At 40.2% G+C, this 564,620-nt stretch overlaps 1 protein-coding gene and 1 pseudogene across 2 annotated transcripts; both read left to right on the top strand.

The window, feature by feature from the left end:
• The first annotated feature begins 57,950 nt into the window (after window positions 1-57,950).
• Window positions 57,951-486,679, top strand: Ppp2r2b (protein phosphatase 2 regulatory subunit Bbeta). 2 transcript variants are annotated; one of them, XM_076855947.1, is made up of 10 exons: window positions 57,951-58,000; window positions 232,622-232,815; window positions 385,381-385,478; window positions 388,566-388,731; window positions 394,515-394,627; window positions 428,501-428,678; window positions 442,318-442,482; window positions 470,602-470,771; window positions 483,267-483,358; window positions 486,267-486,679. In XM_076855947.1, the coding sequence occupies exons 1-10, from the start codon at window positions 57,951-57,953 to the stop codon at window positions 486,544-486,546; spliced, it is 1,506 nt and encodes a 501-aa protein (XP_076712062.1). In that variant the 3' UTR covers window positions 486,547-486,679. The 2 variants fall into 2 exon arrangements, with proteins under 2 accessions (XP_076712062.1, XP_076712061.1); XM_076855946.1 differs by lacking the exon at window positions 57,951-58,000 and adding an exon at window positions 82,273-82,346.
• A 58,907-nt stretch (window positions 486,680-545,586) lies between these two features.
• LOC143399227 (mitochondrial import receptor subunit TOM40B pseudogene) lies at window positions 545,587-546,511 on the top strand (annotated as a pseudogene).
• The last annotated feature ends 18,109 nt before the right edge of the window (window positions 546,512-564,620 follow it).

Raw genomic sequence — 564,620 nt, forward strand, 5'->3', positions numbered from 1 at the left:
GTTTTGCTGTAGCAAACTGAGAGGCTTCAGTGGTTGGAATTAATACTTGTATTACACTGAATCTATGTGTTGAAGCTAAGATGGACCAGCAGAACAGAATTTATTACAAAAAAAAAAAAAAAGATGATTACTCACTAACATTCCCCCTCATGAAAGAAGAGGAATCCATCTAACTGAAATACAAGAATAAAATCTCTGAAAACATAAGAAAAAAGGCAAACAAGAGCCCCTTCCCCCTACAATTTGCAATTCGTTGGTAAAAGAACTCACAGATTTTGAAGGGAATTAATTTGAGGCCTATAAAAATTAAATATTAAAATGATTAATGAACTAAAAACAACCCAAGGAATGAACTAAGAGACAGAATACAGGAGATAAAAGACTATTTACATGAAGAGAGAGAGATTATGTAATGAAATCAGTCAGAATTCTTATAAATAAAGAACACAACAAATCAAATTAAAAATTCAGTCGAAAGTATCACCAATAAACTAGATTACATAGACTATTGGAAATCCATATATAGCAAAATGAAATTAAACCCCTATTCTCTCACCCTGCACTAAAATCAACTCAAAGTGGATCAAGGACTTAGGCAGTAAGACAGAGATCCTGTGCCTAATAGAAGAAAAAGTAAGCCCAAATCTCCACCATGTCTGCTTAGGAACTGAAGTCCTTAACAAGACTCCTAATGCTAAGAAGTAAAATCAAGAATCAATAAATGAGATGGAATCAAACTAAAAAGCCTTTTCACAGCAAAGGAATCAATCATTAACATGAATAGAGACCCTACAGAATGGGAGAAAATCTTTACCAAACATACCTCAGACAGAGCATAAGTCTCTAGAATATATAAAAAACTCAAAAAACTTAATTTTCACTATATAGGTCTTTCACCTCCTTAGTTAGATTTATTCCCAAGCATTTATTACTCTCTGAGGTTATTGTGAATGGAACTGTCTTTCTGATTTCTTTCTTAGCAGATTTATTTTGGAAATATGGGAAAGCTATTGATTTTTCTATGCTGATCAGACATCCTACTATTTTGTTGAATTTATCAGCATTAGATGTTTCCTGGGTCTTTTAAGGATAGGATCATGCTGTCAGCAAACAGAGATAATTTGACTTCTTCTTTTCCTATTTGTATCCCTTCAGTTTTTCTCTTGCCTGAATGCTCTGGCTAGAGTTTTAAGAAGTATATTGAATATGAGCAGTGAGAGTAGACATTCTTGTCTTGCTCCTGATTTTAGAGAAAATGCTTTCAGTTTTTCATCATTCAGTATAATGTTGGAAAATGTTGGTTTGCGTTTATCATGTATAGTCTCTATCATGTTGAGGTAATTTCCTTCTATTCCTAGCTTCTCCAGTATTTTTAACATGAATGTGTGCTGGATTTTCTCAAAGACTTTTTCTGCCTCTATTGAGATGATCACATGATCTTTGTCCTTAATTCAACTTATGTGATGAATTATATTGATTGACTTGTGTATATTGAACCAACCTTGCATTCCTGGGATAAAACTGGGCTTGATCATGGTGTTCTCTTAATGTGCTTTTGAGCATAGATTGTTAATATTTTGTTAATGATATTTGCATCTAGATTCATCAGGGTTATTGAATTATAGCTTCCTGTCCTTGATGTGTCTTTATCTTATTTTGGTGCCTGGATGATACTGGTTTCATAAAATAAACTTGGAAGTGTTCCCTCCCTTTCTATTTTATAGAATAATTTGAGGAAAATTAAAAATAGTTATTTTTAAATGTCTGGTAGAACTCAAACATATATCCATCTACTCCTGTGTTTTTCTTTGTTTGAAGTCTTTTTATTACTGCTTTGATATCATTGCTTGATTTTGATCAATTTAGGTTTCCTATGTCCTTTTGGTTCAATTTGGGTAGGACATAAATGTACCGAAATTTCTCAATACCTTCAAAATTTCCCAATTTATTGGACTGTAAGTTTTGAAAACAGTCACTAGTGGTCATCTGGATTTTAGAAATGTTTGTGGTGGTACCTTCTTTTTCATCTCTAATTATGTTGATTTGGGTTTTCTCTTTCTTTTTAGTTAGTTTGGTTAAGAGTTTATTAATCTTTTTTTAACTTTTCAAAGAACCATCTTTTGTTTTATCGATCATTTGCATTATTTTAATTCTTTATTTCAGTAATTTCAGCTCCATTCTTAATTATTTCCTCTCTTCTACCAGTTTTAGAATTGGTTTACTCCTGCTTTCTAAGAGCTTTGAGATGTCACCTTAGATTGTTCATTTGAGATATTTGTTTTCTTTCTAAATGTAGGCACTTTATACTATAAATTTTCATCTTAAACTCACCTGTATAGTGACCCAGAGATTTTGGTATATTGTGCCACTATTCTCATTTGATTCTGGTAATTTTTAAAAATCTCTCCTCTCCTTTCTTCCATGATCCATTCCTCATTCAAAAGAGTACTTTTCAGTCTCCATGTATTTATATGGCTGCTATAATATTTCTTGCCTTTTTATTATTTAATTTTTTTACTTGTTCTAAATATTTATACATGACAGTGGAATGCATTTTGACACATTTTTCATAAATGGATTATAACTTCTCATTCATCTGGTTGTACATGCTGAAGGGTTACACAGGTCATGTAATCATATATGCATGTAGGGTAATAGTGTTTGATTCATTCTACTATCATTCTTACTCTCTTCACTTCCCTTCTGTCTAATCCAAAGCACTTCTATTCTTCCCTAGCCCCACCCCATTGTGAATTCGAATCCACATATCAGAGAAAACATTTGGCCTTTGGTTTTGGGGGATTGTCTTCTTTTGCTTAGCATGATATTCTCCAGTTCCATCCATTTACCAGAAAATGCCATAATTTCATTATTCTTTAAGGCTGAGTAATATCCCATTGTGTATATATAAACCACAACTTCTTTATCCCTTTAAGCAATATAATTCATCACATAAATAGAATTAAGGACAAAGGTCATATGATCATCTCAATAGAAGCAGAAAAAAATCTTTGCGAAAATCCAGCACCCATTCATGTTAAAAATACTGGAGAAGCCAGGAATAGAAGGAAATTACCTCAACATGATATAGACTATATATGATAAACTCAAAACCAACATTATACTGAATGAGGAAAAACTGAAAGCATTTTCTCTAAAATCAGGAGCAAGACAAGAATGTCTACTCTCACTGCTCATATTCAATATACTTCTTAATACTCTAGCCAGAGCATTCAGGCCAGAGAAAAACTTAAGGGATACAAATAGGAAAAGAAGAAGTCAAATTATCTCTGTTTTCTCATAGCTTGATTCTATTCTTAAAAGACCCAAAAATCTCCACCAGGAAACATCTAATGCTGATAAATTCAACAAAATAGTAGGATGTATGATCAGCACAGGGACATCAATAGCTTTCCCATATTTCCAAAATAAATCTGCTAAAAAAGAAATCAGGAAGATAATTACATTCACAATAACCTCAGAGAATAATAAATGCTTGGGAATAAATTTAATTAGGAGGTGAAAGACCTCTGTAGTGAAAATTATGGAATACACAGAAAAAAATCAAAGAAGACCTTAGAAGGTAGAAGGGCCTCCCATGTTCTTGGATAGGCAGAATTAATATTTTCAGGATTGGGGATATAGCTCAGTGGAAGAAGCACTGGTTTGGATCCCCAGTACCAAACAAAAAAAAAAAAGAAAAGAAAAGTCACAATGACTTTATTACTAAATTCAATGTACAGATGCAATGCAAACCCCATCAAAATACCAATGGCATTCTTCACAGAATTAGAAAAAGCAGCCCTAAAGTTCATGTGGAAGAAAGACAGACCCCTAACAGCTAAAGCAAATCCTAAGCAATAAGAGTAGGCTGACAATATCCTAATATCTGATCTCAAATTATACTACAGAGGTATAGTAACAAAAATAACATGATACTGGCATAAAAACAGAAATGAAGACAACTGAACAGAATAGAAAACACAGACACAAAATCACATAGGGTTGACAAAGGTGCCAGAAACATCTGCTGGAGAAAAGATAGCTTTTTTTTTTTTCTTTAAACAAATGGTGTGGGAAAACTGGATATCTGTGTATAGAAGAATGAATTTAGATCCCTCTAACCCTGCATAAAAATCAACTCAAAGTGGATGAAAGATCTAGGAATTAGAAGAGAAACACTTCAACTGCTAGAAGAAAACTTAACTCCATTGCAACACTCCCAACATATTTGCACAGGCACCAACTTTCTTAATAAAACTTTTAAAACTCAAGGAATAACTAAGAATCAATAAATGGGATGACATCGAATTTAAAGGCTTCGGCACAGGAAATAAAAGGAAACAATTAAAAGCATGCATAGAGAGCCTATAAAATGGGAGAAAATCATTACCAACTACCCTTTCAATAGCGGATTAATATCCAGGACATATGAAGAACTCAAAAAACTTAACACCAATAAAACAACCTAATCAATATATGGACCAATGAATCAAGCAGACATTTCTCAAAAGAAGACATACAAATTGCCAACAAATATATATATAAAAAAATGTTCGACATCCTTAGCAATCGGGGGAATGCAAATCAAATCTACACTGAGATTTCTTGTCACTCTAGTTAGAATGACAATTATCAAGAATATAAATAACAATAAATGCTGGTGAGAATATGGGATTAAAGATATTTATGCTGGGTGTGGAGGCTTGGGAGGCTGAGGCATGAGGATTGTGAGTAAAGCCAGCCTCAGCAAAAACAAGGTTCTAAGCAACTCAGTAAAACCCTGTCTCTAAATAAAATACAAAAAAAAAAAAAAATGGACTGGGGATGTGGCTCAATGGTCAAGTGCCCCTAAATTTAATCTCCAGTACCAAAAAAAGAGAGATACACTTCCATTGTTGGTGGGACAACTATTTTGAAAAGCAGGATAGAGATTCCTCAATGCAACCACCATATGACCCAACTATCCCACTCCTTTGTATTTATTCAAAAATAACTAAAATTAGGACACTATATTTATATATTTATACCAGTGTTTATAGCAGCACAATTCATAGTGTCAAGTTATGGAATAAGTCTAGATGCCCCTCAACCGATAAATAGATTTTTAAAATGTGATATATATATATATATATATATATATATATATATATATATATATATATACACACACACACACAGAATGGAGTTTCACTTAGCCATAAAGAAGAATGAAACTGGTAATTGCATGGAACTGTAGAACATCATGCTAGGTGAATAAACCAGATTCAGAAATTTAAAGATCAAATGTATTCTTTCATATGTCATAACAGAAAAAGGGGGTAAAATCAATTAAAAATAAAGGAGAAGTCTCACAAAAATAGAAAGGAGACAAAATAGTAGGAGAAGGGAATTTAGGGAGAGGTAGGAGGGGGTGGATATGCAGAAATACTGGGGAACAAAATTACACTAAGTTGTCCATAATACACTATGTCCAAAATACCAAAACGAACCCTGCTTATATGTATTATTATGATGCACTAATTTAAATTAAAAATAATAGTAGAGTAGAGCAAGCAGATCAGAGAGAAGGAGAAAAGGAGGGAAAGGGAAGATATTAGGGAATGAGATCAAATTATGTTACATGCGAGTATGAATAGTGCAAAATGAATCCCACTATTATGTGTAATTATAATGCACTAATAAAAAGTTTAAAATAAATAAGTTGATTTCAGAAAGAGAAAAGTCACCTGCATTATACACAGCTGATCCTTGTTTGGTCTGGCACCCTAAACCCAGTCCCCTTGTTCTTCCAGGAATCCTACTGTTAGGCCCATTGCTGGCTGATCTATTGTGCATGCAGGTTGTAGCCAGAGCTGAAACATCTGTAGGATTGCAGAAAGGCTAAAAATACCCAAATATTTCTGCTGTTTGACCTGCCCGAAGGCTGCCTTCAGGAGTCTCAGCTAGCAATGAGTGCCAGAAAAATATCATTAAAACCCCATCATTCCCCTGGAACAATCAAGTCAGGCCGATTTGATCTTTGGACAGATATGAATAGAAAGGCATTTAATTGGCAAGCCTGAGCCAAGTTACAGGAGATCAAAGAAAGAAAGTGTTCCTGGTGGGTTTGAAGGTTCATTAAATGAACAGGGAATCAATCTAGCTCCCTTCTCTTTGTCATGCTTTTTGAGGTCAAGGATCAGTTTTGCAGGGGTACATTGTGTCAACTCAACTGGAAGGCATGGTCCATGAATGACTGGGGCATGTGATCTACAGCGCCTTCCACATTTTAATTTGCACATTTGGAGCTTATGCTCATGATTTCCTTCTTTCTTTCTTTTTCTTCTGTGTTCCACTTGCTTAGAGGTAATTAAGCTTGCTGCCCTCCAGACGCTAAGTGACCAGTGCTCCAAGGAAGAGAAGCTCTCTAAATGTGAAAGCCCAGAGCTGACAGGGAAAGTCATCAGATTGTTGGGCACCTGCAGGATGCCTGGTCTCCTAAGATATTGCCTCTGTCCCCACAGCTTGCCACCAAGAAGCCTGTAGCTGATCAGAGCTCAGAGACAGTAATTCCCTATTCTGGTCTCCCACAGCTTGTGAAAGAACATTGAATGAGGTGTTCTCCCTACATTTCACCACCAGGGAGCCACATAGCTATGGCACAAAGAAAGCTAACATGTACTAAGTGTTCATTCTGTGACAGCCAGAATTTGACCTTTGAAATAACTTATAAAATTAGCTCACTTCATCCTCTCAATACTCTATTACCCTCTCCACTTTATACCTGGAAAAATGACGCACAGAGAAGTTAGTCCCTTGTGTGTGGTTACTGTTATGGTTTAGATATGAAGGGACCTCCAAAAGCTCCTGTGTTAATGCAGGAATTTTCAGAAGTGAGATCATTAGATTATAAGATGAAACGTCATCAGTTGATAGATTAATAACTTGAATGGACTAACTTGGTGTTAACTGTAGGCATGTGGGACATGGCTGGAAGAAGATCACCAAGGGTGTTCCCTTGATGAGCATATTTGGATCCTCGTGCCACATTTGCTCTATTCCCAAGATAACATAAGGTGAGCCGCTTTCCTCCCCAATGCCCTTCTGCCATGATGTTCTCTCTCACCTCAGGCCTAGAGCAATGGAGTTGATCAACCTCTGAAACTTGAGCCCCAAATAAACTTCTCCCCCATTTAAGTTGTTCTCAGGTACTGTGGTCAAAGAGATGAAAACCTGATTAATACAGTGAAGAGCATGTACAACATCTATGCATTGTCCACCCATATGCTCATCCATATCCCAGGCAACAGTACAAGCACACACAAAACCCAAACTGAATCATTTCCCTCATCTTTACTAGTAGCCTATCCACAGTTAATAGAAACAGCCAAAGAAAATAAACCAAGAAGAATGAATTTTGCATTTACCTTCAAAATTTTTAATTATTTAACAAAGATTAAGTACATTTTACATGACAGAACACTGGAGCAATGCTGTCTAAAAAAACCTATAATATACGTAATTTAAAATTATCTTATAGTCATATTAAAGATGAAAGACAAATTAGGATTAATTTGACTAATTCATTTAAACCAAGATATATAACCAAAATATTATGATTTTGACGTGTATTCAGTATGAAAAACTATTAATCACATATTTTGCATCCTTTTCTTTTATTTTTTTGTATGAAGTCCTCAAAATCCAATGTGTACTTAAAATGTTAAGTAAAGCCTAGACTTAGAAGTGTCAGCATATCATTCTTTCACATTCTGTTGGATTTCCCATCTTACTAGTCACCTTTCAGGAGATCACTGCACACATGCAGCTAATGGATATCAGAGAGCACAGCTCAGGATAGTTTCTGCACAATAGAAACAAATAGTGATTCCTACCTGCAGGAACTAACAGTGGAAGAGGCACACAAGACAAAGCAGTGATTGCAGAAGTGTAAGGCATAACCACACAGAAGTGCACAGAGTGTGCTAGGATGACCTTAGAGGGCCTGTAACCCAGCCTATAGCAGGGGAAGATAGAAAATGAATTAGTGCTGACTCTCAAATGAGCAGAAGTAAACCAAGGAAAGTTGGGGAAAGCATACCAACAGGAGGGACTAGTTTTACACAAATGTCTGGGAGCTCAAAGGCAGATGCAAATTTCAGGCTGTGGTTGGAAGGGAGGCACTATGGAATTTTGATAATGGACATAGCTCTGGATCATGACTTTATCATAGTTGGATGAGTGGCTTCACTTCTATACCTTTACTTTTCTCATCCATAAAATGGAAATAATAGATCTCTGTTAAATGTCCTTTAAGGATTACTTGAGCTCATGTACTGAATGCTAGTCCTTAATAGCTGAATAAGGAAAACTAAGCATAATAAAGGGAAGAATGATTTTAGGTGAGATCATAGAGGTAATAAGGAGTGAAATTATGGAAAGACTTGTGGGTCATAGTAACATGCTAAGAATTTTATCTTAGCAATGAAGAGTCAGTGAAAAGTTTCTAAACAAAAAAGAATGTTTTTTGTTTACTCAACCTGCAGTGTAACAGAGTTTAATGAGCATTTACCATGTGCCTAATATTATTCCAAGAATAGGGATACAACAATGGTCAAGAGAGACACACTTTTTCCCATAAGTTTAGATTCTAGAGAGGAAACAGTTTAATCCAAACAAGAAGTCAATATGACTTAGTCTTAGCATCTTAAGTGGAGGCAATATTGAAATGAGGGTTTTATCTACTGGACTGCAAATTAATTGGGCAGTTTGAATCAAAACTCCAAACGTAATCCAAAAGTCTCCCTTGTTGTCTGGTATCTATAGTGACTTGAGAAATACCAAAGTTTGGCTTTGGTGATTGCATGAGAGAGTGATTAATGATGTTAACCCAGGTGGAGAGTTGCAAAGTTTCTTTATTTAGTATTTAATAGGAGGATTCAGACTCCAGGAATCTGAAAGACTTTATTTTTTATTTAATTAATTATTTTTTTTACACAAATAGAGCACAACTTTTCATTTCTCTGGTTGTGCATGATGTAGAGTCACAAACATACCCACAAAAAGGGTAATAATATCCATCTTGTTCTACCATCTTCCCCTCCCACACACACACCCACTTTCCTCCCCTCCCTCCTCTGCTCAATCCAAAGTTCCTCCATTCCTCCCTTGACCTCCTCATTATGGATCAGCATCTGCTTATCAGAGATAACATTTGGCCCTGGGTTTTGGGGATTGGCTTATTTCACTTAGCATGTTATTCTCCAACTCCATCCATTTCCCTGTAAACACCATGATTTCATTCTTCTTTAAGGCTGAGTAATATTCCATTTTTTTATGTACCACAGTTTCTTTATCCATTCATCGATTGAAGGGCATCTAGGCTGCTGAAAGTCTGTTTATAATCTGCTTCTAATATACAATTCTGTGGTAAATATTCTCAAAAATGGCTGCCTTCAGTTTCTCCCATTCCTCTATATATGCATGCTGATCCAACTCTCAAGGAATGGTTTCTTTTTCACTTACTCTTCAATGTGGGTTGTCTTGCTTTGTGATGCCTTGATCAAGAGAATGTGGAAGAATAAAGCTCTGCCATTTCTAGAACTAGGGTTTAAAGATCCTAAAATCTGCTTTTTCACATGTATCACACAAAGTGCATTCTGGGGTTTCTCAGGCTTAAGACAAAACTGTAGGGACACAGACATTAGGTGCTGTAATCTGAGGAGACTAATATTTAGGAGTGAATCCTTGGTATGTGGGAAGAAAGAATGGAGGAACTTTGGATTGAGCAGAGAGGAGGCAGGGGAGGGAAGGGGATGGTGGTAGAGTTTTGGGTTCCTAAAATTCTTGAGAAAAAAGAAATAATCTGAGATGAATCCTGTCTGAGCCAAGCAGTGGACTATTCTGATGAAGTCCATCACATTCTTAAAGTTACCCCATTAACTTTTCAATTTGGGTCAGGCAACATGGGAATTTTATTTTTGTCTAAATTTTATTTTTGTCATTTGTGCCATTAACAGGGCCAAGATTTAGTTACTCTTAAATCCCTTTCCCGTTCATCCAGTGATTCCATTTCTATTCCTACTTACATACATGGTAGACAGGGATTCCAGTTAATGTGATCTTCCTGCAAAGTTAAAATGTCTACCTGCTCATATGCTCAGAAAGAAACAAGAAGGGAAACATTTATTAATTGGTTCCAGAGGTTCTGTGTCTGCCAAATGTTTCTCAAAATCAAGTATGACATGATTGGGGTAATATAGTGATTGCTTTGTTATTCTAGAACTGCAATTGGAAACTGCTAGTCATATATGGATATTTAAGTTTAATTAAAATTACATAAAAATTCAAACCATCTATTACATAAGCTACATTTAAAGAGGTCACTAAGTGACTAGTGGCTAATGGTTACTATACTGGACAAGATTTATGGAATATTTTCATAACTGCAGAAAGTTTCATGGGAAAGCAATGTTCTGGAATAATGAATTCTATCCAACCAGCATTGTGGTTTTTTACCTGTACTAGTCAAAACTAAAACTGCCTAGGAGAGACTGGGAATGTAGCTCAGTGGTAGACTGCCTGGCTAGTGCACACAAAGTCCTGGGATCAATCCCCAATGCCCAATAAATAAGTGAATAAATAAATAAATATTTCCAGTAGAAAAAAATGCTTTTTCTTAGTTCACTCACTTGAACTATATGAACTATATGAACATAGTCACCACTATGCTTCAAGGCAGCACAAGCTATCCACATGTTGTTCTTGAAGGCAAGAACCAAGGGACCCTACTAACTACAGATGATACTCAACCTATGACAAGGTGAGGTGTCAATAAACCCATTGTAAGTGGGTTTATTATAAATGCATTTAATATACCCAATATTTTGATCCACAAAGTCAGGTCAAAGACAGATCTGACTCAGGTAACTATAAACTCTGAGCAAAATGCAAAAACTACCACAGAAAGGCTCTGAAAGAAGAAATAAAATCAAATTCTAGTGAAGACTTAAATTTGGGATTAAGGACCCTATAGAATGAGTTTCGTATTTTTTGACTTTTAACTTAAGGGCAGTCTGCAGCAGGTGCTCCACAGGGTAACCAAGTCTCTACCACAAAACATGTAGTCATTCTGGCCTGAAAAAACAGATGACAGAATTTTGGGAAACCATAGTTGGTAGAAAGTGAGGTGAATAACCAAGAAGAGAAATAGAGAGGGAGAACTCTTCTCAAGTCTCTGGCTGATAACTGGACCAGACATGCATGAAGATGTCTTCAAGCAGCCCAGTCATAGATAAGAACTGAACTGAAGTTTTGCTTGTTTCCTCAAATACTAAAGAGTTAATATAACCTTCAAAAGTTAATATAACCTTCAAAAATAAAGAGGAATTCAAGACTTAGAGTTCATTGTCTTCTGAAAAAACTGAGATCAAAAACAACAACAACAACAACAACAACAAAAAACCATTCTCCAGAGGAATGTAACAGAATCTAAAGTGTCTACAGTGTAACACAATGTCTAGAATAATTCAGTGTTATCATACATAAAATTTATACAAAATTACTCAAAATACAATAGGTCAGGAAGATGTAACATAATCTTAAGAGCAAAAATATTCAACAGATATCAATCTTGAGATGACCCTGATTTTGGAACTCATCAGAAAAAAACTACCATAACTTACTCAATAGGAAGTAAAATATGATTGTAATTTTAAAAAGGGAAAGTTAATCAGAGAAATAGAGACTAAAAACAAAAAATACAAATAAATTTGAGTTCCAAATCCAAAATAATAAAATCTCTGAAACAAAAAAATTACTAGACAAGTATAACAGAAGAATTCATGAAAAAGAAATCAGATGAAGGGAATGTATCCAATCAAAAGAAAAAAGAGAAAAAAAATTAAACTGAAGAGAAACTGTGGAATATGTGGGAAGATATCAAAACATATATCTATTATACAAAAGAAATTGGAGTATGAGAAAAAGAGGAGAGGCAGGATACAGCAGGAAAATTACTTGAAGAAAAAAAATGGCTAAACTTGGTGTTATGGTTTAGATATGAGGTGTCCTCCAAAAGCGCATCTGTGAGGTAGTACTAGAATGTTCAGAGATGAAATGATTAGGTTATTGGAGTTGAGACCTAATCAGTGAGTTCATTCACTGATATGGATCAACTAGGGGTAACTGTAACCAGGTAGGGTGTGATTGGAGGAAGGAGGCCACTAGGGATGTGCCTTTGGGGCATATATTTTGTCCATGGTGAGCTCACCCTCTCCTTCTGGCTGCTAGATCCTGACTGCTTTCCTCCACCAGATCCTTCCACCATGATGTTCTACATCACATTGGACCCAGAATAATAGTCAGCTGACCATAGACTGAACCTCTGAAACTATGGGCCAAAATTAGCTTTTTCTCCTCTAAATTGTTCTTGTCAGGTATTTTGGTCACAGAAACATGAAAGCTGACTTCACATCCTAAAGATTAAATGCAAAGAATGCCAAAACATGCCTAAACACATAGTACTTAAAGTTTTGAATTAAAGAGTTTTTAAAAAATTGAGAGCAGCTAGAAAAAAATGACACATTTCATAGAAGGAAGCAATGATTCAAAACCAGTAGCTTCTTACCAGTGGAGAGTAGGAGAGCGTGGGATCACCTTTTATAAACTACTAGAGAAAAGTCAATGCAGAAAACTATGCAGTTAATATAACCTTCAAAAATAAAGATTAAATGAAGACTATTTAAAAGTTAAATTAAGGGCTGGGGATATACTCAGTTGGTAGAGTGCTTGCCTAGCATGTACAAGCCCTCTGTTCAATCCCAAGTTAAAACTTAAGAATTTATAACCTTGTTACAAGAACTACAAAAATAAATAAATAAATAAGCAAAGTAAAACAAAACAAAATTCCACACAGGACTTTTTAAAGCTAAACTTAAATGATACCATATAGAAAAATACATCTTCAAGAAGAAATGAAGAAAATCTAAAGTGGTAAAAATCTATGTTAATGTAAAGAATACATTGCCTTTTAATTTTAAAAAAAATTACCTGACTATTTAAAGGAAAAAATACGCTATTTTATATAATACTTAATGTTATAAGATACAATAGTAAAAATTTGAAAAACCCAAATAGTAAATATTTTAAGTTCTGAAATTCATGCAGCCTCTGTCACATTATTTAATTATGACACTCTGTGTGTGAATGCAGCCATAGCACGGAAATAAATACATGTGGCTGTGTTCCAGTGAAACTTCTAATAGAAAAAACAGGCAGCAGGTCAGATGTGGCACATTGCTATTATTTTTCTTGATAAAAAGGATGCAAAGGGTCTTGAAATGAAAATATATGGAAGCAAGTTTTCTATTTTATGTAAAGTGGTATAAATCTAGCAGAATCTGAAATTTTAATAATTGTAAACTTCTAAAAACCACTTTAAAATAATGCAAAATCCATGGCTAGAATGCCAATACAGACTAGACCAGTGGAAGAAGGAAATCCCAGAGCAGCTCACTGTGGCACATGAATTAGGAAGAGAAAATACGGAAGTGCAACCTGCCAGTGCATAACAATCAGGAGCCAATGTGAGACCTGATAACATAAAAGAAAGAGAAAGGGCACAAATAAACAGCTCATGAAGACTACATTGAGAAGAGAAATTAGCCTAGTAAACAGAGAAATTTTAGCTGAAACCTTCTGTGCATTCTTCAAAATATAAAATTAAAAATAAATACGAAGAGAGAAAAAACTCAAAAAGATAACAGAAGAAGATAAAGGTGAGCTAGATGAGCTGAGAAAAGCAGTTGAAGATAAAAATTTTTTAAAAAGGCAAGACAACCGCATCAGAATAGCAAGAAATTATATATTGCTGAAAACATTAGTCATCTGAATGACATGTTGCTTGAGAAAAACAAGAAATATAAAAAGAAAAACATTTTAAAAAGGGAGAAAAGAGTCTCCAGAAAGATGCTAGATTTAGAGGATCAGCCAGTGGTTACTATCCAAGTACAGAAAAGAAAAGGCACTCAGAAAACAATACCAAAACTCTTTGGAATAGAGAAAGGTATAACTTATATGTATTATATTCTGGGACTATTAGATGTAACATGACCAGCATGAGAACATGATCTACTGTATTGGTTGAATTCAAGTTGAACACATCTAGACAGCCTCATTGACAACATTGCTCAGTTCCAGAGACAGTAGAATAACCTCTGTAAAGTTTTAAAAAGAATAATAAAAAAGAATATAAAGTAGGCCAAACTGCCATCTGTGTATTATCCAAAAGGGAAACATTTTTAAACATGCATGGCCTTGGGCCATGGAGTCTATTATGGGTTGAGTTATGCTCCCAACCAAATTTATATATTGAAATCCTATCACCCCTGTCCATATTCATACATAAAGTCATGGCAGATGTAATTAATTAAGATGAAATTATACTGGAGTACAGTGGGCCCTAAATAAATATGACTGCTATCTTTATGCAAAGGGGAAATTTGGACAGAGACAGATAGACATGGAGGAAAGATGATGTGAAGAGACACAAGAAAATCACCATCTACAAGTCAAGGAGAGCATATCCTTCTCTCACCACCTTTAGAAGGAAACACCCTACCAACACTTTGATTTAGATTTCTAGCCTCCAGGACTGTGAGATAGTAAGTGCTCATTGGTTAACTCACTCAATTGGTGGTACTTTATTATGGCAGCTTTGGTAAACCAGTACAAACTTTCAAGAACTGGACTTGCAAAACTTCTTTGTGGAATCTATTCATTGACTTAAGATTCATTAGTGTGAAGACAGTGAACACTGAATGCTAAGACTAAAGAACATGAAAGCTAAGGATAGGGAATGGAAAAAAAAAAACATTTTGAACACCAGTAAAGTAGAATTAATAAGAAAATAAATTGGCGTGAAAGAGAAAAATGGAAATGTGAATCCATCAATGTCCTATTTTTCAGTCATGCCTCAGTAGAAAAATTGATCAATGTCTAAAGTCAATACAATGGGGAAAAAATGCAATTTGTAGGCCTAATCACTTTGAGTAAAATTGGGAACAAAACAAAAAAGTTCACTATAGTGATTACTTAGAGTCATCTTGAATGTATTTGTCAGTGCAGTTAGATATGACACAGAAATAATGGCTATAAATGTTGGGAAATTTCCCAGCTTAGGAAAAATGTTGCATATAGTACTAAGTATCCCAATAAATAAATATAATATACCAATAACTTTCATGTTAAAAACAATATATATATATATATATATATATATATATATATATATATATATATATATATATATATAACTCTAGAAGCACTTAATATTGTAAGAAAAATAGAAGGGTTACACTAAAATTGTACAAACTGTATATGAATAAACTACATTAATGAAGACATAAACAATGACTTGAATAAGCAGAAAAATATGCCATGTAACATGATAGGCTAAAGACAATATGTCAATCTTCCTAAAGGAACATGTTTGTTACACATGGTTCCAATAAAAAATATCCAATAGATTAGTGCAATTCTTATAAAATTCACATAATCCCAAAGAAAACAGAATAGAAAAGATAGGGATAAAAAATAAGGAGAGTAATATTCCATTGTGCACAAATACCACATTTTCTTTATCCATTCATCTGTTGAAGGGCACCTAGGTTGGTTCCATAGCTTGGCTATTGTGAATTGAGCTAATGTTCTCTCTGATCTATAAATGCTAATCCACAGCAAGGGAGGGTAGGAAGTGGAAGAATAAAACTTCATTGGATTAGACAAAGGAGAATGAAAGGAAGGGAGAAGGGATGGGAATAGGAAAGACAGTAGAATGAATTGGATATAACTTTCCTATCCTTATATGTGAATACAAGACCAGTGTAATTCCACATCAAGTACAACCACAAGAATAGAGGGTCCTATTTAGAGTAAGTTATATTCCATGAATGTATAATAATTCAAACGTACTCCACTGTCATGTATATCTAAAAAGTACAATAAATAAATAAATATTTTTAAAAATTTAAAAAATAATAACAAATAAAAAGCAAAAGATAAAGTGGGATATGTAAATCCAACCAAATAAAGAGTTACATGAGATACTAATGGACTAAACACTCTAAAAACAGAAGTTATCATAAAAAGAAAAAATCCATCTATATATCATGCACAAGAGGCACAATTAATATAGACAAAAATTATTTAAAATTTACCATGAAAAAAGGATGAAGAGACAATATTAATTCCAGAAATAACAAACCTAAAGACACAGATATCACCAGAGGTAAAGAAGGATTGATAGTAATGATTAAAAAGGCCAGTCTATCAGGAAGACGTGGTCATCACATGAATGTGTGTCAATTGACAGAGTCTAAAATATATGAAACATCAACTGACAGATTTAAAGGGAGAAATGATTAATTCCACATAGTTGGAGGCTTTAATACCTCTCTTTCAAAAAGTGATATTAAAACTGGGCAAAATAACATTAATGTTTAGAGTAGCTCAATTCACAATAGCTGCCAACCTAGATTCTCTTCAACAGATGAATGGATAAAGAAAATGTGGTACCTATACACAATGGAATATTATTCAGCCTTAAGAAGAATGAAATTATGGCATTTGTAGGTAAATGGATGGAATTAGAGAATATCATGCTAAATGAAATAAGCCAATCCCCCAAAACCAAAGTCTGAATGTTTTCTCTGATAAGTGGATGCTGATTCGTAGTTAGGGAGAGGGGGATAGGGAAGAATGAAGGAACTTTGGGTTGTGCAGAGGGCAATGAAGGTGAGGGTGGGACTGTGAAGATGGGAAGGATGGTAGAATGAGACAGATATTATTAGCCTATATACATGCATAATTACAGTACTGGAGACTCTGCAACATGCATAGCCAGAGGAATGAGAAGTTGTGCTCCATTTGTATACAATATGTCAAAATGCATTCTATTGTCAAGTATAACTAATTAGAATGAATTAAAAATTTTAAAAAACTGGGCAAAATAAAAAGTCAAGAATCTGAATGATCCTATCAAATACTTTGAGCCAATTTCACGTAGCATTCTACCTCATAACTGAAGAATGTAATACATTTTTTAAGCATACTTGGTACATTCACCAGCATAAACCATATCCTGAATATAAAACACATCTCAATAAATTTAAAAGAACTGACATCAAATACAGAATGTTTTCTGACCACAATGGATTTAAAAATAAAAATTAATAAAAAGTATCTAGAGAAATCTCAAATATTTGGAAATTAGAAAACAAACTTCTAAATAATCTGAATCAAGAAATAAATAACAAGAGAAAGGAAGAGAATTTCGAAGCAGATTTTTTTTAAAAGCAACATACTAAAATATGAATGATTAAATACACATTTTTTAAAAAAATATAAAATTAATAACTTAAATTTCTACTTTGGGAGATAGAAAAAGAATGGCAAAGTTAATTTTAAAAAAATGGAGAAAAAAATAAAAGTAAAGATAAAAGCAGAAATCAATAGTAATGGGGTTGTGGCTCAGTGGTAGAGCACTCACCTAGCATGTGATTCTCAGCATTGCATCCAAATAAATAAAAATAAAGATCAATTGACAACTAAAAAAAAATCAATAAAAGGGAAAAGAGAAAGTTAAAAGCAAATTTCACTGAAAAGATCAACAAATTAAAGTTGTACTATCAAGGAAAAGAAAATTATCAGCACAATGAATAGATTGTATAGACATTTAAAAGACAATGAAGTAATATAAACAACTCCTTGCTGACAACCATCTAGATAAAAGTCTAATTCCTCAAAAAATAAAATTTAACCATACCATCACAGAATGAAACAGAAAATCTGAATAGTCTTATATCTAATTTAAAAAACATTTGTTGTCAAAAAACATTCCCACAAAGAAAACTCCAGGACCAAATGGTTTGATTGGAAAATTCTAATAAATATTTAAAGAAGAAACAGTATAATATTTGTATAAAATCTTTGAGGAAATAAAGGAAGAACTATTTACAACTCATTTTGTAAGACCAGAAGAACTCTTTTAAAAGGGAACCTTTATAAAAGACACAGGAAATTACAGATTCAGAGATTTCAGGAATAAAACTACAAATATTTAATAAAATACTATCAAGTTAAATCACGCAACACATAAAAAATTATAATATATCATGGCCAAGTAAGCTTTCTCTCAAAAATACAAGGTTGGTTTAATATTTTAAAGTCACTCTATGTAATCTATTGTGGTAGTAGAATAAAAAGTGAAAATATGATGCTTTCACATAAATGAAGAAAAATGGTAAGCGCTATAAAAATTCTAAATAAATTAAAAATAGGAGGAAATACCCACAGTCTTATAAAGGGAATTTGTGAAAAGGCCACAGCAAACTTTATCCCTTACTGAAATAATAAACTTGTTCTCTAAATCAGAGAATATGGAAAGATGTTTATCCTAACCTCTTCTATCTAACATTGGGATACAGATCCTAATTGTTGCAATAATTCAAGAAAAAGAAATGAGGTGTAAAAAGTAGAAAGAAAAATTAATGCCATCTCTTCAGAATTGACATGATGGCTGACATTGAAAAATCCTAAGAAAATTTTTTTTTAAAAGCCAGAAGAAATAAATGAATTTTAGCAAGTTGTAGGTTATAAGACTAATATATCAAAATGAATTGTATATTTATATAGTAGTGGCAAAACATTGGAAATAAAATCTTAAAAGCAATTCCATTTATATTAAACAAAAAGCTACATATAAAATAGTTAGGAATAAGTTGAACAAATGGCATATAAGACTTCTACCCTATAGAACACTGCTGAGATAAAGATATCTTAAATGTTCGTGAATTGGAACGCTCCATACTGATAAAATGTTAATCCTTTCCAAGTGGATCTGTAGGTAAATATAATCCCAATCATAATGATGGCAGGTATTTAGAGAAAATTGATAAGCTCTTTTAAAATTTATATAGAAAAGCAAAGAATTGAACATTCTCTCTAATATGTGTTATGGGCCAGGCTATATGGGCAATGACCCAACAGACTCCATTTTACCCTGAGACTCCACATCATGTAAGAAATGCTTCTCCTGTGGGAAAGCCCCACCTCTGTATCCATTAATAGGTACATAGCATAACATACTTGGCATCACAAAATAGCAATTTGTATACAATATAAAATCGTTCTCTGTTGTTTCCATTTTCCTTGGGCAGTGTACCTTGTCAGAGATTGATTGTCTAGACGTTAATAACCATTCTCTAACTTGTACTGAACTAGGGTCATTCTGGCCCACTTCCCTTCTGCTTGCTTACTGCTATGCCAATCTGAAAGTCCTGTGAAAAATACCCACGCACCCACTGTGTTGTCTCGCTAACTGCCCAATTCAGCTTCTGTACCTGCTTGCTTGCAGCTGTGTCTACCTGGATGCGGTTTTGCAGTTTTTGCCTTTAAATATCCTAAAATGTTCAGGCTCGGGGCTGTTCCTTGTAGAGGCAGTTACGTGTCCTGTGGGGAGTAGTCGCCGGCAGGCTGGATAAATACAGACTCTTCAATTTGGACAAAACCGGGACTTGGTGTGTTTTCTGAGCAACCTGCTCCACAACATTTGGAGGCCCCAGTGAGATCTACTTTTCTCGCATTCCAGAGATCACTCAGGACCACCAGGGGAGGTGCAGTGGTGGAGAGCTCACCTAGGGGAAGGCCTCTGAGAGATGCTCCTCAGCCCTGGGCCATCCCTCCACCAACCCCCACCCAGGTAACTGGGACTTGGTGTGTTTTCTGAGTGACCCGCCCCACAACACATGCAGATGTTAACACACAATAAGGGGGAGGGAGGGAAGAAAGGTGGGATGGGAAGAGGAGTAAAATGAACTGAACATAACTTTCCTATGCTCAAAATGAATACACGGCCACCGAAACCCCACATCATGCACAACCACAGAGTGAGATTCTAATTAGAATAAGTAATATTCCAAATATATATAATATGTCAAAATATACTCTACTGTGATGTATACCTAAAAATAACAAAGAAAAAGAAGAGGGCAAAATAGTCCAAATTAACCTTGAAAAAAAATGTTAGAAAACTCTTACCACTGACTCTCTGACATAGATATATAGTAACCATCCCAGTGTGCTACGGACACAAGAAATGACAAATAAATCAATAGGGCAGAATAGAGGCCCCAGAAACAGATCCACATGTATACTTACTTGATATCCAGTAAAGTTTTTAAAGGAAACAATTAAAGGGGGGAAAAGACTTTTCAACAAATTAATTGGAAATAAATGAATATTCCAAAGAAAAAAAATGAAGCTTACCCTTGTATGAATTGTATAAAACTTTAAAGTAAAACAACAGTGTATATTCTAGATTCAAGAGTAGTAAAATATTTCTCAGAAAAATAACATGAAGCTATACCTGTGAAAGAAAAAAAGACACATTAGTGTTATTCAATATTGGGGGAAAAAAAAAACACTTCTCTTTATCAAAAGGAACCCAATAGGAAATAAAACAAAAAGCTACAAACTTGGAGAAAATACTGTTCACACATCTTGAGCAAGAAACTTGTACCCCAAAATTGTTTTTAAAAATCTTAATAAATAGTTCACAAAAGATAAGATAGTAACATCACATAGGAAAGCACTCAACATCATTAGTCATGAGCAAAATGCAAATTCCAAGCTCCTGAAATGACTGTGTACCCTCTGGGATGGCTAACATTAAGATGCCTGACACTAAATGTTAATGCAGTTGTGGAGCAACTAGGCCTGTCATATGTTGTTGGTCATAATGCACATCGTACAGCTATTTTGGAAACATTCACACTACCTCTTATGTAACTAATCATACACCCAAAAGAAAACAGAAATTCACAAAAGACATACACAAGAAACCTTAATAGCAGCCTGGAAGTCATGGTGGGATTGATCAATAGAAGAACAAATAAACAAACTTTAGTATACTCATGCAATAGAATACTGGTCAGCAATTAAAAACAAAAACAAATTGCTTTAATACACCAAACAGGACAAATGACTCTCAGAAACATGCTAAGTAAAATAAAGCTCATATAAAGGAGCATGCTATCTAGTTGGATATATGTGAAATTCTAGACCCCCCAAAAAGAGAAAAAGTAATTTTTCAATATTATAAACCTCAGTATGTCAAAAGGCAATGCATGTATGAAGACACAAATGGTGTGACTCTACTTTGTGTACAACCAGAGACCTAAAAATTTGTATTCTATATGTGTACAATGAATTGAAATGCATAATGAATGCATTTCAATGAAAAATGCATTGAAAAAAATGTTAGAAAACAATGAATCTGCTGTCATATATGACAAATTAGAATAAATAAAGAAATTCTTAAAAAATGAATAGAAGAGCTGCAGACTCTCAGACAATTCAGTCAAAATATATATTGAGCAAAGTGGGAAAAAATTAAAACAGTGATGCCTCTGATAGAAGAGATGTAAGGAATTATTGACTGAGGGGCAGGAGAAAATACTCTGGGATGCAGGTGATAATCTGTGTCTGTGTAAGGATTTGTATTGTGCAGATGTTTGGTTTGCAAAACTGTGCATATGTACAATTTTACATTTGTAGAGGTAATTGTCTATAAATTTTCCATCAAAAGAAAAACTTTAAACAAATATCAAACTGTAGTGAATGACATTCATGGTGAAGTATTTAGGAAGCAGTGTTCTAATATTTGCAACTTACTTTAAAGTGTGCAAAAAAAATGATTCAAAGATGCATAGAGGGATGTGCAACTGAGTATGTTATGAGATAAAAAAAAAATACAGCAAACTGCTACTGGTATGTGGATGAATGTATGGGTATGTGATGGTTGATTTTATATGTCAACTTGACTAAGCTATGAAGCACCCAGGTAACTGTTAAAACATTATGCCTGATGTCTGACAGAATATTTCCAGAAGAGATAAGTGTGCAATTTACAATGGTTCACCTTACTATTTTTGGACATTAAGATGGTGCCAAACAACACACATTCAGTACAAAGCCTAGGTTGAATTTTGATCTTTTCCCACAATTAGCACTATCCTCTCAGGGCCAGACACAGCAGTGAGACACAGCTCCCAGTCAACCACGTGATCAGGAGGCTAAGCAACTGACAGTCACAGTGGACTGGGTGACCCAGCCATGGTGGTGACAGTCAGGTGAATTAAATGCATTTTGACTTACACTGGACTTATCGGGAGGTGACCTGCATAGTAAGGTGAGGAGCAACTTTTGTTTGAATTGTTAGATTGAGTAAAGAAGATTGCCCTCACTAATGTGGTGGGAATCAGGTTGAGGGACTAAATAGAACAAAAAGACAGGAAGGGCAAATTTACTCTCCTTGCAAGGACATCATCTTCTTCTGTCCTTGGACATTTGTGCTTCTTTTCCTTGGGGTTTCATATTTATATTGGAATCATCCCACCAACTTTGTAGACCTCTAGTTTACAGGCAGAAGAATGTGATACTTCTTATCCTCCATAATTATCTGAGCTGTCTCCTTATAATAAATCATATATATTTATGTGTGTGTGTGTATATATATGTTTAAAAATATATATATATTTAAACATTGTTATAATATTGGGAAACAAAGCCTGATATTCCCAACTAGCAGGTTTAAATATACTAACAGTCTTATTGGTCTCTGTCAGTAGTATTGTATATGACTTTGAGCAGCTTACATTCTTTTTTTTAATACCTTTATTTTATTTTTATGTGGTGCTGAGGATCGAACCCAGGGCCAGGTAGGCAAGCCCTCTACCGCTGAGCCATAACTCCAGCCCTGAGCAGCTTACATTCTGTCTCGGGCTTTATAATATAGAACTGGACAATATGAGCCTGTAGCTGAGTAAGGACTGGAAAGAAGTGAATACATGGGACCCCCAAGGGTCTGCTGTGAACTCACAGTGAGTCTTGTGTTTTATTCTTTCAAGCCATTCAGTAAATTTTGACTTAAATTAGAGAATTATAGGCTGTGGTGGGATAATTACCATCGCTCTTTCAAATCGTTTTACCTCCTTTGTTTGCTCTTCTCCCAGTGAGACATAATAAGATACACTCTATATTATATACACTCTGTAAATGCCACATGTGTCTGGGTTAAAAAATTACATAATACAACCTATAATCAGAATTCTGTAAATTCAGAGAAACGAGGAGGAGAGAGACCAAGTTCTCTTAACTCTCTCTTCTAGAGACACTGATGTTTATGTACATACCAAAAGGATAGCACTAAGTCTATCCTATAACTTGATTCTTTCAGAGGAGGAAAAAGAATTGAAACACCTAGGGCAGAACTACACAAAATTATATTGGTCAGAATAGTCAGGTCCTACAGAAAGCCTCTTTCCTATTAGATAGCTGGTAACCTACTGTGCAAGGAGGAGTTGAGAAAAAAAAAAGTTTCCCGCATTTTCAGAGGGGAAACAGTTACTCCAGTTAGCAGTAATCTCTACCAATTCTTAATTCCAAATCCTGGCTATTTCCTCTCCCCCCATAGAAATATCCATGCAGCCATAGACAGCCCTAAAAAGCTAGAGCAATCTGCTCACTTGAAGACACTAAAATCCACAGTATTGCAAAGGAATCCATTTACATTATAATTAGCATTCGGTCCATTAAGGGACACTCATTACTTAATAGTCACACCCATGGAGATTTTTTCTTATAAAAGATCTTTTGGGATAAACATTTATTTGCAAGCTGTTGGTTAATTCATCATATTGGATATAAAATACCATGGTATTAGTACTTCAGTACTGCGGGTTTGCCAACAAGTGGAGAATTCCAAAGCTTTCTAAGGTTTCAAGGGAGGCGAATCTAATCAGCGGAGAAGAAAAAAAATGTTTAAATTTATTTAAACATTTTTTTTCTTTAAAGGGCTCAATAACTCTGTTTCTCTAAATGATATGCCTTAAAATATCAATGGTATACAGTTTACTTTACAAGTGCTTGTTTGATCCATCTATGTTTCATTTCATATGAGATTTTTCAGAGGAATATTACCTTTAACCTTAAAATACTAGAATAAAGTCATAACAGTGATAATTGCTTTGTATTGCTATTTCAAAGGCTGCAAATAATGATTATGTAGAGGAGTTTTGGAAAAATCAGTCATTTGAAGTGTAAAAGCAGAGCTAACATGTATGTCTAATATGTACTCTTTGAACAAATTTGACTGACAGCTAGATTGCATGAGTCACTGACCATTTTCACCCATTTTCATACCTCAGAATTTCAGAGGAAATGAACCAGTGAAATTACTGGTATAAATAATTCCTACTGCCTTTCAAACACCTTTTTCAAAATGTATCAGTTTGTTTTATAATCATAAGCTCTATTTTAATTTCAGTTCTTAATCATCGCATTTACCAACTTTTCATTCATTAGGTGTTCACTTAGGTATTCATTTTATAAACATTTCTTAAGCACTCAATATACAAAAGTACTATATCAAGAAATAGGGATTTTAAAAATTCTTAAGGCATAAGTCCTGTCTCCAAGGAGTTTATATTCTAAGTGGCCAGATGACACTTAGTTAACCATGTTACAATGCAAGATCTGTAAATTTCATGCAGCATCCTATATTTTCTAAATGTTATGCAGCAGCCAAGGAAGGAAGCATTAGTCCCATCTTACGAATTTATAGCATGCCAAGTCCCAGGGTGTGACTTCTCCAAAGTCACATGATTAGTTAGAAGCTAAAACTGGAAGTAGAACTTAGGCCTTTTCTTTGCTCATCCAGGCCTTTTTCTGTGAAAGCCCACTGTCTATATTTAGTGATTATGCCTATTGCTTTAGTTAACTTTGAGTATCTAGTTTGTGCTTTAAAAAGAATCCAAATCACTTTTGCTTCAAGGAAAAAAGCTGACTTTCCTGATTTCGAGCTTAACCAAGGACTAGAGTACATATGCCTTGCACACAGATCATTACCAATTAAAGTTTGTAGAAGCAGCTGATGTAGCTAATCTTGCAGGAAATGATATGGCCCAATTGAAGCTACAGGGCTCTGGGTGCTCATACATGGCTAACAAAGTAGCCTGTTTGTCTTGAAGAAAAGACAATAAAAGCATGTTGTATAGTAAATCTTGGACAGTTTTTCTCCTTCTCAACCATCCTGTTATTACCTGTCTAGTGTGAAAACCCTCTTGGTCCAACCTCTAGAACAGAGATTGGCAAGCTAAAATCCTGCAATCCAGATTTAACCACCTCTATTTCTGTAAATAAAGTTTACTGGAAACACATGTCCAACCTTTTACACACTGCCTGTGGCTACTTTCCTACCACAAACCAGATTTGAATTAAGCAGTCATGATAGAAACTGGCCCATAAAGCCTGAAATATTTACTGTCTGGTTCATTGCAGTAAAAGTTTGTCAAATCTTATTCTGGAATAAAAAGCTTTCTCAACCTTTTACCCTACATGAATGAGTATAAACCGTTATATACTATATGGAAAACAACTTGACCATCTGAACCCAAAAATGTAATAAAATGTCCAGTTAAAAAGACATAATGTGGGCTTGGATTGGGCCTCAGTGGAGCTCACTTGCCTGACATGTGTGAGGCCTGGGTTCGATTCTCAGCACCACATATAAATAGGTAAAATAAAGGTCTAACAACAACTAAAAAATAAATAAATTTTTAAAAAGACATAATGTAGTAATTTCTCTTTCTCCTGGCCCTAGTTGACCATTGATGGACTGGGTAAAATTATTGCTAAATTGTCATTATACTGGGCATGATATTAAACACTTTGCCTATAGAATCTCATTAGCAGCACAAATTCTGCAAGATGACTACTATTTTCATTACCAGGTAGGAGACTATTTTTGAAGAGTGTAATTTCCTAAAATAACACTGCTAAGTGAACTACACATTAATTTGATACGCAGATTCTAAAGTCTAATGACGTAAAACACTATGCTCTACTCTCTATGGTTGGGAAAAAAAAACAGAGGAAGCATAATAGTTATGTATGAGCTTTGTAACAGACAACTCAAAATTTAGTGTTATAAGCAAGCACTTTATTATACTCATGATTTTATGGTTTTGGGAATCTGGGCAGAGAGTATAGAAAATAGTTCACTGGTCTTCCATTTAGGCTTCAACTGATCCAGATTTCAGCAGGGCTGGCTCAACTGCTAGATGCATCTGAGAAGTCTCCATTTGTACCGTATGTCTGGAGTTCTGGATCTGGCTGTGTGCTTGATTGCTTGTTTTTATTCCACTTGTGTCTGTTGGGGCTAAAATACCCAAGATGGCAACACCTATAAGTCAAATGCCTAGACTGTCACGAGGGAACTATGCCTATCTCCACAAGGCTACTTAATTTGGGCTCACAAGGCTATTGCAGGACCTTAAGATCTCTTGCGTGGCTGCTAGGTTCCTCCAAAGAGAACTATTCCAAGAGTGGAACGTGGAATCTGTTTATTTCTTGAGGTTTGTGCCCAGAAGCTGGTATACAGTGTCAATTCTAAGTTTAATCAAAACAGCCTTAGACACAGAGATTTCAAACCTACATAAATACAGTTATCTCTTACTAGACAAAGGTGCCAAAACATACATTGGAGAAAAGATAGGCTCTTCAACAAAGGATGCGAGGCACACTGGAAATCCATATGTAGCAAAATGAAATTAAACCCTTATCTCTCACTCAGCACAAAACTCAACTCAAAATGGATCAAGACTTAGACTCTAGAACAGAGACTCTGTGCCTAACAGAAGAAAGAGTAGGCTCAAATCTTTATCATGTTGGCTTAGGAACTGAATTCCTTAACAAGACTCCTAAAGCACAGAAAGTAAAATGAAGAATCAATAAATGGACCAGTCTTGGGGGCACATACCTGTAATCCCAGCTACTCTGGAGGCTGAGGCAAAAGGATCATGAGTTCAAAGCCAGCCTCAGCAAAAGAAAGGCTGGTAAGCAACTCAGTGAGACCCTGTCTCTAAATAAAAATACAAAATAGGGCTGGGGATATGGCTCAGTGGTGAAGTGCCCCTGAGTTCAATCCCTGGTACGAAGAAGAAGGAGGAGGAGGAGGAGGAGGAGGAGGAGGAGGAGGAGGGAATTAGTGGGATGGATTCAAACTAAAAAGCCTCTTCTCAGCAAAGGAAACAATCAATAACATGAAGAGAGCGCCTACAGAATGAGAGAAAATCTTTACCATACACACCTAAGATAGAGCACTAATCTCCAGGATATATAAAAAAACTCAAAAACTTAACACCAAAAATTCAAATAAACCAATTAATAAATGGGCTAAGGAATTGAACAGACACTTCATAGAAGAAGAAATATAAACAATCAACAAATATATGAAAAAATATTCAATATCTCTAGCAATTAGAGAAATACAGATCAAAACTACTCTAAGATTTCATCTCATACCAGTCAGAAGGGCAATTATCAAGAATACAAGCAACAGTAAATGTTGGTAAGGATGTGGGGAAAAAGGTACACTCCTACGTCGCTGGTAGGACTGCAAATTGGTGCAACCACTATAGAAAGCAGTATGGAAATTCCGTTTATAGCCAAAGGACTTAAAATCAGCATACTATAGTGATGCAGCCATGTCAATGTTTAAAGCAGCTCAATTCAAATAGCTGAACTATGGAGCCAACCTAAGGGCCTTTCATCACATGAATGGACAAAGAAAATGTGATATTATATATATATATATATATATATATATATATATATACACACACACACACACACACACACACACACACACACACATACATATACATACACAAACACACAAACACACACATACACACATACATACAAACACACACAATGGAATATTACTCAGCCTTAAAAAAGAATGAAATTATGGCATTTTCTAGTAAATGGATGGAGCTAGAGAATATTATATTAAACTAAATAAGCCAATCCCCCCAAACCAAAGGCCAAATGTTTTTTCTGATATGCAGATGCTGATCCACAATGGGGGTGGGATAAGGAAGAATGGAGGAGCTTTGGTTTGGGAAGAGGGGAGTGAGGGGAGGGGAGGGGATGTGGGGGTGGAAAGGAGGGTGGAATGAGTCAAAAAGACATTTTACCCTATGTACATGTATGATTGCATGACCAATGTGATTCTACATGGTATAAAGCCAGACAAATGAGAAGTTGTGCCCCATTTGCGTACAATGTGTCAAAATGAATTCTGCTATCATGTATAACTAATTAGAACAAATCCCCCCTCATAAAAAAATAATCTTAGAGTCCACCCAGGCTAAGGAAGTTGGGGGAGCAGAGTAAAAGAGTGGCAGGCATCTTCAATCTGTTAAGGGATTTTTCAGAGAAAGTTCATTTTAGAGTTGTTGATTTTGTTATTTCCTGTGGTTGAGTCAAAATGTACATTGGTCTATTAAAGACTCCGAATTCCCAGCGTGAACACAGTGATTCCTCAATATATTTAACTACAGGATCTTATATTTTGTATTACAACATTTAATCTTTCACTTTTTGAAATTTATTTCTAAGGAGGTCCTCTGAAGTGAGGTAGTTTCATTCTCAAGAATTTTTGCACTGTGATTTGTTCAAATATTATATATATACACACACACACACACACACACACATACATACACATACACATATATATGAAACAAAACATTCCCATCATGAGATCCCCTGTCTCCCTTTTCTAGACACCGGCACCTCCCTGCCCCACTTTGGGCCATCACTGTGTGTGTTCCGTATAATTTCATTATTTCACAAATGTTACATAAAGGCCTATAACCATTAAGACTGGATTTGTCACTCAGCGTAATTCTCTTTGAGATTCTTCCCTGTGTTTGCATGTACATCGTGTTCTTCCTAGTTATTCCGACAGTGTTCAGTAGCATGGATGTACCTCTGCTTGGCCTTTCAGTCACTGAAGATATTTGGGCTGTTTACAGCTCTTGACTGTATGAACATTCACACACAGGTTTTTGTGGAGTATTGGTTTTCTTTCCTTTGGGATAAATGCTTAAGAGTGGACTTTTCTGAATTGTGTGGTTGTAATTTTAAGGGGAGAAAGCATCAGGGTTGTTTATAAAACTATGTAAAAATATGTTCCAAAACACTGGAAGCAAATATATTCACATTCAGACTACTAACAGTGATTACTGCTTGATGATAGAATTATGAATAATAATTATGAGTAAGCTTAAAATCTTTTGACATTTTCTTTAATCTGATTTTTTTCAATTATTTCCTAGAAGCAAGAAAGTATGAATATAAGGGAAAATATTGAAATATTTAAAATACCTATGTCTGAGTAATAAGACTGAATGATTTTTAGTGAAATTTAATTATACAAAACAGTAAGTTTCATTGTGGCATATATGTACATGAGTATAAAATACTTTGATCATATCTACCTCCATGATCCTTCCTTAACTTCCACTCCTTCCTATCCCAAACAACTTCCTCTTTTCTCATAGTCTCCCTACTACTTTCATGTCATCTTTTTCCCCAGATTCCACCTATGAGAGGAAAACATGTGACATTCTTCCGTTTTGTTTAACATCATGCTCTCCAGTTCCATCCGTCTTCCAACAATTCATTGTTTATGTTATTGTTTATAATATTTCACTGAATAGGTATAACCACATTTTCTTTATCCATATATCTGCTAATGGACACCTAAGCTGATTACAGAACTTGGCTGTTGTGAATTGTTCTTTGGAATACAAGGGTATGCAGGTATCTCTATAACATGCTAGCTTTGATTATTCAGGGTATATACCAAGGGGTGGTATAACCGGTTCATAGGGTACTTCTATTTTTTAGTTTTCCACCCACTGAGTATAAAGGTTTCTTTTTCCTTGCCAGCAGTTATTGGCTTTTGTATTCTTGATGATTGCCATTTTGACTGGAGTGAGGTGGAATCTCAGTGTAACTTTGATTTGCATTTCCCTGATGAGGGAAGTTATTGAAATTCTTTTCATGAAACTATTGGCCATTAGTGCTTTTTCTTTGGAGAATTGTCTGTTCAGTTTATTTGTCTATTTATCGATTGGGGATTTTTGTTGCTGTTGTTCATTTTGTTTTGGTTTTGGGCACCAAGTTTCTTTAGTTCTTTCTATATTCTAGACATTAATCTTGTTGGAAGAGGAGCTGGCAAAGACTTTCCCCCTTTCTGTGGTCTGTCTCTTCACTCTGTTCTTTCCTTTGCTGTATGGAAGATTTTTAATTTAATGCTGTCCCATTTGAGAGTTCTTGTTATTATTTCCTGAGCTGTTCGAGTTCTATTCAGGAGGTAGTGGACTGTGTCTGTCTCAAAGTGTTTCCTCTATGTTTTCTTCTAGCAGTTTGGAAGTTGTCAGCTCTCACATTTAGGTCTTTGATCCATTTTGAATTGACTTTTGTACAGGTGAGTGATAGGGATTTAATCACATTCTTTTGCATGTGGATATCCAGTTTTCCCAGCACCACTGTGAAAGAGGCTACCTCATCTCCATTATTGTTTTTATGGGCTTTTTTTTTGAGGGGGGGAACAGTTTTGTCAAGAATCAGATGGCTGTAGCTGTGTGGGGTTGTCTCTTGTCCTCCTTCTATCTCATTGGATTAGAGTGTTTGGGGGCCTGTACCATGCTGTTTTGGTTACTTTGACTCTATGGTATAAATTGAAGTCAGATATTATGATATTTGCAACATTTCTCTTTTTATTCAGTATTGTCTTGCTATTTGGGGTCTTTTTGGCTTCTATATGAATTTTGGAATTTTTCTGTTTTTTTTTTCTTACTTCTGTGAGAAATGTCAATGGTATTTTTGATGAGGATTATAGTGAATCTGTAGATTGCTTTTGGTAATATGATTATTTTAATGATGTTAATCCTGTCAATGTATGACTAGGCAATTCTAATCATTTTTAAGATTTGAAGAAATTTATTCAATGAGCATTTATTACGCTGAAAAATAAGAAAATATGTCATCTGTTAACAATGTTAAAATTGTTCTTGCACAATTCAGATAATAGTGTCCATTTTTCTATAGATATTGTCTGATTACAGCAGTGTTCAGAATTTGATACTTTGAACGAAGCTTATCTTTTTTTCTATTGCATCTTGAAGTCTTCTTGTTTTTTTTTTTTTTTTTGGTACAAAATATATTTCCATTTTTTTCTTTTTCAGCAGACATCTCATGGTACCCATTATTCTTCTCCTAAATTCTTCACATCAAGCCAGAAATAAACTTTGGGTCTCTTGAAAATTAATTACCATTGTTTTGTCTAGACTTTTGTCTGTTAACATTGATTAACAATTTTGAATCTTTCTAAAACCCATTGTGGCAGACAATATTTTAGCAGAGTGACATCCTTTGTCTACTGGTGTTAAATAAACTAAAGAATAAATTATGCACCAATAGCATCTTTTTGGGCCTTTTTCTGCAAATTTCCACTTCTCACATACTTCTTTTTGTTACATTAACAGTTCATACTCTTTACTGTCACACCAGACCACCCAGAAACTAATATGCATTGGCTAATTGCCTTAAAATAAAAATACACAAAGTTTTGATGTTTCCCTGAGTTTCTATAGTTGAGTTTTTATCACACAAATAGAATATTTTACTACCAGTAATGTTAAATTTGGAAACACATCTTTGCTGAATCTTCAACAATGTAGCTTCTCTAGGCTCCAACTTCATGAAGTAGGCAGAATTGATTCAAACTAATTTAAAGAAAATTATACTAAACATAGAAAAATGTTAGCAAAAAAAAAAAAAAAAAAAAAAGTTGACCTTATAAGAATTCAGTCTTGGAAGGAATTTATAGGTATTGATTCATGACTCCCCTTTGAGCACCCTAAGCCCACCAAGCTCCTTTGTTGCTAATGGAAGAGATGAGCAGGGCAGAGAAGGGCCACAAGAGCTAAATGGCTCTGACATCGGCATAAGAAAGTCCATGAGCCTGTACCTGATTTCCAATTCCCACGTTCATGTTCAGGTAACAGGCCTCTTTGAGGAGAGGTGAGAAAAGACTGAGCCCCACGTCAAACCAGTGGCATCTTCTCAGAAGCAGCAGTCCTGAAGCTGGTTTCGTTTCTACTTCCGTTCTGTAATTAACCCTGTGCAGAGAGACCATCATAGCCGTTAAACTCTCACTGGACCAAAAGTGTAGTGGAGCTGAGAAGGCAAGGCAAATTGCCTCATCACAGCAGATTCTGCAAACCCAGTTTTCCAGCTGGTTTTTGTAAGTGGCAATTCAAAGTTCCTCCCCAAATGGGCAGCGTGCCTTCCATCATAGAGCTCAGGGCTCACAACATAACTCCAGGGGTCAAGGGGTAAGAAGTTAGCCTCATTTAAACATGAATGACTTCTTCCCTAGACCTCTTACTAAGAGACATTTCAGATAAGGAAGTAAACAGCCAATGCTTATGGAAAACTTTTAGCTGGCACAGGCTATCGCTAATGAAAACTGAAGAGTAACTTCATATTCCTGAATTCTAAATCCCATTCCAAATAAAGGAAGAAGGTGTTGAACGATATACTCTGAAATCATTTAGAAACATCAGATCAGTGCTTCATCCAGCCTAGTCAGAGCTTTTCTTCCTCCCTCCCTCTAGCCAATATTTATTAAACACCTCTTCAGCAGTGTCATGCCCTATGTCAGGTATGATAGCCACGATGACAAACATCATCTAGGAAGATTAAAAAGATGTCATGTCATATTTCACAATTGTTTTTCCTTTGGCCATGATTTCCAGGTTTTTTTTCCCAATCCCAGATTGAATAATCCTTTAAGAATAGGCTGGCTCTTGTTGTTAGGCCTTTAGTTGGTTTTTACTTCTTACCTAGTCCCACTATGGAGCACTGACCTAGCCTTAAACCAGTGTGACTGATTGCTTTGGGCAGTGATTGATTCAGTCATAGGATTCGTATAGGAATAACACGAGCATTTAAATATACAGTCATAGGAATAAGCCTCAACCAGAGCCCAGGAGAAGCAAAGGGATTGGTCATGGGAATCTTGAGAAAGATATTTTTCTCTTTCCTCTAGAAGTAAAGAAGAGACAAAGGCTTGAGCTGGGGCAGCTACCTTGTGAGCAGAGGAATTAAGAGTGGAGTAGGTGTTCAGGGTGTGGTCAAAGCAATAGAGAACAAACCCTCATTCTGTTGACATTCAAAGAACCACGGATCAAACTCTTTCTGATGGAAAGCTGGTCCTTTACTATTCAGTTTTGTGACCTGATAATTTTTGTTTAGTTTTCCTTTTTTTTTTTTTTTTTTTAAAGTAAGAACCTCTATGATTTAAACAAGAGTCTTGAACAACAGACCTAAGAATGAAGAGGCCATATGGCAAGGGTGATGGCACATATGTGGCCTGGGGAAAGCAAATTTCACAGGAGGCTGGAGAGACTTCTTCCAGGGGCTTGGGAGGGCAGGGGCAGCAACTGAGGAACAGGGTGGCATCAGGCTTTCTGGATGTGCGCCTCCTCAATTAATATAAACTTTGAAAGAATGTTGTAAACAAAATAGGTTAGGATTTAATTTAGAGGCCTGATGCATAAAACTCTACCTCCAAATTTGTAGTGACTGTGTTTAGGACTAAGGTACTTAGCTCTAAATACCATAACAAAACACAAGAAAGATCTTTGTAAAGGGTTTTACTCACCAGTCAAAGCCCATTCCAAAATTTCTGTTGAGGAAGGCTTTCCTCCCCCTCCCTTGGCTCAGGTGATTGGTTGGGGTTGGACTACGGACCTGCAGCTCCAGGGTGAGCACACAACCGAGCCTGTTGGATACAGAGCTCCCTATCCTGTGTATTTGTAGGAGCAACTAGAGAAAGGCCATCTGTTTTCCTTTGGGCTCCTCAGTGTGAGGGTACAAGCACCACAGTTCCCTGACGTGAGGGATGAGTCCTTCTAGAAACAGCAGACAGGGAAGTGGATCAGAGAGATGGAAAGAGACGGACTGGGGCTCCAGTAGCCTCCTGTAGGCCCCCAGATCCAGCTCTCCCTAACCTAAGGCTGAACTCTGGGTCACACGAGCAATTAAATATTCTTACAGAGCTTGGACTCTTGGTTTAGTCAATGCCCTCTTTATGTATCAGTATTTTTGAAATGCTTCCTTTGTTTATGTCACTGAAGCCTGCCTGCAGGTAACCTGCTCATGGGGGCAGTAAGTCTCATGAGCCTGGGAGAATGAGATGAGCGATGGGAGCTGTTTCAGAGAAGGAAAGTACAGCAAAGGCTTTGGAAAGGAGGTGGAACTTGAGCTGAAATATGAATTTTTTGTGTTATCACCCACACTTCATTTTTTTCATGAAATATGTCAGAAGAGCATATTGAGACCTTTTATTCAAAGCAACACTGACACACATCTGCTCAAATAAATTAATGTTCCAATCCCCGAGAGACTCATTTGGCAGGAAAAACAATTTCATTCTCCATGATGAATAGCAGGGGTAAAAAGAGACAGAAGAAAATGAGGATGGAAAAGACGTTTTAAAAAATTTATTAAGACGAAATAGTGGTAGTAACAGGACAGTTGTGATAGTGGTGGTGGTGGTTGGAGGGAAGGAGGAATGGTAGCAGTAGCAGTAATAGAGTCAGTGATGATGGTAGTAGCAATGCAGTGACATGGGGCACGGTAACAATAGCATAGGTTCTTACTGACTATTTCTTAGCTCCAGTGGCTTTGCTAAGTGGTGTGTAGGCATTTTCTTATATGATCCTCACCATTGCCCTAGGAATGGGTTTTATCCATCTCTCCATTTTACACACAAGGTCCGAGATTTCAATGAGATGCTGGGCTTAAGATCATAGAGCCCAGATTTAAACCCACATCTAAGAACTTGCATATTTAATCACTACACCATTCAATCCCATTCCTAATTCCCCAATATCCAGTATGTATTTAGGTGACTATAAAGGTATGCAAAATCATTTAGACCTCAACTGAAAACCATCTGCGGCAGCTTCACGTGCTGCCTCTGAGACTACTGCTGCACCAGCTCCCAGACCCCAGGGGCCCCTGGGAGATGACCTGGTGAATGGGGACATGCTGGCAGGAAAGAACAAGGGCAGTTTCCTTTACAGAATAGAGTCTTAATACCTCTTAATCCCTTCCCATAACATGTATATATACTCAAAACTTCATGAGAATTGTTTGTGTGAAAGTTTGGGTTTTTTAAATACCAGAGAAATGGGACATTGCCTTTTCTCTTTAAATTCAAATGTGTCTAGAATGCAGCTTATGAGTTTTACTTGGTAAATGCACAATGGAGAGGGAAATGGTGTTTTGGAAACAGTCTTATCAGAGTGTGTTTATAAAATATAATTGGGTTGTATCTGACTATATTATACCTCTTGCTTATTTAGCTTTTCCAATTTAAGTGATTTTAAGGTTCTGAATCTAGCTCTAGAGTGTGACAAGTAACATCAGGGAGAGTTTATTAAACTGGATTTGTAATTACTCAGTTATCCTAGTGGTTGTCTGTTGAAATCAGTTTTAATACTGAATGTTGGTAATGAGGCTAGGGAGTCTGTTTCACTCTATCTCCTCTCTAGACAGTTGGTGGTGAGGTTTTATGTAGACTGAGACCCACCCCCTCAATCTTCTAGATATTTATACCACCTCCATGATGCAAAAAATTGGAGCCCAGGAACCAGGAGTTCAACATTTTAGGAGGAAACACTGAGCAGGGGCAGAGTGAGAAAGGGCTTTTGGATCAATTGGCTGTGAAGGTCATCTATCAGCACACTCATCCTCTGTTGAGAGCCACAGCCGAAGGGGCCCCAGCAAACTTTCAGACTGCCAGCTGATGAGCTGAAGGGGCCCCAGCAAACTTTCAGACTGCCAGCTGATGAGCTGAAGGGGCCCCAGCAAACTTTCAGACTGCCAGCTGATGATTGGCTCACAGCGGCCCCAGCAACATCTAGCTGATTGGCTCCTCTGCGGTGATGCTCATTGGGCTGTTTCCCTGCCCTTTCAGACCACGGAGCTGCTCATTGGGGGACTTTTTTGGCTCCGCCCATGCGACCCAGCCAATCGGCCTCAAGAGCAGGAGGATTGTGGGAGGAAGAGGTGGTTGGGGTGTGTGGCTTATGGGAAGCCGGTGGTGGCAGTTGGGCTCTGAGGGTTTTTTCCTGAGGAGCTGTTTTGTTTATCGTGTGTGGTTCTAAAAATAAAGTTAGTTTCTTTTGACAAGTGGCTCCTGAATTGTGCCCAGCCAGACTGCGGTATTCATTAGCCCAATGTCTCCCTCTACGGCATCGTGGGCAAATACCCGGTATTCTACTCCTTTGATACCTAGTTTTGTTAAACCCTCCTCCTATGGGGCAATTCCTTTTAAAATGTCCTGTTTGTTCACAACTGTAGCATGTTCTTGGCCTGGAATCTAAAGCCTGTTTTACTGCAGCTGCCACAATTTGCCCTTGTTCATTAATGTCTCTGGCAGTTTTCACCTCTGCAGAAAGGAGGAGATAACAGCCCCATCCCGTGGGGGCTGCTGTGAGCCTTACATGAGACCGTGGCAGCACACGGGAGGTAACCAATGAAAGCACTGGGTGTCGTCAGCACCAGGTGACTCCAGGAACCGGATATCCCTTTAGATCACCCCTTCAGGCAATGACACTGCCTCTTCTTTGTGCTATGGTACCTGGGCCAGGGCCAACTGTGACTCAGTCGCTATATCCAGCCCCCAAAAGGCTGGGATGACAGAGAGGAGAGAGTCAGTGGAGGAAGGAAAGATGGAGTTGCTAGGGGCAATGCCACACTTATGTGACTGGTGATCACAACAGGGCAATGAAAGCTGTTGTCCTTCAGGGTGTGACTTGCTGGGTCCTCCTCAATGCTTCCTGTGAGGATTAAACTCCTGAAGATGTCATCTATTTTTTTTTGAAAGCCGACCAAGTATACATATGAATAAATAAATAGTCCTTTGGGTACGGTGCCCAGCAAACAAGTGCTCAGCCAATGTCTTCTAATTTTTTTAAAGACTACTGCTAATGAAATGGAATAGAAAAGGAGAACATTGTAAATTAATTAGAAGGTGCTAGGAACTGAATTGTGTGCCTCTGAAATTCATATTGAAGTTCTCAATCCCAAGGTCATGATGTTTAGAGATGGGGCCTTGAAATATGATGAGGCAGGGCCCTCGGGATGGGATTAGTGTCCTTCTAAGAAGAGAGAGTGTCTGTTTCCTCATCTGCAAAATAGGCTTACTAATAATTACCCCTCAGGAGTTAGTCATGGGAATTCCATCAGACAATCTTTTTTTTTTTTAATTTTAATTTTTTTTTACTTGTCAGTGGATCTTTTATTTATTCATTCATTCATTCATTCATTCATTCATTCATTTATATGTGGTCCTGAGGATGGAGCCCAGGGCCTCACACCTGACAGGCGAGCGCTCTATCTCTGATCCACAGCCCCAGTCGGCCCATCAGACAATCTTATAGAACATTCAGATGGGTGCTTTAAATGTGAAGTACTTAACGTGTGGTGCTTATTATTAATATTATATTTCAGGAAAGGTCCTTGACCTCTCTGGTTACACAGATGAGTTAATGTAGACTCAGAGCCATCTGAGTTTGCCTTCGGTTTCTGTTCCAGGACAAGAGGAAGGACTGGAAAACAGTCCGCACACCTTCGGCTTCCGAGGCACGTGCTCATGAACTCAGGCTGAAAGGCTTCGCTCTCCTGCCCTGACACTGGGCTCAGCCTGGAAGGTCCAGTTAGGACCTGTGGCCTCTGCAGCAAGTCTGTGTTCACTGCTCAGCCAGGATGAACCTGATCCACCCTGTGCCTGTGAATGAGGAATAGGCTCCAAACAGTGCGTGATCTTCTCCTAGAAGCCACCTCTCACCAAGCAGAAACTGCTCCGGAGGACTTGAGACCACAGCAGTCTGTGAATTGACCCAGATGGACAGGAGCTCAACCCTCCCTGAGCATGGCCCTGCTGTCCTCTGCCGTACCTGGCTTTGCCATCTTTACCTTTTATATCTGAGGCACAGGTTCTTTATCAATAATTCGTTAATAGCAGCCTCCATTTATTAGAAATTTACTATGTGGCAGACGCCACACTAAGTGCCACGTATACATTGCTATTCCAGGAGTCAGCAGTCTTCTTATCTCCAGGGGAGAGACCAGGAAACTGAACCTTGAGGTTAAATAATTGATAGTAGGTCGCTCCTACAGCCAGGAATTGAATCCGCACTGTTTGACTCTATAGCTAAGAAATCTTCATTTTTTTCAGAAAATTTTCCGTAAATTTTTGCTTGATTGTAAAAGTATGCTTGATCCTAACATGTGATTTCTTATCCAGAGACCTGCTTTTTATTCCTCCAGCTTCTTAATACCTCTTGTGTTTATCATGAAAACCAATGAGTTGATTAGAGACACTTAACAAAAATCTGCTTTTAAACAAGCCTCGCCCAGGCACATCTATTCCTGCAAGAGGGGGCTACCTGCAGTGCCAATATCTAACAATCTGTAGTTTCTCTACATGGGCAAACTAATGGGAAGAGCTGAGCAATTACCTGAAAAATGCCGTCGATGCCAGGAGGCAATAAGAATAATTTAAACCAATAAACTCTTTTGCCTCGGCTGCAGGGTTTCAGGGTTGGGTTTTCTTTTCCTGTCTTTTTGTTTTGTTTTCCATTGGCTGAGCTTTCCAAATAATTGTTCCATCTGTCCACTTCACTTTGCCTGAGTAATCACAGCCAGAGGGCACTTAGAAGTCAAACATCAGGCATGCAGAGGAGGCTGTGGGAAGAGAAATCCGTGTCTGTACTCCTTCCCTGCAGCTTGGCCAGGGATCTGGAAGGAAATCAGAAGCACCCGCTTCCCCAGGGAGGAAGCTACAGTTTGGGAACAGGAGTGGGGGAGGGATTTGGTAGACACCATTGTCAGGAGTGTTGGCTATCCAAATCAAATATGCTTAGCAATGGATTTGGTGGAGAGATCATAGCCAAGCCAGAGATAAGTGTAGAGAGAGGAAATGAAAAGCAAAATCCTAAAATAGCCTTTACTGTGCCATTGACTCTGAGCTGGACCCCTTGGCTGGAAAATCTATGTGATTAACTATTTTGATCCTCCCAGAATCTCTATTTTATGGATAAGGAAAATGAGACCCAGAGAGGTCAAATAACTTGTCCAGAATCACACAGATATAAAATGGAAGAGCCGAAATTTGAACCAGAGTGTATATTAATCCAATAGCCTTTAGCCATTGCTCCTGGCTACTCTAAACTAGGTGTGTTAGTCAGCTTTGCATTGCTGTGACCAACATATATGAAAAGAACAATGTAGAGGGGGAAAAGTTTATTGGGGCTCACAGTTTCAGAAGTTCAGTATATGACTGAATAACTCCATAGCTCTGGGCCTGAGGTAAGGCAGAACACTATGATGGAAGGGCATGGACAAAGAGAGTTGCTCAGCTCATGACAGCTAGGAAGAGAAGAGAGAGAGAGAGAGAGAGAGAGAGAGAGAGAGAGAGAGAGAGAGAGAGAGAGACAAGAGACACAGAGAGATAGAGACAACATTCTGTTCACCATGGACAAAATATATACCCCCAATGGTGCATGTGTGCTTGACCTACTACCTCTAGCTACACCCAATCTGTCTGTAGTCATCACCCAGTACTGTAGTCCTGTCCAATTATTAATCCATTAAGTAGATTAATACACTGATAAGATTGCAGCTCCATAATCTAATCATTTCACCTCTGAACATTTCTTAATCGTCTCACACATGAGTTTCTGGAGACATCTCAGATTTAAACCTTAACACAGGGATACAGATCAGGGTAAGATCTGTATCCCTGTGTTATGGTTTAAATATGAGAAGACAGAAGTACAAAGGTGAGCCCAGACTATGAAATATGGTTTTCATTACATATCAAAATAGTTTATATGTTTCAGAAAAAGAATGCTCACAGTTAAAACCACATTAGACCCTCAACTTACAGAAGCAGAGAGGTTAAGCTACTCACCCAAGGCTGCAAGGTAGAGAAGTGGAGGATTTGAATCTCGGTCCCTGAACTTAGTGAAAGATTGTGTCCTTTGATATACTAGGCATCCTCTCTCCTTTAATATTGTAACCTTCCAGGTAAAACAAATCACCTGAGCCTCTTATGAGTTATGTTCCATAGAATGTCATGTTTCCAAAGATGTTAGTAATGAATAAATATAGATTTGTAAATGTGGTATATTAAACAAGATTAAACAGATTTCTAAAATCTAAGAAGTCTCTAAGTATCTAACCTACTAATGTCCATTGTGAACATCCAAGAAAGGGCTACAATTGGAAGGATGCTCCCCACTTATTGGACCATAGAACTATTTTTTTTTCTGATAAAGATTGTATAATACTTGGCCAATATGGTGACCATGGCCTTTACCCTGTGTCCTTGCGTCTGTAGAGCAGCACCACCACATCTGCCACCACACGTCTGGAGGCTGCAGGCTGAGCTACTGATGGGAGAAGTGGGGACTGCGTCCACTCTGCTGCTCTTCCACTGCCACATTAGGACCCTGCTCCTGCCTTATAGCCCAAATACCTACAGGAACCATGTCTTCCCAGTGCAGGAAGGTCATTCTTCCTAATAAAGTATTCATAGAAGATAATGGCTTCCTCCATTAACCATTTTATTGTGAGACTCATGAAAAGGAGAAGTCAACACAAAGAAATGCCTTTGCACAATTTTAACAAAAAGATCTCTGTGCCTGGGGCAAGCAGGTTGGAGGGTCTTCTTAGTGCTATTGCTGAAGATAAAGGTAGGATTAAGATAAGTCTTTGGGGTGTATTATGGTTTGGATGTGAAGTGTCCCCCCAAAAACTCACATGTGAGACAATGTAGGAAGATTCAGTGGCAACATGATTGGATTGTAAGAGTTTTAACCCAATCAGTGATTTAATACCCTGATAGGGATTACATGATTCCTGTAGGCATTTGGGCTATAAGGTCTGACCTAACTCATGGGAGGCACTGTCTGCAGGAATCTCTTCAAAGGTCATGCTGCCATGGAAGTCAGAGCTGGTCCATACAGGTAGTGGCAGTAACTGACCCAATTCCACATGCTGTGGTTAGGAAGACCCACTCCTTCACCCCTATTCCTTCACACACTGAGGGTGACTGAGTGCCTACTCCAAGCCAGGCACTGTGCTTAGTGCCAGGAATACAGTGGTGATAATAGAGTCATTGCTCTCAAGAAACTGAACTCCATCATGTGCACGTATGAGCGTATCACAATGAATTCCACATTCATCTAAAACTATAATGCACCAATTAAAAAATAAATCAATTTTTAAAAGTTAAAACAAAAAAGTAAAAGGAAACTGAACTCTAGTGCAGAAGATGGATGTTAATCAAATACAAATATCCAATTAAATAAGAAAGCTTTTGCATAGAACCTTACATGGAGAAAGTTGTCCCAGCAAGTGAGGGTAATGATACATGATGCCTATTTCACATCTGATGAACATCTACAACATAACATGCACAAAATACCTCCCTGCCTCCCCCTTCCCTGCTCCTCCCCATCTTAATCTTATCTTTATCTTCAGCAAGTCACAGTCAGTAAACTGTGACTCTATTCTTCCATGCACATAGGCCAGAAACATCTGGACATCCTTCTTCACTATCATCCTTCTTGCATATCCAATGCCCAACTCTCCACTGCTGCCATTCTGGTCCATTTCTCACTTGGATGATTACACTAGCCTCCTAATGGAATCTTCTTGTTTTCAATCTTGTTTCTTTTCTGCAAGATATCCATTGTGACTTCCTTGCTTAAAGATCTCCAGTGGCTTCTCCTCTCCTTCAGTGGATAAGGTAAAAATCCTTATAATGTCCTAAGTGCTGAAACCCTATGATCTGCCTGCCAGCCCACCCTGTCTGTTGTTCTTACCCACCACTTCTCACCACCCCTCAGTCACCACTCCAGCCTCCTTCTGTCCCGAGGACCCAGACGTGTGCCTGTCTCAGGGATGTTGCATTGGCTCTTCCTTCTTTCTGAGGTGACTTTCCTCACTGTCTAGCTCACTCACTTCTTTTAGGTTTCTGTCCAAATATCCATTGTTCCAAGGGTCTTATTTGACTTTCTTATTGAAACTTGACCTGTTAGAACTCTTTAGTCCCTGTAATCAACTTTGCTCCGTAGAACCTATCACTACTTAACAATCCATGTATTTATTCCATTATTGCCTATCTTCCCAACCCCTGGGATATAAGTGTCATGAGAATAGCAGTCTTGTATTCATATCCCCATGGCCTTAAACATAGTCGACCCTCAATAAAAATTTGTTGAACTGTGTATTAGATGATTAAATAATGCAAGAAGACATAGCACCACACCAGCCTGGAAGTTTGGAGAAATGGCATGATTCCAATGACATTCCGCTCACTTTGTTCACTTCATCTGTCCAACATTGTGGTTGTCTTTCCTACTATTTTGTTATTTGCACATTTCTTATGCAAAACCATAGGAGGTAGTAAGTGACTTCTGCCCTGCAGGGTGGTATTTTCCTTCGCAGCGTCTCTCCCTGTTCCTTCTGAATCTGACTCACTGGGGCAATTCTACAGGTGAATGAGGTGTGTCTGTTCATTTTGGTGCTCTCACCATACCCGATTTGTTCAGGAGACACACTTTCTAGTCTGCCGCAGACTGGCTGGGCACAATTCAGGAGCCACTTGTCAAAAGAAACTAACTTTATTTTTAGAACTACACACGCCAAACAAAACAGCTCCTCAGGAAAAAACCCTCAGAGCCCAACTGCCACCACAGGCTTTCCACAAGCCACACACCCCAACCCAGCCTCTTCCTCCCACAATCCTCCTGCTCTTGAGGCCGATTGGCTGGGTCGCATGGGCGGAGCCAAAAAAGTCCCCCAATGAGCAGCTTCGTGGTCTGAAAGGGCAGGGAAACAGCCCAATGAGTATCACCGCAGAGGAGCCAATCAGCTAGATGTTGCTAGATGTTGCTGGGGCCGCTGTGAGCCAATCATCAGCTGGTAGTCTGGAAGTTTGCTGGCAGCTGGAAGTTTGCTGGGGCCCCTTCGGCTGTGGCTCTCAACATCTCCCCCTCTCTGTTTAAACAACAAGCATGTGGCTTAGGGACCATGCCTGCCTTAGGTTGTCCAATACTACACTAGTCACCACGGTTCTAGTCAGAGAGGAGCTTTTGTTCTTATATGGGTACAGAGTGACTATTCTTCCATGCACTTAGGCCAGAAACATCTGGGTGTCCTCTTTCACTATCATCTTTCTTATATACCCAATGCCCAACTCTCCTTACTGTCTCCACTGCTGTATGATAGGAGTATGATGAAGTATGATAGGAGAAATTCAGGCTCATCAAAAAATGAGCCACAGATATTTCCTACACAGTGCCCCTCTTGACTGTCACCTTTCGTACTTGGTATATGTCTAGAGTTTTCAGAAAATTCTGAAATTGCTAATTTATCAATATTAACGAATACTTCATTTAACAAAGGATCCCTGGGACTCCTTTAACCCAGCAAACTCCCCTTGTGCAAGTGGGACAGAATTCCACCTACCTTTTAGCAACAGGGATACCTGAAGGAGAAGCCAGGAGGAGAGAGGCCTGGATTCAACAACGGTGACCAGTGTTCTGATTCCAGCTTTGCCACACTTGATCATATGACCTTGGGTAAACCCCTTATAACCTTTCCGTGCTTTACTTTCTTTGCTTATAAACACCTAAGTTCTGAGGGTGTCACATTGTTGGAGTTGCACTTATCTCAGGGAATAGCTCTGGAACTAGAGAACATGTCTAATGAATAAAGGGAATTCAGTGGTTGTGTTCATGCATCACTGTAGGCACATTCCCGCTCTTTGTTTCCTCTGTGGGTATATGCAGCAGGAGGAATTTGTAGTTTCATTTTATAAGAAACCAGCATTGGTCATGCTTACCTACTGTTCTCTGGATGGGTGCCAGAGGCTGCCCTAGGATTCCGAAATACATTTGAAAAGACCATCGCTTGCAGGATTTTCCATGCCTGCAGATTCTGAGTCTTCCTTTCTTCCTCCCTTTTGCTGTCAGAGCATTATTTTAGCTTCCAAATTTAGAGATTCTAATTGTATTCACTTTCTGTCCATAGCAGGAGAGAATGTGCAGAATGAGAGTGAAGGATAGCATAACAACTAAGGCCGTACCTGCTCAGCTGGCTGGGTTTCCTTCTCTTATTTTGATGCAGCACCGTTTGATTTCCCTGTTTGCAAATAGGCTCCTTGTTTCCCATCTTGCCAACTTTTTTGATCATTTTCTTCTTTCAGCAGGAAAAAATTAAAAAAAAAAAAAAACAACTAACAACCACCCAAACTTCATTTTCCATATAGTTTAATTGAATTGATGGCAGCTGTCACAAAATAAAATAAAACCTCACAAATAAGAAGACTGCAAATCCTAGGATTAAGCTACCTCTGAAGTTTTAAAAAAATTCTTCAAGGCATTTATTTGCAAATTGTACTCCATTTGCATATTTCACAAGCATAATACAAATGTATTATTTATCAGGTGGTCTAGGCATGCCTGTAAAAAAGAATCATTGCAAATTCAACCTTCGTTTTAAAATCCTCATTGTAAATCTGTCCCTTCAAGTTGCAGAAAAACTGGGCTTCTCCACCTTGCTTTTTATGATCTATTAAAAATACTCTAGGCTCCAGGATGAGTGCCATTTCCTAGCATTACAGGTCTGTGGATTTGAAGAGAATGGCTTACAATATATAAAAAATCACAAAATACAAAATAATCTCCAATGTCAAAATGGCTTGATCCACTGGCAACATCTTATCTTCCATAGCAGTGACACTATCCCAAAGATGTTCCTGCAAGCCTTCAGGCAGAAGTATGACCTCACTCTTAGACAATTTCAGTTCTCAGTGATTCAGGCATTGGGAGTTTCATGCCCCGATGACTTGTCTAACCTTTATGTACAGGCATGAGGAGAAATCCAATTTGAGCTGTTGCTGGTTCCTTTTGGTTTCAGACCCCACGGGCCAGAGACTACCACCCTCCCTCATCCTAGGCAATCGATGAGTGAATAGTCATCACAGGAGAAAACAACATGAAGGGAGCCTGCCACCAGTTAGCTTTTTTTTTCCAATTGCATTTTATGACTCACCAGCCATTTTATGTGAAGCAAGACAGTAAGTACAATGTCTAGTTTTTAATATGATTGCCCTGTTCGATAAGATGTAATTACAGGCAAAAAATGATGGAAGTGAGGGAAACATCTATCGAAGCTTCTTGGTTGTAAGATTTATTTTCTAGATGCTAGAAGTCACTGTTGTCCTTGGAGAGACACAGAATGTCTTCTATATTACAGGGAGTGACAAAGTGCTGGCCCTGTGTCCTGGCTCCCTCTGCTTGTCCATCATATCAAGGATCAGGCATGAGTCTGTATTCTGTGGGAACTGCTTTCCCCATGGGATCAGGGGCTTCTGCTACTTCTATTGTAATTCAGTTAAACAACAAGTTCCTGATCTTCTCATAGGTCCAAGAGGTGTTTCAGGCTCTAAAAGCAAAAGGATAAACAAAACACAGGACCTGCCCTCAAAGAATTCAGAGTCTATAGACAGAGGTTTTAAATAAATTATGCATAAATTATAAGAGTGCTATTTGTGCTTTGAAATTTGACATTTTGGTTAAAGGTTGAAAGAAGTGAGCCACAGGATGAACTAACTAGATTGTTCTGAACTGACTTACCTCTTAAGAACCTAAAAATGATGGTTTGACTCTTATTATGCAAGAAATAAGAACGATTGTTCAATTATCCAGAGACGATATCCTCTTTTTTCATTTGTGTGTAGGGATTTGGATTTAGCTGTAATTGACTAAACAGTGGTTTCCACACATTCAGTTTTGTTGTTTTTGAGTGTGTGCATGTGTACCATGAAAAAGCCAGAGGCGGGCATTGCTGCCTTGATTTGATGGCTTGAAGACATCAAGGCCAAGGTTTCTGTAGTTCTTTCTCTGCATTGTCAGAAGACTGTGGCAGCTCCTGTCATCACTGGATCCAGAAGGAAAAAGAAGCAATGGTGCACAGGAGGAAAATGTGACTTCTTTATTGTAAAACCAAAAATGTTTCCAGATACTCCTAGCAGAACTAGATTTGAGTCACATGACTCACCCTAGCTGCAAAGGAGTCAAGATTACAAACTTTTTTCTTTTCTTTCTTTCTTTTTTTTTGTCAAGGCAATATGCAGCCCTGAATAAAACCAGGAATCTCTTAGCAAGGTAGGAGGAAGGTATGGATATCCATAGGCAAGTAGGTATGGCTGTTATGGCATTTTATCATAAATGTACCAGGGACAATAATGAGCTGTCTAGGGAGATAGGCCAGGGCTATATAAATGTCCTTGATTGTGCATGGTAACTCCAAAGTTAATTTCCTGAGTGAAGAATGCAGCCACCTAACTGGTAGGATGTGATGAGACTTTGTTTGTTTGTTTGTTTCTTGACACTATCTTCTTATGATGCCTTAAATTTCTATTTTCAGGAGTCCTTTAAGAACTTTTAAAAGAATCTTTGACATTGCTGTTACTGAGAAGTACACAATTGAAACTTGTGACTCAGAGCAATTGGCTTTACTGGTCAACATGCCTTTAGCAAAAAGTGTGGTCTGAGGGAGCAGGACACAGATAAACACATTTGCTCCATCACAGAGATGAGGAGATGTTTCAGTGGGAAGCCACCGATAACTAGAAACTTTTTAAAGGTTTATGAGTGTTTTGGTTGGATGGAAATAAAAGCAGGAAAATATTTATAAAACCACCTGACATAAGGACAGAGGCATACATATACAGGTAACAGAGCCTAGTAAGGGTGTCTGGGGAAGGGTTGGAGGACTGAATCCCCAGCCCTTTTCTTATTTTTTATTTTGAGATAGGATCTTACTAAGTTGCCCAGGCTGGTCTTGAACTTGTGAACCTCCTGCCTCCGCCTCCCAACTCACTGGGATTACAGGCATGTGCTACTGTACCTGTCTAGTGGTGTGTTTGTGTTTTTGTTTTTGTCTTTAACCCAGACTGACTATGCACAGTAAATTCCCAAGAGTAGAAAAGGAGTGGAAAGAACAGATAAACCCAGTCCCATTTTTCACGCTCATTGCAGAGCTGCTGCCGGGAGATGCTATGACCTGGAGGAGCTCTGAGGAAGTTTATCAGATCTCTGCTGATGACCAAGATGGAAGAGCAGGGTCTGGACTTAGCCTCCTGTCTGAACAAATAAGTAAAAGATACATGAAGCAATGGTTTTCAAGACACTCGATAGCAGACAATGAAGGACAGTGATCCCTGAGAGATGGAGGAAGCAAAGAACATCAGCCTCACAACTTCCCAGCTGATGACCTTGAGTTCCCAGACTACAGCCCAGGGAAGGGAACTCAGGCTGACCCTAAGAATTCCTGGAATTGAGGAGACAGAGCTGAGGATAGCTGAGATCTGTCCCTCAACTCCACCGTTAAGAGACCAAGTCAGCTGGAGTCTGAAGACCAGAGAACTAGAGAGTAGAGGTTTTCACAGAGGGGACTCCATAGATGTGGAGAGAGTTCTCATCAAGTACTCAGAACTTGATACTGTATTGCACAAATGTGAAGAAACTACAGGAGCCACCCAAGAGGATTAGAATGAATGGCAACCAACACTCACAGGGCCAGAAATAGTGCCCACCAAACTGTAAAACCTCATAATCCAATGGGTAGTTTGTAAAGTACATAAAAGGTTAAGACCTCAGGAATGAGATTACGCCTATACAAATATATCTGGCTTTGGTCTTACTTAATAAGTTTTCAAAAACAAAATCAGAAGAGAATAAACTATTTCCAAATAACTACCTCCTCAAAGAAAGCCAAAAGCTATTTATAGAAAAACAAAAAATACATAGCAATTGTTTTAATCAGGCTTTGTGTCTCTGGGGCCAAAAGAGATTACATGAAGCACTGAGGGGATGAAAAGTCTATTTTGTTTTACAATTTCAGAGGTTCAATCTATGGTGAGCCAACTCCTTAGATCTGGTCTTTGTGAGGCAGAAGGGCATGGTGCAGAAAAGCTGCTGAGAGACAGGAGATGGTGGTGAGTTTAGGGGGCTAGTAAGAGGGACTCCACTCATAAGGGACAAAATATAAACCCCAAAATTATGCCTCCAGTGACCTATTTTTTCCAGCCACCCTAACTGTCTATAGTAACCAGTTAGTCCATATGAGCAGATTAATGCACTGATTGGGTTACAATTTTCATAAGCTGATCATTTCACTTCTGAACATTCTTGCATTGTCTCACATGAATTTTGGAAGACACCCTATATACAACTAAACATTCAACAAGGTAAGATCCACAGTGTTTGTCATCTAATAAAAAATCACCAGGGGAACAAAATAGGAGGAGAATACAGCCTATAATGGGGGAAAACATAATCACTTTAAAATGATGTATATATCAGAGGAAGAACATCAAAATGTAATCATCAAAATTATATTCCAAATGCTCAAAATATAAGCAGAGACATAAAAGAAATAAAGGATAATCTCAAACTGAACTTCTAAAGGTAAAAATCACAATGTCTAAAATGAAAAATACTCTGACTAGGGTTAACGAAAGATTGACATTGCAGGAAAAAAAATTTAAAAGATGAGTGAGCTTAAAACACACAGCAATACAAAGCATCCAAATTAAAATGAAAGGTGAAAATAATCTTTAAGGGTGAGCAGTATTGCTGAACCATAGGAGAATTTCAAGTGAATTAATATACATCTATATGGGGAAAGAATAGGGGCATTAAATATCTGAAGAATTCATAGCTGAAATTTTTCCAAATTTGATGAAGACTTTAAACACAGAGTCAAAAAGTTCATATCAATGTGCATCACAACCTTTACAAAACCAGTGATAAAGAGCAAATTTTAAAAGCATTCAAACTTAAAAAGACACATTACATACAGAATAACAAAAATAAAGGTGACAGATTCCTTGTCAAAAGCAATGGAGTAGCACCTTCCAAGTGAAACGCAGCCTTGTGTCACCTACACTTCTACACTAGTGAAAAGACCTTCAAAACTTCTTCAATTACAGAGGAACGAAGTAGTCCAGACTTAGGGGATGGTACCAGAAGAAATGACTGTCTTCAAATTAACAAGTGGTATACTCCAACAGAACACATGGAATGTAGCCTTTGAGTCACTTCTTTAAAAGCCCCCTGTTCTTGCTAACGGCAGAATTACAGCCTCTGAGGCAGGAGTCCCCTGTGTTTCTTCTTTGCCAGCAAAGCAATAAACCTTCTTTTTCCTTTTTCTAAAAAAAAAAAAAAAAAAAACAAAACAAAACTTCAATCATACGAAAGCTGAAAGAATTCATATCCAACAGACTTGTACAATGAAGAATATTAGAGGAAGTACTTTAGGCAGAAGGAAAATGCTAACAGATGGAAATATGGTTTTATTGTAAGGAATTTACAACACCAGAAATGGTAACCATATGGGCCCATATAAAAACCTTTATAATATTATTTAAATCTCTTTAAAAGGCAATTGACTATTTAAACAAAATAATAGCAATATAGTGGGGGGTTAAAACATGTAAAATGTATGAAAATAATTTCACAGAGATTGGAAGGGGAGAAATGGGAATATATATTATTATAAGTTGTTTGTGCTATATCTGAAGTTTAAATCACTAAAGTCAAACTGTGATAATTTGAAGATATACACTATAAACCTTATAGCAATCATTAAAGCAGCAAAACAGAATCATAACTCAAGATTTTAAAAGGTAGATAAGAGGAAGTGACAAAATATACCCAGTAAACCAAAAGAAAGCAGAAATAAATGGGTCAAGGGAATGAAAAACAGATGAGATAGATAAAAAACAATAAGGTAATGGATTCAAACATAACTCTATCAATAAGCATGATAAATGTGTGTAGTATAAACACTCAATTAAAAAGAAATTTTCAGATTGGATTTTTTTAAAAAATCTAGTTACATTCTTCTCATAAGAAATACACTTTAAACATTCATATGTTAAAAAGTTAAAAGTTGAAGGATAAAAAATAAAGGTCATTCCATATTGATGAAGGGACCAGTTTATCATGAGAAAATAACAATCCCAAATGTTAACACACAGAGCCATAGAGCTTTAAACGTATAAAGAAAATAATAACAGAAATGAAAGAATAAATAAACCTACAATTATCTTTGTGGAGATTTCAATGTTCCTTTTTCAACAACTGATTGATCAAACTAGTAAGAATACAGAAGACTAAGCAACACAATTAGAAAATTTACCTAACTGCCATTTATAGAATACTGAGCAATATCAGAACATACATTTTTTTCAAGTGCACTCAAAACATTTACCAATATAGATCACATTTTGGGCTACAAAGTACTTCATAAAAGTAAAAGAATTTAAATCAAAGTATATTCTCTAGCAATAATGGAATTAAATTAGAAATCAATGGGAGAAAGGTCTCTAAGAAATCTCCTAAAGATTTCAAAACTAAATAATATACCAGGTAATAATTCATAGGCCAAAGGAAAAAGATCAAAAGGGAAATTAGAAATTATTTTGAACAATAAAAGTGAAAACCCAATATATCAAAATTTTTGGCATGCCACTAAAATAGTACTTATAAGAAAAGTTGCAGCACTGTCCTAGTCCATTTTCCATTGCTGTAATAAAATACTTAAGACTGGATAATTTATAAAGAAAAGAGTTTATTTACTCACAGTTTTAGAGGCTGAAAGCCCAAATATCATGGCACCGGCTCTGGTGAGGGTCACCCTGACTGTATCACATTATATTGAATGACATCATGATGGGAGCAAAGGAGATAGAAGCCAGAGAGATACTGGAGATGATCCAGGATTACTCTTTTATAAAAATTATTTTGTGAGAATTGACCAGGTTCACATAAACCACTTAATCCTTTCCAAAGACAATGTGCCCCAAACCCAATCATATTGCACTAGGCCCCATCTCTTAAAAGTCCCCCCACACCTCTCCCATTGCCATACTAAAGACCAAAACTCCAAAGCAAGAACCCCTGGGGGACAAAGCACATGCAAGTCAGAGCATGCACTAAATGCCTCTATTAGGAAAAAAGTGTCTCAAATCAGCTCCCACTTTAAAAAACCAGACAAAGAACAAAAAACATTTGTTCTCTGGGAAGATCTAGCCAGACTGGTCAGGAAGAAAAGAATATACAAAGTACTAATAGCAGCAACGAATGCAGAATAACTCTACAGAGTCTTCAGGCATTAAAAAGTATAATAAGAAATTGTTAAAATGGGAGAAAGATCTCTAAGAAATCTCTAAGAACCCCTGGGTTATTGCATATAGCAATAAATCTTACAACTTCAGTGAAATAGAAAAGTTCCTTGACAAGACAGATTGTCAGAGCATCTCAAGAAGAAATAGGTAGCTCAATTCACAATAGGTAAACTATGGAACCAACCTAGGTGTCCTTCAATAGATGAATATATATATATATATATATTCAATGGAATATTACTCAGCTTTAAAGAAGAATGAAATTATGGCATTTGCTGGTAAATGGATGGAGTTGGAGAATATCATGCTAAGCAAAATGAGCCAATCCCAAACAATGAAAGGCTGGATGTTTTCTCTAATATGCATATGCTAATTCACAATAAGAGGGCAGGGAGAACTAGAAAAGAATAGAGTTATCTTGGATTAGTTAGAGGTAGGGGACGGGGTGTGGGGATAGGAAGGATAGTAGAATGAAACAGACATTATTACTTTATGTATATATATGGCTGCATGACCAATGTGATTCTACAACATGTACAATCAGAAAAATGAGAAATTATACCCCATCTATGTACACTAAAGTGCATAAATGCATCCTATTGTCATGTATAACTAATTAAAACAAATAAAAATATTTAAAAAGAAGAAATAGATAACTTGGTTAACATAACATCTGTCAAAGAAACTGAATTAATTATTAAAACTGCACATTGAAACCATCGAGCCTGGATCATCACTGGTAAATTCTTCCACATATTTCTGGAAGAAACTACCAATTATTCACAAAATTTCCAGAAAATTCAAAAGAAACAAATAATTCTCGACTCATTTCATGAAGTCCCCATTCCTCTATGACAATTTCCCTCAGGAGCATAAATGCAAATAGTTCTTAAAAAAAAATCAAACAGTATAGAAAAAGACAAAATATGCCATGACCAAATATAAAATAGCTTTAACATTAAAAAATAAATTACTACAATTCAGAACACAAATTTATAAAGAAAAAATATGATTACCTTAATACCTGCAGACAAAATATAATCCAGTCAACATTCCTGATAAAAACCCTCAACAGAATAGGGATAGAATGGAACTTCCCCAACCAGATGAGCAGGTAAACCCACCCAGGAAAAATCTACAGTTAACATACTTAATAGTGAAAATCTGAATGGTTTTCCCTCAGATCGAGAAAGGATAAAGATGTCTAATTTCACTGCTTTTTACAATTTTTCCAGGAAGTTTTAACCAGTGGGGAAAAAAATGAGGAAAAAAGAGATGTGAATGGCAACCAAGCACCAGAAAGATCCTCACTTAGGGAAGTGCACATTTAATAAGCCAGATCCTATGACCTTCCTGCAGAGTGGTTAGTCCTGAACACTGTGACCATGCTGTGTGCTGGAGAGGAAATGGAGCAGCTGGAACTGTCACGCATGCTGGGGACACCATCACTTTCACAACTATTTTTCTCTTCTCAAAATGTTAAAGATGCTTACTATGTGGCCTAATCACATACTTTTAGGTGTTCAGCGAAGAGAAATCAAAGCATGCACAAATATGCATACACAAATGTTTCTAGAAGTTTTCTTTGTAATAGTTACAAATTGGAAACCACCTACATTCAGGTGAACAGATGACCACATTTTGGCATGGAATGTGATGGAATGCTGGTCCTCAAGAGGAAGAAACGAACTACTGATACGTGTAAAACTAAAGCCAGAAGAACAGTGTATACACCATGGGATTGCATTTAGATACAATTATAAAAATACAGACTAATATATAGGAACAGCAGACCAGAGGTGTCCACAATTGCGCGGACAGAGAAGGGTTAGAAAAGTTTACAGGCATAAACAATCATTTGGGGGCTTTGGCTATGTCTACTAGTTTGATTGATGTGAAAGTTTTAAGGTGGTGATATGGTATACACATGCCAAAACTGATCAAACTGTGCACTTTACTCATCTCCAGTTTATTATATGTCTATTATGCCCTCAAAAACTTTTTGAAAAGAGAGTGGAAAGGATTACATTAACCATTTATCAAAACCTCTCTATAAATATTAGAAAACTAACAAAATAATTATTGTACATATGGGAAAGATGAGCAAAATGTGATATCTTGATCTAGGCCACTTTTTAATCACATTTCAAAATGTCTTGAAGGAATTCATTGATCAATAGTGCAACTTTGTTCTCATTCTCTCGGTGTGTAGAGATATTTACATCAACCCACTTAAGGATGTGCAGCACCCTCACTTCTTGTGATTTGTAAAATGGAGTGAGGTTTCCAAGGAGGCACACCCCAGCATTATTATTTCTTTGAGACTTGAAAAACTTCTATCCTTTGTTCAGAAAATAGATTCTTAGAGTGTAAGAAGATCAAGAGAACAATAATGAATGAGTCACTCCATGGTCCCACCCATCGCCTAGAATTTCTACTGCTCCTTCCTCATCACAAATCCCTAATTGATTCTACCTTCTTAATAATCAGTCAAATGTAGCCATTCCCTTCCACCTCCTTTCCTTTTCTTCCACCAGATGGACTGTTGTGATGGTCAGCTTAGCCAATTAACAATTACTTTGATTGCCAATTTAAATCATCCAGTGGATTAGATCCAGCAAATCAATCCAATGATGGTTTCATCATAATCTCTCTGATGGCCAATTCAATTCTGTGCTAAGGAAAAGTTTGACTTTAAAATTTGACATTTCTTCCTTCTCTACTTGTGGCAGTACTTTGTGAGCTCACTGATAAGTTGGGACACAAAGGCAGCCTGCTTTTTCTAAACACACTAGTAGCTGCTAAAATCGATTAATATATAGAGTGTTGCAGTAAAAAGTAAAAAAAAAAAAAAACAAAAAAAAAAAAACAAAAAAAAACCCTTCTCTTTTATTACTGAATTCTGAAGTTTCCTTTATTTTTAGCTATTTCTAGAGCACATGAGTCTCTCCTCATAGGGATCTGGCATCCTAGATAGGAAGATTTCTAGACCAAGTTGAGCTGGTAAGATACTTATTTATGCTGAATGCCTTAGTAAGTTATGGTATTGTCAACACTCAGAGAGGACTACACTATTGTAGGCTCTTTCTACTGCAGCCTATAACATAATCAATTTCAAGATCGGTTACTCTAGGAGAAAATTTCTTTGGGCAAGAATTCTCTGTCTCTGTCTTTTGCTCTCTCTCCCTCATCCTTTTCCTCTCTCTCTGCAGAGAGAAGCACACTGCTAGCACCAAATCCATGAAAATGACTCTTTGCTGTGGCCTCCCAATCAATAAGGAGCTTTATTTGCTGTATGTCACACCCTCTGTTCATTGTATTCGCTAAGCTGAGTTGGCACCAAAGAGGCAGCACAAAGGGCAGCCTCAATTCTGAAGGGCCCTGTGCAGGACATCAGAGCCCTGGGCTGACTCCAACTCTGCTGTTAATTCACTGTGTGGCCATGGCCACTCTGGGCTCCAGTGTCCTCTGCTTTTGAATGTGGTGTTTGGACCAAATGATCCCCAAGGGCTGATTGGATTAAGAACTCAGCTATTATGTGATCCTAGAAATAAGAGAGGTGTATACCATCAGTGAACTGACCTCCCGGCCACTCAGAAGGTGAGACCAAGGCCTATTTGAGGCACAGGTGAGGAGAAAGGAATGAACATCTTCCAGGATATTTAGCAACTGGCTAAACACCAGCCTCTCGGTAGAGAATGCCTCTTATGACATTGTTACCACAGCAACTGGAGTGTCATTTGGCTCTGGAGTTTAAGGAAGCTGCTAAAGTCTGTATCTGAAGAGAAACAAAATTTTCTTTCTCACTATGTTGACTTGACTCTCCAGATCCAATTTAGCAATCAAATACACTACTCTAAAGAGTATTCATTAAAACTGAATTGTTATCTCACCAAACCATCACCTGAGAGGTAACCTGGTGGTTGAAGGAAGTCCTAGGTGTGCAAATAAGGTAACTTTATCGTGTTGTGAGCTCTTTCCCTTGTTGGGGGTCTCACTTTTAGATCTGTAAAATGGTGAGGATGACTAGGTTATTATCTAAGTGTCTTTCAGGACAAATATTCTAAGCAGAGATTTGCAAATTGCTGGCACAAAGACAACATTCAGCCTGTTGATGTGGTATGTTTGCCCTGTGCCGTGTTAGCCCTGTAGGGTGAGGGTTCTAATTTAAAACAATTTGGTGTTTTCAAATTGGGGGGTTATTTAAACTTTTGAATTATTTACAAAGTAACGCTGATTTCTGGCATCTTTGGGGGAAAAAAATCAACCAATTGATGACACTGGCCTGGACTCCTTCAAGGCAATATTCAGCTGCAGCCAAGCGGCTTCCTCCCCTATAGACACTGCCTAGGTCCTCCAGAGCCCACCATTTTTTAGCCCTGTGTAGTCTTGGAGGTGACATTGATAATTTGCTACTTGGTGGCATCCAAAACTTTTATTCCACTGTCTTACAAATGAGACTCCAGTTCAAGTGATGAAACCTCTCTGGGTCTAAGGACCTATCTATTAATGGGCAGCTGATGTCTGCGCACTGGAGACATTGGGAGTCAGGCAGTCTGGGGTTAAACTCTCTGTTCTGCTGCATCCTATGTATGACCTTGAGGGAATTACAGAAAATTCCTGAGTCTTAGTGTCTTCACTTAGAAAATAGGGGTGATAAAAATGCGCCCCCATACATCTGAGTGAGCTTGGAGATCCTCCACATCCAGTGGTTAGCACAGTGCCTGCCTCACAGGAGCTAAGTAGACATTCCTCAGCTAATAGTTTCCTTCCTTACCAATAAACATTAAAAAAATCTTTCCTGATGATAATGTCTATTATCAAGTTGTTGCCTCTGCTAATCACTTCCAATGTCTACACACGTGGGAGATGGGTACCCTTGTCCTTTCTACTTTGAAGATGAGGAAACACAGGCTCATCATGTTTAGGAACTTGTCCCAACTCAGAGCCAAACCATAACCCTGACTAACAGCAAAGCATCCGTTCTTAAGGGCGCCCCTATGTGTGCTTCTTCCATCCAATATACTCCAACACATTGAGAAAAGCAGATGGAGCAAGCTCTACCCTCACATGGTTGAGTGAGTGAAAGTTTCCCTAGAAGAATTCAATACAGATCTGTTTCTGACAATGAGAATCACTATTCAATTGTCTATGTTTTTAAAGGGTCAGTTTAATTTTGGTATTTCATGGTTTTCATTCTACTAAATTTAATTATTCTTAAATTCATACCCTTTTCCAAAAATAGACTGTGCAATATTTCCTCCCTTTTTTTTTTTTTTTTTTGGTACCAGGGATTGAACCCAGGGGTGCTTAACCACTGAGCCACATCCACAGCCCTTTTTCAATTTTTTTTTAAATTTTGAGACAGGATCTCTCTAAGTTGCGTAGGGCCTTGGTAAGTTGCGGAGGCTGGCTTTGAACTTGCTATCCTTCTTCCTCAGCCTCCCAAACTGCTGGAATAATAGGTATGCACCACCACACCCAGCTTTATTTTATTATTATTATTGTTAGTTAGAAAAGGAAACAGGTTTAATTTGGCTTATAGTTCCATGGTCAAAGGGCTGCATCTGGTGATGGTGTTCTTGAAGGCAGAGTCCTGAGGAAGTGTAAGGCATCTTAAAAGAGTTTCAGAGGTTCAGTCCGAGGGTGGCCATCTCCATAGCTCTGGGCCTGAGTCGAGGCAGAGCATCATCATGGAAGTGTCTGAAGGAGGAAAGCTGCTCAGTGTGTGACAGCCAGGGAGCAGAGAGCATCCCCCTTTAAAACCTAGTATAGATCAAAGTTCACTCTGCTGAGAAGGGAATGGCGTCTGAAAAGGACCCTTTTGACTTGAATGTGTATATTAGTGAGTGTATTAGGGCATGTACGTGGATTAGTATTGGATACCTACATTTGTAGAAAACAGAAATAACAATAAGCCAAAAAACTTAGCCTCACCAACTGTCTGATGAGACTTTGAAACAGAAACCCACGTGGAACAAAACAGACCACATTTGTCAGGAACCACTGAGCCACATCCACAACCCTTGTTAGCGGCTCCTCACCCCAGTGCTGCCCCTTCATCCCCCGTCGACTTTTTTTTTTTAACTGTCCCCTGCTCTTCAGTCAGCTCTGACTTTGGCAAGTGGTCAAGAAGTGAACAAGAGAGATGCAAGTTCTCTGGGTGTCTGACCCTTACTGGCCATTCAATCATGCAAGCTGTGTAACTCAGTATTTAAAAAAAAAAAAAAAAATGTTGCTGTTCTTTTCCTCTCACCCTTCTAATGAACTGCCTCTTTCGCTTCTCTACCACCACAGAAGGAAAACAATCGAAAGCATTAGTATTCCCGTGAAAAGGGCCAGTCACACAGGGTGCGACTGCGGGCCCTTCGTAACAGCTCTCGGACGCTGCCAGGGCCTGAGAAGGGACAAACTCCAATTGCTCCAGTTCAGCCTCCTCCTGGCAGGGGCAGAGGGAAGAGAAGGCACAGGGATTCACAGCAGGACCTGGTGCCTGCCGCTTGACTGTCCTCCCAGGACCCAGCGTCTCTTCTTCAAGGCGATGATACCTGGTGTGTAAGTCTCCACTTAGAAATGCATAGGTCATCCTATGTATTTCTTTACTTTTGGGCCTTTTAAAAACAATGGGGGCACTCTTCCCTAACCCCAAGTGTCTCCTTGTGTTGCTTTCAGGAATTGGGATGCTCACCCAGGACACACTATGGTGCTTCAGCCAAGTGAAAGGCACTATCGAGATTGGAACAACAGAAGGTAGGATGCAGCTCCCGGGCCCTTTCCCTTGCCTCCTTTGGGGGTCTGTGCTGGTTTCCGATGTGAAAACTTTCATTTTTGCTTTTTCAATATAAGTCTCCACACATCCCCGAAGAGTATTCTGAGCTAGCAATGGATTTAATCATTTCTGTCTACACTTTCTCTGTGGTGAAGTTTATTTTATTCCCATCAATGAGGCAGCACTGAAATAAGCTTTTGGTGAAATAAATCGGTTTGCAGAGAGAGGCTAAAGGAGGCAAGCCTGGCTTCAGGAGGGTCTGTCAGCTCTGCAGAATTCTGGGACCAAACAGTCCAAGACTGTCAGCCATTAATCTCTCTCCACTGTGTTGAGGTTCACTGGCTTCACATGGAGCACACAGGGAGACTGGAGAATTCAAGTTCGGTCATTTGAATTATGGGAACATTGAGTCCCAATATCAGCATATAATTAATTGCCTTACTGGTTCTCAGGAGATTTTCTCATTCCAGGGTCCTTTACCTGGGATAATGCATTAGTTTTTTTCTCCTCCTGAAATAATCATTTTAATTCTCTTCATTTTTTTTCCCCTCTCATAAGCCTGGGCTTAGAGACCTCCATGACTGTCCCTAAGGATTCTGCATTTCAAAACAGCTGAATGATAGGCCCTTGGAAGGAACTAGAGTAGCACTTGTGGGTGTTTTATATTAAAGTTTAGCGGTTCTAGCAAGAGGCAGTCAGGATTTCCCGAAACAGATTCTACTGCATTGAGGGTAGGTATCCACGTGGCAAAACGTTGGTCTAAAACTCATTTTAATGAATGAAAAATGAACAATAGACAAGGTTGAACCTTAATATAAAACGTAATAGGATCAATCCATGTGAACTTTGAGTCATTTTGTAGCATTTTAATGCTGAATAAAAAATAATTTGTGTAAATTTTAATCTGAATAAGTTAAGGTAATTAAGTTAACCATCTTGTTGTAATTTATTTTGATAGACTCAGTCTAATGGTGGGTAGGCTAAAACCACATGATCTGTGTTTAAGAGTGGGAGAAACACACAAAATTAATTAAACAATATTTTATTATCTATACAATTATTTTTTTAATATAACATCTGCTGTTTTCATGATGTATTGACAAATGGAGCTTTATAAATTTCCTTTTAAAGTCCCTCTGAAGACAAAGCAGGCATTATTTAACTCATTTTTTGCCCATTTAATAAAAAATATTTCTCAGTGTCTTCTACATGGCAGCAATATGCGGGGCAGTAGGTATTTTTTTAAAAGGACAGGAGGAGGAAGGGCATGACCTATCTCCTAACCTCACGGATCTTAAGCAAACTCAAGCTCCAGTTAATCAGTTGTTTTGACTCAAAATCACTTGTGCTTTTTAAACGATAAAGACATTCGGGTCCCTTAGTGCTACTGAGTTAGAGGTTGGAGACCAGGGTAACACAAAGAGTTAATGAGCTCACCCAGGTAATTCTGATGGAGTGGACTGGCATTTAGGACCACAAGGCTGCATGACTTATTTCTGATTACTCATTGCTCTCAGGCTGTGGACTTAAATCTTGTCTTTCTGAATGGTTCCCCACCAATTGTGAAGCTTCTGAAGTGTCTAACTCTAGCTCTTATCCTTGAGTACTTACTGAGCTCTTACACTTCATTCTAACATAATTGCCACCAAAACCTTATGAGAGGGAGGGAGGGAGATGGGAAGGAAAAGGAGGAGAGAAAACCAGGGAATTCTGAACTGAAATCAAATTCCATGATTTTGTTGGGATGAATCAAACTACTATGTATAATTGTAAAGCTCTAATAAATAAAAGGAAGAATAAAAAGAAACCTTATGAGAGAAGATAATTTTATTCCTACTCTACCTATGAGAATACTCAAGTTAAACAAGCAAATAGGAAATATTAAGTGATTTGCCAAAGGCTCTCTAGCTAATGGGCAAGCTAGGTTCAAACCCAGGCTTGGAACCCCAAACCCCCTGCTCTTCAAACAGTTTTGAAAATGGAGATTCTGATGTAGCAGTTTGGAATGAGGTCCAGTGATCTATATTTTTCACACATGTTTTTTGATGATCCATCCATCCCAGTAAACTAAAGATAGATTTAAATGTTTGTGTGCATGATAAATAAGTAGCCTAATTGAATTGACTATTAATTGGATCATGAAGTCAGGATCCAAATTACAATCCCTACTTTGTCTGGAAAATGCACTACAAAATGATACAGGAAGGCAAAACCAGGAGTTAGGTTGGACACTAACATATATACTGGTCAAGTTTCCCTGGCCAACATATCTGTGAGGTCATTTAAACTGCATTAATAATGACTTGATGGCAGTTGGATATTTGCTAAGCAAATTAATGAATAACTCTTACCTGCTATTAGTTAAAATCAGGTTGTTTTTTTTAATTGGTCTATTCTTCCCACATTGACTTTCTAAACTGATCAGCCAATGAAAAGTCTCACTTTCCTGTCCTTTTAACTTTGTTTTACTGATGGCTTTTTCCATTAGTCAGTGACATTGACTGATTTGTTTAATGTCTCTGTGCTTCAGTCTCTTTATCTGGAAAATGGGAATAATAGTATAGGGACCCACTGTGACGACCATGTGGGCTAGGTGAATAGAAAATATTTTTAATTATGTAGAGATGTGTGCATGTTTATTGTTAGATTGTTATTAGTTACTCATATCTGCTAGAGGGCCAAGAAGGTGAAATGATAAAAATAAAGATGAGTATTTTAATGCAATATTTTAGGACTTCAGATGAATGATACTATGAGCTAAAAACAAACATTTAGTAAGTATTTACTATACCCAGGGTACCTTCCCAGAAAGGGAAAGTATAAAGATAAATAAAGTCCAAGCTCTCAAGAAATGTACCACTGACTGCTGAGTATAGTGGCACATGCCCATAATGCCAGTAGCCCTGACGGCTGAGGCAGGAAGATCACTAGTTCAAAGCCAGCCTCAGCAATTTAGCAAGGTCCTAAGCAACTTAGTGAGACCCTGTCTCTAAATAAAATACAAAAAAAGGGCTAGGGATGTGGCTCAGTGGTTGGATATCCCTGAGTTCAATCATGGGTACCAAAAAATGAAAAAAAGAAAAAAATAGAAAAGGAAATGTACCATTGAAGAAGAAATGGAGTATGCTAAAGTAGAATGCATTATACAACAATAAGCATGATACAAGATAAGGAGAAGATAAAAGTTCTTTGATTAAAGGCTAAAGTGCTTTGAATGCAAAAAAAGAAGAAATCTCACATATTAAGGTATAGATGGACAAATATAAACTTTTTAAAAAAATTATTCAGGGCCTATATTAGATGTATTTATTATTAAATACATTTATTTTTGTGCTTTTATGATGACTAGAAAGATTTAATGTAACTAAAACATATGTCCAAAAATTAAATACATTCATAATCCCACAACCCACAGATCAATACTGTTAATAGTTTGTGGTATATTTTTCTAAACTTATGCATAGATATTCATCAGTTGATTTAGTTAACCAACAAGTACTATGCACCAGATACTATGTAGTGGACTGGCCTTTTTTTAACAAATGGAAATATTTCATATGTTTTTGTTTTTACCTAATAATATATAGTGATCATTTGTTATAGTATAAGAAGTAGTATGCCCCAATTATTTACTCAATCTTGAATATTTATAACAGGGTTATGAACACCTAATAGCATCTGTGCTAATAAAGCATCTTTATGTACGTATGATAGACTGGTTCGAAGCACAGGTTCCCCAGTGAAAACACCTGGTTCAAGTTTGGCTTCTCTGCTGGCATGGAACAAGTTGCCTCACATTTATAGCAATTCCATTCCCTGATATGTTGGAATAGTAAAACTGATTTTGAAGAACTGTTGTAATAATATAATAAGACAGATATTTTAAACAACATAGCACATAGAAAATGTGCAATAATTACATTTCGTTACTGTGATCATATCATTGAGAAATGATCTCAAAAACAGAATTCCTTGGTCCAGTTTTACATAGACATATTTTATCTTTTTTAATTTAAAATACCCAGGACCCTTTAGAAATATGTTGAAGACTTAAAATTTACTAGGAATATATAACAGTGACCATTGCTCAAATTATCCAGTCTAAAGCATTTAAAAATTGATGTTATAAGACCCGATCCATTGATACCTCTTTAACTATTCAAGTGTCTCAGAAGGTTTTACGAAGCAGAAAATACGAGACATGAAGTAGTAGAAACAGTGTGTGCAAAGGTCCAGAGGTTTGTAAATTCAGAAATAGGAAGGACTTTCTTTTGTGGGGTGTAAAAGCACTTATAGAATCAAGCTTAAGAGGCAGGTGGGACCCAGGATGTGAAATGCTTGACTGACATATAGTGATATGCTACCTCTGATGCCAGCCAGTTGGTATTGCTGAGGTTTGAAAAAGCTATTGCTGTGCCAGGCAGACATAATTAAAGTCACGTCAGCTCATTCCAGACAATGCAATGAAATTAGTTTATTGGTAAAGTAGGAATTTGACTCTATTCATTAATTAACTCTAATGCATTAATTCCCTCCTGCAAATATTCATCAGGTATTTATTAAGTGGCTGCTCTGTATCAGCACTACACCAGGTGAATACAAGTTTGTAAAAAATCACCTTATAATGGATGACATAATGACAGTTTGAAAAGAAGAAAATAAAAGATCTTCAAGTTTTTGATGAAAATGGAAAATAAATGAACAGAATGGCATGAGAGAGTGCCTGAGGAGGTCACTACGGTATAGGGCACGTGGACAGATCTCCTTGGGGAGGTGACCTTTGAGCCTTAGTCTCAAACATGGGAACCAGACTTGGAATGAGCATATGAACAGGCCCAGCACCAGGGGAGAAGGTGAGGTTTCCAAAGCACAAAGAAGAGCCCGTCCCATCCCATTCCTTTGAGGAAAGCTCACAGCCTGAAAGAAGGAGGAGAGCTGGTAGGAGGGGACTTGACCAGGCAGGGTCACCTTACAGCATCTGGGTGCATCACTAAATGTCATTCAAGCACTTCACAATCCTGGGTCCCACCCACCTTTTGGGAACAGTGGGACTCCTCCCACTGAAGGAGTCTAAAGATATATGCATTCCTAGAGGAACTCTGAGACAATGTAGTTCTGTCAAGAAAGAGAAGAGGAGGAAATGAAAACGGCCTCCAGGTAAATTTTGGAGAGAGGTAAAGTAAGGAAATAAGATAACTTCCAGGCACCAGTAGTCCACCTTGACACAGCTGGAAAAGAAACACAATTGGGGAGGAAAATCCTAGGTTCATTCTGAACATATGAAATGTGAAGTGGCCATCATTATACTTAGGTGCAAATGCCAAGAAGGAAATGTGCACGTGAGTGTCTCAGAGAGAATCCGGATGGAGACAGAAGCTGGGAGGCCTCATGTATAGATGGCATCTGAAACCACTGCCCACATGGGATCACATAGCAGGCCGTCCAGGTTCACATGCAGTCGGTAAACAGCGGAAGGATGGCCTGAGTCCTCCACTGCTTTCCTGGTAGCTGGAATGCCATTTAAGCATGGTTCATTTAGTTTAGGTCTTAGAAGATACCCATGGAAGTTTCTGGTTCTGTAAAATTCAAGTGTTTGACTTACCATGAATGCATATTCCATATAACATATGACACTTTACACTATTTCATTGGTAGAAGTAATTTGAATGCAAAAGTTGCCCACTCTGTTCATCAAAATTTTTTTTTTCATCAATTTTTTGGGAGCTGGGTCTGATTCTGTGCATAGGAAAAAAGAATTATCTGGTGGAGTTTCTGTTTTTTTCCTCGGCTACGGTATATAACTATTTTCTTTTAGATACTACAGTTCCAGGGTCTTTTGTTTGTTCATTCTGCAGTTCTTCAATGCCTGTCAGTGTAGGTCATTTCATTTTATGCATGGGAAATAATTATGGTATTTATTCTGTTTTGCTACATGGGAATAACCTTTGTTCCTTCTCCTCCTTCTGAAAAGATCACTCAGGTACAGGGAAGGATGATGAAGCATTGTATTGATTCAGATTTCTAATGAGAAAAAAAAAACATCAATTTGGCTGTCAATACGAGGTGCATTCTACCCACCTTAAAGCAAAAGCCGACAGCTCTAGAACGCCTAGCACAGAGGAGGTCTCTGCCAGCTGCGTTTGCAAGGGCGTCTTTGTTTTGCACTGATGTTTGAGAGATCTCAGGATGGTAGAAATGATTTCTCAGCTACCCTTCAGTGAGTCTGACTCCTTGCTAACACCCAAAGTGAAAAATACCAATTGGCTTGTTTCCAAGCAGTTTAAAGGCCTGTGACCTTCTCCTCATTTTACCAGAAGTCAGCTGTGGACAATAAACTTTCTCAGATTTTCACGAAACCTAAGGGGCATAAGATGATCATGACTTCGCCCCACAGATCATAGTCTAAATGATCCAAAATGCTGTCTTCTTTGCCTCACCCTTTCCTGTCCTGGATATGGGAGGAAGCAGTGACTTTGGTAGGAATTCCTGTTTTAGGGAGAGATCTTGTCTCATTTGACAGAAGCTTTCTGGATCAGCAACTCCCAGATATTGTTAATCAATTTGAAGTCTGATGAGCCCAAACTTTAAACTTGGTTCAACTATCCAGTTAGCAAGCTTAGGTCAATGGATGATTTTCAAACAATATTGTACATATAAACAACCTAGGAAGGGTGTTAAAACACACCCTACCCAAGAGAGTTGAACTCACAGGTTTGGAACAGGGCCAAGGAGTTTGCATGTTTCACAGGCATTGCAAATAATTCTAGTATAAGCTGATCCAAGAGAGAGACTGAAAAACTCAATTTCTTTCCTTACATCAGAGGGCCACTGTGAGAATATCTGAGCAGAGCAGATAGAATATCTGAATGTCTTTGAGTGCTTTTAAAGGAAACCAGAACAGCAATAAATAAGAGGCCACTAAGAAGCCACGTTCTCTGCCCCAGGCACTGGAGGGAAAGGAAAACCTCCTCTCTGTGAGTCAAAAGGAAAACAAGAATCTCCTCTCTATATCCATCGGTCTATAGAGGAATTTCCTATGCAACTTCACTTTGTATGGTGTTCCAATCTGCTGGAAGCAAAATTGGTCCGATTATGAACGTGCTGCAGTGAGATGAAAGTACTTTTTCTCAGCTGTGATGTGGGATGTCTGTTGGAGAAGGCTTGCTGTCTCTGCAGGTGGCCTGGTGAAAAGTGGACTCTGTGGAGGAGGGGAAGCAGGTTCTTTGTGCAACACTGACACCAAACACCCTGTTCTTTTCTTATGCATTAGGTAATTAAATATTTCCAAGCCAAGAAAGATGAAAAAGCTCCATGGCTGATCATTTCACTCCTTCCCTATTGCCAGTAACTTTAAATGCGTTTAATCAATGCATACAAATGGAGCATATAGTGTGTGTTAGGTACTGGAGAGGGTCATGATGCCATAGTCATGGGTAGGACCCTATCAACCCCCTTCTTTCAGCACATATCCTCTCCTGAGGGTATCAACAAGTGGTTTCCAGTTACAATCCATTGTACATGTAAAAAGCTCTAGACAACTAGTAAGTCATTCAACCCACAGTGGAATAGGCAAGAGAACAGGAAAGGCTTGCTAGAGCAACTGATGGTCAATAAGAGACCTAAAAAAGTAGTAGGAATTAAGCTGGGCGTGGTAGTGTGCACCTGTAATCCCAGCGGCTCAGTAGGCTGGAGCAAAAGGATCATGAGTTCAAAGCCAGCCTCAGCAAAAATCAAGGCACTAAGCAACTCATTGAGACCCTGTCTCTAAATAAAATACAAAAAAGGGCTGGGGATGTGGCTCAGTGGTCGAGTGCCCCTGAGTTCAATCCTCAGTAAAGAAGAAGAAGAAAAGAAGAAGTAGTAGGAATTAGTGGGGATTTTTAGGCACACAGGCCCACATTTCATTCATTCCTTTGGGTTAATTATTTCGCTTTCTTGAGCTATTTTAAGAGGATGAGAGGTTTTGCTAGTGAGATCTTTGAAAGCACTGCACAATACCTGGCCAGGGTAGAATGAAAATAATGCTAATTCTATTTACCTAGTCTTCATCGGCCAGACTCTAATATTGGATTTCAATATATTGTCTCATTTCATCTTTGCCACAATGGTAAAATGTGAGGCAGGTGACTGTTCAATGCTATTTCACAGTGGAAGCAATTAAGGGTCAGAAAATTTGAGTTACCCCAGTCACACACACCTGCCTGACCTCAGAGTTGGTGGCCTTAACCTTTGTGATAGAGCACTCCTGAAAAGTAGCCTGGCAACAAAGTAGCAGCTCCAAAAATATCTGTTGAATGTATATAGTAGTTCCCAGCTATGCATAGTTTTGCTATCCAAATTTCAGTTACCCACAGTTAACCATGGTCCAAAAATATTGAATGGGAGGGAGGGGATTCCAGAAATAAGCTATCCATTGGTTTTTAATTGCATGCCATTCTGAATAGCATGATAAGCTCTCATGCTGTCCTGCTCCATCCCACCCAGATCTGAATCAACCTTCTGTCCAGTATATCCATATTGTATATGCTACCCACCCATTAGTCACTCCATAGCCATCTCAGTTATAAGGTCAATTGCCAAGGTATTACAGTGATCTTGTTCAAATAACTCTCGTTTTACTTAATAGTGGTCACAATGCACAAGAGAACTGATGCAATAGATGCATCAGGGTATAGATATGGAAGGACAGATTAACTCTGCTACTATGTGGCAGTACTGCAGGGCATATAGAAAAAAATATTGTATATGTAGGGTTTGGGTCTGTTTTGATTTCAGGCATCCACTGAGTATCTTAGAATATGGATAAGAGTAGACTACTGTATAGCCTTTAGTAAGCAGTAAATGTGAACAAAAAGATCTGTATTGTTGTTAATATAACAATAGTGAATATTTTTAGGAGAATAAAATAGCCCATTCAAGACAATCCATTACAGATACATAACACTTTTCTACTTTTAACATGGGTCACTTTATTTCTTATCACTTATGGGAGATAACTAGAGTGAGTCTTATAATCCCATGTTAAAGACACAAAAGAGATAGTACAGATATTATGGACAATAGGTAGATTATTCTTCGTAGAGATGAGCAGATTAAGGCAGAATTCCAGGTAAATGGAGATAAGTTGTAAATTGCCCAGGGTCTCATAGAAACCAGAAAGCAAATTTTCAAATTCTACACCAGCAATATATCTACTGCTCATCTTCCACTGGACAATAGGTTTGTTGGGGTCACTCTGTTCTAGAGACACTGGCTGTGCATTTAAGGTGTAATTTGCTTTCATGAAAATGTAGGGCAGTGAACATAAGGCATCTCAAAGGAAATCATTCAAGATGCTTTTAGGTGTAGCGGAAAACTCCTATCAAAATACACAGGCCAGTAAAAGAATGATACCTCTCACCTAGTTCTGCAAATATCTACAAAGCACCTGCTATCTGATAGGCATTCCAGGTATGGGAGATTCCACAGTAGTGGAGATAGACAAGAGGTTATTTATATATATATATATATATATATATATATATATATATATATATATATATATATACATAAAGAATAAGCAAAATATAAGCATGTAAATACAACAGAGGAAAATAAAGCAATATGGGGCTGTAGAGGTGTTCTCTTTTAAAAAGGATGATGGAGAATATAATTCAAAATATTATATTTAAGCAATGATCCGAAGACAATAAGAAATCAAGTCATGTGGATATCTGAACAGGAGAATTCCAAGTAGAGGCAATAGCCAGTGCAAATGCCCTGAGGCAAGAGTTTATCTGTCATGTTCAAGGACCAGACATGAAGCCAGTATGGCTGAGTTGAGTGGGGAAAGGGGAAAATTTGGAAAGATGGAAACTGAGAGATGAAAGCAGACACCTACAAGAGGAGACCTTATAAACCATTGTAAATACTTGGACTTCTGCCCAAGTGAGATAGAGAGCCACTATTGTAACACACTCTTTCTAGCAGCAGGTCAATAACAGATTGTATGGGGTCAAAGTGGGAAGCAAGAAGCCCAGTTAGGAGGTTAGGAGGCAGTAATCCAGTTTTATTATTTTCACACAATAATTGTTGAGGCCCCGGAGCTGATAATTCCCCAGCCAAGCTCAGCAAACAGGACTCAGATTTCATCTCCGCCTTGCTGTCCTTGGAATGTCATCTTTGTCCCAAGATAACAGTAGCAACTCTGAGCATCACACTCAGATCCAACAATATATCCAAAGAAAGGATATCCTGCCCTTCATTTTTTTTTTTTTTTTTTTAAGCAAGAAAACTTTCCCTCACACGTTCCTTGCAAATTTATCTCGATGTCCCCTTGGCCATAGTCTGAGTCATCCACCCACTTCCAAGCCAACCGTTGCCAAGGAGAATGGCATCAGCCTAACTGGCTTACAGATAGGATGGCATCTAATTTGGTGTCGAATCATCATCCCTGAGTGGAGGATACACAACACAATCTTGGCTTTGCAGCAGGGAATGGGGCTGCAGTTGAGGGTAGCCCCACAACAAAGCTGACTCCAGGCAAAGGCAGATATGCCTCACTCAACTTCATTGCTACCACTGGGCACAGGGAAGGGGGTCACTGGCTTGTTTTTCGTAGAACATTTGGCTGGAACAAATCCAAAATGCCAACTTTCTCGGACTTGCCCTGAAGCCATGGTCTGAAGTGTATGAGGAGAGTATTTGCCGTTTTTTTTTTTATGTTACTAATTAAGCAGGCTCAGCATTGCGCTACTTATACAGCTGATGTTATTTGTTAATGGAATTCAAAAGCGAAGAATAAATGATTTAGCACATTCACACAGTCAGGGGGTTCCTGGTTTTGTCTTCATATTTCAAGTAAATATTATGCCTTTTTTTCCCAACATACTTATTTTTTAAATATTTATTTTTTAGGTGTAGATGGACACAACACAATGCTTCTTTTTATTTTTATGTGGTGCTGAGGATCGAACCTGGGTCCCACCCATGCTAGGGGAGCACTCTACCCCTGAGCCACAATCCCAGCCCCAACAACATACTTATTTTTAATTTATTAAGTAGTGCTTAAAAAAAAGACAGAGCACAGCCAACTTTATACCAGTATGGTAAGAGGTAAGATACTGAATGTCACTCATCTGTTTATTCAATAAATATGGATTGGGAATTAGGTGTCGGAAACACAGAAGCACTCAAAACAGCTAACATCTCTGGTGTTCATGGCAAGCTTACCTTCTAGTGGGGCATCTAGACAATAGAGAGTGAGAACTCACAATGACACAAAAGAGAATTTCATTTGGTGACATGGGCTACAAAGAAAATAAAATTTGGACACGTGGGAGGAGCTGGCAAGGGGTTGGGCATGCTATATTAAGTGACTGTTCTTTGAAAGTTATTTTTAAAAATTTTTCATTATGCATGGTATTTCCATAATTTTGTCAGCTTTTTAAAAGAATCATTATTATCTATTGTTTCAGGAGTGATTCTTCTTATTACAATTTAAAGCAACCTTTCTCCAAATTATAACATAAGTCTTCTCTCAGTGTGTGCTTCTTACTCTACCATTAATCAAATATGCAGGTAATTTCAATGTTGGAAGTTCTACACCAATAATACTCAAGCAATAATGATTTCCAAATATTGATATTAAGTGCCTGATTTCTAAGGAAAACTAATGGAAATTATTTACAACTTATCACTTCCATGCTTCAGAAATTATTTCTTGTTCTTTTTCAGTCTGTGATTCATGTAAAGTGCAGCTTCTCATCAGGTGTACCTGAACATGTTTTAAATATGTAATTTACAGCTTTCTGAAGACAAGCTGTTTTTTTTTCTAAATATTGTTATTTAATAGCAACTTAAATTAATCCACAAAACAAAAACAGGAAAAAAAATTCACAAACTGTATTTTTAAAAAACAACTCAGATGCTACTTTTAAAATATTTGCATTCCTTTTCACATTTAATAACACTCTGTATTCCTAATAATAGGAATTAGGAATTTCTCCAATGAGGGCATTGGAGAAATTTTGCTACAGTTAAGAATATGAACTACTAACAGATGGTCTGGGTTTGAATCCCAGTGGGACCAATTTTTGTCACTGAATAGGTTCCATACCCTTATTTTGATCTAACCTCACTTTTCTCCTCTGGGAAATGGGAAAAGAGTAGTTTCTTCCTCAGAGGCTTTTCATGTGGATTTAATAATATAACCCACATAAAGCACAGAAAAAAATCCTAAATTAATGTTAGTTGTGATGCTGATGAAAACACGGATTACAGGACTGGGATGTAGCTCAGAAGCAGCAAAGATCTGGGTTCCATCCCCCATACCACACACATACACACACACACACACACACACACACACTACAAGAAAATTAAAATGACTTGCCATCCTATCACCTCAACCATTTTTTAGTTTCAATGTTTAGTATTTGATAAGTTTACTAAATTTTCTTCTAAATGGCAATCAGGCCCATGCATGTGTTTACTAGTCATTACTTATTCCCAGGTATGAGCAAAAACAAGCCAAATTTGGGGAAGAACAGTGAATACATGTAGAGGGTTCTAGGCTCAGGTTCTACCTACATGATGTCAAAGCAGTTGAAGAATATTACGGAAAACTAGTTGCTGGGACATCATTAATAGGCATGAACAGTTAACTAACACTACTTCTTTTTAACCACTGCACTATTTGCCTACTCGATGCTAGTGAGCAACTGTGATTTGAACATTTAAATTCATATTGAATTGCAGTTTGAAGGAAACAGGAAAGACAATCTCTGATATCCCCATTCTCCAGAGGGAAGGGCTGAGGTTCAGAAAGGAACAGGGGTACAATCAGAGTTGTGGACTCACTTTTCCATTACCACTTCATGTTTCCACTACTGAAGTTTCTATGTGACAGTGTGGGGTTAGATAAGCTCCCTGATTATCCTCTCCAGCTCACAATAATGGAACATTATTCTGCCTTTAAAAAGAAGGAAGTCCTTCTTTTTAAAGGCAGAATAGTACAACATGGATGGATGGACCCATTGACCAACATGTTAATTGATATAAGCCAGCACAGAAAGGCAGATAACACATGATCTCACGTAGATGTGAAATCTAAAAATGTTGAACTCATAGAAGCAGAGAGCGTAATTATGGTTTTTCAGGGACTGAAGGTGGTGGTGTATACTGAGGAAATGTTGGTCAAAAGATACCAATTTTTTTCTTTTGCAAGATATTTTTTGGATTCTTTTTTAGATATACATTACAGTAGAATGTATTCCAACATATACATACATGGAGTATAACTTATTCTCATTAGAATCCTATTCTTGTAGTTGAACATGATGTGGAGTTGCACTAGTAGTTTATTTATATATTAAAATTCCAGTGATGCTTTTCGTAGAAAATAAAAATCAGTCATGAAATTCACTTGGAAAAATAAGAGGCCTGGAACAGCCAAAGTAATCCTTAACAAGAAAAGTAGAGAAGAAGGCATCAAAATACTAGACCTCAAGTTATACTGCAGAGTTACAGTAACAAAAACAGCATGGTACTAGCACCAAAACAGATGTGAAGACCAATGGAACAGAATAGAAAACACAGAGATAAACCCACATAAATACAGTTATCTTACACTAGACAAAGGCACCATAAGCACACATTGCAGAAAAAAAAATAGCCTCTTCAACAAATGGTGCTGGGAAAACTGGAAATCCATATATAGCAGAATGAAATTTAACCTCTTTCTCTCACCCTGCACAAAACTCAACTCAAAGTGGATCAAGGACCTAGGCATTAGAGCAGAGACCTGTGCCTACTAGAAGAAAAAGTAGTCCCAACTCCCCATCATGTTGGATTAGGCTCCAACTTCCTTAAAAGACTCCTATAACGCAAAAATTAAAATCGGCCTGGGAACCAACATCCTTAACAAGACCCCTAAATCACAATGAAGTTTCTACCCATGTAAAAAAGAAAAGATACCAATTCTCAGACAACAAGAAATAAGTTCCAGAGACCTGCTGTAAAACCCAATGACTATTGTTAACAACAATGTGTCATATACTAAAAATTCGCCAAGAAGGTAGATCTTGAGTGTCTCACCACAAATTGATGACCAATATGTGAAATAGCACCTGTGTTATTTAGCTCAGATCTCCTCTCTCAATCAAGGTAGCATGATACAGCAGTGAAAAAGCCTAGGCTTTAGAAATACTCACCAAGGTTTGCATCTAAGCTTTGCCACTAACTCTGAGTATAGCATTTAAATTCGCTGTGCCTCAGTTTCCTTGTGTATAAAATTGGGAAAATAATTGAAGCTACTTCAAGGCTCTGATGAGGGTTCAATGAGAAGATGCACACATCTACAGCATAGCACCGAATACAGTCAGTATTCAGTAAATGCCTGCTTTCTCGTTATTAGAATTAGCACTTAATCATTCTGGTAGCCCTGTAAAGGAGGTTTTCTAATACTGAGATTTTGAATGAGGTAATCAAGATCCCAAGAGATTAAATGATTGAATATTTCCTCCCAAACTATCTTCAGTAACTTTAGTTAATGGCTAGTGTAGTGGTTAAGAGCTCAGGCTCCAGAGTCAGGCTTCTGGGTTTGAATCCAGGCTCTGTCATCCCAGCAAGGATGCTTCAGCAGGTGAGTCTTGAAGTCTCAAAAATAATAGAGCATACCTCACAGAGAATGGCAAGCTTTAAATGAGACAATGCCTATTAGCTCTTAGCTCAGGGACTGGCCCTCAAAAGGACCCCCATAAACTCTCTCTTGTTTTTATTACCGAGAGCGGTAGCTCTGGTCAAGTCCAGTTAGTTCTTCCAAAAGCCTACCCAGACACATGAAGGTCATTCTTGTCTCTGCTGTCTTAACTTCCCTCAACCTGCACGCTCATCTGCTCTATCACTAAGTCCCATATCATTCTTCCTCCAAACACTTCAATCTGTTGACTCCCTCTGCCTGTCTGTCATCTCATGGTCACCATCCTACTTTGGATACCATCTTTTCTGCTTTGGATATTGGAGTAGCTCCTTGGTTGTCTTGACGACTCCCATTCTATTCTTCACATTGTATCTAGAGAAATGTGTCTAGTATGTAAACTTGTCGCTTGCTTCCCATAATGCTATAGAAGGTTCATAGTTCTTAAGATACTCCCAGCCTCACTTACCAGTCTCCTTCCTGTACTCTCTGCTCTATGTTACCCCCAATGCCACTTTCTCTCACCTCCAGCACTACACACATGCTGTTCCCTTTACCAAAAAATATCTTTTACTTTCTCTTTCCCTAGTAATGCTCTATTCAGATCTCAGCTTTGGTTTCATTTTACCTTAGTTTTCCCTAACCCTGAACTCTGAGCTTGGTAGCCCTTCCAAGAGATCCTGAATATTATCAGTCATATACTTGCCAAATGCATTATTATTTTCTTACTCCTTTTAGGTTGCCTCTGCTGGAACACATTCTCCACAGCCATACCTAACAGGTCTAACAGTTGATTACATAGAACTATGAATTATGTAAGCATTCCTTGTGCCCAGCACAGTGCCTAGTGCATAATAGTGCTTAACAAATATTATCGAATAAACAAATGTATGCATACATGCATGAATACCAGCTCTCCAAGCAGCCAGAAAGACCAACCAGACAGGGGACTCTAAGAAAATTATTTCTAGTGACAAGAGTGACATTTCTTACTGCTGAGTTCAACTCCTTGTCAGTATACTTGGTTGATGGAATTCCTTCAAATTTAAGTGATTTATTACAGAATAGAACTGCCATTTTTCGATGTCCAGCATTCGAGGTTGCCTAAAGAGCCAAGTTAGACCAATGGCAACAACCTTATATTTCTAAAATTTCAAGACACTTTTACAAATATCGTTTCATAAGATTTATACACCAGAGCTGTGGGAAAGGGAGGTAGAGAAACTAAAGCATGATGAATTATACTCTGATCTCCATGATGCTTACTTTTAATCAAAGCACTGTCTGTCCGAGTTATGTTGCCTTATGTACAATTAATGTGGCCATGGCCCCAGCCCAGGTCTCTGAAGCCATATTACTAGAAAGTAGCAATTCTCAAATTAGGGCTCACAAGGGTAATTCTTCTTAGTCTCCTGTCTTATCCATCTTTCCCGTGGATTGGAAAACTGGTATTCTTTCATGCCTGTGTGCATTTACTCCACAAGCATTTGTTAAACACTACTATTGCCAGGGGTTATTTACCAAATTCAAAAGCACTTGATTTGCCATGATGGGGGTGGGGCAGGAGCACTACTAGCATCCAGAAGGGATAAGACAACAGTGCTAAGCACACTAAGAAGCACAGGACAGCCCCTCACCCCATACATAGCGGTTACCTGACCAGAAGGGCCACAGTGTTGAGGCCGAGAACGCAACTGTGAGGCAAAACCCACAGACTGAAGCAACAAGAGGCAATGTGACATGGGCAAATCTCTCCAAATGTAGGCAAATGTAGAGGGACTAGTGAGTGCACAACTTGTTTAAAAGCATAAAGTTTGAATTAAAAAATAAAATACTCTATGGCCAAATAGGACTACCTCAGGGGGCTCCTTATTTAAAGAGCAACAGGTAGAATGTTTTCCCCTTTGAGGCCTCCTAAAAGATTTACTATTACAACTTCTCAGAATCCAGGGAAAAATTGAGTTAACGTGTTTTCTAAAATACATTAAACCTGGTCCCTCAGATGGTATTTCTGTACCTCTAAGGGAGGGGAGGAGCAAGAAAGCCAAGATCTTACCACCTGGGTTCCTGGGCTGGGTTATCTAAAAACCCTCTAATGTTCTTATTTGTCCAAAGGAAATATACTGCCTAAACCCAGGTAATACTGAAAGACCCAAATAAATATCACAGTCAGAGAAATCCATAGAAAAAAAAAGGTTGTTAGATCAGCACAGTGATTCCTCTTCACATTATTCATTGTTTAATTAAACCCAGAGATGTGCCGGAAGCAAGTAGGCAGGATAGTTCCCTTTGAGGAACTGGAAACACATTCTGGATGACTTTGGAATGCTTTCTTCTTAGAAGACTTTGAGATATTGTACACACATCCTGACTGGACTGTTTATCATTCTGCTTGGTCAAAGGAGGTTGACGTCTACGTCTACTGTATCCAAGTGAGAGCTAATTAGTGTGTGGCCTAAACATGGCAGGTGGGATCTGTTTTATGTATTTAAAGTATGTTTTATCAGTCCTTAGTGTGGACTAAATAAGAAAAAGTAAATTTGAGTGGTTTTACTGTTATCTCCTAGCAGAATGTTCTTATTTATATCTTCACACTTTCAAATTCTCTCTTTCAAAGCCCATCTGAAATGCCACCCCATCCAGGATGCCCTTTTGGAATCTGCCCCAATGTCCCAATTAGGTGTGAGAGATGCCTACTTGGTACTTTATCTGTTACTCTATTATGGTGTTCTGTAATTTGTAACATATTCATATTTTTATTACTTAATATCAATATCCTCTTTCCTTCCTTCCTTTTTATTCACCTTTATATTCTGCACCTTTTACATGGCCTAATCCCACAGTCTCCGGCACCAAGTCCCAGGTTAGTAAACCTTCAGTGCTTATCTCTGGAGGCACACTGATGGGTAAGTGTGTGGATTTGGTTAGATTTCCCTCTACAGAATTATGATTCTGATTAGCAAACACTTTCTTTCCAATAAATCGGGATGTAAATCAAATGCCCTGATCAAATGCCCACAGGTTCCAATTAAGCAGATAGAGAAGATTAATCTAAATCTTGGTGCTCTGTCCTACACTAGACCACAGGGGAAACAATGTCAAGATCAGGTAACCTGGGAGCATTAGCCGCACCCACAAGCCCCTGGGGAAGGTGTAGGTGAGAAGGAAGCCAGTGCTATAATCTTAGCTTCTCCACTTGCATGCAATTGGCAAGTTATCTAATCTCTCGGGGTAAATCCCCTCATCTATAAATAATAGCGTATACTTTATCCTGAGATTTTTAGGAGGACTAAATGAGATACAGTGCTTAATCAGAAAACTAGGAAGAACTCAGATGTGAACCCAGATTTTGTGGTTGGTCTTATTATTACTATTATTATCATCTATTAAAATCAAATCATATTTTCCATGGCTCATAACTAAAAAATAATCCTATTTTCCATTTGCTATGATATTTCTTTACAAGTTAAGAGATGCTATTTGTCTACTGGGTGCTATGAGTACCATCCATAAAATGTGATGGAAAACGTTCTTGGCTTTCTGGTTTTCCTTCTGAAGTCTTTTCAGTGAGAGCCAAAAGTCTTCAGTTGTAACCAAATGGGTTTTGTGTGTTCATTGGCTGCATGGTAGCATCTGTTCTAAACTGAGCCTGCCCTTGATCTTCAAGCGGCTACCCACCTCTCGGTTGCTTTCGACATGTGCCAAGAGATCTGGCTGAATAATTGGTCCAGACTGCCAATCAAAAATATGAATGAAGTCACGTGACTGCTCTGGTAGGTCCAGGGGATGCAATGTGAGAGGGCAAAACACAGCAGCTGAACCCCTGCAAGTCTTGTATTAAGGCAGTGAAATAAGCATTAAATAAAATGTTAAAATAACTAACTAGTTATAACTAAATTAGGAGGGAAAAATTGCTGTAAAGTGCAGGTAAGGTTGGGGTACCTATTTTTTGGCCAACAACCTGTCAGAATCAGCTCAGATGTTACCTCCTCAGAGAAGCCTTTCCTGACCCTGTAAGCAAAGCAGTCCCCTGCTACATCCCCCATTTCATTTCCTTCATTCTGCTTTTCACCCTGCGCTACAACCTTGAGGTAACATTTGCTGGATCTTTGTCTATCTTGCTCTTTGAGACCATCAGCTCAGTGAACTAGGTCTCCTTATATTATTCATCATCTCCCCAACACCTAGAAGAGGGCCAGGCATCTCCTAGCTGCTGAAAAGATAATACTATATGAATGGATAGATCCAAGAACTAACCACAAAGCAGGTGCTCTTTTACCAGATCAGAATCCACCTGTTGAAGACTTCACACACTGGCTAGAGAGTGTGGGAAGTGTGATAGAAATTGCCAACTTCTCCTAATTCAGTTCAACACAATTCAGTCACACACACATACACATGCGCACGCGCCAAACTTTTATAATGCTCCAGGCATTAACCTTGAACTCAGGATTCAGCAAGCAAAGTCAGATTTCTACCTTCTTAAAAATTAGAATCTGGCAAGTGTCAGACATTAAACAATAATTATACAGCCCTCACTTTGCACCAGGCAGAATTCTAAGTACTTTACTGAACTCTCTTGTTCAATGCTCACCACAACCATTTATGTGAGGAATGATTGCTTTACTGAAGAGGAGTACAGTTGTCTTATCTTTCTTGTTTACTATTGACTGCTCTGCACCATGCACAGCACCTAGTATAAGTAGATGTTCAATAAAAAAAAGTTCAACACTGAATGAGTGCTTGAAAAGGGGAGGATAGTATTGAGACTCCATAGAAAAGGATTTGACCCATTCTGTCCCTGAAGATGTGCCATTTTATTTAAGACTTGAAGAATGAATAGGAATTTGCTTTGACTTGAAAGTGAAAACATGAGCATCCTGACTAATCTTAAATAAGGCAAGTTTTTTTCATGGGATTTAGTTTCCTTCTTAGTAAAATGAAAAACTGTAATAATGAAACTTCCCCCAGAGGAGGTGGTAAAAACATGTTAAGAGAATTATCAGGATAACCTACCCCAAAACATGGTCCCCAATGAGAGCAGGCAACAGGAAAGGTACTAGGAGAAACAGACAGTTGGGAAGCCTTAGGACTGTGGGTCCCAGGGCAGGGACTCCAACTAGGACTTTTTTTTTTTTTTTTTTTTTTTTTTTTGGTACTGGGGCTTGAACCCGGGGTACTTAACCACTGAGCCATATCCCTATCCCTTTTTAATATTTCATTTAGAGATAGAATCTCACTAAATTGCAGAGGCTGTTTTTGAACTCATGATTCTCCTACCTCAGCCTCTCCAGAGGCTGGAATTACAGGCATGTGCCACTGAACCTAGCCCACTAGGACTTTGAAGGTCAGAAGTGATTGCTTCTAGTCTCCCAGGAGGTCAGTTGGGAGGAACTTGGGAGTAGCCTATTCCATAGCACAGCACTCGAGAAATCCTCAATTAATTGCTTTTTTGCTCTTTGATATCAGAACCTGACGTGCAGAAATCACATGGGAGAATTACTTGTCTCTAGACTCTGCTTGGTCAGACTCTAGGAACCTTCCCATGTACCACCTAAAATGATCTCCCTTCCTGGGTTCCAGGTTTCCCTTTCAGAGATCTCTTTCTGCTCTTGGTCCCCACTCTAGGTATCTCTGCCACTGCCTTAAAAGACCCCATCCTTCTCCTGGTGACCCTCCCTTCTCTGCAATGACACTAGGAATATCAGAGGGCAATTCCGATGGCGTGTTAATGACTGCTAACTCTTCATTTGCTCTGTCTTCCAGTGAGATAACTGCCTTTTAAGAGAAGCCATGTGTAAATAATGCTTAAGGCAAAAGTGTAGGTCTCTAACATTGACCCTTGGGGCTTTTTAATCCAGACCCTCTTTCTGCTATTAAGAATAGGTACACCTTTAGAACAGGGATGATGTCATACATGCTATGTCCCCCTCCCTATGCCTAATGCTGAGTAAGTCATCTGAATGGCCACAAAGAGTTGGATACAAATGGTAAGGTACACGTGACTTAGGATAGAATATTTGGAAAAGTTTCCATCACCCTGACTCATCCAGGCAAAGCATGGAATTAAACTCCAGAGATTCTCAGACTCGAAGTAAGAAGCCACTCGTTATTCCCAGAGAGAATCAATTGGTGCGGGGGCTGTTAGATCTGCATTCTTCAAAGGTGCACCAGGTGATTCCAGAAACACAGCATCTCCTTTGGATAAATTATCATATCCTCCCAGCCGGTTTTCTCCTCTGCAAAATGGAGTAACTGAGAAGATCAAGAGAAAATAAAAGATGAGAAAGACATTGAAACTATTTGATACAGTGCAGACTACCTGTGTCAGATTCACCTCTCCGAGGATATTTTTCATTTGTTTTCTGGCCCCTGTGCCCAGTCTGCATTTGCATAGCTGTGGTGCATGGGGCTGGCACAAAATTGGTCATTTGAAGCTTGGATTGGCCAAGACCTCTTTGATTAATGGTTTGCAATGGACTTACTAATTTGGGACTTACTAGCACCATTGATCATTTACTTCTTTTTTTTAATATTTATTTTTTAGTTGTAGTTGGACACAATGCCTTTATTTTATTTATTTATTTTTATGTGGTATTGAGGGTCAAACCCAGGATCTCGAACACACTAGATGAGCACTACACCACTGAGCCACAACTCCAGCCCCATTAGTCGTTTACTTCTAATGGAAGGGACAGTTTTTCATTGATTTGTTTTATATTTCTTAATTTTTGATTTTGTTTTTGTTTTCATTTGAGAATCATTATGGGAAATACTATTAATGAGTATTTTTTTAATATTTATTTTTTAGTTGTAGTTGGACACAAAACCTTTATTTTATTTATTTACTTTAATGTGGTGCTGAGGATCGAACCCAGGGCCTCACATGTGCTAGGCTAGCGCTCTATTGCTAAGCCACAACTCCAGACCCATATTAATGAGTATTTTTTCACTCAGAAAATACTTACTCAGGAATGCCTACACAGAAAATACTCACTCAGAAAGTATTTCCTAAGTGCTTGCTGTTTACTGAAGACTGAAATATATGAAGTTGAAGTTTGTCTACTCATGAATTTCATGCCTTTTTTTGAATGATCTATCCCACTTCATAAGTTCAAGTTTACTTCATTTGAGCTATGAAAACCTCTACCAAAAAAAAGGATAAATATCTTCCAAATTCTTTCACCTATAAATATTGATTTATCCATTCAGGGTTTACTGAATGTCTACTTTTGTACCAGGTACTGGGGTAGACACTGGTTATACAAAGGTGAATTAGACATGGATATCACTCTCAAGAAAGTTATAATTTCACTGTTTAGCTATGACAGATAAGTAATTATAGTAGTATAGTGTGATATTACTGTTATAGAAAGTAGTAATTAAGTTTATAAAGCACTTACTATATGTTAGGAACTGTGCTAAGTTTATATTTTACCCTTACAATATTATGTAAGGTTCTATTATTATTCTTATTAGCCTGTAAGAAGGCTTACAGATGTTAAGAAAGTTGCCCAAAACCGCACACACAGTAAATCAGTGTTAAAGGTAGGATTCAAGTCCTGACTATCTAACTGTAGTGCACCCCACTTTAGCCACACCCCACCTTCATCTGCTCTTAGAGAAGCTCAGAGAAGGCCAACAACAACCTGTAGCAACTTGGTAGCTTATCCAATATCTACATCCTGATAGGTGTCGTATATTTATTCTCGTTTCTTTCAATAAGACATGAGGCCGACCTTAATATTATCCCCATCTTACAATTGGAAAAACTGAGGCTCACAGGTATTAAAGTTTGGTTCACATCTATCCAACCAGTAAGCCAATACCTTGGGGTTCAGGCTTGTGTTAGAATGACCCCAAAAGCTCACATACTTTCTGCTCTACCTCACTGCTGATCAGAGGTTAAATGTGAAGCGTTCCTGGGAAGGACTCCTCGGACACGCTCTCCTTCCCTGAGTTTGAAGATCACTGACATAACAAACCACAATGCCGCTGAGGCATTGTGTAAGCAGCACCTTACTTAGGACGACCCTACCTTGTTGGGCCCGTGGGTTTAAGGAGGGTTTAGCTTCTCATAGGACTAAATGGCCTGGCTCTGCCAACACAGGGTGGCACAGTGGTGGAAGAGTCGATTTGCATTATCATGCCTGGCCTCGTACTGTAATTACTTTGTCTGTCTGTCTGTCTTGGGCACATCAACACATTTCTCCAATGCTAAGTTAGATATTTTTGTAAAGGAGAGAGCCCATAAAAGCTTAAAAATGATTCCATTAGATTTTCAAGCCACACTTGTATTTTTAATTTTATTTTTTAAAATCCCACTCAGGAATATTAGTTTTCTTTACAGACCAAGTAAATCATTCCCTTGTGCCTCTGAATGCAGCGCAACAACCTCTTCGTCATATACAATAGTGCCTCTTTCTCTTCATCATGTACAATAGTGCCTTTGATGGAACTTAAAATCCCCCACTGAAGCCCCATGCTGGCTGGCCTTCCACGGACCAGGTTTCCAAAGTCATTTTCTTTCATGGGATAAAACCAAACAACCCCCCAACCCCAAATTACTTGTAGTTGGTGATTGATCATATTCTTTAATAATCCATTCTCCTCTCTCTCTCTCTCTCTCTCATTCTGTCTCTCCCTCCCTCTCTCCTTCTTGCTTTCTCTCTTAATCTCAGTGGGAGTTGGGGGGTAAAGTTGTTCAATCCTTGGATCAACTTCATTTTTCATGTTCTGTCTGCCATCGGGGTCCGTGGGTTGATAAAGGGTCAGTTCCCTTGGGTTGTCTCTTCTCTGGTGTTGGGGCTTTATATTCTTACAGAGAGCAACTTGGAACTAAGTTAAGCTTCAGCATTAGGGCTGGCATCGTGGAGCACAGACTCTGTCTGTGTTAGTCCTCTGTCACCGACTACTCTACCCAGCTTTTGGCTTCACCTAAATGATAAATGGTCCTATTGTTTGAGCTTCAGTATTAAAAAAAAAATAGAACTAAATCTAGATTAAGCAAGGACAGAGACCCATTTCATTGCACTGTACTTTAATATTCCTGAGATCCATGCCATTACGGGTGGCTCCTTTTAACAGCCATCTCCCTCCAGGGCAAACACTATGCTGTCTTTGTTTCATCTGATCTTTCAGCTAAATAAGAGATGGTCACTTATCCTCACTACTCCCATATCCTGCTGGATTTCTATTGCTAAAAGAGGAACTGACCACACGGGGAAAGGTAGAGGTTTCAGGCAGAGCATTTCAGCGTGTGTTTACAGGCAGGACCGACTTACTCAGCAAATCCTGCTCGGAGGAGCTGCAGCCAATGAAGAGGCCACATCCCGGCTTGCTTGGGGGCTTCTGAGTTTGAGCTGCATGCAGAAATGTAAGGCAGTGCTTCCTGGCTCTGATGGCAAAATGGGACCCATCTCCAGTTATTCCTCGGGCTCCCCAGCTTTGCAGATCTGGGAGAGAACCTACATAAACATATTGGTGATGTAGCCAGCTCTGAAGACCGGGAGAATCCTTATGGATTCAGGAAACTGGTTTTTTATTTAGAATTTTATTTTTTATTTGGAAGATGAAATGCTTCTCTCGTTACCTGCCTTACATCTTCAGACCTCCGAACACCATCCTCTCTTCCAGCTGCCACACGGAAGGTACAGACCAGAGAGGGAGAGTGTCTGGGTGGGTGGCACAGAGTGGGCTGGTGTCTGACTTCCCACAGGTTCTGCTGACGCTGCTTTCTGCAGCTACTAGATGACTGTCGTTCCTGGCAAAAGCTTGTCTCTTTCAGACTTAGATCTGCTCCTAAAATCAGCCTGTCTTGTTTAAAGAAGGGAAGTCTTTTCTGAAAAAGCGGGATAATGTTGCAAAGGTGATCTCCAAGCTGACAGCTGGTTAGAAAATAATGCAGAAATGTTTTGCCAATTTCCCTTGTTCCATTTAACCTGCAAACAAGTCGTTGGAACTAGTGCTAAGAAAAAAAAAAAAATTTCAGTAAGTGCTGCCACATACATTTATCCAAGCTCTGTTTTGTCACTGTCTGTTTAATAACTTGGTGCATGCCCAAGAAAGCAATTAGCAAAATAGAATTAGCTTCGTACATGTCTGTGGAGAGTTGATTGTTGGGTTGGTTCACTTGGAGTCTGTACTTGGGTTGTAGAGCACAGTTCACTTTCAGCACTTACTGGAAATGTTGTTTGGGGGGGTCCTGAGTCAATGCTTTAAAGAGAGGTTGAGCTGAGCCTGGTACACATTCCCTGGTCCCGGGTTTTTTCAGAGACCTCCTCTTCCACCTTCTAACCTGTGTGTGCTATTTGCACACATGTGTGTATGTTCTATGTGCACACGTGTGTGCCTTGTAAACACTCTGGCAGTTCTTCCACTAAGCACTGCAGGCTTCAACATTTCTTTAATCTGTAGCTGGTTGTGCATCTTCTGTATGTGATTTGCCTGTTTCTTTCCAACTGACACATTCTTGAAAAAGAACAATTTCAAGAAAAGCAACTGGCTAGACGTTTTTCAGCCTTAGGGACTGTCCTACAAGTGGTACTTTGACTGAAGAGGGTGGATGATGGTGAGGTGCTGTGACTCCACCTCAGACCCAGCCACTCTATTCTGGAACAGAGCTGGTGACCAGCCCATGGTGAAAACCCACCCTTGTTTTTCATCCTGAAAGCAGGAACCTGGTATTGAGGACTGTGTATATAAAATGGGAGAAGCATGCATTATACCATAGGGTGATTTTTTTTTTCAATCAGTATTCCCAAGGAAAAGGGAACAGATGTTCGGGATAACCCTCAAATTGAGACTGAGGTTGGTATTTTTCATAGACATTGATATCTCATAGATTTATTTTTATAATTGCATATTTCCCTTTAAAAATTATATTGGTTTCTAAGTGTAATAACTCACTGGGAATATTTTTCCTTCCTCATGGATGAAAACCTAGCAAGTCCCTACATACATTGGGGTGAGAGAGGAGAGGATCATTGGCATAGATCAAAATCTCCAGGAGAACTTTCTAAATACAAAAGGCCTAGGGACACACAGGAAGCTGCATAGATATTTCTGATTGGTTCCCCGACTTCTCCCAGCTTAGACCGAGAATTCGAACATTTCTGTTCTGTTCAGTTGCTGTTTATATATTAATCAAACTATATAATCCTACACCATACAAACAAAAACACCACCACAAGAACTTTCATAAAGTATCATTTAAATGCAATTTAACTGATTAGCTCCATCAACCTGGAAAGCCCACTTTGTGTCAAAACAATTTCTACTTCATCCACTATCAGCAGATGGTGGGGGGCATGTATTGAAATTTGTTGTAATCATAATAAATACAGTGGGTAAGAATAATAACATCTGCCAAACTCATGTCGGGATGAGGCCCTTTAGCTTAGTAGAAAAGGCCCAAGGTAGATACCAGAGAAGCAGGACCACATGACTGAATTCCTCTAGGCCAATTTCATCCATAATTTGGAAGTAAAGACCTTCTCTTATGGATTTGTAGAATTAAATGTGATAAATAATGTTCTTCATAAAGGTCAGCACACGATAGGTACTATCTATTTTTGAGCCTCACATTCCATGTGTTTTCTTTTTAAAATTTTTTTTGTAGTTGTAGATGGACAGAATGCCTTTATTTTATTTGTTTATTTACATGTGGTGATGAGGATCCAACCCAGTGCCTCATGCATGCTAGTCAAGTGCTCTACTACTAAGCTACAGCCCCAACCCCCATGTGTTTTCTTAAAAAAGATTCAAGTTTTCTTTTTTACTTACACCATCTTAAACAATGAGAGGCTTCCTGAAACACAGTATTGTGTCACCAAAAACTAGTTACCATACTGAAAGTTTGTCGGAGGAGAAAAAGTTGTTGGAAATGAGTCTGAGTTATTTTTCGTGTGTGTGTGTGTGTGTGTGTGTGTGTGTGTGTGTGTGTATGTGTGTGTATGTATGTGATTCTCTTTATATTGTTAGCAATTATGTGACCCTGGACATGACTCTATTCCAGAAAAGTTACAACTGTGTTCTTCACATTTTATTTAACTGAAAAAATGAAGAATGAATAATTTATGAATATCCCTATGAAAGTCAAATAAATTCAAATGATCCAAACAGTCTCCCTAAGAGTAATTGTAAAACAACTTTAAGAGCTTCACAGTTCCTGGGCTTCTTAGTGGACACACCATCACACTTTGAAGATTCAGGTTATCAGGAGATTTGACTCCTAAGCTATGCCACTTGCGAACTGGGTGATGTTAGATAGTTGATTAACTTCTCTGAGCCTCGGCTTCCTCATTTGTAAAATACGGGAGAAAAATACTCCTAGGGCAGTTACAAAGAAATACACTCAGAATTTCATACACAAAGTGCTAATAATAATGATGACGAGCAGGGCATGGTGGCACATGCCTGTAATCCCCATGGCTTAGGAGGCTGAGACAGGAGAATGGTGAGTTCAAAGCCAGCCTCAGCAACATCGAGGCACTAAGCAATTCAGTGAGACCCTGTGTCTAAATAATACAAAAAAGGCTGGGAATGTGGTTCAGTGTTCCAGTGCCCCTGAGTTCAATCCCTGGTAGTAATAATAATAATAATATTGATGATGATGATCAGCCTTCACTTACATTGATACAATGTCCAAGACATTGTCTCAGTACATTTTATACAATAACACATTCATACATGAAATTAAGAATATGTGTTTCACAAATAGTTCCTTTCCCTGCCCCCTCAGCTTCCAAGCCTGTTTTTTTATCCATCAGATGGAGATTTGGTTCTTCATATAGCAGCCAGAATGATTTTTAAAAATACGATCATCTTCCCACCCTCCCCCTCAAACATAAACACGCATTGAAAATCTCTCCATGGTTTCCCACACCCTACCCAGGCCTGGCTGTTCGACACCTGTCCAACTTCTTCCCTAGGCTCAGGCATCTTCCTCCTGCCTGGCCTCCCACTGTGAGAGCCATCATGGGTTCCCCAACATCTCCCTGCAGCCACAAGCTTGTAGAATGCTCCTTTTCCCCTCCACCCTACTACCTCATTAAGTTAGCCTTCAACTCTCAGCTCCAGCTAAGAAGCCCTGACCCTCAGTCAATCACAGCTCTTTAAGAACTGGTTTCTTCACTCAGAGCCCTTAAGTCTAGTTTGTCATTATGAATAAACTGATTAGACTATTTTATTAATATCTGTCTCCCTGATATGCCGAAAGTTTTGTAGAAGCAGAACCCAAGCATAATTTTACTCTATATTGTACCCCCAGGACTAGAACAATATCAGGTACTCCATAAATGCCTATTGTGTGCATGAATCAAAGGACAACAAGTACCAAGGCTGTGTAGATAAATTTTAAAATCATATGTGGAAAACATATCCCAAACACTAACTCCCGTGTAAGTCATCTTAATCATTGTGGGGTGGGGGCTTTATGTAGACAGATTTAAGGGGACAGGTCTTATTGATCACAGTGCTCTTCTTCAACTTGAAATAAGAGGATACACACAGAAACAAGGGTAACCAAATAACACGGATACGTGATCGGGGTTTCGAGCGGACAGTGGGGCAATCTTTGCTTCTCTGTGGACCTCATTAAAGAAGCACAAAACTCCTGCCCCCTCGTTATCAGAGGATTCATCCAGAAAGATTGTTTCAGGATTGGAGGAACGAAATCCCAGCCACAGCCAGAAAGAAACCATTCAAGGCAGAACAGAGGGATAGCAAAACCCACAGGAAGGGTAGGGCCCGCGAAGACAAGGGAACCTTGCCTGGTGCCTTTTTGTGGGCCTGATTTGGCAGCAGACACTGGAGGGCCCCTTTGTTACATAAGCAGTCAGGAGGGATGCCTTTTCCTAAAGGGTCAAGGGCCATGTCCCTCGCCCTGAGCTCTTTTTTTATCCCTGAATTGTCCTTGTCACATTTTCATCTGCAAACCCCTGCTCACTCTTGAAGACTCCACTCAAGTCTTTCTAGGAAGACTTCTTTAGCAGTTCCAAAGAGGAGGTTGTTATGAGTCACACAAATCACAGTCACAGTAGGAAGAGGCACCCAGAAGCAGAAGCAGCTGCCACAAAAAAATCCTGTGGACCCCAACTGTGGGCCCAGGGCAGAGCCAGTAGCCTCTGGCTCACTCCTCACCACAGCATCTGTCTTAAATGACTCAGATGGAACTTGAGTCAAGTGGCAGAGCCAAGACCCACATCTGAATCATCTGACCCCAACATCAGTGCCCTTTCCCTTCACCACTTCCCACCTCCTAAGCGCTGGTGAGGACAGCCCTCGGGTTAGATTGCAACAGTCTGTTTATGCTTATCTGCAAGGTGGTCAGGAGCCACTTAGACACAGGGATTCTGTTCCATTAATCTTCAGTGGTTTACAAGAGCTCAGCTCTGAGTAGATGCTCCAGAAATCCTTTCAAATGAAGTACTGAATGGGAGAGTGAATGAACAGATCCACCCATCTCCTATCAGTAAGGATCCTTGGCCAGGAGGAAACCTCTTGGAGCAGAATATCTTTCCATTACACCCAAAAGGAGGCTTGCTGAACATCTACACATGTGCATACACACACACACACACACACACACACATGCACGCACGCACACACAGGGGGAAGTACACCACGTTTTTCTAACTATTATGTTATAATAATAATAACAATACAAAAATAAGAAAAAACATTTGGTGCTTACTATTTGCAAGGGAAAATCCTACTGTGTGTATATATGAATGTGGTTTGGGAGTAAATGTGTGGCTGTCTTCCTCACCACCACAATCATATGAAGTAAATACTGTTATTATCATCATTTTATACATGAGTAACCCAAGGCACAGAGAAGTTAGGAAATTTGTATAAAGTCACACACCTGTTAGGTACAAGGGCTGGATATAGAGTACATGCTCAGAATGGATCCAATACTGTATTTTTTGCCTTTTTCATATTTATGAAATTCTTATTTTTTCTTGTTCTTGTCCCTTCCACATATTTAGAACCAACCCACTCTTCATCTCCCACATCAAATGCACCTCCACCCATAGCTTTCCCTAACTACTCATTTTCTCATCAATCTCTCTCATCTTCACAAATACACACCTACATTTAAAGTCTTCCCCTGAATCACGTTTCTCTATAAGATGGAAATAGTAATACCCACCTCACGGGGTTATTGTAAGGATCAAGTGAGAGAAAAATCTTGCCTTGTTGGATGTTGCTTTGCATTTAAAATGCTTTTTAATTTTGCGTACCATGGATGACGCATCCCGGCTCTCATCTAAGGCTGAGCTCCGCCCTAAGATGGATCTCTCCTCATCTCAAGCAGGTCATACCTGCACTTCTTCCCATTCTATCAGCACCAAGATTTTCCTCTGTACCTGGCCCATTTATTTGCGATCCACAAACATGCTGTATTTCATCTCACAGGAAACACTCACATCATGAAACCCTGTCTTCCTGCAGTAGCTCACCCATCCCATGCTCCCCTTCCAGAAAAATGCCTCAGAAGAGCCGTCACTCACATTGCCCTGGCTCTTTGACTCACTCTTTCCATCACTCCAGAAAAGCAGCTCTGGACAGAATCTCCAATAGCCACCACATTGACGGAGCTGGTCATGCTTTGCCTGGCTCCTCTGACCGAAGCTCTCGCCAATCCTGGCACCCATGAGCACTCTTCCTTTCTGGAAGAGTCTTTGTCTTGGCTTCAAGGCTCACCCTTTCTATGATTCCCTCTCAGGCTTCTCAGTAGGTCCCTTACCATTTTTCTGAGCCATGAATACTACCCTGGAGCCCAAGGAGTCTTCTCTCTAACCTATGCTTACTCCTAGGTGACCTGGTCCACTCTATGTCTTACATATCATCTATTCAGTCTCTCACCTAAGGCAGACTCCTATATCCCATTGTTTATTCTGCAGATCCACCTGGATATAGAGATCTCAAAACACAACTGTTGATTTCCTCCCTAAAAAACAGAATTATTCCCAGCTTAAGAAAAAGCAAGAATTCTGTCTCTTCTACTCAGTTCAAAACACCTTGTAGTCATCCTCAATTTTCTTATTTCTTGCCTATCCATCTTCCATTTCTGAGATAAGCCCTCCAGGCTCCCCAGAACCCCATCATGCCTTATCACATCCATCACTCAAGATTTCTTCATCAAAGAATTTTTCCTGGCCCCCCTATCAATCATCCCTCAATCTCTCTGTCCCCAGTTACTTTTATACAGTTTTACTTCACAGCACTTACCTTGGCAGGTGTGTGATGATACTACTTATTTATTGCCTGTCTTCTCCTACTATCAAACGCAAGCTATGTGAAAGCAGGGGTTTCCATGTTTGCTCACTCCTGTGTCTCCAGTACACAGTCTTTAGCACACAATAAGCTTTTAATGGATTTTTGTGGGTGGAATGGCTGTAGGTGTGAATGTTTAGATGAAATCTTTGGAACAAAGTAGGAAAAAATTGTGACCACACAAACCTGAGTTGTGATATCCACGCTGACAATCACCTGGAAAACTTTCAGATATTCGATTGGCATATTTCCTCCTCTAACAATAATATATCAAAATGGTCTGAGGACAACAAAAAAAAACACTGTTGTGAAATGTCTAGATGCCTAGCCTGTTGCCTGTATATATTCAGTGAAAGGAACCTCATATTATTTCCTTGTGTCCCCACTGTTCTTACCATATGACAGTCACATCAAGGTATGCATAGCTCCTCATTGATTGGTTTTTTTTTTTTCCTTAAATGCATAGCTAGCATTTGACTCGGGGTTTGCTAGGTTCCAGGGCTTGTGCTAAGTACTTTATAGTCACTACCTCACACAAATCTTGCAAAAATGTCATGCTAAGTACTATGAGTTTTTCCCCATTTTACAGATGAGGAAACAAAACCCAGATGGTTCAGCAACTTACCCCAGAACCACTCAGCTAAAAAATGTGGTGGGTATTATCAGGATTTGTACCCAGACTGGTCCAAGATTTTGTCTGAACCACCATATCATCTACAACACATGGGAAATTAAAAGATGAAAAAAGACTCTATTTTAACAAGCCACAGTCCAGCAGGAGAGAAAGAGACACACACAGACAGCTACCAGTTGGCTTTAACCTGGTTGCACAAGGGGATCGCCTGGGGCAAATATATACCGGTTGTCCCTGCGACAGGGTGAACCAGATTTCTCAGAACGGGGCCCCAGGAATCCCAGCTCTTAAAGTTTTCCAGGTGAATCTTTGTGAGTCAGAGGCGGGAACTAAACAGCCAGTTGTGGAATGTACTAAAAGCTGGAGGGAAGAGCTCTAGGAGGAAAGTATAGCACAGTTGGATCCCTCTGAAATGGCAGAGTAAAAACCTGCAACTAAAGGAGGTTGTTGTTGGTCAAGGTTTCTGATGTCTGGCAGAAAACTGGCTGTCCTGGGAAGAAGGTCATCCATCGTCAGCCACTCAGGCATTCAGTGAAACTGTGGAGCCTTTGTGTGCTTCAAGGGTAGCTGTTCAAGATTTTATGTTCAGATATTGATCAAAATATCTACTTAATATAAAGTCATCCAATTTCTTACACTTTAAATTTGTCATCTATAAAAAGGGTGATAAAAAAGAAGTATGCACAGATCAAACAGTTGCTTTGCAGTAAATGTGATAATTCACACCAAATATATAGTGTGGTACTCAGTGCAAATTAGGAGCTCAGTAAAAATGAGATGTTATTGTGAATACCCTTTATGTTAGTGGAGGCCCCAGAAATCACCTCTTCGCCTGTGTAGTTTGACACAGTGTGTTAAAGGACAGATTCCTAGGCCAGAAGTACAGAGACACTTAGGTTCTATTCTCTTCTGACATCACTGTCCCCCAGGAAATTGACTCATTCTGCTGTGCCTAGGAATCTGACAGGAATGCATTAAAACTGATTGCTATAGTTCCAATCTGGAATGTCCACCAAAGGCTAAAGGCCTAGTCCTCTGCCCATGACACTATTGAGAAGTGGTTGAAACCTTACAAGGTGGGGCCTAACAGTGAAATTGTGCATCTTTTAAAAATGTGGAATCAGTCCTCTCCCAAGGGGCATTGACTAATAAAAATATTTTGTACTTGAAAACGAAGTAGTGCTTAGTGGCAGGTTTTAGGCATCTGGGGGTATTGAAGGGGATAATGGAATCCTCAGCCCCTTCCTCTTCCTGCTTTTTGTGGGCAGGTACTGGAGATTGAACTCAGGGGCACTCGACCACTGAGCCACATCCCCAGCCCTTTTTTGTATTTTATTTAGAGACAGGATCTCACTGAGTTGTTTAGTGCCTCACTTTTGCTGAGGCTGACTTTGAACTCACAATCCTCCTACCTCAGTCTCCTGAGCTGCTGGGATTACAGGTATGCACCACCGCACCCAGCTTTCTGCCTTTCTCTCCCCAGCCACAAGGTAAGCCATTTGCCAACTGCACAATGATGAGCTGTGCTGCCTCAGACCCAAAAGCAACAGGATAAATGGACTATGGTCTAAAACCCCCAAAATTGTGAGGCAAAATAACGCCGTTGCCTTTATCAATTGATCATATCAGGCACTCATTCCAGTAATGAAAAGCTAACACCCTGGTGGTGCTGATGTTGGCAGGAAACAGGGAAGGGAGAAAATAATGTTTAATAAAAGCCCACCGGGGCCAGGCAATCCCCATGTGTTACCACCTGGAGCTCATTAGCACAACAATCCTGCCTGATATGACCCACAATTTACAGGTGAAATACTGAGGGAGGACTGTTGCTATGAAATATTGAGTTGGAAATGCCTTTAGTCTTGGACTCAGATAAACTGGAGTTCCAGCTATCACTCACAGTTATTTATCCTCTGGGTGTCTATTTTTCAACTTTAAAATGGAAGTAAAACCTGGGCTATGTAATCCCAAATACTCATGAGGCTGAGGCATAAGGGTCACAAGTCTGAATCTAGCCTGGGCAACCTGGTGACACCCTGTGTCAAATTTTTAAAAATGAATAAAAAATAAATTTAAAAGGCCTGGGAATATAGCTCAATGGTGGAGCACTTGCCTAGCATGCATATAGCCCTAGATTCAATCTCCAGTCCACCAGCTCCAAAATAAGGAGAAGAAGTAATAATGCTTCCTTTTCATGCATAAAGTTGAAGATCATTGAGTGGAATGTGCCGGGAGGCCACTAATTGGCAGTATCTGTACTTACTCTGATGGTGCGTTTGTCCAAGTCTTACCAATGGCAACACCAGTCCTGTCCAGTTGCACATCCTGGGTTCCTCCCACTTCACCCTGTCCCCATCAAAAGAAGCTTTTGTTTCTATTCTTTGATTTTTTCAACCTATGTCACTTTTACTAGTGTTTGCCCGTAACACACACTGGTCAGTGTTGTTTTGATTTGTGTTTCTGCACCCATATTTTGCCTTTTGTACTTGTGCCCCTAGGCAATTCCTTCCTTTGGACTCAATTTTATAAATCTAATAGAAAAATCACCAACAGTGAAGTCATTGCCATCGTTAGAGAGACGGGCCCATTAGTTTTCTGAGTCATTGTTTCTTCACAGGCAGATGGAGCTGGAGGAGAAGATGGGCTCAGATGGTCACAGCCTTTATCTTCACAAGTGTCTACAAAAGCAGTTAGTAGGAAGAGCAAACCAGAGGCAAACAAATGTGTGGCTTTAAGGATGGACAGGAAAAGCCTGCTCCAGATCCTATTGTTGATTCATGAAAATGTCACGGTTCTGGAAATATTTTGGCAAAAAAAAAATCAGTGGCCAGTGCAACTGTTTGCAAGTTATTCATTCACTTATTCATTTATTCAGAAATTACAAGCACACATAAAGAATAGCTCTGTGATGTATCACATGTCAGCTGGGCAATGGTTTCTGCCACTACAGAAGGTGAATAAATTAATAAATGAGTTGTATGCTGTGACAAGGAGTGCAGTAATAAGGACTGGCATTAGCACAGGTGCGTGATGCACAGGGAACTCAGGCAAGCTTCCCTGAGGAAGTCATTGGGCTGAGATCTCAAGGATACATAGAGCTTCACTAGCTAAAAAAGAGAGAGAATTTTGCAGGGCAAGGAGGGTGTTTGCAGGCTCAGTCAGCAAAGGGTCAAGGTAAATCAAGACTCTGAAGGAAAGCCAGTGTGGCTGAAGCTCAAAGACCAAGAAGGAGGGCAGAGGAGAAGGAGACTCTGGAACCCTGTGGCCTCTGTGCCTTGAATTACAGAGTTTGGTCTTAAACCAAAGAGCAACTGAAAATTATGCTGGTATATAAATTTGAAAGAACACTGGTCATATTTGCAGCATTAGAGATTTTTCTAACTGCTATGAAAAGAATAGATTAGAAGGGCTAAGAGCAGATGGAAACATCTGAAGAAGTAAGGTACGCAAAAAGGAGAATATGTAGTCTTTAAAAGGAATCACTAGTGTTTCCTTAGAATAGACTTCTAGATGGTTCTATGTGTGCCCCAAATTCCAAAGTGTATATCTGCCACTGTGTCTGAATAGCAGTCTTATGAACACGGAAACCTGACCATTGTCTCGACATTCAGACTGAGACAGTTTTATTCTCAATGAACAATGGCAGGAGCACATTCTGCTCTGTTTGGAAGAGGCAGTAAACATTACAGACTGTGCATTTGCAAAGCACAATATTTAGAAGGAAAAGAAAGGCTGAACCACCCAGCATGTTTTCGTGTTATGTTTATTCAGCAAGATATAGCTGCTGCGTCAAAGCCTCTAGATGGAATTGCATGTGTGCTCAGCTGTGCATATTCATATACAAGCAGCAAGGTGGCCCTCCTAGGGGAGAGTAGAAAGTCAGTCTCACAAGCAAAGGTTAGAAAGCCATTTCTACCTTAACTAGTACACCCTCTTTCCACAGTCCTTTAACACAGATGGCAGGATGTTTAAGCATGTGGGTGAGAACCCCAAGTGTAAAATCATGCAGGAGCTAAACAGGTATCATTTACTAAAAAATGATGTAGGTTGTTGGGATTTCATCAGTTCAGCCCTGTCTAATGCGAAAATGGTTTAGTTTGAGAGAGACAAGAGACTGAGCAAGGAAGGCAAACAAAGCCAATCCAGGGTTTCAAGCCACCAATTCTATCCCATGGAAGGGAGTGTAGAATTTCTGTTTAGAAGACTTCAAAACCCCTCCTGTTCAGCCCTTCCCAGCATCCCTGAAGCCCTGCACAACGTTCTTGACAAGACAGCAACGGAGAACTCAATCCTTCCCCGAGCCTGACCACACTGCTACTCCCAGGTCTTTAAAATTCAGCTAGAATCTACTTCTTAGAACTCCTGGGTAAGAAATATCTTACACATGATAACTTCACACTCTATATCACCTAAAGAGTTCAAGCTCCTCTAAGTTGCTTCTGTGACTTCACCTTCAGTCACTGTGATATTTAGAAGTGTTTAGATGCCACACCCTGTTCCAACAGGTTCACTTTATTAGCTCATTTAGGTTCTAACAACAACCCCCATTTTGCAGATGTGGGCACTGAGACCCAGAAAGACAATGTGCTCAAAGTCACATAGTTAATGAGTAGCAGGAATGGGATTTGTACCCGAGAGGCTGGCTTCAGGGTGTAGTTCTCCTAACCCCGATGTGGGGGAGCCTTCCGATCACAGTCTTACACTTGAATGTAACATGAATTCGAACTGGAACACCCTTGGCCCACTGACTACCTCTAACTAAATTTCTATTTCTTTATCTATAAGATGATGGCCACAAACCTTACACCTGCACTGTTGAAAAAATAAAATTTTTAAACATATGTAAAGCAGCAGCATGGTGCTTCACACATAGTAGGCACTCAGTTGAGATTAAGTGAATGTGTGCATTAATACAGCGGCCCTACACCGCTGTATTAAGTGGCTTGGGTTGCCATAGCAAAATGCCAGAGTCTGGGTACATAAACAACATTCATTTGCCCACCATTCTGGAGACTAGATATCACAGATTCAGGTGCAGTTGGTTCCTGGCAAAGCCTCTCCTTTCCATCTGTAGTTGGCCACCTTCTCCCTGTGTCCTCGCCTGGCATTTCCTCTTTGAGCACACATTTTTTGTGTATTTTCTTAAAAGTGCCATTGGATCAGGGACCCACCCTACCATGACCTCATCTCACTTTAATTACCTCTGACAAGGCCCTGTCTCCAAACATCCACCCTAGGGGTTAGTGCTTTGACCTGCAAATGTGCAGAGGGACACATTTCAGTCCACTTGACTCTTCACTAGCAAAGCTTTCTTACTCTGCCCCAATTCTCAAGCAAAATATCTATTTTTAGGTTGCCCTTAAGAGAACAGCCAGGAACAGGGAGTTAGAACATAAATGAAGGACGGTAGACTGGGATCAGAACACAGGTATAATACCATCAGGTCCCACCAACCCAGACTCCATAGTGTTTTGCAGCCTAGAAATCAAGTAAAGAAGCCATGAGTTCTGGCTGTCCCAGCCAGAGCCCTACCAATGGCTTGCCATTTTACTCAGGAGAATCTAAAGTGTGTCCTTGCCTGTGAGCCTTAGGTGATCTGTGCCTGCTGTCTCCTCCCACTTTCCTCCTCTCTCAGGGGATTCCATCTGCCCTGGACTTGCTGCATGCACCGCCCCTTCCCTCTCCAGGGTCTCCGTCCTTGGTCCTTCCCTCTGCATGGAATGTTCTTCCCCCAGATGCATGTTTTTTTCCTTCACTTCTTTTAAGTCTCCACACAAAAATCATCTTTCACATAGGCTTTCCTACCTCTGTGAGTGAAAGAAGAGCACTCCTCGCCATCACTTTCCCTCTTTTATTTTGTAGATTATCTTATGCTTGATACAGTGTAGATTTACACTTGTGGATGGTTGGTTTCCCCTCACTAGACCGAAGTTCCATGAGAGCAGGCCCCTAGTGCTTTTCTCATTGTATCTGTACCTAGGAGGTGAGTGATAACATCTGTGCTGAACAAATGAAGCAATAACCATGGGGAGTAGCTGCAGCATGCAAGTGGAGGTACACATTTGGGGGCCCCTTCCTCAGTTCTAGTGTCATCTAGCATACATAAGAATCGGCAACAGTGCGTGGTTTAAAATGCAGATGTGGGGACTCAACCCTCTCTAAAATTCTGAATCAGTAGATTCAGAGCTCAAGAAACATTTTTTAAGCACCATTTAAGAAAGGAACCACAAGTGTAATACTTCAAGAAACATTGTCCATCCAGGTGTGGTGACACATTTGTGTAAGTCTGAATGACTCTGGAGGTTGAGGCAGAAGGGTTATGAATTTCAGGTTAGCCTCAGTAATTTAGCAAGAAACTTAGTAAGACTCTATCTCAGAATAAAAAAGGGATATAGCTCTGGGTAGAGCACCTCTGGGCTCAACTCCAAGGAAGGAAGGAAGGAAGGAAGGAAGGATGGATTGTCCTAAGATAACAAAAAAAAAAGAAAAAGAAAAAGGAGATGACACCACTAAAAAGGATACTTTCATGGTATCCTTCCACCTTCCATGTCTACTCCAAGATGTGAGAAATCTAGACTTAGCATCAAGGAGTGATGGTGCTGGGAAAAGGAGGGTGAGTTTTTATATTTATATGCACCCTGTCTCTCCATCTCAGAGAGCACAGGGTGGACCTACTAAAGACAGAGGCTTCGAGGCAAACTCAGAAACCAAGAGCAGCCTGAATTTCCTCCCTCGCCTGTGCACAGAACAGTTTTCTGAATGCTGTCCATCCCGTGAGTAGAGGAGGGAACCCCACTGATCCCAGAAATTCTCATCAAACCAAAAGCCTGAACTAGAAGCGACCTCAAAGCCCTGTTCAGGTCCCACCCACCATCTTGCAGAGGGATTAGGTGAACTACCCCAAACCACATAGGCTCATTCAACTGCTGGTAATGAAAGCCGAGCTGTGGACATCTCTGTGGTGTTTCTACCTCTGTGCCCATAGAAAGCATCCTGACTATTCCTAACAATCCTGCAAATGCCTCCGTGGAAACGGTGTCCTGACCTGAGGAGAAACACTGCGTGGACGGGAAGAACCATGAGGAAAGAGCCTCTATCCCCTCCAACTGCAGCCATATATCTTGATAAATCCTCAGGAGGGAACCAGCTTCAGCTACTTTTAAATAGCTGAGTGGTGAATGTGTAATAGCACTATTATTTTACAGTTTTTAAAGGGAAGCTCGTCTTTCTTTGAAATTGGCCTTATTTACATACAGAATCAGCTATTATCTCTTATTAAGCCTTCAAGAACATTCTTTGAAGTGCTACCTCCCTCACATTGGGGACCTGACAAGGTGATTCAGTACCAGGGTGGGTACTACTTGTTTCTTCACACTGAGCCCCTTAAACTCACTAAGCAGTGGGCCAGTCTGTTTAGAGGGATTTGGAGCAGTCAGATATCATCTGAACCGGTTCTTCGTTTTTCCTGTTCCAGTCTCAAACATGACATTATGCCATTTCATTTTTTCCTGTCTAACTGACTCAGGCTCATCTTGCTGCACCTGCTGGGAAGAGTCCCTTCCAAATCCACTTTATTTGCATCATTTCTAGTCTTATGTTTGGAAATTATAGTCTTGGCTCCTATTCAGATAAATTCAAGCTGAAATGACAAACGGAAATGGTCCTATAGGTGAAGCAGTGGCCAAAGCTTTAGTTATAATTCTCTATTGATTCTCAGAGAGGCTCTGGGAGTCATACAAAATTGTTTTTTGATGCAGCGCTGTCAGGTCAGAGCACAGAACTCAGTGAATTGATTAATGTCGGAAGCTTCCAGCGATACCAGCCTTCAATTAAAGAACCACTTGTCCATCAAGACCTGATTTTACAACATTAAAAAAAAAAGTTATCTTCCATTCTAAATAGATTTTAGCATCTTAAAAGTTAGACTCCCAAGCTTGTAACTTAACAGGGTAAGCAAATGAGATGAGGTATATAAATTATCTGGAACAGTGCCTAGAGCTTAGCAGGGACTCAATAAACATGTGCTCTGTTCTGCTCCTCCCACCTCTTTGTCTACAGACAGAATCCAGAGGTGGCCTATTTGTTGGTCTGTTGTTATGTATTTCCTGAGCACCTATTATGTGTCTAGCCTGCTTCTAGGCACTGGTTATACAGATGGACTCCTGTTCTCTAAGACCCATGCATTCTGGTAGGAGGAGACAGATGATAAACCAGGGCAAGTATTAGATCGAAATTAAGGCAGGAACTAAAAGAGAACAAGATATAAACATGGAGATTTTGATAAAATTGAAATGATGACCTTGCATATATCTACCTACAGATCTTAATAAACCTAAAAATTGGCCCTCTGCAAATGGATTTCCTAGTGGGTCTCTTTGGTAGCCCTCCGGAGCAGTCAGAACTCAGTTGTGTGCATACTGGCAAGTTTTTCTCAGGCCTCAGTTGCAGATCTCTCCTTTTTCATCTGATGCATTAATTCTGTACAGAATGGTGGAAAGATGCTGCCTACTGTGTGATGCTCTGAAGTAGAGGTCCCTAGGGTCTGAGTCAGCAGGCCCTAGGGACACTGTTAATTCATTTGCATTCCTCTGAAGCCTCTGTGATGTACCAGGCAGACGTGAGGCTTGGGAAATTGCAATGGATGAAGCAGCCATGACTCCTGACCTTGTGGTACTTACAGACTGGTGGGGAGAAACACACAACAATAGGAAACATCAAGAACCAGGCGCTGGGAAGAATATGAAAATAGGATAAATGAGAAAGAGTAACTAACAGATGAAGCCATCTCTGAAAAGTTTCATTTGAGCTGAGGCTTGGCTGATGAGAAAGACCTAGTCATATAAAGAGTTCAGAGACGGACATTCCAGGCAGAGGGCCCCAGAAGCACAAAGGAGGAATAAATTTGATGTATCCAAGGAACAGAGGTGTGTAGAAAACCAAATTCTTTAGTGGTAGAGTCTGTGGACTTGTTTTTTAAAAATTACATATCCCCTCAAAAAAAAAATCCCCTCCAGAAAAAAAGTCTAAATCATTAAACTTTTTTTTTAAAAAAAAAAAAAAATCAGTGTATCTTAGTAGTTTAACTTGGATTCTGTATCTAGAGACAGCTTATTTAGCTCTGGAAGGGAATAATTTGGTTTGAGAGTCAGGCTGCTTGGATTCACTTCTAGATTCTCCACCTACAAAGTGAGTGACTTTCAGCAACTTCCTAAGTCTCTCTGTACCTCATTTGCCATAAAGGGGGAAATCTGGGACAAAACTATTCCTGTTGCCTGGGAATCTTTTGGGGATAAAATGGGATAATGAACATAGAGTGCTTACCAGCATATAGCAGTGCCCATATCAAGTTTCATACTGTTAATTGATGCATCCTTTCCTCCAGAAGTTCACATATTTAATTGATTTTATTTTTTAAATACATGACAGTGGAATGCATTACAATCCTTATTACACATATGGAGCACAATTTTTCATATCTGTCTGTATGTAAAGTATGTTCACACCAATTCATGTCTTCATACATGTACTTTGAATAATGATGTCTATCACATTCCACCATCATTGCTAACCCCCTGCTCCCTCCCTTTCCCTCCCACCCCTCTGCCCTATCTATTCCTCCCATCCTCCCCCTCCCTACCCCATTATAGGTCAGTCACCTTATATCAAAGAAAATATTCGGCATTTGATTTTGGGAATTGGCTAACTTCACTTAGCATTATTTTCTCCAACGCCATCCATTTACCTGCAAATGCCATGATTTTATTCTCTTTTATTGCTGGGTAATATTCCATTGTGTATATATGCCACATTTTTTAATCCATTCATCTACTGAGAGGCATATAGTTGGGTTCCACAGTTTAGCTATTTTTAATTGTGCTGCTATAAACATTGATGTGGCTGTGACCCTATAGTATGCTGTTTTTAAGTCCTTTGGGTATAGACTGAGGAAAGGGGATAGCTAGGTCAAATGGTGACTCCATTCCCAGTTTTCCAAGGAATCTCCATACTGCTTTCCAAATTGGCTGCACCAATTTGCAGTCCCACCAGCAATGTATGAGTGTGCCTTTTTCCCACATCCTCGCCAACACTTATTGTTGTTTGTCTTCATAATAGCTGCCATTCTGACTGGAGCGAGATGATATCTTAGAGTAGTTTTAATTTGCATTTCTCTAATTGCGAGAGATGATGAACATTTTTTCATATATTTGTTAACTGATTGTATATCCTCTTCTGAAAAGTGTCTATTTCCCATAAGCTTTACAATTTGGGTGCTATAGAAATCCTTGAAAAGTTTTCAATGTAATTTAGTAGCTCTGAGCCTGCTAAAATCTCCACCAAATTGATTCTGGACCCTGGACCATGCTTTCCCCAGGGAGATGATCAAGCCCACCCTATGTACATTTCCTTTCTCCTTTCCTGTTTGTTCTTAGCACGCATCACCACGAGTCATTTTAGACATTTATGTGGTTTGTGGCTTAACCTATAAGAATGTGAACTCTGAGAATAAAGGTTTGATTGCCTTGTTCAGTGAAATATCCCCAATTCTAACAGTGTGCAAATCATAGAGATCGATAGATAGTTTCTGACTGAGTTATGTCTCTACAGACTCCTAAAAATATAACAGGGAGTGGGTTTGCTAATAAATCAAAGAACCCTGGATCTAAAAATATCCCATAGAACAATTTGAGTTACCAGCTTTTTAATGGCCCAGGAGAGCAGCGATTCTCTGGCAGGATCTAATCCCATAAAGACAAAATATCATATTCATTTGTTACTTACACATTCACTCAACAAATATTTATTAGATCCTTATATCATGCCAGGCAGCACATTAGATGCTGGTGTACAATGGTGAATGTACCAAGTTCCTGCCCTCAGGAGAGTAGAGTCTTAACATTAATCACTCTAATTCTAAAAAACATCTTACTTGTCTCAGAAATGTCATCCTTTCCTAGGAATCTAAAGACTGGATAATAAGGAATAAAATAAAATTTGGCAATCTGCCGTGTATAGGAAGGCAGGAAATGCTGCTCCTGGCCTGACTACCCACTCCTCACCCCACTCCTAGGGTATAAATAACTTCAAGTACAGTCCTACAAATTGGCATGCATGCACCTTTCCCCATTGAATACAGTTCATCCCTTACCCAACACACACACACACACACACACACACACACACACACTCCCACACACACCAATGTAAAACTCTCATTCAGCACCCAAAACCTATCCTGATAACTTGGAGATAAAATCCCAAGCAGCACAAGTAGTGCAAGGTAGATAGGAGTAAGAATTTGCTGCCTTGATACCTCTTTGCAGCATGCAGTAGTACACCCTGGGTTTGCAAACTGCTTGTTTGCAAGACAACCTAGATTGTTGTAAAGGAAACTTTTTTAAAAGAAGCAAAGACAGCTGCTACACAAGGAAATTTCAGGCAAAGAACTGGAATAAATAAATACATATGTGTATATACACATATTTACATACACATGCACAAATATGTGTGTTTGTTTACATATATATATATCCCAGATTCAAGAATAAGTTTCTGCCCTACTTACTTCTTTGTTTAACTATTCATTCATTTCTGGGAGCTCAGTTTCCCTCAGATCATAGTGTCAGGAATCACTCTGTCTCAAGTCCTAATTTAGTATCAGGCACTGTTAGAGCAATGATCCTGCAGCCTCTGCTACTGTGATTTTCCCTAGACATACATGTGTATTTTTTCACAGAGAAACCATGTGAAAAAAATGGTTTGAAGAGCTGTATGCTGATGTGGTTAGGTTCCCAGGTTAGACTGTCTGGGTTCCCCTGGTTCTACAACAGGCTAACTGGGAAAAGTTACCTAACATTTAGAGTTGAAGTGGTATTAAAAGAGCTAATTTATAGAGTGGTTAACAAAATGACCAACACATTTCAATTGTGAAATATTTTTTGATTTTTTTTAAACACTTACCCTCCATTCCATCTACCATCAGTCAATCTGTACACAAACTAAGCCATCACTAAATTGATACTGATTCCAATGGTAGAGCCAGGTAATTCCACTCCTAATGTTATGATGCATTTAATGAATTTTAAAGACAGGGCTAATCTTCCAAATGCATAAAAGTGACCATATTTATACCCTAAAATATTAATATATAAAACTGAAAATCTAAGTAGATTCATTGAATAGAAGCAAAAAATATTAAAGTACTTTGTGAAGTAATTCAGCTTGATTATATCTTCATGCTACCAAATGACCAAGTAAAAAATTAAATTTGAATCAGTTATCTAGATATCTAAGCCATCCTTTGTCCTTTAGTTTGTTAGACATTTGAAATTGCATATAGAAAGTCTCTTGTTCTGCAAGTTATTTTATTTTCCTAAGATTTTTCTTAAATATTTTTCTCTCCTATTACAAACTATGAACTTCTTAGAAGTATATAAATAACTTTCAACTTTGTGTATCATTTTATTTGTTGGATAATATAATAAATTGATGAGGCTAAGTCTGAAGATTAACTGATCAAGCAAAATAAGCCCTTTCTGATTTTCTTGAATGCATAACCTTGACAGTCTACTACTTAGAGAGCTGTTCAAACAGAAGAGGAAGAAATTCACAGAGAATGTCTTGACTTTGGTCCATCCTTCCTTCTGGGGATGGTGTTAAAATGAACTGAGTTCAGAGTTTGGTGCCAAAATTTTATTTGTTCATCATGCTATGGAGTTGGTGCTCAGTCCCCCAGCCCACCCCCATCTCTGCTACCAGCACAGATTCACAAAAGTTTTGTTTAAAAAATTAGGCAACCAAGTCTTTATTATTATATCTGGTTTCTTGATTTCTGAAGTTCACTTGAGATAATAAAATGAAATGCTGGTTACCTTTGTGGTACTGAGAAAGAAATAGAAATATTCCAAGCTCAGCTACTTCAATTATAAAGTATGGATTATAATAGGATCTAATTCAGAGGATTGATGGATAAATTTATTAGGCAATCCATCACATTGTCTGGATACAATAAGAGATCCATCAATGTTAAATTGTTTTTGTTATGAGACATTCATAATAGTTTGGTAAGAAATGGAAGAGTACAGACAAGAGTAACTATTATGGATCTTAAACTTTACCTACTCTATTTTCCTTTTAAATTAAGGGGAGGGAAAAAAAGGACTCATTCCAAAGAAATGACATTTAGAACAATGTTGTGAGAGACTCAGAGTGTTTCCTTCCACTTACATATCCTACAAATTGTAATGAGGATCTACTATATGTCATTTATTGTTTTAAATATGAGGAAAATGATAGTGAATAAAGAAGACAATAATTTTTTTTTCAACAAATAAGATAACTTTCATTATCTGCAAAAATTGTGAAGAACATGTCACAGGGTCACATGATAAGGAAGGACTCAGTGGCTGATGACAGGGTGTCAGGGCAGCTGGAGTCTTACAAGAAACAATGTCATTAGTCATACAAAAATGACAGAAGGATTCTTCTAGACAGAGAATAGAAAGCAAGGGAAATTAAGCAGCAAAAAAATTACCATTGCTATGCTAACATAAAATAAAAATAAAGCAGGGCAGTGTGGTTAGGCTTAGTGAGAGGGACAGTGATGAGGCCACAGTCAGTCGTAAAGGAAGGTAGGGGCCAGACCATGTATGGCCTTAAAGGTGGGATGTGGAGCTTGATTTCATTCTAAGTAATAGGAAACCTTAGGGGGGCTAAGGACATAAGGGGTTTTTATTTTAAAATAGTTGGTTGCTTTGTGGAAAATGAATTTTAGGGGAACAGAGGCAGGATACCTTAAGGAGGCTCATAGTTGCTTGGCAGGAGAGGATAGAAGCTTGGATTTGAATGGCAGCAGAGGTGATGGAAAGAAAAGAATGAATTTGGAATCAATGGGAGATAAGGTTGATCAACTGCTGACGAATTAGAAAAGTTTAAGTAAGAGGTCAATGAGAGGGATATGAGTGACTTCCCTACGATGAAGGGTTGACTTGCCATGTAGGCTTATAGATAGGAAGAATGAAGGTGAAACTTTACCTCCCAATCTATCCACAACCTTCCCAACCACATTCTAGTCAGAAGTGTCTGATTAAAAGAGGTACAGTCTAGCCCTATTGTGTTTTTAGATTCCAGTATAAATATCTTCTTACATTCAGCACATATTTGCTCAGTATCTGTTAGTATGTTCTGGATCATGTTATAGATGCATTTCCGTTCCAATGGAGGAAATGGACTATACAAAGTAAATGTCACAAAATATCAGACACCTACTAACTAAGAAGTGAAGGACAGAATGATATGTTAATAACTGTGGGATTGTTGCAATAGAATAGGTGTTCCCAGGGCCTCTATATAGGGGTATCAAAGTTCTGTTTGGGTAAGATTAACTTTGAGTTGTCTATCATCCATCCATAAGGTGACATCGAATAGGCCATTAAACAACAGAGTCTGGAGTCTTGTTTTTGTAGAATTAGAGATACCAGTGGGCCTGAATGATCAATAAAGAAAAAGTAGGACTGGCAAAGGAGGCCCAGAACTAATCCCGAGAGTCCTCCAATATTTATTTATAGATTGGACTAATGAAGAACCACCAAAGCAGATTGCAGCAGCCAGAGTAAAAACAGAACTGTGGTGTTTCTGAGTAGATGAACTAAACCACTGCCACATCTTTCTGCCCTCTAGACCTCCATTCTCATGCTCCAAGACCCCAGTGGAAGTCTGAAAGTGCAGATAATACCAAACCCTATATATACTACGTTTGTTTCCTATACATACATATGGATGATGAAGCTTAATTTATAAAATAGACAAAGTAAGAGACTAATAATGAAAGCTAATATTAAAGTAGAACTATTATAACCATGCTATAATATAACCATATAACTATAATAAAAGTTGTTTAAGATGATAGAAATGGTTTATTTATATATAAACTATTTATTTCTGGAATTTTCCATTTAATATTTTTGGACCATGGTTGACTAGGTAAGGGAAACCACAGAATGTGAAGCCATGTAGGAGGCAGGACTACTGTCTGATGAGAGCCTGGGTTAGGCCCCAGGGTTGAGACTCTCCCTCTTACTGCTGATGGGGGCAGTAGCCTCTTGATCAGAATTCACCCAGGCCAAGTCATCCCGAGGAGTGACTGCTTTGCTGTTGGAGGAAGGACAAGGCCCTGCATTGTGGGGCACTGATATTAGTTATGATCTTCCCACTGTTAGCCAGCAGGCAGCTGAATCCGTGATGCCCTCCGAGGCTGGCAGAGAAGTATCTGATATGCAAACAATATCTAATTACTCCAAGTCGGCAACATGATGACTCTTTTCTGGGGGAACACAAACAACAAGAGAAGGCTTCTAGGGACAGTGCCGCTCTGTAGAATCTAGCCAAATCACATTTCTTGAGTCAACAGGCACAGGTGCTACAAGACTAACATCAAATAGGAAAGATGGGTAGGGATAGGTAGAAGCAAAGATAGATTCTGAGAACAGACATAGAAACAGATGAAAACTGTTAGATTAAGCAATAAACACATCCAGTAATTCAAAAAGAATTCAATCAATTAAGAGCTGCTGTACTATGGAAGTAGAGATTACTGACCGGGAATTCCAGTCAATAAACATTCAGATTGAAGCAATAAGTAAAAAGCATGGGAAATGTGAAAAGAGCCTAAAAGGTACATGGAATACAGTCAAAAAACTTAACATAGTTGGAAGTCCAAGAAGAATAAGAGAAAGGCAATGAGCAATATCAATTTTTGAAGAGATACAGGCTGAGATTTTGTTTTCTAAAATTGATGAACACCATTCAAGATAAAATTTTAAGGGGGTTGAACTCAGTGGAAGAGTAAGAAGTGTGAGGCCGGGGCTCAACCCCAGAACCAAATAAATAAATAAATAATTTGAAAATATCATATGCAGGCACATCATGATAGAACTTCTACAAACCAAATCAAAGAAAAAGCTTTTGAAAAGAAAGAGAAACACTACTATTTTGGATTTGGAATGAAACATTTTTTATTGACGTTATGCAACCCAGAAGACATTTCAGCTTTAAAGTGCTGAAACTAACTTCCAGTCTATAATTCTTCAGTAAAATATTCCCCTAACATTAAGGGCAAAATAACGACATCTTCAAATGAACGAAATTTGAGATGACTTATTATAAACAGACATTAATTTAAAATGAAAGTATTGAATATTGGCAGAAAAAATAAAAATAATAACACTATAAAAAGTTTAAAATATAGGACAAAAATAACACAGATAATAGAAATAAGGATTTAAGAGAGTTATTGTGATTCAGTTCTTAATTTTGGGGAAAGTATTATGACATTTAATGTAAATTAAACTGTACTGATAAGTAAATGTGTTCTAATATTTCTAATATTCTAAAGGATAGAATAATGTATAAGTAACAAACTAATAGAAAGAAAATTTTAAGTTAAAATTTCATTACTAAACCAACAGCAGGCAAAAAAAAAAAAAGAGAAAATGAGAAATATAGAAAAAGCACAAAAATAAAATGCAAATTATCATAGAAGATTAGTGACATTAATTATAAATGGGCTTAAAATCCCAAAAAGAAGACTCTAAGACTGAGCATGAACTGGGTTATAAATATGCATAACCGAATATCTCAACAAGCTCACAGTAAAGGTAAAAAATTTAACTTACGTCTTCACAGAGAATATGAAAACAGTTACAGACAAACTGTTATAGGCAATTTTTCAAGGTTTTTAGATTCCTAATCAACAAGTTGAATGAATTTCTGTCTGTACCTAATAAGAACAAACATTTAGGATGAGTTTGGTTTTGGATTATACCATTAGTAATAGCAACAAAAGCATCAAATAATTAGGAATAATCCTGAATAAAGATGCTCAGAGTATCAACACCAAAAACTGACAAAACTTTATAGAAAGTAAAGAAGACTTAAATAGTTGAAGGGATATGCTGTGTTCACAGATTGGAAGACTCAATATTGTAAAGTTGTCATTTTCCCCCCAAGTTTATCCACAGAGAAATACAGTCCTAATTAAAATTTCCAGAACTGTTTTGTGGAAAAAGAAAAACGGATTCTAAATATAAGTGTAAATGTAAAGGTCAAAAATAGAGCCATCACATTTACAGTAGAGAACACTTTTGTTAGTCTTACAGAACTGATACAATGATACTAGAGACTAGGTGGCTTAAACAACAGAAATTCATTTTCTCAGAGTTATGGAGGTTGAAGTTCAAGATGGGTGGGTTTCTGATGAGGTCTCTTTCAGTAGCTTGCAGACATCTGTGGTTTTTCCTCTGCATCCTTGAAGTCTTTTCCTCTTCTCAGAAGGATACCAGTCCTATATTAGACTAGGATCTCACTGCTACTAAATTTTTTAAATTTTAATTACCTCTTTTAAGGCCTTATCTTCAAATAGAGTTACATGGGGAGTTTGGGCTTTAGCATGCAAGATTATAATTGGACACCATTTAGTCTATAATACCACTTATTAAGATTTCCTATAAGCCATCAGTAGTTAAGACATTGTGTATCAGATATAGGATAAACAGATCAGTAAAATAGAGTCCAGAATCAAGCACACATTTATAAGACTGTCCAGTTTGTGAAAGGTGACACTGCAGAGCAGTGGAGAAAAGGTAGTATTTCCAACAAATGATGTTGAGAAAAGTTGAAATTTATTTTAGAAAAAAATTAATTTTGGTCCCCACCATACATCCATATAAAGCAATTCCAGGTGAACTGTGGCTATAAATGTATAAACAAAACAATAAAATTTCTAGAAGATAATGTAAGAGATACCATTAACATCCTTGGGTAGGTAAAACTTTTCAAACCAGACATACAAAGTGATAATAACCATGAAAGAAAATATGACAAACTGGACAATAAAGTCAAATTTTTCTATTCATCAAAAAAGATTAAGAGGCTGGAAAGACAAGAAATAGGATAGGAAAAGATGTTAACCAGGCAGATAACTAACAAAAGACTTACAACTACATTACAAAGCCTACAAGTAAGAATAACTCTGACAACCATATAGAAAAATAAGTGAAAGAATTGACAAGCACTTCGAAAAAGAGGAGATGTAATGGCCAATATGTACATGAACATGTTCTCAATTTTTTTAGTTATCAGGGACACATTAAAGCTACAAGGGAATACTACTACCTACCAAACAAATGCCTAGAATTAAAAGGACTGGAGAAAGTGTACGTTATTATAGTCACTTTGGAAAACTCCTTGACAAATCTGGTAAAATTGAGTATACAAATACAGTATACCCAGCTATTTTACTAGTAAGTATGTTCCTGAAAAAATGCAAACATATTCCCTACAAGACATGTGTAAGGATGTTCATAACAGTCCTGTTCATAATAGACCCAAATGAAAACAATGCAATGTCCATCAAAAATAGGATGACCAAATAAATTTGTGGGATATGTAAACAAAGAAATACAGCAATGAAAATATACACTTTTATCCATTTCAAAAACAAAATAGCAGAAGTCAGGATAGGGGTTGGGTTGCTATTGTATTTAAAGAATCCACAGGGGTTTCCAGATCAGAGTATGAATCCCATTTTTTTCTCTTCTTTTTAAAAATTGGTTCTTTTTAATTACACATGACAGAGGAATCCATTTTGACCTAATTATAAAAGCATAAAATATCTTTTTCTAATTCAGTTCCCAATACCTCTCCTTCCCCTTCCATCCCCTCACCATCTCCTTCTCCTTTCTCTCTACTTCTGCCATCTTTCTGCCATCGACCCAGTTATATATTTTTAATTGATTTCTTGTGGATGTACACGATGGTGAGATTCACTGTGGCTGATCTAAGTTGTGATTACATGGGTGGGGAAAAAAAATCATCAACTTCTCTGAATACATGTGACTGTTCAGTTAAAGAGGCACAGTGCAATAGTCGGGGGCGACCCTGCTGTTAGTCCCGGGCCTGTGTGATCAGGCAGGGAGAAGAGGAACCTAGAAAAGAGGAAGTCCTATTGAGTCCTCTGTTTTGAGAGAGGCCAACATCTTCTGTTAGGGATCAAAGCCATCTGAATGCCTAGGAGGGAAGATCACAGGAGTATAAATCCCTCCCTCTTTCCCTCTATCTCATATTGGGAATCCTTATTGGTTACACCCAACTAGCAATCAGAAAGTGGGGAAACTGTTGATAAAAGGCAACTTCAAACATCTTCTCTTATGGGTCATACGTTTGGTGCCATATCTAAGAAATCATTCTCTATATAATCTCAGTCTTTTTAAATTTGCTGAGCCTTACCTTGCATAGTCTCTTGGTGACTATTCCATGTACTTTTTTAAAAAATCGTAATTTTTTAGATGCTGTGTTTTTTCAATGTCATCTAAGTGGAAATTGGGCCCTAGTCTCATTTACTGTTTCTACACAATTGTGGATTTTCATTTTACTTATTCTATCAGTTACTGAGGGAATGTTGAAATTTCTAACCACAATGGTGGATTTATCATTTCTCCTATTCTCTTATTCTTTTTGATTCATGTGTTTTAAAACTGTATTATAGGGCCCATACACAGTTCATACATTTATGTCTTTCTGATGGACTGACCTTTTATCGGTGTATTAATTGGGATTCTCCAGACAAACAGAACCAATACAGAGATATTTAAGAGGGGATTTATTATGGGAATTCGATTACTCAATTGTGAAGACTGAGAAGTCCCATAAGATGCTTTCTGCAATCTGGAAAACCAGGAAAGCTGTTGCTGTCATTAGGTCTGAGTGAAAAGGCCTGGTGGAAGTCTCAGTCTGAGGTCAAAAGCCTGCTCAGTAGCCCACTGGTGTAAGTCCTGAAGACAGAAAGCCTGCAAACCTGGAACTCTGGGGTCTGAGGGCAGGAGATGAGTGTCCCAACTTCAGAAGACAGTGTGAATTTGCCCTTTCTCCACCTTTTTGTTCTCAGTCCTCAATGATTGAAGATGCCAATCCACTTTGGTGAGGGTTGATCCCATTCACCCTATTGAATGGATCGCTAATCTCTTTCAAATTAGCCTCACAGACACACCCCGAAATAATAATTTTACCTGCTATCTGGGTATATCTTAACCAAGTGAAGCTGACACATAAAAGTAAGTATCCCAGTCAGAATGAAATGCCCTTTCTGGTTCAGGTAAGACAGCTTGTCCTGCAGTCTGCTTGATGTAATACTGCTTAAGCCTACTAATACCTCTTAAGCCTCCTGTCACAGGATGAATATTTTTCTCTTTCTGCTTTGACCTCTGCTTTTATATTTAAAGAATTTTTAGACAGCACTTAGTTTGGGCTTACATTTTATATCCAATCTGCCAATTTACGCTTTTTAATTGGTATGCTCATTCCATTTTTAAATTTACCATCTTGCTATTTTTTTCTATTTGTCCATCTGTTCTTTGTTCCTCATTTCCACTTTTTTCCTCACTTCATTTGTATTAATTGATTATTTTTAGCACATTATCTCCTCTATTGGTTTTTTGGACATTTTTCTGGGTTTTTTTTTTCCCCCAGTAATTTCTCTAGAATTTATGTCATGTGTCTTTAACTTATCATAATCTTACTATTATCCGCTTATATAGAATATAAAACATTATGACAGTATTCCTTTTCCCTTTCTGACTTTCATTTTATTAGTTTTGCATATGATAAATGTATATGTATGATACATACATATATGATGTAACACAAATTCATTATTGTGATTTTTGGTTTAGCCAACTTTTTAAATTAGAAAATAGAAAAATCTTTTAAGTTTCCTCACATGTTTATCATTACTGTTATGGTTTGGATGTGTGGTGTCTCCCAAAAGTCTACACTGAGACAATGCAAGAAGGTTCAAAGGAGAAATGATTGAATTATAAGTCTTAACCTAATCAGTGTTTACTACCCTCACAGGGATTAACTGAGTGGTAACTGAAGTGGTAGGGTGCGGCTGGATGAGGTGGGAATTGAGGCATAACTTTGGAATATGTATTTGTATTTGGCAAGTGGAGTGTCTCTCTCTGTACTTACTGATCCTGATATGAGCTGCTTCCCTCCGCCATTCTCTTCCGCCATGATGTCCTGCCTCACCTCAAGCCCCAAGGAATGGAGCCTGCTGTCTATGGATTGAGACCTCTGAAACCATGAGCCCCTAAATAAACCTTTCCTCCTCTACAGTTGTTCTGGTTGGGTCCTTTAGTCACAGCAGCAAAATACCTAATACAATTACCCATTCATTCTTTAAAGTGAATTTGAATTTACATCTAAAATCATATGCATAGAAATTAATTCACTCACTTTGTTTTCTTCTTTGAAAAGTTCTCTATTTTGGCTCTAATTTTGAAGGATACAAGTGTATTTTCATTGGTTTTAGTACTATAGATTGGGGGGCAGGGAGTGAGAAGTCAGTTGTAATTCTTAAGTATGTTCTCCAGTATAAAATGTACTTGGGGGGGGGTTAATATTTTTATCTACATAACTGTTTTATAAAAAAAAATATTTATTTTGATTTTTGATTTGTTCTTTTTAGTTGTATAATTGGATTCAATTTTCACATAATATAGAAGCATGGAATATAATTTGTTCTGATTTAATCCCTAGTTCTTCCTTTTTTTCCTCTCTCCTCTCTTCCCCTCTTTCTTTCCCTTTAGTGATTTTTCTGCTATCTATTTAGAGTATTTTTTAAACTATTGTCTTATGGATATACATAATAGTGAGATTCACTGTGTTATATATGTACACAGGGAAGCTGGGTCAGATTCATTCCATTGTTCTTCTCTAAACCTGATCCCCCCTCCCTCCCTGTCAATCCTCTTCGTCTACTCCACTGATTTTCATGTTTTATTATGATGTGCCTTATCAATGTTTTCTTTACATTTACTCAAACTAGATTTTAAGTTTCTTAGTACTATTGGTTTATGTGGTTTCATTAAAATTTGGAAATTTTTAGGTATTATTTCTATAAATACTTTTTATACCCACCCTTTACTCTCCTAGAACTCAATTGTATTATGTTCAGTGGCTTGACATTTTCCCAGAGATCACTAAAGACCTGTCTTTTTACCTTGTAGCAATTTTTCTGTATTTCAGTTTGGATAGTTTCATCTGCTTGTCCTTAATTTCATTGTTTTATTGATTTGTTTTATTAAGTTGTGTCAAAGCCCATCCAGTGAATTTTTCATTTTAATTGTTGTGGCTTTCAGCCTTATAAGTTCTTTTAAATACTTCTTTATACATTCTGTTTCTCTTTTAATTACATTCATTTCATTTTTAAGTCCTTGAATATATTTTTAATAGATTTTGTAAACCCTTTACTGGTAATACCATCATCTTTATAATTCTAATGACTGTTTCTATTGACTGACTTTTCTCGTGGTTTTATTGATATTTCTCTTGGTCATATTTTTCACTTCTTTACACATCTACTAATTTTTATTTTATGCTGAAGATTGATGTTATATTGTTGAAAGTCTAGATTCATTATCTTCCTTTAAAAACTATTGGCCTTCATTATTCTGGGATAAGCAAATTAATTTATTAATCATCTTATTCCTTTAAGACCTCTTCTCAAGCTTTGCTTGGGTGAGTCTTGAGCAGTCATTGCTATGTGGCTACTGTAGCCCTGCTGCTAAGACATGACCTTTCTGGCATCTCTAGTTAATGTCTTAGATTTTTTTTAAAATCCCATTGTGGGGTATTTCTTAAAGTTGTTCCCAGTATTTCAGACTCACAGGCAACCCTTCTTTGCCAGGATTGTGGAGTCTTACGTTGTGCATGTATTCAGACAAAGACTGATAAAGATTTCTTTTGTAGATTTCTCAAACTCTTTATCTGCTTTCTGCCTTTAGTGTCTGCCTCCAAGTTTCAGCTCTCTGAGAATTCCTGAAATCCTCTTCATCTCCTCAGCTAAGCAAGACATCTTGTGTTTCTTGGGTGCCCCTTTGCTATCCCAAGTTGCCCCAAAACTGAAAAAACTATTATAAATAATTATAAGGCTTTAGCTGTTTGTTTCCCTTCTTTCAGGGATCACAATTCTGTATTGTTTATTATTTGATATCTAAAAATAGGGATTTCTTTCCTATATTTTTTCCAGTTTTCTAGTTGTTTACAATAGAAGGGCTAGTCTGGTACCAGTCACTCCACCATGGTGAAAAACAGAAACTAGAAATGTATTGTTTCAACTCCACCTTTGTTAATAAACACTATCACTTCTGTGTCTTAAGGGAGCGCATGAGTTTTTCAGTGACTGTAAGAATTAATGATAGTATATCACATGGGATATTACAATACCCTGGAAACTTTAATTGTACTGTTTTCCTGAAATGTCTTCCAAAGTCTCCATATTAATGAAAATTTGCTTGGCTTAATTTGGGAAACTCTTTATTTTTTTTCAGTTCCACGTACAAATGCCTGAACTTGAGTAATAGAACTAATATTGACACAGTTCATCAGTATTATGCTCAGGAGTTAAAATCAGTGTATTAATACCAGATCTCTCTGGCCATAGAATATATACTAGACCTGAGGGGAACAGTAATAAAGGCCACAAAGCAAAACAAAAGCAGGTCAGGAGGCTTTTGAAGAACTGCAAACTAGAGAAATGCAATGCCTAAATCAGATAAATAGGGCACTAGGAGAGGGGAACAAGAACAGTGGGCAGCAACACCCAGCAAGACTGGGTGGCTGGTGAATGAATCGCCCTGGAGGAGGGAAGAACTTGGATAAATGATCAGACAGCCAGAGGACTGTGTTGAGGAAGAGGAGCACAGGACAGGCTGGGCCTGTGGCAGGGAGACCATGAGCTCAGTTGTAGTCACTGTGGACCATTAATGCTCACCTTGGAGGAGACAGCCACGCTGGAGAAAACATTTGTTCTTGTTAGAATTTGGGATGTTTAACACCATGTGAGTGTGAACATTCACTCAAGGATAAGGATAAGTTTCTGTGGAGACCAGAATCTGATGAACACAAGATTTGCAGCTCAATTCTATCTATCCAGAAAGATATACTTAAGTAACTTTAAAATACTGTTGACTTATTTTCAGCCTCCCTTCTCTGTCTTTGCCTCTGCTGCTCCTATCACCAAAGCCTATTGTGATTGGCTTCTTGCACCCTCTTTAATGAATCTGCCAAATCTTCCATAACAGTATTGCATGGTCACTATTTTGTCATTTATTTATTCATTCAATAAATATTTATAAATCACTTATGATTTTTTCAGGTAGTTTGATAGACCTATGGATAAAGTAGATATGTTTCTGATCCCAGTGGAAATCAACTGATGAGAAGAACATCATTTATCAAATAATTGTATAGGTATATCATTACAAAACATGCTTTAAAGAAGTTACAAGATACTCTCAGGACATATCAGAGTACATCTTTTGGGGGTCTTCTGGATCAAATGCAAGACAGAATTGAGAGTTTATAAGATTTATAAGGGGAAATGCCTATGGAGAAAAATAGAAAACAGGAGCAGAGATAGATACAGACATTGATGCAAAGCTAATACTTCTATAAGGAGAGAGTGAGTGAAGGACGATTGGGTCAAAGCAGCATAAGAATATAATGCAGTCTGAGAAAGTCTAGGTCAGGTTCATGAGCCCCAGAGCAAACTGCCCTCTGGAGGAATCCCCATGGATAAATGTGGCTGGATCTGGTCCCCATACTGTGCTCCATCACTTCTCCAGCTCAGTTCCCTTGAGGGAAGATCTAAGCAATGCACTCCCATAGCTGTGATGCACAACAGCAGTCTTAGCCTAGCAGGCTGCAGATAAATAATGTTTAAGGGACTGCTTTAACATCCCTTGCATTGCTACAATGGAAAGACTAAGTGTTCGAATCACACAATGAAAATATTTCTTAGACTACTTGTTAAGAGCACTTTTTTTTATGTTTTGGTGGTAGACCCTGTATAAATCACTCTGGGCTTTTGACATATATTCTTTCAAAGCAATGGATAGGGCTGGGGATATAGCTCAGGTAGTAGAGTGCTTGCCTTGCATGCACAAGGCCCTGGGCTCAATCCCCAGCACCACACAAAAAATTTAAGTTTATCAAACTAATGGACAGATAATATAAAAAAGTAATAGCCAAGTCATGGAATCCACCCAGTTACCAGTATATCCATAAATGGATAAAGAAAATGTGGTGTTTTTACAAAAGGAATATTATTCAGCCAAAAAGAAGAATAAAATCATGAAGTTTTCAAGAAAAGGAATGGAATTTAAAGATCATCATATTAAGCAAAATAAACCAGACTAAGAAAGACAAGTATCAACTGTTTTCTCTCATATATGGAATCTAGGGTAGGGGTAGGGCATGAACGTAGAAGGCAGACTATTCAAGAGGAGGAAGGGGATCAGAAGTGGAATAGGGAAAAAGGGTCATGGGAGATATCAAAGTGTGTTATTTACAAATATGCCACAATGAAGCCCATCGTTGCGCATAATAGGCACTAATTTTTTTATAAAAACAAAGTGAAAATATTTGACCAGTATCAGATCCCACTTTGCCAGACTTTGTAGTTCCATCCTTTCAGTCATTGGGAAAGCTAAAATTTTCCTTCTCTACCACTCTGTGTTCATGGTGGGTACTTTTTGCACTCTGAAAGTATTTATTGGGTATCTAATAAATTGTCTTATTTTGAACCTTGTCTTATTTTGTTTGGTAGAATAGTGTCGACTAATAATTTATTCTGAATCCTTCCTATTTTAACTTGCTTTTCTTGACCTTATCTGATCACAGTTATAACTTCAAACAGCTACTATTGTGAGTAGCTTTGATTGTTGAACAGCAGTTATTTAAATATTTATGGTCAATCTGTTCCAAAACAATATTGAAAGCAGCAGTGCACAGTTTAAGAAATACATAAAAATCAATGGGGCAAATTTATGTATCAAAAGATCTACATTTCTTACTAAGTGCCAGATTTTCCATTTATAATTTTTGCAAATGAAACACTTTGGGTAGTCATAAATACTGACCTCTCTGAACCTTCCTCTGTGAATTATGATCTTGCTGTAATAAACAGAGAGCAGTATTTGATTTGTAGGCTGAACTATACAAAGCCAGAACTCAGTGCTAATGCCTTTGATCATTCTAATTCATTTTAACTGGCCTAGAGGGAGATGATAAAAAGTCTTTTATGACACCATCCCCTTCTGTTCTAAGTATGCCTGGTGTCTGTCTTGACACATTTTCTCCACGGTAGTTATACCTAGCATTGTATCTGGCACCAGGAGAACATCACTAAATATTTCTTTATAAACCTGGTAGTCCAGACCAGCATGGAACACTGCCTAATTCAACCTTCCTGCAAGGGATCCCCTGGCAAATGAAGCAAGTACGACACTAATTCTCATCCTCTGTTCCAGTCCTCTCCAGGTATCAAATAATGGAGTTAACTATGCTGTTTCTCTTTTCACCATCATTTCAACATTTACTATAGTTTACAGAATTTAAATACATGGAGGTTTTCCATTTAGAAGAGACTTTGGAGATATTATAATCCAGGAATGGCAATGTAATTTATTTTCTAGACTCAATGGGTAATTTGGTTACTGAGGCTTGCAGGTCAAGTCCAACTATTCATCCTGAATACTTCCAAGCTAAGACAGTGCTGCTTTCTAAAGAGGCTCCTGTCATGACTGGATGATGGAAAGTTGTTCTGTATAATTAGCTGAAATCTGTGCTTCTACAGGTTCTCAACTTCGAGGTCTGTCTTTTGTAGTCACACAAGATAAATATACTCTTCCTAAGTGTATATGATAGTGTTTTACACATTGAACATGATTTTTTTCTGAGCTGCCATTTCTTTTTGTGAGCAGTTTACCAGCATTTTACCATCATTGACATTCTTATCTATAATACTCAAAAGCTTTCTAATGTGTGAGTGTGTGCGTGTGTGTGTGTGTGTGTGTGTGTTGTTGTTGTTGTTGTTCTAGAATAAAATTCATCTGTGCCTAGAAGATGTCCTTAAATGCAAAACTGTACCATCCTGTCTGTTTTTCTTATCTTCTAACTTATCTCAAGCTTCAACTTCTTAAAGATAATGGCTCTTCCTTTTCAGATTGAAGATCTTCTTCCTTGATAGGATAAATAAGCAACAGAAATGCTGGAAGCTTCTCTCTCACTGTCATCTGTTAACATGACATCATCCTTCCCAAGCAGCAGGCTTAAAGATGTCTTGTTTTTCTTCTTGCTCTAAACCTAATTTAAAATTAGATTTCAATGGTGTTTTGCCTTTCGCCAAAGCTAAGAAACATTTTTTGCAGCTGCATTTGATACTGTTGATCAATCCTCTCTCCCTGAAATTCTCTACTCCCTTAGCATCAATGAATTCATTTTCGTTTGATTTTCCTCCTCTTCTCTCTCTGAACATTCCTAATCTGCTTCCTCTACGAGGCTCCCCCTCCTCTGCTATAAATGCTATGTTCATCAGAATTCTGGTCTCCACAGAAACTTTATCTTTCTTTATCCTAGAGTGAGTGTTCACACTCACATGGTGCTAAACACCCCAAATTCTAACGAGAACAAATGTTTTCTCCAGCGTGGCTGCCTCCTCCAAGGTGAGCAGTAATGGTCCAGAGTGACTACAACTGAGCTCATGGTCTCCCTGCCACAGGCCCAGCCTGTCCTGTGCTCCTCCTCCTCAACACAGTCCTCTGGCTGTCTGCTCATTCATGCCAGTAGAAATCCAAGTTCTTCCCTCCTCCAGGACAGAGGTGGCTCATTCACCAGCCACCCAGTCCTGCTGGTGCTGCTGCCCACTGTTCTTGACTCCATCCCCTCTGCAAGTGCCCTGCTTCTCTGGTTTAGTCATTGCATTTCTCTAGCCTGCACCTCCTGACCTGCTTTTGTTTTCTCTGTGGCCTTTATTATTGTTCCCCTCAGGCCTGGTGTATATCCTGTGGCCAAGTTAATGTATCCAAAACATGAATCTGATCACGTTCCTTCCCTGCTTAAAATATTTACAGCTTCCCTTTTACCTGCAAAATAAACTTCCAGAGCCTGGCATTTAGAGTATTTGTGACTTGGCCCCACAACCTGACCTACAATGTTGTTTTCCTTCCTTTGCTCTAAAAAAGAAGCTGAAATCATGCCTAAGGGCTTGTGGGATCCAGCATAAATGATGCTCTCTCAGGCCTTTGTGTCTTTGTGTATGGCCTGTGAGGTCCTGGATAGAATCCCCATTTGCTTATCTTCTTTTGACTAACTTCCACTCATCTTTACTAATTTAGCTCAACTATAATTTCCTCTAGAAAGTATTCTCCACCCCACAAAAGGGCTGTGGGCTCTCCCTGGGTGTTCCCATAGCTCCCTGGCTCCTTCTATTCTATACTTTCCACCAGGCATCACCCTGTATGTGACTGTGTCCCCAACGGCAAGGACTAAAACCTCTAAAACTTTATTTTTACTCTTTTATTTGGCTCCTTGACCTTATGTTTCATTAGCTTATTGTAGAAAAGTTTAGGTTGATATAGTCTTAACTAATACTCTTCTTGTGTACACTGAGAAATGTAGGAATATCTAATATCAGTGGGTTTCAAATTCTATGCTAACAATACCTGAGAACCAAGTCATATAGGAATGGACTTACTAGAAGATGATTTCCAAGAAAAAAAATTCACTGTCTTTTGAGCATGTCTTTTTGCTTTAACTTAGAAGATAAAATCATGGTCTTATTCTCAGATTTATTCATCAAATATTTACTGAGTAACTACATGTGTGTAGAGGTGAATTGAACATTTATTTTATTTTCAAGAAACTCACAGGCAGGAAAATCGCGTAACTGTGTTTCGAGAAGAAATGACATTGCTGATGACATGATAATAGTTAACATTGCTAAGAAAATCAGACTTATTTCCAGTATCTCACTCAAACCCCTAATCCTACTGTAAGTAAGCAATCACTATTCCCATCTTAAACTGAGAGGCCCACGATGGGGCAAATGAAGGAACTGCCCTTCTACTGTGCTCTCTACTGCACTTGCTGTGATAAGAGAGAGAATTCAGTCAACAGTTAGACCTGAAGGAGAGGCAGGTGGCTCCCACTGTAAGACTCCATCAAGGAGACAGCAATGGGTCTATGTATTGAAAGATGAGTAAAATTTAGACCTTCTAGAAGAAATAAAAGGGCATTCTAGGCAGAGGGAATGGCTTATATAAGCATGGAGGTGGGAAATTATGTAGCATAGGTGATGGGAAACCAAGAAGATCCATGAAGCAAAAGAATAATGAAAAGGCCGGTTGAAACAGTAACAGGAAGCTCATGCTGTTCTAATGGAGCAGGTGAACTTATCCTGAGCCAAGAAGAGTAGATGAGATCATGTAAAACCACAAGAATGGGATCCTAATTAGAACAAATTATACTCCATGTATGTATAATGTGTCAAAATACACTCTACTGTCATATATATCTAAAATAACAAATTTAAAAAGAGTCAATAAAAAAAAAAGAGTCGATGAGAATTTTAGACCTGAGCAATGATAAAAGAAGGTTAATCCCATCACAGCCTCAAGAGTTGACTGGAAGCAGGAAGTTCTGGAGATGGTTGTCACTGATTTCACAAACATTTATTATTTAAGCATCATCTGTGTCAGACACTTTTTGTTGTTGTTGTTGTTCACATTAGTGAACAAAACAGAGAATAATCTTTGTTCCATGAGTTCTTTTAGTTAAAGGATACAGACAATTAAATACGCAACATATACACATGGATGTTTATGGGTGAACAAGTATGGTTAGTTATGTATAGTTTTGTATTTTATATGGTAGGTTAGAAGATGAGGATTTTTACAGACAGAAGGTAAGCAATGGAAGAAGACAGAAATTCCTAGGAAATTCCTAGGTAAGGATGAGAGGGCATTTTCAATTTTAGATAGGGTTGGAGGAGAAGGTCTATGTTGTGAATATAACATATGAGAAAAGACCTAAAGTAGGTGAGAAAATGAACCATGTGAAAATTGGAAAACAAACATTCCAGGCACAAGGAAGAGCAAAATCAAAGGCCACGAGTGTGTGCCTGTCACATTTTAAATACAGTAAAGAGGCCAAAGGGTGAGAGTGGACTGAGAAGGGGTAGGTGGTAGGGATTCCTAGAGGTCCCTGAAGTAGACATGGCAAGGACTTTGGCTTTTGCTGTAACTGAAATGTGCAGTCACTGGAGCATTTTGAGCAGAGCAGGAGCCAGGTCTGACTCGTGTCTCTAAAGGATAACTCGAGCTTCTTTGTCAAGAATATTGGAACGGGACAAGAGAAGAGTAAAGAGCCCCGAGGTGAGGCCACTGCTGGTGTAGAGGCTGGTGGGTTTGTCCAGGCTGCCAGCTGTAGGTTGCTCTGTGGTGTCAGATGTGCTGACCAACCAGAGGGGGATTCCATGCAAGAGGAAGGGAAGCATCTAGACGGATCCAGATCCAGGGCCTCAGTAATGACTGCTACTCGTTTTTATGTACTGCTGGGTCTGTGTTCTCGTGGATGTGCTTTTTATACTGCATTTATAGCCCTTTTATATCAGGCTACAAGAACTCAAATTTCCTTCTGACAGATAAACGAATGTCCCTGTAAAGCACATCATCCTTTAGATATATACTCATCATGCTGCTTTTAAAGAACTTTAACTTTACCAAGGGCTTTCTCATCTCATTTTATACTCAAACATTTCTGTGGTGGGATTGCTGTACTAGTTATTAAAAGATGCATTAGATTACTTCCAAATTGCACACCCCAGAAAGGAAATTATTACTTTAACAGTAATCTCATACTTGGGGTACTTGTTAAATTGGTGGCCATACATACACATGTCAAACATCTGGATAAGAGCTAAAAAGATTAACTATGCAATATTAAAATTATTAGAAATATGCAAAGCACTCTCAGTTTTCAGGTATTTTAAAATATTTAGCATAGCCTACATGTTCCCCCCAAAAATCTCTTGAATTCTTTTCAATATTCATCTAGATGTAGAAGTTGCATGTTGATATCTATCTTTGTTACCAATTTTAATTTTTCCCTCTTCCTCTTTATTCTCTCCTCTTTTTCACTTTAAAAACACATACAATGTATCAAGTTCTAAGTTTTGGAAACTCAAAACAGATAAGATTATCTGGGATCCATCCCCTACCACTTTATGTAAGGATTCAAGGTGTCATATATGTATATGTGTGTGTGTGTGTGTGTGTGTGTGTAATTTTAGTTGTCCATGAACCTTTATTTTATCTATTTATATGTGGTACTGAGAATCAAACTCAGTGCCTCACAAATACTAGGCAAGTGCTTTACCACTGAGCAACAACCCTAGCCCTCAAGGTACCTTAAAGAAAAATATAAGCAAAAAAAGAAAGAAAAAGAAAAAGAATATGACAAGAAAAAATACATATATGTGTATATAATTTTTAAATTTGTTGTAATTAATTATATATGACAGCACAATGCATTTTGAAACATTGTATACAAATGGGACACAACTTCTCATTTCTTGGCTGTACATGGTGCAGAGTTACACTAGTAATGTAGTCATACATATATAGAGTAATAATATTTGTCTCATTCATTCCACCATCCTTCCCACCCCACCTCCCTTTTCCTCCCCTCATTCCCTGTGCCCAATCCTAAATTTCTCCATTCTTCCCTACCCCCACCCCATTATGGATCAGCATCCACTTAACAGAGAAAACATTCAGCTTTTGGTTCTTTGCAATTGACTTATTTTGCTTAGCATAATATTCTTCAGCTCCATTCATTTACCTGCAAATGCCATAATTTTATTCTTCTATAAGGCTGAGTAATATTCCATTGTGTGTATATAACACAATTTCTTTATCCATTCATCTGTTGAAAGGCACCTAGTTTGTTTCCATAGTTTAGCTATTGTGAATTTAACTGCTCTAAATATTGATGTGATTGCATCACTATAGTATTCTGATTTTAAGTTCTTTAGATATAAACTGAGGAGTAGAATAGCTGGGTTAAATTGTGGATCCATTCCAAGTTTTCTGAGGAATCTCCATACTGCCTTCCAGAGTGGTTGCACCAATTTGCAGTCCCATCAGTAAATGTATGAATGTACAAAAAAAGGGTAATATTAACCAGAAGAGACTGAAAAATAAAGAGTTTGGAAAATATGGAATCAGCATAAAAAATTCACATCAAAACTTTCTGTAAATGTTAGCTTGGAGATTGCTCCCAGCCAAGGCAATGAAGAAAACAGGACCAGATTCATTGCTCTCTACAAGATTATAGTGCCCTAGTTGCTTAGAAGGAGTACATCCTTTCCTGGTTCTCAATCATATGGACAGTTTTCTAGTGGGTAATAAAGCACACAGCAGGTTTCCCCTAAAAGCTTACCAACAGTAGACAGCATTAGATTTTATGGGGATCATTCTCATATTTCCTCATTTAGGTAAATCACACACCCTTAAAGCATAGATCTGTGAAGGGGTTCAAACTGTGAGATCTAAGGATGACTCATGAATTTTACTTCTCACACTGATGCTTTTGATAAGAATTGAGCAGCAGAAAGATCAAATTCTTCGACTAGAAACTAGGCTCTAATTAAAGTTTGGCAATCAATCAAAGTTGCTTTGACAAGCAATCATACAAGAACTAGAGTTGAATTCCATCTGTAGAGGATAAACAACCTATCAAAAATAGTGTGCAGGAATAGAAAACTCCCATAATTCTGAGGTGTACTCTGGCAGAGGCTGACCCAACCACAGGGACACGAGAGTATGGCAATCAGGGAGGACACCTTGGAAGAGCTGATTCTTGAGTTAGATCTCAAGGGATGAATAAGATTTTAATATGCATAAGCAGGGAAGACCTTGTCACATGGGTAAACAGCTTGCCCTATACAGGGTGGAATGGGAACACATATTATGTTGACAGTCTAAAGTTCTATTTGGTTAGAACTTTGGTGAATAGTGTCAGGCCAGAGTCTAGAAAGATATGCAAAGACTCCAAGGTGAAGCTTTCTGAAAAGACACCAGGGCCTGAGTTTCCTTCTCTGGAAACCTCTCCCTTTATCTCTCCCAGCTCTCTAAGGAAACTAGAGCCTTCACCCTTAAAAAAAAAAAAAAAAAAAAAAACTGCAAATTTGGAGGCACTTGTTTACTATGCAATTTGACAACTATTCCCTACATTAACAGAAACCATGATTTTCTTCCCAAGATTTAATGAATGTCATTCTCCTCTTTTACAAATAATTATGTCCTACAACATAAATGAGAATGGTTCTTGGCCTCTTTGGGAGGTACAGGCCATTTATTTCAATGATATTCAATAAATAATGAATATCGATCCAAAAGGTTTTACTTGCCATTTCTAAAGATGTTTGTTGAAGATGCTTCATTTCATTACTCTATCCTTATAGACTTTTTGGAAAAGCAAACCCACAAGGGACAAATTGAAAATCAGGAAACATAAGAAGTGACTTAATAAATAATATGCAGCTTTGAAAAAAAATAAGCTTCTTCTTAGGTCTCAAAAAAATTAGGGTGAACCTAATGAGAAGGGAAACCTCAGGAAATGATTAAACCAAGAGAAAAACTGGTGGTGATGCTGACTAGTAAGAGAATTCAGCCCGCACGATGTGCTTTATGTGTGTTTCTTTGGTCAATTGCTATAAACCTCTGTGGTCAGCAGTAATACCCTCTTAACTTAGTGAATTAGGAAAGACAGAGGCCCAGTGAGGTTTAACAACTTCCCCAAGGCTATGTAGCTAGTAAATGGTGAAATACACATTTACCCAGGTCTGAACAAGGGAAGCCTGACTCCTGAGCTCTCTAGCTTTACCACCACCCCTACTGCCTCTCTGATGGAATGTCAGAGCTCAAAGGGGCCTTAGAGATCCTTCAGTTTAGTGGTTCTCTGTGTGTGTTCCCTAACCAGCAAGAATTTGAATTAAGTGAATGAGGTACTCATTTTACCTGTAGAATTTAAAAGGTCCCCCAAAACTAGTCATCAAGATAAATAGTATTTTAGTGCCATATCTAGGGAAAAAATCACATTGATGCAAAAAAATTTATGATAGACAAAATATTAAAATTTAAATAAAAACAGGATCCCTACCTTAGATAAAGGATAATTTATTCCTCCTGGGTTCCTTTCTCGGTTCATGGCACCTTCACTGCCACTGTAGTACCTGGCAGGCCCAGAGCATCTCCTGGGAGTTTTTGTGAATGGCAGACTTTCAGGTTCCATCCTAGACCTAATCAGTCAAAGACTGAGTGTGGAGCCCAGCAAACTGTTTGAACCAGGCCTCCAAATGATGCTAACATAAGTTCATGTTTGAAAAACCATGGGTCTAGTTCAATGCCTCTATTTGACAGGTGGGGAAGGAACTTGGGGCCTGTCTGGGAATTTGGGGGTCCTAGCTATTCTAACACACTGCTGCTATTCTATTGGCCAGGTGTGGTTGACTGTTTCCCAATCTGTAGTATGCCATATTTACCAGCATTTCCTAGTTTATTTCTGGAAGAATTTGTTTCTGAAGATCATGTTGTTGTCCTTTCATGGTGACCTATAATCAAATAGAGAGGGATCTACATTAGGTCCCCAAGGAGGATCACTTATAACAGTAGTTTTCAACCTTGGTGGCATGTTAGAATCACCCAAGGAATTTGTAAAAGATACTCATACCCAATCTAATCAGAAACTCTGTGGTTAGGTCTTGGGTAGGAGTATCTTTTTCTTAACTGTTGGGTGATTATGATGTATACCCAGGATGGAGAACCACTGTGTGGAAAGATCCAGACTTGGCCTAATGCAAATTTCACTGACCCTGATCCCAAGTCATAAAGCAGTCATCATCCCTTCTACCTTCTTACACCTTTCTTGTCCTTGTCCCCTATATTTTACATTTGCTTTTGTGACTGTTTAACCCATTTATTTATTGGACAATAGAATTTGTGAGGTGTATAGCCCAAGTCTTCTTTTGTTTACCTTCAAGTCCATATCCCCTAGTTGGTATTTGGAACATGGTAGGTATTTCATAAACATTTGCTCAAAGGATGAGTGAATGAAACTACACCAACCCAGCAAATAATTTTATGTATCTGATAGTTTGCATAGAAAAGATCTCAGGACCACAAACTGAATTTTAGGACACATGGTGCACACCTATAATCCCACTCAGAAGGCAGAAGGATTGGGAGTTCCAGGCCAGCCTGGGCAACTTAGTGAGACCCTGTCTCAAAGTGAAAAAATAAAAAGGAATGGGGATTAAAAAATAAATAGAAAGCTCAGTGATCTAGTGCTCCTGAGTTCAATGCCTAGTATCAATTAAAAAGGAAAAAAAAAAATTGGAGGGGGAACTGACTGAAGTCTTAATCCAAGCTCTGACAATTTCTGGCCCTGTTGTCTTAAAAGGCCTTTGTTTCTTGAGGTTTTCGTTTGTGGTGACTTTTTAAGCGAGGCTTTGCTGAATCCCTGGGGGTCAGTGTTGTTGCAGAGCAAGGAGGCAGGGTGCTGGAGGCACAATGAAATGAAGTCATTTTTATCTACTTGTAAGTAACATTTATTTTGAAGAAGGAGTTTAGGGCCTAAATGAAAAACTAGCTCAAAAATCACTGGACTAGAAGATGCCTAAAGCCCCTTGTGGCTGTGCATTTCTGTGACACAGGGTATTTTACAAAGGAGACTCAACTTGAGTTCTGAGAGCAGCTGTTTTTCTTGAAGACTCCAAATGTACATGCAAACACAGGTGGACTTTTCAGGAAAAGCCTTATAGACATGAAGCCTGAACCTCCAGTCTCGTCTGCCTGAGTAGAACATGAGCTGGCAACTGACTGGGCTTCCCAGATTGTCAGGCTCTCTGAAAGGTATTTACTAGAGCACATTCCTGGACAGGTGGTCCAGTCTCCCAGCTGCAGAGATGATTGAAGTACCTGCATTTTCATTGTGCTCACTTCTGATCTGCCAGATGAGGTTCACTTCCCTTTTCTCCACCCTAGGTCTTTAGAGAAAACACAAACACCACAAAAACAAATTTTCTTTTTGTGTTAATTAAAATGCCTGTTCCAGGAATCTGATAGAATTTCCCTTAGGCCTTTGCAAAAAAAAAAAAAAAAAAAAAGTGAAGGGGGAATTAAAGCTATTTTCTGGAGTAATGGGTCTTGCCTGGAGCCTCTGGGCCACTGTTGAAAGACAGGGAAGGGAGGAAGGATACAGAATTCTGACTCCCTCCCCATTTCCCTAGTGTATAACCCAATTATCTGTTTTACTTTTGGGAGTTCCATTTAGATTTCATTTAAATCAAAGGTTATGTAGCTTTAAAAAAAAAAAGTGGGGAGGGGAGAGAGTAGATTTTGGAACCCTTCTATTTAGGTGTTACAAACTAAAATCTTATATTTGTCTTAATTACCTGAATTTTGTAGACCTAAGTCTTCTGGGTAATTTCCTTTTTCCTTTGTCCATAGAGATGTTGCTAGGTTCACGCAAGTGTCTATTTACAAAAAATGGATTTCATCCTTTCTAAAAATTGAATTACTAAGTCTGCCTTCAGCTCAAAATACTATGTTTGTGTAATATTTAAGAGCAGTGTATGTATTTTTCACATTTTTATTTTATTGATTCTCAGATGTTAGCACGTGTCAGAATCACCTGTGGGGAATGTTAAAGAGACTGTTGGGCCTCAACCTCAGAGTTTCTGATTTAGTAGGTTCTCAGGTCAGGCCCAACAAGTTGCATTTCCAATGAGTTTCCAGGTGCTGCTTGATGCTGGTCTGGGATCTACACATTGAGAATCCTGCTTCAACTCAAAAGGGTAATGGAGGTAGGGTTATCAGGAATGTGTAGGGCAAAAGTGAAAGGCCACATCCATGGATGCTGCGGATGCTCAGTCAATTGTATGCCCAGGCACCTGTCTGAAGGGCTGCTGAATCTGAGCAATGGCCTTGCAGCTCCCGCCAGTGGACACAAGTGTCTTCACCAGAAGTCAGAGTAGAGTGGCTATAGAAAGGGATTTGAGAATTGAAAGGCACCTCTGAATCCAAGTTCCCTCTTCCTCTTTAGCCTGCCTCCCTGGCTGCTCCTTGAAATCCCACCATGACTGCTGGGTTTCTTTGTGAGACACTGTGCCTTCTTTAAACACCAATACCTGGTGCGAAGATCTGAATGCCATGAAGTTTAACGATGGAGGATATTTGGTTCTGGAAAAAGTAAACTGAAAAAAATCTATAGAGTTTAGGTGGTAGATGCAATCGTGTGTTTCAGTCACATAATTTTAAAAGCTAGAACAAGTCCAATGAGGTTAAGTGATTTTTTCCTTCCAAAGTCATAAACCAGTTTGACTAAAGAACAGGAAAGAAAATCACTAATGCCAAATTAGGGCTGGGCTGGAGGAGGAGGCCTGGGGCATCCAGAAGCATGAGGCTTTGTGGGAAGCAGAGTGAGAAGGCGGAGATAACGGGATGGCGAGTGGGTCCTACTGAGCTCCCTCTGTTAATGACACCATCAAGTTGGCCCTGGATGGGAAACCTCAACTTGCCTTCACCAGGTTCTTCAATGTGGTTTCTGTCTCAGCACCTTACCAGGGTCTCCACTTTCCTGTACCTCTGCCAACACCAAGTCCAAGACCTCTTTGTCACTGTTGTGCAGCCCCCTAGCTCATCTTCTACCCCTATTGAAGTCAATCTTCATGCAGCCCCTGGAGTCCTCTACTCCCATGCAGAGGTCTTCAATAGCTGCCTAGTACCCAGAGGATAACAGTCCCAGCTTCTCAGGATACACTAGAGTTGTTCAATTTCCCCCAACCCAGCTTGTTTTTCACTTTTATTTCTTTATACTTTCTTCCATGCAAATTATAAGCCAGCCATATCACACATGTGGAAGTACCTGGACACACCCTACATTCATTTTTTTGCTTAAGCTACAACCTCCCTTTGATGACCTGGGAGCATTTTGTGTGTGTGTGAATCTGTCATAGGGCTAGCTTAATTAACATCCATACAAGAAAAAAATTAAGAACCACCCCCCACCACACACACACACACACACACACACACACACACACACATCCTACATCACTGGTCTTGAAAAGTAACTGAAGGTAAAAGTGGTGGTTTCCCTAATTCCAGGATTCTAATGACTTCTGTCCAAACACTCACCAAAACTACCGTTGAGTGTTTTCATTCTTTATCATAACGAAAAGAATGAGATTTAAACCCTGCTTATGCAATTTACCTATGAAAGTTGAGTTACAGTATATTTTTAATTGCTTATTTTAAAAGCTCATAGTAGTTCTAATACATTCAACAGTAACAAATTCTTCCTGTCACCTGTAGAAAGTTCAGAAGGGGAAATCTCGCTGTCCTGTGCATCTGTCTGCCCTGTGCCATGCATGTGATTGCTGCATTTCCCCTGGTCTGGCCTTAGTTCTATCATCATGCATTTGTATCCTGCACCTTTTCTATGTCCTGGAGCTCAGAGCCTTGTTCAATAGATTGGAAACTGCATTCCATTTTTTTCTGAGTTTGCAGAAAATTATCACTGACATATAGTAACTACGCAGGAAATCTGGAGTTGGTCTTGTGATAAGGCAAGTAGGTGGATACCAAAGAGAGCCTTTATTTCTTTTACAGTGTTTTGACAGAGTATCATTATATGCTTCACTGAACCTGGAAGTGCCCAAGTCATTTCTGAATTAAAATCTGCATACTCTGACTTAGAAAATTCCTTCTCGAAAGGCCGAGCCCATCAATGGTTACACTGCCAATTACAAACATTTCCTTATGGCCCAGTATCAATAGAAAATGTAGCTTCTTCTATAGATAAATCATTTATTCCTCAGAAACATGACTAGCATTCCATGCCAAAAAGTGGGTCAAGCTCTGGGGATACAACAATGAAAAAGATAGACACTGATCCAGTTTCACCTTAACATGAATACTTATTACCATGGGAATGTAGAGCTGGGACATGAAGATTTAGAACAGTCGCTCTGAAGAAGTGATATATAATCTCAGACACGAAGAATGTGTAGGAGACACCCAGATGAGAATGGAGAATAGAGTTTTTGTGCACAAGGCACAAGACTGTGGAATCCTCAGATGCAAAAGAGTGGTGACTTAAATCATGGGCTACCACTGCTTCTAGGAAGTCTCCCTGCCCTCTGCCCATCTTGGGTTGGGCCCCCCACATATATTTCCAAACATTTCACTCTGCCATGATCACAGTACCCATCACCCTACATTACAACTATCTACTTGCTTTTTGTGTTCCCCATTCAAAAGCAAAATCCCTAAGAGCAAGATTACCAGTACCTTGATCACCACTAGATCTCTTCCACTTTGCACAGTGCTGGGTGTGAATATATTGCAGTAAATACCCTGCATATAGCTTTACCAATCACCGATCCCGTGCATGCCTTCCTGGCTGCCAAACATCAGGGCCTGAAGTATGGGCACAGCAGACCCTGTGGGCAAAGAGTCTCAAGCACCAGGGAATTAACACGCCTGGGAATGACCTCAACCAAGGACTGTTGGAGTTGGTAAATAAATAGCAGTTCTCCTGCCCCTCTGGTGGGGTAGCTCTAAGTTACATGTTCTACAGAAGGCTGAGGCTCCTGTGGCCCTCACTGCTAAATTGCTTGCAAATACATTGCTCACAAGCCACCTCCCATCCTTTCCCATTTCCACACTCCTCTGTGCTGAATGACTGAGTCTGCTCCTGACTCAGCCACAGGTTGCTTAGTTATGCAAGTTATGACCTCTGTGAGTTTTTGTTCTTATCAACTCTCCCCAGTTAAATGCCCTTACTGACCTCACTAGGTCATTTCTTGGCTCCAGGAATGCATGATGTTTGGGAAATCTGCTTGAGCTGTACTCAGTTTTTGAAATGGACCACTGCCTTGTCACATGCCCATCGGGCCCAGCTGTGACACAGCAAAGTAAGAACCACACAGCTGGAAGAGGCTTTTGGATTGTCTGCCTTAACCTCCAGAACTCACAACCAGCTCAGCTATTCCTGAAGTGGGGCCATCCATACCCAGAGGGAAAACACAATGATTTAATGAGAGCTGGTTTTCTACAGGTCACACACAGCTCTGGGACCTGTTCCTGCCTCCTGGCTTAAATAGCAGCTCTGGATCCTGAGAGTGCAGATATTAATGATCCCAGTGTCCTCACACAGGGAACCAGAATCTGGTGTATACGTGACTCACATTTGTTAAAACAAGAAATCATCCTCTGTGGGATGAGTCTAGTGAATATGGCCATGAAAACAGTTAAAAGATGACCATGATGATAGCGAGTGTTATATGTGGAGTCCCTGATATGAGCCAGAAGCTTTGAATAGACTACTTTACCTGTCTACAGCCTCCTATTAGTTCATCATTATTATTTTTGCAAATGAAAAATCTGAGGCTTGGGAAGAGTAACCTTCTGCTCAAAATCACATGGAAGCAATTCATAAACTGATGTTCTAAATGTCATATTCTGTGTATTCCCTAAAAGACTCTCCATCACCAGAAAAACAATTCAGATTCAGGTGTTCACTGGGGACAGAGTGGTCATACCTTTTCTTGGTCTTACCTCTGAGGAACATATTATCACCATGTACCCCTGCCAGCAAATGTCATGTGGGAATCCTGTCCTCCCACCCTCAAGAGGTATCTATTAATGAGGTATCTCAACACCCCACTAGGGTGAAGTCAGCAAATTCCAAGTAGGAGCCAGGACTTTATCCCAGCTGTGCTATAATGAGGGCCCCTGCTCTGACCTGTCAGTGAGGTCACCTGAGGACACTGAGTTTCCACCTGTACCTATCCCTCTTCTTCCCAGCTAGTGGTGTATTATAGGGGGCCTAGTGAAAAGTCACCTCCAGCCAGCAGAAGTAAGGCTTCTTCCAAGCATGGTGTCATTGGAGGCTACACAGGAAGCAGTAGCAAGAAATTCAGTGTATACCTCCCATTTAGGGAGGTACCAGTGGAGCCTAGTAGGGAATCAGAACCTCCCCTGGTCACCTCCCAACTCGGTGGTAGTGAAGAATCAGTCTCCTTGGATGTCAATGGAAGTCAGTGAGGAAGCTGGACTTTTAAGTTCACATAGCCATTACAGGTGGTGTCCCCCCCCCCACCTGCTTTCCCATCCAGAGCAGTGCAAAAGAATAAAGCCAACTAAAGTTTACATAAGATTCAGAGGCTCATAACATATCACAACAATGTCCAGTTTTCAGGTGAAAAGCATTCATCATATAAAGAATGAGAAAAATCTCAAACTGAATGAAATAGGAAATATTGACACTGAAAAGACAAAGACGTTAGAATTTTCTGACAAAGATCTTAAGCCAGCCATCATAACAATGCCCCCACAAGCAATTATAAACATGCTTAAAACAAATAAAAATATAGAAATTCTCAGCAAACAGAACACCCAAAGAGGAACTAAATGGAAACTTGAGAACCTAAGAATGCAAAAACCAAAAATAAACAAACTAAAAAAAAGCACAATTCAGTTGGGCTCAAAAATGGAATGGGGGAGCTAAGGATATAGATGAATGGTAGAGAGCTTTGCCTAACATGCAAGAGGCCCTGGGTTCAATTCCTAACACCACAAAGAAAAACAAGTGGAATGGAAGAGGCAGAGAAAAGTATCACTCAGCTAAAAGACGGAATAAATGAAATTACACATTCTACATAATAAAGAAATATAGCCTTAAAAACAGATAAATAAATAAAAAGAACCTCATGAATCCGTGAGACTATAACAACAAGACCTAGCATATATCTTATTGGAGTCCTGGAAATAGAGAACAAGACTGAAAATTATTCAAAGAAATAATGACTATAGACCCTGAACTGGAAACAGATATAAAACTACATATTCAAGAAGCAGAATTAATACCAAACAGGATAAAATCAAAGAAATTCACACCAAGATATAATATAGTCAAAGTTTTGAAAACTAATGGCACATCAAAAATCTTTAAAAAAAAGCATGCAAGAGAAGCAAAATCTGACCAACAGAGTATCAACGTGAATGATGATGGAGTTTTTATCAGAAATTACAGATGCATGGGCTGAGCATGTAGCTCAGTGGTGTATCACTTCCCTAGCATGCACAAGCCTTGGGATCAATTCCCATTCTCTCTCTCTCTCTCTCTCTCTCTCTCTCTCTCTCTCTCTTTTTCTTTCACACACACACACACACAAACACACACACACACACACACACACAAATTATGGATGCCATTAAAAGTTACTCAACACTTTTCCTAGTGCTGACAAAGAATTTCCAATCCACATTCTGATATCCTGTTGGAAATGGCCTTTAAGAATAAGTTTTTGAGTTTTCCCAAAACCTTTTATCAAAGAAACTTTGATTTTTGGACATGAACATCTTTGAATTTATTCATGTCCTCTTCTGTTTCTTTTGTCAAAATTTTATAGTTTTCAGCATGCACATCTTTGACCTCTTTGTTGCAAGGTTTTCTTGGAACTGTTGCTAATGGGATTGCTGTCTTGATTTCTTTTTTTTCTTCTAGTTCATTGTCTGTACTTATGCTACTGATGTTTGTGAATTTATATTTGTTGTCTGCAAATTTTACTTCTGTATTTATTAAATCTAATAATTTTGGTTGCTGGAGCTCTTAGGGTTTTCTATGCATATGATCATGTTGTCAGCAAACAGTGACAATTTCACTTCTTCCTTTCTAATTTGTATGCCCTTTATTTCTTTCTCTTGTTTGGCAAGAACAACCAATACTATGTTGAATAGATGTGGTGGAAGTTGACATTCTTGTCCTGTTCCAGATCTTAGAAAAAAAAGACTTTCAGTTTTTCACCATTAAGTACAATATTAAGTGTTGGCTCACAATATATGGGGTTATTGTGTTCACTCAAATGGATTAAAAACTTTAAAAGGAAGACCTGAAACTGTAAAACTACTAGAAGAAAACATGGGGGGGGGGACTAAGTAACATTGGTTTAGACAATGATTTTTTTTTCCCATTTGATCCCAAAAGCAAAGTAACAAAAGCAAAAATAGGCAAATGGGATTGATCACATCTGATATAGTGAATATGATGTGACCCCCAAATATCCTGTCCATACAGGAATAGGAAGAGATAAAATTATTTGGATCATGAGAACTGCAACCTAATCAGTCCATCCTAGTGTGAATGGACTGACTGGTAACTGTAGGCACAAGGGGTGTGGTTGGAGGAGGTGGGTCACTGAGGGCGTGCTCTGAAAGGGTGCACTTTCCCTGTGGCCTCTTCCTCTCTCTCTTGCTCTCTGCTTCCTTACCCTGCCATGAGCTGAGCATGTTTCCATCCCTAGGCCCATTCCCCATAATGTGCTGTCTCATCTCAGGTGCAGAACAATGGAGTTGGTAATCTATGGACTGAGAACTCTGAAGCCGTGAGCCCCAAATAACCTTTTTCTCCTCTAACTTGTTCTGTTGGCTATTTTGGCCACAGTCATGCAGAAGATGACTAAAACAACATCAAACTAAAGCTTTCCTGAACATCAACAGAAACAATTAATAGAGTGAAGAGACAATTTATAGATGGGGAGAAGATATTTGCAGGTTGTACATATAGAAAGGGGTTAATATCCTAAATATTTAAGAAACTCAATTACCCAAAAACAAGAAAACAAATTATCCAATTTAAAAGCAGGAAAGGGACCTGAATAGAAATTTCTCAAAAGAAGACATACAAATGGTAAAAAGAATATAAAAAATGTTCATCATAGCTAATTATTAGAGAATTACAAATTAACATCACCACAATGTATCACCTCACATCTGTTAGGACAGCTATGATCAAAAAGACAAAAGAAGTATTGATGAGGATGTGGAAAAAAGGGACCCCTGTGGGAATGTAAATTAGGACTGCATTATGGAAAATGGAATGGATATTCCTCAGAAAGATAAAAGTAGAATTACCATATGATTCAGCAATCATTTTAAGTATTCACCCAAAATATTTGAAATCAGTTTGCCAAAAAGATGTCTGCACCCTGTGTTCACTGCAGCTTTATTCGCAGTGGTCAACTAGTGTCTATTATCAGAGGAATGAATAAGTGATATGATGCATATGGACACAGAGAAGTATTATTCAGCCTTCAAAAAGAGGACAGTACCATCATTTGTAACAACATGGATGGAAGTGAATAAGTATATGTTAAATGAAGTAAGCCTGGTACAGAAAGACAAATATTGCATTTTTCACCTATATGTGGAATCTAAATTAGTCAAACCCATAGAAACAGAGAGTAGAGTGACGGTTAGTAGAGGTTGGGAGGAAATGAAGAGAGGTGGATTAAAGGGTCTAAAATTTCAGAGAGGCAGGAGAAATCAAGTGGTTTTGTTTGTTTATTTGTTTGTTGAGATCTATTGTACTGGGTGGTGAATAGCGTTAATAATAGTGTATTGTACATTTCAAGGTTGCTAACAGATTAAATTTAAAATGTTCTCACTACAAAAAATGATAAGCATTTGATGCAATGAATATGCTAAGTAGCTTGATTTAATTTTTCCATGGTGTATTCACAAATCATAGTATCACTTTGTACCCCATAAATATATATAATAATAAATTGTAAATTTACAATAAAAAAAAACTTTTGAAAAAGAGATGGGCATGGTGGCACACACCTATAACCCCAGCAACAGGGGAAGCTCAAGAAGGAGGATGGCAAGTTTCAAGGTCAGCCTGGATGATTTAGCAAGACTCTGTCTCAAAATAAAAAACTAAAAATGGCTTGGGATGTACTCAGTAGTAGAATGCCCCTGGGTTCAATCCCCAGTTTAAACACACACACACACACACACACACACACACACACACACACTTTATAAAAAGAATAAAAGGGAAATTAAGAGATTCTTAGATGAAGACAAATTAAAATTTTGAATTTGTCACCAGCAGGCCAAGCCTAAAGGAAGTTCTCTAAACAAAAGGGAAATGATAGATAAGGAAATTTAGACTATTGGGGAAGAAGATATGCAAACATATACACATTTTCCTTCTTGACTTTTCTAAATTATATTTAATGGTTGAAGTAAATTTATAACATTGTCTAATAGAGTTCAAATTATGTAGATAAAATATTTAATACAATCATAATTTTAAATGGAGAAGGATTAAGAAATGTAAAGGAATATTTCCACAGTTCACTAGAACTAGTAAAATGGCAACACCAAGAGCAATAGACTGTGATATCATGTTTATAAAGAGTTATATATAGAAAACACAATTTTTTAAAAAACTACAAAGATTCACTAAAAAACCTATAGGTAAATCAAAACAGGATTTTATAAAATGTTTATGTAAGCCCACAGGAATTTAGGGGGGAAAAAAGAAACAAATAAAAAGTCCAGAAAAATAAAATAAAATAAATAAAATGACAAATTTAAGACAGCATATTAAAATTTAATTAAATGTAAATAGTTTTAATATGCCAATTAAAATATAGAAATGGGTAGTTAATTTTTTTCCCATACCAGGAACTGAACCCAGGAGCTATAGATCACTAAACCACATCCATGGCCCTTAGTATTTTTTATTTTAATATAGGGTCTTGAAAAGTTGCTAAGGCTGGTTTTGAACTTCCATCCTTCTGCATCAGCCTCCCGAGGAGCTGGGATTATAGGCATGTGCCACTATGCCTGACTAGGAGTTAATGTTTTAAAAATAACCTAACTGTATGCTTTCTTTAAGAAACTCACTTCTAAGATAAGGATATGGCAGATTGAAAGTAAGATGGAAAAAGATACACCCTGCAAGCAATCCAAAGAAAGCAAGAGTTGCTATATTAACAACAGAACAAAGAAAATTACAAGAAACAGAGAGGGAAGTTGCAAAAGGATCAATTTACTGTAAGGACACAAGGATCCTAAATGTATGCGTGCCATTGCAACAGAACTTCGAAATATATTGGGTAAAGCTGATATATTTGGAAGGAAATGGAGACAAAGCCATAACCGCAGTTGTAAACTGAAATAATCCCTTTTTAACAATTGGTGAGATAGACAGAAATCAACAAAGATGTGGAAGAAAGCAACACCACTATCAACCAACCAAATAATTATAACTATAATTGTCTTAAATATTTTCTCTACATACATTTATAGAGCCCCGAATTCAACAACAGCAGAGCACGTTCTTTTAAAGTGCCCAAGGGACCTAGACAATATCCAGTGCCATAAATCAAGCCTCATCAAACTTTAAAGAATTAAAATCACACGGCATGTGTTCTCTGACCACAATGGAATCAAACTAGAAATCAATAAAGAAAGATAACAGGAAAATTTCCAGACACTTGGAAGCTAAACAACACACTTAAACAATTCATAAGTCAAAGATGAATTCTCAAGGGAAATAACTATATTGAACTGAATAAAAATGAAATACAGGGCTAGGGATGTAGCTCCGTGGTAGAGCAATCACCTAGTTGTGTGAAGCTCTGGGTCCATCCCCAGCACTGCAAAGAAAAAAGAGAGAGAAAATATAGCATATTAAAATTTGTGGAACATGACTGAAGATGGCAGAAAATGTACAGTGATAGATCCATACATTAGTAAAGTGAAAAAAATCTCAAATCAATCATCTAGAAGAAGAGTAGAATAAGCTCAAAGCTTGCAGCAGAAAAAATAATAACAAAGGTAAGAACCAACTAGGGGGTCTGGGGCTGTAGCTCAGTGGCAGAGCACTTGCCTATCATGTGTGAGGCACTGGGTTTGATCCTTAGCACCACATAAAAATAAATAAAATAAAGGCATGCTGTCCACATACAACCACAAAAAAAAAAAAAAAGAAAAGAAAAGAAAAGAAACAACTAGGAGCAGAGCTTCTTACGGGTTGGTTCAGGAGTAGGTGTGGTTTCCCCTGGTTAATCCTATCTTTTGAGTAAAAGGAGAAACTATCAGTTCTATCATCATCAGTCAGTATATTCGTCATTGCAATTTGTATATTCAGTCTCTCAATTCCATTTATATATACAGCATTCTTGAAATCACAAATTACATGATTGGTCAACAGATTAATGGTTGTCAAGGGTTAAGGAGAAGGTGTATGTTCTACTGAGTAGGTGAGACTATAAAGATGCAGGCTGAGGGATCCAGTGTAAGAATGGAAATGTTCTGTGTCTGGACTTTGTGCATATCATTAGTTTGGTTGAGATACTATACTGTAGTTTTGCAGCGTGTTGCCATTGAGATAAATTGGGCAACAGGTACTAGGGGTTTCACTCTATATTATTTCTTATAACTGCTTATGAACCTACAATTATCTCAAAAAAAAAAAAGTCTTAATTAAACAAAACTTTCCCAAGAGAAGAGAATGTTTGCCTTCCACACAACATTATACTGACTGCTGAATTCTCAGTAACCACACTGGGGACCACAAAACAATTCATGAAATAACTGATTCTAACTGCTGCGGAAGGGATCATGGAGGACTTAATCTTGCTAAATTCTTATTCGAGAGTGGACAAGATTGAATCTCCTGATTATAAAAGACCAAGAAAATTCAGTACTCCCCAAAGAAGGTTTGAATTATTAACTTCAGTAAGAAGGAAACTTGAATGAAGGAGGGGAATGTTTGCTTAGTGACCTGAACACATTAAAGTGCCTACTACTGCTAGCTTCTGCAAAGGCATCAAGCATAGCTCCACGTTGGTTGGTTTGCTTGTTTTGTTTTTTCTTGAGCAAATAGAGACATGAGGTTATTGTTCCCTGAGACATGATATACCAATGGAGGAACATATGTAGAAGAAATACCGAACATTGTCAAAGGTCAGTCTTATTCCTATTGTCTCTTAATCCCTATCCAGTGTTTTTATGGGGATGGAGAGGGAAGGTGGTACCGATGGGGTAGCTGAGGAACGGCCTAACAACCATCATAAACTTTTTAGAAAGAGCAAATGTGCAGAGGCCATAAGAAAACTTGAGAAAATAATAATAAAGGAAGGGAAATATGCCTGCTGAATCAGAAGGTAAGATTAACCTACATTAAGCACCTCCATGTGGCAGTGGTAGATAAACAGATGAATAGCTCAGTGGATCAGAACAGGATTCGGAAGCATATTCATAGACATTAGAATTTGGTTTCTGAACAAAAGAATGTTCAAAATCAAAGGAAGGGAATTCTTTATTCAGCAAAGAGTTGTGGCAACTGACTAATCAGCTAGGGAAAAAAAACAGAACGAAATGTAAATCCTATAACTATAAAACTCTTAGGAAGAAAAGCTTCATGACATGGATTTGGCAATGATTTTTTGGATATGTTACCAAAAGCACAGGAAACAAAACTAAAAGCGGACAAATTGGACTACTTCAAAATTTAAAATGCCAGCCTCAAAGGACATAATTAACTGTGAAAGGTCACCTACAGAATGGAAGAAAATATATCTCACAAGGGATTAATATTCTGAATATATGAATAATATCTGCAATTAATCAATTTTAAAAAAAAAACAATTAAAACCAGACAAAGGACTTGAATAGACAGTGCTCCAAAGAAGATTCATAAATAGTCAACTATCATGTGAAAATACGTTTAACATCATAGGGAACTGAAAATTAAAATTACATCATCATCTCATACCCATTAGGTTGACTGTCACTGAAATGTAGAGAGAGAGAGATGGATAGATACAGAAAACAGGACATAATTAATGCTGTTGCGTTATGGAGAAGTTGAAGCTCACTGTACTGTTGTGGGAATGTCAAATGGAACAGCCACCACGGAAAACATTACAGTGGTTCCTCAAAAAGTTAAAAAGAAAGTTATATGGTCTACTAATTCCAAATCTGTATATATGTCCAAAAGAATTTAAAGCAGGATTTTGAAGAAATGTTTGTATACCTCTGTTTACAAGCAGCATTATTTACAATAACCAACAGGTGGAAGCAACTCAATTGTCCATTGACTTGTGAATGCATAAGGAAAATGTGATACATATACATAGTGGAATATTAATCAGCCTTAGAAAGGAAGGAAATTCTGAAACATGCTACAACACAAATATGGGATTCTGTCTACCAGAAGATCCTTGTAAGACAGCCCTCATGAAAACCCCAAAGATTCCCACCTCCTAATATTCAAATCCTTCTATATTCTCCTCCCTTGAATGTATGGTGAACTTACTTGACGATATTGTGCTAAGTGAAATGAGCTAGTCACAAAAAGAAAAACATTATATGAATGTACCTTCAGAAATATCAAGAGTAGTCAAACTCATACAAAAGGAAAGTGGGATGCTAGTTGCCAGTAGCTAGTAGAGGGTGAAATGGAGAGTTGTTTATTACATACTATAGAATTTCACTTTTGCAAGATGAAAAAGTCTTAGAAATTGATTGAATAACAACATAGATTTTACACTACAGAACTGTATACTTAAAGATGGTTAAGATGAAAAATTTTACACTTCTATCACAATTTTTTAAATTCTAAAAACTTTTAAATAAAATGAAATTAGATTTTTTTTCATGTAAACACACTTTTTTAAAATTACAGAGGAATAAAAAAAAACCTAAATGCAAAAATAAACCATAGGCTCTTTCTTTTTAAAAAATGAAAAATCTTGGGCTGGGTTGTGGCTCAGTGATAAAGCACTTGCCTTGCACATGTGAGGCACTGGGTTTGATCCTCAGCACCACACAAGAAACAAATAAAATAAAGTTATAAAAAATTCTTTAAAAATGGAAATCTTATTTCCATATAGAGTACTTTGTATCTTGGATATCTGCATTATTTACCCATTGCTACATAATAAATTCTCCCTGAAACTTAGAGGCTTAAAACAGAAGTCTTTTATGATCTCAGTTTCTGTGAGTCTGAACTGGGCATGGCCTGGCTGGGAAGCCTCTGGCTCAAGGTCACTCATGAGGTTTGCAGTCAAACCATCATCCAGAGTCGCATCATTTCAAGGCTCAGCTGGGCCTAGAGGATCCACTTCCAAATTTATTCACAAGATTGTTGGCTGGCCTCAGAAGATTTGCTTCCAAGCCAAGCACACGGGCTTCTCTGCAGAGCTGCCTCAGTTCTTGGTACTTGGCTTACCCCCAGGTGAGAAATCCAAAGAAGGGAAAAAAGGGTGCCCAGGATGGAGGCCACAGTCTTTTTTCTAACTAATCATCCCAGCACACCTGCTGTGTCCTGTCTGTTAAAACAAGTCAATAAATCCATCCTACCTTCAAGGCTGAGAAATACATGAGGACATGAGTACCAAGGGGGAAGATCTTTGGGTTCCTCCTAGAGAATGTCTACCATAGGATTCTTACGACTTTTTTAAAAAAGAAAACTAGACCCATATTATAAAAAATTCAATAATCATTTTTTGAGACTTTGGTCATATCTGTATTTAAATAATCAACATCTATTGATTTATTTCCCATCTAGTGTAAACCTAGGATTTCGCTAAACTTGAAAACACAACAGTCAGTGTGACTTGCTCTCCACTCTTTAGGGAAAAAATTACTCATTGTGACATTTACCCACACTGCATGGAGCCTGTCTAGGGAGTCCAGCAATACACCACATGCCCAGGGCTGATGCCAGATCAAACCCACCTTAACCACTTAGCTGTGGAATCTTCCATTGGTTGCTCACTCTCTCTGGACCTCAATCAATAATGTGTGATATTGGGAAAATAATGGACCCTCCTTTGTGGCTAGTTTTGAATTCCATAAGTTAATATATGATCAAGGGCTTAAAGCAGTGTAAAGCATATACGAAAGGACTAAATTAGCATGCATTACATACAACCATCATTTCTAACCCCCACCTTCTCCCTTCCTCTCCCTTCCTCTCCCACCCCTCTGCCCAATCTAGAGTTTGTCTGTTCCTCTGATGCTCCCCCTCCCTACCCCACTATGAATCAGCCTCCTCGTATCAGAGAAAACATTGGGCATTTGGTTTTTTGGGATTGGCTAACTTCACTTAGCATTATTGTTATTGATTTTTATTCACCTTTAATTTCATATGATACCTTCTGCATAAATTCCAGATATTTTTACAAGAGTTTGCCATGTCTAACTTTATCTGCTGGGTTCTTTGCTGTTTGGGGGGAAAAAATGATGTCACTCAGAAATTTCAGATCATAGTTCACTTTTCGGCCTCTAGACTATTTCTGCAGATTTTAATGAAGGATGAGCCTTGGATGGAACTCTAGGGAGGATCTCTTGCCCTGTAGTCTTGCAAATTTGCCTGCTCAGGTGAGTGCCTACTATCCAACTCTATTGTCCTCTTCTCCAATGCAGAGACTGTACCTCTCCAAGCAGAACTGTCCTCTCCAAGCACATGGCACTTGCATTTCTCATTCAGTTTTTGGTGTAGAACCTTATTAACAAAGTTTTAAACATGTAAGTAGATAATGCCCCCTAATTCTGTTATCAGTGTACCCAGGTACTGCCTTGGAGAATTTTAGAATCAAACACCATCTCCCCTGATATATTCAAGTGGTTATTTCCAATTCAGGGTTGACTTACATGTGAGGAATTTCTAGCAACAGAATCCATCTCACTATTATTCTGAGCCTGCAGCTTTGATGATAGATTTAAAACAACACTAGCAACCCTATATGACTCTGATGACCTCTGCCCTTACCTGCAGCCAAGCTGCAGACTGGGGCCATGCTACCCTTCAGCTGTTGTTGATATAAGGCCAGGATAAGACAGAGGTGTTTCAGAATGAAAATTGTGCCCAGAAATATTGAAGTCAGGCTCTATGAACAATAATGTCAAATGTGAAGGATTTTTCTGTTTTGCTTTGTCTGCTTCTAGGAAAAGAACATGAGAATTGAAATGGAGAGGGCTGAGTTAGTCTGCTTTGTGTGACAATAATGAAATGCCTGAGATAATTAATTTATAAAAGAGAAAGCTTATTTTGGCTCACATTTTTGGAAGTTCCAGCCCACAGTTGATTGCCCCATTGTTTGGAGCCAATGGGGAGGTAGCACATCACCCCGGCAGCAGTGTGTGGCAGAGAAAAACCACTTTCATAACAAGCCAGGGAGCAAAAAAAGGGACTAAGGACCCACAATCCCCTTCAAGGTCACTCCCCACAGTGACCTAAGGACCTTGCACTGGCCTCACCTCCTAGAGGTTCCACCACCTCCCAATAGCACCACCCTGTGGAAAAGCCTTTTAACACATGGGTCACCTGGGGGACTGGTGTTTTGTGCTTTTCTCCTGCAAAATTATCTACTGCATTTCAAATAAAATAGTGTAAAACAGACTTTGGCAAATTGCTATTAGAACAACTGAGTAGCCCTATGAAAAATAAATGAAATTAAATCCTACTTATTTTTACACAAGAATAAACTCAAGGTTGATCAAAGACATATCCTCAGAAAGGGAAAACAACATTCTAAAAATCAGCATGGAATAAGTTCTACATTTTGAACTGTGACAGAAACCCATAAGTCATAAAGGAAAAGACTGATAAGTTTTATTACATAAAAACTTTTAGCCCAGCATAATGGTGCACACCTGTAGTCCCAGCTACTCAGGAGGCCGAGGCAGGAAGATCACAAGTTCAAAGCCAGCCTCAGCAACTTAGCAAGGCTCTAATCAACTTTAGCAAGACCCTGTCTCAAAGTAAAAAAATAGATGTAGCTCAGTGTTAGAGTGCCCCTGGGTTATACCCCTGATACTACCCCACCCCCAAATTTTATATGGCAAAAACCACAACAAAAATAAACAACAAATGGCAAACTGGGGAAGACTTTAAATTTTTCATTATGCAGGAAAAGCTTAATTCCCATGAAGACTAAAAATCCAACAGGAAGATGGACAAAATATCAAAAGTTTAGGAAATAGAGATGAGTCTTAAACTTATGAATTTAACTCACCCTACTTGCAAGATAAATGCTAATTATGATGATATTATGATTTCTCTGTTGGGATTGGGCTTGACTTAGTGACTCAGGGATTGGAGGAACAGTGGAGACACCTAGCCAACACTCCTCAGTGTTGATGTCATGTACCCTCTGACACCCCTCAAAAAAACCCGCAACCCCGGTCTAATCATGAGGACAAACACCAGACAAGTCCAAATTAAGAGACATTTAACAAAATACTAATCAGCACTCCTCAAAACTGTCAAGGTCATGAAGAACATGAGAGGACTGAGAAACTGTCAGAGACCAAAAGAGACTAAATGATGACTAAATGCAATATGTTCTCCTGGCCAGAATCCAGGAACAAGACGGGGATGTGAGTAGAAAAAAATGCTTAAATCCAAATAAAATCTGGGGTTTATTTAACAGTAATATGTGAGCATTGATTTCTTAGTTTTGATGCACATACCATGGCAATATAAGATGTTACCACAAGGTGAAATGTGGCATGGGGTATAAATGCACTCTCTATGCTCTCTTTGCAACTTTTCCATAAAATCTAAAAATTATTCTGAAATTTTAAAAAAATTATTAAAGATACAGTTTTCACCTATCAATGTAGCAAGGATAATATTTTGATAACATCCTTCCCTGAAATGGTGTTGGAGAATACATTACATACATTCTTGAAAGAAGTATAAATTGGAACAACATTTATGGAGGTCAATTCGATAATATCTGTCAAAATAGCAACTGAGTTCAGCAGTTTTATTTCTAGAGACTTAATAGGTTTACTGGTATGTGTGCAAAATAAACAAGGTAACTCATCATGGCATTTGTTTGAGCAAAAGATTAGGAATAACTTTGCACAATGATACAGGACTTCTTTATGAATTGTGGTCTGTTCTTTCAAAGGAAAATTTGCAACTGTAGGGGGAAAAAAATCCGACATATAGTGTTAGTTAAAAACAAGTTCAAGATGCCATGGTGTAGATGATACTTTACCATGTATTTAAAGAGAGGCGGACACGGCTATTTTCTCATATGTACATTAGGATGTATATGCAAGGGTAGAAAAGCAACTAGAAAATATTGTGTGCCTCCAGGGAGGACAAGTGGCATCGTCAGAAGTGGAAGAGATCTTTCTTTGAATACTTTTTAGTACATTTTGAATTATTAGAAGATATATCGCCTGCCATATTTCACCAAGTCTAATACATAAGTTACAAGATGCCACATTCTTTGTACAACAAGGAATAAAAATTTGCCATTTACAGATAAAGCACCACTTTTCACTTTTCATAAGATAAATCCTGGTTTTAAGATGGACAACTTTAGAAAAAATAAAAAGTAGTTTCAAAACAAAACTTTAAATATATATATAATCTCCAGTATGTTGTCTTGGCCGGCATCCAGGAAGTGATATATGCCCAACCATTACAATGATTACTTCTAGGGAGCTGAATAATGGTGATTTTATTTTCCTTCCTAGCATCTTCTATACTTCTAAATTTTCTACAAGGACAAAGCATTACATTTATGATCAGAAAAGAACATTTAGTAAATGCAGTTTCACTACAGTTTTTATAGGCAACTTAATTCATGGGGTGGAAAATTTTAAGAAGTTGACCTTCCAAGTAAGTTCCCGCTCCCACCACCCCTTTCCTTTGCAATTTCTCTTCCTGTGTCTTACATGGCCTTCGTCTCAGGGTTCCATCCTTCAGTCCTCTCTTGTTGGTCTGCATATTTTGACACAGAAGCAGCCCAGCATTACAGTTCAGAGTGGGGGCCTCCAGCGTCAGATTGGCTGGCTTCCAATCTGGGCACTAACACTCCCTGTGCAGCCTTGGGGAAGCCAGTTCCCTCTGCATGCCTCAGTTTCCTCATCCACAAAATGGAGGTAATCATCCACAAAATGGAGATAATTAGCAGTAATGATTGAAAGATTGGGTGTGAAATGACTGGATAGTGATGGTAGAGTAAATGACCCCTAAATGTGAGTGATTCTGACATGTCCCGGGATGATATAGATATATCATTTGCCATATTTCACCAAGTCTAATGTATAAGTTCATATATAACATGGCATTTACACATGGTAGGGTTGTCTTCTGCATGCTGATACCTCTTCAATTCATTTTCCAGCCTAGATTTCAGTCCTGAGCTTCAGACCTATAGCTTCAATTGATTTCTGGTTATCTTCACTTGGATGTTCACTTAGATACCTTCAACTTGTTTGAAAATGAACTCATCATCCCTCAAGCCAATTACCACCAGGGCCTACACCATCTCCTACTTGCATCCCTCTATTTGGTTGTTTTTGTCAGAAACCTGAGTGTCAGTTGGGTGCAGGTGTACACACCTATAATCCCAGCAACACCGGAGGCTGAGACAGGAGAATCATGAGTTCAAAGCCAGCCTCAGCAACTTAGCAAGGCCCTAAACAACTCAGTGAGACCTGTCTCAAAATAAAGCATAAAAAGGGCTGGAGATGTGGCTGCTCCCCTGGGTTCAACCCCTGCTTAAAAAAAAAAAGAAAAAAGAAAAAAGAAAGAAAGAAAGAAAAAGAAAAGAAGAGAAAGAAACCCGAATATCATTATTGACTTCATTTCCCTCAATACTTCCCCCACCCCATAACACACACACACACACACACACACACACACACACACACAAAATCACCTTATACAACAGATACAACCTCCTAAATGACTTTTATTTATTTTTTATTTTTTTGGCAGTACCAGGCATTGAATCTAGGGGTGCTTAAGCACTGAGCCACATCCCCAGCCCCACCCTTTTTTTTTACTTTTTAAAAAAATTTGTTCTAATTAGTTATACATGACAATAGAATGCATTTTGACACATCACACATAAAGGAGTATAACTTCTCATTCTTCTGGTTGTATATAATGTAGAATCACACCAGTCATTTATGCCCATCGGGTAATAATGTCAGATTCATTCCACTTTCCTTCCCAACCCACACCCCCTCCCCTCCCTTCATTCCCCTCTATCCAATCCAAAGTAACTCTATTCCCCAGCTTGTTTTATTTTTATTTCAAAACAGGGCCTCACTAAGTTGCTGAGGCTGGCTTTGAACTTATGATCCTCCTGCCTCAGCCTCCTGAGCCACTCGGTGTACAGGCATGTACCCCCCCACCCAGCTCCTAAATGTCTCTTGGTTTCCTCTGTTTCCTCTATCCCCTTTGCCATTACTCCATGTGGGCAGCCTTCATCTCTCTCTAGATTGCTGCAGCAGCCTCCAGTCTTGCCCTCTCTATATCTTTCTGATTCTTCAGTAGAACCATCTATCTAGTAAGAAGTCTAGTCATGGTGCCTCATGTACATAAGCCACCAGTGAGTACTCACCAACCCTAGAACAAACTCTTTTGAAATAGTTTATATGTAGTGACTCTGTACTCCCCTCTGGCCTGATCTTATTCCATGCTACTCCCTTGCCTTGAACACTTTCTTCCAGGCATAATGAGGACTTTGTATTTCTGGAAGTTTCTATCGTCTGGTTTTACTCCATACCTTTGCTGAGGTGGCCTCTCACCTGGAATCCCTTTTTTGCCCTCCACATAGTTAATCCCTGATTTCCTTCAGGGCTTGGATTAGAAGTCTTTGTTCAGAAAGTTTTCCCCAAACCTAACTCTGGGCTGGATCTGCGTCTAAATGCTCCCCAGCACCTTGATTGTCTTTCTATAAAATCTTTCACAATTTGAGAGTTTTTCCCCAACTCAATTGTAAATTTCTTAACTCAGTAGACTATGTCTAAACAGGGAACATGTTAGAGTTGACAAATCCAGCTTATTAAAGCCAGTCACTGAATGCCCAGGATTATTATAAACTGACTATTAGATATAGCCATTATCAAAAATCAAATTTTATAAGCTTACAATTAAATATGGTATGTTTAAAACAAAAAACAACTGCTCAAAACTCATTTCTTCCTAATTCCTACATTTTACTATAATATATGTACCAGAGATTACATTTATCTATATTATGCATCTTTCCTTTTTTTTTCTTTTTATTTTTTTTCTTTTTTTTTTTGTACCAGGGATTGAACTCAGGGGCACTCTACCACTGAGCCACATCCTCAGTCCTATTTTGTCTTTTATTTAGAGACAGGGTCTCACTGAGTTCCTTAGCGCCTCACCAATACTGAGGCTGGCTTTGAATTCCTGCTGCCTCAGCGTCCCAAGCCACTGGGATTATAGGTGTGCGCCACCGCGCCTGACTGTATCTTAAAGCCATACTCAATGACCAAATATCAATAACTTGAAAATGGCCACAATGAACATATTTGAAAATTATCAAATGCTACAAAATCAGGACTTGATTTATTGTTTTGTTGATTGTCTATACTCAAGAAATTGGTGGAAAAACATTAATAATGCAAATCAAACTGAAAAGCAGTGTCTGCAAAGAGCTAATACAATTGAGGAGCTATCCTTCCATCGTTGACATTATGGTCTGATTCAGCGAAGAAGTTGCTCATGTCAGTGAGGACTGTCATTGTCTGAGGTCTTTGCACTTTCACTTTCGCCTTACTCATTAAAGGGAAATGCCAACCAGCATTCGGGTCAGCACTGTACTCAGAGAGCCAGCTATTCACCACTTACCAGCACACCACTGTGTCTAACTCACTTTCATGTTCCCACCGCCTGGTGCTGACCTGAAAGGGAGGTGATGCTTAATAGACATTAATTCAAAATGTGTAAATATACAAGTACATAAATATATGAAAGCATGAATTAATGAATATAAGAAGGCCCAGAATTCTCCTGAACACTACTGTTGCATATGACTTTGGAGGAAAGGTTCAAGGAAGGGAGAAAGTCATCTGAACTGATTCCAATGGAATGACCTTTCCATTATCCTTGTGGGTGTTGCCTGGGCCCCTGGCCCAGGCCTGGTAATCCAGGACAGACAATTCAGTAAGCACAGTGTCAGCTTTCCCAGAGGGCATATGGGTGACCCCTACATAACTTTTAATTAACACATAACTGGCAGGATTGCCCTAGATTCGTGGGGCCTTGATTTGAGTTCCTTAGCTGTGAATCCTTCTTACATAAGCTGAGTGGGCTGTCTTTGAGAAATGTCCAGGCCTTGAAGGGAAATTTTTCCTCCTCTCCATCAGTAGCTTGCTTGCTGCAGTGAAGATATTTTTGGATCTTGGCTGAGTCGGTCTCTCTTTTTGGCCCATGTACCCCTAGGGAATTGCTGCTTCTACAGATGGAAACTAATTGAAGAGTAACCGTAGGCTGGAACCGCAAATGCAGGGGGAAGGGGGGCTAGCTGCAGGATGCCCGGTATCCCTGTTGGTGCCAACTTTGGCACAGTTTCCGAGCTCAAACATTCTGGGAAGTGCTGTACCAAGCAAAGGTGCCCTGAAATTTTCCAATGGCCGCAGAGGGAATGCAGTAGCATCCGCCCACTAACGAGGCTGCTGGAGCTTGGGAGTATATCCTAAAAGCAAAGGCTAACTATAGGGAAATGACATAATCTTTGGGGCCTCAGTTTTCTTGTTTGTAAAATGGGAATATCAACAGAACCTGTTTTACAGGGCTATTGATGAAATTAAACAAGATCATTTGAACTCTGGACTAGCACATAATAAGATCTCAGTAAGTCTTAACTCACTATTTTTGAAATGAAGGTGCAGGAGGTATCTAGGGGCTAATGAAGACCTGGCTAAAGAAAGGCCCCCTTGAGCCTTAGCTTGGGAGCAGACATCACCCCAATGTTGAGCCCAAACTCAGAACTGGAGTTCTCAGAACAGGACAGAACTGAGAAATCCTTTTTTATTCATGAATCTCATAGAAGGCAATGTGGTAGTTGTGATGAAGAGAAAGGACTGTTGGAGCTACAGAAAAACTGAGTGACTCTGGACAAATAGCTTTATTTCCATGCGACTTAGTTTTCAGCTCTATAAAATGGGTGAAACTTTAATATAGATTACAAAAGATAGAGGGTTAATAAGATATGGTGTTGTGATATGACTTTATAATTCTATCGAAGAGGAACTATGATTGTTGAACTGGGAAGATCACTTCTGGGCCCTAGAAATTTCTGACCCTACATGGAGGTATGTTCCCCCCATCAGGTGAGGTGACTATAAAGATTAAATGAGATGATCTATGTACAGAGTTGCTCTGCACCTGACAAATAAGGAAGAACCTTAAATAATAATAGCTTTATCAGCATTGTCGTTGTTAATTTTTTTCCTACTAGTTACAATGTTTTTTTCAATACTGAGGATTGAACCCAGGACCTCATATGTGCTAGGTAAGTTCTCTACTACTGAGATAAGTATTTTTGAATGCCTGCTCTTGTCAACCCTTGCATTTGGTGTGAACATGCTAGCCTGGCCTTGCACTCAGAAAGCTTCCTTCCATCCCAATTGGGGGTGGAACAGAAATAAACAAATATTTTCAGATAATGATATACCTTATGTACAAGATAATATAAGGGTTAGAGCATGTTGGGGGGGGGCTATTTTAAACAGTGTTGCCTGATGAAGCCAATCTTTGGCTCAGATCACATGGACAATAGTAGCCTAAACTGTTATTTAGTTTCTGTGACACTTTGACAAATGCATGAAGACGAAGGGGGTCTACATAAGTAGAAATCCCCATATCTCTTTCTAGGCATGGCTCCAAATCAAGAAGCTGAAACCAGTAAGGTCAAGGCCAAGAAAATATTCTCTTCCTTGTATGACCAGGTGACCTGGTATAGCCTCAGATTTCCTTGCCTGCATGTGGCTGAGTTACCCACTAGGTGGCAGTGTTCAATAATGAACAATGACAACATTAGCAACAGGCTCTTTGGCCAGCATTAATATTGCAGGCCAATTAATGGACATTGGCTAGGAGCGCCAATTACAGGTATCCTTTCTGATAGCTGTGCAGGATTTCCACTCATGGTCTTGATATGGTGACAAATTTCCTCTAAGCTCCTTGTATTTTATGTCTTAAATAAATAGATTATGTTTTTAATTACCCTAGCTAAGTACATGTTACATGCCCAGGCACTATACAAAGAGTTCTACAAACATTGCTGCACCAGCTTTGCAATGAGTCATGTTATTCCCTCTTCATAGATGAAGAATCTGATGATCAAAGAGAAACAGCTTTCCTAGGAGTACCCAGCTGATACACATATTGTTGGGTTCAAACCTAAGATTATCTGACTGTCCTGCTTTGTTTATAAGAAGAATCATTACAAAGATGATTTTGGTCTTATGTCTGACCAAAATACCTGATAAAAACAACTTAGAGGAGGAAAGGTTTATTTTGAACTTATTCAAAGTACAAGATAATATAAGAGTTAGAGCATGTTGGGGGGGGGGTATCTATTTTAGACAATGTTGCCGGATGAAATCAATCTTTATTATTATTCAGAGGTTTAGTCCATGGTTGGCTGACTACATTCTGGACACAAGTTGAGGCAGAACATCATGGCAGAAGGGCCTGGGGGAGACCCAGCTCATGGGAATTACAAAACAGAGCAAGAGGAGTCAGACAAAATATATAATCCCCAAAGCATGCCCCCAGTGACTTACCTTCTCCAGCCACACCCTACCTGCCTAGGGTTAGTTCAGTAGTCCATTGAAATTATTAATCCATCAAATGGGTTAATCCACTGATTAGGTTATGGTTTTCATAATATAATCATTTCACCTCCAGCATTAGCACAGCAACTTTGAACTTTCTGTAGCTGGCCCCCAAAAGCTCATGTCTCACGATGCAAAAATGTTATTTAGTAAAATTTCCAAGTCTTAACATTTTTGGCATTGCCCAAAAGTCCAAGTCTAAAGTCTCCTCTGAGACTCAAGGCAAACTCTTAACTGTGAGCCCCTGGAAAGACCAAAAGCAAGTATATGCATCCAATATATAACAGCAAGTAGTAAACATTTCCATTCCAAAAAGGAGAAATTGGGGTATAGAAAAAAGAGATGGGACCAAAACAAGACTGAAACCCAGCTGGACAAACATTAGGTCCTGTTTCTTCACATACAGCATCTGGAGCACATGATGGGGAGCTGTGATCTCCAAGTGGCTTGGGCAGCCCTGCCCATTTGGCCTTGCTGGTCACAGCCTATATGACCTTTCTTAGGCTGGCTCTATCTGTAGCCAACAGCTTTCTTCAGCAGACATTCTACTACTGGCATCTCTTAATCCAAGGGTCTTTGGTGCAGCCTCAACTTCCTGCTTACAGCTGGAGGATGCAGGCATCCTCCTCTCAGGAGCTACTTGAGTATCCCAACCCTGCTGCACTTCAGCTGGCATCCCAGGTCTTCCTTTGAAATCTCCCTGGAAGCCTCCATGACTCCTTAACTCCAGTATCCTGCATTCCTACAAAACCAGCACAACACCAAGCTCTGTTTCCTGTTTGTAAATTAGCTAGTCCCTCTTGGACCATGGCTGCAGCAGCCTCTGAGTGCCTAAGTAACTGAGCACAGTGAAATAAATCCTAGGAAAACAGTTTTTCAGTCACTCTGTGCAAGCAGGATGCACCCAAGGTCTCTTAAGTAAGTTTTCACTTCTACATCCTTGAGTGTGCAATGGGTGTGCTGTTGCTGATTCCTGAGATGCACTTGAGACAGTATTCCTAATGCCTCTGTGCAAAGTACTTAGCTTCTCTTTTGTGGCAATAATCTCTTCAACAATCACCTCTCCCTTGGCCCCAAATTTACACAGGATTTTCTGGACAAACTGCAAATTTTTCAAATCTTTCTTTTCTACTTTTTGCTCCCAATTCTCACAGTAAACCTAGCTAAAGGCTGCCACCAATACCTATGCCACCACCAAATCCCTTCAGGCTTTCCCATTATCCTGGAAACTGGATGATCAAAGAGCACCTTGAAGTTCTGAAAGCTTGAATGCTGTGCTGCCTTGAAATTTCCTCCATCAGATTAATTAGTTCATTACCTTTAAATTCTGTCTCACAGAAAATCTCAGAGCCTGAGCAAAATATAGATAAGTTCTTTGCCAGAATGGAACACAAATAACTTCTAGTTAAAATTCCAATAGAGTCTCCCTTCCCTTCTGAAACCTCATGAGCACAGTCTTTACTGTCTAGATTCTTATTAGCATTCTGGTCTTCTGAGCTCCCACATGAATTGCCCATTAATCTTTCCTTACAACATTCTTAGACTTCTCTCTCCTGCAATCTCCAACCTTTTCCAAACTTCTCCCACAAACTAGTTCCAGAGGCTTTTGAACCACCTGGTAAGGTTAGTCATAGCAAAGACCTCATTCTTGTTAACTAATTTCTGTTTATCAGCTTTTTGTTGCTGTGACCAAAACGTCTGACAAAAACAACTTAGAAAAGGAAGAAGTTCAGTCCATGCTCCGTCAAATTCATTGCTCTGGACCCAAAGTGAGGCAGAACATCATGGCAAAGGAAAGCTACTCAGCTCGTGGTGGCCAGGAGGCAGAGAGGGAGAGAGCAGGGGAAGCCAGAGATAAAAGTAATCTCCAAGGCATTCCCCCAGTGATCCACTTTGTTCAGTCAGGCCCCACCCCCTAGAGTTACCACCCAGTAAATCCATTCAAATTATCAATCCGTCAAATGTATTAATTCACAGATTAGGTTATACTTTCATAATCTAACCATTTTACCTCCTGACTTAACACAGAGTTTTTGGTGGACACCTCATATCCAAACCACAATAAGAAGTGTCATTGAAGCAGAGCAAATTGTCTCTCATGTTAGGGTATCCGAATCTCACCTACATAATACTAGTATGAATACTCTCAAAAGGAATATTTTCAGAGTGCCCACCTAGCCTAGGAATGACTAGGAGTGGGGCCAACAATATGTCCTAAGACTCAAGGAAGTGGCAGGCATACAGAAGAAGAGTCGTTCTATGATTGACAGTCTTGACAAGAGTAAAGGGCACACTGTCATTATTTGCTTTTTATAAATAAGAACATAAGTCCTAAAGAGGCAAAGTTGCTCGCCTGAAGTCCACTGCATTTCCATTTCCATTCCCTTCAGGCTTTCCCATTATCCTGGAAACTGGATGATCAAAGAGCACCTTGAAGTTCTGAAAACTTGAATGATCACGTGATTATGGAGAATATGTTCTACAATTTACTAGCAGATGGGGAAAATTAATGTTTATATGCTCAAAAGTTCTAGAGTTTGGGAAAGATTTTTATTTTGACCCAAGGTGACCAAATGAGATTAAGGATATATAAAAACACATAGTTTATTCTGATAGTTTGCCTGGTGGCCCCATCAATTCCTTATGCTTAGGTGATGGAGATAGGAGATAAGAATTTAAACCATATGCTTGTCCAGAGCAGGGCCTTGTAGACAGGTCAAGATCAAACAAGTTTCCAAGATCAAATAAATCTGAGAAGCACAAGTCAAACAAAGTTAAACAATTTAACAGGACTTGTCAGAACCTTTAATGTGCTAATATTTACCATGAATCCCAAAAGGGAATTACAGCATTAATGTTTGCCCAAATTTTTTTACCTGCCAGATCTATTGACAGCTCACAAAACAGTGTTTGATTGAATGCAGCTGGAAAACAAATATTTAAACCTTACTATCTCAGTTTTCCCAAATATTTGGTCATGGAATCTTATATTTAAGAGGATAATAGATATAATGGAATAAAAGTTTTAGGATGCATTCTTAGGAAGTACTTTACTAAACTAAGGACAAGACAAATAACAACTTTGAGGCTCAGTGTCCAACTGATTTAAGTGCTGCACTTAAAGGACCACTTGCCTAGAAAAGATCAAGTCTCACCATAGGCAATTTGCCTTTGGAGAAATTATTCACAATGAGGTCTGAAAGGTCAAACTATTCTAATTGTTCTGTTTGGTGGATAATCTGTTTATTTAATATTTTAGAAATTGTAAGGATATTAAGATTTCAGTTCAGTGAGCTAGGGATTTAATGTCATTAAACAAAGTCAGAATTTAGGGAGTCAGAAAAACATTTGAATTCAAACTGTGCAACATGTTAGCAAGTGACCTTCAGTGACCTTCAGATTCTTTTTTTTTTTTTAGTTGTAGTTGAACATAATATCTTTATTCCATTCATTCATTTTTATGTGGTGCTGAGGATCGAACAAACCCAGGGCCTGGCACAAGCTAGGCAAGTGTTCTACCACTGAGCCACAACCCCAGCCCAACCTTCAGATTCTTTAACATGGGGATAATGAGATTATATGAAAACTGGGGTAATAACATTTCCTATGGGAAAATTTGGGGAACGAAAGATGGAAGGCACTCTGTTCAGAATAATTACTGATATACCACTTGGAGAAAAATAGGATCCCGAGGAAACAGTTGAGTGACAAAATACATTCAATTAACTGCTCTGCAGCTTAAGTATTAGAATTTCCAAGGGTAAATGAGTTGATTGGTGAGATAGGAAGTGGAGGAAGAGAACAGGAAAGAGGGAGACTCATTTGGCTCTTCAGATCCCTACTGCCTGGGAGTGCTAAGAAGAGCAATTCCAAGGAGGGAAGGTCTGAGAGGTATTTTCAAATGAAATTTCCTAGTATTTACACAAACCTCAATGCAGACAGCCAATCTCATGCAATGATTGGTTGCTCTGACTTTGATTTTGATTTGATTTGACACTGTATCATCTCCACCCTAGAGGATTATTATAGAGATTCATAGGAAATGCCTCTCTATATATGGGAAGCTAAGCAACAAACATAGGCTTTTTCTCACTGTATACAAAATGTTCTTGAATGAGTGCCCCTATCCAGTTTGTTCATATTTAATGATGTTCTGTTGAGAAGCTGGATCATCATCTCAAAGGTGAGTCATGGTGAAGAGCACCAACTGTGGCCCGACAGCCAGGCCCATGTCCTCTGCAAGTTCTGCCAGGGGAGTCAGGATGCCTCAGGCCAGTTGCTTAGCACCATGGGCCCTGGTTCACTCACCTATAAAACAAGAGTGAGCAGGCACCGTGATTTAAGAGGCACCATGACTGCATAAAAATGAGCCTGGAGGTATGGAGCCCTGAGTCGGACTCCTAGCTCTGCCACTGTCTAGCTTTGTGGCCTTTGCCAAGAGCTGAGGTCAACTCGAGGATGATTGGAGTTGAATAAAGTCAGGATTATAATTTTGGCATCTCTGGATTTCTAACTGGTATTGACTCCTAAAACTTTTAAGTTTTTTTTTTTAAATCCTCAGATGGCCTTCTCTATTTTTAGTATGTGTACGTGTGCAAGCATGCGGGTGCGCGCATGCGCGCGCGCACACACACACACACACACACACACACACACCACATTACTACAACATCACTCTTCTTCTAAAAACAAAGGAGGAGAGAAGCATTAGAAGCAAAGTGGGAGGACTGGGGAAAGGTCAGCATGAGCCAAATCTGAACTGACCCCCCAAAAAATAAAAAAATAATAAAGCATGTCCTCCTCACATCTCCAGTGTTCCTAGGGTTCAGATCACCTGAGTGCCCAGGAGAACCCCTACTGTGCTCAGATTCATGAACTCAAACTGGAGGCGTGGGGTGGGAAGGAGGTGAGTTTTAGGACTCTTTCTCTTCTTAAGATTGTGGCTGGCTATTAAGCCCACGAATCCCATACTTACTGAACGAGCTTTTGCCACACTTCTTTCTCTCTAAAACACTTAGATGGTGAGTCCAACTTTCATTCTATTCTCTAGCGACACACACAAGCAATGACCAGAAATCACCAAGGCTGAAGTGAGTCACAGACCCATCACTTTACTAATTGAGCCACTATCAAAAATCTCTTTTGGTTCATGAACTATTTATTGTGAAAAAGAGCTCCTCCACAAGGGAATAGCGTCTTCTCGGCTGGGGATTGTTCAAGTTTACACATCCAGTGCTGGTGTTGGGCAGACTTTAGGCTGGACACTCTCAGCAGGTGACTGGACCAAACTTATGAGTTTTAGGCTATAAAATAAAGGTTTTGATGTGTTAAAACTCTGAACATATAAAAGCATCACCGAACAGAAATTCGAACAAAAGACATGAAATGCAATTCATAAAAAGAATAAATATCTAATAATCACATGAAAAGGTGTTCAAGCTTATTAGTAATCAAAGAAACAACAACAAAAAAAATTAAAATAGCATGGCTGGAGGTGTAACTCAGTGATAAGAGTGCTTACCTAGTGTGGGTGAGGTTCTTGGTTCAAATCCCAGCATCGACAAATAATGGAAAAAGAAAAGATGAAAATAATAATGTAATGCTGATTTTCACCTATCAGGTAGGCAAAGGTTAGAACCAAAGATAATATCTAAAGTTGTTACAGATAGAGTAAAATAGTCACTTTTGTGGGTGACACTGTACATTGGAAAGCTATCTGGGAGGCAGTTTGTAGCCCAGGTATTAAACTTGCACGTCACTGGTTGCAGCACTCCTGCTTCTTGAACTTTATTCTATGTAAATAGCCATGGAAACATAAGGAGACTGAGTTACATGGCAGTTTATCACAACCCTCCTCCTCCATAGCTCTTTTTTTATTAGAAACAATCTAACTGTCTGTGAAGAGATTAATAAAACGACGGTCTATTCACACAAGGGAACACCCTACAGGCTTTAGAAATGATGATGTCAATACCTATTCACATGGCACTAAATGACAAACAGTATACAACTGAGATCATATGTCTTCAGAAGACAACAATATTGTGTACACATGAGAACAAAAGCAGAGCCAAGGTTTTCACTAAAATGCTAAGCCTGGTTGACTCTGGCAGGTGTCACGAAGAGTCCTTTTTAATTAAAGCTATTTTTTCTGTAGTGCTGGAATCTTTACAGCAAGGATGCACTCCTTTTATCACCACAATATAGCAATAAAGCATCAGGGAGAGGTAGGACAGACGCCCCACACAACAAGAAGGGGCTCGCAGCTCCCGCATGCCAGAAACCGACCCTGTCATCTCGTCAGATTTGAGAGTTACGACTTAACTTTCCTCAAACATGTGAAGACCCGTCACCTGGGATTTAGGGCTGACGCCCTGCCTGGAGACAGAACCCTGAGCACTGAGTCTAATGTGCTTAGATTTGTCTATACTGCCTGGTCTGTTTCCATTTAGGTCTGGTAGTTTTCCATTCCAACGACTCTGCTCTGCTCAGGGTCTGGGTGAATTTCATCTAAAAGAGCATGTGTTTGTCTTTTCTCCCATAAGATTTAATAGGCATATAATGAGATAGCATGTGATCAATGGAATACCCTTTGTAGCAGAAAAAGAGCATGGGACTACCCCGGGTGCTGTCAGTGAGGCCAAGGCAGCTCGTAGGTATGACCCTGGGAGGGAGGTTCACAGTCAGTCAGTCTAGAACTGAACTGGAGGTGGAATGACCATTGCTCAGTAAGGCCTGACCTAGTGTGTTCTAACAGAGCTGTCCTACTGAGGTTAGGAAAGGAGGATCTACCATTTCACAGTCAAATTAAAATGACACTATGACACTTCCCTGCCTGAAACCTATCAATGACTCCTCCACAGCTTTCAGAGTCCTGTTTACATTTTTTTTAGCTTGAGAACCATGATCTGGCTCCCTCTTGGGCTCTTTCTCTCATTGTTGCCTTCCCATCCTGCCTCCAGTCTCCCTTATTCTTCCTGAGAGTGTCATCCTGTTCACATTTCTGTCAGTCTTCCCAACCAAACCTGGAGCCCTTTCACAGACTCCTCATCTGCACGCTGCAACTCACTTACAGTGCATTTGTCTGCTCATCTCTTTCTCCCATCCCTTTCTTCTGTTGCCTGGCGCACTCCTGCTAATTTTCCAGTTTTCAATACACAGTTCAAACACCACCTTCAAGAACCCAGAAGGCTTTCTTTTTCTTTTCTTTTCTTTATTTTATTTATTTATTTATTTAGAGACATGGTCTCAGGTTCTCCCACGTTGGCCTCCAATTCCAATGCTCCTGCCTCAAGTCTCCCAAGTAGCTGGGATTACTCCACGTCTTGCTGGACTTCAGCAGCCTCTCATGGGCCTCTTTTCCCCCCATCCTCAGCTGACTCAGTCCCTCCCCATACTTAGGGCCTTAGCTCCACCATAGTGCATGCATTGATAGGTATCTATGTTCTTACTCTGCTGGACAATGGACTAGCTACTAGGTAGACAAAAGCGGAATGAGGCAGAGAACCTATCCTCAAGGAGCTCTCTCAGTCTATCCTAGCAATGGAGGCCCATGCCCTACTCACTGGTTTCCTTCTGAGTCTCCTCCACAGACTAGAAGCTTTGGGAAGGCAGGGATCCTGACTCAATCCACTTTTGACTCCCAATCTCCCAAACTGCAGGCACTTAGCAAACACATGTCAGTCATCGAGATTGAGTGAGGAAATTAATGTAATAAAGACATGTAGATCAGTCAGGTTTGACTATTCACAAAATTCTATTTAGTTTTTTAAGGATTATATCTGAAGACAAAGACCATAGAATTTCCAGGCTCTTAATGCATTCTCCCTCTGAACTGAATTGTAAACCTGGATAAGTCAGTACATTTTTCTAGATATTTGCTAAAACACCTTGAAAATGTTGGATTTAGTTGGATTAAGACTTCTATGTAGAAAGATCAGCAGAGGGAAGGGAGTAGGGAGTAGGGGATGGAAAGAAGAGGTACCAGGGACTGGATTAGAACAAGATAAAGTCCATGCTTTTATAAGTATGTCAAAATGGATTCTATTGTCATGTATAACTAAAAAAAAACCTGATTAAAACAAATACTGCTATGTAAGAACAAAATACAAAATTGGGGCAGTTTTAAACACTATCTCAACAAGCTATTTTGAATTATTTGGATCCCAACTCCAACCACTTACTAACTGGATGATCTCAAATATTTAATTTAGTTTCTCTGTATCGTGCCTTCTCAACAGTGAAAAGGAGACAGTAGAATCCAGTGTCTGAGATTGTTGCAAGGTTTAAATTAACTAACATTTAGAAAGGGCTTAGCTCACAAAGCCTGGGTACTCCAGGACTGGGGATGATGTAGGTCATTATTGTAAGCAAAGGGATAGAGGCATATTATGAACTGATTTATACTGGGGACTTTGGTGGCTGCAACTCTGGTTTTATATTTTGGCCATTTATGAATTCAGAAGAAGGTCCTCACCAGATGGCAAGTCTGCTGGCACCTTGGTCTTAGACTTTGCAGCTCCCAGAACTGTGAGAAATCAATATTTATTGTTTCAATCCATGGTATTCTGTTATAACTATCCAAAAATCAGATGTATACATGTCTACCTATTGTCTTCTATAAAGAGGTGTGCCCTTGTGTCTATGAGTTGGGGTGTGTGTGTGTGTGTGTGTGTGTGTGTGTGTGTGGTCTAGCCTGGGGAGGTTGTGAAGATACGGTCTGCATTGTAAGCTCAAAGTGGTTTTCAAATAAACAAGCATGTGACAACATCCTGGGTTATTTCAAAAGCTGACTCAAAGAGTTGGACATATTTTTCTTCCCAAGATCAAAAGACTAATCTTTGGTCAAACAAAGGTTGATAAAAATCTTGGGCAGGCTCTTTGGGGAGTGACCAGAGCAATTCATATTCTGTGATGACAGTTCACATAGTTGGGGATCAGATAGGAAAACAAAGAGCATGGGAGTCAGGAACACAGGCAAAGTTTTCCCATCCGTGGAATTAGAGGTGTAGAGGAAAATAAATTGTGCAAAGACCTTGTAATAACTCAGGTGAAAATTCTGAGCAACAAATAAATGGAAATTTGATGCCGGAGAATTAGCTTTTTCACAGCTGATTTTTTTTAAATCCTAAAGAACATGTGTCATTTGCCTTTGTACTGTATACTGAAGACTGTACCATATCTCTTTAGAGCTCATTTTTCTAAATGCCTTGTAAGGATATCTATTGCCAATGATAATCTCTCAAGTGACCACATATAACACAGAATCCATAACTTCTTCCATGAAGAAGAAAACCAGGGCACCTGCATTTAGACAGCAAGTTCCAGTTCTTACTGTGTTGGGTTTTAATATTTCTCTCAAGAATTACTAACAAGAGCTGGGGGTGTAGCTCAGCAGTAAAATGCTTGTCAAGCATGTGTAAGACCTTGGGTTCCATCCCCAGCGACACACACATTAAAACAAATACTGCTATGTAAGAACAAAATACAAAATTGGGGCGCGCGCATACACACACACACACACACACACACACACACATATACACACACACACCAAGCTTTATATGCGTGTATGTATGTATACATACATATTAAATACTTTACAAGATGTTTCAGGTGCTTACAATTTATCTGTGGACACAATTCATGATTTTTATTACAGAACAATTTACAACATCAAGTATGACTGAGTATTATACCCTACAAATTCATTGTTCAAAATGTTATCCAAGGGCCAGCAGCATCAGTGTCACCTGGAGCTTATTAGGAATCCAGATTCCTGGGCCCAAACCCAGACCTACTGAATCAATATCTGCAATCAAACAAGGTTTCTGGGTAATTTCTATGCTGTTAAGGTTTGGATGTGAGTTGTCCCCCAAAAGCTCACTGTGTGAGATAATGTGAGAGGGTTCAGAGGGGAAATGATTGGGTCGTGACAGCCTTAACACAATCAGTGAATTAATTCCCTGATGGGATTAACTGCTCCGTTAACTGGAGGCAGGTGGGGTATGGCTGGTGGAGGTGGTTCCCCTGAGGCGTGGCAAGTGGAAATCTGTCTGTGCTTCTTGATCATCATTGAGCTGCTTCCTTCTGCCACACTCTTCCACCATGATGTCTTGCCTCACCTCAAGCCCTGAGGAATGGAGCCTGCTGTCTATGGATTGAGACCTCTGAAGCCATGAGCCTCTAAATAAACCTTTCCTCCTCTACAGTTGTTCTGGTCCAGTCCTTTCATCACAGTGGCACAAACGCTGACTAAAACATATGCACATTACAAACTTACCAGTGGGTTCTTAGGTGACGTGGAACTGGATACATAAGAATCTCTGGAGGCTATTAATTATTCCTAGGCTCCAACCCTAGTATATTTTATTTTAGCATAACTGGTACACAGTGAGTTCTTGGTGAAGATTGTTTAGGTTTAAATTATGATTTTGCTTCTCACTAGATGTGTTAAAAGCCAAATAATTTAACTTGGTTAGAACTGTTACCTCATCTACAAAAAAGGAAAATGATACTATTTGGCAAGTTGGGTATGAGGCTAAAATGTCTATCATGGTTCTTAGTATATAGTAGGCATTCAAAGAAACATTGACTATTTTTATGCTGGTGGTCAGTGAAGTTTATATAAATGAAATACTTTACAAGCTGCTTCAGGTGCTTATAGACGTCAGTTATTCTGTGCTTGCCAACCAAGCTAGTTGATACTACTAAATAGCTTCTGCAATTCTAACACATTTCTACCTGTTTACTTGCTTTGAATGTCTTGTTAAAATATCCACATCTGGTTTTAGATGTATGCATTTTTCCATAAGAGCTTGGGATTACACACACCCTCAATAGCTGATAGTCACTTATACCTATTTTTAACATTTTAATAGAATTATAACTACCTTGTAGGATTGTTGCAAAATTAATGTAGATCACGTTTTCTACAGCTCTCTCTGTAGTGTTTAACATAGGCTAAGCACTGCATGAATGGTAGATGTCATACTATCTTCACTGCCTCGCTTGGTGAGGCTCACTTCCTTCTAGAAATTTATCATTTGATATCTCCTCGTTATTTAAATGACAAATATTCAAACAACCCCATTAACATGTCTAAATCTTCTTTTGTCTCCCCCACCAAAATTATGTGAAGTTCCCTTCAGTTCAAAGTAAAATGCTTATTTCATAGTAATAAATGGCAACTCAGTGAGCTGCATGTTTGGAGCTGGGTTTATCCATTATATGAAAAAACTATTCCCCACATGTCTTGGTAACAATTTTGCAAGTGAATTGGAGTATTATATTTGAGGCCTATTATAAATTACAAGGTATAGGTATGTCTGTACACATGTATGTGTATGTATTTTCAATGCAAGGGATATAGCAAAACAAATGGGAAGTAAACATTTTATTAGAAGCCACATTGAAGATTCATTTTTTTATTATTTTATTCAGATGTAGATTTATGTATATTTCTTACCATGTTTTCTAAGTTAACTGAGTGATCTGTTTTGATGAGTTGGAGGTCATGTAACGTAGTATAGTCATTTGGCTTTTGGCTTCTGAAGCCAGGAATTCCAAATATCATTTATTATTTCTCATAGATTTTATTTGTTAAATTTAAAGATGGGTTTTATTTTGAAACTTTGTGGCTATATCCCCAAATTTACCATGATGATAAGTCTCCTTATTATCTGCTGGCTCTATTCATCAGCTAACACTGTGTCTGAAGTGGTTAACTATCCAGGTCATCCATTTCCCAGCACTTATAATCTCTCACATACCCAACAGCCACAATTAGTCACTTTTATGGTTTGGATCTAGGATGACCCCAGAACACTTGAAAACATGTTTCCCAATGTGGCAAAGTTCAGAGGTGGGGCTTTGGGGAAATGATTAGATTATGAGAGCTGTAACCTTATCTGTGGATTAATCCAGTTGATGAATTAATAATTTGAATGGGCTATTGGGTGGCAATTGTAGGTAAGTGAGGCATGGCTGGAGGAAGTAGATCAATGGAGGACATGCCTTTGGAGACTATGTCTAGTCCCTGACTTCTCTCTCTCTCTCTCTCTCTCTCTCTCTCTCTCTCTCTCTCTCTCTCTCTCTCTCTCTCTCTCTCCCCCTTTCAGGCTGCCATGAGCTGAGCAGCTTTCCTCCACCATCCCCTTCCACTATGATGCTCTGTCTCACCTCAGGCCCAGAGCAATGGGGTGAACCTACCATGGACTGAGACCTCTGAAACAGTTACCCCCCAAATAAACTTTTCCTCATCTAGGTTGTTCTTGTGAAGTATTTTGGTCATAGTAATGAAAAGTTGTCTAACATAGTCACATATTCAGTCTCACACTTTCCCTCAATTTTAGCCATAAGCTACCACCAGACCATGGAAGTGATTCAGACACCATGGTTCCATGGTTCCAGTCTACACAGACAGATTGACAGATGAATTACTGCATTGCTTATAACATTATACCTTTCTCAGTTGCAAGCAACAAACAACAACTCTAGCTAACTTTAGCAAAACAGGAAATTGCTGGCAGAATATAGGTAGTTCAGCAAATTGAAAGTCTAGCTCAGTAAGGACAGCTCAGGGTGCTTGGTATCTGATAGACTCCCTTATCTGAAAGCTATTCCAAGAATGAGTCCACCCCAACCTTCCCCCCTCCCCTCACCCTCGTCCTTGCATTGCTCAGTTCAAGGTCCAAAGTCTTGAAAACCTGGTTATCTTAGCTTGGTTCATATGCAAGGCATCTTGATTGACAGTCTCTCTAAGATGGCAAACAATGGTGGACAAGAAATGTCCCATCAGAATGCTGCTACCAATCAAAAAGAGTGAATAGATTTAAAAAATAGTAATAATCTCCACAAGTGTTTTGTGGTGTAGGAAAACCACAAGCAGCACTTCCTGGTTTATAACAAAGGGTCATAGAAATTTGGCCATTTCCCCCCAGAATTTTAAAAATCAAAATGGCAACAAAAATGGGGAAAGCTATTCCCTTACTTTCTTGGGAATGTACTGAAAATGATAATAATTTCAGTTTACTAAGAAAGGCATAAATTTATTATTTGTTATGGTTTGGATGTGAGGCATCCTCCAAAAGCTCACCTGTGAGACAATGCAAGAAGGTTTAGAGGAGAAATGATGGTGTCATACATAGCCTTAACCTAATGGGTGAATTAATCCCTGATGGGATTAAGTGAGTGATGTCTGGAGGCAGGTGAGTGTGGCTGGAGGAAGTAGTTCATTAGAGGCATAGCTATGGGGTATATATTTTGTATCTGGAAAGTGGATTCTCTCTCTCTCTCTCTCTCTCTCTCTCTCTCTCTCTTTCCCCTTTCTAATCATCATGTGAGCTGCTTCCCTCCACCACAATCTTTCTCTCTTTCTCCATGAGGTTCAGCTTCACCTCAAGCCCCAAGGAATGAAATCTGCTGTCTATGACTTGATACCTCTGAAACCATGGGCCCCCAAATAAACTTTTCCTCCTAGAGTTATTCTGATTGGGTCCTTTTAGTCACAGCAGCGAAAATTTTGACTAAAACATTATTGAACCTCAGAATTACAAAAGTGCTCAAGATAATAAATTTCAGTCATTCTCAGATGCCAGGGTGGACCTGTTGCATTAAGTCACCAAGGAACCTTTAAAAGAATAGATTTCAGAGTCCCACTCTCAGAAATAGTAGTTGATTTAAATCTAGAGTTCAAATTTAGAAAGAATTTGAAGAGCTGCTGAGTGGCAGCCTCAGATAGAAGGCCACTTGCCTCGCCCTCTCGAGCGTGAGGAACGTCATATTAAGAGCTTAGTCTAGCCTAGGTGGTTGTGTAAAACCAGAGAATGATAGAGCCAGACTGAATGGTAACAGCACGTACACACTTTACATGTGTTATCCATACTGCTGAAATATTTTGGCACTAAGAATTAAATATTTGTTATACATCTGTTAATTATCTGCCAAATGGCATACCTATATTGCTGTCTCCTGTCTTATGCTGAAACTGTGAACTCTTTGAAGGCAAGCTTTGAGATGTATCACAACTTCGGTCACTGTTTTTCATATTTTTTCTGGCAAGCAGTCTAGCCTTTCCTAGCATCTAGGAGGCAGAGGCCTGACCTCCACAGAGAAGCACATGATACCTGATGCTAGAGCCACTGTGTGGGGATCCTTTCAGGGATACCATGGGTCTCCTAAACAATGGTTCCTTAACTACACATTTATTATCACCTGGGATCTTTAAACTGTTCTGTTGTTTGGGAATAAGGGTGTAGTTCAGCAATAGAGCATCTGCCTAGCATTGGTAAGGCCCTAGGTTCCATCCCCAGCTCTGCAAAAATAAATAAAAATAAACACACACAACAACAACAACAAGGTACTGATGTTTGGCCTCAGCTCAGACCAATTGAATATGAACTTCTGGGGATGGGTCCCAAAGTCTCTATTTTTCAAGTGCTTTCCAGATGATTAACTGTGCAGTTTAGTTGATAAGGAAGGAAGGAAGGAAAGAAGGACGGAAGGACAGGATAGATCAAGGGAGGAAGGAAGGAAAGAGAAATGACATTGTTATGTACTTTAGAATCAGTGAAACCACGTTAGGCTTTTGACAGTAACACCAGGAGAACTATTTTGAAGCTCAGTTGTCTTGCTCATGTCAAAGGTTAGCAAATTCCTAATTATCTGCAAGAACTAAGCACATGCATCCCTGCCACCATGCAGCCTTCCTTGGTCTATCCAGGCAAAGATTAGCATCTTGTCTTGTATGCCAGGTACCACCCACAGAGCTCTTTCAAAAATAGATACATGTCCCAGACATGATGTTTCGGAAGCTACAGCAATAGAGCCTGAGATTTCTTTCTATCTTTCTTTCTTTTTTTTTTTTTTAAGCAAACTCAGATGATTATGTGAAGCAGTTTCAGAAAACGTCACTCTATTACCCCGTGGTATGTGTGCATGCTTCTCCTATTGCACCTTCACAAATAATTGTTTCTTTCCCTTTCAGATTCATCTGCTAAAATATGAACCCTTTGAAGGCAAGGATGCCATATTAATTTTCATTCCTAGGACCAAACTAAATGCCTTTTCAATAGATGTTTTTGCACCAAACACAAGACTATGAACAAATCTCCTCAAAACAGTCAATTTTTCCTGAATTCCTTAATGCCTCATGATTTCTCACAGGGATATATGAAAATAAAATTACAGGGGTTGGGTTGGGGGTGTAGTTCAGTGGCAGAGAATTCACCTAATATGCATAAATTCCTGAGTTCAATCCCCTGTACTGCAAAAAGTTTGTATACACACACACACATGCACACACACACACAATGCACACACACATACGGATTAAGTTATTCCTTCTTTCCCTTTTTTTTTCTACTTATGTTAGGCTTACAGAGTATAAGAAGCCTTTTCATGGTTTCACTTATATTTGTGAGTACCCACTTTATGCCAGTCTTTATTAGACACTAGAAATAATGTAACTGGGATCTAGGCAGTTGGGTTCTTTGTCTTGCAAATTCAAGGAATGAAATCCACAGACACAAGAGTGAGAGCAAAGTAACAGGATTTATTAGAATAATAGAAAGAAAGAAAGCAGAGCTCCCAAAGGGGCAGGGCCCCAAGAGAGGGATGCCAATGGGTGTTCATGTCTAGAGGTTTATAAAGGCATATCTATGGCCCAGCACAGGTGATGGGCAGGGTGAGGGATGCCAGCATGGACCAATCAAGCTCTTGAAGCTCCAAGCTTAATAAGCCAATCAGAACTGCATAACTTCAATGCCTTTTTTCATAATTAAGAGGACAGGCCCAATCTTGTGGTTTGACATGTCTGTAGGGGAGAGGAAGCATTATGCCTAGGGGTCTGCTTGTGATTGGCCATTGCTAGGGGTAAGGGCAAGGGTAACTAAGGAAGGGCTGCTGTGGTTGAAGCTGTGAGGAACAGAAACAGGTATTCTAACCTAGAAGAAACCTTTGTGGTTAACACTGGCAGGGAGCGGTAGTAAGTCACAGGATGTCTTTCAGACCTGATGTTTCCCTGCAGGTTGGATGATGTCTCCCTCCCCTGCTGTCCTTCTCCAAAGCCCTTCTCCTGGCTGCCTATGAGAGATCTATCGTCCTGTCTCAAGATGATAAAATAGCACATGTATATTGAAATTTTCCAGGTGCTGTACTAATCACTTCATATAGATTAATTCATTTTATCTCCATAACCACCTACAAAATAGGCATTAATACTATCCCTCATTTCACAGATGAAGAAACTGAGGCACAGAGAGAGGGGACCACACATTTAAGTGCCACCTGAGAAGAGCAGAACCAATGTCTGACCCAGAGTCTGGGTCCACGGACACCCTGTGCTCCTAGCAGTGCTTCCCACTCTGAGTGATGAATGAACGCAGAGCCTGACCTAAAAGAACTCACAGCTACTTGAAGAGATGGACAGTCTCACAAAATGTTCTCAGAATGTGTTGAGGTTTTCTAGAGTAAGGGAAATGGCTGTGAAAATATAGAGCAGGAAGTTTTCAACCTTACCTTGAAGAGAGTTGAGGGAGAGTATTAATGAATACCTCTTAGAGCAGATGAGGTTGGGTTGAACCACAAAAGGAGATTAGTGGAATTTGGTCTCGCGAAGATAAGGGCCAAGACATCCTAATGAGGTGGCAGCATGAGTGGAGACTGGACTCATGCGAAGGCTGATGGTGTGGATAAAGCGGGTTCACTTATAGCTGCTCCAAGAAGGAAGGGCTAAAGGGCGAGATGAGGAAGGTCAGTGGTGGGAAAGGAAAACTAGGTCTCTTCCAGAAAGTCCTATCCAGACTGACTTGAGCGAGCGGAGAATGCAAGCCCTCATTAGATAGTCACAGGATAAGGGTATATAAGTCTTGATCCTGTGTGTGGTTAGGCCCTTGGTGCCCTTCATCTGGTCTCTCAACTTGGCTTCAATCTGTTGGCTCCGATCTCGGGCTGAAGCTCCAGCCTCAGTCATCTCGTGCTGAAAGTACTAAGCTCAGCACCAGGGAGTCCATTTCTCCACAAATTCCAAAAACCATAGAAATGCTTTTCATTGACAATGACTGGTCAGCTTTGAGTCAAGTTCATGCTCTTGTTGTCCCTGATCCAATAACTGGAGTATAGAAAGCACAGATGGACTTATGCTAGGTCATGCTTCGCCTTTGGAAACCATGACGTGGCCATGAAGCACAGTGATGAAGAATGGAAAAGAGGGAGACCCCAGAGTGGAGTCAGGGCCCTGTGGTCATATGAAGAAGGAGTAAATGCTGGGCAGAAACAGAGCAAATGTTCACTGGAGTCAAAGTTCAGATTTCAAGAGGCCTTGAGTGTTGTGTGTAAACTAACCAAGGCTTTTGCATCATATTATGAAGTGTTTTTTCTCAATTTTAAACAGTGAGCTTGGTCTGCTCACGGAGCTTATAGAGAACTCTGGTTTACTGAAGCTGGGTAGAAGAGTTTGCCGTCTCTGTTCAGTTGTGAGGATGTTCCACACAGAACAAGAGGTAGGATGATGAGCCATGCTTTGGCTTTGTAGAGAAAGGCTCTCTCAGACTCCTTCTGTCAGTGTGCTTTCCAAAGCTGTCTAAATAGACCCTCCTCTCCTACCACCTACCCAGCCCCCATCGGATTGCCAGCCACTTTAGAAGGAAAGTATATTTAGACAGGAATTGTTTAGATGGCAACAATCCTCAGTAATGGCTTTGGCCTCCTCTGGCATGAATTGAGCATTTACAGTAGTGAAGCCATGTTTTATTTATGTTATTTCCTCAAGACCTCTGGTTAGTTTCTCAATTTGCAAAGCAAATCAGACATAGAAAAGGTTTTATATAGTCTATATACGATTCTCCATACATCCACATTGAAGGACAAATCATAATCTCTTGGTCTAGCAGTTCTAATGTGATTCCAGATAATAAAAATATTCACCACTTACAGGTCGAGCTCATGCTGATAGACCCACCATCATCTGAGGTGCTGAGACCGAGAGACTTCAGGCTCAGAAAATTAACACCACTGATCACACTGGTAACCAAAAGAAGGGGGAACTTTCAGTGGGGCACCCTAACTTACACCCCAGAATTCAAAAGAGAGGGATTGATTACCACAAATTCAAGCACCACCAGGCGTGTGAGCACTTGCTGGCACACTCCAAGAAAGCAAATTCAGAGCCACCATTGAAGGAATGAAAAAGAGACTTGTTTCTGCGTCTGGTATGGCTTGCAAGAGGAATGCTAAACACGCACTGGGGGAGTTGTACACTACTAGCTACTAGCTAACTGTGTGTCCTTTTGTGTAAAGCTGTTGCTAAAGTAGCTACAGTTCAGAAAATGGAACACAGGGGTATAGAGGTTTTAGATGAATCACTTTACAGAGTCCACATGACTAATGGCTAGATTGGCTCATAAAGTAAATGGTGGATTAGAATTAACTACCCAAGTCAGAAATCCCACTCAGCCTCTGGTCACCCTTCCTTCCCTGCACAGTCCCAGTATTTGCCTTTTTAAAGCAAGTTGCCAGCAACTGACCACCTACTGGCCATGAGGCAAGGGTCCATGGTAAAACCTTGCTAGCAAAAGGTTGGACACAGGTGTGTGTCACCTCCCTTTCCAGCCTTCAGCTCTTTTGGGGGGTAAAGGGTTGCTGGGAATTGAACCCAGGGGCACTTGACTACTGAGCTACGTTCCCAGCCTTTTTTTTTTTTTTTTTTTTTTTTTTTTTTTGAGACAGGGTCTTCCTAAACTGAGTTACTGAAGTTGGCCTTAAACTTGGAATCCCCCTGTCTCCCAAGTAGCTGGGATTACAGGTGTGCATCCACCAAGCTGGGCCCCTTCAGCTGTTTCTTACAAACCATGTTTCCTCTTTTCCACCATCAGCAACATTCTTTCTCCAATATAATAGTCACATGAGGACTGGCTGCTTTCAAAAATTGGACTTTAGTGGGGAATTTGGTAATATGCACATATAGTCCCAGCTACTTGGGAATCTGAGGCAAGAGGATAGTTCAATCCCAGGAGTTTGAAATCAGCCTGGGCAAAGTAGCAAAACCCTGTCTCTCCCATACTCCAACACACTCACCACCCCACCAAAAAAATTAAGCTTTTGTGTGCACAATATAAAACAATGTTATCTTTGATGACAGGGCTGAAAATACCTGCCCCCACTGCCCTCTAAAGTTTAGAGTTAACAAAATGCTCCTTTTATTTCCCATTACCTCCCCCCGTGGGTGTATCCTGGAAGGACAACCCTTAAACACCAGCAGCAGCTGCTGCAGCACAAACTTCCAGTCCCCCAAGTCTACAAGCCTCTGGCTTGCAAAGGGGAGCAAGGTTGTCAACACAACAGACTTGGATAACACCCCAACAGCTATTATCATTCACACCAGGATTTCTGGCCTACTTCTCGGGAATGAGATGCTTTCCAAGATAGAAATCTGTTTGGCAGAAATGTTTGTTTTAAAATAAAATCCATTTGGTTAATAATAATCCACCCAGTTTTAGGTTGCTTTCCTCATTTCTGTAAATAAAATGTCCTGCACTGCCTCTCCCAGTGATTGATGTAAAGGGAATTAGCCTTTGAGAGCAGATCTACAGAATATATCAAAGTCCTGGTTTCCCTATTTGGTAATAGTTGCACCTGGTGTTCTCTATTTTTCTTCCTAAATTAACTAGATGATACAGCAAGCGGGGAACATGGGGGTAGGTATTCATCAGGAGTTGGAGAGATTCGACATGGGTCACTAAGGTGCTGTATGTTGGTCTAATTTGAAAAGAAATTCTACAGCTAAGGCCGATGTATAGTAGGAGTCAGGTTTTCTATCTGGGTAATTGGGTTTTCACAAATCTTAAACTGCCCATTAGAACATCTTTGTCAGATAGTCAAAACAGCGAGTTACACAAGGGCCCATTTGGTTAGATAACAGACGTTAATCTGATGACCAATTTGCAGTATCTTTTAAATAAAAACAAAATATTTGGCTTCTCTGGGAAACAATCTGACATTTGTTTTTCTTTCACATCATCCAGATGCCCCCCCCCTTTTTTTTATACTATTTCTTTGCCCTTCAAAACATTTTTTTTTTAATGTGGAGAACTATCAAGGGTGTGGAGAGGGCAGGAAAGTTAGGTTGAAAATGAATTTTACTGATAAAATCAGCTTTTTCAGGTGCTATCAACTTGAAATAAATAGAGCTCTTATACCGCCTACACAGCCTTCTTGCTTATGTGAATCTTCTTCCCTTTTTCTTCGTAAATCACAGTACACTATTCTGCTTTCTCAGGAGATACATGAAGTTTCAATCAGACCATATAAAAACCCAACTAAATAAAAGCTGGTACGGGTCTATCACTGTAATAATGTGAAAAGGCCAAGAATGCCACTATTTTTTAATCTTGTGATTTCTCTAAACCTTTCAAATCATTTGGAGTTTCTCTGGGTTGCATAATTTAATAATGAAAAGAAAAGAAGCTTGTGAAATCTATCGTCTTTCTTTTCCCTTCTCTCTCTCCCTCCCTCTCTCTCTCTCTCTCTCTCTCTCTCTCTCTCTCTCTCTCTCTCTGATCTACAGCATGAAAATCTTTTTTCAATCTCTTCCCTTCAATTAATGAAATAGTTTCCCACCCCACTCACATCCTGCCTGGAGACACAATTGCCATGGTTACCTGGATACCTGTTCTCAAAGAATATGTGTCGTCGCAAATTCAGCAATTTAAACGTCTCAGTGCGTGGCGCATAGGAGCAATAATGAGACCATTACAAAACTACTTGTAGTGAAAATACCATTGATGTTCCAGTCCAAGATTAAAACTTTAATTTGTATTCATTTACTCATTTAAAGAAATAAGGCTGAGGAGGCTGGTGTCTAGTGAAATGGCAAGTCACTGACAGGAAGCGTCATCTGCTTGAGACAAGACATTGGGGCTGTCTCTCTGAACAGATGCTAAGGTAGAAAGAATAGACAGGATCACTCACCAGCCCAGAGGAAAGTTACCAGTAAAAGACCAGTGTGAAGAATAGTGTTTGGGGAGCACATATTCTTCAGTCACGAATCTGCATGAGGGTCAAGAGAAAGAGACACTTGGGGATGCTGTTTTCATTTTATCTGCTTGTTTCAAGAAGCTTGGCTGGGTACCTCTCATGGATCCTACAGGTTTTCTCTGGGGGAAAGAACACTTCCATCTGAACTTATGCTGTTTGCTATTAAAAACATATGCAATGCTTCTCTACACCAGGGGTCTCAACTTCAAGCCCAAAATAAAGAGTTGAGAGATGATTTGCAAGTCATTTGAATGACTGATAGTTAAAGCCCCAAGTTAGCCAATATTGCACTTAAAACAAATTAGAATGGATTTAAGATGACACCTATAAAGTACTTTACTTTCTTACAATCTTAAGTGGGTGAGAAAGGGTACGGTCTTAGCCAGAATGCAGAGAAATTCAATTAATAACAAATATTGTAGTTTAAAGTACTTCTTATTTCCAGGTGCTCAACATTATTTCCGATTGCTTTTTGAGTATGCATTTTTCTGTGAATTAGCACAAAGTCTTTTATTAAATAAACCTGATCCCTTGGAAAGGGAACCAGAAAGCACATTAAATTTCCTGGTTCCCATTCCTATAGAATACAGTGTTTCAGTATGAATTAAAAATTAAAATAAAATAAAATTGGACTCATCAGAATTTCTGGATTATAGTTCCACCACACACACACACACACACACACACACACACAATTATAGGTGAGTCAGAATTAAAAATTAAGACATCATGCACAAGGCCCTAGGCTTAATCTCCATTGAATAACTAAATATGTAAAAATATGGACTTGGGATATAGCTCAGGGGTAGAGCACTTGCCTAGCACTCTCAAGGCCCTGGGTTTAATACTCAACACTGTGGGGGGGAAAATGTAAAAATATAAAATAAAATTACAAAGATACTAGGCAAAATTATGAATTCATGTTAATTACCTATGTTTTGGAATTTTAAAAGAATACATTTGTAAATCTTAATAAATTTAAAGTTATATATTTTATTAATACTTACAATCTATGGGACAAAGTAAGTGGAAGAACTGTCATATTTTTTCTGTTACTTTTGTGGTATTGGGGATTGAAACCAGTGGTACTCTATCATGGAGCTATACTCCCAGCCTTTTTTAGTTTTTATTTTGAGATAGGTTCTCACTAAGTTTCCCAGGCTGGCCTTGAACATGGGATCCTCCTGCCTCAGACTCCCGAGTTGCTGGGATTACAGTTATATACTACCACACCTTATTCTCATATATTATTGGTGGGGATGGAGATTATATATATATATATATATATATATATATATATATATATATATATATATATATAATCATATTTTCTTTCTATATTTTGCTGTATAAGTGGAACTAGACAGAGATAGAACCACATCACAGCATCATTTATTATCATTTGCATAAAACTGCAGACATCTTTTACTGCCTTTGTCCTTGGACTTGACTTTCATCTCTGATGGCAAAGAAAAAAAAAATTTGGTTAGAAATAGTTGAAAAGATATTCACAAGATGTTAACAAGGATATTTTCTGTGGGAGAAGTCTTGATGATTTTTAATTTCTTCTTTATGCTTCCCTTCATAATTTTACAACAAGCACATATGAGTGTTGTAATCAGAGGCAATATACAGCTGTTATGGGTTGAATTTTGCCCCCTGAAAAGTTATGTTGAAGTCCTAACTCACAGTCCCTCAAAATGTAACCTTATTTGAAGTAGTTTTTGCAAGTGTAATCAAGTTAAAATGAGGTCACACAGGATTTGGGTAGGCCCTAATCCAATGTCACTGGTGCCCTCATAAGCAGAAGAAGACACAAGGCAGAAGTGGCCAGGTGCCCATGAAGGCAGAGATTGGAATGATACATCTACAATAAGGGATACCAGCAAATGTCAGAAGCTAGAAGAGGAGAGGAGGAATGTTCCCCTTGAGTTTAGAGGGAGCATTGGCCCTGCTGACTCATTGAGTTTGAACGTGTGGCTTCCAGAACTATGAGACCATCAATTTCTGTTAAACCCTCCAATTTCTGGTACTTTGTTACAGAGCACTAGGAAACCAACGCAGAAGCTATTTTAATTTTGAGGGGAAATTCTTTTTACTGTGTAACCTGTAGTAAGAAGGTCTACCATTCCACCAAGCCACACATGGACTAGCAAGCATTTCTATAAGCCATTCTGCATCTAATATAATTACCAGGAATTGAATGAATGATACATAGAAAAAGGAAGTGAAAATGTCCTACGTCTTATTTGGTCTACAGATGACCTAAATGCCCAAGTGGTTCTGAACACATTCCCCAACAACAGAAGCATCATTTCCCAAGACCCCCAAAAGACTCTTCCCTCTGTGAACTGTCACAAATATCATGGAGTGTTCAGAGATCTGTCTTATTGATGGACTACTTTAAAGAATTCCAGGCCCAGTTGTCATCATTTCCATTTTTTTCCTCAAACTTATTAAATATGACTGCAACAATGAGCTGAAAAGAAAATTAGGTCCCAAGTGTTTTGGCATCTTTTCGGTATCGAAGGTCAACCACATAGCAGTGAGCCAGAATGCATTGTGAACAGACATATGGCATTTGTTTTGGAGGAGAGAGGGTGGGAAGAGGAGTGTCCCGTATTCCTGCTGCCTTCTAAACTCAGCCTGATTTCTGTAAAATCTTATTGCATTTTATGTAGCTTCATAATTATTTTCTTTGATTATGGTCTATGATAAGAACAAAGAAGGCAAGACTCTGAAAACCCCAAGCTTTTGGACTCTGTTAGGACCTTGGCAAAGTAAACTGAATAACTAAATGCATCAGGAGTGAACAAATATGTCGGATCAGGACCAAAGTCGGAACACCAAGACGAAGGAATGACTGAACAAGTCACATGTCCATGGGAAGGCTATATCTAATGGAAAATTTAGGACTGGGCTGAAGTCATTCATATTTCTTTAGCACTATAATGTTATTTTAGTAAAACTATATCTATTTAGATACTTTTACAATAAAGAATTTGAGCATAGCCAACTTATGTGCATAAAGAACATAAGTATGTACTTAGCATGATTTAGAAGATAATCCAAGGGGCTAAGGATTAGTTAAGAACTTGGATAGTTTCAAATGATAGAAACTCAACAAGATTATACTAGAAGAGGGGAAGGGATTTGGTTAGGAAATTCAGGGGTGGAAGTGAAATTTAGTCTCAAAACTCATTAAATATGTCTGTCACAGTGCCCCTTCTTAGCTCTGTTCTTCTTGGGAAGTGGCCTTATGTCCTTCTGCAAACGGATTTTTCCAGTCTGGCCAGAAGGAAGAATAATAGGTTTACTTCTTGACTTTGTTCCCATGGCTCACAATCCAATATGAAAGAAGAGAAAAATTCTCCTTTTTTCAGTGTTCGCACACAAATATTCAGAGAATTCTCTGACGGTTGGGCTTGGATTAGGTGTTGATACTTGTGGTAATCCTAACCAGGATGGGGTACTCTAATTAGCCTGGATCTGCAACCAGGAGTATAGACTGCTGAAACTGGGAACCCTATTAAGACAATGTGGGGTGGAAAATTTGTCAGTGTAGAGTGTTGTTATTCAGAGAGAGGAAAACTAATTTTAAAAAAGACAAACAGTAGCTGCCTACTACAATATCCTTAAACCCCAATGTTAATCCATCTCTCCCTGGCTTGGGCTTCTGTGCCACTTGAAATCTGTGCTTTACTTTGTCAGGTTACAATTGTCATACATTATACAAAGGATAGATATATGGGTGAATAGATTGATACTATAGAGATATTCAAAGATTACAAATGGCTTATACTTTGCAGAGCTGACAGAAAGCAAGGACAAACCTAACTTAAAAATAAGTGAATAGGGCTGGGGTTGTAGCTCAGTGGTAGAGCACTTACTTGCCTCACATGCATGAGGCCCTGGGTTCCATCCTCAGCACCACATAAAAATAAATAAATAAAAAAAATAAAACATTGTGTGTGTGTATACAACTAAAACAATATATTTTTTAAAAGTTAATAAAATTGATTATAAAACAAAATTTTACATGAACCGAGTTTTAAATTAAGGAAGTATTAGATATATAATGCTAGAAACTATAAGGACAGTTTATGTTTTAAAGCAAGCCATAAATAAAGAAAATATAAAACAGTATTGAAAAAATTATCAAAAAGACAACTTACTCAGTTGGGGATAAAATACACAAATACTGTATATAGCTACAGTCTTTCCTATTCAAGAAGGAATTCTAGGTTGGCCATTCAAAAATCAATGCCTCCTGTGTAAACCTGGAAGATAAATTCACCTCATAAATAAATTTAGTCAAAATGTCACACTCTATCTTTAAAATGGGGTCTTGACCCCAACAATATATATTTGAGGAAATGAAATCTTTTGTGAAGAATTATAAATGACTTGAAAAAACTGAGCTTGTAACAATGTGGTACTTGGAGTCAGACCCCCAGAGGACTTAGCCATGGTAAAAATTGAGGCCTAACCTTGACATCTGACCACCACTGTGAGACCTGGAACTTTCCACAGTGTACCCAGGGATCATACCTATCCTCAGGCTAAGATTATGTCATAAAGTTTAGTTCCCCAGACCCTCTGGCCTAGTTGTATCTGGAATTGAACCCAAGGGGCTAAACCACTGAGCCACAACCTCAGCCCTTTTTTACATTTTATTTTGAGACAGGGCCTCACTAAGTTGCTTAGGGCCTCTGTATATTGCTGAGACCGGCTTTGAACTTGCCTTAACCTCCTGAGTTTCTAGGATTAGAGGCGTGCTCCACCACACCTGGCCCTCCACAGGCTTTTAACCAGGGTCTCAGTTTGAACCATCTGGAAACTGGGCTCATTTATGAAATAGGAAAGATGTAGCCATCTTCACAGAAAATGAAATTTCTAAGTCAAAGTGGTTCATTTTCTATTATCCATATGCATGCTATCTACTTAAAAGCATATCTAACCAATATTTGGTTTAACGATGTAAAGGAAGAGAAAGATCAACTAAAATCCCTTAATCCAACCTTTATTAACATTTGATATGATATAATTCAAGAATTTATTCCCACATAAATATGAAATTAAATATATTTTCTTCAAAACAGTAATTTCATCCTGTAAGAAATGTTTCATTATCTGATTTTTAAAATGTAATGTATCATATATTTCCACTTACACAAATGTTTCTCCATCATCATCTTAATCTATTCTCTAATGCTAACATGATGTAAATAACATAGGCTAGGGCTGGGGCTATAGCTCAGTAGTACAGCACTTGCCTAGCATGTGTGAGGCACTGGGTTAGATCCTCAGCACCACATAAAAATAAATAAATAAAGCTATTGTGTCCGTCTACAACTAAAAAATATTTTTAAAAAATAACATAAGCTATTTCTTCTTTGGTTCTTGCTGCTACCTATATAAATTCTGTGATGACAGCCCTTATGGACTTAATGCTATTTCCTTGTGTTCAATTCCAAGAGGTATAACTACCTAGGTAGTCAAAGTCCTTGAAGCATCTTTGGGGTATAGATTGTTAGACAAATTACCATCCAGAAAGCTGTAAGAGCTCTCATTTTTTCTCCAGAGAGTCTCATCTTTTTTTTTTTTTTTTTTTAATTTCTGACTCTTCAGAGAGAGGAACAGTATCATCACTGTGTATTTTTCTCATTAAAGACTTTTTTAAAAAAAAAAAGTTCAACATATCTGAAGTCAGATTGCATCTTGCAGTAGATGGTGATTTTCTATTGTGTTAGAATTTAATTGGCAGGATTTTCTCCATTAATAGCTCCAAAAGTCACAGTATGCGCCATAATCAATAGCATCTTAGATTCTTTGAAATATGGTAGCTCAGTCTAAGCAATTTTCAGTGTTGGACCAGCTTTCCTTACCACCCACCAAGCTTCTGGGACCAGTTGCCCTTGCTAACTACTTAGAGAGAGCTCAGAGTATGTAAATTCAATTCAACTTTTATTCAAGTCTCTCTGCATATGGCTCAGGGAATACAAAGACGAACATGACAGTGCTGAGAAAAACTTAATTAGGAAGGTCACCGCATAGAAACCATGTAATGAGTTCTACCTCAAAACCTTTGTGGAAAAGGCAGAATATAAATAAATAAAAATATTGTCCATGCAGAAGCCAAACAGACATGAATTTTAGATCATCTGCCCCACGTGTTTCCTTCATTGTCAGAGATCACCGAGAGCTATAGTGATTTGCCTGCAGTTTCTGGAAGACATCCTCCTCTCTAAGTCTCTGTGAGGGTGTAAGGCTGCTCCTTTAATTCAGAGGATGCCTTCTTCTCTCCTGCTCTTCATATGGCCAACTCCTACTTAGCCTTTAAAACCCTCCTTGAGATGCTGCTCCGGTTCCATCTCTCTTTCCCTGCCTTCTGCCAAAGCCCTGTCCTTCTTTGTTTCCATAGCACTTGTGCAGTATTTAGGACTTGAGGGACCACTTAACACCCATCTCCTACTATTTACATACCCTGAGGAGGGAGGTGGGTAGGCATCACCTAGAGTTCTAAAGCAAAACTCCTTAAGACTGCTCAGCCCAATCCCAGCTCCGCCACTCCTCACCTTTCAGTGTTTGGCAAAGTTACTAGTAACTCTAACTCGATCTCAGTTTTGCCTCAATTTTTTTTTTAATCTGCAAATGAAAGTTAATATTGCTTGGTTCAAAGGGTTATTTGGTGGGTGGACACTAATAAAGCATATTAAGCATTTAGCATAGGTACTGTCCAGTAACCTAGCATTTTGGCTATTTGTTTCTCCTAGAAGACCAATGATCTCCAAGAGTGCACTAAGTGTATGCCTATTGCCACGATCCACAGTTGCCTGGTATGGAGTTCATTCTCAGTACAGGTGTGTTGCTGTGTTCACAGAGAATACAAGTCCACAGCCCTGGGGATGAAAAGAATTTAGACAACAGGCTTCTCTTTTGGGCTCAGAAAGAGCTTTTTAGCTTTGTGAGTGCCCTCCTACTCTCTGTAAAGAGCTCTTGTTTGTTTGAAACTTGTAATGTGAAAAGCAATCAGAAGAGCTGTAAGAAGCTCAATAGGCAATTTTTTTTTTTTTTTAAGAAACCATCCTTAATAAGAACTGCCTAGGATTGGTTGTTTTTGCTTTACTGCTTACAAGAATTCTTAAGGACGATAAAAAGAAGACAGTTCACATATTAATAACCCATCATATGGCCATTAGTTCATTAACTCCATATTCCCACTCAGAGGGGGACGGTGATTTTGATTTGGGGACCTTATTGGGCTGCATGAATGACCAGGACAACGAGTGTAATAATGAATGGCTACAATACCTAATGTGATATTTTATCAAGGGGCTTCACTGCTTATACTGGAAAGTGCCATCTCAGAACAAAGGACAGGACTAAACTCTCATAAATAATAAGCACCTGTCCAGGCCCAGTATTGCATGCCTGTAATCCCGGCAACTCAGGAGGCTGAGGCAGGAGGATCATGAGTTCAAAGCCAGCCTTAGCAATTTAGCAAGGCCCTAAGAACTTCACAAGATACTGTCTCAAAAACAAACAAACAAACAAACAAACAAAACAAAACAACAACAACAAAAAAAATATATATATATATAAAAAGCTGGAGATATGGTTTGGTGGTTAAGCCCCCCTGGATTCAATCTCCACTACTACCCCTCAAAAGAGAAAAAATAAGCAACTGAGATACATGAGGAAGGAATCCCAGCCCAAACTGCTGACACATCCAGCCTTACTGATCTCCTACACTGCTGGCAGTAGAGCTTATATTCTCTAAGACATTACTTTTTGTTGGAATGCCATTGCAGTAAAAGGAACGCCTATCACTCCCATTTACTGAACACCTCCAGCTTCTCAGATGCAGACATGTTCCACCATCTCATTTTCTAAGTAGTCACGTGAAGGAGGTAAATCTATATTATGTAGATAAGCAAATGATGCTAAAAGTGAAGTAACTAGCCTAAAGTGCTGGGGAAATCTGGAAATGGGAATCAAACCCAGCTCCGACTGATTCTAAGCCTGCAGACCTCAGAAATCAAGTCTCAGATCAAGTCAGCATGACTCCAAGATCTGCTCCCTCATGTTTTCTACTGACTTCTTCCAAATTTTACATCAAAGACATAGCAAGTTCCTTTTAGTTCCTCCAGCATACCCTCAGCATACCATTGTTTCTCTTCTACTTCCCCCTTCACTGTCAGTCCTTCTTCACATGACTCAACTACATGTCACTTCCTCAGGAAATTTATTTCTTGACAGGTCAGCACCATCCCCAGAAGTTGTTGAGTGGTAATGGAACAGAATAGAGACACAGAGACCAATCCACAAAATTACAACTACCTGATATTAGTCAAAGGTGCTAAAAGTATGCAATGGAGAAAGGACAGCATCTTCAACAAATAGTGCTGGGAGAATTGGAAATCCATATGCAACAAAATGAAACTGAATCCCTTTCTCTCACCATGCACAAAAGTTAACTCAAAACGGATCAAGGATCTAGAATCAAACCAGAGACTCTGCATCTAATAGAAGAAAAAGTTGGCCCTAATCTCCATCATGTGGGCTCAGGCCCCAAATTCCTTAATAAGACACCTATAGCATAAAAGTTAAAACCAAGAATCAACAAATGGGATGAATTCAGACTAAAAAGTTTTTTCTCAACAAGAGAAATAATATGTAAGGTAAATAGGGAGCCTACATCCTGGGAACAAATTTTTACCCCTCATACAACATATAGAGCTCTAATCTCTAGAGTATACAAAGAACTCAAAAAGTTAAACAACAAAAAAATAAATAACCCAATCAACAAATGGGCCAAGGACCTGAACAGATACTTCTCAGAAGAGGATATACAATCAATCAACAAATACACGAAAAAATGCTCACCATCCCTAGCAATCAGAGAAATGCAAATTAAAACTACTCTAAGATACTATCTCACTCCAGTAAGAATGACAGCCATTATGAAGTCAAACAACAAGTGCTGGTGAGGATGTGGGGAAAAAGTACACTCATACATTGCTGGTGGGCCTGCAATTTCCAAATTGGTGCAGCCAATTTGGAAAGCAGTATGGAGATTCCTTGGAAAGCTGAGAATGGGACCACCATTTGACCCAGCTATTCCCCTTCTCGGACTATACCCCAAAGACCTAAAAACAGCCTACTACAGGGACACAGCCACATCAATGTTTATAGCAGCACAATTCACAATAGCTAGACTATGGAACCAACCTAGATGCCCTTCAATGGATGAATGGATAAAAAAAAAAAATACACAATGGAATATTACTCAGCACTAAAAAATAACAAGACCATGGCATTTGCAGGGAAATGGATGGCATTAGAGCAGATTATGCTAAGCGAAGTTAGCCAATCCCTAAAAAACAAAGGCTGAATGACTTCTCTGATATAAGGGGGGTGACTCAAAATGGGATAGAGAGAAAGAGCATGAGAAGAAGATTACCACTAAATAGGGAAGAGAGGTGGGAGGGAATGGGAGGGAGAAGGGGAATTGCACGGAAGATGGAAGGAGACCCTCATCATTATATAGATTACATGTATGACGATGTGAAGGAAAACAAAAACAAGTGTGTCACATTGGATTAGGTAGAGAGAGGTGATGGGAGGGGAGGGGAGGGGAAGGGGGGATAGGAAATACAGCAGAATAAAATAGACATTATTATTGCTATGTATACACGTGACTATATGATCAATGTGATTCTGTTACCTGTACACTCAGAAAAATGAGAAATTATACCCCATTTGATTCAAATTTATGATATGTCAAGATCATTGTACTGTCATGTGTAACTAATTAAAACAAATAAAAAATAAAAAAGAAGTTGGGTGGTCCCCACTAAGTGTTCCCAGCACTACCTGGTCTTCTCCCATGTTCACATGGGCCATATGGCATAGTTACATCATCTTTTATTAGATGTTGATCTTAGTCCATTTGTGCTGCCATGACAAAATTGTGGCTTAAAAGCAACAGAAATTTATTTATCACAGATCCAGAGACTGGAAAGTTGGAGATCAAGGAGCTGGCAGATTTAGTGTCTGATAAGGGCCTGCTTTGTGGTTCATAAACAGAGCCTTCTAGCTGGGTCTTTACATCATGGAAGGAGACAAGCATCTCTGGGTACCAACCATCTCTCAAAGGTCACACCTATACATCACCATGCATCAGGATTCACATGTGAAATTTAGGAGGACACAGCAGGATGACTCAATCAATAATGGCAACTGGTGGAGTAGAAATGCTTCACATGTGATGAGTCTTCTGTCTTCCCACACCAATGGCAAGGCTCACCTTCTTCCTAATCATCCATCTGAGCTGGTCTTACCTATTTACAGACATTACCAACTGGAGATCAGGAACAATGTGTTTTATGTTGCTTAACCACTGAGCCACATCCCCAGCTCTTTTTATATTTTATTTAGAGACAGGGTCTTGCTAAGTTGCTTAGCGCCTCACTAAATTGCTGAGACTGGCTTTGAAATTGTGATCCTCCTTCCTCAACCTCCTGAGCCACTGGCATTATGGGTACTCACCACCACACCTGCCTCACCTTTCACTCTTAAAAAAAAAAATTCTCTGCCTTCTCTTTCAGCTTTAATGAAATAAGATTCAACTTCAAATATTTACTTTTTAAATTACATATACAGTAAAAATTAAAAACAAAGAAACTACACATACATTCTTTGAGGTCAAAGCCTTCCCCAAGCACCATCCCCCACATGCACACACTGATTTTCACTTGTGAAAAATTACCCCTTATAATTCCAGGATATCTCAGAGCTTTTGTTTGTCACAATAAGTCACATGCTTTTACATGTGTTTCATTTTGCTTCTCTCTGGAAGCTTTGTTAATCTGCCTGAAGTGGAAAGTATCAGAACAAAGCAAAGGGTCATTAATAGTATCCCAAGTGTGGTAGATAACAGGATTTATTTTTTTTTTCTTTTGTTTTTCCTCAAGAAATTAGCACCGTAGCCAAAACATTTATCTAATGGAAAATGTGGTGGGGGGGGGGAGAAACCCTATCATAAAATATCTTTTAATTTTTAAAGAAATAATTAAGGTGCAGTTTTGACCTGCTTCCTAATCAGAGGATTGGGTTCCCTGGATACAGACTTTGTGCTATTCTACTTAACCAAAGAGCAACTTGGGCATTTATCCAGAGTGCTCCTCAAGGATCTAATATGTTAATTGGAAAAAAAAAAAAAAGAAAGAAAAACCTTAGGAAATAACTTGACAAGCAAACGATTTATCCAATGAGATTATTTTCCAATCCCTTTCAATTAAAACCTCCACTCCTAAAGCAAAGAATATTCTTTAAAAATCAGAAATTCTCAAAACATACACACAGAATTAGGTACAATTCCAAGGCGGAATACAACCAGCTATGATTAAAACAGCACACAATGTAATTCCCACATGGACATTTCAACGTGCTGAACGGAACAGGTAAAGAAGCACCGTTTCCACGTCTGCCCTCCGCATCCTCAAGGCCTCTTTTCTCCTGCCGCAGCTGTAAAGCCCCTGATGGATGGAGCTCTCTCTGCCTGCCCTGCTTCTCACGGGGTCCTCAGAGTATGCCCTTCAGCATGAGGCATCTCCTGGCATGCGTTAGGTGGTCTGTTTTCCTTTTCTCACTGGTCTGTGACCTTGTTTATCATGATCACAAATGTGATGTGCATAAAGAAGCACTCAGCAGAGAGGAAAGGATGTAGCTACCTGGATCACCAGACTCCTCAGTCTCTTTATGGCATCTATTGTCCAGAGATTTCATATCTTAGGTAATTCAATTTATCCTTAAAACCAGGATAGGAAGCTGAAGGATAGGTTGATAACTTGATAAACTCTGGAACACAACAGGACCTGAATTTGAGAATCCGAATCCCTGGGGATGATTTTAAATCAGTATAAGGATAAAAACAGGGAGGGGGATTGAAGTCATGTGGATAGTCAGTGAATGAATGGGTTGAACCAGTCCATACAACTTGGTACATACGAAGGAAGGTTCAAAGAGTTTGAAATCTTCCCAATGCCTAGAGTATATTGGAAGAAAATATTCCAGGTAGCCGCTAATGACCAGACCAGGATAAACTGCTTCAAGGTTGAAGAAAAGTTTGGATTATTCCATTCATTCAGACATGTACATATGCATGCATTCAAACACATTCTGTCTAAATTGTGGTCTAAATTAAAGACTTAGGGAACAACTTTTTTATTATTCAGTCATCAAGATAATTAAGATAGCCAGGCATGATGGCACACACCTGTAATCCCAGCTGCTCAAGAGGCTGAGGCAGGAGGATCACAAGTTTGAGGCTACCATGTGATACTTAGTGAGACACTGTCTCCAAATAAAAAGGGCTGGGTATGTAGCTCAGTGGTAGAGTGCCCCTGGGTTCAATCCTCAGTACTGAAAAATAAAAGATAATTAATATTTGTTTCTCATCTATGTCAACTTACCTATGGTACAGGAAGACCAGGCTAAGGTGGGGCCAATTAAACCTAGAGAATTATCCAACTAAGTGGACAGTTTCAATCCTTTCAACCACCTCTCCAAGCTTTTCCCACATCTACTAATGAAAAGTTAAAGGGGGCCTGAATTTTCCCTTCAAAGCTTCTTGCTTAACCTCTGTCAGGAAAAATTAATGCCTCAAAAGCCAAGAATTTGAGAAAGGAGAAAGATGATATCTGAGTAAATTCCCTTTTTTAAAAAAATGCTACGTCTTTATCTTGGGGTTTTCAGGTACCTTGACTGAACTCAGGTCAGTTGAGCGCATGCTGCCCATTCAGAAAGGAGAGATTTTTGAGAAAGGGGCTATTTCTGGACAGTTCCAAGGAGGCTTACTGTGCATTCTTAGGAAATTTTGTCTCAGAGCTGTGGGGAGGTCAGCCGTCTGCTTACCTGGATTTCCCATTGTATAGCAGAAGAATAGCCAACAGGCTGGTTCTACATTCAGAAGCATTAAGCTAGGAAACAAAAGCATGCACACAGAAAACATTCTCATCCTATTGCCACTTGCCAATGTATTGTAGAAGGCTCAGGTTTGGGTTACAGAGATATCACTTTCTCCTCCTTTCAACTATAGTCATTAAGAAGAGCACTAAAAACTGATCCTTGACACAACAGGGAGCAGAAATTTCAGGCTACTTTGGCAAGGCCAAACGATCACCAATGAGCATTTTACACTCACTGGGCGTGTGAGGAAGGTTTCATGTTGGGGAAAGGACTGAATTATGGCATGGTGAGCAATTGTGTTTTTACAAGTTAAAAGGAAGCATGTGCTATTTGATGAGCCTTTTCCTGGATGTTTAGTTACACCTGACAGGTTGTGGTCTCTACCTTCCAAAAAGAGGAAGGTGGGGAGAGAATATATAAAATAAATTTTAGGCTAACATGGCAACTAAGAAAAGCAAACATCGGCTTCCATAAAAATGAGAGCAAATTGGGGGCCAGGGGAAACCATAACCTCTGAACCATAACAAATGGGCCATTTCTCCTGCATTTTTAATTCATATCCCCTAATCCTCAGAGTTGATAGCAAATATCCACTTTAACCCACCTTCCCTTTCTGTGGGTGGTGGAGAGCAAAGATCATCACCGTGGTGCGGGAAACACATTCAAACAGGGTGATCAATTTTCCCCGAACCCCAGGACTAGGATAATTGTGTCCTTCCTCCTTTTGCAGCACTGGGACATTGTTGGATCTCTCTAGATTCACTCTCCTTCCCCCCTCCCCACCAAAAAATGATTATAAATTGAGGAATCATCACCTACGAAAATCCCTAGGGTTTTGGTGTTATTTAAAACCAAAAGATGCTATTTCTCTCATGAACGTCCCTGGAACAGCCTCACGGGCTTTTCTTCTCATTTTAAATGAGCTAAAGCCTACTTCCTCCTTACACCTCTGTCCTCATTCTTCCTTCTCTTCCTCCAAAGGTCGCTGCTTGACTTGCCCCCCACTATTCAGCTCTGTGGGAAAGCACCCTCTTCTCTGAAAACACTTCTGGAATATCCATCCTAGAACAGCTCCTTCCTCCCCTCTTCTAGAACAAAACCCTGATTTATTTTCTTCGTAATGGAGTCACTAGTCAGAAAATATTCATTTACTATGTTATGTGTTTCTAGCCCGTCTCCTGTCTATAAAAGTCCCATGTGGCCAGGGACCATTGTGTATTCGGTACCCCCAGCATCTAAGCTAATGCCTGGCAGTTTGCTGGCATCCCAATGCTTGTTTAATTTTTAAAGTTGTGGGAATGTTAATTGTGTATTAGGTTCTTGTACGTATCTTATTTAATCCTAACCCAGATCTGTGATATAGATACCATCCCCATTTTACAGATAATAGAGCTAAGGAATAGAGATGAAATAACTGGTAAACAGCAACATTAAGATACAAAGCCAGGTGGTTTATCTTCAGAGCCTGCGCTCAAAACTGCTACTTGTTTTCCTTACATGTTGTGATGTAGAAAACTTTTTTTAAACATTTGCTCTTGTGCTAAAATTAAAAATCAAGCCAGTCCAGTCACTTGCCTGCAGAGGGTTTCTAAGAACTATGATCATATGCCCCATGACTCCCCAAGATGAGGATAGACTATCCTTCATTTCTCAACCAAATTCATTCATTCATTCCTCCCTCCCTCCCTTCTTTCTTTTTCTTTTTTCCTTCTTCTTCCTTAATCCCATGAATTCGCCTTTCTCAGGGAGATTCTCTTGACATTGCCTTAAACTATTTTCCCCTTAAAGTTTTTGGTTTTTTTTTTTTTGGCAACAGCTGTTCTCAAATTCAGTCTTCAAAATCACCCGACTACATCAGAACCATAGACCCACCGATTAATTCATTCAACAGATGAATGCCAATTATGTGTGAGACACATTTTTGGAAATTGTAAAATGATATGTCAGTGAACAAACAAAAAAAATCCGCATTCTTTTTGAGTTATGTTCTAGAGAAACAGATACTACACAATGAGGATAACAAATACGTCAATCCTGTGGTACAGTGTGAGGTAATAGGCTGATAGCTACAGTTGGAAGAAATTTCAATGGGAAATGAGTTTTGGGCACAGTCACTTGGAGATGCTTTTAAGATTTCCAAGTAGAGATGATATGTGAAGAGCTGAAGTTTGGGGAAGAAACAAATGAAACTTGAGAGGCAAATGGATGAAATGTCCAAGGACTTGAATGGAGAGTTCCAGGAGAAAAACTTAAAACCAGAGGAACTGAGAGCCTGTGTCCAAGTAAAAAAGGAACTATTTCTCAGGAAAATGACCCAGAGCCTTGACTGGTGGATGGAAGCAGGGAAGATGGTGTGAAGAATTATAAATTTTAGGCTTGGAGACTTGAAGAAATGGCAAAGGGGCCTCATATCCTGAACCATGGCTACCTGAGTTCTATCTGAGGAGGAGTCTGAGACCACCATCTGGGCTTAGTGGGAAAGCAGGTGCTAATGGATTAGAGATGTCAGCTACAGATGTGGAGCACTGAGGGCCAGCAAGCAGAGTCACAGTAGCTACTCACCATTCCTTGCCTAGAGGAAAAGCTGTGAGACTAAGGGCACACAGCAAATGGGGTTTGAAGAAGTTCACTGAATGTTTTCAACTTGCCAAAAGTCAATTTGTGTTGTCTATTGTGTCTGATTTGTTGCTGAAATTATCTTACATGTGCAAAACTGTATTGCTCTTGAGCCATCCATATATATTGGAATCAGATGGATGAAAGGGGATCCAAGATGGAAAAAAAGAAAGAATGAGAAAAGTCAAAACCCAAAGCCAAGGTGTGGGACTTTTAGCTACGGGTGTGTGAAAAGACTGAGAAATCTCCTAAAATGCAGCTTTGAAGCAGGGGGAAATTGACATCTACAGCTCTTTCATGCCCTGGAAACCAACCAAGTCATATGATAATCTGAGAAGCTTAAAACCACTGGAGCTAGCCAGATGCAGTGGTACACATCTGTAATCTCAGCTACTCAGGACACTAAGGCAAAGAGGATCTAGCTAGTTTGAGGCTAGCTTGGACAAAACACCAAAAAGAAAAAGAAACACTGGACTACACATAGAAACTGTGGTAATCTGAGGTATTTGGCCTGATGTATCACTAAGCCATCTCCCCCTAGTTTGTAGGTTCTGCCAGAGTGGGGCAAGTCATTATGACCAGCAGCTTCTCTGCAGAAGTTCACTCAAATTGAAGAGGTGGGCAATGTGCATACCCAGCAAAGGTATAGGTAGAAATCATTATTTTGGAAGTGGGTGAATTGGGAGGGCCATCAACTCTCCCAGGCTGAGGTTGTAGTTGCTGGTAGGACAGCCTATTGCTGGCTGAGGCTTTGCTCCTACAGAGGAGACTGAAGAGACCACAGTTACTTCATATGCTCTGGCTAACCCCTAACCTGAGTACTCATTCATGAGAGTATTGATAGGATTCAGCAGAAACTAAAACTCAGCAAGCCTTGAAAATAGCCTGAATTTAAATATGCTCTTCTACCTACCAGCAGATCCAACAAAAAGGGATGGAATTCTAGAAGTTAATGATGTTTGGGCACAGCTGGAGTATAATCATGATCTGACCATGAAGCTATGCAGACACAAAAGCAACCTAGCTTTTAAAAAACCAGGTTTAAAAATAAATGCAAGAATGATATGTGTATGTCATTCTTGTATATATTTACCTTTTAAAACTCTAGCCGAAGCATTAGTAGCTACCGAGGAAAGAGACTTCATAGATTTAGGCCAGGGAAGCTACCAACAAAACACCAATAACCACCACCATCAAGGAAAAGAGTATCAGAAATTAGAGTGGCTGCTATATATGATTGAAATTTTCCTATTTAAAACAAATTATGAGACATGCCAAGGAACAAGAAAGTATGATCCATTCTCAAGAAAAAGGAGTTAATAGAAACTGAGTGTTACTAGATACTAGCAAAGGTGTCAAAGAGGTTATTATAAATATTTTCAAAGGACTAAAGAAAGCATATTTAAAGAATTTTTGAAAAGAGGGATAATAATAGGTCAACATATAAGAACCCTCAGTAAGGATGAGGAAATTATTAAAAAGAATCAAATGGAAATTTTGTAGTAGAAGACTGCAAGAATTATAATGAAAAGTTCACCAGAGAGAGATCAACAGTAGGTTTAAGAGAAAAGATGAATCAGAAACTATAAATCAATAGAAATTCCCCAACCTAAAGACTACAGAGAGGAAAAGGTTGAAGTAAAATAATCAGAACCTCAGAAACCTGTGGGGCAAGATCTAACATATGAACAACCATGTAATTGGATCTTGGAGGAGAGAACACAAAGGAACAGAAAAATCACTTGAAAAATAGTAGTCAAAAACTTCACAATTTTCGTTTTTCAGAAGTAATCTACTATCCCAGAAACTCAAGTAGGATAAATACAAATAGATCCACACCTTGACACATCATCATCGAACTGCTGAAAGCCAAATCCAAAGGAAAAAAAAATCTTTAAGGCAACAAGAGGCAAGTGACTCATGCTAGATAGGTGGGCAACAGTACAATTAAGCTGGCTTTTCATCCCAAACCATGAATGCCAGGAGGCAGAAGAGTGGCATATCCATAGTGCAGGAAGAAAATACTGTCAAACAAGAATTCAGTATCTAACAAAACTATTTTCAAAAATGAGGGCAAAATAAAGACAGTCACAGATAAACAAAGACGGAGCAAATATGTTGCTGGCAGAACTGTCTTACAACACATAAATCCTTCAGAAAGGATAAGATAAGGTAGCGCAAATCCACAGGAAGAAATTAAAAGAATTATAAATGATAAATATGCAAGTGTTATGGTTTATATATGAGGTGTCCTCCAAAAGCTCATGTATGAGACAATGCAAGAAGGTTTAGAGGTGAAATGATTGGGTTATGAGAGCCTTCACCCATCAGCACTTAATCCCCTGATAGGGGTTAGCTGAGTGGTAACTATGGGCAGTTAGGGGGTGGCTGGAGGAACTGGGTCAACGGGGTATACATTTTGTCCACTCCAAGAAAAACATTATCTATCTCTGTCTCTCTCTCTCTCTGTCTCTCTCTCTTAGGAAATAGAGACAGAGAGACAGACAGACAACTTCCTGGTGGCATGTTTGCAGCTGCTTTCCTCCACCTCATGGCAGTCTCTGAGGAATGAAGTAGCCCACCTGTGACCTGAGACCTCTGAAACATGAGTGCCCCCTCCAACCCGCAGAAAAAGCTTACTAAAATACCAAGTTATTTAGAAATATTTCATAAATGCATTTTTCTCATTTCCCCACCCTTATTGGAAAGTCATAGGATTATATGAAAAATACTTTTAACAGTTTGTTGTTGGGTCTATGTTCTGTCCATGGCCCAGTTGAGCTAGGGCACAGGGATAAGTTGCTGAGAGATCAAAGAAGACACCTGAAGATGGGATCTGAGGTGTAAGTCTTATTGAAAAATGCTTACAGGGAAGGTCCAGGGCTGATGGACTGGACAAGTAGCACCTCCATTTCTCAGGATGCCTCCATACTTTGCCAGATAATAGCACCTCCACCCCTCATGGTGCTTTGTCCAGAGGTGGCCAGCTGGATGAGCCCGTATCCTCTGCACAGTGCCCTGAGGCTCCACATTAATCACCATAGGGACAGGGGCCTTTTAGGTTAGACACAGTGACAGCATGAGCTTTGCTTGCTTTGTCCCATCATCTGACCAGCATCCCAAGGACTTTGCATGCAAGAGAGCAGCTTTCTACACATAACACTAAGTTGCCCCAGTTCCCAGCATACATTAAAAAAAGCCAGTGTCCTTTAAGTGATCTGGACATTCCAGATGAGACTCATACTTGTTCCCTTAACTTGGTTATGTTCTTGGGAATGAAGACAGGCACTTCAGGGACATGGTATCTCTCTGTCCTTTTTCCAAGCATGACACAGTCTATAACATACATAGATATAACGTACATGACAACAAAAGCCCGAAAGCTGCAGGGAGGGAATGAAAGTTTTTATTTCCCAGGATGAAATTTGAATTCAGGAGATTGTAGCATATTAAAATGCATATTTCAATCCTGGAGCAGCTACTGAGAAAATCACTCACACACACACACACTTAATAAGAGAACTGAATGGCACGCTAAAAATATTTATTCTGTACCAAAAAGGCAGTCAAGGGGGGAACTGATAGAACAGATAGGAGGCATACAGATAATCTAAGACAGGTCTTTGTCAGAATTTCTATTCTTTTTGCCAGTGTGTGATCTTAGGAAGGAGGGAACTAAAGATCTCTAATAAGTGGATCATCTGCATAATTGTGGCCTCCAGCCAAAATGAAGAAAACACAGGGCCTCTTGTTCAAAACTTATTTTAAATTTCGAGATGATGACTGTGGATTATTCAACCAGAGAAGAAGCCCTTCTGATCACAAGGCCCTGTTGTGACAAGCTCTTCTCTCATAACAAGCAAGGAATGACAATATCCCACTTTCTTACTCTCTGGATAAACCCCTTTGGGAAATTCACTGCTGTCTGTTCCAGTCTCCTTTCCCACCCTCGAGCCCCAAATCTCCGGCATTTGGGAAAGTCCCACCCTCCACCACCAGAAATTCAAGAGATCCCATCTAAGCTGCCACATCAGCATGAGGCAGCTGTGGTTCCACTCTGCTGGAGATTGTTTATTACAACGTTGTCCCTTCCAAGGGCAGTTGTCCTTATAAGCAAAGGCAGCATGGTGGGCGGGGGGGGGGGGGGTCTCAGACAACATCAATCTTTTAGTAGCTGATATTTACAGGTGTTTTTGGAAGTATTTAATGTATGTGAAACCGAAAAGGGTGTGCATGGGATTGGGCCAGGATAAGTGGACCTGTTTGTGAGCGCGGCATCACTTCTTGGTCCACTCGTTTAGTGACCTTGTTTTGTTTTCATAATTAGACCTTATGCCTGCCTTAGAAAGAATTGGCTGGAACCTAGCTTACTAGTGTCGAACAGAGGAAATCTAGCTCAAAACTGTCTCATCGGGAACAAGAAATGTTTGACTCTCACATAGCTCAAAAATCAGGAAATAGTCCAAGTTTTGGAACAAGGCTTGATTAAATGGCTCACTTATGTCATCAAAAACAGTTTATTCCATTTTTCTTCTTATCCTTCTATGGTATCTTTCCTTATCCTAAAACTGGATTTCTGTATAGTTCCAAAATGATTTCTGGCACCTTCTAGATCTTTCCTGTTGTATGTGAATGTCTAGTGAAGAGAGAATCTCTTTCCTGAAAGCACTTTGAACTAGAAAGCATTCTTCCATGGGGCCCCAGCAAATCTCTCCCCTTATTTCTCCTGGGTTTACCTGAGTCTTCTGATTTGAGCTGATCACTGCAGCAAGGCAAATGGGATGTTCTGATTGCCTTAAACAAATCAGGGTTCTACTCCAGAGCTGAGAGCAGGATATGCTTCCGCAGAGCATGTGGGCTACGCAGCACAGGTACTGTTCATAGGTTGGGGAGAGGATACTGTGTGCACAGAGGGTTAAACTAGCAAAAGCCCTCTCCCCCACCAATAGGAAACATTGACTATTGTGAAGTCAGTGGCCAGCAGGCCCTGAGCTCCCCACCCCATGAGTCTGTAGAGTCTAGGATGTTGAAGAGAGCAGGGAGGAGGTGCCGAGAACAGTGGGCTGCCTCCTACCACCTAGCTTGCAGTCCAACATGTGAGTAACACCAATACAAATGAAAAGCCATCGCATGTACCCAATTGGGAATATCATCCTGAGAGACACTGAACTAAGAGATAGAGCCCGGGAGAGGTGTTTATTTATGTAAAAAAAAACAGGTAAGGGGAGTGTTTTATTGGCCTTTTTGGATACACAGTACTAATACTAACCCTTGACATCATGTATACCTGGGAAAATACACCAGAAAACAGAAACACAAAGTTGTAACCTTGACTCCTGAGGGGATGTAGGAATGAGTGGATATTAAGATCTAATATCCCTTCATTCTACCAGCTTGTGTCAATATCTGCTCTGTCCTTGGCTCTGACCTAGACACTGCATGGGACAGGTACAGTTTAGCCTAGTGTTTCGGGGCACAGGCTTTAGAATCTTTTCTACCTAGGAATTAACCCCTGTTCTGCTGCTTAGTCTCTTTGGCCTCGGTCGCCTTGTATGTAAAGTGAGGATGTAACCTACCTCTGGTAGCTATTCTGAACATCAAATAACAAAGTGGAAAGAATTAGAAGTTCAATAAATTAAATCATTCATCCAAGTGACTGTCCTACACTTAATCACCACAAGAAATCATAGTCATCTTCATAACAATGATTGTTGTTAGTAGTAGTTGTTGTTGTGCTGGGGAGAAGAGTAAAGCATGGTCCCTGTTCTTAAGATGACTGTCTAGAGGACAACAAGTGGAATTCACACAGGTAATGAATGTCAGAAAAAAGGGAAGCGGTGATGAAATGACATAGAAGTTCCCATGAAGAAGGAATTTCTTCCCCACCGTTAGCTAAGGAGCCTCACCAGTGCGATTATATTTGATTTCAGATGACACCTTTTGTGTCTTTTCCTTTGTGTCTTTGAAGAAACGAAATCTTACATGTCAGGACAAGGTTGTAAGGGAAAGATGCATGGGCCCCATTGGCACTTGCATGAAGGGGTCCCTGGAGAGGGGGAGGAGCAGGGAGGACCCCACTGCTCCGAGCCAGCCTCATGTGGAGGTGGACTTGTTGCTGCCTGTCCGTGTGGCAAAAGGAGTGGCTGCCTGATTCATGGTTTAGTTGGGGCTATTAGATTGTACTCCCAAAGGCATTCGATAATCTGTTTAACTGAGCACAGTCATTTGTCTTGTTTGCTGACTACTTAGCAGATGGATTTGTGATTTTGGTAATTACTATATGAACGTTAATAAGACATGATATCTTTTATTAATTAGCACTTCACGGGGTTTGTTTATCAAAATAGCAAAATCGAGACGATTTACAAATATTCATGAGTCACTGGTTTTAGTTTTTCAAATTCGTATTTGGAGGTTATTTATTCTAGGTTTTCCTCTTTGGAATTTTTTTTTTTTTTCTTAAACTCAGGAGCAAAGACCAGAGACAATGTATTGTACTCTTAGAAAAGGTTGATTTGGCTCTGCCAGAAATGGTTTAATTTAAAGAAATAGTCACTGACATATTTTCCATGTTAATTCTCTCCAAAGAGGTTTAAACACTTAAAGAGAACTGAGTTGTGCCTGAAGAATAATTTTCTATTAGAATTAAATGAGATTTGGACTCATTTTTAAAGGTGAATGGGTGGTACAGATGTATCCACCCACTTTCCCACACCCTGCCCCCCCACACACAGCAAAACAGGACACAACAGTGTTGTAGAGGCTGGAGTGGTTGGTGGAAGCTCGTCCTGCCGGAGCTCTCTTCCTGCAGCCAACCTCTTCCTTCTGTGTACACAAGACCAGCAAGCCACTGTGAAAAGCTATCTTCCAGTATGGACTGGCAGTCATGCAGTTGTGTAGCAAAGAACAACACCCCTTGTGGGGTGACACAGTTGGAAAGTACTTTTGAACAAAACAATCAAGTGGCACGTTGTTACTGCCTTCTCTTAAGAACTCATTTAATGACCTTAGAAAGGTACAATTTCTGACAAAGAGCCATATCCCACAGTGCTTTGAACTACCTATACATCCCATTGTTGACAGCTTCAACAAGCGTTTCTTGAGTACCCACTGTGTGCCTCATGCCAACTTAGGCCAGGCAAAGGCTTTATTGTATTGTGAACACAGCCCATGCTGGGAGGGGTCTGCAGCACATGCTGCTAGTTACGGCAGGAGCAAACAGGACACCAATTTGCTTTTGTCACTCGACTTAACCAACCAATAGACGCACAGGGAGAGCATTCAATCTTTGTGTGTACTTTTTCAGAAACCCAAATAATCCCTAACCATTTAAAGGCTGGTTATATGCCCCAAATCATTCACTTTACATGCGTTTTCTCGTTTCTCACCAAAAAAAATTCCTAATAATTACTCATAAGCCCATTTTATACATGAGAAAATTCATGATTAAGATGTTAAATAACATCAAAATCTATTTAGAGGCAGAGCTGTGTCAGGGGCTGCTATTTTATGCATATTAGCCTAACTGAATTTTGTTTTTTTTAAAAAAATCAATGTTTAATTTAATCATCAGACTTTTTTTTTTTTTCTTTTGACAAGCCACATAATTGGAATTACTGAGCTTTTCACCTGTAGAGTTGCTACTCTGGTAGAGTCTATAGATTAAACATTGGGTCTCTCACTTGAACACAGAGGAGGAATCTGGAGCTATTGTTTTGGCTGTTCATAGGGATGGTTTTGCAAACTGTGGGCAGGTGAATCGTTAAGCAGCACCTCATTAAAAGGGCATGTGAACACATTGGCTGGCTGCCTCACAGAAGGGGCATCAGTGTGGAAGAACGTGTGGGTGCTGTAGCACATCTCCTCTTTGGATGGTCTCTGGCTCTGGCTTTGTTGCCTAGGAAACGTCTCTGGGAATATGAGAAACTTACTTTCTCTTTTTCCAGCGGATCATCTGAATGACCAAAAGACCAAGCCATAAGACACCTGTTCTCCACTAGTTGAGAGACAGGAGGCATGTTTTAGGAAGGTACACCATCACATTCAGAGTGTGGAAAAGGAAAGCACGCCCAAATTCTTTCATGTAGCTCTGAAATCTGAAGAAGACCAACCTCCTGAATTCTGGTTGCTTGACCTACTCAATGTTTCTCCAAGTTAAATATTGTATGCTGATTTTCTTCATTTTTTCCTGTGATAGTGGCATTGAGAAGGCAATGTTGTTATGGGATTGTGGTCATGGGTTTGAGAAGCAGTCTTGAGTTCAAAGCTTGGCTTCTCCATTTGAGCAAGTTATTCAATCCCTCTGAACCTGTTTCCTCATCTAAAAAATGCAAACACTCTTATATAGATCTTTGCATGTAATTTATTTTGATTCAACTATTCAGAGCCGATTTATGTCTCAGGCATTCATCCAGATGCTAGTGAAACAACTGTGAATTAGAAGGCCTGATGCCAGCCTTCATGGAGGTAAATCTAACAAAAAAAGATACGTATTTAAATAGCTACAAGGAACCACGTTTAAAGGCCCAAAGGCAAGAGAAAGAACACAAGAAAACAAAACATGTTTGATTATTAGATAAGACCAGACCACTTCAAAAAGGTGCAGAGTGGTGAAAGATGAGGTTGAGAGAGAGGCCAAGTGCTCAAAGTTTTAAAAACTGGAGTCTCCGAGGGTCTTATAAATTATTTGAAGATACTTGGGTTTTATCCTAAAGGCAATGGGAAGTCCTTCGGGGCTATAAACAGACATGCTATGTACAGGGTTGAAGTGATGTATGCACAGGCTTAACACAGTGTTAGTTCCTACTCACCTCTCCATAAATGGCAGGCATTATCTTCATCATCCTTCATGTGATCTTCACTCTTAGCACTATCAATTCTAGAGGAAAGGCAAACATCGCACCTTTTATTATGGAAGGGGATGTAAGGCAGCTTGTGGTAGAACAAACATGGATGATGTTTTGGAGGATGGAGAAACCATTCTCAACAATTTTTTTCTGGTCACAGAAAAAGGAGGGTGCAAAGCCCAGGGCGCGCTTCTTTTCATGTCTGTTCTTCCTCCTGTTTTCCAGCTCCTCTCTCTTACCGCCTCCTCAGTGACGCCATGCACTTCTTAAGCATTGAAGTTGTAATTCTTTCTGGCAGTTCTGTCATTTTCATAATGGATTCTTTGCTGGATCCTAAACATACAAAACAGCAGGTGGACCAGATTACTTTTTCTAGGAAAGCCAGTGGGGGGACAGGGGAAGTGGTGAGGAAATTCAAGTGCACAAAATTTAAGACAGCATCTCTGAAAAGGTAAGGTAGATTGCAAAATGACATGTATTCATCTGTGTCAGGTTGCTTGGCACTTCATGGTTAAATACTCGGTATCCTTAGGTAGCAGATGTAACCACGGGGCTCAGTAAAAGGTGGGGAAAGCAAAACTTTACATTTCTAAGTTCACAAGACTCTACTCTTTCCTTTGTCTCAAATCCTGCTGCATTTAGAATATAAAATAAGATTGGGCTAAAGAATTGAAATAGTTGACTTTAGCAACCATTGTAATTTAGAATATTGACTGGGAGCCAGAAGACTGATTATTTGTAACCTACCTTGTTTAAAAAGAATGTGAAGGGACCAAGTTGATTAGATTGTAGAACCCACTCTACCATTAATTATGTATCCTCGGGCATAACTTCAAAAATCTCTGTAAGTCCTTATCTATAAAATGTATTTGCTAATTGCACACAAGAATTGATAGATGCCAATGAGCAGAATACTTTTTTTTTGGGGGGGGGGGATACTTTTTTTTTTCTTTTTGATACTTAAACTCATATACAGTGCTATCCAAAGAGTGATCCTGCCCTGAGGCAGTGCTTTCTGAGAAAAACTATAGACACTTGGTGAGGAAAATGAAAACACAGATAATGACACTCCATGGAAATAATACAGCAAGGATCCAAGAATGGCACCAGAAAATACCACCACGATTTCTCAAACAAAGGAAGTCAGTACTGTTTAACTGTGGGATGCAGGCTTGTGACCAGAAAAACCTGGCTTAGAAAATTTGCTCTGTCATGCATCAGCTGCATGCATTCATTCATTTATCTGTATATCTTGCATGCCAATCATATGTCAGATATGGGGTTTGGCTATGGGAGTATAACAGCAACCAGGATAGATAAAGAAGAGTGAAGGGAAATCATTTAATGCAGTCACTCTGCCAAGTGTGCATACCTTGCATACTTAAAATCATTTCATTAAACGTATGATGAGACCTATTATGCCCTCCAGGGCAGAAACATTCTCTAAGTCAAAAGAAAAAAAGAAAGAAAGAGAGAGAGAGAGAAAGAAAGAAAAAAAAGAAAGAAAGAAAGAAGTAGGTAACATCTGGTTAGAATTTTCTTTTTTATTCTTCTGGGTTGGAAAGAACTTGAAAACTTGAATAACTCAAAAAACTCAAATACCTTTTAAAAATATTAACTCCTTGTATCTTTTTGTTGTAAATAATGTGGTGCATTGATAGCAGATATTTAACTACCCACTATGGGTTAGATGCTGTGTAAACCACTTCAAAGTGATTGATTTCCATTAGACCATGCTAAACTAATGCACTGAATTCAAGGAACCTTCCATTTAATTGGGGGGGAGGGGGCGGGGGATGTGGTCCCAAATGTGAAAGTTATGTGTCTCTAAGTCCAGTTTCAAAACACAGAACTTCACCATCCCTGGAAGGATGAGAAGCATTAAGAGTAGTGACTCAGTAAGTTTTCTTTAAAATATCATTGCAATGGGGCTGGAGATGTGGCTCAAGTGGTAGCATGCTCGCCTGGCATGCGTGAGGCCTGGGTTCGATCCTCAGCACCACATACAAAGATTTTGGGTCTGCCAAAAACTAAAAAATAAATATAAAATAATAATAATAATAATAATATCATTGCAAAAAGGGGTGAAAATAAAAAGATATTGTAACAGTGTTGAAATGGACATTTCCTTTGTTTTGTTTTTAGATTTTTATTTATTACATTTTTTATGATTTTTATGATACATAAGATTTTTATGTATTATCAAGAAGATGGCAAGCCTAGGAACTTGAGCAGAGAAGAAGAAGTAGCTCAGAATAAAGCAGAATATATAGACCAAATAGAATAGTAACCTGGAAAGAAATGAAGACCAGTGAATCCGTGAGTCAGTCACTAAGGAAATGGTTAAAGTAGATTTCTTCTCTAAGTTTGCACCAGATAATGACAACTAAAACTCAGGGTAAAGGAACTGCCTCTTCATGACAGAGATTTACTGCTTTGGTGGCTGAAATCTCACATAGTGGTGTTTATTAGGAAGAAAGAGTAGCTGGAGGAGGGGTTAAGAATATTGTGTGTCTCTGGGAGTGAGGGGGTAGGCAGGTAGGAAGACTTCTTTAGGTTGAGCAGGTAGGAGGGGAAGGTGATATGTGAATGAGAAAGAGCTAGGCATGCAAAAGACTGTGGGCAGAATGTTTTTAGTTAAATGCCAGGGTGAGCAATTTGGATTTTATTCTGAGCACAATGGGAAGACGTTGGAGGATTTTATATAGAAAAACAGCAGGCTCTGATTCACATTTTCTAAAAACATTTCTCTCTGGCTACTTGGTGCCGAACACAGTAGATTTCAAGGGGCAAAAGTGGATGCAAGAAAAACCAGTGAGGAAGCTGTTGCAATCACCCCGATGAGAAGTGATGGTGGCTTGGACCAAACAGATGATAGTAAAGATGGGTAAGAACACTTGAGAGCTTCTAGTAAGTAGAACTGAAGGATTTGCTACTTAAATTGACAAGGAGCACAAGAGAAGGGAAAAACAACACCCTAAGTATTAGCCCTATAAAATTATGTGCATGTTAGCTGGGTGTGATGGCACATGCCTCTCATCCCACAGGCCCAGGCAGGAGAATAGCTAGTTCAAGGCCATCCTGGGAAACTCAGTGAGACCTTGTCTCAAAATAAAATTAAAAAGACTGAGGATGTAGCTCAGTGGTAGAGTACTTGCCTAGCATGTGAGAGGCCCTGGGTTCAATCCTTGGTACTATTTACATTTTAACTGGAGCATCTTTTTGAAAATGGCCTTTGTAGAAGCTATTGATGATTCTAATGATGAGAGTGGTAAACCTGTTAGGGAAATACTTTTGAGCTGAAGAGGAATTTTAAGCGCCCAGGCCCCATATTGCACCACAACAAGGTGTGCCAACTACTACCAGGTCTCTTAAGAGCTGTTTGTTTTTGTTTTGTTTAATGTACCAGGGATTAAACCCAGGGGCACTAACCACTAAGCAACATTACCAGCACTTTTTTATATTTTATTTAGAGACAGGTCTTGCTGAAGTTGGCTTTGAATTTGCTATCCTCTTGCCTCAGCCTCCCAAGCTACTAGGATTACTTGTGTGTGCCACTTCGCCCAGCCTGTTTGGAATCTTTATTTGGGTTAACATTTTTTTTTTTCTTTATCATATAGCCAGAGAAAGCAGCTTTGTTCATAAAACCCAGTCCTATATTTATTCATTGACACATGGCCAATATTCCTTGTCAGCGTGCTCATCTACTTTTGTTTCATCCTTAAATTAGGCCCAAACTAATCAACAATAGTTTCTTTAGTCCATTTGAATACTTAATTGGTTTCCAAATTTTAAGCAAGCACTTTTTAAAAGTACTTTTTAGTGCTAAATCAAATTTGAAGATTGTTGTAGACATACACTGAAGTAGAAGATGACCAAAATGAGAAATGATGCCCAGGAAAACACACGAAGTGGTACATGCCTACAGTCCCAATGACCTGGGAGGCTAAGGCAGGAGAATCCCAAGTTCAAGGCCAGTCTTAGCAAATTAGTGAGGCCCTAAGCAATGTAGTGAGATCCTGTCTCTAAATAGAAAGTAAAAAGGGCTAGGGATTGGCTCACTGGATGAGCACCCCTCAGTTCAATCCCCAGTACCAAAAAAGATCATTAATTTTCTTAACATCGGCTGTAATGAGGTACCAAGATGCAATCTAAGTGACAGTTATGCTTTGAACACAAGTTACACACCCATGACAAATTGAAACTACCTGGCCTCATTTTTGCATTTCATCTTATTCATGATGGGGAAGGCTAGTTTTAGGGGGAATAAAAAATAAACTGCAATAAATCTTTAAAAGTATTGTAACTTTCAAAATGTCAATATTGATTTTAAATTATTGCATCATTTTCTGAAATAATGATTTGTGCAAGGAATGTCATGAATTATAATTAATGTACATATGCATTAAACCCTATTTCCAAGAAACCCTTTTTTCTCTTTCAAACATTGGAAAATTAAATATTTACATTTGTTGTGATTTTATATATACCTAGTTAATATTGCCTCTCAAACCCACCTGCTCTTCACATATATTATTTTTCTTGGCTGACCCTTTATAACCTCATTGTTTTGGAATTGGGTTATCCTGGACTAAAAATCCTGTCAAGGACCACATAAAAAGAGAGTGGAAAACACTAAGCCAGGTATATTTCAGTAGCGAAAATTGGAAGTAAATAATTACATTGCTTTTAAGGATCTTACCTTACATGTTAACTCATTAAAGGATGTAAGAGCTTGACTTTTAGTCCTTGAACTTGAATTGCTGAAATATATAATTATTATGTTTATTTGGAAGTAAAGTCAATGCCTCAAATTTTCTTTGTCCCAATTCAATTCCACCTTTTCAAAACAGAGATGAACAAAGAAATCAAAGATCACTCCCTGTAGGGTCCTCAAGTAAAAGTAGATGAAAGAGTGGGAGGCTGAGTTATTTAAATGTGATACATTTGGGGAAAATATTGCAAACAATATCAAAAAATAAGGAGTAGTAGAACGCAAAAAGAATTTCATTCTTTCCTGAAAAAAAATATATATTTACATATTATTTATATATGTATTTATATATATCTATATCTATGTTCTTTTAAAGATAGAGAGAATTTTTTAATATTTATTTTTTAGTTTTCGGTGGTTACAACATCTTTATTTTATTTGTATGTGGTGCTGAGGATCGAACTCAGTGCCCCACGCATGCCAGGCGAACACGCTACCGCTTGAGCCACATCCCCAGCCCTTTATGTATATATATTTATGTATATAGTTATATACATAAAATCTATATATATAATCAGCCTTTATTTTCTTCAATGTTTACGAAGCAGAGAACTTCCTGGAATTTTTCTGACTTGGGTATTAGCTAGTTTGAAAGTTTATGCTAAAGTTGTCAGTAATATTACTGAAAGTGAATAAAACCTAAGGATTCCTTCCTGTCTTTCTTAAACAGAGGGTAGTTGACCATGAAGACTCTTCCTAAGCACCATATAAATACACATATAAGTATCAACTCTGGTTCATTTTAAAGTGAAGAATGTATTTAATAGACAGAGCTGGTCTAGGTCCTAAGTAAATGATGATTGAAAATATGATATGAAAAATGAACCAGAGTTAACTGGTAAAAAGGGATGGAAAAGCATTGTAGACTGAGAACAGCCTGTTCAAAGGTGCTTTGGCAGGAAGAGGGATATGGAACATGGTACACAAAAATCAAACCATGCTGGGTTTGGGAGCCTTGGTGACAATTTTTATATTTTATTCTAAAAATATATAAGTTAAACTACTGAAAAGCTTGGGAGTAACATGATCAAATTTTGTAACATAATATGTTATTACTGGTAACAGCATACATTGAATCTTACTATGTACCAGGCAATATGCTAAGTGCCGTATGTGAATTATTTTATTTTACCCTCACTACCCCACCATGAAGAAGGTTTTTATTATCAACTCTCTTTTATAGGAGAGGCAACTGATGCTCATAGATCAGAGTCAGAACTAAAGTGAGGCAAGTTATAAGCCTGACACAAAATTTAAGAAAGGAGTTGTTCACTCTGGGGTCAAGCAAGTGCCAACTACACTTGTATGACCTTGATAGCAAACACCTCCTTAGATTTTTACACTCGAAATTGTCACTCTTTGTCTCAAGATCTCAGCTATGATCCTGGGCATCATAGCTCTTAAGTGATTTAACTAGCTTTTGAACCCATGGGTATATAGCTTTTAAAAAAAAATTATGTCTCTACAATTGTCTGAAATTCCACCTTGTAATCCTCATCATTGCTGGGCTCCTGTAGAAATTCAATTATTTGCAGTCAAAGATTAAACTTCATATTAGACTCTGAATTGTAAATACTAAGACTTGGCTGAAATGAATTCAGAGAATGAAAACTGATAAATTATAAGATTCATGGAATGGAATATCTTAACATTATTCAGGAGATGAGAAAGAATGAGTCAAATATTTTTAAAGTAAACAGGGTTTTTTCCATTAATTTTAAGCCAACAAAATGAAAATTGAATCTTCTAGGTGCAATTAGATAAATGGATGTCAATCAGATATAAAATTGCTAAAGAAATTAGCTATGGGGTAGTCCTTAATCTGTTTGGTTTGTGTGTGTGTATGTGTATGTGGGGGGTGGAAATGTAATCTGTTATCAGCACAGGTATGATTGAATTATTAATAATATTGTGCAAGGCCACCTAGAAATCAGAGCTTGGGGACTCTTAAATCTATTCTAATTGAAACAGAGAATCAGCCGACTGGAAAAGACCCTGACTCTTCTCAAGATATGTCACAGTATGTGACACGTGGTGTTTGCAACACAGTGGCAGCTGCAAGCTGACCTCTCGGCAAATTTAATCTGCAAATGGGTTCCTGTTTAAGATAGTTAATGCCTTCCATTATTATGGAGGCTTCCTGATATATTTTGGAAAGCCTGGGTAAAAATATGTCATGCCAGGTTATTATGCAGATTGCCTAGCTAACAGGAATGTTATGGATGCAAATAAATCAGATTTTGAAATGAAAGGCTTTAGTGACCTCTTAAGAGGATAGTAATATGTGCATAATAGTAAGGAAAAAGCTCTCAGATCATCAGGACAAGAAAAGGTCACATTGTCATTCCTTGAAGTGTATTGAAATTGAGATGAAAACCAAGGAACATACTGAATGGAATTCAAGAACTGCTCTACTTGCTACTAAGTTATCCCCTTTTTCCTCTGGTTTTAATGTGGGGGAACGTCATGGCCCAGGAGGATGGATGAACTCCTCACGGGACCCTGAGTAGGTCACTTAATCCCTCAGTGTCAATTTCCCTTGTGGGAATAGTTAGTGGTCTGAAACAGCCTGGGAGACTCACCCTGCATCTTCCTGTGGCCGCCCACTGCCCTCCCTTAACCCTGAGGGAAATCTTTCTTCATGGACCATGTGTCTGCCTCCTCCTGGGTAACTCTCTGGAGGAGCTGATCTGGAAGATCTTAACAGAGGAACCTGGAATTGAATCCCCTGTCTGACACTGACTGGCATGTGCTTCTGGGTGAGAACAGCTTCTTCAACTACAACAATGTCAGGAACCCTAAGGGGCAGAGTTTTCTTAACTCTCTCTTGCCATAGTGTCTCAGCAGTTGTTTTATAGAGCCCTAAGTGAAAAGAATGTTTAACCATTCCTTTACTAAGTATTAGGGCCAAACAATTTAGTAGACTTTTGCAAAAATGGGTTTATATTGAGAAAAAAAAATACTTATCACATACCCATAATTACTTACTTGTGGGATATGTAAGCATAATAAGCACTGCACAACTTCTTTTTATTTATTTATAATTTATTTGTTCTTTTTAGTTATACATGACAATAGAATGTATTTTGACATATCATACATATATGGAGTATAACTTCCCGTTCTTGTGGTTGTACATGATGTGGAGTTACACTGGTCGTGTGTTCATTCAAACATAGGAAAGTTTTATCCAATTCATTCTACTGTCTTTCCCATTCCCATCCTCCCTTCACCCCATTGCTCCCATCCAATCTGATGAACTTTCACTCTCCCCCTCACCTCCCCGCCTATTATGAATCAGCATCCACATATTAGAGAGAACATTTGGCCTTTGGGGGGGCTTGGCTTATTTTACTTAGCATCCAGTTCCATCCATTTACTAGTAAATGCCATAATCTCATTCTTTTTTGTGGCTGAGTAATATTCCATTATCACCACTGCACAACTTCTTGAATTTGAAATTAAATTGGACCTTGGAATCAGATTCTTCCTCCACATCATTTTTCCTACCATACTTGGTTTTCATCACATCATCCCTGATAAAACTAAACTTTGCAAACATACCACAGGTATTTTGATCTACCATTGAAATCATGATCTGCCTCAAGTAAATAGTTTGCCTGAAGCATTGGGGATGAAGCTCAGTGGTTTGGTACTTGCCTATCATGTGTGCAACCCTGGGTTCAATCCCAGCAAAACACACACACACACACACACACACACACACACACACACACACACACACACTGTTTGCACCATATCTGACAGAAGTGTTTCCCTGAAAATTCTAAAATCTCCCTCAACAACCCTATGAGTTTGCTGTGATACCCTGAGAGGGACTTCAGAACACTTTAGAAACCAAGGCTTTAGGTAGCATATTGTTTGATTCTAGAAAATGACGTGTCAGAATGTATAAGAACTTGGCTTTGAGCATTCTCATAAAATAGTGCCTGCTATCATTCTTTCTGCTCAATAGGTCTTCTCTATGGTCATATTTATTAATAAAGAAGGAAAACACAGTTTTTTTCCGCTAGGGATTTAAATGCTGCCAATGCTTAATCAGCCAGGTTAGATACCCAACAAAGCAGTGCATGCTATGAACAGGAAACTCACGCCCCCATACTTCATAATCACGTTGGGGAGACAGGGTGAACAAATAGGACAAAAGGGTGAATAATTCCTAATTACTAAGTAATAAATTAGTATAGGATGTCAAAGGAGTAGAACATGGAAGCGAACAGAGGAGCTGAATGGAGCTAGGCCACAGGAATGAACAGCATGTGGACAGAGCAAGGGAGCAGGAGAGCTTCGTGAAGGCCGAGCAGCACCTGGATGTGGAAGTGGCCCTTCTGTGAGGACATTAATTCCACCAGGGTTATTTGAGTGCTTGGAAATTTCCCTAATAAGAATATAAGTGAAATTGTGAGAATACTCATATACAGGAAATGTTCATGGTTCTGGGAGAAAGTGCTGCTTGAGCTGAGCTTCAAAGAAGGGGGAAAGATCGCTCAAAATACGTAATACAATAATAGCTCACTAACTTGTGCAAAAATGAAGCTTTATTTTTCAAGTTTAACTTCTACTCATGGCAGAAAATGTAGGCTTGGCAATTCATGGTAATCCATACTCTCAGGTTTAACCTGATGATTTAGGATCTAAACATTCAGTTTCCTACCCAGAAAACCCTCCTTTGTCTTCTGTGTTTCCTACTAGAATGACATCTCTGTGCCTCCTCTTTGCTCCCAGGAATCAGCTGAGGAGTCCCTTTCCACTCCTCTCTTCTGTATGGGCCCCTAGCCTTCGGTGCTCCTTCCAGGTGTAACCCATCTTGTCTCAGGTGTGTTCAGGTCTGGTCTATCCTGGGGGATTTTCCCTGATGGGATTGCATTTTTAAAAAAAATCTGTTGTATGAGATGTGTCATAGTCCACTTTGAGTTGCGATGACCAAATAACAGATTTATTTCTTGATCTGGTGTCTGGGAAGTCCAAGTTCAAAAGGCTGATTCCAATGAGGGCTTTCATGCTGCATCATAACCTGGCAAAAGACATCACCACATGGTAAAATGGAGCAAGAACTCAAACTGGCACCCGAGAGCCTTTTTAGAATCAGCACTAATCCATTCATGAGTGTGGAGCCTTCATGACCCAAACACCTCACATCTGGCCTCATTCCCAATACTGCTGAATTAGGTACTATGTCTCCAATACACACTTTGGGGGGAATACAAAAATTTAAGCCACAGCAAGGGGTAACAGACATATCATAAAATTTTCTATGAAGTACATAATCCAATAAGTTTTAAGAAAGGAATATACACTGTCATAATTATTAGAACAATCATAATGTGGAACAATTTTTTCCAATAGAAATATAATGTAAGCCAGATGTGGTGGTGCATTCCTACAATCCCAGGGACTTTTGAGAGGATGAAGCAGAAGCACCTCAAGTTCCAGGCCAGCCTCAACAACCCTGCAAGGCCCTAAGCAACTTAGTGAGACCCTGTCTCTAAATAAATAAATAAATAAACAGGGCTGGGAAGTAGCTCAGTGATAAAGCACCCCTAAATTCAATTTCTGGTATCAAAGAGAGAGAGAGAGAAGAAAAGAAATAAATACAATGTGAGCCACACATGTAATTTAAAAATTTCCAGTAGCTATATTAAAAAAAGAAACATACCAAATTAATACTGATAATATATTTTGTTTAACTTAATATATAAATATAATCCGTTTGACAAGTAATCAGTATAAAATATGTAAATGAGGTATTTTACATTCACAGTAAGACTTTTTCTTTTTTGGTACTAGGAATTGAACCCAGACGTGCTTAACCACTGAGCCACATCCCCAGTTCTTCGTAAATTTTTTATTTTGAGACAGGGTCTTGCTAAAAATTGTTGAGGCTGCACTTCCACTTGCAATCCTCCTGCCTTAAGCCTCCTGAGTCACTAGGATTATAGGCATGTGCCACCACACCTGGCTAATGTTAAGTCTTTGAAATTTTTTTGTGTATTTTATATTTTATTTTTATTTTATTTTATTTTATTTTTTTCATCTTTCATACATTTGATTCAAGTGAGTTATGAACTTCCATTTTTACCCCAAATGCAAATTGCAGAATCACATCAGTTACACATTCACAATGTTTACATAATGCCATATTAGTGACTGTTGTATTCTGCTGCCTTTCCTATCCCCTACTATCCCCCTCCCCTCCCCTCCCATCTTCCCTCTCTACCTCATCTGTTGTTGTTCAGTAACAACATATCACAGATGTAAATTTTTATCAGAAACAATTTGTATTTAGTTATTATCAAATGCAAAGATGGAAAAGTAGATTCGAATGCCCAAGTTGTTTCAAATATGCCTATAAATTTTCCATTATAACTTTTAATTTCATTTCAACTTGATTTAATTTAAATTGTTATTAAAAATTTTGCATATAGCAATGTTTAGTAATCATGCCTGGCTGGTGGTTGCTACAATACTGGAAAGAACAGAGAATATCTCTATCATGTCAAAAAATTGTTTTGTGGTCTTTTGAGATCAATCCTATCCTACCACCACTAGGCATAGCAACCAATGATCTGCTATTTGTCTCTATAGTTTTACCTTCTCTATATTGTCATATAAATGGGATCATACAGCATCTAGCATTTTATTTCTGACTTCTTTCATTTACCACATTGATTCTGATATGTATCAATGTTGCATTTGCCAGAAATTAGTCCCTTTTAATTGCTGAATAGAATGACATTATGTAGATTACTGCACTATTAACTATTTGATGGATACTTGGGTTATTCTAGTTTAGGGCTATTATGAAGAAAGTTGCTATGAACATTCAAGTATGAATTTTTAGGCAGATGAATGTTTCTTATTTCTCCATAATAAATAACTAGGAATAGATTGAAACATGTGTATTTAACTCTATAGGGCACTTCTCAATATTTTCCAGAGTGCCATTGGCATTCCTATTAGCAGTGTATAAAATTCTAGTTGCTCCACATTCTCTATGATACTTGATAGAGTCTTGGCAATTCTAGCAGGGCTGCAGTGGTATTTTATTGTGGTCTTAACTTGTATTCCCCAGATAACTAAAAATGTTGAACTAATTTTAATGTATTTGCCATTTGTATATCTTCTGAGTGAGATTTTTATTCAAATATTTTTGCTCCCCACCCTACCCCTTTGATTGAGTTATCTTAATTATTGACTTGGAAGAGTTGTTTTAAAATAGGCTTGGTATAAGCTCTTTATCAAATGTTTTATATATATATTTTCTCCCAGTCTTGAATGTGACTTTTTGTCACATGGTTTCTCATGCTGTTATTATAGCTGCTGCTAAGTGTGGTGTTACAATGAACTTCAGTACAATGTTCACGTATTCATTTTGGCTTCTGGCTCTGTTTGACTTCTGTTCACAACAGCTGTTGTTGATGTTCTCTCAGGGATCTATAGGCCACTTCAGCAATCTCTTCCATCCCATGCTGAGACTGCAGAACTCCAAGGAGAGATCTTCAGCAAGACTATATGAACAGTGGTTACAAACATCATTGGGATGCCAATATTGGTTAGATGTGAGTTCTCACCAAGAAGCTTATACCCTCTCAGGGCTTTGATTTGGGACTTCAGGCACCAGTTCCCACTGTTGTCTTTGGAATTTCTCCCTATATATCTATAATTTCTATTACCCATATGCCTATCCCAGAATTGGACTTGAGCCTTATCAGGGACTCATGGATATTCAATCTCTGAACTTGCCTTTCTCATATTCCTGCTTCTCGCCACTTGATCAAACCTTGGTATCCTTTTATAATTACATTCTTATACAATCAACTTCTATTTTTTTTTTTCCATTTACAGAATAAATGCTGGCCTTTTGATCTTTCAGAAATTGGTGACTACAATTTTAAGTCAAGTTTGCAATCCTTAAAAATCCTTTCCCCGCTCTCAGGCATCAGAGTTTTATATTTCAAAGCCACTGACCATTTTAAAACTAATACCTTGCTGTAAGATACAAAATTCTTGTTAGAAACTCATAAATGAATAAAATACTTTTTCTTTCTTGTTCGAACTTCTACCTGAGTTGAGTGCACAGAAAGAACTGTCTCTACTGTCTGAATGGTACATCTAAGCTAGAGTGACTTCCTATTTCATAGAATTAGAATGTCTTACTACATTGGGCTCTGAATAGAAGCCTGATATACAGTCCTGCACAAACCAGAATGTCACTAATAGACACAGGAAAGTCCAGAGGCATGTTTGGAAAATGATAATAATACTGTTTCCAAACACATGTTTGGAAAATAATAATAATAATAATAATAATAATAATAATAATAATAATAATAAGTGATCATTTTTTAAATTATGATAGCAACAGAAGCCACCATTTGGTACTATTATGCCAACTCTAGTTTAAGCACTTTGCTTCTATTATTCTATAAAGTTCTCAGTTATTATGCCTATTTTGCTGAATATTCTGATATAACTTTAACTTTTCAAGGTCAAAAAAGTTGTTAGCATCACCAGAGTTTAAACTCCACATCAGTCTGATTTTAAAGCATGTTTTCTTAACCATTAGAACAATGAGTGATCTTCAACCTGTTTGATCGAGGACCTGCTTACAACCTTAAAATATTAAGAACCCCAAAGATCTTTCATGTATGTGGTTAATGTGTATTGACACTTTATTATTTATTGCACTCATTTAAAAGTAATATTAAACCCATTACATGTTAATAGCAATAACATTTATGAAAATTACTATATTTTTCAAAAGGAACTTTAGTGAGAAAATAGCATTGCTTTATATTTTAGCAAATCTCTTTAATTTGTAGCTCATTAAAAGATAGATATATTCTGTGTCTGCCTTTGCTTTCAGTCTGTTGTGATATCATATATAACATAACTTCTAGGAAACCTCATGTTCCCTTATGAGAGAATGAGAGTAAAATAGGCAAATAATATTTTGGTATTGCAAATATGGTTTTGATTTGTGGACCCCCTAAAAGGGCTTTAGAGATCCCTAGAGATGCCTAGACCAAAATTTAAGATTTGCAGTTTTAAGATAATCATACATATATTTATTCCAGAGTAATAAAACTATTATGTATAAAGAAGTAGTATGCATTGAAAGAGTATAAAATAGATCTTGACCAGACCATGGGAAGATTATTACCAAGTAAAGAGTTTGAATATTGTCCTGAAACCACTGAGGAACCATTGGTGGCTTTTGGCTTTATTTTTGTCAATAAATGGGTAGGATGGATAGGAAACAGAATAAAGAAAAGACAACCAGAAAGAACACTGTCAAAAGGTAGTGTACCATTGTTGATCTGGAGTCAGACCTCAGAATTTTCATGACAATTAAATGTGTTAATCTATATAAACTGCATAGAACAAAACCTGAGCCAGAGTAAGTGCTGTTTGTATTGGAAGCACTCGTAGTGTATGTTGTTAGTAGCTATACTATTATTGCTATTATTATTAATATTACATGAAATAAATGCCTGAACTAGGCAGGACTGAAAAGACATTTTGTAACCCTGTTCATATAGGGTATAGTTCCTGATTGGTGAGAAAGTGAGAAATTTAGAGGTTTTGCCATTTGAATATAGAGGCTGAGAAAGTATTTTGACAAAGTGGATTCTCAATAAATATTTGAAAGGGGAGGAGGGAAGAGAAGGAAAGAAAAGAAATGAAGCCTTTGAGGGGAAAGAAGATGATGTCTGAGTCTATTAAATATTCTGAGTTGCCTGTGGACCATGCACATGGTGAGGATTTTCAGTACATAAAACACAGGTCCATACTTCAACCCGTTGTCCTATTGTTGATGAGTTCTTCAGAGATTTTTTACAACATTTTGGATTTTGTTTTAATATCTTACCATAATCTACAGGCCAAAGTGTTGTGGTTCTAAGTACCTTTCCAGTTTCATTTTGACCAGACTCCTTTTCCCTTACTTTGGCCTAATATTTGAGTTCCTGGACCCCCCAAACTTTCTCTCATCTTGGAATATTTAAATCTATTTCCTGACCACCCATTACACAAACACTTTGCAGGCCTAAATTTTTTGGTTCAGCTGAAAGGTTACCTCCTTTGAGAGCCCCTCCCTGACCATCTTGCCCAAGGGACTGTCCTTCCCTTGCATTTTCCTCTTTCACCTAATTCTATTCATGATCTTCACAGATGGGAAGCTTCATGAGGACAGGACTGACATAGTACCTAGGTCCTTGGATACAGAGTACAGACGACCCTTCATATCTGTGGGTTCTGTATCCATGATTCAACCACTGCAGGTAGAAAATATTTGAAAAATAATTAGTCTGTACAGAACATGTAGCAAACTTCTTGTCATTATTCCCCAAACAATATATTAATACAGGTATTTACATAGCATTTACATTGTGCTAGTTATTATAATTATCTAGAGATAATTTAAAGCATTTGCAAGGATGTGCATACAAATACTATGTCATTTTACATAAAGAACTTGAATGTTTGCAAATTTTGGCACCTAGGGGGATCCTGGAACGTTGCCCTTACAAATACTGAGGGGGTGAATATTATTTATATATAAATATATAAATGGGATTCAAAAGATAGGCTAAAATACAAAAAGAGTTACTGGTCATGTAGGGTTCTATACTTTGGTTTTACTGATTATTTTAATTTAGCACCAATGGGTCGGCTATCTGCAATGAAAGCTTCTTGTTTGTATTTTACTTCAAACTAAGGTGTGCCTCAATTTGTGAATCTCTTTGCCTGTGTATGCTTATGCTGTCAGCTGGAACATTAACTTTTGAAAGTTGCCAAGGTAGCAACAATGACATAATACTCCTCTGCAAATGGCAGCGGTCTCTCTCTTGCCCCAAAGTCCCAGTGATGAATGACTCTCTTGCTTCCTCACTGTGGCTTCTTTGCCCTGTGAGCTCTTCTGCCTTTGCATGTCAAAGGCCCAGGGATAGATTCGAGATGAAAAATAGCAGGTTGGCTCAGGTACATTTTCTGACCCTGACACTTATTTTTGACCCTTATTCTTTGGCTTGACCTACCAGCAGATCTCATCTGTGAATGGTGAAAATAGCACCACCTTTAAAGGACTGTGGTATTTCCAGTAACGCATCTAACAAAGAAAGGGCATAGCTCAATGCATTTCAGTTTCTCCAACCATTTGGTCCAGTAATTGTTAGGCTGAGCTAGAATTCTTGTTTGAAAATAACTTTCTCTTGGGACTTTGAAGTTGTTGCTCCATTGTTTATTAAGGACCAACATGACTGAAGAGAAAATGACAGTGACAATACAGTTACTGCTACATATATGACCGCTCTTTCCTTCCAGGAAACTTCTGGGATATTTTTTTTTACCCTTGGTGTTCTGATGATTCATAATGATTATATAATTGTGGGTTTTTTTAAAATATTCTCTTCAAGTGTTTCTTAAATAATTTAATAATTTTATTTCCTAATTCTTATCAGCTGGATGCTGGGCTTTGTGGAATCATTCCCTAATTTTATTATCTCTGTTATTTTCTCTCTTTATCATTTTGTCTTACTTTTTTTTCAGAGATGTCCCTGATTATAGATTTTGACCCGCTACTGATTTAAAAAAGAAATTAACCTTATTTTTTAATTCCATGACATTTTTTAATCTACTTATTCCTTGTTTTTTAGCATCCTGCTACTGATTTGTACATTTATTCCCTTTGAAAATATTTTTTTCATGTGCTGATTAGGATTTACTTATTTATGCTCCTGAAAGGATTTTTGCTTCTCCCGTATCTGCTTTTATGTTTATCTTGATCTTTATTTTTTTTTCTTCACATTATAGGTTTTACCCAATTGACTAGATGATCTCACATTGCCCAGTCATATGTGAGAATGAATCCACAGAACGGTTGGATGAACATGAATAAGGGTTAGCAACCGGGTGGTTTCATAAAGAGTGAGCCAGGCCCAGAGGTGATCCTGCATTTTGGAAACCTCAGTACCAAAAATGCAGAGTGCTTTTCTCAGGAGATCCAGCTGCCACTAGTGACCATCACCACGAGTGATCATCATTCCACCAGGCCTTATCACCACACCATTTTAATATATTTTTTTTTAAATGGAGAACCTTCTATTGCATTCTCCCAGGATAAGGTGGAGGGAAGAGTTGAACAGTGGGGATGAAGGACAGCTGAATCAATTTTTCTCTCTGTGGTTTTTATGTTAGCCCCACCCCCTTCATCTTTCAGCCTCACCACCCACCATTCTTCCTCCTGTTTGGCATTTCTAAGTCTTCCACTTTCCAGGTTGGGGAAGGTGAATGAGTAGCCTCCTTGGCTATACCCTTTGTCTGCCCTCATCCTGCCATCTACTTGTCTCTTCCCAGAAACATGAAATCCATAGTCCACTCAATGACCCTCCTTATGGTCCCTTCATTGGTATGAGGTTATATCTGCTTTGTACCTTTTCTATCATTATAAAAAGATCTTGTTGGAAGGGGTGTAATAAATGTATGTTCACCTCATCTTTGTCCTTAATTTTCTTTTTCTGCTCATCCTAAATCAAGGAGAGGACCATTATACCTTGTGAAGAGGCTGAGCCAGCCTTTCTTAGCTGCTTTGCTTCCTGTATCCTAGAACTTTTGTTTGAAAGTAGAAAAATCCATCTTTGACAATACAAGCCTCCGCTTTCCTCCAGTAATACCAAGGACTTTCTCCACTTTCAGGTATTGACAACCTCCTCTAATGCTAACATCTCAGAATAGTCAGTTTTATTTGATGTGTAGGTGTGTAATGTTCTGAGTAAGAGGGAAGTGAATCACTCCAAAACAAAGCAATGATCTTGAGATTTTTTTAAAAAAAAAAAACAACAAAAAGTCCAAAGATTCCTTTATATTTTATTTTCTCTCCAGCACAGGGCATTTCAAACTGAACAGATTTTTTTTTTTTTTTTGGAGAGAAAAGTCATGCTGGTGACTATTTAAGTATTGTTTTCAAAGAATTATGGGAATTGTCACTCTCTGAATTTTTTTTTTAACATAAATGCTTAGTAATGTTCCCACATTACTGAGGAATAGGCCTGGAACAGAAAGTTCCTTAGGAAAACAGAAGAGGAATCCATGTAACTGGAGTAGAGTCGAGTAAAGCCGTGTTTGAATCCCAGATCTGCCACATTCCTCTTGCTCTAAGATTGTTAATACCATTGAGTTTTGTTTGCTTCAGTGATAACTGAAAATACCTCCTTTAGGGATGGACATAGGAGATAAAAAACGATGAGTACATAAAGGAATGAGCACTTATTAAGCCCTGGTCAAACAGCAGATGATGTGACTGTGACTGTAAGGTAAACAGCCTTTATAATGTCATTGCTTGTGCATTCTTTAAAACATCCCCAGAAGTACTTCTTTGTGCACATATGAATGGTTTTTATAGCGCCATGAGCTTTAGAATCAGCGCCTTTTAATGTCTCTCTCAGTTCCTCTGCTTTTGTTTAAGCTCATTCCCTTTTGCTCAGCCCTCAGAATATTAGAGCACTGAGCCAGGCCACCACCTAGTCAATATTATTTAGCCCCAATGAATTGTCAAACAGTAATGACTCCTTGGGACTGTTTGTTTTGCCATTTTAATAATTACTTATTGAGGAAGCACTGACTAATCTGTGACATGACATATTTTGATGTCTCCCAATTATGTGCACATTATGGAATCTATGAATTAGAGCTATTGTGCTTTCCTGTGGTAGAGATGAACTTTGCAGCCTCTTATTTGCCTAATGAGGTAGATACAGGAGCTGGGCAGATGGGGTTCTTTGGACAACATTTATTTCAAGGGAAACTATAAATGTCTTATAAGGTGATATGAAAATACTCAAGTGTTGCTAAATTTGGAGGAATGAATTTATCTACCTTAGGCATAGTTAACAAACAGGGAAAAGAAAATCGGTTCTAGTCTTTCATTTAACAAACCATTATTGCTTACTAAGGCCTATTAGGTACAATGTGCTGAAGCAAACCAAAACACTGCTGATGAGATATGGAGTTTTTAATTCATACATCCATTTAATACACTTTAGTGTGCCTGGCACTGTACTTAGACACTAAATATCCAAAAGTGAATAAGAATCAGACACCATTCTTCCAGGATTCTTATTCACCATTCTTCCACTCACAGTCATGGAGGTAGAACTGTACTGGGGGTGGGGGGAACAATATCCCCAGCCCTTTTTTATTTTTTATTTTGAGACAGGTTAATTAGGGCCTTGCTAAGTTGCAGAGGCTGGCTTTGAGCTTGTGATCCTCCTGCCTCAGCCTTCTGAGCCGCTGGGATTACAGGCATGCACCACCACATCCAGCTGTGAAGGAGATGAAATTTTAAGAAAAAAAATATATATTACAAAATTCAGAGGAAACTAGTGTTTGGCAAACTGGAAAATCCTAATGGTCTTCATGAGGCTTCCAGTATAGATTCTGAGTTCCTGATTAATATGAAATGAGGGTGGTAAAACAGACAGTAGTCAGTTCTTTTTTATTTATTTATTTTTAATTTTTATGATTATCATCATCACTTTGGTCCTGGGGAATGAACCCAGGGGTGCTTTCCCGCTGAGCTACATCCTAGTACTTTTTAAAATCTTTATTTGTTCTAATCAGTTATACATGACAGCAGAATGCTCTTCAATTCATTGTATACAAATGGAGCACAATTTTTCAGTTCTCTGGTTGTACAGGAAGTAGGGTCATACCATGTGCAATCATACATGTACCTAGGGTAATGATGTCTGTCTCATTCCACCATCTTTCCTACCCCCATGTACCCCCATCCCTCCCTCCCCTTTGCCCAATCCAAAGTTCCTGCACTCGTTCCATACCCCTCCCCTACCCATCATGGATTAGCATTGACTTATCAGAGAAAACATCTGGCTTTTGGTTTGGGGGGATTGGCTTACTTCGCTTAGCATAATATTCTCTAACTCCATCCATTTACCTACAAATGTCATACTTTTATTGCTGAGTAATATTCTATTGTGTATATATACCACAGTTTCTTTATCCATTCATCTAGGCTGAGCTACTATAAACATTGAGGTGACTGCATCACTGTAGTATGTTGATTTTAAGTCCTTTGGGTATGGACCGAGGAGTGGGATAGCTGGGTCAAATAGTGGTTCCATTCCAATTTTTTTTAAGGAATCCCCATATACTTTCCAGATTAGTTGCACTAATTTTTAGTCCCACCAGCAATATGAGTGTGCCTTTTCCCCCACATCCTTGCCAACATTTATTGTTGCTTGTTTTCTTAATAAGTGCCATTCTGACTGGCATGAGATGAAATCTCTAAGTAGTTTTGATTTCTAATTACTAGAGATGTTGAGCATTTTTTAATATATTTGTTGATTGATTGTATATCTTCTTCTGAGAAGTGTTTTTCAGTTCCTTAGCTCATTTATTGATTGGGTTATTTGGTTTTGTTGGTGTTAAGTTTTTTGAATTCTTCATATATCCTGCAGATTAGTGCTCTATCTGATGTGCATGTGGTAAAAATTTGCTCCCATTCTGTAGGCTCTCTCTTCACCTCATTGATTGTTTATTTTGTTGAGAAGAAATATTTTGGTTTGAATCCATCCCATTTATTGATTCTTGATTTTTATTTTGACACAGGGTCTAAGTTGCTGACAATCTCAATAATTATAGAAGCTGGCCTCAAACTTGTAATCCTACCTCAACCTCCCAAATCACTGGGATTAGAGACATGGCACCACTATACCCTACTAAGAGCCATTCTTAAAGACCTATTAAGCTGTACTAAGCATCTGGGATTTGTCTTGTCCTAAGAGTTATGGGAAGCCACTTGAGGACCTTAAGTAGGACAAATGACATACTCAGATCTATGCTTTAGGAGAGGATCACCCTCATGCTTTTGCAACATGAAGAATGGAATATCTCCTAGGAAGCCACTGTAGGAAAACACTGCTGAGAAATGGTAATGGCTAAGCTAAACTAATGACCATCTGAATGGACAGTTCTGGTCAAATTTTACAGTTGGCAGGGAGCTTCGATTTATGGGACTTTGCAGCTGACTGGATGTGGCGAGAGGGAGGTGTTAGAATTGTCTTCTTTTATACTTGGCATAAAAATTCTTTAATAAACATGTATACAAAATTCTGTAGAAGTTAACTGTTGGATCTGATGTGGTGGTGCACACCTGTAGTCTCAACTACTCAGAAAACTGAGGAAGGAGGACCGCAAGTTTGAGACCAACCTGGGCAACTTAGCAAGACCCTGTCTCAAAATAAAAAAATAAAATAAAATAAAAGGGGATTGAGATGTAGCTCAGTAGTAGAGCAACTTGTCTAGCATGTGTCAGGCCCTGGGTTCAATCCCCAGTACCACCGCCCAGAAAGAAAAAAGGTAACTCTTGGAAGTAGGCAACTGACAATTTCATAGAAGACTTTACAAATCTATTGAATTTAATCTTAAATGGCACATCACAAATCATTGGGAATAAATGGAGGGATGAGTGATAAGAAGACATTCTTGGCAAACAGCACAGCACATACAGAGCTCAAAGTTCTTCCAGAAACTAGAAATAGCCCACTGTTTCTGGAGCACAGAATTTGGGAAGGAGGTGGAAGAAAATCTACTAGAAATCCAGGGTGGGAACAAAGTACAAAGGCTAGCTAAACCAAGTGGGAGCCTGTCATCCTACTGGCCAGCAACTGATAAGTTTCATCAAAATGAAAGTGTCCTATTGAAAGTAAATGTGATCAAATTAATATGGAACATTCTGGTTTCAACAAAGTTAATTAACTTCTTTATAACAGAATCTCTCAGAGTTTTTCAATGTGCATTGGACATTTTCAATAAAGGGATATGTCATGGCTTTTTCCCCCTCAAATTCTGTACCTCTTTTCCTACAACACTGATAACACCTAAAAAGATACCAATGCGCTTGTTCCTTGGTGTTTACGGAACTGCTCCAGGCAGTGGGATGCAAGAATTTCTAATAAGTGTAGCCAACCTGAACCATTACTGTGCATTAGAAAGATCACACTGACATAGTGAGGAAATAAATTGGAAGAGGCAAAATAGGAAGGCCTGGTGATCCTAAGAAGTTAAATGAGAGAATAAGACACCAAACATGTATCCACCAAATAGGAAGGTGTGGTGGGAGAAGCAGGGATGTGCTCATGCATACATGTTTGTGTGTGTTTTAATAATACATGAGGCACTTCAAGCAAGTGCTGTTTGTAGTCTGTAGAAGTGAGGGAAGGCTTTATTGAGAAAAGCCTAAAGCTCTCTATCAATATAAGAAATTGATATTACAAAGTTCTTTTGCATTGTTGTTGCCTGTTGATCCTCCCAACAATCCTGCCAAAGGGTTTTTAAATCAGTTTCCCTATTTGGCATGGAAGCAAAGTGAGTATCAGACAAGTCGGGAAGCATTGCTCATAGCTCCAGAGTGGATAAGAGGCAGAATTTGGACCCTTGCTCTTCTAACTCAGTGCAGGCTCTCTTCATTCTTTTGTGTTCCCTCCAAACTCAGACATGAGCTGGAATTGAAAGAAAAAAATAGGATTTGTGTAGGTTGAAAACATAAGTAAAAACTTTTTAGGAGGGAATATACAAAAAAGAATACAAAGGCAGAGACATGAATGTCTCAATCAGCAGTCTGGGAAGTGTCCTTGTGCTCAAGACAGTAATCTCTCCATGAGACCTGTCCTTTAAGCAGGACCAGCTCCATAAACCTGTGACAAGCAGTAGCACAAGACCCTCTCTTAGAATGGTCCCATGCTTGGTATCACATTTTGCTGTTGCTGTCTTAAAATCCCTGCTACTTTTTAAAAAAAAAAAAATATTTATTTTTTAGTTGTACACAACACCCTTATTTTGTTTATTTATTTTTGTGTGGTGCTGAGGATCGAACCCAGGGCCTTGCGGTGATAGGCGAGCACTCTACCACTGAGCCACAACCCCAGCCCTCTGCTACTTTTTGATAAAAGAATCCTTTTTTTAAATTTGAATTGGACCTTACAAATTATGTAGCCAGTCCTGCTTCAGGGACTACATCTGGTGTTTATTTCATTCATGTTTCCATTTGAGCGTATTCTTACTCAGCTAGATGCCTCCAAATCCTTAGACTCTGGTTAGTCCACCTAGTCTCTTATTTGCACATAAATTTTAATGGTTATCTCTGCAACCAAGTTGTAAGCTGCTTACTAACACCTAAACAGGCCAGTGCTAAGCGTATAGTACACAGGCGGTAAATGGTAGATGCTAAATAAATACACACTTCCCTCGCAAGCAGTTTTCAAGCTCCTTTGTAATGAAACCATATCTTTTGAGCTAACTTTAAACAGTGAAGCAGACCTGCTAAACAATTCAAGGACAAAATCAGGGCAAGTGAATAAATTAAGCACCCACATGGACAATGACAGAGCACTAACAGTGACAGAATCCAACTAGCTCTCTACCAAGAATTTAATATCTGTTAATGAATTTAATTTTTACAAGCACCCTATGATGTGGATACTAATATCATGTTTGTTTTGCAAGTGAAATTAAAATATGGCATCATTAAGTAACTTGTCCATGTTTATCCTGGTAGGAACAATCAGAGGTAAGATCTGCACTCGAACAGTCTGGTTCTCAGAATCATTCCTTTAACCATTTGCCTATTATATTTTGCTGACCCATATACAAAGGAGACTCACGTCTGGCCTTGTCCCATCATCAGTTAGGTGCTCTATAGTGATAGCTACTTTATTCTCATTGTTAAGAAAGTGGCGCTGTAATTCTAAACTGGCACTCGACTTCAAAACTTCCTTGGCCCCAGACCTTTCATTTTTTTCTTTTTCCCTCCTCTTCCTCCTCCACCTTCTTCATCTGTGACATAAACATAATGAGTCAGCACTTGGAAGCAGGAAGTACTCTCAACTATGTTGTTCCCCCCCCACACACACACACACACACACAGGAAAGCCTCCAAAACCTTCATTCAGTTCTCCAAAGGATTTGTGATCCTGAAATGTTAAAGCCCCTGCTCAGGGACTGTGCCACTTTTCAGATGTAAATTCATACACTTTGGTCTTCATCCTTTGTTCAGTCCTTGTAGTGCTGTCAGATGCCAAATGGAAATTGCAGAGGTCTCTCTTTGCTGGATGTTAAATATAATTATTTTCACTCTGTATTTATTCCATAAATATTTATTGAATTTTAAAATATACACAACCTTGCTTACAAGTTCAAGGTCCATCTAGCTTTTGAATTCTGACTTGTGTAACTTACCATACTAGTACAGTAAAGTCCAGAGAGGCAACCTTGCTTGATAACACTTTGAATTTACCACCATGTTTTCCACATGATGGGCTGGGATTACTATGGGCTATGTCCTATAAATAGCTTCTAAAGTTGCCCATACTTTGCAGCTTCCCTCCAAAGGGGAAAGTGACAGACCAGGGTGGTGTAGGGAGGGGATGGTTAAAGCTGGCTCTCAGTAAGCATAAAGGTTTCCTACCCAGACCTCTGTGGGTAAGGAGGATTGATCCAGCCCTTCCTGCAGCTCTTCCCTGGCCCAATATAAGGCAGAAATGAGGGAGACAAGGAGGAACTCTGTTAACTTACAGTTTTGTCAAGGGCTGGTCCAAGTAACTTCCAGGTTCTTTTGAAAGTAAGTTGTAATTTCTCCCCTTGATACTGACCTTAATATACTGGGGAGTTAACCAACTTAATTATCCAGTAAACTTCTGTTAACCCTCTTGTGTGTGTGTGTGTGTGTGTGTGTGTGTGTGTGTATGTGTGTGTGTGTGTGTGGTGCTGAGGATCAAACCCAGAATACTACTAGCTAGGAAAGCACTCTACCAGTGAGCTGCATCCCCAGCCCTGTTAACTTTCTTAAGAAATTAAAGGGTGTGTATCCCCCAAAGTCGAGGACAGTCCCTGTGTGTTAGGAGTCATGTGAGCTATAGCACCAGGTTTTGTGCTCAGGGTCTTTTACCAAATCACCAGGTCTTCTCAGTAAGTAGTTTCTTTTCTCTAAACTTCAATTTCCTCATCAACAAATTGATAAGCTAGACTTCATGATCCATAAACCCACTTGTTAGCTTGAACCTTGCCAGAAATGTGTGCAACACATTGCCCAGAGTGAGTCAAACTGACTAATTTGAGGACAGATTTCCTAAGGCTACCCTAACTTCTGATTCCTTCTGAAAATTCCAGAGGTTTCCATAACTATCTTAGGTTTTGATAATTTGCTAGAAGAACTTGTGGAACTCTGAAAGATATCATTTTCATGGTTATGGTTTATTACAGGAAAAGGATACAGTTCACAGTGAACCAAAGGAAGAATTGTACTGAGCAGTATTTGGAAGGGTTCTCAGTATCTATGACCTTCCAGTCATTGATATGTGACAATATGCATGTTAACCAGAGAAGCATGCTTTATTGGAGCTCCATTTTGAAGACATGGATTGATTGCTATATGTTTGAACTCACCTATCCGCTGTGACTGATACCATGTGACCCAAAACTTCAATCTAAATCAAATGTTCATTCTAGTGTGGCCAGCCCCAGGAAGATACCAGATGACGTAAATTACCTACAAGAAGCCTAGACCTCTTTTTGGGCAAGGCCAAATTCTTTACATTTCCTAGGTCTATGGTTCATTAATTTCTCCCCTAGATTGACCTTTGCTATTATAAAATAACATATTCACTTTATTTGTTTGTTTGTCTGTTTATTTATTTATTGTTTTGGCAGTACTGGGGATTGAACCCAGGGACACTTTGTCACTGAAATATATTCCCAGTCTTTTTAATTTTTTTATTGAGATAGAGTCTGATTAAATTGTTTATGCTGGTCTCAAACACCTGCCTCAATGTCCTGAATAACTAGGATTACAGGTGTGCACCACTGTGCCCAGCATTATTCTTTTAAAAGATAGATTCAATGTGGCTATGTCCCTGTAGTGTGCTGATTTTAAGTCCTTTGGGTATAGACTGAGGAGAGGGATAGCAAAAAAAAAAAAAAAAAAAAAAAAAAAAAAAAAAAAAGAAAGAAAGAAAAAAAGAAAAGAAGAAAAAAGATAGATTAGAGTAACTAACTAACATGTGCCACACAGTGTTCTTGGTGTTGGGTATAAAGCAGGAAATAAAAAAGTTCTTGTCTCTCTAGAAATATGCTTTACTTGTATAGAACAAAAGCCAAATAAATATATACTGATTGCAATATGGGGATAGAGAGTGATGGTGGGAAGGGGTGCTATTTTATTTTATTCCGAGTGGTCAGGAAAGGTGTGCCAGGAAAGTCAAACTGAAGAAAAGGCCTGAAATGCTGAGCTATGCTGGTGTTTGAAGAAAGGTACAGAATAAAGAGAAAAGCAGATGCAAAGCTCTTGGGGTGGGAGGTGTTTGATGATGCCACCATGGCTAAGGGAGCGAGAGGGGCAGGATTTTGACACCAATTCACATAGAAAGTTAAAAAAAAAAAAAAAAAAAAAAAAAAAAAAAGACAAAGAAAACTGGAGCTATAGCTAGAGACAAATCTTTCCAGCATTTTAAAAAAGTTTTACTCTGAATGTGTAGGAAGCCAGTAAAAGTCTTTCAGCAGGAAAGTGACAAAGTGATTTGCATTTAAAAGATCCATTTTGCCTGCTGCAAGGAAACTACTCTGTGGGTGGGGCAGTTTAATGGACCTGAGACTGGTTGGAATCTAGTGAAATGGTTTTAGATGGTAGTTGAAGCATGACAGTAACAGTGCAGGTGGTGAGAAGTAGTCGAAATTCCTGTTGGCAGATTTGCTAACGGAACTGGGAGGATGTGGAGAATAAGAAAGGAATCCAGGAGCAGGGAGGTGGAGCAGGCATGGAATGGGCTTGGAGATCCCAGAGAAAGGTCAGCTTGGCTTGCATGAGATGGGGGGCGGTGCTCAGCGTTCAGATGTGTGGTTTCTTAGTCAGGTGAGTAGTGAGTTGTGGGACTGGATAAGGTCCCCTAGAAAAGAATTGAGGATTGAGGTTTGAGAACTTTGAACTCCAAGGTGGTTATACATTTACAAGGCCTAGTGGTGAAGAGAAGCCAGAAAATTGAGCCCAAGGAGTTTGCACTGAGATGATAGAATCAAAGGAGAGTGGTACCTAGTCATCAGTGAAGAAAGTGTATTAGGAGGAAGGGGTGCGCTCCACTGCACACACAGAACTGTGTACATGTGCTTCTTGGTCACAACAGAGCATCTAATTCAATAAGATTTCAGAAATTAATCTGTTGATCATGTGAACGCAAAATTCTACTCTCTAATCCAATCTGAAAGGCTATTGGTAGTTCCTAACTAGATGCCAGTATCTGCACCTTTAAATCTCTCCACCTTGAGTAGCCATAATAGAGTCCAGATGCCCAATTGTGAAAATTCTTTTTTTGGCAGTGACATCTGGCTCTTTGGCCTCTTCTGCTAGCTGAAATTGAAGCCATAGCTGTTGAACTAAACAGCTGACCAACCGATTAGAGTGATAACTTTCACGGCCACTGAATAATGTATTGTAGTTTAGTAGCCAAGTTTGTTATGTGGAATCATCTTGGTGCTTTTAGAATCTTGATCTTTTTTATTCTATTTATTCAGCTTATGATTCTTAGAGGCGTGTGCATATTGGATTCAAATTTATTATTCTCTATATAAGTATATATATTTATGAATATGTCTAAATATTTTTTATATGCAGATTATATGGCTTTAAATGATTTTGAGGTTCATCAAATTAATGTTGCTTAATTTAGCTTTGGCATCACATTCTAGTTCAAGGCCTTAGTAGGTAAAAATTCATTTTGAAAAGATACAAATGAATTTTTTGTGAATGAAATAACATGGCAACCTTACTGCTTAACCTGGTAATCCCTGGGCACATGTGGTTGCTGAGCCCCAGAAATGTGGTTAATTGTGGGTGGTCTTTAAAGTTGAAATGCCAAACCTTAAACACTCTCATGAAAAAAAGTAAATACATTATTTGAAATTTGAGTTTGGCTAAATGGTAAAATTTCAATGTTTTGGTATGTTGAATTAAATCTTTTAATTTTAATATTTTAATTTTATTTTCAAAAATTTAAAACAATTATTGAAATCAATTTTATCTGTTTCTTTTTCACTTTTAATATGGTAACTATACAATTTACAATTTAAAAAGTGGTTTGTGTTATCTTTCTATGAGACAGTTATTCTATGTATTCTGATTACATATACTTTTTAACAAGATGGTGTTTTCCATCTTCCTGGTGTGAAGAAAAAATGAATTGATCTTTTCAGAACAAAATTTCATTCCATGAAGTATGCAATGGCATTAAAAAATACTTTTTAGCCATGTTTCATGGCACAGCTTATAATGTCAGCCACTTGGGAGGCTATAGCAGGAGAATCACAAGTTCAAGGCTGGCCTGGGAAATTTAGTGAAAAAGACCCTGTTTCAAAATTTTAAAAATAAATAAATAAATAGGGCTACAGATGTAGCTCAGTGGCAGAGTGCTTGCCTAGAATGTGCAAGGCCCTAGGTACAGTCCCCAGTAATGTTCCTCCTTTCAGCCCCACCCACTGCATATATATATGAGAGAGAGAATATATTTATATAAGTATGTATATATATTTTATAATGTATAAAACATATATTTATATATGTGGTTTTCTTACTACAAAATGATACATGTTCCAAGTTTTCTTTAACAAAATTATGAACAAAAGTGAAAACTATACATAATCACTGCCATATGCACTTTTTTTAACCAAAAAGAAAGGAAAAGTTTATTTTGTTTGTGATATTTTAAACATTATATGAACCTCTGCCATTAGATATTTGTGTGTGTGTGTGAGCACAGCACTTGGGATCCATTCCAAGGCCTCACATAAGCTAGGCAAGTGTTCTACCATGAGCCACATCCCCAGCCCTTTTAAAAATTTTATTTTGAGACCATTTGTCCAAGCTGACTTCTACTGTGCTATTAGATACTTTTAAGTTTTCCTGCAATAAGCCTGAAGGACATAGCATACTCCTTAGATGTGATAATGGCTTATGAGACCAGTAATTTTTTTTTCTTTAGTAACAGCTTTAATGAGGTATAATTCACATGCTGTAATGGTCATCCTTTCCAAGTGTACGATTCAGTGATGTCCTAGTATGTTCAGAGTTGTGTAACTATTAATAACCTCTATCTAATTTTAGAACATTTTCATCACCTTTAAAAAATCCTGAACCTATAAGAAGCTGCCCTACCTTACCTCAAGCCCTGACAACCATTGATCTAGTTTTGTCTTTATGATCTACCTATTCTGGACATTTCACTTAAATGGTATCATAACAGTACATGGTCTTGGACTTTTGTGTCTGTCTTCTTTCAATTAACATAATGTTATAAGTTTCATCTGTGTTGTAGCATGTATTAGTACCTCATTACTTTCTATATTCCATTGTATGGATATGTGAAATCTGTTTAACCATTTATCCATTGATGAACACTTGCGTTGTGTCAATTATTTGGCTGTCATGAATAATACTACCATGGACATTTATATACAAGTTTTGGTGTGAACATGTGCTTTAAATGCTCTTTTTTTTTGGCGGGGGGGGGGGGGGGCGGGGAGTTTACCAGGGATTGAACTCAGGGACATTCAACCACTAGCCATATCCCTAGCTCTATTTTGTATTTTATTTAGAGACAGGGTCTCACTAAGTTGCTTAGCTCTTTGCTGTTGCTGAGGCTGGCTTTGAACTCACAATCCTCCTGCCTCAGCCTCCCAAGCCGCTGGGATTACACCACTGTACCCAGTTTCAATGCTCTTGAGTATACAGGTAAAAGTGAAATTGCTGAGTCATTCAGTAATGTTTAATATTTTGAGAAATTGTGAAGCTATTTGGCTGCACTATTATATAATCCCACAGGCAATGTATGAAAGTCTGATTTTGCCACAGCCACACCAATATAATAGTAGTGATTTTCAGCTGAGAGAATAGCCATCCCTAAATAAATCAGAATATGGTGGTGGGTAGTCTAGAAGAAAATTTCAAGTGGATTTTGTTGTGCACTCAACCCACCCCAACACATGTGTGTGCGCGCACGTGCGCGCACACACACACACACACACACACACACACTTAAAAGCACATTGGTTAAGATCATGACTCAGAGACAGGCTCCCATTTCTTTGACTTTGGGTGCATTATTTAATTCTATTACCATCAATAAAATGGAGATGATTATAGTACTTATCTTGGGAGCTATCACTAGAATTCAATGAGACAGTACACGTAAAGTCCTTTTTGCATACTGCTTAGTACATAATAAATAGTCAACAAGTGTTGGCTGCTATTATAGCAATGGCTCAATAATTTTTCAATACATGAAGACAAAATAATTTGTCCAACCAATTCCATTGTTGGGTACTTTTGTTTTTTCCTCTTTTTCGTGATTATAAATAATGCACTGAAAAACATATGGCTGCAATTTTGCCCATATCCACGATTATTTTCTTAAAATAAATTCTACAGTGTTATTTCTTGGTGATATATTTTTTAAAAACTTTAAAAGACATGTCCCAATATACTTTGCTTAAATTATACTTAAATTTTACTTTGAGCAATATAATCAATACTAGACAATACCTTTGGAGTGTTGCAAAACTAGTTTTGAAATCATCACTTGTACCTAACATATATAATGCTAATTAAGACTACCTTGTGCAGTCAGCCTAAATTTAACTCCAAAATCACTCAATGAGAAAGATATAATGTTTCTCCTCTGGCTCTCAGATCTGGTCTCAGAATTTTGAACCTTTTCTCCCATGGCCCCAATATATTAACTAGACAGGTAGAAGAGGCACAGTGCCCAATGAAATCAGGCATAATGGATGTTTTTGTTTTTGTTTTTTTCCATTTAGGCAAATCAAGGGCAAGAGTAAGGTGACAATGGAACCTGAATAGTCAAGAAGAGTGATTCCTTGAGAGTGGGCATGACCTAACATTCCTTAGTTGTCAGGTTTAGAAGCCTTACAGAGCAATCCCAAGACTAACGTGGCAATTTCATAACAGCATCAGATTTCCTCTGGTGGATATGAGAAAGCTTCATGATAAAGGTAGGATTTTAAGAATTATTTAAGTCAGGAGGGGCAGCACATGCCTGTAATCCCAATTACTTGAGAGGATGAGGCTAGAGGATTGCAGATTTGAGGCCAGCCTGGGCAATATAAGGAGAGACCCTGTCTCAAAATGAAAAATAAAAAAAGGTTGCAAGGTAGCTCAGTGGTAGAGTGTATCTGGTTCAATTCTCACTACTACCAAAAAGAAGAAGAAAGGGGGTAGGGAGGAGGAGGAGGAGGAGGAGGAGGAGGAGGAGGAGAAGGAAAAGAAGAGGTTATTTAACATTATGACAATAGCCAGGTACAATGGCACATGCCTGTAATCCCAGCATTTTGGTAGGCTGAGACAGGAAGATCATGAATTCAAAGCCAGCTTCAGCAATTTATCAAGGCCCTAAGCAACTCAGAAAGAACTGTCTCTAGATAAAATATTTTAAAAAGGGGTAGAGATGCAGCTCAGTGTTTGAGCACTACTGGGTTTAATCTCCAATATCCACAAAACAACAACAAAAAAATTTATGGCAGAAAACTTTGGTTGGTTGATGGACTGCTTTAGGTCAGACTCATCTTGGGAGATTCAGGGGAAACATTGCACAGATAACAGTGATGAGTGGGAAGATATACAGCAAGACATGTGTTCATACTGGTGTGCTGGTAAATGTTGAAAAACTCAAGTTATATATATTTTTTAAAAACCCTTTGATTTATATATAAAAATTACTATTTCCTTGACATGAATATCCAGCTATGGCAGATCTCAGATTTTGCGGAGGGAGGTGCAGGGGCAGAAATGGGAATTGAACCCAGAGTCTCAGGTATACTATGTAGGCAAGTGCTCTAGCCCTGAGCTACATCCTTAGTTGATTTTTTTTTTTTTTTTTTTTTTTTTTTTTTTGAGACAGGGTCTCTCTAAGTTGCCCAGACTAGCCTCAAACTTGATTCTCCTGCTTCGGATTCCCAAGTAACTAGGATTATAGTTGTTTGCCACCACACCAGGCTCAGATTTCAGATTTTAAACTACCAACATGACATCATTCAAAGTAGAGCTAAAGAGGCTAGAGTTGTAGCTCAGTCGAGATCACTTGTCTAGCATGTTCGGGGCCCAGACCCATAAAAACAAGATTAAAATTAAAAAACAGGTCCGTAAAAAGAGATGTCCAATATGCAAAATCAGCTCTCAATAGCTGGTCCAGCACTCCACTGTGTATTTTCATGAGTTTTTGTCCTTGAATAACAGAGGGGACATTTCAGGAAAATGAGTCCAGAATCTAAAATTAATACATCATTGTGAGAGCAAGAGGTTCTGTTTTCTTTTCCTAACTTAGATGCCATGTTAAAGGATTACTCATGTGGTATTACATGTTGTAGCATGCGTAAGAAAGAATTGCAAACTTGCTAGAAATGCAAGAGGTCAGCCTCTGGGCAGTTGGCACATAAGCCACCTTGGAGAGAAAGAGTTGTGCATTTGGTGATTAGTGATTCTGGAGAAGGATTCCAGAAGACTCCCTAACAGGGAAATGTAGCTAGCTCTGCTCACTCAGAAGGAGAGAGCCAAAATGGAATAGCCCTTTTTCTTGGCCTTTGCATAGGACTTCATGATGTGAGCAGGGGTTTCTGCAAGATGGTGAAACTTCATGTGTCCAGTTTCTAGTTGCTCATGAAGACACTGACAGGTTGTAAAATTCAGGTTTCTAGGTCACTTTTGCTCACATGAGTGATTGACTTGCAGTGTGTCTCTCCAGTTGTCTTCCCATAGAGATCTCCATAAAGCACTGTGAGCAGAATCAGAACCTGGCAATGGGCCAAGCCTGGACCAGGCACTTATCTTAAATTGTCTCTGATGCCACCCAAAACCCTGTGAAGTAGCTACTATTGTTCCCTTCCATTTTGTAAAGACAGAGACTCAGAGATGTTAAATTACTTGCCAAAGGTCAAGAAATTCATAAATGCCTGAACTGGGACACAAACCAGGACTGTCTGACACCTAAAGCCTATATTAAGAATCTCTAGACTGGCTCAGGTCAAAGGCTTTAATAAAATTGTAGATATTTAATGTGCTAATTGGACAGGATGAGCTAAAAGGTTCCAGTGTAGGAAACACTAGCTGAACTGGGGGAAGGTATTTGAGAATGTTGGGGGAGGGGGCCCATGACAGGGTGATAAAAAAAGAATGTGTCCACATGCTGTCATGCTGAATTGGGTAACAGAAGAAGGCTGTGTATTTGTAATTGGCTCTTTCTGTGTAAAGCACAAGGCTGAATTAGGTCAGCCTTTCAGAGAGCCCTCTGCTGCCCCTTTGTAGCCTGTGGCCCCCTTTACATAAACTGTAAATTAGACACTAAGTTCAATGACAGCACAGACTGATTATACAACTCATGCTGAATCTCCAGTCCTATTCCAGTGTCTGACATAGTTGGCACTTAAATATTTGTTGAATATTGATGGTGCTGATAATAAGTAAAAACTCAAAGTAGTACCAACATTATCTCATTTAATCCTCACAATAACTTGATGAAATAGATACTATTCTTCTTCCTCATTTATAGATAAGAAAACCATTGCTTAACCAGAGCCTGTAACTCACTTGAGGATATAATCATAACTGGCAGGAAATTAGTTTTGCCTTGATATCAGAGACTTGGCACTTAATATAATGCTATGGTCTGTTGACTTATAATGCATTTGTTGTACTTCTAAGAAAGCTCAGTTATAAAAATTGGATGATGGGATTTAAGTTTTGTGAAGGAAAGGAAGCTGTTTTGTATTATCCATATCCCTCACCTAGAATAAACCTGGCATATATTAGGTGTTCAGCAAATTTTGAAATGAGGTGATTGAAATGATTGCTCCTATTCATTGCTATATGCACAATCATTTCAGTAAGAATAGGAATAATAAGTTAGAACATTTCAGGCTCACAACAGATTGTTTTTTTTGCATGAACTTCAACAAAAAGAGAGAGGTATAAAACCTAAATATAACTAAACAAATTTAGTAATTTACTCTTCCAATAAATAGTTATTTTCATTCAATAATTAGGCATTTATAATAAGTAAACATCTAGGTGTGTCTCAGGAGGCTGAGGCAGGAGGGTCCTGAATTCAAAGCCAGACTTAGCAACTTACCAAGGCCCTAAGCAACTCAGTGAGACTCTGTCTCTAAATAGAATACCAAAAAGGACTGGGGAAATGGATCAGTGGTTGAGGGTGCCTGGGTTCTATCTAGTGCCAAAAATAAAATAAAATAAAGAAATATTGTAAAATAAATTGGCTCATGAAGAAGACAAATCAAACAAAGACAAAAACAAAAACATTGTGGAGCTAGCAAATACCAAAAGTAGGGTCTGTGGTGTGGTTGGGGAATGTCTCAATGAAATAGGAACCGTTGAGGAACTGAAGAATGCCAAGAGCATGAGAAACAGTGGACAGTATGCAGAGAGGCTGGGAGCTTTTGGAAAGAACTTGACATTCCGGAGGAATAGAAAGGAACTCAGTAAGTCCTTTCAGTCCCTTCCCTCCACAACACTGCATAAGAGTTCTTTCATGATCTTACCTCTTTTGTCATGTCATAGTGTTAAGGTAACAGCCAATGGAATTTTCCCCCTTGGTTTTGATTGGAGGGCTAGTTCTTCATTTTTCACAGTGAAAAAGAACAGAAACCTTGAAATCTACTCAGTAAATGGAAGTCCATCTTGCTTTATCAGAACTTGTGTCTTGTGTATAGCTGAATAAAGGAAGGAAGAATTTTGCAGGAAATGTGAGAGGAAAGATTTAGTAAACCCAGAGGCTCAATTTTTGGAGAGGACATCTCTCCCATTGAATACAGTGGAAAATTCCTCAAGCACAGCCTGGCCAATGAGCCTGATCCTACCTGATTCATCCCACAGCTCTGCTTTGATCTAATCTAGCCTATGTTCCAGAAGACAAGGGGAAGAATTTCCCAAATACTGTTCCAAAGCCTCCTGTCTTAACTTAAGGTCATTTCAACTGCATGCAAGATATTCTCTCACCACCTTGATGCACTAAGAGATAAACTTAGCTCTTTGCCCTTCTACTCCTTCTCCACCATATGCCAATCTCCAGGAGAAGCTGGACTGTATAACAGGTGATTGAATCCTGCAGCCTTCCTGATGCACAAAGCCCATCAAAGGGAAGAACTAGCCTGAACACCTGATACTGAAGTGGATCAAATCAAATTGCATCAGTCTTCACCTCTTACTTAAATTTCACATGTGTCAGTTTTGATTATTTAATGTGTAAGAGTTAACCACCAAATGAAAATAAAATGGAATGTACTGGATTTGAACTCCTCCCACCCAAAAAAAAATATGTCAAGAGACATTTCTTCTCTTTTTGTCTAGGTATATGCAGTCACTTTCTGAATATGAGAACAATGCCATTTTCCACCTGCCAGAAGCATCTATTCTTCTTAGAAATCTAACGGCAATTCCCAACCTCAGTTAAAGACTTGTTTTTCCATTTTTTTTAACTTCAAATACTTTCTAAATTGTGTTAGCCGAAGCATTGTATGTATATAATTAACTCACAGGTCCCTCTGGGCTCATCTAGCTAAACTTGTGGAGCTTAACTGAGCAAGACATTTGCTGATGTCTCTCCCTACAGTGACACTCATTGAAAGGAATACCTTATACCAGGGGAAACTAGGGGAATTTATTTTCCAAATTGGCTTTTTAGTGATTTGAGTTGCTTCATTAAATGATTTTGGCTGTTTCATAACAATAATGATCTCATTTTCTTTCAAATGCAGAATTTGCAATTTGGGGAAACTTGGATGGGGGAGGGAATTCTGTATTTCTGTATTTTTCTCTCAGTTGAAGTAGAAAGGGGGGGCCTCTTTTCACGTTAATTGGATCCTTGAAATTCCCTCAGGGTAGCAAGGGTTTCTCTGTGGGTATGGAGCTCCTTATATCTAGACGTACCTTCCATGTTGAGAGTAAATGCAGTTCCTGCACAAGCAAAACTGAACAGAGGGGCTGTGGGCTGTTTGTTCAAAACAAAGTGCAAAGGGCTTGGGAGAGAGGACTTCTTCAGATTGTTGATTAGATTCACAGTTCTCTCTGCCTGTGAAGATATTGACGCTTTTCTGAACCCCAGTTTTCTACAGTTAGGCGATGTTCTGACCCTGTTAGGAATGGAAGAGACAAATGTGACTGCGACTGTGAAGTTCTTGTTCCTGCTCTTCTTTCTGTTCCAAGCACAGAGGAATTAAGCCAGACTCTGAGCAGCTCTTCTTCCCACTCTGTCCACTCTTTCTGAGGCTTTGAGCTCCAGGCCTCTCCTTTTAACTTCAGCAAGGGATCGCATCATATGGGGGTGAACGAAAGGGACCTCGTTGGATTTACAGTTTATCCAAAGGAACCTACTTCTGCTTGGTGTCCTGAATGAAGTGCAGGTGTCTTGAGAAAGGCAGTGAGCTAAAGACTGAGTGTTAGTGTAGACGCGGCCCTTGGCTTCGAGGCACGAGAGGGAGGAGGTTGGAAAAGCGCGTCTATGCTTTTCGCGTGAACCTCAAAGCTAGCTGCTTGCTGCCCAGGTGCCGGTCCGCGGCTGCGTGCGCCCCACTGCAGCAGAGAGCAGCCGCAGCCTCTGCCTAGGGCACCGCTGCTGCTGGGGAAGAGTCCTGGGGCTGCTGACGCGGTTGGGAGGAGCCTCGCCTTTAATGCACCAGCCGCCTCCAGCCTCCTGCAGCAGGAGCAGCAGCAGCAGCAGCAGCAGCTGCTAGTGCGCGCGTGTGGGTGTGAGGGTGAGTGCGCTGGCGCCGGCCGCAGCGCCCTGCCCAGCTCCCAGCCGGCTTCCCTAGCCCCCTCCTGCCGGAGCCGCCCTCCCGCGGGACCAACACCCTCATCCCTGCCAGGCAATCCTGAATCCGGCCCCTGCCATCTCGTCACTGCAGCTTGGGTCCGGAAAGGCACCATTTTGTCGCGGCTGCCCGTTCTCCCAGGGGAGGAGGGATCTTTTTTGCATTTTGGAGCGTCTGCCAACGAGGGGAACCTGTTGGGCATCTCCCCAGCCCCGCTTGTGAGCGCCTCCGGGGCGGGAGGGCGGGACCAGACCCCTCGGGGCACGGCGCATCTTGGCACCCGGAGGCAGCAGAGGCAGGCGCAGCATCCTCGCTGGGAATTGGAGCTGAAGTGAGCACACCGCGCGGGAGGAGCCGCCGCAGCCTCGGAGAGACCGAGTGGAGGAGGTGACAGCTCCATTGCCGGGTTTTTATTTTTTTTCTCTCCGCCTCCCCGTCTCCTCCTCAGGCTCGGACCATGGTGCAGTCCCACTGGCTCCCCTGCCCCCCTCTCCTGTGAGACTGGCTGCGGGGAGGGATCATGGATACTTGTCTGCCGGCTTCTGGTTCCCACGCAAGTAAGCCTGCTGTCAATGGAGGAGGACATTGATACCCGCAAAATCAACAACAGTTTCCTGCGCGACCACAGCTATGCGACCGAAGGTAACGCCAACCCGGCCGCATTCCGCCGCTGGGGCCGGGTGCAAGTTGCGGTTCGCTGTGCTTGGTGGGCAGCTAGACGCATAGTGGCGGAGACTCCTCCGGGCCCGGGGGCTGGGGCAAGGGCTCGGGCTCGGCTCGCAGGGTAGCGCCAGGGCGCCGCACATCCATCCGGGCTCTGCTAGGCGAGCCCTTCGTTCAGCAGCAGGTGGACCCGGCGCCCCTGGGAGTTAAAATGGCCCTCGGGGATTAGGCTTTTTCAGGGCGCGGCTCCCATCCGGAAAAGATGACCTCAGGAAGGCAGATGACCTCTGCTCCAAGATGCTTACAGGGGTCTGGGAGAGAGAGAAGGGAGGGGCCCAGTAGGACCTTGGTCCACCCCTCCCTGGGCGAAATGATGTTGTGCGTCTCAGTGGCTGCAGGGAGGGCATGGTTTCATTTCCTGCCCATTCATCTCTCCGGCTGACCGGGTTTTACCTGGTCAGACAATCAAAACCCCAAAAGACCCTTTGCAAAAGGGCGAGCCTGTCTCCCCTTGGAAGTGCATTAGCAAGAAATAAAAAGGTGGCTGGGGAAACAGTGTTTCAGCGGCGAGCAAACGAAGCTGACACGTGGGGCGACCAATGCGATCGGTGTGGCCTTTAAAAATCACCATTATGAATTCTGCAGCAGTAGTTTCTGCTGAATCAACAGCCAGCAGAAAGCAAGAGGGTTCAGCAAGCTGAGCTTTGCCAAGAGGTGAAATTGTCGTGTCTCTCTCTCTCAACCAGCTTGTTCTGACATTAGCCCCAGCGCTGTGGAGCAGGCAGGGAAAGTCAGCAGGTGGATCTTATTCCGCCTTTTGTGTGTGAATAGAGAGTGGAGACATTTTATTTGAATGACAAAACTTTTGCATTTTTGCTTTATTTTCTACCTGTAGGCCTTTATCCCTAGCCACTAATATAAAGTGTTGTATTGTCATATTAGCCATATTCTCATGAGAAAAAAAAATGTGTGGAAGTGCTTTAGGAAAATGTTGCAAGGTATGTTAATTTAAAAAAAATGATTCTTATTATTCTTGAATGCTACAATTTTTCTAATATTTAATCAATTCAAAAGAATACTAGCAAAATGTGGGTGGAGGGTTCAAGCTCTGAAGGAAATCAAAAGACAGACACAATCTGGGGGCATCTTCAATAAACATTCTGGGAAGTTTTGATAGGAAGAATGGCCAGTGCTATAGAAAATATGTTTTTCCACTGGTTGTCATTATTGGAGAGCTTGAAGCCCAGTATTTCCACAATGCTAGATAAAGTAGAGTTGTAAGCTCTGTCCTCCAGGAGCTTAGAGATGCTATTTAAGATGTACAGCCCATCCCTTCCCCGTAATGAGCAATATACTCACTGATTCTATTTCATGATGACAACATGATTTAAGATATTCTTCCTCAGTCTTCATGCTTTGTATTGGGTCAGTGATGGGTACCATATGACAACTCAGTATCTAAGCATCCAAGAAAGAAATAGGCCTTGCTTGGGTTTATTGGCTTTGGGGGAAACATTTCTGTGACTATGAAGATAGAGGGCTGCCTTCATGTTTTCAACTATATTACATTATGCAGGCAAAGGAAACTCACCAAGTTGAGAAGATGGCCAAATTGGGGTTATGTGAATAGGAAAGGAGTGCCATTTGTAGGATGAAGAAATCAGTTAAAAATGGCGTTTCTTATTGCTTTCAAGATCCTGGATTCTGCCTTTATTCCTATTTTGTGGAATTTTTGTAAATTATGATTTGGGATTAAATACCTGGGCTTATATAGTCAAAATGGGCATGAGTTTGTAGCAAAGAACTTTCTAAAATTTTTCGGATATGTGAGAGTCAATCTCTCAGATCTCTACTTCTCCCCCCCCCCCCCCCCCCCCGCCGGCCCCATTCCCTCCATCTCAGTAAAGGAAAGGGGGATTAGAAGTTAGACTGTGTAAAGTTGGGCCCAGCAAGAAGTTATTATATTCTTGACTTATTAATTTCCAGGAACATTCTTGCAGTTGTTGGCCTTGGGGAACAGCCCCTCTTCCATTGAACACCCGAAAAGTAGAAGCATACCTTGAGAGAGCACCAGATTAAAATATTCTCTGTTAAAATTCTCCCCAAAAGTTCTCTTCCCCCTTATTAACTTCAACTTGCTTACAGAGGAATTAGCCTCTAGGTCCTTTTATAGTTCATACTTTCCTGTTCCTTTTTATATCTCTGAATTTTCCTCCTACCTGCTCAGATATATCAGGCTTCCCCCCACCACTAAAATCTCTTTCACATTTATCAGTGAATTTTTCTCCCCTTTGCTCAGATCATTCCACACTGCAGTGTTCTATTTAAAGCTGAAAGGGTTTTGCTGTGTAGTTAGTGTGAAGGACTCTAAGCTCAATTTGCATTGTAAGTGGTAGCTGCAGGCAAGTTCATCCAGCTAAGAGCAATGCAAATGCTAAAGGACACTTTTTACCCAAGCTTCTCTTTCTCTTATAACTGAGTGCATGATGTGCATTTGCTGAAGACATTAATACATTTCCTGTGCCTTTTTTTGTTATCCTGAACATTAAAGTTATTGCCCCTCACCCATCTTTTTTCCTATCTTTCTTCCATTGTTAAAGTTAATATTTTGGGGCATCTTCTGTGTTCCAAGTACTTTGCTGAGTTCTTTATGTATAGCTTTTCAACCTATCCAACTCCATAAAGTGGTTCTCATTTTCCAATAGGGAAAAAGAATCCAACTGAGGCCTAAAGACATTATTAATTTGCCAAGGTTACACAGTCAATGAAAAAGCTAATGTTGAAACTCAGGACAGTATCTGAGCTCAGGTGTTTTTTGCTGGGAAATTCTGCATTGCCTCATTTTCCTTTAACTATAGCTCTTGATCACAATGGTTTCATCTTGAGTGTAAACTGGGTTTCCAATTTGGAGAGGATTCTTTGTAGAGATTATTTGAAAGTGTATGTATGGACCGAGTTTGGTGGTGCATGCCAAATCCCAGCAGTTTGGGAGTCTGAGGCAGGAGGATCGTGAGATCAAAGCCAGCCTTAGCAAAAGTGAGGCACTAAGCAACTCAGTGAGACCCTGTCTCTAAATAAAATACAAAAAACGGCTGGGGATGTGGCTCAATGCCCCTGGATTCACACCCCAATACTAAAAAAAAAAAAAAAAAAAAAAATGTGTATGTATGGGATGAGTAAGGGCATCTGGTAGAGTTGGAATGACCACAAAAATAAAGTCAGCATGATGGTTTGGCCTTTGCAGATCTGGAACTCAGGGTTTCCTAACCAAGGGTCCATCTCTCAAATCTCTATTCTATCTGTGGATATTTCTTCCTCACAAGAAAGCAGGTATAAGAAAGACATGGACATAAATGAAATAAACGGAAGTGTTTTGCACAAGGGTATTGGGGGTTTTAGTTGGGCTTCCTTTGGGCCAAAGAACCCACTCTTTATTACAGTAGTTCATAGATTTCTGGATCAATCTTCTACTTTCAACTGGAGACACAGAATACTCTCATAAGTGGAGTATTTTAAAATAACTGTTTGGTTCTTAGTTTCCTTGGCTGTAAAATGGGAGTAACAGTAGGACCCTATAGCTTAGGAAAAGTGATTTGATACAGAGAAAATGCTCAGGACAGTGCCTAGTACAAAGCCAGCCTTCAATAAATGTTCTCAATATGCTACAACAGCTGTTCTTATTTAAGCTTTATCTACACAGCAAGGATACTGTCTTTCCATAGATTATATGTTGATTTGAGGTGATCTTGGTGGGGAAGGGCACCCACCACAGTCTTCTTTTGGCTCAGCTGCCAGCCATGGATCTTGTCATTTAGTAATTTTCTTAATGTACTTGCTGATTATATTGTGGCCACAAGAAAGTTCCATCTTCTGTCAGAAACTTAAAAAAAAAAAAAAAAAAAAAAAAAAAAAAAACTGTCCTGTTTACACAAATTAAAGGAAGACAAGTTCACTATTTAATGTTCTTCCTCCCTATTACTGATTCATTTTGCCTTTAATTCCTTCAATAAGTATTAATTGAGTTCTGCAGAGGTGATACAGCATGTCCCAATACAGACATGTTCCATATATATCTTCATGGAGCTTTTCATCTGGCAGAGGAGGTAGACATTAGACAAGTAATTTTCCCAGTAAATATGTAGTTACTAATTGTAATAAGTGATATTAAGGGAAGACCAAGATGCCTTGAAGTTGTGTATGTGGGTCTAATTTAGATTGGGTGTTCAGAGACAATTTCTCACAGACAGTCCTAAGCTGAGACTTGAAAGATGAGTTCTGAATTAACAAGAGCTGAAGATATTTTAGGTAGAAGGAACAAAAAAAGAGGCACACAGGCCCAGGGACATAGAATCATCTGACAGATTCAGGAATTTGGAAAGATGACTGTGGCTAGAGTGTACAGAGCAAGGGGGTTCGTGGTGAAAATGAGACTGAAGTTAATAGTCTGACTTGGAACACACCAAAAACAAGGTGTAGATAAATGGATAGAAATATGATAAATCAGTTATAAAATGTTAATAGCAAAATCCAGATGGGCCTATGTATCATCCCTGTAAATCTTTTATCCACTTTGATATCTGTTTAAAATTTCTCAGAATAAAATACTGGGGAAAAAAAAGATACTAGAGAGTTATTCGGGGACCAGATCACGTTAAGCCTCATTGACCATAAGGAGTTTGGACTTTATCCAAAAATGGATCAAAAGCCATTAAAGGATTTTGATGGGGAGGAATCTGATCAGGTTTGTCTTTTTAAAAGCTGAGTCTGGTTGCCATGTAGGGTGGGGTCAGAGGACCAAGTATGAAATAAATAGGGACAAAAACTGGGAGATAAATTAGGAGTCCAGGGCTTGATCCTGGAATGGTGGCAACAAAAGAGATGGAGAGAATCCGATGGATTTGAGACACACTATACAGAAGGACTGTGACAGGCTTATTGGTGTGTTAGGTTTGGTGTCTACAGAGAAGATGGTGTTGAACACTACTCCCAGAATTTTGCCATCAGAATGGATGCATAAAGTGAATAGTTAAGGAAACAGGCTTTGGAAATTGATTAGTTTGAGGGATTTATGAGACATCTGGTTTCACACTGAGACTCTGAGTAAGCAAGCACTTGAGTCTGGACAGGATATACAGATTTGGAATTAAACATCACTAGCATACTAAAGGTAATTAAAACCATGTGGACAGAAGAGATGCCTAGAAGAACATCCCAGGGTAGAATTCCAGGCAGAGTGAGAAATTACAAGGAAACCTGTCCTGGGTCCATAGAAAGAAATTGTAGCAAAAAAGACATCAAAATGGAATAGGAGTCTTGGTAATTAATAATAAACAAATATGAAAATTATTCAAATAATGATATATGGCTATTTCCCAGAAATGTGGTGAAATAATGAGTCCAATCTCAGGTGAGTTGAGTTTAGAGGGTCTCCAAATTTGAGATCTGAGTGACTTGTGAAATGCTATAGCTTCTTAGGGTCACAAGAATTAAAGTTCGAGTAAAGGTCCTGGCCCCCTCCCCCAACCCACATAAGCTCAAGAAAAGAGGAAGCTTGATGGATATATCTGGGAAGGTACAAGAAAATGGCTATTAAAATGAAGATTCAGGGAAGGCATTGGAAAAATAAAAGAAGGTGTAGTCACATGATGGAGAGCTGACTCTAGTTCCCCAAGTTGCTTTGGTATTTGTATGCAAATGCCAGATCAGAATGGTATTTCCAATGCATATGGATGAGTGTTTGAGCTCTCAGAAAAACCTGAAATGGAAGGTGGGAAGAAGCTGCCTTATACTATTGTAAATGACCTTTCTGGGGAAGGGAAATGTTCTGCTACTCAACATAATAACCAGAGTGCATTGAAAATCACTAGCAAGTATTCATTATTAGCATCCAGGTCCCTAGGGGCAATCCTGAGCCCTTTATGAGTGCTGGTCAGAATCGTACCAATGAACCCGGGGTGAATAATATTAGGCCGGTCCTGTCAAAATATTGGTAATGCTCAATGAAAAGTGCACAGCTGTAGACTGACATTCCAAGACTCTGGCATTTGCATTTAAGAAGAAACTAAGGGTCCAATTTAGACACTTAAGCTGAGGGAAGAGAGCTAGGACATCCAGAGTACTGTCTGCACTCCAGGCACTTTTCCTAGGTGTTGCCCATGTGTTTACTCATTTAATCTCCTTCCACAGCTTTGAGAAAGTGATTACGTTAGCCCCATTTTTCAGAATAAGAAACTCCGAAGTCTAGAGAACCCAAACAACTTGTACATCAAACATGCTTCTACTGCAGACATGCTTAATTGTAAGTGGTATGATCAGAATGGAACTCCAGGCTCTTCTCTCTGCCCACCATGCTGCCTCTTGTCAGGGTATGTGTGCATGTGTGCGTGCATGTGTGCATGTGTGGGTTTATGCATGTGTGTGTATGTGTGTGTGTGTGTGTATGTGTGTACGTGTGTTGAAAGGGGTGTTGTGGCATTGAATTCAGGAGCATTCTGCCCCTGAGTTATGTCCTTGACCTTTACATTTTTTTTCTTAACAGTTTTGAGACAGGGTCTCACTAAGTTGCCCAGGCTGACATCAAACTTGCCATCCTCCTGCCTCAGCGTCTTGAACAACTGGGATTATAGTCATAAGCCACAGCACCTGTCTTCTTGTCAGAATTTTGGGGGTCAAGTACAGGTTGAGTTCCACCCTCCACAGACATCTCCTCAATGACCGCTCTGTGCTGCTAGATTGGCTTGAGCCATCTTTCCCCAGCACAGCAGTGTATGACTCTGGGTTTCCCCCTCATCCTGAGAGGGCACTGAGTTCCTTCACCCAGCCAAAATCCTTAGCTAACTTGCTACTCCAGTAGATTGGTTCTATTCCACTAAGAAAAGAAGAAAATACATGTGGAATCGAGCAGTCAAAATGTGAGGACTGATTAAAGTTTTTAAATAGCCTTTTTGATGTGCCTTACCCCATCCTAAAGCATTAATAAGGTAGTTCCCTGGTGAGCTGAGTTGAGATAGCCATCTATGTGCCCATTCTCCATAGCAGATGGCATCTCCTCTCACTGTCTGTACCATAGCGAAAGGAGTGGGACAGAAGCAGCTGTAGGATGGTAAGTGTCCTTCTGTACACCAAAGGTGGAGGTATCTGAGACCTCCCTTTGGCCACAACTGCTCTCCAGTCTCTCAACCCCCACTGATATGAGTTTGTGTTTATCCAGCTTTGCCACTGAATTTCCTTCTTTGTTTTCCAGTATAACTCTAGAATCTGGCAGAAAGTCAGCTCTGCTGTTAACTATCCCGTTGAAAGCACAGATTGTTTCTACAAGGCTTTGTCATATATAACCTAGAAACCCTGCAATGCGTATGCTCCAAGTTCACTAGGGAGCAAGTTAGGAGTGATGATGACAGAAAATACGTGTGTGAAAACTGTGGAAAACTAGCTCATATTCACTGGTTTCTTTGGAGAGATGGTCATCGTGGGTAATGGGAAGAGCAAATCAGATTGTCAATTCTGTGCTTTAGAAGAGAAGGACTTGATTGCTACAGCAAATATAAAGAAATGAAGGCTGTGGATATGGGGCAAAAGAATGTGTGGGCTTCAATGGGGCCCCTACAGGCAGGTTTTAACCTGGGAAACCTGGGGTCTGCTAGATGCAGTATGTCTCATAGGAGGTGGGTATAAATGAATACACACTTCCTATTTTATTTGCACTGTGATTTTTGTCCCACTAGATATGTCTTAAAGATCTTTCCATGTCAGAACCCCTATGTCTGTCTGTGCTTTTTAATGATTGTGCAGAGCTCCATGGTATGACTGTTTCCACCGTTTATTTAGCAGTTCCCCTGTGAATAGATACAAAAATTGTTTCCAGGTTTTATATTACATAAGATGCTGCAGTGATTGTGGGGTGTGTGTGTGTATGTGTGCGTGTGTGTTTTCAAATGTTCTCTTTTCTGATTTTATCACCTTGAAAACTGAGATTCTGGTTCCCATTTCTTAGTAGAATGGCAAGAAGAAATCTCTGGTCTTCCACTTATTCTCTGTGCACCCCTGCATCGGGCACTTAATCTCAAGAACCTGAATTTCCGTAGTGTGGACAATGAGGACACCAGGTGTACCTGTTTATATGTGCACAGTAACTGTGTCTTCTAAAGCCATTATAGATGTGAGGGTTAGTAAGTGAGAATAAATAGTGGGCAGTGGGGGAGGGCTTTCTGTGTGCCAGGGACAGGTTTTTGTCCTTAACTGTTTTTTATTCCCCCTCATTTATCCTTACAGTTCTATAGGCTGATACTGTTCTTATCCCCCTTTAAATGAAACACTGAAGCAGCATAAGATTATTACACAACAGTAAGGGAGACAGAAATCACATCCAGATCTGTCTGATTCTAAACTCCCTGTTTTTAAACACTGCAACAGACCATCTCAATTTAGTATGTGAACACACCTGCTGAAAACAAAAGCCATGCTGTTGACACAGAGAAAAGGCTATTCATTTTTCTAAAGAAATATACTTTTGAATCAATACTGATACAAAGTGTCCAATTTTTATCAAGAATTTGAAAATGAACTGAGAAAAAAAATTAAAGGCAATGCAGTATCGTAAGCAGTGATGTGGAATGTACGTCAGCAGCCCTGGGTAGGATTCCCAGTCCTGCCACCATAATTAGTCACTTTTACTCTCTGGGCTTTAGTTTCCTAATCTACTAATAATGAGGTTGAGGGTGGGGGAGGGGAGGGATAGTCTCTGTAGGTTTTACAGGCTCTAAGTTTCTATGATGGTTTATGTCTGTCTCTGGTATGTTCTACTGTCATGCTCCGAGTGGGACTGGGAGAACACAGGCATAGGCTCCCGGTAGCTCTAAGTGGCCCCAGAATTCCAGGTCTTGCTATACTTCCTTCAAGGGTCAGATCATCCTTCTGGCAAGAAGGCTCTGGTGCAGCCAAGAGGAGGAGCCAGAAAGGGAACCGTCTCCTTGCCAAAAGCTGCTGCAGATGGAGGAGCCAGTCTGTCTGGGCAGCCTATGACTTTGAGAGGAGCCATTTGGCAAAGTTTTTGGCAGGAGCTGCCTTGCAGCATGAATGCTGGAGACAGTCCTGGGCTGGAGTGAATCGGGGATGCAGCAAAGGTGGCTGGTGGAACAAATAACCATCTGGTGAGCAGGGTGCTGCTCATCTTGCTGCACTGACAGGGAAGAGCAAGTGCCAAACGGTGAAGCTAAGCTCTTGGTGACATGATCTGACAGGCACAATAGAATTTCTCCTCTGCTGTTGTATACTCCATAGGTCAGGGGCTATAAATCCCACATGAACTTGGCTCTTTCAGAAATCAGGAAGGCCCCAATATCCTCCAATGTTACAAAGCAGGGGAGAGCGTGATGTGCTGGGATTGTGCTAAAGTATAAGACTGTTGTTCTTCTTCTCAAACATCTTCCCATCTATTTGGCCAGATGATGCTCTGTCCTTCTGGAGATGTAGTTAACCACGTAAGCGGGGCTGTGATCAGAGCCTGCCTGGATCTACACCCACCGCTGGCAATAGGAGCTCTGCATCCTTGGACAGGTCATGCCGTCTTTTTGAGTATTTTTTAATCTACAAAAATATGGCAGGAGATGAGGCAACATGTTTTTGCTTATATGTGAAAATTAAATAAATGCAAAAGGATCTATATCTCATGCATTTAGGACCAAGAGTTAAAAATGAATTCAAAATGTTAAGGCAAGGAGTCATCAATAATTATATACCTATTTTAAATAGCATTCATTTTGATGAAAGGTCTAATGAAGAACTAATCAAGACCTTTAAGGTCTAATCAAGACCTTTAAGTATGGATTTTTTGTAAAATTTTGACCTTTTAAATTTTGTTTAATTTTTATTTATTTATCTTTTATAACTAGTTACACATGATAGAAGAATGCATTTTGATTCCTTGTACACAAATGAAACATAAGTATGGATTGATGATTGGGGGCTATATTTTTTTCTTGTATAAACCACACCCAGAATCACAAAGATCATGATTTTAGTTAATTTGAGATTGAGTGAGAGCATGGACACCTCATAAGCAATCTTACTACAGATTTTTATGCTTGCTCCCCAAATTTATAGCTACTACACTTAATTTAACAGTTCTTTGTCATCGTTTGAAAGCATTTAACTTACTTTTCATAAGAAATCACCATTCTCTTTCTTTTGACACATTTCATAATTTTCCATGATACTTCATTAAATAACAAGTATAACCAGCTTTGAGGGATTTTGGAACAAACACAACTGAATCTCAGTCAACATGCAACTCAACCTGAAAAGTTGACGTGCTTATGTACCTCCTAGATTCGCCTTATTTATAGATTTTCCTATTGGCCCATTTCTTAAAAGGATTGCAAGGCATGTTTTTATCCAGTGAGTCAGCTACTTAGAAGATTGCTAAAAGAGTTCCTATTGCAATTAGGAGGTAGAAGAGCTGCTATATTCTGAGTGCTTACGACATAGCAGGAATTGGACCTGTATGTGACCCAGTATGCATTATGTATAGATATACCATATATGGGTTACATGCATATATGCTGAGTATATGATGTGTGTGTGTGTGTGTGTGTGTGTGTGTGTGTGTGTGTGTATTTCTCACAACAGCTCTCAGAAGTATATATAGTTGAAGCTGAATTATATGAGACTTTTAGCCTGGCAAATAGCACCCATTACACCCATTACTTCATTTATTGAGGAAACGAAGAAAGGAAGAAATTGATTTTTATTTTATTGATGAAGAAACTGAGACTTGGAAAGTTTGTGTAATTGATCAGTATTGATCAGCTAACCTGGAATGTAAATTCAGGTATGAACAAAGAAATACATGTTCTGGGACTTTGTACTCAGCGGGAGAGCACTCTCTTGGTATAGATGAGGCCCTGAGTTCAATCCCAAATATCATAAACACACATGCACACACACAAAAGTATGTTCTTAGGGAGAAGCTTAGATATATTACAATAACTTCTATTGTATGGAACTCTTGGACATATAGTTAGGATTCCATATTACCCAGAGAATAATCTAATAGGATGAAAATTTGATATTATCTCCATTTCATACATGTATATGGATGATCTATAACAGGGTTTAGTAAACTTTTCCTGAAAAGGGCCAGATCATAAATATTTTAAGCTTTCTCTGTCCAGGCTATACAACTTATCCATTGTAGCATAACGGTATGGTTGTGTTCTAGCAAAACTCTACAAAATCAGACAGTGATCTGTAGACCATAGTCTGCTGACCCCCATTCTAAAAAAAAAAAAAGTTACTAGGAACTGATAAAAGTTCAAAAGATATTGATCTTCCAAGTGAGTGAGTGCAGTTAGTGCTAGAGGAAAGTTTAACTGACCAGGTAGAATTTAGGGGGTGAAGGGGCCTTGAGGGATGCTGGCAAGTGGAGAAGAGTGGCAAAGGCTTTGCTTGTTGAGGCCTGGAGTGTTGTGATGATAGGCGGTAAAGAAAAGCAAGGATGGCATGTTAGTTGAGCAGATGGACTGGAGGATAGAGATACTGTTTGCTGGCTCACGGAATCCCCATCATAGCCATAGCTCATTCTAAGTAGAGTCCCTCCAGTTGTTCACTCAGCACTCACTTAAAAAAATATTTATTATATAGTAGGCACTGTGCTTAAATAATCTAGGTATACAACAAAAAATCAGATCTAGAACCTGATTCCATGGAGTTTGTGTGCTATTGAGAAGATACATTCTAAATAAACACAAGCATGGCCATAAACATAAATCTTGTGAAATACAATGTCTGGGGGGAGTCTATGAGAAAGCAAAGTACAGCTCACTGATAAAAATTTATACTGTAGAGAAAATTCTATATCTCCAGGCACTATAATCATTATAAGCATCTGCTATATATTTCTTCTCAGGCTTTGTTTGTGTGTGTGTGTGTGTGTGTGTGTGTGTGTGTGTGAGAGAGAGAGAGAGAGAGAGAGAGAGAGAGAGAGAGAGAGATATGAGCGAATGCTGGAATTATATCTAAAATGGTATCATGTCTAGTTTTGGCCCACCACATAACACTAGAGCACTTTTCTCCAACATCCAATAGTTGATCCATAGTTTCATCATCCACCAAATGCTGGAAATTTATGTTATTCCCACTTTTTGCTATACAATTGTGTGATAAATAATGGCATGACTCTAACTCATGTGTTTGGTTATTTTTAGAGTAAGTTTCTAAAGGCACAATTGCTGAGTTAAATGATATGAATAGTTAAGTTTCTAGATAGTGTTCATAAGTTGCCTTCTAAACTAGTAATTCCAGACTGGGGGTGTAGCTCAATGGTAGAGTGCTTGCCTAAAGGTGCAAGGCCTAGGTTCAATTCAATACATAAAAAAGGCTTACTTTGTAATTTCGGGTGTCCTTCATTACCATTGTTCCATCCACATTTTGCCTACAACTCATATTGGCACAGGTTTTTAGGGTGTTCACATTATTCCAGAGAAGTTGTATGAGCTAAAGATTGGAAAAAAATTTCATAAAGGTGTACCCATTGACTTTTGATTCCATAGGCCTTGTTCCTCTAAGAACTCCAGGTTCTGTGGTCCTTCCAGAGACAAGAAGCAGGTATAATCCTCAGCTTCTGCCATTAAATACTTAGGTGAGCAGTTAGGTCCCTGGGATTCAGTGGCCCACCCATGTTAAATAAAATTACTTTCATGGTTTCAGGGCATCATTTGTAGATAAGTACACGGAACCTGGTGACCCAGAAATGTTAATTTTCTTAAAACTGATAAGTAGGTAACTTCAAAGAATGATTGACCTAGTAAGAAAGCAGTGTGGTTGTTTAATGAGCAAACCTCTCTTGGGCTATACATTTGAAATTTCTGAAACTAGTGCTAACTTTTTTATGGGGGGGGTAGACTATGTGTAGTTGAATGCAATTTGAACCCAGGCAAAGCTGAGAAAACTGAACACTGCCTATTATTGTCTTGACACTTTAAAACATCTTCAGTTTTCTCCTCAAACCTGGCACCATGATTTAATGTAAATGAAAAACACAATTCTTACAAATTACCAGGGGGGTTGTTTTTTTAACGAGAAAGTATGTTTGTGGTCTACATTTCAGCAGTCTTTGGGGTTACAGTTGGGGGTCAATATGAAGTCCCAATTCATTTGACTTGAGAATTTGGGGGCATTTTTCCCTCTCTAAAGTGGCTTGAGGGCTTGAAGTAAGAATACTAAGTTCTTTGAGACCCACCCCTTTCCTGCTCCTGGCACTAAGGATTAAATCCAGGAACCTGCACATGTTAGGCAAGTGCTCTACCACTGACCTATACCCTAGCCTACTCCTCCTCCCCCTTTTTATTTTGAGAGTGTCTCACTTAATTGCCCAGGCTGGCCTCAAACTTGAGATCCTCCTGCCTCAGCCTCCTGAGTAGCTGGTTATTACAGGCCACCACATCCGGTTGAGAATTTTTTTTTTTTTAATTTAAAATGTTTATAAAGGTAAAAAAAAAATGATACTCAGTATAATATTACCTACATGCTCAGTACATAAAAGGTAAAGGATAGATGGATGCACAGCTGAGTGGATAAATGCTTGTGATTAGTAGGTGACCCAGTTGCCTCTTCAGAGGATTAAAAATGTTAAAGCAACTTCTAGAAACACTAAGTTTCCATGGAAGATTTGGGAGTATAATATAAAAATCCACCTGTCATCCCCTTTTCTTCTAAGAGACAAGTGGGATGCTGTGAGACAGTATTGATTAGAATGACACAGGTTTGTGGGGAGGGCTTGTGGAACTCATCAGTGACAACAATTTAAGAAGCGAAGATATAATGTGGGGGTAGGGGAAGACTCAGCCCAGAACTCTGAGCTAATAGAAGAGATCAGGGTAGTTCATTGCTTCCAACTGTTCCAATGACTGATTCTAATCCCTTCTCCTGTCCCCTTTTGGGAGTCAGAGATCAGAAACTTGCTGAGTTCTCACCAGGACCTGACCTCTGTGCTGTGGTGAAGAATGCAGAAGCAGTCTGATTACCATACTGTGCGTCTCTGCCAGCATGCTTACTCAGTCCCAAAGCTTCCTCAGCACAATTGGAGATGGAAATTTTCTGATCAGAATTTTTCCTATAAGTCTAAGAAATTTGGACTTGAGCCTGTTATGCAAGCCAGATCTTTTCTTTTTCCAGTTACTTGACAAGCAGGTCGCCTTTGAGTCATTCATGGGGTTGGCCCTGATTTAGACATTGTCATATGCTGAAAAAGAAAAAAAAAAAAAGTTTTCTTTCATTTGCCCCTTTAAGAAGATTAGTCTGCTCACAATTTTCTCCTGTGCTTTTGCAGTTTACTGTTTCCTGCCGGCCTCTCATCTTCTGAGAGTCTCCTGGCTCATCTTCAGCCACCAAGGCTGCCTTGTGGTGGGTCCCCAGTACTGTGGGCCATTCCCATTTCTGCACCTTGATGTGTGCTCTTTCCTCTTTCCTAGTACCTACAAGCTCTGTCTCCATTCCACATTTTTTTTTCAGGAAGTTATTTTTTCCCCCCTGAAGTTTTCAAGTTCTTTAATCATCACAATTCCATGAGGTAATGGATGAGGCAGATCCTGCACATTGTCACCTGACAATACAGAAAATTCCGGAAGGCAGTGGCCACATCTTTGCTTCTTAAGTTTGCCTTGTAATACAATCTTGGCATGTAGGTGCTTAGTGCATGATTTTTTTTTACTTGATTTCAATTTAAGAGTAGATTGGTGATTTCTTTCTAGTTAGGACTGCAACCTACATATTCTTTACTTGGGGTATTTACTTTTGTAGATTCCTGTAAACATATTGAATCTAGGTTCTCTATCCTCCACTGAAGTTGAAAGATAATAGGGGAGATGTCAAAAAACATGCTATGTAATTTTTTTTAATCACTTAGGATCTCTACCAGCTAATTAAGAGCATAACCTATCATTTATTCTTTCATCCATTTATTTATTCATGTGCTTGTTCTTTCATTCTATTCTTTAACCACTCAGCAAGTATTTATTAAGCAACTGAAACCTCATTCGTGTTGTAGGAGTTGGTATATAATGAAATCAATAAAAAAATATCTAAAATGTTATTAATATTGGCTATGATGGGGGAGGAAACACATAAGCAAAAAAAAGAGAGTATATTTTAAAGATAATTAAGGTAAGTCATATCCATGATTAAAGTGTATATATATTGTGATTGCTCTGATATGAAATTCTGTATGGGTACATAAAGAATACTATGAAATAGATGGCTACTAAAATATAAATGATGCTTATATCAGGTTGATAAAATTTTAAGTAATATCTACTATTTATCTTTATTTCCTCCAGTGTATGACAGTTTGAATAAGTACATACATTGTTTACATAATAACAATAAAGCTGTCACCATGTTGAAAACAATTCACGAAGGGTCTACTATTACAGAGGACTAGTCTCTGGATATCAATGTAGTAAATATTCTCCTGAGTTCTTCCTTTTACTTTGAAAACACATTTCTAATTTTCAACTGAAAATCAGTTTGAACCCTGAAAGAGTAGTGATAAGGATTCTAGGGACTGTCAAATTCTGTAGCAAGAATCCTTTTCAGTATCTCTTACCTGAAGGTGAGTGAAAGGATTTTGGCAATGAGCTTGGCCTTTGGTTCAGAACCCCTTTGGTCTTTGTCTCTTGGATGAAAGAAGGGTAAGATGATATTTCAGCCAATCTTTTCATATGAGGCCTGGGCAAGGGTCTGGATGAGTCAGTGAAAATCAATTGTAATGATGGAAAACCCATTTAAGAAAAAATGTCCTAAAGCCAGCAGGTCAGAGCTGGCTCCTCTGCACAGGAAAGATCTCACAGTCTGTGTTTATTGACACAGAAGGTGGTTTTAATTACCCTGAAGGAATTTCTGGCATGTTTTGCCAAAGCCAGTCTTAAAATGTTTAATCAATGGATTAGTGACAAGCAAACCTACTGGAGAGGTCTGCACATGGGTGTAGCCACCCAAGAGTAGTATATTGCAGTGTAGTTATTAGTGACAGAACATGGCCATGTTTTATCAGAGAAGCAGGAAAATGCTACCATTCACTCATATGATGATCTTAGCTGTGGGAAATATAGTGTGTTTTACATCTGAGAAGCCTTGGTTTCCTTCCTTGATTTCATGATCCAAGCAACTTGCATGGTTTCAGTGCCCTGAAAAGTAAACTTGGTAAGATGCCCTTGAGCAAGAATCAGAACAATTGATCAAGCATTTTTCTAACTCCACAAGTAGTGACTTGAAAGAATGAATATGCTTTTCTAAATATAAGCTCAAGGAAAATTAATAGTTAGACTACCATAACCTTCATTTTAGTTATACCTATTCTTGATGACCTACAAAATATTTTAAGAACCAGAACAGGAAAAATAGAATGGTATCACATCACAAACCATTTTAATCCATCACAAGCTGAGGATTAACCATTGTCCAAGGTAAATGTAAAGTTATAAAAAGAAATGTTTTCCTTGCTTTTCATGTCTTTGCTTTTGAATTGCTTGGTTGAATGCCACCAACAGGTGTAAAATCAGTTAAGAATAGTATTCAATATTGTTTTTATCCGTCTCTCCAAGGTGAACTCCAGATAGAATTTTCTCCCCCTACATAAAATTGTCCTTCATACTACCTTCTTTCACTACAGAGCAGACAAATTCTACTCTAATGTAGGCAGGCAAGAGAGAATAACGTGGTACCCTGGAATTTGAATAAGAATCCAAGGTGTCTTTGGCAAAACACATTTGAGCCCCTCTTATTGAGTACTGAGGTACCTATGTCTTGTTCATTGGCATGGTGGGTTGGTGATGTTCTTCATTGATTGTCATAGAAAGGTGTCTCTGGTTATCTCCTATTAACAGGAACTATTTGGGATTTGCCACATTCACAGGGAAGTAAGGCCATTAGAAACAAATCCCCTTCAACTGTCAAAACAATTTAGCAAATAGTTCCACTGATGTTTTGGTACTGCTGATAATTTCCAACTTTAAAGAATACTCCTTCCTCTTGCCTTTTAAGTTAATCTATTAGTAAACCAACTTGACTGAATAGGTTGATCCAAAATGGAGCAAGGAAGAAGCTACTTAAAACAATAATGCCATTTTATACTTATGAAGAACTTTTAGATTTCTGCAGTGTATTTTCACAGCTTTTATCTACTATTGTACAATAAATATGAAGATCAAGTTTTATTTATTCTCATTTCCTCAGTGAGGTAATTAATCCATTGGAGTCGATCAACTTGCTTATGATCATATACCTAATTTATGGTAGAGAAATACTAAGGTCCAGATATTCTCATGCCTAAATCAGAACTGTTTCCATGATACTAGAAAACTAGATAAGTCAGCTCTCAATGAAGTCCCAACTAGACAAAATCTCAGAGCCTTGGAAAAAGGTGCTCATTCTTGCTGAATCTCCACAAGATGGTGGCTACCCACATTCTTAGCATGAAGTTCTATGGCTAGAGCAACTTTGTGTACTGTAGCCTTTTTGTTCTTCTGAATCCTGATGGTTTGTTTGGTGTGTACTTTTGCATCATGTCTTCCATTCCACTTCTAAGAAGTCATGGTTTTTTTAACTTCCACATGAATGCAAACATGCACTATTTATATTTTGTGCTTTGGCCCCTTGAATGTTGGACTTGGGTATAAGATGTGTTTCATTGCTAAGATCATTCATTATTACCAAGTGGAAGTTTGGGGGGCTACCTTTCTGGCCCATTATGCAAACCTCAAAGAGCAAAACTCTGGTGGTGAAGAAGCCAGTGGAGTTGGTTCTATTTCATGGCTGCACATTACACCCAAATATCTAACTCACAAATATCTGTTATTTGGAATAAGTAAGAAAATAGGTGTCCTAGACAGCTCTTCATTGACACAACTCTCATCCCCAGAAATATAATGTAAGGACGAGGAAGCTACATTTGATGCCTTATTTTTACACACAATATTTATCTTTTGCCTTGTCTCCATTTCATTATGTGAGTAGTGAAGTCTTTAGTAAGAACATGGGCTTATGAAATTATCAACCACAGCTGCTCATATGTAAAATTGGGACAAGAATAGTAACATGCTTCTGTGGTGGTTGTAAGGATTGGCCCAACAGTTGTCAATCGCTAGTTCAGTCCCCAATGTGTATCAAACATTCAATAAGTAGTTGTTTGGTTGTTTGTCATATTTCTAGAAGACTTAAAAGGTCATAAGTGTTATTTGAATGGACCATATATTCTTCCTACTCCCCTAATCCCTAGGACTCAGGATTCACTAAAAGATATACTTACATGGGTAAGAACAGATTCTGTAAATGACTGGGTTTGTACTCTGGTTTTACCACTTACTAGTTCTATGTCTTTTCAGACAAATTATTTCAACTCTCTAAGACCAGGTGCCTCATCTCTAAAATGAATATAACAGTGCTGCACTTCATAAGGTCATTGTGAATATAAAATACAGCTGTGCATGTAATGTACTCAGGACAGCCCCAGGTACAAAGGTGTAATATTTTCTAAGTAATGTTAGGTTGTATTTCCATTAGTGTTAGTACAGTTATATCTATGTCTTAAAGTATAACATTTCTGTTGAAAGAAGTTGTTTTTACTATAAAACAGTGAAATAAATTAACACCCCAATCTTAGTCTTTGATCCAGTATCACTTTTGGGTTGTAGCAATTTGCTCCCTTTTAAATAATAATCTCTTGGGCTGGAATTTTGTGAGAATCTCAGCCCATCATTTCCCTTTCCTGAATGTGAAATAAAGCACTAAGTAAAGTAAAATCCATTACCTATTCCATGCACCATCAGTAAGCTGGTTTTTAAAGGCATTAGCTTTAAGTTATTAAAAATTAATGCCAGCAGGTTAATTATAAACCTCTCTTTCTGTATTAATGGTATGTTGAAGTTTCCCATTAAGGCCTAATTTTGTTTTGCTTTTTATTTTTTAATCTTGCCTTTTTAAAGATTGTTTCTCCTTGTACTACTTTATTCAGAGCATACATCTGAACACTTTCAGAGAAGGGAGCTGTGTCTCTTTATTCCCTCAGCTGCTGGGGATTGAACCCAGTGCAGCTGTTTCTAATCAGTGAGATAACATGCTGCAGCTTCTGAACAGTCCGGCCGCCCGAGTTGTTCTGTACCAGAATAGTCCCTCTAGTTTCCCCTTTGCTCCTAGCCCTGTGCTATAAAGCTAGACCCCAAGTGTTAACTTCCTGCTTTAGGGACCCCCTTTAGCTATGTGAAGACCCCTCTCCTCACCACTGCAGCCTCCACAGAACCCCAGATGCATTCAGCAGTTGTTTTCAGTTCATATACATTGGAATCACCTGATGTGCTTGTTAACTACCAATTGCCAGGCACCGCCCCTAGTGTTTCTGATATAATCGGTCTGTGACTGGGAGCCTCAGAGGGTTTTCTCAGTTCCCCGGATGGTGATGTTGCTGCTGCTGATCCAGAGCTACTTCTCCATGTCCTCAAAGTCAGAGGGCAGTCCACCTGCAGTTGAAGGGACAGAGCACAGGAAGATTTTTGTGGTGCTGACTGTGTCACCTCAATAGTTTTGCAGGCCAGAGCCACCTCACCCAGGCTGACTGGGGAGGGGGAGATGTAGGGGAGTGTGTAAGTACGCCTGTATGTTGTTGCCAAAACTGAAGCATCGCTACCTCCTGGAGTCTGGATCTGAACCCCGTGTTTGTCACAGGAGCCAAAGGAGAGCCCGAGACAGAGAGTAGTGGCACAATAATGAAGCATGAATTATCCAGATGAAAGCACCTATGGAAATAAAGGTATTAGTATTATTATTTATACTTACTGTTCTTGATATAATAGCAATAATGATGTGCTGCATAGTTCACTTAAGTTGTTCCCTGAGACCCCAGTAAGTTGATTCATATTTTTAAAAAGTTATTATACATGAAGCTGGTGCAGTTGTGCATGCTTGTAATCTCAGCGGCTGAGGAGGCTGAGGCAGAAGGATCACGAGTTCAAATGCCAGCATCACAGCCTCAGCAACTTAGTGAGACCCTGCATCTAAATATAATATTTAAAAGGGGCTAGATATGTTGCTGAGTAGCTAGGTGCCCCTGAGTTCAATCCCTGCTACCAAAAAAATATACACACACACATATATATACATACACACACACACACACACACACACACACACACACGAGACAATAAGACATAGCTTGACTTAATGAGAATATATTTTAACAAAAAAATACATGGAGATGATAAATTATGACTGATTTTGAAATTACCAGGAGAGAGAATGTTGGTTAGACAAGAGTGGAGTCTGCTTTATTGATACTGAACAGACATATCGAATAGGCTAGTGAACAACACAAATATTAATTGCTTGAACAAACAAGTAGACAATATGGCCATCGTACTTTGTATATAATGAAAACAGAAAGACTCCATAAATGGGAATTTTGAATGAGAAAGTCCATTTAGAAGTCACTGTAGGAAAAACAGTAATCACACACCTGTATTAAATAATTTGGAAACCCTCTCATGGTAACCCCTAAGGAGCTGCACCTGTTTGGCTGAAGTGACATGAAGACATCAAACTGTATGTGATGAGGCTATTTATCTTTATGGTCTTCATATTTGGCTGTATACTTGAGTTCTGGGGGAAATTTTTGTACAAAAATCTGCATTTGATTTAAGAAAAAGAATCATCAGAGGTCCTCCCTAAAGGTGGAGTTTGTAGTAAGGTTGACATGAACTTTGAGACATATGGAAGGGGAAGACTCAGAAGCACTCCCTTTCAGAAAGGAATAGGAAAGAAAAGCTCCCCCAAAATTGCTTATCATAAGACAAATGAAATATAAAGTGGTCAAGGTCAAAAAGGGAAGAAATGCAAGTGCAGTTGTATGTGCATGTATATTTGTGTGTGTGTGTGTGTTTGTGTGTACCCTCCATCAGCCTATGGAGGGGGAAGTGTCGGGCATTAATGTCCTGAAGGAGCCATGCAACCTTTTATTTTTTATTTTTTGAAATATTTATCCATTTATTTTGAAGTCACAAACGCTCCTCTAAGGAGTGTTGAAGCAAAGAATGAGTAATTGGAATGATCTGGGCACTATGCCATGAACTTTGTATGGGTCAAGTGGGTAAATCCTCATCTTCTCGGTACTTAGATCCTGGAGGACCTGTGTTTGTCCCCCAGCCTTGGGGGACCTGGGAAAGCCTTAGCCAGTTCTGGATGCTCCCACTTAGGCAAAGAAGAGCCTCTTTGACAGCTCAGGAGGACTTCTTTTACTTCTTTTCTTCTTTCTTTTTTTTTTTTTTTTTTTTTTTTTTTGGTGTTTTTGGTACCAGTATGGACCCAAGGGCACTGGACTCCATGCTAATCTAATTACACACACACACACACACACACACACACACACACACACACACACACACACACATATATATATATATATATATATATATATATAATTTTTTTTTTTTTGGCAGTGCTAGGAATAAAATCCAGGCCCTCACACATGCTAAGCAAGTATTCTAACGCTGAGCTACGTTCTCTGTCCCCTCTCGATGATAGTTCTTAATGTGGTTTTTAAATGTAGGATGATAAGAGACCAGGGTTTACTTTTAAATAACACCTGGGTGTGTATGTGGTATGAGGTGTAGTTCAGCTCTTCCCTGGCTATAGAAAATTTAAAAACTTGTCAGACCTACTTTAATAAAGACTTTATATCTCTTGTAATTTCAATGTACCTTTTTTTAATCACTTAATACCAACCAGTAGCACTTTCAATGAATTCCAATATGATATTGATTGAAGATTTGAGTTTTATCTGGTTGGCGATACTATAATGAGATGAAACTTGGCATGCTTAGAATGGATTTCCAAAATTTATGCCCCTTATTCTTTTTCCAAGAGGGAGAGAAAGAGAAAGGATTAAAGTATTGTGTTACTTGGTAGTATCTGTTATGTCAGACTCAAATTTTTCAAAGCACAAAATCTGCTAGTGAAAGACTATTGAGAGTCGGAATTTTAAGAGCTTGTGAGGAAGAATAGCAAGAATGAATACTTACCTCTCACTATGCCTCATCAAACCCAAATGTTCCTGAAAAATCCTTTTAAAAATACAAAGATGGTGCCCTTTCAAAATGCTAAGAAGTTGGTAACTATGTAAGTGTTGTGTGTCACTTAGTGAGCAAATGTGAGATATAAGATGAGCATGTGTGTGATAATAGAATGTGAAGTCACTTCAAGGTATTGTTTTTCATGTTTAGCCACTTTCTTCAGAAATGGAATCCACTCAAATTTGGTTAAGATTGCCTTGAATTCTCAGCAAGAGATTAAGATTGTTTAATAGCTGTCTAAGGCATGAAACCAAAAATGGCTATCTCTGATTTCCCAAAATATGCCCTAATAAGAAATAGTGCTTCAACATGTAGCAAAAATTAGTATGAAGAGAGTTTGGCATCCATTCTTTAATTCATTATTTGTTGAGCACCTACTTAAGTAATGGCAGTTGCTATTTATTGAGCCCTTATTATGTGTTATATGGGGTACTAAACTATTGAGTTTAAGGTAGGTACTATACTAAGTGTGTTTGCAAATGAGAAAACAGAAGCTTGGAAAGGTAAGGTAACTAGTTCAAGTTCACCCTGAAAGTAAATAGAAAAGCCAGGATTTGAAAACTAACAAGTTTGATTTTATTTTTATTTATTTATTTTTTAAAAAAATTTTTAGTGTTGATGGACCTTTATTTTATTCGTTTATTTATATGCAGTGCTGAGAATTTAACCCAGTGACTCACACATGTGAGGCAAGCACACTACCACTGAGCCACAACCCTAGCCCCAACGAATTTGATTTTAATGGCTGCATTTTTGCATCACTCCCTTACGTAATTCATAATCTTTTCCATAAGGTTGATATAAAGACTAACAGGATAACTGATCACAAAGGGCCTTTTAAATTGCATGGAACTTGATGCTTTCCCTGTGCCTGTTGAGCTGAAGCAAGTGTCAGGTGTTCAGAAGCTAGTCCAGAATAAAAAGTAAAAGTGCCGGTGGTGCTATGTGGACGGCCATATTTTCCTTGTTAGAAATACCTCTGATTTGATGGTTGGCATGCCAGTAGTCATGAGTGGCATTCCCTTGGGGACCTTTTTATGAGACAACAGGACATTAGATGAGCTGGATCATGGGCTTACTCCTAAGTGGTATTTGTAAGTAATTGTTAGTGCTCAAATAACTGGGCATGATGGTGTATGTCTGTAACCCCAGCAACTCGTGAGGCTGAGCCAGGAGGATGGCAAGTTCAAAGCCAGCCACAGCAAATTAGCAAGACCCTGTCTCAAAATGAAATATATTTTTAAAGGGCTGGGGATATGACTCAGTGGTTAAGCGCCCTGGGTTCAATCCCTGGTATCAAAAAAGAGAAAAAAAATAAAGTGCTCAAACATTTCTGAGATTGGTAATTCCTGTTTATAAATCCATGCCCCTCTATACTGCTCAGCACAAAGTGAAACAGAGGTTTGGCAATTATCCAATTCTTTTTAAGAATCTTGGTTCTTAAAAAGGTCCAATTGGACTTCTAAAATTTCTGGGTTACCCAGTTGATGGGTGTGTTCTGTACTCTGCCTCCACTTTTTTTAACCAGACAGACTCTTCCTGTTCCTTCTATATTTCTGATATTCCTCAAGGTACCTCCTGCATTTATCTGGACTCTAATTAGTCACTATGCTGTGTGTTGAGGATGTCTGTTCTGGTACCACAGAAGCAGGTCCATATTGCTGGCCAGTGCATCAGTCACTGGGGGTTATAAAGAATGATTGGAAAGAGGCAGTTGCAAATCTTTTGGCACAAAAAATACATCTCCACTACAAAGGGAATAGCTGATTCTCCAGTACTGCAGGACAACAATGAACCAAAATAATGAAGTCTTCTGCATCATAGTTCAATTCCAAAGGTTAATTGTTAGCTTGTTTTAGTCTTGCTTGAGAACCAGATAAGGGAGTTTTCCCTTTGAAAGCTTGACTGAGCTAGTGTGAAAGACAAGGATGTCATTCAGATACATAAGAAATGCAAACAGTTTCATGTATTAATGGTCACTAATGACCTGTAATCAAGCTATAATTTGTTAGGTTGAAAGCAAATTGGTTTTTTGTTCAGAAGTGTAAACAGAAGACAGTTTTTTTCAATCTGTTGATTGTCCTTCTCTACTGGTGACCCTGGACTGAAGGGTTACTCTTGATGTAGCACTTTGAGGCAGCCAGGGTTAGTTCCTGAGTCTCCCAGCTTCCTTGAGCCTCACAATCCTGCAGCCTTAGTCAAAGGGGATGGAGGAAAGGATGCTATTCTTGGTGATTTTTCTTCTTGTTAAGATAGCAACTCCAGTTTCAGTTTTCTCTTTCAGCTTTACTCTGGTCTCATACTTCAACTGGCTAACTTTCTCAAAGCATCACCATTCACTCAGCTAACATTTTAACACAGAAATATAGAGGGCCATTGGAGCTATAAATATTCCTATGCCTCAAGGTTCATAATGGTTATCAAGAGAATCCTCACCCATGCTTTGTAAAATTTACATTCTCTCTGTTAATGTCTTTAATATATTGTGTACCCCTACACTGTGTGTTACTCATCCCTCAAACTCTCTGTTGAGATATGCATCTTTTGGAGTGCACCAAAACGGACAATAAAGGAGGCAAAGGGGAAATACTGGGGAGTTAATATGGGACAGTGAATATCTCCATTATGTATAATTATATTGCAATTATTATTTTTTTTTTAAAAAAAGGAAAGACCGGCCGTGGAAATGTTAATAAGTTATAGTGACTCCTTGGGATATCTAGACCTTATTTTCCTGGTTGTTTATTTTAGACAATGCATATACATAAATGCTATGGAAAATGACACTAAAGCATAAAAATCTTTAATCCTTCATGAAGTAAAAAGAAAATATTCTGATCTACTTGGTACCGTGAAGGAATAATAATGCAGGCTACCCCAGTGTGGCATTTGGATCAGTTAAGATCATGACGAAATAATGGGAACGATCTTGCTCACACAGAACATGATTTCTTTCCTTTTAAGCACTAATAACAGCAATGATGTTATTTACTTGTTAACGTGTTGGCTCTCTCCTCTTTTTGAAGGAAAGAGCCATCTGTCTGTCTGTCTCTCTCTCTGGAACTGGGGATTCAACTCAGGGGCACTCCACCACTGAGCCACATCCCCAGCCCTATCTTGTATTTTATTTAGAGACAGGGTCTGACTGAGTTGCTTAGCACTTGACTGTTGCTGAGGCTGGCTTTGAATTTGCCATTCTCCTGTCTCAGCCTCCCAAACTGCTGGGATTTTAGGTGTGCGCCGCTGGGCCTTTCTCCCTTAGCATGTACGCAATCCTCTAACACAGTGCCTGATGTGTCCTAAATATGCTCAGTACATAGTTATTGAATGTTAAATGAAATTGGGTCCAATGATTATAGCTTGAAAACCAATGGTAGTATTTGAGCATTATAAAATAAAGCAAAATTACTTGATAACAGTGATCTTAAAGGATAGGACTTGGTCACTGGTCAGTATCAGACAATCAGTAATTGACCCTTATGTGTCATTTCCACATAATAATTCATTTCAACATATTAATGGCCCATATGAAACATAAAGTTCTTCTGTTTCTTTAGAAACTACCAAAGCCTGGCAGCGATATTTCTTATACTCATCTCTATGGTTACCAATCAAATTTCTAGTGTGAATTAACATACTTCTCAGAATACAGAGGAGAGTGAGCTTTAATGCTCAGGAAAGACTTGATGGTACTGTGAGTGGATGATGGTCATTTATTCCTTTAGTAGATATTTGCTATGTGCCAGACATGGAGCTAGGTGCCTGGAACATGGAGTGACAAGGCCCTCTGGAGAAATATATTAATCAAAGAATAACAAAGACAAATGTGCAATTGTGACAAGTGTGTTCAAGGAGGAGTTTGTGGTGCTATGACCGTGTGCAGTAAAACGGTTGGGTTGCCAGGGAAGGCTTCCTGGAGAAAGGACAACCAGGTAGAGGGAATCACATGTAAGAGGACCCTAGAGTGTGGTCGAATGAGGATTCAGAGACCTGAAAGGTGGCCCTGTGGCTTGAGTTCCCACAGATCAGAAGCCACATCCTGCAGAGCCTTGAAGGTATGTGAATCCTTTCTGCTTTTCTGGTTAGGAGTAAAAGGGAACTGTTAAAATATTTAAACATGTGGAAGATGAGTAGTGATCAAATTTGTTTTTTTAAAAAAGATCATTCTAGCTGCACTGCAAAAATAGATTGGAAAGGGTGTCGAATAGGTTTAAGGAGACAAGTGATTTGTTCATATGAAAATGACATGGAATGTGCATAATATATGCCCACGTGAAGCGCAGTCCCTGTGTAAAGCACGTGCCCTTGCAAGAGATTCAGGATGAGCTCCTTCACAGTATAGATCTCTTGAAATTTCCTCTGTGTCATGCACACGCACTTATCCAGACATAAATTAGCATCATTAATGCAGAGTGTCGTTGGAGCCCAGCTCCCCTTCTAGCGGATTCATCACGTTAGCACCTTTCCCTTTGTACTTCACCCTCCATCTTCAAAGGCTGTTCTCAGGTCTTATTTTCTTTCCCAGAAGTGTGAGATTGGTTTTTCTGCTGGGCTGTTAAAGTGATCCTCCACTTAAGAGTCTAATCTGCCATGGCTTTGTGCCTGTTTGTCAGGAACTTCGAGAATGTATTAAGACATTGTACAGGGTAGGGGCTCTATTTTGACAATGATTATGCCTATTATCTATTTTAATAAATGTAAATTGCTGTGGAGAAACAAACCATTTTGTGCCACTTGAATTCTTTTCAGGGAAGCCTGAATCCTTTTTGCATGGCTTAGATGTATTACTGTCATTTTCCCTTCACTGGGTTGAATAAAAACACTTAAATCAGACCTTTGTTAGTGCACCTTCTTGTACTGTTGCCCTGATAAATTGTTGTGATTTTAGTCTTTGAAATCTATATTTTGTAACATTTGCAAATTTATGTGTAGTCCCTTTCAGAATTGAGATTATGGAATAAACTCAATACCAAACCCACATATACATTATATGTTTCAAGCATTATACTTGGGATATAGCAATGAACAAGGCACCAATTCTGCCTGTAAAAGCTGACAGTCATTTCTGTCAGGATGGGAATTTATAGATAAGCAAGAGGACAAAGCCAGGATGCCCCATGTGGTTATGAGTTATAGATGCCATGTTTATATAGATGGAAGTGATTTCATGTAGAAATGTGTCAAAGGGATGCAGAACTCAATTAAAAGAGCCCCAATGGTCAAAGAATAACAGTTTGAGCAATAAAATAAAATTAGATTATTTCCCAAAGTATAAAGTAAATGTTCATAGTGATACAAGTATATGGCCAAATAAATTAATAAATGGGGTGGGGGAAGAAGTAATATCCCATGCAGAAGAACTCCAAATAAATGATATAGATAATATGCCTTCAAGGAGCACAGTCAACGGGCATTGCTCCCACTGATTCAGTGTGGACTGTTCCCAGTGATTTCTTTCTAGGGAGTACAGTGTGGGGGGAGGAGGGAGGAACCTCACATGGAGAACGTATTATTTCAGCCTATTTCAGCCAGGTGATCAAGGTCAGCATGAACACAAGTCATGTTGATAGTAGGTACCCTTGATTGACATGATGTGATGAAGATGGCACTTTAGTTTTTGTGGTCTTCAATCATGAGAACAGCATCAAGCAAATCCCAAAAGGAGCATCCTACATTATACCTGCCTGGTATTCTTCAAAGCTGTCAAGATCAAAGCAGGGAAAATCTGAGAAACTCACAGCCAAGAGGAGGCTAAGGAGACATGACAAACAAGGGCTATATACATGGGGTTCTAGAACAGAAAAAAAACATTAGGTAAAAACTAAGGAAATCTGAATAAACACTGGCTATAGTTAAAATAACTATGTATTAATATTGGCTCATTAATTATAACCAGGGTACCACAATAACATAAGTTGTTCGAAATAGGAGAAACTGTAAGAGGTATGCAAGAGTTCATTTATTTGCTTTGCAGTACTAGGAATTGAACCAGTGCTCTACCACTGAACTGCATCCCCAGCCCTTTTTATTTTGAAGCAGGTTCTTGCTAAGTTGCTGAGGTTGTTCTTTTTTTTTTTTTTTTAATATTTTTTTTTATTGGTTGTTCAAAACATTACAAAGCTCATGGCATATCATCTTCCATACATTTGATTCTCTTGAATTTGCGATCCTCCTGCCTCCGTCTCTTGTGTCACTGGGATTACAGGTTATTTATAGTTATTTATGCTATCTGTTTAATTTTTCTGTTAATCTAATACTTCTTATAAATAAAATCTGTTAGAGTAAAATAAAGAGCAAGAGGTTCCAGTCCACTGGGCATGCCAATAAGTCGTAGGCAATTGTAATACAAGTGTAACAACAGAATTAGGCACATGATGGGACATCAAGTAGGTCTTTCAAATATTGAAACTACAGGTGGGTTTTTTGACCTTACTGAATGATGACAATACCTGCCATAAGTCAATAGAGGCTGTAAAGTCAAAACACAGAAGCTCAAACCTCCAGCTATGGAGCTGGGTGATTTACTAAATCCGTAATCCGTCTGGGCTTCTGTTTCTTGTCAGTAAATAGGATAATAATAGTACCTACCTCCAAGAGTTGCCCTGAGGTCTGGGATAATGTATGTGCACTACTTAGAACAAGCCCAAGCACATAGTGCTTAGGTAAACAAAGCTTCAGCTGTTCCTGTCTTCTCATAGGTTCACGGCAAGGACTCAGTGGAAGATCATGGAGTATGCTTAGTGCATGCTTAGAGTTAGGCATGTGGCTGGCAGTGTATAGTGTATCTCCACCCTGATAGACTTCAGCCCTATGGCAGCAAAGTAGAGGCTTCTGGAGGACAGAGGTACCTTCCCATTGAATCCCATGCACTACCCCTTACCTTCTTTACCCCTGAAGGGAGAAATAGAGTGGGAGTTAATCTGATTAAGAATGGGCTGATGGGGGTGGACTCTGACAGAAGGAACAAAGTTCAAAAGCTTAGGAAGCAAGTCACCTCTACACAACTCCAAAGAATTCCAAAGGGCTGGAGTATGGAGCCTAGGGAGGGAAGAAACAGTGAAAGTAGGCGGGAGAGGTGAGCAGGACCCATATTATGTGAACAATAGAAGACTGTCTAGCCTTCATGGAGCTTATTAAGTTTGTGAAGGAAGCATGTACCAAAAACAACAACAGCAACAACAAAAAACACCCAGAAAGTGAAATCATTATAAATTATGCTGTGATGGAAACAAATGAGGGTAAACATGGTAGGTTGGCTTTTGATAATTTCAGTGGAGGTGGCTGGCACAAGCTGAGAGATGAAGGGAAAAAATGAGTCAGGCACACAAAGAAGGCCAAATATCAAGTCATAGAATAAGCTAATGGTAAAACTTCAGACCAGTGAAAGTTGAAGAAACCAAGTTTGTTCTGCATACTAACAGTGTTTTTAATGAGAAAAAAAAAAGCTGGAATAAGATAGTAAATGTTCTGGAAAGACAATCTAATGATCTATAGATGCAAAATGCTAAAACCAAAGAAGTGCAGATACTAAATCCAGCTGGCTTTGTGGAGTGGCTTTTTATGATGAAATTGCTTGTTTTCAGTGTCTCGAGTTCTTTCTGAATGGAATCACATAATCGTTTCCGAAAATTAAGTTGCATAGACTAGAGCTAGGCATGCAGGTCTTCTGCCCTACCTGTGGCTTCTGGCTTTCCAAATAAGTGATTGTTGCTAAAATGAGTGCTTGCAGATGTACAATTACATCCTGCCAGGGATCCTGCAACAGCTTTTGTGGGTGGAGAATGAGCAAGGATCCAAGGAGGCCAGGAAAGAAAAGGACATTTTGGATCTTCAATATGACTTAAAAATTATTATCATATGGTCATTAATAACTGTGTAATATAGATAAAGCAAGCAAAGCCATATCCAAGTTATAGAAGAATAAACTGAGGTTTTTGAGAAGTGGAGATTAGTTTGTGAATAAAATAGGCAATGAGATTATGTTTTCTAATTTTTTTGTCTCCTGTAGGAGAACATGAGTGACTTCTGATCCTATACCAATCTGTTACAAGTCCCCTCTCTTAGGAATGCATAAAACAGAGTGAGTTTGTTTGGGATATGTTTTCCTTGGGACCATTTGTAACCTAATATCCTCTATTCTATCAGGTTGGGGCAGTTTTAGAATCTCTTTTATTAAAACAGTTTGATTAAAACTTCCAAAGTAACTGGGGTTTCTGTCCTTCTCCTTGTATAGTACTCAGCAGACAACAAAATGTCACTAGGCAATAAATACAAAGCGATAGAATCAAGAACATTATTCACTAAGTCTGACATCTGAATCATTTTTAAGCATTGGAACAGGAAAACAATCTTCATTTCAAAATCATCTAAATATAATTTACTTGTTGAGAAGTGTAGGAGCCAAACTTTGCAAGTTAGTACTTGGTTGTTGTTAGGAGGTAAGAAACAGTTCTGAATTTGCAGTTCTGATATTTCTGTATTCTTTATAATTCTGATGACAGTTGAGGTGGAAAAATGCTAAGAAAACCATGAATGCACCATTAAGCCACATGATTTCAGAGAGCCCATAGGGGCCCATGAAGTTCCTTCCTCAAAATCTGATCGATAATTTCTGGTCTACAGATTGAAGAAGGTTGGGGTGCTCAAATGTGCACATCTTCACTGCAGATCACTCTATGATACTTTATGGGAACATTTTGTATTCCATGCCAACAGTGGAGTGTGGTTCTTGTGGCTTTGTGGTGATGTGCTTAGGGAGTAGGGATAAAGTTCTGTCTCAGAGTAGAAACCTTTGAGCCTTACCCAGTCCAAATACTATTTAGAATATTAAAAGCTTTCTCACATCAAACCTCTTCATTACTAGTCTGATCTGATTCCATTTCCAGGTAGCTTTTACCCAAGAGTAGTTAATGCTGCCTTTTGGATGAGAAGGAACCCAAGTAAAAAATATACTAGGGAATAGCAAATGAGTTCAGAGAGCACTACCTGCATCCAGAAAGGGAAGGCATCAGTACATCTAGTTGTTGCTTTGAAGTTTTCTGTTTGTTCATTCTTTGGGTACCAGACATTGAACTCGGGGGCACTCGACCACTGAGCCACATCCCCAGACCTATTTTTATTTAGAGACAGGGTCTCACTGGGTTGCTTATTGTCTCACTTTTGCTAAGGCTGGTTTTGAACTTACGATCCTCCTGTATCGGCCTCCCAAGCTGCTGGGATTACAGGTGTGCCCCACCATGCCCACCTTGCTGCTTTAGTGCTGCTTTGAGTTTTAATGCATTTGCTCATTATGTGCAGGAAGAATGTAAGATGTTGATTAGTTCTTCCTAAACTTTACAAATTTTGCCCAAATCCTCCCCGCCATGTACACCATCTCTTCTGAATCACTGCATTAGAAACTCTAGTTTATAATTTAATGCTTACTATATAGCACATTGGCCACTATTGTTTAATGCTTGCTTGTCTTGTTTCTTCTCCTGGTTGAGCCTTCCTGAGGACAGGCATTCTCTCTCCCCCACTGGAGAGTAAGCTCCCTCAGATCAGGGGCACATTACACCAATCCCATTGCAATGTCTCTCACATCACAGGCAATGAATAGATTATTCTGAATTTGCAGTTCTGATATTTCCATATTCTTTATAATTCTGATGTCTGGACTATGTATACTGTACTTTCTGGGTGGTAACTGAAAAGAAAAGCAGTTTATTTTTGTTTTGCGTAAAACCAAATTGGAGTCAAAATAGGACTATGGAAAGGGCAGGTTCCCAGGATGATTTTTGAAGTCTGAGTGTCTTGACTGAAGGACCTCTAAAAACACTTTGGGTATTTTAGTGTAGATTTATGGAACTGCTTGCTGGCTTTATTTTTAGTTACGTAGTACAGCTATTCTTTTAAATCACAACTAAGCTTAAAGGAGAGATTAATTTGATTATTCTGAAGATAAGGGAAAGGCACTAAGATTTATCAAGAACTATACCAGTCTTTGCAATTTCACATACATTGTTCTCATTTAATTATCATAAAAGCTATGCAAATGTAATGTCTTTTATTTTGGGGGGGTGTGTAAAAACAGATTCCAAGGGGTTATTAGCTTGAACTTGAAGCTCTGTGAGGACAAAGTTGCCTGACACAGAGGAGTCACTCAATTACATGTTTATGCTTATCCAAGGGTACTCAATCAGGCAGCGATTGATCAATCTGAGTTAGAGTCCAAAGCTGTTGGTACTTGAAGCCCATCCTGTTTCCACTTCTGCCTCTCCTCTAAATAGAAACTCTTGTAGAGACAAACAGAATCAACATTATTAGCTTTTCATTACAGCTTTTTCAGTTCAGGCTAAACAGGACTCAAGTTTTCAACATTTGGCCCCAAACATTATTTTCCTCTGCCTGTTCTATTTGCCCAGAGATGATGCTAAAGATAAACATGACTTCCTGGCAAGAACTCAGAACAATTGTGTTGGAACATGTTCTTCCTGATACCCTAAGGAAGTGAAAAGAAATGTTTGGAGAGATGGGTGAATAAAGTTGCAGAAATGGTGACATTCTTTCTATTCTGTTCTTCCCACCCCCTGGGGGTGCCAGGTGGCAGGTAGTGGCTGTCCAAACACCACCAAAAAGCCTGCAAATTAGACCTGTATCATGTTTTCATCACTTGAGTTTGCAGATTTGTTTTCAGTGGAATTCTGGCTGTCTAAGTAGCTGGTGATTGCTTAACAGGGCCAATAAGATGTAATTTCTTAATCTTAAATAAACATGAAAAAATATTACTTGTATAAAGATAAGCTTGGGATCTTATACTTACCTCCCAACTGACACAAATGCAGGAATTTTAATGTTTTAGAAACTGTGGCATGGTGGTGCGCACCTGTAATTCCAGCTACTCAGGAGGCTGAGGCAGGAGGATTGCAAGTTCCAGGCCTGATTGGAATTTAGTGAGACTATGTCTCAAAAATTTAAAAAGGGCTGGGGGTGTAGCTCAGTGGTAGAGCACTTCCCTAGTATATGTGAGGCCTTGGATTTAATCCCCACCACTGTTTTTTAAAAAAAAAAAAAAAAGAAAAAAGAAAAAAAATTAATTGGTGATATATCAACTATAGTTTTTTTGACAACTGATGAGGAATAGGTAATGTGAATTTACAGTGAATTTTCTGTTACAATTTTGTAAACAAATGTTCATGTGGGTTTTGTTGTTGTTGTTGTTGTTTTGGTACTGGGAATTGAACCCAGAGGCACTTAACCACTGAGCAACATTCCCAACCCTTTTTATTTTTTGTCTTGAGATAGGGTCTTGCTAAGTTGCTGAGGACCTTGCTAAATTGCTGAGGCTGGCTTTGAACTTGCAATCCTCCTGTCACTGGGCCATTGGGATTACAGGTGTGGGTCAGTATGCCCAGATAAAAATATATAGTGAATTTTTGTTCTTCACGTATCAGATATATTGTTATTAAATTATGAATCACTGCATTTATACAACCCAATGTGGTTGGTGGTGTTGCCTTCTTACAAATGACAAATGGAACTCAGGAAAATTTCATAACTTATATAAGGACAAACAGCTTGTAACTGGTGGAGCTAGGACTCCTACTCAGATCATTAGACTAGCATAATGAACAGGTTATCCTCCTCCCCTCCCCCGCCTGCCTTTCCCTTTGTGCTGGAGAGTGAACCCTGAGCCTAATGCATGCTAGGTAAGCAACTCTGCCACCAAGCAACATCTCCAGCTCTATGATATCTATGATGCAGAATTAGAATCTGTTTTCTTTATAATAAAGCAACTGTTATGACTAATACCACTAAGAGGAGACTTTGCAGGCTCCATTCAGCAGTAATGGTTATATCTGTGTAGCACAGCCTATGTTCAGGATGGAGCATGCGTAGGAGTGGCTCAGGAGCATGGGTCTGGCCCAGGCTTTGCAAGCTGTCCATCTTACTGATCTTCTGTTCCTTCATCCATAGACTGTGAGGGAGCAGGCAGAGTTCTAAGGTTTTATGCATTGTTCTAATTCTCTAAGTCTTGGAAACTTGTCATTGTAGCAGTGGTCATTTAACCCTCAGGTCCAGTTTTAGACAATTGACAAACCAAAGATGAACATGTTCCCTAGAACATGTTGACCCACTGCCTGCTCTGGTGGACTCTGTAGCTTTAGAAAGTAGGAAACTAGGAAATCAAAACATTCACTGCCACTTCTGATTGAGCTTGGCCATATTTTACTGCTTGATACATTTTAAAATAGCATTTTAACATTGTTTTCTCTCTAAATATAGTAAGTAAAGATTATTAAATTGTATTACTAGTCATCAAAAGTTTAGCTATAATTAGGAAAATAGATCTTTACAGAATCTTTGAAATCATTTTTTATTCTGATTTCTGAAATCCAATTCTGAAACACAGTCCAAAAACTTTGACCTTTATGGAAAAATAATAAAGGATGTATGACTTTTCATATGGAAAATGCAGTCAGTATTACTTAGGGCACCAATTAGAGGGCTGGACCTTGAAAATGGAACCTGGATAATAAAGGCATTAGGTAACTCAAGACAAATGAAATATTTATAGCCAAACCAAAACAAAAATGGTTTGGAATAATTCAGTTCAGCAAGGACTGGGTGAGACCTTTGTCTCTTCTTCAGATAGAACAATTCAAAATTCCAGTTCTACCACTAGCCAGTTGCAACCTTATTTAAGTCACCCATTCTATAAAAGTGTCAATGTTCTCATCTGCATAAAAGCATGAATAATGATAATGGGACTTACCTATATGACATTATTGGGAAAATAAGTGGATCACATGTGTGCAACACCTAGGACTTGACCTGTGGCATTGCATTGCACATACTCCATAAAGTTAGCTGTTGCTGTTATTAGAAGACAACCCACTTGCCATGAATAATGAGTATACTTTTTCAAATTTCAGATATTGTGAAATCATATTTTTCCAAGGAAATCATTAGAGAGCAGGCTAGTATAACTGAAGAGGCAGTAGGAAATTTTTGCCAAGAACATTTTAGAGGCAAATGACTTAAAAGCCTAGTATGTATGTAGAAATGGCCATCATTTCTTAATCATAAAGAGATACACTGACTCATGTAATGAGTCACCTCTTATTTCCCTGCAGTATTATGTGAAAATACAGTACTGCACATTAAATATTATTTGGTTCTTTGGACATCAACTATTGATTGTAGGGGACAGGGAGATCAATATTAATAAATGTTTGAAGTTGTCAGCTCTGTGACTGGGATGGGGGGAGGAGGATGGGAAGGAGAGGGGAGAGATACACCTCCCGCCTGACAGAGCCCTCTGGTCTGTCTCATTACTTCCCACGCATCAGAGCTTAATGTGGAAATGCCTGCAAAGGGGAGAAACCTTCCCAGCATGTCATTCCCACCGTATGTGAGGTGTCAGGATTTCGTAACTGTCGAATGCCCTGAAGTTAAACACTGCCTTGTCACTCTGAAGGCAGAATCTAGGTGGGACGTGCCATGTTTCTGTTGCCAGCCTTCAAACAGTCTGGGGGAATTTGGTGTGATGGTCCAGACAGGGTTCACTTGAAGGCAACCTAAGAACCTTGCTTATTCAGATTCTTGCATGTTTTCTTGCTGTGACTGATGAATAGCTTCACAAGGGCGAGGAAATTATTAGCTGGTTAGTAAACCTTCCGTGAGAGGGAAAGTAGCACAGCAAAAATCCCCCTGATACTTAGTGATGTAGATACAAATCCCTTCACTCAGAGCCTCACATGCCACATGTATAAGGAGTTCTGTTTGCTAGGTTTTTGGATACGTTGGCATTGTAGGTACCTCAAAGTGATGACCCAATTTAGAATTTCAGAAACAAAAAGCTAGAAGCTAAGTAAAAGTGAAAGTATCTTCTGGAAGTAACTGGAAATGTTTTAAGTTTTTTTTTTCCTCTCTCTCTCTCTCTCTCTCTCTCTCTCTCTCTCTCTCTGATTTTAACAAAAGCATGAAAATGAAGTTGAGATACCTCCTCTATCTAGTTTGAAGAGGGCTTGTGATACTATATCTCAGTTGCTCTTTGAAATGATAGTGTGGTAGCAAATGATCTAATAATCTTGAAAACCAGTAAATATCAAAGCTAATATATAAAAGATGCTATTGGTGGGGCTGGGGATGTGGCTCAAGTGGTAACATGCTCGCCTGGCATGCATGGGGCACTGGGTTTGATTCTCACCACATAAAAATAAGATGTTGTGTCCACTGAAAACTAAAAAATAAATATTAAAAAATTCTCTTTTTTTTACAAAAAAAAGAGATGCTATTGGTTCATCATAACACATGGACAGCCTGACTAACTAACATGAAGAGGAGTGAACCAATGTTTGTTATGGTTCAGGCACCACAGTTGGGCACTTATCACATTTTGGAATCAATCAAACTTATTGAGTAGATAAACTCCCTCCACCTCCACCCCAGTACCAGGGGTGCTCAACCACTAAGCCACATCCTCAGCCCTTTTATTTATTTTTTACTTAGGATGGGGTCTAACTAAGTTGCTTAGAGCCTTTCTAAGTTTCTGAGGCTGGCCTCAAACTTGCAATCCTCCTGCCTCAGCCTCCCAAGCTGCTGGGATTACAGGCATGTTCAGTAGTGCCCAGCTCTGAATAGAGAAGATTATGGTGGAAAGATTATAATGGCTACTTTTTATATAGGAGTTAGCTCATGTCACAGAGTAATATGCTAAATATATGGCAGTCATTTTCTAATTTAATCCTCACAGTCCTATAAGGTAGGTATGATTGGGTCTAACTTACGGAGGAAGAAACTGAAGAAGATTGGTCAAGGTCTCCACCCATGATTAAAACCCAGATCTCTCTTACAAAAGTACTTTACATATAGTAGCTATAAAAACTAAATATAAATAGATAGCAAAAAGAGAAAGAAAAAAATAATTAAGTGTTGTACCAGACACTGTCCTATATTTGTTGCATAGAATATTTTATATGATCCTCACACTCCTACAATAGCTACTCCTACTGTACCTGTGTTATCTCTGAAAAAATAGAGGGTGATTCTAGAACCTAAACTACTAACCAATTTTCCTATAGCAAAAATAGATTATCATAATTTTAGTAATACTTTTGATTAGAAAAATGGTTCTCCCTACAAAGTAAGGGTAACTACATGAATAAAGGTGGGTTTGCAGAGTAGATTCTAGGTTCTTTGTATTGTGTGAGACACCCTGGATTCCTTACCTGTCTTTATGAGCCTATCATCTTTGCCTCTCTTGTGTAGGTCTCTTATTTTCAGGACTGTTTGTGTGCTGTGTCTATGAAAGAGGTCACGTGTTCTCAACACAGCATCTCTAGGTTGTTGGGAACGTCCTGGAGTGTGAGAGCAGAGGGCTCCCATCCTGGTCCTGTCTCTTGCCTTTAGGTGTGCTTGGCTTCACACAATGTGATTCTATTCACATTACAGACTGGACAAAAAGATATGCTTGACCCCTTACCCGTTTTTTGTTTTTTTTTTAAATCATTTTCCACTACACACAAGTATTACCATTAGTAGTTCTTTGTGTGGAAAGCATAAACTTCACATTTTTGCAATTTCTAAATATATCCCCCCAAAATGTTATTTAGGCATTCAATTTAGTGATTAATCACATATTGAAAAATAGTCTTCCCCCTCATTCCCCTAAAAGGGTGTTTTAGAATTTTTTTTAATGAAAAAAAGGTTGGTGATTTGTAACACTTTGACCCCAAAGAATTATTTAATAGAAAATGATATTAGATGTGAGAGCTGTGTCATTCTCATCTTGCACTGTATTACTCTTCTTATTCGAATCAAGATGCACTGAAACCACAATCATCTTAAATAGGCTTTCCTTTTGTTTTCCTTAAAGAAGTATGTGTTACTCTATTTGCTATCTCTTTTTCTCTGGGAAAATAATCCTAATTAAAAAAAAAAATGTCCAGTATCAAAGTGTTTTTTCTTCCCCCCCTTGAGTTAGTTGGTTTGTTCCTGATATTCTCGGCATCATTTTTACAGATCAGAGTTGTTAACCCATCTAAATGTTCTAGTCTTTGTAACCTGCAATAAGGAGTAACTTGCGTATCAGAAACAATCATAAATCACATGTGCTTTAGAACCAGACCTGAAAATTCCCAAGGGGCCGGGGGGAGATCTCTTCAGAGAATTTGGCTTGCAATAAAACAGGATTGTCATGTTTTAAGTGTTGTCTGTTCTGTGTTGGGGGAAAAAAAAAATTAGACCATCCTTTTTGTCTGTACAGTTACCCTGTGGTATGATCTCCATCTGGCTGTGTCTACAGCCCTGGGCCTCTCAGCTCTGAGTAAGTGTGTACCAGCAGCTATTAATAGCTAAATTCTACAACACTCTGCTGTCACAGATGGAATCTGAGCTTCTGAAGACTAAGACCATAAAAACTCATTACAAAGAAAGCAGTACATTCTTTGGCACTTAATGCAATTAAGCAATCTATAAATAAGGAACGTTTTCAAAGCAGTGCACTAGCTCTTGATTCTGGTTTGTAGATCTTAGATCTTACCTACTGATTTGGTCTAGATACATAAATTTCTCCTGTATTATGTTGGGTGAATTAAGAACTAAATGCAGTATTGTAAGAGAATATTTTTTTTTTTTAAAAAAAAGGTAAAAGTAATAGTTAACTTGAGGGTATAGTAGAAAATTTTGTCACAACAAAGAGGAGGGAGGGAAAAACCTTCCTTTGAATCAGAATGCACATCACGGACCACAGACTCCACAGACATGAACGTCCATGCACATATCAGGTTTGCTCCTCCACCTCCTTGAGCTTTGACCATGGACTGAGCCAGGATACCCACCAAGGGAGAAAACACTCTTGATTGTTAACACACATTCCAAAGGGGCCATGGAGACTTCTAATTCTTTTTCCCTGAGCAAGGCAGAGGTGGCTCACTCTCAAGGAACTGTCTTAGTGTTTCCATTTAAGGGTGTAAGAAGAAGATGGAAAAAGGGATTAGAGTGTATTTCTGGGCCCTCTTTCTCCATGATCCCCTTTCTTCCCCCGTATTTACCAAGAGAATTAAAGGATTTATTAAATCAGATTAACTGCTTGTGTCATCTGTTCTACACTCTGTCATATCAGAGGTGCAACAAAGCTGGGAAGGGAAGTGCAGTGCTGTGTGTGGACTTGATTCTTTTAACAATACTCAATGTGCAGGTGCATAGAAGGGTGTCCTTTATTTTCTGATTTGGAAGGTAGGTTCTATGAGGCAGGACCATATTGTTTTTGTTGGTGTCTCTATCCTCAGCATCTACCACAGTAGATGTGACTAAATATGTGAACGCGTAGAATGAAAGCAGATGGCAAACTCTTGAAAGGCATATATAAATTCCTTCTTCCCTCTGTACGAAAAGACAATACCTCCCTCTTTTCTTTGTATATGACATTCTAAGCATGACTAACTGATGTCATCTCGCCACTCATTCCCTTTCATTCTCAGCAAATTTACCTTATTCCAGATTTGATTCTGTGATCCATGATGCATTTTTGTTTTACCTGGGGACAATTTTCAAGCAGTTTTTCCCCTACAATACTTTTGGAATTGACTCTTAATGTCCAGTAAATTCACTTAAGAACATATAATTTATCTACTTGAAATAGACATGAGAAATTTTCTACCAATAGGTGCTGGGTGGGAGTTAGGAGTATGGGTTTCCAGGGTTAAGCAATAATCCCTGTCAATTCAGCTAGTTCATTTATTCATTCCTGTAGTTATTCCAGTTATATCGTATGATACATGTGCTTGGCATCAAGGATATAACAGTGAGTATAACAGAAAAAAATAGCCATGCCCTCATGGACTTCGTTGAAGAAGCAGCAGAAATTTAACAGGCATTTTCAATGAGTTGTAATAAATGCTACTTCATTGTAATAATACTTGGCACCAGCTATGAACCTCATGCTTCACTAAGGATGGAAAAAATAAGGTGTAAGTCAACTAATGTATGTTAAATAGAAATGCAAGAAAACGGGTATTACAGGGTAAATAGGTGATTTGTTGCCAAATATGTGATATAAACAGAAGTGATATGAATCCAGAGAAAGGTTAGATTACTGTAACTTGAAGCCTTGTGTGAATGTTCATGGAGGAAGGGGATGTTAACTAGATCTTTAAGAATGGGAAGGATTTCCACTGATGGAGAAGGAATTACACAATAAATGCAACTTTAAAATGATGTCATTGTTGAAGTTGCTGTGTTGTGTTCTGAGTCTGGTTGATGTAGGAATACTGAATTGGTAAATTGGTCAATCTGTGTACTTGTGATTCCAGGGGCTTAGCAGTCCACCTCTGGTTTGTTGCATCATGGAATTTGGGAGATGACCTTAGGTTAGAAACTATCCCTTTATCTCCCTGCTCTTGAAATTGTTTGCAGGATGACTTCTAACATACTAGACTTTGGGCTCTCAAAAGTTCTACTTCAGAGGACTATGTGTAGTTCAGTGATAGTGTGTGGTTTAGGGTATGCTATTTTTTCCCAGAACCAACATTAGGAGGAAAAAAAATTTCTGCTTCATTCTAAGGGACCTGAGAAATTCTTGTCTACTTTTAAATTAACCTGTGTCCAAAGGACCCATTCAGATGTAGGAGGCTGTGTACATGATGGTTAGATAATTAAGTTTTACATTTAGAATAATCTAACTTTACTTTTTACTTTGCCACTCTCTGTTGATTGGGCAGGTTATTTGATCATTCCCCAATCAGTTACTTTATCTTTAAAGTGGGAGCATTCATATTAAATGATATAATCTGTATATACTTAGCTGATGCTGATGAAGCATTTTTTTCAAAAAAGCCCCAAACCTGAAAGGTGGCAATGATAATGGGCTTAGGATGCCCAAGATTTGAGGTGTTAATCTTTGGGTAATTTAGTGGGATCCATATTTTATCATTTCTAAATTTTCTATCTTCTCCTATATGAATCTCTTACATACATAATTCCTAACATTCCCTAACATGAGATTAGTCCTTAACTCCTATAGGCCTGCTCTGATTTGGAGGAGAAAACAAAAAAGTTTTATCATGAATATTCTGTTAAGAGTATCTTGCTACATGTGATAACAAAAGCAAAAATTAAAAATAAGATGTTATGATAAATGTCTGCAATTTTCTATCATGTCAGTTTTCAAAATACTCTTAAATATACAATTCATTTTATGCTTCCAAAAGATGGGTGTTAGTCACTTTTTTTTTTTTTTTTTTTTTTTTTGTAATAGGAATTGAACTCGGGCGCACTAAACCATTGAGTCACATCCCCAGCCCTATTTTGTATTTTATTTAGAGACAGGGTCTCACTGAGTTGCTGAACACCTCGCTTTTGCTGAGGCTGGCTTTGAACTCGCGATCCCCCTGCCTCAGCCTCCCGAGCTGCTGGAATTATAGGCGTGCGCCACTGTGCTTGGCTTTAATCGCCTTTTTTTTTTTTTTTTTTTAACAGGTAAAAAAGTAGTAAAGAGTAACTTGATTCAACCAAGTTACTCAACTAATAAGTAGTGGAATCTAAATTTGTTATTCTAGCAACCAGTAAATATTTGTACAGCCCTGAGGACAATTAAGTTATAAAGCAAATGCAAGCTAGTATAAATTAGCATACCTCAATGTGATTATAAATGTGATTGGCAAAAGGAGAGACTTTATTGGGGTAGCATAAACCAAAGCTTGCTGGGAAGGCAGAGTTTGAGTAGATTCTAAGTGTTTTTCTTTTTCAAATACACACAGGAGTGTAGGTCACTGCACTGAGAGAGAACATGTTTCTGACTGCATGTCTCCTGCTGAGCCAAAAAGGAAAGGGGCAAATGGCTGCTTTTCTAGCACCATGGACAGCTCAGCAACCCTCTGAAGAGTTGTTCCACATACCACATAAGCAAAGTCCTGTCTATTTGATAGCATCAGCTCTGTGAAGCCCAGGGGAACTGACCTGACCTTGTAATGTTCACTCACTGAGGGACGTAAATTTAAAATAGCAGCGGAGTTGCATTAAATGCTTATTCAGGAGGTTTCATTAGTGTCAATAAGTATGACACATTTAAAATTATTGATTTTTGTATTTTCTCAATTTAGAACTAAGAGAGGCTCAATTAATTACTGGGAAGTGCCTTCTTAAAGCTTGCTTTCTATCTCCATTAAAGCCCTTTTCAATAATTACCAGTCGACCACAATTGAGTTTCATTAATCTAATTTATTTTAGTGCTTCCCACCCCATCCCCCACCACAATGCTTTTCCCCCAAAACTCAACTACTCTATGTATGGTTAACCTACTTCTGTGATGATAAGGACAAAAATAAATTCACAGTGTCTACTGAAGAGGGAGGGGGGCTTTGGGGAGCCGAGGTGCTAACTCATACTGGGGAGAACAGCTCCCAACTGCTGTACTAGCAGTGTCTGCCCTCAACGACCTGAAAGCTAGAGAGATGGTCACCAGGAACCTAAACTGAGGCAACCCAAGCACCAATTTGGACACTCTCTGGATGTCTGTTTTCGTGTCATGAATCTATAAATTTTAAGAGTGGACCTGGAGGATGAGACTGACTCTGTTTTAAGCTTTTATAATTGAAATCATCCCACATTTTAAAAGCCTTTTGATCTTCAGTGAATTATGCTGCTATCAAATTTGATATGATTACAGATATCGAATGCAGCCCTGCTTTGTGTAACTTCCTTTGGTATCTGATAAAGGGAAACTTGTGGGTCAATTGTTTAAAAAGTGAGGAGGAAGAAAACAGAACATAACTGAGAGAGAGCTTGGTGTTTGTGCCTATGTTCACTTTTTATCCACCTGGAAATGGAGTCCCATCCTTTATTTTTAGATGGCAATTGCTGGCTTGTAAGCAAGGACCATTACAGAATAAGTCTGGTGGAGTCTTTTCTGACATTGCTTTATTAAATTAACCTGAAATGAGGCAATTGTGACTTCTGTTCTGCTGGGTTTTGCAAAATTGTTCTGTTAGATAACAGATGAGTTGCTGGGTGCTGTTAACTTTTCATTCTTTGTTAAAAGAAAAATTCAGGAAGGTAGAGGGAATGATCTCATTTCTGCTTGGGAAGAATGTGTATTTGTCATGAATAAATGAATCTGTTTCCAAGAGGAACTTTAAAGTGGACTAGGCATTATGACATTAGAAATGAGGTTTCTGAATCATTTGGAAGTTAATCCTACAAATTAAACTACTTTGAAGATTCCTTCTTCCTTTCTTCCCTCCTTGATGCATATTTTACTTGTTACGTAGGTGGTGTGCTGTCTAAGCTAACTCTTTGGCAACAGAGCAAGTCCACCATGGGCAGTGACATGTAGGCTGTCGGATGAAATCTCCAGACTGAAACCAGAACAGGAGGCTGAGCTCCAAGTTGGAGAAGCATGTGTGACCTCTTGGGTCAAATGGAGGGAGTGTCTCCAAACAGTCCCTTTGCCAAAAGACTCAGCTCTCCTTTAGTATAAACAAGAGTCCTTTGTTCTCAGCTATGTAGGAATGGTATTTAGAATTGGCTCACTTCTCTTTATGAGATCTAATTTTGGGGACTTCATGGCTTTTAATTTTAAGGATGTTTCTTACTTATTAGGTATAGAAGGGCTTATCTTGATGTTTTAGTGGTGATAAAATAAACTTAATTGTGCATCCGTTTAGCAAATGTTTACTGAGCACCTATTATATACCATGTACTGTTCTAGATTCTAGACATAGGGCAGTGGAAAACAACAGTATTTTCAATCTGCCCTTATGGTACTCTATAAGAGGAATAACCTAAAAACAAATAAGAACTTCATATAGTGATAATGATAAGGAGAAATTAGGGCAAGTTAAGGATATAACACAGTATGGATGGTAGAGGGCCAAAGCTCTATGGAGCAGACATGGAAATTTTTGACACTATGGCCTAAAACTAAAAAGGTTCCAAGATGGGGAAAATCTGGGAAATGAGGAGTCCCAGGAAAGAAAAAAAAAAAAAAAAACCAGTAAATACAAATGTCTTAAGGCGTCTGGGGATATAGCTGAGTTGGTAGAGTGCTTGCCTTACATGCAAAAGGCCCTGGTTTCAATCCCTAGCAACACACACACACACACACACACACACACACACAATGACCTAAGGCAGTAATGAGTTTGGAGAGAATGAGAAACCCAAGGCCACTGTGACTTGAATGTAAGGTATGTAGGGAAAGCATTGTAGAGGAGGCAGGCAGAGTCTAGAACATAGAGCATCTTGGCTGCTGTGGAAAGGAAGGTGACTTCATTCATCCACATTCACCATCTTCCTGCCTCAGCCTCCTGAGCCACTGGGATTACAGGCATGTGACACCATGCCCAGCTAGAATACACTTTTAATGACATTGAAAGGTCTGAAAGCTAAATCTTTCATGTAATTAAAGATTTGCTGGGTAGTAGACACGATAATAAGTATCATTTTACCGAGTTTTAACCAGGTATTTTGTACTCTGAATTTTCCCATTTATTTATAATTTCAATTCTATTAAGTGGTGGTATTATCTCTGTTTTTGAAGTAAGAAAACAGTACTATGTGAATTACTTTCCCAGACTAATTAAGAGATGGCTGTAATTTCACCCCAGGTCTGTTTGCCCCCCAGATGTGTTCTAAGACCAGCAGATCCGTTCTGCCTAGAGTAGTTTTCAGGATATCTCCATTAAGTCCTCAAAATCCCAGGCCATTAAGTGCCACTGCCTTTTACGATTCCAAGGCCAGGAAGAAAGGCAGGGCCAGCAAATCTTCTTGGTCCATTGGGACACACATGGATAAAGTGCTGTGGTAGCTGAAAGCGGGGTGGGGCAAGCTCAGCTGGTTTTATCGAGGAGGAGGAATGCTTCGAGGTGGAACTGGCAGCATAAGTAAGAGCTTCCAAAGGCATTTACCAATGGTGTGTTGGAAGGAAGGGCATCTCGGGAGAAAAAAATAGTCTCCACAGAGACCTGGAGATGGGGGAGAAGGTATGGAACAGGGGAATGGCAGGCAGGTTGGAATAACTTGATGTGTTCCAGTGTGCATGTTGTCTGTGGGTGTGTTTTGGCATGAAGATTGTGCTTTATGTGTTTGACTATTTATTTATTTTTTTTTTTAATGTGGTATGTGACAGTGAGAAGTCAGGATGTGGCTCGAATATGCCTCTGTCAAGGAAGTGGAGTTTCAGAGGAGATGAGTAAACTAGTCCAGGTGAGAGATGGTGTGGGCCAAGCTCAGGCAGTATGGAGGATACCGAGTGGGAAGGGGATCTGTTAGAGGGAAATTTTAGAGATAGAAGCAGTAAGGTTTCTTTTTAGGTCCATGGTGTGGCTGAGAGAGGTGTTCAGAATGAATCAGGGGGTGCCAGGTTGGCTCTGGGTTGGATGGAATCCGGGATGGAATCAGATGAGGAAAAAGGGAAGAGAGGCAGACTTGGAGAGAGGAGGTCCACTTGGACTTGGAGACTGTGTATCCTGACCTCTGTGTGAACATGCCAATGTTGGGGATGGACTTAGAAACTGTCTAGTGCTCAGAAGAAACACAGCCCAGAGACAGAGAAGCAGGATGGGAAGGCCCCCAACCGCATGGCTGTTCTTCTCTAATATGGCCGTGATACGCTTCTGTGATCATGGCACTCTTACTGTTTAGAAATCTCAGTGAACATAGAAGGTTTTTGGAAGGAGTGGGTTTTGCCTCTGAGAAAACATTATCCAATTCTCAGTTATTTACAGATGGTCGCCATCCCACTTGCCTTCATTCTTTGGGTGGTGCATTCTGCCTGGCTTTCAGCATCCGTCCATTCTTTCCTCAAAGACAACAAACTCATTTCAATAAAGATTTATCCAAGCAAAACAGGCTTAGAAAGTTAAGTCTTTTGGAGGAATTTATGAGCATTCCCAAACTAGTTAGAGCAAGTTTTAAATAATACACTTTATAGAATTATATATATATAAATTTTCTTTTTGCTCTCCCCCCTCCCCCCATTTTTCTACGAGTTGTGACACTCAGAAGTTGACACCGCGGGGTCTCTGCATTCAAGTTGCCACAGTGTGACCCATTTCAGTCCCTCTTTTCTGTGGTTGTATCTCTCTCTGCTTACCTCTGTCCCCTCCCACTGCTTTTTTATTTACTTCGGATTTATTTCTTGAGACTCTGCCCCATCTTTAGGTTTTTAATCTTCTGCAAAGAATCTTATGACAAAAGAACTCTCCACGTAGCCCGCTGAGAAATTGTTAGTGGAGATTAAACGTCTTTATCTGACAAAGCAGAAGAAGCAAGAGAGCAACAGCCCGATGTGAAAGTGATGAATCAGCTCAGATTTACAGATTTCTTGGCCCCAAAATAGTTCGTTTTCGAAATATGTTATTTAGAGCAAGGCCTGAGCAAGAGAAAGAATTAGTGCTGATTTCCAGCTGGAGATGCTGTGCCGGAGAAGAAAGCCTAGTCTGACTTGACGGCATAACTGACCTTGGTGGGAGGGTTTTATTTTCAAATGGGGAGAAGGCCATCTGTTGGTTCCTGAGAGTGGGCGGAATGAGGCGGGATAATCATCTTTACAGCATGCTGAACTTTATTTCTGCCCAGGAACCTCTGAAGGCCTGCACTCCATCAATCTTCAGATATTATTTACATAGAGGGATTCAAACTCAGAGCTTCAATGGTTGGGTCAAGGTCACTCAAGGAATTGATGGCAAAAGATGGACTGACATTCAGATCATTATTTGCAGATCATCCTTTTCGCTGACACTGCTCCAGCACCACTCAAGGTCAAGTTCCCATTGTTACTTGCTCTGTGATCGTAGCTACATCACTTCATCTCTCTGGGTCGGGCTTCTTATCTGTAAAATAGAAATCACAAAACAACTTCATTGGATTACTGAAAAAAAATAAGTGATCTAAGGTATGTGGGGACAGTGCGTGCACATAGTACGATGCTCAAAGTATGAGTTCCCTTGGGACAACCAAGCTGATATTGGTGGTGCTTTTCTCAGATACCTTGGGAAAAGCTTCGTGGCATATAAATCTTGGGGATCTTACTATGTGGAATCAGAATGCCTACCAACCAGGCAGAGATTGAGTTAGAGGCATGGTAGAACTCTCCATGGTTTTCTTGTGCTTTTTTCTTCCCAAAGCACAGTTGAATGTCATCATTCAATTCATTCAGACAAGAAGTGCTATGTGGACATCTTATGTGTACCCAGACATGGTTCTAAGTGCTAGGGAAATAGCAGCTAATAAAATAGCTTTGTTTCTTGGCTTCATGAAGTTTAAAATCTAGTGGAAAATAGGAACCTTGCTCAAGTGATCACAAAAGTCATACATAAACTCCGAGATGGCTTCTATGTATTTGATGGTGCTGGGTTAACCTGACTTACTCTTGTGGGATCAGGAGAGGTCGCCCTGGGGAAATGACTTTAAAGCTGAGGTTTGGGGAGGAGCAGCATTGATAGGCAGAGGGCACTGCATGAAAAAGGGCACTTTGTAGAGAAGGGAGTGGTGCAGTGTGAGCCAGTGGCAGGGTGGAATCAAGAAAGACTAAAAGAGATCAGGGGTTAGGTCAGGAAGGACCGACCTAAGATCAAGGGAAGACCTTTGTAGTTCTAGGCAGCATGCAGCATTGGTCACTGGGAGCGTGTACACAACTCCTGCCCCATGATCTGGGACCCAAGACCTTCAGGATCTCACCTGTCCTTCAGGTACCAGTTTCCTAACTCCAGGGCCATGGGGAAAGATTTAAGAGTGATAGATCTGAATTATGATGGGAAAAAAAACTTGTTCCAAGTTAAATAGATTTTCTGCTAAGGAATCTACCAAACCAGGCTACGTGCACAGTAGATTGGTTACTGGTGGATTTATGTGCTTTTGATATTTTCTTGAGGACAGTATGGTATAGGTGGTACCCTGTTGATTCTTCTATGCTCTTCGTTTTTATTTGCTGATTAGTGGATTTGTGAGTCTGCTCTTTTAACCTGTATGTATGAATCAGAGGTATAATATATTCAATAACTTACTGTAAGAGATAGAAAGAAGTTGGTAACAATGTAAGAAAAATGAGTGGATATTTCAGAGAAACAGAATGTACCTTCTAATTTATCAGGAGGAGGCAGGAGATGGGCATATGAATATATAATATAAGCTTCACGCAGCAAGTGGTGTTTGGCTAAGCCTCAAAGATACAGACATAAGAAGGCAGATACAGGAAGTGCAGGGTAGAGGAGGTACAAATGGAAATAGAGAATGAGAGCGAGGAGAGCAAGGACCCAGAAAAAGTGTGGAATCAATGGGATGCAAAGTCTGGCTGCGTTTCAACCCCGTATGAAGGGAAGTTTTTAGACTTCCCTGATGAGGACCAGGGCAAGGGAAGCTGTAAAAGACCAGGATAAAGAGAGCTGCTACACGTCCCCAGTGAGAACTGTGGAGGCCTTCCCACTGGGAAGGGGCTGTGACTAAAAGATAAGGAAACAGTTTGTGTAAGATAGGAAGGAGAGACATAGGATCAGTGACCCCAGAGCACAGCATTGGGGCCTTTGGCCTGTCTGAATGCATATCCAATGCAAAACATTAATGAAACCCATAGGATTTGTTAAGATCAAGAGTTCCTGATACCAGGGCGGGAGAAAGGAGGCAAGCAGGCTCCCCTAATGATCCTGACGCAGCTGAGCATTCGGGAACCAGTGTCATGCTCTGTTCATATAGAGGCCTCACAGGAACCATTGGGTCAAGCTGCTGACGGACCAGTGACATCGTAGCTACTAGCTCTGCCTCCCGTGGTGATGAGCTGGGCCACATCACATGATGTTTCAGGGAAGCAAAAGTTATGAACTGAATTGATCACTTAAAATTGGTACTTAAATCATTATGATGAAATACGTGACAAAAACTTGTCTTTGGGGCAAGGAGATGAAACTGAGCCTATCAGAGAGGTGGGCAAAGAGTGTACTGGACCCCCCCGCCCAAGTTGTCAAGAGCGATCACCTTGGAAAAATGAGCTTTTCTGCTCAAAGTTCCTCAAGGATGGAGGAACTTTTATTTTTACCCAATTCATGTTTTTAAAATATTTTATAATCAAATATTACTTTAGTAATTAAAAACCCTAGTTAGGAACTTCATCCAAAAAAATGGGAGGGGGTATTTTCAAATTGTATTCTAGTATCTATATTAAGAGGGAAAAGGCTCACACATGAAATAATAAGCATGTGAGATGTTACACATGTTAATTAGCTCAACTTAACCGTTTCGCAGTGATAAATATATTAAAACATCATTGTTTACCACCAATATATGCAATTATTCTTTTTTGACTACACCTTAGTAAAAAGAATAAAATTTACCACTAAAGATTTTTTTAAAAAAGGTGGTAACTCCTTTCTCCTCAATGCTGAGCACCTAGGTTGTAGGTTGATGGCAAAGAAAAGTCCTAGGCTTTCAGGTTGATGACATTGGAAATGTTTACCTTGGGAGAAAGGAGGTTTGTTGAAGTACCTTAAATGTCATTTTGATTGAATTTTAGGATGACTCATAGCTGAGAGAAGGAACCAGAACAGAAAAATCTTGACAGTCCAGATGGATGGGCCAAATCTAATAACACAATTGTGTGGGGATCAATGTCAGTATCTTCCCTGAGGTCTTACAAAGCCACCTGCATGCATGCAGGGAGGGGCTTAGCCCTTAAGAGCAGTGCTCATCAGAAGCCTCCAGGGTCGTAGTTAACTTGGAGTCAAAAGAACCATGGGAGGCCAAGAAAAGAGATTTTTTTTTTCCCCAGCATTAATGGAAAATCCACTATCTAGTTTGATTAAGTCAGTGATATGCATCAAAATTGCCTGAGGGTTTTTTAAAAATATGCTCAGGTCCCACCCATTCAGACTATATTTGAATCTGAAGACAGAAGGAATAGAAATACCTCCCCCATAGAGTCCTCTGATTTTAAAAACTGACTTGGATCAAGGGAGGGACTATCCAAGACTTCAATGTAAAGAATCTATGGTCTTAATTTTTTTTTTAAAAAAATATTTTTTAGTTGTAGATGGACACAATACCTTTATTTATTTGTTTTTATTTTTATGTGGTGCTGGGGAACGAACCCAGTGCCTCACACATGCTAGGCAAGTGGTGTACCACTGAGCCACAATCCCAGCCCATTAAATTTTTAATTACTAAAATCACATTTAATAAAGTAATAACCTATTTTTATTTCTGATTATGGAAGTCATTTTTGGTCACTATAATTTCTAATTTTCCATCTTACCCAAATCAATTTTAAAATAGTTTTAAGTACAGTTGGAATCATATTGTATGCATCATTTTTTAATGTGACTTCTTCATTTAGTATTCTAATCTGAATGTTTTTCTATGTTCTTCAATAATTTTAATAGTGCATACACTATATTGTAGGAGATGTACCAAAAATTATTAAATTCCTATTTTTGTATATTTAGATCTTTTCCAAAATGTTTCACTGTCAATACTTGTGAGCTACTAGGGGACGGGAATATTGACTCAGAGGAGTGATCAAGGCAGTAGAAGTTTCATAATCTTGACATAAAGAACCAGCTGCAAAATTTTAATCGGGAGGAGATTTAGCGGGGTTGGAGGAGAGGTAAATATCTTCAAATATTTGCAGGGAAATCAAACAGAAACGAATTCAATTTGTTTTGCCAACCTCAAAGTGCATAACTAGGACCAATTGAGTAAAAATTGCAGGGAAGCAGCTTTCAGCTCAAGGTAATGAATTTTAAAATAATTAAGAGTTTTGAAGGTCTTGCTTTCCCTGTCCTTAGGGATGCTCTCAGGATGAGTTAGCATTTGCAAAGGATGTAATTGAGGAGATTCAAATTCCTCATGGGGGTGTGTGTTAAAGTAGAGTCACAAACTCCAGAGGCCTGCAAGCTATAAGCCAACAGTGAAAGGGTTTGTCCAGCCAATGGATTTTTATAAAACATTTGAATTCAGATGCCCTTATGTAGAACATTCACTTCTCAGTTAGCCATAGGCCATGTCACGCCTATTATTTTTCCTGCCTGGGCTCCTGAAAGCATTTAGTTCATCTCCTTACCAGGTTACTTTCTAAATATTTTGCTTTTGTGAATATCATTCTTTGATTTAGAGGTTTATTGGGAGGCCTACTCTGGTAGGGTATTACGCAGTATGCTAGAGATAGCCAGGAGCCTAAGAGATAATCTTTCTGACCTCAAGAAGCCTGAGAGTGTATCTCATGTCAGAGTATTGGATGAATATGGACTGTAAGAGGAACACTGTTGCTCTAAGTAATGCAGGAAGGTCTAATTAGGATTAGGAGTTGATATTAACAGTAAAGTGCTCTGACTTGTAAGAGGAAGATGTTTTATAGCCAAGTTTTCAAGAGAATGGACCTTCCTGGAGGCACTGGGCTTCCTTGGTGGACGGTGCAGGCAGTGCCAGCTTGCACATCTGTCAGGGATGCTGTGGAGGAGGTTCCAGCTCCATAGGAGTAGTCTAAATGACTTCAGTATCCATTTTCCCTCTGTAAGAACCTATCATCCTTGGATCCCATGCAGAGAAGCTACAAAGGAATAAAACAGCATTCGAAGAAGTTGGTAAATTAGAAAACGAACATTGTCCAAAAGGAAGAGGGTGGGGAAGAGAGATGAATGTGGATTTAAAAATCAGTTTTCTGCTGGGCACAGTGATGCATGTCTAATAATCACAGTGAGTCTCCAGGAGGCTGAAGCAGGAGTTTCACAACTTCCAGGCCAGACTGAGCAACTTGGCAAGACCCTGTTGCAAATAAACAGGGCTAGAGGTGCAGCTCAGTGGTCAAGCATCCCTGGATTCAGTCCCCAGTATTGGAGGGAAAAAAAAAAAATATCTGTTTCCTTTTTCTTCAGTACTTACTCGCAGAGGAGAGAGTTCTAATTTGTTGGTGGCTCATAATCTATTTTAAAGCATTTATTGAGTGAATACTTGGGCTGTAACACTGTATTAAGTGCTGTATGTTCAATACTGATTTCACCCTTACCATACTCTGGGTGCCCCCATTTTGTGGACAAAGAAACTGATTCAGAATCCACACAGAGCATATGCTGGAGCCAGGACTTTAACAACCCCATCACTTACCCACTCTATCTCTGAATATGGTGTATCCTTCCCTATCCTTACAGCTTTTGTCCTAGTCTGTACTGTTGCCTTCTTACTAGATGCCTTTCCTCTTGCTTTCTCTATTTCTGCCCATTTATTCCTGGTTCTGCTCTTCTGGCCGCCTGTCAGCCCTCCCTGTTCCCCACCTTCTTTCCTTTGTGCTGCCTAAACAAGTCCCCTCATCTTTTGATGAGTGAGCTTTTGGAGATCCAAACGCATTCAGTCGACAGGTTTCCTAATAACTGAAGTAGCAACAGAGCAGAGCACTGGAAAATGGGAGATTTTGATTTTGATTTAGGAGATGGAGTTTTAAAAAGGAGAACTTTATTGAAGGAATTTTAAAAACTGTCTCTCCATATGGCCCATTTCAACTCACTGACGACTCCGGCAGCTGCCAACGCTCAATAGAATTTGTCCCTGCTGCACAGAACTGCACACAGATCTTGTCTCTAAACATTGCTTTCACTTCTACAGAGAAAGTATTTAGAGTGACATGCTGTTTGCTACAACGTTTATAGGAAGCTGTGTTTGAAGAAGCTATTCCTGAGGTTGCACATGATGTAATATTCATACTTAGTGACATTTTCAAAAATACATATCCAAATAGTTTAACTCTGAATTTGTTGATGTAGAAGTTGAGTTGGTATGTGCTGTGTGTATATAAAGAGGGTTTTTAAAAATAATTGTAATAAGGCTAAGATTTATGATGTTCTTTCTATGCACCAGGCTCTGTTTCATATTGTACAGTGCCGTATGTAGAACTTATTTAATCCTTGGCAGAGCCCTGTGCAGTTAGTTCTGTCATGCTCATTAGTTCATTAGTTCAGTTCAGAGAAGATGACTTGCCCAAACATCAAGTATCTCAACCAAGTCCTTTTAGATCTGCTAGGCTCTGGGATCTTCATCACCCGATCACACCAAGGAAGAATTATGTTATTTTGGTGCTTTAGCAAATGAGACGCCATCTATATATACAGTTGATTACCTATTCAAGTCTTTTCACATTTAGTAGTTTGGACTTTATTCTCCCCTATGAGGTGAGAGGGACAGGTTCCACTTTGTTCCGTTTCAAGCTAAGAGGATACTAAGGTGCATGTAGGTAAGGAGAACTTCCAAACATCAGACAAGCACTTAGTAGCAAAAAGCTCAAACTTAACTCGGAGCTCCCGAGTCCCAATTCCCTGCAACATTCAGTGAGACTACTCACTGATCCCCTGGGTTCAATTGGACAAGTTTCTCTGTCAAACTCACCAGTGGCTATGAATTTGTTTAGCACATCTTCCCAGATTGTTTTGTCATATGTCAGGAACTATGCCTCAGTGTGAGCAGTGATAGGTAATGCATATATGATTCTGTGTTCATGGAGCTTACAATCTAATGGGGAAATCAGATGATTACGTGAGAAGTTACTGTAAAGCTTGATGTACATTAAGGTAGCAAATGGGATGGAAACCAAATCTAAGATTCTAAGGAATCAGGAGGGGTGGCAAGATGGGCATGGAGATTTCCAGACTGATTTAAAGAAATGCTTTGGGTAGAGTGAGCCAAGGAAAGCACTGTGAACTGATACAGCAATAGGAGCTATAGAGGCTTGTGGCCAGTAACTGAGAAAATACATTTGTGAGGCAGTGAAGTCAAGGAAAGAGTACATAACAGACAAGGGTCCAAAACCTGGCTTGACCATTCATAAGCTGTGAACTGTGGGCAAGTTACTCCATCTTTCTTGCATTTCCCCATCTGTAAAAAGATATTAATAATAATACTTGTATTTCAAAGGTAATCGTCAGGCTTGCAAATAATGAATGCAAAGGTTCCAAACTAGTCCTAGTACAGGTTACCTCTACCCATCAGATCCTAAGCCTGAAACTTTGGGAGTAAACCTTCATTTCTGTGTGTTTTTTTTTTTTTTTTTTTCTTTTTTTCCTTACCTAACCTCCACACAACAAGTTGGTTAGCAAGTCCGTTCTGTACCATCACCAACATATCTCATGAATTTCTTTCGTTCTATCCCTTGCACTACAATGTGATTCTTAACTACCACCATCTTTTACCTAGACTGCAAACAGAGTCCTGACCTGGTCTTCCAGCATCCACTCTCTGCCCCATGTAACCTTTAAGCCATTCTTCTCACCTCAACTAGAGGAATCTTATAAAAATACAAAGCACATGTCTAGCCTCTACTCCTCCTAGCCTTCCCAGCCACCTGTCTCACTAAGCTCTGGCCACACTGCTTCATGGTTTCAGCTGGTAGGCTACCTCCTTGAGAAGGCCTTCTCTGACCACTGCCTCTAAATGCAGCTTTCCTTGTTAACTTGTAGCACCTGTTTCTTTGATACTCAGCCATTATTATGAGTAGTCAATATACATTTATTTGGGTGCTTACTAGGATTAAATGTCTAGCGTCCTCATTAGGTTAGTTATGCTATAAGATCCAGAACTATTCTGTTAGGGGCCCAGTGGATTGCTAAGTTAGTAGAGAAGTGAAAGCTAGTTTCTTAAATTTATCTATTATTATTCATTAATATCTGACTGTTACTGTGAATCTTGTTATGTTTGGTGAGAATTTCTTCCTGTCCCTTTATTTGCCTCAGTTTCCAAAGTAGAAGGTTGTCCTATGGCAATGGGGTCACTAGAGAGAGCTGCTTCAATGTCCCTGGCACGGGGCCCATGCCCCTACATAGTTTCTGGGCAAGTCCTTCCTTGGTTATTGTTTTTTTTTTTTTTAAACACTCAGAGACCCAAGGACATTCATCACTGGAGAAGTGGGTGCTCATACACACTCCATGGTTAGCAGCTGGCATTTCTGCCTCGAGGATTTTACATTTACAAGGTGATAATAAAAGTTGTATTAGAAACCTGCAGATGGTCTGTCCAATAGAGATAAATGTTGATTGCAAACCCCCGTGTGGAAGTGGGACTGACTTGAAGTGTTACTGGGTAATTTAAGGCCCCATAGCAGATGTCCCTAGAGATACCTTGGCCAGTCAGTTCTGTTTTATTTCAGGGAGAAAATAAAACTCTGCCTGATTGGACTTTCTTTCCCCTGACAGAAAGGAGGAGATGTCACAGTGAATCACACAGGCCAAGGCTGGCAAGGAATGCCAAAGCCCTGAACTCTCCTGTGTGGTGTGGTCTTTGAACTTGAAGTCAGGGTCAAGTTTCAAGACCCCAATCTTGTTGGATATTCAGGATCACTCAGTTCTTCCTGCCCAGATAGCCTCTCACCTCGAATGTGACTTTGTAAAATGTGTGCATGTAAGAGGAGAGTTTTTAGTATTAAGAAGCAGTGAAATGTGGAGTGATTATTTTCAGCAATTTGACTCTAATGCAGTACTGTCCAATAGATCTTGCTCTGATGGTGGAAATGTTCTATACTGTGCTGTCCAGCAGGCAACCACCAGGTACATGTGATTATTGAATACTTGAAATGTTATTAGTTAAGAAACCAAATTTTAAAATTTAAATGAATAGCCACACACAGCTACCGATTTCCCCATTGAACAGCAAACTTATAAAATTTGTATGATTGGGGTAAAAATAGGAAGAACATCAATGAGGATACAAAGGTGGAATGGGGCTATCTAGGGGAAGGCATATCAGGAGTCTTAACCAGGTGATTGGGGACAGTATATGGTTAAGAACACACACATCAGCAGGAGACAAATCTGGGTTCCAATCCCAGCTCTATCAAGTTCCAGTTTGGAGCTAAGACTGGTCACTTCTCCAAGATCAACATTTCTCATCTGTGAAATGAGGACAATAGAACCTGCTTCTCAGGACTGATATAAATATTAATCTATATACTTCATGCTGTGCCTTGTACAAGTTATATCTTAGCAAATTTGGCACACAGACTTTTCAAATGAAATAATATTATTTTTTAAATTTTTACTGAGGACTGAACCCAGGGGCGCACAACCGCTGAACTACATCCTCAGCCATTTTTATTTCTTATTTTGAGACAGGGTCTCACGAAGTTGCTAGGGCCTCACTAAGTTGCTGGGGCTGGTCTCAAACTTGTGATCCTCCTGCCTTAGCCTCCTGAATCACTGGGTTTACAGGCATTCACTACTATGCCTAGCTGAAAGATGATCATGTTGTAGATCTAAATCCACGTCTGGATATTGGTGAGTATTGTGACCTGAGAGGAAAAGAAGAGGAAGAACAAAGAAACTTTCCCTTTCCTAGAAGTGACTGGCCTCATTCGGACTGGGAAAATACTTAGAAACATCAAAATGTGGCTATGCCTTTCTAGCCACAAATTAATAGCACGTTAGGCCCATGTCTCATGAAACAGGCATCCTGTGCAATATACTGGACCATTTACAATAAAATCATAGAATAAAAAAGCTGGGAGGGTTCTTAAAGACCATTGATTCTCAACTTTAGTATGCAAACAAATCACCCTGAGATCTCATGAAAATGCAGGTTCAGAGTCAGGGGTTCTTCACTTGTGAGCCAAGGAGAACAGAGTAGAGGTTTCTCCACTTGCCTACACTCTTTCCATTAATGGTTATAGTTAAACTGGAACTAAAATTCACATGGGCTTACTCTTATCCCAGAGTTCCCTGGTTTGCACCACAGTGCCTCTGAGCTGCATTTCTTTTCTTGGGAAGGCTCCAGGCTGACTACAGTAATGGCCAACAGCATAAATCTTGCAGACTGACTGGGGTGTCACTCTACACTTTAGGATACTACTCAGTTTAAAAAAAAAAAAAAAAATTAAAGTGAAAAGCCTCTTTTTCTTCTCTCTCTACCACAGAACAGGATTCTAGAGCCATTTTTACAAACTGAGTGATAGTAATGTGCTCAAAGCCTGTGCATGAGCTTTTTCACAGAGTCATGTCTTATTTCAAGGGATCCTAAAATTAATGGCCCCTCCAAGTGAGAAAGGTGGAAAGGAAGCATCAAAATGTCAGGGAAAAGAAAATGTTCCCTTGGTACGCATAAGCTACACAGTTTCTTAAACCAACTTGGTGAGAGAGATTGAAACTAAAACAGTTCCAAGTCCTACCACTAATTGATAGCCCTGGGTAACTGTGCACCACACACACACATTACCACCCTTTTCCTCCATTATGATTGGTGGCAGACTCATTTCCTATTATCATCTTCCTGATTTCACAAAGGCATTGTTAAGACGAGTGAAACGCCACTGGCAGAACTCCCAGAGAATTCTGAAAGATTTGGCCTTTTTTTTTTTTTTTTTTTTTCAATGTTATCTCTTTATCTGCTCTAGTGGCCATGGTAGGATTAGACAGTTTTTTAGGTCTTTTCCATCACGAGATTTGGATTCTAGGAGATAAATGTCAAGAACTAGGAAGTAAGACTCCTCAAACTACTGATAATTAAGTGACTTTGTAGTTTATACATGTAGGGTGGGAGCCATAGGTAAACCCACCTATTTTGAGGTGCCAGCCTGGCTGAGCAAGCACAGCTTTTCCCTGAGCCATGTCCCTGTGCATAGTCTCTGCTTAGGATGCAGGGTGAGCCAGTCCATATTACTGAAGTAAAACAGCATTTTCAAAACAATCCATTTTTCTCCTAAGGTGCATTTTATGCTTACCATGTTTCGTTATTATCAGTGAATTTTTTTCCACAAGGCTAATAATGATTCAATAGAAGGGCTTTGGCAAGAGCAAAACCTGAGATGTATTAGATGATGTCATTCTATCTTCTGCCCAGATATCTTCTTGGATAAATGGAGAGTGATGTATCTGCTTTCCATTTTCAAAACCATTGATTTTTTCGCAATTAGAGAATGAAGATCTGGGCCATGCAGGATCATTTCCCTACTTTTAAAAACAGCATTCAGGGACCCCAGCTGTTTTATTGGCTTTCTCCAATTCCAAGAGAAGGGGAGTGAAAGTTCCTTGAGTCAGCATGCTATCATTGCTGGGTAAAGCAAAGAGTTCATCTGCAGCCCAGGGAAAGGTCTGCAGATGATTCATGCTCAAATAACTTAGAGTCCCCAAATGGTTTTTAGTCCTTGATTTTCCATGTAATAAAAGCTGTGGATATTTCTGAGCACAGTTTGACCTGCATTCTATTGATCTAAGCTTTGGGCTAATCATTCTCTGCAATTAAACCCTTCTTGCAATAAAGTCAATCTCTTACCAGCACATAAAGTCTGACCCCACAGCTTAAGCAAGTACAATCGCTGTTATGTTGCCATCTTGGGACCCAACAGCTTTATACTAAAGGCTGAAACAACGTTTGTAGCTTAAATTGCACATGCATGTGTGCGCGTGCGCACACACACACACATACACACACACACACACACACACACCATTAAAGTGTTAGGATGTTTCTATTTCCAGATGGAAACCCCACCAAGGCCACCCCATTTCCTCTCTAGAGTTCATCGTGGAGTATGAACTGTTGAGCACTCTTTTCCTCATGCAACTTGCCTTTATATGATTTCAAGGCCTTTGGCACAGACTTTACTATTACTGTTTGCTAGCTTTTGTTCCAGCTTTAAGAGATTAGTGTCCAGAACATAGATACAGAATATCCATAATTCTGTCCTGCCTTGAATACCAGATTTCTAAAGGGGCTTAACTCCTTCTACACAGTATCTGATTTTGTCTTTCTAAAGAAGGTACATTCTTTATTTGGCAAATATTTATTGAGTGGAAAGTTCCAGCCCTGGCTCTCAAGGTGTGTTTACTGTGTAACTGAGAAGCTAAGCAATTTGAAAGGTGAAAGGTGTAAGTGGGAGTCGGGGAGAGGGTAGGCAGCAGGACAATGAATCTAAGTGCCCACCCTGGTGACTTCCAGCACCAGATCTGCCAAAGGCTAGTTGTGACAGTCACCTAGAGCAAGCCACTGATCTTCTTTAAATTTCAGTTTTCTTCTCCTTAAAATTGGAGATTAAAATACCCATGTTATTGGGTTATTTTAGAGAGAAGTAAAATATGTAAGCACTCATTATTTCCTGATTTCAGATACTATTTCCTGAAGCAGATATTATTACTTTCCTCCACTTGTCAGATGGGATAACTGAGGTCTAGAAAGGCAACATAATTTGCTAAGATTCAGTTTATAGGTGACATGCTTAAACCCTAGAGTATCTAACTTGAGCATTCTTCTTCCTTCCCATCACCCAGTCTAAATAGGCCAAGCTTTCTTTGTACTTTCAGGAATTACCTATGTCATAAGGTTTTGAGAAATTTAATTTGCTAAATCTGCTAATGATGACTCACATGACTTGGCGAGGATATAGTATTTTCATTCATTCGTTTCATTGTATTCTTTTCTCCCAATATCCAGTAACTATTTCTCTCCTCATAGAAAATTTTTATTAAATGCCTAATTAAAACTGGTTGGATTCTCACTTATAACAGTTCTCAGTTCTGAATCTAAATTTAATGATGTGTTGAAATATTAATGACCTTTATCTTTAAAAGTGTCTCAATTGTACTAAAGTTAACAAATGTGGCTGATAATATCCAGCGCTCTCTGAGAACATTCTCCCACACAAGGCATTTGCCTGGCCTTATGTGGTTCTAATGGTGGGTTTCATACAGCACTGAAAAATAAATAATGTAGGAAAATTTGCATCACAAATTGCCTGGGGCTTTGGTCTCATAATAAATACTTTAAAAGTCATCTAATTCAGGATGCGTAATTATTGCTGTAAAGCATTGGGAGGAATTCACAGTGTTAGGCTTGAGGTCTATGGCGTAAGCTTGTTTCTGAGAGAAGTAGCATTTGGTTCCAAATTCTATGGGCTGAATTCACTCCTACCTTGCCTTCTGTGATAGAACATTTTTTTACAGCTCTGGCTCCAGCTCCATGACCATCTTATTAATGTTGATAGCGAGGATGGGGTAAAATGTATCTCAAGCTTAATTCTAATAGCCAGGTTGGACTTCTTCCAATTCCTCAGAAATCCTGTGTGCTCAAAACACTTGCAAAACTCATGTTAGCTTCTGAGCCTTGGGGCATAACATGAGGGTTTGAGTGCCCTCTCTCCCTCCCTCCCCCTTCTCCTCCCCCTCTCTCCCTCCCTCCCTACCCCCCTCCTCCTCCTCTCTCTCTCCCCCCCACCCCCCTTTCCCCCACTCAAGTGTCTCCTTTGTGGAAAGACCTTACTATTTTGTTTGGCCCACCCCTACCACACTCTGGCATGTCCAAGCTGAGGGAAAAGTGTTTACCAACCTGCTAACAAAACCATACTTGTAGGAAATCCCATGTCCTGTCTGGCTAAATAACTTGGACCATATGTTCAAGTCCCCAAGCTTGGGATTTTTCAGAACAAGTTCAAATGTGCCTGTTTGCATCACCTGGGGATATTGAAATGCCAAGCACAACTTCATTTTCAATAACTCATTACCCTCCCTTGAATGTAGTACTTAATGTGAACTTGGGCAACAGATGGAAAGAGATGGTGTTTCAGGAGCACTTACTCTTTAGTGCTCACAAATACACACAAATAGTAATAATTTGCACTCAAATGAAACTTCCAGAGCCAAGGAGTGCCCTCAGGTATTTATTTGCCACCCCCTGATGAGTTCTTGGGTAGAATTTAATTAACTAACAAATTTAGGGGTAGCTATGCCAGATGTTGGGTCCTGACCCAAACATTTCAAATGGAAGCATCTGATACATTCCAGAGAGCAGGGAACAAAAAACTGGGAGATGAAACTGAATGTGACAAAGGGGGACAAGAAATGGGGACCAGAGCTTGAAATTTATGGTGAATTCTGTAGAGTAGATGTTATTTCTTTAGGCTTCAAGAACTATCAGGCATTTGTAAGGATCCTTCAGGAAGGTCTGGAGCCTGTCCCCCACTCTGTGCCCATCTCTTCCTCTGTTTCAACAAATCTCATTATTTGGAACCAGTTGAGGCCTTAGTTTTATCTGTTCACAATAAAAACAGAATTACCCAGTTGATTTAAATTGCAGATACATACAGCTGCTCCTCCCTCTCATTCCAGCATGGTTATATAGGGCCACTCAGACCACTAACACATCTTTTATCTAAGGAAAAGTTGTGATTGTGATTGTAATTTGTTCTTTATAAAATGTATTAATAGAATTACAATAATAGATAGCATTTATTAAGTATGGGTTCTGCACTAGATGCCCTTTCAGACTTCTAACACCCTTGTGAGATGGGTAATTATGATATTCTCAGATTATGAATGGGTAGATAAAGTTGTCCTTTACTGTAACTGCCCAAGGTCCTATAGCTGATAAGGGGCAGATGCAGGCATCCTGATGCTAGCCTGTGCCCTTCCTCACTACCCTCAGAGTGACCCAGGTGTGCTGATGGTGACTTTCCCTTCCCAGGGTATCTGTCCAACTCTAATCCCCACTCAGAGTTATAGAAGGCCCCTCGTTTTTGGTCCAGCTTTATTGTATAATTGACAAAGATTATGTATATTTCAGATATACAACTTGATAATATTATATGTTGTGAAATATTTGCCATAATCAAGTTTAATTAACATATTCACCACCTCACAAAATTATCATTTTCTTTTTGTACATGTGTGGTGAGGACACTATCTATCACCTGAGCATTTCAAGTATGCAGCAGAATAACTCTAGCTGTAGTCACATTGCTAAACATTCCATCTCCAGAACTTACTCAGCCTGCAAAACTGAAAGTTTGTACTTCTTGATCAACGTCTCGTTTCCTGTCCCTCTACCCCAAAGCCCTGGCAGCCACTGTTCTTGTTTGTTAGATTCCAGATATACGTGAGATCATGCAGTATTTGTGTCTGTGCATCTGGCTTATTTCAGTTAGTATAATGTCCTCCAGATTTATTTATGGTGTTGCAGATGGCAGGATTTTCTCCTTTTTCCTAAGGCTGAATACTACCGTGTGTGTGTGTGTGTGTGTGTGTGTGTGTGTGTGTGTGTGTGATCCATACAAAGAAATGGAATTGTTGGAATTTTTATAAGAAAGAAAACTGGGGAAGAAAAGAAAAACAAAACTTGGATGCCTTTTTGGTTCCAGTCCACAGGAATCCTAACAATATACAGTTGTGAGAATGACATGAGGTAATTTATATAAATCACCTAGCAAAATGCCCAAAGCATAGATGATCAATGTAAGTTTAATATTATTAGAAATTTTAATATGATGTGACTTTTATTTGCAAAATACAAAACATCCTTTCTTTCCCAGCTTATCAAAGTACATACAGCTAGAATTATGAAAGGCCGTATTCTTTGTTTCATCACTGAACTAGATTCCTTAATTGTTAAAATAATTCAAATTTCAGCTTATGATTATCTTAGTTTTCTTTCGGATCAATTCCACAACCACTAATGAACTATCATGTCAAGCAATGGGGGAGCTATTCCTGTAATCTGTTTTCTTCCAATCCCCCTCTGATGCTAATGAGAAGTGCCATGGAGACATCAGCCATTAGTACATGTGGGTTGGTATAAATCATGGACTATGGATCATTGAGCATCTTTGTTGTAAAACAAATGGCCTGTGGTCAGTTAATCATACAAAGAAACATCTCCAGGGCCTCCTGGCTTTATTCATAACCCCTAAATCCGTTTGCAGTTTTATAAACAGAACATCTGTTAAAATATGCAGAAATTACAGTCACAGTCATTACCAGAGAGCTATATAGCTTTGGCAGATTTTTTTTTCCTCAGGCTCTTGATGGTAATCTCTTCTATGACTCATGCGTCATTCCCACTCTTGCTGAATATCTTTTGTTCACCCCTGTTCTTTTGGGTTGCAGCACTTTTAACCCAAGTTTGAAAAGTGGACATGTGTTGTCCCAGGAGGGTTGGCACCAAGCCATTGTGCAGCATGGCAGAGTGACTGCAGCCCATCCATACTCCCTTGCAAAACTGTGTATTTTGAGTATACAATATGCATAGCCTCAGCAGCCAGAAGCTGAGAAATCCTAATTGGTTTCACACCTCTTTTACTGACCTTGGACTCTAGTAATACTGGCATTTAATCAAAAGTAAATAGATTCCCCCCACTAACACAACCAGCAACCCAAAACCTTTCATATTGTCTATCTCTTTCTGTAAAAATTTTTTACTGCACTCATTTTTAACTTGGCCTGATGCAATTTTTCAACCTCTAAGAAAAAAATCAGAAGATTTTTATGAGCATTGCCAGAAAACAAGATTTAATATAAGAATCCAAATTGGCCCCATTATTGTTTATTGAAGGAATCATTATTATATCAAGAATTGGGGAGTAGGTAAAGTTTCTTTTTCTATCATTTTGTTCTGTCAGTCCTAGAATTAGAATCAGCAGACATTCCCTACAGAAGTTGAAAAGTCACCTCTGAGTGTTAATTATGTCCATCACCTATCCTTAGACATAGGTTTTATGAAGTCTTAGACTAAGTTACTCTGGTTTAGCCTGAACAAGTCTTCCAAACAGGCCTCGAAAAGGAAGGTATTGCAATGAAGTAGCTAAAGAGCAAAACTCAGGATCAGATAATCATGGACTGAATCCTAGATCTAATATTTGTTATATACCCCAGTAAAAGTTAGCAAAAATAAATAAAAGTAAAATACAAATGAAAAAAAAATTAACCCTTTTAGCACAATTTTGCATCTATAGTATTAGTACCTATTTCTTATAGTTATCAATAGAGTTCAAGGAGTCCTTCCAAGTGGCACCTGGTTACGTGTCTGGAACATTAAATGCAAAGTAAATATTAATTGCTATTGCTGCTTTTTGTATTGTTTTTGTTCCCAGGACCACCACATAGTTAGATTATGTTAGGTGTTGATTTTTAACACCAGTAGAATGTTCTTTTTAAAGGACTTACATCACTTAAATGATAGCATTAATCTAAAGATATATCCAAAGCATCTGTTCCAGGCTCAGGACTGGTGAGTGTTGTATGGTGTGTGGGGATTTATCCCTGGCATGTTCCTAACAGTTCTTTCTGTTAAAATTTTTACTTCACTCATTTTAAAATTGGCCTGATGTAATTTATCAACCTCTAAGACAAAAATGAGAAGCAATATGAGCATTCTGTTAAAAGGGGGATGAAGGGAGGAAGGGGGAAATGGGAATAGGAAAGTTATGCCCCATTCATTCTACTATGTTCACATATGAATACACAGTCAAGTGAAACTCCATATCATGAACAAACACAAGAATGGAAAGTTATACTCCATGTATGTATAACATATCAAAGTGTACTTTACTGTCATGTGTACCTAAAAAGAACAAATTTTTAAAAAAGAGTTAATGGGCCCAAATTGGCACAGAATGTACTATAGAAAAGATCCAAATCAAGGACTTAGAATCTGTGGTCAAGAGAAATGAATGACTGCTGGGGGAAGAGGGGACTTCATCCGGGGAAGGCAGAGTTAAGGTAACCTTGACAGATCTCTGCAGTGATATGAGGGGAATGAGGAGGGGTGTGTCTCATTGGAAACTGCAAAACAAGGCAATAAAGCAAAAATGTTGGGTTAAAGTAGGCAAAAAAAAGAGCCAATTTGCCTGGTGGGGAAATCCAAAAGAATTGCAGGGTAAAAGCCAATTAGAGGATCAAATCCAGATGCATTAAGCCCTGAAGAAACTAGGGGATCAAAATGCAAAGCTCCTGAGAAGTAGACTAAAAATAAGACCAATGCCTGTCTAGGATGGAGTAGTTACAGGAAGGGAGACACTGAAAGATTAATGGCTTGGTTGCCCACCTCCCAGCCTGCACCTGAGACAAGCTCCAGTTTCCTTCCACGTTCGTGGCGTTTACTGGCACTAGTGGCTGCACAGCTCCCTGCCAACCTCTGAACTCCAGGAGCTAAGCCAGGCATCTTTAGACAACGGCTTTCTAAGCTTTCAAAAGGAAAATTGCAGTTGTGCATTGGAGTCGTGAGGCCCAATTAAAGTGTCAAGCTCTGAAACAAACAAATACAGATGACAAAGAGGAGGATAATGTTTTAAAATTAGGTTCTCAGGGGTCCCCCATTAATTTGGAACTCACAAGACAGTTACTGCATGTTCAATAAATACCATTTGATGACAATAACATGCTTAGCTGCTGGTAGCTTGAGATACCCAGTAGTTGGATCTCTTTAAGCACAAAGTTAAAAATACATCTTGTTGTATCATATTCAGCATGGATGCAGCGTCTTTCAGCTCTACAGCTCTTATGAACATTAATCCTTCCAGAGGCCAGAAAGCCCTCCTGCTAAAAATGGAAGGGAATGGGAAACAAAGCAAGAGAGTGGATTTGAAAAATCAGATGGTGAGTTCAATATACATAGACCCACTGTGTAATGCTCAGTATACACAAAACCACTGCATAATTAAATAAACTGTGTAAATACCCAGAGGTTGTTAGTGGGGTAGCTTTGTAGAAATGAAAAAATTAGCAATAGTGGCATGGATTTTTTAAAAACAATTATTTGCTTTATGTGATGACACAGATGGTGCATCCTCAGGTTCTCGAGTGTCTTGAAAGCTGAAGCAATATTGTAGTCACACTGCAAATAATAACTTGATTGGATGCACTGAGAATCCTTTATTTTAGTGATTGCAATGAAACAGTGCCTGTTATAATGTGGTTCACAGTGGAGCCCCTTTTTGCTGTGAGGACTTAGTAGAGATGTTTAGAGCCAACAAAGGGTTAACTCCCCCAAATTTTCAGAAGGGTTTAGCTAATTTCTTGCTTCAGCTTTTCAAGGTGGATATTCTGTGGGATGGGGGAACTGGCTGGTGAAGTCAAGCCGGCTCTTCCCATTGCCATTTTTTTTTTTTATCAAGTTGCTATCTCCACTACAAAGGAGTAGTCCTTGATTAGAAGCAGTTATCACAGGAGGATTGTGCTCACTAGGAATCGATGGTCTAACTAAGTGGAAGCTTGTGTTTCCTAGCCAGACCTGGAAGCTGCAAAACAATGCCTTTTGGCAATGGTAGCTGGGAACAGAGGCGCTCTAAATTTGGCCCAATTAGTTTTATTTTCTACCCTGGTTTGTAGATGGAACTGCCAATACTGTGCATTTGTTCATTCATTCAGTAAATCTTTATTACTCATCAGTTAAGGACCAGGTTCTTCGCTAGATATGTGCTGGAGAAATAGTGTATTCTGTGGCTTATCATTACCTTGATTCCAGGATCTTATTTGCCTCTATTTTCTCAAAGGCACTTCTTGGCACAGTGTGTGGCATAGGTACCCCCACAAATGTAAATTAAAAGAAAACGTGTTTTGCCACTTGAAGTTGCAAGAGCAGTTAGATGCTGTGGACATGACATTCAATGTTGTAATGACCTAAACCTATCCCTCAATAAAGAGCTCATTGGCCAGTAAGGCAGGTTGGCAGTTACAAATTCTGTTCCCCCATCCCTGTAATCACTGTGACTTGACAATGAGTTAGCTGAGAGACAAATGTGCATGGATTTGGAAGTGTGGGCACAGATCACCTGAGCACACCCATTTCACCAGGATGCTTGGACCTATCATGAAGACCTTGTTGATTTCCCCAGTTGAATATGAAGATGATGGCATGCATTTGTGAAATCCTCCTCAGACGACAGGTCATTGCAGTGCTGTTTTTATGATTCTTATCTGTTGGTATACCGTCGTGTCATTTGAGTCAGCAGCAAAAAAACCACCAAATGAATAGCCACAGTGGAAGAAGGGAAACAGGGATGCTTATTAGGCAGTAGCTGGGCAGCTGAGTATAATAGTGAAATGCAAACTGGCAAAAAGTATGGATAGCCTGTGCACATGCATATTTATACCCAGTTGAGCATATGCACAGATAAAAATGACAGCCACTAACAGTTGCAGACAATAGATTGTGCACAGTGACTATGCTGGTTATTTTATGTGTATTATTCCATCTAAAATTCTTTCTTTGTAGTGCAAATTGATTTTTTTGGCTTTACTGAGATATAATTGACAAAAATTGTATTAAAGGTGTACAACCAGATGTTTTGATAAGCATCCATGGTGAAATGATTACCATAATCAAGCTAATTAACATATTCATTACCTCTTATGGTTACCATTTGTATTTTATGTTTGTTGTATTTGTGTGTGGCAGAGGGGAGAGTACTTGAAATCTACTCTTAGGAAATTTGAAGTATACAAAACATTACTATTAACTGTCATCTTCATTAAGTTCATCAAGTTGTTAAGTCTGCAGAACTTACTCATTTTATAATTGAAAATTTGTACCCATAGGTCAACATCTCCTCATTATTCCCCTACCTCCTTTTTTTTTTTTTGTCCTAATTAAGTTATACATGATAGTGGAATGTGTTTTGACTCATCATACATAAATGAGTATAACTTCTCATTCTTCTGATTGTACATGATAGAGTTAGACAGATCATGTAATCATCTGTGTGCATAAGGTAATAATGGCCGATTCATTCTACTATCATTCCTACCCACATACACTCACCCCTCTCTTCACTCCCCTCCCTCTGTCTAATCCAAAATGTCTGTATTCTTCCCTTCCCCCTTATTGTGAATTAGCTTCTGCATATCTGAGAAACATTTGGCCTTTGGTTCTTTGGGATTAGCTTATTTCACTTAGCATAATATTCTCCATTTCCATCCATTTACCAGCAAATGCCATAATTTCATTCTTCTTTAAGTCTGAGTATATTCCGTTGTGTGTATGTATCACAATTTCTTTATCCATTCATCTGTTGGACGGCACCAAGACTGGTTCGTAGTTTAGCTGTTGTGAATTGAGCTGCTATAAACATTAATGTGGCTGCATCAATGTAGTATGCTGATTTTAAGTCCTTGGGGTATAAACCTAAAAGTGGGATATGTGGGTCAAATGGTGATTCCATTCCAAGTTTTCTGAGGAATCTCCATACTGTTTTCAGAGTGGTTGTACCAATTTGCACTCCCACCAGCAATGTATGAGTGTGCCTTTTCCCCCACATCCTTGCCAACATTTATTGTTGCTTGTATTTTTGATTATTGTCATTCTGACTGGAGTGAAATGAAATCTTAGAGTGGTTTTGGTTCGCATTTCTCTAATTGCTAGAAATGTTGAACATTTTTTTCATATATTAGTTGGTTGATTGATTTTCAAATGTCTGTGTTCAGTTCCTTAGTCCATTTATTGAGCTATTTGTTGTTTGCTTTTTTGGTATTAAGTTTTTTGAATTCATTATATATCCTGGAGATTAATGCTCTGAGGTGTGTGTGGTAAATATTTTTCTTCTATTCTGTAGGCTTTCTCTTCACATTATTGATTGTTTCTTTGCTGTAAAGAAGCTTTTTAGTTTGATTCCATTCCATGTACTGATACTTATACTCTAGGAGTTTTGTTGAGGAAGTCGGTTCCTACCCCTCCTTTCTAGTAACCACCCTTCTGTGTATTCCAAAGAATTCATCTTTTTTAGATTTTACATATAAATGAGGTCATGCAATACTGGTCTTTCTCTGTATAGCTTGTTTTGATGTAATATCTTCCCAATTCATCCATTTTGTTGCAAATAGCAGGGCTCGCTCTCTCGTGCTCTGTGTGTGTGTGTGTGTGTGTGTGTGTGTGTGTGTTGCTGAGTATTGAAGCCAGAATGCTAGGCTAGTATTCTACCACTAACCTACATCCTCAGTCCTTTCTGCTTTTTTTGAGAAAGTCTCACTACATTGCCCAGGCTGGCCTTGATATTGTGATCCTCTTGCCTTAGCCTCCAAAGTAGCTGGTATTACAGAGGTGTGCACCACCGTGTCTAACAGGATTTCCTTCTTTTAAAAGATTGAATAAAATTCTGTTGTGTGTATATATATTTTCTTTATCCATGTATCTGTTGATAGATATGTTGTTTCCATATGTTGACAATTGTAAATAATGCTGCACTGAATTTGGGAGTGCACATATTTCTAAAAGATAGTGACTTTATTTCCTTTGGATATATATCCAGATATGGGATTCTTTCTAATCTTCTAAATAGTCCTTATAAGACAGATATTTTCACTAGCCCCATTTTATAGATGAAGAAATTTAGAGCCCAGGTTCTTAATTACTACACCATGTTGCTATATCAGTGTTAAATACAATGCAATTAAAAGGGTTTATGATTGGATGGGAATGAGAAATTATTCATTTGTCCACTAGTCTCATTTGCACGAAAGATTGCAAGGAGGTAGGGAGCCCTGAAGCAGAGACCACTGTTGTCTTGATTTTTCTGCTGTAGAAATTAGTCCACTTCTATTTGATTACCCCCAATGAAACCAATACATTAGATGAGTCAGTGGTTCTGGAAAAACTCTTACATTAAAATGAAACTACACCATATTAATATGGTGATTAGTCACACCACTAAAATACAGACAATCTGTAAGAACTGTTTTCAAAATCCTAAACTGCCGCAGTCTGGCTGGGCACAAAATCACGAGCCACTCACAGCTTTGTAGATTCAAACAGCAATTCTTTATTCCCGAACTCACACCGGCCCTCTGCAAAACGTTCTGGGGAAATCCATGTTCTCTGCCCAAATACTCTCTGAATCCCCGGAGAACTCAATGGGAACTCAGGCAGCAGGATACGCCCTATTCCCAGCAGGAATAATCTTAAACCTGGAACCGCCCTAAACCCTGATTGTCCTAAACCGGGAACGCCCTAAATCCAAGGAGAGCCTTAAACCCTGATTCGCCCTAAACCCGGATCCGCCCTGGTCCTTGAGCAAGGTCACCTTACATGCAATGTCACTGCAAAATGTCCAAAGCAAGTCCATTTTACCACGAGTCCTTCCTGTAAGCAACATGGGGTTCGCTGGAAAGGAAATTGTCATACCTACTTGACTAATGGCTCTCAGCACTAAACAGAAACAATAGGATGTGCAAACATTTGGTAATGGCATTTGGTATTGGAGGAAATACTTTGTGTAATTATCTTTAGAGTCTAACCAAATTAGGAGCAAATATTAACTATTTTTCTCATGTTTTTCTGCATTTACCCAATTGTCCAAATGTCAGAGTTGTGTGGATTTTTGAGAAGTTCTGTACTTGTCGATTTGACCAGAACAAAAAGGAAGTGGACGTTCACAGCAACCCACTTGATTTGTAGCTCTGCTTTGGCAGTTTACTTGTAAACTCAAGCTAGTTAAACTAGCTTAAAGTAAATGCTGTTACATTGTGTTTGCAACTGTCTTTTCTGTAAAGATACCTGACTAAACTTGGGTCTCCACTAAAAATGCAAGATGTGTCTCACATACCTTGTCAGTATTTAGTGAAGACCTACTGTGTGCTGTGCAAAGTTGAAGACCTTTTCGTTTATTGACATGAATCAATAAAAGAATAACATTGATTTTAAATAGGAAATTGATTTGACAAAAGAAGACTAAAGGGCTTTATAAAGAATATCAAACTAGTTTTCTAAGCGAAGTTGTAATCATGTATGGGTATCTTTCTTCCACCACAATCCTGTCAGTGAAGTTCAGATGAATTAAAGTCCAATTGTATTGAGTGGAGAGTTATTGCACAGAGGCCAAAGTAGATTCCCTATGGTAGTATTTCTCAAGAAGCTGTTTGGAATTTCCTGAGATTATGTCAAAATGAAAATCCCAAGCTCTGCTCAACATCTACTAAATCAATGTGTGGGAATGATCACTTGGGGACCTCCTTAAAAGATGCTGGTTCCTAAGTGAATCTGACCAAGTGTGAGACCCAGCAAGCAAATTGGTCTCCCTGTGTGTGTGCACACCATGGCCTCATTACCTTTGAGCATAGTGTCTGCAGCTGGGTCTTGCTCTGGAGACAGGAAATTGAATTCTTTTAGCTCAGTTGGCCACTCTTAGGCCCTGAATACTCTCCTTGTCTCTAATCCAAACTTCTATTGGCTGATTAAACAATCCCATTTGGGAATAGGCAGCAATGTTGTGGAACAGGAACACAGGCTCAGAGTTTGAGTACGTGAAGTTCAGTCCCAGCTTGATTATGTTTATATTTATAAACAGTTGAGCATCTATGTTCTTGGCCAGGTTGCTGTGCAATCTCAACATCTCTAATTCTCCATTTCCTTGATTGTAAAATTAGGATAACAAAAACAGCTGATCTCATAAGATTCTTGTCTGGATTCAATGAGTAAATGAAATGAGTTAGTCTTGGATTTACTCATCTATAATTATTTCCTTCATTGTTTCATCCAGTCTGGGACTTAGATACTATGTATATGCCAGTAACTCCTTAGTTCATATTTTTAGTCCAGTTTTGTTTCCTGAATTCCAGACTAACATCCAACTGCTTCTTCAGCCTGTCTACTTGCATATCTACTTGAATATTGCAGACTTAGTATTTCCAAACTGAACTCATGAACATCTCCTAAATAAACCTTTCCACTTGCATCTGTCCCTTTCTCAATGAACAGCAACTTCATCCTTCTAGTTTCTTAAGTCAAAAACTCTGTCTCAATTCACACTTTAGGCCCTGCAGCAGGAAGTACCGTTGTCTCTCTTTTTTTTTTCTTTCGTGAGTGTGTGTGTGTGGCGCGCGTGCTGGAGATTGAACCTAGGGGCACTTTCCCACTGAGCCATATCCCCAGCTCTTTTTATTTTCTTTTTTTATTTGAGACAGGATCTTGCTAAGTTGCTTAGAGCCTTGCTCAATTGCTTAGTCTGGCCTTAAACTCGGGATCCTTCTGGCTTAGCCTCCTGAGTCTCTGGAATTAAAGGCATGAGCCACCACATCCTGCCCATTGTCTCTATTTTAAAAATCTTTCCTGACTCTAAATTTTGTCATCAGTCCTACTGCTACCATGTGGACACAAGCCACTGTCTAAATGCATTGCTGCATTTGTCTCCTGTTTCTGCTACTTTTATCCCTGGCACCAAAACCAACTCTACCAACTCTATAAGTCTTTAAGTGGCATTTTTTTTTCCAATGAAGCCTATCTTGACTATCTATTTGAAACTGCAATCCCCTTCCACGTTAGCCTTTCTGATTTGCCTTTACCTATTGTTCCTTTTCCATAGATACTTTCTAACTTACTACATACTTACTTATTGTTTATTACATATCTCCCTCCATTGGAATTTATGCTTCAAAGGATATTTGTTTTCCTCATTCACTACATCCCAGCATTTTAGAATAGTACTTGGCACTGTAAGTGTTCAATTGTATGTTGAATGAATGAATTCATGAGCAACCTGAAGTTGACTTAGAACATAGTTTGTAATTTCCTACAGCTCTTGGCTTGACTCGAACTGTTTAACATCTTTGTCATTGATTGATCAGGAATGTTTTGATTAAAATGGCTTTTAATAATTTTTAATAATCCTATTAAAAATTGACTTAAACATTTGTTTGCCTGGCATGTGTGAGGACTTGGTTCAATCTCTAGTATGACATGAGAAAATATTGGTAAACACAACTTAAAATTCAAAAGAATACTATGTTCAGGTAAGGTTTCATCCAGCGTTTAGCCCTGTTGCCCTTCATCAATAGTTTCTCTGCTCTGCTTTCTGTGGACACCCAGGAGTCATCCCAGGCTTTCTTTGTGGTGGAAAACTGGCTGCCATAACTCAGTGTTTTGCATTTTTTTCTTAAATTCCTAGGAAATCTTTCCTAACATCAGTTCTGTTTAAATTCTGCATCCATCCCTAAATCTCCTCCCTATAGTAGATGGACATAAGTCAAGCCCATGAGAGTCTAACTCTGATATTGAGGGAGGAGGAATCAGTAGCATCTAAATTTGACTTGAGGATGAGAAAGGGGAGAGTCGGGGAACTGTTGGCAGAAAAGAACGGTTGCTGGGAAGAAAGACGGTGATCTGATATAATAGTAGTGAGTGCATGTTTATCAAGTTAAATGTGGTAGCATAAGGATTGGGAATTCAAGCCAGAATAACATATGGATGAACTGATGGATTTCTTCATTCATTCAAGAAGTGGAATAGCATCTGCAAAAGCACAGAGGTACGAAAATGTTTGACATGTTTGGAGAGCTTCAAGGAATGGGTGTGAAGGGAAAGAGAGGAATATGTTGAAATCATCTTGCTGTGGCAACAAAAGTCTGAACCTAACTGCCACTGGTACAAGGTGGGTTTCTATGGGCATAGGGTATGCAGATGAGCTCACTCTTTTAATACACACACACACACACACACACACACACACACACCTAGATTGGACTGAGAGATATTTCTTAAGAGGGGAACGTTGACCCTAAGGAGATCCCAGAAGGAGGAATGGATTGGCAAATCATCTCAGAATAGACCAATGCACTAGAGGTGACACACTTGTAAAATTATATGACATGGAATGTGTTAATGAGGTGAGAGATGTAAGAATCGTAAAATTCCCCACCACCTACACCACTCTACTCATCACTTCTTGAGTTATAAATCTGTCCCTCCAACAGACATGAACAGAGATACATTTCCAGAAAAACAGTGGCCTGAGCATGGTGGAGCCCTTCTGTTTCAGGGAGTCTGTTTTTACTTCCTTCTTCCTTTGAGGTTTTTTTGAATGGAATAAAAGAAAGCCTCCACTTTAGCTAATTAGAAGCAAGGGTTGTGACGTTATCCTTGCTGCTCTGCTTGTGGGTCTAATCTGGTAATTCAGAACTAAATATGGAGGGGAGGGGAGGGGAGGGGGGATAGCAGAGGATAGGAAGGGCAGCAGAATACAACAGTCACTAGTACAGCAGTATGTAAAAACGTGAATGTGTAACAGATGTGATTCTGCAATCTGTATACGGGGTAAAAATGGGAGTTCATAATCCACTTGAATCAAATGTATGTCAAGAGCTTTGTAATGTTTTGAACAACTAATAATAATAATAATAATAATAATATAAATAAATAAAATATGAAGGCCTGACTCTCCTTCAAGGATTCTTTTTATTCTACCTCCCCCCACCAATGTCACTCCATTTCCTTCTCCCTCTCTTGAGTGCTAAGGGGAATGTGGACCATACATGTAATTCAATATTTTATTTACATTCTTCTTGGCAGATTTGGGGGGAAAAAATATGGGTGTGTGATGAAGGAGAGAGAATTGGAGACTTACCCCAGGTGGCTTTGTCCTTGGGAGGGGTCTTCAGGCTCCCCTCGCAGGTGGGCTCCTGGGTGAGCTACACATTGGAGCCTCTTTCTGTGATTGCTCAGGGCTCCACCATGTGCTCATCTCTTTCTGTGCTCATCTCTGCTGCTTTGCTGGCGTAATTAAGCACTCCCAATGCTACTGCCCCAGTTTCTAGTCCTTGGGTAGGGAGAGTTGCCCTCACCCGTGCCAGCCCCCCAGCATGCTTCCTCGTTAAATCATGCATATGTTAATGAAGTGTGAAAACCAGCCAAATAACAACTCTTTCTAATCACTTAAGGTCCCAAGAGCAAAGGCCTTTTTTTTTTTTTTTTTCCATTCTCTTAATTTTTGGGTGGTGGTTATGATTTTCAAGCCAATGAAAATCAGAATTCTCCAGTGTTTCGCCTCTCCCAGTTCCTTTCTGCCAAAATGAGGGTAATTGGCATTTTCACTTCTACCTCAAGTAAGAAGAGTCTTTGGGAAAAATCAGTGACCCACTGTGCCCTTTTCATTTGCATCTGAGGCTGGATAATCCCCAGTTTTACATTAATATACAGAGCATTCCCTATGGGCAATTAACTCGACCCCATTACTTCCCGCCCCCCTGGAGGGCTGGTGTTGGAGAACAGCCTCCTCAGGGAGGGTGCATGTCAAGGCCCTTGTGTTGTGATTACATTTACCTTTGCATTTCAGTCAACTTCCCAGAGTCTTTGCTAGTGCACCCATCATCCTTGCAGACAATCTGACTCCCTGATCTGGCCCCTGCCTGCCTATGCAAACACCTGCTGTACTCTCCTCCCCATCTCTTACCTTATATCACACAATTGACCCACAGGTGGGTCATCTGCATAGAGCTCTTCTCTCTTCTAGGAAGCTTTTCTCTACTGAGCTTCATATAGCTGGCTTCTTCAGTTCTCAACTCATTACCCTTCAGAGAGACCAACCCTGACAACCTAATCAATATTGAATTCCAGCCCTTACCTTATATCACCCACTTATCATTTCTCTCAAAGTCCCCATCACTGATACTGTCTCATCTTTAAATTTATTACCTCTTCTCCCCTTGAGGGCAGGGAAGTTCAACTGTTTTATTTGCCACAGTATTAACAGGGCCCAGCACATTGCTGGCACAAAGTAAATGCTCAATAAATGCTTGCATAAATCAATGATGTTTTTGAGGACCTTCGAACTGCTTTTATGTCCATGATATAAGGGTTTATTTCTCTGGAGATTTCACCTTAGACCATTTACTACCCAAGAAAGAGCCAATGTTACAGTTAGAATTTCTTCTCCATATTGAGTATGCATTATAGTTACTTTGTTAATACTATTAACAGGACACAAATATAATTGATAGTGAATATTTTACTGAAAGTGTTATGGAGAGACTGGAGAGAGGGTCATGTCATATACCCACTATCTCTTCTCTCTCCCATGTCTCGCTCATTTGCCCTATACCCCCAAGCTTCAGTTATTTTCTCTCTCCTTTTTTACTTTTTTTCCACATATTCTGGTCAAAAATCTTCCTTCCTCCCCTTCTGTCCAGACAAAATGAGCTGTTGCCCAGATTCCACCACACACAGCCAAACAAAAGCTCCTAGTCTCAAAGCAGCCATCCTCAAACTCCTTCCTTAGGGACCCGAGTTCATTCCAACATATTGAATGAATAAATCACTACATTGATGTTATCTTGGTCCCAACTGATTCGAGTCCTTCTTTCATTTTATTCATTTATTCAACAAATATTTATTAATGTTTGTGCCAGGTACTGGGGATACAACAGTGAGCAAGATTGATAAGCACATGCTAAGGTCTCTGGAAGAAACTAAGAAGGACAAATGAATATAGAGATCTGTGTGAGCCAACCCCAAAGCAGAGAGGTTTGCTGCTGGTTTTATAGGTGGTCTAGGTGGTCTAATTGTTCATCAAAGGACTGTATTTAAAGAGTATGCATTGCTACAAATTGTCAAGTGCTTCTCCAAATTACCCAATGCTGAGATTGTAGGTTCTATACCACCTTGGCCTCTTTGCTTGGAAAATAATTACTCCTTCCTTTTTTTTTTTTCTTTTTCTTTCCTAAACCAGGGTGAAAAATGTGGCTGTTGAGTGTGAAATTTACCATCATCTCTAAAATTTGGACAGCGAAGGTTGAAGTTGAACTCTATATTTTCAGAGTCCATGAGGGATATTTTTTTCCTTTATTCTCCAAGACACAAACTCTAGCTAGAATCAGTAGAAACCAGGATGTAGCAGAACCCCGTGAGATAGCCAGAGGCAACTTCAACACCACAGCCTGCAGGAGAGGGAGAGCCGGCTCCTCTCCACCAGCTGGAGAAGCAGGCTTCCACTTAGTTTTGACATTGCTTCTAGAGCCCAGATGGGAAAGAGTTCTCTACTCACAGAGTGATTTAGATGTGTTGCTGTGTTGAAGCAGCATGTTACTTTCACACCTCTCAAGGTTTGAGCCTGAGGAAAGAAAAAGGGCCCATGAGATGAACTCCACCCACTGATGATGACCTTTGTTTAGTCAGTGTAGGTGGGCCTTAGTGCTGCTGCTATTATTATTATTATTATTATTATTATTATTATTATTTTATTTTAGTGAGTTGTCAGCATTTAAAAACCAGGTGATTTTTTTTAAATGCTAAAAATGTCCGTATTTCCATTTTCCTTTGGGCTGATGCTGTGGCCACAGTGGGCATGTGCGCCTTTCCTGGTCACAGCTGGCTGGAGTGAGTTATCCTCCTGTGGATCATGGAGAAGTTCAGGCTGCCTTCTTCCCCTCCTCCTGTTCCACTCAAGGAAATTACCTGCCTAGCATCAGCATTTGCTATCCCAACAGAGGCTATGGGAAAGAAAATAATAGAGTGGTTATTAGCACTTTTATAATATATATAAATTTTTTTTTTTTTTGGGTGGGGGAACCTAAAATCAAAATGCCAGATCTGTTAAATAAAGTGCCAAGTTGGCTTGAACAAATCCTTAACCTCCCATGCTTTTTAGTTTCTCCATCAGTAAACTTCAGAATCATTATAGTAACCACTTCATAGAGTTGTGAAGAAGGAATAAGGTAAACCCTGTAAAGTGTTGTCCCTTTGACTGGAATTATAATAAGCATAAAGTAAATAACAAGTACTATTGTACTTGCCTGGTTATAAAGAACTTCCTGAAATGGTAAAATCAAACAAATTTTAGAGGTCCTGCTTTCAGGAGCCTTTTCTCTTTCTCTAAATATTGCTCTGTGATAAGAAGGAACTTGCTAGATCCTTCATATCCAAATGCGTGTTCCTTCTATTTCTGTATTTGGAGGGCTGTGGGGTTGGCCAGAGAGAATCAAACCAAATTACCCCTCTCCCATTGATACCAAGGAACAGTCACATGGACAAAGGAATAAAGCAATGAATTTTAAAACAAAGAATTGTAAACTAAGCTCATAGAAAACAGAGGGCAATGTAAGCATCTCCTATTGCTCATTAGTAACCTTTTACCCCAGAATAGCCATTTGACAGCGGCCGCTGGTTCTCAGAAGCTGCGAGTGGATGCAGTGCTTGGGCAGCCCAGTGTTTGAGGAAATGGCAGTATGCGCCTTTCTTAGCAGAATGTGGGATAAACAGGAAAGTGGCTAGCTTCTTAGCACCTGACCATCTCTGGGAGTGCTGAACTTGCCAACCTGGTGAACCACAATAATATATTTAAAGCAGTACTTACTGATGCATGTGCTGTACAAAGTCATACTAAAGCTCAGAAGTGACCCTTGAGAAAAGATCGTCTTGATAGTTTGTACAAGCTCTGCAATAATTTTTGTTTTCTGCTTGCTTCTCTCTTGCAATCATAATTTCTACAAGATGATTCTCTCTCCCCTTTTTCTGAATTTAACTTATGTATGTCCAATCCTAAAAGGTTCTTATTCTTTTACATGTGTCTGATTCTTAACTTTTCAGGAAATATATTTATTTATATTCTATAAAGTTAACATAAAGGAATCTTCTTTGTGAAATGCAAATATTTCTTCTACTAGAAAAAAAATGAGCATTTAAAAAAAATTGAACATTTTTGTGGCTCTGTGGATCCAGCCAGAGCCTCTTGCGTGGCAAGTGCTCTCCCACTGAGCCACGTCCCCAGTCCTAAGCAATATTTTAATATTGATATGGCAGTCATCCTTCTGAAGAGCTGAGATTTAAATGAAAAGAAATTGTGTTGATATGTTCAATTTGAATAAGAACTTTTAATAATACATTTAAGGCCAGCATATAATTAGATTATACATATTTAGGATTCTAGCTCTAGTTGATGTTAATTCTGATTTGCCGTTAACCAGAAGTTATGATATTTACTGAAGATGTGAATAAGATAAATCAGATGTGGTGGGAGAAATGCCCAAGGAGTATTAGCATGAATCAATTTTCTCACCAGTGGTACAAGTGCTAATATATTTCTTACTTAATTAAAATAGATCTGGAAGAATTTTCATTCATAGCAATTTTCAGAAACATCCTTGACCTAAAACAATGATTACATTTCTTTTATAAATACATAAAAATTCAGATTTTTAGAGGGGCTGAGGCTGCCCCTTGTTCACACACTTTTAGTTACTGAGATTCCTTTAGTTTAAATAGCTTTTTACTGAGAAAACCTTAGTACACCATTTTGTATAGGAAAGACTGGAAGTCTGCGATTTTGGAGGTGAAATAGGATGAAGCATCCCATTTTTAAAATTGCAATCAGTGAAGGAAAGGGTAAAATGTTAACCTGAGTGTTTTTTTGTTTGTGTGTGTGTGTGTGTGTGTGTGTGTGTGTGTGTGTGTGTGTGTGCGCGCGCGCGCGCGCGCGCGCTCGCGCTTAAAATTCAGGGAGTAAGGAGTGAGGATCAGTGCTTCATCGCTGTGGCACCCCTGCTTCCTTTGTGAACCAAGTTTTGTAGGTCCAGAAATTATTTGCTAATTGTCTGCTAAAAATACAAACATGCACACACTCAGGCTGCACATGGTTGTGTCTTACATCTCCCTGATGTTCTTCTAAAGTGAAATGTTACTGGTATAGTTCATTGAGACATAAGCATAGCCTTCTTGTTCCTCCTGTCCCCTAATCAGACAGTGACAAAATCTCTGCAGTGCCCAGGAATGAAATTGATGTTTATTGATTGACAGTCTTGATCCTAAGACACTTTGTTTCCTGTCATGGACAATCACCACACCTGCTGTTAGGGACTTCTTCAGGTGCATTGTCTGCAATCCTGTGTTTGTGGACTATTACAAAGAAAGGCACACACTTCCAAGAAGTTTCTTTGGAGTGCTTTGTGTTAGAGAAGGATTTTTTGCTCATTAAAAAAAAAAAAATTTACAGCCTCTAACATTATTTTTAAAATAGCATGTCATTTAACAGATTATACAAATTATGTGAAGTTTGGACAACAGGAATAATATGCAAAAAACATTTTATTTTACTGTTTAATCAACTAAAGAGAAAATTATAGCCCTAAGGTAGGGGATGCATAAAGTTTCTCAAAATGTATTTTGCAAATGTTTTTGTGGAAATATGACTTTTTATTCTATGTTTTCAATGGAGTTAGGGCTTATGCTTCACTGTAACATGGAACCTGTAATATTTTCAGCAGCAGCATCTGAAAATCTTCATTTCGGTCTAGCTGATTATGCAGCACAACCTGAGCAATAAATTAAACCTGGGGATGAGACTTTGACCGTGCATGCTTCAGTAATAGAAATAGATCATGAATGTGTCATTAAATATTCTTCTATCACATGACTTTCAGTAGCTTGTAATAACTCACCATATGAAGGTAACTTAATTTATTTAATGTGACCTTTATTCTTGAACTTTTGTTTTAATAGTCTTAGTAACCCTTAGTGTACCTATGTACATTTTGCATATTTGGGAGGGAAATTCCTAAAAATAGAATTTGGCTCAGAATATGTGACAGCAAGCTGAAGGAATCCACATTTATAAATGATTCTGTGACATTGGTACATCCACATTTCTATTTATAGTCGTCCTTCTCTGTCTCTAAACCTGTCCCCCCAATACACGTGCCCCATATCCTTCAGTTTAAAATTAGGTATCTGATAGAGTGAAATAGCTGAGGGTAGTTCGGAAACCAAGGAGGTCCCCATATACAAAAAAAAAAAAAAAAACTATGGATCAACTCTTAAAAAAAAAAAATAGGTAGAAAAGAAGAAAACCCTAGAGATGGTAGGTTTGGAGAATCTCATTGTCCTTTGTTATGATGCAGTTTATGCAAGAAGGTAAAGTCAATAGAGAAAAAAAGAAAAAACAGAAAAAATCTGCTAATAACTGAGGACTACCTTACTCTTCCAGTTAAGTCAGGCTCAAGTATGAGTTTCTGTGAGCCATCCCTTTGCACTTCATAACTTTACAAGTTGGTAGGTAAATCACAGGAGAGCCACTTGGTGAAAAGTTTTGGATCCTGAGCATCTCAGATTAATACAGAACCCAAGATATTCCAAATGTATAGGAGTTCAGAATGCAATCTTTTTCTTGGTTTGAAGGAATGGTGGTAAGAATTTCAATAGCTGCAGGAGAATTCTCATTCTATTATGGCAGTGGGTAGTGAAGTAACTAGACTGACCCATAATTCATTTTCTTCATGACATCTTCCTTTTCCCTTTGAGTCCCAACTGAATGTAATCTGGTTGTATCTCACCTTGCCTGTTTTCATAAAGTATCACATTAGGACAACTCTGAATCAATGAAATACTGTGGCAGCTTGAAAGAGAAATGTGTTTTTCCACTGATAACAATTAAACAATATATACTTTTTATCTAATATTTTTTTCTTAGCTGTTGGCTGAGATATCTTATATTCTATTTTCATGGAGTGGTGGGGGGATCTTATCTAAGTGTATAGATGGAGCTAAGCATTCAGAGAAGATCTGAAATGCTTGTTTGAGGATCAATATTTCTTAAGTATTCAGATGTTCATGCAGATATTCAGATGATTGAATGACTACACAATTTTGAGGAGTTGGCATCAGACAGGCAAATGTGATGGTGAAGTTTCTCCTTGAAGGATGTAGCTGAGTAGGCACGCCAGTTTATAATCATTATGAGAGAGGTAGGATGACATTGGCTAAGAGCAAAGATTTTGACTTGGACCTGATTGATATCATTGATACCATTACAAGTGTGTGGTTTGGGAGCAGGTTTGCTTTGTCTATTAGTTTCCTTGCTTGTAACACAGGGATTCTAATAACCTACACTGTGGTGGTGTTGGTATGCAAGTGACATAATTACATGTGAAGAGGTTAGCACAGTCCAGAGGAAATGAGTGCTCTGCCAACAGTGTTAACTGCCATCACCATCATCACCTGGGATGTGGATGAGAATTGGAAGGAAAGTGGATTGTTTTGAAATTTGAAGACTGTATCCTAAATAAACCATAGGTTTTCACCATTTTTTTTTCCATCCAGTTTACTATGGGCTGCCTTTACTGTTTTAGAATGAGGTGAGATATATGTGCATGAGTAAGTAAGTGAATGAAAAAAAACATGGACACTAACAATGCACCATTGTCAGTCCTCAGTATTTGTGTGTTTCTCATCTACAGACTCAATCAACTGCAGATTGAAAATATTGGCGGGGGGCGGGGGAGAAATGTTTTCATCTATACTGAATATATACACATATTTTTTCTTGTCATTTTTCTAAACAAAAGAGTGTAAACCATTACTTAAGGTAGTGTTTATATTGTGTTTGGCATTGTTGATAATCTGGAGATTTGAAGTATCCTGGAGAATATGTATAGGTTAATTTGAAAATACCATACCGTTGGCCGATTTTGGTGTCCTTGGGAGTCCTGGACCAATCCCCTGTGGATACCAAGGGACAACTGTACCATGTTGTAAGTAGTACTTGAAGTAGACTCTGAAGAATAAGTAGGGAGAGAATTTTCATGGGCCAGTCATTTGGGAGGAAGAACATGTAATCAGGGGGAATCAAAAGCAAAAGGCACAGTGATTCTCTTTTTATATGATACATTTACCAAGAACTTGAGATGCCCTTCTGGCCAGGCACTAGAGCAAAGCCAGTTTGGGGAGGGGAATAGTCCAAAAATAATGGAAGAATATGTCATGCTTGGAGTTTAGCTCATATTCTGACAAGAGGTTGAGGGGTTACTTTTGCTATTGGACAGTCAGCCTTGAAAGACTAAAGCAGTCATTGCTGCCACATTCTCTATATTTCCAGTAAGGGTCTGACAGGGGGCATTCAACATTCACTGGTTCTCAATTTTTGGAAGATAGAGACTGCCATTTTAAATCTATTTTATTGTTATTTTCTGACTATACAAATACTATATTTTTTAGCATTCAAAATATAAAATGTCCAAAAGTCAATTAATTGCTTCATGTATTCTTTAACAGATTTTTTTATTTATTAAACATGTACTGCTTCCCAGATTTTGAGGCCCTGATGACTATACATTTGTTTCTCCCACAACTCTACAAAGTGTTGGGCACATAATAGGTCCAAAATAAATTAAAGTTGTCTATTAAAGGAACAAGTATTTTACTTTAGTGAAGAAATCCCCCAATACTACAACATTTCTTGAAATTTCATGGCTCTAAAAACAATTAGATTGAACTATTCCATGGAATACAAGAAAAACTATCTAATTGAGCATCCAGACTCTATTTTTACCAGAAACCAAAATTTATCACCTGTAAGTCAGAAACAGACTTTGCCTTCATCCCTAGCCTTGTTCATAATGCGTGTTATTAATCTAGGAAATGACACTCTGTTCCAGGCATTGGGCTGAACAGAAGGGAGGGAGACACACACCTACCTTATGCGGAACCCACAGTGTTTCGAGCATCTTGAAAATCTTCACTTCTGTCTAGCTAATTATGCAGCGCAACCTGAGCTATAAATTAAACCTGGGGATGAGACGATGACCAACGTGTACCTATAATGTTTATGAGCTATAAGGTCATCACAGAAAACAGCAAGGAACGTAGTTGTAATAGACTGTGGGCCTCTAAGGAAATTATTAATTAAATTTTATCTTCTCTCCAGCATGCTTCAGTGGCACTACTATGAGTTTTTAGACCTGGGGAAGCTACACCTCGGTAATAACCGGCCTTATCATCCGGCTGGCAGTCATTTAATATGCTCCTTTGTCTGACACCAATCACGAACTGCAGTGTGGGATGTCAAGGTTTCTGCAAATGCCAATCGCATGCCTCACTGTACATCAGGCCCAGGGTTCAGATCTCATGATAGGAAATCCAGGAGTCAACCAGTAGCAGAGTCATCCATTTCCTGGAAACCAGCTGTGAGCGTGGGGCTGTTTCCAGCAGGCAGCCCCTTCTGTCTCCATGTTATCTCCAGAAGAGCTAAAATTGCTCTCAAAAGACTAAAGAGATGAGGCTCAAGTGTCACTGTGTTGACACCATCTAGATAGAGTGCTATTTTTGAGTCTCTGGCTTAAGGTGCAGACTTACTAGGAAAATCAGAGCTGAAATGTCATTCCCAGATACTCCCTTTGAGGGATTTTCCAGATGGATTGGCTCAGCCCACGAATCAAATGGCATTTTTGTTGCTGTTCCTAACTGCTTGCTGTGTCGGCCAGCTGTGTTCATCCCGCCCCATCCTGAATCCCCCACACTCAATGTTTTCTCATCAGCTGGTAGGCATTCTGAAGACCCACAGAACAGATTGGAGTCCAGCTCTGTTTTTCCATAGATGGGTGGCCCTACCCCACTAATGGGGATTTAAGCATCTTCATTTCAGGCAAGACAGCAGGTAGAAAAATATAAGGCACAGATGTGTTTGATTAGATTCTGAGTTTTCCAAATCATTACTTAAACACGCCTTCTGTGGCCCAGCTACGTATTCATATGACTCTGCCAATCACCCCAGCTTTGTGTGACTCGCAGTCCCATCTCCTTTCTTCACAGTCCTCTGTGTTATAGAAAAGTCATGATACAGAAAATCTAGGAAGAGGGAAAATTCAACTGGAGAAATCTTGACTGAATGCCTGAGGATGGTACTGTGGGCAATCAGTAAGTCCAAGAATGAATAACGCAGAATCCTAAGGAGGAAAAAAAAAATCAAGAAATGACAACACTGACAATAGCCATGATGATTTTTATTCAAATTGCTTCTGAGAGGGCTACTTATTGAGGCTGACAGCCTGTGTGGAAATGGCATTCATATCTCTATTATGATCTTCCCCTTGGTGCCATATCCCTGGATATTTGCCTTGGAAACATTCTAGTGGAGACAGGGATAGGAGAACATATTTTCTGTATTACTGTTTCATAGAGGGATCTTCTGAATATTTAAGACCTATTCTAAGGTGATATACTTTATGAAGACTATTAAGTTTTATGGAAATTTCAGGCAGAATATTGACCACAAAGAATATAGTAGAGACATCACCAGACGAGGAGAGTAAACTGTTGTTAGGTGATGGCAAACTTCCTGTTCTAGCACTCTGAAGAAAGAAGGGAAGTTTTTTGTACGTGGAAACTTGTAAATAGCAAAAGACTTTGAACCCTCATCTTGTCCATTACCTTGCCATTTGTAAAAATTCCTTCTAGGATCTTCCAGCTGGGTGATCATCCAGTTATTCATGAACAACTTTAGTGCCAATAAGGTCATTCATTCACAGCAGTGCATTAATTTTTTATGTAATTTTTAAAATTTATATATGACAGCTGAATGCATTAAAAATCTTATTACACATATAGAGCACAATTTTTCATATCTCTGGTTGTATACATAGTATATTCACACCAATTCATGTCTTCATACCTGTACTTTGGATAATGATGATCATCACATTTCACCATCATTAATAACCCCATGCCCCCTCCCTTCCCCTCCCACCCCTCTGCCCTATCTAGAGTTTGTCTTTTCTTCCCTTGATCCCTGCATTATTTTTTTAATCATTTATATACTTTTGTTAATATGTTTAACTGCAATTTAATCAATTAGATTTTACCTGTTAGGTCTTTATTAGCCAAAAATATACTTAAATTCCAATATGAAAAGGCCATTTTTTCTATTCTCTAATGGGTAGAACAAAACTGAATAGTTTTGTGTATGTAGTGGAACATACATATAATAGTACTATACCACTCCAAATATCAATAATGATATCTATAAACTTTTAAAATCCATTTTATACATAAAATATGTGTATCATAAAACTTTCACGTGGACAACTTTTAACTGTCAAATTCAGTGATATTAAGTACATTCACAGTGTGTGTCATTTTCACCACTATTTCCAAAAATGTTCATCATTCCAAACAAACTCTTTATCCATTAAGTAAAAACTATGCATTTCTCCTTCCCCCTTCCCTGGTAAATTTTAATCTGCTTTCTATCTCTATGAATTTATATATTCTAGATATTTCATAAGTGAAATCTTACAATATTATCCCTTTGTACCTGACTTTATTCACTTGGAACAGTAGTTTCAAGGTTCTTCCACGTTGTAGCATGTATCAAAACTTCTTTCCTTTTATGGCTGAATAATACTACATTGTATGTGCTTACCACATTTTGTTTTTCCACTCATCTGTTGATGGACACTAGACAGTTCCTACCTTTGGCTATTATGAATGATGCTGCATAAACATTGGTGTACTGGTATCTCTTTGAGTCCATGTTTCAATTCTTGGAGGTATATACCTAGCAGTGGAATTGCTGGGCCATCTGTTAATTTCACATTTAACTTTTTGAGGACCCACAAAACTGTTTTCCAAAGAGAATGCACCATGTGACATTCCCACAGTAATGCATAAGAATTCTAATCTTTCCAAATGTTTGACAATACTTTCCTTTTTTTTTTTTTCAAGTTACAGCCCTACTTATAGGTGTTAAATAGTACCACATTGTGTTTATTGGCATTTTTTCATATTGATTCATGATGACCATCTTCCATGTGCTTATTTGTCAGAGGGGTGTGTGTGTGTGTGTGTGTGTGTGCGCGCACGCGTGTTTGGTTTTAGTTCCCTCCGTCACCAGGTTTTTTAATACTATTTTTAAAAAATTAACTTTTATTTGTTTATGTATGTATTTTACTTTTTGGTACTGGAGATTGAACCAAGGGCACACTACCACTGAGCTACATCCCCAATCCTTTTCATTTTTTTTTTTTTTGAGACAGGTTCTCATTAAGTTGCTGAGGCCGACCTTGAACTTGTGATTCTCTCTGCCTCAGCCTTCCAAGTTGCTGGGATTACAGGTGTGCACCACTGAGCCCAGATATTAGTTTGTTTTTTATTTGATACATTATAGTTACACATAAAAGTTTGATTCAAACATAGTTTAGTCAATCTCATTCTTTTGTTCCTCTCCTTTCACTCCCCTCTTTCCTTTCCCTCAGGCCCTACCTCTATTCCATCATTCTCCCTTCGATTTTCGTGAGAATCCCCTACTTAAGGATTTTTTTTTTTTTTTTTAATGTGTCTCTAGCTTCTGTATACGAGAAAGAACATTTGACCCTTGACTTTCTGAGTCTGGTTTATTTCACTGAGCATTTTGTTCTCCAGATCCACGTATTTACCAGCAAATGACATAATTTCATTCTTTATGGCTGAGTAAAACTCTATTGCGTATACACACAGCACATTTTCCTTATCCAATCATCTATTGAGGGACACTTAGGTTGATTCCATAACTTGGCAATAAAAATTGGCCTCTAAGGTTAAAATGCAGGAAGAACTGGATTGATGGGGAGACAATCTGATCTAAAATAGATATTCATTTTACTTTATTTCATATGTATAAAACAAAACTTAAGAGAAATGACCTAAACCCTGGAGCCTTTGAAGGCAATCTAAAAGGGAAGGTAAAGGAAGGAAGAAGTGAGCCTTGATTTCTTCTGGGATCTGTCTGTTATTTATCCTCTCACTCTGTTCTGACAGCATTTTTTTTTTTGGTAGTTCTGTTCTGTTATGATTCCTTATTTTGGTAGATGTGCTAATACAGGGGAGACTGTGCTCTGTTTCCTTAGTCAGCCACATTTTAAAAAGGGAAATGTGGGCACGTGAGACCATTTTCACTGCCTTAATTCAAATCCAGATCATAATAAAACCGAGGTCTTAAAGAGCATGAAGCCTGCCTGGGCTTTGTGCAGGTCTTTTGAAAAGATGAAATGAAAAGTTAAAGGAAAAAAAGATACCAGCTCCCCAGAATGATATCAGACATATTAATCATGGAAGAGCCAAACAGAGTTCCTGGAACACAAATGGTTGGCGGCCATTTCCCACAATCCATCGTGTTTTCCAAGTTGCTCTCCATCCGCTGGATAATACTGTTTAATCCCTTCCACTGATTTAAAATTCCATCAGAGGGAAGTAATGTATTTCTGTTCTGGAGGTTTACTATGGTAAATGCATTGCTGGATTAACTTTATCTTCACTATTACAGTGGTCTTTTAGGTGCTGACACAATTTTAAAATAAAACAAAACTCTTCTATTTGAAAATGCATTTTCCACATCAGAACTCATTTGTGATGTTTATTGAGTGCTATTTGACATCTGAAAAGCTGAAATCTTGTCCTTTACAGGCAGAGAGGCCTTTATAACAAAAAGGTTGACAATCAAAACCCTTAAATGATCTGGGATTAGGCTAGTGTAATGCCCACAAGAGATTTTCATCCTTGTTCCTTTCTATATTTTAATTTTCTGATTATGAGCAAGATTGGTTGTTGTAAACTTTTGTTGTCACAGAAATATTGGATCAAAAGAAATCTTACTTAAGGGTGTGAGTGAGTAAAGCAGATGCAGGCTCTGCCTGGGGAAAGAAGCCCAGTGCTTGGCCTTGCACTCTCCCATCACTACCCCAGGCATTTCATCACATTCCAATAAAAAGAATTCAAATGCACAAAGGCATCCCCATGAAAAGAAGTCAAATAACATAGAAGAATATAGGTTAAAAAATTATCATCCTCTCTTTGGTCCCACTCGCCATCATGAACAGACTGTGGGTGTTATTTTGGATCTTCTTTCTGTATTTAGAAATATATGTATATTATTAATATGTAGTTTTAAGAAAGCTGGGCATAGTGGTGCATGTCTATAATCTCAGCTGCTCTGGAGGCTGAGGCAGGAGGATCACGAGTCTGAGACCAGCCTCAGCAATTTAGTGAGATCCTATCCATAAAAAAAGGGCGGGGGAGCTGGGGAGGTAGCTCAGTGGTAAATTGTGCATGGGTTAAATCCTCAGTAGTCCCCAAAATAAAAATAGGTTTTAGGATTTTAAAACATATATTTTATATGCATGTAGCTTCCTTATTGGCGAGGACTTTGTCTGCATTGTTCACCACTTTATTCCCAGTGCCTAGAACAGTATGTGACATAAAGCATCAATAAATGTTTGCTGTGTTAGGGGATAAATTATCTTGCAATTTGCTCTTGTATTCAGTAACAATTTTTGCAGGTTTCCATGACAGCACTTGTATACCCTTTTATCCTTTTAAAAAAAGTCACATGGTATTTTATAGTATGGATAATGCAGAATTTACTTAATGTCTTGTCTATGGGCGTGAGTCAGGTTGTTTCCAGTTTTCCACTCATAGTGCTGCACTTGACACCCATGTAAATGACTGTGCATGTGATCTCTTAGAGGTTTCTGAATTCCTTTCTTTTCTCCTGGCAAGTAGGAATGAAGAGTTTAGCTTGGAAGATTTTCTATGGGTGAGCCAGGATCTGAGGTCATTCCATTGGCTACAACAGTCACAAGGCCTTTCTTAACTACAGGTGGGACTGGGAAATACAGATAAGCTGTGTTTCCAAGAAAAATGGGGCGGGGGGAGTTTAGCCCTTCACCAAAACAAGGGAAGCTGGAAATGTTGTTACTGCCTAACAATGTGCTCTGCTAAAACTTTACCCCTATTGAAGAAGGGGAGAATAGATTTTGGTTGGCAACTCATTATCTGCCACTGCTCAATTGACATTTGAGTTTCTACCCCTCATATAAATCATCCCCAGGGAAAAATCCCCTCTATTTAAACCACATGTCTCCTCCTCAAAATTTATATTCCACTGGATTTTAGCTAAATATGAGTATGCCTCGGGTCAAGAGGCTCACATGTAATTGACCTGAAAATGATTGACAGCACAAGATGGATTTTTAAAAAATTAGTAGCACCTGTTCACAAGGGATTTATTGTGTTTAGTGATCAGAAGCTGAGACCTTATCATCTGTCTCCAGGTTGTCAAGCCACTTATCATGGCCTTTGAAATTTCTGTGTTAGTGCTGAGCGACGAGCAAGCATCAAAGAGGTGTTTTACTGTTCATTCTGTCTTCTGGGCCATTGATGAGAGCCAGACCATGGGATTAGGCGAGCTTCTAGAGTTCTGGCACTGGGAGCTTTAGGTCTAAGATAGGAGGATGTCTTTTAATGTCCTCCTCCTTCCTCTTCCATCTGATGCTATCTCTTCATAATCCAGCCACAGTGAAACCTTGTTATGGTTTCCATTTATTCGTATTATCCTTTATGCAACAGGAAGCTGTCCGTGGCTTTTCACAATGCTTAGAAGAGAGCCCTTTGGAGCATGGATGGCCCATCATGCATAAATAAATTCTGATTTTCATTAATAAAGAATGCCACTGCCCATGTGGGGCTTTATTTCCTTTTGAGAAGATAAACAGTCTGTAGGTTAAATTATAGAGAGCTGCAAATCCCCCACAGCCTCCCTGAGCTATACCTCTTCCCTCACACATGCTAGGCTTGCCTATGTCCTGCCTCTGCTGTTGCCTCTCCTGACACCAGCTCCCACGCCTTCTCATGTCCCAGCTCACATGACACTCTGCATTGATACTGTCCGCTCCGCATAGCAGATTTACTTGCTTAACTCTGACCCATTGCCCTTAATGTGTTTCTCTAATTAAAGTAGCGTGGTATAGAAAATCTGAAAATACCGAGAAGCTTGAAAGGAGAAAAGTTGAGTTACCTGTAATCACACCACCTTAGTAACTTCTGTTAATGTTGTAGTATGCACTTTTTCAGTATATTTAAGTATATTTCTATTTTTATGTAGAATTAAAAACTGTACCATACAATTTTTTACTGAAGTAGTTTTTTTTAGTATAGTTTTTTTTTACTATTAATAGTAAAACGAACAAAAACTAGTATATTGTGAACCATTTCCTCTCATTGATAATTCTTTTAAATGACAAGTTTTTTTGTGTTCTACGGCTAAGATACTTTGAAAATTATTGTCCATTCTTCTAGATCTAGAATGCTTCTGGATTTTTTTTTTTTTTTTTTTTTTTTTTGGCTTTGCCTTTTTTTTCCCCTAGTATAAACAATACTATCAAAAATCCTTTTGACAGATCTACGTGCATATCCCTGGCTGTTTTCTTAGAATTAATTTTCTGAACTAGAATAACTAGGTCAAAGACATGTATATTTTAATGCTTTTGATAGTTTAAAGCAATTTTTCCCAAGGTGTGTTCCATGTCATTGGTTCATCCAGTAAGTACCAGTCTCAGTTGTGATCTTGCACGGCAGGGATTGCAGACATAAGGTTTTGTCTTTAGCTGCTATGAGTCTAATGAGGGAGTTACATACAACAGGTTTAATAAACAAGAAATAAGTTTGTGATACACATGCTGGAAATGCAAACTAGAGAACAGTGCAAACTTTAGTATGTATCAGAATCACTGAATGAGCTATACAGGTCACTGGGCCCAGAGTTTCTGACTCAGCAGGTCTGGGGTGGGGCCTGAGAACTTGCAGGTCTAATAAGTACCTGGGTGTTGCCGATTCTCTGGGTCTGGGGAACCACACTTTGCAAGCTTGTGGGGAGAGTCTTGCTGCTTTATATGGTTATGAAAATTTTGTCTGAAGAAAATTTTTGAGAGGTAAATGCTAAACTGATACCTGAAAGATATGGAGATATATATATAAAAAGCCTCAGAAACCATAGGCAGAGGCAACAGCAAGTGTCCAGAAACAGGAAAGACCTGACTTATTTAAGTGAGGTCAGTGAGGCTTTAAAAAAGGTTAAATAAACAAAAATTCACTTAAAAGTTCCCCTTAAAAATTTACTTAGCTGGGCGCGGTGGCACATGCTTGTTGCTCAGGAGGCTGAGATAGAAGGATCGTGAGTTCAAAGCCAGCCTCAGCAAAGGTGAGGCACTAAGCAACTCAGAGAGACCCTTTCTCTAAATAAAATACAAAATAGGGCTGGGGATGTGGCTCGGTGGTTTAGTGTCCCCTAGTTCAATCCCTGCTATCAAAATAAAATAATTCACTTCTAAAAAGAGAATTGTCAGAATGGAAGTTGGAGGGGTGGGCTCAACCTCAGAGGCTAACAGACCTTAGGGACTGTGGGAAAGAATCTGGATTTTATCTTCATGCAGTGGAAAGCCACTGAGAATACTGACCAGGGAAAGGATGAGATGCACTTGTGTTTTAAAGAGATCACTCTGTTGAGAGAAAAGAATAGAAAGCCGACAGGAAGTGCATGAAGAGACAGGATTTGGAGGTCACAATAGAAGGCCTGTGTGAGAGGAGGTCAGCAGGAGATGCTGGAAGAGGTCAAAAGGAGGAAATGAAGCCAGAACTGCTCCACACCCCAAAAATGTTTGGAAAGCATTAGGCACTGGTTCCAATTTTGTTTGTAGCTAACTGCTGGGCTTTTCAGAGTCTTTTTTTCAGGGAGGAGGGGGTAGTGAGGATTGAACCCAGGAGCACTTAACCACTGAACCACATCCCCAGTCCTTTTTGTTTTCTCACAGGTTGCTTAGGGCCTCACTAAATTGCTGAGGCTGGCTTTGAACTCACAACCTTCCTGCCTCAGCCTCTTGAGCTGCTGGGATTACAGGCATGTACCACTGTGCCTGGATTTCAGAATCTTTAAAATGGATTATTTGTTGCAAATCTCTAATAAGATATTTTTAAATGAGTACCTTAGATAATTAATGTTTCAGAAAACATTCATCTCCAAAAGAGGCAAAACTATAGAGATAGTAAAATGATCAGTGGTTGGCCAGGGTTAAGAGGGGAAGGAGGTAGAGTTAAAAGGATTTCCAAGATAGTAGGACTACTGTGTGTGCCACGTTGTGGTGATGATGTATGCCATTGTGCATTTATCCAAATCCATAGCATGAATGGCTCCAAGAGTGAGCCCCGAAGTGGAACTGCAAACCCTGGGTAATAATGATGCTGTCAGAGCAGGTTTATCAGCTGTAAGAAATAAACCACTCTGATGGAGGAAATGCATGTGTGGAGGTGTTAGGTATAGGGGAAATCTGTAGTGCTTCTGCTCAATTTTGCTATAAACCTCAAACTGCTGAAAAAGCACAAGTGTATTTAAAACACCACACACATACATACACACACACACACACATATGCATATGTTGGAATAATAGTTCAAGCATCCATGGTTTCCAAAATACTGCTTCTCATCGACCTCAGCAGAAGGGAACATGTTAGAAACCCCAGACCTTCTTACTGGAAGAGTCACCTGTCCCAAGAGAGAATGAGCTGTGGAGCAGTCATGGCCTACCCGAAGCTGGCAAGAGTCCTAGGAATATATGCCACTAGCATTTTGCACCACAGACTGCTATCCCAGGCTAAAATGAATTCAGGGAAATGTGTTTATAGAGTAAGTGATTGGTGTGGCTATAAAATCTTGAATTCCTTGAACAGGTAAGATGAGGGGTGGGCATAGGGTTTTAGCTTTGAAGAACAGGAGACATTTCAATACACTCTCTAATATGGCTCTTTTGTGGTTTTCCCCCAGACCTAAACATTTAGTGAAGTTTAGACATATGCAAGGAGAAACTCAAGAACACTACCCAAGATACTATGTGCTGTTCCTGCACCTGCTGACGATTTTTGGTGCTTGGGGCAGTGGGGAGGGAGTGCAGGAATTTTTGCTGTGGAAGTTGACACAGGGACTTACTGTATATGTAACTGAGGAATGAACTGTTTTCTCATTTGAAAAATAACAGAATTGGCCTAATGAAATGCATATGAGATTTAATAGTTATTCAGGCAAAGTCCTTAGAACAATATAAGCTGTATTAATAGCTGTTATTGTTGTTAGAAGAAATTTAGTGTTTCCTACCTTTTAAGTCAGATGTTAATTTGGTTCTTTTCAGCTCCCTACAGTGTTGCCCCGACCCCACCTACTTCTCTTTTAAGGGTTTAGTCACAGTTCTTCCTACTGTGTGTCTGGGGTAGACTATTATAGGGAGTGATATCTCTGGAAAATGGTTGTTTCCTATCTGATCTTAACTTTTTTCCTTCCCTCATCATCTTGTCTAAACCTAAAATAGTGGAATGAAATTTGGAGGGCAAAGTGAAATTTGACTCTTTACCACAGGCAAAATACATCAAAGACTACTAAATATGCGGTCTAACAACTTTTCAGGAGAAGAAAGAACCAGCAAAGGCATCCTATGAATTTAAGCTAGTAACACATTGCATGAATTATCATGAGGATTTCACATAAGATGTTACCAGCTCTTTCTCTGTTTTTCCTCAATTAATTATTAATGATATTTTTTAAAATTTTCCTTGAGAAGAATACATTTAGGTACCCCCATCTCAGATTATCAGAAATGAGAGTCTAAGAAGATCTGTCCAAAACAGCTGAACGTTTTCCCAGAGTGACTCTGCCGTACTTGAAAGTGACTGACATGGGAGGTGGTGATTCAATTGAAGCCCCTTCTTTGTGAGGGCGACATAATTAAAGTCTCTGGTGGCTGTTTGAGAGATCTAATGGGTTTCTTTGTCTAAATTCAAAATGTCCTACGATATCAAGTTTATTCCAAGCACTTCCTGTGATGCAAAATATAAATTAACTGTCTTCTCTATAAATCTGATGAGGGAACCAAGTTCTAAAAATAACACATGCGGTGCTGGAGGAATCGGGATTAAAGCAAAAGAGCCAGCAGAGTGGATGCACAAGAAGAATGTGTGGTCTCGATGTTTGCAAGTTGGGTGTGATTCAGCTACTTTTCATAATACACAGTGTCATTTTAAATGTCATTAAATAAGAAATCGGGTGCCACCATAAAGATTTGGGGTCACTTATAGTATGCAGTTCTGTCCATGTTCTGGGTACCACCATTCTTCAAATATAAGCTTGACTTCAAGTCTCAAGGAATGTGGAAAAAAAGAACAGATTTTCATAATTTCTTTTACACTATTAAACCTTCTTACCAGAATGGTAATAACTAAAAATTATTCCACTCCCTGTATGATATGTGAACTCAGAACCCAATGCCTAGATGTGGACTGCCTGTGCTCACTCTAGCTAAGGTATGTGAAAGCATTCAGATATCCTGGAAAACCATGTTTTTAGATTCATCACTGTGAAATATAATTATTACTTATGACTTTGTTTCTTAGTGACTGTCATGGTTTAGGTAGGAGGTATCCCCCCAAAACTCACACGTGAGATTATATAAGAAAGTTTAGAGGTGAAATGATTGGGTTATGGGAGCCCTACCTGAATTGGTGCACGACTCCACTTAAATAGATTAACCATGTGATAACTACAGGCAGGTAGGATGAGGCTAGCTAGAGGAGGTGGGTCATTGGGAACATGTTTTGGGAGTTTGTATTTTGTTCCTGAGCTACAGAGTTCTCTCTCTGCTCCCTGGTTGTAAGTCATGTCCTGAGCAGCTTTCCTCTGCCATGCCTTCTGCCTGGGTGTTCTGCCTGAGCTTGGGCCCAGAGGTATGAGGTTGGCCATCTATGGACTGAGATGATTATTGTAGCTGGGCGCCATGGCACACGCTTTAATCCCAGCAGCTCTGGAGACTGCGAAAGGAGGACTGTGAATTCAAAGCCAGCCTCAGCAACTTAACTAGGTCCTAAGCAACTCATCAAGACTTCTAATAAAATACAAAAGATAGCTGGGAATGTGGCTCAGTGGCTAAGTGTGTGTGAGGGGGGATTGTTCCTGTCAATTCTATGGTCACAGTAGGAAAAAAGCTGACTAAAATAGTGACCATTTAAAAATTGGTTCTAAACTTTCTATAGCTTTTAAAAGTTCTTTTCATTGATTTGGAACTTAATAATTTAAATTTGTATAAAATTAAATTTAAATTTGTATAAAAGTATATATGACATACTTTTTATAAAATCTACTTATTCCTCTAAAACTTCTATTTATAGTTATGCACCTTTTAAAGGTATTCTCGTAGGATTTTTTTTTTTTAGTGGTTGATAGACCTTGATTTCCTTTATTTATATGTGGTGCTGAGAATCAAACCCAGTGTCTCACACATACCAGGCTCAGCTACTGCTGAGCCACATTCCCAGCCCCAATTATGCATTTTCTTCAAGAGTTTAATCATTGGCTATTTGAACTCTGTTTCTGAAGCAATGAGTGTCAAATAAACTTAGGTATTAAAATTTTAATTGTACTGCAATAAAAATGTGGATTAAATTAAAAAAGCTTAATGTCAGTAATATTTAGGAAGATCTACTAGAATGATTTAGACAGGATGGAGTACACATGTCCTCTTTCTTCAGAGGGGTGGCGATGATCCACAGAGACAGATATCTTGCAGCTGATGACAGGGTTGATCACCTCTTGGGATTCGAAGCACTTCAGTTAACTGTACCAGACACCAAAAGGGGGCTGGAACCTTTGAGCTTCTCATTGAGGTTTGAGCATGAATGAGTGGGGGTGCATAATGCAGAGTGATGAGCTCCATATTGCAAGCACAGCAGAAGTAGACAAGTGTGTAATCAAGGGACAGCCACTCGAGGAACATGGAGCACAAGAACTGAGAGATGGGTGCTTGCTTGAAATAATTCATCCATGAGGGAAGGATTCAGTGTCTAGAAGTCATACGTGGTCATAGAATTACCACGCTGGGCCACCCGGAAGAGGCTATAGATATACTTGCATATTTTCTTGGGTTGCAAAGGAATGAAGAAATTGTACCATAAATACTTTAATGGAACAATGGCTTTTCCCTTTCTACCCTAAAGCCCAAATGATGTGTCCTAAAGCACATCTGTCTCTACTTAAAAACCTTCAGTGGCTCCCATCTGCTCAAGGCAGATTTCCTCAAAAGTGGACCCACAAAGACTTTTGTCCTCTGGCAGCTGCCTCTGCACCAGCCTCAGGTGGTTACAGCCCACCTGAATGTTCCTCCCCGCACCATTGCGTGTCCTTCCAACTAATCAGGTCCCATCTTCTCCATTGGGCTGGTTGCTCTTCTCTGCCTTTTTCCACCTCTTACATTCCTACTTTTCTGTGAAGGCTGGCTCAAGAATTATATTAAAATTGCTTATGCTCTTAAAAGGGCCCTTGCCTTCATTTCATTTTTGTATCCCCATTCCTTAACACAGTGTGTGGCACAGGAGAGGTGGCTAGTAAATATTCTTTGAACAGAATTGTGGGAGACCTAAGTTGTTCATAGCTTGTATTTATTTGTATGGCTGGTCAGCTATTTTTACTGCATGTCAGGTTGCTTATTTCCTTCTGAGCAGCAGAAAAGCTGTCCTAAGAAATGGCCACTTATTGAACATCAGCCAAGGGTCAGGCTGATCAACCAAGAGTCAGTGTGCAATGTGTGTTAATGCTTAACAAATTGCCAAAACAACTTTACCATTGTTGGGTTAAATTATTGTTGTTATTATTGCCAACTAAGAAACCTGAGGCTCAGAGAGGTTGAGAAATATACCCCAGGATCCCCAGCTGGCACGCGAACAGGCAGCGTTCCATTCCACCACTCTGGTAATGGGTCCCAGTGTGTGTTCCCATTTATAATATAGCACTTATCCGTGTCTGTGCCCTGGAGCCATTTCCATTTCCCCCTTCATGTTTGCTTACTAGACTTTGAACAGGTCATAGAGCAAAAGCACTTTGGATGTCAGTGACAGGGTGTGATTCCAGAGTTGAAGGTTGACGTTTTAAGTGTGCGTTCAGTTCAGGTTGTATTGATTTTTTTTTTTCCCTTCTCCACTCTGTTACGGCCAAGTGCTCCAGGCAGAAATCTAACAAAACAGGCTCACAGAGCTGCTCCTGGGGCCAGGAGGGTCACAGGTCACTCTGCTGACATGTGGGGCACATTAGCCAAATGACAGAGGCTCAGCTAGAGAGTTCTAAGTGACTGTAGTCAGATGTTGGTGATCTTCTACACATGGTACTTATTACTCCCAGCCTAAAGCTGGGCAGACCAGGACGTGGTCTGGTTTATGTCCAGAACAATGATGCTGAGAACCCAGAGCCCCTTGACCACAGCAATTACACTGCATTATAGTCCTTTGTGCCTCTCTCTTCCTTTATGTGAGCTTCTTTATATATATATATATATATATATATATATATATATATATATATATATATAAAATTTTATTATTATTATTGGTTGTTCAAAACATTACAAAGCTCATGATATATCATCTTTCTTACATTTGACTCAATTGGGTTATGAACTCCCATTTTTATCCCAAATACAAATTGCAGAATCACATCGGTTACACACTCACATTTTTACATAATGGCATATTAGTGACTGTTGTATTCTGCCATCTTTCCTATCCCCTACTATCCCCCCTCCCCTTCCCTCCCATCTTCCCTCTCTACCTCATCTGCTGTTGTTCAATTCTCTCCCTTGTTTCCCCCACTTTCCCCTCACAACCTCTTCTATGTAATTTTGTGTATCATTGAGGGTCTCCTACCATTTCCATATGCTTTCCCATCTCTCTCCCTTTCTCTCCCCCCACTCGTCTCTGTTTAATGTTAATCTTTTCCTCATGCTCTTCCTCCCTGTTCTGTTCTTAGTTGCTCTCTTTATATCAAAGAAGACATTTGGCATTGTTTTTTAAGGATTGGCTAGCTTCGCTTAGCATAATCTGCTCTAATGCAATCCATTTCCCTGCAAATTCTATGATTTTGTCATTTTTTAGTGCTGCGTAGTACTACGCAGCACTATGTGAGCTTCTTAAGCACAAGGATCGGGCACATGTATCCATTCATTCATTCAAGTCATGCTAAGCACATATGGTGCCTATCTCTGGGCATATGGAGATAAGTAGAATGGACTAAACCAGAACTCTGTTCCCAAAGTGTGTGTAGGCATGCAAGAAACCATGATCAAAAGCTGTCATGAGAATGCTTATGTATTTCATTCTTCTCTGTAACTCCAAATCTTAGCACAGTACCTGAAATGGTAAGAGCAGTGAGTGCCGAGTACTAATTCTGGGACTGCTACTCTGCTGAGTGCTTTATATCCACAGTCTCAATCCTCACAACTGCCTTATGGAGCTTTCAGAACCACTTTTATTTCTGTTCAATAGATGGGAAAACTGAGGGATCCATTGAATGCTTCAGTAAATTCAGGAATTGGCTGACCATTGATCTTCATGAATGCCTATTGTCTCTTCTTAGAATCCCTCATGTGAAAGGTTATTCTACATCCTGCACTGTTCTTGTGTTTTAGCCAACATCAATACCTTTTTTTATGTAATATTTTATCCATTCAAGGAATTCCATCAGTCCCAAGAGCTTGTTGTATGTAATCATAGCATTCTGTTATGTTTAAGTGGCCATTTGGCTTCACAGCTGTTTATGAAATGACATCTGCATATGAGGTCTTTAGGTTGGAAGGTTTAGGAATAAGACTGAAGGCTTGGATCCAAGATAAATTGGAAATGTAGAGATTGTCTGTTCATCCTTCCTCCTTCCCTGCCACAGTTCCAGCACAAACTCTGCAGAGAGCACACAGCAGTTGGCTCTCTGACATACCTCTTATGATTCTCCACCATTTTTCTCCCTATCCAGAGAGGAAAACACTACTAACAGTCTCACACATTGAACCTTTGTTACACAGCAGGGCACTTGTATCTTCAGGGACTGTATATACATTTTCTGATTACTGTAGTTATTATTTTCCATTTTATGGATGGAACAACTGAGATTAGATATGGCCACAATTTGAACCCAGGCCATCTGACTGTGGAATACAGACTCTCAGTTACAGCACTTTAAATATGTGCCTCAATAACTATGGCCAGCTTCAACAGTAGTTTCCCCAAGTTTGTGTATTAAAGATAGGACAGTGAAGTCTGCAAAAGCTCCCTCCCAGGAATATCCAATGCATCCCTCACTGACAAAATCCCAGGAGGTTATGCAGGTCATGTGGTTCTCTGAACAGCTGGTGTTCTGTAGTCTTTCCTGACTATGCCTGGTCCCTAGTTGCTTCCTCCTTTAGCCCAAAGCATATTTGGTTTAAATTGTTGAGTTGAGAGATTATCACCCCTTATCTTTCATTTGGGTATCTTGCCTGTGTTTTCCAATCAGACTGTAGGTTGCCAGAGAGCAGAGAGTCATTTCCTCCCATTCAGTCACTTTCTAACATGCTGCAGGGCACAGAGACACTTAAGAAACACTGTTTATTTGCTCAAGTGAAGGCAGGATAGCTTATTTAACTCTGAGGCATACAGGCTCTGTTCGGCAGCAATAAAACCTAGTGAAGATTTCATAAATGCCATGTATTTCAATTCCCTCTTCTGTAAAATAAGGGTTAAAACAGTTCATTATAGGACTGGGAATGTGAGTCAATGGTAGAGTGCTTGCCTAGCATGCACAAGGCTGTGAGTTTGATCCCTAGTACCACAAAAGCAAAATAAAACTTAGAGTTTCTAGAAATATCAACAGAGTACATATAATGCATTTGGCATAGTTCCTAGCACATAATAAGCACTCAATAAATAGTAATTACGGATGTTGTTATTACTACACAAAGCTGAATTTATTGGGTGTTTTCTGTGTATTGCATGCTGTGCTAAATGCTTTGTATGCAATTATCTCATTTAATTTTTATATTATATACAAAGGGTTTGTAAGCTTTAAAAAAATGCTTTTCCTGTTACCCAAAAGTTATTTAAAAACCCTAGCTGCACTTATTGCCTTCCAAGTCATGTTCTGGGACAGGCAATCAGAAATATAGTATTATAAAGTACCATTGGTACACTACAGTAACTGAAAGACTTACCTCGATAATTATTAACAACAGCTTAAGCACTGGAATTGACAATTTTGCTTTTTTATATGCATTCAAGTGGATTCAGAATAATTATAATATCATAACTCTCTGTCAATTCTGTTCCTTTGTGCTCTCTCTGAAATGAATGAGAAAAAAGAGCCAAACAGAAATGGACTTGCCAATCAGAGAGAGCATCCCATGTGGGAACTTGATTAATGTGTGTTACTATACAGAATATGGTGAGCACCAAAGGTCCAAGCACTGTTTGTAGAACTAAATATTGTAAGACCTATAAGGCAAACAAAGTACGTGCTATATTACTCAGTGTGATCTGGATCAGTATTAACATGAGTTCTTCTGTGTCTCAGTCTATGTACTATATGGAGAAATTGGACCAGATTGGGTTGAGAAAACCTTTCCTTGTAATTTTTGGTGGCGGTGGTTGTCAATTTGAATTGTAAACTAAGGGATTTCTGGCCATGTTCTAGAAAGTGTGCTTTGATGATTAAAGAAAGCATCCTGTCCAATTTAAACATTTTATTGAATATCTGCTACATGAATTCAGGGGACACCAAAATAATTAATTCGTGCATATCCTCAGTAAGAAAAATAAGTGCTTTTGCTGAGTAAATTGAAGTCTAGGAAGGGAGATAACTAAGAAAACAAACTGCAAAGCTTTTTGATAAGGATTATAAGTTCATGCAAAGGATGCTGGGATTGAGAAAGAAAAAGAAACACCTGATTCAATGTGGAAGGGGTTACAGTAAGAGGAACTTTCTAGAGACCTGAGCAGGGTTGCATAGGATGCGTAAGAATTTCTCTAGCCTACAGAGGAGTTTTGGGGAAGATGGGGACAGTTCTGTGACAGAACAAGAGTGCTCTTGCTGATTGGCTGATCCTAAATTTATCATTCATATGCTTTTATATTCAGTTTTAGTTTTCTGCAGTCAATAACTCCCTTTTCCTGAAGTGTTATGAAGTTGGCTTAATTAATGTTTGTAAAGCTTTCAGTATCTTTATCCTTGGATAAAAGATGAGGTAGAAGAGAAGTTTATTACTTATTCACATAACTTTACCAGTATATGATCACATAAGAAAAATTCCCTGAAAGGTCATTTCTAAGAAGCAATATTAGTTTGATGGTTCCTAAGCCTTATGTAACTTCCTGGAACAATGCAATACCAAAGGAAAAGAAAATGACATCAACATGGAGATAATGATAAACCTAAATCATAAGCCTTATTGCCTTACAGCAGCTGCCAAGCATGAGACAAGCTCAAAGCTTCTAAACTTAACTCAGCCACTGCCTGGAAGCATCTAATTAAAAGTTTTCAAATAAAATCAATAAGTTTGGGCAGATAAAAGAGCAGATGGCTTAAGGAAGAGACTGAAAGACTGCATTAGGAAAGCATTAAGCTTTAATTTTATTTGGGAAAAAAAAGAAATTCCATGTAGGAGAGGGCAGGAATCAGAAGTAGACAATCTCTGGCTGGGGAGGCTGAGGCAGGAGGATCATGAGTTCAAAGACAGCCTTAGCAAAAGTGAGGCACTAAGCAACTCAGTGAAACCCTGTCTCTAAGTAAAATACAAAATGGGGCTGGGGATGTGGCTTAGTGATCAAGTTCTCCTGAGTTCAATCCCTAGTACCAAAAAAAAAAAAAAAAAAAACAACAACAACTAGACAAACAATAGGGGTCGAAAGCCAGGATTAGGGGGTGCTGGAGACATAACTCAGAGGTAGAAGAGTGCTTACTTAGCATGCAGAGGTCCTGGGTTCAATCCCATCACTGAAAGTATAAGGAGAGGGGGAGAGAGAGAGAGTCTAAGACACAGTAAGTCTTTCTGTTGCTCATAATCCATGCCTATAAAATGAGAGCCACATTCTTTGTCTTCCTTAAAACACACACCATCCCTTCTCTAGGGTGATTTTTTGTTGTTGTTGTTCATTCTTCCTTCCTTTCATTAGGCATGGAGACATTGAGCTCTTCCTACGTGCTGGTAGATTTTTGGGGGGATGCTGGGGATTCAGGATGAGCAATAATCAGACAAGGTTTTTGGTCTCTCATGAAGCCAACTGTTTTAGTCAGCTTTTTTGCTTCTGTGACTAAAGGACCTGACCATAACAACTGTAGAGGAGGAAAAGTTTATTTGAGGGCTCACAGTTTCAGAGGTCTCAGTCCATAGACAGCTAGCTCCATTCCTCAGGGCTCGAGGTAAGGTAGAACAACATGGCAGAAGAACGTGGCAGAGGGAAGTAGCTCACATGGTGATCGGGAAGCAGAGAGGCTCCACTCACCAGATACAGAATATACACCCTGTTTCCCATGACCCCAATGCCCCACCTCCTCCTACCACACCCCATCTGCCTTCAGTAACCATTCAATTAATCCCATCAGGTGATTGATTCACTGATTGGGTTAAGACTTTCATAACCCAATCATTTCTTCTCTGAACCTTATTGCATTGTCTCACACATGAGCTTTTGGGGGATCCTCACTTCCAAGCCATAACACCAACTTAATGGGTACTTGATTAATTATCTGACTAAATACAGTAAATGAAAATATTTAAATATTACATGACATGTAAACATTTAATATTGTTTGATGGTGATAGTGTCGTCCTTGTACTTTATGAATTTTGATAAAATACTTTAACATGCATCTTAATCCTTGTGACAAACCTTTGAGATAGGTGTTAATAACTCTTAACCAAGAGGCAACAAATTCAAAGGATAAGAGTTCTTGCCTGTAATCAAAGACTGGTCAGTGACAGAGCCAGGACATGAACCCATCCCCTCTGATCTAGTCCTTGTGTTCTTTTGCTGCTGAATGTTGGACTTTTTGGGGTAGTCATTGGGAATTTCAGTCATCTGACCATTATAAACCTCAAATCCAAAGAGAACGCTGGTGTAATTACAGAGAAAGCAGATATCACTGAGGTTAATATCAAGAAGTAGGGGTCGCCTACCAGGCAGAAAGATTATTCAAACAGAGCTGTGGTGTTAGCACATCCACCCAGGAATAGTGTCACAATACCAAGATCCATATTTGGATGGGTCTGTGACGCTATGGGTGGTGTTTCATGTCCTTCTTTGGTCATTTTCACTTACATTCACCTGTGACTCCTCAGTGAGCCCCTGGGGAGCATGGAGGGATTGTTTTTGCCTTGATAACTTATGGAAAATAGAAGTTGAGTTCTGTTGGAGGCACTGAGGCAAAGGATCTACTTGGGTGCAGATCACAGTACACACATCTCAGAAACTTCCCTGTGGTTTGGATTTCCCAAGGTCACCTAAGTGGGGTCTGTACTGTAGTCTAGCCCCGCTCCTGCCCCGACGTCACATGCCTGTATAGATTTCAGAGATCAATACATCAAATGCGGGCCACGTTAGGGAACTCCCATGTCGCCTCTGCAAAGTACACATCAGTGAGTGAAGCCCAGTTTTCCAGACACCTTGTATATCCAGGAGCAGAACCCTCTTCAAGGTCACTTTGGATGGTGGTCCCTTCTCCTCATTCACGTCACTGCCAGCCAGTCTGTCCTCCTCCTATTTGTGTCTCTACTGTAATCATTCCATTTGTTACACAGTTCTCCCCCAACATGGCAGCCCATATTTTCTTTAAATCCGTGTGTGTTTAGCTATATGTAATAGATATTTTCACACAATTTAATAGAATCAAATAAAATTTGTACATCAAACTTATAGAATTTATGTAAAACCATGTTACTCCTTAGCTTCAAAACCTTCTGTAGCTTCCCTTGATACACAGAACAAAATGTTAACCTTTTGCCATGGGCTCTCCCCACAACTCAGGCTCCAACTCATCGACCCTCTGCTTCTCAAACTTGCCGGCTTCTTTCCTCCTTCATGGCACTCACTCATGCTATGCTCTCTACTTGGACTATTCTTCCCCTTATTTGGAAGTCTAGTCTTTCACATCCTGTAATAAAAGAATCTCCAACTCCCACTTGGTCCTTCATTCTTTAGCTCATCTCTCCACTTTTTACTTTCCAGACACTTCATTGGTCTTTGATTTGGTTATCTGCCTCCTTCACCAGATTTTAAGTGTTGTGAAGAGAGGTACCACATTTGATATATCCTCAGAGCTTGGTACCTTGAAGGAAGAATGGATGTGTCTTGTTCCCATCCAGTCTACTGTGCAGCTCATTGACCAAATGTGGACTGTATCCCAGGTACCCAACACAAATGCCCTCATTTAGTTCTCATGAAAACGTTCTGTTATGTACTGTTAGCTTTTGCCTAATATTCAGAAGAAAAACTGAGAAGGCAAATAATATAAAATATTTAACAAATAATTTGCTTAAGATTATGCATCTAAGGCAATGCTGAAAGCCCCTGCAGTTGCCTATACCTCTCCTGTCTCCATGTTGTATGCACATTTGAGTTAACAAAGACCTGGGACACACACTGAAGCATGGGGAAAATGAAGAGCATTGCATCTGCTACATTGCACTCTTTCTTGTGCTGGGGAATCTGATGAGCAGAATCGCTATTGCCTTAGTGTGTCCATGTAAAAGGAGAGCCAGAGTTATCTTTGCACATGCTGATACAGAAGAATCAGTGTCCCCTCACCAGAAAGCACAATTAAGAGCCCATCTGACTATTAAATGAGGCATCAAATGCTAATGCACTTTGGAGGGTGTTAAATACCCTATAGATGTTAGTCTCATTCCTCTTACTCCTGAGTTTTGTGGGGCAATCTTACGTTATGAAACTGCCAGTTCAGAATCTTTCAGAAGAGTTTACCCAGTAGGTAAGTAAATGCCTCCAGTTTGTTGTCTCCCATCATCCTGAAAACTAAACATAAATCTGTTCCTCTCTTTGGTTTCCAAAATCCAGTGTCAGAGATATGCAAATTTAAGTGTGCAGGCTGCTTTTAAATGATACATGAAAGGGATTTTTGAAATGAATGTGCTGTGATTGAATTCCTGGTCAGTCACCCAGAAGGCATCTTGTAGCTAGGCTCTGGACCCAATTTCACTGCAGATGCATAAGTTTTGATGCCTACAGCCAGTGTAGCCACAGACGGGGGAGCAAGGTCCTCGCTTCACACTGCCATTAAATGATGCAGACCCCCAGGCTCAAAAGTTGAAAAACAAAATAGCACCAGCCTAAAAGAAATCTAATACAAAGTTACTTTTAAAATACCTTTTTTCACAACTTTACCTGATAACAAACCTCTTTGATTCTAAACCACCTGATAAAACCAGAATGCATTAATATATAACTTGACATTTTCAAATGGAGGAATTCTTGTCACTTGCCAAAGAATTGGATGCTCTTTGGAAGTCAGACGAATTACCAGTTGGTATCCAAATAAAGGACTCGTTGACCCCGTTTTAACAATAGATAAGAAATACAACCAAATATGATCATTTATGGTGCATGACTCATGCTAAGGTGATTTTCAAGAGTGAGTAACTGGAGCAGACTCCAAGTGGGTTGGAAAGCTCCACTGATAACCTTGTTTATTATTTAAACAAGTTTGCTAAGCAACTCTTCCTTAGAAATCACCAAAGGTAAGCCTCAGCTTTATCTGACTTATCATGAAATTCTGAAGCAATGGAATTTTAAATTATTTCTTCCCTTTGTTTTCTAAAATTACATCAATAACACATGGATAATCTTATATAATAATAGACACAGAACACAGTCAGCTAATTGTATTTCCACCATCCAATTGCTTTCCCCTTTTACTCCTCAGAAGTAGCCACTGTTTTCACTGTGGCCTATCTCCTTCTAGCCATTCTCTACCATTTTTTTTTTTTTTTGTGTGTGTGTGTGTGTGTGTGTGTGGTTTTCTTGGATTGCATTTTTATTGGTGCATATTAACTATACAGAATAGTGGGTTTCATTGGGGCCTATCTGCTCATATGGATGTGTTTTTTGAAACTTCATATAAATGGTATATTTGTTATCACAATCCTTAGAGTCTTGAAATAACAAATACTTGTTATCTCACACATCTTCTGAGAGTGTGGGATTCAAGGGTGACTAATCCCTGGGTGGTTATAGTCCGTGGTCTCCATGAAGCTGGATTCAGGAAGCCAGGGCTACAGTCATTGAGAGCTTGACAGCGGGCTGGAGGACGTGCTTCCATGACAGCTCACGGGCAGAGCTGCTCACCAAGTGTTCAGACCCTCACTGGCCATTGGTAGGAGGCAGCCACACGGGCCTCTTCATAGGGCTTCTTGAGTGTTCTTGGCAGGCCTCCTCCAGGGTGAAGGGTAACATCAAGAAGGAAGCCACAGTGCCTTTTTATGGCTGTCTTGGAAGTGGTACATTGTTATTTCTACCGTATTTTATTCCTTAGAAATGAGTCACTAAGTTTGGCCTACATTCAAAGGTAGGCTAAATAAGCTCCATCTCCTAAAGAAAGGAGTATCTAAGAATTTCTGGGCATAATTTAAAGTGACCACATATGACATACTGCATTATGATTCTGCAGTTTGCTTTTTTTTTCCACTTCATAATTGTCTTAGTTTTTCATGAAAATACACATGGGTCAGCCCTCTTCTTTTTAACTGCTGTGCACTGTACCATCGTCTATTTAATCTTCCCCTCTTAATATACACACCTGGAGATTGCTCTTATAGACAATTCTCCATGTCGGAGGGGATTGTTTAAACCTCTATAGCATATCTACCAGGATTTCTCTAGCAAAAATGCATTGAAGTGGAATTGCTGAGTCGAAGTGTCTATTTACTATGACAGTTAGTGCTAAATTGCCCTTCACAATGGGTGATCTAACTTTCAATCATTCATTCATCCCTCACCCGACACTTTGGGGGTCTTGTGCAAAACCTTGTTAGGCAAAATATCTTGGGGACTTGCAGATTATTTTGGCTCTTTCTAAGCCTAAGTTTGTGACAGGACAGAGCATTATCCCCTCTGATACCTACTTTGCTCATGATCACAGCCTCTTTCCTACAACTCTGCTTGATATAAGCAAAAATCCAGGAGCTCATCCCTCAGGAGACAGGGAGGCTTAACTGCTGTTTACAAAGGACTTGGAAGTTCTCAGGTACAAGGTGCCCCTGGAGAGTCAGGTTGATTAGTGTTAATTCAAAACCACTTCCTCTCTTATGGTAGCAGCTGAGAAGTCACATGCACAAATCGAGCATGCAGATTTCAATGTAAAGGAAAATGCCCTTTAAATAGAAGCTATTCCTGGCCTTTGTGCCTTCTTATCACTGGTACTGTTGATGCATAAAATCACCAATTCCTCTGGGCCCTCCCACTTCATAATTTATCTTTACTTTAAAACCAAGGATCCAACTGACTTCTTTATATTCAAGCTGCCAAGTGTCCTTGGCTGCTAGGAATCCCCCTCCCTATACTATCAATAATTAACAGCAGTTACCCATCCTGAGACAGCTGAACTGAACAGAGGATCTGGTCTGCTTTACTTCTATTTGTTTAACATGCCCATCTTTGGTAAGAATAGTTGCTCAGATCCTAAATGGTGTGTCACTGAGGCAACCATCATTCATTCATTCATCCATCCATCCATCCATCCATCCATTCAATATACATTTATTGAGGTCCTGCTTTGTAAGGTTCTTCACTATTTGGTCTCTATGTAAAGGGGGGAGTACTTACCTGATTTATATTTTCAAGAATTTGAAATCTAATGTTACCAGATATTTAGCATTTCTTGGGTGCCAGGCACTGACAGACATTGAACCATTCATTCTGACAATAGCTCTCTTAAGTAGGTAGTGTTAGCATTTTGTAGATGTACCATGGTAAATGCAAAACCCTAGTTCTGTCATTTGATCAACTGCTTATCTTCAAGTTTTCTTTCCACATTTTTATTGGTGCATTATAATTGTACATATTGGTGGAATTTATTGTTACATATTTGCACAGGCACACAATAGAACAAGATAGTTTGGCCAGTGTCACTCCCAGTATTCCCCCCTCCACCCCTTGCCTCTTTCATCTGAGTTTTCAGCTCAGCTGAACCCCAGTGCATGAGAAGGCTGATCTAGTTCAGCTTTTGCCAACACTAAATGTGTTTCTTCTCTTGAGAAGCTTCATTGGGCTCCATGGTCACGGCTCATACCCTTCTCAGAGATCCTTGAGGCCCATAGTGACTCCTCCTGTGGATCTCAGTTCAGAGGATCTTTTCCAGTGCTCTCAGTCGTGGTTGGATTCCCAGATCATGTATTCTCATTATTGCATGTACCTTTCCTTAAGAATTCTTAGCACTGGGTGTAGTGGCACATGCCTGTAATCCCAGTGACTCAGGAGGCTGAGGCAGGAGGATCACAAGTTCAAAGCCAGCCTCAGCAAAGGCAAGATGCTAAGTAACTCAATGAGACCCTGTCTCTAAATAAAATACAAAGTAGGGCTGAGAATGTGGCTCAGTGGTTGAGTGCCCTTGAGTTCAATCCCCAGTACCCGCTCCCCAAAAAAAGAATTCTTAGCATGGTGAAAGTAGGTTTGTGGTGTTATTTATTGTGCCTCCACCAGGGTGTGGATGATGCTTTCTTTGCTCATTTCCATTTCCCCAGAGCCTGGCACAGTACCTGCCACCAAAAATCAATATTACTTAGTCCATTAACTAATTACTCTGAAAAAGATTGCATGAATGAAACTTGGAAATTTGTTTAACTTGTGTTGCACTTGTAAACCTCATTCAACAAATATTTATTGATCATATCCCAAGATGTAGGCACCAACTTAGCTACTATAGATAGAGCAATAAACTCAGTAGACACAGTTCTTATCCTCGTGGGTCCTGCACTCCATCGAATGACCCAGACGATGAGTTTACACAATGAGTCAAATGAGATGATTTCAGATATTTGTAGGTCCTGAGGGAGGAGGGAGAAGAAAACATTAATATAGGGTGGGGGGGTGTGGGGGTGGGGTCAGGGAGAGGACCTCTCCACAGAGGATGCATTGGACTGAAACCTGAGTCGTGGTAAGAAGCCAGCCTTGTGAGCTCGGCACAGATTTCATCTTCTCAGTGAATGTATCAGCCAGTCAGGGCACAACCCTCGGAGTCATCCTAGATTCCTTCCTCTCATCATCCATGTCCAGTTCAAGGGCAAACCCTGTCACCTCTACCTTCAGAGTGACTCAAATTGATCAGCTTCTCCCTTCTCCCACTACACTAGTCCAAGCCACCGCCACCTCTCACTGGGACTATCATAATAACCTCCTAATGGTTTCTCCGTTTCCACTGTCTGTGAGTCAGATGGTGTCACTGCCCTGCTCGGAGTCCTTGAGCACCTTCTCCTTAGTAGGGTAAAATCCACAAGGTTAACAAGGTCATTCTCCTGTCCTAGCACAGGGCCCTTCTGGCTACTCCACATATATGCCAAACACGCGCCCACTGCGGGCTTTCCACTCCATGGTTCCCTTCCTCTAGAAAGCCATTCTCCCATGTGCTTTCATGGCTTGCTCCACTGCTCCATTCAGGTTCTGCTCATTGTTAGCCAGACGCCTTTCCTGATCCCTGCTGATGGTGTCAATCACTGCTACTCCCTGTACTTGAATCCTGTGTGATTATTCCTCATAATTTTTTTTGCACTGGGCATAACGTGATGTATGTGCTGTTAGAACACAAGTGCCCCGAGGATAGGAACTGAGTAAGCTTATTCACTATTACATCCCCAGTGCTTAGTCTTCATCAATATCTTTCTTTTTTTTATTATTATTATTTTTTTCTTTTTCTTTTTTGGCAGTATCAGGGATTGAACCTAGAGTATCAAACTTTCTAGGCAAGTACTCTACCACTGAGCTACTTCCCCAAACTTTGAATTTTCTATCCTTTAAAAATTTGAGATGGCAGTAGGGCTGGAGTTGTAGCTCAGTGGTAGAGCACCTGCCTAGCACGTGTGAGGCACTGGGTTCCATTCTCAGCACCGCATATTAAGAAATAAAAAAAGGTCCATTGACAACTAAAAACTATTTTTAAAAAATTAAGGCAGATCTCATAAAGTTGCACAGGCTGGCCTTGAACTATAATTCTCTTGCCTCAGCCTTCTGAGAATCTGGGATTACAGGCATGTACTGCTGTTCCCAGCTTCAATCAATCCTATTTCTTGAAAGAATAATGGATGAATTAATGAATGGCAAGCTATGAAGACCTGGAATCTTCTTACCTTGGAAAAATGGAAAGAAGGCAGGAGGTGGGGAGAGAGCTATGTGAGAAGGCAGGCAGAGGTGAGACTACATAGGGACTTGTAAGTAATTATAAAGAGTTCTGATGCTCTTAGAATAAACTCTGAAGACTCTTCTCTGCAGAGATTTGCTTTGTAATTTCCACTAATAGGTGGCGCAACACTTGGAGAAACATGGAACTCTATGACCTCTTCCCGCCATATTCTGTGATGTCCGGGAGTAAGGGTTTATGCTGCTCTTTGATCCTGTCAGTGTTCACTCCAGACCCTCTGCTTAAATAGTACATATTGAATTATCACCTGCATTAACCCTTCTAAGAGTACCCTGAGCCACACTTTGAATTCCTTGGGAAGTGTCTGTCTCTCTTTCCTAGTGGGCTTACAGCTAGCCTCAAAGTATCCCTACTTGGAATTGCTGTATAAGTCCACTTCCCTGGGGAGCCATCCCTGACCTTCCAGAGCAGAGGTAAGGGTCCCCCTGTGCTCTCTGATGGCTCCCACTGTTAGGAGAGCATGCAGCACTTCTTTGTGGTGTCCGTCTATTGTGTAAGTTTCTTGAGGCTGGGGAATCTTCGCTTGTTGCCTCCTCTAATTCAGTGACCACATAGAGGCTGTTGGTCACCTGGATTCAGACTGCTAAGGTGTGTGTTTGACTTGTTGTGTGTAACATTATTTAAAAGCAGATGCTAATATATTTTTTTAAATGGATATCTGGCTTCTGTTGAAAATTTATAAGCTGTAACAATGCTATGATTTTAAAGAGAGGAACTGAGTATTAGCTGCCCTATTCATAGGGGGCATGCTTTCCTCTGGAGAACTACAATCCCATCACTCCCTAATGTATTTCCCCTGTTGCAGTCAAGTGTTGTTTGTCATTTACCATTTTATTAAGCTGTTGCTTAATAAAAATATAAAAGTATAAAAATATAATTCTGTGTTCAGTTTGCTATGAAAAGAAGGCTGCATATTCTTAAACCTGGTAGATGGGATCCCTTTGGGGCAATTGAATTTATGATCCTAATCCTAAAATCAAAAGGTGTTTCTTGGCAATTGAAATCATAGGACTTGCCGGGCTTGGTAGTAGAGAAAGCCTATAATTTCAGTGACTCGGGAGGCTGAGGCTAGAGAATCCCAAGTTCAAAGCCAGCTTCAGCAATTTAGTGAGGCCCTAAGCAACTTTGCAACACCCTGTCTCAAAAAAAACCAAACAAACAAACAACAACAACAACAAAAAAAAACATAAAAAGGGCTGGGGATGTGGCTCAGTGGTTAAGTGTCCCTGGTACCAAAAAAAGAAATTATAGGACTTGATTACTCAGCATAGCAAAGATGCCAACTCTCCCCAAATTGAGATATAAATTTCATGCAATTTCTTATCAAAATTTCAGTATTTTTTATAGATACAGTCCTGGTTATTCTAAAACCTATAAGGAGTGTTAAAGGAACTTGAAGAACTAAAATAGGGTTAAAAAAAACAGAAAAGATAAAAGAATCATTTTACTATATTTCAAGAGTTAATACACCAAGATTGTGCAGCATTAATAACGAGACACAGGCATAGATCAGTAGGACAGAATGAAGAATCCAGAAGCAGACCTACCCAGACATGCCCCCCTGAAATGTCACAATGCTGCAAAAGCCTTTCAGTGGAGGAAAAACATAAGGCTTCTTCAACAAATGACCCTGGGGTAATGACTCCACAGGCCAAGAGTTTCAACCTAAGGTTTGTACCTTAAACAAAATTGGTCACAAATTTATATGTAAAACATGAAACTAAGAAGTTTAGAAAAAAATAGAAGAATTTCAGGATTTAGTCTACACACACATCCTTACACTTGATACTAAATGCATAATTCATAAATTGAATCTCATCACAATTAAAACCATTTGCTCAGCAAAAGGCCCTATATAGAGGATGAAACAAGCTACAAACTGGGAGAAAATATCTCAAACCAATAACAGACAAAAGCTAGTTTCTAGATTTGTGTTAAAAGAAAAAACTTAGCTTTAATTAGGTGCAGTAGCACACATCTATAATCTCAGCTACTAGGGATACTGAGGCAGGAGGATCACAAGTTCAAGGTCAGCTTCAACAATTTGTGAGACCCTGTCTGAAAAAACCAAAATGGTCTGGGAATGTAACTCAGTGGTAGAGCATCCCTGGGTTCAATCCCCATTACCAAAAAATACAAACCTTACCATTAAAAAATAATCTAATTAGAAAATGGAGAAAATACATAAGACATTTTGTCAAAAATAGTAGACAGATAAAAATTAAGACCTTCAGGAAAATGCAAATTAAAACTGCAATGAGATAGCACTGTTACTTATCACAATGGCTGCAATAAAAATAGTGACAACACCAAATTCCAGAGGGGAGGCTTCATCACTCATGCCGTTGGTGGGATTGTGCAATGTACAGCTACTGTAGAAAACAATTTGGTAGTGTTTGTTTGTTTGATGGGGAAATTGAACTCAGAGGTGCTATCTAGACCTTTTTATTTTGAGACAGAGTCGTGGTAGTTGCCCAGGCTGGCCTCAAACTTTTGCTCCTCCTGCCTCAGCCTCCAGAGTCACTGGAATTAACAGCCATGCATCACCACACTCTGCTATAGTTTTTTTTTTTTTTTTTTTTTTTAAAGTCACCCAAGAATTGCCCTCCTGAGCACTTATCTTAGAAAATAAAAACCTATGTTCACATAAAAACTTACTTACAAAATAGTAAAAAATGTTAGAGTCACATTTCCCATAATTGCCCTAAACTGGAAAATATCCCAGATTCTCTAAATGGATGAATAGCTAAACAAACTGTACATACTTAATTTGGAATAATCTTCAACAAAAAAGAATGAGCTATTGATGCCCATAGCAATCTAGATGACTCTCCAAAAAATCATGTCCAGGGAAAGCAAGCCAATCCCAAAAGCTTATATGCACTGCATGATGTACCTTTCCTTAAATGTGATAACCGTGAATCTGTCCTTCATTTCTAAAACATTCTTGAAATGATAAAATTATAGAAATAGAAACATGGTTAGTGTTTGTCAGGGATTAAGGAGAGAGTAGGGGCTGAAGGGAAGTGGATACATTGCTGTGAAAGGGCAGTAATGGTAATGTTCTATATCTTGATGATATCAGGTCAGTACCCTGTTGTGATGGGTGTAATAGGTATTAGGAAAAGTAATGCTTTTGAAAGATGTTACCAGGGAGGACAACTGGGCCAAGAGTATATAGTAATTCGCTGTGTTGTTTCTTACAAGTGCATGTGAATCTACAATTATCTCAAATTTAAATGCTTAATTAAAAAAAAACAGTCCTTGGTAATCAAACAGCCTCGAGCTACATCCCTTCTCTGCCATTTGCTAGCTAAATGACTCTGGGTGGTGTCAGAATGTCACAACCTCTATTACTTCATCTGAAAAACAGGGAACATTAAAGTCCTATGTTCACATTTCTTTGGTGATTAAACAAGACCATGCGGTTATAATGCTTAGGAGCTGACCTGTGTTAGATAGATAGCAACAAGACAGCTCCCAGTTACTGAGCTATCATTCTAACAAATGAGAGTCTAGTGGCAGGAACCACTCTGGAACAACATGTGGGTAAGCCAGGATTGGTTCAAAGCTGAGGTTCTTAAACTACCTCCATTCAGCATGCTTACTATTGTGTTTATTTATATATATATATATTTATAATATATAATTTTTTAAACAATGCTCCTTGGCCAGAAGACATTCTTCATGGTGTGTGTACTATAACAGTTCATTAACTTTCTGGGGGAAAAAAATAGTATACATAAATTGAAATGTTTTTATTTCATTCTTAACTCGTTAAAATTGAAATGTGCCCCTATTAGACTCTGCCCAGCTTCTCAAACCTTGGAATCTGATTGGATACTGCCACCCTCATTATCTGTTCCACATTGATTTGGATGTGGTACTTGTTTTTTAATAATTTCTTGTGGAAATCCAGCTTTGCAAAGATACATTGTTATTAAAAGGAATATCCCATTGAGGTTGAGTTCCCTCATGCTATTAGTGTTTGCCTATGTTGAATATCACTGTTCCCTCACCCCCATCCCCTTTTTTTTGTTGTTGTTGCAGTGCTAGGCATAAATTCCAGGGTCTCTAACATGCTAGGCAGATGCTCTACCTCTGAGCCACACCGCCAGCCCTTTCTCAAAATTTAAAATCTCCTGCAGCACCCCTCCAAGTTGACTATGATACCCTCGGCTGCCTAGATTGGGGATTATAGATGTAACATTTCAGTTTGGCCTCTTCCAGAGCAGAACAACGGAGACCCAGTCCAAAAGCCATTCTATGGGTTCTTCCCAACTAGAATGACCCACCTGCATCTGCATACACTACATATACCTGTGTTGCCAGAATGGCCTCACAGCCAAACTGCCCACCTTCGGGGGATGAAAGTGTCTGACTCAATGATGGCAGAGAAGATGATTAGAAATGGGCTGCTGCATCTTTTAGATTCTGGTATTCTAGAGATATTGAGCATTTGGGGAAGCTCTTCTTCTCAGAATTAAATTCCACAAGTACCTAGAAGAGGACAAACACTGTAGCAGGTTCTGTGGTCTCAGAAATGAATCGGACCTGGTTGCCAACACTTGAATTATGCTACTTCCACGGATGTCAGGCAGCATGGTGTAGAAAAGACTTGGGAGTCAAGAGACCAGAGCTTGAGTCCAGACTCTGCATATGAACTTATTAGCAGAGAGCGTTATGACTGGCACATGGTCACCATTAATATGTGCTACCTTTTTAATCATTAGTTATCAACTCGGACTTCTTTGCCCAAACAACAAATTTTATTTGTCTTACTTCTTAGAAGAGATGGGCTTATTGAGAGGAGTTGGCAAGGAAGAAAATTCTGAAAGATTGTATACTTCAGGTGAGAACTTTAGGACCAGACTTGTTTTGTCCCCAAAGACTCGTTCTCCTTTTCTTTCTCAGGCTAAAAAAACAAATACTTTGAGAACTAAGTGGATCTGCTGATCCACGCTTCTTTTATCTCTAAACTATATCACTTAAAAAAAATTTGACTTTTTGCCTTGATCCTGGCTGTTGCCAAGGAACTATTTCACCAATTGGTACATGTGACTTTTTTTTTTTTTTTTTTTTTTTTTTTGATTCCCAGCTCAAAAACTGTTCCTGAGTCAAAGTCAATATCTCTTCACAGATGTTGTATCATTCTGGACACCGGTGATAGATGGTGTTTAGTTGAGGGGGATCTGATTGGGATCTCTCTCCAAGAAAGTGAGATAATATGAGAGACCATAAAGCAGCTGTTAATTTCTTTCTCAAAGTGAGGAGGATTATGCACAGTGGTGAAAGCTGTTCTCTGGGTCCCCAACCTAATTGTCTTGATTAACACGCTGCACGGCCATCACAGGTGTAGCACATAATAGCTCTATAAAGTTTTCAGAGCCAGGCCAATTAAAATCTGTCATGAAGCCAAGAACTAACAGTGTGTGCATCATAATGCCAAAAGTCAAAACGAGTTTTCTAAATAATAATTGCTTGCGTTTCTAGGACAATTTATGGTTTTAAAGCACATTCACACTTCCTTTTGCTCGTACAGAAGGCAATCAGTTTAGATGGGAAAACTGAAGTTCAAAGAAATTCAGTGACTTACTAATTTTAGAGAATCCAAATAATTGCACCAAACTGCTTATGATAAAAATAGTCCTTAAAGCATTTTCTCCTGTCAGTCTGAAAACAGTGAACGTTGTCTATCAATTAACATTTACAAAATGCCATTATATTTATTTTCTTATTAAATCTTCCATAATAAACCTGTTCATCTGGTTGTTATTGTCCCATTTATAGACAGAAAAGTTTAAAATCCCCTACTATAGTTGAAATCCTCCCTTTTGTTTTATAATGGAGGATACTATGGTTTTGGTGACTGACATCACTAGCTCCAGGCATAGGGTCATCAAGTGAGATAGTTAGGGTTTAAGAACTCAGAGCTGCTGCCTTTGATCCAATGTTCTTTATAACATCATTGCATTTTTTGGTCAGTCTCTGTTTCTCTCAGCACATTTTAGAGTTGCAGGCAAATCAGGCAGGGCAATCGACACTGTGCTGCAAAGACACAGAAGTCTCTTGTTGCCTCAGTGCCCAGCTTTGAGCAACTGAAGGATCTGGGTCAATGATTCATTTTCCCATCAAATTGGGAATGGACAGTTCATATTCTAAACTGAATACAAATTTGACCCTTGATCTCTCAACTGCTTGATTTCTGTGGTGCTGACCATGTATGATTCATAAAGATGCTTGTGTGGGTTCACAGGCCACCCACCCGAGGCCCAGCAATGCACTTCAAGTGCAATGGCTCTGAACAACCATGAAGTTCAAGGCTGTGCATCTTAGCATGCAAGACGGGCTTGGAGCGGACAGACAGCTGCCTAAAGGGGAAATGAGCTCTGAGCTATTCTCAGTCAGAGCCACAATTTCTTGCAGTAAAATGTGGTGTTCTTTGTTGCTTAGAGATGAGGAATGAGGAGGAGCCCTTTTGGGCTCCTGTGATTTCTTTTAGGTTAAGTCTGAGCCCTAAGTACAAATGATTGCCTGGCTCATGTCCCAGCCCTGACAGAGCATACAAGATGGCTCCCTGGTGACACATTTGAGGGCAGGAGGGAATTTTACACTGCTCACTGTTGGAAGGGCAGTACCTTCTACCCATGGTTCCCTCTGAAACTCTCTTCAGTCCCAGCCTGTGTGTGTCCTCACTGGAGGAGGAAAGAGAATCAATTCTGTGTTCTCTGTGCTAAGGGGCTTAAGGGCCAGCTTCCTTCAATCTAAAATAACAAAAATGGTGATTTTCTTTAAGAGCAAATGACTTTCGTTGCTTCCCCTCAACACCCCAGTAACAGGAATTCAACCCAAGGGAACTTCCACTGAGCCTCACCCAGCCCTTTCTATATTTAGTTTTGAAGCAGGATCTCACCAAGTTATTCTTGAACTTGTGATCCTCGTGCCTCAGCCTCCCAAGTAGCTGGGATTATAGGCATGCACCACCACACCTGTCAATAACTCCTTTATTAATAAATAAATTATAAAAAAATGGGGGAAGGGCAAAAGAATAGCCTATATTTCCCATTTATTTTGAATTTTAAAATATTATAAAAAGGAAGGGCAGGTACTTATGTATATAAATGTTATTTAGAAACTAGTGTGTGCATTTGTATATAGTTAATTTCTTTGCCACTTTATTAAAAAAAGAAAGTGACTTCCAGGCATGGTATGAATAAATCTACACTTGGCTTAACTTAATGCAGTTGAATTGATTTCTGCTTGCTAACCTGTGATTCTCTCTCTGTGGGGAAGAATCAATAAGGTCAGTTGGGCCCACTTTTGCACGTCATTGGTCCTAGTTTTAATCTTGGTAATCCTGCCTGCAAACCACTCACTATGGAGACAGATTGATTGGCAGCAATATTTGCTCAATGATTTTGTGACCAACATATTTGGAGCACATTTTAACTTACAACTTGGTGTGCGGTTCTTTCTCCTTTTGGCTTCATAGCTGAGTGCTTGTGCTTCTTTGTGCTGCAAAGGGCCTACTGGAAGGGAGTGTGGGGGAAATCAACTTGGCAGGAAGGGGAACAGAAATAAGTTTTAAAAGCAAGGGAATTGATGATTTTAAAAAATTAAAGTACAACACTTAGTGCTTGGGAAATTTGAATTGTGTTAGACTTAGAGGGCAAGGAATGTGTGACATTTTGTCCAGACGTTTAAAAAAAAAAAAGTCATCTGAACTAAAATAAATATTAATTCCTTCCCATTAGGTTACAGAAGCCACCTCACTTTTTCCTTTTCTTGAAAAGGACATCTTTCTTGTATCACAATTGGAAAGAGTCCTAACCATGATGCCTTTCTTAAGCTTCCTGTTAGTTTTTGGTTGTGTTTTTTTTTTTCTTTCTTTTTTTTCCTTTTTAATTTTGGCAAAGTTATGTGTGAAGGGAATGTGTGAATGCTATATTCCAAAATTCTTTTAGGTCAGCATATGTTGAAAATCCCATTTGAATGCACTGTTGGTCCTAAAAAGAGAAGGAATTCTTCCCCTACCCACCCAGTCATTCATTTCCCACCAATTAATAATTCACGCCAATCTTCAGACCAAAAAGCTGTAGTTAAAGTTGAAGTGATCTCAGCAAAACACTTAGCACAGAACCAGATTCCTGTTACTGTATTAATTTGTTAGAGCTGCCATGACAAAGTACCATGAACCAGGTAGCCTAAACAACAGAAATTTATTATCTCATAGTTCTGGGAGACAGAAGCCCAAGATCAAGGTGTTGGCAGGGTCGGTTCCTGCTGAAGAGTGAACAGAGAAATGGTTCCATACCTCTCTCTAGCTTCTAGTGGTTTGCAGACAATCTGTGGCATCCCTTGGCATGTTGATGTATGGGCACCCTCTGCCTTCATATCCATATGGTATTCTTCCTTTGTGCATATCTATCTCTTCATCCCAGTTTCTCCTTTTTATAAGAATACCAGTCATTTTGGATTAGGACCCACCCTAATGACCTCAACTTAAGTAATTACCTCTACAATTACCCTGTTTCCAAATCAGGTCCCATCTGAGTATTAGAGATTAGGACTTCACTATGTAAATTTAGAGAGGACACATTTGACTCATAATAATTGTCATTTATTGTTGTTTTCATTATTATTTAAATAGCCTCTCATGATTTTAAATTCACTGTAAATCCATTCTCTCTATCCTGCACATTACTATTTCCAAAGAAAGGGAATGAAAAAGTTGGAATTATCATTGCCTAGAATGCATATCTTCAAGTAGGACTGGCTGAAAAAATTATTGTGCATGTCCACAATTTCTGGCACTAATGGCCCATGTAAGGGAACCAGGATGTTGGCCAGCTCAGTGCAGTGAAGCAACAGAGTTAGTCACTAGTTACATTCAAAGCCATCCAGGCTTTTGGCACTCTCTGCAACCTGAAGATTCTGATATCCTCCCTCACAGTGAGCAAGCAGGCAGCAGCCCGCCCAGCCTTACCAGATGGCGTGGAGTCCCCCATGCCATTGGCGTCATGCACATTTTAGATTTATTAAAAAGCCCCTGGAAAAAAGAAATACCCTTTGGAGCAATAAAATCCCAAATCCAACAATTTCCTGCAATATCACAGCAAAGTCCCCTCGGCTGTTGTTGAGATGGTTAGCCAGTAATTCTTCAAAACGGTTTTCTTCTGACACATACACAACATTTTCTTTTGTAAGAACGTGAAGGTTTGATTCCTCCAGAGCCCATTACATAGACAGATTGGCCCCTGAGATAATTACAAGAAGATAGTCTAATGGGTTCCATTAAGGAAATCCTATTACTTCCATGAAGAATCACCAGTGAAGTATAGACCCAAACATATTTCCACCTGCCCTCCCCCTAAAATAATTCTAACCTAGAAGCATAGAAACAGCATTCAGAGCATTCAGTCTACTTGTGTGTTTGTTTGGAAACTAGGCTATCGATCTGACAAAATGGAATTGTTGACCCAGAAGATTTTTTTCTCTACTCTGTTTCCAAAAGAATTTAGGATAACATACAAAGGTGTATCAAATATGACATGATAGAATAAATTAAGTTAGGTGACCTAAAATCATGAATTCTCAGTATTGGAACCCAGCTTCCCCACACAGGCAGAGTGGCAACTCTAATAAGTCCGACAGAGGGTGACCCACTGTTACAACACAATCCTCCTTGTCACAACACAATCCTCTGGGCTGAGTATTACTCGCCTACCTGTGGAAGGACAGCCCCGGATGGCAGTTATTGCCCCCTAGCTATTGATTCTAGCCTGTCCTCTAGATGGGTAGGAAAGGGGAAAACACCCCAGCATCCAAGAGGAAATATGCCATCTGCAGAAACCAATGAGGGGTTTCACCCTTCACACCTAGAAAGGTGGAATCTATATAGATGTACGTGCTGTCTGTTCATCATTTACACAGGCTGCCTTCCCCTGCCATCCACAGCTCCAACTTTGGATTCTCAGCACATTTTTTCAATGTGCAAACAAACGATTTAAGAAGGTGAAAAATCAGTTTCATTAAGTTACAGCACTGCATTAAGCTTACCACTGTCCCCTGTTCTCTGAGCGTCTAAGAAACGGGAACATACAGAGAACAGTTTGCTAGGTTTGAACCTTACTTATGGAATGCACTTCTTCCTTACCAAGCAGGTGTTTTCCAAATCTCTGTGGTGGGCATAGGAATTCCTGGTGAGTTATTAAAAGGCAGATTCACAGGTCCCTCTAAAGAGTCTGATTCAGAAGTGGGATGGGACCCAGGAATTTTCCTCTTAAATATGTTCCTCTGGTGACTGAGCTACTTGGTCTGTGAAACGTAATTTGAGAAATACCATTCCTTCCTATGAACGTCTTTCTTTTAGAACACTAATTTTTGCATTATTATCTTTCCGTTGTTTCTTCAAAATGGAATATTTTTCCATGTTTAGAAGACAAAACATGTTCATGGTGAAAGAAATCAGGCAATATAAATAAAAATCAGCAATTTTCCAGAATTAGAATCATCATGAATATTTAAATCAATAGCCATCAAAGATACTTTGTGAATGATATGTATATAATCTCATTTACAAGGATTATATTAACTTGGCAGACCCAAATTCATGGAGGATAAGGGAAGTGACTCTCAGAAGAGCTTTTTTCTTTTTCTTTTTCTTTTTTTTTTTTTTTTGAGAGTCTTTTTTTTTTTTTTTTAGCTTTTTTCTTCCAGAGAAAATAATTTCCCTTCCTTGAGTCCTATAATCCTAAGGACTCATTAGAAAGGTCTCTTCCAATGGTGATTCAAGCTTCTTATTTTTCCTTAACACTTCTCCTCTAAGCTCTGCTCAGAACACTCCTCTTTTTTAATGTAGTTTTTTCTAATTAGATCTTTATGATTATAACACAGTAGTTGCGTTCATCCCAACAAACTCATACATGCATTAAAATCAATTTTGGTTCACGATACCCCCTTTTACCCTTTTCCCTCCCATTCTTCCTCCCCTTCCTCCATTCTCCTTCCTCTACTGGACCTCCTTCCATTCATCTATAATTTATATTGGGTTGATTCTTTATATTATTCTATCCTTCCCTCCTCCTCTCCTTTATTTTACTCTAGCTTCCACATATGAGAGAAAACATTCGACCTTTGAGTTTCTGAGTTTGACTTATTTCACTTAACATGATATTCTCCATTTTCATCCACCCAGCAAATGCCATAATTTCATTTTTTTAGGGCTACTTGAGTAGAACTCCATTGTGTATATGTACCACAATTTCTTAATCCATTCACCTATTGACAGGCATTTGGGTTGATTCCATAACTTAGCTCTTGTGAATTGTGCTGCTGTAAACATTGGTGGCTGTATCACTGTATTACACTGATCTTAGATTTTTTAGAGAAAATACCAACGAGAAGGATAACTGGGTCATATGGTGGTCAGAACACTCTTCTTTAAGGACTGCGTAGCCATCAATCATCTCTACCCCCATAGAACTATTTTTTAAACCACTTTTACATCTCTTTCATTTGGAAAAACTTATATCTCATCCCATTGGCCTTCTCATTTTTCTACCTTTGCGGTGAGCTGTCATTGAATGGTTCAGCTGAGAGGTCTTTTCCAGCCAGAGAGGGCTCCACAACTACATTTCCCCAGGATTTCATTTACTCGGTGCTTCATAATCATGGAGAACTTAGACTCTTTTGAGAAACTGATGAAAGTCATAATCCCCCACTCTTCAAAATGTTGCACATATTTATACCCAAATTTTCTGCATACAATTTCAGGATATCCAGGGAATCTAGGTGAAGGACCCCCATGCACACACCCCTGCAGTAATACATCCTCAGCAGACGGTCCTCCCAAATCTACCCACAATTCCCACAGACATTGCTCACCAAAATAAATCTTGAGCATCAATTATGCAGCAGTACTGTACTGGAACACTGGGAATACCAAGAGAAATAAGAGAGAAGCCCTTGTATTAAAGGATCTATCTATAGATAGAAAAATAACCTTAGAATGTGAGCAGTGCCATAATAAAACACACAGGGCTACAGTACAGTGTTATTAAAGTATAATTCTGACTTCTTTTATTAAACCTTTGATGTGTTTTCTTCTGTCACTCCTGAAGACTTTCAGCATGATCCTCAAACTCACTTGTCAAGGGAGATGTTTCTTTTCTTTGTCCAGCCCTGGCACCTCAAGTCTCCGTCACATTAAGGTTCCTGCTTGGTCCCCAAATACACTCTTGTGTGAGTCTTCTGGTGAGCTGTTCCCACTGACAGGTGTACCTCCTCCTTCCATCCTTTGCCTTTGGTCAGACTGACTTTCATTTCTCCTTTAACACTAGCCTGGGACACTTTCTCCAAGGAGCGTCCCCTGATTAATCACGATTTATACGCACATCCTATATGTTACATAGGGCCCTGTTTGTATCCGTGTATTGCTTCCCATCACACTATAGTACAGTTACTTCTTCATAGCCCATGTCCCTTACAAGACCATAATATCATCTGGGCTAGGGACTGACATATCTAGAGTTGTAGTCATATCAACTAGTGACTTAACAGTTAATAAATATTTGAATTAATTTGCTGATTAATCAATTTAAAAAATCCTCAACCTAATTGGTTTTAAGGCTTTCAAGTACAAGCTAGAATGAAGAGCCCTTTTACCTCCATAGTCTCTGAGAGGTATGGGCTATAACTAGAATTTTAACATCTGACTAAGCACTGTGTGCATATAAGGAAACTGACTCTTGGTCACTTAGTACACAAAGAAACAAGAACTGAACTGAGGCCAGTTAATTAAGAGATGTTTAGCTGTCATTTGCTTAGCAATGTGTAAAATATTTGGGGGAGTAAAGATGTGTTTTCTCTTTGAAGAACTCATTGTGTGAATCTAGGTGTATAGAATTTAGGGCTAAATGATGTAGTGTGGATGATGATGTTTAAAGGCATTTCCAACCCAGTCTTTCTGTGATCCTGATTTTTTTATAGACCTTACTGAATTAAACACTCTATGGAATGTCTCCCAAATCTGAGTAAAGGTAATGGTCATATGTTGATGATCTCTATGGTTAAAGACCTAAGTAGGTATCTAAAAACTCTTTGCTAAACCAAATGCAGTTGTAGATACCAGTGAAGATAATATGCACATGAAGAGTTCTCCATCTATCATTCATTTTCTTGGGACAAAATGCCTGTATGTTTAACAAGCATTGGGGAATCACGATGCATTGCCTTGGGGACATTGGATAGGAGCCCTACAAGAAAGAATTGAAGGATTAAAAAAAAAAGAATTAAAAGGACATAAATAAGAGTGCTAGTCTAAAATCAGGCACACCTAATTCAAATCCCAGCTCTTCTACAGGCTTGCTAAATAATCTCCCATTCAATCCATAGATATTTCTTGAATCATACTGTATACAACGCAATGTGCCAAGTGTTGAAGAGGTAAAAGTAAACAGTTCCTACATTCTTAGAGGCTCCCCATCACTGTCTTCAATTTCTTCAATCATGATATGGGGCTAACAATGTTTTCTTAGAAGACAGTTGGGAAGATAAAGTATGGTATGTGTGAAAATGTCCAGTACAAGTTTCGGCATGAAGTAGACACTCAACAAATGCTACTAGAGGGGCCATCTCAGACAATCCAGTCAGAAAAAGTTAATGAATACAAAGAAAAAAAATGCAGCTGAAGCTCGCAGTTCACAACTATTTGAGTGCTGGAAATGTAGCTAGTCCAAATTGAGATGTGTATAAAGTATATACCAGAATTAGAAGATTTAGTGTGTTAAAAAAAAAGCCTTGAAACTCATTTTTTTCATATTCATTGCAGTCAAAATAATATTTTCAATAAGTTTGGTTAAATAAAATATATTGTTCCTGTTTTTTTAAGTTACTGCTAGAAAATTTAAAATTACCCATGTGATTCCCATTATTTACTGACAGTGCTGGGCCAGAGAATACAAGGAAGGTTATTGTTTTTAAAAATAACCAACTGGAGATACCAAAAGGAAAGCAGAGGCATGTATCATTTGGTAATGACTGAGCAGGGATGAAAACCCAAAACTGCAATCCTGCTTTTATACCTTAGGGTGGTATTTAATAAAGACTAGTTTACACCAGAGCCTGAACATTCCACCTCACTCTGGTTCCACTTGTGAAATGTGTCTGTGTGCATCTCTGAGACAGGAAGTGATGCCCAGGGCCTGGGGGAAGCTGTGGTGGAGACGACATGTGCACTTCTCTTAATGGCTGCTATACCTTACTTCCTCCTTTGGAAGCAGCAAGAAGCAGAAAGGCTGCAGACAGGTGGGGTGTGAATGTCAGCATCATCCCTGCATGATCTTGGGCACGTTCCTTCATCTCTGTGAGCGGCAGTTTACTTGTTCATAAAACAAGGGTGATCATGGTAACTGTGTAATAAAAAGTGTTGTGAGGATTGAAGGAGCTATAGCACATAAACTATGTGCCACAGGGTAAGTGCTCAGTTATTGTCACCATCACGGTCTGTTTTATGTCATGATGTCCCCTCAGCTTTAGAACAATGTCTGGCACATAATTGCTGTTGAATCCATATTTGTTGAATGAATGTTCTAATTCTTCTTCAACACATCCAGGTTATTAAAATTCCTGCAATTCCAGTGTTATGGAGTAGGATCCTGCTTGTGTCCTGTATGCCATGTCTGCAAATGGGGGGGGGGGGGTGTTTGACTGCTGAGAATGGGCCATCCGATGACTAAGTTGTCTCTTGTTTTGACAAGTGTTCTTCAGCATTGACTCCACCCTCAAACCACTCCATAGCCACTGAGCAGCGTCCGTGATTGTATGTTTCCGTAAACCTTCCCACTTTCCCATTATACCTGTGATGCTTTTCCTCCATCCAATTTAATAGTAGAAAACCTGCTCTGATTTAGAATCTCTTTTGCAGCTAATCGAACCTTGCTGCATTCTATTAGCTCTTCATATTTGCTCTAAGCCCAACCAAGGCAGCTGGGATTATTATGTAATAACTTGGGCTCATTTCTGGTCAGTATATACCATCCCGTTTCATTCTGCAAATCTCCCCAGGGGTCTCTCTCTCTATTTGCAAGGGGTGGGCAAAGGAGCTGGAAGGGTTGCAGTGGGGGATTGGTGGGAGGGGACTATTTGCTAAGAGTTATTATCCCACACTTATCAGTATTAAACTGGATTTGACAACTCAGAGCCTAGGATTTAAATGATCTAAATCCTTCTTCATTTGGCAGCCTGGTTTTACCCATTATTTATTGCGATACTCAATTTATTTTCATCGGCACACTTGGAGGCTTGGCTTGAGGTGTCCTCAAAGCCTAGTGATTTATACAAATAATAAAAAGATGGGGGTTCCCAGCTACGGAATCCAAAGCAATTCTTTGGCTCTTTTCCATCTCATGTGGCTCAGTTCATCTCCCACACATTAACCCCTGGCCCCTTGCTGCTTCTTCTGGGGCAATTCATCCTTAGCTTCTTCAGGGCCCTGGGGAGAAATGTCACTGGCAGGGAGACGATTGGGTGCTAACAACAGTGATCTAATTCCAAAAATGGATCTGAGGTCTTTATATGGAAGGCGCCACGCAGACCCTTTCTATAAATTGTAGGATTTCAGCTGTCACAATAGCCCTTTGAGGTAGACATTGAATTTATCCCATTTGACAGCTACGGAAACTGAGCCATGCTGCATCTCAGGCTCACTAGGACGGGTAGACAGAGGGTGTCTGGAATACAGCCAGGATAGAGGAATACTTGGTACCAAAAGTGTAATGTAGCAGTTGAGAACTTGAGCTTTGCAAACAAACCTGGTAGCAAATTCCAGTTCTTTAACCTATCAGCTGTGGGACTGTAAGCAAGTAGCCTGTCTGTGCCTCAGTTTCCTCATCTGTGAAGTGGGAATAATAAAGAACATAGGTAATTGTGAAGACTGAACAAAAGATGTTCTACTTAACATTTCCCCATCTGTAGAAACCGGATAATAATAGTGCCCAACTCATTTTACCTTCACAACAATCCCATGAGGTAATATATATAAAGTACTTGAAATCATGCCTGGAGGGGATTGTAGGGAGCCTGCAGAGCATGGGTTCAATGCCAGCATCTAAACAACAAAAAAAATGCTCAGTAAATGTTAGCTATTTTTATCAGGGCTCCTACTACTGCTATCACTACTTACTGTCACCACCACCACTATGACCTCTATTATGGTGTATCATAATTCATTCTACAATTCAAAACAGAGGATTAGTACCATGCAGCCAGTATGTTGTGAAGACTTTGAGGTCAGGTCCTGGCAAGTGGAACTCACCCATGATAGTCATCACAGCAAACACTACTGAAGAAATGATCTGGGATGTTCTGTGTTTACTTTCCCTACCCTAATTCTGCCTATACCCTCCTCAAATTGCATGGGAAGGCTAGGCTTTCCCAAGGAGATTGGTCTAAATCTCCAGTCCAATCTTAGAACACCGAAATCCCATATTAGGGCTGTTCTATTTTATCTCAAGCTTTAGTAAGTATATTTTTATTAGGCCACATATTTATTGCTGAAAGTCAAATGTTCATGAGTAGCTCTTATTAATTTATTTATAATTAATTCATAATTCATTTATTTAGAATTAAAGACCTTATTTATTTAACATATGGATCAAGGGTAGCTTTATGGGGGCCTCTTCTGTTTTGAAACTAGAAAGAAAGCCTCCCCATGAATTTCATATCTTGCAAAATGTTTCTATTGACATTAACCTCAAGTAACCTTTAGCAATTCCAGAAATGCCTGCTTTTTTCTTGGTACTGAGAATTGAACCCAGAGGTGCTTTACTATTGAGCTACAACCCCAGCCCTTTTTATTGTTTATCTTATGACAGGGTCTCACTATGTTCCCCAGGTTGGACTCAACTTTATGATCCTCATGCCTCTCGGCCTCCTGAATCACTGGGATTACAGGTGTGTGCTGCCTGTCCTGGCTACCATTCTTTTTCAACTATCCAGCCCTATGCTTTTGAAACTCTATAAATGGTACTCAAGTTCCCACCTAATTTGCACTGAGTGTGCCACTTGACTGAATTGAATGTGAGGCACAAGATTACTAGAACACCATCTCCACTGATTGTCATATGTAAAAGAACTAACGGTGGGAGTTCACAGTGGTCCAGAAGTCCACATGTAATCCAAATTTTTATCCATTCTCCTTAACTAGAACCAAGAGTACTGTTGAATACTTAGAAAATAATTTTATAGGCCAAGCACAGTGGCCCAAACCTGTAATCCTAGTAGCTTGGGAGGCTGAGGCAGGAGGATCTCAAGTTCAAAGCCAGCCTCAGCAAACTTAGCAAGGCCCTAAGCCACTCAGAAAGATCCTGCCTCTAAATACAATACAAAAAATATATAAAAAATATAAAAACAGACTGGGGATGTGGCTCAGTGGTTAAGTGTCTCTAGGTTCAATCCCTGATACCAAATAATAATAGTAATTTTACAAATGTGTATTAATGATTTATGTTTAGTGAATAGCATGGTTTTCAACACAACTTTCTTTTGCTGAAGCAGTGATAGCAGAAGATGGATATTAGAAGCCATCTATTGAGTTAACTGAATGCTCATGAGCAAATGGTTTAACCTCTCTGCCTGGAGTTTCCTCACTATGGACTGTGTGTAAAATAGAGAAGTGTACTATCTCACAGTGCTGTTTGCAGATTGAATGAAAGGAAGCATTTACAGTTCATAGCCTGGTCCCTGGACCAAAGTGTTTAAACAAGTGTTAGCCATTAGTCTTTCTTCTTTTATTGGTTTGCATAGTCCTTGGGTTCAGCAAACTTTATTGATGTAGTATTTGTTGGTGATTATAGAGTGATATTAATGATCTTAGTAGCACTTTTGTTGTTCATGCTCATGATGATAAATTTTTACTTTTATCGTTTTATGAAATCTTTTGTACTTTATAGTATATATCTGTAAGTTCACCCTTTATTTTTGATGTCAAGGCCACAGTCACTGAAAATGTCAGCTCATGCCTCCTTTCTATTCCTGCCCGTCCTCCCTTTCCATCAAGGTCAGGTGGTTTTCTCTTGTCAGTGGGGAAACGGAAACACCAGATATAATATTATCAGTCAGTAATGCTGCAGCACTGGTGTTAAGGACTTCCCAGAAATTCTTCTGAGTGTATGTTTTTCGTGAAATTCTGACTCTCTTATTTGGTCTATGCTGAGCGGCTCACCTTTGACCTCTCGCCATCCCAGAGAAGCAGAGTAAATGAAGAATGATTTCACTTGCCTCTTTTTCTCTTGGGGTAATGAATGAGTCAGCACCAGGGACTTTGCCAGGGGGCCTGAGTCATAAATATCCCTGCAATCCATCCAACATCTCCACCAAAGGTTGTTTTCGAATAGTAAATGGGAAAAGAGTCCTTGGCCCTTACCTGAATCATCAAGTCACCGAGAGATATTTATGGTTCTAACTTTGGGATGAAAAAGAAAAGTTATGGCCAACAATATAGGCAGATGAATTAGTTCGACCCCATTGTGAGATGATAAAGTCCTCACAGAGGGAAGACACAAACATTTCAGGGGACAGACCCGCTTGGCCCCAAAATTCTTGTCAACTGTGTCACATTGCTTTCTTTGCTTTTTAACCTTTAGTCAGGACTTGCCAGATGCCAGGCATTGAGCCCACTTTAAATGCATTATCTCATCTCATCCTCACCTACCCTACAAAAGAGGTTGTCCCCCCTATTTGACAGAGGAGAGAGCTGAGAGGGAGGGTGACTGACTTGCCCAAGATCTTGGCAGTCAATAGGGGGCAGACCCATCTGTCTTCAAACCCAAGCCCTGAATTACTCAGTTAAACTCCGTGGGGAGTGAGGGGAAATGAAGAGGAAGGGGAGAATAGTCAGACATGGGAGTTGATCTTCTGTCTGACACACAAGGGTACTATTGATTTACTAATAGATATAGTACAGTGTAGTTAAGATCTCTGGCAAAATCATGGTACCTTTTTTTGTCCACAACTATAAACAGAGAGCAAGAGAGGCCTCAGACTCTGAGAAAGTCCCAGCACCAAGCTGCATTCCTGAGACTGCACCAAACATCAGGTCCCAGACAGTCTCCCTGATTCTGTAGACATTTTAAATGCCAGTCATTGGCAATAGCTGCCTGTTCCTGGAACGCCCCCATTCCTGTTTTCATCCTTTCCAGCTTACTTGGAGTGCTGTCTGCCATCAGGGATGTCTTTGTGATGTGTATGATATTTTTTATTTATGAGAAGATTAACAAAATATGATTGTCGGATTAGCTAGTAGCAAGGAGATTAGAAAGAGAGCAGCTGGTGTGCTGTGCACATCCCTCCACAGGGTGTTCTCCCCTCCAAGCTTGCACCCATGGGTGCCTGGAGCATCCCCTCCCCTCTCTTCTGAAAGCCTCAAAGACTATCAGTTTCCTGTGAAAATGCAGAGAGTATGATAGCTCCTGGTCAGACTCCCAGTGCTCTTCTGTGTCCTGAGCACCCCACTTTTTAATGATAAAGGTATGATCTTCCCAAGTGTTGGAGCATTACTCTAATGGGATGGGCAGGAGAGCAGAGTGTTAGCTGGCAGGCTCTGGAGTCCACACAGGGACTGGTTAACTCTGGGTCCTACATATGTAAAGAACATTATCATTGAGACCATTCTCTTTTTTATGGGGGAAGCACCACGGGTTAAACTAAGAGGGCACTCAACACTGAACCACATCCCCAGCCCTATTTTGTATTTCATTCGGAGACAGGGTCTCACTGAGTTGCTTAGTACCTCGCTTTTGCTGAAGCTGGCTTAGAACTCGTGATCCTCCTGCTTGAGCCTCCCAAGTGGCTGGGATTTCAGGTGTGTGCCACCATGCCCACCTGAGACCATTCTCTTATATGGAGAAAAATAGCAAAATGAACACACCTATGTCATGTTTTTGCTACTTCACAAGTTACCATTTCTCTTATTGCTAAATATAGGGAAAGATCTCTTTTTAAAGTATTCTACTTACAAAAGTCCCCTAGTGTAATGGAAAATCCTGGAGATGAGACTTCTTTTGTTCCCCTAATTCTGAGCTCTAATGGATAAGACTCAGGAAATTCATATCTCTCTCTCTCTCTCTCTCTCTCTCTCTCTCTCTCTCTCTCTCTCTCTCTCTCTTTCTTCCCTGTCCTTGTTCTCTTTTTGTTTGGGGATCATGCATCTTAAAAAAAAAAAAAAAGTTATTTTGTGGTATTTAAAATTATCAATGCTTATTGCAGGAAACTAAGAATAGAATTATGTCAAGCTTTTAATTTTACTTTGCTTCCTTCATCCAAGCACAGAAAGATAAATATTGCATGATCTCACTTATATGTAAAACCTAAAAAAGTCAAAGTAAAAAATAGAGAGTTAAATGATGGTTACTAGGGGAAGGGGGTGGGTGGAAAGATGTTGTTCGGAGTACAGAGTTTTTACTGAGACAGGAGAAATAAGTTTTAGAGATCTATTTTACGAGGGCAGGGGGTGGTTGATCTAGTTAATGATAATGTATTATATATTTCAAAATTGCTTTTACAAAGTAGATTTTAAGTGAACTTATCATAAAAAATGAGCTATGTGTATATTAATCAGCTTAATTATTCCATATGTAAACACATATGGAGGCATCACCCTGTACCCCATAAAAATAAAATTTTAAAACAAGCAAAACAAAAACAAACAAAAAAAACCCTATGATCCTGCCCTTTAAATCTTAATACACTTCCTTTCTGCTTTTCTTTAAAAATGTGTGTGGTAGCTAGGCTCAGTGGCCCTTGCCTGTAATCCCAGCAACTCGGGAGGATGAAGCAGGAGGATCAGAAGTTTGAGGATAGCCTCAGCAACTTCATGAGGCCCTGTCTCAAAAAAATAAAAAATAAAAAGGGCTGGGAATGTGGCTTAGTGGTAAAGCAAGCATCTCTGGGTTCAATCCCCAGTACCTTCTGCCCTCAAATGTGTATGTTTAGCACAGCTAAGTGGATCCACTCTTTGGAAAGAAGAAAAGAATCTGTGAGCTAATGTACTAAGGCCTTGTTCTTTCCACTGTTTTCTATAGAATGAAATAGTGCACAGACAGTGGATCAGTTTGAGTTCCCTGCAAAGATGTTTAGAAAGTGAAGTTCCAAAAGAACCCCATTGTAGAGCCATCTCAGAAGCCTAGCGATGTCACCTGCACATGATGAAGGCCAGCACTCAGCAATCCTCCAGTTGTCCCCTCTCAGGGAAGTCCCACCGTCCTCCACACTGTAGTCACAAGCACACGTACGTCTGGCATTTCCACAGCTACCGGGAGGGCTTTCCTGTTGAAATCTAGAATTTTAAGTGGCCCTCTCTGCAAACTGATGTTTGTCCTGTGGCATTTCTGGACATAATAGAGTGGGTAATTTACACAGTAAAGGAGGCTATGGGAAATGAGCAATTGAGATACCGGCTCAAGGTGTGCTCAATTCACACCCAGACAGTGTGGGTGTAAATCTTAGCTGCACCACTAACTGCCTATAGGATGCTAGGCAAGTGGTCTAAGTCTTGATTTCTTTATATGTTACCCCCCACCAAAAAAAAATATATATATACATATAGTACTAGCACGTAGGTTTGCTATGAGGATCAAATAAGTTCATGAGTACAGGGTGCTTAGAAATGTGCCTAGCAACTCACTTAATGCATATTGTGGTCATTGTTAATAATCAGGAGTGTCATGTTTGTACTAAGCCATGCCCTCCTACAATGATCCCAAGAGAGTCCCTTCTATACTATGAAAATTTGAAAATTGAAGATTTGAAAATTTCCTTGTGCTAGACAGTCTGTATTTTCTGTACTGAGAAGAGTATGGTGAATTAAGAATTGGGGTATTTCATCTAACTCTGTTTTATGGTCCACTTATATCACCTTAAACATATGGAGGAATTAAGATTATTTCCTCCAAAGACTGTTTTTCCAATATTGAGATGCATACACACATATCCTAGCTTCCAGAAACCTGCATCCATTTCCCTGTAGTGGCTGATATATATTTTTTTTTTTTTTTTCTGAAATGGCTTTCCCCCTCCCACGCTTTCTGATTGTGTAGGGGCAGAAAGATGCAGTTTTTTCATGGTGTGTTTTTACTTTCTATTTTCCTGATAAAACTGTATCGCTGCAGAGAAATTCAAATCTAATCTTCAATATATTTAGCATGAAAGCAATAAGAAGCATTAATTCACTCCAGAAAGAGTGAAATACAGTTGGGTACTCAAAGGAAGAATCACCATGGAAACTGTTTTCTTAAGATTCTGTACTCTCCAGGCTCCAGGCATGACTAAGTGAAGAAAGGAGGGCGAACGGAAGAGAAGAAACATCTTGCCCTTTCTGTTGTCACTAAAAATGCTGCAGAGGCATCGCTATGAATTATTGATTGCACGAATAGAGTGTATATGAATTAGAATTATTAAACTGTTGTCTTGTAAATGAGTGTGTAGGAACACACTGAGAACTTGTTCCTCGGCGTTCTCCTTTCCTAACTGTCAAAATCCTGTTGTGCAATCAAAGAGCTATCCTAAGGTCACCAGTTTGAAGGCAAGCACCAGGAATGAGGATGATTAAAGAATTATGTGAGCAACAACTAGACTAGCATGCCTTTGCAACTCCGGGATACACTTGCCTTTGTGGACCATTTCAAGATGATTATGGTTTCGGAATTTTTTCAAAGATATTAAATATGTAAAGATCAGAGGCCAGCTTTTGCCTTTGGGACTGTGTTAATGGGATGTGATGGAATTTCCCCAAGGAATTCCTTATGGATGAAATTCACTGTTTGTGTGCACATGGATCTATCTCACAATGAGTTCACTCTTCTAGCTTTCTACATTTTTACCTTCTAATTTATTTTTATTTAATAGCTGTGATAATAATTTCTACCGTGTGTTAAGTGTTTCCTGTGAGCCAATAACCCTGCTGGATCATTTGCATAATAATATCAAGAGCATGGACTTTTATTTGGGTATGATTATGTTTTGTTTAGCAAAATGACTCACTCAATAAACATTAACTAATAGAATACTTGTTTATATTCTTGTGTGAGTCTCACGACTGCCCTGTGAGGAAAGTCCCCATTTTACAGATGAGGAAACTGAGTTTGGGTGTTTTATTGCACTGGTTCGCCTATAAGCTGCAAAACCTGGGTTTGAAACCTTATATGAGTCCTAAGTTCATGGTCTTAACAACACCAGTAAGTTTTCATTCTAAGCTGGGCACAGTGGTGCACATCTGTAATCCCAGAGGCTCGGGAGGCTGAGGCAGGAGGATCACAAGTTTAAAGCCAGCCTCAGCAATTTAGCAAGGCCCTAAGCAACTCAGTAAGACTCTGTCTCTAAATAAAATATTTTAAAAAGGAATGGGGATGTGGCTCAGTTTTAAGCACCCTGGTGCTTAATTCCTGATACCAGGGGTGAAAAAATTTTATTCTAGAGGACAAAAACAACCTGTCTTTGAAATCTCTGCAAACTCATAGCTGCCAAGGGACTGGGCATCAGTAGGCCCTCAGTATATATGTATTGGGAGCCTACCGTTGTGCCAGGCACTTTGCCAAACATAATAATAAAAAATAAGATAAAATCTCTGCCTTCACAGAGCTTACTGTCTTTAGGGAATCTTGACATGGATAAATGAACCAGACAAAATAGTCAAGAGTTCAGAAAAAGATTAATGAGAAGTGTGGAGATTGAGAAGATCAGGTGTTTGTTTGTTTGTTTGTTTTAAACTCTTTTTCAGAAAAGTGAGTTTGAACAGGTCGGTTGATAGTTAGGCCAGTTGGTGAAGAACCTTGAACATGGGGGCAGTGAGGTCTGGATTCGATGCTGTCAACACAGGCAAGCCTTCAAAGGCTCCATTCCTTTGTATCAAGAGAGTAATCACTTGCAGTAAAGAGCGTTGCTGTCTGCCTTTCTTCTCACACCTGTATACACCCACCTCACCATTACCCAAATCAAGGCACAGGACACTTCTAGGGCTCCATGAGGTCTCTCAGGCCCCCTCTTATTTAACTCCTTCCTTCCCCAGAGATCACCACCATTCTGGCCTCTATGCAAGTGTGCAAAGGGAAAAGTGATGTGATGAGAGTTTAAAAGGAAATTCATGACTTCTGGGATGTAACGGAGTATAGAGCTGGAGATTTCACACAGGAAGTCCAGCCAAGAGGGCACGGTGGGGTTCAGGATCCCTCGTTCCTCCAGGCATCCAGTCAACTCCCCACTGGGTGCTTATCATGTACCAGACTTGTTCACTGGGGATACAGTGGTAGTCGGTATATATTCTCCCAAGGAAAACACCAGCAGTTACTTTCCAGTGAAATAAGAGGAAATCGAAGTTTCACTAAAATGGGTGCCTCACCCAGAGCAGGGAAGCTTCCTAGAGGAAGAGGTTCCAGCCTGAGGATGGATAGGGGTCAGCCATCCAAGGGGAATCCTCAGCTAGGGGTGGCTCCAGACAGAGAGGGAGCAGGTAGAAAGGTCCAGAGAACACAGAGGCAGTGTAAAGGCAGTGGCAAGAGAGGAGTGGAAAGGAATAGATTTTTCCAACAAGAGAAATAGCCAGGAACCATGTCAAAAGACATTTCTTCAACACCGGCATCTGACCATGGCAGCTTGATTGTGCAACAGTCTGCATTCATTGTTCAGAAATTTTCAGATGTTCGGTGTTACAGGCCTTTTATTGTAGTTTCTGTTATGGGCAGCCACCTGGTGGTCAGTCATTTCTCTTTGAACTTGAGCCAGAAAAACCAGTTAGGCAATGAAATTTCCAACATCTTTGACCTGCCTCTTGGGGATGAGCTGCTTTCTTGTTCTCTGCACATTCTTTAGTTCCTCTTTTTCTGGAGTGGATTAGGCTATGCAAAGCAGGCAGGCCCTACCAGCCCTTCTGACTTGCCCAACCAGTCCTGGTGCAGCTTTGACAGAGCTGTTGAGCTCTCTTTTTTCTCCCATCCAGCAGCAGGGTAACTCCATAAGCAGAAAGTGGTCTTTGAAGCCATGCAGATCTGAGTTAAGCCCTAGCCCTGTTGCAAGTGCTCCTTGTGGACTTCAACAGGTGATTTAATGTTTCTGAGATTCAGCTTCCTTGTCTAGGAATAACGGGGCTCACTGTGTAACGTGCAAATATAAATTTTAAAATAGTGCAATAAAACCCCTAGGATAGTGTCTGATACATAGTAGTCTTCAGTAAATGGTATCTGGAGGGTGGTAGCCTAGTGGTTAAGAGCAAAGGCTCTCAAGTTAGAAGGCAGGCTTGAAAAGCTGTGGGCAAGTCACCTAAGCTCCTCAGTAATCTCATCTGTAAAATGGGGGTAATAATAATGACATCTATCTTATAGTTTTATTGTGAGAGTCAAATGAGTTAATGTATATAAGTTGCTTCATGGAGACCCTGTGTGTGCGTGTGTATGTATATGTACATGCATCTTTCCATCCTTTATTAGTAGTGCTCAGATTAACTTTAATTATAATTTTTTTTATCTTACCCGGTCATGTTATGGGAACAGGAAAGCAGTGTCAGCCGATCCTTCGGGGTTGTTGCCAAGAGCAGCTAATGAAGAGGTGCACGTGGCTCAGTTCCAGGCACACAGTGGGCCCCCAATAAATGTTTGTTGAATGAATGAGAGCAAAGTGCTTCTCTCTAAATGTTTTCTGTAAATGTTTCATCTTAATGATCAGTGGGAGCTTCCATATGGAAGGAAGTGCCAAAAAAGTTCACAGGGTGGCAGCCCGGGTTTGGGCCTGGTGGATTCTGATTATGTTGAACAAAATAGATTCAGATCAGTCTATTTGGTGCCATTGAAACCATGCCAAAGAGCGACAAAATGTGATTTCATGTTGGAGGAGTGCCAGGATCCGGATTTGCAAATCAAAGCGAACTCTACCTATTTCCAGCACCCCCTTGCTCTCCCCACTCCATATTCAGGGTGGGTTTTCTTACCTCTGAAAGAGCTTCTGGATATTTCACAAAAAAAGGGCCCCAGATGTTTGAAAGACTTTTACAGACAAGGTAATCAATCCATTTGGTGGCCAGATGCTATCTGAAAATGTTCCTGCTACAGCACTGAGAGTTTCTAAATTCATTAGAAACATAAATTAATTAAATCTAATCAACAGTGGGTGATGCAGAAGATTAAACAGTGCAAAACAAATACATTTCCAACCGTGTTGTATTTGAGGTGGAGAAAAGCATCTCCACTTCAGACGTGAAAGTCAAATTAACCCTTCATGTGACTTCTCAGAAACCTTTGTCTAACCAGAAGCCCCAAGGAGGCTGTGGTTCTTCCCAATTAAGGCTGCCCTAGTGGGTTCCTTGACTTTTCAAGAAATGTATTGTGTCTCTAAGAAATGTTCTAGAGTGGCCTCATGTTTCTTATGCATTAATAGTAATGAAAATCTCCATTCTGTCTCTATCGTGAAGGGCCTTTGGAGACAAGATCTGTAATGGGCTATGAACTATGCATAAAACAGTATTTCTCAGTAGCATTCTAAAGTCTGATGAACTTGGAAACAGTGAAGCATTCTACTGTACTCTAAAGTAAGTTGCCCGAGTTCAGGGGTATTGCCTGCAATACTGAGTCCCTAATACCTGGAACAGTGCCTGGCACAAAGTAGGTATTTAATAAACACATTAAATGTACAAATTGTGGATAAATTTTTCTGAATCTGCAATTTGCCCAGATAAGCCCTCAATAAGAGCGATAATGCATGAGCTATTGCCCAGAAGTGTCTGACATTTTTCTCCCAAGGCACCGCATCTCAAGAGACTCAAAAATCTACAAGGTGTATCATAATTCAGCTCCAAAGTACTGTTTTGAAGCACCCTATCCTTTGTCCCATATCTTCTACCCTCCAGAAAACTGAAAAAGGTTCAGGGTGAGTTAATGGTGAATTTCTGTGGTCAACTTGTTCTCCAGGAAGTGCTCAGCTTAGTGGAGGCCAGCCTTCCACTATGGATCAGCTCTTCCCTCATCTTGTACTTACGCTTGCCAGTGCAGAAAAATGGCCCAAATCCAGGTGGGCAAAGGCGTTGCTTCCTTGCACTTGGACTTCTAGTGAGACTGATTTGCAGTGGGTACCAGCCACCAGTCAAGACCAGCAGCTGCTGACTCGGATGTCTACAGAGGCCAAACTACATAAAAGCTGCATGCAGAGAGTTAAGGGGGAACCCCAGGCTGGGGTGCTAAGGAATGGTAGGAGATGCAGGAAATTCAAGACCTTGTGTACTTTTATTGGGGGGGGGGGCGGTGCCACTGCTTCTCAGCTGGAGCCAGGAATGGCCATATGAAAATGGCCCAATGATGCCAATCTTTTATTTTTCTAAAGAAACTGAAAATATAAAAAATGAAACTTCATAATTTTTAAATGTTGAATTCAAAGAAACTGGAAAACTTTGTGTGGGCTAACATTGCAGTGCTGATAAATTTTAAAAAAAGCCCAAATGACTCTACTGATGAGATGACCTATCCACTGCAGTCAGGCTGCTTGGTCCTACTGTGTAGAGCTGGGAGTCTTTCTGGGATCCAGAGGAATGAGTCACTGGGAGGAATACCAACAAATTGTCCTAGTTATTAAGGATCTACAAAGCGCCAGGCACCACACTAAGCTCTTCACCCTCCTTATCCCTTTTAATCCTCCTGATTCCCTTCCAAAGTGATACCAGTATTATCCTTATTTTATAGCTAGAGAAACTGAGGTTCCGAGAACTCGAGTGTAACTCACTTGTAAATGGCAGAGCTGATGTATCTTTCTAAATTGAATCATCCTATTAATGTCCACATCATTACTTCTAGGTAAAATGGTTTTTAACATTTAGTGCTTCTGTGTGTTATGCACCCCTCCTGCAGAAATTTATTCATCTTATTTATTCATCATCCCCACTTTACAGATTAAGTTAAGCGGGAGAAGAGTGAGGTTCATCTTATATCCAAGATTAACCAGGTAGTAAATGTTGAAGCTCTAACTTGAAGTGGGAGTTGCTATTGATCACCTGTTAGAATTATTTTTCAAGACCAAGTCCTAGGTTAGGTGCATAGAAGATGCTCAGTAAATAGTTTTCATTTGGCAACAAATCTCTTTTTCGGCTGCTGAGCCTCAGGTGTGGTGGGTGCCTCTGGATAGTTGCAGTTTCAGCGATTGTTCTGTGAGGCTCACTAGCAGCTGCCACTCAAGCAGCCTTCATGTGTCACTTTGCTAACACCAGGCATGCACAGCAAAGACGGACAGGCCCCAAAGCTGGCTCAGCCACTAATGAACTGTCTAATCCAGAAATCCCCTCTCAGCGACCCGACAATCCAACTCAAACTGTGTGTGTGACTGAAATAGTTCACTGGGTCAGACTTCTTGGCATAGAAAGATCTTCCCACCCAGTCTCTGGTGTTCCATCACCTTTCTTCCTGGAAGTTAAAAAGGAAGAGACACTTTTTAGACAAGGGCTAGAATTTAGTATCAGAAGGATGGGTCTATATACAGAATGCATGTGTTTTCATGGATATGATTGGCTAAGAATAGATCTAAATAAAGAGAATAGGGTAAATGTATTTAATTAGTTTAAAATGTTTCATTATCCCATAGGTCTGTTATATCTAGTTTGTGTAAGAAAATATTAGAGGATATAAACCCAAATGATAAGCAACAACCATTAATATTTTAAGAATACATACTTTCATTGAACACTGATTAAGCATTTCCTAAGTGTCATATATTGGACTAGGAGCCAGGAACACCATGGTGAAATATCAGCTATGATGCCTGCCCTGGTTAATACCGTCTTACCAGGGAGACAGACAGGAACAATAAACACCCAAACAAATACAAAATGATACTCTGATGGGTGCTTTAAAGAGAAAGAATAGTCCAGGCACAGTGGCCCATGCCTGTAACCCCAGCAACTCAGGAAGCTAAAGCAGGAGGATCACAAGTTAGAAGCCAACCTGGGCAACTAAGTGAGAACCTGTCTCAAAATTAACAGGGTCAGGGATGTAGCTCAGGGGCAAAGTACCCCTGGGTTCAATGTCCAGTACCAAAAAATAAAACAAGGGAAAATATAGGGTACTATGAAGAGCATTGTAGACCTTAAAATGTGCTCTTAGGAAAGAACTCTCTTGGGAGGTCCTGTTTAAACTGAAATTTCTAAAAATGAGGAAATGGTAGCCAAAGAAAAGGAAAGGGGAGTAGTTTAGGCAGTTAGAGAAAGCAGCATATTTGAAGACCCCAAAAGGAAAACAGGATATTTCAAGGCCCTAAAAGCAGAAGGGGGCCTGGAATATAGCGAAGAAGAGGGCCAAGGGACAGTTTCAGATGAGATCTGGGAGGTAAGACAGGGCCATCTCGCACAGTTTCCTCAGGTACCAAAAGGTTGTATTACCAGGAAGCTTCCTTAGGATGGCCTCTGGTACATCTTGTTATTAAGTTCAGTTGAAGAAATAGATATATTTGAGATGGTGACTAGTATTGAATCTGTATTTTTAGTGTTTAATCTTTTGATTCCTTCTCTTGTGTGATAAAATATTGACAGTTTCTTTCCAAAAATTTTCAGAAAATAATGTAGCATAATCAAGATCATAAAAGTCTGCTCTGGTGCATCTTAGGATAAAGGGAATTTTGCTGCTGCATTTAATAGTTACTGGTTTTGTAAAGTCCTCAGCTTTTCCATATTTTTCAAAGGCAATAAACTCGAGCTGTTGGACTCAGCGCTTGAAATGTTTCCCCAAAAGTAGAGTCCTTGGAGATATGGAAATATGATCTGATTTCTGTTCCTCTCTCTCATCTTCTCTACTTGGAGGCAGTGTTTCTGAAAATGGACTTGCTACTTGATTTCTCAAGAACTGGTTTATTTCAGAGGTGTCCCAGGCTCTGAACAATTAAAAATAATAATAAGCTGAAGGCAGGAATGGAGCATATATGACTCTAAATTTAGGGAAGAACTGTCATGTGCATTACATGGGTGAACAATCAGTTGTCCCTATGAGAATCCTAAATCTTCAGCTGTGGACCATTTATGTCACATTTGCATTGCACAGTATGAGATACTAGGAACTTGGAAAGATACAGTCTACTAAGGAAATAAATATGGTTCTATCTTTAGGAAACTTATAATGTAGTTAGTGAGACAATACATGCTCTCAGTTTATTCGAGTTATCTATCAGCATTGGTACCCTAGTCCAGTAAAAATGAGCCTTGCTCAATAAGAAGATGCCAGCTAGATTAGTGAAGTTTTAAATAGAAATTGGCCTTACTTGGATTCTAGAAGAGACCATTTTTTAACTGGATCTTGGAAGGGGGTGGGGAAATAGAATAATTTTCAGGGAATAAGTTTCCAGATTGAGGAATTGTATAGGTGAAAGTCTGAGGGCAGAGCATTACAGAATAATCTCAGAACCCACTGTAGTTCCAGAGGTCTCCTGGGAATAGGTTATAGAATTTCACACACACACACATATCCATGCTTCTTCGTGGGGAGAGGATTTGTAGATCCTCAAAGAATTGTTGGCCCATGTAATGCACATGACAGTTCTTCCCAAGAAAGGTCAAGAGCAACAGTAAATCACATTGGAGAAGAGTTTAGGTTTTATATTCTTTTATTCATCAAACATCAGTTGTGGTTAGTGGACTTAGATGAGTAAATTAGAAACTCAAGCCTTAGTGAAATACACTTCAGTAAGCAAAACAGAAACAGAGTGAGAATGTCATGGATAGCATATGAAGAAATAGATGTATTTGAGATTGTGGCTAGTGTTGAATCTATATCTTTTTTTAATTAATTTTTATTGTAGGTTGTTCAAAACATTACATAGTTCTTGATATATCATATTTCACACTTTGATTCAAGTGAGATATGAATCTATATCTTTAGTGCTGTAGGAATGGAGAGGAAGGAGTTTTTTTTCTAATTAGGGAGCTTGTGAAAATCGGCATGAAATAGGTGGCATTCCAGTTAGTCCTGAAGAAACTGATTTTCTTTCTTTCATTCAGCCAGTCAACAAGTTTTTTGTGTTTTTTTTTTTTGTTTTTGTTTTTGTTTTCCAAATCTACTGGGTGCCAGTTCCTACACTGGGTCTCCAGATGATAAGAGTGAATCAGATCTGCCCTGGAGTGATGTACTATCCAAGAAAAATGCCACAGTCCTCACATCTGTCAGCCACAGCTGTTAAATAGGGAGATACTGAATGAGCAGGAGCAATGGGGAGTGAAGAAAAGACAATCAGGTGCACATAGAAAAAGGTGGCACCAGGTGGGCAGACAAACTCTGATGGAGCTTGACCCCTCTAGATCAGCATGTTTATTATGTAGGTTTCATCAAAGGGTTATTTGTGAGAAAGTCTCAGCAAAGGAGGTAATCTGAAGGACACAGGACTGGCGAGACATTAGGGTTATCTTGTTATGCTTCTCTGTCTCTGGGAGTTGATGTCTGAACTCAGGGCCTCGACTGATAACTCTGAGCCTTTGCACAGTTTCCTTAGGCCTGTATCACCATAGCAACTGGGCCACCTTGACCTGCACTTTTGCAGAGGCAGCTCCCAGCACAAATGCAGCCACTAGAGAGTCAGAAAGACCATGATTTAAATTGCCACCCTTCACAGAGAAGCGGATGTCAACAGGCACAAGTAGTGGAAAGAATATCTTAGGTAAATGAAATGACACTTTGGTCAGCGGAGATCATATTGACCTAGGGAGTTTGAAGAGTTAAATTTTGCTACAGTATCAGGACAGTGACAAGGATGACAAAGTTACAGTGGAGCCCAGAAGATACACTCTGCTAAGAAGTAAAACCCACAGCTATGTGTAAAAGATTAAGAAAGGGTTTTTTTTAAAAGGAGGGATTGTAAACAAAAGAGAGTAGGAAAAAGAATCATTGCACAAGAAGGTAGAGGGAAAAGACATAGGACTCAAGAGGCTAGCTCAAAATGACAGCTTGGAATCCAGAGTAGGGTTCAAATCTCAGTTCCCTTAACTATTCATCTTCCAAACTTAAGGGTTATGGAACCCCTGTGAGCCAACATTTGCCCATCTGAAAAATGCATGAAGATACTAAACTCATGGAGTTTGAGTGAAAATTCAATGGCATGGTGTAAACCACAAAGCACAGCTTCTGGACAAAATAGGAATTCCATAGATACAGCAGATGATACAGATTTAGGGTCTGGTACTATGCCTGGCATGCCTTAGGCCAACTGAATAAATGATAGTCTCAAAAACTCTGCTTTTCTAAATTGGGCAATACCCTTGTTTTTCTGAGACTGAAATCTCTTGAAGCCAAGTCAATAGCTAGTTAATTCCAATGTGTCTTCCTCATGACAGATCCAATCCTTTCCCTGTAGTCATACCGTAGTAAAGGAATGTGTGGCTCGAAAAGTTTTCCATTAAAGACTGACTTCCTGGAAGGGAGGTCTGCAAATCATTTGGAAAGTTCCTGGCAGCATCACCTGGGTCTGGCTATTTGCAAAGTGCCTATAAATCTCTTGCAGTTCAAGGATGAGTGCGTTTTTCTTTTCTTCTTCTTTTTTTTCCTTCTTCTGACTTATTTCTATAGAATATTAGGAAGAAGAGTGAAAGCTCAAGAAAGGCCATAAGGAGGTCAGGCTACCCATGTGGAAGTGATCTTGTGTAATTTCTTATCACTTTAGAGAATGTACAGGTGAGCAGCCTTCTGCTTGGTAGCAGTTCCCTTCTGTTATCTAACGGGGAACTGAAAGAATTGGATCCTTTCTGCTCTTAGCTCCAAAAGAGAAAGAGAAGGAGAGGGAGAGGAAGAAAGAGAGAATGACACAAGAAGCTTTTCATTCCTAGCCGTCAGGTACATCTATGAAATGTTGATGTATGGCAGAAATTCTTACAATGCAAAGTGTTCTGAGAATCTTGCTAAAACTTATATGAAGGAAGGGTTTCAATAACATTTCATTACTATCCATCTTTTGCTGTGAGTAGAAATGGAGCCTGTAGGGATTTTATTTCTTTCAACTGTCATTGGTGACCAATCCTTGTTACTGGTTAGTTCACTTATGCATTCATTTCTGTATTTAGTTAGCAATTCTACCAATTCTATCTTGTTACTACTTCACTATTCATTTTCCCCTAGCTGTTGCAATGTTCTCATCAACATACCAATATGCTATTGTTTCTATAATATCATTAAAACTTTTTTAGCATCTTCCACCATATTTCTTTTCCTTTGGGGTTGGGGTTCATCCTGAAGACTGAAGCTAGGACCTCATGCATGCTAGGCAAGCACTCTACCACTGAGTTACAGCCTCCCCCAACCTTATTTGCTACTCTCTACAGCAAAACTCATTGAAAGAGTTGTTTATAGTCAGTAACCATTTCTAAAAAGCACTTTCCTTTTTCCATGCCCCCTCCCCTCCCTGCATTCGCCCTTGTCTAATCCAATGAACTGAACTTCTATTCTTGCCCCCTCCCCCATTGTATGTTAACATTTGCATATAAGAGAATTTGGGGATTTGCTTATTTCACTAGCATGAAAGTCTCAAGTTCCATCCATGTACCAGCAAATGTCTTTTCTATGCAACTAGAATATAAGTTCAATGTGGACAGATATTTTATTAATTGATAGATCTCCAATACCTGTAGTAGTACTGACACATATTAGTGTGCCAATGAATACATGTTGAGTGAATAAATGGATTAATGAATAAATCTGTCAACATTGAGTCTTTGCTGATTTTCCTACACTTAGTATTCCTCATCAGTACCTAAACTGCATGAACTGCATTTGACTCCCCATTAAGTCAAATATAATGGATTTTCTAAGTATCCAATTGTCTATGGATAGAAAAAAGATGTTTAAAAACAGTAGGTGTGTACTATAGTAGTATCTTACCCTCATGAATATTTATTATAAAGGTTGGGTCCTGCTGATGATGAAAATCAACACCAGCCTATTCACTCTTTTACCACTTACCTAGTGTGTGTCTGCTCTGCTTCCAGTATTTTAGAATATACATGATATCCAAGAGGGAGTAATTTTTTATAATCCTCAAAACATCAAAATTTCCAGCCATAAAGAGAAACAGAGATTAAGTGATTCATCAAATTTTAATTAGCACATTCAGTCCTAACATTTTCACTCTTTGCAAAGACTATTGGAAAACAGCATAGCATAACACCTTGTGAGCTATCAGCAGAAGCACCTTTATTTTTTATATAGAGACCTCATGTTTCAGGAGAAAAACTTCCACTCTTTTCCTACTGTATCCTTCATTTCTTTAGGCTTACCTAGAGTTTTTAAAAGAACATAGCACACTTAGTGTTCAATTTGTCCTTTATACAAGCAATAGAGATGTCTTGAAAATGAGGATATGGCAGGAATGTATTACCTTAAATTGTGCTGTGACTTCTTACTGTCCTCTAGATAAAAAAATATTAAAAAATTTTTTTAAATTCTTATTCTGTGACTCAGAGACCTCCATTATTAGGGACTTCAAATAACCTCTCCTCCAACAATTTTTCACTATATGCCAGCCTACTACCAAGACATCCCAGTCCTCTAAACCCAAAACTCCTGGGTGCACAGACTGGTTGTGTTTTGGGTTTTTTTGTTTGTTTTTGTTTGTTTAGTACATCCCTGCACCCAGTCCGTGACACACATGTGAAACATTTGTTAAGCAGAGTCCTTCATCTCACACTCTGACCATCTTATTGTCACCTCTGTGCTGTCTCCCAAGTAGCACTGTGCCCTGCTTCCCTTTCTTCTCCTATGATTCATAGGACCCCTAATTCCTGGCAAATATTACAAGCACTTTTGGGGGGTAAAACCTATTTCTTATTGACCACTCTATATTTTTCTAAAGTTACCACTCACTATTCCAAGTAAGAACTTTCCCTCACCTCACACCCCTTAAGAAAATCTTTTATACTTCCACTCACCATGAATCTTTTGTTTGTTGATATGCTATGGTTGGTTCAGTGGTGAACAAATTCCTTGTTACGCTTACAACTTAGAGACGGAAATGGGCATCTACAATGATAAGAATGTAGCTGTGGTTACGTGTTAATGGTAAGTGGTGATAACTTATGAAGGAGGAGGAGAGTGTCAAGGCTCCATAATAAAAAGAGGTATCTTGGGCTTGGGAGAAGTCATGCATCCCTAAAGAATTTGTATTTCATACAAATTTGGGGAATTTCCACTTCTGCCAACTGTATCCCATTGCCTTATCTTAGAGCATCTGGAATAGCAAAAGTTCTGACTCAGGATATGCCCAACAGAAGCCATATTTAACTCAGCTGTGCTTAAGTGGCTCAGGGCCTGCCTGAGAGCGCCTCTTCCCCCACAGATGTGAGAGCTTTCTCACTTTGGCCCTGAAGTCCCACCGACTTTGGGGTCAGCTATAGACATCCCATATTGTGCAGATAATAGATCTGAACGATTGACAGAGTTTGCATTGCCTGAGCAGTTAATTACTCCTGCTTTCTGAAAGAGTGGGTGACAGATGGTTAGACACCTTGAGAGTAGATTCCATGTAAACCACACAGGCATGTAGAAAAGTCTGGATGACTATCGATTCTCCCCCCGCCCACCCCACCCTGTTTTTTTCTAGACTTATAATTTTTAAGATTCCTTTGCCCTTTGGGCAGGTTTTGTTCCCACTACAGGAAATAAAGCTGTCTTCTAGGTTTCTATGTTGCAGGAACTTGTTTTGAATGAAAGACAATCTCCATCAACGCACATGTCCCCAGGTTGCCTCAAACCTGGGTAGTGCTGGAGATGTGGTCATCCTGGGGCAGCTGCGTGCATTTTAATGGAAACAGCATGGCATTCATTACTCACCTGCTTCCCACCATCTGGATTTTCACAGCTCAGCAAGCATGGTGGGCTTCCTGCATATTAGCAGGGAGAACTTGGCAACCAAGGAGGGTGTGGTTAGGTCCCTTTGAAGTCGTAATTTTATAAGGGACATCATGAGTAAATTGGAGTGGGCGTTCTATCACAGTCAGCTGCTTTCACATTTGAACGGTTGAAAAACAATGCACCATCTCCCCAGCAGGCAAAGGAGGAAATAAACCACCTCAGTGCTGGGAAACAAGCAAGTGGGAAGAAAAATTGGTCGTGTGGTAGAATGGAGAGAAAATGTGCACGTGAGAATTCGTGCACAAGTTTCTCAGCAAGAGATCAATCCCCCCCCCCATTCATCATGCATTAATAATTACTTCCAAAGCAAAGAACTATGAGGGAAACAATGAAACAACATGTCTATAAGTATGCATTTAAATTCAAAGAACTAAAAATCTAAGAGTGACTTAAACCACAGTGTCTACTATTTAACAAGTCCAGGCATTGTATGTCCTGAGGTAGGTTTTAGTTGCTCATGATGTCATCAAGGACATTGTTCCGTTTTTCCATTTGTCTTATTTGGCCTCTTCACCTTTTGAGGTCCTCAGGTTTGTTACCTCATGGTCACATGATGGCTACCTCAGTTCCATGACATATAATAACAAGCAGACAGAAAACATATAATAACAAGTCAGTCCAGCTGGAAGGTTTCTCCTTACTTGCTTTCTTTTATTCAGAGAAGTAAAATCTTTCCAGAATCTCCGCTCTTCTCTCATCTTCCCAAATAGACTTTTCTTTGTCTTATTGGCCAGATCTGACTCATATGGCCACCCCTAGCCACAAGACAGATTAAGCAAGCATCTGGGTTATTATTGTTGTTGTTGTTATTCTCTACAGCAGGACAGTATAGGGCAAGCAAGGAAGAATCACTAAGTAGGGGTAGCCAGAGTGTCTACACAGGGCTGGGGTGTATGTAGCTCAGTGCAGAGTGCTTCCTAGCAAGGGGGGACCCAGGACTCCATCTCCAGCACTGAAGGAAGAAAAAAAAAAAGTGGTGGTGGTGGGGGGGGGTCTCTACACTACACAACATATTACTTGCCATTACTGAGCTTGTTCTGCAAGGGCAGACTGACATTTGTGGCACTGTGCTTATGTTTACACAGGAGCAAGGGTTGTGATAGGACCTTAGGAACTGAAGCCATTGTACCCTCTACTTGCATATAAGAGGAACACCAGCAGCACGTTGGAGTTAAAGCCAGTATGCACAGAATTATTCATATTCCAATGAAAGGAAAGGGATTCCATTTCTATACCAAATGCTGTTCTGATAGCAAGAATCAAGTCTGGATCAGACACAAAATATGTCTACACACAGCAAGGATAGGCAGCTTGGGGATGGCATTGACTCTTTTTTGGCCATAATCATATTACCCGCTCCTGCCCACCTATTTTGGTGGAAAACATCTTTTAATGTACTATTTCAGATATAAATCTTACCAAGGAAAATGGATCTTGACTTGGAATTTTGCACCAAGAGGAGACCACAGCTTTTTACAGATGGGAAGAGGAATTCTAATTCCCTCTGGAAGCCTGCATCCCCTCTTGGTTTCATGGATGAGTGCCACAGTCTGGCTGGGCACAATTCAGGAGCCACTTATCAAGCAGAAACCAACTTTATTTTTAGAACACACGCCACACCACACAAGCTCTTCAGGAATTCCCTCAGAGCCCAACTGCCACCACCGGCTTCCCACAAGCCTCTCAACCCCGCCCCCCCCACTCCTCCTGCTCTTGAGGCTGATTGGCTGGATCATGTGGGCGGAGCCAAAAAAGTCCCCCAATGAGCAGCTCCATGATCTGAAAGGGCGGGGAAACAGCCCAATGAGCATCACTGCAGAGGAGCCAATCAGCTAGCAGCTAGAAGTTTGCTGGGGCCGCTGTGAGCCAATCATCAGTTGGCAGCTGGAAGTTTGCTGGGGCCCCTTTGGCTGTGGCTCTCAACAGATGAGAGAACACACGCTATGCTCTCCCTTTCATACATATGACCTGGTTCTTTTCAGTACTGGGGATTGAACCCAGGGCCTTGCACCTGCTAGGCAGTGATCTAACACTGAGCTCCATCCCAGCCCCAAACATTGCTACTCAACCAAGGAACTAGAGCCTAGAAGTGACCCCCAAATTCTTTTCTATACAAACCTGGCAACTGCCACCATTTCGCCACTGCTGTCCACTACAAAAGCTTGTTTTATCTCATTGTTGATATTCTTGTCCTAGAAAATCACCTATAGGTTGACCCAATCATCAGGAATAAAGCCAAGTACTGAGTGGGCAGAAGTAGTCTGCTGATGCAAGTAGGGTAAATGGCTTTATATTATTATCTGCCAAATGTTTCTTAGATGAAAGATAAAACACATAATGGGCACTGAAGGCTGAATTGCATTACCCTTTTATTTCCATCCCTATGATTGATGTTGAGAGGCAGTACTGGTGACCTGGTCAGTAAGATGTTATTCCATCTACAGGCTTTGGGTTCAGCCCTCTCTAGGTATAAACCAAGTTGTCACTTTAGCAGAACAGTCACCCACCCTGTGAGCCGTGCATTACCTAATCACCCAGATGCTCACCTCCACCCAGTCCTCGGCCATTGTAGGAGATGAGGGGGGCACGCTAAGGGTGCCCTCCATCTTCCTCAGCCTCATGATAACAGGAAAGCAATTGCTTAGTCAAAATCTATTTTTCAGGTAAATGGAGACTTTGTGTGTGAAATGATGAGTCTGGAACTTTTGTAGGATGCTGAGATGGATTTTTAAAAGGAAAAACTCAAGTCTTCACAGTGACTGTTGAACTGGAAATGGGTTATCAGGCCACCATTTTGTGAAAATTAAATCGGCACAAATAGATGTGGAGCAGGGCAAACCTCATACCACCCAGGGCTTCCTTTCAAAATCATTTTAACTACCCTTGACCTCTACCACTGTTGTTGGCTTTTGTTTTTCAGTCAGTGTACACTTTATCCCCATCTATATAGAATAGAAGAAAAATGTTCAAGGTGTAGTTTCTTGCTCAACAATGGGATTAAGCTGGGCATTTAGTGAAACATTTGAGTCGTCCCACAAATTTATAATCTCAGGGTGAAAGCCATATGGAACTTGAAGCATCAAGTTCTGTGGATCACAAGTTGAGGCAAAGTTGCCTCCTCTAAGTTTGCCGCTTTCTGTCATTACCACTTCCTCTTTGTATTCTCACAGAATCTTTTGTTTCTTGTAGCATGTGTTTTGCAATTTATACGATTCTACCAAATAGCATGTTGCAAACACAAAAGTATGTGTTTCAGAAGTCTCTGTATCTTGAAATTGGAATGTGGGTGTGATTCATGAGTTTTGCATCAATTATTAAACAGTTGGAGATGAAGATAGGCAGAGATGGATGGGCAGTAAAGTATTCCAGGTACACCTACCAGCTTAGCGGTGATAAATGAGTTGGGAAACATGAAAGTTCAAAGCAGGTTTTAACTCGAGCTGCAACAGCGTACGCTCTGAAGGGAGGTAGACTACAGCTTGATATAAACCACCTCAGAGACAAACCAACTGGCTGGGAGGAGCCAAATAAACCTAAGGACTTTGTAAGAGGAATAAGGATTTTCAGAGCCCTTCTGTGCCAATCACCCTTTCTCTTGCAGGATTCTTGAGGGAGACAGAGCTCTGGAGAAGGACACCATTTGGGAAACAAATGGGATGTGTCTTATTGTCTGGGGCTGTGTCTAACATTCCATAATACAAAGTTCTAATAATACAATACAAGGAATCCTTCCTTGGTTTGACCCATGTGAGCCTAAAGTTGGGGGAGTGAAGATATTTTCAGGATGTGGGCAGAAGGACAAGTATGGTTGTCCTTGGGAAAGCAAGTTGTATTTCCCTAAGTGACATTCCTTGCCAATGGATCCAAGGGCTCACACTGGAAAAAGCAACTTCACTCTTTTGATACCCAGCTTCATCAAAAAAAAAAAAAAAAAAGGTTCACCGTTTAGTCCCAGTGCTAGGGCCCTGCACCCCACCTGGACCTCCAGAGCTCTGTGTTAACATTGCTGCCCGGTGGAAGGCATAAATTACCTAAGCAGAGCCTTATGACTGAGCCCAAAGACAGGAGCGTGTCTAACCCCAGGGCTGGTCTCATCACTCCTGCTACTCTGTCTGGGAAATGTTAGTGTTGGAGCAGTCTGAGGTCCTTGACTCTTTCCCTGATACTTGACAGAAGCCCCAAAGTGAAAAGAAACAATCACCACCTTAGGTTCTACCCGGGTCAGGAAGCTCTATGCCTGACCTTGGCTACTCACTGCAAAGACGGGAGCCGTCACTAATGTCCGAAGTGTACCCAGCACTTAGTGCTTTGCAGTCCTGACATTCCAAGGCAACTGCAGACATTAAACAGCTGCTTCCTTCCCTCTAAACACAAGAGTAGTGGGCTAAGATGCACAAATTAAAACAAAGGAACGTGGTCAGCACTTCCCCTGAAGGGGCCGGTTTCCCAGCCATGACAGACTGCATTACTCCTCAACTCAGAGCACTTGTTATATAAACCACCCTTGTGAAGTTATATCAAGAGATTACCAGCCACGTAACTTATTTTGTGTCTTCTTACACTTGACTCATTGGAGGGATCTTTCTGAGAGAATACTCCATTTCTAGTGTAGGTGCTCATGAAGAATGGAGCAGCCTTTTCTGAATGAAGACACTGAGGGCCAAAAGTCTCAAACTGGTGACCCACAAACCACATTCACAGACGAGATTTTCTTTTATTTTCATGATGCTTATAAAAAGAGTTGTCAGCATATAAAATTTTAGAGATTTTCATGATGCTTATAAAAAGAGTTGTCAGCATATAAAATTTAAGAAATTTTAGAGATTTAGATTTTAATATCTAGATAATTCTAGATATACAGCTTCTTTAAAAAAAAAAAATGAGAACATTGGCAAACCCATGCAGTATTTCATGGCCCCAAATGAATTAAGCCAGGGGCCACTTATCCCTTAAAGGGGGCCACAGCCTTTTTAGTTAACCTGGAAGACTTCATCCATGCTATTTTGTGACCCTATAGGGTTTAAATTTGCTACCCATGAGGTCAGTCATCTAAGAGGTCAAAACTAGATATTGTGAATTGTTGGTTCCATGCCTAGTTTGCAACGGACTGGGCTTTTGCCTTATTATTTTTATTTTTATACAAAGAATGTCCATTAGGAGCATTTCCATATATGGAAAAAAAAAACAGCTACTCTATGTAAAGGGGGCAGTTTTACATTATTTACCTGAATAAATCAGGCATACAAATAAAATCCTGAAATGAGGATATAGAAGGAAGACTGGAAATTGGAATTATTCAGGGGTGATTGCCTTTGTTTTCCACCTCATGGTTTCCCCTTTACTTTCCTTACATGCATGTTATCTTTAGAATGTTCCTCAGTCAAAGGCCATGGTCACAATTCCCCTGCCTTTTTTTTTTCTTTTTCTTTTTTAATAACTCATTTGCACCCTTGGTAACAATTGTAGGAGCCCTGCAGGGGAATAATTGTGGGGGAATTAACCTCTGACATTTTTTCTAAAAATAGTCCTAATAAATCCAATCATAGGTAATTTACCTGTCCTTGTTCCTCCCGGGGTAACCAGCATTGAAGAAAGATCTGGCAGGCTGGCATTCCTTCAGCAATTATCTGTGATCTGAGTTCCTGGCGCCTATGCTTTTTCTCTGTTTAGAAATATATTCTGATTGCCCTTTCCCCTCTGACCCGGTGACCTTGTTTGCTCAACACCCTTCTTCTGGATTGGAATGAGGCCATGCTGGTCCGGTAGGATGTGCTGGGCTCCCATGGAGAGGCAGGGTGCAAGTCAAGCTGAGGCATTTGTGGTCTCCCTCCCTCCCAGAGATCTCTGAGCTCTCCTCCTCCACTCCTGGCGCCAGAGCTTCCAGCATCCTAGCTCTGAAGCATCTCAGTCCTCAGCCCTGATTCGAATCCCCATAATTGAAACCAGTTTGGGGAAGTTTCTTGGTGTAGAAAATGAGGTGGGGGAGCCCTGAGTGGGTGACAGGGCTGTGGCTAGCAGAAATGCCCAGAGTCACAAAGAAATTAATTTCTCTTTCCCAAAACAAAAGAGTCCGAACAGGCTCTTCGCTTTTGTGGTTCCAAGAGACCACAGTGCAGTGTGGCCATCAAGAAAATTTACCTTCCCAAGTGCCACTTCTGGTGCCACTTAAAATACAGAACAGAAAATCCTTGTAAATTCCGCTGCAGAGAAAAAGCCCTAAGCCTTTAAATGCACAGAAAAGTATGTCTATTATCTATCCTTTCCAAGTAAGTGTGCAGTTACTTAAATTGCCTTTGTCTTCTTCTTTTCAGCTGACATTATCTCTACGGTAGAATTCAACCACACGGGAGAATTACTAGCGACAGGGGACAAGGGGGGTCGGGTTGTAATATTTCAACGAGAGCAGGAGGTAAGTGGCGGTGAATACAAAATGCCCATTTTCTTCTCTTTCTAAAGGAGGCTTCCTGCTGTTTCTTAATCCTCATGTGTCACCCTTTACCTTTGCTGCTTTGCTCACAAACTTAAAACTGCCACAAAGTCATTAACATCAACAGTTCCACTCACACTCACAAAACCACCTTTAAAAGGTGCTTTTCCCGGAGGGTGGCCTTATCACTTCCCCATTCAGAGACCCTCCATTTTCATCCAACCTGCAAAATTCCACGGATGTTTTTGGAGCACAGCTCCTCTTTTTGTATTGGGATTTGTTCTGAAGTGATTGAAATCTAGTTTTCCTTGATTTAAGGAAGTTGCCAGAAGAATATGAAAGAGAAAAAAAAAAGTTTTGGTGTTTTTTGATTATTGCCAATAATTACAAATGCAACAAGTTGGGTCCGTAGAGAAGAAAATGACAGCTCAGCCTACCCTAGAAAGTGAAGTGTCCCCCAAAGTGACGTCTCAGTATGGCATACATGTTAGTGGAGGTGATGTGAGGGTCCCTGGAGCTGAGCGCTGTCTGCAGCACTATTTCTGAGCAAGAGTTCTAACTTCTAGTAAATCTCAAAAAGCCCATTTCTTCTTGAGACTTGGGTTCCACTAGGAATTGTTTCTCTTTTTCATATAAATTGGGTTTTTTTGGTGTCTGCTTCTATTTTGTCAGAATGGAATTATGGCCCAATTTGATTTCCTTGTCCTCCCCTGGCACAGTCTTGGAGCTTCCAGCAGGCTAGTCTGTGTTCTAGTAACTCTCCCATCTGCCACTGCCTGCCTCTGAGATTCATCAGGCACTCTGGAAGCGTGAAGGAGGCCCCATGTAAGAGAAAGGCTTCACCAGAGACTTCCTTAGCAATTTAATGCCTATTTTGTGCCTCAAAGCCATTTGCATTACACCTCCCCTCAAAAAAGGAAAGCCTCATTTAGAGGTGATATATTTGGTAATTGCACATTATTTGCAATTAATTTCTATAAGGGCATCGTAATCCCTCAGGGTTCTATATAAATTCAAGTGCTCAGCATTAAATCAGGCACCCAGCCTATTGCACTGGCCCTGGAAACATGAAAATGTGGTTGGCAAGTAGGAACTAATAGCTCTTCGTGACCTGGAATTTTTCCTGCTTTTCCAGAGCTGCCTGGTGCTAATTGGTCTGGCACATACTATACACACTTGACAGTCTGATTTGGATGGTAGCAAATCAACACTCTTATAAATTTGTTGTTAAGGTGGACTGGCTGTCTGTGCAAGTAAACAGGAGAGTAGCAAGTATGTCAGCATTGAAAGTCTTTTGAAAAGTGATTTTTCAAATCTTCTCCAATTTAAAAAAAAAAAAAATCCAATTAGGTTCACAGTGATGATAAAGAGGAACCAGAGGAGCTATTCAGCATAAATTACCCAAGGCAGCATGTTGCCAGTAATATTCCACCCCACATTTTCCGTTACTATTTATAGGTTTCACCTATTTTAATTTACTGAAATATCTGGGAAGCCTGATTCATTAATAGAATGATGGGGGCCACATTCTCCAAAGCTAGGCTTTTTTTGTTCACTGGAAAATAAATGTTAATGAGGATAAAGAACATGCTGTTAAGTGTTTATCTTTGTAGGGAGTCTGGGATTAAAATGCATGCTAAACCTGACAGACAAAGCCATGTGACACTGGGGCAGGCCAGCTTTTGACTTTAGTGGGCAAGCTCTGCTAGTGGGTTCAGTGAGCACAGTCCATAGAAACGGCTCATCAGAAACCCCCATGCCCACAAATGGATTTCACACCAGAGCTCAGCATCATTGCCCGTCAGTAGGTTGAACAGGCTTTGGATGTTCTGTATCTACCTAGGAACATAAGTGTTTATTAATAGTCATGCTTTTATACAAATATTTAAGAAGATTTGAATTTTTGAACAGTTTTCCAAAGCCTAAATCTCTTAGCTCTTGGTGATGGTCCTAAAATGCCTGAAGTAAAACCTCCCGTCTCTTTCCTTTTCTTGTTAGCACTGTTTTCCCTCCTCTTCCCCTTTTTCCCTCTCTTTTGCCCCTTTCTGCAGACCCTTGCCCTGTGCCCCATTCTCTCAGCATTTCTTTAGTTCCCACTGTTCACCCTTTGCACAATCAGCACCAAGGGAAAGCCACAGGTAAAGTCTCATCATTCTCTTAATGATACAGATGGCCTCTCTTGCTCCCGTTTTGTCACTCATGTTGACAAAAAGTGGGGAGGGGTTCCTGATCCCCCAATCTGATCCCCCATAAGCTGAGAGACCATGGAGAAGTCATTTAATGTACCTGAGCCTCATTTGTCCACGTCCCTGCCCCGCCTCCTTCTCAGAGATCCTATGAGGATCAGGTGGAATTTTAAAGGGCCAGTGGCCACTAAGAAAAGACGGTGAAGAGAAGAAAAGAAAAAGAAAAAAAAAAAGACCGTGAAGATCACAGTTGCTACCACTTTGTTTTGTTTTTGTTTTTATTTATTTATTTATTCATTTATTTATTTATTTATTGAGACAGGGTTTTCACTAAGTTGCTTAGAACCTCGGTAAGTTGCTGAGGCCGGCTTTGAACTTTTGATCAATCCTCATGCCTCAACCTCCTGAGCTGTTCCATGCACTGCCAGGCCAGACCTTTGTTCTTTTTTAAGGAATTGATACAAATATATGTGGACACCAGCATCAGATGGCTATTCCAAAGGGCATCTGAGGCATTCATTGGATGCACAAAGAAATTGTGAGAGCTTCTGTTTATGTTGATTTTAAATCTTATATTAACCTGTTTGTATATGCTATGATGTATACCATATATTACTGCAGAAGTTTATGTATATGGTTTATAAGAAAACATATGCATGTTGGAGACGCCGGTTGTTACCAAGAGGATGCATGATCAAATGCTTTGGAGGCTCCTAAGTAAGGGTAGAACATTACCTGTAGTGGTCTCAGCTCATCCAGCTCTGACACCACCTCCCCCTCCTGCCCCTGATGACTCCACTCAAAGAAAAAAGGAATGGGCGAGTTGACAGTTGGTTTCCATGATTTAATCCTTTGTGTATTCTTTTATTTTCCCTTTCTACAGAGTAAAAATCAGATTCATCGTAGGGGTGAATATAATGTTTACAGCACATTCCAGAGCCATGAACCCGAGTTCGATTACCTGAAGAGTTTAGAAATAGAAGAAAAAATCAATAAAATACGATGGCTTCCTCAGCAGAATGCAGCTTACTTTCTTCTGTCTACCAATGGTATGTGGAGGTGATTTTCCTGTTTGAGATTTTCAGAGATGTGGTCAGCCAGCAGTATGTGTCAGTCTCTTTAGTCTCAATTCTCCTCTACATTTTGTGGTCTGGTGAACATAGAACCACATTTACAAGATGCTTCGCAGTGTACCAGGCACACACACAGTAGGCCCTCAATGCATAGTAGCCATTTTTTAAAATAAATATCAAATTTATGACTGAATTATGTGGTACCCATTATCAGCAGTTTTCAACTAATGTAGATTATTTGCAGGTGTTTTTAGTATGTGACTTCCTGTCTTTAAGATTCACCAAATGTTACTCTGGGCACACATTTCAGGAAACTTGACATGCTGTCTCTGTGAGTTTGGCATGCTGAATAGAAGTTATTAATCCCTAAATATATTTTAGGGTCTGTAAAGCAGATGGTTGTGTGTGTGTCTCTGACAAAATATCTAATCTGGGAGCCCAAGTCAGGAGGAGTTAGGGACACAGCAAAAGAACTGATCAAGAAAGTATTTCCTTTTCCATCTCCCTCCAGACTCCTGTACCATTTGTTGGTTTAGAAGGAGTTGATGTAAATAGGTCAGAGAGAGAATGTTGGTGTTTGAATAGAGAGCCAAAGTGCTCATTCACTGGATAAGTGGAGTTACTAGAGTTACCTCCCTCCAAGTTCTTAAACCTGTGCTTCAAAAAGCCATCTATGACCAACATAATTTAAAATAAAGTCATATAGGAAAGGGTGCTGCTTTTTCACATGACAAGAGGATTAGTATATGGAAATTAAACACCATTTCCCAGACAAATAAGTTGGAGACTGATTCCTTTCATTTGTGTGTGTTTATGAGGAGTACACACTTAAATGCAAATCAAGACTCAAAGGATTTGCTTTTTACCTACACACAGCATTTAAGAAGAAAGGAAACTGGTCATATCAAGTGAAAAACAATGCAGATGATATCTATAACACAATAAAGCATGTGTTATTTTAAAAGCCTAGAAGGAATCACATCAAAGCTCATCATGATTAATTTTTGATTGTGCATTATAGGTGACCTGTAAATTTGGTTCTTTTATCATTGTAGTTCATTTGACATTTTCATTGTCTAATTTTGTACAATGAGTCCTCTATTAATTTATACAAAAGAGAAAAGTTTTCTGTGCATATGAGCCCCCACATCCCTCTAATATACAGTGTAAGAAAATGGCAGTTTTGAAACAGGCATTTTAGAGTTATCCAAGCACATCTCATCTCAACAGGACCAGATCTCTACTCATCTGTTTTTCCAGATTCCAAATAATTTAATTTTTTCTCATAACTATATTTATTGTTCTGTTTATATTTTGAAAACCTAATTTCTTGGAAACCAAACCACATGATTTTGTTTCAGTTTCTTCCCTTTGAATTTTGCTGTTCAATTTTCATCCAGAGGCTCTGCAGTTTCAACATGACTCAGAATAAAAGGGACTTCTGATAGTTTTGACCTAATTATTTCCGGCAGAGGAGAAGTGTCTGATTATCTTCTATAGCTAGATTATGTTATGTTATAAAATTTAGCCTATTGATTATTGCAATAAAATTCAAAGACTTATTAACTACTTTGGAGGGGGGATGGGAAGGAAAGTGAAATGCAATGAAGATTAATTATATAGCATAATGTTCTGTTAATTGAGTTTTTAGATAGTTTTTTGATTAACAAGGATATTATCTTCCCATTTGGGATGTTATTTCATATGCCAACAGCATCTCAAAATGATTCTTATAAGAAAAATTCCCATGTTCTTATGCAATTTTCTATTTTATACTAATATTGAGGTTGAGACTCCCCCTAAGCCAAATAGGTTAACATGCAAAAATTAATGGAAGACAATTGGAATTACTGTACAAAAGAGAAAATGAAGATAAATGATAAGATTGTGTTTAAAGCTGGCACAAGTGATGATAAACTACTCAGAGAACCAGCCAGAAGAAAGAAAAAGCCATTACTCATAGAAACAGCCACATGTTCCTTAGACTTTTTTATCCACAAAGCTTCAAGATACCGAGTCAAGAAAAATGGTGTGATAATCAAGTCAAGGATGACTCCCGGCAACGCAACCCTGGGGAATTGGATCGAATCCTCCATCAATTATCTTTTTTTTTTTTAAATTGTGCTTATCTCATTATAGTTGGGCCTAATTTTTACCTTCTGCTAAAGTGTTTTTCCAACCTCATAATTTTTAATGAAAAAATAAAACTAATATCCCATTGTGAATCTAGACCTTGAAATTATCTGTCATGTGAAAATATGTTGCTTGACCCAGCTTTCCACTTCTTTCTTGATTCCTCTGATGAGAAGGGAAGCAATCCTGAGTTTGTTTTTCATCAAAGTGATACATGTTCACTGTAAAAATTGAGGAAATACAGAGAAGCAAAATGAAGACCATAAAAGTGTTCCAATCCAGATAAATCTCCTATTAATGTCTTTTAAAGCAAGAGACCAAAGGCACAGATGAATTTGGGTTTTTTTTTTAAAACAGAAATGTGATATAGTCTACAAACTTTTTAAATCATGTTTTTAATTTAATAACATGGATCTTTTCCTAATTGTTAAATATTCTTCTAAATATCACAACATTTTCAATGACTACATAGTATTCCTATGTATGATGCCTCAAGTATCCAACTATCGAATCTTTAGGGGTTAACAAATTCTTACTCCTATAAATTAATATTATGTATATAATCGAATCCTATAAACCCTTATAGATGTTATAAATAAACATAATTAGGCAAAACACATTATAATCATAAATAACCTGTTATATCTACTAAAAATAGTTATATAATTATATAAACAAATAATAATATACAGAAATTTTTCATATTAGTTATCTCTGTCTAGTAGAATTGACAGTTTTTTTTATACCTTCTACTCATTTTCATTTTCTAAATTACAAAAGACATCTATACTAAAAAAAAAAACAAACCTATATGTGCAAAATTATTATAGGTTTGTAACCTCCCCCCAGAAAAATCACATCAAGGAAACACTGTAAGAATTTATGCAAAATTCTGATGACAAATTGTCCCTGACCAGAGGGATTATAAGCGATTTTTATTCTTTGTGTTTTACCTGTGATTTCACTCTTTCTTTGTACAGCAATTTATCATTCATGATAAAAACATAAGATAAAAATCGCCTTGCAAATGGGACGGGACACGTTTCAAAGCCAAGCAACAGTAAATATTTGGTGTTAAAATCCACTGACTCCTGAGTTATTCTCAGCCACAACTGATCAGGACCTAATCAAGTGACTATAAATACAGTCCATGTTTCATCTTCTTACCCTAAAAAGCAGTATCTTATGCAACAGCAATCCAGAGAGGGTGGAACCAGAGGGGTTGGCATGTAGATGGAAAGTTCTGCATTAAGCTCACAGCTGGAGAAGGCTTCTTCACCTTTTGCCCATCACCAGCCAGGGTGGTGAGTGCTTCGTTCAGAGCACACAGATTGTAGCAGCCTTGCCAGTGACGCTCAGCTATGTGAAAACAGGGGCACTTATCTGTCCAAGTAGCCCCATTGCTGCTAAAAGCCCACGATATGGCACATTTAAGACCTCCAAGGACAAGGCATTTGTTTCTGATGGTTTAAGGAAGCAGTACTGTGAATTCACTTCCTGTCCTTGCAAGATCTGTCTTCCCAAAGATGCAGGAAATGGGAAGTGTGGACCCGGATGAGGAGAAATGGAGGCCCGAGATGAGGGTGCAAAAGAAAAAGGAAATCCCAGTAAGGCAGGGAAGGGGGATGGCTTCCCCCATGCCAGTGGTACAGAGAGGGGGTATGAAGTACAGACGTCACTGAGGGATAAGCCTAACGCTGTCAGGGCAGCGTGTGGCTATTGCAAAATAATTGACTAATTTGCTAATCCCAATAACAGCCACTACTTGCAGATCATTATTAGCAGACCTGAACTGTGTTAAACACTCGCTTGCTGTTATTCATTTAATCCCAGGAGCCCCTTGAGGGAGATACTGTTTCCCTTCATTTACAAATAAAGAAACTGAGGCACAGAGTAACTGTCTTCATTGGTTATGTTGAAATATGTGGCATATACTTACATGAAAAACGGATTTATCTGAAACTCACATTTAACTGGACGACTCGGTATTTTTTCCCTGCCAAGTGTGGGGGGTCTTATTTGTCTGTTGTTCCAGAACTACTAGTGCAGCCTATTGCATAGGAATCCTAGAACCTGGCCACATGGAGCTGGAGTGGGAATTAGGCCAAAGGTTGTCAGATTCAAAAGCTTCCTCCATAGAGGCAAATACAAGTGTCTGCCTTCCAGGAGAGAGGTTAAAACAAGTACAAATAACAAACGCAGGGTGTGATAAGGAAGGCGTGCAGAGGCATGTGGCCCCACAGACATGATTTGTTTAGCTCCATGTGTCTCCTAAAGAACCAAAGGGTTGGGGTGTGGCTCAGTGGTTGATCACTTGCCTCCCATGTGTGAGGCCCCAGGTTTGATCCCCAGTGCTCCAAGGGGTGAAGGGAAGGGCCAAAGGAATGGAAAGCCTTCAGGTATGGCACCCACCTCCAGCTCCCCAGGTCCCCTGTTCTCTGTCACTCACTGCCTTGGAGTCCTCATCTTTGTCTTAATGCTGTGGAGATACACAGGAGTCACCAAGTAATATGATGTCCTGGGACAGTCAAAAGATGACGAAGTTGCAGCTGGAATTACAGGACCGGCAAGGGGACAGGAGCGTGATTCGGTGCATCTCCATACCATTTAGTATTGCTAGATGTATGCCCTATGCAGAGGAGATGGATTCGTTCATCCATCCAGTATTTATTATCTATTACGCCCTGACACTATTCTAGATGCTGGAAGGTTGGTGATAAACAAGACAGAAAAAATCCTTGCCTTCAACAATTTTATATTCTAGTGAAAAACAGAATAACCAACCAACATCCAACCAGCCAACTAGCCAATCGTCAGGTAGTGAAAAGTACTATAGGTTTAAAAAAAAAAAAGGATAGGAGAAAGTATATGGAGAATGGCGATGAGGACAGCATTTCTATGAAGGTTTTATGTAAGGCTCTCTGACACTGGAGAATAAACCAAAACAGCAAACTGAAGGAACATGTGAAAAAGGCATCACGTGAAAAAAAGGCAGAAGGTACAGTAAGTGCAAAGGCCCCAGGAAGGGGGTGGGCTTAATGTTTACAATGAAGAGCCAGGAAACCATGGGGCAGGAGCACAGCCAGGGAGAGGGAGAGGGTGGACAGTAAGAAGGTTGAAGACGCAGAGAGGGCCGGCTATGAAGGGCCTTTCTGGATATGCTAAGGACAGTGTTCGAGTGAGGCAGGATGCTAAAATAGAGATATTAAGAGTACCTGTGTGCCAAAGTTATTGCAAATATTAAACCAATTTTTTATTTAAAGTGCTAACATAGTCACATAATAAACTCTTATTATGCAATGTTGAATCAATATAATTTTTATTGAGTGAGCCAGGTCAATACATAAGCTATAGAATTAACAGCACATTGTCAGTAAGAAAAATGAAACCACTTTTCCCGGACAGTCTATGCTCTTGGGTGGAACTGTGAGCTCTGCCTCCAAATGTCGAGAGGTGTGTGCACTGCCGCCCTGTCCGTGAGCCAGTCTCTGCATCCACTCTTTCCGTCACTGTGCTCTCCCCTGTCCCCACTATCCTCTCCCACCTGCCACCCCCAGAAAAGCTCCTTGACACGCTCCTCCCCTTTCTTTCCCCTGTAACTCTGATGGCCTGGTTGTCCTCTGCAGATAAAACTGTGAAGCTGTGGAAAGTCAGTGAGCGCGACAAGAGGCCGGAAGGCTACAATCTGAAAGATGAGGAGGGCCGGCTCCGGGATCCTGCCACCATCACGACCCTGCGGGTGAGTGGGGCTGCTGCTCTGGCCACCAGGGTCATGGGGGCGGGCAGGGTCCTGGGGCTGGGCACATGCTGTCTGATACTGTAGGTTACAGCTGTAATGGGCACATGAGGGCGCCCAGTCTCGGGTAGCAGATGGAGGAACGGGAGAGGTGCCAAGCCCTAATGACTACAAATCCGCGCTTTTCCTTTTGTCCCCGAGGACTTACCACATGGCCACTGCCATACGTTACCATATTCTTAGCCTCTGTCTGCTCACATTATCTAAGTGTCTTGAGCACCTTCTGTCCTCAGGGCACAGGGGATGAGACTCTCTGGGTGGAAAGTTGGAGTCTCATGATTCAGAACACAAACTGCAGAATCTAATAGGCCTGGGAGCAAATGTAGCCACTTACCAGACTCTCACACAGTCACTTAACCTTCACAAGCTTTAGTTGTGCAAGTTATTTTTAGTTTCTCCATCTGCATGTGGTGAACGTGATTCCCACTGTTGGTGGACTTCTGAAAATAATAAATAAAGTACAAGGAGGATGGCGGGTCCTTCCTCCATGGCTGGTGACCCCACCGAAGAAGGAATAGCTTCCTTCTAGCCCTCCAGAAATGCACAGCCTGGTAAGGGGAAGAGTTTGTACTGTTCAAATGACTATGATTCTCAATAGATAAACATACAGAAAGAGAATGTCAGAGAACTGCAGTTTGATCAAAGGAGGAAGAAATTACATTTGGTTCTGGGACGGCTGAGAAAGGGCTCATAGGGAAATGGTAGTAAAAATGGATTTTGTTGTTGTTGTTGTTTTTATTGAGGATTGAACTCAATGGCACTTGTCTCATTTTGCATTTTATTTAGAGACAGGGTCTCACTCAATTGCTGAGGCTGGCTTTGAACTCCCAATTCTCTTACCTCAGCCTCCTGAGCTGCTGGAATTACAGGCGTGCACCACTGTACCCAGCTAAGCATGGATTTCTATAAGTAGATTTTTGAGAGAAGCCTTTCTAGATATAGTATGTTTTTAGTTAATTTATTTGTTTATTTGTGTACTTATACTGGGGATTGAACCCAGGGTGCTTTACCACTGGGCCACATCCCCAGCCCTTTTTATTTTTTATTTTGAGACAGGGTCTCATTAAGTTGCTTAGGGCCTTGCTAAGTTGCTGAAGCTGGCCCCAAACTTGCCAATCCTCCTACCTCAGCTTCACTAGTCCCTGAAACTATAGGCTGGTTGTAGTTTAAACTGGGTTAGAACTGGATGAAAAGTTTAGTTTGGAACCTAATGTGAACAGCAAAGCAGGCACGTGTTGAAACAAGCCATGGTCCCAAGGGACTTTTAAAACTGTGCAAAGTGAATGCTTTCAGATACCAGCTGCTCTATGGAAGACCAAAAACTGAGAAGGGGAGATGGCAAAGCATATGTGGGCAAGAGCAGTCCTCAGTCTAGGTTTAAAAGCATAAATGGGAATTGGATGGTCATTGTGCCTAATTAGCTCCCTCGTTCATTTGTTTATTCTGCAAGTGCTTTTGAACAGACTGTTGGCCGCAGTGCTAGGCTGTTGGGGATTGTCATTGCTAATAGATACCTCATCTTAGCTGAGCTCCTTCTAAGCCAGCACAACTGATTCTCTGTTGCCTCTGGACCTGCAAGTCCACCTTCTCCAACGAGGTAGGAAAGGCATAAACCCACCCTGATGCTCCAAGGGTTTGGAGACTGAGTGTAGAGCAGGCAGGAGTAGAAACCTTGAGTCTGTGTCCAGGATTTCGACTCCATTCCTCTCTGACTGATGACTGGGCATTTTACTTGAAACCCTATGCCTCTAAGGTCTTTCTGTATTACGGGGATGACAGTAGTCCCTGGTCCAGGGATTTTTGTGAAGATTCATCGCCCTTTCTTCTTTTCTTTTTTTCTTTCTCTTTTTCTGTCCCCCACCCCAGGGTACTAGGCATTGAACCCAGGGCCTCAGGCATGCTGGGAAAACACGCTGAGCTATATCCCCAGCTCTGTTGTGAAGATCTAGTAAGAGAGTATGTGTCGTGAAGGTGTGGGGTCTGGCTCACAGACCCCACTCAATGTCAGCTTCCTGCTGCTATTTTAGGGTTACACCCACCAGAGACATCACCACCACCACCACCATCAGGGCTGTTGATAGGCCTATAAGTGAGAAAAGTCATATTTCTTTTCATGCTTTTTATATTATTAACAAACTACTCTCAGATATCATAAGTGGCGAGCACTCATGTGGGTCACACAATAGGAATTCAGACCATCTTTTGCCCTTCGGGACATTGTGATACTGTGAGTGTTATGGTTTGGATGTGAGGTATCCCCCGAAAGCTCATATGGGAGACAATGCAAGAAGGTTCAGAGGAGGAATGACTGGATTGTGAGAGTCTTAACCCAATCAGTGAGTTAATCCCAATAGGAATTAACTGAGTGGTAACTGAAGCTGGTAGGGTATGGCTGGAGGTGGTGGGGAATTGGGGGTGTGACTATGGAGTACATATTTTGTATATGCAAAATACATATTTTGTATAGGCAAGTGGAGATCTCTGTCTGCTCTCTGATCATCATGTGAACTGCCTCCCTCCACCACACTCTCCCACCTCCAGCCCCAAGAAATAGAACCAGCTATCTATGGGCTGAGACCTCTGAAACCACAAGCCCCCAAATAAACTTTTCCTCCTCTACCATTGTTCTGGTTGGGTCTGTAGTCACAGCAGCAAAAAAAACTGACTAAAAAAAGTAGGGTTTCTCACAGATGGATGAGGTGCAATTGAAGAGTTGAATCCATAAAATTCTGCCTGCCCGGACTTTACCTTGTCCTCATTTTTTGTGTGCATGGGATTTCAGAGATGCCATCTGTAATGCCCACTATGGATTCCTGTCATCCATGGCATCTGGATGATTTCAGAGATACGGGCCTAATCCCTTGGAGAAGTCACCCCTGTAGTAAAGAGAAGAGAAGGCCTATTTAAGTTCTCATTGGTGCAGAGACCCCTCCCCATGACAAGATGGTGACGCTAATGAAGTAGACTTTAAATCAAACTCGAAGTGGGCACTGAGACTGGGAGTTAGAGATTCCCAATTTGATTTTTATTTTCTTAAGTTAGTTGCGTGATCCAGGCCCAGTGAATCACATTTCCTCCCTCCAGGTTTTGTTTTTAAGTTGTCAAGCAGCAGATTGAAAAATGCATAAATTCCAAACCATCCGCAGTGGGGTAGTCTAAAGGAATCCACATTTTTAATTGACCCTGGTGGTTGAGGCAAGAGGGTCTGTGGCCACTGGACTCTACCGCCTCTAAGACCCCTTGGAACTGTCACGTTTATGAGCCTCTGTTATTTTGCAATCATGCGAGCAGCTGTTATGCCAATGTGGGAGACATATTTGCCATAAAATCATTTGACTCATATCTGATTTTACCTCCTATCTCTTCCTGAGCTTTTAAATATCCTGCATTTCTGTGTAAACACCCACACCCCAGCATTCTTTCTCTCAATGCAAACTCTGAAAAAGCCAACCTCCCTTTCTTTTTAGATCCCAGGGGTAAAAGAAGAAGAAAAAAAAAATGGCAACTCTGAAAACCATAGATTCAGAACAATGACTCCAAACAGAGAAGGAGCTGACATGATATTAATCAGACTATAATTTACTAACATGTTCTGCTCTTGAAATTTGCATTGCCAGCAGTTGTGTCTTTTTTTCTTTTTTCCTCCCTATACTATGATTACCTCTTGCTCACTTTCACAGTTTCCAGTTCTACATGGGTCTTGAGAGTGAGAACATTTAATAATACCCGACAGCTAATTAATCCTCACTGTGTAATGAACCTGTTCTGTTTCGGCTCTGAGAGGCTCAGCTTTTCAAAGCAAGAATGCAGCTAATTTTTTTTTTCATGGAAGATACCCTTTCAAATTCAATCACTTGTTACCCAAAGAGCCTATGAGAAGTACTTCTATGAAAACAGCATCCCTGCTCAGTATCATAGTATTCAAAGTAATAATCATGATGCTAATTTAATAACACCTCATCATTGTAAAACACCCTTTACATAAAAAATAAATGGTTCCTTACCTAATAATGCCTTGATTCTTCCTCAGGACAGACAGTGAGGACCACAGTAGCTGAGTTTCATTTAGCCCTGGATGCTTAAATCTGATCCAGGCTTAGAGAGGGCAAGTGACTTGCCCAGTGTCTTTCAATTGATTATTCCGAGACTAGAACTGAAAGGGAAGAGGTAGGGCTGGGCTCTTAAGCACATGCATTAGGGCATTCAAAATAGTTATCATAATAATTAGTGTGAGGGGCTGGGATTGTGGCTCAGTGGTTGAGCGCTCGCCTAGCATGTGCAAGACCCTGGGTTCAATCCTCAGCACCACATAAAAATAAATAAATAAAATAAAGATATTGTGTCCAGTTACAACTAAAAAATAAATGTTAAAATTAAAAAAAATAATAATTAGTTTCATTATTATTCCAGGTCAGAGGATCTCTGTGTTAGTCAGTTTTCCATACTTGTGATCAAAATACCTGACTATAACAGGATAAAAAGCTTATTTTGAGCTCACAGTTTCAGATCTTCAGTCCATGGTCAGCCAACTCTCTACAGGTTTTTTTTTTAAGACAAAAACTCTGGGCCTGAGGTGAGGCAGAACATCATGGCAGCTTGGTGGAGGAAAGTGCTTACCTCCTGGTAGCCAGGAAGCAGATCAAAAGAAGGAAGAGACAAGGTGACAAGATGATTTCCCTAGGTACACCTCCAGTGACCAGCTTCCCCCAGCCACACCCCACCTGCCTGCGACATTACCACCCAGTTAGTCCATTCAAATTAGTAATCCATCAAATGGATTAATCCACTGTTGAGGTTTCAACTCTTAAGATAAAATCATTTCACCTCCTGCATTAACACAAGAGCTTTGTGGGGCGGGGGGGCACCTCCTATCTAAACCAAAACAATTTCTCTCTCCTGCTGTCACTCACATATTTTGAGTTTCCAGACCCCTGACCTTAGCATGGAGGTCTATACATAGTTCCACTTGGGGAGATTCCCCAGGCCCTTCGTTTCCACCCCACCACCCCCAATACCCAGGGGTAAGAGGCCCTTAGAGCCCTTTCTAGGCAAGAGGACTAGTATTTAGGTGCCTTAGTCATCCTGGGATGGGAGTGCAGTGGTGAGAAATCTTAGTATACCTCTCCCTGCAGAATGAGCCTGGAGGGATTATTTTCCTCATTATGGTTGGCTGCTGGTACCCTGGGAACCTAGGCCAGGGTAAAGTTTGCTTCTTAACCTGTTATAAATATGTAGTCTTGAAGGTGTGAGCTCCCAAGCTGTGGCTTGTCATAACCTGTCTCCCTAAATGTAAAGGAGACATAATGAATTCAATGTTTCTAATGGACTTTATCCAAGTACCCCTTCCAGCAGAAATAATTAATAATAAGAGTAGCCACTGTTACCTGAGTGCTTATTGTCTTTGGTAGAGTTTAAGTCTTTATATCATGGAGTCCTCCCAGTAACCCTCTCCAATAGGTTTTGTTATTCTCTCCAGGTCATCATCCCAAACCCTTGCCCCTCACCTCATGCAGAACCTGCCCATTAGAAAATAGTGCACGCATCTTTTCCCATTCTTCTTTTTTTTTTTTTTTTTTTTTTTTTGGTGGGGTTGGGGGGTTTACCGGGGATTGAACCCAAGGACACTTAACCACTGAGTCACATCCCCAGCCCTTTTATAATATTTAATTTAGATACAGGGTCTCACTGTTGCTCAGTGCCTTGCTAAGTTACTGAGGCTGACTTTGAACCCGTGATCCTCCTGCCTCAGCCTCCCAAGCTACTGTGCTCCTGTGCCTGGCTCCCCATTCATTTTTTTGTGTCCTTATTCCACCCTTTTTCCTAGCTCTTACTACAGCCTAGTATACCACTTGTTCATTGCCTGCTGAGTTTGCAGCAAGCAAGAGATTTATCCCCAAATCTCATGGCTTCAAAATAGCAATGCTAGGATTCAAACCTTGTCTACCTGACTCCAAATGTGATTTCCTACAGCTTTTTCTTTCTAAGAAAATATTAATTTATAACCTCAAAGCAGAGGAATTTCACTGCTGATTTGTGTGAAATTCTCTCTCAGAACTCTATCAAAGTTCTCCTAACATACGAGCTTGGTTTTGGAGAGTGAAAGTTGAGGGCTGCAGAGGTTTCTCTGCCACAGGGTGGGTATGCAGGGAGGCACTGCTGTTTTTAGAGGACCTGTTAAATGACATCATGTTTTCACATGTGCTTCCTGCTGGCAACTGCTTCTTTTCTCAGCTTGGGACTGGTGTACTCTTGTGACTCTGTAGAGCTAACAGCCTCTTTCCTCTTAAAATGGCCATGATGTTCATAATTCCACTTACGATGACTTAGACACCCACTAGCCACAGTCTAAGAACCATGGCAAATGACATGAGCACTGACCAGCTCTGCCAGGGGACTTCTTGAGGATCATTGCTTACAGGTCATGGGACTGGACAGATCGACAGAAAAACACTAGCTAGTTCTTCCTGAGATGAGCAATCCTCTTAGTGGAACAACCTATTTAACTCTTCTGGTTTGTTTTCAGAGAGCTGATCAAGCAGAATCCTGGTTTAAGCTAACAAATAATAGCAGAGACACTTATTTAGTTCCTCTTGGTGACAGACTTGGGGCTGAGCAGTTTTATATACAATGTACAAGCCTTTATCACAATCCAGTGACTTGGGCATTCTGCCCATTTTTGAGATGTGTGAATAAAGGTGTAGAAAGGTGATTTTGGTGCAGGTGGTCCCTGGATCACATTTTGAGAAATAGTGGTTAAGGTAAGTGACCCAGGAATGGTACAGAAGGTCTCTGTGGCACTTCAGGGAAAGCACAGAAGGGTGTTGGAGCAGCATCAGGAAGGAGTCTTCAAGATGTGTCTTGAGCAATAGATGACTTTTGTGCTTGAGGGCTCATTTGATGCTCCCAAGGACACTGGGCGGCAAGCGGGACATAGTTATTATTTCCTTCTTTCTATTGCTGTGAATGTAAAGTCCCATTTTAAAAGGGACTGTGGAGGTTCTGAAAGTCCAGATGTTTGATCCAGGGTCAAGCCACACAGCTTGAGGGTGACATCCTAAGAATCAAGCACTCTGCCTACCGCCTGAAGTCTTTCCTGGTGACCCTGTGTTGACACTCGCTCGGGGAGGATGGGTGACCCCAAGCCAGTTTCAGGACAAATTACTGGTTGAGTCAGGACGAGCTTTCACTGCCCCGGGTTTTAATTTGGGGTTTATGCTTTGATAACCGAGGCCTCTCAGGACACAAATACAGCCTTCTTCCAACCATTTTTTAATTTTTTTTAGACTTCATTTTCTGATTTATGGCTGCTCTGGGGGCTTAATATACAATCCTTTCATGGTTTCATCTTTCCTTTCCTGATATTTGTTGCAAATAACAATGGAGTGTTTAGCTGCTGTGGTGGAAAATCAATCAAGCCTGTTCCATATTCAGGGCCTGCAATGGCACCCGGATGGCCCCCCTGGATCAGATTAACTTTGTGAATGTGTCATTCTGCTGTGGGTAATTTCTCAACCTCCGGCTTCCTCTTCCCCCTCCTGCCTCGGCGGGTAGATATTGAGATCTCTCATTGATTGACTGCCCCGAAAGTGAATACTGGCATGTGATGTGTGTAACTCAGCGGGACGCACATACTCTGTGTTTATGAAAATAAATAATAATTTCTGTTATCGTTATTGATTGCCATCATTATCTGATTGTATCCGTCTGTGTCATGGGGTTTCAGTTATGGGATCAGAAAACACTCCACGGGAACCTCAGGCACTCGCCTGCACACAGGCCTCTGTGTGTGGACACATTTTGCCTTTTGGGGAGTGAGGGCTGTAGATGTTTCTGTTCTGCTTGTTGACTGACTTCCTTGGGCCTTGTTCAGGGAGACATGTTAGCTGTGTTCAACATTAGCTTAAGGAACTAGCTCAGGTGGAATTAGAAGAGCAGCTAATGCCTCTCCAGTATTTGCTGTGTTCCAGGAGCACCCTCAGACTCTGGCCAGTTTAACCTGTAATGGAGATACAGAGGCTGTCCTGAATTCAGATATTTGGTCACTGGAGCTGGAGAGGGTGAGGAACTTGCCTAAGGCTAGAGGTTGATAAGTAGTGATGCTAGGACTTGGATTCATGTCTGTACACTCCCAAGCCCAGGCCGCTGTCTTGCCTTTGATGGTAACTAGAGTGCCTGGCATCTGCATCTGAAAATTCAGTGTAAGCCAAACTGCACATGAGTCAGCAGGGGCCAGAGAACAATGGTCAAGGAGACCATAGGAGTTTTTGATGCCTTGGGCACAGGCAGGTGTCTGTTTTGTCTTAGGTGATGGCAGACTGGAAGGGTACATGGATGGAGGTCATGGCTTACCAAACCTGAGTATTCATCAGACTCTGGGAATGCCCAAGTCATCCCTAGCCGACGGGCTCAGGATCTCCAGAGATCAGGCCCAAGGACTCTGCCTGGATTTCTCTTCTGTGTCCCAGACAGTTCTGAAGCCCAGCTGGGTTTGAAAGTCATTGGCATAGTAATCTCTAGGCTCTGGAGAGTCTCTTGTTTGATTTTTAAGCAATTCCTGATTCTCTGCCCTTGCCCCACTGCAGGGTTCTATATAGATCCATTCACGGGCAACATTATTATCAAAATATGGCTGCCTGTGCTCTAAGAGAGGGATTTGATTTAGATTGATCTTCTGTGATGAGCTTGGCTGTGATTGATTGGGGGCCATTAATATCTTCTACAACCCAAGTTCTTTCCCCTCTCCCTGCTGGTCGCATCATGGGAGCAGCCCCTCACCCCCTGTGCCCAGTGTGTTACGTTCCAACAGTAACAATTTTGCAGACACTTATTAAATAGGTACTCTGTGCAGTCATCTGGCAGGCAAATTGCAGACACATCTCATCCCATCCTGGTGACACAGTCCTGTGGGTGCTTCATGTTATCTCCCCATTTTACAGATGAGGGCATTTCATTCTGAGACCTTGCCCAAGTCCATAGCTACCAAGTGGCAGAGTCATATTTTCAACTATGTTCATTCTGAGTCCCAAGTCTGTGCTCTTAACACTGTGCAGGAAAGGTCTCCAGGAAAGGGCTGGATCTCTGACCAGATTTCAGCCATCATCTGTAACATGGAAATAACTTTTATATTTCTCAGAGGTTAGGTTGGTAAAAACAAAAGAACACATTGAAGCGTCTAGCATAATGCTTCACCATAAATAGATGCCCAATGTAGTTCTTACCCTTTTCTTTCCTTTTCCTTTCCTACCCTTTCATTTGGAGACCAGGAAAGCCTGATAAAAATAATGAAAAATTCAGAATTGCATTACATTTTCTTATGAGGGTCATCAACCCACTATGTTCCATGAGTGTGTCTCTTTGGCTCTCCTAAGTTGTCTTGGGTTCAGACAACATTCACTGTCAATAAAATATTCTCTTCTAAAACAAGTTACCTGTTAGGCTGCATTGACCATGTAGCAATTAAATTCAATATGAATGGAAATGAAATCAGAATCCTAAACCTGGTTTAGGATCGGGTTCTATTTCTCTTGCTCTCACACCCTTTGGAAGGTATCCATCCATCCTTGGATGTGCTAGAAACTAGTGAACAACACTGCCTACATGTATGTTCAGTGGCAGTGCAATGCTGAGAATCCACTGGTGTCAGAACAAGAGAGAACAATGCCAAAAAAAATATATAGGGCTGAAATTGTGGCTCAGCAGTAGAGCGCTTGCCTAGCACAGGCAGGACCCAGGTTCGATTCTCAGCACCACATTAAAAATAAAGGCATTGTGTTGTGTCCATCTAAAAAAAAAAAAAAAAAAAATCATATATTCTCTCTCTCTCCCTCTTTCTCTCTCTCTCTCTCTCTCTCTCTCTCTCTCTCAAAAAAAAATTATATATACATATAATTTTTTTTCCCCAGATATTTCCACAGCCTCTGGTGCCATTGATCTTGAGATTCCCTAGTCAGGAGGCTGGACATTATTGCAAACTATGGTCCTTCCTCTTTTTCATCAAGTGGTCTGAATTTCAAGGATGCAGAAAGGTTGATCAGTACAGGGTAGTTGCTGGCCTTTCTCAATTTTGGCAAGCAAGGATTTTGTCAACATTTAATCCTCATTCACAATGACCCAGATGGGTTTTTCTCAAAAGAGAAATATGCTAATCCCATCTTTTCATTAAAAGAGCTCTGTATATACGTTTACAAGGAAGAAGGGCTGTACTGGGTATGTCGCACAGTGGTAAAGTGGTAAAGTGCATGCAGGAAGCCTGAGGTTCAATCCCCAGCACCACCAAAAAAGAAAAAAGAAAAATCAAGGCAGATTTGGTGACTGAAGGGGGGGAATACCAATGTGTTCCAATCTTTCTGGTGGAACCATCTGCATTGTGAGCATAACAACAAATATATTGTTCCTACATTAAAGTGTAAACTCATTATTGCTAAAGTGAAGGAGGTGAGTCTCCAGCCCCTGAAACTATACCTGCATGTGTGTGCATGTGCAAACATGTGCTGACATGTACATGGCACATGATACCCCAGCAGTGCATTGTCTACAAACCTGAGAAAGCAAACAAAGACTGGAGCAGACTTCAGTTTGTTTTCAATTAGGCTTTCTTAACAGGAGATCAAAAGTATGTGCCTACATCCCTTTTTGCTACCAGCTTATGCAAAGAACTAGTTTGAAGCCACACAAGGACTTCTAGCCCCCTGCTCATTACACACGAGATTCTTGTAGAAAATAATTAACACAAATGGATTTGGAATCAAGTTCAATGGAGGACACGATCACTTTGATCCTAGTACATTGCAAACCAAATTTCCACTGATGCATTGATGTAAGCATTTTAAATACCAATCCTTACCAGAGAAAAAATGATTTTTAAATGTGCCCCTCATGGGCTATGGGTGGCAAGATACATTCTTTTCTTTGATGTATATAAACAAGAAACTGGTTAGAGGGAAACTTCCATAGGGTGTTTTTATATTAAAGGAGACTTTTTCTTTTTCAACAGGAAATACATTTCCTTCTCTGATTTCCTTATAATGATTGAGCCACAAGGAAAGGAATTTTTTACCTGAGAGGAGTTAGATTTATATTTGGGTGGAGAAGGGTAGGTCATTATTTAGTGATTTGTTTACTATGATCAGATGGGCTTGATTCCTTACCAGAAAAAAATGTTGAAAGCAAAGGTGTCATAAATATTTCTTGCTTGTATAATGTGCAAAGTTCTAGCTTAAACACATTCGAACAAGTTTATTAACTTCAGGTTTCCTGGGAACCTTTATACACTAATAAGCAGTGTAGTATTTTTCTTCCAAACTTATTTGACCATGAGGAACCCTCTTCTCTATTCAGATAATGACTGTTGTTAGAACACTCCACTTACATTGTAGCCCTTGGCTCATGCTAGTCCCCAAGAAAAAAGGAGCTTGCTCCCCCGAGTATGAGTTGGCTATGTCACTCTAAGACATTGAATAATTCCACCAACACTTCCACTTTCCTTAGAAAGTCGTTCTTATGAACAAAGCCACACAGAGATTCTGGTTTGAACCCCTTTGTCCTGTCATGGACCACTAGCCAACAGTTCACAGATCAGTTTCATTGAGAAGCACAGTGAGTTCATACTTTAAGGCAGGGACTGTGTCTTTCCTGTTACACTCACTTCACAATTCAGATAATTCCACCTGAAAGATTCAGAGGACATTGATGTTTTCCCTCTTTGAAGACCAACTTCATTGGGGGAAATGCTGAAAGAAGTGAGCTGTGAACAGGAATTACCCTCTGCTGTCATTTCCACTCTGTTATTACTGTCTTCTGGTCACAGTCATCTGATGGTGGAAGATGCTTAGTAGATCCTCCCTCTGGTGATTCAAGTTCATTAACATTAGCCAAGGACTTTTTAGCGCCTAATATTGAACCAGGTACTTGGCATACAACCCCATCAAATCTTCATCATAATCCCATGAGTTTAGAAGTGTCATCACCATTGCGCAGATGAGGAAACTGTGCTCATATGAAGGAACCAGTTTGTGCAAGGTCATTCCACTAGCAAGTGGCAGGACCACAGCTCTCCCTGCAGCCCCTAGCTCTTAAACACCATTTTCTTTTCTTTTCTTTTTTTGAGATGGGGTCTCACTGTGTAGCCCAGGCTGGCCTCCCTCACCTTTGAGTAATAGGATTGTAGGCCAGCACTGTTTTTTTTAACTATAAGAGCCAGGAGGGGCTTTGACTTACTTTGAGACTTATTTAAGCAGAAATTCCTCATTAACCAATCAAAAATCTTTTATCTAATGTACCTTCTGTCTCTTCTACCATTTATACAAAGAAGTTTCCTTACTTATAGTTATGATATGCAGATGTGGTCCTTGTTCTCATGGGGCTTACTATCCAGTGAGTTTTGATCTTCTACTTAAAAATAGTGACCATGTCAACTTTGTGTGCCCTGATTGACATTTTAGTCAATCATGTTGTGTGCTCACAAACCACCTGAGCTCCAACTCAACATTTTCTTCTCTGCACTATGACCCCACTTCTTCTCATTATTTTCAAGAACTGAGAACTCTGAAACATTCAATTAAGTCCTTTAAGGACATTGTCTATTTAATGCCCAAACAGCCAAACACCAGATGAAAGCTTCATCTAATTACTCTGCTAGTTCAATACCAAATATACGAATGTTTAGAAACTTCTGAAAGCCTTCTAGTCATTTCTCTCCAAATTCAAATTCTGATAAAAGTATCCTGAGGGGGAAATTTAGGATCACCAAGGAGGATAACAGAGTAGGAGTGTAAGAGTTACAAGATTAAATATTGAAACAAAAGTGACAAAACAAAGGTTACTCTCATTCTTTTTCATAGTCATTAATGCATCTAGACCCACAAGTGACTGTGACACCAGTCCTGATTAAATGTGCCCTTGCTCTGCTTGACATTCAAACCAATTAAAAATATAGATCACCTAGGTTGCTTAGTTATTCTTTTTTTTCATAATTCCACAGCAACTTATTGAATGCCTACCAAAAAAGGCACTACGTAGGCCCTGAAGTTATAGCAGCAAACATGAAAGCCACCATCACTACCCTCATGAAACTTCTAGTGTCTTTTGGTTAGAAAAGGCATAAGTCATAAATCAAATGCTTTAAATGCAAAACACACGATAGCAGGAAGCAGAGGAGAGGTGCATGGTACATAAGAGCAAATGATGGAGAGAAGTTGATTCATTCAGGAAGAAAAGATAATAATTTCCTAAGCAATTAATACTGGAGTCAAAGAAAGTAGTAGAGAGTAGGGAATCAGGAATCTGCATTCTAGGCAGAGGACATGCCATAGACCAAGGTCATGAGTTGGAAGCAGCACAGGAGAACATGGGAAGGAAGCAGGAAATACATGGTACCAGCAAGATGCAGGTGGCAAGACAGATTAAGGTCAGGACACATGGATCAGGACATGGATCGTAGGCCTTGTTAAGGAACTCACTTCTCCCTCGGAAGCAATGCGAGCTTTCTCTGCTCTCCTTGGGTCATTTTTGGGAACAGCTCTTCTTTGCTCAGAGAATATTCTACAACTAAGACAGGATACCTACCAAGGTAGGAAAGCTGCTAAGACAAGCTGGATATGCCTAGATAGTAGCTGGTAGTGACAAAGAGTTTAAATTTAGAAAGCCAGTGGCATTTTGTCAGTTTGGCCATGTTGCCCTCGAGCCCTCTGACTGTGGCTGTTTTGAAACATGTCAGGGCACAGCCCTCCACCAAGCTTCTCCAATATCAAGGTGTCCTCCCTCCAAGGTGAATCCCTCCATGAGTGATTGAATTGTTTGGAGGGTCATAGAACCTGACAGCTCCCTATTACACAAAGGAAAAGATAAGCTTCCGATTAGTCCTAGGGACGGAGGAAGCCAAGATGGAGTGTACCTGTCAGAACTGCTTACGACATATAAATCACTACCTCCATCTTCCACACAAGCATTGGGCCGGAGAGAGAGAGAAGTGACTGAGCTTGGTTAGCAGTGCAGAACCATATAAAAAGCTCCCCTTTCCTCCAAAGCAGGATTTGCTCTGCTATCCATGCAAAGAAAACAGAGTCCCTTACCCAGAGGAATGACAAAGACAAATGCCTACTGACTCCAGGAAGGGACAATTTGTTTCCCTGGCATTTACTAACAGCTTTTATTGCTAATCTAACAATAGCAGCCACAGACGCTTTCCAAGACTCCAAAGGAGGAGCATGCTTGATATTACGTTTGTTATATGCTTGATCCTAGATTTCCCTATTGTGTAATCACCATAATAATCACGGTAGTTATTGTTGCCATTCTCCTTTCTTTCCTTCACTGGGCAAAAATCTCAAGATGGTCCAATTGTGGCTAGCTTGCTTTTTCACAGCCTAGGCTATCGGGGATAAAACACACACACACACACACACACACAAATAATATATATATATATATATATATATATATATATATATATCTGAAAAAAATTAAATGGACAGCAAGTCAGAAGTTATTCAATAAAGATTTTAAAGCATAAATTGATTGAACAGTGCCCAATTCTGCATTTTATACAATATTAAAAAAAACAGGTAGCTTACAGAGTGTGAGAACCTAGAAGATTCCAGTTGGAGAGGCCCCCAGCCCTGAGTAAACCACTAACTTATACAGCAAACCATTAAAAATAAAAACCCCACTAGGTGTTGTTCTTTTTCCTGGGGCTACTGTGTAGAGCAAACAATGAAGGGGAGAGAATGGACTCATTCTCCAGCATAGACAGGTAAGCTCCATTCCCAGAGCCCTGGAAAGGGAGTTTGACAAGGAGCACCCATGAGTTTGTCCAGCCCATGTACTCTTGCTGCCAATTATGGAGGATCCTTCTTCTTTCCCACATTGGTATATTTTAAAGTGGAGCATATCTTCAAAATTACAACACAGCCCAAAATGCATTGGCTGCCAGTTAAAATGCCTTAGGACTCAAAAGAGAAATATATATTTTACATGAACGAATCCAGAACATGTGTCAAGTCGGTATGTAGAGAGGTGTGGAGCTGAAGAACAAGTCACGTGGAGACTTAAAATAATTGCCTGTTTCTTCAAAATGTGTGAGCAATATGTTCTTATTGCCAGGAGAAATGTAGGGCAAGCTTATTTCCACTATCCTCTGGTTGAGGAGTAATGCCCACAGTAGACATGTTCTGGGGGAGGGTACAGGATAGCACAGGCATTGGGGTAACACTTCTGGGTTCAGACCGCAGCTCTGTGTTTGTATGGCTTTGGACTTTTTACTTCAACTCTCAAAGTATCCATTTTATCATCAATAAAGTGGGCACAATGTTATTCAAATCTTCACCTCGTAGGATTTGTTATCAAGAGAAAAATACTAGCACAGCGTCTGGCATTCAGTAGCAGGAAGCTAGCCCCAAGCTGGGGATAAGGACTGCTCAGAACAGAGAGGTAACCCAGAGGCTCTAGTTGCTGCTTTGGGATGGAGTGTACACTCAGTTGACCAGATGGTCCATTTAATTGGCTAAGACACATTGGGGCCAACATTTAAGACTCTTTAGTGAGTGTTCACAGCACTGGCCTAAAAGAGACACCCATTAAAAATTCTGAATGCAATTCTGTAAGTGCAGATAAGGTGATGAAAGAAAATAAACCTATTTCAGCCTCTGTAGATAAATTGAGGTAAATGGATTCCTGTTGCATGATGCCTGATTTCAAAAGACCAGTGAATTTGAAAATTCTCACTGAGCTATGAAAGGTTATGTGCTTAGGAGTAACTCTCTCATAAGGTGGACACTTCCACCACGTCCTTGTGTGCATGGCCCCGGGGATGATGACAGCAAGTTACCTGGAACGCTATTAAAAGTCAACTCAGGAATCTGGTTGTAAATTTTCCTTTAGATCCTGTGCCTCAGTCTTCAATCATCAGCCATCAAAAATGCAGAATTCTCTGTCTGAACTAGGGTTTTCCCTTGGGCCAAAGGACCAATGTTTTTGGCTTTATTTCTTAGTAGCAATGGGGGTGGCAGGGAAGACACCATCTTCTAAGTAGGTCACTTTTTTTTTTTTTAATGTGAAAACAAAACAAAGTTCTTTGGATATTTTCTTGTTTGTCTTGAACACCAGGAAAATAACCTCAATTTTTCTTCCAGCATATTCTCATTATTAGCCTACTTACTATTTGCAAATTCAAATACATCATTGGACACAAGAATATGACTTTCCAGAAATTTTTTTTCTTAATTGGACCACTTTCCTTTAGAAATTATCCCCCCAGCATCTGCGGTAAAATAGATTCTGGAAAAACAATATGCCAAGCCAAATGACCAGGTAGAATTATGCTGCTCTATATTTCTATTGGGTAACAACACTGTGCCTTAGTATAATTCTTGCTGATTATCTGAAGAAGAAGGAGGAGGAGGAGGGAAAAAACCACAACTCAGGCAGATGAGCTTTATTGGCATTGGTCCCTTCTAGGGAAGAAAAAAAAATGTATGAGCATTTGCAAGTGCCATATATGTTGAGAGATTGAAATTCCAAACAGTCTGTAAACTTAGCTTGCCTAAATCTGCAACCTTTAAAAATGAAAATGTTTCACTATATTTGGTGTCATAACTCAAGATATAGGTTTATCTCATTTTCTATAATTCAAGACAAAAAAAATCTACATGCCTATAAATATATCTAGAATCAAATGTCATTTAAACTAGAGAGTTCTCAGGAAGAAAAATTATAGTTAGGGGGAAAGTGTTGAGTGAAAGTCCCTAAAGAACTTGGAAACTGACAAGAAAGTGTTACATGAACACCCAAATTGAACAGCTGCATATACTGCTTATATAGGAAGGGAGTCTGTCTGCCACCCTTATTTGTTTATATGCTAAACCATAACATGGTTTCCATTCTCACCAGCTGTCTTTATTCATCTCAGTTTCTTCTGGTAGTTTCTGCTGTGGAAATAGATAATGAGCCTGCCGAAATAGATAATGAACCTTGTGAATCTGTATGTGTGGACACACACCCTGCTCACCCTGTCTTTAAAGGTGTCCCCTCTCCAGCAGTATCCTTTGCCTCCAATTCTAGACCCTACCTCTTTCTCTAGGGGAATCCAGAAACCTTTTGAACTCCTTCCCCAAGCAAATCTAAAAGCTCTCAAGATTTAGGAGAGAGTCCCTATTTCCCATACCCAGAACAGCTCCAGTATCAAGGACAGTTGGAGTGATTGGAACATTGTTCAACTGTAAAGCCAATGCTTTGTCTTTGGAGGACTTGGGGACAAGAATCTTACTTCATAATTTCCTTCCCCTGGGAAATGTGCATCTCCTCCTGTCTCCTTGGACGTCTCCCATTGTGCAAACTGCAGCAAATAATTTTCCTTCCCTGTGTCATTCTCTTTGGCACATTCTTAACTTGTTGATCAATAAATTACCCCCTGCCAAGCTCCAGCCTGGCTTCCTCCTTCACCACTTACATTCTCCTTTTGTGTTTAAAAAAGAGTTCATTTTCTCTTAACCTCCAGTGAAATCTTCTCTTTATTCTCTCTCTTTGTTTTGCTTATCATTTAACTTAATTATCAGTCCAGCCGACCCCATCTGTACCTGCCTCCTGATTCTCTGCATTTTCCTCTCTCCTAACCATAGTGAATGAGACCACCACTAGAGTCACATGCTCCTTTTCTGATCACACCAGGATAAGGGGATTGGGTTTGAATAGCAATAGCAGGTGACACAATAGAAGAAAAGCCAGAGCAGGGAGTCAGCTCTTGGCTAAATAGAGTTTGCCGTCTTACACCTCCTGGGTTGGATGAGACCTCCTATCAGAGCTGCGCCTAGGTCTTCTCTGGGAAAAGAAGTTGCCCATCATATACAGCATCTGCTTGATAAGTGCTTGTGAGGACTCTGGGAGACAAATCACATAATATGCTTGATGAGGTGACATACAGCAAGCCCACAGAGCCAGGTGCTGTCATGATTATGGAAAGCAAGGGTGAAAGACATAGTCCCACACTTCACTAGATTTGGAATTGCAGCTATACATGGAGAAAGAGTGATGCAGTGAGTGGTCAGCCAGAAACCCCAGCTGTCTGTGTTTATGCAAATAACTCATCAAACTGACCACATAGCAACTCCCAACTATGAAAAGATACACGAAGAAACCCTATTTACTAAACTAAGGACAGAGACCCAATATTTTCTGTTCTTAAGAGACAATGACTCACTTTACACAAAGTCTTATTTTCTATAAGCTTTTGAAATCCACCTATACAAATCACCCAACACCCAGGTACCACGCCAGTCCCCTTCACATGTCACCGTGTCTCCCAAAGTCTGGGATGTGTGTTCTGTTGGCACAAGATGCGGCTTTAGGTAATATTGCAACACAAAGTTGAGGAAATCATTCTTTTCTTATTTCTTTTTAAAATTATTCGAATGGCATCACCTACAAAGTCTCACTTTGATGATATATTTTTTAACCCTTGTGGGTCCTTATAAATCTTGATTTTTTTTTTTTAAAAAAACAGAGATCCGACCTCAAGCCCTAAGTCCTTCCAGGTGATTATATCCAGCTAGAATTAATCACACTTTTTTTTTCAAATTATTTAATTTTTTTCCTTTTTTGGCAAGTCATGAAATGCCAAAACTTATCTTCTATGTATTGCAATAATATACAGTTCCCTATCAAAATAAATGTTATAACTGCAAAGTATCAATTTACTGGATAGTTTTTGGTTGTTTCAGACATTGGGCTTACTACAGAGAGAAGTATGAAAGCATCTTTCTTTTTCTCTCTTGTATTTGATATATTTTAAAGTCTAGATGGATCCTAAATCTTCTTCAGTCCCAATCTTCACCAATCCCAGCTCTGCTGATCTTAACTAAATGATCTCATGATTTACCATGTCAGGTAACCTCACTGAACCTCAGTGCTTTAAAATCTGTCAAATATTTATAATACTAATCATGCAGGATTCTTGTGACGTTTAAAGAGGTGATGTGTGAAAAGCATAGAGAAAAGAGTAGGTGTTTGGAAAAAGGTCAGGAAGTGGCAGTTTTAAAAGAAGCTAAGTTTCAAAGTCATCCCATAAAGTAAAAGTCAGGTTTGGTCAAAAATATGCTTGAAAAAAAAAAATTCCATAATCCTTCAAAGTTACAGAGGTCATAGGTTTTATAAACTATACAGAATAATACGTAGAAGAAATGTATAAAATTTAAAGAAAAATATATTGTGTAATGCTATGCAAAAAAATATATATGAGAGGCTATTCATGAAAAATACTCTTCTTTCAGCCTTAGAGCCCATTCAGTTCATCAAAATATTCAGCAATCTGAGATCCACCCAGGCGGTCTATCTAAAGAAAGAGCAAGTTCATTTCCTACCCCATCTTGATTCAGTCCAGGGCTTCTACCCATCGAATGGGATGCAGTTGCAATTGTCAGTGTTAGATTTGTTGCCCTCTTTTTTCTGTTTCATTCTAAGCATATATGACTGAGTTCACACATTAAATGCATAGGTGCACAACTCAGTACATAAGATTAGAAGCAAAATAAGCTTATAATAGAATGTAAAATAGGTGGAAGTCCAGTGCAGTAATTTGATGTTCGACTACAGTGATTTTAAATGAATTCCACATTTGTCCTCTTTTTCCTCCGTATGATTAGTTTGCTCTTCCTATCTATTAGCCCGAGGAGATCCTCAGCTTTGGCTATTGGAGAAAACGGTTCATATTCTTCCTTTTAAGAAGAAAAAAAATTAATAGAGTTTACAGTCCTCGAGTCATCCTCAAAGGCTATAAACTGCATTCCTGCCACCTCCCTACAGCTCCCACAATCTATGGGCTCACCTTTCACAAAACTGAAAGGCAAAGAAGAGGTCAGAAATGAGTAAGGAAAGAGGCAGCAACCTTGAAAACCTGAAGGGAACACACAGGATATGGACAAAGGACAAAGCATAGCACTGGTTTGTGTGGAGAGAACATTCAAGCATTCGTGAGGATATGGAAATACAGCCAAAGTAAAAGTGTAGAAAAAGATCTCAGGGTCTTAGAGAATAACAATGTCAAAGTATTTGTCAAAACTGAACCAGGTATCTGGGCATGGTGGCACATGCCTATAATCCCAGCAGCTCAGGAGGCTGAGGCAGGAGGATCGCAAGTTCAAAGCCAGCCTCAGCAATTTAGAGAGGCACTTAGCAACTCAGGGACACCCTATCTCTAAATAAAATATTTAAAAGGGCTGGAGATGTGACCCAGTGGTTAAGTGCCCTTGTATTCAACCCCTAGTGGGGGGTGGGGTGGGGGGACACATGAACTAGGCATAAGTCACCTAGAATTGTGTGGTATTCTGAAAGAATTACCTAATTTTACTTCATTCAAAACACACTCTTATTTTAACATGGTTTAACCATTTAGTATAGTTTAACAATCTAATTTAAAACAGAACATGATAGGGTTGGGGGTGCGGCTCAGTGGTAGAGCACTTACCTGGCAAGGCCATGGATTCAGTCCCCAGTGGGAGGGCGGGAACAAGAATTTGCCATGAACAGGGCTCATAGGATTTCTAAGATGGGCAGGAAAGTGGGGAGAAATTATAAGGGACAGTTAAATAAACGGACTCATTGCCTGAAGAAAATTGAAAGGCAATTATAACAGCATTCCAAACAAAATAAAGCTTCTCTCCAGGGAATAGTGACCAATTGTGCTTTGCTGTCCTGGAACAGTAAACTGTTCGGAGTCTAAATTAAAGCAGTGGGGATTTGTGTTATAAATCAAGTCCAGGAGGTTAAAGGAGAAGTGAGAGAACCAGTGGTTAGTGATTTTTCCTTGGGATTCCTACAGCTGTCTGCTTGTGCTCCCCTGGAGGGGCGCATACCTGGAACAAGGAGAGAACTCTGTTAACTGGAGTGGTCAGCATCAGGGAGGACCTGGAGAAAAGGGTGTGGAGACCCTGTGGGCACAAGGGGACCTCATAGGTAAAGGTGAGGTGTGGTGGTTATGAATGTGGGACACTTAAGGGACCAGGGCAAGACCCATCGGAGGGACCCACTCTTCCTTGCTTCTTACTTCTCTCCCTGTTTTCTCCTTCCTTCCTTTCTGATGGCGCTGAGCCCTGGGGTTGTGTCATCAGAGGCTGGCGTGGCCCGTTGGAGGCCATGCTCAGACTGGTAAACAGATGAAGTCATTGGTGAGAGAGCATAAAGGGCCAGACGTGTACAGAGAAGCAATTTAAGAAACCAGGTGGCCCTGGAGAGAGACAGAGGAACAGTCAAACAAAGCATATTTTCCCAGGTCCCTAACGGCTTGCCAAGTCCCTGTTATATGTCACATGCTCCATCCATTTCAGCCCTGAGAATATGTAATTATTTTTTATCCCATAATCATCCTTTTTTTTTAAGTAAATTTGAGAGGACTTCTGTTCCTTGAAGCCCAAAGAACCTGGAATAGAATTTGACCTCTCCTCCTGCCCTTTTCTCTTTCTTTCCATTCTTAATTCTGGAGGGGCGCCATCTTTTTTCTCCAGAGTCCTAATCTTTTTTGCTTAGATGCCTTCTTCTCTTTCTCATTCCATCCTTTTAGCTCTGTTTCTTGGACTCTTCCTGCTCTGTCTCCAGAGAACCTCTCTTTGAGGGGTTCTCTTAACCCACCCACTTCCTAGAACAAGTCCATTTTCCAGGATGATGACCATCAGATTCAGCCTTGCCAGGAAGGAACGAGGCTTCTCCCACTCTCAAGCCAGACCTCAAAAACACTGCCATTGGCTTCTCCACGTTCCTGATTCATCCACCCACCCTTTGAGTAGCCTCTGTTAAACAGAAAAAAAAATCCAATTATCCAGAATCCACAGTTGAATAGATTTCAGCTACCACATCTGCTTTCCCACACGTCACACTCTACCCCTGTGGTTTAAGAGAAAGGGATAGATTCCAGGGAGGAGAAGCCGGGAAATCACATTCAAGTATAGAGAGATTTGACTTGACATTAATTTGTTTGAAAATGAACTGGGAATTTCAGTTGACACTGTGATATGGACTATTGCAAAGGCAAATCCATTCTAAGCTACATAAGCAGGAGGCACATGTCTCCTTTGGAAGAATAAGACAAAGCATTAGTAGAGGCTAAGCATCCCTGACCATTGCTGAAGTGTGAAGATCGAAGGTCAATTTGTCCAGGGGGAGCAGTGTGGGTTAGTTGTCCTCAAATATCTGGAAGGGCTGTTGTGAGTAGGGATGGCATGGCTGGCTTTCTGTCGACCCAGGGAGCTCACAGGTGGACAGTTCAGGAAAGCAAGTCTAAGCTCACTGGCATGAGGAGCTGTGCTCATTAGAGCTGCTTACATTTTCACAAGAAGAATCTAGTGTAGTCTGAGTAGTTTCTAAACTCCTACCCTGGTGAAACGTTAGCTATGATGATTTCCCTCCCTCCCTCCCTCCCTCCCTTCCTTCCTCCCTCTCTCTCTCTCTCTCTCTCTCTCTCTCTCTCTCTCTCTCCCCCCCCTCCTTCTCTCTCAAATTTATTCTAATTAGTTATAATAGAAGAATGCACTTTGATACATCTTCTATAAATGGAGGATAATTTCTCATTCTTCTTGTACATGATATAGAATCCCACCAGTTATATATTTATATATGTACATAGGGTAATAAGGCCTGATTCCTTCTACTATACTTTCTATCCCCATACTTTCTCCCCTCCCTTCACTCCCCTTACCCAATAGAAAGTAACTATATTCTTCCTTAGCTGCCCCCTACTTATTGTGAATTACCATCTGCATATCAGAGAAAACATTCAGCCTTTGATTTGGAGGGATTGGCTTATTTTACTTAGCATGATATTCTCTAGCTCTATCCATTTACCTGCAAATGGCATAATTTCATTCTTCTTTAAGGCTGAGAAATATTCCATCATACACACACACACACACACTCACTGGTATAAATACATACATAACTTTTTTATTCATTCATCTGTTGAAGAGCATCTAGGTGGTTCCATATTTTGACTATTGAGAGTTGAACTGCTATAAACATTGATGTGGCTGCTTCATTGTAATATGCTGACTTCAAGTCCTTTGGATATAAACCAAGGAATGGGATAGCTGGGTCAAATGGTTCCATTCCAAGTTTTCTGAGGAATCTCTTTACTACTTTCCATGATGGTTGTACCAAATTAGAGACAATCTTTACCACTTGCACCTCAGAGCATTAATTTCCAGGATATATAAATAACTCAAAAAACTTAATACCAAAAAAAAAAACAACAACCAATCAATAAATGGGTTAGAGAACTGAACACATACCTCACGAAAGAGGAAATACAATCAAAAAACAATAACACAATCAATAAATGGGCTAAGGAACTGAACAGATACTTCATAGAAGAAAAAATAAAATTGATCAACAAATATATGAAAAAAAAATTCAACATCTTTAGCAATTAGAGAAATGCAAATCAAAACTACTCTGAGATTTCATCTTACCCCAGTCAGAATGGCAATTATCAAGAATACAAACAACAATAGATGTTCATTGAGAATAAGGATTGCTGGTGCGACGGCAAATTGGTGCAACCATTATGGAAAGCAGTATGTGATTCCCTTCTCTTTATATTACAAAAACAATGCATGAGGGCTGGGGTGGTGGCTCAGTGGTAGAGTGCTTGCCTAGCATGTGTGAGGCACTGGGTTCAATTCTCAGCATCGCATATAAATAAATGAATAAAATAAAGGACCATCAAAAGCTAAAAAAATATTTAAAAAAAAAAAGTAATGTATGATATATAACAACAAGTCCAACAGTACTATATTATGCCTCAGTATCCTGAGGTAACTGATGTTGCTTGTTTGGTACATGTACTTCTGTAACTTTCTCTGTGTAGCTATATACATATATTAACTTAATGCATGAACGAATATGATTCTGTTTTGTTTTTACAAAATTGAGTTCATACTATACAAATTGTTCAGTAATATAAATATCCCAGTGGATCAGTTCATCTTTGAAATAGCTGCAGATATTATAAAGTATAGGTGTATTGTAGCATTAAATCTTTCTCCATAGATAAGACATTCAAGTTGTTTCTAGATTTTAATACAATGTAATTGTAACTAGCATTGTTACAATGAATGTTCTCAAACATTTATTGTTACACACTGATGTTTTCATGGGATAGTTCACACTAAATGAGGATTCATTAAGTTAAAAGACATGTATATTAATTTAAAAGCTTCTTCTGAAAATCTTGTTGCAATCCATATACCCACTGATAAATGCCCAATTGTTCGTGCTGCCTCCAGGGTAGGACATTATCAGTCATTTTGCTTTTTACCCATTCAGCTGAGAAGCAGCATAGGATAGTGCTAGGCAAGGATTCTCTTGGCCAGAATGCCTGACTACCTGTCTCTCAGCTGCAGGAAACTCCAGCTGCCTGCTCTGCGCTAAGAGACATTAATTGCTTTGTTTCTAAGTTATCATCATCTATAAAAATAGGATGATATGAATACCTACTTCAAAAACTATAACAAGCTTAAAGGAATTAATAATTATGACTTAACAGTGACTAGCATATAACAAATTATTTTTGAATAAAGATTAAACCATTGACCAGATTAATCTTTTGTAAGAGTAAAAATATTTTAAATGTTAATTTGCATCTTCCTAACTGCTAATGAGATTAGCATATTTTCTATATATGTCTTAGCCATTTGGTTTCTGTTTTCTCTAAATTTTATGCTCAGATCCTTTGCTCATATTTTTGTTTTTTTATAAATCTTAAGAAACTGTTTAATCTTTTATAAATGACTTCCTTTTGATCTGTTTGTAAAAAAAATAATCAGAATCGATTTTTACGCTAGGTTTTTTTAAAACCCTCAGTCAGTACAGAACTATAAAAAAATCTTTTTAAACACATGAAACCTTATACTCCAAAGAGAACCACTGTTGAATGTTTAGTGCATGGAAACTCCTCATTTATCCCCAAGTTCACTGACTCCTGCCTTTGGCTCCACACATTGGTTATCTGTGGGTCTTTCAGAATACTGGTACTTGGGTTCCACCTCACACGTGTTACAACTCTACTGATTGGTAGTGGGACCCAGGAATGTTTTTAATGAGAGGAGTGTTTGATTCTACATGCAGCCAGGATTGGGAATCAGAGGATGCAGCTCATTCTTTTTTTTTTTTTTTTTTTTTTTAAAGAGAGAGAGCAGCTCATTCTTAAGTCAGTTTATTCCTAAGTGAAAAATGTCATGGGTGATCACTACTGCCATCTGTTGGTGGGAGGCAGAACTAATACAGGTTAGCTCAGTATGTGACATTTATTGTTCAAATCTGTGAAAGGTAATATTTTCAAAGTTCTTGGAAATGCATCTTCGACTTCATAAAGGTCTTTTTCATGTAAATGACTTCTCAGGCAACTTCTAACTGTGAGATTCTTATCATTATTATCAAATTTATATTTATCTCCTTGATTCTGCAAATTTTGTAGTAAAACCTGTGGCTGTTCTTGAGGTTTTTATCAGCCTTGGTCATCAAGGATTTCAGTGATGTTTATCCTAATAACAGGATTGAGTCATTATCAAATCTTAGACATGTTTTCATCAGGCAGTGAAGAGACAAAACAGAAACAATTTTTGTCACTAATCCTAATCAAGTTGCCCACTATTGCCTTTTCCTAGTCTACCCTTCCCCGGTTTGAGTGTTAATTGAGATTTTCTCCTACTGGAATATGTTAAGATGTAGTTCTTGTGGGATTACATAGTGTGAAACATCAGGGGAAATAACAGGAAAGGCAATGAATAGGAAAACACTTTGAGAAACAGTGATGTTGGCAGAAAGTGGAACCATCTAGGGGAAAGGTAAGATAAAGCTGGCAGAACTACAGGATTCTGCATGGGCTGGTTACTAGCTAGTGAGTTTGCTTTCCGAGAAAGAGGTATCTTTCCTCTCTCCTCCACAGATGGGCCCAAAGAAGTCGAAGACACTGAAAGCATGAGATTGCTAGTCTACCACGAAAACTATCTTTGATTCATCGGGTTTCAAATATATGTATTACTTTCCCAGCAACTTTAATGAATAGTGTGTCATTCCTGTTGTTGGCAATAGGGGGATGAGTATTTATATATCTGCACACACAGACACGTTGGTATGCAGATACGTATATGTGGTATCATATAGACATGTATTTTATATGTGTGTGTTATGTATGTGGATATGATATACATTTTAATCCAAAACATCTTTATGAGCTGGAACCTTTTTCTGCCTATCATGGAAGCCCATGCTGCATTTCTTCTGACCACCCTGAATCCAGAAGGGTTTTCTTAAGAACTGGGTTTTCTCAACTTTGAAACTATTGACATTTTAGGCCAGATAGTTCTTTGTTGCTGGGGAGTGGTCCTGTGCATCGAAGGACATTGAGCAGCATTCCAGCTTCTACCTACTAATGTTGGTAACGTCCCCCTGTTGTGAAAACCAAATCCATCTCCAGACACTGCCTAATGGTAAAGTTGCCCGTCCCCTATAAGAGCCACTGACTCAGAAGTTAGGATACTTCTGGTCCTGCTTTGGGGGAGTAGGTTTTCACTACCTGCCTGACTAACCCTTATCTAAATTAGGGTCCCTATTTTATTTTCTATCATGAAATAGTATACATCATTTTATAGCATCAGTGAGAGTATATAACAATATATTTGCCTTGAGGCGTTAGTGTCTTTCCTTCCTGTTAGACTTTAAATTCCACAGTGCAATCTGTTTTGTTCACTCCGTACACGTACCACCTACTGCAGTGATTGGCACTTAATAAGTGTTTGTCAAATAAAAGAATATAATTCTAAGATATTTAATAACCTGAAGCACAAAGCCTGATTTGGTCCAAAGGGGCTTTTCCTTTCAGGCTTATTTCAATCTATGTGACAAAGCTAGTAAAAGAAGAAATTGGGGACATATTGAGGCTGTTGAAGGGTGTGAGCAGGAAAATCTAAAAATTATATTATTTGGATAGAATTCCTTGGGGGTTTGGCGGGGTGCTGTTGAGTGGCAGTTTCATTCTGGAAAGAACAGCTCTGGTATGTCGCTGTAAGCAGGAGCCAACCTATCACTCCTGCGTTTTGAACCCCGTCCACCATTGATCCAGAGGAAGCAAGTTTTTTGACCAGAGTGAGGCTTAATGCTCCATTAATTCTCTGACAGAAAATGCCCCCAGAACCAAGAGAGATGTGTCTATGGAAAATAAACCTCAGAATAGACAGCACAAGAGGCTTTTAATTCTTCTTTTCATTTTTTTTTAAATGGAATTAAGACGTGGATTTTTAAAAATGAAAAATGACTGGCATTCTTCCCACTGAAAATGGAAAGTAATTTAATTTGTTAGTGGTTCATTTTATTTGACAGTCTTTGTATATACTCGATTTGGTTTGTTACACTGAATTACCCTTTAATAATGGGTACACATAATGCCAGACTCTACCCCCCAGGTTGGTTTGATAATTGGATGAGCGTCCATGTTGTTTGAGGTTTTCATGACAACAAGAACAGAAGCAATTTGGAAAACTCCTAACCAGAAGAGATTTTTTTTTGTTTTTTGTTTTTATTTTTGTTTTTTCTTCTTCTTCTTCAATGAAGTTAATTGCTACTCAGTGAACATTCTTTCCACTAGCCACTTTTTCTGAGCAATGCTAAGTTCCATAATCATGACTAAATTCCCTGAGTGGATGAAAGGGAAGCTAAAAACCTCGTAGCCAATAGAAAAAGTCAGAAAATTTTCTCTAGGCAATCTTTCAGAGTAACCATTTTCCTATGATTGGAAAGAAATTTAAGAATGCTAGGAGTATGTAGGGACTGGCCAAAGTTCAAGGGCCACTCCACCCCTTAGTCATCGTATGACCCTGGCAAGCTTCATGACCTCTTCTGCTTCAGGATTCATATCCATAAAGTGGGAATGCCATTAGGGCCTGCCTGATAAGGTCATCCTGAAGACTTAGGGACATGGCGTGTGTACAGTGCTTGGTACAATCCTGGCACAAAGCAAGTTCTCCAAGAATGTTTAGATAGTGGGTATCAGGCCCTGTGCTGCTGCTCAACAACACGACTGAGAGAGTTGCTCTCCCTATGGAAGGGACAATGATAATAATGATTAAGTAACAAGTTCCAGGCCACTTGGCCAGTAAGTGGCACAGCCAGGATCCAAGGCCAGGCCTGTGTGACTCCAAACGCTCTCTTACATTGTTCAAATGTTGTGCTTATGTGCTCCATAGAAGAGATGTTCCTTCATGTTCCTTCCTGAGCACTTTTCAGGAAACAACTAAACCTTGCCACCATAATGTTAAATAATCACAGAAAATATGATTTCATGAATATTTTAATCATTGCCTGTTTAAAATAAACTGTTCTATCACCCTTGTAATGCAATCAATAGAATTTAAATGCCATTGTAACTGAATACCCATCAATATTTATTGAAAGAACATGTGAACAAGTTTTCTTGAGGCTGAGGCAGGAGGATGGTGAGTTCAAAGCCAGCTTCAGCTAAAAGTGAGATGCTAAGCAACTCAGTGAGACCCTGTCTCTAAATAAAATACAAAATAGGGCTGGGGAAGTGGCTCACTAGTCGAGTGCCTCTGAGTTCAATCTTCAGTTCCAAAAAAAAGAAAGAAAGGTCTTTGTGGTGTTCATTTTTTTCTTTTTTTAATTTATTATTTGTTCTAATTAATTTTACATGGCAGCAGAATGGATTTTGATTCATTGTACATAAATGGAACACAACTTTTCTCTGGTTGTACGTGACGTAGAATAAATGCACCTAGGGTAATGATGTTCATCTCATTCCACCATCTTTCCTGCCCATATACCCCTTCTCCCAACATCTCTCCCCTTTGCCCAAAGTTCCTCCATTCTCCCCACACACACCCCACCCCAATTATGGATCAGCATCCACTTATCAGACCATTCATCCAGCCTTTGGGTTTTTGGGATTGGCTTACTTCCCTTAGCATAATATTCTCCAACTCCATCCATTTACCTGCAAATGCCACAATTTTATTCTTTTTTAATGCTGAGTAATATTGCATTGTGTATGTATACAGTTTCTTTATCCATTCATCTGTTGAAGGTCATGTAGGTTGGTTCCACTGTTTAGCTATCATGAATTGAGCTGCTGTGAACATTGATGTAGCTGCATCACTGTATCATGCTGATTTTAAGTATTTTTACCACATGTATCCCAAATAAATGTAAAAAAACATTTTTTATCATTTCTACAATGAATATAGATATAAACAAGAAAGATTTTTACCCCTATGGATATATGACTATTAGGATTTAAAATTTTCTTCTGGGTTGTTACTGTGATTATTGATAGAACATAAATCACCAGAACAAAGTAAACATAATTCTAACAAATAATGATACCAAATACAAAATCAAATATTAGAAATACATAAGCTGGGGTGGGAGCATTTATGGGTCCCTGGCTAAAGGGATTATGCAAGTGTCCCTCCCAGAAGTGTCTATGTCCCCGTAGTGAACCTCAGTCAGATTCAGGGTGGGTACAGGTATGTCTACAGAAGGAATGGAGGGGAAGGGAACAGGCGCCAGAAGACCACAGTTTCTTAACAGACACAGTTTCTTGTTTTGCCAAGGGGAAGAGGAGAACCTAGGTTGTGGGTATGTCTTGAGACAATCTGATTTTAGATTGGAAGACGCATGGTAGTTGTGGATGATGTCATTTAAAACTGCTGGATCGAATGCCTGAGAAGTCGTCACCTATTCCAAAGGACCCAGTCCTGACTGAAGATGGCTGCTCCATCCCATTGAGCCAAACTGCTTTGGAATAAGGGTGTCTGCAGAATGATCTAATGATGCTCGTTTGCACGGTGACTTGTTCCTCTTCCTTTGGAAATCCCAAATACACGGTGATGGTCCCTGGAGAGCCTCTGAGGGTCTTTCCTGAGGGAAGCCCATTGAACAGGCAAAGGGGTTGAACTTGAAGACAGCCTTTTCACGGCTTAGGACAGCATCTGCTAGATTCTCCACTGGGTCTCACACCTGTGTTCCCAGAGCACCAGGCTCAACCTCTGTTTCCACCAAGCCTGAGGTACACCAGGACTTGAGCTCTCACTTGCCTTTTCTAGATCAGACATCCCTGGTTGTCTCTGCTTCCCAGAAGGGCTGGTTATCAAGCAGAAGGAATAGGAAGCTGTGTATTGGTGGTCTCCCCGACCTTCTCAAGGACACTCTGTGGCAACTACCCAGCTTGTAGTAGATGCCCAATGAATATTTGCCGAGGGCTTTATCTGGGGTCAGTGTGTGGTCAAAGTGTCCCTAAATGCCCTTCCTAACTGGTGATATGAAGCCCACCTCATCCCATAACCTTCATTTATCCAGTGAGTCTGGAAGATTGGTCTGCTCAACTCAATGGGATTTGACCTCAAGTTTCTCGGCAGCTTCAATCCATCCTCATCCTTCAAACGATTCCCTTCCTCCCTCCTCCGTGACTTCACCTTCTTTCTTTCTGTGTTTTATCTCCTCTCTGACCATCCCTTCCCTCTGAGTCTTGCCTTGAATCTGTCAGCGTGATGGGGGGGCTGGAGGTTGCCATGGTAAACACAGCTGTTGTTTTTTCCCTCTGTGAAAAGTCGATGGGGAGGGGGGGTGCAGTGAGTCCTTCCCCAGCCCCTCCCTGCTGTGTGGTTCACAGATGTCTCTTACAGGGGGGGCAGCCTCCGGGGCTCCCTGTTTTTCAGGGCTCTGCTCAGCTTTTGTGTGTCTCTGAAGCAGGGCATTGTGACCTGCCAACCCCCCACTTAGGTGCCCTGGAAGATTGTGAAGAATCGCTGGTGTGGTCACCAAATAAGCTGAATGACAGCAGCATTCATTTTGTTAGTAAATAGATTCTGGGAAGTGAAAGATGATCTGGTTTTTCTTAAGAGGAGAGAGGCAGGAAGGATAATGAGAAGGAAGGTGGAAGGCTGAAGAAATGAAGCGGAAGGGGAGCAGGTGCCAGAAGATCACAATTTCTTAACAGAAAAGAGGCGGGACAGGGCAGCTAGGAGTGGGCAGCTATTGGCACCTTTCCTCACCTTCACACTAAAATCCTCAATCCAGCCCCAACTACTGATCTGGCGTCTTCCCCTCCTCTCTAGGCACAAAAACTGCTTGCTGCTCTTCTAGTACTATGAGCCACTGCAGGGCCTTTGTACCTGCCATTTCTCTGACTGGAACATTCTTCCTTCCCTATCTGGCCTGGCTAAGCCTCGATTCATCCTTCACATCCCCACCGTTTCATGCACTCTCATGGAAGGCTCTCTACACCTCCCTGACCACATTAAACTACTCTTAGCACTAGATTCCCTCTTTGTGGGCACTTAACCCATTTTATTAATCCATCTCAATCTGAACTAGATGATGGCAGGACCTGTGTCTCATGCTCATCATTCAAGCCCCCAGAATTCTGCGAAGCTCTCAGTAGGTATTGCTAAAGTAGTGAGCGAGAGGTTGAAAGCAAGAACATTCATCTCTAATCCCCACAACCACCCTTCGAGATAATGCATGCGTATAATCCCAGCAACTCGGAGGCTGAGGCAGGAGGATCACAAGTTCAAGACCAGCCTCAGCAATTTATCAAGGCCCTAGGCAACTTTGCAAGACCCTGGCTCAGAATAAAAATGTCAAAAGGGGCAGGGGGGCTGTAGCTCAGTGATTAAGTTCCCCTGGGTTCAATCCCAGGTGCCCAAAAGGAGATAATGCAGGCACAGCAAGAACAGTCGATGTTTTGGGGTAGGCTAGCCAGAGCATGGAAGGAGCAGGTCAGTTGCCCGTGGTCCCACAGCCTGTCTATGTTCAGAGCCTGGGTCTCCCCATCCTTCCATCCCAGGCTTATGCCACAGAACCATTGTCTATCACTGAAGTGTGGGATCCCAGGGGCTCCTCTCACTTCCCTTTCCTGGCATTTGGCAGACCCCTGATTCTTCCATATCCGCACCACAGCTGCCTCTGGTTTTCAGGACATCCAGCATCACATCTGTCTAGAATGTTTTCCTCTTAAGTCTTTTATTTAGTGCAACAACTCCATCAAATGTGAGCTCAACTCCCTGGAGACTGAGCTGGCAGAACGCAGTCTTCTGGAATTTATGTCGGTTGGTGAGCTGACTGCACTTCACAAAACCTAGCCATTTGTGGGGGCTCTCTCTCCCCACCACCTGGATCAAAGCCAGTGCAGAAGCTGAAGCCTTCATCTACCACCTGGTGTCAAATCAGCCAGGACTCAGTTGCAAGAGATGATTTGCCTGTGGGAAAAAAAAAATCTCTTTGGGTTCCTTATTTTCTTATTTCTGTGAAGAGACTGCACCTGTGCCGTGGGGTGTGGTGGTGGTGGTTTAGTCTGTTTGTGTTCTCGCTCACTTTCTTAGGAGCCAATTCACCTAGAACTCAAAATGTTGTGTCTTTGTTCATATTTTCTAGAGAGATTCATATGTGAGAAACTATATCACTGCCTTATTCTCTGACCTGCCAAGAAGATACTTAACTGGCATTTGTCAACATTCAGCAAATACTTACTGAGCACTTTTTACATATCAGTAGAATGACCATATGATTCATTGTCCAGCTAGGTGCAGTGGTGCAGCAATTCAGGAGGCTGAGGCAGGAAGAGCACCATTTTGAGGCCAGCCTGAGCAACTCAGCAAGACCCTGTCTCAAAAAATAAAAAGAACTGGGGATGTGACTCAGTGGCAAAGCACCCCTGGGTTGAATCCCCAGCACTGAAAAAAAATTTCTTTGATTGTCCAAACTGGCACAGGTTTGAACATGAAAGTGGAAGCTACCTAATTGGTATTCCAAGCCAATAAGTATAAATCAAAATTTTCTCAGGGTAATGAGGACATAATTGGAACCCTATATATTAATGGCTGAATGGGGTTATAGAGTCTTGGGAGATGATAAGTTTTTTCAAAATGCCCTTAATGATCGAGGACAAGGCCAAGAGGGAATCTAGGCCTCCAAAGCCAAGCAATGAAAAGATATAAGGACAAATTGAGATTCAAGTTGAATCAGATTTCTAAAATGTCCCCACAATTTCCTTATAAAAATAGATTTCATGTTTAAGAAAATAAAACTGGAACAGTATCTCTGGAAGGCAATGTCCCCAAAGTGGAGTCCAAGCTCCCCTGAGGCAAGGCCACCTGGAAGGTTCTGGAAAAAGTTTAGAATTTGTAATGAATGAAATATCCCATCAGGGTCAGGTGATGGCAATACTCTTTTTTGGTTCCAGGGATTGAACTCAGGGGCAATTGGCCACTGAGCCACATCCCCAGCCCTATTTTATATTTTATATTGAGTCAGAGTCTCACTGAGTTGCTTAGCATCCTCACTTTTGCTGATTCTGGCTTTGAACTCGTGATCCTCCTGCCTCAGCCTCTCGAGCCACTGGGTTTACAGGTGTGTAACCCCTTTGAGAAATGAATAGCTGAAAGGAACCAAAGTGAACAGGAATAGATGTGTTTTCTCAAACTTAAAGCATCTTTACTGTGGTTAACTTTTGGGGGGGGCGATGAGAGGGGGTAATTAGGGATTGAACCCAGGAGCACTTAACCACTGAGCCACATTCCTAGCCTCTTTTTAAAATATTTTATTTAGAGACAGGATCTCACTGAGTTGCTTAGTGCCTCAATACGTTGCTGAACCTGACTTTGAACTTGTGATCCTCCTGCCTCAACTGTTAGGATTAAAGGCATGTGCTACCATGCCTGGCCCAACTGTGGTCAACTTTGCCTGTGGTAACAAAGGCCACAAATATGTGCACTGTCTTCCCAGGGAGGAGCTTTGGTTCTGAAGTGGTTTGTTTCTCTTGCATCCCAGGTACCTGTCCTGAGACCCATGGACCTGATGGTGGAGGCCACCCCACGAAGAGTATTTGCCAACGCACATACATATCACATCAACTCCATATCAGTCAACAGCGACTATGAGACCTACATGTCCGCTGATGACCTGAGGATTAACCTATGGAACTTTGAAATAACCAATCAAAGTTTTAGTATCCTTTCCTTGCAGCCAATAATCATTTGGCCTGAATCAAGAGTATCCAGGTATGAGTGGGCTTGGGGGTGGGGGAAATGGCAAGACCCAGCACTGAGGCAGAACTTGTCCCTCTTAGAAGACATTGTCATCTATGAGACTTTCATCCTAACCAAGTTAGGAAAAACTATTGAATGACAAGTAGTGGCCCCGGACTAGCTCTAGATTAGAACTCTGGATATACAATGGCATTTGTATGGCACACAGTAAAATCAGATGTGACTTCACCAACAATAAGACCCTAGAGTTCAGTTAGGACTCCGCCTTCTGTTAAAGGATCGGTAATGGTCTCTGTGGACAACATGGACCAAAGGTTTACATCAGATGATTTCTGTTGTTGTATCTTAACAGTGAAAATAATAGCAGCTACCATGTATTGAGTTCCCAGTACTTGAACTAGGACCTTTGAGCATAGCATCTCTCTCTCTCTCTCTCTCTCTCTCTCTCTCTCTCTCTTTTTTTAAACTCTCCATTGAATTATAATATGCATACAGAAAAGTGTGCATGTCGTAATTATACAGTTTGATAAAGTTTCACAGATTGAACATACCTGTAACCAGCATCCACATTTAAAAAAAAAATCCTTTACAAGAGTCTTAAAGTCCCTATTATCATACCTCCTTACTATTTCTGTCCCTCAAGGGTATATTTGATGTAACAACCCTATAATGTCAGTATTAATATCTCCTCTTTAACTGAAATTTAGAAAAGTCAAGATAATTCCCGTATGAGCATCTGGAACAGAATTCTCACCCCACTATATGGGCCCTTTTTGTTTAATTTTTATGTGATCATAAAAAATGGTCATTTATTGAGTACCTGCCAGGTGTTCCATCCCTGCCGAAACCTGATCCCTCACTCCAAGTCCCAGCTCAGCTCTAGGTTCCACCAGTCAGCTAGGTGACTGTACCCAGCTTCCCTCACTCCCAAGCCAATCTGCCCATGAGCCCTGTCGATGCTTCAGCTAACATACCTCCAACCAACTCCCCCCTCTCCTCCCCATGCCTACTACCCCGCTAGCATTAGCCACTCACCTGGGTGACTCTACCATTTTCCCTGGCCTCCTTTCTTGCTCTCCTGTAATTATACAAGCTCCATAAATCAATCAGAGTAGACCTTTCAGCATGTAATCCATCTATCAATCTTTCCCTGCTAAAAACAGCTTTCTATTGAACTTAAAATAAAATCCAAGTTATTTACCCAGGCCAGATTCCGCACCATCTGGGCCCTGACTCCCTCTTTGATACCTATCATATCACTCTTCCCTCATTAACTCTGTCTCGGCCGACTAACCACTTCTCGGTTCCCGGTAAGCCTCGCTCTTCCATTCTTTGCATCTGCTGCTCCCTCTTTCTGCCGTGCATGCTCTGCCCCTGCAGTTCACAAGGCTAGCCACATGTCATTATTCAGACCTCAATCTAATGTCATCTCCGCAGAGGCACTTTCTCCCCCTGTCTCCCAAGCATCATGAGCAACTCTCTCTCCTTCTTATCTTTATAGTACTTATCAGGATTTGAAATTGCTTTTTACTTGTATTTTTTATTATTTTAGTTTCTCCGTGTTTGGATATAAATTCAATGGGACCGGAGACTTTGTTTGAGTCACTACTGTATTCCAGCATAGGGAGCTTTCTGCATATAGGAAGGTAGAGGGAGGTATCAGAGTTAGAGGTATCCAGGAGGCAGCTGACTATGAAATCTAACCTGGAAATTTAACTTTAAGTTAGCAAAAGTTTATAGTAAAGCTCAGAATGTTATAAATTAAACTCCATAATGGTCCAAACACGTAAAAGATCATTGCTCCCATCAAACCCAGTAGTGGTGATCCCCATTAGCAGCAGCAGCATCCAATCAATAGCATGGAGCCTTGGGCCTCTTCCATCTTGTAACTCCGCAGTGCCACCGGGTTTATCTGTAGCAGACAACAAGAGGGGGAGGTGGCACGGGACCACATAGGAGAGGTTCCTATGAGCCAGGCCTCAAAACAGCATTCATCTCATTGGCTAAAATGCAGCCACGTGACCACCTTTAACTGCAAAGTAGGCTAAGAAGTGTATTCTAGCTGTGTGTGCAAGGAAAAGAAAAGACCTGGATTGAGTTCACAGCTAGCTAGTCACCACCACAAAGAATTCTCAGCCCCCGGAGACCTTTTAGGCAAGGCCTCTTTAATCAGGTCCTGGCACTTATGAGATATATTTGGAGACCCTGAGAACTGACCATCAGGCCTGTGACTGGCATCTTTTGTTGATCGCAGAACAGACGTGACATACTGTCTGGGTCTAGGAGAACCTGCCTACAGATTTTGCCTGGCAGTGCAGCTGCTAATAGAATGGGAGTGGGTGGTGGTTCCCTTTCCCTCTTTACATCTATTCCAAGAGCCAGAAATCTGCTCAGGCTCAGCTGGCTGTCAGACTGAGCTTCTGCTCTCCCCAGCCTAGGTGGCATGTACTCTGAATTTTGCCTCCAGGCCTTCAAGGGGGGAGGGAAGTTTGCTTTAAGCATTTTGGGAGAGAGATACCTTGGGGAGAATGCAAAGGGGAAATATTAATAGTGCAGTTTAGGTTCTATTCTGCAGATGTGTGACAGCCTGCCAGATGCTGGCATACAAATGAGACCATACCATTCACCCTTAAAGCAGCCATATGTAAAATAATCATTGTCATCATGAGGATGATGATAACTGATATCTATATAGCACTTTTCAACCAGACTGCCCTGAGCACTAAGACTGTACAAACTTGGACCCCTTTGCTTTTGTCACTGAAGTGTAGCCATCTCTGGGCTAGGGGTAGCCATTTTTCAAAACAGTCTCAGAAAAGTACCAACCAGGCATGACTTGAATCCTGCATGGTTTAGCACCTTTCAGTTACCCCTCTTATCCTCCAAGGAAGCAGAAGAAATATGGCTAGGGACAGAAGAAAGCAAGTTTCCCAAAAGATGCTTTTAAGCAATATTTAGACTTTTTTTGTTTTTATAATTATGTACTTATGATGAGTATTAGAAAACACAACCCTCATACCAATCCTATGAGTTCACAGATACTGAAAACTTCATTAAAATTATGAAGAAAGTATATTCCAGTATTTAGTCAATAACAAGACAAGTGGTCTGGAGATATGGTTATAAAAAGTCCTGATTTCCAGGACTGGCCTTCCGTGCGACCCTGGCATCATGGTTGGGCACTCAGGCTTTAGAATCCAGTAAGCGTGGTGTTCTCTCACCCAGCTCCACTTCTTTCTGTGTAATTTTCACATTTCCTAACTGACTTAAGCCCCTGTTTTCTATGTTGTCATCTGTAGAGAGGAGCTCTGTCGAAGAGGAGTGTGATAATTGTGTGTGTGTGCGTTCTCTCCTCTCCCCTCCCCTCTCTCTCTGTCTCTGTCTCTGCAGTACTTTCCTAAGTAGATAATTGATAAACAGGGACTGACACAATCATGATTACTAATTTTTTAAATATTTAGCCTGTTTTATTCATAGGCTTACCTATTATAGAAACTCTGGGAATATACATATTTTGCTTTTTTAGCTTAGTGCTTCTTATGTGCAATATTATATTAAAAGATGTCTTTTAAATTATTATTAGATGATTATTGTTGAAAGGACGAGGAAACTAGAAAAGGCAAATGTTACAGTGGTGGATTATGTTCTGTTGAATTCATTATCTGGGTCATCTCCTCAATTCTAGACTCTTCCTTCAGCTCTAGAGTTGTGTAATCTTTGCAAGACTTTGCTTTTTATGCCCTGGTTACCAGATATTTGCAGGACCTCAGGTCCAACACCTTGTGTTTAGCTCCAGTTCAGAGCAAGGCATTCCTAACCCTATGGCCCCTACTGGTGAATCCTCTCCTTCCATCCATAGCCTGTGGATCCCTGCCCATGTAACAGATCCTGGATTAAAGTGGACAGACTTTGATCTCAGTGCATAGACCATAATATCACATTTCTGGATAGGGTAAGAGGCAACCCTAGCTTTTCAATAAATGAAAATTGCTTTTGAAAATATTGCTTCTTAATGAAAACTTTTATACCCAAATTCCTTTGAATGCTTTTTCTTGGGACTAAGAATGAGTTGATCTGGATTCATTTTCAGTCCAACAGAGAAGCTAGTAAATAGACCCTGATATAGTAAAAGTACAGGCACAGCCTCAACAACTGTACAATTGAGCACCTATGTTATGACAGGTACTACACTAAGTTTGAGGATTAAAAAAAAAGGTAAAAAGAAACTTTCTGCTTTCAGAATGACATCAAATAATTGCACTATAGAGTATATAATTATAAACTGAGATGTGTTCTATAAAGGAAAGGAATCTAGTTTTATGAATGCATTTTTTTGAAACCTGCTTCAGACTAGGGAATAAATGGGCTTTGCTGGGGGAACTATTAAGATATGAAAGAGGAAGAGTATGAACTAATTTGGCAAAGACATGTGAAGAGATTTGTCCAGTGTGTGCAAAGGTCCTGTGACAGGAGGGATCATGGAAAATTAGAGAAACTCTGAGAAGTCCACCATCACTGGAGCCCAGCAGAGCATGGTATAAGCAAGGCTGGAAAGCAGAAGCCACGCCTTGTAGAAGTATATGCTCTGGGAATGAGACAGAGGGCTTTGCAAGGAAGCCAACTGAACTCCAAGGGTACTTCCTCTTTTATCTTAGTAGCCTGTGTGTACTGAGATGAAGTCCATTTGGGACTGATGCCCTTATGGAGATAATGTGTAGCTTCAACTCTTGTTCCAGCCTCTAGTGTTCCTTAGTACCATGGACAGCTGCCTCCCTTTTGATCCAATGGGATTCTGCCAGACAGGTTTTGGGGGGCATGTGGGGCTCAGTATAAATTGCTCTCCCTCATTGCTTCAGTGGCTTTCATCCAGGGGATAAAATGTACAACTCAATTTCACAAATAGGCATTCAACGTAAAATAAGGGCGTCTGTTCCAAAGACACATCCAGCACCTTCGCCTGTGCGTGCCAGGGCAGCGCACCCCTTTCCAAATTAAAAGTAGCCCTGGTGGGTTTTCCCAGACTGGGTGCCCTGCTTGTGTAGATGCCGACTCCCTACTTTGGAGGCCAGCCCTAAAGCTCTGTGGAGTAGGATCTCTTTTCCCAGAAGAAAAAAAGTCCTTGGGGCCTCATATTGTCAAGAAAGAGGGCAAGAGTCCAGCTCTGCAGACTTCACCTGGGTTCCTTGAGCTTCCTCAGAGGAGGAGAGCTTAGTAGCTGAACTGTGGATTCTGGGGTGAGATCCACTACTGGATTTGAATCCAGCTCCATCTCCTAAAAGCTGTGCAGCCTTGACAAGTTACTGGCCGTCTCTCTAACCATCAGTTTCCTCATCCGTTAACACAGACAAGGATCTGACCTAAGGCTGTTGTGAGGACTAAGGGAGGTGATCTGCGAAGTGCAAGGCAGAGCACCTGGCCCAGAACAAAGGCTCGAAGTGTGACTGTTCCTATGTGGGACATTCCCCAACCCACTTTTCTTCCTGCCATGTTGCCTGGATACTGTTCTCTCCTAAGAAAACCTCAGGCTAAATAATTCACACTACACAGGCCTGGCAACTTGGTTTGTCAATCTACTTTGCTTTTCTGCATTTAAAAAAAAAAAAAATTGCCTAGAGAAGGCTGCTAAGTCCCAAGAATGAAGTAAAGTAAAAGCCATCAGCATTTGCTGGCCATTTGTTAGGTGACTGGAGATGACATGAAAAATAGAACGACTAAAGCCCTGAAGTCATGGCCCAGTGATGGGGCAGGGTGGTGGGGGACAATCAGACTTCAGCCAAAGAGGCAGAACTAGAGAGGAGTGTGCACCCAGAGATGAAAACGAGAGGAAGGGAAGGAGACGGGGAGTGTGATGGACCTACACCCGGGGCTTTGCCCAGTAACTGTGTGGCCAGCCAAGCCATTTCAAGGGCTGCAGGATAGGAAGTGAGGAAGCGACAATCACAAACAGGCTGGAACCCCCGAGTCTTGAAATGACAGCCAGGAAGGAAGGCTTAAGGAGAAGGAAGAGCAACTGCAGACTCGGCAGCCCTTATGGAAGGCCCACGCCTCCTGCTAAATGCCTTCCAGCTGAGTAGGTCAGGCCCACCCAGAATGGCCTCCCTTCTGATTAACAACTGATCACAACTCATCTGCAGAATCCCCTCACAGCAGCACCTAGGTGAATGAGTGGTTGAATGACAGTGAGGTGTACATATGCTGCAAGATGGCCACTTCCTCCCTCTCACCCTCTGACTCTCCAGAGAATACCCCTCTTAGCCCAACCTAATCTGAAACGGGAAAGGGAAGCTCAAGGATTGTAGCTGAGCCTAACCAAGTGAACATATCACAAAGTCATCAGCATTGAGGGTAGGGACAGAAGGAGACAAACATGCAACCATACTAGGAAAGGGGACTCTAACAATTTTCTTGAGCCTTTACTAAGTATTGGGTATGTGCCAGGTACCATAACACCACCTGCAGTCGTCTTCCTTTGTCTGCACATGAGTTAATAGGGTTAAAATCATTCAAGGTGATATAACTAGTTCCAAAATTGGGGATTAAAATTCAGGCCTCTCTTATTCCAATTTACAGTAAAATCTATGTTATACTATCTGAATTATTCAGATATATAATTTGTAGGGTGGAAGTGAACTCAAGGCACTATGGATGCCCTGGACATGAAGGATCCAGAAAGAATCCAACGATGCTTCAGAATGAATGGGACATCTGAGGGCTGGGGGTGGCACTCGGTAGCAGAGCCCTTGTCTGGCATGTGCAAAGGCTTGGGCACATACAGTAAAGCAGGTGGGCGAACAAATGAGCAGGCCTTGCATTTGGAAATGTTTTTCTAAAGGTAGAATTTCAGGCTCTCTGTCCTACATGCGTAGGAAAGTCTATGGCTTACGGGACTTTAAGTGCTCCCCCAGTCACGTAGGGCGTCTCAGCCCAATGTCTTCTGAAACGCACTACGTGTTTAACATGGCATCATGTCTGTCCATCAGACCCTCAGACTGAGCCAAGCAGTCGGCAAACACCCCACGAGTGTTTGCACATTGGCTTTTGATAAGCCCTTAAGAGGACAATACTCCTTGGAGCCTCCTTTGAGATCTCTGGTGCTTATCAAGCAACATATTCCTTTCAGATGCTCAAATCTGGATACTTTGCAATCATTGCTCAAGATTCAAAGATTAAATTCCCATCTTGGTAAAGAGAAAAGACCTCGCCAGGTGGCACACACCTGTAATCCCAGCAACTCTGAGGGCTGAGGCAGGAGGATGACAAGCTGGTGGCCAGCCTAGGAGCTTATAGACCCTATCTCAAAAAATAAAAAGGACTGGGAGTGTAGCTCAGTGGTGAGCTACTGGGGAGCACCCTGGGTTAAATCCCCAGTAAAACACACACACACACACACACACACACACCCTCTCAAAGCAACTCGATATACCTTAAAAGGGAGTCTAACCTTAATATGATCAGTGTTCAAGGCCAAGATAGGGCTGTTTTCCTCCTTCAGAACTGGCTGACTTTAAGTAGGATGTGAGAAGTCTCAGCACTTTTGAACAGGTGACCTCACATAGGTAAAAGCAGGTTCCACCCTGAAGCATGGCCAAGCTTCCTAGCAGTCAGCGCTGCCTGGCCTCCTTGCTCTCCAACCTGTGATGGGTTTAGGCAGGACTTAAGAGAAAGAAGAAAGCTCATCAGTATTGACAGGCAGGTGAAGGCAGCTCCTGCAGCAGCCTACAAAGCTGATATGGATAAGCACTCTCCCTGGAGAAATGAGTTCTTCCTTCAGGAAGTGGAATTTAGTACAACGGGAAAACCACTTAACAACTTTTCTCCTTTATCCCACTTGATAATTGAAATTCTTAGAGGCTTTTGATAGGATTCTATTCATTTAAAGGCAAAGCAATTGAAACCCAGAGGGATAAAATGACTTTCCCAAGTTCTCTCAGCAAAATGGAATGAGATCAAAACTGCACTCCTTATTTCAGCCCCATTTTACTGCAATTGTAATATTAATCACAATATTATCTTCGACTTTAGAGAGGAGGCTTCTGCTGTCAACTTTCATAAAAGAGTCAAAGCCAGGGAAACTACTATTTTTTTTTACTTTTTTTTCTTTTTTTTGCTTAATAGTACCATTAATTGTAGGGATTTTAGAAAAATGAAATTAAATAACTAATAACCTCACCACCAGTTTTGCTGTATGATATATTTGCATCACAATTTAAACTTAATGCTAGCTAATTTGACCATATGAGGGAAAAGTCAAAAAATTCAAACTCTAGATTTACTCATGAACTTTCCTTCTATTCAGTCTGGGATGCAAACACGCAGATGTCCACCCTCACACAGCCACACATGCTTTCTCTGTCCCCTGCTTTATTTTTCTGCTTAGCAGTTGTATCTGTCAAATATCCTGAAATATCCTGTATGTCACATTTATTTACCTTGCTTATTGACCACATTCCCCCCAAAAATAGAGGCTCCGTAGAGCAGAAGTATTTCAGCCTGCTTTGGTCACTGCCGTATCTCCTGTGCCCAGAAAAGTGTTAGCAGGTTGTGGATTCTTCAGAATATTTATGTGGTGGATGAGTGAATTAACAGATCCCAGGGACTAAAACGTAACTTACATGCTGACTTCAGCATCTAATCACCTTACAAGACAGAGCTCTATTTTTTCCCTGTCTCTGGCTTTCAATATGAATTTTTTTAAAATGTGGCTGTGCTCAGACTGTACCTAACTTTCCTCACCTAAAATCATATATATATATAAAAATCATAGAAGTGTCTTAATTCATTCTCTATCCTAAGATACTGCTTCATTAAAGAACATGTGGAAATGGTGCTGGCAATTTAAAAAATAATAATTCATAGAACTTCCCTTATAAAACAGTCACCAGCATTTCAGGGACTTGCCTTGTAGGTCAGCATTTTTTGAGTGTAAGTTCAAATTGCAGTAAGTATGATAACACTTGAGTTAGAATTCTGCATAAGGTGGGTTTTTTGTTGTTGTTGTTGTTTGTTTTACAGGCTTGGAAATTTCACTGTCAAAACAATTTAAAGAGATAGATAAACGTTTCCTTGATCACTTCCTTATTTCTGTATTTTGATTTAGATGGCTGTCAGTCTTTTTAAATGGTGCAGTAGACTTTTTTTTTTTTTTTTTTTGGTACTGGACTGTGGAAAGCTTGGATTTCCTTAACTTGGATTAAGGAAATAACTTGTGAATGGCCTCACACTCCCCTACCTCCCTGTGGTGATCCTGTCCTTTCCCTCTCCCCACCACTGATGTAATTTATGGCTCTGGCTTCTTATTTGTTGGAAGCAGATCCCTGAAGGGGTGACCTCCCAGTGTCTTCAATTATTATTTTAAATGATGCCTCAGGCTACTGCCTGGCACAGCAGTGCCCTCACCTTCCCGCCTTCTGCCTTCCAAGCATGGAGCTCAGCTACCAAGCTGGCTGTGCCCCCTCCTGTCCTCAGAGCTGCCTCCAGAGTCCCAGCAGAGAGCCAGATTAACCCCTTTTGTTAGCAGAGGCAATTTGCCTGGGTTTAGCATTAATAAGGAGTGCCATAAGCGGTTGGGGTCAGAAAGAACATATCTGTCAAGCCCCAGGGTTAATTTAATAGCAATCTGTTGGCTGTCTGGGCTTTATATTAGCTGTGAATCCGATGTTGTATTTTGCCTTTGCCATTTAGTTCTTTGGGACAACAGGGAAATAATTTGGATAGAGTACTCCAAAGGAAAAGAGGAGAAAATTGACTGTCAGAACGCATCATTCCAGATCATACAGGGAGCCAGGCATTGCTCTCCTCCTTTCTCCCCCAGTCCCAACACAAAGGGCAAAACAACCCATGCTGACAACACATGTCTGCCTTTGCAGTAGCCTCACGGGAAAGGCCTGGGTTCCAAGGATGCAGTGTGGAATTTCCTTCTCCCTTCCCCAGGAGCCATTTGAATTTCTGACAACTAGACTCTCATGCTTCTAGAACTCACCAAGCCCTCCATTAAAAAATAAGTCAAGACATCCTTGTCAGGTTTTTGTTCGATTTCTGGTTCAAAAAATAATTATTATTATTATAGAACATAAAACTTCTGGTTGTGGGAAATGTCACCAAATTGATAAGTGATGGGCCTAAAGCAGAAGAGATGGATCTGCCCTCCTGATGAGCCAGGTACCGACTCAAGAGAGTCAGATGCTTGCAAAGGCCACTCAACAGGGAGGCAGGGTGACATTGTGGTCCAGAACTCAGGCTCCTGAGTCTCACAAACTTGGGCTGAAAGCCCAGCTCTGCCCCCTATGACTAACATGACCTTAGTGATTTATCTTAGTCACTGTGTGCTCAACTATAAAATGGGGCTGTTGATAGTCGGGACCACACGTGGTGGAGACGGGGGACGAGTAAGCGTGGGGCAGGCCCAGCACCTGGTAGATCTCACCCGATAGACCTCTCTAACAAGTTACCTTCTGGTTGATTCAATGTATTACTTTCCAAAATGTGGTTATAGACTCCTGGTTATGACTCCTTAAATTTACCATTGTGGTTGTTTGGGGTTTTTTTTGTTTGTTTGTTTGTTTGTTTTTTAAAAAAAAAAAAAAAGGAAGGTGCGTAGATCATGGTTTATGCCCTGAGCCCCAGAGAATCCAACCCAGCAAGTGAAAAGAGAGCCTCGGGCCTGGAAGGGAGAGAAGAGCCCAGAAGGCTGGGGGATGAAGGGTGGGTGAAGGCAGGCCTGATGGTTCAGGATGCGTGGAAGGAAGGACCCAGAAGCATGGCCTAATCAGATTCAGTGGGCACATCCCCCTGAGAGTGCCCCTGGGGGTGGAGGGACGTCCTTGGTGTCACGGGTGTGCCTTGGCACTTTGTTTTCACACATTCTGACTCTGGGGCTTTATTTTTAGGTGGCTGTAGCACCTCCCCTTCCTCCACAGCGCAGAGCCTTCCAGTTCAGCTTGTTTTGGAGCACTGCTGGGAGAGGTTGAGAAAGCAGACACCAGATTTTCTTTCCCTATTTTGGGAAAAGAGAAACATGCTCACTGGCGCTTTAGAGGGTATCAAGGATCTTTCTGGAGGGCGATGAAATCTGACAGCAGCTGAACACTGTCCTCTGCTTTACCCTGTGCCATGTTCTGGCCATGGAGGCCAAGGCATGGGTCAGGGTGGCCAAGAGGACATCAGAGCCACCCTCTGCAGCCTCCTCTGAACAGCACAGGCTTTTGCTCCGAGGAACATGTACTAATTGCAGTAATATTTATGACTCTGGTAGAAACAGTTGAGTTAAAAGGTAGTAGTTTGTGAATCCAGAGACCCACATGCCCTGGACACCCTGGTAATATTTGCATCTGGGTTTGATAGGGGAAACTATAGCAAAATATAATGTTAACTCAAGTCTCAAACTAATTTTAGAAAGGATGCAACAGGATGTAGAGGGGATCATGGAAGGGGAGGAGGCACAGCCAAAACAAAAAGCCATTGTTACAACAAATTGCATGTTGGAGTCATTCTCAGAACAACACAGGTGACATTGGACAGTAGGGGACTACTTTGTTAGGGCTAAAAGTATCAGCACATTTGCTTGTCCCTGTCTTGACTCTAAGATGGGGACTGTGCTCCTTGCTTAATGAAAAGCAGAGCTGACTCTCGTCCCTTCCTAGGATGGTCTGTGTCACATTACTGCTTGTTGATTCGGTGCATTGCTTTCCAGAATGTGGTATGGACACTCCTGGCTCACGCATGGTTTCACTGTAATTTTATAGATTTATTTTCACGTGTTTTATTAAATATAAACCAGCTCATGGAACTCGTAACTTTATGTACATTGGATTACTACTTAGATGAAATTGAGTAGAGAAAAAGCAAGCCCATTGAGGGCTGGGGTTGTGGCTCAGGAATAGAGTGAGCCCATTTAAGGATGAAGAAAACAATGTTAAGTAAACAAATATTACCTGGGGCTGGGGTTGTAGCTCAGTGGTTGAGTGCTTCCCTGGTATGCTTGAGGCACTGGGTTTGATCCTCAGCACCACATTAAAAAAATAAAGATATTGTGTCCATCTACAACTTAAAATATATATATATATATATATATATATATATATATATATATATATATATATATATTTTTTTTTTTTTTTAATATTACCTGATGATAAATAGATGGGGCCAAAATCATGAAGTGGTAGAATCTGGGAAAAGTGGGAATCATTTTAGTCAGCTTGGATGGGTAACGGGATCCACATCACAAGGCCAGATCTCTTGCAGGCGGTCAATGCATGAGTCCTTACAACCTCAGCGCCAGCCAGTGTTACCCAATCCCTTGGTAGGGGTGTGAAGGGATCTGTACAAACCCATTCCTTCACACATGCTGAATACCCGCCAGAAGTGTTTGTCTCCATTGAGTCACCTTCAAAAGCAGAAAGCTAAATGTTTCATTCCAACATAACAGGAATGAGGTCTTAAAAAAATAGAGGGAAAATAATTCTTTTTTTTTTTTTTATAAATATTTTCCTAATCACTTTCTTTTTTTTTTTTTTTTTTTTAAGAGAGAGGAGAGGGAGAGAGAGAGAGAGAATTTATTTATTTTATTATTTTTTTGGCAGACACAACATCTTTGTTTGTACGTGGTACTGAGGATCGAACCTGGGCTGCACGCATGCCGGGCGAGCGCGATACTGCTTGAGCCACATCCCCAGCCCCCGAAAATAATTCTTGATCAAGAAGAAAAATATTGAGAGGGGAAAAAAAAAAGATCATAAAACTAAAGAGTGTGTTTCATGGAGCCTAGATCTCACCCAACATGTATAAATGCCTTCTGATATTTAAACTCCCACCCAATCTCTAAAGCAAATCACAGCTTGGGGAGACTGGAAGGTCTGTGTATCTTAAATGAGAGAATGTTGCATAACTACGAAACAGCTCAGATTTTTATACTGGAATGAAGTCCTGGTGTTGTCACTCACTGGCCGGGTATCTGGAGGCAAGTTATTTTATACACTCAGAGCCTCCATTTCCATCCCTGGAAAAACGAGTGTAAGAAACGTGTCAATTAAAAAGTTTTGCAAGGATTAAGTGAGATAAAGTGCGTGATATGCTTTGCACAGTGAATGATCTATAGTGGGTGCTCAATAAATAGTAGCAGCTATTATTATCCACGTGGTAGTAAAACAAGGTCTCAGGAATGTCGTGGAAGAGGATTTGCAGTCTATTCCAGCTATAACTCATCAGCCCAGAAGTCTGGGTAAGGAGTCAAATAAATTAGAATTTACAGGACTAGTTTCTTAACTACTGTTATGTAAAAGAAGTCAAGTCTTTGCCACTTGGCTTGCATGAGCAGGAAACTTTGGTTATGAATGGATGTTTCCTACAAGTCAGGAAACAGGAGTCCGGAGACCTGAGTTCTAATGCTACCTCTAACTACTGGGTAACCCTGAGCCTCAATTTCAGGTGCCTGAAACCAGTGGCACCTGCTTGTTTGCTAACAGAGTCAGGAGGAAGGTCCACCTGGTGCCTAGTAAATGCTACTGTGTTACACACACGTAAGACGGTGCTATTGCTGATCCCCCTACCCTGAGATTCTGCCCACTTCTCCCGGTTCCCTCCTTGACTCGTCTGTGCCAGATATTGTGGACATTAAGCCAGCCAACATGGAGGAGCTCACAGAGGTGATCACGGCAGCTGAGTTCCACCCCCATCACTGCAACACTTTTGTGTACAGCAGCAGCAAAGGGACAATCCGGCTGTGCGACATGCGGGCATCAGCTCTGTGCGACCGGCACACCAAGTGTGAGTAGCACCTGGGGTGTGGGGGAGGGATGCAGAGTTCTGAAACCATGTGTGTCGGCTTGGGGGGGACAGGGAAGGTCTTTTATCTCATTCTCCATACGGACTGGGAGTAAAGAGACCCAAGTGTTGGCCTGACTTGAGAGTCAACTTCCCATGTGGTGTTTCAGTAAAGATAAAAACTCAGGTTCAAAACATACAGATGCAGAACCAGCCCTATTAGCAAGGGGTTTAAGTAACATTGTGGCATGATCTAAATCGTGTGTTAAGATCTTTCTTGCTGGGTATGGCACACGCCTGTAATCCTAGCGGTTTAGGAGGCTGAGGCAAGAGGATCGCAAGTTCAAAGCCAGCCTCAGTAACTTAGCAAGGCGCTAAGCAACTCAGTGAGACCCTGTCTTTAAATAAAAGATTAAAGGGCTGGGGATGTTGCTCAGTGGTTAATGCCCCTGGGTTCAATACCCAGTACAAAAAAAAAGAGAACTCTTGCTGCTTTTGAGAGAAAGGCCCCGCTAAATGGTGGCCTGGACAAGGCGGTGATGTGGTCATGAACAACAGCAGAGACTTCTAGACAGATCTTGGCAACAGAGCTAAAAGTACCTGCTGGACTATGTGGGAGGCCAGGAATATACCAAGAGTCAAGAATGGTGTCTCAGCAAGGAGCTGGTGGCTCCTTGGAGAGGTTGAGGCTATGGGAACCGGCATTCCAGAAACCCCAGTGATTCTAGTGGACAGCAGAGAAAAGTTTCAGAGAGGGTGTTAGGGTGCAGCCCAGCACACAGGTTGTCCTTGAAGTTTTCAGGGCACTGACGGACCAAAGTGGTTTCAAACTCTGTGGGAGCAGAATGCTTAGGAGCAAAAGGCTAAGACCAGATGGAAGCAGACGGAGCGGCTGACACCCACGGCCAGTGTGTGGTAGGTAGGATGGGCCTGGAGCCAGCAGGGAGCATTTCTAGAAGAGCAGCTGCTCCCCAGGGTAGAGGCACCTGGAAGGCAGAGGAAATCCACGCATGGCGAATGGCGTTGAGCTAAATAGCACCCAGGTGCTCAGAGTGCAATCTGCCACCCCCCACCTAGTGCCGCTGTCCCCTCCACTTTGCTGTGCAGAGTCAGGAGTGAAGGCCATCCTCCCCCCATGGTCCCCATCTTCAATTGCAGTTCCTGTGACAGGGGTGGTCTGTTGGTTCTCTACAGAGGATGGGAGGGAGATGGCTGTCTCCTGCTGCATTGGGTGATCTTTGCTGGTTGTCTGGCAGAGGTTTTGCATGGAGGAGCCAGTGGGGGAGGGGGAGTTGTCTGTACAGCTTGTTGATTCTGGAGTCGCACAGACCCAGCCCAAGACAGGCTTCCCTTCTGAAAAACCTGTCTTTGTCTACCTTCCCTTAACCTATCTGAGCCCAGTTTTCTCTATATAAAATGAGTAAGATAATCATGATAGCACTTCACGCATTTGCCATGGCACTGAAATGAGATAAATGTTTTAAAAATTGCTAATGAGGTATCTTATATCCCATTTTGTTTTCATGCTAAGTCTTCAAAAGTTGGCATGTGTTTTTTGTTGTTGTTTGATTTTGGTTTTGTTTTTTTACCAGTTGCTCCAATGCATAGATTGTGGCTACTATATTAGGGCAAATTTGGGTCGTTCCATCATTGAAGAAAATTCTGGAGAGTGTTGAGAACTCCTTGAGAACATGGACTATTCTATCTTATTCTCTTTGGCTTCATAGCACCTTAGACAGTGCCTGGCCCAGAATAGGGGCTTAGTAAATGCCAAGGTTGTGCTAGTGTTGACCTTTGAACAGTATACTTTCATGAGCCCACAAGGAGGAAAGTATTCAATGCAGAAAGATCCACATGTGCAAAGGTCATGGGGTATAAAACGTGTTTGTGGAAGAGCCGAGTAATTGATATGACTAGGAGAAGAGAGGCTCATGAGGAATGCCTGAGCCAGGTCATAATGGCAGTGTTAACAACAATGATAAAATGGAATATTTTGGCCAAAACCAATAAATACCTATCAAAGCAAGCAGGGATCAAAATTAGATTTTAGAGAAGTTATTTGGGTAGAAGGCAGAAAGATGCAGGTTGAATTCTGACTGGAAAAATAAAGAGACAAAGATATGTGTTAAGAAGACATGGTAATCTCAGCAACTTGAAAGGTTGAGGCAGAAGTATCATAAGTTCAAGTTCAGCCTCAGCAACTTGGCGAGACCATCTCAAAATTTTAAAAAGGGGGGCAGGGGTCACTGGGGTTGTAGCTCAGCAGTAGAGCACTTGCCTGGCACATACCAGGTCCTGGGTTTGAGCCTCAGTACCACATAAAAATAAGTAAATAAAATAAAGGTATTGTGTCCAACTACAACTAAAAAATAAATATTTAAGATAATAAATTAAATAAAAAGGACCGGGGATGTAGTTCAGTGGTACATCACCTCTGGGACCAGGTACAGTGGCACATGTCTGTAATCCCAGTGACTTGGGAGGCTGAGGCAAGTTCAAAGCCAGTCTCGGCAACATAGGGAGGCACTGTCTCTAAATAAAATGTTTTAAAATGGCTCAGTGGTCAAGCACCCCGGGTTTAATCCCCAGTACCAAAAATAATTAATTACACAAATCATCTGGGGTTTAATTCTCAGTACCAAGAAGAAGAGGAGCAGAGGGAGGAGAGAAGGAGGGGAGGAGAAGAAGATACTGCACTGTTGAATTTTGGCTCACATTCTTCGTTGGGAGAGAAGGCTGTCCTATGCATTATGGGATTTAACAGCATCCCTGTCCTTAGCTACTAGAAATTCAGCCCAGTTGTGATAGCCAAAAATGTCTCCAGACCTTGACGCCTTTGTGGGGGAATTGCTCCCAGTTGAGAGCCGCTGACTAGACCAAGGTTCATTTGGTCAGTGCTTCCGCATGACAGCCATGGATCTCTGATGTGCTCACTACTCTGAAGAACTCTGATGGGGCCGGGGATAGGGCTCAGTAATAGAGGGCTTGCCTAGTGTGCCCAAGGCCTGGGTTCAATCCCCAGCAGCACTGGGGTGGGGGGCGGGGGCGGGGGACAGACTAGTGCAACAGAAAGGTAAGACTTATCTCCTATCCTCAAGAATTTAAAATCTGTCCAAGGAAAGAAGATATGCCCAGGCGACCTCTCAGGCAATGTGCAAGGCCGTGTGTGCCTTCCTACCCCCATGGATAGTGGAGACGATTCATGTTTGGATGTTCAGAGGAAGGTGGGATGATTGAGACAGACCTCACGGGGAACGCAGAAGTGGAACAGTTGAGTGTGGAAGTCCAAGTAGGATTTGGTTTTGTGTGGACGGGAAGAAGAGGGCTTTAGACTAGGGGTGCAGGATGAGCAGAACTCTGAGGTCACTGAGGACATGGAACTTCTAGACAGGAAGAAGTGTCAGCCTCTGGGGAAGGAGATGTCAGTTAACGAGGTCAAATAGGGATGCTGGTTCCTAGCAAGTTGGTCCTTGAAGATAAGAGTCAAAGTTTATGCTCTCACCAGCTTGTATCATCAGCAATTCAGGAGGCTGAGGCAGAAGGATGGTGAGTTCAAAGTCAGTCTTGGCAAAAGTGAGGCACTAAGCAAGTCGGTGAGACCCTGTCTCTAAATAAAACACAAAACAAGGCTAGGGATGTGGCTCAGTGGTTGAGTGCTCCTGAGTTCAATCCCCAGTACCCCACCCCCTCAAAAAAATTTTTTTGAATTTTATGCTCTCAGGTATTCTTTCATTCATTCATTGAGTACATACTTAATGCTGGCTCTTTTGGTAGTCAGCTTCTATTTTAGTCAGCTTTTTCACTGCTGTGACTAAAGACCTGACAAGAACAGTTGTAAAGGAGGAAAGATTTATTCAGGGGCTCACGGTTTTAGAGGTCTCTGTCCATAGACAGCCAACTCCATTCTTCAGGGCTCAAGGGGAGGCAGAACATTATGGCAGAAGAATGTGGCAGAAGAAAGCACCTCACATGGTGATCAGAGAGCTGAGAGAGAGAGACTTCATCAGCCATATCAAAATTCATACCCCAAAGTCACACCCACAATGTCCCACGTTTTCCAGCCACACCCTGTCTACCTTCAGTTACCACTCAGTTAATACCATGAGAGGATTAATTCAAAGATTGGGTTGAGGTTCTCATAATCCGATCATTTCACCTCTGAATCTTGTTGCACTGTCTCATACATGAGATTTTGAGGGACACCTCACATCCAAACCATAACACCCTCCTTCTTAAACTTTTCCTCCAAGTACAGCTAGTTCCCATAGGTCCAGGCCATAAGCCCTGCTATGGAAGAAGGTCTACTGTATTCATTACCCAGCTTCCCACCTCTGTGGTTGCTGTGGGGACCTGGCATCTCATCAGAGGCCAACATCAAATGCCTGACAAAGACCAGTGATCCAGGAGGAGGTGCTCCCCACACAGATTTTCTTTTAAGTCTTATTTTTGTACCTGAACTTTCATGTGAGGTTTGAATATTGCCCCCATCAAAATCTGCTTTCAAGCTGAGCACAGTGGCACACGCCTGTAATCCCAGCAGCTCAGAGGCTGAGGCAGAAGGATCACAAGTTCAAAGCCAGCCTTAGCAAAAGCAAGGGAACTAAGCAACTAACTCATTGAGACCCTGTCTCTAAATAAAATACAAAACAGGGCTGGGGGGTGCAGCTCAGTGGCTGGGTGCCCCTGAGTTCAATCCTTGGTATCTGACCCCCCTCCCAAAAAAAAACTATTTTCAATTTAATAATCCACCTACCTTTAAATTTCAAGCAAAATTGGTGTCTGAAAAATGCAGCATTTATCCTGTGGCTTCCTGTACTGCTGGTGCATCCCTCACGCCCTACTGCCTCTTTGACCCCAAGGATACAGACATGCGTGCCAGTGTGAGCACAGATCCTGGTATGTGGGGAGTGATTTGAGATCATTTAGCTGAAAGCAGAGTTCATTGAATTCATGTTTTATGGAAAAATACAAATTCACAGTATTGGGAAGAAAAAGCAGGAGAGTTGGTAGGGTTTGCTTTAGTTTCAATCAAGGCAAATCCCTAACCTAGACCAGCATGGTGGCTATGGAAATTGAAAGAAAGGGAAGGGATAAAAGAACATCCCTTAAAATACCTGTGTGTGCTGCAAGTGATGTCAGAGGCTGGCTCTCATCACACATGGATGTGACATCAGTGGCTCAGTGTCATTCCCCTCCAGAGAGTAACCTGTCTGGGGACAAGAACTGAATCTGCCTGGCTAATATCACATTGCCAATGCTTGGCCCATAAACAGGTAATCAGTAAATACTTGGTCAATAAACAACTGTGTGCCTACAGTTCCCATAAATGCCACATGAGAACCAGGACTAACGGGAAGCTGCACTGGGAGATGGTGAGACATTAGGGGACAGTTTGGGACACGCTGAGTGGAAGGTGACATGAGGTGACCACAGAGGTAGCTCCTCTCTGGTAACTGAAGGCAGGACTGGACTGGGGAAGGGCCACTGACCTGGAGGGACACCAGAGAGGGCACAGGATGGCTTGGTGTCCCCGCAGCCTAGCAAGGCAGACATTAGCCCAAACATTGGGGTCAGAAGGATTGTGCAAATTCCAAATATTAGGGAATAAGCCGAGCAGTGTGCTTGACGAACAGTGAGCTCAAGATGGAAAAAGGATCAGACCTTAGAAGATCTGGGGAACAAACAAGAATGGTTGACAGCAGGAGTTCAACTGAGTTACGTCGTGTGGGTGGGACCTCAGACAAGGCATTCATCCTTCTGAACCCCGGGTCCTCAAGTGAAAGTGCAAGCACTAAAGGATGGCGTCACAGGGCTACTTGTGCACAAGAGATAGATGTCATCATGGGTGTAAGCTCCCAGCCCTCTGCTGGGGTTAGTATATCACAGTTATCCCTCCTGAACCCCCTGTTCCATGTCTGCAGTTGTAAGGTGCTTGGAACTGCTTCCCTTTTGCCAGACATGTGAAGCCCATTGTTCACTTATTTAATATTTGTTGAGCACATACTATGTGCCGGTTACTGTATCAGACTCTGGAGACACAGTGATGAGCAAAAACAGAGGTTGTTTTGTCTCTCCAGGAGCCCACTAACTTAGTCAAGATTCTCCAGAGAAATAGGGCCAATAGGGCAGGTGTGAGTGTATGTGTGTGGGTGTGTGTGTAAAGAGATTTATAAGGAGTTGGCTCACTTGATTATGAAAACAGGCAAGTCCCAAGATGTGCAGTCAGCAAGGTGAAGACTCGGAGCCAGTGGTGGAATTACACCCAGGAGACCATCAGGGTGAAGACCCAGGAGAAACCAGAGTTTCAGTTTAGGTCCAAAGCAAAGGTGAAGGTGTCCTGGCTCCAGGGCAGTCAGCAGAGGCTTCCCTCTTAATTGCAGGAAGTCAGCCTCTGTATTCCATTGCGGCCTTGTGCTGACTGAGGTCCATCCATGTTAGGGAGGGCAATTACTTTACTCACTCTATAAATTTAAATGTCATAGTTATCCAAAGCACCCTTACGGAGACACCCTGAGAGTTCAACCAAAGACCTGGGCGCCATTTGATTGACACATAAAATGAACCACCCTGTCTGAGGAATAAAGACCCATTCATTAGATGAATCATCAGCAACTATGGCATGGCAACTGTAGTAAGGGACAGGAAAGAGAAGCAGGCGGTGCTCCGAGGGGGGTGTGATAAGTCTGCACAGGCAGCCACTGCTGAGCTGAGATCCAAAGACCAGGATGTGGGGAAAGAACTGGGAGGAGCCATCCAGGCTCTTGGAAGCAGGAGTCCACTCAGGACACACACAGGGACCCCAGGACCTGCTCCTGCCTCCATCCTGGGCCCCCCAAGCAAAGGACGATCCCCAGGGGAGACCCAAGAGCTAGCCAGTGGCCTGCAGGCCTCAGGCAAGCCCTTCCTCCCCACACCCCATGCGCACAGCCGCAGAGCCCTGAATTGCCAGCCAGGAGCTAATCTAATTAAGAAGCAAACGAAATTCATTTTCCCCCTGACTCTTCCAAAGTGCCGGCCTTCTCCTTCGCTGCAGATCTCCCTTTGTTTTGCTGCTGCTGCAGCCCCCAGTTCCTGCCAGCTGGGAAAACAACTTCAATCTGACCTCTCGCCTGACATTTCATATTGATTTTCTCCATCCTCCTCAAACACCAGCCGACAGTGGGCCGCGCTGCAGCCGAGGTGCGCGAACCGAGACAGTTCATCAGAGTTCAAGACGAGCAGCAACATTGGCTTTCGGAGATGAGCTCTGAGAAGGAGGGTATTTAATAACCGTCGGCGTTTAATCAGAATGCTGGGGGAAACCGTGTCATCAGAGCTGCATATATTAATTTCCATATGTCCCCCTCTCTGCACACTCAGCAGGGGTTGGAAGGGGTGATTCGTTCTCTCCCTCGCCTATTTTCTATTTTTTTTTTTTTCCTACTGCTTCTGGCGGTAGTGACAGGGCTGCATTTGCAGTTTGAGATGCCTGAAACAATGGGGTACTGATGGCAGCCGCCCCCAGCTAGTCAAGCTTTTCCCTTCCCATGTGTGAGCACTGGAGGTGGGGTGAAGGAACTGGCCAGATGTGATGAATGATAACCTAAAAAATGAAAGCAAACTTATATCTTGAATTCCCATGAATCTGGTTTCTGCCTACCTCTCCAATCTCAATTCATCTGTAGCCTGGGAACACTGGCTTGCTTACAGCACCTCCAGCACACTTAGCCCTTTTCCTGCCTCAGGCCCTTTGCACAGGCCCTTCTTCTGCCAGGAATGCTTTTCTCCCATGGCTCACTTAGCAATGTGCCTAATGTGGAATTGGGCTTCACAGACCATCTGTGGTAAAAAGGCAAGCAGATGGTGCAAGACAGATGAAGGAAGGTGTATTAGTTTACCAGGGCTGATATAACAAAGTGCCACAGACTTGGTGGCTTAAGCAACAAAAGTGCATTGTCTCACAGTTCTCAAAAAGATCAGCAGAGTAGTTCTTTCTAAGGACTGAAGAGAAGGGCCTCGCTCCTGGGCTTATAAAGTGCCGTCTTCCCCTACTCCCGCCCTCCCACCTTGATATCTTTTTTTTTTATACCTTTGTTTTACTTATTTATCTTTATGTGGTGCTGAGGATCGAACCCAGCACCTTGCACATGCTAGGTGAGTGCGCTACCGCTGAGCCACAACCCCAGCCCCAAACACCCTGATATCTTTACAGCATTTTTCCTCTGAATGCCTGAGTCGAAACTGCCTTTCTTGTTAAGAATACTAGTCATACTGGATTGGGACCCACCATAATAACCTCATTTTAATTCCCACTTTTAAGGACATTTCTCCAAAAACTCCATTCTAAGGTCCCCGGGGTAACAAGGACTTCAAACTTATGAATTGGGGTAAGGCACAATTCAACCTGTGAGAGAAGGAAAGACAGGGAATTGATCACACACTCCAGCCCTGGAGCTGACGCCAGGGTCTGCTCGGGTTCCCTCGCTGCAGGGTGCCAAGGCTGTCTCCAGGTTTTAACGGTGGCAAGAAATGTGGACACAGGCTGTCACACTGAGTGTGGCTCTTGTCAAGGGCGGTGGGGAAACCTAGACAGAGGACCAAAGGACAGGGTGATCTTGGGTCTCTACAGTTCCCCGAGGGCTGTGTGATTCAGAAGGAGGAGACCCGGTGCTTTCCATGGTGCTGAAAGTTTGTCAAAACAAAGAGGATTTTCAATGCCTCTAGATTCTATGGGGAGCTCAGAAGTCTGTTCTCTACTCCAAAGTTGCCCCTGAGTGAGGAGGGTCCTTAATGGGTGGCGTTTGTTTTAGCCACACAACAGACAAGAAGCGGGTAAACGCACAAAGGGGACTTGGAATAGAAAAAATGGGTACCTTGAAGAGACCTCCTTGCAAAGGAACTGAGGACCCAGTTTAAGAAGAGAACAAGTGGGAGTTGCTTATGATAAATGTCACACCAGGGTGCAGTTACGGATGCCCCCTGCAGGAAGTGTGTGGAGGTGGACAAAGACGTCGGGGACTAGGTGGAAGGAATGAAGTCAAAGGCTATGAACTATGGACAGCGTCTCCGGGTCCCAGATGCCCTGCAAGGTTGCAGTTTCACTTGTGTAATTTGGAGAGAGTTGGTGGACACCAGGAGAGCCCCACCTGGCGCCTTAGCTCTGTAACAGATCATCAGGAAAGCTCAGCACTCCCTGCACACCCTCGCAGCACCTGTCTCCATCACGGGGAGGACCATCCCAGTGCTGTGTGCCTCCTACCCACAGCCTAGGACATTGGTGCTTCCTTTGTCTCCTTCCTCTGAACTAAAGGGCAATAGTGAGTGAATTCAGAGACTGGGCCACAGCAGAGGAGGAAAACCAAGGTGGTGTCTACTCCCAGCCTCTGTCTAATGCCCACATAAGTGATCTTGAACAGGTGGATTAACGTTCTGTGCCTCAGTTTACTCACCTGCAAAAACAACTAGTGGCAGTACTTACCTTATAAGGTGCTTGTAAGAATTAAACACAGTAACACTCCTGAAGCCTTGGGCTAGCACCTGACGTGTAAGCATGGTGTGAGTTGTAGCTGGAATGACGTCTCCCTTTCCTACCACGTGTCAATGGAGGGTGAAACCAGGAGCAGCAGCAACATTCACAGCCGTAATCACAGCAAGCTTGACTGATATTTCACCAAGTGCAGGAAGCAAGCCAAACACACACGTTGAGCTCATTTAATCCTCATGCCAGCCTTATGAGGTATATAGTATAATTGTTCACAACCTGCCCAATCTGATATCAGGGAGAATGATACACTATGGCCATCAGAGAGCAGAGACAAAGCTGGGTGTGATGCAGACCTGTGGCTCTTCAGCAGGAAGAGTTTCCCAAGCCAAGCACAGTGGGAGTCACTTTTTCAAGTCAAGACTTACTGAACCACCCGCGGGGTCCTGCCTTCAAGGAGCTTCCATTCTGTGGGGGAGGGAGGAGAATAAATATATTTACTTGTACATGTAATTTCAGGCAGTTGTTGAAGATATAAGAAAATCAGCTCCTGGCTGGAGCTGTTGTCAGAGGGTAGAAGGAGGAAAGGTTTTGAACTGAGACCTGAAACATCGGAAAGATTCAGAGAGCAAGCTACTAAGTGTGACGGTCCTAACACGGGAACAACTTCCTGTGTTCAAATGGAACAAAGATCCATGGGTAGGGACAGGCAGGCGGAGAGAGAGTGCACAAAAGGGGGTGGTGCTGGAGCCTCTGTGGGCGGAGACAGAGCCCCCAGTTTCGTTCTAAGGGAGATGGGAAGCCAGGCGCAGCTTAAAGCCGGGAAGTGAATCCTGTGATGCGCTACCTGACATTTTGGTGAATGAGGGGATCCTGTAAGAGTATATCACCAAGTCACATATTAGCCAGTACTGAAAAAAAAAAGTAGGGGTGAGGAACAGAAAGCCCAGAAGCTGGGAGACCAATTAGGAGGCTCTTTCCACAGCCTGGAGGAGAAATGGAAGTGACTGTGATCAGGTAGGGGACAGTGGAGCTGTGCAAGGGGCAGATTTGATTCACAAGGTAAGGCCGTGAGGACTTGCTGAAGATTGGACATGGAGAAGCATTAGAGAGGGAGGAATCTGAGGTCAGTCTTAGGTTGGGGGACATAAGGAGTCGGGAGAAAGAACAGGTTTGGCTTAGAAAGATCAAGTATTCTCCTTAGGATGTTTCCAAATTGAGACAGCCATGATTCATCCAATTAGAAAGTTCTGATACATAAGTTTGGAAGTTAGGGGGTAAATCTAGGCTGGAAGTTCAATTGAGGAGTCAAGAAGCATATCATGGTATTTAAGACCATGAGGATAAAGTGGTGTCACTTATGGAGCAGAGTGTGTTTGGAAAAAGCAGGAGCCCTGACTAGGCACAGAGAGGGGAAGAAACTTGGCCCAGGCCACAGTGCAGGAGCTGGGATTCAGATCCACATCTTTCTGCTTCCAGGAGAAGAATCCATTACTCTCCTGGTATTTGGCAGGAGAAAGAGCAGAATCTTTTTAAAACATCCAGCAAGATAATTTCAGGACCTTCAATTTATAATCCCCATCAACTGGATCCCCCCAGCCTGACCACGCCCAGTTGCAGCATTAACACAGATTTTTCGCAGAACATAAGATCCATTCTCACTCTCACCCTCGTCTCCAAATTTAACTGCCAAGCCCTGATTCTGTGAGCCACTAGATCCCTTCATAAACCTGCGGCTCGTTCCCTGGGTCTCCAATGGAATGTGTCCAAAGACATCAGCTGAGGCTGCAGCTGCAGTGCATCGGAAAGCCTGCAAGGGTTGGCACAGGTTCCGAAAGGGGTTCGGTATCGATCTGGGGCATAATTAACAGTGTTTATTGCAGGGGAGCTTGGTTAGGTTAAAAAGACAAGGCCCTTTATTAAAATGCTTTTGTCTGATGACAGCATCACAAACACACACAAACACACCCCCGACCCTGGAGAAAAGCCAAACAAAATCTTGCTTTATGGAGATATCTCTCTCTCTCTCTCCCTCTCCCCCCCTCCCCCCCCCTCTCACTCACACACACACACACACACACACACACACACACACACACTATCTGAAGGTTCTCTACCCTATTCGAGCTTAACAACAGAGTAGGCAAAGCTCAAGCCATGACAAAAATAGAATCCCTTCCCGCTTCTTTATCTTCATTTCCATTTTTGATTAATTTAACCAGTTCTGTCAATTACTCATCCTGGTGACTCCAGTTGAGTGGATTTTCCTAAGAACTAGAAGCCTTATTAATTTTGGAGGCGAGTGTCATTCATTAGCAGTTGACGTCTTCCCAGACCCTGCCCTCTCCTCCACCTGGGGTCTCAGATGGGACGCAGGGCAGGCTGAACGTGGCACACGCACAAGGCTGCAGTTCCTGAGACACAAGGGCAGAGGTTGGCTGTGAGGTTATGGGTGACTCTGGCCTTGGGACATGGCTCAAGTCCAGCTTACCTGTCAGCATTGTCCATGACAAGCCGTCACTGACAAAGCAGTCACAGGCACCAGTGAGCATCCTGAATTTGCACTTCAGGAGAACCGGAAAGGAGGGCCTTCCTGTGAGGCATTGTCCCCAGCAAGGGCTCTGGCCAACACGGGTTAGATCTTAAGATGGCCCATTCCTTCCTGCCAGAGGCAAAGCCAGGAAGTTCAGCTCCTCCTCTATTAGTTTCCTGTGACTTCTGTAACACATTAACACAAAGTTGGTGGCTTAAAACAACACACACCTGTTGTCTTGCAATACTGAGGGGCAGGAGTCCACCATGGATCTGACTGGCTAAAATCAAGCTGTCCTCCCTCCTGAAGACTATAGGGGAGGTTCTGTTTGGGTTTTCCAACTTCCCTGGGTCAGTGACCTTCCTCCATCTTCAAAGCAGCAACAGCAAGACGAGTCCTTCTTTTGGGCCGTCCCTCTGACCTGCTCTCCTGCCTCCCTCTTCCACTTTTAAGGGCCCTTTGATTACATGAGGCCCACCCAGGAAATACAGAATAATCTTTTAAGATCAGATCACTAGCAATCACAATCCCATCCACATCTTAATTTCTCTCTGTCCTGGAAGGATGTGGACATCTCTGGGAGCCATTATTCTGCCAGAGATTCTTCAGGTCTCAGTGGAGGCACGTTCCCCAGGAAGACTGCAGATGCAGGGACTCTGAATCTGGACAGCTTGAAGGTCAGGAAAGGTCGGCCAGCAGAGCCAGCTTGGTGTTGTGTGAGGGCACAGTGGGAGGAGTAGACCAGAGCCCAGCTTGCATGAGGAGCTTCATTCAGGGCCAACCCTTGCCCAACCCCAGGCCAGTCACACTGTACTCTGTGCAGATGACTTGGTACTGAGGCAAGCAACGGCCCTAAAAGCAATGGTGAGGAGTACAGGGGAAACATAGAGGGCTGTGTAAAGGAGTAGAGGAATCAGTCGTTTCAAATATATCACTCTATTTAAGCATGAGGAGGAAGAATGAATGCTGGGAGAAGAATGATAAATCCCTAGAAATGAGACAGTGGAAGGGGTGAACGGGATGGATCTAGGCCCAGCTTTGAGTGCAGTTTAAAAACTGAATGTGGAGGGTGAGGTAAAGAACCAAGGATAACTCCCAGTTTGGGGCCCGAGCACAGGCCTCCAGGAAGGAGCCTTTGATTGATTTGGCAAAGATGAAAGAACAATTTGAAGAAGAAATTCATGAATTTTTAAGGACTGAAAATTCATGTTAGAATTTCCTGGTGGGATTACAAATTGGTGCAGCCACTCTGGAAAGCAAAATGGAGATTCCCCAAAATGGAACCACCAATTGACTCAGTTATCCCACTCTTTGGTCTATACCCAAAGGACTTAAAATCAGCATACTCTGGTGACATGGCCACATCAATGTTCATAGCAGCTCAATTAACAATAGCTAAACTATGGAACCAACCTAGGTGTCCTTCAACAAATGAATGGATAAAGAAAATGTGGTATATATACACAATGGAATATTGCTCGGCCATAAAGAAGCATGAAATCATGGCATTTGCTGGTAAATGGGTGGACCTGGAGACTATCATGCTAAGTGAAATAAGCCAATCCCAAAAGGCCAAATGTTCTGATATGCAGATGCTGACTCACAACAGGTAGTGGGGAGGGAGGAGTGGAAGTTCACCAGATTGGATGGGAGGAAAGAGAGGGGAGATGGGAATAGGAAAGACAGTAGAACGATTCAGACATAACTTTCCCATGTTCATATATGAATTACACAACCAGTGAAACTCCACATCATGTACAACCACAAGAATGGGAAGTTATACTCCATGTATGTATCATATGTCAAAATACATTCTACTGTCATGATTAACTAAAATCTTTTAAAAATCTCACATCAGAAAGAAAGCGTTAAGAGACTACATCGATACTTTTGCTACTTAAACCCTCTCCCATTGAAAGGGCATCTTCTCATCCTTTTATCTTCATTGCTCCTATGAAAACCCTGCAAGTTCACGGTGTGTCTGTTTTGTTGTTGTTGTTGTTGGGGAGGGGGGTTAGCCACTGAGGAAATCAAGTCTCAGATTGTCTAAAACACTGACAGAGCCTGGGTATATTTCTTACTTTATATAATGAAAGCCACGCCCCCCCCCACCCACACACACACACTCTGTGCTCACGTGGCACCTTTTGATGAGAAGGGAAGGGGGCCTCTCTCACATGTGCAATTGACCCATGTTTATCTGCTAATTCAAGCCCCCAGTGCCGTTCACATAACTCTATTTGACAGCTCCGGAGGTGGCATCCGTAACTGAATGGCAAGATCCGCTGTCCACTCCAGCAGCTTTCAGGCCCAGCAGCCAAGTCCCTTTATCTGCTGAATGACTCGGAGCACCTGCTGGCCTCCTGAGGCCATCCCACACAGACAGAGGCAGCCGAGGGCAGGGGATGCTCCTAATGACACTTGCTTTTATCTTCTCTTATATCTGTAACCTGAACATAAGGATTTAAATAGGATTTATCTCACATATGGGCATCCTTAATCCTGGGGTCAGCTAGTACATCTTGAAATTTTGATGTCATTTGAAAATCCCTGTAATGCAATGAAGTGGTCACAGGGGAGTTGCATGAGAAACATGGGACCATCGCACTTAGGAAATGGGAGACCGTGGCATCCGACAGAGGAAAGAGTAGGTCAATAACAAGGTATTGTGCTGAGCACAGTGATGGAAAGTACACCATGACTGCCGTGCTGTACTTGCCATGCTGGTCCAAGAGGAGGGGAAATCAGGAAGGGTTTCTAAAAGAAAGTTCATTTTAAATTCATGTGAAGGCAGGCACGGTGGTGCACATCCTATAATCCCAGCACTTGGGAGTCTGAGGCAGGAGGATAATGAGTTCAAAGACAGTCTCAGCAACTTAGTAAGGCCTTAAGCAACTCAGCAAGAACCAGTCTCAAAAAATAAAAATGGTCTGGGGATGTAGCTCAGTGGTTAAGCACCCCTGTGTTCAATCCCTGGTACAAAAAAAAAAAAAAAAAAAATGTGAAATGATTCCCAATGTCAGAGAAAATGCTGAAATATTTGTGCTGATCATACTGTGAAACAGTTGAACAGTCAAGTCAAATGTCCTTATCTTCAGCATTTCCTGTTATGTTCCCAGAGGTTTGGATGCACTGCAATGTTTAGTCTCTGTTTAGTAAGACTCTTCTGTATTCGTGTCATTGTAGGGCCACAGAATTACAAACTAGTGTTACCCTAGTGCATGGGTGCTTACCCTGGTGAAGTTATTAAGTAGCATTAGAGTTCCTGAAACAGTACTGGCCTGGCATATAGCGGACACTAGATCATATTTACCAAAACCTTGAATGAAGGACACAAGACCTAAATCAGATAAAACATGCCATTGTTTTAGAAATATAATAGTGCTATGATTTTTTTTTTTTTTTTTTTTGGTAGCAGGTATTGAACTCTGGGGCACTTGACCACTGAGCCACATCCCCAGCCCTATTTTGTATTTTATTTACAGACAGGGTCTCACTGAGTTGCTTAGCACCTCGCTGTTGCTGAGGCTGGCTTTGAACTCGTGATCCTCCTGCCTCTGTTTCCCGATCTGCTGGGATTACAGGCAGGAGCCCAGCACTAGTGCTGTGATTCTTAAACCAAGTATGTAAAAAGAAAACATCGACTATACACTTTTCCCGATTCCTAGGCAAACACGTGAAAACTCAGAATTATCTCAGTTTTATCTCCTAGATGATTTCCTGAAACTTTTATGGTATAATAGATTCCAATTAATACTACATTATTTGATGTTGAATTATATATAATAAGCCACTTAAGGGTAACATCACCCTATTATATGGGGCTCTGTACTGCGACTTGTGTGTCTTGACCAAGAACCTAGCTGAGTCCTGAGAAGTGAATGATGGTTTCCAACTCAACTGACCAGAAAAGATCTCAAGAGGTATTGGGAAGGGAGCGAACACCATCAAGCAGAGTATAGATGATGGGGCAGGATTTTATCCATTAGACAATTTCAAGTCCTGCTGGACTAATATTGGCCGGTAGGCGGCTTTGAGATACTGTTGAGGTTGGTGAGGGTAAATCATGAAGGCAAGCAGTAGGCATTTGTGAGCTTCCTGTGGTCTGGAAGCCTGGCCTACATGAGAATGGAGAAGGCCATTTACCATAATGGTGAATAAGTGTTGGTTCTAGGGTCAAACAAACCCAGGTGAGAACTTGGACTTGATTTCTTCCACTTAACATCTCTCAGCCTAAACATCTTCCTCTTGGAAATGGGGACCAAAGGAGTCTGCGCTGGTGGGTTGTCATGAGGTTTCAGTGAGATGCTGCCTGGTCCACGGTACACACTCAGTATTTATTAGCCTATGAACTCAGAGAGGAGAAAATTGAGGGCTGAGAAGAGCAAATTAGAGCCAGAAGGGAGTAGTTAGGTGGTCAACAAATTTGGTGAGTATTCTGCACATTGCCCCCAGTATATTGTGTCAACTCTGCAAACAAACAATGTCACTCTCATTAATTCTCTGTGGCTGCCAAGAACAGAGAGAATGAAACCCATATGAGGTTGAAGACTTGGACCCATCCAAGGTCAATTTTCTGGGACCATGCCCTCAAAGGTGTCTGTTATCAGCAGCAAGCTAAGACGGTCATCGTCTCTATTAGAGGAGAAAAATGATGTCACATGGATTCATATCCTAGGGCCTCTTCTTAGCCCATGACCAAGTGCAAATGGCTGCATGAGGGGTTTAGCGCAGTGCCTGGCACTGTGCAAGGGACTATTCCTCGCTCTACTCCCACACAGTCTTGCAGCAATACAGTATTCAGCGTTAGTTCTCCAGGTGTGCACACGGCAGGACACTTTAAGACAGGTCCGACTGTCAGTGAATTTGGAACAGTGTATCCCTGTAGAAAACCAGAGCTGGGAGCACAGAGGGCTCACAGTGGCTCCGTGAGAAGACAGCGTAGTGCCCAGCTGCCACTCGGGTCCCTCTCCATGCAGAAAATCAGTCCAGGCCAAGACGGACTGACCGCCCTACTCCTAGTGAACTTCTCACCTTGCCCTGCGAGATCACCGTCAGCAGGGAGCCGCTCCTCTGCCCTTCTCCGTGTGCCGCTGCTTATTGCAGTAATTATGTATACAGCCTGGAAAACGGGGACAGCTTGGGCGTGCAGCCCTAGCCTCTGCGGTGCCATGGCAACCAGCTTCCCAGCAGTCACCCCTAATAACGGCCCCTCGCTCGTGGACTCTTCCACCTGGGCAGAAGCTCCCCAGGGAGCTCAGGCTTCTCTTGGAGCAGCTGCACTAAGCTTCCTGTTGGGAACAAATTATGAGAAAGTGTGAGAGGGAGGAAGGAGGGGAACCCTGAGTCTGTGAGGGGCGGAGTGGGCCACTGCCGTCCTACTCCTGGACACCACGGGCCACAGGGACATGTGAAGGCATGAGACCCATGGATTCCTGTACCACTCACCCACTGCACAGGGACAGGATCTAATGGGTCCAAGATCCGGTGTGAGCCCTTGTAAATTGGCTCCCTGCTCCCAGATTTCTTCATTAGGCTCCTGTGGAGACGCCCACTGCCAGCTCACCCTCTTGCCTGGACTGTGGAGGGGCCTCCCTTTATCGCTGCCTGCAAGAGAGAATGTGCTCAGAGACTTCCTTCAATCAATAGCCTTCCAGAATGACAGTTCTCAAAAAGGCACCAGCACCACTTGGCTAATAAATGATTCTTCCTCACCCAAGGAGGGCAAACAGGCCCACAATTAACGGACTTGTCGGTGGATGTTAGCCCAAATTCTGCCTTTAGATTGACAGGCCAACAGGAAGCCAAACACAGGTTCTCACTTCCCCCTCTTCAGATCAGAGAGTCCAGCTGAGGCTCCTCCGCGAGAAAGTCCTAACCTCTCGGAGCTTCTCCCTGGGTGTGCTCTCAGACTGCGAGACTTTAGGTCCCAGGCTCTCCAAGCCTCTGTTTCCTCACCTTTAAAACAGAGAGAATTTTCTTAACTCTGAACAGTGCCTGACAGGGGATGAATGTTTTCCTTGAGGCCCTTTTTATGGATTGGGATTTCTTAGCTCGTTTTGAATCTGGAACAAATGGGTTTGTTTAGGTTTTTTTTTTTTTTTTTTTAATAACAGGAAGTTTGGAGGTTTGTCAAGTTTATTGGTAAGAGGGGACAAAGGATTCAGAGGACTGAGATGGTTCAGGAAGGCTTGCTAGAAAAGGTGGTGAGCCCTGTATGTAGAATAGGAGTCAGAGTAACAGAGAAGGGATGGGCAGGGTTGACTGCGGCATGTGGAAATGCACCACGGACACCCACCATTACTGCAGGGAATAAACCCTGGAGCTGAGGGTGAGCAGGCCAGGCTGACCACAGTGCAGTGCTGGAAAAGGAGAGAAGTGGGCAGGGATGGGTGGCATACTGACCCAGGGCATGACGGGAAGGGCCCTGAGTGCCAGGCCCAGGGGGTGAGAACATTGGCTGCCGGCGTAGGGAGTTACTGTAGGTGTCTGAGCAGGAGGGTGGCGGTATGTGGGGAAATTCACCCAGCACGTGGCGGTATGGTACAGATTCCCAAGTTCTACTAAGTGCTCCTTGTCTCAGAGTGGGTGGGCTTGCTCTGCAGCTGTGGGCCCCGCAGCGGCACCAGGAATTCAGGGGAGAGGATGGCTATGCTGGGATGGCTCGCCGGCTCTCTGGGAAGCCCACACCCAGAAGCAGGCACTCTGTCCTGCCTTCCCTGGCCAGCTGTGGACAGTCAGGGGCTGAAACAGAGAGGATGCTTCAGGGACAGGGAGCTGCACAGGGACCCAGGAAAATAAAAGCAGCTCTGCAGAGTTGAGGGAGATCTCAAAAACTCTGTCCCCTCCCTTTGTTGACAATAGGGGGAAGGGGATACTAATCTCCTAGTGCTGCTGGGACAAACCTCCACAGACTTACTGAGCTCAGTGACTTAGAAACACACATTTTTTTCTTTAGAGAGAATTTTTTAATTTTTTTTTTTTTTTTTTTGGTTTTCAGTGGACACAACATTTTACGTGGTGCTGAGGATCGAACCCAGCACCCCGTGCATGCCAGGCAAGCGCGCTACTGCTTGAGCCACATCCCCAGCCCCACACATTTTTTTAATCTTACAGTTTCTAGAACTGAGAAGCCTGACATGGGTCTCACTGGGCCAAAGCCAGGATGTCCCCAGGGCTGGGTTCCTTTTTAGAAGTTCTGGGGGAAAATGTTTTCTTGCCTTTTACAGCTTCTAAAAGCTGCCTGCATCCCTTGGCTCACAGCTCCCTTCCAGCTCCAAAACCAGCAATGGCCAGTCTGTGGTCATTGAATCACAGAACCCTGTGATTCTCACATTGGGTTCCTCTGACACTGACCCTCTTGCCTCCCTTTTCCAGATATAAGGACCTTTGTCACTATCTGGGTGAGTCTACTCAGATAGTCTAACATCATCTCCCCTTAAACTCAACGGAGTAGCAACCTTAATTCCCAATTCCTCCTTGTCACACAACAAAACATATTCACAAATCGTAGGGATCAGGGTGTGGACTTCTGGGGAGTCGGGTGGCATTCCTGTCATAGGGGAAAGGAGAAAGTTTTCTTGCTCGGCAAATTGAAAGAATATTCCAGCTAGGATAAATAAGAAGGACCTTTCTCACTATAACCCCTGCACTTGTCAAAGTGCCTTACACCCACCAGTCCTCAATGTCTGCTGGCTGACACTGAGTGACACTAGTGCTTACTGACTTCTGATCATGTGCTAGGTGTCTTATTTGCTTTTATCTTTTTTAACCATGCAAAGTGGGCATTGATGTATATTTTAAAGATAGCAAAGCTGGCCAGGTATGGTGACACACACAAATAATCCCAACAACCTGGGAGGCTGAGACAGGAGGATTCCAAGTTCGAGGCCAGCCTCAGCAACTTAGACCTTGTTTCAAAAGATAAAAAGGACTGGGAATGTGGCTCATGGTAAACCAAACTAGGCTCAATCCCTAATAATAATAATAATAATAATAATAATAATAATAATGCTAAATATTTAGGGAGAGTAAGAAAAACTAACAGATACTCCAGCCTGTATAAAATACTGCACAGGTCCTAGCCCCAATATGTCTGACACTTAAGTCCATTAATGTCTCTTGCACCAGCCTGAGAGACATGTTTAGGAAAGCAGTTTGCATCTTACTAACCAATGATTCCATTGTTCTATGTAATCTATCTTAGACTCCCACTGTCCATCAAAAAATGCATTTATCACCTTGAGTATTTACACATGCTAACTCTCCTGCCTAGCATAGGATGCACACCTCCCATCTCTAGACACCATCACCAGGGGTCAGCAAACTCTGACCTACAGCCAAACCTGGCTGACCACCTGTTTCTGTACTGCTCTAATGGACAATGTTTTACATTTCTAAAGGGTTGGGGGGGGAAAGAGTCCTATTTCTTGACACATTAAACAAAATTGAAACAATGTTTGGCGCCCATGAACTGAGCCTTAGAGTTTATCTGCTTCTGTGTTGTCTGTGATGCTTTCAGGCTACAAAGAGTCAAATTTTCACAGCAGAGACCAAATGACCCTCAGATCCCACACTGTTTACTAATCTGTCTGGTGCTTGTTGATCATTCAAGCCTGGGTTTCTTAAGTCACTCTTAATCACACCCCTTCCTTCTCCCCCACCCTCTGAAATTGTGCTCTCTTTCTTTTTCCCCAATGTGAGGGGAAAAAAAAGATTTTGACTCTTTTTAACTTTGGTTATTAAGAGACACATTTGTAAAGGAAAATATTATAAGCAGAAGTCTTTTTAAACCATCTGTATAAAAGTTGGGGACTGAGGCAAGGTACTGTATTCTAGACTCACTTCTCCCTTTCTGCCAGGCTATGTGGCATGTTGATGTGACGTTCACTGTCAGGCAGTTGTTTGTGGAATGAAGGAAGGAAGGGTAGCTGAAAAGCGATCTCAATTCCTAGTCTCTGGTCCATGTCTGGAGACTCTGTCAGCAGGCCCATGGTAGTACAGTAGCCACTAATTAAATCCGAAACTCCTCTCCCTGGCCTCAGCTGGACAAAGGCCAAAGCATTGTCAGTCCAGGGACTTCTTACCCTCCGTGGGAAAATTGTTGGCCGTTTCTCTCATTGGGCGAAATTATTGGCTGTGTCTTCTGTATAGTCAAAATTACTGGCTGCATCTCAATCGGAGAGCCTTTTCTCTCCAGGGGCAAAACTGTTGCCTGCGTATCTCTGAAGAAAAATTGCCATCTGCCTCACAGTGTAGGAAAATTGCCAGTTCTGTCCCCATTATGGGGAAATTGTCAGCCATCTCTCCAAAAGGAAACGCAGGCCAGCTGTGCTGCTCCGTAGAAGAGACGTCAGCAGAAGTGAGCACTTTACAACCCTGCGCACGATTCTGAGTCTGCTCCTGTTTTCTCATGAACAGACCTGCACATCCCCATGGCCTTTATTTTTTTTTTCTTTTTTCTTTTCTTCTCATATGCCCAAGTCGCCAAAATCAGGGTGGTGGTGGCATGGAAATGAGAACCACGTATGCCCAGGAGGGTGTTGCTCAAGTGATAGCCCAGTGACAACCTATCACATCTGTATTAGAGAAGGCCCAGACCGAAGACCTAGAGATCAATACCATGACTGGGAGCTCTTATCTGACCCATCTGGAAAAACCCTGCAGGCCTTTGGACTGTTTGCTGGCCAGGCCTGCCTCCAGCAGCATGCTTCTGCCGTGCTGCTGCATCCCTGTTGTTTGGGGGACACACATTTTGCCCAGTGCTGCAAAATGAAAGCTCTCCTCTGTCCTCACGTCCACCCTGGAAAGCAGGTACTATTATCATCTCCATTTTACAGATCAGGAAAATGGAATTAGGGAGGAGTCAGGCTGCTTGTTAAGGCTTCATAGCTTATTAGCAAAGGGGCTGGGAGTTCGACCCGGGCCTACTGAGCTGGGGACCGCTGCACCCTTCCCATCACAGCAAGTGGAACCAGGATGAGGAAGACATCAGAATCAGCAGTAAGGACTTGGTCCCCGCCTGGCCATTGCCCAGTCCCTGGGCAGTGCCCAGTGGGAGGTCCAGAGAAGGACCTGTACCTGTGGTTACTAGTGTCTTTCCTCTGTCCCCTGAGCCTGAGTCAGCCCATCATATGCTTCCTTTGTGCTGTTGTCTCCTCTGGAATGAATGTAGTTTTAGCTTTAGGTTTCTCTCGAGTCACCCCTCTTCTTCCTAGCTCTTCTGTCTTATTTGTGAATTTAAGACTTTCTCCAGATTCTGGGAACTTATTCATTGTTCCAGTCATCTGAGCCTTTTCGTAGGCTCACATAAGACATTTAGCACTCCTCAAAGGCATGTGTACATCAATATGTGTTAGAACACCAAATACTACCTGCATGAGGCACAGAAGACAGCCTGTAGGATTTCAAAGGAAAAACCCAAAGTAGATTTTGAGGAACTCTGTGCAAGTGATTGACCACACAGAGAGATGAACAAGTAAGGTTTTGAAATAGGATCAAATCAGTGGTTCCCAACTAGGAGCAGTCATACCCTCCAGAGGACATTTGGCAATATCTGCAGACATGTTTGGTTGCCAAAACTGGACAGACGCGGTGGGGTAGGCTGGCCATGTGTGTTGCTTAAAATCCTACGCTGCCCCCACTAACAGGCCAACTGTTATGTCCACCCCAGAACTTGATAGGGGTTTCCCAGGAACATATGACCTTGGAATCTGGAATAGCTGGCAAGTCATGGGTTGAGCACTCTGCTGAAGTCACTTTGGAAAACCTACACTAGACTAATGGGACTTGGGAGAGGGAAAGGGAAGAGCACTGGAATTTCATAGATTTTTGTTACCTAAGAGCCTGGAGGGACCTGGCAGGCAACCCTGACTTTTTTTTTTTTTTTTAAGAGAGTGAGAGAGGTAGAGAGAGAATTTTTTTTTAATATTTATTTTTTAGTATTTGGCGGACACAACATCTTTGTTTGTATGTGGTGCTGAGGATCGAACCCGGGCTGCACGCATGCCAGGTGAGCGCGCTACCACTTGAGCCACATCCCCAGCCCCTGACTTCTTCATCTTACAGAAAAGGAAACAGATCAGAGAGTTGACAGTGGCCTAGAGTGACTCAAGTGGGAGACAGTAGGATGGAGGATAAGAATATAAGCTGGAAGTGTGATACTAAAAGCAAATGTGACTCCATTTTGTTTTGTGACTTCATTCTGTAAAACAACCATGCCAAGTAGAAGGGTCATGACTGGAGCAAGATGTTCTTTTCCTTTTGCTATAGAAACCTTTAAGAACATGGAACTATCTAATGGGGCTTTTTTTCTGTAACTAGGGTAACGGGGCTCTGTTTCTGTAACTAGGGTGACTGGACTAACTGTGATTGGTTAGGCTTCCCGCCGCTTGACTGCACTCTCCCGCTTCTGAAAAAAAAGAGAAATAATACCTACCAGTGTTGAACGAACCTGTAACCTGGCTTGCTTACATTGGCTAGAACCCCAAACGTCCCTTTTGTGGTTTTCAGGCTTATAAGGAGTGCCCTTGCAATTGTTTGGGCTGATCAGGGGAACAGCTTTATGTTCTGGTCAGTCGCCACTAGTGTGCTTCAATAAAGGCTTGATTCGATTATATATGAGTGGTCTGGAAGTCAGTTTATCAAACCCCGGGACAAAGCTTTAACTATAACAGAAGCAGAAGGAGTTCAAATCCTGGCTCTGTTCTGACCAGCTGAGTTGGCTGAGTAGACCAATTCAAAAAAAAAAAAGAAATAATACCTACCAGTGTTGAACGAAATGATACCATTGGCCACAATGAATGGTAGGTAGTAACAGCCAGCTGATTTGTGCCTATCCTGAATCAACATCCCTGACCCAGTCTGATGTTCTTTTGAGTATCCCAGGATGGGAAAAGGTGCAGCCGAGCAGTGGCATAAAAGTGGGGATGCCCAAAGTGCATGTAGGACCCAAGGGATTCCAGTTTGACTATTTGAGTAGAAAGGCGTATCAACCAAGGCATAGTTGTGGACTCAATGTAACAGGCAAGTGGGCAGAGGCAAAAACTTATTGGCAAGAAATAGCAGCAGCAGTCCTTGTTACTGTCATTAACATCTCAGATCTGTCCCCCCTGTTGGACAACCTGACATATTGGCATTGACTAGGTCTGAGCTAACAGGTTCTCATCAAGACCATTTCCTCATAAAGAAAGCAAAAGTTTATCCTGTCTCCCCTACAATTCCTTTCTTCCTACATGTCTTCATCTCCTGGAAGTCAGTTGGAAATGCCATAGGGCAGCAGGATCTCTAATGCCGAGGGTCTTCAGTGCCCACTGATTTGTCTCAGGCTCTATCTCTGAGCCACAAGATGCCGATGTATCACATGTTCGACAAATTTCCAGAATCTCAGACACTGGAGTGGTCATGAGAAGTAAATTTCATGGAACACACACAAATGTTCTATTTACACCCCACTACTCGGCTCCCTAGCATCTTTATTCCCCTCTAGAAACACAAATTTCACTTATTTCCAACTGTAGCTAAATTTGGGTGATTTCTAATGTTTGTGAGCTCCCTAAGGATAGGACTTGATATGTCTGGTTCATTATTGTGTCCTTAGTATTTTATATATAGCCTGGCATGCATTCACCCTGATTTGTACATTCTTGATGTATTGTATTATGCAGGCAACACCCTAAACTGGTAAATGATCCCTCAGCATGGTCTTATACCTGGTATGGGCCCAATGGCATCATGATTAAGAATAAAGACTGAAGTCAGACAGACCTGAGTTCAAAACCCAGCTCTACCTCAATCTAGCTGAGTGTCCCTGGACAGGTCACAAAACCTCTATGCCTTCATTGTTCTCACTTCAGAGGCTGTTGCAAGATTTCAGATAAAACATGTAAATCATGGGGCCTTGAATACTATAACTTCTCATTTACACTAATTACTAACACTGAAGTGCTGTTGCTGAATGAATGCATGGAGTTGACATTAAGACTTGAGTATGGGGCTGGGGTTGTGGCTCAGTGGTAGAGCACTTGCCCAGCATGTGTGAGGTACTGGGTTCAATTCTCAGCACCACATATAAATAAAAGGTCCATGGACAACTAAAACAATTTTTAAAAAAAGATTTGAGTATGTGTACATATGTCATGAACTGCAGAGTACCATGCAGGGATGTTACCCGATTCCTGCCCACTGCCAAACTTCAAGCAGGCATGCCACAGATATTGATGGGTTGGCCAAAGTTGTCTCCTTCCATTTCACCGCCATCTTGTGAGGTATCATTTTCAGGCTTCACAATGTTGCTACACTGATCCTTCCTGATGTTCCAGGTATTTGGAATACAGATTCTTAGGATACATCTATATCAGTTTTTTAAACTTTTTTTAGTTGACGGACCTTTATTTTATTTACTTATTTATATATGGTGCTGAGAGTCAAACCCAGTGCCCTTACACATGCTAGGCAAGCATTCTACCAGTGAGCCCCAACCCCAGCCCCCATATCAACTTTATACACATGTATTTTTCATATATTTATAAAATTTTGTCAATTTGAAAAGCAAATTTGAACTAAAAACAAAAACACTAAGGATCTCTTAGTAAGTATTATTTCCATCTTTTGAATAGCCCTCAGGCTCTGTACTTCTCAGTCCCAAATTCTCAGGAGTCTTGAAGAATGGAATCTTATTGGCCAACACTAGCAGTACACATTCATGCTGAAAGTAGTGACAGGTATTTATGTACTGAGGGCCTGCTGTGTGCCATTTTGCAGTTGGAAAAACTGAAGCTAAGAGGGTAAATGTCCACAGCCGGAACTGACTGACTCTTGAGCACCGTTTGCCAAGCCTCACTCTTGCCTCAGGTCTCCTAATGTTTTGCCTGGAGTATTAAGTCCCCACTTACTAATGAGACTGCTGTGAGTTAAAACTAAGATAAAAATTCTTTTACCCCTATAGTTGAGAATGAGATACCAGCAGAAGCCAGGGGCCTTCATTTATCTTTGACTAAAGCCTGATGGAGACACTTGGTTAGAGACTCTAATAAGACCTGCTTTTCTATTTCAGTGGTGTTGTGCTTTGTTTTTAATTCTCAAGTTCAATTCTGATTGTCAGGTTTGATGCTTTCTTCTCTTAAAGTGAAAATTAATAGCAAGGGAACTTATATATACTAGGACTTTCTTCAAGGAATTGATGACTGACTATGAAAGTGCACTGAGCAGGCAGGAAAGAGGAAGCCTTGGAGGCCAAGTTAACCTAGCCACCCACTGACCAGTGTTCAGTTCAGCATACAATTGTGTTATAAACTCTTATTAGGTTGAACCATATGTAAGGGCCATTTTGCAGGTCAAAAGTAATTGAATATCAGCAAATTTATATGTTTAAATATAATACATGTTAAGTACCCAGAAGACAGAGATTTCATTAATTTATTTGGTTTGATTCCAATCAAGCAACAAATGTTCATTGAATGTTGTTTGTAAGACTCTGGGTACAAAGATAAAAGAAATCAAAATCCTGCCCCAAGTTTCACATCCTAGTAAAGAAATAAAAACAAATTCATGATTTGTTAAATAATGTGAAACATGATAATTTTATCGTAAGAAAGAACAGGAGCAAATACTAAATATATGACCAAATCAAGTATGATAGGGCTTGAGAGAAAACATCATTTAGAGTGAAATCTATGTAGTAGACTAGGTGTATAAATCAAGTAGAACTTGGGGCAATGCATAGAAATGTCAAGATATATTCTGTACAGCCAGTCTCAATCCAAGTTATTAAAAAAAAAAAAAGGTACAGTTTGGGAGAGGCTTCCACTCCATGATAGAGCCACACTCATTATCCTGTAAGTAGAAAGCACCTGAAGCTAGTAAGAAAAGCAAGATCCTGGAAATCACACAGAAGATAGCGTAGCCACAGTTTACATAGAAGTATACTCGGAGAAGGACCTGGCCCAAGGTCACACAAGTAAATGGCAATTTGACCTTGGCCCAAGGCAATTCAGGCAGCAAAGCCCCACTTCTAAAATATGTCCAAATAAAAATATGTCCACAAGTATTCATCATACATCATTATTCAGAACAGCTAAAAAGTGGAAACAACCCAAATGTTTATCAACTGATGAATGAATAAATAAAATATGGTAGAACCAAGCAATGGAATACAACCCAGCCATATAAATAATGAAGTATAGGGGCTGGGATTATGGCTCATCAGTAGAGTGCTCACCTAGCACACGCGGGGCACTGGGTTCGATCCTCAGCACCACATAAAACTAAATGAATGGAATAAAGGTATTGTGTCCAACTACAACCAAAACAATACTAAAAAAATGATAATAAAAAAAATAAAATACAGATATATGCTATGACATGAAAATATTACAAGGAGTGAAAAAAGCCAGGCACAAATGACCACATATTTTGTGATCCTATTTATTACTTTCAGAGTAATAACTAGAAAGTAAGTTTGTTTGCCTAAGGGCTATATGAATGGGAAATGTGGAGTCACTAGTAATAGATATGGAGGGTAATTGGGGGGCATCAGGGGTGATGAAAACTTTCTAAATTCAGACTGTGGTGATGGTTACATTAATATGTAATGATTCTAACACCCCCTGGATTAGCCAGGCATGGTGATGCACTCCTGTAATCCCAGCCTCTTAGGAGGATCTTTGAGACCTATCTGGACAACATAGCAAGACCCCATCTCAAAACAACACAAAAAAAAAACCTCACTGAACTGTATATTTTAAATGCTTTTTTTGGGGGGGCGGGATATGAATTTCATCTCAGTAAAGCTGTTAACAAATGTTTAAGCATCTAAGATGATTCCAGGTTTGGGTATGTGCAGTGACCCCCAGAGACCAAATGGGAAAGAGTCAGATACTGGAGCTTGAGAACAGTCAGTGCCAGGTCTGTGCAGGAGATGGGTCCCATGCCAATCCTTCCAAGAGAAAACAAACCAGCCACAGCTTTTTCTGCAGCCAAGGAGCTGACAGCTAGCTCCCTGTTAGCAACTTACTTGTGCTCTGCAGACACGGGTCCTAGACTCTTGACTGGTAACTTTCTGGTTGGCCCAGATGCTGTAGAGTTCAGTGATAAGGATACTGAATTCATTGTGTTTGGTTTGTTTTTGCAGTTTTTGAAGAGCCAGAGGATCCAAGCAACAGATCGTTTTTCTCTGAAATTATCTCTTCAATTTCGGACGTCAAGTTCAGCCACAGTGGGAGGTATATCATGACCAGGGACTATCTGACTGTGAAAGTCTGGGATCTCAACATGGAAAACCGCCCCATCGAGACTTACCAGGTACAGAACACCACCCATGCATAGGTCCGTAGAGTCGTCCCTCTGAAGTCAGCCTTTGGAAAGGTTTGCAATGTGGAAGAATAAAAGGCAGTACATAGTGACATGTTTTGGTAAAATGCTACAGGCGCCACAGGATTTAAATAAGAGTGCACACAGGCTAGAATTAATCCATATAGACTGAATACTTTATCTCCACATCCATCTGTGATAAGTTATCAAAACCAGCCTGACCCTGCTCTCATGGGTAACCATCTGGTAAAACTGGGTGGTGAACAAGGAAATGAGTGTGCACTTATGCAAAGGATGGTGCTGGGTCCCTAGGAGCACATAATGGTGGGGGGGGGGGGCGTTAGCCAGGTAAGAAAGGTGAAAAAGTGACCCTACCCTAAGTCTTGACTGTCATGACCTCATGGACAAAAGCCTGTTCACCTTGAAAAGTGAACACACTATCAGAAAAATGAGCCTGAAGGAGGAGGTTAGGGGCCCCCCCAGCTAGTCTCTGATAACGTAGGTTGCCTCGTTTTGTCTTTGGGATGGGTACAATGGAGAGCCATAAAGGTTTTTACCCAAGAAAAGAATACTGTATCACAATGTAGACTAAAGGACAGGCTATAATGGTGACAATAGATAGGATGGCAGGGTGAGAAGTATGCCTACCTCTTGAATAGGGAGGGAAGAGGAATCACCAACACTATGTAGAGGTTTTAGCTTAAGCACTGTAGATGGTGTGGAAATCCTGACGAAGGGTTTTGCTGAAACAGACCAGACTTTGAGGCAGAGAAGATCTAAAGAAGCCAATTCCAGGTAAGGCTACAGTGAAAGCAGAGATCAACTGATCTTATTTTAAGATATCTTGGATTTGATTTTTTAAAAATTAGGTAGATGCTAGACAGACATTTGACTCAGTTTTTTTCCTTGACACACAATTCGCATGAGTTTTAATATATTCACAGAGCTGTAGAACCCTCATCACTGCTCAATATGTTCAAAAGAACATTTTGGTTGTAGAAGGGAGGAGAAACTATAAGGGGGGGGGAACACATGAGTGAAAGTGACCACAATACTCGGAGCGACCAAGATCTCTTTATTGCAGCAGTGCAAAAGAGAGGGAGTTTTTATAGCCACAATCCGAGTGGATGAGACAGTAGTATCATCTTCTGCCTTCAGGGGCAGATGTGGGTTTCTGTTGCACCAGATGGGTGGGGGTCAAGAGCTCAGCCCTGAGGGAAACAGGTGATAAAGAACCAGACAAGGGGGTTTGAGTGGATGGGTTATCCTGCAGCTAACATTCCTCCCTTTTTGTTTTTCTAAGGGATGTGGGGGCGGTCTGGGACCTACCAGGGAAAGTGGAGGAATGTCCAGGGCAGCCAGAAATAACATCCAGGGGCTATGGCCAGTTATCTCGGAAGAGGCAAAGTCCATAAAGTTTCCTTGAAGCCATAGGTTGTCAACGGCATCAAACCATTTCTGAGCAGAGGAGATCTTTGATATCAGCCATTGGCCCTGTCGTAGGGACTCTAGGAAGGATCGGAGGTGGCTTGGTTGAATCCAGTAATGTTAAGGATGACAGCCCGATTACAGCCAGTGGAAGGGCAATCGCCTTAACCCATAAACAGTGGGTGGTGCCATGTTGCTTGGATGTAGAAGCACCATCTGTGGTTTGAGATTAAAACTTGAGAATAATGATTAGTGCAAGAAATTTTGAGTTTCGTGGGCATGGTGGAAGTCCAGGACTGAACATTTGGAACAGGTGACCTTTTAAGGCGGGAGACATGGTACCAGGGAGAGTGTCTAAAAGCTTGATCACCACTGGGGTAGTAAGTATGACTGTATGGAGTCCCGTCTAGTGAGGTTCCAGTGATTGAGAATGCACTTCCTGAAGTTAGACTGCATCACCCAGTTGAAGAGGGTCCGATTCAGTTCCTTGTTGTGCCGGGCTTGAGGCAATGGATGGTGCAGGAAGGCACCTGTCTGCATGTTCTCTTAGGAATTTGTGTACAAGTGTGAGGTAGGACACAAGGGGAGGAGGAGTGATTGGAAATCTTTGGTTGGTTAAGAAAGGGCACCCATAGAGTTGCTCAAAGGAGCTAAGGCCTGAGGGGGCTCTTGGGGCTGCCTGAATTCAGGTGAGGGTCAATGGCAGGAGATTGGGCCAGGACAGCCTGAGTTCAATAGCAAGTTTAGTGAGAGGATCCTAGAGAATGCCATTAGGCCTCTCAACCTTAGGATTGGGGTCAATGGGGGATGTGGAGCCTCCAAGTGATGTTAAACCTTTGACTAGTTGAACAACCTGAGAAGTGGAGGCGGGAAGTCTGTACCTGAGAATGATCTGCTCAGTAAGGATGGAGGTGACAGTGTCAGCAATTTCCCCGAATGTAGGGAAGGCATCTATCCAATCAATCTTCTCCTGGCTGGTGGCTCCTCCTCTGATGCATGGGGAGTTTAGGTTTGATGCTTTCTTGTGGGGATACAGTAGAGCAGAGCAGACCTGCTGGAGAGTAGTTCTCATTCCTAGGAAATGAAAGAGGGGTTTTAAAAACTGGAAAAGGAGTTAGAGAGGGTTTTAGATGGGGGAGGAGTTGGTCATAGGTCTCCATCTTGGGCATCAGGAGCTGGTAGTCTTAAAGTAGTTGATTGACTTGACTGGTTGGTGAATCTGTTAAATTGCTTACAGAAGTTCCTGCAAGATCAGATACAGTCCCATTAGGAGAAACATAAAGAGGACTAATAGGGGTCCTGCGAGGGGCCATACTTGATTAAACATTCCCCATGGAGACTGTTGGCCTAATTGCTGTCTCTCCTTTCTAGCTGCTGTTCTCCTTCATTACCTCCAGGAATGACTGTTTTGGTTTAACTGGGTTTGGTAGGTGTTAAAGATCAAGCTGGTCAAAATTGACTTTGTTTCTATCTATTGTTAGGGGTCATTCAAGAGCAGCTTCTTAGTTCTGCTAGTGCCATTTGCGCTAGGATGGGTCCAGCCTTGCTTTATGTGGCTTCCCTTGGAACCATCAGGGATGTCTCCTTTTTCCAATGACCCTCCTATTCACAGCAAGTGCGCTTATTGGCTTTTTATTCTCCAATGGTCTCATTAATCTCCCTGATCAGGAGGTTATGTGTCCCAGAGTTGCAAAGCTATTTAGAGAAGTCCCTAGTCCCTGGATTCAGACTGACTCAAAAGGGCCAAGAAAACCAATATTTGGCTCTTGCCCTCTGAGTCTTGAAATTAAACATCTAACAAGTCAGTCTCACCAGTCTTAAATTAAGAGTACTGTACTTTAGCTGAAGTCTGGCCTACTTTGGAGTCATTCTGATATGTAGTAAGATGGGAGGCAGAGCCTTATCTCAGGTAAGGTGGGGCTCTTAATAAATCTTAGGTAGTGTTCTAGTATTGAAGCTGATCTTTGTTTTTAAATATTTATAAAGTTTACATGTTGCTTGAGGTCATATGAATATTAGCTAACAAAATATGATATTCTATACACTGGGGTATAATTTAAATGTAATATTATTAATAACAGGTCCAGTTATAGAACATTAAATGATATAAATAAATCTCCAATGTTATAAGCCTAAAATTACCATGCAACTTTAGTTTGGAGGACACCAGCTTGATATGTTTTTTTTAAAGCTTCTATCTTAATGACTTATACCTGGAAAATATGAACACATTTAATATATAAAGAGTAATAGTACCACAATTACACTGATGTTTTTATATTAATCAAGTTTAGCTCTTAAAAAAATAACATTATAATATTGCAAAATAACAGTTGTTAACCATAGTTGTATAATCCTTAATTCCTTCAAGATTACTTGCTCAAAACTCATATATAACCAACTTACACAGACCTTTATCAGTTTCTTAAACCTATATACCCAACATACACACCTTCTTATTTACTTAATCACAAAGAGTCCCTTATCCAGAAATAACTTTTCCTTCTATTAAATCCATACTTAAAACCTTTAATTTCTCTTTCCCATCTGTTAATTCTTTATTCATACTTTGAAACAATCCTTGTAAATTTCTGAATTTAGGCAAATTATTCCATTTTAATAAGAGATTTTGTTTTCAGTATACAATCACATTTGTTTACCATTTCATGAAAACATGCACTGTGTTTAAGTATATAGAATTATACTGTTGTAGGGATGGACAAGGCAGTGAAGATAGGGAAACAGTTTTATTTGTCTGCAGCCAGGTTCAAAGGGCACAGCTTCTGCTGTAATCAATTAATCCCCTGAACCGCAAGTTCAGGTAGTTTCAGAATTTTATATCCAGCATGTAAGGGGAGGGGCTCAGAAGTTCACAGTCTGCAGAAGTTTTTTATTGTTGTTGTTCTGGGCAAGTTAACCCTTCAAAGACACCTAAGAAGGGGAGAGCTTTTTCTTCCCTTTCTTTCCTCTCCCTGCCAGCTGTTACCATGAAGCCCAGTTGGTAACTTTTTATTTTAGAAATGTAGCCATCTCTGTGAATCCCCTGCTCGAGGCCTTGTTTACATATTTTTGTGAAAAACTAGTAAAAGGGTGTCCCTCACCTGGAGTGCTAATTTTTTTCTAGCCAGGGGCCAAGTAAAACAGGGCAACACGAAGAGAGGAAGTTTATCTACATTAAACTATTTGTAGAGACTCTTTTGCTGACAGCCCTAAAACCAGCCATGGTGAATATTGCTGGAGAAGGTCAGTTAAGACTTTCCTGTGGGCCTGGGTAGGGAGGGGGAAGGTGGGGCTGAGAGCAGCTCTGGTAGATCTGAGAATGAGGAGGGAGATATAAAAGAATAGTGGAAAAGGGGTTTGGGATTTTTCCCTGAGCAGTAGAACAGGTAGAGGGGAGGACAAGAGAAAATATCCCCCAAAAGCCTGTAAGGGACAATTCTTAGCAACCTGTTTTTAGTGATGACAAAGCACCTTTAAAGGCTTTTTTCACCAGATCTCTGATAGGGGTCTCCTCAGCTAGTTTGAGCTTTGTGTTAGCTGGTAAGAGGGCCTGGTGTGGGCACTGTCAGAAGAGTGGATGGAGGGATACCTTCAGTACCTGCTACCTCAGCAAGGGGGCAATGGTTTAAGGAAGGGCTGTGGTTGGGGTTTTTGATCCAGTAATTGAAGGGGAGAAAGCAGGTTGGGGAGACGGTGGAGAGGCAGAAGATTGAGGTCATATTTGAGCTGGGCAATAGGGTAGAGGGTCATCAGCAGGGTCAAAAGTAGTGGATGAGTCTGGAGGAGGAGAAGGTTGGGGATCGGTGGCTGGGGGCATTGGTTGCAACCTAGAAAAATTTGTAGAGGACTGCAAAAGGTGCAGAGAGGAGAATTGGATTGGAGCAAGAAGAAAGCTTGGACACAGGGGAGTTTACCCATTTTTTCGAATGATCACAGTAATTGTAAAGATCCCTTAGAATGGAGGGATCCAGAGACCCAAAAGGGGGCCAGTTGCTTTGGTTATCTAGGGTATAAGTGGGCCAATCCTTGGTGTTATATTTGTTCAATTTTTAGGGTTTTGAGGTTATCTAAGAGGCATTATAAGGGAGAGTGACCAGCAGAGAGGACACATTACCCATGTTGCAAAAGTGTATTATGAGGGAAAGGAGCGCAAAGGTAATATAGGGGAGAAGGAGGGAACCGATTATTGGCAAAGGGGCGTCCCCACTAGAGCCAAACATCAGGAGTGCCTAGTGGCAGGTTCAAGTTGCAGAGATTGGTCATCACTGAATCCTGACAGTCAAGGCTCGGCTCCTGGACAGGGCCAGAGCAGTGGGAAACCTTGGCCAAGCCTTTTTCAGGACCCCTGCTGGAGAGGCCATAGACGCCCAGGGCCGAAAGAAGGGAGAGAGAGGAAGGGGAGGTAAGCATCTCTCTAGCTGCCAAGTCTTAAAGGACTGTGTAACCTCTGGGAACACATAATGGAGAACTGAAAATCACACCCCACCCAGACCTTCACGGTCAGGGGGGTTCTCAAAGTCCTCTCACCTTTAAGGGTGACCCATAAAGCCTATGCTAGGGAAAGGAAATAATTGTGAACCCAAGAGTCGAATCTGCCCAAGAAAGGAGTCCCTGAGGTGTGGTGGGGTGCTTTCCTCCCTTCAGGTGGGTGAAGAGGTTTGCCGGATCAATGGTCAAATCCTCCTGACACCACCATTGGGTTTAGGACTCCAGGAAGGGGATGGTAGTTCTGGCAGTTGAGAAAATGGGTTCAGGCCTTCGGGTGAGTGGCACTTCCAAAGGAAGAGGGACCCAAAAGTGGGTTTTAACCCTCTTCCCAGGTTTTGGCACCAGTGAAAGGAAAGCGACCAAGATATCTTTATTGCAGCAGTGCAAAAGAGGAGAAAAAGAGAGTAAGAGGGAGAGTGAATGCAAGAGCGAGGGGCCCGGCCGGAGGGAGTTTTTCTAGCCAAAATCTGATGGGGTCTCTGGGTCTGCAAGCTGCCTTTTTGGCGTACAGTGATTGGATCATACAGATGGGTCAGATGTAGGGGATCGAGTGTTCAGACTTGACGCAAACAGGTGATGAAGGACCCAGATAGAGGGAGGTTTGAGTGGGTGGGTTATCCTGCAGCTAACATTCATCCAGCCTGCCCTGCACCTAATAATGAGGAGACAGGAAGAGTCATCATAAAGTTACTACAGTAAGCTTGGCCAGAGGTGATAGTAGCTTGGAAGAAATTGTTAGCAATGAAGATGACCAGGTTCTGGACATTTCCAAGGCAACACCATTAAGATCAGAGGACAAATTTGATGTGTGACATAAGAGGGAAAGAAGTATCCAGGATCATTCCAAGGTTTTTGTCTTGAGCAATTAGAAAAGTAGAGTTACCATTTTAATTAGATGAGAAAAATCAAGAGTTTGACATAGGACCTGTTAATCCAGTTAAACATCCAACCAGAGATGGCAAGAAGACAGCTCAACATTGAGTCTGGATGGATAGATCTGGTCCCAAGACAAATCTGACACTGAATGCCTAGAGGGTCATAAAGCCATAGGGCTAGAAGAGTTCTCCCAGGCAATGTGTATAATTAGAGATCAGGAACTGTGCCCTCGGGCCTCAAGGTTGAGACTAGGAAGATGATTTGGCAAGGGAGGTTGGGGAAAAGTGGCCCTTGAGGAAAATCAAGAGGAGTGTCCAGCAAGCCGAGTGAAAGCAATCTCAAGGTGGACTGCCAACTGCTATTGCTACACTAACTACAGAAGGACTTGGATTTGGCCATTCAATTTAATTAAGTGAAAATGACCAGTGGCCCTCATGGAAGAGTGAGGTGAGTGAGTGGGGTCGAGAGACTGTGAAGAGAGGGTGTGAACTCAAGAGGATGGACAGCTCTTTCAAGAGCACTAGCTGGAATGGGGTGCAGGCTGATGGAAGTTACAGGATGCTTCAGGCTAAGGGGAACAAGCCAGGGGAGAGAGAATTTAATGGAAGTGAAGGAGTCCATTGGAAAACTGGCCTCAGATGAGAGGATGGACAGTTCACCTGTGAAAGAAAGGAGAGCAGTGTATGTAGCTCCAGATGCAATAGGTTTATAAATTTTGTGATGGGAACATGTAGATATTCTCTTATCTAAAAGCAGGATCACCAGCTAAATGAGAAAAGTTTGAAATATTCATCTAAGAAAAGGGAGTGGTTTAGGTTTGCTCAAAGATCCACTTGAGGTATCTATTAAAATAACCCCTATAATTCTTCACATTCACCTGCTTGGTGCAGGCAAGAAAAGGGCAGATTTTGTTAAATCTAACTGATGGGGTTTCACCTTATAATATAGTGGAAAAGAGAGAAAGGGAAGTTTGTTAAACCTATTAGAGAACACAATCATAATGATGGACTGCCAAATCTAAGGTAATTAAGAAAGGAAATGATGAACAGAGGAAATTAGATTCAAAGAGTTGACAGAATGATACTAGAGAGAAAGAACTAAAAGATAGGAAGTAGCAGTGGCATGAGATTTGCTCAAGGGATAACAAGATTCATTCTATCACCAAGGAACCAGAGGACAGAACTCATTGAATATGAGACTAAACTAAGACCAGAGTGTCTGAATTACTAAGATGATAGATGGCAGGAAGTTTAGCCTGGGTGACTTGAAAGTAGCCAAGAATTGGAGATAGGCAGGAACAAGTGTCGGGAGCAGCAAGGAGCCCACACCCAGCCACCCTGGAGTGTCCTCAAGAGAAGCAATGACCTCAGGGGAGAGCCAGATTTCAATCAAGAATGAAAGAAAAGTTCAGAGAGGACTAAGATCCAGAGGGCAGCTTGGGAGCTAGAATTCAAGACTATGTGGACTGGATAATTTTGTTACCCCTATGGTCCTAAAAGATCCCCTGTACCTGCATCTTACTGTCCTGAGTCCAGACCTCAAGGCTCTACATCACCTCCCTGTCACAGCCTTTTGTTTTTAGCCCAGAGGAAGGGTCAATAGTAGAGTCCTCTTATAACTGCGTAAGACAAACTATATGGTGCTAGAACTCTCAGTACAAAGAAGAGAACACTGGAGCCTGGGTTTGGGTGGCATTTGTAGTGAGGCAGCCTGCTGGAGAGCTTTGAGAAAAGATATTCGAGACATAGGGTAGCAAGAGCAATTAGTACCTTTATTTTAGGAGAAGGCTTTTAGAACAAAGCTAGTTTTAGAACAGAGCTAGCTGGCTGTGATGTGAAGTAATCAGCATTTAAAGTCCCTAGTTCTGAAGCCGAGTTGAGCTAATAGTAAGCTTGGAAACATCTTTGCAGAAAACCAAGAAATAGGTATCATAGCACATGGCTTGCAACATCTTAACTCAGAATGGTATGTCTCAAAGTGATTAACTGAGTTCATGTTATATCAAAGATGAACAATAAAAAGCAGGTCAGGGGAAGGAGATTGATCAAGTTATGTTAGATGCATGTATGAATACAGCATAATGAATCCCACTATTGTGTACAATTATGTTATACCCACTGAAAAAAGATGTAAAAATAAAAAACTGATTCAGTGAGTTTCTAGAACAGTGTTGAAAAAGATAGGAAGCCAGGCGTGGTAGCACACACCTGTAATCTCAGGAGGCTGAGGCAAGAAGATCATGAGTTCAAAGCCAGGCTCAGCAAAAGTGAGGTGCTGAACAACCCTGTCTCTAAATACAAAATGGGGATGTGGTTCAGTGGCTGAGTGTCCCTGAGTTCAAATCCAAGTACCAGGAAAAGAAGAAAGATTGGGAGGGAAAGACCTGGCACTGAGCAGGAAGACTGGTAATGCTCTCGCTGTGTGCTTTTTAATACATGCATTAATAGATCTCAAGCATGTTTCCACCAATAAGCTGTCAACTGAAGTATGATTAAGTTTGCCTATAGGACAGAGTTCGGCAAACTGGCTTGTGAGCCAAATCCAACCCCGCCAATAATTTTTGAAACAGCCACAATTGTTACAGTTTTGTGGCTAGTATCATGCCACACAGCCCACAAAGCCTAAAATAGTTACTACAAGTTAAGTATCCCTAATTCAAAATGCACCAACATGATGTCAAAAATGGAAAAACCCCACATCTGGTCTCATGTACCAACCTGTCATGCACAAAATTACCTTCAGGCTATGTGTATTAGGTGTATGTAAATGAATTCTGATTTGGGTCCTATCCCTAAGAAACTTTACTATGTACATGCAAATATTCCAAATGCTAAAACACTTCTGATTACAAGCATTTTATATATATTTTAGTTGTACTTGGACACAATACCTTTATTTACCTATTTTTTAACATGGTGCTGAGGATTCACCCTAGCACCTCGCACATCTAGGCAAGTGCTCTACCACTGAGCCACAACCCCCCCAAGCATTTTGGATAAGGGATACTCAACTTGCAGCCGGCACTTCACTGAAAACATTTGTCAACCTCTGAAATATAACAAACCAAAAGTTTTTACTTGTGGGAGCCTGTATTCAATCTGCTCACTAGGCACAAGAATAAAGAACTTACCCAGAGGGTGGGAGCTTCAGCCAACCTTCAGGAAGCCCAAACAAACAGTAATAGGAACATGAAGGAAGAAGCATTAGATTGTAGAAGTTTTAAGTTTTCTTGCTAGACTTTAGGTGTTTCTCATGTATCTTATTTTCTTTTCTGGTGGAGAAAGATCCTCTGATTTGCTTAGTATGAATTTTTTAAACAACATACCTTCTTCATAGCTGTTCTTAAATGCTCTAACTTGGAAGCAGGCAGGCAGTGCTCCAGACTTTACATGCTGTGGAAGAAAAATCATGGTTCAGATTAGATTTTTCCTTGAAATAATTCTTGAAAGATAGAAGTTAGGAAGTCTTTATAGAGTTCTCAACAGTGTGGTTCCTACAAATGGGCCCACACTTCCAAAGCACGTATTTTTTTTTAATACTTACTACTCTTCTGTGGTGCTATGACAAAAAGCCAAAGGAAAAGGTAAGAGGTCTGGAAAGGTTTACAAGGAGGGCAAGTCTTTTAAAGACACCGCTACCCTATCTCTAACGTTGACTGCTCTGCCCCCTGGAGGAGGTGGGTGAATTTGCAGGAGGGATACCTCAAAAGGGCAGGGCTCAAGCCTTGCATTCCCCCAAAGCATCTAGCACTGCCAGAAACCCTGGTGCAGATGGACTCACTTGTCACCATAGCACTGAAGCTGTTGCCCTGATGTAGTCTGGGACTGTTTGAGAATGAGACAGTGAAGGGAGAGCAATTAATTGGTAGGGTTAGAACTACTTACACTGGCCAAACAACTCAGAAAGCTTGTCAAATACCCAAAACAACTAAGGGAACGCAGGATGAGTTTGACCTCATTCCTTTGCGGAGACTAAGCACACAATGGAGCCTCCAGGCTCAGCGTCCCACAGAACTCTTGGGGTCAAGAGATGAGGAAAAAAAGACTGAGTCATCACTCTGGAGCTAAACAATGACCTTGATCTCCTTCTGCCTTCCTCCCAATTCTGCCCCCCCCACCCTTGACTTCTCTTTAATTCATTAGTGTGGCTCCTTCTAGGACTCAGACCCCCACATAAGGTTAGGTTGATGAGACAGGGCAAGCAGGAGGCAGACTGCTATGGTAGTTCAGAGATGTGCACTTCAGAACCCAAATACAAGGTCCAGTTGCCATTCTGTCATTTTCTCTCCTGTGTGATCTTGGACAGATAATATTTCATCCCTGTGCTTCATGTTCCATTAAAGAGAATAATTCTATATCAGAAGAGGGTTTTAGAGACAAAATGAGGGGTTTTTTAATAAATGAAGTACTTGGGCAAAAATAACCAGTTAGCATATTGCATCTACCCATTATTACTACCACTTGCTGCTCATGTTTTCAGGAAAATTACTCTAAAAATGAGCTCAAGTTATCACCCTCTGAGCCCTATTCATCTGCCTATTTGCCTCTACAGCCAAGTTGCTGGATGTAACTGGAGGAAAGTACCCAACTGTGCTGACCAGTCTCATCTGAAATCCACATCCCACCACTTCAGGAGCCCCTGTGCCTTCCAGCATCTTACAGTGTCACACCTGTGCTCAGTCTCAGATGATAACCGTGCTGCTGCTTTCACCTCAGGAGAACACTACATCCTTCCCCTCATTCTACCCAACAGCTCCACTTACACATCTCCAGATTATCCCCCTCAGGATTGAACGTGGAGCTTCCATCCTTCCACTCACTTAGAAGATCCCGGCGCCATCTTTGACTCCTGATTCTCTCACCACACCTCAGAGTTAACCCAAATCCTCTCAGCTCTCCTAACTCCATATAGAATTTAACCACTTCCTACCAATACTTTCCCTGGTCCAAGCCATCACCTGTCACAGCCAGGTCCTTTCACCCTTACTCTGTCACCACATCAGCTCTGTGATCCATTCTGTGATGTCTCTTCACCTCACTCAGACTACAGGCCATCTGCTTACTTGCCAACCTCGGCCACCCTCCTTCCAGGACTCCTGCCTCTGGTCCTTTCCATATGCTGTTCTCTGTGCTTCTAGAAAGCCCTTCCCCACAAGCTTCTGTTCCAATGCTGTCTTGTCAAGTTAAGCCTTGACTACTCACCCTACAGAAGACAATACCCTTCTCCATGTTCTTTTGTGCTATAATTTTAGCCCCACTTAAGCCATCTTAGGTATTTACTTGGTTGTACAGTCTTGCCCCCAACGTTGGGCTGCAGTCACCATGAGGGTATTTCACTTACTGCTGAATCCCAGGCCCACAGCAGAGAGTCAGTAAATATTTGTTGAGCAAAAGCCTGGATGAAGGGTGTCCTCCAATGTCCGTGAACAAAGCAGCTTAGAAAATGGGACTCGCTGGGCCCTGATCTATCCCGCTTTCTACACAGACCAGCTGTGTCATCCACACGGGCCACCTGAGGAGCTCACGAACCCACCCCAACATCCCACAGTCAGGAAGGGCCAAGCCTGATCAGATCCAGGGCCATCTGATTCGAGGCACAGGTACAGAGAGGACAAATGGCTCATGTCAGAAGGGACAGTGTTCCCAGGGACGCTCACCTTTTACGATGATGGCTGACTTTGGTGTCTCCTCTCAGGTTCATGACTACCTCCGCAGCAAGTTGTGCTCCCTCTACGAAAACGACTGCATTTTTGATAAATTCGAGTGCGTGTGGAATGGGTCAGACAGGTAAGAGAGGCTCTTGGAAATTAATCCTAAGTGGGGTGAAGCCAAATGGGGGTCAAAATTGGGCCCCAGGGTCCAGCCAGGATGCATTCTGTGGGTCACTGGATGGACCCTGAGATCAGGCCTGCAAAGAAGGGAAGGATGCCAGGAGAGCTGGGGTCCTTTTGGGGACTGACTCAGGTGACAATTTAAGAAAGTCCTGTCTTTGACACACAAGACACTCCCAGAGCTTGGTCAACATGCCTAACATAGACCACAAAGAATTCAACAGCAAATCCCAGCCTGAATAGTTCCAAGTACTACCAAATGAGCTTTCTAGATCAAAAACTCTCCAAGCTGCTAGTATGGACCTGACCGGAGGCCCTGGTGGTTCATTAGCCGATTCTCCTCAAGCTCATTTATCACATTCCCTCCAAGTGATTTATTACTGTTTTAAGGCCTTTGATTTCACCAATACTTCATATTACCTCCCAATAGTTCATTTTTAGTTTGACAAATACAGATGAGTCTCCAGCTTCCATGAGAACTAGATGCAGGCAACTGGGGCCTGGCTTAGTTTCCTGATGAAGGTGGCACTGGTAATAGTGTTTAGCAGCACGGGAATCCTTCATGGCAAGACACTAAGCTTTAGAGAGCACAAGCCGCCTCTCTCCATTGTTCTTTAGCTTTCTTTGCCACTGACCCAAAATGAACCCCCTGCTTAGCAGGTCGGAAAGGAGTCACCACGTAGCAAAGGACTCCAGTTAATACAGGCCAGACAGCAAAGCAACTGTGACATGTGAGCAAAAGCCCCCAGGGCAGAGAAGCCAGCCCTGTTATTTTCATGTATTTATTATTATTAGAAGATATTGTCAATATCTTATTAATTGTCATTACACTTTCCCCCTATCTTAGGCTAGCTTCAAAAACAGCACTTATTAAGCACCTACTACTGGGCACTTTCCCACACTTCATTTAATCCCAACCACAGTCCAACAAGGTTGCTTTCATTATCCCCATTTTACGACTGCAGAAACTGAGGTTTGATGACATAAAGAATAGCCTGCCCAACCTCACAAACTAGTACATGGTAAATACCAAAGAAGTTTTGAATTTGAATCCTAAAAATAACATCCCCTCTATAACATCACAATTAGGAAATTTTGTTTTGGGTCCAAATAAGATTCAGACATTTTCCAAAGACTTTCTCTGACTTGTCTAAAAACCAGCCAGGTCATGATGGGGGACATGAACATCAATGCCCAAGACGCAGTGAGCCTGGATGGCTGAGGGCTTACACCCTGGAGACCAATGCACATGCAAGTTTGAGGCCTGACCTTGTCACCTACTAGGACTGTGACTGTGCAAATTACTTACCTCTCCCCATCTCCCTTTCATGGACTCATGGAAGTTGAAATGAGATGGTGGAGGTAAAGCCCCAGCATCCTGTGTGACAAGGTCACCGCAGTTCACTCTAGCACAGAGAGAAATCATTCATAGCGTCAGTTTCTTAGACCAGAAGAAGAAAATCCAACCTTTAATTTGCACAGCTGACAAAGTACCCCCCACCTTGCTGTGGCCAGTCTTGTTAGCTTTTCCTTTCACCTCTGTGACACTGCTCAAATCATGCAAAAAAAAAAAAGAGGAGGCTGGGCTCTCCCCCCAGTCCTGAAGCAAGTACCACCCCTCACATACTGAATACCAGTCCAACCGGTTTTTAAATGTTTCTTTGGGTCTTCATTTGATGTATTGACTCTAATTTTCCTGTGCTGAAAACAATTGGAGCAGAATATGAAGAGTCCAACTTTCCCAACTCCCCAGTTGTGAGAAAATTGTCAAACCCAGTAGACTTGGGCCAATTCTGCTTGAGCACTTGCAGTCTCTTCCTGGCCTGTTGCCCTGTCTAAACAATTCTAAAAAGTCACCATTTAATATTCCACACCTTGCTACTGGAAGACTGTAGGGACTCACTGCTCTTCTGGTCAATTGTAGATGTCCCCAAGAATGGCAAACACTTGTAAAAATGTAGAAACCACCTGACCAGCTGTTCTAAAATTTTTTTTTTTTTTTTTTGGGTGCTGAGGATCAAATCGGGGTCCCGCCCATGGTAGGCGAGCACTCTACTGCTGAGCCACAATCCCAGCCCCCTAAAATCTTATTTGTCCATCCCAAATCCTTTTAAAACTTATTTACTCTCTTCCTGAATAAGACCACAATGACATCCATTTTATAGGCAATATTTCTAAAAAGATTGAATTAAGATCTGGTTCAGAGAAGCGGTTAGGCCACCCTGTAATCATGGTGCTGTCTCTCAGCATTTTTCTTACCAGGTTGACGTAATGAAGCCCTACAGGTCAAACAGTCTGAGGAATACTTCAACAGCAGCTGTGCTTTAAATAAGTACAACTTGTTGTTTTCAAAAGTGTTTCTACTTACACAACCCCACTTGAGTCTCATAATCCTGATAGGAGAAAGGTAGGGCTGAGATCATAATAATTAGACTCATTTAGGTAGACCAAAGAATCAAAAGGAATCTATAGAACAGAAGTAGATAAGAAGGATTATCACCATTAGTAATTCAAAAGGAAGTCCATGGTCATAATAAAGATTTTTCTTTTTTTTTGCCGGACATGGTGGTACATACCTGTAATTCCAGTGGCTCGGGAGGCCAAGGGAGGAGGATCATGAGTTCAAAGCCAATCTCAGCAACTCAGTGAGGTCCTGTCTCTAAAATACAAAACAGGACTGGGGGTGTGGCTCAGTGGTCAAGTGCCCCCGAGTTCAATCCCTGGTACCAAAGAAAAAGAAAAAAGTCCCCCCCCCCCCATTTTTAATAAAACCTATAGTGCCATAAGCTGGTCCTGAGGCGGTATCATTTGCTTACTTTCACTTTAACACCCAGTCACCCCCCCCTTTCCTCTCTATCTTGCAGTGTCATCATGACAGGCTCCTACAACAATTTCTTCAGGATGTTTGACCGCAACACCAAGCGTGATGTGACCCTTGAGGCCTCGAGGGAAAACAGCAAACCTCGGGCTATCCTCAAGCCCAGAAAAGTGTGCGTGGGGGGCAAGCGGAGAAAAGACGAGATCAGTGTCGACAGTCTGGACTTTAGCAAAAAGATCTTGCATACAGCTTGGCATCCTTCAGAAAATATTATAGCAGTGGCGGCTACAAATAACCTATATATATTCCAGGACAAGGTTAACTAGGCGGACAAGTTATTACTTAATCTCACATACTGAATACTAGTCCAACAAGTTTTTAAATGTTTCTTTGGGTCTTCATTTGATGCATTGACTTTTAATTTCCCTGTGCTTAAAAACAATTGGAATAGAATTTTAAAAAGAGTCCAACTTTCCCAACTCCCCAGTTCTGAGAAACTTGTCAAACCCAATAGACTTGGGGCCACTTCTATTTAGAGTTGAGAGCTGCCAGCTAACAGTAATTCTTCCATAGTTGACTTGAATTCTGATGCTTTTATTGCCCAGTTTTCTCTGGTGGGTCCAGTGTTTTGTTTCTAGGTGTCTGCTGCGATAAAATGAGGTTGTCTGTAGTATTTAAGGAAAAAAAGAGAAGTTTTTTTTTTTTTTAATTAAGCAATTCCATTTGATTGAAAAAAAAAATAAAACACCGTTTACTCTTAGAGACACTCTCTTTATTTTGTGCAAAAATCAGAACTGGTCAGAATCTCCTCTTCCTGTCCATCAGCTTCTTTTTAACAGTTTCCTTTGCACCAGAGATTTATTTCACAAGGCTGAGAAGAGGATGCAGAATGAGAAGGGCAGGGACACTGCACCACCTCTATACCTCTTTTTCTAAGCGCCATAGAAACAGCCTGAGAATCCAACCAGGAAACCCCGTGAATGCTGCGGGGCACAAAAAGAACACTTTCTACACAGTGCTCTCAGAGTTGGCTTGGCAAGGCCATGCGGGGCCTGATCCAGCTGCTGCTTTGTGTCTCTTCCTTTTTGTCCTTTCCAGTGACTCTACAGAATCCTCTACTTACACATTCGCTGGCTTTCTCCCTTCAGCCTTTTCCAGCTTTATTTATTCCGTTGGCTTCTAAAGGCCGCGTCCTGGTTGCTTAGTGTCTGGTCTTCTAAATGAAGCAGTAGGCTGGAAGCCATGGCACTACCCTGGCTCCCTGAGAAAGGCTGGTCTGTGTTGGGTGGGTTTGTCTCCTCAACAGCCCCCTCCCCTCTCCCTCCTGGTTTTGGAAACCATAAATCTCCATTGTACCTAGAACAAAAAAAAAAAAAAAATGGGCCAATAAAGATGCTGACTTGTGAAGTCTGGTAAAGAGCCTCTAACCCATTTCAAGCTCACCATCTGGAAAAGTAGTCCCAAGGGCTGTCTCCCTACAGGAATTGGGACATGGAGAAATCAAGAAGCTATGACATCGAAGCAAAGGAAGTCCCCTGGAAACAGGAGACTGGTTCATCCTTCCCACCAGTTGAGGATTCAGACTTATAAGTTCTTGAAAGCCACTTCCAGAAGGTTCTCTATGACACACCTCTAATATGGGCCCTAAATGAATTCAAAGGATTTAAAAATTTGGATAGAAGGCTTTAGATAGTAGGCGGATGGTATTTAGACAGTGGTATCTGAGTTCCTGTCTCCAAATCTGTCCTGATGACTGACTTCTAACTTCCACTGTGGACGAGAGATAGTATTAGAGGTTTTTCACTGAAAGAAAAATTTTCTTTCAGTTTATGATTTTTTTTTTTAAAGAAGTCCCAACTTTTGAATATAATTTGCTTTGGAGGAGAAAAATTAGTGAGAAAAATTAATAATCATATTGTCTCAATTCTAAGCTACTATCCATTTCATAACAATTTTGGGGGGAAAAGGAAATAACTTCCTACTTCAATAAACATTTGTAAACTGCAGCCCAATTTTAGGAACATTAAAACGTGAACAAGGGCTTCCCATGTTGAGGTTACCCGAGGATGAAGATGAGATTTTCCCAACATGTCCCATGTTCCCTGCAATAAAGTCACTTCCTGGGCAGCTCAGGAAAAGTGGCCCAGGCAGAAACTGTCCATTAAAGGATAATGGCTTCATGGGAAGAATGTTCTTGAAGGAGACGGGAGGGAATTGGAAACTTCTTCCAAGTCACAGAGAATTGCGAGGAGTAGGAACACTGGGTGCTGGCCCACCCACTTCCTCTGTGGCCTCTTCTCCACTTCTCTGAGGACTCTGGCACAACCCCTCCACCTGGCACAGAGGAGCAATCATTGTTTCTCAAATTAAGCATCCACCCACCCTTGTACTAGTGCTCATTTAGTATGATTTTAAGGAAATGTGACTTAAGTTCAGTCTCAGCCTCCTCCAAATAATATTCATGCAATGTCAGTTCTGATGTGCCAGAATTTTCTTCTAAGGTTAATCACATAACCATTCATATAAAAAACATGTACCACCTAAATCATTTTGTGAACCACCAGGAACATGTTTATCAAACTCCAGCGCCTGAGTAACTAGTGTGACAACACGTAGCCTGTGGAGGCCCTGGAGAGTCTCCACAGTACACACACTGGAGTCAACAGGACCAGCGCGCACAGGTGAACAAGTTGAGCCATTGTTTCAGGAGCTCAAGGGCCCCTTTCGGTTCATGTGTGGGCTCCAGATAAAGACCCCTACACTAGCCCAGCAGCCTCAGCATGTAGATGGACAACCTGAAATTCAGGAATAGGGAGGATTTGCTGCACAGATTAGAGGAAGGCCTCCATCCTCTCTTCCAGCCCACACCTATGATGCCTCACGGCAAAAAGCCAGGAAGACAGGGACAGGTGGGGAGGCTCTGGAGAAAGCCCTGGGCAGCAATACCCACCATCCCTGTACCAGGTGCTGAGCTAGGAACTTAACATTTGTGATCCGCTGCTGCTCTAGTAAAGTTTCTTAATTAGCAGCCCACAGAAGTCAGTCTCTCTTCCAGATGACAGTAAAAGCTACTTGAAGGCTGATTTGCCTCCCTTCCAACCATTTGCTTGGCTCTAAGGACCTTGCTTTATTTTATAATGTGAGTGCCATCAGGTGACAACTAGAGAGTGCCAACTATGTGAAGGAAAACAAGGCACCTTCTTGGACTTAAATCTTCCTAATGCAGCATTCCATTCCTAACATTTTTTAAACAATTCAAAAAACTGAACTTTTTTATTTTGAGACAGGGTCTAAGTGGCTTAGGACCTCACTAAATTGCTGAGGCTGGCTTTGAACTTTTGATCCTCCCATCTCAGCCTCCTAAGCTGCTAGGATTACAGGCATGCACCAACACACCTGGCAAATGATGGTACTTCTAACCATGAAATACTATGCAACCAAAATCTTAATCCCCTATTCCATTTTGGGCAACTGGGGATTGGAAGTAGGGCCTCATGCATACAAGGCAAGTGCTCTACCACTAAGTATATTCTTAGATATTTTCCTATTTTTAATTTTTCTGGCAGGCTCCTGCTAGATTGCTGAGGCTGGCTTCAAACTTGCCATTCTCTTGCCTCAGCCTCCCAAGTAGCTGGGATCATACCTGTGGGCCACTACACCCAGTTCCTGACTAATCTTTTAAAAAAATAATTTTGCAAATGTGCTAATATGTTTATAGGACATATTCCTATGAATAGAATTGCTACATCAAATATATGTGTGCTTATACTTTTAATAAATATTATTAAATGATGCTCTTTTCAGGTTGAACTTAAAAAAAAAAAAAAGCTGAGCTTTGACAAGCACATCTGCTTTTGCATCAGGAGAAGGAAGATAAGTCAGAAGAAGTGAGGAAGACACTAGCCAGCATAAGAAATGAAATATACAGGGAGACAGGCAGAGGGACTGGTCTGCCTCTTGATTCCTTAGGGTCTGTTTCCTGCCACTACAGCACCACTCCCTAAGGAGGAACGAGCACTCCCAACCTGCTCCAGGCCTGAGGATTGAGTCCAGATGCGCTCTGCCACTGAGCCACACCCCAATCCTTTTTAGTTTTTGAAACAGGGTCTAAGTTACTGACACTAGCCTTGAACTTGCAATCCTGCTGCCTCAATCTCCAGAGTCACTAGGATTACAGGCATGTGCTACTGTGCCTGCAATAGCACTTTCTGTGGACCACCTCGTTCGTTTTCCCCTTAACCTATGATGACATCATTACTCCCACTTTGCAAATGAGGAAATAGACTCAAGTGTCACCATAGCTCAGGACACGCAGCCAGTAAGCAACAGAACCAGGACTCCAATTCAAGGTATCTGACTCTGAAGCCAGAGCTGCTAAAAACTGGGTCTAATAGACAATTAGCTAATGTTTATCATGCACTTCTTAGGTGCCATACTTTGTTCTGCAAATTTAACATATATTCATTCATTTACCCCCAAAACTCTGGGTGCAGATATAGTCATGAGTCCAACAAGGACACACTGAGATTCACCATTTTCAGTTTCATTATTGAGTGAGCATGATAGAGTGTACTTGCACAAATTGGATAGTACCATCTACTGCACACCTAGGCTACATGGTGAAGCCAATTGCTCCCAGGCCACAAACCTATACAGCACATTCCTGTGAAGACTACGGGCTACTATGATGCAATGGCAAGAGAGAGAGAGAGAGAGAGAGGGACCAACCACAAGTGCTGGGTCCTTGCTCTGATAGGTAGTGAAATGCTCCCTTCCAGCCAGAGCAGAAAATTCTTGTGCATGTTAAGGAAGACCCCAGGGAGGAATAGAAGTGAGGAAGAGGGTGCCTCGTTGGCAAAAGGAAAAGCAATCTTGTGTGTGTGTGTGTGTGTGTGTGTGTGTGTGTGTGTGTGTGTTTATAAACAGATTTGTTTGCAACAGCATCACCACAGACACATTGCACAAGGACATTCAGTCATCTACAATGTGAGACAGCTACATTGATACTGGGCTATAGGAATTTTTCAGTTCCATTATAATCTTATAGGACCACAGGGTAAATGTGTTTCCTCCCTGACCAATGCACAGTTACACAGCACATGACTACTATTACAATTAAGAAAACAGATGACTAAATTCACACTATCAACACATGACAAAGCCACACAGTTCAGTTGAAATTCTTATCCACTATCCCCATTCTCACATTACATACATGCATGGGAGGTGCCGATTAGAAGACATGATCCCTACGCTCACCAATTTGAGGGCTCATGGATCGCCTGGGATGTGTCAGGCAGCCAGGCCCTAGGCAATGGTTATATATCTCAATCCTGAGATATATAACCACTCACACTGGCTGCAAGAGATGACGGCCATATAGGAATAACACGTGCGTTATAAACATTTACAACCCAATGAGATAGAAATGAAGAGCAGATACAGTACGGAGGAGGAAACTGCCAATCAATGAGTGGTGAAAGGTTACTCAGGATAAGTGACACCCAAATAAAGTTCTAAAGCATATCACCCAGCCAAGAAAGCATGCTGCGACGCTTCCATTTGGTCAAACAAAGGTGAGGAACTGAAGTTAGAATTGGTGTGACATGCAAGCAGGAAGCCAACGCTTCTCTCATTCTATTAAAAACACATTTCGAGCACCAGCCCACATTTCTTTCACTCATCCAGTAACATTTATTGAGCTCCTGTATCTCAGTACTATATTTAAATGTAAAGGTAGACGGAAGGAATAAAAGGAAACTAGCATTTGCTGAGCAATTATGTGACAGGCATTCAGCTAGGCACTTCTTAAAATCATTACGATCGCCTCGTGGGTGGATGTATTATTCCATGTTTATTGCTGAAAACCAGATTCCAAGACTTATGTGACACATTCAGAAGTTTTATCTAGCTCCATCCTGTTCCAGATCCTTTACTTCCACCTCGGGGGTTGGTCATGCATGGATCCTTTGGAAGGTTTATATTCACCAGTGAGGATACTCACAAATGGTCCACTCTGAGACAGTTGCTGCCTGACAGCTGCCCAGGAACACAGATTTGGTCTGTCACCAAAATAGAGTGAAGTCAAATGACTCACAAAAGTCTTCAGCTCCCAACTCTGACATTATTACTGATTAACTGTCCCCCAATTTTAATCTTCTTGCCCTGTTGGTTCACTGCTGATGGCAGAACCAGCATAAGCTGCGTCTCTGTTGATTCCTGCCCTCAGATATCACCACATGATTGCTGTTGACCACAAGCAGGATTGGCGACTGCCAGGCCAGAGTCCCTGTCCACTGCCAGCCTCACCCCACCCCCATTCCCTGAAAAGCCCACTTTGGTTCCCTGGAGGCCATTTCTCCAGAAACCAGATTTGCAAGGAAACCCAGAATCGCAGGGACCAACCACAAGTGCTGGGTCCTTGCTCTGGTAGGTAGTGAAATGTTCCCTTCCAGCCAGAGCAGAAAATTCTTGTGCATGTTAAGGAAGACCCCAGGGAGGCAGGAATAGAAGTGAGGAAGAGGGTGCCTCGCTGGCAAAAGGAAAAGCAATCTTTTGACACTCTGAACAATCTCTCAATTGGGTTTCTTTCATTCATTCACTAAATACTTAATAGATGATCATGTACTGCCTGCCAACCCCTGGGCTTGGGTGGTCTACAAAAGCCAGAGTGACTGTTCCTGTCTCCGTACAGCCTACAGCACAGTAAGAGGCACAGACAAACTCGCAGGTCACAGTGGCAATTGAGGCTCTTGGTTAAGAGCCCAGGTGCCCAGCCCATCTGCCTGCCTGGGTTGAAATGTAAGTTTTACCCCTTAGAAAGTGAGCAACCCTGGACCAATGACTTAATCCCTCTGTGTTTAAATTTTCTTATTGATAAATAAGAATTCAAATAACACCTATCTCATGAAGTTGCTGTGAAGTTTGAGTGATTCATTACACACAAAACTCTTTGAAGAGTACCTTGCCCAAAACATGCATTCAATGTGTGTTTATGGCTATGGTTCTACTGATACTGAAAAACTTCACAATATGCGCCATGATGGATGTATCCAGGGGAGTGTAAAGGAATATACCTCATCCAGACAGGAAGCTCCCCAGAGAGGCGATCCCTAAGGTAACACCTGAAGTACAAATAGGAGCAAGTTATCCACAGAAAGAGAAAGGAAAAGAGAATTTCAAGTGTCAGAACACATGACAGCAAAACAGTAATATAATGTATCTAAGGAATTTACAATATTCCAGTATGATTATTAAAAAATAGGGAGGTAGTGAAAAAATAAGAGGACATCACAAGGTAAAGGGGCAATCATGTAAGATCTAAAAAAAAAAAAATAATGCCTCGCCTAATCTAGGCTATGGGGAGTTCAACTGAGGAGTACTATGGTTTCCAAAGATGCAGCACATACTTATAGTTAAGGCACAGAAGACATAGAAACTCAGCCCAAGTGTCACCTCCTCAGAGAGGCCATTCCAGACCTCCCCAAGTTCCATGAGGACTGAGGCATTGACTCAGTTACTCTTTATCCCCAGAGCACAGCACAGTCTCTTGCCCACAATAGGTGCTCCACAAAAGTTTGTGGAATGAGTAAATAAATGAGTGAGGAATTCAGACACACCCCCTGTCCTCAGGAAGCTTACAAGATGAACAATCTGCTCCTGGGAATTTGAGATAAGGAGAAACTGATACGGGAGACCCAAACGGCACAACAGGATGGCTCAGAGACAGGGAATTAAAAAGAAAAAAAATTTGAGAGCCAGTGAGCCAAGATGCATTAAGAGCAAGTGATGGAGCTCAGATGGCGGCGTTAGTTAACAGAACACATGTGTCCCTGCCTGATGCATGACCCTCCCTGCAGTAGTTATCCTTATGGGACCCCGCAAAGCATGCAGAAAGGCTGACAGCTTACAATCAATACCATGCTCACTGATGCAGAGAGCAACATTATCACGTCCAAGATATTACCCCCACATCCCGGCTGCGGCACTAAATATTCCCCATAACAAGGCTAAGGGAAGTGACAAGAGCTATTATTCTCAACCCTCCCACTTGAGAGCAAGAGGTAAGACAAACCTTCCCCCTGGATGTTCTTAGAGGGAGACAGCCAGTTCCCCAAAGAAATCTCTCATAGTTGAGCACATGCCTAATACAGCAAGACAGGGTTGGAGAGGATTGGCATTTTCATTTGTCCAGGTGTCCACAATATACGAGGAGAGGCTCTGCGGGCAGCTGAGAAGAACAGCAATAAATTGGAGGGCAATGGCTGATAGGGTCAGGAGAGACACAAAGGTGTGAATGCTGGATTTTATTCTATATGTCCAAGTCACACCAATTAAAAAAAAAAAAAAAAAACTTGACTTCCCATAGTCAAGCTTTCTAATTTCTGCCTCTCTGCCTGTGGCATAATTGAAAGTCATATTTCATCTAAGCCATTGGTTTCCAACTCTAAATACATGTTGCTTATGAACAGTCAGCCTGAATTTATCAATGAGAACAGCAAATGATTACAATGCATATTAAACACAATCTATTTCTCACTGAAAGAAAGTAGAGTGGGTTACATTATGTGGTAGCCACACTGCTTTGAAATACACTAGGTGATGGTTCTTTAGGCTATAATGAGATTCTAAGAGGAAAAGGCAGGGGGTGGGAGACCAGGGTTTGTTTTTTTTAATTCAGTGGTGCATTTATTTAATGGCAGTTTCATTTTTCATCCCCTCATTTCCTCCCTGACAAAAGGAGGGAAATATTTCTTGTTTTTCATATTCTTTTAGAGAAAGCAGAAAACAATTAGGTATCCATATGACATGTCTGGGGAAAGAATTCACTGAAACTCAGAGATGAGTGCATTCATCGGTGGGATAAATGGCGTAGAAACTTGTAAAGTGTCCATCATGGAACAAGAAAAGTACAGTTTAAAAAGCTGATTTTTTTTCCCCCAAAGTACAAAAAGAATGTTCCATTTAAGGAAGGAAGCATGGTGTAAAGCAGCTCTTCATTTTTTACCAGCACAGGGATAGTTAAGTCACTCCAGCAATCTCAGATGAGAACCTCTGTGTCCCAGGAGAGACTGTGGGAAGGCTCCAGCAAGAACAGTGATTACAGCTTTTCCTCATTCTCTAGCACGAAACAAATTCTTCTTACCATGACTCCACACGGGCACACACGTGTGCACAGCCACAGACTGTCTCAACATCCCCCATCACTCGCTCAGAGAATTGCCACTGAATTCATTACCCTTCCTGTGGAATGAAGGATGCGTCCCAGCTGCTTAAGGACACAACCTGAAAACAAAGGTTGTAAATTTTTTTATTGTCTTTTACATCAGGACTGGGGATCCGTTTACAAATTAAAACCCTGCTGGCTTGGTTGACAGTACGGTTTTATGACTGCACATAAGATTGTAATGACCTCCTTTTTTATGTGATCGTTATTATGTAACCAGGTGATGAGCAATAATTGTACATTATTGTTTTTGGAGACATTTCAACTTACTTAGGCATTTTCACGACCAGAAAGTGGTGCCAACTTCCTGTTGGAAGGTTATTCCACGGCCAGGATAGAAACCAGGTCTTTTAAACTTTGAAGATTAGTTTTATTTCACTATTATGGCTGTCATTTTTCGTTTCTGTGCTTTTAAGAATTTTTTCCAAGTGCATAAAACCAACAGGTCTACTGAATCTTAGGTCAAAGTTCTTGATTCTAGTTTTAAATCCTACTCAAGGAAGATATAGCATTTCTATCAGGGTACCCTTCAAAGACAATTTTCCAAGTGGCACTAGGAACATCTCATGCCAAGAGTTACAGACATCCACACTGGCACAGGTTTGCATACTCCATTTGCTTACCATGTTAAATATCATTAACTAGAAGATTAAATGCTATGAGTTATTATCTTCCTACAAATTACTTTCCCAATTATTCCACACATTATTGTCTGCCACAGAGTAAGCTGCAGAGATAAACAAGGCAGAGTCCCTGTCCTCAAGGAACATAATCCCATAGGAAATGTTACTCCAAACAGATAATCTCAATAGAACATGGTAAACAAAATAGCAGACATTTGCACAGGTTATTAGGGGCATTCAGAGTTAGAACGTGCATTCTCCTGCATGAGAACAAAGTGGGTCAAATCATAAAGGATGACGGGAGCCAACCAGGTGGGCATGAACTTGAGCAAAGACACATGGTGGTGAAGCACCAAGCATTTCTGAGTAGCACAAGCAGTTTGATTTGCTAAAGGGAAGGCTCTTGGTGAAGACTGGCTTGAGTGTTGGTGAGAACAGAGCCCAGATTGTAGAGGGCCATTTAGAGACCTTAGACTTCACACAGCAGGCTGTGGAGTGCTGCTGGAAGATCTGAAGGGAGAATTCACATAGCAGGAATTGCATTTTTTTTTTTTTAAATCACTCTGGCAATGGTGTAGAGGACACATTTGAAGTGGACAAGACTGAAAGCAGGGAGCCACTCAGGAAAAATGTTGAAGTGGCCCAGATGCAGCATGATAAAAATCTCAACTGGGAATGAAGAAATGATGAGGAAAAAAAATCAATATAACTTAGAGGTTGATTTTATAAGAGCAAAGAAAGCAGGTTGATAGAGATGCCCAGGCTGATAGCTAAGACAATAGGCCATGGCCTTGGAAAGAGATGGAGAATGAAGAAATAGGGGCAGCCTGAAGACGGAAAGATGAAGAACCCAATTCTGGATATACCAAGGAGTGAGGGGCCAGTTGAGCCACCAGGTGGAGCGATGCCCAGCAGGAATGGGGATAAAGATCACCGAGATGTCACTGGATGTGATAGTCAGATACATAAGGGTATTTGGGCCTTTGTAGAGGGGATTACATGGAGACTGTGTTGCAAGAGTGTGTTAGCTAAGGAGAGAATCCCAGGAGCACACGTTAAGGGGCAGGCAGAGGAGGGATGCCACACAAAGCAACAAAGAGAACCAGAGTTCCTGCTTTGAAAAATAAAGAGTCCTACAAATCATGCTATATTTTTAAGAAACAGAAACCTGGTAGAGAAGTGAATAAGCAGCTTAAAGGCAGTTCACAGAAGAATATGTCCAAAAAATGTCAAGGAACATAAGAAATGTTCTCTAAATAAATGGAAAATATCAATAGTATTGTATGTTGACAAAATGAATGAAATTTGAAGAAATGACACTAACAAAAATACCCACAACTGGAACTCTCCTACACTGCTGGTGAGAGCATAAATAAATCTATCACCTTGGAAAACCCTTTAGAACTGTCTCCTGATGTTGGGGATTTTCATACTCTATAACCCCATGATTGATTGATTGATTGATATGTGTAGATAAATATAAAGAATAAAGATCTATGTATACCGTAATACATATACATAAATATATAAATAAAAACAGGGCTAAGCCCTATAAGTCACATACAATATATATATATATATATATATATATATATATATATATATATATATATATATATATATATACACCCCAGCTGGGCTTGTGGCTCAGTGGTAGAGTGCTCGCCTAGCATGAATGAGGTACTGGGTGTGATCCTCATCACCACATAAAAATAAAGATATTGTGTCCACCTAAAACTAAAAAATAAGTATTTTAAAAAAGTATATATCCCCAAAATACATGCATGTGTACAAAGACAAATTCAAAATAGCACTACTGATGTTAAAAATAGGACAAATGACCATCCATAGTAGAATACAACAATGTGTTCTTCACACAAAACAGATGACTAGCAATAAAAACAGTTGAGCTGCAGCTTTACATTGGACATGATGAATCTCATAAGTATGAGGTTAAGAAATAGAAACCAGACCTAAAAGAAAAATTCTTCATAATTACACAGAATTCACTAACAGGAATGTTAGTGAGAGGCAGGAAAGTATTGTCTTTAGAGATGCATACTACCATGGTAAAAGTAAAAAGAAAAGCGAGGAAGAGTTTATTTTAAGAGCAATGGTTATCTTTAGGTAAAAGAAGGAATGTGACCAGAGGAGGCATGTAAAGAGCTTCTGAGAGACTAATGCAATACCAAGTTACTTTTAAAGGGTTTCCCCTGTGTAGTTCACCAAGTTCAACATTTGTTAAACACAATTTTTGTATGCCTATTATATTTCGTAGTTTAAAAGATTTTTCTAATGGCTAACAGAGAAACTTGAGCATCCTAAAAACACAAAGTAGGGTGTTGAAGAAAACAGCCCCAACTGCACATCAAGAGCCCTGGAGGGCATTACTGTACCAAGATCTAGGATAGTATGCTTATAATGATGACCGAGTCATCAAGAAAATGTTTAGCTCTGAATCTGCAGAAGGACAAGGCAAGGAAGCATAAAATTCTTAACAGGATAAAAAAAAGAGTTGCAGAGGAGGCAGAAGCTATAGCTCAAAGAGAACCAGTTCAACCTAGGAGCTAGGTGCAAGTTCACCCTCTCGCCTTCCTTTTAAAATTCTTCCTCTGGGGCAGCGCGCTCGCCTGGCATGCATGCGGCCCGGGTTCAATCCTCAGCACCACATACAGACAAAGATGATGTGTCCGCCAAATACTAAAAAATAAATATTAAAATTCTCTCTCTCTCTCTCTCTCTCCCTCTTTCTCACTCTCTCTCACTCTTAAAAAAAAAAAAATTCTTCCTCATTCTCTCACATTCAATGAACTTGTTCCTGGGAGTCTCCAGAAAGGACAACCACACTGCCTCTAATAAGAGGTGAGTGTGAAAACATCAATTTCACAGATGCCCATCTAGGCACATTACTAAAATATTTCTATCCAACATTTTCACTTACACCAAATTATTTCCATTTATCTCAATCGATAGGAAAATACACTGAACATGCATTATTCATACAGCCAACATTTATTTTCACTACCTAGAGACTGCCCTCTTCCTTACAGGAAATTCCCTGGATTTGTTTTCTTGGGGTCAACCACTCTTTTCCATCCCAAGCCATGTATCTTGGATGAAGCTGACCTAACATTCCTAGCTCCAGGGCTAGAGGAGGAAACCTGGGCAGTTCAGAGATGACCTAAATTAGCCCAACGAGGGCAAGCCAATCTCTATTCTAGAGCTCAGTCGGAACAAGCCAAGAATTACATATGTTGTTTCTTAATGAATATGAATAAAAACAGATTAGGAACAAGAGTAGCTGCCACCATCTTGCTACCATGTGAAGCCTAAGAATGGTAAAATCCAATGTAACATCATGATTTAGAACACAAGCCAGTGAATTCTTCATATAAAGGACTTGGCAGGAAATATTGTAGGCTGTGCAAGCTACAGTCTATTGTAATTGCTCAACTTTGTTCACTGTAGTGTGAAAATATCCATTGCTGATCTATACATAAACACACGACTGTGTTCCAAAGCAACTTTTTTAAAGCAAAAATGGGGGTGGAGGACTTGTCACTCAGGTCATAATTCTCCAGACCCTGATATGGATCCTGGCTCCACTCCATGCACAGTCCTGAACAAGTTACTTTCTCTTCATCTTGTCTTCCTCATCTGTAAATGAAGGTGATGATACCACCTACCTCATACACTTGTTATGAGGATTAAATGCATTACTCAACGTGAAATTCCTAAAGGAGTACCTGACACAAAGTGTTGAAATTGTTCATCATGAAATTATTGTCATGATCCACCAGAGTCCCTCTCAGATGTATACTTCCACCATCAGAGAAGAAAACTGTGGTTCCTGCTGCCACTCACCTACATGATTTCTGCCTCTCACCCACCCCACACCTTTTCCGACAATGAACTTTGGGGTGGGTACCATAAAGAATGCTGAAATTCCTGCAACACCTCTCCCTGTGTGGCACCAGGGTCCACACCACTGCATCGGGTCCCTCACTACTGCTGGGTTGCCAGAGTCAGAGGCCCTCATTAGTAGCAGAGCTAGTATCAATAGTGCTTGAGGAAACCCGCATTACCCAAAAGAGGCCACCACTCTCATTGTAGGAGCCACAGAGTGAGCTCCCCCACCTACTAATGTCTGCACCACAACTATACAACCACCATTCAGAACTATTAGAATGTTTCCACTCATGCATGAACTGCAGAAAAAAATGGGCCTCTCCATCTTTGCAACAGTATACACTCTGCCCAAAGTCAACAATCACAGCCAAGAAAGCTATAAAAAGCCTATACTACAGTGCCCAGCTGGAAATAAAGTCAACATTGCATAATAAATTGACACGCCAAGACAAATCTTCTGGAGAAAGTTGCTTGCTAAGAAGACTAGTCCATAAAAGTGGCAGAAATCTACCAAATGCAAACAAATCGAGGAAGAGCACAAGAAACAAAAAATAAAAATAAAAAATAAAAATAAACAAGGCAAGATGATATCTCAAAAGAACATAATTCTCTAGTAACATATCCCAAAGAAATTGATAAAGATAAAATAGCTGATAAAAAATTTAAAAGAATGATTATTTTAAAACTCAATGAATGGTACACATTCCATACTAGTATGAGAAATGGTCATTAGTATTTTAGACAATAAACATCACTTTTATGTTAAAGAAAAAACTCAATGAGATCTAAGAAAACACAAATAGTTAAATGAGATCAGGAGGTAATGCAAGATATGAATGAGAAATCCAAAGAGATTCTGAAAAACAAACGAATCTTGGAAATAAAGGGCTCAATAAGTGAAATTAAAGAAAAAACAGTTGAAAGTTTCAGTAAAAAACAACATCAGTTTAAAAAAATCTGCATTTGAAAGCAGATCATTTGAAATATACCAGTGTTATGGTTTGGAAGTGAGGTGTCCCCCAGAAGCTTACTGTGAGATAACGCAAGAAGGTTAAGGGGAGAAATGATTGGGTTTCAGAGAGTCTTAACCTAATCAGTTAATCAATCCCCTGATAAGGATTGAGGTAACTGAAGGCAGGTGGGATGTGGCTGGAGGAAGTGATTCATTGGGGGAGTGGCTACAGGTGTATACTTTGTATCTGAATAGTGGAGTCTTTTTCTCTGCTTTCTGATCACCATGATGTGAGCTGCTTCCCTCCACCACCCTCTCCTCATGATGTTAAGCCTCACCTTGAGCCCCAAGTAATGGAGTCAGCCTTCTTTTGGCTAACACCCCTGAAACTGTGAACCCTCAAGTAAACTTTTCCTTCTCTACAATTATTCTGATCAGTTTTAGTCACAGCAATGAAATAGCTCACCAAAACAACCAGACAAAACTTTTTTTAATATTTATTTTTTAGTTGTAGTTGGACACAATACCTTTATTTTATTTATTTATATGTGGTGCTGAGGATGGAACCCAGGGCCTTGCATATGCTAGGCAAGTGCTATACTGCTGAGCTACAACTCTAGCCTCAGACAAAACATTTTTGAATGCTGAAGACAGCATTCAAAACCTTTGGGATACCATTAAATAAAATAAATATTTGCATTTCCAGAATACCCAAAGGCAAAGAGAAAAAAAAAGTTAGTGACATACAAAATATATTCAATGAGGGCTGGGGATGTGGCTCAAGCGGTAGCGCGCTCACCTGGCATGCGTGTGGCCCGGGTTCAATCCTCAGCACCACATACGAAACAAAGATGTTGTGTCCGCCGAGAACTAAAAAATAAATATTAAAATTCTCTCTCTCTCTCTCTCTCTCCCCCTCTCTCTCTCACTCTCTCTTTAAAAAAAAATTATATATATATATATATATAATATTTTCAATGAAATGAGAGGGAAAAAAAACTCTAATCTTTGGAAAGCTAGAGATATCCATGTTCCTGAGGCTTATAGAATCCCAAATAGACATGACCAGAAAAGTTTATCACCACAGCATATTATAGTCAAGCTGTCAAAAGTATAAAACAAAGAAAAAATTCTAAAATCTGCAAGAGAAAAGTGTCAGCTCAGATTTAAAGGTATCCCCCACTTAGACTAACATATTTCTCAGCAGAAATCCTATATATCAGGAGGAAATAGATTGACATATTCCAAGTCTTGAAACAAAACAGCTGCCAACCAAGAATATTAAAACCAGCAAGGCTTTGCTTCAGAAATGGAGAAATAAAGTTCTTCCAAGACAAGCAAACACTGAGGCGATTCATGAGCACCAAACCAGGCTTATAAGAGATTCTGAAGGGTATTCTTTATATAAAAGTGAAAAAATAACTATCTTGAAGGTATAGATCCCACTGAACAACAGATACATAAAAGAGAAACAGAAAAGAACCAATCATTATCAATACAAAAATCAAACCACAAAGATGAACAGGAGAGGAAGAAAAAATAATAATCTGATTAAAAAAAAAAAAATCAACAAGATAACAGGAGTAAGTCCTTCCTTGTCAATAATGATTTTGAATGTAAACAGACTAAATCCACTAACTAAGATACACAGACTCACTGATTGAATTTAGAAAAAAAAAAATCAACAATATGCTGCCCCTAGAAGAAATTCAGTTCCTTAGTAAAGACACACACAGACTGGAAGGGAAAGAATGGAAAATAATAATCCAAGTAAATGGAATCCTAAAACAAGCTCTGCTCATATTGACAACACTGACAAAGGGCAAAAGCTGCATGAAGAGACAAAGATGGTCACTACATAGTGATCAAGGGATCAACTGAATAACAAGTAATGACTATACATCTATGCATACCTAATGTCAACACACCAGTTTTATAAACACTATTAAACCCAAACAGAAAGATAGGCTCCAATAAAATAATAGTGGGGAGCTTCAGTGCCAAACTTTCATCCAAATAATCAGCAAAGAAACAGATTCATACTGTATTATAGATTAAATGGACATTACGGAACATGTCATCCAACAGTTATATAATACACATTCTTTTTATCAGTGCATGGAAATTTCTCTAGAACACACCATATATTGGACCACAAGTCTTAACACATTAAAAACTGAAATCGTATCCTCTATCTTTTCTGATCACAATGGAAATTGAAAGCAGTAGAAAATATACAAGTGCATGCAGCTAAACAACACTTTTGAAAAAATAAAGCATCAAATAAAAGATAAATTTAAAAATTCCTCAAAACATGAAAATGTAAACCCAACAATCAAGAATATATGGGATACATCAAAGCAGCAAATGGAAATTTATAACAGGAAGTGCCTACATCAAAAGAAAAGACCAAACAAAAAACCTAAAGGTGTATCTCAAGGATTTATAAAAGTACAGTCCCAACCCAAAATTAGAAGGAAAGACAAAGATCAGAGAAGAAATAAATTACAGACTATACAAAATTACATATAAGAGGAAGTGAGGGGAAAGGGAAAAAAAAACAAGGGGGAGAAATGAATTACAGTAGATGGGGTATAGAGAGAAGATGGGAGAGGAGGGGAGGGAAGGAGGGATAGTAGAGGATAGGAAAGGCAACAGAACACAACAGAACACAACAGACACTACTATGGCAATATGTAAAACAGTGGATGTGTAACTGATGTGATTCTGCAATCTGTATACGGGGTAAAAATGGGAGTTCATAACCCACTTGAATCAAGTGTATGAAATATGATATGTCAAGAGCTATGTAATGTTTTGAACAACTAATAATAAAAATTTAAAATAAAATCCAATACCTGACCAAAAAAAAAATATATAAAAGATCAGTGAAATAAAGAGTTGTTTTTTATGAAAAACTAAACAAAAATCAACAAACTTTTGCTAGATTAACCAAAAAGAGAGAAAGAAGACCAAAATAAATAAAATCAGAAATGAAAAAGGAGACATTACAACCAATACCACAGAAATACAAAGGTTCATTAGGGATTATTATAAAATTATATGCCAATAAGTCAGAATGCCTAATAGAAAGTAACAAATTTCTGGACACATTTGAACTACCAAAATTGTACAATAAGGATACAAATACCCTTCCTAGACCAATAACAAATATTAAAAATCAAACAGTAATAAAAATCTCTAACAAAAGCCCAGGACCAGATGGCTTCACTGCTGGATTTTACCAAATATTTAATGAAAAATTAATGCCAATTCTTTTCAAAATATAACAAAGAATTGGAAGAGAGAACTCCTTCCAAATTCATTCTGTGAAGTCAGCATTACCTTGTTATCAAAACCAGATGAGGACAAACAAAAAAACTAAAGACTAATAGCTTTGATGTACATTAGCACAAAATTTGTCAACACAGTCCTAGCAAATCAAATTTCAATAGCACATTTAAAAAAAAAAAATCACTCAGCAAGATTAAGTTAGCCTCAACCCAGGGATACAAGGATAACTCAATATATACAAATCGATAAATACAATTTGTTGCATCAATTGAATGAATAAAGGATAAAGATCATACAACCATCTCAATGTATGCAGAAAAGGTATTCAATAAAAGTCAATATCCCTTCCTGATAAAATTCCTGAACAATTAAGAATAGAAGATCCTACCTCAACATAATAAAGACTATAGATTATAAGCAGATAGTCATCATCATACTTATTGTAGTGGACAGATGAGGCAAGGCACCAAAGATAGCAGGAAACAGTTTTATTTGGCTGTAGCCAAGTTCAGAGGGCACAGCTTTTACTGAAATCAATCAATTCCCTGAACCCCGAGTTCAGGTAGTTTCAGAACTTTATACCCAGCATGTAAGGGGAGGGACTCAGAAGTTCACAGTCTACAGAAGTTCACATAAAAGCAGCTTTTTCCCCCCTGTTTTGAACAATTTAACCCTTCAAGGACAACACCTGAAAAGGGGAGAGATTCTTCTCCCCTTTCTTGCCTCCTCCTACTAGCTGTTACCATGGAGCCCAGCTGGTAATTTCTCTTATCTTAGAAATCTTAGACTTCTATGTGAAGCTGCAGCTTGAAGGGTTTGTCTTTTTTATTATAACATTTTACATATGTAAACACTTTTACAAACTACTATACTGGATAAATGTTTGTGAAAAACTAGTAAAGCACCTAGATTGCTGATTTCTCCCAAGCCACTGGCCAAGTAACAGAGCAACAGGAAAATAGAAGTTTACCTACACTGACCTTTTTTGTAGAGACTCTTTTGCTGATAGTCCTAAAATCAATTATGGTGAAGATTTCTGGAGAAGCTTAGTTAAGATTTTCTGTGGAGGAGGGGGTGCCACTGCATACTGAATGGGGAGAAACTGAAACCATTTCTTCTAAGATCAGAAACAAAAGCATCCACTCTTATTCAGTAGAAATTTGCTTGCTTAATTGCTCTAGCTAAAAAGAAATAAAAGACATACAAATAGGAAGGGAGAAAGCCCAACAATCCCTATTTAGAGATAATATGATTCTATCAATAGAAAAACGTAAAGACTCCACCAAGAGACTACTAGAGCTGATATATGAATTCAGTAAAGATACTGTATCAATATACAAAAATCTTTTCTATGCACCAATAATAAATTTGCTGAGAAAGAAATCATGAAGTCAAGCCCATTCACAATAGCTATAAAAAATGAAATACCTAGGAATAAACTTAACCAAGGAAATGAAAGATTTCCATAATGAAAATTATGAAACACTAGTGAAAGAAAGTGAAGAGATGAAAAGAATGGAAAGACTTTTCAAGTTCATGAACTGCAAGAATCAATACTGTTAAAATGTCCATACCACCAAAAGTGATCTACAGATGCAATGCCCTCCCTATCAAAATGCCAATGGCATGCTTCACAAAGCTAAGAAAAAAATCCTTATTTGGGGGAAAAGGCACACTCATCCGTTGCTGGTGCGACTGCAAATTGGTGTAACCACTATGGAAAGAAGTATGGAGATTCCTCAGAAAACTTGGAATGGAACCACCATTTGACCCAGTAATCCCACTCCTCAGTATGTACCCAAAGGACTTAATATCAGCATACTCAGTGACACAAATGTATTGATGTTATAGCACTTCAATTCACAAAAGCTAAGCTATGGAACCAACCTAGATGCCCTTCAATGGATGAATGGATAAAGAAAAAGTGAGATATATATACACACATACATACACACACACACAAAATGTAGTACTACTCAGCCATAAGAATGACTTTATGACTTTTGCCAGTAAATGGATGAATCTGGAGATTATCATACTAGGTGAAATAAGCCAGTCCCAAAAAAACAAAGGTTAAATGTTCTCTCTGATATGCAGATGCTAATGCACAACAAGGGGAGGGCCTAGAAGTTCAGAAGATTAGACAAAGGGAAATGAAGGAAAGGGAGGGAGAGGAGAATAGGAAAGAGTAGAATGAACTGGACATAACTTTCCTATATTCATCTATGAATACACAACCAGTCTAACTCCACATCATGTAAAACCACAAGAATGGGATTCTAATTAGAATAAGTTGTACTCCATGTATGTATAACATATCAAAAAAACACTACTGTCATGTATATCTAAAAAGCCTTTAAAATAAAAATCCTAAAATTCATATGGAAGTACAAAAGACTCCAGATAACCAAACCAATCCTGAACAAAAAGAACAAAGCTGGAGCTATCACCCTACCAGATTTCAAGTCAAACGACTGAGCCATAGGAACCAAAACAGCATTGTACTGACATAAAAACAGACACACAGCCCAAAGAAACAGAATAACAAGCCCAGAAAGAAACCCACACATGGAGAGCCTACCGATTTTCTACAAAGGTGCTGAAAACATGCCTTGGAGAAGGAATGAACACCTCTCCAACAAATGGTGCTGGGAAAGCTGGATATCCACATGCAGAAGACTAAAACTAGATCACCAACTCCCACCCTCTACAAAAATCAAGTCAAGGTGAATCAAAGATCTAAATATAAGGCCTGACACTCTAAAACTACTGAAGAAAATAAAGTGGAATTACTTCAAGACATTGTTATGGGCAATGATTTTCTGGATAGGATCCCAAAAGTACAGGAAACAAGAGCTGGGGTTGTGGCTCAGTGACAGAGCACTTGCCTCTCACATGTGAGGCACTGGGTTCCATCCTCAGCACCACATAAAAATAAACAAAGACATCTTGTCCATGTATAACTAAAAACATATCTTTAAAAAAAGTACAGGTAATAAAAGCAAATGTTGACATGTAGAATTCTATCAAACTGAAAAACTTCTGCCCTCACAAGGGCCAAGTAGTAAGTATTTTTTAGGTTCTGTGCCATACGTTCTGTCACAATCATCCAACTACCTGCATAGTTGCAAAAGTAGCCAGGACAATAGACAGGGCAATGGGTAAGTCATTCCCGTGAACTATATTTGTAAGAACAGGTGATGGACTGTTTGGGATCAATTTGTGAATCACCCTGGGGAAGCACAGATTAAAAAAAAAAAAAAAATTCAAGGTTCTTCCCACATAAGAAGAGGAGGGAATGGCTTTTAGAAAGGCAACCAGCAGTGGGAACAGCCTTCAAGTCCTAGCTCAAAGGCTGCAATCCAAGGTTTCCCTAAACTCAGTGAATTAATCATCTCAATCCTTTGAGACTCTCCCAGTAAATTCCTTAGCTCTCCATTTGGATATTACAGTGTAGACAACTAACATTGGAATAAAGAGAAATCTCCTTGAGGGCAAATTCTGCACTATCCCTCTTTGAACTTTCCCCTGTTCACATAAGCTCAACAATGTGTGGCACATAAACTATGTTCAATAAGTATTAATGGAATGGAAACAGTGTATAATCCATGAAATAATCTTCAGGTGACTGGTTTCCTCTCCATTAATCTACCAACAGTTCGCACTTCACAAATTTCACAATCACTGGCACCCACAGGGTTCAGTTTGATCCAGTTCCATGTAGTCCAGCAGAGATCAGCTTGTAGGAGTGGGAAAGGTTCCTGTCATGCCAATCTATATGTGCCTCTTTGTTTGTTTTCTATGCCACATAACAAATTACTACAAACTTAGTAGCAATAACACCACAAAATTATCTCTCACGGTTTCCCTGGGGCAGGAGTCTGGGTAAGGTTAGCAGGATCCTGCTCAGGACCTCAGAGTTCAGTCCTCTTCCAAGCTAGCACAGTTGTTGGTATTACTCATTTCTTTGCGGCTGTAGGATTTATGGAGACTTGACTTCAAGGTCGGCAAGAAGCCTTCTCCTACACTTTGACTCTCTTCTGACTTCAGGAAGGGCCAGTCCCTATTAAGGGCTCTTTTGATCAGTTCAGTCCTATCCAGGAATTTTTTTTAAAATTAACTCAAAGTCAAATGATTAGCCCCCTGGTCACAAGAGTGAAAACCCCATATTTATCAGCCTCCAGAGAAGGGAATTATCTGGTAGGAGGTGTGTGTACCTAGGAGCCCAGAATCTTGGGAGCCACCTTAGAATTCTGTCTACCACAATCTATTATAGTGCCTAACCCTGTAATGCTGAAAATAAACTTACATATCTGTCTGCCTATGGAAAAAAAATCCTGTTTTACCATGTCCTCAGTGCCAAACACCCAAAAGATACTCCATAAATACCAAAGGGCAAACAAGCAAGTGAGTGAATTTGGTCCTGTTATCTCTTGGCAGAGACTTTTTCTTCCCTACTCATTTTGAGAGTCTTGATTTGAAAGCCTTTTAAAATAAATGACACATTTAATTACATGTAATAAGCAGATAGGAAGGCTAGGGAAAGATGCAATTGAATCCCTAACCAAAATCCTAACACCACGTGGACTGTGTTGGCTTTGGAGGATGAAGAACCTTAATAATAAATTCAGACATCAGCTGAATTAGAATTGAGATTGCTGAAAGATTTGACATACAGGCTTTGACACTTGTGCTTGACCATGTCCCATGCTGGATCTCAGGGCTTTAATTTATTCCTCTCATTGTTATTATTCATAGTTATCTTTTGAGCACTTACTTGCTAGGGCTTTTTGCAAACAAACTCCTATAGTATCTTAAGGTATTGTAACAGGTAAAAGACTTTCTCATTCACAACTGTACCTTCAGTGTTAAACTCACATCTGGACACTAGCAGGCTCTCAAAATAATTGAATGGATTTTAAAAAACAGCTATTATTCTCATCTCAAAGATGAAGAAATGAATATTCAGAGAAATCAATTTCTAAGGATACAGAGAGATTCAAAACCCAATTACTTCCCTCCAAAGTCCACAATATGTATTCATCTGCAGTTTCTCAATTCTCACTCATGAAATTATGATATCACAGGAACTTCTTGTGTTTTAAAAGCAGACTCAAATTGGTCTATGTCTCTTAAACCTATGTCTTTCTTTGTATGACTAATTCTAATTCTTAGCGGTCTCTTTCTGCTAAGCAAGCCTATTTCAAGGCAGGGAGCTAGGAAAGAACATCGACTATAACCCAGGCCTACATTCTCACACTCTTCTCAGGTGAAGTAAAAAAAAGCACTGACAAATTCTTGGGATTTATTCTAGGCACCTCCTCTAGATACCAAGTGGTTCTTGAAGTTGTCATCACCAATCTGGAAAGATCTGGACTTTTGTCTGACCAAACCCCAAGTGGACATTTCAGTTTCCTGAAATAGACAATATATAGAACATCTGTATAGAAAGCATACAATTTTGAGAGTTTATGCCAAAAATCTAGGAAGTTACATACTCAAAAATATTGAGGTATGTATAGCCAGGCACAGTGGCACATGCCTGTGATCCCAGGGGCTCCAGAGGCTGAGTCAAGAGGATCTCAAGTACAAAGCCAGCCTCATCAATGGCAAAAGACTCAGCAACTCAATGAGACCCTGTTTCTAAATAAAATACAAAATAGAGCTGTGGCTCAGTGGTTGAGGGCCCCCTGAGTTCAATCCTTGGTACCCCCTGCAAAAAAGTATATATATTTAGAAATAGGAGTAGCTGGCAGAAAATGTAAACATAATGGGAACCCTTAATACAGGAAGAATTGGGAAACTAGCTTCTGATTTTTTTCCTCCATGCTCTCAGCCATACACTCAATCACCTGTCACATCCCTGGACCAGGCATAATTTTCAGGAGAAATAAAAATTAATAGCACTGGAAACTTCCCTCTGAGGATACAGCTTGGGGTATTTGCTCAGTGCACCCCACAATGAAGCCTCCCACCCACAGCACACCCTGGCTGCCATTTTCCTTTTTTCTCACCCCAAGTGGCCACAGGAACACAAACCAGAGTGTCCTGAAAGACCTTTACACAAATCCTGACCCACACTTGGAGGCTAGAAGATCTGTTCATTTTTGTCTAGTTTCTTGTGGGAATGCAAAGCTGAGCGCTGAAGGGAGGGGATCCACAGTTGCTATGTGAACTAGAGCCCTGGTACAAGTCATTTGTCACCAGACCATGTGGAATTAAGGTCAGAAATTTAAAGTAAGCATTTGGGAAATTTTACGGCCCTTTTATCGGAGTACTTTTATGTCTAATAACAAAAAATTAGGGCTCATTTTATTTTGTTATAATTCACTTTCATTATACTGTAGTACAGATATTTTTGAGAAACACTAGATTTTAGAGAGCTATTTTTTTTCAGGAACCATTCCACAAAGAAATGAAACAAGAAAGAAGGTTGGATCTTATATATTACTTCTGATATTATTTCTCCAAAGAGTGACAGGCAATGACTATAAAATGTCTCATAAAATCCTATCAAATGTATGAATGGCATAGACTTAAATTGAACAGCAATTGGATGAGTCATGGAACATCTGGGCTGGATTTCCAATAGCCAGCAAAGCCCCAGGCTCACACCTCTGTTTACAGGTGCTGACCGATCCATCAGGACTCACCCTTTTATGTGCTATCCTTCCTCTCCCCAGGGAGCACCCTTCTCCTTCCCCTCTCATTCTCTTGATGGGTCAGTGTACTTGTTTTCTAATAACAGTTTCAGGTGAGTGAAGTCATACATCTTTCTGGCCCTTATAGGTAGGCAGACTCTGAATTTAGGTCTCTATAACCAGCTCCAGGCAGATTGCCTGCTATCTAAGCAACAAAGATGCATTCAAGAACATTGGGTGCCTCAAGGAGTGGGATAGATTTATGGAATGCTGATGCTGATCCAATCAGAAACAAAATCTCATTCCAAACCCACCACCCTAGAATTCACAGCAATCTAAAGTCATTTTTATTGACTTCACCTATTTAATATATCACCTATGAAATAAAAGTATATTAAAGCAATTAAAATTTCCAAGTATTTTTGTAAAATTAATTCTCTGTGTACACACCAGGTGCTGTTCACCAAAGAGTTATGTTGGTCCATATCTCACTAGTAAGTGCTTAGTAAACACCACTTATAGGTCAGATCCCATCAGACTAATAGTCTATGTTACAGATGATATTATCCCAACCTTAAAAGGAAAAAGGAATAAGGGCTGAGGCTATAACTCAATGACAGAGTGTTTGCCTAGCATGGACAAGGCCCTGGGTTCTATTCCTACCACGGGAAAAGAAAATTTTGGAAAATGGACTTTTAATAAATAAATAAATAAACCAGGTACAGTGGTACACGCCTGTAATCCCCAGCTACTTGGGAGGCTGAGGCAGGAGGATCACGAGTTCAAAGCCAACCTTAGCAATAGCAAGGTGCTAAGCAATTCAGTGAGTCCCCATCTCTAAATAAAATACAAAATAGTGCTGGGGATGTGACTCAGTGGTTGAGTGCCCCCGAGTTTCCACCCACCAGAAAATAAAATAAAGTAGAGGCTGAGAAACTAAACTTATTAAGGGCACAACCAAAGCATGATTCAATCTGAATTCAGAGTCTTGATCATTCCATGAGATGGGCCAGACCTCAAGTGTGCAAAATTCTTGGTGAAAGCTACCTGGGAGAAATAAAATATCTGATTCTAAAACTATTCTAAATCTAGATTTGCCCTCTATTAGCCTGGAAAACTAGTAAGGTTTCTGGGTGGTTATAAGGCTCCATCAGCATGGAATGCCCCAATCATATCTCACAATTTTCTCAGAGAGCCCTGAAGTGCTACTGGACAGTGACCCCAGCCACTGCTTTCCTGCCAAGATCAAAACTTCATGGAGAGGATGTGCTATCTGAAGTTGATGACAGAATAAGAAAAGTCCCACACTACACCTACCACCCAAGGGAGCCCCTACTGGTAACTGCCCTCTAGGGTCCTTCCTAAGTTAGGCCCTTTTGCACCTGACTGGTCCAGGTTTTCTGGAGCTGATCAACACCTTAGCCCAAGAACCTTCTGTTCTCACCACAGTATCCATTCCATGGAATGCATGGCCCTACATCTCAAAGATAATTCTGAGAGTAATGTCTTTCAGCTCCTACAGGAAACAAATTCCAGGTTTTATCCAATAAGAGGTATCAGGTCTCTAGTCAATCTAGGTAAAAATCAAACTTTGGGACCACAGATAAAGAATGACCAAAGGCTCTGCTCATGCCAGAGATTCACATGTCAGACCAAAATGCAGAATTCAACAAACTGCTGAGCCAGAAGCCTATGCGAATCCCTTTTTATTCTGAATTACATTCTACCTCTCCTCTACCTATCAGAAAGAGAAAATTCAATAAGAATCTAACCATATTCTCCCCCCCCCTTATTTATTTATTTATTTAACAGTAGAATGCATTTTGACATATTGTACACAAATGGTGCACAACTTCTCATTCCTCTGGTCATACACGGTGCAGAGTCACTCCAGTAGTAGAGTCATACACATATATATAGGGTAATAATGTCCATCTCATTCTACCATCCTTCCCATCTGCATAGCCCCCCTCCCCTCCTTCCCTCTTCTAACCTTATTCTTTAGGACTTAATGAATCAAAACTGTTAAACTAGTTAAAGTTGAATGAAGTCAACTGTCAACTCAATATATGAAAGAATTTTCTCATTCATCACGGAGTCCAGCCACACAGATCAGACTGTTCTGAGGCAATATCCTGCAAAAATCCCATCTTCTCATGGAGATGCCAATCAGATTTGGTGAGGGAACAAGAGAGGAGGGGTAACTATTCAGAGGTGCTTCTGGGGTCTGTGAGTAAACTCTGGAATACAGATTGGAATATTCCATGGCTGGAAAAGCCTTCTAACCACAGGGAACCTTAACATCTGTTTCAAGTTAAAATAACTGGAGCACCAGATGGCAATGTAGAAGAAATTTCTGTGTAGGGTGGAACATGCAATGAGATGACCTTAAACTTCCCTTAAACAGAATAAAGTTTCAATATTTGGTCAAATTCTAAAAAACATTTTGTATTCTCCTAAATTTGTCCATGCAAACACACGCACTTCAGAAATAAAATTTCATGTTTCAGAGTTTGGGCTTTGAAGTTGGATAGTCCTGACTTTTGTCAATTCACTGGTTGTATAACCTTGAGAAAACCTCTTAACTTCTCTGAGACTCACTGTTCTCAACTGTCAAATGGCAATAATAGGGGAGGAAGATGGCTGCGAAGGGAGTGCATCACCCCCGTGTACCGCGTCACTGAGCGGGAGAATGACGAGTTAGAACGGCTAAAAGCTAGCTTGTTAGGAATTTCCAGCAAAATTGGGGTGCTCCAAACCCTAGAGGAAGGATTTCCATCGCATGAGGATCAGCTACGGGGGCTCAAACGTGAGAGATTTGTCCGCACGGAGGGTCATGCTGCTTATTCAGCAAATCGCCCCGCGGCTAGAGTCTGCGGCGCGTGCTGGGAAACGACGAGATAGCAACGCAAAGATACAGCGCTGCGGATTCTGCAGGCTCCTGCCAGCTGTGCAATTACTGTGCACAGTGCTGAATTCTGGGTTTGAGATGGGGGAAGGAAGCGGTCCAATTCGGTTCTCCACACCGGTCAGAACACAGAGGAAGCCAGCGGCCACCATCTTGGAGAGCTGATGTCACCATCCCTGTTTTCGACTGATCGCAGCTCTTTCAGCTATACAACAGGTAATTTCAGGCTGCCATTCGCCTGCGTCTCGCAGATTACTCAGGCTCAGTGCTAAAGAACCTGTGGAAACTGCTTCTTGGAGCCTGCTCCTATCAGAACATACACCGAACCCGGAGCGGCCGAATTCCAGCTCCTGGAACTGCTCTGGCCCAGGGCTAAAGAACCCGCGGAAACTGCCATTCGCCTGTGTCTCACAGACAAATTACTCGGGCTCAGGCTAAAGAACCTGCGGAGAACACACACTGAGCCTGGATCGGCTGCATTCAGGCTCCAGTTCGCCTACTTCTGTGACTCAGCACTAACGATCCCGCTGAAATAACTGGTCAGCCCTTCTAAAATTACAGAGGTAAAAGCCAACTGAACCTTCATAGGCAGTGGCCACAGGATTGAAACGGGGCTTGGGAGAGAGACAGTCAGGACCCACCCGTTGCATTGGTCACCTGGCAAAGGGAACAAACGGTCACCATTTGCATGGGATACCACCATGGCAGAGAACTGACGTCACGGGCGGAGGAGAGAACTTCACTGAAACCAGCGACGACAGGTGTGTAATCCCCTAGCCATCCCTCTCCACTCAGCGGGGAAAACTTAAGGGCCCCTCCCAACTCTCCCGTGAGCGCGTTAGCCGGTCGGAGGAAATCAGGAGTGGCGCGGGACTCGCAGTGCGGAACTCCTGGCTACCGCTCCCACCAGTGCTGACAACTGAGGTCTCTTGCACCAGATACCGGGGGCGTGGCTACTGGAGGGCAAGCAAATTCGCTGGGGGTTCTCAGCCCCAAGCTCAACAAACTTAGGGTCTGAGGGAGGCAAACAGGGAGAGTGTGCCCAGGTGCTCATGAAAACAGGGCTCCCAGAAGCAGCAGACCTGGCGTGTAGCCAGTATTGTGGTGAACCTCACAGGTGAGCGAGACCTGGCTCGAGGAAACACAAGAGAAGGCCCTAGACACTCAGGATTGGAGACCCGCCCAGTCTGGGAGGAAGAGCTGCTGCACAGTGATTGGTTCCCACCTATTGAGAGGAGAAGCTTGGCCCAGTGGGCATAGCTCCACCTACTGGAAGAGAAGTTAATCAAACTCTATGACTGCATTTATTATTACTATTATTATTATTATTTTTAATTTGGTTTTTTTTCTTTCATTTTCATTTTTTTGTTGTTGTTGTTCTTTAACTTTTTTAATGTTTTTAATTTTTTATTTTATTATTATTTTTTTTAATTTTAATTTTCATTTTTTTATTATCATTATTATTTTTTTTAAAAAAAATTTCTTTCTTTCCTTATTTTCTTTTTCTTTTGTTTTTTCATTTCTTTTCAATTTTCTTATACCCCCTTCCTTGAATTCTACCTGTCTACCCTCATTCTCTTTAGTGACTTCTTCCCTTCCCTTCTAATATCTTTCCTCCCAAGCATCAAATAAATTTATAAGAGTAAACAGTAACTCAGCAATCAAACAGCACAAGAAGAAACATGAGCAGCATAAAAAAGCAAGGAAGAAAGGGAGTACAAACAATGAAGGACAGCCTAAATATTCAGGAGGACTTAGAGTCACCAGAAAAATGGTCATATAAAGAACTCAAGGAATACCTTAGACAGATGGAATGGAACCTTAAAGAGGATACGAGACAGCAAATCCAAACAGTGAAAGAACACATTGAAAATGAATTACATAAACAGATAAAAGAAGAAGTAAAGCATCTTTATCAGGAGATAGAGATTATAAAAAAAATCAAACAATAATTCTAGAAATGAAGGAAACGATAAACCAAATTAAAAACTCAATTGAGATAATCACTAACAGAGTGGAGCAAGTAGAAGCCAGAACGTCAGATAATGAAGACAAAATATATCATCTTGAAAAGAGTCTAGCCAACTCGGAAAGGCTGGTAAAAAATCACGAGAAAAACATCCAAGAGATATGGGATAACATAAAAAAACCAAACCTACGAGTCATCGGGATAGAGGAAGGTACAGAGATTCAAACCAAGGGAATGAGTAATCTTTTGAATGAAATAATTACATAAAACTTTCCAGAAATAAAAAAGGAAACAGATATACAAATTGTAGATGCATACAGAACACCGAACACACAAAATCACAGTAGACCAATGCCAAGACACATTGTTATGAAGATAGCCAATATTCAGAACAAAGAGAAAATATTAAAAGCTACAAGAGAAAGGAGGCAGATTACATTCAGGGGTAAACCAATAAGGTTAACAACGGATTTTTCATCACAGATGCTGAAAGGCAATGGATGCCAACCAAGAATTCTGTATCCAGCAAAATTAAGCTTCAGGTATGACAACGAAATAAAAATCTTTCATGATAAACAAAAGCTAAAAGAATTTGCAGCCAGAAACCAGCATTGCAAAGCGTCTTGAGCAAAACACTACACGAGGAAGAAATGAAAAACAACAACCAAAACCTTCAGTGGGAAGGTGCCTCGGTAATGACAGAGGGCAGGGGGGAAAGCTAATCATGAAGAAACAAACTAAATTTAAAAAAAAAAAAAAGATAAATAATCAAACATGGCTGGAAGTACAAACCATATATCAATAGTAACTCTAAACGTTAATGGCTTAAACTCTCCAATAAAGTGACATAGGCTGGTAACATGGATTAAAAAAACAAATCCAACAACATGTTGCCTCCAGGAGACACATCTTATTGGAAAAGACATACACAGGCTGAAGGTGAAAGGTTGGGAAAAAATATACCACGCACACAGTCCTCGTAAGCAAGCAGGGGTGGCCATCCTCATATCGAATAAAATTGACTTCAAGACTAAGTTAATCAAAAGGGATAAGGAAGGACATTATATACTGTTAAAAGGAACCATTCACCAACAAGACATAACAATTATCAGTATTTATGCACCAAATAATGGTGCTGCGACGTTCATAAAACAAATTCTCCTCAAGTTCAAGAATCAAATAGACCACAACACAATAATTATGGGTGACTTCAACACACCTCTCTCACCATTGGACAGATCCTCCAAACAAAAGTTGAATAAAGAAACTATAGAACTCAATATCACAATCAATAACCTAGACTTAACTGACATATATAGAATATATCAACCATCATCAAGTGGATATACTTTTTTCTCAGCAGCACATGGATTCTTCTCAAAAATAGACCATATATTATGCCATAGGGCAACCCTCAGTAAATATAAAGGGGTGGAGATAATACCATGCATTCTATCTGATCATAATGGAATGAAACTGGAAATCAATGATAAAAGAAGGAAGGAAAAATCCTACATCACATGGAAAATGAACAATGTGTTACTGAATGATCAATGGGTTATAGAAGACATAAAGGAGGAAATCAAAAAATTCTTAGAGATAAATGAAAATAAAGACACAACATATCAGAATCTATGGGACACAATGAAAGCAGTTTTAAGAGGGAAATTCATCGCCTGGAGGTCATTCCTCAAAAAAAGGAAAAACCAACAAATAAATGAGCTCACACTTCATCTCAAAGCCCTAGAAAAGGAAGAGCAAAACAACAGCAAATGTAGCAGAAGGCAAGAAATAATTAAAATCAGAGTGGAAATTAATGAAATTAAAACAAAAGAAACTATTGAAAAAATTAACAAAACTAAAAGTTGGTTCTTCGAAAAAATAAATAAGATCAACAGACCCTTAGCCATGCTAACGAAGAGAAGAAGAGAGAGAACTCAAATTACTAACATACGGGATGAAAAAGGCAATATCACAACAGATGCTACAGAAATACAGAAGACAATTAGAAATTATTTTGAAAACCTATATTCCAATAAAATAGAAGATAGTGAAGACATCGATAAATTTCTTAAGTCATATGATTTGCCCAAACTGAGTCAGGAGGATACACACAATTTAAACAGACCAATATCAATGGAGGAAATTGAAGAAGCAATCAAGAGACTACCCACCAAGAAAAGCCCAGGACCGGATGGGTGTACAGCGGAGTTTCGCAAAACCTTTAAAGAAGAATTAATACCAATACTTTTCAAGTTATTTCAGGAAATAGAAAAAGAGGGAGCTCTGCCAAATTCATTCTATGAGGCTAACATCACCCTGATCCCGAAACCATACAAAGACACTTCAAAGAAAGAAAACTACAGACCAATATCTCTGATGAACCTAGATGCAAAAATCCTCAATAAAATTCTGGCGAATCGGATACAAAGACACATCAAAAAAATTGTGCACCATGATCAAGTAGGAGTCATCCCTGGGGTGCAAGGATGGTTCAATATACGGAAATCAATAAATGTTATTCACCACATCAATAGACTTAAAGAACCATATGATCATCTCGATAGACACAGAAAAAGCATTCGACAAAGTACAGCATCCCTTTATGTTCAAAACATTAGAAAAACTAGGGATAACAGGAACTTACCTTGACATTGTAAAAGCTATCTATGCTAAGCCTCAGGCTAGCATCATTCTGAATGGAGAATAATTGAAGGCATTCCCTCTAAAATCTGGAACAAGATAGAATATCACCACTTCTATTCAATATAGTTCTCAAAACACTGGCCAGAGCAATTAGACAGATGAAAGAAATTAAAGGCATAAAAATAGGAAAAGAAGAACTTAAATTATCACTGTTTGCAGATGACATGATTCTATACCTAGAAGGCCCAAAAGGGTCTACAAAAAAACTACTAGAACTAATAAATGAATTCAGCAAAGTGGCAGGATATAAAATCAACACACATAAATCAAAGGCATTTCTGTATATCAGCGACAAAACTTCTGAAACGGAAATGAGGAAAAACACTCCATTCACAATATCCTCAAAAAAAAAATAAAATACTTGGGAATCAACCTAACAAAAGAGGTGAAAGATTTATACAATGAAAACTAAAGAACCCTAAAAAGAGAAGTAGAAGAAGATCTTAGAAGATGGAAAAATATACCCTGTTCATGGATAGGCAGAACTAACGTCATCAAAATGGCGATATTACCAAAAGCTCTCTATAGGTTTAATGCAATGCCAATCAAAATCCCAACGGCATTTCTTGTAGAAATACAGAAAGCAATCATGAAATTCATATGGAAAAATAAAAGACCCAGAATAGCAAAAGCAATTCTAAGCAGGAAATGTGAATCAGGCAGTATAGCAATACCAGATTTAAAACTATATTACAGAGCAATAGTAACAAAAACAGCATGGTACTGGTACCAAAACAGGTGGGTGGACAAATGGTACAGAATAGAGGACACAGAGACTAATCCACAAAGCTACAACTATCTTATATTTGATAAAGGAGCTTAAAGCACGCAATGGAGGAAGGATAGCATCTTCAACAAATGGTGCTGGGAAAACTGGAAATCCATATGCAACAAAATGAAACTGAATCCCCTCCTCTCGCCATGCACAAAAGTTAACTCAAAGTGGATCAAGGAGCTAGATATCAAATCAGAGACTCTGCGTCTGATAGAAGAAAAAGTTGGCTCCGATCTACATATTGTGGGGTTGGGCTCCAAATTCCTCAATAGGACACCCATAGCACAAGAGTTAATAACAAGAATCAACAAATGGGACTTACTTAAACTGAAAAGTTTTTTCTCAGCAAGAGAAACAATAAGAGGTAAATAGGGAGACTACATCATGGGAACAAATTTTTACTCCTCACACTTCAGATAGAGCCCTAATATCCAGAATATACAAAGAACTCAGAAAATTAGACAATAAGATAACAAATAACCCAATCAACAAATGGGCCAAGGACCTGAACAGACACTTCTCAGAGGAGGACATACAATCAATCAACAAGTACATGAGAAAATGCTCACCATCTCTAGCAGTCAGAGAAATGCAAATCAAAACCATCCTAAGATACCATCTCACTCCAGTAAGATTGGCAGCCATTCTGAAGTCAAACAACAACAAGTGCTGGCGAGGATGTGGGGAAAAGGGTACTCTTGTACATTGCTGGTGGGACTGCAAACTGGTGCGACCAATTTGGAAAGCAGTATGGAGATTCCTGGGAAAGCTGGGAATGGAACCACCATTTGACCCAGCTATTGCCCTTCTCGGACTATTCCCTGAAGACCTTAAAAGAGCGTACTACAGGGATACTGCCACACTGATGTTCACAGCAGCACAATTCACAATAGCTAGACTGTGGAACCAACCCAGATGCCCTTCAATAGATGAATGGATAAAAAAAATTTGGCATTTATACACCATGGAGTATTACGCAGCACTAAAAAATGACAAAATCATGGAATTTGCAGGGAAATGGATGGCACTAGAGCAGATTATACTTAGTGAAGCTAGCCAATCCCTAAAAAATAAATACCAAATGTCTTCTTTGATATAATGAGAGCAACTAAGAACAGAGCAGGGAGGAAGAGCAGGAAGAAAAGATTAACATTAAACAGAGACATGAGGTAGGAGGGAAAGGGAGAGAAAAGGGAAATTGCATGGAAATGGAGGGAGACCCTCATTGTTATACAAAATTACATATAAGAGGTTGTGAGGGGAAGGGGAAAATAAACAAGGAGGGAAATGAATTACAGTAGATGGGGTAGAGAGAGAAGAGGGGAGGGGAGAGGAAGGGAGGGGGCATAGTAGAGGATAGGAAAGGCAGCAGAATACAACAGTTACTAATAGGGCATTATGTAAAAATGTAGATGTGTAACCGATGTGATTCTGCAATCTGTATTTGGTGTAAAAATGGGAGTTCATAATCCACTTGAATCTAATGTATGAAATATGATATGTCAAGAGCTTTGTAATGTTTTGAACAACCAATAAAAAAAGAAATATCAGATGAATATTGCAAAAGATACAAAAAAAAAAGGCAATAATAATGGAACCTGCCATATAGAGCTGAGGATTATGTGAAATAGTACACAACTCAGAGCCAGGTGCAGTGGCTCTAATCCCAGAGGCTTGGGAGACTGAGGCAGGAGGATCATAAGTTCAAAGCCAGCCTCAGCAACTCAGCGATACCCTAAACAACTCAGAACTTGTCTCTAAATAAAATATTTAAAAAGGGCTGGGGGGCTGGGGTTGCGGCTCAGTGGTAGAGCGCTTGCTTAGCATGCACAGGCACTGGGTTTGATCCTCAGCACCACACAAATGTAAAATAAAGATATTGTGTCCACCTAAAAGCTAAAAAATAAATATTTTTTAAAAATAAAATAAAAAGGGCTGGGATGTGGCTCAGTGGTTGAGTGTCTCTGGGGTCTCCCCAGACCAAAAATTTTTTTAAAAATTAAAAAAAAAAACTTAGAGCCTGGCAAGAATTCAATAATTCATAGTTATTAATATGGCTTATCACTTTGTAATCTCCAAACATGTTGCTCTTATTCTTAAGTCTTTATTAATGTTTATCTATTATGAAAATTATGTGCATACCCTTCATTATCTTACTCAAAAGATAAGCCCAGTGTAAACAGGATCACAGTTACAGACTTGGAAGGAATGTAATTCCAACATATCATTTGATTCTATCAAAACCTAAAACATTCTCTTAGAACCATAAATTTTACTTTTATTAATATATTCTGGGCAATAGTCTGGGTTCAGAATGTCCTCTAAAGTACCTTGTGTTAAAAGTTCTATCCCAGCCCGTGACCCCCATGAGGAGGTGGTGGGACTTTTAAGAAACGGGGCCTGGTGAGCAGCCTCAGGTCATTGCCCTCAAAGGGACTCAAGGGACTCACGGGACACGGGCCTCTCTCATTCTTTGCCTCCTGCCCTTGAGGTGCACAGGCTTCCTTTGACATGAACTCATGTACCTCCTTGTCACCGGCCCAAAGACAACGAAGCCAACTAACCATGGACTGATACTTCCAAAACTGTGATCCAAGATAGATCTTTCTTCTTTTTAAGTCACTTATCTCAGATATTTTGTTTCAATAATGGAAAACCAACTAATATGTAAGTACACAAAAACCTATGCTCAAGAATATGGCACAAAAATGTTATTAGTAGCTAAGAAATCAGAAACAACCTAAATATCCATCAGGAGGATATTGGAATATCTTTTGCCACACTTGCAGACGATGGATACTCTGCAAGTTAAACAGAATGAAGCAACTCTTCTTTTGTAGAAAAGTAGCCAGTAGTCAAACATTAAATTGGGGGTTGGGGGAGATGAAGAATGGTAGAATAGTAGAATGACATTTGCATCTTACAAAAAAGAAAAAGAAATCCTATACATATAAGCTTTTATATGTAAGCATAGTCCCTTTGAAAGTGATATAGAAAACATGGTACTTCTGAGAAGGTAAAATAAGGTAATGAGGATCAAGAAAATAAATTTATTTTTTTTCCAAATAATTATAGTATTTAAGTTTTATGTATATAAATTTTAACTTATTTTAATAGACATCAAAATTTTATATATATATCATTTATATGTTTGGAGCTATGCATACAACATGGAATAGCACAAACTGATTAACATACTTTGCCTCGGATTCTTATTTTTTCATGGTAAGAATGCTTAAAAAAAAAAAAAATCTACTCAGTCTTTTTTTGTGGGGGGTGCAGGGGATAACAGGGATTGAACTTGGGAGCACTCAGCAACTGAGCCACATCCCCAGCCCTATTTTGTATTTTATTTAGAGACAGGGTCTCACCGAGTTGCCTAGGGTCTCACATTTGCTGGATGGCTTTGAACTCATGATCCTCCTGCCTCAGACTCCCAAGTGCTACCCTTAGCCATTTTCAAGAGCATAACGCATAGTTATCAACTATAGTCACATGTTATGTAATAATACATCTTAGTTTTTAGAAATTTTTAAGGTAATTAAAAACAATTGTCCAATTCCTCCTCCATGACTATCCCAGCCTCTGAGAGTCTGTTTCAGTTAGCTTTCTTGATGCTGTGACCAAAAGACCCCACAAGAAAAATTTTAGAGGAGGAAAAGTTTACTTGGGGGTTCAGTTTCAGTCCGTAGACCACCAGCCCTGTGGCTCTTGGCCTGAGGTGAGCAGCACATCATGGTAGAAGAGTGTGGTGGAGGATAACGGCTCAGGACATGGCCACCAGGAAGCAGAGAGTGTGTTCTCTCACAAGGACAAAATATATATGCCCTAGTGACCCACCTCCTCCAGGAACACCCTAGCCACCTACAGTTACCACCCAGTTAATTCCCATCAGGGGATTAATGCACTAATTAGGTGAAAACTCTCATAACCCAATCATTTCACCTTTAAACTTTCTTGCATTGTCTCACACATGAGGTTTTGAGGGACACCTCATACCTCAACCATAACAGTCCCCCTTCTCCAAGCTTCCAGAACCCTGTATGCTCACTGTCCTCCTCACCCAATTCCTTCACCAGCCAATAACCTGTGGATTACAGTCACCAGATCACGGCTCACAGAAACTTGATATGACATCACAATGCCATTTTGGAAACGCACAGCAGCAATCAATGAATTTTGAAGCATGATTTCTAGAAAACTGATACACCTTTGGATTAGCCACTGGTTAAACTGTTGAGCCCCCTAGCTCAAATATTTGACAGAAGCTCCAAGCCTCTATGGACCACAGAATAAATGGTGTTTCTATAGTTATCAAATCCCTCCACCTGCTTTTTGGCCACTAATTCTGGAAAGGACTTGGGTAATCCTCACCCTTCTCTTGCTGAGACTCAGAATATGTCCTTAGAGGGAGAAGACAGTAATTGGATTCTTTTTTTTTTTTTTTTTTAATTTTGAGACAGGGTCCCACTAAGTTACTAAGGACTTTGACAAATTGCCGAGGTTGGCCTTGAACCTGCCATCCTCCTCCTCAGCCTCCCGAGTTAGGATTACAGGCGTGCCCCATTGAGCGTGGCTTTTGTTACTGGGTTTTAGAACAGGAATATGCATAAGAGTTCAAGCTTGAAATCTATAACAGAAAATACTTCCCATGTCACCCAGTTAGTGACAAAGAAATGAGAATTTACAGCCTCTTTGGTGGGATTTTTTTTTTAACCTCTTTTCCACTGCCACCATGTCTCCAACAAAAACCCAGGGGATCTTTTGCTGGATCTACTACGCAACCTGCAGTGTTTCTCCAAAGAGCTTATTTATCTCTCAAACTATTCTATGAATTTCTTCATTTTTAAAGGTAGAAATTCTATTGAAATTTATCCCACTTCCATAGCTTTTAGTTTTCATCTCTCTCCACCATTCAGATCTTCTCCTCCCCTCCCCTGACAAAATACTCTGGTTCAGACTGAAAAGTCTCCAGGCCCAGAAAAGAGGGGCATAGAAGAATCGGGCAGGATAAAGCACAATTTATTTAGGTTCTCTTGGCTGAAGTTCACCAATCAACCTACATAGCCAGATGGTGCCTCCCTGTCTATAAAATCCCTTGGGCTCCACTGATTCTTTTTTCCTAAAAAGCCCCTGCCAATCAGAGCTTGACGAAAAAGAGGCAAAAAGTCAGAGGGAGGCTGCTAAAGCTGATGGGAGGAAGGTGCAGGCAGCCAAGGACCCTCAGCTGTTCACTGCTTGCCTCTCGCCTCCAGCCCTCAGTTAGCCCTCGTGGCCACTCAGCCTCTGCTGCCGAGATGAACTAGTGTCAAACGTGACTTCGTTTAGTTAAAGCAGTGTTTCCCGTGGATGCTCTAAGTAACACAAATTAGACAGGATATTAATAAGACTTACGAGCAAAAGGACTCTCCAGCCAAAATGAGTGGAAAATTCTATAAGAAGCAGGGTCTGACATGTTTCTTTATTGCAGGGCTCATCAGAGCTTGTGCAGATGGGTTATGACTCCTTAAGGACAGGACTTGGTATGCAGCACCTATTGGTTATTATTCCAAGAAGTCTTTCTTTGAGCAGATCCTTGCATGGCTAGTACTTTTTGAAATAACAGAGAAATGCACAGCCATAAAGAAACCCTACTCAATCATAAAGAATGAAATCATATCACTTGCAATAAAATGGGTGGACTTGGAGGACATCATGTTAAGAGAAATAAGCCGGACACTAAAAGCCAAATACTGCATATCTTCCTTTAAACATAGAAAAAAGAAATTTAAATGACTTGAAAGTAGAAGAGCAACTAATAGGAAAGAGGGAGGGAAGCTGGGGGAGGGAGAGAGAGAGGGGAGGGCAAGACAGGATAATGGGGAGGGTAGATATGCTGTATGGAAATTTCACATGGAAACCCATTAATTTGTATAGTTAATGTGCATTAATAATTGTAATAATTTTTTTTAAAGAAAATCTTACTCAAGGTCTTCTTTTCAAACTTTTCTATCCCAGTTACATCAAGAAATTTCAAGACACACTCTTTAAGGTCCTTATCAGTTCTGATTCTTTGACTCATTGAATGTGACAAAATATCAGGACACACTATTAGTTTCATTTTACAGATGCAAGACTAGTCAAGTCAGTGAAAGCAATAGTAAGAACAGAAGTATGAGCTAATGTCTTCTAAAGACTCACTAAATTGCCTAGACTGACCTCAAACTTGTGATGCTCTTATCTCAGCCTTCCAAGTGGCTGGGACTGCACCTCTAATTTACTTTTTAAAATATCTTGAATGGAATGAAGAAGATGGCTGCGAAAGGAGTGCAGCACTCCCGTGTACTGCGTCACTGAGCAGGAAAAAGACAAGGTAGAATGGATAAAAGCTAGCTTGTTAGGAATTTCCAGCAAAATTGGGGTGCTCCGAAACCTAGAGGAAGGATTTCCATTGCATAAGGACCTGCTACTGGAGCTCAAACGCGAGAGATTTGTCCGCACGGAGGGTCACGCTGCGTATGCAGCAAATCGCCCTGCGGCCAGAGTCTGCGGCGCTCGCTGGGAAACGACGGTAAGATAACAATGCAAAGATACAGTGCTACGGATTCTGCAGGCTCCCGCCAGCTGTGCAAATACTGTACTCAGAGCTGAATTCTGGGCTTGAGACGGGGAAGGAAGCCATCCAATTCGGTTCTCCACATCGGTCAGACCACAGAGGAAGCCAGCGGCCACCATCTTGGAGAGCTGACGTCATCATCTCTGTTTTTTTTTTTTTTTTTTTTTTGACTGATCACAGCTCTTTCAGCTATAGATCAGCGGGGAAAACTTAAGGGCCCCTCCCAGCTCTCCTGTGAGCGCAATAGCCAGACCGAGGGCGGCACGGAGCCGGCGGGAGCCGCGGCTTCGGCAACGGAGCCGGCGGCAGAGGCGGCTGCGGCGAGGGAGCCGGCGGCAGCGGCGGCTGCGGCGAGGGAGACGGCGGCAGCGGCGGCTGCGGCGAGGGAGCCGGCGGCAGCGGCGGCTGCGGCGAGGGAGCCGGCGGGAGCTGGGGCTGCGGCGAGGGAGCCGGTGGCAGCCGGGGCAGCGGCACGGGAGCCGGCCGGAACCGGCGGGAGCCGCAGCAGCGGTGCGGGAGCCGGTGGGAGCCGCGGTGGTGCTGGCACAGGAGCCGGCGGGAACCGCGCGGCGCGGGACTCCCAGCTACCGCTCCCACCAGTGCTGACAACTGAGGTCTCTTGCATCAGATACGGGGGCGTGGCTACCAGAAGGTAAGCAAGTTTGCTGGGGGTACTCAGCCCCAAGCTCTACAAACTAAGGGCCTGAGGGAGGCAAACAAGGAGAGTGTGCCCAGGCACTAATGAAACAGCTGCTCCACGTGTGTGCAAGGTAGGCAGAACTGTGACCACCGACAAAACAGGTCCAGTGGACTGCCAGACACATCGCTCAGGTTGGGGGAGGGGCAGAGCCGCTGGGCGCCTGCAAGTTACGCAGACCTGCGAATCACCAGCTGATCAGACCCAGCAACCGCGGAGCAGCAGAGCCACCCCGGGCCTGCAAGGTAGGGGCACTTGCCACCCACTGGCAGGTCAGGCCCAACAAATTGCGGAGGGGCACAGCTGCCCCACGAGCCTGCTAGGTAGGCAGAACCCTGACTACCAACAGAACAGGCCCAGAGGCCGGCCAGACACATCGCCCCGCCCCAGTTGGGGGAGGGGCAGAGCCGCTGGGCGCCTGCAAGTTACACAGACCTGCGACTCACCAACAGATCAGGCCCAGCAACCGCGGAGCGGCAGAGCCACCCCCGGGCCTGCAAGGAAGGCGTACTTGCCACACACCAGCAGGTCAGGCCCAACAAACTGCGGAGGGGCACAACTGCCCCACGAGCCTGCTAGGTAGGCAGTACCCTGACCACCAACAGAACAGGCTCAGAGGACGGCCAGACACATCGCCCCGCCCCAGTTGGGGGAGGGGCAGAGCCGCCAGGTGCCTGCAAGGTAGGCAAACCTGCGTCTCACCAGCATATCAGGCCCAGCAACCAGCGGAGCGGCAGAGCTACCCCCGGGCCTGCAAGGTAGGTGCACTTGACACCCATTGGCAGGTTAGGCCCAGCAACTCTCGGAGGGACACAGCTGCTCCACGCACGTGCAAGGTAGGCGGAACCTTGACCACTGACAAAACAGGCCCAGTGGCCCGCCAGATACATTGCCCCAGTTGGGGGAGGGGCAGAGCCGCCACCAGCGCCTTTTAGGTAGACAGACCTGCAACCAACAGACAGAACAGGCCTAGTGGCCAGCGGAGGGGCAAAGCCACTGCTCACGCCTGCAAGGTAGACGGACCTGTGACCACCGAAAGAACAGGCCCATCGAAAGTACAGGCACAGAGGCCTCCCGGCGTGGTAGGCACATTGCCTCAATTGGAGGAGGGGAAGAACCACCGCCAAAGCCTGTGAGGGAGACTTTGCAGCTATACAAGAGCAATATAAATATATAGGGGGAAAAATCAATAACACAACAGTTTCACCAAGCAGAAAGAAACGCGATCAATATGAAAAGACAAGGAAAGAAAGGACCACAAGCAATGCAGGTCAACTCAACTTTAGAAGAGGTAATTTCTGCAGCAGATGGGATGTCAGATAAAGAATTCAGGATATACATGCTTCAGATGATCTGGAGTCTCAAGGAAGACATTAGACAGCAAAATCAGTCAATGAAAGACCACTTCGACCACTTTGACAATCAATTACATAAACAAATCCAAGAAGTAAAAGATCAATTATACAGGGAGATAGAGGTTATAAAAAACAAACAAACAGAAATCCTGGAAATGCAGGAAACAATAAACCAACTTAAAAACTCAATTGAGAATACTACCAGCAGAGTAGAACACTTAGAAGATAGACTATCAGACAATGAAGACAAAGTATTTCAACTGGAGAAGAACATAGACAGCTCAGCAAAGCTGTTAAGAAACCATGAGCAGAACATTCAAGAAATATGGGATAACATAAAGAGACCAAACTTAAGAGTCATTGGGATACAGGAAGGTACTGAGGTCCATACCAAAGGAATGAGCAATCTATTCAACGAAATAATACGAGAAAACTTCCCAGACTTGAAGAATGAGACAGAATCCCAAATCCTAGAAGCCTACAGGACGCCGAATGTGCAAAATCATAAGAGATCCACACCTAGACACATTATAATGAAGATGCCCAACATACAGAATAAGGAGAGAATTTTAAAAGCTACAAGAGAAAGGAAGCAGATTACATTTAGGGGTAAACCAATCAGGATAACAGCTGATCTTTCAACACAGACTCTCAAAGCTAGAAGATCCTGGAATAACATATTTCAAACACTGAAAGAAAAGGGGTTCCAACCAAGAATTGTGTATCCCGCGAAATTAAGCTTCAGGATGGAAGATGAAATTAAAACCTTCCATGATAAACAAAAGTTAAAAGAATTTGCAGCTAGAAAACCATCTCTTCAAAACATCCTTGGCAAAATATTACAGGAAGAGGAAATGGAAAATATCAATGAAAACCAACAGCGGGAGGTAGTACAGTAAAGGGGGGGGGGAATAATCAAAGAGGAAAACAAACCATGTTTAGTAACATAAATAAACAAATATGGCTGGAAGAACAACCCATATCTCAATAATAACCCTAAATGTTAATGGCTTAAACTCACCAATTAAGAGACACAGGCTAGTAGAATGGATCACAAAACAAGACCCAACAATATGCTGCCTTCAGGAGACACATTTGATAGGAAAAGACATACATAGACTGAAGGTGAAAGGTTGGGAAAAATCATATCACTCATATGGACTTCGGAAACAAGCAGGAGTGTCCATACTCATATCAAATAAAATAGATTTCAAGCCAAAGTTAATCAAAAGGGATGAAGAGGGACACTACATACTTCTTAAGGGAACCATACACCAACAAGACATAACAATCATAAATATATATGCCCCAAACAATGGTGCAGCTATGTTCATCAAACAAACTCTTCTCAAGTTCAAGAGTCTAATAGACCACCATACAATAATCATGGGAGACTTCAACACACCTCTCTCACCACTGGACAGATCTTCCAAACAAAAGTTGAATAAGGAAACTGTAGAGCTCAATAACACAATTAATAACCTAGACTTAATTGACATATATAGAATATACCACCCAACATCAAGCAGTTACACTTTTTTCTCAGCAGCACATGGATCCTTCTCAAAAATAGATCATATATTATGTCACAGGGCAACTCTTGGACAATATAAAGGAGTAGAGATAATACCATGCATCTTATCTGACCATAATGGAATGAAATTGAAAATTAACGATAAAAGAAGTAAGGAAAAATCATGCATCACCTGGAGAATGAACAATAGGTTACTGAATGATCAATGGGTTATAGAAGACATCAAGGAGGAAATTAAAAAATTCTTAGAGATAAATGAAAACACAGACACAACATATCGGAATCTATGGGACACATTGAAAGCAGTTCTAAGGGGAAAATTTATTGCTTGGAGTTCATTCCTTAGAAAAAGAAAAAACCAACAAATAAATGATCTAATACTTCAACTCAGAATCCTAGAAAAAGAAGAGCAAAACAACAGCAAAAGAAGTAGAAGACAAGAAATAATTAAAATCAGAGCTGAAATTAATGAAATCGAAACGAAAGAAACAATTGAAAAAATTGACAAAACTAAAAGTTGGTTCTTTGAAAAAATAAATAAAATCGACAGACCCTTAGCCACGCTAACGAAGAGAAGAAGAGAGAGAACTCAAATTACCAGCATACGGGATGAAAAAGGCAATATCACAACAGACACTTCAGAAATACAGAAGATTATCAGAAACTATTTTGAATCCTTATACTCCAATAAAATAGAAGATAGTGAAGGCATCGATAAATTTCTTAAGTCATATGATTTGCCCAGATTGAGTCAGGAGGATATTGACAACCTAAACAGACCAATATCAATTGAGGAAATAGAAGATACCATCAAAAGACTACCAACTAAGAAAAGCCCAGGACCGGATGGGTATACAGCAGAGTTTTACAAAACCTTTAAAGAGGAACTAATACCAATACTTTTCAAGCTATTTCAGGAAATAGAAAAAGAGGGAGAACTACCAAATTCATTCTATGAGGCCAACATCACCCTGATTCCTAAACTAGACAAAGACACTACAAAGAAAGAAAACTACAGACCAATATCTCTAATGAACCTAGATGCAAAAATCCTCAATAAACTTCTGGCGAACCGGATACAAAAACATATCAAAAAAATTGTGCACCATGATCAGGTAGGATTTATCCCTGGGATGCAAGGCTGGTTCAATATACGGAAATCAATAAATGTTATTCACCACATCAATAGGCTTAAAAATAAGAACCATATGATCATCTCGATAGATGCGGAAAAAGCATTCGACAAAGTACAGCATCCCTTTATGTTCAAAACTCTAGAAAAAATAGGGATAACAGGAACATACCTCAATATTGTAAAAGCAATCTATGCCAAGCCTCAGGCTAGCATCATTCTGAATGGAGAAAAACTGAAGGCATTCCCTCTAAAATCTGGAACAAGACAGGGATGCCCTCTCTCACCACTTCTGTTCAACATAGTTCTCGAATCACTGGCCAGAGCAATTAGACAGACGAAAGAAATTAAAGGCATAAAAATAGGAAAAGAAGAACTCAAATTATCACTATTTGCAGATGACATGATTCTATACCTAGCAGACCCAAAAGGGTCTACAAAGAAACTATTAGAGCTAATAAATGAATTCAGCAAAGTGGCAGGCTATAAAATCAACACGCATAAATCAAAGGCATTCCTGTATATCAGTGACAAATCCTCTGAAATGGAAATGAGGACAACCACCCCATTCACAATATCCTCAAAAAAAATAAAATACTTGGGAATCAACCTAACAAAAGAGGTGAAAGACTTATACAATGAAAACTACAGAACCCTAAAGAGAGAAATAGAAGAAGATCTTAGAAGATGGAAAAATATACCCTGTTCATGGATAGGTAGAAGTAACATCATCAAAATGGCGATATTACCAAAAGTTCTCTATAGGTTTAATGCAATGCCAATCAAAATCCCAACGGCATTTCTTGTAGAAATAGAGAAAGCAATCATGAAATTCATATGGAAAAATAAAAGACCCAGAATAGCAAAAACAATGCTAAGCAGGAAGTGTGAATCAGGCGGTATAGCTATACCAGACTTCAAACTATACTACAGAGCAATAGTAACAAAAACAGCATGGTACTGGTACCAAAACAGGCGGGTGGACCAATGGTACAGAATAGAGGACACAGAAACCAATCCACAAAACTACAACTATCTTATATTCGATAAAGGGGCTAAAAGCATGCAATGGAAGAAGGATAGCATCTTCAACAAATGATGTTGGGAAAACTGGAAATCCATTTGCAACAAAATGAAACTGAATCCCTTTCTCTCGCCATGCACAAAAGTTAACTCAAAGTGGATCAAGGAACTTGATATCAAATCAGAGACATGGCGTCTGATACAAGAAAAAGTTGGCTATGATCTACATACTGTGGGGTCGGGCTCCAAATTCCTCAATAGGACACCCATAGCACAACAGTTAATAACTAGAATCAACAAATGGGACTTACTCAAACTAAAAAGTTTTTTCTCAGCAAAAGAAACAATAAGAGAGGTAAATAGGGAGCCTACGTCCTGGGAACAAATCTTTACTCCTCACACTTCAGACAGAGCCCTAATATCCAGAATATACAAAGAACTAAAAAAATTAGACAATGAGATAACGAATAACCCAATCAACAAATGGGCCAAGGACCTGAACAGAAATTTCTCAGAGGAGGACATACAATCAATCAACAAGTATATGAAAAAATGCTCACCATCTCTAGCAGTCAGAGAAATGCAAATCAAAACCACCCTAAGATACCATCTCACTCCAGTAAGATTGGCAGCCATTAGGAAGTCAAACAGCAACAAGTGCTGGCGAGGATGTGGGGAAAAGGGTACTCTTGTACATTGCTGGTGGGACTGCAAATTGGTGCGGCCAATTTGGAAAGCAGTATGGAGATTTCTTGGAAAGCTCGGAATGGAACCACCATTTGATCCAGCTATTCCCCTACTCGGTCTATTCCCTAAAGACCTAAAAAGAGCACACTATAGGGACACTGCTACATCCATGTTCATAGCAGCACAATTCACAATAGCAAGACTGTGGAACCAACCTAGATGCCCTTCAATAGACGAATGGATAAAAAAAATGTGGCATTTATACACAATGGAGTATTACTCTGCATTAAGAAATGACAAAATCATAGAATTTGGAGGGAAATGGATGGCATTAGAGCAGATTATGCTAAGTGAAGCCAGCCAATCCCTTAAAAACAAATGCCAAATGTCTTCTTTGATATAAGGAGAGTAGCTAAGAACAGAGTAGGGACAAAGAGCATGAGAAGAAGATTAACATTAAACAGGGATGAGAGGTGGGAGGGAAAGGGAGAGAGAAGGGAAATTGCATGTAAATGGAAGGAGACCCTCAGGGGTATACAAAATTACATACAAGAGGAAGTGAGGGGAAAGGAGGAAAAATATAAGGGGGAGAAATGAATTACAGTAGAGGGGGTAGAGAGAGAAGAGGGGAGGGGAGGGGGGAGGGGGGATAGTAGAGGATAGGAAAGGCAGCAGAATACAACAGACACCAGAATGGCAATATGTAAATCAATTGTTGTGCAAATGATGTGATTCTGCAATCTGTATATGGGGTAAAAATGGGAGCGCATATCCCACTTGAATCAAAGTGTGAAATATGATATATCAAGAACTATGTAATGTTTTGAACAACCTACAATAAAAATTAATTAAAAAAAAAAAAAAAAAAAAGAATTGAGTGTCACTAGTTTATACTTTTTTATAGATGATACACAGTATTACATGTATTGATAAACGTTCCTTTTTTATTGCTGAATGGCATTCTATTAAAATGAATACATCACAAAAAAAAAAAATAAAAATAAAATAAAATATCTTTATTTTATTTATGTTTTTATGTGGTGCTGAGGATTGAACCAGGGCCTCACACGTGCAACCCGAGTGTTCTACCACTGAGCCACAACCCTAGCCCTCTAATTCACTTTTGATAGAACACATATCTGACATGTCCTGTACAATGTCTCTCTCCTAAAATCTTCCTAAGTGCCTTAGGAAGTAAGTTTCCCATTTTATAAACATAGAAATCTAGCTCTAAGCATGATAAGCAGCATACATAGTTCATGCAACCAAGGAGGACAGTCAGGATCCTGAGCCTAGGAACATGCTCTGCATAACCAGAATATTGTTCAGTGGAACCAAGTCCCATGAGAAAGTCTTGTGGGAACTGTGGAAAGGCAGCAGCTCTATGGTCACGTGAACATGAGAATGCTCTTCCTACTTCACATAATAATACCTCAAGAGGTTACAATCTCTATAAAGACTAGCCCAGGTCTGGGCATTCAGTAGGCTGTAAATAAAAACCTCTAAATAATACATACCCCTCCCATTTAAAGACATTCATCCCCCAGAACACAGTAAAGAAAAGAAAGCTCAGAAATTAGAGGAGAGATGGGAGGCCATCAGGGACACAGAGCTGGTGAGAAAGTCCCCAAAGCAGGAAGGCTGATATATTTTTGATGTCAAAATGGCCTTTTTCAGACCTAAAAACAGCATACTACAGGGACACAGCCACATCAATGTTTATAGCAGCACAATTCACAATAGCTAAACTGTGGAGCCAACCTAGATGCCCTTCAGCAGATGAATGGATAAAAAAATGTGGCATTTATACACAATGGAATATTACTCAGCACTAAAAAATAACAAGATCATGGCATTTGCAGAGAAATGGATGGCATTAGAGCAGATTATGCTAAGTGAAGTTTGCCAATTCCAAAAAAAAAACAAATACCGAATGTCTTCTCTAATATAAGGGGGTAACTCAAAATGGGGTATGGAGGGAGAGCATGGAGGAAGATTACCTCTAGATAGGGAATAGGGGTGGGAGGGAAAGGGAGGGAGAAAGGGAATAGCATGGATGGTGGAAGGAGACCCTCCTCATTATACAAAATACATGTTATGAAGATGTGAATTTGGTGTCAACATACCTTATTACAAACAGAGATGATAAATTGTGGTATAAAGGTGTATTAAGAACTGTAATGCAAAAAAAAAAAAAAATAAGAGCTCATGTATAATGGCATAATTTGGCATGAACATACTTTGTATACAGAGTTACGAAAAATTGTGCTGTGAATGGATAATTATGATTGTAATGCATTCCACTATTGTCATGTATGTAAAAAAATTTTTTTAAATTAAAAATGGCATTTTTCTGGATTTTGGGGGTAACCAAGACCTAAAACTCCTAAAGTACCTAGGGGCCATCCTGCTTCTCTCATTCCATTCTCCCTCCCTACCCCATATTCCATCAGAGGATTCTCTTCCTGTTCAGGGTGCCTAGCTCCAAATTCCAGAGCCTCCTGAAAAGCTCCCAACTCTGTCCATTCCTCACCAGCTCCCCACAGATAATCCCCTAATCCATGCCACCATCACCTCATGCCTTAAAAGCCACCATTTCCTCTTCTCTGCTATTCCTGCTCCAATTCCTCCAACTACAACCTTATCACCATACAATCTACTGGGCACCAACATAAACCAAAATATGCCAATTATCTATTTAAAATCCTTCCTTGTACTTAGAATACAAGCCATATTCCTAAAATTTTGTTATGTAACTACTATGGTGCCTGGCAAATAGTAGATTCTCAAAACAGCTTTCAAAAGCAAGCAAATTCAAATACAGGGGCAACAGGACTGAATTGTACAAAGTCAATGTTTTAGAGAATATATTTGTTTAGCAAGACGTTGTCTATCTGGATCAGTGTTTTAGCACACAATCTAATACAGCAATCATTCAGAATAGATTAAATACCATGCTGTTGGCCAACACTCCAGTTCTGTGACAAATATTTGGAATAATGTTATGTCAAGCTAGGTCCAGAATAACACTTAAAAGCAGGCATGAAATTAAGCATTCCCTACTTGAGGAATTTGTAAGAAATTTTCTTAGCCACTTAAAATAGGTTGATCGATTGACTATTTCATTTTTAAAAAAAAAATCAAGAATCAATAAATGGGATGGATTCAAACTAAAAAGCTTCTCAGCAAAAGAAACAATGACGTGAAGAGAGACCCTAGAGATGGGAGCAAATTTTTGCCACATGCACATCAGATAGAGCACTAATCTCCTGGATATATAAAGAACTCAAAAAACTTAACTAACACCAAAAAATAAATAAATAAATAAATAACCCAATCAATAAGTGGGCCAAGGACTTGAACAGACACTTCTCATAAGATATACAATCAATCGACAAATATATGAAAAAATGTCCAACATCTCTAGCAATTAGAGAAATGCAAGTCAAAACTATCCTAAGACTTCATCTCACTCCAATCAGAATGGCAATCATCAAGAATACAAACAACAATGAATATTGGCAAGGGTGCAGGGAAAAAGGCACACTCATACATTGCTGGTGGGACTGCAAATTGGTGCAACCACTATGGAAAGCAGTATGGAGATTCCTCAGAAAACTGGGAATGGAACCACATTTGACCCAGTTATCCCACTCCTTGGTCTATACCCAAAGGACTTAAAATCAGCATACTATAGTGACGCAGCCACATCCATGTTTATAGCAGCTCAGTTCACAATAGCTAAACTATGGAACCAACCTAGGTGTCCTTCAGTAGATGAATGGATAAAGAATATGTGGTATATATATACACAATGGAATATTACTCAGCATTAAAAGAGAATAAAATCATGGCATTTGCAGGTAAATGGATGGAGTTGGAGAATATCACGCAAAGTGAAATTAGCCAATCCCCGCCCCCCAAAAAAACAAAGCCTAAATGTTTTCTCTGATGAATGGATGCTGATCCATAATGGGGGTCAGGGGGAATGCAAGGAATGAACGAACTTTGGATAGGGCAAAGGGGAGAGTGTGGAAGAGAAGGGGAATGGGGGTAGGAAATATGGTGGAATGTGATGGGCATCATTACCCTAGGTACACATATGACACAAATGGTGTGACTCTACTTGGTGTACAACCAGAGAAATGAAAAATTGTGCTCCCTTTGTGTACTATGAATCAAAATGCATTCCACTATCATATATAACTAATTAGAACAAATAAATTTTTTGAAAAAGGCTACAGAAGGGCTGGGGCTGTGGTTCAGTGGTGGCGCACTTGCCTGGCATGTGTGAAGCACTGGGTTCGATTCTCAGCAACACATATGAATAAATAAAATAAAGGGCTATCAACAACTAAAAAATAAAATAAAGGCTACAGAAAAAAAATACACATAATGTCAAGTAGCTAGTCAGCCATGAAGGGGGAGCAGGAAAGGACAATGAAAGGTGACTAAAACCACAAGGAGACAGGGAACCTTGTCTGACAGGCAAGCACCTGGAAAGATGCAAGGGGTTGAGGGGGGTTGTATGCAAACCCTCCCCTGGCCACAATTACAACCTCTTAGGAAAAGTTTTTGTTTCAAGATCATGTCTCATCCTACCAAGTGGCCTCCCATATCACCAAAACTAGGTCACAACCCCCAAGCACCCCAGCATCCAAAACATCAAGACCCTCACAAAGAAAGCTTGCTGAGAGCTCTCAAAGGGCAGTAAACTCAGCTCTGAGCACCACACCATCCCCTCCTCCAGGCAGTCCCAGGTGTTCCTATGCTGTCAGTCAAAAGGCAAAAGGTGGACCTGGATAGGACTCTGAACACTTCCCTGGGACCCACCCTCATAAAACTGGAGACTGTCCTTCTCAGATGGCTCACTCTCCCTTGAGAATGTCCCTTTAACTTTTTTAGGGGTGGGGGGTTACCAGGAATTGAACCTGGAGGTACTCAATCACTGAACCATATCCCCAGCCCTATTTTATTTACAGACAGCTAAGGCTGGCTTTGAACTCGCCATCCTCCTGACTCAGCCTCCAGAGCCGCTGGGATTACAGGCATGCGTGACTGGCCCGGCTTATTCCTGTTCCTTCTAATAAACCCAGCCTGCTACTCTGAGTGATAAGTCTGAAATCTTTCTGGTGTGATCGCAAGAATCAGGGTGAGAAAGGGCCGCTGTGGCTGCCTCAGCTCAGCAGCAGACTCATGCCCTGCAACAACATGGTCTCTGAATTCCACACCTCACCTCACGCTTCTTTTGTATTTCTTGACTGACCCAATCTTCCTCTCTATGGCATCACCAAGTCGTCACCTTCACAGCACCCCCCGCTGCCTGATATGTCTGTGTGCTCCTGCTCTCCATCATTCCCACTGGAACACAGGCTCTGAGCAGAGATCCTCACCTCGTTCCCAGCTGCTCCTCCATGCACATAACCTTGGTTCCATGGAGCAATCAACTGGGAGAAAAGTACTTTTCTCAGACAGCTCAAACTCAAGGTGATGCTATAACCAGGAGGAAACTTAATCTAGGAGTATGATGTTCACACTTTTATTCAGCTCTTCACCTCTGAGAAGCCGATTCTGTTCCAAAGGGAAGTGAAGCCAGATAATAAACACCCCAAAGGGAAGGTCAGAGGCACCTGTATTCTGATGGGAACACAGAAGAGCTGGCACTGAATTCCAAAGACACCAACGACTACACAGGGTTGGAATTTATAACCTTTAGTTTCCCTGGCTCCTCTTAATGTGATTTCCCTGCAATGATATCTCTGAATGATGAATAATTGACATAATATTCAACAAATATGAAGATGGATGTGGTCACAAGGCTATCAATCTATCCACTTTAATGCTTCCTTTGCCCACATCCCTGATGGGCCCAGAGATGAGTGGGGGAGGGGATGTCCTGCAGAGCCTGGGGTGAAGGTGATAGAACAGCCTCAAATTACAGTGTCTCCTGGATTGTTTGGGGGGTGGGGAGAAGAACTTGGACTCAGCAGCACCTTGTTAAGACTCCCTGGGGAGCCACTAGTAGGGCAGAGAGGCAGATCCCGGTGATGAATGCACTTCTCCTGCCTTTATTTCTCAGTGTCTTTTCTCAGGCATAAGATAACTGGGGAAAAAATTACAAATTAAGAGACAGACACATGCATATCCATATACATGTATGTATGCACACGTGCGTGTGCACCACTGACACCCCCTCAGCATGGCAAAGGCTCGATTAAGTTTCAGAAGTCCTGCTAGGTTGTTCCCCATTTAGGTTAAAAAGTAAGTGAAATGACTACAGGATAAGTCTTAGTCTTTGAAATAAGAAATAGGAAAGAGCTCCCAAATTTGGGAGACAGAAAGCTCATTGAAAATCCCCTGTGAATATGAATAAATTTCTCAACACTTATTCCTAAGGTTCTTTTTAATTCTCAGGAATCATGACCAATGCAAGGAAAGGCAAGCTTTATGACTTTAGGATGTTTCCCAGCTTGCTTTTATGAATAGGATGCTGTTTAACATATTTGGTTAAGGGTAGCGGTAATAAAAAGCTTTTCAGCAGTAAGACGAATATGTCTAAACACAAGATGTTGAGGTTTCTGTTACAATAATTATCCTGTTCCATAAACCTTATTTAACATGTCTGCTGTCCCTATAAAACTGCCTTCCCCCAAGTGGCCAATAGAACTTCAACCACATGTTTCTAACTGCAATTTCACCACTGGGTATTCCATGGTCTTGGATTTCTCAATTAGTCTCTGGGTGGATTAAATTGTTTATCTTCTAAAGCAATGATGAATCTAATAGCAATTCATCTGATAGAATCCCAAAATATTCAGAATCTTAATCCTTAGGGCAGAATTGACAAAGAACATTAATGAATTGGATTTGAGCCAGACACTACACTCACAGCTTTCCCCGTCTCACATAACCCTCCCACCTTGCCATCAAGGGTACTGTCCACCCTACTTTGCAAATGAAAACATGACCTTAAGAAAGACTAACTTTCCTGTACTAGGCAAGTGGCGGGATAGAATTTTGATCTTGTTCCCTTGACATTCTGACCACGAAACTGGGATCTTAATAACTACACTACTACACGTGAAATTTCTAAATAACAAAACTCAGACACATTATTGGGCAGAAGCAAAACAAATGTAAATATAGACAGCTCCAAAATGGTACAATTCACTTTTAACTTCCTGAAATCATAAAAACAAGAGGATCGTTATGAATTCAGACAGAACTCAAACTATTTCTCATGCCAAACAGTTAGCTAACTATTTACTTGAGGGAATTTGCTGCTAATGAGCTTCAGGTCATCTACAAACTCCTCACCATCAACATCTAATTTATCTGTACCTATGTGGATTTTTCTGGGACAAGACCCCCCAGCCTTGGCCAGTTTCTCAAAGGGCTCCAAGACATCCACACTAGGGACACACAATACTTAGATGCTGCACCAAAGAAAGAACTCCTAGGAATTTTATCTTACCCAAGATGACAGAGGTACCTATCAAAAAAGCAGCAATATCTGGGAGGCAAAAGAAAATGATTAATGTTAAAGACACACGACCTTAAACTTACTTATGACCATCCGCCTTCCCTCAGGTAACACACCTGTCTCTTCTTAGGCTCCCCTAGCACTGTTCAGGACTCAGCATGCTTCTGATTCTTGTGCTTCATTGTTGACCTTGCTCAGTTTTCTTGCTGCACTGGCAGCCATCGATTTTCCCTAACTCACACTGGTCTTCTTCACCTCTGTGATACGATGGCAGGAGGTGTGAAAATTTCAGGTAACCGAAATTATATTGTTTAGTAAAAAACGCAAGTGCTAAACAGTGTGCCTTGGGCGTTTTCATTTGTATTTTTTTAAAGAACAGGTAAGGTATGCATATTTGCTTGTATTTTACTATATAGTAAATCTCCTAAAGTTTACCTAAGAAATTGCTAACCTTAGATGCTTTCAGGAAGTTTACACAGTAGGAAGGGGATGCGAGACTTTTATTTTATTTATTGGAGCTTCATAGTTATACATAGTAGTTGGGTTCATCTTGACAAACTCATACATGCGTAGAATTCAATTTCAGTTGGACTATTTACTTTATTAACTCTCAAATTTAAAACCATGTAAATTATTTTTTGAAATATTTTAAGAAAAAAGTTTCATCTACATTTCTTATTTATTTGATGTCATTCCTATTATAATGAAAATTATATTGAAAGGTACTTCTCAGAATATTTAAACTTGATGCACTAATGTAATTTGTTCTAGTTATACATGACAGTAGAATACACTTTGACACTTTATACATAGAGTATAACCTCCCATTTTTCTGGTCATACATGACGTAGAATCACACTGGTCATGTAGTAAAATATGCACATAGAATGAGTCAGACGTTATTACCAGATCTTTCCTACCCCATCCTCCCTCCCTCTCTTCTGCCTAATCCAAAGTAACTATTCTTTCTTAACCTTTACCCCTTTATTGTGAATTAGAATTCACATATCATAGACAACATTCAACCTTTGGTTCTTTGGGATTGCCTTATTTCGCTTAGCATGATATTCTACAGCTCCATCCATTTACTGGCAAATGTCATGGGATTTCATTCTTCAAGGCTGAGGAATAATCATCCATTGAATGTATATGTATGTGTATATATGTGTATGTGTGTGTGTGTGTATATATCAGTTTCTTTATCCATTCATCTGTTGAAGGGCACCCAGGTTGGTTCTATAGTTTAGCTATTGTGAACTGAGCTGCTATAAACATTGATGTGGCTGCATCACTATGGTATGCTGATTTTAAGTCCTTTGGGTATAGACCAAGGAGTAGGATAGCTGGATCAAATTGTGATTCCATTCCAAGTTTTCTGGGGAATCTTCATACTGCTTTCCATAGTGGTTGCACCAATTTGCAGTCCCACCAGCAATGTATGAGTGTAAATTTTCCCTGCATCCTTGCCAATATTCATTGTTGTTTGTATTCTTTACAATTGCCATTCTGACTGGAGTGAGATGAAGTCTTAGAGAAATGCAAGTCAAAACTATCCTAATTGCTAGAAATGTTGATTTTTTTCATGTTTACTGATCGGTTGTGTATCTTCTTCCGAGAAGTATCTGTTGAGTTCCTTAGCCCATTTATTGATTGGGTTATTTATGGTTTTCTGGTGTTTGAGTTCTTTTTATATCCTGGAGATTAATTCTCTGAGGTGCATGCGGCAAAGATTTTCTCCCATTCTGTAGGCTCTTTCTTCATATTCTGGGTTGTTTCTCTTGCTGAGAAGAAGCTTTTTAGTTTGAATCCATCCCATTTATTCTTGATTTTACTTCTTGCACTTTAGGAGTCTTATTAAGGAAATCAGATCCTAAGCCAATATAGTGAAGATTTGGGCCTACTTTTTCTATTAGGCACAGGGTCTCTATGCCTAAGTCTTTGATCCACTTTGAATTGAGTTTCACACATGATGAGAGATAGGGGGTCAATTTCATTTTGGTACAAATGGATTTCCAATTTTCCCAGCACCATTTGTTGAAGAGGCTATCTTTTCTCCAGTAAATGTCTTTGGTGCCTTTGTCTAGTATGAGATAACTGTATTTATGTGGATTAGGCTCTGTGTCCTCTATTCTGTACCATTGGTCTACAAGTCTATTCTGGTGCCAATGCCATGCCATTTTTGTTACTATAGCTCTGTAGTATAGAGCTATAAGGTCTGGCATTGTGATGCCTCCTGCTTCACTCTTCTTGCTGTGGATTGTTTTGGCTATTCTGGGTCTCGAATTTTTCCAAATGAATTTCTATTTTTCTTAATCAAATATATGCCACAGGAAGTTAAATAGCTTCTAAATTTAATCAGGGAAGTTCAAGCACATGAATTGTCACACTAGCCTCTTAGAGTTTAAGAAAATAAACTATTCCAAGACATTTTTTTAAAATTCTGCTTGTTGCCTTTTGTTGCAACACGTGGCAATTTACACATAATAGTTCTTTTAAAGTTGCATGATAAACTGGGCACAGTGGCGCACACCTGTAATCCCAGCAGCTTGGGAGGCTGAAGCAGGAGGATCACAGGTTCAAAGGTAGCCTCAGCAAAAGCAAGGCACTAAGCAACTCAATGAGACCCTGTGTCTAAATAAAATACAAAATAGAACTGGGGATAGGACTCAGTGATTGAATGCCCCCGAGTTCAATCCCTAGTATCCCTCCAAAATAAGTAAAATTGCATGATAGCATGACCTTTTTGAAGACATTTAACCCAAAGGTGTCTACATTTAAATGTAGCTTTAATAATGCTACCAAATAAATCTTTCAGCCAAACATGTCAATCAGTAAACAAAATTTCTTCTATGGATGCTAATTTTGAATATGAGCAATCAAGCACAAACTCTGGTTTTTCAGTCCTCATTCTTCTATAAGGTTTCTTTTGACAAACTCAAAAAAGCATCTCAACTTCAGAAGCATTAAAATGGGAGGACGTGGATGGGATCAGTACAATGCTTCTCCCAGAGTGGCTAAGTGTTTAAAGAGACAATACCAAGAGTGGACAGGATACAGAACAGCTAGAACCCTCACATATTTCTGTAGGAATATAACAATCTCTTTCAAAAATAGTTTGATGGTTTCTAATGATGTTGAATAGCAGCTCTGTGGCCCAGAAATCTCATTCCGAATATGTCCCTGACAGAAATAGTGCGTGTGTCCACAAAAAGACGCTTACATGCATACTATACCACTGTATTAGTCTGATTTCTGTTACCATAACAGAATGCATGAGGCAGGCTAGCTTTATAAAGTAAAAGTTAAATTTAGCTCACTGTTCTAGAGATGCAAATACACAGAGTCAGCATCAGCTGAGCTCTGGTGAGGACCTCATGGCATATGGCAGAGAGGGAGAGATCCCATCACCTAACAGGAAGCCAGAGAGACTGGTGTCCTACAGTGCCTTCCAAAGACAGAAACTCTAGTTGTCCTAATGATTTTCTACTTGGCCCCATTTCTTAAAAAGCTCCCTATTTACATCTCAATTCCACCATCCTGAGGACCATGAACCCAACATGTGAACTCTTAAGGGATAAACCACATCCAAAACATAGCAACCCCTGCCTTTACTACAATCTTAGAAAAGATAAAAAGTTAGGAAGAAGAGTCTCAGGATTTAGAAAAAGAGAAAAGAACTTTGAAACGAATTCAGCATTGTGTGTAACTCGACATATTATCTTGAGATTTCAAATTTCACTGTGGAAGGAAAGCCTCCTGAAGTGCTGATCTCAATGAAACCTCTGCTCACATATATGAAGAAAAAAAGTTCAGAAATTTTTAAGTGTAAGATATTGATGCCCCTTTACAGAGAATAGGAAGAACTTTACTTTGATGACAATTAAAAATTAAACTATGTCAGGGTGTGATGATGCAGGCCTCTAATCTCAGACTGGGGAGGCTGAGGTGGGAGGATTCCAAGTTCAACACCCTGGGCAACTTAATGAGACCCTGTCTCAATAAAAAATTGAAAGGGCTGAGGATGTAGCTCAGTGGTAAAGCGCCCCTGAGTTCTATCCCCAGGACTTGCGGGGGGGGAAACGGGTAGATCAAAGGGTTCTCGCTTTTTTCCTGCCTCCTTTGGCTATTCAGAAGATGCACTAGAAAGCAAAAAGAAAAGCTTCATGATGAACAAGTCATCTAGGATTTAGAACTCCAAGGAATTCTAAGTGTACCCAGCATAATCTGGGGCAGCAGTATAAGAGAATAAATAGAAAAATCACTCACAGGGACCTGGAACTGAGTATGTATCACACCAAATGGCCCGCGTCTACCAACAGCCAGCAGTATTTCCCCCTTCTGCAAATAACATGAGAGATACAGGAATGTGTCCATGGGAGAAAGTGGGAGAGCTGAAAAGAAAAGGGTTGATTGGCCACATCCAATCCTGGGTGCTTTTGTGTGACCTAAACAAAGAATGATTATGTTCTTCATCAGCTTAAAAAAAAATGAGAAGAATTTCATGACATATGAAATTCAAATCAGTGTCCATAGGGCTGAGGGTGGAGCTTGGTGGTCAAGTACTTGCCTGGCATGCATGAAGCCCTGGTTTGGTCCCCAGCACTGTCCCCAAAATAAATAGATCAGTGTTCATAAGTAAAGTTCCACTGGAATGCAGCCATGTTCCTTTGCTTACAAATTATCTGTGACTGTTTCACACCACAGAGGCATAACTGATGGAGACCATGTGACCCACATTTACTCCGGTTCTTCACAGAAAGTTGGCTGGGTCCTGCTCTAGGCTGTAGGGCAAAGACTACATGCCTACTACATTTTGTTGTTTTGTGCTGCCCAGCCTCCAGCCCTCTTCTTGTCAAAGGCCCAGCCCAATTCCCTTAAGAGAAAGCCCCTCCCATCCTCTCACTCTATGGAGTTCTTTATAAGGCCAACAGATACACCAGTTCCCCTGGGCCCACAGTGGGGTAGGGCTCTGGGCTCATATGATTAAAAAAAAAAAAAAAAAAAAAATCCTGGGATCTTTGAGGGTTCACACCATTCCCCAGGGCACGAGCCCGAGGAGATGTAGAACTTGAACTGCTGCTACTGTGCCACCCTGAACGAGAGCTCAGCTAGGACCTGAGGTGATGCAGAGCAAGACCAAAGACACAGGAGAGGGAGAAGCCAGGGGATGACTGCACCATATGAGCCTGGACCATGGGGAGCCTGAAGTCAACCAGATTCATTCTTGAACTTTGTTATACATGCTTCTCCAGCCTAAACTCAGTCGTTTTTGCTTAAATTTGTTTGAACTGTATTTTTTTTATCATATACAATTAAACCAAGCCCAGCTGATCTAGTGCCATTCCCATGTGCCTTCCCAGCACCACAGCATGAACCCCTGAGGGCACTGTGAATGCCTGTGGGCTGGAACGACAGTGTGAAGAATTTGAAGCCAGAAAAAAGGAAACCCTGCAGTACTTCAGATGTACATAGAAACAAACATAAGACTTAAGACTCCTATAGCACAAGAATTAAAACCAAGAATTAATAAACGGGATGGATTCAAACTAAAAAGTTTCTTCTTGGCAAAAGAAACCATCTGTGAGGTGAATAGAGAGCCTACATCCTGGGAGCAAGATTTTATCCCTCACACATAAGATAGAGCACTAATCTCTAGGGTATATAAAGAACTCAAAAAGTTAAAATATCAGCCGGGGGAAAGGGACAGCAGGATGGTCTGAGATGGACTAGCATTCGATCATGTGGAAGTTTCTGAGACTGGGGAGCCTGATGATGGGGGTTGGGGCCCATGGGGGGTAGAGGAAGCCAGAGTCCTTTCCCAGGCTAACCCCAGCCCCTCCCTGTCCTCTGGACTAAAATGGGTAATACTTTGGGCCTGGCACCGATGGGGACTTTGCCCCATCAGAGCCCCTGCCAAGAGGAACCTCTACCCAACCCTGGGAGCTTCGATGTGCTACACCAGCTATGCAAAGATGTATTCCCAGCACAGATGGAGGGAGTGAAGCTCACTGTCAACAAGGTTCTGAGCAGCCATTTCCAGGTGGCTCACACTGTGCACATGAGTGCCCTGGGCTTGCCAGGCTAGCACCTCCATGCAGCCTACGCAGGGGATTGGCAGCTCAGCCCCACAGAGGTGTTTCCCACTGTGGTAGGGGATATGGACAGCAGCAGAAGTCTCAACACCCAGGTCCTACTTCTGTTGGCAGAGCGGCTCCAAGCTAAGGCTGTCTTCCAGACACAACAAGGCCAAGTTCCTGACACGGCAGTTTGATGGCGAGTATCGAGATGACTACACAGCCACTCTGACCCTAGGAAATCCTGACCTGATTGCGGAATCGGTGATCATGGCCGCTCACTTTCTGCAGAGCCTCACTCATCGACTGGTGCTGGGAGGAGAGCTAGTTTATCACTGGCGGCCAGGCGAAGAGGGAGCCATCTTGACTCTGGCTGGGAAGTACTCGGCAGTACACTGGGTAGCTACATGGAATGTGGGATCTGGTGGGGCCCATGCAAGCTATTACCACAGGGCAAATGAACAGGTTCAGGTTGGAATGGAGTTTGAGGCACACACAAGGCTGCAAGACACAACCTTCTCTTTTGCTTACCACCTGACTTTGCCCCAGGCCAACATGGTGTTTAGAGGCTTGGTGGAGAGTAATTGGTGCATAGGTGCTGTGCTGGAGAAGAAGATGCCCCCGCTTCCCGTCACCTTGGCCCTTGGAGTCTTCCTTAATCACTCGCGCAACAGATTCCATTGTGGCTTCAGCATCACTGTAGGCTGAGGTTGTCCCAGAGCCAGCACCCACAGCTAGAACCTCTGAGTCAGGTGTCCTAGGGCCAGAGACTAGGCTCCTCTCCAGAGCCCACCTCGATGGGTGACCTCTAGGTCCTAGGAGCAGAGTGGGGAACAGGACCATACCCTTCTCAAAACTGGTGCTGCCACTGGGTCAGCTGATAAGGCAGTGGTTTGAGGCTCCCACTTCTGCCACCAGCCCCAGTATCATCTTCCCCACACTCTTGTTGCTCTGGACTAAGGGAGAAGATTAAGGAATATGTCTGGTTGAACTCCCCCCTTCACTTCCGTCTTTGTTTTCCTCTGGATTAAAGCCCCTCACTCCTTCCTCTCCAGAGCAGAAAAGTCTGCATGGGATTAGATTTCCCATCCTGTTTCCCCATCCCAGAGTCTCCCAAGGCTGAGAAAGTAGGGCTGAAGGGCTAAATTTTGGGCATCGAAAAGTGGGACCTACCCATTCCCAGAGTTTTACCTCTTAGCCTGAGGCTTCCTCTTCTTCATCTTCTATGCATTCAAAGGACAACTTTATCCCCATGGTCACCCCTGAGTACCTCCAATGATCACATGAAGAGGCATTTATTGCTTTAGTCTTTCATTATAATCACTGAACTCCCTTTCTCCTTGTCCTAGCAATTTCCCCTTTTCAGTCCAGTGTGTCCCAGGTGGGCTGGGAAGGAGGCCAGGCTGGGGCTCAGCTGCAGACCTCCTGGAGCAGTGGCATCATAGCAGATAGTCCCTGTATGCACTGGATTTGGTACCAGTATGCGTTGTTAATGCTCCAGAGTTCAACCAACAGGCCCAGCAACTTTGCATATAGAAACCTTTGAAGGAAGTAGTGGGGTTACCAGGGAAGAGGAAGGAAATAAGACAGCTAGAAGTCTTGTCCTGAGGCCCTGACCCCCTGAATTGACCCTCAGTGAAGCTTAGTCTGAACTTTAGAGAAAATCCTGCTCTGGTATCAAAATTTGTCAAAATTTGTCAAAAGTCCCCAAAGGGGTGTCTGTCTGATACTATCTTCTCACAATGCCCAGTTTCTCCTGAATTCTGAGGGCCAAGTGTGAAGGAAGCCCCAGACCTGGCCAGAACTTCAACTGTGTAGAGTCTGAGGGTTTGGGCCTTCTAGAGCAAGTTCTAGAAGATGGGTGGGTTGTTCTGTGGTACAAAGTATCCTCCTTCTGGCAAACTGACTTATTGAGGAATGAGCAAGAACAGAAGTTGCACATAACCTCAGAGCCCAGATAGATCCTAAATCAGGGACACAAAACTGTGAATGACCATAACTTCAAGGGAAATGAAAAATTCAAGGAATTAGCCAAGTGGAGAGGCAAGAAAGAGCCAAGGAACAAAAGTGAGCAAGACTCTTAGTCTGGAGAAGTTATAGTGCTAAGATGATAGATGTCATCAATCTCAGGAATACTATTATAAGAGCCTGTGAGCTACTACTTTGCATCTCTAATGAATAAAAAACAAATCTGGAAAAAGTGAGAAAAAAAGTTGAACACCAAAAAAAACAAATAACCCAATCAATAAATGGGCCAAGGACCTGAACAAACACTTCTAAGAAGATATACAATCAATCAACAAATACATGACAAAATGTTCATCATCTCTAGCAATCAGCAAAATGCAAATCAAAACTAAGATTTCATCTCATTCCTGTCAGAATGCTAGCTATTAAGAATACAAGCAACAATAAGTGTTGGTGAGGATGTGGGGAAATAGGAACACTCATATACTGCTGGTGGGACTGCAAATTGGTGCAGCCAATATGGAAAGCAGCATGAAGATTCCTTGGAAAACTGGGAATGAAACCACCATTTGGCCCAGCTATCCCAATCCTCGGTCTATACCCAAAGGACTTAAAAACAGCATACTACAGGGACACAGCCACATCAATGTTTATAGCAGCACAATTCACAATAGCTAAACTGTGGAACCAACCTAGATGCCCCTCAGTAGATGAACGGATTAAAAAAAGTGTGGCATATATACACAATGGAATATTACTCAACAATAAAAGAGCATAAAATCATGGCATTTGCAGGTAAATGGATGATGTTGGAGAAGATAATGCTAAGTGAAGTTAGCCAATCCCAAAAAAACAAATGCCAAATGTTTTCTCTGATATAAGGAGGCCAATTCATAGTGGGGTAGGGACGGGGAGCATGGGAGGAATAGACGAACTCTAGATAGGGCAGAGGGATGGGAGGGGAAGGAAGGGGGCGGGGGGTTAGCAAGGATGGTAGAATGTGATGGTGGAATGACATCATTATCCAAAGTACATGTATGAACACAAATTAGTGTGAACATACTTTATATACCACCAGAGATGAAAAATTGTGCTGTATATGTGTAATAAGAATTGTAATGCATTCTGCTGTCATTTTTTTAAATTAAAATTTAAAAAAGAAACATAAGAAATGGGTGATCCTAAAAGGAAAAATGAGTACAAAATAATCATACAAGCTGGGAGAAATGGTGCATCCCTGTAATCCCAGCCACTCCAGAGGCTGAGGCAGCAGGATCGTGAGTTCAAAGCCAGCCTCAGTAATGGCAAGGTGCCCTCTCTCTAAATAAAACACAAAGTAGAGCTGGGGATGTAGCTCAGGGGACAAGTGCCCCTGAGTTCAATCCCCAGTACACCCCCCCAAAAAATTATACTAATATCAATAACCATTGATGGAGTGTTGACTGTCCTTGTGCCATATTGTTATGATCTTATTATGTCTCATGATAACCAATTAAAACTGTGTAGGGCTGGGGGCTGAGGCTCAGTGGTAGAGCACTCGCCTAGCATGTGTAAGGCACTGGGTTCTATCCTCAGCACCACATAATAAAGAAAATAGAGGTATTATGTCCATCTTTAAAAAATTCTGAAAAAAAAATTAAAAATAAAAATAAAATAAAACCTCTATGTAACAAACCAACCCATGCTCAGGGAGGTTGTCTGTCAGATGACATCGAAGTAGTGAGAGGAAGAGACTTAACACAAGGCCTGTCCACTTTTAAAACCCATACTTATGAATCCTTTGACTATTAGAGATCCCCGAGCTCCAAAACAAGTCCAGCATGGTAAGGCAGCCTAGCTGAGCATGGTGGCACACCATGTAATCCCAGCAATTTGGGAGGCTAAGGCAGGAGGATCACAAGTTCAAGGCCAGCCTCAGCTACTAAGTGAGGTCCTGTCCCAAATAAAAAGGGCTGGGGATATGGCTCAGTTGTAACACACCTCTGGGTTCGACCTTAATACCAAAAAATAAAAATAAAGCAGCCTGCCAAGCTCTTAAGATAGAATGCAGTAGTGAGAAATGGGTTTGTGCCCTAGTTATTCCTCCCTATATAACCTTCACCAACTGACTTATCTGAATCCCAATTTCCCCACCTATAGAAGTAGTGCAAATACTACATATATCATGTGTAGTACTCCTGGAGGATTAAATTACAACATTATATATGTGTACATATGAAATTTTTCATATGTATCCATATCCATATAGATAAATGTGGATATCCATATAAATGTTCCTATCCATATAAACATATGTACATGTATATGTGTATATACATATACATGGGGAGGAATGTATATATGTATATATGCACATACATGTGTGTGTATATATCTTAGTATAGTAATTGATACATCCTGGGAACTTTACCTGTGCTTATCTCAGGTTCCCATGTCTTGGTTGGGTCCAGTTTTTCTGAAAGTCTCCACTCGATCCCAGCTGTTGCCCACCCCCAACACAATTCCGCAGATCTCTTGTCAAAGGCAAAGGCTCATACCAGCTGCTCTTGTGGGACCTGCAGCAGGCACTCGACACTGCAAGTCCATCCTTCACAGGTTCCCATTAATGAATTGAGCTTTTAACCAGCCTGCTGTAGCCAAGCCTTGAGTTCCCAGGCTGCAGTCCATTAGCATACACAGCACCATTTACTGATAAACGCATGTAATTCATCTCCACTGTGTCACCGTTTTATGGCCGCTTCCTCTCTTAGAGCTCAAGTGATGAAGTTTTATGCAGTTGGGTATTTTTTTTTTTAATTGGAGCTTTAGATTTCAAGAAACAAAAAAAAAACGTGCTCAATTAAAAATCACTCATGAGTTTGCAATCCTTTGGTGCATTAAAAGGGGAGCAAAGAAGATTAAAGAACAATCTAATAGAGCAGCCTGAGTCAAGAAAATTCAAGACAGCTCAGATCTTTTAAATAAAGAAATATAATCATGTGTCTTTTCTGAAGAAAATGTCATTCCATTGTCTTTCTTGGGACATGGTAGCACATCAAATGGGCCAGGCAAGCAGAGCTGGTTGTCCTTTGACTTGGCAGAAGCCAGTGGGAGGAACAGATTGTGGTGTCTGACATCTGTGTGGGGTTGAGTCCCAGCCCTGCAATGTGATCCTGTGCCATCTTGGTCAAGTTACTTAATTTATCAGCGTTTCAGTCTCCTTTCCTTCAAAATAGGGATAATAGTAGCTATGGTTCATCCATGCGATAGGATACTTTGCTTCAAGCTACAGAGGTCAAGTGAAGGAACATCTCAGTAGAATCCACAGAAGCATGGAAATCTATAGCACACATGGAAAACCAGCAGGAGCTGCAAGTGCTCTGAGGCTGGGCAGAAAGACATCTGTCCAGGCACTGCTGTCAGCCACACGATGGCTTCTACCACCCCCGTCTCTGCCCTTTCATGTCCTGGATCAGGCCCAAATAATCCAACACAAGAGTCTGATTGGCTGATCAGGGAGACAGAGAGAGGGAAAGTGAGGCGCCCCTGGAGGTAGAGCACTATCTAATTCCTCCATACAAGAGTCACAAGAAGATATATACAAGGGCACTCTCCCCAAAACAAAAGATATCTATGACAATGGGATTTTTGTGAATAAATGAGATAATGCACATAAAGCCCTTAGCAACTTACCAGAACGTAGCAAATGGCCAATAAATGACAGCTATTGTTATTGCTTTAATTAGCATGATTTAAAAAAAAAAGCTATCACTCTAGCCACAAGAGATGATACAGGCAGATAATAATAATTTTTTAAAAATAGTTTTCTTTCAGGTAAAATCCTGATGAGGGCATCATGGGAGAGATGGAACTGGGAACTCCAAAACACAGGCCCAAGGTATCTGAGGAAAGATTCCTAAGAATATCAAGGCCACCCATGGACTACCCTTTATATCATTGTCAGCCTGGATGCTGGGTGTGGGTGTCCCCTGCTCTAGAGGGAAATGGGTGCTCTTATGCGGTGCCTCCCTGTCACAATCCAGACTCCACTACACCACAAGCACAATGCTCAGCTCTGCACCAGAGGAGTCTTCCCTTCCAACAACTTGCCTCGAGTCCCACGTGTAGGAAAAACCGATTAGAAGCCTCCTGAGGTTAACACACAGACCCAAGCTTTGTAATTGACCATGGACATACACATGCCTGCACATTATTTCCTTCAAAAAAATACAACTGAAGTCTATATATCAGTCCAGCATAATGCAAAAACCCAGTCCTGACATGGCAATTCATTCTTTGCGTCTCTCTGCTGTGTACAGTGTGGGGCATGGGGTTAAAGGTAGAACTATCACCATAAGTACAAGTCCTAGTAGTAGCTTAGAGCTAAAATTAAAAAGGAAATAGACTTTGAAAACCACATTTCCTGAAGTCACTCTGATCTCAGAAAACTGTTCTAGTTTGGAAGTACTTACGGCAGCCTTATGCCGTCTTTGGGTTGCTTGGTCCTTCCTCACAGTTAAAGTAGAGTATTTAAATGTTGGCTGGAGCCCTGGGAAGGCTCCCAGGGGACTCCACATTCCCACCCCAATTGAAGTCATCTTCAGTATTGGATAAAATTTAGTAAAAATAAAAACTTGTAATTTAGATTATAGTAATCTTCAATACTATCATTATTTGAAGATTTCCTACTCCACCTTCCCCACCATCCTCAGTCTTTGACTTGATCCAATATACTCAAGTTATAATCCAAGCTGCAATAGTGGTAATGCTAAATTACAGTTATTAACTAATAAAACTGCAGATAAGAGTTGATATAATAGGGATGCATTCCTTCTTCCAAACACTATCTAGTCAATGACTGCTACATGCCAGGAACCACACCAAGCTCTGGGAATGCAATCATGATCAAAGGCAGTTGGGGAGGGCAAGGAATGTCCAGGCTAAGGAAAGAAAAGGACCATGACTTTATAATAAAACACAAGGTGCCAAATATTATCAGAAGAGCTGGAGCTACCCTGACAAAAGAGTTTTGAGGAGATATAGAAAATGACCTAAAAATGAGAGCCAGTACATGGATGAGAGCACGGGGACAGGTGGAGCAGAGGCTATTTGCCAGAGTCATCCACCATCCAATCCTCCCTCCTTCCTAGGAGATTCCAAGGATTCCAAATATCATCATGAGGAAAAGTTGGGGGCACATAGATAGATTTATATACATATCTCTATATAATCTATGGTCAGATAGCTCCATCCCTAGACTCACCCCAGAGTGTGCCAAAAACCCAAACCAAAAAAAAAAAAAACACAGGCAGTATTGTTTAAGGGTCTATGGACAAAACCATGAAGATTAGACAAATGAGCATAAAGTCTGGATCTTCCTGCCCTTGGCAATATCCAATCTAGTTTTGAAGACGAGACACATCCATAAATGTTAGGAAAAAGTCACCTAGGCTGTTCAAGGCAACAAAAGAAGGTGTGTTCCTGTTTTCATTGAGCAAAGGTTTATTTAGCAATGAGGACTCAATACTGGTGGAAAACCAAAATGACTAAGAACCATAATTTGCCAATGTGGCTCAAGACAGGTTTACTGGGTTTTATGGAGTAGAAATTGGATTGGTGAAGAAGTGAAGAATCACAGCCTAGCAGATGTAAAAGAGGGAATGACATCAGAGAAGAAGGATATATGTCTACCAGGACAGGGAGCTCATCCAGTCTGGTTGTAGCCGAGTTGATCAAGTTGCCAGCTCCTGCCCACCTAGCCCCACAGTGAGCCTGAGGGACAGCTACACCACTGTTTGAGATCCAGCTCTCTCTCTCAGTTCTCCAGATAGCCCACTCCCAAACATCTGATGTATGAATACTACCCGGCAAAATGGAGGCACCATGAGCAGAAATAGGAAAGGGGAGGGTAAACTGAGCTTTGAGGGAAGCCAACGAAGTGAATTTGTCTGGCTGGTACAATTCAGCAAAGCCCATTAGCAAAACCAGCCTCCAAACAAGCTTCTAGACTGACATTCACATGGTTGAACCCTCTTTGGTAGGAAAACCACAAATCCAGTCTATTTTGGATGGGAATAAATAAGCTTCTCATTGAGGAGGCTATATAACTATGGCAATTGGGGAACAAACAGTGAAAGTAGAAATTTGCTAATGGATTAGAGCAGGGATTCTCACACCTAAGTCATTCAGATTCCTGTTAGTGTAAAGGAGGTGTTAAAAGAAACTTTGTCCTTGAAAGATTAAGCGAAAATTGAATGGGACATGCCTGTCTGAAAAATGCTATCTAATGGTAGGCTGTGTGCCACAATAAACATCTATGGGACCAGTTACATCTCACACTTTGGGAAATACTAAACTAACACTTTCTTGATGGTGTTCCAGTTACCACCCTAAAAGCTTTGTGCTCAAGGAGACTGTATTAGAAAATATTATCTCCTTTTTACAGATGAAGAAAAAAAGACATGTGGCAAGGTTAATAACTTTCCCTGGAGCCATACTTCTAGGAGACAATAGAGCCGAGATCTGATGACCAAGCTCTAGAAGTCACCCTCAAACTATAATATTCTGCTGACCAGCCAGCAGGAGTGAGACTATTACCTGTGTAACTTCTTGTGGAGCTTCTCTGTGGGTGATCTCAAGGGATGAATGGATCTAACTGACGGCTGAAGGACGGCAAACAGAAGTGCAGGATTTAGGTGGTGAACACTGCATAGTTATAGGAACACAGAGGATAACATTTCACTAATGAAGAGGATGAAGGTGGAGCCTGCATGGGTGAACTGCCTCATGATTGCTCATTTTCAAAGAACTATTTTAAATACTGTGTCAGTTAATACAAATCCAAGATCTATATACAGTATAGATATGAGATCATATTTACTGGTCAAAGTTTAGCCAGGAAACAAAAGCCACTATCTGTATCCTGGGAAGACTGAGGTTTTATATAGAAAGAAGTGAAACTGAAAAAAAAAAAAAAAAAAAATCAGTGGAAAAGTTAGCTGAATGGAATTTAAAAGGCTGCCTCTAGGGCTGGGGTTGTAGCTCCATGGTAGAGCACTTGCCTAGCATGTATGAGGCACTGGGCTCCATACTCACACCCACATAAAAATATATACACACACAGGTATTGTATCATCTATAACTAAAAAAATATTTTTAAAAAGAGGCTGCCTCTAGGCTTCTATGGGAATCAAATACTCTTCACCAAATATTTCCAGTTCTCCACCTTCTGGGAACATTTCCTAGTCCCTTTTTGGTTGGGTGAGACATGTAAAGAGTCTTGGACACTGATATCTGTTAGAGTAGATGACATTCTTTTAAAGTAGGTGACATACTTTGCTTCCAGACCAGAGAATTCAATTGCCAGCACATTCCTTCCTAGACCTCTCCACCCCTCTGGCATGGGACCCAGCAAGAAAATGAGATGATGGCCATTCTTTCTGTCCAGATCCTAGTAAGGAAACAAAAGCACAGTCCACAGGCAATCCACAGAGGGCGTCACGTAAACTAGAAACCAAGAAAGATTTTGAGGTTGTTTGTTAAAACAGAAGAACTTTGTCAATGTGGCTGAAACAGGTTGTGACTCTCAGGCTGTATACTACCACGGCCACAATCCAGAGCTCAAGAACTATTTCTGCCTAGTAGTGCCAAGCTATTGCTGTTGCTATGACTACCACCCTTGCTGGGACCACAGCTTCCCCACACCATGAAGCTAAAGAACGAACAGAGAACACAGAGCCAGTCGCTGCCAACATTCACATATATGGGTTGCACAAAACCTCAGGGGGAAAAAAATGGCCTGTGTCTTCAAAATCTCAATGGCTTCTCCTTGCCAGAACCTAAATTGCATCCAGAATCCTAATAGCCAAGGAGTCAGGAAAACATGGTTTTTAGCTTTCCAGTCCCTGTGTTAGGGAAATATGAAGAAGTAGAAGGAGACAGAAACAAATGCAGAATGTCAAAAAAAGTATCTAGTATAAATTCTCAAATTGTGTTCCAGGGACCCTCTGTATCAGTGCCTTCCACCAGATGCCAATCATTTAGGGTCAGACTCTCAGGGTCTGGAGATATACATTTTGACAAGGATCCCAGGTGATCCTTTTACACATTGAAGTCTGATGCCTTCTAGTCCGTGGAAAATGTGATTTTTCCATAAAAGAAAAAATTAAAGTAAAATCACCACTACATAAAAATTACTATTTCAATGTTCCCTGTAAGTTTTGTGTTTCTTGCATAAAGTCATGTTAAAATTGTGAATCATAAAAGTTACACTTCACAGGGCTGGGGTTGTGAGTCAATGGTAGAGCACTTGCCTAGCATGTGTGAGGCACTGGGTTCTACCCTCACCACCACACACAAATAAATAAAATAAAGGTCCATTGACAACTAAAACAAATTATTTTTAAAAAAGACACACTTCAAAGGAAACAAAACCCAGCTCTTTCACTGAAAAAAAAAAAAAAATTTTTAAAGCATGAGAAGGTAAAGAATTTTTGCTTAAAATTCAGTTTAGGGAGAGAGAAAATCTTATGAACCAAAGAAATGATTGCAAACCAAAAAAGTCAAAATTTTGTCCCTCAAAAACAGTCTACTCACCAGCCCTCTATTAGCTAAAGAGGAAAAGATTTTGACTTAGAAGCTGGGAACTGGAAGCTCTCAAACCACAGATGTATTTTGTTGGTCCACACAGTATTATTTTAAAACTTGAATGAATATCTAAGATTTTGGAAATTTCGTTAAATCTACATACCTGGTTTCCCTTGAAAAATTAGAAGATCTAGCCATTTGGGGCTCATGGTCACAAATGACAAAAATTGGCTCCTCTGAGAAATAGTTCCAACTCTCACCTCCTCAACTCCCCCGTCGGCCTACCCGCTTCCAACACTATGTTCTCCTATTTGCTATACTCCCACCAAACCTCAGGAACCTTCTGAGATCTCAGGTTGAGGGTTGATGGCTATTTATCACAGAGTCTCACCACAACGATTCTCATAACTATGTGTTGATCAACAGTGAAAAAAACAAAGATGGACTAATAAGGATGTGTGAGTACTTACACCTTCCCATTTCATTCATTTTTATTCCCACTCAGTCCCTGGGGACAATTTGTCATTCTGGCCTTCCTTGTAGCATTTCGGTCCTGATGGACCCTTTGCAGCATACGGTCTGAAAGCCAATTGAGGAGCGCCCCCACCTGGCCACCTGCAAAACTGCACCTTGGAGAGCCAGCTATTTTTATATCCTGGCACTCAGGGCAGTTCCAGCCTTCTCTATTCAGGATACCACAGCGCTGTGTGTTTGAGGTAATTAGTTTGGCTCTAAAATTAGCAGTTAAATAAATGTTAATGAACAGCTGTTCCCAATAAACAGGATAAATTGAAATTAATAATTGCCATATTCATTTAACAAATGAATTACCCATTTTTTAAGTACACTGACATAACACGTATGTGGTATCTTGCCAAGTGGGGCCATCCTAAAAAAAATGTATTTAGTGGCAAAAAGAAGGACAACCTGGGAGGCTAGTAGGACAGACATTGTGTCACCATAATGAACCTAACAAGAAGCATGACTGCTTTGCTTGCTTTTACTCATGTAAAGGTAGAAGCGAGTTTCTGATAGACTATGACCCAAATTCTAAAAAAGGAAAGAATTTCATTTACCAAGGGTGGGATGGAGTTGTACTGAACGTTTCCTAAAGGCATTTGGTTGATGACACACCCCACCCCACTCCTGCCCTGTGTTTTCTTTATGGTCGTATTGTTAAGGATCTTTAAGGAACCCAACTATGAAGAATCCAAGATGTAGAAAACTGCTAAAAATATTGGACTTCAGGGGCGCGGGAAGGGCATGGGCTTTGGAGAGACTCAGGTCTGGACATGGGGAGGATAGCATCTAGCTATTGAGAAGGTCAATGATGGCACACAGGAAGAGCACAGGATAAGTGTGTCTCATATATGGTAAGTCCTCAGTAAATGTCAGCTCGTAGTAACAGGGCAGGACCCAAGCACACAATATTCTTCTCTAAAAGACAAATACTGTTCCACTGATGACCATGATGTGGCTGTAAAGCAGTCGTTCTCAAAAGTAGAAGTCAGTGGTAAAATTACTTCAGACCCCAAGAAGTCTCTGGATAGACAAAGCTACCTTGAACAAAAAGAATGAAGCAGGAAGCATTACACATTGGACTTCAAAATATACTACAAAGCTGTAGTAATCAGAATGGCATGGTACTGGCTACATACACACAGACCAGGGGAATAGAATAGAGCCTAGAAGTAAACCCACATATCTAAAGACTACTGATTTTTAACAAAGGAGCCAAGAATGTGCATTGGAGGAAGGACATTCTTTTCAATAAATGGTGCTAGAAAACTAGATAGCCACAGAGAAGAATGGAATTAGACCCTTATCTCAGTTATAAAACTCAATACAAAATGGATTCAAGACTCAATCAAAAGCCCAAGTCCTCACATATTACTACTAGAAGAGAACATACAGGAAATGCTTCGGGATATAGGAATGTGGAAGGATTTTCTGGGCATGACTTCAAAAGCAAAAACACAAAAGCAAGAACAGACAAATGGGATTACATCAAACAAAGAAATTTCTGCACAGCAAAAGAAATAACCAATAGAGTGAACAGTCAACCTACAGAATGAAATAAAATATTTGCAAACTATTCATCGGACAAGGAGTTGACATCCTGAATATATAAGGAATTCCAAAGCCTAATAGGAAAAATATATTTAAAAATGGGCACAAGCCATGCACACCTGTAATCCCAGCAGCTCGGGAGGTTGAGGCAGGAGGATTACAAGTTCAAAACCAACCTCAGCAATGTAGCAAGGCCCTAAGCAACTTAGTAAGAACTTATCTATAAATAAAAGCACTGGGGATGTGGCTCAGTGGTTAAGCAACCTGGATTCAATTCCCAGCACACACACACACACACCAAAAAGCAACAGACCTAAAAGATTTCTGAGAAGATAACATACAGAGTGATGTTGGCCAAATCATACTGTTTTATATCTATAGTATGCATGTATGGATATGTAACAAGTTCTATCATTACGTACAACTATAATGCACCAAACAAAGAGTTCAAGATCAGTCTGGGCAACGTGGCAACACCCATCCCCATCTGGGGAAAAAAAAGACATACAAATGGCCAATACATATATGAAAAAAAAAAAAAAACACTAGATATCACTAACCATCAGGGAAATGCAAATAGAAACCACATTAAGCTATCTCCCCACCCCACCACACTCTAGTAAAAATCGACACTATGAAGAAGACTAAAGACAAAAAGGGCTGGTGCCCACTGTGCTGAGGATGTAAATGAATGCCACCATTATAAAAAACCATATGGAGGCTCCCCAAAGTTAAAAATAGAACTACCATATGGTCCAGCTATCCTACTCCTAGATATATATCCAAAAGAAATAGAATAAGTATATGAAGAGACAACTGCACTCCAATGTTCATTGCAGCATGATTCACAGTATCCAAGGTATGGACACTTGTAAATATCCATCAACTGATGAATGGAATAAAGAAAATGTCCTTATAGAAATAGAAAAGAAAAATCATGAAACTCATTTGGAAAAAATCAGAGACCCAGAATAGCCAAAGCAATCCTAAGCAAGAAGAATGAAGCAGGAGGCATCACAATATCAGACCTTAAACTATACTACAAAGCTATAGTAACAAAACTGGCATGGTATTGGCACCAAAATAGACATGTAGACCAATGGTACAGAATAGAAGAAACAGAGACAAAACCACATAAATACAGTTATCCCATACTAGACAAAGGCACCAAAAACATATTGAAAAAAAGATAGCCTCTTCAACAATTGGTGCTGGGAGAACTGGAAATCCATGCGTAGCAAAATGAAAATAAATCCCTATCTCTCACCCTACACAAAACTCAACTCAAAGTGGATCAAAGACCTAGGAATTAGTCCAGAGACCCTGCGCCTAATAGAGGAAAAAGTAGGCCCAAATCTTCATCACGTCGGATTAGGCCCCTACTTCCTTAACAAGATTCCTAAAGTGCAAGAAATAAAATCAAGAATCAATAAATGGGATGGATTTAAACTAAAAAGCTTCTTCTGAACAAAAGAAACAATCAGTGAGGGGAACAGAGAGCCTATAGAATGGGAGCAAATTTTTGCCACATGCACATCTGATATAGCACTAATCTCCAAGATATATAAAGAACTCGAAAAACTTAACACCAAAACAAACAACCCAATCAATAAATGAGCTAAGGAACTGAACAGAACTTCTCAGAAGATATACAATTGATCAATAAATATATGAAAAACATTCAACATTTGTAGTAATTAGAGAAATGCAGATCAAAACTACTCTAAGATTTCATCTCACTTTAGTCAGAATGGCAATTAAAGAATAGACAGTAAATGTCAGCAAGGATGTGGGAGAAAAGGCACACTCATACATTGGTGGTGGGACTGCAAATTGGTGCAACCAATCTGGAAAGCAGTATGAAGATTCCTTAGAAAACTTGAAATGAAACCACCATTTGACCCAGCTATCCCACTCCTCAGTCTATACCCAAAGGACTTAAAATCAGCATAGTATAGTAATGCAGCCACATCAATGTTTACAGCAGCTTAATTCACAATAGCTAAACTGTGGAACCAACCTAGGTGCCCTTCAGTGGATGAATGGATAAAGAAACTGTGATAATATACACAACGGAATATTACTCAGCATTAAAAGAGAATAAATCATGGCATTTGCAGGTAAATGGATTGAATTGGAGAATATCATGCTAAGCAAAGTATGACAATCCCCAACCCCCCCCAAAAAAATCAAAGGTTGAATGTTCTGATAAGTGGATAATGATCCATGATGGTGGGGGCAGGGGAGGCCATGTGAAAATGGGAGGAACTTTGATGGGGCAAAGGAGAGGGAGGGGTTGGGAGGGAGTATGTGGGCAGAAAAGATGGTGGAATGAGATGGTCATCATTACCCTAGGTACATGTATGACTGCACATATGGTATGATGCTACATCACAGAAATGAAAAGTTGTGCTGCAATTGTGTGCAATGAATCAAATGCATTCTACTATCATATATACCTAATTAAAGAAAATGTGGTACATATGCATAATGGAATACTATTCAGCCATCAACAAGGAAAGTTTATCATTTGCAACATGAAGGGAACTGGAAATCTAAGGATTTAAGTGATATAAGTGAGGCACAGAAAGACAAATACATGATCTCTCTCATACATATGTGGAATATAAAAACAGTTGATCTCACAGGAGAATATAATGGTAGTTACCAGAGTCTGGGAAGAATAGAGGGGAGGGCGGGATGGGGAAAGGTCGATCAGTATATACTAAAGAGGAGAAAGAAGTTCTGATGTCTTGTTGGAAACTGGGGTCACCATAAAAAATTAGTGTACTGTACAAGTTCAAAGCCAGCCTCAGCAACTCAGTGAAACCCCATCTCTGAGTAAACTTTTAAAAGGGCTGGGGATGTGACTCAGTGATTAAGCACCCCTGGGTTCAATCCCCAGGACCAAATTGGGGGCGGGGGGAAACAGTGTACTGTACATTTCAAAAATCTAGAAGGATTTTGAAAGTTTTCACCATAAAGAAAAATGTTTGGAGATAGGTATATTCAAACCCACTTAAATATTACAAAATATACATATATTTAAAACCATCATGTCATCTCATTAATATATACAACTTGTTTTTATGTATCAGTTAAAAAATAGCTTTTAAGGCAGGTGTAGTGGTGCATGCCTGTAAACACAGCAGTTTGGGAGGCTGAGGCAGGAAGATCACAAGTTCAAAGCCAGCCTCAGCAACTTAGGGCCCTGTATTTAAAAAAAAAAAAAAAAAAAAGGAAGAAAGAAAACAAAGAGCCTGGGGGTTGGGGTGTGGCTCAGTGGTTGAGCACCCCTGGGTTCAATACCTGGTACCAAAAAACAAATGGATTTTAGAAAATTACATCAACAACAAGAAGTTTGAAGCTTTACATTAAAAGCTCATTTCCATACCTGGTAGCAAACTCTTTATTTTCAACAGTAATTTCTTTGGAGCTAATATAAGGTGTTCAAAACTTCACATTAATGTAACAAAGCACAGGCAAAACCTGGTGAGACAGGATTCTCATATACTGATACAGGGGGTGTGAAATGGCATTGTCAGTTTAGAGGCAAATTTAGCCATATCTGGTACATTTTAGATGTTGTGCATCAACTTCAACTCACGAATTTCACCACTCAGTATCTGATCTGGACTGTGACACCCAAATGTGAACAAGAAATATATCAGCTTTTTGATGTTTTATTTTGTTTTTGGTACCAGGGATTGAAATTGAACCCAAGGGCACTTAACCACCAAGTCACAGCCCCAGGCCTTTTTTCTATTTTATTAGAGACAGGGTCTCACTGAGTTGCTTAGGGCCTTGCTAAATTGCTGAGACTGACTTTGAACTTTGCAATCCTCCTGCCTCAGCCTCCCCAATCACTGGGATTACAGGCATTTGCCATCCCACCTGGCTCATCACAGTAATGTTTTAAATAGTGAAAAGCTGGAAATAAATTATCAGAGAAATAGCTAAACAAATTATATTTCTAAAATACATAATACTACATAATAGCTAATGAAATGCAGAACTAGAAGTACTAACATGTTGAGATCTCTAAAATACATTGGATAGAACACATTGCAAAATCATGTTTGGTATGATTTTATGCACACATTTACATAACAGATTACAAATGCCTTTTCCTGCCATTTAATAATAGATACAACAAATAAAAATCATGGTTCTGTGAATTCAGCTGTACACCAACAGCACCCAGCATTTCCTGCAGCTAGGTGTAGCCACATGACGAAATTTTAGTCAGACTCATATGCAAACCAGACTTTCTTCATTCTACATCTGACCGTGGATGCAGATAGAGTGGGTAAAGCTTTTGCCATCAAGCTGGATCAGGAGGTGACCTTGAGACTGGAGCCACCATACCAGCCCTGGACCACTTTTCTTATGTCTAGGAAAAATCTCACACAACAATAACTTAATACGTTAGAAGTTTCTCCATCTCATACAGCCAAATGTGATTCTAAGTAATAGAGTAGGTAAACCCACCCATCTGCAAAGATGCACACGCAACTAATATCAGTTGTAACCTCTGAAGAAGAAAGGCCCAAGAAGTCCAAAGAAAAATCAGTTCTATCTTTCACGATTTTTTTTTAGAAGAATTCATTCATGTATTTGTACTGAGAAACTGATGTGACTCCATTTTTGAGAAACCAGCCTCTACTTCAGAGCAAAGCCTATCCAAGGAAGGAGGCATGACCCTTGTCCTTGGAAAAACCCATAAAGCACTGCTAGTCACATACCCACCCTGCTGAGTTGTTTATCTACAAATAACAGGAGAGATCTGCTGCACCAGGTGTCCCTAATTCAGTCAGGCTAGGTGAGGACCCATAGCAACCCCTTAGCAACCACCAATCAGCATGAGACAGGGAAATACCTGGGATGCCAGATGACCCTCCCAGTAGTTTCATGATGGTTGATAACATGTTGGGAAACCATGTAGATCAGCACTACTCCCCTTGTGGCTTAAACTAATCAGTTCAAAGGAATTCCCCTCTTGTACTAACTAATCACCCCTACCCAACTTGTTCCCACCAGTGAATGTGCTAATCATATTTTAGAGTTGTTTTATGATTTTCCCGCGGTGTGTGATGGTTTGCTAAGAGATGCTATGATGTATGTGAAGTCCCTGCCTTCCCCAAAGAGTGTACAAAATTGCTGCAAACTCTGGACTGGAGGCCTCTCAGCGTCACCAGTTGCTGTGTGCACGCACAGAGGACCGAGCTAGCTGGCAATAAACACCTCTTTGCTGCTTACATCGATCTTGGTCTCTGGTGGTCTTTTGGGGGTCCCGAATTCCAGCATAACAGTACAACTAAAAACTGATATTTAAAAAACAAAAAAACAAAAAAAAAAACACCCATGTTAACTTCAAGAGCGAGCATGTCAAAGCAGCAGCTGGCTGGACCCAGGGCTTCAGAGGCTCCAGAGCTGCTTCTCATGACACTCAGCTGCAGCCACATAAGGGCTAGGCCATTTCAGCTGTCACCTCCCCAGAGGACTCTCTCCCAGATTGTGAGCAGGGTACCACCATCAGAGACACTTCACCCAAGGTCTGGCCACCAGAAATCATTTGGTAGACTGTAAGCATGGTCCCTTCCAGATGGGAAGGGATTCCAGCTGACATGTTGGAGGGTCTCTGCAGTCACTGAATCATGAGCCTAACAGTTTTTCGGTCTAATTATCTTCCGGGTCAGAGAATTGTTTTCTCTTTCACAATTAGTATTTCAAAGGCCAGAAGGACACACACAGATGTGACAGGCCGGTTTTAGGCAGCCCAGCTGGCATTCTCCTGTGTGGGAAGAGCAACACAATGCAATTCATTCCAGTATCGGTAGGTCAGGGGCCTTGTAAAAAGCATGACTTCCTTTCTGCTGGTCTTTGGCACCTCCTAAAGAACAGAGACAGGAGGCTAACGGGCTGACTTGGATGGATGTGGAACACACACCACTGAGATTTCCAAGTCCAAATGCAACTCACACTTGCCATCTTCAGATCAGCAAGAAGCCTATCCAAGAAAACAGAAACCAGACAGCCACTCCCACATCTTGCCACCTCCAATGCAACACCTTCCCAGTGTATATACCTTATTCAGGGTCTGTTCTCTTATCACAAAAGAGCTGCTTCTCATGACACTCAGCTGCAGCCACATAAGGACTATTCAGTTTTAGCTGTCACCTCCCCAAAGGACTCTTTCCTGCACTGTGAGCAG

Source organism: Callospermophilus lateralis, chromosome 5 (assembly GCF_048772815.1).
Source record: "Callospermophilus lateralis isolate mCalLat2 chromosome 5, mCalLat2.hap1, whole genome shotgun sequence".
Taxonomy (NCBI): Eukaryota; Metazoa; Chordata; class Mammalia; order Rodentia; family Sciuridae; genus Callospermophilus; species Callospermophilus lateralis.

Excerpts from the sequence above, each read along its gene's own strand:
- Ppp2r2b (XM_076855946.1), top strand. The coding sequence starts at position 82,273 with ATGCTTCTCTCGTTACCTGCCTTACATCTTCAGACCTCCGAACACCAT. Across the intron at positions 385,479-388,565 it reads TATTTCAACGAGAGCAGGAG|AGTAAAAATCAGATTCATCG; the intron begins GTAAGTGGCGGT and ends CCCTTTCTACAG. Across the intron at positions 483,359-486,266 it reads GTGTGGAATGGGTCAGACAG|TGTCATCATGACAGGCTCCT; the intron begins GTAAGAGAGGCT and ends TCTATCTTGCAG.